The sequence below is a fragment of the Eulemur rufifrons genome, chromosome 16 (assembly GCF_041146395.1).
Source record: "Eulemur rufifrons isolate Redbay chromosome 16, OSU_ERuf_1, whole genome shotgun sequence".
Classification (NCBI taxonomy): Eukaryota; Metazoa; Chordata; class Mammalia; order Primates; family Lemuridae; genus Eulemur; species Eulemur rufifrons.
This window is the reverse complement of record NC_090998.1, coordinates 83360251-83936966: the sequence shown is the minus strand read 5'-3', so window position 1 is coordinate 83936966 and position 576716 is coordinate 83360251. Positions and strand designations below refer to the sequence as shown.

The following is a 576716-nucleotide window of genomic DNA, read 5'->3' as shown; positions in this document are numbered from 1 at the left end:
AAAGAATTAAGTAAACATTAATTTATACACATGAAGCAAAATAGCAATGCATGATAAAAATTTTAAAATTCAACATATGGAAGTTCAAAAAATTGGAGAATTTCAGGGTTAAATATGACCTTAGTGGCCATTTAGTCCAAAACACAAATCAATGGGTGACTCACCATCACATGTTGAAAAGGACCTCTCCAGCTTCTGCTCAAATGCTTTCAATCACTGGGAGTCTCCTACTTCACAAATATATCCTTTCACTGATAAACTGCTCCGACTGCCAGAAAGATTTTCCTTGTGTGACCCCAAGTCTGCTGTCCTGACACTTCCAGCTGTATCCTAAAGCCATCCTTTGCGGCCACACAGTACATGACTATTCTCCATCTTATATGACAATTTTTCACATATTGCATGCCCACTTAGCAGGTACCACCCCTAGGATTTCTCATCTCCAGGTTTGAAAAAAAATCCACGTTCCTTCATTTTTACCTTACGTGATACAGATTTCAGGTTTAACCACAATTCTAGGTGTCTTAACTCTGCACAAACTCTTAAAGGTGGGTACCAAATATGAACACATACCTATTCATCATATGCACAAAAAACAACCCACCTATGTTCCATTTATAAACGAATAAACAAATAGGTGATTTTGGTATGATTTGCAACTCTTTCCCTTTCCTCTTTAGTTAATTGTATCCAACTCTCGGAACCACTCCAATGGCATGTAACATTTCTGGATTGTGACTATTTGTTCATATTTGTTTAACAAAAATTTGAAAGCAAGAACTATACCCAATTGCATAGCCTCAATACAGTGCCTGATATATATGGAATACTCAATAAATGTTCCCACTCCCCCATGGCAGAGATTTTGTCTATTTTGTTCATTTATGTATACCCAGCACCTAACTAGAGCCTGACTCTAGTTCTCAAAAAATATTCATTGAATAAATGCATGAATAACTTGATGTTCCAGAAAAAACATTAATTCATACACTTTTTACATAATATCTGTTAAGCATATACTATGTGCTAGGCATTATTCTATTCAAAGCAATTCTATAAATGCAACCCAAAGTGTCATTTCATTATTTTGACAGCTCAGTATGATCTAATAGTCTAAGGTGACTTACAATAAAGACAAAACCTTAGTCTGTTTTTCAAAGAGTCTGCTATTAAGCCTTCCCTCTCCCCTCCCCTTACTATACAATTTGGAGGTCTAGAGGCAATATTCTAGATTTATTTCCAGTACAATTCAACTTGTTCCTTCTGCCCTTCATGGTATTGATAGTTTGGTGAATCCTGATTCTATCATACAGCCCATTTTGTTCTTCCTGTCCACCTTGGTGCATCCTCAGATATGATTAGAAAGCTATCAGTGCTCTCATATGAAACATTGATAAAAACACTGAAGCAGACAAGACCAAAGCCAGAACTCCTTAATAAAGGCCATTTTCCAGGTTGACATGGGTCCCATCAGTCAGCATTCTCAGGATACAGCCATTCACTTATGATTCCACTTAGTAGTAAAGCCATCAATATTTTGCCATTCGTTCACAAAGACATAATGAGATTTTGGCAAATGCCACATTAAAATCCACATGCCCTATGTCTTCACCAATCCCTTTAGTCATTCATGTACAAACAAACAAATAAGGTGATTGGGGTATAATCTGTTCTTTGTATACCTCTGATGCCTCTTTGTGAGCACTGTTTTGTTTTCTCACTCCTTGTGTACCAGCTTCTTGGTATTTTCATCTAGAAACTCTCCCAGAATTTCCACCGAGCTCACCAACCTATAGCTCACAACTTCTATTTTCTTTCCCTATTTGAAAATGAAAATATTTTTCTGTATCCTGACCCTCCCCAATCTACTCAGTGTCTCTAAGACCCTCTAAGCTGTTCAAACAAATTAAGCCTCCTTTGAACCTTTACACATTAAAAAAAATACTAATAACCTGAGAGAAATATTTATAATCTCTATGATCCGGGGTAGTGTGTGTGTTGCTTGTCCAGCAGCTTTTGCTCTGAGCATCTGCACCAGATTATGTGCTGATAACTCAATGGCATCCTCCTTCTACACTCTTTCCTGTAGCACAGAAACCTGTGACTGTGAACTACATATCCCAGCATCTCTGACAGGTGGAGTCTGCCAAGGTGAGCAGTTTACACAAGCTTGGAAGACTAGAACTAGTTAAGTAGGTAGGAAGGCAAGCAGGTAGATAGAGCGATGATAGATAGATAGACAAATAGTCACTGTACCTAGAAGATGTAGGACTCTAGGCATTTTCCTGTGTCTCCAGACTGAGACCTAAAGGATGGGATAGACATTTCAGGCAGAGAGAAGATCAGGAGGAGGAATGACTTATCTAGTGTGTGACTTTTAGAAAATAAACTGAGCCCTAGCCTTTCCTCTCGTCTCTCTTCAGCATCCAGGGGACCTATAGGAGGCAAACATTCTTTGTCCCTCCTTGCCTTAGATTGTACGTGGGCAGGGCCTGGGAAAGGAGTGGTGGGTGAGAGACAGAAGAAATACAGTCCTCTCTTGGTATTCATGGGGGGTCAGTTCCAGGATCCACCTCCCTCAGACCCCCGTGGATGCCAAAATTTCCGGATGCTCCAGTCTCTTACATAAAATGATGTAGTATGTGCATATAACCTACACACATCCTCACATATACTTTAAATCATCTCTCGATTACTTATAATACCAAATGCAATGTAAATGCTGTTTAGTTGTTATACTGTATTGTTTTTTAAATTTATATTATTTTTTATTGGTTTTTTTTTCCCCCTGAATATTTTGCATCCATGGTTGGTTGACTCTAAGAATCTGCAAGACCTGGCATGATCTGTCTCTTGACTCTTTCTCTAACTCCTCACCCCCACTCTCCTGCTTGCTCCCCGTTCTCCAGGCACATGAATCTCCTTTCTGTTCCTATTTTCTCTCAAGCCCTTTGCCCATTTCAGGGTCTTTGCACCTGATCTTCCCTCTGCCTGGAATGTCTGGGAGAGAGGATTTGAAACCTGAATCGGCCAGGACAGTTGGATTATTGTCCTTCATAAACAGTTGAAGAAAACTGAGCCTTAGTTTTTGGTTGAGTAACTTGTCCAATCAGCAAGCCACAGAACCAGCTGTTTGACTCTGGACAAGTCACTTACCCTCTCTTGGCCTCAGTTTCACTGGCTGTAGAATGGGTAAATGATACTACCAACACAATAAGTGTGGGTGATAATTAAATGACAAAATTACATACAAGGCTCTATGCCTAGTTCCTGCCATACAGACAGTGCTCAAAATAGTCCCTATGGATAGCTTGAGAGTTTTATAATGAGCATACATTCCTATAAAACATGCAAAAGCAATGAAAACGTTCCTGTTTTGAAATGAACTGCTCACATGCCATTTGTCTGAGCAATGAGACTTGAATGCATTTCCTAGAACAACACGTTCTCTCACTGTATCTTCATCTCTCTGGGATTTTTATTTCCTCCGATGCATTTTAACACCCACAGTCCTAACAGGATGATTAATTTTCCTGGCAGGGAAGACAGAGGCAAAGAGGACTAGGGTTAGGGGTTGTACTTCTTCGGTAGGCTTCACGTATTAAACTAAAAATAGCCTTTCCACTAACCTGGACAGCTTGCAAGCTTTGTTTCCCGATCCTCTTCAAAAGGGTTCCAGCCTGCCTACCCCACCTGTCCACTGTTTGGTTTGGACACAACCTCTTTGTGTCCTAACTCTCAGAAGAGCTCACCAAGGGGACACGTTGACCTCTTTAGACAATAACCCTCCTTACCTCTCTATGTCTTTCCTCACCGGGTCTATTAGTGCCTTTTAACCAGGATTTTATTCTTGAAAAGGACCTTTTCATGTACTCACTGTTTATTCATTTATTTCATTCATTCAAGCAACATTCCCTGAATGCATCCTGTGACACTGCTGAGACTACTACATCCACCACTAAAGTGACAACAGTCACTGCCACCCGGCCAGCACTGGGTGTGTGGCAGATGCTGTGCCACATACTCTATATGCATCATCTTGTTTAATCCTCTGTCAACTCTAGCACGCAAATGCTTTTTTTGTCCTCTGTCCATAATTGAAAAAAAAACCTGAGACTTAACTGAGTAAAGGTTAAGTAATCAAAGTGAGGTTAAGCAAGTTCCCTGAAGCCCTAGAACTAACAGGTGGCGTGGTCATCCACTTCCCCTCCACCCACCTCCATCTCTCACGCGGGCCGACGCTCCATCCCCCGGCCTGGTTCACCAGCCTCCTAACCGGGCTGCCTGTCTCCAGCCCTGACCCTCTGCGGTCCGTTCTCTGCACAGGCAGGTGAAGTTTTGAAAACATAAGTCCTTATTTCCTCGCTTAAAACCTGTCAGTTTTTCCTCATTTCTCTTATGACAATGTGCTAAGTCCTTATATGGCTTTGAACTATCTGGATTACTCTTCACTCTCCAGCCTTAATTTACTTCCCATATTCTGTGTTCCAGCTCTATTGGACTTCATTTGTCCCTACACTTTGCACTGTCTGTTCCCTCAGCTGGAACCCTCTTCCTTGTCTTCCACTCTCATCCCTGGGAGAAAAAGGCATCCTTCTTGCTTCTCTGTCTCATACTTTCTGCAAAAGCACACGAATTCCCTGGTAATTTCATGCATTTGTAAGGTTTCTATTGCATCATTTAATTGATCCCACCCCCTTACAGATGAGGAAGCTGATCTCAAGCAACCTGCTCCAAGTCAGAGATCTAGCAAGCGGCAGAGCTGGGACGCAAATGCCTATGTCTATCTGACTCCAGAGACTGTGATCTTTCCTCTGAGTTTTGTTGCCATGACATTTTTTGAGGTTAAAAACAAAAGCAGGTAAACAGGGCTGTAGGAAGGGATTGTTTATGAGGCTGAAATTAATTCAATCGGTGGGGGGCGGGGAGGAGGGGGGAAGGAATCTTAGCCGGTGCCTTTACGGGTGGGAAGGTCAGGAATTCCACTACAGCTGGAGAGTGGGTTTCTGCTCTCCAAATTGGGGTCATTTCCTTGCCTACTTCTGTGTGGCTGTAATCACAGGAACTGTTTTATTAATGCCCTTGGCAAAGCCCAGCAAGACGATACATCCTTAGCAACAAACGGGTAGCTGTGGTCAGTTCTATGGGGTCAGAGGCTTAGAAGGGACACTTCTGAGGCTCAGGAGAGCAGAAAGGAAATCCACCAAGGAGGCAGGCAGTGATCCTGAAGGCCCAAGCTTCCAGAAATGAGCTTCAAAGGATTCTCACCCCCTCTCCCCTAGCCCTCCTCAATCCACCCCTTACCCATTCACTTGGGGAAATCACGGAGGTTTAATAATAACTATGACCAGCTCCTCCTAATTAACTATCAGGTCTCAAAAGTGACTGGTGCCTAGCGGTGTGATAACAGATTCAGTGCCTTGTCCTGTCTTTGGCCCTTCCCAGCTTAGCATCCTTTAAAGCATGCTAAGCTCCATTATACAGCTCCATGCTAAGCAAATCATACAGCTCCATATTTATATAAGTCTTCTAAAGGCAGAGCTTTTCTGTTTACCTCTGCCTCACATGGAATTTTCCCCTTTGTTGTTTTTATTATCTAAGCAATACATATTTATTATGAAAGAAATAGGCCAACAGCAAAACAATGACTCAAACCACCATCAGCTTGGCATTGTGACTGATGACCAAATCTGCCACTGTAGCAGAATGCCAAAACCTCCTGCCAGATGGTAATCACCTTCAATACAAGGACCATGTTTGCAGCCGCCGAGCACGGTAGAAAGGCATGAATTGGGGAGTCAGTTTGAACTTGGACTTGGAACCAAGTTCCTTGCCTTGCTAGCGGTGCAGAAATCTTTACTCAGACTGCTTGGAACAATGAGGACATCATTTGGCCCACGTAGCTGGAAGCTTCAGGATTGGCTTCATCCAGTGGTCCCTGGGATTCTCCTGGCCATGCCCATTTCTGCACCAGCGTCATGCGCAGGCTGATAGTGGGATGGCTACAGCGTCCCCAGACCTCAAATCCACCCACAACCGTCATCACAAAGGATGAGATTGTCTCCTGATGATGCTTTCTCTAAAGAGTGAGGACAATATTTTCAGAAGCACCCAAAAAATGTCCCTTGTGCCTTCTTAATTCGCATGTATGCCCCTTTCTGAACTGATCTCCGGAGCAGGCATAATGCTCTGCACTAATTGGCTTAGGCCTGGCTTCTCCCACTGGAAACCGGGCTGCCATTTCCGTGATTAGCTCAGCCCCTGCAGATGGTGTGGAGCAGACACTGGAAAGTCAGCGGCAACCGTGTGGTCTTGGACACATTACCTAGCTCCTCTGAGCATCGGTGTCCCCACTTATAAAATGGGAACAGTCATGCACACTTAGCTGTGGAGTGTACCTGAGATAATTTACGTGCCATGACAAAACGCTGCGCTTGACGTTTAGTGGGGGCTCAGTAAGTGAATAAATTCTGGAGAAAGCCATTAAGTAATTAACCAGTTTCTTTCAGGAGGCAATGACCAAAGAGATTAACCTTCCCTCATCCCCTTCTGGCTGGACTTTCTGGGGAGGAGACTTAAGAAAGTCTTCGAAAGTTACGCATGTCCAAGGTTTACCAGAGACCCACACATGAACAACTAAACCTGGTTTGGTTCATGGTGAAGAAGTTGGGCTCTGTGGTGAGACTTCCTGGGTTTGAATCCAGACTTTTCAGCTGCCTGGCTGTGTGACATTTGAAACGTGACCTCCTCTCCTCAAGCCTCAGGTTCCTCCTTGTTGAAATGGGTCAATAAACTGCAACATTAGTTAAACACCATGTATTGGACAGATGTTTTAAATGCTGTAGAGGTAGAATCTCATTTAATCTTTTACACAACCCTGTTGGCTTGGCACTTTTATTACCCCATTATAAACATAAGAAACATTATAAATACTATAAACATATAAACCGAGGCACAGAAAGGTTACATTACTTGCCTAAAAGTACACATTGAGTAAGTGTGAAACCAAGTCTTTAACACATAATCTAGCTTCAGAAGATGCATTCATAACCCTTAAATTCTACTGCCTTTCAGTAATAATAGTAGATACTTCAGGGGATTTTTGTGGTGATTAAATGACATAATGCATGTTCCGTGCTCAGCAGGCTCTATAAATATTAGCAAATATTATTATTGTCACATGCGGTGATGCATGATATTACTACATAAGCTCAAAACTTCCAGCCCACTGAGAAAAATCTTCCCCCTAGATTTGTTGCACTTATAGGATCCTGTTGTTTTCCCTGTCCTGAAAGAAAAAGTGCAGCTCCTTCCCTGGCCCACCCCCGCCACCCTGCCCTCCCAACTGTGCACCAGGACAAGCCTGCTCACCAAGGTCCCCATGCTTCTGTCTATGTCATTCCTTGTGGTGGAACAACCAGTCTCCTCCCACCATGCTGGCTGGGAAACTCCTTCTCCCCCCTCAGACGAATCACCCCTTCTGTGCCCTGGAGTCACTGTGCAGAGAGCCCTCCACTAGCTTGAACTCTGATCAATTTCCGTTGCATGTGTCTGTCTCCCTCGTGGCCCTGGGATGGGGCACCATGTCACATCCATCTTTCTCCAGTGCTTGATACAGAGCTGGCGCATAATATAAACTCAGTGGATGTTTGTTGACTGAATCAGTGAATCACAACTAGGATGAGTATCTACTGAGCACCAACTGTGTACAGATTTTGCCCTAGGTGCTTTAAGTGCTGTATTATAGTTATGGTTACGAATGACAATTCAACAATTTAGATGAACTCAGATGAAAAAGGGAGGAATCTGATTGGTAGTTATATACTGTTTGCTTTATATATATACTACACATAATACATTTTCTTCAGTCTCCTATTTGTGTATATTTTATTCATTTTCCATATGTACGATGTTTCAAATTTTGCTGATTTTGTTTTATTTTTTGAAGCTTCAAACTAAAAAAGTTGAAGGCAAAAAAAAAAAAAAAACCAATGATAAAATTATAAAATTAAATGAAGGCTTGCAAATGATATTTGAAAATATTAAAATATGTAATTAAATCTTTATATTTGCTTTAAATATGGCTTAAAATGCAAATATTAGAAATAGATATTTTTAAATGTTTGAAAGACATTTTGGAAGTGCTGAGTGTGGTCAATCTATGAGAGGAAGAGTATAATTGAAATGTAACCTGACCTCTTTAGGAATTATTCAGTCTCTTACTTTCTGTACAGGAGGCTTTTTGGTTGAGTGGCCCCCGTCAGTGTGTGTGAATGATTCTGCTCTCAAGCATGGGGAGAGTCTGGGATGACAACCCGCCCTGAATCCTTCTTGCTGTCTGGGGAAGACTACATAGATATTAAAATGTTAGATCATCTGAAGAAAATGAATTTGGATCTCTCTGGTCATTTCACAATGACCTCTTTCTTAATAAAACTTTTGACTGAGGTGGAAACAGACCTGGATTCTCAGCTGAAGCCCACTCCCACTTGGACTGTCATGGACTAATCCTCTTTCTGAGCTACTTTGCCAGTCCATTCACTCAGTGCTTAATGAAGGAGTTTGTGTTGTTGGTCATCCTTTTGTTGTCCACTTTTTTTTTTTTTTTTTTAATTTTAGAGATGGGGTCTTGCTCTGTTGCTCATAGCTCATTGCAGCCTCAAAGTCCTGGGCTCAAGCAATCTTTCTTGAGTAGCTGGGACTACAGGTGTGCACCCCCATGCCCAGCTAATTTAAAAAGAAAATTTAAGATGGGGTCTTGCTACGTTGCCCAGGCTGGTCTTGAATTCCTGAGCTCAAGCAGTCCTCCTGCCTCAGCCTCCTGTGTAGCTGGGATTATAGCCGTGAGCCAAAGTGCGCACCTGTTGTTCACATTTTCTATTCACACCCTCACCTGTTGGACAGGGAGTTCCTGAAACGACCTGGTCTTTCTCACCTCTGTATCCCCAGCCATTTCCCGGATGCCTGGCATAGCAGTGGGGGCCTGAGCCGTGGGTGCTGACTGAACCTGGCTCAACTGAGCAATGGCTGCCATGGGCCGCATCTGAATTCCTTTCTCTACCTGTAACATCTCACAGCACCCAGGGCCTGAGAGTGAGTTTGGAAACCTGGCCTTGGAGAGCTGCTCAGATAAACCAAAAGAAATCCAAGGCCAGAGGGAGACTTGAAAGACATCTGGGCTTACATTTTCATTTGCTGCTGAGTTAAGGCACACCTGAACTTATGTGACACATCTGGCAAGCAGTGAAGTTGGGACTAAACCTCATGTCACCTGGCTTCCAGCCCAGGCTCCTTCCCCCTTGTCACCAGGCTTCCCCTGCTCAGAGGGATGCACGCCACTCCTTTTGTACTGGCACAGAAAGTTTCCAAGCTATTAAGCACCATGCCATCTCCAGGAAGGAGAGCCTCCTCCCAGCCTGTCTTAGGAGAGCTCATTTTTCACTTACAGCTCTTGGCATAAACAGCACAGGCTCGACGGGGATGTTTCTTACAAGGAGCAGCCGTGCAGTGATTGCTCTACTCTGAGGGCTCTGACTCAGCCCTTCCTCAGCTTCTGGGTTTATTTTAGCCCCACGTTTCTGGAGGAGGAAATGAGAACATGATCAAGGATCCCGTGGGAAGAGCCTGGGGCCCTCCAATTCTCTCAGGGAGCTTCAGGAAGCTCCTCGCAGCTCCAGCTGCCTTAGAAAGCCACAGAAATCTGGCTCCTACAGAATTGGGCTGCTGGCCTGGGGGGCGTGCCCCACTTTAAGAAAACCTGCCATTTGGAAATGAGAATTAGGGCCAAAGGATGAATTTGAGGTTGATTATTGACCTAGCACAGAGTTGCTTTACTGAATGTGGAAGAGCAGAAAGAGCAAGTTTATGGAAATTCCAGTGTCTGTTTACAGAGCCATGATAGCTTGGGCTCGGGATTCACCTGTCTGAGAATAGGAAGTAGGGGGATGTAGAGGATGAGCCTTGGGCGGGGTCTTCAAGGTCAAGTGAGGAAGGTGGAAAAGGAGTTACAGGCAGAAGAAGGGACACATGCAATTCCTGGAGACGTGAAAGTGTACGACATGTTCCGGGGGTTGTCTGGGTGTCTGCAGAGGCTGCAGCAAAGTCGGGGGGGAAGACAGGCAGGGCTGGTAGCAGCCTCCTCACTTGTCCTGTAACACACCTGGCACATTTCTGCTCACACTCTTTTGCTTCACTCTCTCCCCTTACCCAAAAGCTCTCCCTGTTCTCTCCAGCTACCGAATTCCCCCGTGGTCACTGGCAGGCGCTCCTTCTCTCCTGTGCAGCGTTTCCTGCTGCCCCAGGCCACAGGGTCCCCTCCACTGGCTTCATCAGCATTTGCCATCAGTGCTGCCCATTTAGCTCTTGGCCCTTGCTCTGTGTGACTCATGATATTTTCATCCACAACAGAAACAAATTATGCATGTATGAGCTTTCAGATCCTATCTGTCCTTACTCTCCCTCTGTGTTGATTGTCTATTGCTAGGTAATAAATTACCGCAAACTGAGAGGTGCAAAACAACACGCATGCATTAGTCCACAGTTCTGTAGGCCAGATGTCCAGACATGGCGTGGCTGGGTTCTTGTCTCAGGGATTCACAAGGCTGAAATCAAGGTGCCAGTGGGCTGCATTTTTTGTTTTGAATACTCTGGGAAAGAATTCAGTCCCAAACTCCTTGAGGTTGTTGGCCAAAATCATCCCTTGAGGTTGTAGGATGGAGGTCCTCAGGGCTTCTCGTACCTCCCAGAGGACACCCACATTCCTTGCCATGTAGACCCCATGGGCAGTTCACAACATGGTTGTTGTTTCTTCTTCTAGGCCAGCAAGAGCACATCTCTCTGACTTGTTCCTTCGTGATCAACCAGAGAAAAACTTCTGCTTTTAAAGGGCTCATTTGATTTGGTCAAGCTGACCTTGAACAATCTCCCTTCCTCCAAGTGAGTGTGTCCTGTAACATAACCTCATCACGGGAGTCATGTCCATCGTGTTCGTAGTCCCAGGGATTACGCAGGGAATATACGTACACCAGGGGGTGGGGGACCCTAGGGGACATCTTAGAATTCTGCCTACCACACCCCCCAAGTTCCTTTCTGTGGACAAAGGATTTTTGTTTTCAGGATCAGTTTCTGACTCTCCCTTGTTATCTGGGAAATGGGCAGATATCCATCCAGACGCGGTGAGAGCTGGAGCCAGACTTCTCACAGGAGGTTGCAAGATCCAGAAAGGGAATGAGGCCTGTGAGCATCAGGCCTGGAGGAAGAGGAAGCAACAGGAAATGCTTATGCGGGGGGATGGGCAGATGAGAGAAGCAGGGTCTGAGGCTACTGCACTGGGGGGAAATGGAGAGAAACAGGCAGGAAAGAATCAGAGGCCTGATCTGGGGCCAAGATTTGGTATGAAAAAGAATGAGAAAGGAAACTGAAAGGAATAGGGACAAGAGATTTTTAGAAGCACTGCTTTGAGTAATAAATTGCATCCTCTGGGACATGCTTTGGAAGAAGTCAGTAAAAACATAAATTTGCTTTGAATAATGTTGGTTGCTGGGCTGTCTTTCCGTGACTGTGACACTGTGCAGAGACAGGCTGGTGACACATTTTCTGGTTGCACATGTAGGTACCTTATCTTACTAGTCAAGCTATAAGCAGGGTTGCTCTATAACATCAACAGAAATACTGAGCAGCAAGTTAATAGAGAAGCATCGATTTTCACGGAAATGTGCCTTCTAACATCATGAGACATCTTATTTATCACACAAAATACAGAGCGGCTCGTTCCCAGAGACCTGTGCCAGTGCCAGCTGTCTGGAATCCTATCCGGGAGCTCTTCAAGGTCAAGGACTATGTCTTGATCATATCTATGTCCCCGAGTTCCTAGCCCAGGATAGATAGATGAGAAAATGAGCCTTGCAACCAAACCTATTTGATTAATAAATATAATAGCTAATATTTATAGAGTACTTACAAAATTTCAGATAACACTCTAAGATACTGTTATTTTCCCTGTTTTGATGATGAGAACTGAGGCACAGAGAGGTTAAGTGACTTGTTCAAGTTCATGCAGCTTGTAAATTCTAAAGTCAGGAACATAATACAGGCATTCGGGGTCTTTAGTCCAGGTACTTGTCCATCAGCTATGACCTTCTAGTAAGGAACAGTGGCGTTTAATATACTGTAGGTATATACTGTATTTCTACCTTGAAGGGAGAAATAAGACCCCAGACGGGTGTGGCAGAAGTTAATGCAAAAGCTCCCTGGGCGCCTTTCTGCAAGCACTGCAGAACACACTGTGCCCCCCATGCCCTTGCTGCCAAAGGGTGGAGGGGAGCCAGTAGCATTGGCCACCAGGGAGCTTATTAGAAATGCAGAATCTTAGGCGCCACTCCCAGACCTAATGAATTCAAATCTTTTTGACAAGATCACTAGGTAATTCATGTGCACATTAAAGTTCGAGTAGCACCATTCTAAGCCATATTGCCAAGGCCAGCATGGTTCGGCTCAATAATGCTTTTCACAGTGATGGAAATGTTCTATATCTGCACTGTCGAATACAGTAACCCCTAGTCTCACGTAGCTATTAAGCACTCACGCCACATGTGGCTATTAAGCACGTGTGGCCAGTACGACTAAAAGTGATTTTTTAATTCTATGTTATTTTGATAAATTTAGATTTAAATAGCCTCATGGGGCTAGTGCCTACCACTTTGGACAGAACAGATTCTAGATTTAATTTTTTCATGTGTTTATTCCTCTATGATCCAATAATCCTTTGTAAAGTTTTGTTTCAAGAGTCCAGTCTTGAAATAGTCATGTTATGGAGATACAGTGGAGGACTTTGTGTCTCCTCCTGACTTGGGCCAGACGCCAGAGCATCAGAGGAGGCAAGGGACCAAAGGACACAGGCATTCCATGATCTGGCCCATCTTGTTACCACCTGGCACATCTATGTGCCTCTTTGGCAGTCTGTGCAATTCTCCATGCTCACATATGTAGTTATCATCCTCTGGTTATTCAACCATATTCATTGCAAGCTCTCTAAGCCAACCACCAAGCCTTATTAGGAAACTTAATATTACCTTCAGGATGCCCTCAGCTATAAGTAACAGGAAAGAAATGTTCACTGGAAACATGCCTTGCCCACCTTCCTATTTTAAATTAGCATCCTCCTCCTCTACACTCCTTAGCTATTTTCCATGCTTTATTTTCCTCTGTACCATTTGACATGTGTGGGGAAGGGAAAAAAAAAAAAACCTCAACTTTCTCCTGTACCCTCCTAGGTTCTCCGGCTGGAGTCTTGCAAATTAGACTGAAAAAAGACAGATTAACTAGAGAGAAACAGAGTTTATTACCACATGGGAGAAAACTGATGATGAGTAACTCAAGGGGGTGGTTAGAAGTTGGGCTTATACAGCATCTTAACAAAGAACAATACATTTGTAGAGAAGTGATCAGGCAAAAGAAAAGGCTTTAGGCTTCCACGTTGGTGTGAACAGGGAGGTTAAGTTCACAGGGGAACTAGTGGAGGAAGGCTTGTCTGTGCGGGTCCACCCCGGTAACTCACTCTCTGTCTTCCTCACGACCACAAAACTTCCCTGGGAGAAGGGATATGTGGCAGTCCTCTTTCTCAGAAGTTTCTGCTTTTAGTCAAAGAAGGGAAGCTCTAGGAAGAGCTTCTTTTTGCATCTTTTGAATTGCAAATGCCTTCAGCCCAAAATAATCCTTATGCCAAAGTGGCACATTTTGGGGTGGCATGTTTTGATCCCCTCTGCATACTACATATTTCACTTGCTTATTTGTGTGCGTCTCACCTCAATAAAAGCTTCATGAAGCCAAATGCTAACTGTTAGAGATAGAAAATGGACATTCCAAAGGTTTCATGTATCTGGGTATATAGTAATGGCTAAAATATAATAAAGTTTTTTTGTATGTGCCAGAACCATTCAAAGCACTCGGCAAACATTATGTGATTTAATTTTCTCTGCAACCCTGAGAGAGCTGTGACTTATACCCATTTATTTTTTTTTTTTTATTTATTTTTTTTTTGTTGTTGAGACAGAGTCTCACTTTGTTGCCCAGGCTAGAGTGAGTGCCGTGGCGTCAGCTTAGCTCACAGCAACCTCAAACTTCTGGGCTCAAGCGATCCTACTGCCTCAGCCTCCCGAGTAGCTGGGACTACAGGCATGCGCCACTATGCCCGGCTAATTTTTTTTTCTGTATAGATTTTTTTTAGGTGTCCATATAATGTCTTTCTATTTTTAGTAGAGACGGGGTCTCGCTCAGGCTGGTCTCGAACTCCTGACCTTGAGCAATCCACCCGCCTCGGCCTCCCAGAGTGCTAGGATTACAGGCGTGAGCCACCGCGCCCGGCCATACCCATTTATTTTTATTTTATTTTATTTTATTTTATTTTTTTGGAGACAGGGTCTCACTCTGTTGCCCAGGCTAGAGTGCAGTGGCATCATGATAGCTCACTGCAACCTCAAACTCCTGGGCTCAAGTGATCCTCCTGCCTCAGCCTCCCAAGCAGCTGGAACTACACATGTGTGACACCACACCTGGCCAATTTTTAAATTTTTTTGTAGCAATAAGGTCTCACTATGTTTCTCAGGCTGGACTAGAACTCCTGGGGTCAAGTGATCCTCCCGCATTGGCCTCCCAAAGTGCTAGGATTGTAGGCATGAGCCACTGTGCCTGGCCTACCCATTATTTTAGACGAAGAAACTGACAATCAGAAAAAGTACAACTATCTTCCTCTTATTGATCTAAACTCTCAATTCTTGAATTAGCTATAACCATATTAGAAATAATTGGGATAACAAAGATCTCCTTATAGGAGGCACTGGAGCTACTAATGCTAAGATCCAGAGAACAGGAGTTAATTAGCTTGGAAAGAGGTGTCTGCAGAGGCTAAGATACAGCACCCTGTACCGACTTATGCTTTTGTTGGGGAAATAATATCAAATTAAATTTTATTGTCTCTTCTGCTGCTCCCCTTTTCCATATTAATGGTCTAATCTGCATGATGGGTGTTGGATGTGCACCTTAGGGCTGTTTATAGCAGTTGGTGAAGTGCTTAACATTCTAAAGAAATTAACTGTCTGGTGAAGAGGACTCCTGAGGACAGAAGAGCAAGATACAGACAGGATGTCTGATAATTCTGGCTTTCTTCTGGAAGGAAGATAAATGGAGTGGCTTTCTCCTGGTTCTCCTCCAAACTCGCTGGCCTCTTTTATTTTCTTTTGCTAATATTTCCTTCTTTGCTGACCCCTTGAATGTAGATATTTCCAAAGTTTATCCTCGTCCATTCTGTCCTTAAGTGCTGTAGTCTTTTTGTGGGCTATTTCACCCATCTGGCGTCTCAGAAGGCAAGGTAAGGGGGCCAGGTGAGGAGCACAAAGAACCCAAGACACCCAGGGATGGTATTTAAACACACACTTCTACTTTCTTTTTTGCGAGACATCAGAAATCCCACCCCTAGAAACTTGAGGCGAGTTCTTTGTGGGTACCCCAATTTTGCCCAGAGTAGAACTAGAGCCAATTGGCTGCAGCGAAAGAACTGAGATTTGAACATGGACAGTCACCTATCAAATGGACACAGATATTTTCAGAACCCTCCAAATCTTCTAGAAGGCTCCAAAACAAACAAGTCCAGAAGCCTCAGGAGGGTTCCTTGGGGGATGCCCTGGATTTTCCTAGCACAAGTCCTAAAATTATGTCCTCTAAGTCTGAATGGACCCACGAAATATCACAAATGAGTAATTGATGGAGTAAATGAGCATGCTTCCATCATCTGGGGAAAAAAAAGAAATAGAAAAGAAACATTTTCCTGGAATGAAGCCAACATACAGAGGGAAGCAGAGCAAAGAGATGGAGAGCAAGATAAGACTTGATTGCATCATTGGGACCCCTGGATCCAGCTGTGCCTGAAGACTGCTCTGGGATTTCCCAGTGATATTGTTAACAGAATTTAAAACTCCATATTTTTATTATTTTGTTTTGTTTTGAGTTAGCTTGAATTGGACTTTCTATCAATTACCATCAAATTCTAATACATTTTCCATTTATGTGCGTATGATGTCTAGTTTGATATCTCTTACCTGTTTCTCTTTCCTGACTTTCAGACCTAAATATTCAATTACCTGCTTATGCAAATATTTCTCAGGATATCCTCATAGATCTCTCAACTGAACATGACACAAATCGAATCTGCCCTCCGTTCTCTCCACTCTTTCCCCAGCTCTGTTCCTCAAGCCACAAGACCTGTTTTTTTGCCAGCCTTCATTGTCCCAGCACCTCCTGACCTAGTTGCCCACACCAGGAATCTTGGAGTCTCCGTCCCTCTTTCTCATCTCCCATACCTAATCATGCATTAAGTTCTCTTCCAAAATAGCTTAGAATTCATCCTCTCCTCTCCAATCCTACTGATAGCTCCTTGATTCCATCTATCATCATCTCTTACTTGGCAATAACCTCCTAATTGGTCTCCCTGTCCCTGGTTTTTCCTTCCTAAATGTAGCCTGCAATCGTTTCACTCTACAGATACAAAATTATGTCTCTCTGACCCCTCCCTACCACTCTGCAAGTCTCCTATGCGACCCCATCACTATCAGGGTGAATTTTTAATCCTTTAGCATGACATTCAAAGCCACTTACAACCGTTTCCAGTCTCCATCACTAGGCCACTGCTCCCCAGCCCCACCCTCCATGCTCTTGTGGTTTTGCTGTTTCCAGAATATGCCATGCAGGTCAACAATACCTTGTTTTTTCACAGGTAAAACTGCACCCATCACTAACACTTTCTCTCTGTAACCGTTTCAGACTGCATCCTACAAGACAGAATTAGCTGTTCCTGTGTGCTCCTCAAACACTGTATATGAAACATCTTTGATAGAACTTTTCCCACTGCATCATAATTGGCTTTTTTCAATGTTTATCTATTTCATTAGACTTATGAGAGTTCCTGGAACAATTAGACCAGGGCTTATGCACCTTTGTATGCATGAACTTAACACAGTGCCTGGGACATAGGAGATGCTCAATAGAAGTTCATTGACTTAAACTGAGATAGATGAGCCACTGACACCTTCTCCTGGCTTGCATCTCTCATGGTCCCTGTTCACAACCAGCCCTCATTTATAGCCCTCCACTGGATTAGGACATAAACCTGTTTGTAAACTTGTAATATGCTTTACACACAATGCAGGATAGTAATTATAACTCATTGAGCAATAGAAAAAAAGACATTGATTAACTGAACATTACTTGGGCTCATTCTTAGATCCCCACCAGGGCAAGAGGGGAATGAGTAATCTTTAGTGGCTGTCGCATATATACCGCTTACTAGCTGTAGTAAATTGTAAAAAATAGACACAAATCTTCCTATACAGTAGTCCCTCCTTACCACGGTTTCACTTTTCATGGTTTGAGTTATTCACCATACAAAAATAGATGAGTTCAGTACTATAAGATATTTTAAGAGAGAAAGAGACAAAATTCACATAACTTTTATTACAGTATATTGTTATAATTGCTCTATTTTATTATCAGTTATTGTTAATCTCTTACTCTGCCTAATTTCTAAATTAAACTTCATCATAGGCATGTATGTATAGGAACAATATAGCGTATGCAGGGTTTGGTACTATCTGTGGTTTCAGGCATCCACTGGGGGTCTTGGAATGTATCCCCTGTGGATAAGGTGGGTGACTGCACCTGTATTCTTGCTTCATCGTAAGGTGACCTGGAGGCTCCTATCATCAAAAGGTGAATGCTAGTTCTTTATTCTTTGGTTATGACATCGACCATATGCTTTACATTTGCCAATGAGAGAGTAGTAATTATGATGCCAACACAGGTTGAAAAATACCTGAACCTTAGTACTTGCTATGGCAGCTTTTGGAAACTCTGTGGCAACTGCTATGTGAATAAGCACAGGTTAGTCTACTGAAGATGGATAGCCCAGTCATCTCCGTCATCCCAGCTAATAGCCACCACCAGCTGTCAGGCAAATGAGTGAGACCCTCTTAAAAGGAGCAGTCCTCAGCTGACTATAGCTGCATGAATGAGCCAAGAAAGACCACCAGAAGAACTTCCCAAGACACCTCAAGTTAAATGGCCAACTCACAGAAACATGAGCTAATAAATAATTGTTGTTTTATAGTACTAATTTTGAGATGGTTGTTACGTAGAAAAAACTAACTGATATGTACTAGCCATGGACCTTGAACAAGTCCTGTTACCCCTCGAGGCCTCAAGTTCTTTATAAATAAAATGGGATACAATCTCTACTATGGCTCATAGGACTGTTAGGAGGGCCAGTAGAAATATGATTTTAAAATCCCTTTCTCAGTTGGAATTAATGTATAACCATGACACTTCTTTGGATATATTTAATTAATGTGCATATTCAGCACTGTTCCAGGCTGTCTTTCAGACTCTCTATGCAAAGTGCCTATGGTCTCAGACTGAGTATTCCTGGAAGCCATGGACAGTTTTTTTATTTGTTCAGTAATGCACATAATCTGAAGAAAGAAGCCCATTAATAAGTGGATATGTCTCTAACGATAAGGCACAGGACATCTGAGATTACTGGACCCAAGGGCACTCTGAACCCTGGGGACGACTGAGAAGGAAAGTGGGGTCTGGCATCTTGCAGAATCCCTCAGGAATCTTTTTGAAAGACCACTAAGAGCCACAGGAGCAAGTGCCAACATCCAAGTGCTTTCCAACCTGCGCTTGTGTCATATTTGCTGCCGCCTCACTGATCAATGCAAATCACATGGCCAAAGTCGTATCTGAGAAATAAAGAAAGACCCTCCACCTTTTGATGGGAGGTGCTGCAAGGTCGCCTTGCAGAGGGATGAGAATCCAGGAATAGGAAGGATGTGTGCCAAAATAAATTCTGAATGCTCAATAACTAGTAATTAGCTTCATCAGTTACTTCCATTATCACTATTTCAGTCACCTGAAGAAACTGGGTATTATCTCCTTTTTACAAATGAGGAAATAAAACTCAGAGCAGAACAGGGTGGGAGAAGTGACTTATTTCAAAAGAGCCTGCAGATTAATTCTAGATACAGAGAGTAAAATCCCCACAGCTGCCAAGTGGGAGCAGGATCCAGTGATCCTAGGGGAATGGAGGTCCCAGCTGGGCTCCCACGCTCCTAAACTCACTGCAAGGAGGGCCCTGAATTAGTCATAAGCACTCTGGTATCAGACACACTGGTAGGTCTATTTAAAGCCAAAGGACTCAGGGTGAGCTGAGGACTGCAGAGGATACACGACTGGGAAGCTCAAGCACATTGTGGGGCAAAATAATGATAGCTGAAGCCACATGTCATTCTCTGTGACCTCAGTGCCTAGCACAGGACCTCACATAGATGGGGCATGCAGCAAATGTGTGCATATTGGGATAAATTATTCTGCCTTTCTTCTTTCATTTGTTCCTTTGTCATCTAATGAGCATTTTTATGTACCTCTGATATGCCAGGCAGTAACAATGCACAGACACATAAAGCCTAGCGTTGTGGGTTGAATTGTGTCCTCCTACAAAAGATATTTTGAAGTTCTCACCCTTCTCCCACCTGTAAATGTAGCCTTATTTGGAAATAGGGTCCTTGCAGATGTAATCAAGTTAAAGTGAGGTCATGCTGGAATACGGTGGGCCCTAATCTAGTGGGTGGTGTCTTTATTAGAGAAAGCAGAGGGCCATTTGGACAAAGAGACATAGGGAAGAAGGCCATGTGACAAGAGAAGTAGAGATTACAGTGATGCAGCTGCAACTCAAAGAACATCAAGGATTGCCAACAGGAAACTCCAGTGGAGGAGACAGATGCATGAACACATCAGTGTAGTACAATAAGCCAAGAATAACACAATGGAGATACATGCAAAGTATTGTAAGAGCACAGGGGAGAGAGACATAAGCTCTTCCTCAAGGAAACAGAGAAGTCCTCATGAATCAGGTGATATTTGAGTAGGATTTGGAAGAACGGATGAGCCGAGTTCAGTAAGCAAAAAAAGTAGGAAAAGATACTTCAGGTGGTGTAGACAGCAAATGCAAAGGATTGGAGGCCGGGACTGGAATGGCAGTGTCAGGGGATGGCAAAGAATGTTAAAAGGCTGTGGCTGAGAGTGGGCCGGATGTGAGGTTGGGAAGCTCAGCTGACAGCGGAGTGTGAGGTCTGTAGGAGCCTGACCGCCAGAGGAACCACTGAGAGGACTGAGACGAGGGCTTGGCAAGGAGGCAAGAGTCCAGGCAAGGGGTGGGGAGCTTCCAGACCAGGATGGAGGGGAGGAGGGCTCGGTTTGGCCAAATAACTGGTCTTCATAATGTCCCAGATGTGCCGCAGCCTTTTCTGCAGTTCTCCATCTCCCACATCAGAATGCTTATGTTGCAGCTCAGACAATACTCCAAAAGTATGGTGCTTTGACATGCTGAGCATTTTGAGCTAAAACAGGGAGGCCTTAGAAGCTGCCTCAGAATCGAGGACTTCCTGACCTCTCCTATCTCCCACCCCACTCCTCCATCCCCAGCCTAGGGTGGAATTTTACTCCGATACTCCCTTACCTGCCTTAAGCCCAGACCCACCATATAGAACACAATTTCCTTCCATCTCCTTTCTGAGATTTCATGATCGATTGCAAGAAAGAAGACTGAGGAATGTAACCACACCTGGGTGGACTTTGTTACAAAATATTGTCTTTCTCTCAGGCTTATTCAAATTCCCATTACTTATAAGCCAGTTTCTGTTTTCCAGGTCCATTCATTTTCCTAAAATTATTTACTACCCCCCAAAATTACCCACATTCTCCCATCTATTCCTCCCCTATGAGAAAGGGCATGTAATAAGCATATGAACTACACTGGGTTATCGGGTAATCAGTCTCCTGTGCATTTTCCCTGTGCATGTTAATACACCTCTATGCCTTTTTCTCCTCTTAATCTGCCTGTTGTCAGCTCATTTTCAGCAAAGCTTCAGAGGGTGTTGGGGGAGCTTTACTTCTTTGCCCCTGTGGATACAACCATTTAGAAACTGTGTCTTTCCATATCCTCAGCTTCAGATGAGCAGTGAAAGTCATATATGTTGCAAAGCTGTGTCTATGATGCTCTAAGATGGTTAGAAAGTTCTAGTCACACCTTTGTTCTGTATTACAAAGAAAGAGTCCACCTTCCTGGGTGTAGAATAAAGCCACACTTTATTTGTTGCTAGGTTAGGCAGCCAGAAAGTAGGTAGGTCACTCATGCTCTCCTTCCCAGAGTACTTGGCCATAAGTCACCAGAATGACACGCAAACTCCCTCTACAGGTTCTGAGGAGCTGGATCTGAGGCCAGTGAAACTTCTTTCCTGAATTTATTTATTTGTTGAAGAAAACTTAAAAAAAAAAAACCAAAGATTTTAATACATATCTATACATCTTTTATCAAGGAATTAGAAGAAGAGCCTAAAGAATATTTCTCCTAGGGACTCAGGAGGCTGGATTTTGTGAGATTGGATCTGGAAATGAAACTCTCCAGTGTATGGGGGAGGAAAACAGTATGAAAGGTGCAGAGGAAATGAAGAAATTAACTTCGAACCTCTATGAGATGCTGGGCAACTGTAAGGACACCAAACCACTAAACTCCTGCAGCACATCTCCAGGTTGGTATTATCATCTTCACTTTGCAGACATAGAAACAAAGGTTCGAAGAGACTAAACCACCTCTTGCACAACACTGAAGGGGCAGAGCTGAGATTTGAGTCCATGCCTTTCTGATTCTAAAGTCTTTTCCCTTCATCGTACTTCTACCTAGAACCTGGCGCAGATCAGGGATGGGATGGCTGTGGCTTGGTCTCCCCCAGCTAGACACATCTGGGTTGCCTTCTGGGCATCAAATAAACAGACACGGAGCAGTCAGAGGAGAGAGAGCAGATGCTGGAAATATTTGTCGTATAAGAAATGATAGCTGGCCGGGCGCGGTGGCTCACGCCTGTAATCCTAGCACTCTGGGAGGCCGAGGCGGGTGGATTGCTCAAGGTCAGGAGTTCGAGACCAGCCTGAGCGAGACCCCGTCTCTACTAAAAATAGAAAGACATTATATGGACAACTAAAAATATATATAGAAAAAATTAGCCGGGCATAGTGGTGCATGCCTGTAGTCCCAGCTACTCGGGAGGCTGAGGCAGTAGGATCGCTTAAGCCAAGGAGTCTGAGGTTGCTGTGAGCTAAGCTGACGCCACGGCACTCACTCTAGCCTGGGCAACAAAGTGAGACTCTGTCTCAACAACAAAAAAAAAAAAAAAAAAAAAAAGAAATGATAGCAGGAGCTGGAGTTGATCGGCTCGGGAAAGAGAAAACTCTAGGGATATGGCAGTCGTCTTCAAATATTTGAAAGGCTGTCATGAGGAAGAGAGATTGTGCTTATCCTGAAAGGCCTCCGAGGGGCAGAAATCAAGGTGATGGATGGCAATGATAGGCAGACAGACGGATGTCAGCTCAATAAAAGGGAGACTCTTCCACCAGGCGGAACTAGAAAGATGGGCTGCCTTGGGAAGATGAGAGCTCCCTATCGCCTGGTGTCCAAGATGGTAGTAATTCTGTACAAGGAATTCAAGGACTGATGGGCAAGAGAATTCAATTTCCTTAAAGGCCTCTGACAGCTCAGACAATTTAATTTTGTGGTCTATTTATACCATCACTGCTCAAAGCTGACTTGAAATAACTATGCAACTAGGAACTCTAGCCTCATAATTATAGTGCCCTCCAATAATTTTCCTAGGAGTAAGAGCCATATTCTTTATAATGTCCTATGCAGCCCTTTATGCTATGGCCCTGTCTCTGTCACTCTGCTCCAGACACATCAGTCTCCTTGCTATGTTTTCAACGGGGCAGACGCGTTCCCACCTTAGGACTTTCCAGTGGCTATTCCCTCTGCCAGGTACCCTCTTCACCCAAATAACTCTATAGTTATCTCCCTGACCTCCGTCAAGTATTTGCCCAAATGCCCTATTCTTAATAAGACCCTCCCTGAGAATTCTGTTTAAGTTATTATCCAACCCTGCATCTCACATCTCCAGTCCCCCTTAGTCTGTTCAATTTTTTTCAGTGTTTATAATTTTCTACTTTACTGAATAATGTGCTTATTTATTATGGTATTATTTACTATCCACCTCTCCCCACTGAAATGCAAACTCCATGAGGGCAGGAATATTTTTTTACCACTTTGTTCACAGTTGACTCCCAAGCTCATACAGAGAATCAGACACAAATTAAGTACTCGATAAACATTTGTGAAATGAATAAATGAATGAGATTTCCTTTCATTCTCACTCCTTTTCTTGGGGGAAGGTTCTTTGCTGAGGCTATGGAAAGAGGCAGAGACAACCTGGCATGATAACGCATCTAAATTCAGCTGTGAGATTAATTTGGTGGTGAAAGTTAGCAAGAAGAGTTATTTTAACAGATATCCTATTCTGAAGAAAATGAAAGATTTATTGTCTCCTCTAGTGATGACCTGGATCTCAAGGAGGTGTGATTTCCTAGGTGAGAACCAGGATCCTACTGGGGCACAGAGGAGCTAGTGAGGGCGCAGGTGGAGAGGAATGATGAAAAGGAGGAAATCCCCAGGAGCCCATCCAGGGTGGACTCCGCACGGGTGATAACAATCACTGACCATTGATTTGTAACTTCATCTGTTGCCAGGCACTCTTTTAAACATCTTCTAAGGATTATCTCACTCTTCAATCGACTCTATGGGATAGGGCCAATATTATCCCCATTTTACAGATGAGAAAAACAAGGCATGGCAAGTTAAGGTGCCCAGAGTCATGCAATTACTAAATCCTGAGTCCCAAACCTTAAATCCCCTAGAAGCTGAGACTCAAAGCCAGGTAGTCTGGCTCCTGAGCCTACACTCTTAATTATTAAGTCCCACGGCCCGAAGAAAAGAAAAAAACAACAATTAAGTAGTATTCTTTGAATTTTGTGTATAACTGAAACTGGCTAATAGTAAGACGTCTCTCTGGGTTTGACTGTGCTCTGCTAGCGTCATGGGCTTCCCTAACAACATAGCAAAGCCATCCTGCTTTCTATGACATGGATACTTCCCGAATGCTGTGGCATTCAGCCCGAGGCAGATTTCCTACTGGCACAGGCAAGATAAAAACACTAACATTTGGACTATGTTTTAAAACTTATGAATAGAAATATTTTTACTTGATCCTCACAGCAAATATGTGGAGTATTCTAAGCAGTCTCTTTGGAAGAGGGGAAATCTAACACACACAGACAATGAGCTATGGAATGGAGACTCCAACCTCAATCATTTTGTCCATGTGGCTATTGAGCGGTTGATCTATGATTAGTGTCACTGTGGAATTGAATTTTTCATTTATTTCATTTTTATTAATTTAAATTTAAATTCTAAAATGGAAATAATGTAAATTTTTTATTAAACACAACTATTATTTCAGTCAAACTCTATTTCACTTTAGTCTTTGCAGTGCATAAGATAGCACTGTTGTATAGTGATGCACTTCTTGGATGAATGTATTGTTTCTATTATTATGCATAAACATAACACTGATCTGGTCAGTGTCGATGGATTGATTCTGTTTAAGTGATTCTTTTCTACAGAGCAATGCAATATTGTAACATGTTCTTTGAATATGTTGCACTGACAATGCCAATTACTGTGGTAACTATGTAAATCTTGATTGGTAATTAAATTGAAGTACTTGCTATTATTTCAATTATAATACAATTAAATTATTTTTAGTATAAAAAATAAGTATGGACAAATTTTTTCACTTAAAATGAAGGCAGATTACTTATGGAGAATCGCGTGGAGACGTAGAAACTAACACTATGGTCAGAATAAAAAAGAAAATAAAAGACTGAAAGAAGACATCTTATAAATTTTCCAATGAATGGTAATTGCAGTTTACTGCAGCAGAATGAAACAAGGACGGTCCCTGTTTTATAAAAATAAAAAAAGATAATAGGCAATGCTATTTACAGCCAATACTTAGTGAATTTGATAACTTCTTTCTCAACAGTCAAAAATAATTGACTAAATTTGTCACTTCCTATCAGAATTAAACATCAATCAAAAAAATTTATTTTTAACAATTTGAGCTTGTAATTTTGGCCAACTTAGTGTAAACAACTTAGATTCTTGCACACAAATACACAGACACACAAAACCATTTTTTGATAGACAGTAAAATGAATTATTATTTTACTTATGAAAATTCTGTTAGAAAATGATAAGACTAAAAATGCTATTTTACAGAAAGTGTAAGATCTTCAATTATGCCACCAAACAACTGTCCATAAAATATAAGACTTTTATAACAGTATCAAAGATCAGTTAATTCAAATTTTAAAAATTAAAAGTAATTTATCTCAGTTTTCCAAGTGAGTTGGAAAATAATAGAGACACTGCTAAATTGATAGTTTGGATACATGTTGTCTCAAAATGCTTGCACATTTACAAAAAATTATGAATCCTAAAATATGGAATTTATAGCATAGATATTTTAAAAATCTTTTCTATCTAAGAAGAACTTAGATGTGAAAAAATGTTTCTATTATGATGGATAGTGCTATTTTAGATTTCTTATTGGAATTTTAAACAGCAGACTGATACTATCTTTATTGCTTTATTTCACTAAGTGCTATGAAAATATTTGTACTCACTTTTCTGAAGCATATTCTGTGAAAGGTATCATAGGTACGGTTGTTAAAATTCTTCAGTATATATGTGTAAATGTTGTGAATCGTTGCCAGTTTGTCAATCTACTGAACAAAACAGAAGACAATTAAGTTAATGATCTTGTGATTTTTGACAATATTTATCAGTTGAGTTGTGGAACAGTTTTACAAAATTTACTGTATTATTAACTCCAAGATTTTCTTGAAATAAAATTCACTAAATCAAAGACAAAAAATGACAGTGTGATTCACATTTCCTAGCCAAAATCACACTGCATATGAACAAGCTAAATTTGGAATTTCATGGAAAGGAAACATTTATTTGTGGCCCAGAAAGACCAGTATGGGAATTTGCTGAAATTAAGAATTTAATTATACAAATCAATAATAATTTTTTTCTAATGTGAATCAATATGCAGAAATTGTATCATAATTGACAACATGTGTGTTGGCTGCAAAAATGACAAAAAAAAATTTGGAGAGCATTTTATTGATATTGGGAAATCAATTTATACAACACCCTTTGAACCAGTGTTAATACTGAGTTGACGCAAGAGTTAGTGAATTTACCAGGGACAGATAAAGTTTTGAAATGGATGTGCTTTAGCTTCAAAGTCAGATTAATTGTTCTAAAAATGATGAGCCAGTTTTGTCAATGTAGATTTGAATATTACATGAAAATGATGTTTTGGTATTTAGTTCAGTTTTTAGAAAACTTTTAAGTATGTTTGGAACAGATTGGGTATGTGATTCTACTTTTTTTGGAGAATATATTTTTATAAAATCTAAACATAGATGAAATACTTCTGATGAAAATGTAGCTTCTGTATTAAGATGTGCTGCAAATGTAAAATACTCTCCAGATTTTGAAGACTTTGTATGATAAAAAGAATGCAACATATCTTATTGATCATTTTCTGAACTGATTACATGTTAAAATGGTACTATTTGTATATATTGGGTTAAATAAAATACATTATGAAAATTAATTTCATCAGTTTCTTTTTACTTTTTAATGTGGCTACTAGAAATTTTAAAATTACAAAATTACATACAATTGCATATGTAGGGCCTGAAAAGAAGCTCTGGTTTACTGGCGTGCAAGGAGAATGTGATCAGAGCTCAGGCTGTAGAGTAAGTTAGATCATGAAGAGCCTAGTAGGTCGTGCTCTCATTGGGATTTATTCTATAGTGGTGGTGAAAGGTTGTAAGAAGGACACTCGGGCAGGAAACCCTGGAAACTCTAGTCCCAGGGGGTTTTTCTTTCCCAGGCTGTTTCACTGGGGAAGTGGGGGCAGTGATCATTTTCACTGATTGGTTGAACAGAGTCAGTGGCATGGAGCTGTCTTGAGAGATGAACTCTTACATTGTACGGCAGATGGTTTCATATCATTAGACACAGGCCTTCTTCATATAATATACTTCAAACTCATATAGCTGGTTGATTTGACAGAGCCCAAAGTCTTAAATTTCTGCATTTATTTAGTCTGCTGATCACTATCTGATATAATATTATAAATTTGCCTTTCAGACTTCCCTACTGAAATGTAAGCTTCAAGAAACAGAGACTCTGTCTTGTTCATGACTGTATCCCTAGTGCCTTTCATATAGCAGGTGCTCAGTAAATGTAATACTTTCGAATAAATACTCACATCAGATAAGATGGTGACACCTACTGACAATGTGTAGTATTGCAATCTAGCTCTACTGCACTCTGTAATTAACCTGGCTATGACAACTAAGGAAGCCAAAATCCACCAGCAGAGAGTCATTATCTCTGAACGATGCTAATGTAACTGACTCAAAAATTACAGCAAGTGGAAAGTCAAGGGAGGCAAATGCATATCTAGAAAAATGAGGCAACCTAGCTAGTGGAAGAACAGAGACTTCAGACTCAGCTCGACACGGGTTTTCATTCTCAGCTGAGGTATTTACTTGCTGCATGACACCGTACAAAGTAACTTACTTCACTAACTCTTAATTCCCTCATTTGTAAAAAGGCGTAATAAAATCAACTGCATTTTGACATTGGAAATAATATACTTAGAGAGTGTTCTGTAAAGGTTAGTTATCCTTAAGTATTAGCTTCTGCGCAAGGTTATAAGGGGAGGAAAATGGAGAATGAGTGATTTGTGAACTTGTCTGTTGCCAATTATTTCTTTCATGGCATTTCATTTGGAGCCTTCCGATTAATCTCATGCCTGTGGGTCTTCAGAGAAGGTAGTACTTTGCTCATCTCATTACAGGTCGTTTCCTAGCCTTGCACAGTGAAGGAATAAGTAAAGGTGTAGATTGCTCAGACTTCTGAGAGCAGAAGGCTTTCTCAGGAGCTTTTCCAAGCACGAGGAAATCAATATCAATTGTCAAGTGGCTTCAAAGCTAATTTTACCTTGAAATGAATGGTCACGCCTCCTGTCCAGGTCTCCATCTTCCTCTTGTTCAAGGATCGGCTGCAATACATTAGATCCCTAATTAGGAAAGACAATGATCAGCAAATGGCTCCTTTGAGCAGAATACTAACCCCCTGGAAGAGTCTTGGAGCGTATCTGCTGGCATGCACACAGAGGAAGAACATGTGAATAGAAACTGCCTTAATTGGCGTGGTATAGGGATTGTATTTCACCCCTCTGCTGGGAGTAATAAAGGCCGGCGTTATAATCAGCGTGGCAGTAGAGAAATGGAAATTTAGCATCTGAGCTGCTCTGCTATTCAATTACAGCCAGTGAGAAAGGAAATGGATACTGCCTTGGCTGGTTGAAAATACAGACCCTTCACCTAATAATAAAAATGCCCTTGGCAAAGTAAAACTAGACCCTGCACCTAATAATAATATTATCATTGATGGAGTGAAACCAACCTCCATTCAAATTCTCTGCCATTTATTACCTCTTTAGCCTAAAGCTGTCGCTTAGCCTCCCTGAATCTTGGTTTCATCATTTATAAAATGGGATCATGAAATATATAATATTAAATAAAAGATACATCGTAACTGGCAGTTTCTAGCACAGAGAAATCTTGCAATGACAGTTGCTTTCTCCCTCCCCTGTCCCTATGTTCTATTCGAAGCGTCTTTGTATTTTTCAGAAGTTCCCACTCTAGGATCTGGGTGGACATGAGGGTTGGGGGCTGCAAAACACCTGATATTATTTGCAAAATGTTGTATGAATGTGGCCTATGCTGGTGAACCTGTCCATGGTTTTCAGCAGATTTTCAAAGGGGGGTTTAACTGCCCCAAAAGGTTGAACAATCCCTGGTATGTATTATCTTTGTTTTATGATCTGGCCCCTGGCTCCCCCTGCAGCTTCATTATCTGGCGTTTCCTTCCTCATTGGTGCACTCCAGCTGCTCTTGCACTCTCTGTTGCTCAAACCTGCCAAGCTCTTTCCCGCATCAGCCTTTTACTTGTCATTCTCACTACTTCCTAGGTCTTACCTTGAAAAACTCAGCTCAAATGTCACTTCTGGAGAAGACAGTCCTTCCTTGAGCTCCCAATCTGAAGAACCTTCTCCAATCACTTTCTATCCTATCGGTGTTAGTCTGTTCAGGCTGCTGCACAGACTGGGTGGCTTAAACAACAGACATTTATTTCTCACAGTTCTGGAGGCTGGGTAGTCCAAGGTCTAGGTGCCAGCTGATTCAGTTCTTGGTGAGGGTTCTCTTCCTGGCTTCTGGATAGTGACAGCCACCTTCTCACCTTCTCACTGCATCCTCACATGGCAAAGAGACAGCAACATCTCTCCCTCTTCTCGTTTCTTTTCTGTAAGAGACAGGGTGTTGCTCTCTTGCCCGGGCTAGAGTGGTGCAATCATAGCTCACTACAGCCTTCAACTCTTGAGCTCCAACCCACCCTCAGCCTCCCGAGTAACTAGAACTACAGGCTCAAGCCACCACAGCTGGCTATTTTTTTTTTTTTGTAGAGGTGGGGTTTCACTATATTGCCTCAAATAGGCCTCAATCTCCTGGCCTCAGGTGATCCTCCTATTTCGGGCTCCCAATGAACTAAGCATGAGCCACAGCACCTGACCCTCTTCTCCTTATAAAGCCACTAATCACATCGTGAGAGCCCCACCCTCACGACCTCATCTAACTTTAGTTACCTACCAAAGGCCTCACCTCTACACACCTCACATTGGGGGTTAGGGCTTGCACATATGAATTCTGAAGGGAAACAATTCAGTCTATAGCAATATCACTAAGTTATATTGACTTCAGAGCATTTACCCTTACTTTGTTCCCTGATTCATTCCCTTATGTATTTTGTTCTTTACTCAGTGCCTCATGGGGCACGGAGGACTGTACTCTCCATGAGTACAGGAACTTCGTCTTATTCACCACAGATTCACAACAATTAGAACAATAATCGTCACATAGTATGTGTGCCAATTACTGCAAGAGTGGATGGGTGGTTGGATGGATGACTTCTAAGTGTACCCGTGTGAGGTACAGAAGAAAAGTTTCTTTTCCCATTTTACAGATAGAGAAACTAAAACTTGGACAGGTTCAATGCCTGCAGTTAAAAGCAGTCCCTGGAGCTGACTGCCTGAGTTCAAATCTCAGTTTTGCCACTTATAAACTATGTAACCTTGGGGAAGTTACTTAATCTCTCTGTTCTTCAGTTTCTTCACCTGTAAAGTGCTGATAATTATATATTGTGATAGTCATTAGAGCTGTTCACCAATATTCTGGTGCTCCTCCTTCTAGGCACATAAGACATGTCTTCCAAGCCCATTTGAAATCAGGTATGGCTAGGAAATGTGAGCAGAAAGGACTGCATCCTTTTCACGTGGAAGCTTTTAAGAGCCAAAGAGTGACTTACCCTTTCCTTTTCCCTGGCATGAAATCTGAAACATTTCAGATGGAGGTTGTTCTCTTAGCCTGGAGGCCTGGATCCCAGGGTAAGGACAGGGCAGAACAGAATTCCCACAGACCTACAATGAGCATAGAGAATGAGTGAGAAACAAACCACTGAGATTTGGTGGTAGTTGTTATCACAGCATAATCCAACTGAGCTTGACTAATGTGCGTGTGTGTGTGTGTGTGTGTGTGTGTGTGTTAGCTCTTGTGAGAATTGAATGAGTTGATGAAATAACATGGTTAGAGAGTGTCTGGCACATAGTAGGCACTATACAAGTGCCTGCAGGGATTATTATTCAATTTATGTCAAACCCAAGACTCATGTTTCCTGGGGCTATAATCAGGATGCAATTTTCACTGAGTTTTGTTATTACAAAATCTACAAAGGAACACTTGAGAGGAAGGGGGGAGGATCCGCAGAAGCTTAGTCCGCACATGCCTGACACCTCTGGCCCTAAGAAACCCTGCACTGGGAGGGGATAATTGCTCCTGAAGATAAGTTCCTGAGCACATGCAAGAGCAGGGTCACCCTGACACCTCTTGTGTCCCACCAGGCCAATGATGCCATCGTTGGAGAGCAGGACAGTGATCCGTTTTCATTGGTTTCACCCCTCAATAAAACATCTGTCCATCCTTTCCTCTCCTCCTTCTTTTCTCAGGGCTCAGAGTAAAATCGTGCCTCAAGAGGAAAGTCCCGAGCTGCAGCAATTGGATGGGCTCTTCTCAGCAGAATGGACAGGCCATTTCTTGCCAACCTGCTTTGTGAGAAAACTGAAGTTTGGTAACTGTGTTCATGCCTCTGGAAAGCTTAGAGAGACTTGAAAGAAAATTATAGTGTGTGGCCCAGTCTAGTCTGCATTATTACTAACATAACAATAAGGAATTAATAGGTATCAAAATAACAAAGGTTATGGGAAATAAGAACAATAAACAACTCTTGTAGAGCACTTATAATATGCCAGGGACTGCTGCATCTAAGGATTATATGTACTTTGACTGTTTAATCCTCACACTGCACTATCAGGGAGTTACTAATAATATCATCTTCACTGCATAGATGAGAAACTGAGGCATAAAGAAGCTAAGCAGCTTGCCACTCACTGGTCACCAGGTGGAGTCAGGATTCAAACCCAGGCCAACCGGCTCCAGCATCCATACATGCTATACCATAACTACCATGCTATACTGTCTCTCACCTGTTGTAAGTGTTACATGGTTTCACACTTCCATGCCTTTGCACATGATGTTTCCTCTGACATTTTAAAACTTAGATCAAGAGCCACCTCCTCCATGGAGCGTGACCTGACCTCTCTAACTCTCCACTCTGAGGCAGCCACTTATTTTTCTGTGACTCTCTCTACCTTTATTACAACAAACTTCACACTAAATCATGAGTACCTGAGGGGCAGAGACCATGTCTTATTTATCTTAGCATCCTTGGTGTCTTGCGCAGTCCCTGGCACAAAATAAAGTCTAATTCAGTGTTACTGAACTGATTTGTAAGGATCCAAAAGACATAAGTACATAGAAGGCAGTAGAGAGATAGCATTGGCTCTGGAGTCAGACTGCCTGGCTTCAAATCCCAATCAGAAATTTTCATAACTAATAGGAATGACTGTGGATGTGTTAATTTATTTTTCTGTGCTTTGTTTTATTTTCATCCATATGATGACGGCAATCACAGTACATACTATAATGGATTATCGCATGGATTAAATTAGACAATGTAGCAAAGAATCTAGCCTGGTCCTGGCCAATAGCAAGTGCTCCATAAAAGTTGACTCCTGCTACCTGAGCCTCCTGGTACATTTCTCACTAAAGGTATATCATAGCTATGCCTATCACTGACTAGTGAGAAAAGAGCCTCGTATGAATATGGCTAAATGAAGACAACTTGGCAGAATGAGAGGTATAAACCAATTTATCTGTGAAGCTACAGTACTCGAGGTGATTTAGTCCATGCCCAACAGCCATCAGCAAGTGCTTAGCATTTTTCCCATTCAGGAGGATGGAGGTAGAGCAGTCAGAACTGGAAGAAAAGAAATAACCCTGAGAAAACTGATTGCATCATTACCAGTTATTTTCTGGCACAATATTAATGTAGCTTTCATTATTTCTTTTTTATGCCAGGCTTTTATTACAAACTGCAAATAGTATATGTAATTCAGATTTCTTTGAAAAGAAGCATAGTTTTGAAAAGAAATGGATACAAAACAATGATGGGTAAACACATTCATCCTGGTTGGACATGAACTACAGATTATTATACTCAGTGCATAAGTGGATTTTCAAGTGAAGAATGCTCAGTATTCAAATTTAGACTATTGACCTAATGAACTTAAAATGCACTATCAAAATCTTTTCGATAACCAGATTAGAGGTGAAGACAGTAAACCCCAAATCATAAAATGTTCTAATCTCTGCATTAAGATTAATAGGTAAAATATGCATAGCATATGTTTAGGGTCCAAATGCTAATAGTACTAATTGGGAAAGGGATGAAAAATATCCCTTTTACCTATACCCCCTCAAAGAAAAAATGATTAAAACGTTAGAAATTCATCTTGTTTTATGTGAGGCTGTTATAGCTTAACATTGAAGGAAGATTTTTAACATAAAAATCCTCTTTGAGCCTATAAATGCTCTTTGAAACACCATTTTATCACCTATAGAAAATGCCCTTTCCCTACTCAGGCTTTTCCTTCATTATCAACATTGGAGAATGCAAATATTGAGAAGCAGTAAAGACTTATTTAGACTTGTCTTATTTAGACTTATTAGTCTTATTTAGGCTTCATGAAGTCTAAATAAAGGACCAGATTTCTAGATAGCCTAGGTTTAAATCTGAGTTTTAAAATTACTGTGTGACTTCAGGGAAGTTACTTATGCACTCAGTCTACGAGGTTCCTCATTTTATGATGGAATATATAGTAGTACCTAAATCATGTACGTTGTAAGGAATTAGTAAATTAATATGTCTGGTACGTAATAAGCACTCAATACATTTTAATCATTATTATATAACTGTGTATATTGTTCATAAATCTCCTTAACAGGAATTAAAAAGAGGAGTAACAATGATAACAATAATACATAGCACTTAAAATGTTGCAGGTTCAATTTTGAGAATTTTTGGTGCATTAACTCTTTTGATCCTCACGGTAACCCTCTGAGATAGTCCTTTTAGGTAAAACTAAAATCACTTGTCCAGGGCAGTTACTAAGCAAAACAACCAGGATAGGAACCCTGGCAGTCTGATTCCAGAAACTTTACTCGTGAACATTAAATATATATTAACTTCTTTGAGCACTGTGGCTAAATCTATTCACCCTTCACTCAAAAGACTATTGATTGAGAATCTATTCTGGGCCAAGTAACATTCGGCGGTTGGGATATAAGGCTAAAGAAGATAAACAGTGCCTCTCCCTCACAAAATATATAATTTCTACAGGTATACAGTTTATTCTAATCTTGTCTGTGTTCATTTTGTTCACAGGCATATGGATAAACACTATTTCCCAGGTCTGCAGGTCTTCATGAAGTCTAAATACTTGGTTTTCTTTCTTTTCTTTTCCCCTGCTTCCAGCTGGAAGTATCCACGTTTAGAATTCTAAGAACTTGTACGATTCAGCACCGTGGACAGCAGATAAATCCCATTGACGCTAGGAATATATCTGAAGTTTTGCTTTTGGAATTCATGAAACTCTGGGGCTTCGGAACAGACATACATACATCCAATTAGGTATTCAAAAATATCTTAGGAAGAATCCTAGAAATTACTAAACCCAAGGCCCTGGAACAGAGAGGGAAAATTGCACACACAAGGCCAGACAACTGAAGCCAAGAACTAAGTCCCTAGAACTAATCAGTTTAAAATAAATCCTATCACAAGAGTACTTTCATCATCAAGCAGAAAAATTGTGTGTGCATTCAGTGACATGGGTGTAGCGTACTGTGGCAATTCCTCAAACAGGAATTAAGGTACTCTGATGTAAGCTCCAAATAAATCCCTTTTCCAGTCAGTAAGGAAGATTTATTTCCTATTTCCTAGTATTATTTGAAAGCATGGGTTAAAAGTGAGTTTCAAGGTTAGTTAGAGGAGAACAGATCCAAGTTACTGCTGCCCCTGCCTTAAACATCAAATTTCTGTGACCCATTGAGTACATTATAATTCTTTCCAGCCTATCAGTGTTTATTGGATTTGATGCTGCCTAATTCTGACATCCCAAAGGAAGGTGACTCACTCACAGTGAATGTGTTATCCTTCTCTAAGGACAGGTCTAATCTGCATGACATCATCTTGTCTGGAAGATACATTTTAGGTGAACAGTCCCCAGAGCTCATGAAAGAAAAACTTTCCATTTGCTGTGCTTCTCTATCCCTACTCAATTAAAACAGCCTTTTTGAAGGTGAAAGAATGTGATACTGTGAAGAAAATAGAATTATAGATTTAATCACTCAAAACCATGTTTATTCTTATAGTCAGTGCAAAGCTTTTCAAGGAGGTCTCTATGGATGTAAACAAGGATCACCACAAGTCTTTCTCCTCCAAGATCCTTTCAGTAATTATTCAGGTTCTCCCACCCACTATCTATGCAATCACAGAGAGTTACTAATATCCTCTGTGCCTCGGTCCTCTAATCTATGTAATGAGGACTGTTTTACTTACATTTCTCACTAGGGCCTTGTGAAGTAATGAGAATATTTGCCAGCACATGGCACGGAATAGCGGAAAGCAGAAGCGGAGGAAATGTGGCACAGTTGACTGACTCACCTAGGGGAGCCAAAATAAATTTTTTGATAAAAAGAATTCAGGGAATCCCCCTACGGATAGACATAAGGCTTTTCCTTGTCACCACCAATGAAATTCTTCAACTATCCTAATGTTAGAAGACTATGGCATTTGGAGGAAGAAGATCTGGCCTCAATTCCATCTCTATCACATATTAGCTATCAAATCTCCCTCCCTACCAAGTATTTACTTCTTCAGGCTGCAGAAATATAGTGTTTTCACCAGAATAACTGTTATCACTATCTCTTGGTAAAGAATCCAATTAGCTACTTGGATTACAAGACAGAGAAGCAGGTGTTGCATAGTTGCCAATAGTGCAGGCTCTGTCAGTGGTCTGGGTTTAAGTCCTGATTCCACCATTCATTACCTGAGTGACTTTGGCTAAGTTACATAAACTCTCTAAGCTTGGAATTCCTCATCAGTAAAATGGGGACAATATGAATAACGAACTGTCTACTATATCATGAATAGGGTATGATGATTAAAGTGTTAATAGGTAGGTGCAAAGCACTTAGAACAGTATCAGAAACATTATACAAACTCAATAAATGTCAAATATATAGATAACGTGCTGAACTACAGTAATCCAGGCCCAGGAGGTAAGGACCCCCATAACTTACTTCCCAGATAGAAGACTAAAGAGAGAGGATCCTCTCTCCTCTGTAGATCTGCTTATTATGGAACCAAGACTTTTATTTATTTCTTTCCTTCAGGCCATTCCTTGCTTGGATGATGAATCATGCCATGGTCATGATTATGGGAGAAAAATCATATCAAAGATATTTTACTCTAAGTTACAACAAACTATGAATGGGTGGGATTCTATGGAGAAGAAAGGGAGGTGGAAAGGGGTCCTGGTGAAGGGGAGAAGAGGGAGGAAGCAGACATGAAACCAAGCCATGCACTCTCCTCCTGACGTTTATAATGTAAGTGCTAAGCTGGGACTCAGCTGATTCAGCCAGTCACACTGCTTTCCTGTTGACATCAGTTCAGAGCACAGAAGCACAATATGAATCACCAGAAATGAGCAGATAATGGGGCTGGAAGAGCTTAAGAGAAGGGGAGAGAGAGCCAGGGTGGAAGCTTCTAGTTAGGAGAGGCAGGAGGTCTGAGTGTTCTCATGCTGCCTTGGGAAGGCCGTGGGAATCCTGTCACAGTCGCTGTCTACAGGGCTGTCGAGGGAGACAAGATTTATTAGCACGTGTATTTTTTTTACTTGTTTAGCAATTAGCAGAGTTTTGGCTTGCTGTTCCAGTGCTCTGCGTTTTATGATACAAATTCAAAAGAATACGAAGAATGTGAGTGGGAGACAGGCCTGGGGATGAAAAGGAAGGTCAAGAGGAAATAAAAACAAAAGTTACAAAGGTTGGGTGTTAGTTAGAGTTGGAGAGGTTTCATGAGGGGTGGGCTCTAGATTATCCATGAGGTGAGAGAGAACAGAGGGAAAGATTAAAGGGAATGCTAGGCACCTCTAGGTTGTAAAATGAACTTCTTTTATTGGTCTTCAAGAGAATCAGGATGGTTTAAAATTCCTTTTAATTGCTAGACTGATTGCCAGACAAGTTTATTTAAACTTTGGAAATGAAATTTAAAGGGAATAAAACAAAATCCTCCATCTTTTCCTGAGCAGAAATAGGAGACATTTCACTAGTACTTTTTTTCTGCTATGGGGGAAAAAAGTCAGTCAACAGATGACCTGTTTAAATTGGTTGAGTGTTGACATAATGTTCCCATCATCAGGAAACTTATGAACCGTAATGATGGGAAATGTATATCCCTCGAGACAGCTGCAGGAAAAATTGGTTTTCTTCCTTGCCCAGAAATGTCTGTACCGAGCATTATTCACAGGGGGTATAGCTGGAAGGGAAGCCGGCCCTGGGGTGTCACAGACCAGGGTTTGACAGCCAGGACTGTGAACGACCTTCAGTGCATAAGCTGAGCTGGAGAATGGAAGAGAAAGGGTCCCAGGACTATGACCTGTGGCGGCCTGGGGTGGGTGACACTGAGTTTGGATTTGGAGTTGGGAGACCGAGTCAGAGCTGGCTTAACGAGAGAATGAGACTTTGCCAAGCCGAGAAATGGTCCATCACCCACCCACGTTAGCCCAGCACCCACTGATCCAGACTGTACATTGGGCTCTCCAGGGAATATTTTTAGAAATGCTCTTTCCTGTACCTTACCTTTAGAGATCCTGCTTCAGAAGATCTCAGGTGAGGCCGGGGCTTGACTTTTTCATAGGCTCCTCGGATGATTCCACAAAGTTTATCCACCAGCCAGAATCTGAGAACCACCAGCTGGATATCACAACCATCTACTGTCCCTCTGACCAGCCAACTAGCAAAATCATTTCACTTTCTATGGACCAGTCCAGTCCAGGACCTTTAAAAAAATTTCCACAGAAAATTCTGTCCAGGACAGAAAGAAGAAAAGTCTCCCAGTCTCTGTTAAAATACCATGCAATCTTCCTCCCACTCTCTTCCTCCTCCTCCTCTTCTTATTCATTTCAATTTGCACATCAAAAACAAAACAGAGCTTTACTGTGTGTACAGCCTGCATTAAAACAGAAATGTGTTTTGTCTCATAGGTGTCTTTGAGCCACTCCTGTGTTCCCAGGAGCGTGGTGTTATGAGGGAGGGGAAGTGCCGCCTGGGGAGTGCAGGGAGGCAGAACCCAGAAGCAAGCTTCCCACTCAGTGTCGAGTAAAGCGAGGGCTCCCAACAGAATTTGGGCTATAAAGGACCCATAGTGCTCTAAGCTCCATTTAGAGGATCAAAGCAAGATTAGAAAAGGCAGGTGGCAGCTCTAAAACAGTGAATCCAGGGACTTGAAGGCCCAGAGTAGCAAGAGTCAGGAACAGCCAGGTATAACAAGGTGGGGGCCTTGATCTCAGTTGGCTGATTTAAGAGACATCGTCTCTGATTGGCAGCACAGCGGTTCCCAAATGTAGGCCCCTAGGCATCAGAAGTAACAAAGGAGCTAGTTTAAAATGCAGATTCGTAGGCCCTGCCCCATTTCTGATCCTGGCCACCTTCGTCTTGTCTACACTAGTCACCCACTCAGTCCATCAATGTGTATAGAGTGCCTACTACATGCTTGCCAGTCCGTTATCTGTGTGAGAACAGACTGCATCTGTCTTGTTCAGCCTCAGTGTCTAGTGCATCTGAAAACAACATCCATTCATTCATTCACGAAAACCCCACAACGTAATGAGTGCCTATTATCTGCCAGGCTGAGCTAGGCACTGAGAGACAATGATTAATAAATATGCTCCCTACAACAAGGAGTTCAGGGTCTAGTGGGGGAGACAGCCAAGGAATCAATAAATCGCAGCAACGTGACAAGTGCTTTAACAGCACGGATAAACATTTCCTGCCCACTGAATCCACCTCCGCGTAGGAGCCAGAGAGATCCGCTGCGTTTCTTAAAGACAGCCAGTAACCAGTTCTCCATAGTCTGTGGCTCTTCCCAGAGTGGGATCAGAGAATCCGTGGGGATAGATGTCTGGGAAAGAAGTTTTCATGGTCAAATAACTTTGGAAGACTCTGGGATAAATTATTAATGAATGAAATAAATCAAGTTTCCTTAATGCAGGGTTTGTCAGAGACTGTATGATACCAGTGTGTCCTGCAAATCTCCAAAAGGGGAGGGGGTAATGATGTTCAGTACTTTCTCATTCTTTTTTGAGTGTGGACTTTTTTTGGGGGGGGCACATCTTAAAGGAATAGTGTTTAGAAAAGAGACTTCGGGAAATCCTGGCGGACCGTATCATGCCCATGCTCCCCATTACGCCTCCCACAGCCCCTGCGAACACCTGCCCAAGCTTCTGCTCCCCACTCTTGTTCTGTTCTTGCACTTTAACAAAACCAAACCACGTCTTACTTCCAAGCTATTGCTCATGCTGTCCCCCTCCCTTCGCATTTCCCAAAGTCCTGCAACTGCTCCCAGCACACACAGAATGTTCCTGCAACACTCACACGTGTCCTGGAAGATGCAGCTCAGACATCACCCCTGCCAGAAGACTTAGGTGCCTCTTCCCCATGTTCTCACAGTCCTGTCCCCCGCACAGCACTTACTGTGCTCTCATGGCCCCACTAGACAAGAGCTTTGGGAGGAAGGAGTCATTACACGGCTTTGTTCATCTCTGATCTCCTATTCCAGGGCATCTGAACTAGGCACTATTGGCATTAGGGCTGGATAATTCTCTGTTATGGGGGCTGCCCGGTGTACTGTAGGATTTCAGCAGCATCTCTTGACTCTACCCGCTAGATGCCAGTAGCACCATCACCTTCTCTCCCCAATCCCCTGAGCTATGAGAACCAAAGATGCTCTAGACACTGCCTGATACCCTAGAGGGAATAAAATCATTTCTGGTTGAAAACCATTGTCCTATTCATAGTGCAGTGCCTGGCATTCATTAAACAAATATTTACTGAACATGCACTATTCATCCAGCCCAGTGCCAGGCACCGGAAATACAAATGAGAGCAAAACACATACCCGGCCTTTAAGGTGCTATTAATATACTTGCAGGAATTGAGAAGTGAACAGACATTATTAAGAATGTAATAACAGTCATAGTTTTGTGAAGGCAGAATGAGACTTGCCTATTTTATTCATTTTTATATCCTGAGCTCCTAGGACAGTGCCTGGTACATGCAAAGTACTCAATAAATATTTGTTGACGAATTATATTAGCTAAAATTTATAGAGCACTTACTATGTGCCAGAAACTGTTGTAAGTAGTTTATGCATATTAAATTATTTTAGCTCCATAATGAACCTATTATTGAACCATAATGAAACTAGTGCTATAATTATACTCATTTGACAGACAAGCAAACTCAGCATGGACATAGTAAGTAACTTGACAATGATCACGTGGTGAGTATGAGGCAGAGCTGAGACCTGGACCAAGCCAGTCTGGTTCCAGAGTCCAAGTTCAAGAGGCCCAAGTGCTATTACTGAGGATGGCCGACATCCATTGAGCCGTCCTTTGTGTTAGGACTAACAGCACTGTAAGCTATTTCTTTTATTCTTATCCTTAACATAATTTTATTTGAGAAAACATGAAGCTCTGAAAGGTTAAAGTAATCAGGATTCTCCCACTAGTAGCAACTGGCTGAGCTGAAATCTGTGCACCGTCTGACTGTGAGGGCCTGTGCCTTAACCAATCTGTGTTATGTTGCCTCTATTATGCAAGTGGAATAAAGAATTGCCAGATGATTGAATGAGGAATTGTGTCTAAATGCTTCCTGCATCCCCCACACCACCAGGCAGAGAGACTGATACATAGATGATGCCACACACACGACCTGACATGATGGCATTGAGGTATAAGGGATGCAACCACTAGGCTGGGATCAATAGGGTCAACTTGTCCTCCTGGCTCTGCCACAGAGTTGCTTTGTGACCTTGAAGACTTCACACTCATACAACCAGGCCTCCACTTAATCATCCAAAGTGAGAGGTTTCCAGTTCCCTGGGTTCCCTCCAGCTCTGATGCTGACTCCAGCAGCCACAGTCCTGAGTCGACCCAGAGAGCCCACTTCCATCTTGGAGGCCAACAGGTAAAGCTTCTTCTCCAAATATCTTGATTGGTTTGTTCACCTCCTGATGCAGGTGCTGCTTTGGTTGCTTGGCAACACGGTGATGGAGACTGCCAATTCCCAGAGGAGCAATGAATGAATGAACAGCAGACATAGTCATGCTGGGGGCGGACAATGGCCACAGCTGGAGCAGAGCACTGTGGAATTCCTAACTCCACCTGTCCTGAATGGGTTTTTCCCATCCTACTGACAGAGTAGCCTAATGGGGCTATATGAGGAAAAGAAGAATGATTTCCCATTTTGAAAGTAGCAAAAACTTTTATGCACAATCCCACCTTTCCATAATGAGGTGACCCAATCACAAAAATCACAAGCAGAGGTGTGTTTTATTAATAGTACTGATAATGAAAGCTCTCCATGTAAAAAGCCTTGGTTTCATCTGTTCCACCTGCCTTTAGTCATACATCCCATGTTCTGTATTGCAAAACAGGTCATAAAAACTGGCCCAATGGATCCCCATGGTCACCCCACAACAGGCAGAATTGAAGTTCAGCAGAAAGGGAAACGTTGAGAATGGTTAAGAGCAGTGCTTTTGAAATAGTGTGTATCTGGGTTCGATTGCTGGCCCTGCCACTTATAAAGTATATTCTGTTATAAGGTGTGTGACTTTCAGTGAGTTTCTTAGCTTCTCTGAGCCTCAGTGTCTCCATCTGTAAAATGGGAATATTGATACCTATCTCGAAGTTTCATTGAAAGAATTAAATAAGATAATGGAGGTTAACAGAAAAAAACAAAAACAAAACTCTGTAAAATATTTTAAAGAAGTTTATCCTGAGCCAATATGAGTGACTGTGGCCTTGGAAAACACAAACCCAAGAAGACTTGAGTAAGTGGTCCCAAGGCAGTTAGAATGTACCTTTGTTTATACATTTCAGGGAAGCAGAAGCTATAGGCACAGTCATAAATTAATACATGGAGGTTATACATTGATTTGGCCCCCAAAAGTGGTATATCTTGAAGCAGGGGCTTATTGGTCATAAGTGGGTTCAGAGAGTCTTTGATTTGCAATTGCTTAAGGGAACAAAGCTTTGTCTAAAACCTTGGAGTTAGCAGAAAGGAATGTTTAAGTTAAGGAAGTTTGCTAATCATCGCCTGGCATAAACTTAGGCCTTGTTTATAATTTGGTATCTTATTTCCATAAAGAGTCTGCTCTGTCAGTCTTATGATCTCTATTTTAACATTAATGCTGGTCAGTTTTTGTGCCTAAATTCCAAAAAGGAGGGGGTACAATGAGGTGCATCTGACCTCCCGTCCTGTCATGGCTGGGAACTTAGTTTTTAAGGCTTCTCCAGGGTCCCCTTGGCCAAGAAAGGGTTCATTCAGTCTGTTGGGGACACTTAGGATTTTATTTTTAGTTTATAAGGTTAAACACTTAGCACAGAGGCTAGTGCATAAGTGCAGTTATTATTTTTATTGCTTAGAGTCACACAAATCACTTACATGGTAAAGCTGGGATTTGAATCCAGGTCTCTAGCCATGCCAAAGCAAATTTTTGCCATTACTTTATTGCTCCTTTGAAAGGAAAAGCTATATGAATGTTTTCTTTCAATACCTATTTATAAGCCACGTGTGATGAGGATGAAAATTATATGTTTTATATAGCATTTTATAGGCCAAGGAGTGCTTTCACTGAATATGGTGCTCACTCCTCTGATGTCTAGATAGAGATGATTTTGGAGAAAGCAATTGTCTGCCTTTGGAAGTTAAGCTCTGTGCTTCTCCCAGGGGATTGAAATTCAGGAGAGGGAGCCCTCCCGCGGTATGGTGGAGCCAGCCCCCGGGAAAGGTGACCGGGAGAGCTACTGGAACTCAGTGTCCAGGCTCTCGGAGTGTGAAGAAGGGTCAGTCGGCTGGTCCCCCTCTCAGTTTGTTCTGCCCGACAGAAAGGACTGGAAGCATCGGTGTGTCTCTCGAGCCCAGCATGGAGGGACCAGTGTGTGGCGTGATGACTGGAGTCTGGGCTGAATCTGTTCTTGCTGACGACAAGCTGGAGATAGCTCAGCCAACTGCTTCTCCACTGCGTCCCCTCGGCACACACACTACGATTTAAATCCAATCATCTAGCTTCTGTTGTTACTTGCCTCTGCTTAGAATAGCCGAGCTAAATGGAATCTTAGAAATCCTCTCTCTTTTGTATGTCAATCACAGCTCAACAAAGTGGTTTTTTAAAAAATCCTCTCTCTCTCTCTCTTCATCCCCTTCACTCCCTCTCTCCCTCATTCTCTCCCTCTCTCCTTCCCCTCTATTTATCTGTCTCTATTTCTCTATCTCCCTCTACCCCTCCAAGCCTCACTTCCCCCCTACACCCCACCACACACACTCTTTGCAATAGCTCTTGAACAACCTCTAGGAAATCTTGGTGCAGTTAGAAAAATATTGACCAAGTCCAAACTCCTCATTCGACAGAGGAAGAATAGAGACCCAGAGAGGGGAAGTGACTTGCCCAAGGTCACACAGCTGAACACCCTGACTCCTGGTCTAGTGCTCTTACTTCGCACAGCACTAAATATAGAACCTTTTTCAAGTTTCCATTGTAAAACCTCTCATTTTAAAATATCTTACTGCATTGTTCAAATAAAAAGAAAGAAAATTCAGGAGTTTGGGTTTTAAGTTTTAGCTACTGTGTATCAATAATAATATGATTATAGCCTCATGAAAATTTAAACATAATGGATAAGGCCAAAGACCCCTTTGAAATCCACCCACACAAACATTCATATAATGAGGTTCCCTCCTTGCTACCCTTAAAGGTAACCGTTGGTAGCACTTTTTGTATTTTTCCTGTAGGGGTGTGTGTGTGTGTGTATACACAAATACCATACACATTTTTCTTTAATTTTGCCTATTCACTCAGCAATGAGATTTGGTCATTGTTAACACAAGGATCTACCACATTCTTTCTAGTGCTTTATAATATTCTACATATATAGATATGCCATTGTATACTTAGCTATTCCCCTACTGATGAACAGTTGGATGGTTTCAAGCAATGCTATAGTGGATATCTTCCACCTGTGCACACCTCCTTCAGCACATGAGTGAACCTGTCATTAGTGAAGGTTTCTAGAGGTAAAAATCGCTAGATCATAGGATATTAGCATTTTAAGTTTCGGCATGGCCTCAAATCCCTTCTCTGGATGCACGTTGGTCTCTCGAGGGTTACTCCTGCCAAATTACTCCTTCCACACCAAAGAGGAAATGAGATAAAGTATTTTCTTGATTAAATAATGCCACATGCACAGGAATAGATGGGTCTGGAAAATGGATCATGCACAGAAGGGCTGAGCTTATGTGTAAATGGAAAGATTTGAAAGGTGGCAAGTCTCAGCCCAAAGCACAGTCCCTGTGGGCCTGCAGTCGTACCTGAGAATGCCCTCAGTAGTGGCCCTCCTTTGGGAAAAAGCATCAAGTCACCAGAAGGCTTTTGTGAAAATATAAATATGCTATCTTAGAAGGGTGACACACAAGGCATGGGTTAATCAGCTTAGCCAATAAAAGTGCAAAAACTTGAGCAAACCAGTATACTTCTCTAAGAAACAACAGTACTAACTTCAGAGGGTTTTTGAGAAATTTAAGTAAAATAAAATATGCAAAATGCCATTGAAAGGGCCTGACAAATAATATATACTTGATTTAATGTAGTTTCTAGTATTGGCTCTGAGAAATAAGGAACAGAATAGGTAAATTGTAAACCGAGTAATGGATTGGGATTGGAAAATGTTTGGTGAGGACGTGTCCTAAATTGGTCTTCTCCGAGTGCAGTCAACCCCTCGTCAGAGGGCACTTGAGTCGCTCATACCCATTGCTCCAGGGCTTCAGCCCTGCCAGCCCTCTCCTCCCAGCAGACCTAAGGAACAGCTGTTATAAGGAAGCAGCTGGGCACAAAGAGTGTCTCTCAGCGAGGAAGTTCAGAGTTGGGACCCAAACCAAGGTTCGTATGGTTTCAAATCCACTCTACTTTTTCCTTACTAGGCTACAGCTCAAATATGAGAACTTTATAGGAGTCTTAAGACTTTCTAACTTCCCAAGGTTTGTTACCTTGAAATGACTAGAGTTAATCCTCTTTGAACGAACATGGGTAGTTGATTATTCTCAGAAGTGATAAGATGGAGAAGATGGAAAGACTGAGCCCTGCCCACCAGTCGTAGCTGGTCATAAGTGGGAAGGACAGAAGCAGTGGAACAAAGCAGGTGCTAGCGGCATTAAAGAGGCAGTTAAGGCAGGCTGAGTCCCGGGAAGGAAGAGAAGGGCTTGCTAACCACTGGGAAGTGACCCAGAGTTTAACTGACAGCAGGCATGGTGATCAGGGGCATGGAATCATGTGCTTTAAGTCCCTGAGTCCTCACTTAATAGCTGTGTGCTCTTAGCAAGTTGATTTACTGCTTTAGGCCTCAGTTTTCACAATCTGTGAAATGGAAATAAAGCACATGCCTACCTTCCAGGGTTGTTGGGAGAATTCAGTGAACAAATGATGGTAGAATGTTTAATACCGTGTCTGGCCCATGGGAAGCTCTCCGTGGCAGCTGCCACGATGATGATGATGATGAATATGATTTTTTACTATTCTCCAAGAGGCCTGCCTACAATACGTGTAGCTGCCACGAAGATCAGCCTGAACAGAATGCCACAGTCAATCCATAATCTCTAAGGGGTCAGAGGAAAGAGAAGAAGGGTGACAGAGGGCGGAGTAAGAGGAGCACATGCTGCTACCTTCACAGCTGGCACCAGGAGGGCAGGTATGTCGTCTGGCAGGTGCCAGACTTGGATGCTGGTGTGTAACTCATGCCCCTACTCCAACAAAACTATTATGGTTTGGGACAAATAAGACAGAAACCAGGTGCTTAATGCTGGTCTCCATACTTTGTACCCCACTCCCTCAAAATCCAGATCAAGGACTCACTGAGCTTTAAATGATAAGATGTATGTGTTGTTTTTCTGAGAAATCAGGGAGTTGATTATTCAGATGCAAGTAAAATGGATAACACTTAAAGAGCTCTTATTACATGCCAGGCTCCGCTCTGACAACCTTATATGTTTTAACAGATCTCATCCTCGGAGCAGCCCCAGAAATAGGTACTATCATTATCCGCTTTACAGATACGGAGGCTGAGGCAAATAGCTTGCCCAAAATCGCACCACTCGCAAGCAGCAGAGCCAGGATCCAAGCACAGACAGTCTGGTTCCCGCGTTCACACTCTTAACCACTACGGTTTTTGCCTCTCTGGTGACTGAGCTTGGTTCTAATGACAGCGGTTTATGGAGACCAATCTATGCAGAGTCATAAATATGTGGGTTCTAGGATGGAAGGAAAGAGGCATATGAAGACAGTAGCTTCTTTGTTGGATCCCTCTGCTGAAGGACCAGGGAAACCCAAAGTGGAAGTGGGGAGCAAGAAAGATTTTAATCCCCAAAGAAAGTCCTTCTGGATTTTCAATCCTGTGCTGACTTTAACTCAAATGCAACTAATATTGAAGACATGGCATTTGCCGGGCACTTTCATATTTAAGCTTCACAACAATTCTGAAAAAGCTAGTTACGTTACCTTACTTACAGGTGAAGAACTCAAAGCTTGGAGAAGTAAGCCTGTCCCAAGACCACGCAGACAGGAAGCTTGGACTCGACACTCTAACTCCATCCAGCTCAGGATTTCCCAACCTCGAGAGCACAATAGTGTCATCTGGGAGGATATCTCCTATGGATACCCTGGCCCCACCCCCCGTCAACTGATTTGACTGGGGCATCAGGGCCAGGGCATCAGGGCATTTTAAGCTCCAGAGGTGATGCTAACATGCAGCCTGCAGTGAGAACTGCTGCCAAGGTGTTCTCAGGGCCCATCCCACTGCGCTTAGTCCTCTTTCTGCCTGGCTGCAGCTGCTCCCTGGTGAGTCGTGGAGCCAGAAGTATTAGAATGTCACCTTGAAAGTGACACGATCAGCTAAACCCTTCAAGCACCCTTAATTACAAAGGAACACCCACTGACATCTGCCTCCCTTTAAGGGGGACTCCAAGGACTTGGAACCTTATTTTTCTGGTTGCCATGACAATCCTTTGCCATGTCAGCAAAAAATGCTCTGTGCTGCAAATGAGCAGACACAAAATCTCCCCTAGTCTTCAGCTCAAAGCCCACCTCAGCCCTAGACTGGGCCAGGTCACGTCTGATCCTTTATTCAGGAATTCTCAAATAGAACCATAGAGGTTAGGAAATTCTAGACACTCTCCTCATTTTACCAGGGGTCAGAGATAAAATGAATTGCCTCATGTTAAGGAGTAAAGTAATACTTTCAAATTTTCTTTTATTCTGTCTTTGACCTTCCCATCTTGCCAAAAGGTTTTTTTTTTTTTTTTTTTTTTTAAATCCAAATAGGAAACAGGTGAAATTGAACAGTTCTCCTACTTTCACCTTTTCCCTTGACTCTTCTTTAGATAGACTTCAGAGCAGGGTTAATCCTCCAGGTGATAAAACTTAGCATTGTATCCCTCAGATGTGCGTTTGCATTTCTACACCTGTTAATTTTCAAACCTAGCAATTCTCTTTAATTGTATAGATTTTAGGCACCCTGAGAGGTAGGTAGGAAGAAATATTAGAAAGGCTTTCCTATCACCTTAAAAATCTTACCGTGGATGGACAACCAAAAGGACTCTGCCCTTGTTGGATGAGCCTTAGCTGAATGAAGCGGAAGCTGTCTGAAATAGGACCTGGGTCTCGGTATAGCTCTGTTACTCACGAGCTGTGTTGCATGACATGAAGCTATGTGTGTGCTAAAAGCATACATGACCTTTGTTGTCAGACAGAACCAATTTCAAGTTCTCACTTCAATTATATATTATTCATATGACTTTGGGCATGCCTCAGTTTCTTCACCTATAAAATGGGGATAACAATATCTCCTTAGCAAAATTGGCGTATGTGTATATACAGCATTTAGCAGTGCTGGTGCATTACATGTGTTCAATAAATGATAGCTATGATTATAATAATCTATAAACTGTGAATACTATCTATTCTGCCTACTTCACAGGAGTGCATATGAAATGAGGGAATTTAAATGAAAGTATTTTGCAAACTATAAAATTTACATACGAGAAAATTTATTTCTAGGGTGGTTTTTTTTTTTATTATAAGAGCTTTCTCACTTTTTTTTGGATCTGTTAAGAATGGCAGATCTGGGTTCTTCTCTTCAAAAATAAGTATCCTTTTTTAAACACTACCACCACCACCCCATGGGGTTGGATTTCTCACTGAGTAGTGAGAGGATATGTATACCTATCACCATGAGTGCACCCATGTGTATGCAAATTTCCGCGCTGAACTGTTCCCCTGGGGAGAGGGTCGTATGATGCAATACGTCTCTTTCCCTCCTGGATCCATCAGGATGTTTGGTTAAAAGCAAGAGAAATAATTTGGGCGGCTAAAACAAGAAGAAAGTTTAGCAGCGATGGGAGATTCACAGAATAAAATTGGGTGGGGGACAGGATGGCAGGAAGAACTAGACTTGAGAAACTGGCAGCAATCGAGGGACGTCTGGAGGCTGAGCGACAAGATTCATGACAAGCAGCCCAGGCTGCTGCTGCCATCACCGCGTCACCGTACGCGGCCTCATGATCCATCTGTCTCTTCATCTTTGCCACTTTTTGGAGAGGCAAAGTCCTGGAGCTAAGCATCTAGTAGGCTCAACTTAGGTGACAGCCTTTCCTCAGGGACTTTTGAGGAAATCTTGGGCGTGGGAAACTGTGGAAGGATCTGGCCCTAGGAATTGCCAGGTCTCCACTCAATAAAAATGTTTCCCCAAAAGAAAAGTGGAATGACAAGTAGAAATATACAAATCCTCTAGGAAGCCACCTGTTATCAGTGCTCATTTTCCTGATGAAGGAGGTTCAGAGAAATTACTCAATGATTCAGTGACTTTAGTGTCAGGTCTTCTGGCTCCTAGCCCATGTTCACCTTCCTACAAGAAAGCCAGTAATTTATAAAATCATAAACTGTTACTCCAGCTTTAAACAATATCTCAGGTGGAGGAGTTAGGGGCAAAACGGATTGAGTCTATGGAGAGTGGTTATCTATTTTCAGGCCTTTGTTATTACATGTGCTTGGTACATAAGAATAAATAATGCTAGAGTGCAGCTGACCTCCAAAGCTTGATGGGAGAATCTCATTACTGCACAATCCTTGGTGATATATATTGAGAACTGGCTACAATATATTGAATTTTCAGTAGAAACCATTAAGCTCTCCTGCATCTAATTGCCATTTCTTCTTATTTATAGCACAATAAAAAATAATTTTCCATGCCATAATTTGCCTTCATCCAAACCTCTATCGCACTCTGTTTCCCTTTTCCTTCATTGCTTCAGACCGATGGTAAGAAGGCTCTTTAGATTTACAGCCCCAGACATGAACATCTGACATTTTCCCCAAGCAACTTTATTGTGCATATGAAAACTAGTAATTTTTTAAACTGTTATTATGATATTAACCCCAAAAGTTACAGTTGGGAGGAGTAGTTCTGCTCTGACCTTTTGAGGGAAACTGAGGCTTAGAAAGAATATGCCAGGTGGAGCCCAGGGCTGGCCAAATGCCATCGAAGACTATGCTGGGTTTCAGAGTTGAGATTTCCTTATCCTCTTATTTCCCACTACTTTCCTCATCCAATCTGGACAGAAACTATGAGGAAGTTTCTTGAAAGGGCCTGAGGTATTGTCTAATCCAAAAGTGAAAAATAGAATCTCAAGGGGTAAATCCAGACCACACACGGGTTTGACTTTGTCCAACAGCCTTGGCCCACATGGTCTTTTAAAAAAAATGTTTAATTAATTGCTAATATTAAAAAACCTAGAGACTTAACACAATCTGAATTTCTGGCCCTTTAATAAAAATCAGAACATCTGGCAACTCTAGGTCCATATTCCTATATGGCAAAAATCAGTTGGAGCTGACCAATGACAGGTTCCCTTAAGCAGGTGTGCTCACCTCAGTTTGCCACAAGCCTCACCCCTTCTCTCTTTCTCTTTTTTTTTTTTTCTTTTCTGGAGACACAGTCTTGTTCTGTCACCCAGGCTGGAGTGCAATGTGCAACCATAGCTCACTGCAGCCTCAAACTCCTGGACTCAAGCAACCCTACCTCCTCAGCTTTTCTTGTAGCTAGGACTGCAGGCGTGTGCCACCATGCCTAGCTAATTTTTTAATTTTTGTAGAGAGTCTTACTATGTTGCCCCAGCTGGTCTTGAACTCCTGGCCTCAATCAATCTTCCTGCCTTGGCCTCCCAAAGTGCTAGGGTTACAGGAGTGAGCCACCGTGCCTCCTTTCTATCACACCCTGCCAACCTCACTTGGTATACTATTGCCTGGCCCCATCAGTATTAGAGTTTATGATCCCTGCATCAGTCCTGTGCCCTCTTAGTTACTGAGGTCACAGCCACTCCCTCTTAGTTACTGAGATCATTTACCAAGGGACACACAGTAAGTGGAAGATGCTGGATAAGAACCTTCCCCATCATGGTAACAGCACCATTGTCTCATGGTGCCTCAAGCTCATGCCTAAAAGACATTCTTCATTCATCCCTAAACAAACAGAAATTTATTTGGCTCATGGATCTGGAGGCTGGGAAGTCCAAGATCGAGGGGCCCCACGTGGCCAGGGCTTTCTTGCTGCATCATCCCATGACAGAAGATAGAAGGGCAAGAGAGTACGAGAAGGGGAGGAAAGGGGGCCCAAACTCATCCTTTTATCAGCAAGCCCCTCCCGAGATAACAGCATTAATCAATTCAGGAGGGCAGAGTCCTCATGATCTTCGCACCCCTTAAAGGTCCCACTCCTCAATTCCCTTGCATTGGGGATGAAGTTTCCAACACATGAACTTTGGGGGACATAATCAAACCGTAGGATCGCCTAAATCCAATCCAGTCCATCACCAAGGCTTTCCATGCTACTCTCAACACATGCTTCAGTCAGTCCACACTTCCCCATTGTGCTGTCACCACCCTGGCCTAAGTCACCATCCTCTCTCAGGCCTGGGCTTCTGCAATAGCCGATAGGCTTCCTAGAGAAAGTGGGGATTAAGCCAAGACTTGCAGCAGAAGCAGAAGGAAAGAGCCTGAGAAAGAGAATGATCCACCATTGTGTTCACCTCCCAGTTCCTCACAGGTTGCTGGCGTTTTCCACCTCATCAAAAAACCCCCCATATTTGGGAGGTGCGATCCTCCCAAATTCCTGTGTTGAAGCCCCAGCTCCTCGAGGTGGCCTTCTGGTCTACCTCTCTGGCAGGAGCGTGCTCTACCCTGGCTCACTGCATTTGGCCACTACAGTCTCCAGTTGCAGCCTTGGAACCGCCCTGCATTTGCTGAGCTCTCTAGTCAGCAGTGCTCTTGCTCCAACCCTGGAATCGCTTTTATCCTTTGAACCTGTTCAAGTTATCACAAGCGTCCTAGAGATCATCCTACGTGTAGCAGACCTGGACACCCCTTTCTTATTTTTAATCACCTTCCTGCTCTTCTCCAGCACTCCTCCTCCCCCTCCCCCCCAGCCCCCGCCATGCAAACTTCATGAGGGCGTTCCACGTTGCACCCCTGCCCGGCTGGGGGCACCAGGCACACAGCCTGGGACATTTGCAGACAAGGGGCTGCCTGGTCTCTCCGAGGCGCCTCCGGAGATCCAGGAAGGTAAGGCGACTTTTTCAAAGCTGGATTCCAAGGACATTGCACTCTTCGCACGCCCCGAGGGGCTTCTACACACTCCTGGGATCGAGAATCATTACCTCACTCGGCCGCCTGAGCCAGGTGAGAGCTTAGAGTGCAGAAGCAACGTCCGCTGCCTGGAGAGGCGAACCCCGCGGGGCGGAGCGGGGGCCGGGGGCGGGGCCGGAGGGGCGGGGCCTGGCTGCCCAAGCCAATGGGGCGCGGCGGCGCGGGGAGGCCCGGCGGCCGGGCGGAGGCGCTCGCGCGCGGCGAGGGGCAGAGGCTGCGCTCCCGGGACGCGGAGCGCATCGACCCGCGGGCGCGGCTGCGAGGCACCACCCGGCGCTGCATTCCCCGCGGCTCGCACGGTAAGCCGCGCGCCGCAGCGAAGTAGACTTTGAGGGGTTTCTGGGGCAGGGAGCCCCCACCCGAGCGGGGACTTCTGGTGCGTCCTCGGGCCGGGCTGCGTCCCCGGAGCTCCGGCTCTGTGCCCGCGGGATGCGAGCGCGCCCGGGCCCGGGAGGGAGGCGAGGAACCGCGCGCCACGCTCCCTCCCCAGGCTGCTGCTGCCCGGCCCGGGGCTGGACCCTCGGATGGGCGGGTCGGCGTGCGGGGCTGCCTGCGGAGCCCGGGAGCCAGGGGTGCAAGAACGTGGCTCCTAAGACGGTCTCTACCCAGCGCCGGGCGGGGGAAACAGCTTGCGGGGTGCCAGGAGCCGCAGGGGCCGGACCTCCGCTGTGCGTCTGCCTTAGGTCTTCATGACACCTCCTGACCTGCTCTTGCCTTGGGGTTAGGGGTCAGATTTGTCATGGCGTTTCCTATTTACATTCATCCTGAGGTGCAGGAAGAAATCTCAGAGTGGTTCCCTGGCCAAGCTAGAAGCAGAGACTATAGCAGTGGTTACAGCGCCTCGTGCATTTATTCAGCACTTACTTGGCTCCTACTCCAGGCACTGTACTAAGCTCTGGCGGCACGAAGAAGGTCCTTGGGGGAGCTCAGCGGGCTGAGAGGGGTCGTGGGAGGAACAATTGCAGGGCAGGGTAATGCGGAGGACACGAGGTGGCGAGCAGGACCGTGAGGGAGCCAGGAAGGCTTCAGCGAGGAGGTGACCACTGAGTGGGGACTTGGAGGAGTAGGAGGGTTGGCCAGGCTGAAACTGTGTGTGTTGGGAGGGGGAGGGAGGACAGGGAGGGAGGACGGAAGGGGGCGGTTGTTGATGGGATAGCAAGGATTCCAGATGGATTTTCTTGTGTGAAGGTAAAGGAACTGAAAAAGTCCAGTGTCCTGACCCAGAACATCAGATAATTTAACATCAGATAATGGAGTAAGACCGGTTTTGTTGTGGGTAGGAAATGAGCTGTCAATGTGACGTGACGGGGAGCTAAAGCACGCACAGACCTTCAAATGCAGCCTCAGAATATTTGCAATTTTGTCCTGGGATGAAGGAGGGCAGGGGAAGAATTCTGATCAGTGATCAGGTCACTGTGGCGGCTGTGTGGACAGTGGATGGAAGCCTGAGCATCAGAAAGCTGGTGAGTTGTAGTCACTTTTGGGGACTTGGGTGCAAACACTCTGGCCCTTTAAGGCAGCCCCCACTGCCCAGGAGCCCTGCTCCCTGGCTTCTGGGCATGGATTCAGGCTGGGAGAAGCTGCCCCTGTGATGCTTGCTTCTGCAACCTACATGTCATTTGTATATTTTTTTCTGGAGCCTGTGACTGCTATCTTATCATCAGGGATGGCCCCTGGGGGATTGTGAAGGGTGCCTCTGCTCCTCTTTTCTCGTCTTCTAGCCCTCTGTGTGGGCTTCCCCGCTCCCTGGGCTCCCTTTTCTGTCTCGCAGAGGTTCAGTGCCAGCTATTGGAGGCAGGGCTGTGTGTAGACTGGCGTAGTAGAAAGAACAAGGGCTCGCTGGGAAGTGAGACCGGGAAGTCACTTTAGCTGTGGGCCTTGGGGACATTATCACTCTTTCTGAACCTCTGTTTTCTGATTTCAAAGGGAATCATCATACTCACCTGTCACAGGTCAAGTTCCCTAGAAAAAGACCCTGGAGATTCTGAGATTTGTGTGCAGGAAGATGCTTGGGGAGTGGTCTCACTTCCCAAGGGGGTGCACAGTGAGGGAAGCAGGGCTAGACAGAGGGAAACTAAGAGAGGCCTCAATCCATCCCCTGAGGCCAGGGGGCAGGCCTTTGAAGCCCCATGTTGACCAGCCAGTGGGTGCAGCCTGGCCTCAGTGAGGGGGCATAACTTCGGGCATTCCTTCAGTGGGACAGTTCCGGAATAGGCACTCAGCTGTAAACTGTGTGAGGCCCGCATCCCCGGCACCTGGACACCGAATAGGGACTCAGCTGTAAGCTGTGTGCAGCCCGCATCCCCGGCAGCTGGGCACCGGGAAGTCACAAGTGGTTTGGTCTTAGGGGCAGTTGAGAGTTGTCCCACAAGCATCCACTACTCCGCCTCACCGGATGGCGTGGGAAGCAAATGAGATGGTGCTTTGTACTGTGCCTGGTGCCTAGAAAGACATTGAAAAAGTGTTCATTTCCCTCATTTTTAAATTTCTTGATCACACCTGAAAATAAATTGTGGAGTTGGAGTTGACTCAGCTTTTATGATGAGCCTTTAATAATAGTGGCTGCAATGACTACTGCTTCCCATTACTGAGGCCTATTATGCATGTTCATTCTCTCCTAGTTGTCCAAAATACTCTAATTTAGGTACTTTTTTTCTCATTTTACAATCAACCCAGTCTTTTCCAAAACCCAATAGAGTTGATGTCTTTTTGCCATAAAGCAATAATAACAATCACTTGCAACTCTACGATTTGTTACACTTTCCAAAGTGATTGCATGGATGGATTGATTGGTTAATCGCTAATTCATTCATCCACTTAAGAATTCAATCAATGTGTATTGAGTGCCTCCTCAAGAGTAGGTGCTGTCCTAGGTGCTGGGGACACAGCTCAGTCTGTTGGGGGAGACAAAGACAAACATTAAATACTTGGATTCGTCAAAAGCAGACATTGAAGAATGGAACGTGGCATTGCATAGCCAGGATGTGACAGAGAACAACAGGCCCTTTGCTCAATTGACTCCTTATCCTTCAGTTTCAATATAACTTCCCCGAAAGGCCTTTTGGACCATTTTGTGTGAAGCAGGGGCCCTCCTGGTTACTCTCCCTTCATAGCACTTGTTTATCTATTTTATTTACTTCCCTGTTGTTGGTCCTCTCCGCTAGACTGCAGACTCCAGGGGAGTCTTTATCTCAAGAGCCCAGTGCAGTATTTAGCACATATTTCTTGAATGACTGAAATGAATGAAGGGTGGTTGTGCTTAACAGGATAGTCAGAGAAGGTCCCTCGGGAGGGTAATAGTTACACTGAGACCTGAGGGATGGGAAAGATTCAGCAATGCCAAGATCAAGAGGCAGAGAAAACAGTTTGTTCAGGGACCATGAGCTGGGGAAACGGAGCCCATTGTGATGGGAGCAGCATGGGCAAGTTACAGAGTGGCTTGAGATGAGTTTGAAATACATGGGGCCTTGGAGGCCATGCTGAGCTTGGATTTCATCCAACGTGCAATGAATCAATGAAGGATTTTAAGCCTAGTAATGACCTGATATAATAGTATATGTTTGTTTGTTTGTTGTCTGTTGTGCTCCTAGGAGGCAAGCTCCTTGAAGAAAGGTGCTCAGTAAGCATTGCTTAAATGAATGGATGATCTGGTTTATGATTTAAAAGGATCCCACCAGCTACCAGGTGAAAATGAATTAGAGAAAAGAAAGAATGGTGTCTTCTCACCAATTAGAAGTTGGGTGAAGAGATACTGGTGTCTGGGCTAGAGGATGGCAAAGGTGTTGGAGGTATGTAGAATTTGAACTATATTTAGGATGCAAAATGGACAAGATTTGCTGATATATTACATGTGGGGAGTACAGGAGAGGTGGGATCAAGGACAATGGCCAGGCTTATGGTTTAAGATTGGTTGGATACCAAATGTCTATCAGCAAGTGAGTGGATAAACAAAATGTGGTCTATATATACAATGGAATATTAATCAGCCATAAAAAGGAATGAAGTACTAATGCATGCTGCAATATGTACAAACCTTGAAAACATTATGTGGAAATATGTGAAAAAGCCAAACACAAAAGGTCATATATTATATGATTCCCTTTATATGAAATATCCAGAATAGGTAAAAGTGTAGAGATAGAAAGCAGGCTGGTGTTTGCCCAGGGCTGAGGGGTAAGAGTGAATGGGCCTGACTGCTTAATGGCTAAGTAGTTTCCTTTTGGGGAATGAAATTTTTTTTCAGACAGAGTCTCACTCTGTTCCCCAGGCTAGAGTGCCGTGGTGTCAGCTTAGCTCACAGCAACCTCAAACTCCTGGGCTCAAGTGATTCTCCTGCCTCAGCCTCCCGAGTAGCTGGAACTATATAGGTGTGCGCCACAATGCCTGGCTAATTTTTTCTATTTTTAGTAGACACGGGGTTTTGCTCTTGCTCAGGCTGGTCTCGAAATCCTGACCTCAAGGAATCCTCCCACCTCAGACTCCCAGAGTGCTAGGAGTGAGCCACTGCACCCAGCCAGGAATGAAAATATTTTGAAACTAGATAGAGGTGGTAGTTTTGCACAATGTTGTGAATGTTCTAAATGCCACTGCACTTTAAAATGTCTACCTTTGTGTTTATGTAACTTTCACCTAAATTAAAAAAAAAAAAAAACAGGGCAATGGGAGCACCATTGAAATAGTGGAGGAGGCTGGGCAAGGGGCAGCTTTGCTTAAGGGATAAAATTCAAGTACTCTCTTGGAGATGCTCGTGTGGCATTCACAGGGAGACAGGCACTGGCTGAGTCTGGAGTCCAGGAGGAGAGTCTGGGCTGAGATATAAATATGGCAGTTGTCACACATAGATGTCAGCCAGAAAATGAATAGAGGAGAAAATCAGAGCCTGGATCATTCTCCAGTTCGAGCTTCATAACTGCTCATAGGAGGTTGCTATTGTCCTCATGTTCAGATGAGGAAACCAGGAGCTCCTCCAAATGACCTTAACTTGCCCAAGATCAGGCAGTTTGTTCATGTGAGTCTCCAGGCGTCCAGTCCTTTGTCTTTCCCACCTCGCATGATACCATTAGAACTTCTGCAGACGCCTTCCCTCCCTCCCTTCTTTCAGTCATGATTGAGTATTCACAGGCGGCATTCACTGTCTGGGCATATGTTCGTGGAGAAGGTAGGCGTGGCTCTAATCTCATGGAGTTTCCCCAGTAAACAAGCAGCTGGAGCCCACAGATACAGGGTACCTTAAGACCACAGAGCACGGGCATCTATCCCAGGTTTAGGGGTGGAGGGAGGCTTCCTAGAGAAATTGGGGGTTAAGCCAAGACTTCCAGCAGAAGCAAAAGGAATGAGCCTGAGAAAGAGAATGATCCGCCATTGTGTTCATCTCCCAGTTCCTCACAGGTTGCTGGCATTTTCCAGCTCATCAAAAGAATCTATAATGTCTATAACCCTTGAAGCAATGAGTAAACAGATGGCTTGGTTTGACTTCAAGTGGGAGCTTCAAAGGGGTGGCAAGGTAGGATCCAAACAGCCTGGTTTTCAAAGCAAGGCTCCATCTCTTGAGCAAGTGACTTAGCCTCTCTGAACTTTACTTTTTATACTTGTGAAATGGGCCAATAATGTCCACTGCTCAGTGTAGAACATCGGTGAGATGATGTAGCAAAATGCTGGGCACATTATAAGTGCTCAGAAAAATGTTATCTTGTTTGGAGAGGAAGAATTTCTGAGTAAATCACTGGCCCCCACACTCTGTACACTATTTAAAATGCGGATTTCCATGCTGCCTCTGAAGCTTCTGATTTAGATGGTTTGAGAGGGAGCATGGCAATCTGTGTGTTTAGAAAGCAGCCCAGATGACTCTGATACAAGCAAGTCCAGGAACCATTGGTTTAGACCTAATACTCTTTGCTCTGAGGAGCATGAAAGAGTTAAGCACCTAGAAGCAGAATTTTGCCTTCTAGGAATTATTAGCCAATGACGGTGCTGACTGATGATGTAATGTCTTTGGCTGGCACTCCATTGGTTAAGTGTATTGTTTCTCTTGCTTCAGCTGTACCAGAAGCAGAGCTGGAACACAAGGGTTAATAATTTTGTGGCAGCAGATAGAGCTCACTCTCTCCCTTTTTTTTTCATTCCCCTTATGCTAGGTGTGAGTATATAGCAGAGCCCAGCAGATTGTTGCCCTTCTTCCAATAAACAGCCTCACTCTCCTCCTTACCTCCTCCCAAGCAGAGCACATGTCTCCGTAGTACTACGGAGGAGGAGGAGAAGGAGGAGGAAGAGGAGGAGGAGGTGGAAGAGGAGGAGAAGGAGGAGGATTCTTTAGAGAAGAGAGAGCCCTCTCAAAGTTCCATGCTGCAGTCTCTTGCTGCAGTCTCTCCTTGCCATCGGGGACGGGCACAGCCCCAGGTCCCTCTGAATGAATTGCTAAACTGCCACCTGCTTCTGAGCATTGTTCAACCTGGCAGAATCCTCAGAACCAGGAGGTGAGCCCAAGGTTTTGAACGAGGGAGTGGGCTTGATGGGGAAGAGGCTTGGGGCAGTGGGAGGAAACAGCCCTAGACTGAAGGTCAGGTACAAGCTCAATCCAGTGGTTGCCACTGGCTTGCCGTGTGAGCCTGGGCAGGGTGGTCTCCCTCTCTGGGTCTGTTTGGTAAAATGCACAGTGTGAGGCTTGGATTAGGGCCCTCCTAATCCAGGTCCTGGCAGGCGCCAGCAGAGCACACTCACCAGGATCTATAAAGAAGCATGTTGGTGGCCTGGCTTTCTGTCCAATGCTCCCTGAAGATACATGCTTTCCTTTGGGAGTCTGGGCCAGAGAGGAGCTGGTCAGTTAGTGCTGTGTCTCTGAAGCCAGCTGTAACCTGGGTCCCTCCTTATATTGTCTGAACTCCCTCTTCACTGCTTCGGCTCAGCCGGGTGGCCCTGGGTAGACTCTGGGCTGAGGTTTCTACAGAAACTCCTAATTGGTCTCAGGGATTTTGATCATGTCATTTTGGGTCCCAGACCCTTGAGTTATCAGTGTGGCTTGACGAATTTGGGTACTTTCCTAGGTGCCCCAGGCTGGGGCTCTTCAGGGTGGGGAGAGGAATTCTTGTTTTATGGATAGTGTGATTGTGACAGGTTCTCTGTGTGTGTGTGTTTAATGGGGCATGGATTATTGCCCCAGCCTAAAACTTCTCACCTTGTCCAGAAAAGGTCCCCACACAAGCATGTGTGCCTCAAGATATAAATTGAAAACAGTAGGCATGGGGTTGGGAGGGGTAAGCCAGGGTAGCTGGGAAAGCTGCTACCAAGAAACTCTGACCTTTGTTCCATAGGTAGTTCAAGAAATCCCCACCTTTTATAGACTTACTATGATGCTGCCTCTCTTTTGCAATCCTCCAGAAAATACAGAAATAAAAAGTTCCTCTTTTTATTTTTCAGAATTTGGATATAAGTGGGGCGAGGGGGTTCCAATTCCAGACAGGGGAGCCTGCTCCGGCTTCTCTTTGTGTCTTGTGTGATCCTTGGTGTCTGCACCCTTGTTGTAGGCTGGGCTTCGCTGATGAAGGCTGTGCTGATGTAGGTCCTTGGGCAAGTCCCTGAGCCTTTCTGTGCCTCAGTCCAGTTCCCTCAGTTGTAAGTCACAGAGGCAGGAGGGAGCTGGACTTGATGATTTTTAGAGCCCTTCTAGCTCTGGCCTTCTGTGCTTTGGATTGTGACAAACCTTTGGAATCTGAGGCTGTTGATGGAGTTCAGTGGGTAAAGAATGTTTGAATAAAGGGGTACACAGCACATGTCCTCTGGGTGCTGGGTGTCATACACAGGATTTAACCCATGCACCCTTCCAACTGACCTGGGAGTGGGTGGAATTAACCACATTCCACAGATGTGAAAATCGAGGCTAATGGAGGTTGAGTGACTTGCCCAAGATCGTGTACTTGGCGAATGTCAAGGCTGGTATTTAAACCTGTGCGGGTAGATATACTGGGGTGGCTGTACATGGCAGGATAATCCCGGGGCTGGAGCTGGAATCTTTGTCTCCCTTTGTTTCCTTGTGTGCCCTTCTTTGTACTAGAGATTATGCACTGATTTGGAGCTAGGCTAGCTCAGCCGGGTTATTGTGGATTATCCACTTGCCGTCTGGGACTACTGACGATTAGAGGGCCCCGGGTCTGAAAGGGACCCTGAAGTCCTTCGGATCAGGCCCCTCAATTTATAGCTGAAAAAACGGAGCTCCAGAGAAGTTAGATGATTTCTTTCATGTCACTTGGTGAGCTGACAGATGGCAGGAAATGGAGACCAAGACTCCCTGTCTTAGGTATTGAGGTTGTATTATTATAAATAAAGTTTTTTGAAACCTTCATTTGAGACCTTTGGGGTGAGCTGAATTTAGTTATTCTCACATCCAGGCCCTTTTTCAGTGCTAAAAGATTGGAGTAGACTCACGGAGCACCTCCTCTGCCTGGCATTATGACAGGTGACCGAGACATGCAGGGCTGTGAGCAAGTGAGACCTGGTCCCTTTCCTGAGGAGGCCCAGATGCAGGCTGTGTCTTGTGGGGTGGGGGTGGGGGGTCTAGCTCACAGGTCAGCAATCTTCCCGGTGGGTGGACTGAGACTGTGACCCTTTCCCTCTGCCCTTGGCTGGCACCCAGCCTCTGCCACTGTAAGAGCACCTGCCACCCGACATGTGGTTTCTATTCTTTGTCTTCCCAACTAAGCTGCATGTTTCCAGGGTACAGCTCCCAAAATGTTGAACTTAACTAAATTGGTGGAGCTGCCTAATGGGGAGGTGGGTGTCGTTGTCTTGGATGAGCAGAGATATACACCTAGAAACAAAAACCACCAAGTAGTTATTAGAAAAGCACAGTGCAGCTATTTGACCCTTTTCATGATCACTATGACATTAAGAAAGTACCATCCTAATAACAGTCTTCTAATATTCAAATGATTATCGTAGGAAAGGTGGGTTATAATTATTCTGCAGGGCAGGAGGGCAGAGCTAGCCACGGTGAGTGGAAGTTGGAGAGGAGGAGAGAGCAGAGAGAGGAAGAGTGTGCTGATGGTGGACCTGCCCGGGGGGTAGCCTCCGCCTTCCATCACCCCTAGCAAGGAGTGAAGCTTTGTAGTCTCTGACTTCCTTTCTAGATCTAAGATTTCTTGATGTCTATCAAGCAGGAGCAAGTGAGAGGAAGCTGGGGGCACAGCTGAGCTAATCTTACTCATTCGTTAGGTTCCAAAGCCATAGCATGGAATGAAAATCACGTATAGCCAAAAATACCCTCAAACATCTTTTAATCACCAAAAAAATGCATTTTTTTTTTTTTTTTTTTTTTTTTTTTGAGGCAGAGTCTTACTCCATTGCTCTGGGTAGAGTGCCGTGGCGTCATCATAGCTCACAGCAACCTCAAACTCCTGGACTCAAGCAATCGCCCTGCCTCAGCTGGCACGGCACCCAGCTAATTTTTCTATTTTTAGTAGAAACAGGGTCTCACTTTTGCTCAGGCTGGTCTCAAACTCCTGAGGTCAAGCAGTCCTCTGCCTCTTAAAGGCCTCCTAAAGTGCTAGGATTACAGGTGTGAGCCACTGTGCCCGGCCAAAATTGTGTTATATGATGCATGGTTTCCATGTGTGCAACCCTGAACAGTAATTCCTACACTAGCCAGTGTGCAAAACACTGGCCTACACTAAAAGAAGTAGGAAAAGAAGATCTATGTGCAGTTGCCTGCATGTTCGTACTGTTCTGTCTTAAACATAGCTGTCGCATCTCTAGCTGGCATGGGGTGAAGGAGAGGGAATGCACAGATGTTCTCGCTTGCTTACAGGGTTTATGACACTCTGGATAAATAGTCTCTAATATTTCATACATGTTAATGATCTTTTAAATGATAATGACAATTAAATGAGATAATGTATGTGGAAACCCCCAGCCTAGGAACTGTTACAGAGTGGGTGCTCACTACATATTTGCTAGAAGATAATCAGCATCTTGCTTCACCAGACACGTCCATGCTGGTCTTGGAAAAGTTTTAGAGAAGAACTTGGCCACCTTGGCTTTTCCTATTTGAGGTTGGCATGTTCTGTCTGGCTCCTCCGGATGGTGTTCTCTCTCCTGTCCCTGAATATGGCTTCTAAAATTCAAAGTGGAAAAAGAACGAGATTAGAGGCAACGCAGACCATAGTTCAAAATGCCAGATATTACTTATCACTGTGTGACATTGAGAATGTTACTTAACCTCTCTGTGTTCAGTTTGTTTACATGTGAAAATGAGACTAATAGGACTGGCCTTGAAGGGTAGGTGGGAGGATCAAATGAGAATCTTCAGAGTGCCTAGAACCTATGGAGTAGGTGTTCTGTAGATGCTAATTTATTCATTCTCCTTGGAAAGGTGTTGCAGAGAGGTGTTGTTTTTTACTTTCTTTAATCTCCCTCAAATTTCTTTGCTCACATTAGTAGCACTTCTAGATGGCTTTCTCCAAGCCCTCAGGACACCTAACATGGCATTATTCTAAGAAGGCTGTGCCTGGAAGCCTTGGTCCTCCTAGTCCACCCTAATGCTAGTTTTCTAAACAAGCACCAGAAAGTTGTACTTAGAAGGGAAATGTTGAACTTAACACGTTTTTAAAGTACCAGTAGCTGAATTAAATATTTGGGACTGGGGCTGCTTTACTCAGGGGCCACGTGGGCAGGTGATTTGAGAGTTGATACAAAGAAATTTTTGAGCCAAAGTATGGCTCCAAGTTGAAAGCATTGGGAATTTCATTATTAGACTGTTCATGTCTTGGGTTAACTCGTTCATCCATTCAACAAACACTTATGGAGTTCTAATCCTGTGATAGGCAGAATCTTGGTGCTGGGGATGTGTTGGGGAACAGTACAAAGTCTTTAACTCATGGACCTTATATTCTGGTGGGGAAGGTGGAAAATAACTATAAAACAAATACATTGTATGATGTCCCTTAGAAATGAATGCCATATAGAAAAATGAAACAGTATAAGGGTATAGGAAAGATTCCACTATATTACTAGAAAAGTCAGTTAGAGGAGGTCTCTCTGAGGAATTAACAGTTTAGCAGAGCCATGAAATTTGGGAGTGGGTTTTAGAAATATCGGGAAAAGAGTTCCAGGCAGAGGGAACAGCAAGTGAGCCTCAGAGTCAGTAGAGAGGCGTGGGGAGGGAGTTAGAAAGAAAAGAGATACCCAAAGCCTGCTCTGGGGGGGACTCATGGGCTGTGGAGAGAAGTTCAGATTCTATTCTAAGGTGGAGGTTTTGAGCAAGGAGATTACACAGTTTGACTTGTTCTTTTAATTGATTTTATTTTTTAAATTGTCACATGGTAAAGTTGCGTTTGTTTTTCTGTACAGTTCTATGACTTTTAACACATGTATAGATTCACGCTACTGCCCCCACCACAATGAGGACACAGGACGGTTCCATCATCCCAAACACCCCCTCCTGCTGTCCCTTTATAGTCACCAATTCCCTACCTCTAACATTTGGCAACTGCAGCTCTGCTCTCTTCCACTATGGTTTTGTCTTTCGAGAATGTCACATACATGGACTCACACAGTCGGTAAACCCTCTGAGGCTGGCTTCCCCTCAACGTCTTGTCTTTGAGCTTCATCCCCATCGTTGTGGGTGTCAGTAGCCCCTTCATCCTTATCTCTGGTCAGCCTTCCCTTGCAGAGATGTGCCGCAGATTGTCTATCCATTCATTGCCTGGGTAGTTTCCAGCTTTTACGGATTATGATTAAAGCTGCTATAAACATTTGTGTTCAGGTTTTTGTGTGAATGTACATTTTTGCTTCTCTAGAGTAAATACCCAGGAGTTGGATTGCTCTGACATATGCTAAGTTTCTTTTAACTTTATAAAAACCTGTCATGCTGATTTTCCAAGTGGCTATACCTTTTTACACTTCCATTAGCAATGTGTGCAAGTTCTGCTATTCCGCATCCTTGTCAGCACTTGGCATTGTACTTTCAATTTTAGCCATTCTGGTAGCTGAGTGGTATCTCACCATGGTTTTAATTTGCTTCCCCTGATTTGCTAACGGTGTTGACTATCTTTTCACGTGTGTATGTGTCGTCTGTATATTCTCTTTGGTGTCTGCTCAGGGCTATTACTCATTCTTTTTTCAATTGTTTTGTTTTTCTTACTGTTGAGTTTTTAGTATTCTTTATATCTTCTGGATACCAGTGCTTTCTTGAATATGCGATTTGTGAATATTTAACATGTTTTTAAAGAATCATTCTGAGTGCCGCGTGTTAAGGAAGCTGCAGGGGGAAAGGTGGAAGCTGCAGGCTCAGTGAGTGGGTCATTGCAGGAGCCCATGGGGGAGAGAGGATGGTAGCTTGGACTAAGGTCATTGAGATGAAAGAGGTGAGAAGTGGTCAAAATCAAAAAACCTTTCGAAAGTGAAGCCACCTGAACTTGGTGATGGACGAGATGTGGAATGTGAGGGAAAAGAGAATACAGCTGGAGGTGCTGAGAATTTAAATATAATTCTGGCCTGGTGTCTACCTCAAGTAGCTTGCAGTCTGGTGAGAGATTTGCTGTAAGCAGTTCACCTGGAATACAGCCAGGTGCACTAACAGAGGAGGTCATGTGGAACGTATCAGGGGAGCACAGGTGAGGGAGAAATGACTAGGTGTAAGGTTGGCAAGGCCAACTGTCTGCACAATTGCTGTCTAATTTTAATGTGTACAAGAATCATCTGGAAAGTTGTTACAAATGCAGGTGGGTAGGCCCTGGTCTCAAAAGTAGGAGGTCTGTGGTTGGCAAGTACCACAAATCTTTCTAAGTAGGTGATGGTTGACCATACTGTGGGATCCCCTGGGGAGAGCTGAGAAGACTTGAGAGGAGAGATGCTGTTGAGATGGGATTTCCGTGTTTAGTAGGAATTCTGACTTGGAGAAAGTTGGAGAAATGACATCCAGGTGGAGGGAAAAGCAGAAGCAAAGTCTGGGAATAAGGACAGGGAATGGCTGGAGGCTGGAATATGTTGGGTGATCATGATGGTCATTGACCAAAGAGCAGGTGGTCTGTAGGGATGGGATTCGAGTCACTTGACTTCCTGTGCTCAATGAGCCTAAAGGAATTGAAGCAATTCATCAGCTCCCCAGGTACTAACAAGGGGCCCACATGGTGAAATCTACCAGGCAGTCCAAGAGCAAGGCATGCAGAGTGTCTCTTGTGCTCTCAAAGTCTCATGTGACGAAGCATGTTTGTGTAAAGCTACCACTGTGGTGCCTGAGCTGGCCGGGGGTGGTGTGTGCAGAGGTTGGCAGAAGGATGCCCTGTACCTGGTGCCATCCAGGCCTTCCCTGAAGCTCACAGACTCTGCGTCTCCTTTTTGCACAGCATCCTGCCCACTTTCCAAAGATGCCAGAGCCACATCTTCCTGTGACACACTCACTGGGTGCCAGGCCTAATTCAAAGCACTTTACATGGATTAACTCACTTAATTCTCATCACAAGCCTAGGGATGAGCTGGAATTGTTATCCCTGGTTTATGATGACCAAACAGTGGCACAGAAATATTAATGACTGGCCCAAGGTCACAGAGCTAAGAAATAGAACAACTGGGATATTAACCCAGGCAGTTTTGACTTGGGAGCTCATGCTTTTAACCAATATGCTGTGCTAACATTTAGGGGCATCTCCAGAGTATGAGAAGGAGGAGAAGTAGTACTAGCAGCAATGACACACTATCTAACACGTAGTACTTGCACGCTATGGTAACATTAGTACTCACTATAGTCCAGTCTCTCTCTTAGGTGTTTTTCTTGGAGTTAGTCTTGGTAGGGACTATTTCAACAATAACCATTTGTCTTCTAATGAGTTTTCTTTTTTGATTTTAGCTTTTGGGTTGAAACTTTCTATTTTTAATCTTCCTTGCCTACTTAATAACAAAATGGTATAATTTTTGTGAGATTCGAAAGAGCAACGTGAAGTGTTACAATATCATCCTACTCTTAAGGGTTCTTGTTCTCTGTGGGACTGTTTTGCCCTTATGCTAAATGGTCCTAGACTACTGTTTTTAGAGTTCTTCAAAGTCTGTCTTTCCCCCACCCTGCCTTCTCTTGCTTCAAGCAGCCGGTGTCCTTTCCTCCAGCAAAATTCTTTCTGATTTACCACGTCCCTTTGGCTGAAGTCCGGGAAGGCAAAGGATCAAGTACCCGTGCATTGTTTCCCAAGGCAGGATCAGCTAACTAAGGGCTTTTCTTCCTTTTGTGAGGTTTAGAGAGAGGTGCTGTAGACGAGTGGACCCAGGGGCCTTTCCCACCCCAGCTCCCCTAGTTCTAAGTTCTCAACTGTGTTAGTGTCTTGGTCAGTTGGGCTGCTATAACACATTGCCTTAGACCAGGTGGCTTAAACAACAGACATCTGTTTCTCATGGTTTCTAGAGCCTGAAAAGTCCGGGGTCAGGGTCCTAGCACGGTCAGGTTCTGGTAAGGGCCTGCCCTTCTTACTGGTGTACAGGTGGCTGTCTTCTTGCTGTGTCCTCACATGGCTGGGTGTCAGGAGAGAGGAAGCAAGCTTTGTGTCTGTCCTTATAAAGGCACTTACCCCATCATGAGGGGGCTCTACCCTCATGACCTAATCACCTCCCAAAGGCCCCATCTCCAAACGCTGTCACGTTGGGGATTAGTGTTTTAACATATGAATTTGGGGGGATACAAACATTCAGCCCATAGCAGTTGGGTGGCTGAGTTTGCTGCACAAAAGACCTCCAGATAGTGCAGAAGTGATCTGGGAGACAGAGTTTTGAACTTTCCTTTGGCAGAGGGAGGGAGAGGTACTGGGGAGGCTTCATGGGTGAGCTTGTATCTCAGCTGAGTTTTGAAAGATGGAGTCCCCAGTGCCACGCGGGGGAGCTCAGACGTATATCAAGGAGTAACTGCCATGTTTCAACAGGGGATGACATGGCCAGATTTGATATCTCTGACAGTCTGTAACGTAGAAATGGATTTGAAGGAGAACTAATTGGATGCACAGAGACCAGGAAGGAGGGTTATGCAATGGTGCACGAAGCAGACGATGCATGTCTGAGCTGGGGGTGGAGAGAGAGATGGGAGCAGTGCCAAAGCATCCCTTTCATTCATCCACACGTCCAGAATAAGCCCCTTTTCTGTTATGAGGCTGCGTGGAGGTGAATTTGATATGATCCTTATCCTCAAAAAGATTATAATCTAGGGACTTCTAAGAAGAAACCAGTGACAACACAAGAGGTGGACTTACTCAGTTCTTTGATTCACAAATATCTTTGGAATGCCTACTGTGAGCCACCTGTTTCTGGTCAGTGCGGAGATAGGACAGTGGAAAAATTAGCAAAAATCCCTGTCTTCATGGATGTCGCATTCAAGTTGGGGGGCGGAGCACAGGAAGACAATACTACAAGAATAAAATATATAATATGTTAGATGATAATGGGTAACACAAAGGACACTAACTCAGGGAAGGAGAGACGGGGTGTTCAGGGGAGGGCTGCAGTTTCTTAAAAGTGACATTTGAATAAAGAACTAAAGTTTTATAAAGATAGCGGCTAAAACACCTACCTGGAGGCATCGTGGTGTAGTGACTTTGATCATAAGCTTTGGGACTAGGCAGACACAAATTGGAATACTGGCACGATGCCATATGGCCTAGGTGACCTTAGACCTGTCTTCTCACCTCCTGTAGCATCGATGTCTTTACGTGCAAGATGGGGCTGGTAATGTCTATCACCCACAATTGCCGTGAGGCTGGGGGACCCTCCGTGCTTAGCTCAGGGCCTGGCACACAGAGCTGTTTTCTAAATGGTTCATATTCAGAATGTTGGGGGATGATTCCACATTCTGGAGGCATCGCAAAGGCTTCATGGAGAAGGGGCGCTGGAAGGTGAGGCCTGGAGACTTTGAAGCAGGATTCCCTGCCCAGGGCTCTCTGCTGTGCTGCTGCAGCCTCTGCAGAACAGAGGCCCCGGGGACTTGGGGCAGGGATGCAGGGGAAGCCCCGGGGCAGCCTCAGGGCTTCCACCTGCAGGTCTGAGATCCTTTCGCCAGGGCTTCATGGAGTACGACCTGACCCCGGTCAAGATTCCTAACTGGACTCTGCTGTAAAATGGGATGACTGGCTGCCTTGGGTCAGGTGGCAGGGGCTCCGGGCTCTCGGGGTTCCTCCCTCCACTCCCGGCAGCCTCTTCAGTAAAGAAGGGTACAGCCACACCCTGGGGACAGGGCAGTCGTGGGGCCCCATGTCATGCTGAGTTCTAGGCCCCTAGGAGCTCTCAAATGTCCTGAGAGCAGGTTCCTTGAGCAGTTGGCCCAGCGAGTGCTGCAGGAACGGCTGCTTTCTGCAGGGCTGGAGAGGCAACTGCCGCAGCAGCAGTCTCCACCCCGGCTTGCCTGCCGGTGACGGCGGCTGCGGATCTTTTGGAGGAAAGCTGCTGCCAGGATATGAGAGCTCTGCTTGCCTCTGCCTGTCGCATGGCATCAGCCTTGGGTATCATGGTGCCTGCCGCAGGGGGCATTACTGCTGCTTGGCTAAAGCCCAGCTGCTTCCCAGAGCTCCAGAAGTAGCTTTGGGTGGGGAGGCTGGGAGGTGGCGAGCCCCTGCTGAGCAAGGGAGCCAGCAGGGCATGGCATTGCTGGGTACTCTTTTGATCTATTCTTTTTTTCTTGTTTTATTTTCTGGGCCTTTTGTTTTCATTCTTTTTTTTTTTCTTTATTCAGTTTTATTCTTTGATTCATTCACTGTATTTTTTTCTTCCTTCTTTTATTCCTAATTTCCTTTTCTTTCTTTCCCTTGCTCTTTCTTCCCCTCTTCTTTCCTGCCTTTCATCTACTCACTCATTTGTTAATTTAGTATCAATCCATCAGGCATCTTCTCAGGCCCCTGCTAGAGCTGGAGATACAGGAAACACCTTCCCTGCCTTCTGGAGGGAGCTCAGTTGCTGTGGGAATGGGATTGAGGGGGATGAAAAACAGGCAAACAGGCAAAACTTGGCATTAAGGGCCTGGACTCTAGAGTCTGACTGGTGGTTTCCTCGCTGTGTTACCTCGGGCAAGTCACTGAACCTTTCTGAGCCTCAGATGTTTCAGGATAAAATCAGGATAACAGAACCTTCTTCATAGGATTGCTAGAGTATAGGAGAGAGTACAGGTGACTTGCTGAGCCCCGTGCCTGGCATGTAGCAGGAATTCAGCAAATTATGATTAATATAGTCTGACAAGTATTATTAGAAATCAGGATAAAGGAAGGCAGAGAAATAAACCACTTTTCTTTGCCTGGTTCTTGCTCTTGAAAGTGAAGGTCAAAGATACGCAACTGGGTTCCTCAGGACTGAGCCCTCCACCTTCAGATGAGGTGGTGGGAGGGGGAGGGGAGGATCGGGACTCTGGAGTCAAACCATCTGGGCCAAGTCCAGTGGCTGTGGCAACGGGGCAAGTCACTGTACCTTTCTGGGCCTCCATTCCCTCCCTGTATTAAGCAGGGATAATAACACAGGATTATTGTGTAAGGGAGGAAAAAAATTCTTCTCCCTCTATCCATCTTAGGTGCACTGTGCCCTATAAATCAGACTAAGAAAGGGCAGAGGAACAAGAGAAAAACAGACACGAGTTTATTAACACGGGGAGCCATGCATATACTTGGAAGCACTCAGAGTTCAGTAACTCAAATGATGAGAACTTGGGCTCTATAGCATCTTAACAAAAGAACAATACAATTTTAGAGAAGTGACATACAAAGGAAAAGGATTTTGAATTTCTAGGGCAGCAAATTGTGGGAAGGCAAATACATTGGGAAACTGATGGACGTTAATAAAGTCTGTTATATAGATTTCTCTGGTGTGAGGATGGAGCAAAAGAGAACTGCAGGGTGCCTGTTAGCGAGAGAACTCATAGGATCGATCTTTAACTGTCACTAGGAAATTGCGGGATTAGGTATTTTCCTGTTATTTTTGCAAGGCCACCACTTTCATCTGGTGTCTCAGGCTGGTAAGGGTTTGAAGTTGTCTCCGGTGATTAACTTCTTCCTGCTGTGCGGTTGGGGGGACATCTTTGCAAATTTATGTCCTGCTCTCAGGTAAATAGAGGGAGAGCAGAGAGCTTGTCTTATATCTGCTTCTTGTAACTGACTGCCTTCAGCTCAAAATAATCCTTATACCAAAGTGGTATATTTGGGGAGAGCATATCCTGGTCCTCTACAACTGTTAGGACTAATTGGTTTAATATATGAACAAAGCTTAAAGCAGTACATAGGGATTAGGACATTATATAAATGTCAGCTGCTATTACTGTTATTATTATTACTCTTATGACCATCATCATTATTGTTAGGGTCACACAGTGAGCCAGTGGTAGTGGCCACCCAGTTTCCTTTAGTGACAATATGCCCACACTGCTCCTTGGCATCAGTAGTGAGCTGCCCGCTTCCTGGCCTGCAGAGGGGAAGGTGCCCTCATAGTTGCAGCTGAGCAGCTGAGCATGGCTGCAGCAGGCTGTTCCTGGAATTTTCTGAGCCGGTGCCCGGACTCAGGCTGTCCAAGGTGAAGGGCACTGCAGAGGCTGCCGCGGAGGGCACCAGGTTATCGAGGAGTGCCCTGTTGATTCCTGGCACCAGGAGGGGAGGGCCGGGCAGCAGACCAGGATGTCACAGCAGCTGAAGGGCTGCATCCCAAGCCAGGCTGACCCAGAAGCAAGATTCGCCTCTGTAGGGACCAAGGCCCTTGGCCCTCTGCACGTTTACTGAAAGATCACTGATGTGAGATTTATTAATAGAAGAAAAGGCATTCAGATTTATTTAATGTGTATCACTGGAGCCTTCATAATGAAGACAGAGGGGAAATTGTCCATTTTTATGCTTGGGTTCAACAAAGTATGGACAGCCATTTAGAAATATGATTGGACAAAAAGGGTAGGATCTGATGCAAATAGAGTGAGTGGGGAAACCCCACAAGGCCTGTCCATCTAGATTCTTCTAGGCCTCTCTGAGCGTGCATTCCTTCCTTCTGGAATGGGGGTCTTATGACTTACAGTCAAACAAGGGACGTCAGATAATTTCTTTATGGCCAGTTTTTACACAGAATAATTTTGGGTTTTATGGCTGGCTTTGGGGTGGGAGTGGGGTGGAGAGGTTCTGGCTTTTGTGACCCTCCACTGAGAGGAAGAGGCATTCGAGTTTCTATGGCTTGGGAGAGGATGGGGCTGAGAGACGGGAGGACAGGAGGTCAGAGAAAACATTTGCTTCCTGGGCCTTCATTTCGGAGTATTGTTTTCCAAGTCCCAACACCTCTTCCCTGGCACATGAGGTTCTTGCAAGTTCTGAAGTCCCTGGGCCTCAGTTTCCTCATCTGTAAAATGGGGTTAAGAATAGTATTTGCTCCACAGGGTTGTGTGAGAATTCGTGAGACCGTGCTCGTGTTATAACTAGCTCAGTGCTTAAGCCGTCAGTCGTGTGGTGGGTGTCATTATTTGGTTATTCAGGAGAAAAGTGCTCCCTGTCTGGAGAGGGGGTGAGGTGAGTGAAGAGCAAGGACACACTGGTATCCTGAGAATCTTTTAACTGTGATACTTTTGGAGGCAGAAACAAAAACGCTGGCTGAAGACCCAGGAGCCCTGTGTTCTGAGTGGCCTTGCACCAGTCAGTCCCTTGTCTGTGCCCGGTCCTCCCACCAGGGGACGTCACCGTGCTGGGGCAGGAGCACCACAGTGCAGGGGTCCGTGTTATTCCACAGGCGGAGCCCCCCAGTTAACTGTGTTTCTGCCAGGGCAGAGCCCACGACCTCCCAGGGACCCAGCGTCCTCCACGAGGTTTACCAGGTGCCCACTGTGTGTGGCTCTGAGCGCCAGCCCTGGGCGGGGCACCGGGAAGAGAGGGCTGGGTGGGCAAGGTCCTGGCCGTCCCACGGTGGAGTCCAGCGGGAAATAAAACTCTTCCTCCTAAAAAGAAAACACCGCAGAATAATGGAAGCAGCGTGTAGTTGTGGGTGGTGGGAGGTGGTGGAGAGGCAGGGGAGAACTCTGAGGAGGCGACCTTGGAGGTGGGACCTGAATGACAAGGAGGGAGTAAGGGGAGAACCTTCCGGACAGGGGGAACAGCCAGTGCAAAGGCCTGAGGATGGGCGATGGGTGTAAGGGAGGAGCTCTGGGGACGGGCTGGCTTGCTTGAGGGAAGAAGGAAGGCCAGTTTGCATGTGGGAAATGGGGGAGCGGGAAGGAGCCCCCCAGGCCAAGAAAGAAGCTTGACTTCTACCCCACGTCCAGGGTGACCACCGAAGGGTCAGAACGGGGGCGGCTGCCTGGGGGGCAGAGGAGAGCTGCCTTTGCCCTCATGAGCGATGTCGGGAGGAGAGATGGATTCCCAGGCTGTTTAGGAGATAAGAGTTGGCGCTGGCTCAGGTCTGGGAGGTGGGAGAAAGGGAGGACCCTGGAAGGCCCCCCACATTTCTAGCTCAAACACTGGGCGGGGGCGTTTCCAAGACGGGGAGGATGGGAAGGAGCAGTTTGCGGTGGGGATGGCAGGACATCGGGAGTTCTGTGCCTTCTCTGGTTTCCAGGGCGAACTTGCTGAATTTCTCATCAGGGCAGCACCTGGGCGCCAGCAGCACCGAGGCTGGCCATCTGCCCTGCCGTAGGCCGTAGGGGACGCGTGGGCAGCTGAAGGTGATAAGGTCGAGCGCTGCAGCGTCACAGCCGGGAGCTCCGTGGTGATGTGTTCTCTGTGTGTGCGTCTCTCTGTCTCTCTTCTTCTCTCTCTATGTATATCTCTTTGTTTCTCTGTGTGTCTCTCACCTGTCAGGAGCTTCACCCCGTGTTCCGGGTGACTGATGTTTCCTCCTCATTTCGGCCCCTTCCTTTGCACTCATGCACGTCGCCCGCCTGAGTGAGCCTTCCACATCCCCTTTGTCGCTCAGAGGGTTGCTCATTGGGCACCGTGTGTCTCCTCATCTGGCAGAAGGAAATGGCTCGTGGGCTCAGGTCTTGTTCCCACACCTTGGCAATGAGGCGTCTCTCGTCGACGCCGGGTGCCTGGCTCTGCCTGCCGCTGTCTCCCACTCGGTGAGTCTGCAGGCAGACTCGGTAGCTTTCCCCCAAGCCCACAGTGACTGACAAAGTGAGCTGCTCTGTGTTCACTTCACTTCGTCCTCATTGGTGGGTGAGGAACAATCAGGGAAGCCTTCTTAGAGGAGGTGATGAGCTGCAGAGGATGGATGAGTCAAAAATAACCAGCGGCAGCAAGTAGGGAAACATAGGCAGGAGCACACCGGCAGCGGGAACAGAGATGTGAAGCCATCGTGTGAGGGTCAGGCCATAGGGAATGGAGAACTCTAAGTACCTCTGTAGAACTGAGCTAAGTTTGAGGCCCCAGAAGCCAGATTCCAGCCTCGCAGAGCCCCAGGGCTCCATGTGTGTTGGAAAACCCATGATCCCTGGCTTCGGGCAGAGCTGGGTTTGAACCCTAGTGCTCTGGAGGGGCAGTGTTGCTCAGGGGTTAGGACCGTGACCACCAGAGCCAGGTTGCCTGGGTTTGAATCGCAGCTCTGTCAGTTGTTAGTGGTGTAACATCGGGTGTCCGGTCAGGACACCGATAAGACGGTGTCCACGTCTATAAAGTAAGAGCAATAATAGCACACCTAGCTCATAAGGCTAGAGGAAGGATGGCCCAAGTTCAGGTGTCAGAGCAGTGCCTGACAGGGCTGTAATTAGTGCATACAAGCTGAGTGACCATAAGTGAATTACTATCATCTTTGGACCTCAGTGTCCTCGTCTGTAAAATGGGGGTGATAGCACTTCCTGGCCAGGGTAGTGGACTGTCTATGGATGGTCTGGCCCTGGGCAGTACCTGGTTCTTACACGAGGCTCAGTGAATGGTGACCCCCCCCATCATCATCATTTTTATGGCTCTTCCTGTACTTCCAAGGGCTGTCACGGCCCCTAACTGCTGCTCCCCCTTCCCTCTGCCCAGCAAGCATCACGGGCCATCCAGCCTGGGGACCAGGAGCTACGTGCTGTCCATCTGGGCCGCGGTCTGCCCTTTGCTGGGCAGCAGCGATTCGGATGCTTTGCTGGCTACGCTGGTAGCTGCGTGCTCAGCCTTCCCCCAAGTCACATGCAAGCCCAGCAGCACGGGCTTCTCCAAAGCCGGTGCACATTAGCATTCCACACAGGGCTTCTGGCTGCGCGCTGAGAAGGAAGGAGCTGTGATAAGCCCAGGGAAATCCTGAGGCCATTCCACTCTCTGCCGCCTCCTCTTATGTATAATTTATGTCCTCTTGTGGTCCCCGCTGACGATGGCACTGGAGCCAGCCTGCTGGAGAGGAAAGGGCAGGCGCCTGGGCACCACCGGCTGGGTTCCCTCTCCGCTCCGTCCGTGTCTACTCTGATCTTCCCTTCCGTGTCTTGGGAAGGCAACGTCGTGTAGTTAAAGCGGAACCCAGGACCAAGACCGCCTGGGTTTGAAGCCCAGCCCCACCACTTAACTATGCACAGAGCCATGGGGAAGGCACGTCGTCTCCCCGGGCCTCAGTTTCCGTGTCTGCCAAATGGAAATAGTTTATAGCTTGTAAGGTTGTTAGGAGGATTAAATGAACCAAGTTAGATAAAATTCACTTCTCTTGTCTCTTCATTCGTAAAATGAGATCATTGAATTAGATCCTCTGAAGATTCTACCTCTGCCACTGACTTGCTGTGTGATCTTGGATAAGTAACTTAACCCCTCTGAGGTTTTCATTTTAGTTGTTTAAAGGTAATGATAATACCTTCATGACATATTCTAATTGATGTCTGAATTAGAATATATATACACACATATCAGACACATGTATATTAAAGATATATATCTCACACACAGATAGGAGCCACCACTATAGTGACACAAACTCCCGATGGCATGGACGATAAGCATTTGTTTTGCTCATTAGCTGAGGTTAGCTGGGAGATTACCGACCATGGCTGGACTCGTTAGGTGGCTCTAGGTGCAGCCTAAGTCGGGGTCTCTTCTGCATGTCCCTCCTGCTTGCATCCGTGGGCCAGCCAGGGCATGTTCTTCTCATGGTGACGACAGCAGTGCAAGAGGACAAGTAGAAACATGTGACATCTCTTTAGCCCGTGGTTCAAAACTGGTGCCCTAGCAGGTCTTCCCCGATTAGTGAAAACCAGTCACATGACCAGGCCCAAAGTCAGTGGGCAGGACAGTCACCACCTCGTAAGGAAGAACGGCAGAGTCACGTGGCCAACCGTGTAGATCCTGGGAGGGTGAAGAATTGTGGCTCATGTTTCAAACTATAAATTACCCACCCCAACATAGGCATGTTTATTTGTTTATAAATCACGAATGCTGTGAAAGTTGCAGATGCCGGGGTATCGGCACTCTTGTCAGACCCGGACAAAATAGGGCCAGGAAGGAGAGGAGGGTCATGCTTACATGTCTGAGATAACGACTGTTTCCAACGACTTTCTAAAACCCGTTCCCCGTCCTTCACGCATCTCCTGCTTTGATAAGGCTTATCACTATGTACGCTTTAGAACTGCAGTAATTCAGATAAGATGATCGCGGAAGGACGCTTGCCTGGTAACGGCATCTCCACCAGTGAACTGACAATAATTCTGGCTTTGAACCTCTGGAACCAATCTGTTTCTAAGCGGCTTATGTTAATCTCTTTTTTGCTAATAAAAGCCCCCTTTAGCCTTTCCTCACCAGACGCACGGGTGGCTTGCCATTGCGTGCATTACGGATTATAATCTTTATTTCTATCCACGAGTAAACTGAACGTATTTAGGGATAATTTTCTCTGCTGTTTTCTTTTTAAAGTTGAAAATACTTTACTAATATATTAAGCCCATAAAATGCACGTGCAAAAAAGAAACTTAGGGATGAGATCCAAAATCAAAATAAAGGTTCTAACCATTTTTTCTGGAATTCCAATGTGTCCTCTTAGAAATCCCTAGGGAATTAGCTTCCCGCTTTGGAGACTCTGGTCTGGAGAAATGTTTCCCAAAAGGTGGTGCGCACGCTGAGGGCAGCGAATCATGCGGGTCACTTGGGGAGCTTGTTCACATGCAGACTTCGGGCCACTTTTGCAGCCTCTGAGGGTAAAGCCTGGGAATTCGTGTTCGTTAGAAAACTCCCCAGGTGCTATGGGTGCGTGTTAGAGTTTGAGATTTGTAAGTCAACAAAGCAATAGGCCTATGTTGGAAAGAAACTCAAGAGTGGTCTCTGAGAACCCTGGACCCCACGCCCCCATACCCGCCCTGGAGGGTGCTGGGGATGGTCAGGAAGCCCATCCTGAACGGGGGATGAGGAATTGGAATCTGAGGATGAGCAAGACTTTACCGTGAAGAAGAAGAAGGCTGTGCCACGCAAGGCTGCCACCTGCGTGGAGAGCTGTCATTGAGAGAGGGCTGCCATGTTCCGGGATCATGTGAGATGTGTTCGCCTCAGGAGAGGATCTTGCTAGAGGGGCCAGCATTCTAGACGACCACCAAGGTAGGCACCTCTCTGGCCCTAGTTTAGGATGGAAACGTCCAGATATAATATTGTGAAATATACCAGAATAAATATATGATTTATTTCATTTTACAGTGAGTAAACATTGCTAAAAATCACTGTAATTTATTTATTTATTTATTTTCTGAGATGGAGTCTTGCTCTGTCACCCGAGCTAGAGTGCCATGGTGTCAGCCTAGCTCACAGCAACCTCCAACTCCTGGGCTCAAGCTATCCTCCCGCCTCAGCCTCCCGAGTAGCTGGGACTACAGGCATGCGCCACCACACCTGGCTCATTTTTCTATTTTTAGTAGAGACAGGGTCTTGCTCTTGCTCAGGTTGGTCTTGAACTCCTGACCTCAAGCACTCCTCCCACCTCGGCCTGCCAGAGTGCTAGGACTACAGGCGTGAGCCACTGTGCCTAGCCTGTAAGTTATTTTGAATTTCCTCTCATGAGCAGTAACCACAGAGGGGCCCACGATGGCCACTGAGCTCCAGACCTCAGCTTATCAGGGGCCTCTGTTTAGATTTTCGACGTGACCTTCAAATGGAGGTGTCGGTAAGTCAGATGCAAGCCCGCGTGATTAATAGATAACTCAAAGCGTGGGCTCCAGTCCTGGCTGGTGCTGCCTGCAGCGCTCTATAAATTGTTTGTAAATAAATCCTGTAATTGTTTTGTGAACAACTCAGTTGCAGTTGCCTCATAATCATAGGAGGTTAAATGCTTTAATTTACTAAATGTAAATGTTCACTTACATGAACATAGTTTTTTTTTTTGGACCCTGTGTTGGCATTTCTAGACTTCACTGCCTGCCTGTGCTTATCAATACATTGATTATAAACATATAATCTCCATGAATTTTGAAACTTTCTGCTCATGCAGAAGGGATTTTAGCAACTGTTAATTACCCAGATGCTGGTTCCTGATGGGGGAAGAAAAAAAAATTGCTTTTAGCACTCATTGAGGAGAAGAAGGAATGAGGGAGAATTCCTGAGTTTCAATGTGTTTACATGGAGGGGTACTAAAATATGAAATCAGATATCCCTTTGCATGATTCCAGTTTTGGTTCAACTTAACTTTATGTGTCAGGCACTTGTGATAGCTGCTGTCTTTTGTGTAGTCACACATTGAGTCTTCCCAGATAATAAGTGAGGATAGTTTAATTTCATTCCTGTTATTTTAAGCAGATTCACTCAACAAATATTTGTTGAGCCCCTACCGTGTGCCAGCCCCTACTGCTGTTCTAGGTGCTTGGGATGCATCAGTGAACAGATCAGACGGTGGTCCTGGCTCTTGAGGAGCTTACATTCTATGCAGAAAATGAACAATAAACAAAAAACATTAGTAAGTTACAGTACTTAGTTTATAGAAAGTGATACTATGGAAAAAAGAATTGGGGGAAGTCAGGTCAGAGGGACCCAAAGTACCAGCGGGTGGCAGCCACAGGAAAGTCTCACTGAGAAGGTGACATTTGAGCAAGACCTGAAGGAGGTGAGGGGTGAGCCATGCAGGTGCCTCTAGGAAGAGTTCTAGGTGAAGGAACAGCCTGTGCAAAGCCAACTGGTACACAGGAAGTTCAAGCACTGGAATTCATCTCCTTCCTTTATTTTTTAAGAAAAATGCCAGGCCTTGTATGTTCCTTATTTAATGTGCCATTGTAGGAGATCCAGGTGTCCGCCTGTAAAACACTATGCTGTTGACCTTCGCGGAGCACTGGAAAGATTCAAAAACAATTTCATGGGGGGTGGTGGAGCTGTTCTGTATCTTGGTGATGGTGGTGGTTACATCAGTGTGTTAAAAATTCATAGAACTAGATACCCCAAAGTCCATGTTACTCTGTTAAAAAATAATTTTGAAAAGCACTTTAGTGCATGTTATTTTGGTCTGCTCAAAGACCTGTGAGGTAGGCAGGGCAGGGTGTTAGTGTCCCCACTTTGCAGATGAAGAACCTGTCGCTTAGCAGTTACTCAGTTGCAAGAGGCAGAGCTGGATCTCAGAGTCAGAATCCATTTCAAAGCTCATTCACATAAAAATACTGGATTCTCTGCCACATTGCCTCCCAAAGCACCCACACTGTCAGACCTTCTGGCAACGGGAAGCACACTGTCTAAAAAGAAATCAGAGTAAACAATCTGACACAGATTGTTTACCATGTGCCACACTGTTCTAGATACTTTAAGTTGCAGGAACCCTATGAGGTAGGTACTATTATACCCATTGTACAGATGAGGAAATTGAGGCACAGAGAGATTAAGTAGCTTTCCTGGGGCCTTGTAGGTGGAACCCAGGCAATCTGGTCCCAGGGTCCTTGAGCTTAATCTTCAGGCTTACTTCCTCTGTCTAGCTGTGTCCCACACCAAAATGCTGGGGCCATGGTGCTCCTCAGCTTGGGTTTGGGAGGGGCGTGTACTTGAAGAGTCCCTGTTATGGAGAACTCGAGTTCAAAGTAGATAGAAGGAGGGGAGGGGATGAGGTTGAAGATGTTTGGGGAGACAATTGACAGGACCTGGTGACTGAGTGGCTGAAACCCATGAGGTTAAGGAGAAGTGAAGGATGAGACTCGGGTTTATGGCCTGAGTGAGTGGACAGGAGTGGGGTCCCAGAAGTGGGGAACCCAGGTGCATAAACTTATCAGAGGGTGAGCAAGGGGACGCATCTGGGGTGACAGGGAGACATCCGAGCACAGGTGTCCACTCTCCCGTCCAGGCAATCAGTGGCTCACCCTTTCCCAAGGTAGCTGGTGCCGCCATGGGGCTCTTCCTGCTTTGATGCAAAACCCGTGTCCCTAATGATTTGCACCTTCCTTCTGTCTTCAGTCTTCACCCCTGAGTTGGAGAAATCTTCTGCCCTGGTTTTAAACCCTTCCCAGTAAAGTTTTCCTTCATGCCACAGCCTCCAGTAAGCTTGAAAAGTGGCTGTTGGTTTTCCTGTCTGGTGTGGTCGCTCCTGCCCTCTAGTGGCCAGTGGTGGGGCAGCATGGAGCTGGGTGCCCAGCGGATCTGCTGGGTCCCATCCCAGTGACTTCCTGCCCTTTTTTTCCAGAATTCCTCTCATCTGCAGTTTGTCCTGCCATCAGATTAAAACTGGAAAATACACAATCTAGCTCCCTTCTTTCATATCTATAGATCAAAATAACTACAACAGCCTCCTAACCTGTCTAGCTCCTTCCATATACTCATCTTCTACAGTTCATTTTCTACAAAAAGGCCAGGTAGACTAGATCTCTCTCTTGTCCGTGACCCTCTGTAGGCTTACTTTCATGACTGGATTAAAATCAAAATTGTTTTCAATATGGCCCCTCATTATCTGACCCCTCTCTGCGTCTCTAAACATTTTCTTATACAAATCTTGTTTTTGCTCCGTGCTTGGGTTGGCCTTCCTTCTGTTCTCCAAATGTGCCCAGCTTTTTCTCCCTCAGTGCCTTTGCACATGCATTTCTCTTTTCCCCATCCTTCATGTCTCAGCTTAAAGGTCTCCACCAAAAACTGTTAGAACTGATAAACAAATTCAGTAAATTTGCAGGATACTAAATAAACAAATAAAAATCAGTAGCGTTTCTTTACACTTGTTAGTGTATCTGAAAAAGAAATTAAAAATCAATCACATTTACAATAGCAACAAAAATAAAATACTGAGAGTAAATTTAACCAAGGAGGTGAAAGACCTGCATACTTGAAACTATAAAATATTAATGAAAGAAAATGTAGATGACACAAATAAATGGAAAGGTATCCTGTGTTCATGGATTGGAAGAATTAATATTGTTAAAATGTCCCTACAACCTAAAGCCATCTAGAGATTCAGTGCAATCTCTATCAAAATTTCAACACAATTTTTCCATAGAAATAGAAAAAACAATCCTAAAATTCATATGGAACCACAAAAGATTTGAATAGCCAAAGCAATCTTTAGCAAAAAATACAAAGCTGGAGGCATCACATTCCCTGAACTTCAAAATCTGTTACAAAGCTACAGCCATCAAAACAGTATGGTATGATGTAAAAACAGACACATTGACCAATTGAACAAGACAGACAGCCTAGAAACAAACCCATACATTTACAGTCAAGTGATTTTCGACAAAGGTGCCAAGAACATACAATGGAGAAAGGGCAGTCTCTTCAATAAATGATGTTGGGAAAATTGATATCCATAGGCAGAAGAATAAAATTGGACCCTTGTCTTATACCATATACAAAAATGAACTCAAAATGGATTAAAGACTTAAATATAAGACCCGAAACTATAAAAATACTGAAGAAAACATAGGGGGAAAGTTCCATGACATTAGTCTGGGCAATGATTTACTGGATATGTCTCCAAAAGCACAGCAAGGAAAGCAAAAATAAACAAACGGGATTGCATCAAACTAAAAAGCTTCTGTACGGTAAAGGAATGATTAATAAAGAGACTACCCACAGATTGGGAGAAAGTATTTGCAAACCATACATCTGATAAAAGACTAATATCCAAAATATATAAGGAGCTCAAACAAGTCAATAGCATGAAAACAACCCAATCAAAAAATGGACAAAGAACCTAGACATTTCTCAAAAGAAGACATACAAATGGCCAACAGATACATTAAAACATGCTCATCATTACTAATCATCAGGGAAATGAAAATTAAAACCATAATGAGATATCACTTCACACTTGTTAGAATGGCTGTCACCAAAAGATGAATGATAACAAGTGTTGGAGAGAGTGTGGAGAAAATGGAACCTTGTGTGCCATGGGTGGGAATGTAAATTAATACAGCCATTGTGGAGGTTCCTTAGAAAACTAAAAATATAGTTACCCTATGATCTAGCAGAAATGGGTATATATCCAAAGGAATTGAAATCAGCATGTTGAAGAGATATCTGCACGCCCATGTTCATTGCAGCAATATTCACAATAGCTAAGAGATGGAACCAACCTAGGTGTCCATCATCAGATGAATGGATAAAGAAAACTTGTGCGTGTGTGTGTGTGTGTGTGTGTGTGTGTGTATACACAATGGAATACTATTCAGCCTTAAAAATGGGGGAAAATTCTGTCATTTACTACAACATGAATAAACCTGAAGGACATTATGCTAAGCAAAATAAAATCAAGGCCCAGAAAGACAAAATACTGCATAATTTCACTTACACGTGGAATCTAAAAAAAGTCGAACTCATGGAAGTAGAGGGTAGGAAATTGTTTACAAGAGGCTGGGGAGTGGGGGTGCATGAGGAAAGGGGAGATGCTGATAAAAGGGTATAAAGTTTTAGCTGGCCAGGAGAAATAAACTTTAGTGATCCATTGCACAGAAAATGGTGACTATAATAAATAACAAGGAATTGTATATTTCAAAATTGCTAAGAAAGTAGATGTTAAATGTTTTTAACACCAAAAAAAGTATGTGATGAATTTTCTTTAGTGATGAATTTTTTAATCAGCTTGATTTAATCTGCAGTGTATACATATATCAAAACATCACAATTTATACCATAAATATATTAATACACAATTATTTGTCAATTAAAAGTATTTTTTTTTTAAGAAAACAGGTCACCTTGTCAGAAAGGTCTTCCTTCTCTGGCCATCCTGTCTAAAGAAGCCCTGTCCTGTGTTAATCTTTGTGACAACACTCTGTGTATTCCTCACTTGCATGTACTCCAAACCATAAATGTTTGTTCACTCCATTTTCTGCCTCCCTTTGCCAGGTATAAGCTCTACTGGGACCTATGGTGGGAAAAAGTTACTGGAGGAGCCTTTGACTAACATTGGAGTTGGTTAACGATCATAAGAGATGATTCAGAAAGTGAGAGAATTCCTACCAGTGTAAGGTTGACCAGAGTTCCTAAAAAAGGAATTGTTAAATAAACTGTAAGGTCCCTTCAACTCTGAAATTTTGTAACTTTTCCATGCAGTATTTTAAACATGGAAGAGGCTCAGTCCTTGTAATGACTCAGTAGCTTGTGTTGGACTAAACCTCTCATAGGTGGTAATTATAAACTTTGGAAACTTTCAAAGAAACTATTTGAGGTTACTGGAGAGAAACAACAAGTAGACAGAATGTGGAGGGGATTCGACCGGTGAAAGCGGGGAACCACACCCACTGGGTGAGATCCATGTTATGTGGCTCTTCCCTTGGGAGCACTGGCCGGGCCGCCTGGCAAGGAGCAGCTGGAACCAAAGCAGAGAGCTGAGTTTTATTGCTTTGCCAAGTCGGTGGACAGAGTACAAGCTAAGAGTGGCTGGAAAACAAGGAAATGTAAAGAGATGCCCAGCTCCATGCTTCCAGGAAGATCAACTGAAGCCTCCATTGAAGCTGTGTTGCAGTTCAACCCCTCTCTCAGCCCACACCTGCTGGTCACTCCTGCCTGTGACTGTGGGCCATGAGAGCACTCTCCAATAAACATCCTGCTTGCAAGTCACCACGGGAGAGCCACATGCCTGGGGAACCTGACTTACAACAATCTAATTGATATTTTTAGAGCATTACACCCAACAACTGCAAAATACGTTCTTTTTAAGTGCATATGGAACCATCATCACAATAGACCATATTGAACCATAAAATTAATCTCAATGAATGCCAAAGGATTAAAACCTTATAGACTATGTTCGCTAATCACAAATGAACTATATTAAAAACAACAACAAGAAAATGTCTAAAAGAGCATTGAATTTTGAAAGTTAAATAACACGTGGGTCGAAAAATAAGGGAAATTGAGAATAATTTGAATTGAATGATAATGAAAATGCAACATGTCAAAATTTCTGGGAGGGAAGCACATTGCTTTTTTTTTTTTTTTTTTTTTTGAGACAGGGTCTTGCTCTGTCTGCCGAGCTAGAGTGCATCATAGCTCAACCACAAACTTCTGGGTTCAAACAATCCTCCTGCCTCAGACTCCTGAGTAGCTGGGACTACAGCGCACACCACTATGCCCAGCTAACTTTTCTATTTTTAATAGAAATGAGGTCTCGCTCTTGCATAGGTTGGTCTCAAACTCCTGACCTCAAGCGATCCTCCCACCTCGGCCTCCCAGAGTGCTAGGATTGATTACAGGTGTGAGCCTCCGGACCCGGCATAGAATTAATGATCTTATGTTTCCATTTTAAGACTCTAGAAAACTGAAGAGCAAATTAAACTTAAACCAAAATAAGGAGAAAAAAGGGAGCAACAAAGAACAGAAAAACATGGAATAGAAAACAAACAATGGAGAACATTGAAAAGGCTGCAAGTTGTTTCTTTAAAAGATTAATAAAATTTATAAATTCTTAGCAACATGGATCAATCAAAAAGAGAGAAAGAGCAAATTACCAGTATCAGGCATATCAGGAGGAATCATGAAGATCCTACAGAAAATAAAAGAAATATTATGAGCAACTTTATGCCAAGCAATTTCACAACTAAGATGAAATGGACAAATTACTTGAAATAACATATTGCCCAAACTGAGATAAAAAGAAACAGAAAAATACTAATGTGAATAGCTTTATAAAGCAGAGTAAGTTCAGAAAGACAAACACCACATGTACTCACCGTTAAATTGGAACCGATTGATAACACTGATGTGCACATACGGAAGTAAAACGCAACGAAATCAAGCAGGTGGGGGGGGGTGGAGGGGATAGGGAAATTCACACCTAACGGGTACAATGCACACTATCTGGGTGATGGGCACACATATAACTTTGACTCAAACTATACAAAAGCAATTTATGTAACCAAAACATTTGTACCCCTGTAATATTCTGAAATTAAAAAAAATAAAAATAAATAAAAGAATTTAAGTCCTAGGGGGGTGGGGGGAGAGCACTTCCACTCTCCCGCTCACCATCTAGTCTATTGTTTTCTATTAATATTTTACAGAAGAATCATCTTCCAGGCCACCACGTGGAGCCCAATTATAACTGATGTTGGTGGCAACAATAAATGTCTTGTACGTAGGAAATAAATGAGTCATGGATTCTTAGGAGAAAGAGGTCAAAAAGAAGGAGGAGGAATAAAAATGAGAGAGGAAAGGAGGGAGGGAGGCAGGGGGTGAACAAACAAGCGACATTCCATGATAAAATCTGCCTTTGTACAGAGATGACACTTTCCACAGGGGATGTTGTTTAGGGCCATGTTTCAGTTCTGTGATTGTGTGTATGATTAAGGATTCACACCTGGCCCCCAGCACGTCTTAGGTCAAATTCCAGCTTTGCCACTTACTGTCCGTATGACCTCAAGCCACGTCCTTAGCCTCGGCTTCCTAATTAGCAGTAAAAGGGAGGCAAGAACAGTACCTACTTCTCAGACGTGTTGTGAGGCTTAAATTATGCTTGTAAGGTGCCTGGCACCGAGTAAGTTCTCCCTCATTGGTAGATTATGATTAATGTGGTTGTTTCTGAGATGCTAAGTATTTAGCCCCTTTCTGGATGAAAAATGTTATTAAACATTATTTCAGATATTCAACAAAGTTTATGAGACCCCCACTGAAATACCCACACACAGACACAAACACACACGAAATAAATGCCAGGCTACATTCCCTCCATTCCTCTTCTGCTGTTGATTTGTGATGGGGGGGGGGTGTATTGTTCCGTTTTCATTGCCTCATTTTTTATTATTTAAAATAACATTCATCCAGTTTAAAAGGTACTGTGATCCAATATATTAGGATCATCTGTAAAGCTTTTTAAAAAATACCAATATCTAGGCTCCACCCAGATAAATTGAATCAGGATTTCTGCGGATGGGTCACACACATCAGTATATTTTTAAAGTTTGCCCATGGTGGTTCTAAAAGGCAGCCAGAGTTAAGAACTGAGGTGGAGGGAGATAGTGAAACTTTAGAAAGAATACCTGGGTTCTAATCTCATGTCTTCCGCTCATTGGCACTGTGGCTCCAAATAGGGAAGCTCTATTCCTCTGAGGCAGCTTCCACTTCCATAAACGGAATGAGTTGTACCTACTTCTAGAGTCCTGGGTTTCAAATAAGATCATTAGTACAAAAGGCACGCTCTGCAATTTGTTCTGGAAAGCCTGTTTTGAGCTCAATGGGAAGAAGCTGGCAACTTTTAAACCTATAGATGAGGCATGACCATTTTCTATCTGGAACACCGGTCCTGGCATCGGGAGGGAAGAACAGATAAAGAAAAAGCATGCAGCCACCCAATGGGCAGCTGCATAGGATCAATTCTGGAAATCAGTGCAGGGAAAGATGCCAGTGTCAGCTCACACTCCTACCTCTTATTCAAATACAGGATTTGATTACCACACCCTTCACTTTCTTCTTAGTATATATGAGGTAATGTGATTAAGATGAGTGAGCAGAGACATAACTTCTTACATTGTCTTAAATATGTTAAGTGTTCTGTCCACCTTATCAAAAACCCCAAATTAGTAGAATTCAAGAGCTAAGTCTCATTAGTTTTGATTCAACCCTTCTCCTGACTGCATTATTTAACCTATGAACCAGAGTTGAAGGATTAGTCTGACAATATGAAATACAGAAAACAAGAATTTAACTGACATTAATTACCATGAATTTCTTCTGGTCTCTTTTTCACTAATCTAGGTATACTAACTGAATCATGCATGGGAAACATACATCTATGTCAATTATCTTAATAAAGAGCATCAAGGCCCATGAAAGAAAATAACTTAGGCATTTTGTTCAGCTGAGCTTGGGAGCTTGGAACAAACATAGAGGTCTTGAAGTCATCATGTGTCTGCTCTGTTATTAAATGCAATATTGTGATCTTTATTGCTATTGTAATTGATTTGAGTGTTCATGATGAATATCTTTTCTTGTGGCATAGGTCTACCCTTCACTTTTAACCTTACACTTAACCTTCTCTCGGGAGACACTATTTATGAGTTATTTTGGTCAAGTAAATCCCATGTGGAAGATTCTAGAATCTTTTATGCTAAGAGAAATGAAACATCTGTACATATTAGACTAATTGAGAAACTAACTTATTTTAAAAAGCTAGATCCAGGCAGAATCGGTTGAGTAAATCATTGCACATCCATAAAAGGGAATACTACAGCAAAGAATGCAGGTCTATTCCTGGTAACATGAGAAGATGTTCAAGATGTTGTTTATATGTAAAAGTAAGTTGCAGAACTTCTGTATAGTATAGATCTACTTGGGTCATATAAAGATTTTCTATGCTTATATACACATAGAAAATTTCTGGATGGATGTATAAGAAATTGTTAATGGTTATTTGTGGGGAGTGGAATGAGGGGGTACTTTACTTTCCACTTTATAGTCTTCTATGCTGTTGAAATTGTTTGCCATAAGCACGCATTATTTTTATAAAATTTTTGATAAAAAATTCAAAAATAAAGATTTTTTATTAAAAACTTTCCCACAAAGAAAACCCAGCCCAAACCCAGATGGCATCACTGTTGAATTCTACCAAGAATTTAAGAAAAAAATAATACCAATATTAAACAAACTCTTTCAGAAAATAGAAAACTTCCCAACTATTTTGTGAGGTTAACCTTATCCAGATACCAAAACCTGGCAAAGACATTGGCAAAAAAAAAAAAAAAACAAAAAACAAACAAACAAAAAACTACAGACCAGTATTTTGGGTCATGAACACAGATACAAAAAGTCTCAGCAAAATGTTATTAAGATTGAATCCTCCAATATAGAAAAAGGGTAATTCACTATGATGAAGTGGTGTTTATCCCAGGAATGCAAGTTTGGTTTAACATTTGAAAATCAATCAGTGTAATTCACCACATTATTAAGCAAAGAAATGATTTCAAAAACCCTATAATCCTCTCAATAGATTTAGAAAATCACTTGGCAAATTCAACACCCATTCATGATAAAAACTCTCAGCCAACTAAGAATACAAGGGAACTACCTCAATCTGATAAAGTGAATTTATAAAAAACCTACAGTTAACATCTTATTAATGGCAAGATTGGGAACAAGGTAAAGTGTCTTTTTTCATCATTACTATTCAGTACTGGAGATCTTAGCTAGGGTAATAAGAGGAGTGAAATGTAAAGGCATTAAGATTGGAAAGAAAGAAGTAAAGATCTCTTAATTTGTAGGTAACATGATTGTTTAAATATTATGGAAAGTATTAAGGGATCTATAAACAACTACTAGAAACAATACTTGAACTTAGCATGTCAATTATTATCACTATAATGACAGTAATATTATACTAGCAACAAACAAATGGAAAATGAAATTTAGAAAACAGTGTCATTTAAAAGCCATTCAAAAAAATAAACAGAAGAAATTACTAGGAATAAATTTATCAAAATGTATGGAAGACCTCTGTATTGAAAATGTCAAAACATCAGAGAGAAACTAAAGAAGATTTAATAAATAGAGGGTTCTACCATGTTAACAAAGTGGAAAACTCAATGTTGTTAAGATGTCAATTCTACCCAATCTATGCAACAGTAAACAGTATCCCCAAAGACTTTTTCATACAAGTTGATTTTAAAATGCATATTAAAATAGGACCTAGGATACCTAAAACAATCTTGAGAAAGAAAATCTAAATTGGAGGACTCACCTTACCTGATTTTAAAACTTTCTATAAAGCCACAGTAATCAAGACAGCATAAGAATAGACAAATAGATCAATGGAACATAATAAAGCTTCCAGAAACAGACCCACATATATACAGCCCATTGGTGTCAACAAAGCTACCAGAGAAATTCAGTGGGAGAAAAATTTTTCCTAAATGGAAATTTTTCCTAATACCCAAAATATGAAAGTGTGGTCTCATCCTATGGTATAATTTTTTTTTTCTTATTGGGATGCTTTTATCTCAAATAAAATTTTCTTTTTTTTTTTTTTATCTCAAATTTACTTTTTAAAGAGTCATTCTGCCAAACTTCTGCTCATGAAAGAAATGAAGCAGCAAGCCACAGACTGGTAGAAAATGTTCACAAACATACAGGTCTTACAAAGGGCTTGTATCTGGAATGTATAGAGAACTCATACAAATCAAAAATAAAAAAATAAACAACCCACTTTTTACAAATAGGCCAAAGACTTGAACACTTTATAAAAGAGAATATATTAATGACCAATAAGCCCATGAAACTTGCCTCACCTCATTAAGTATCAGAGAAAATAAATTCAAAACACAAGGTACACTCATTAGAATGGCTAAGATGAAGAAAGACTGACAACAACCAAATGTTGGTGTGGAGCAACTAGAACTCTTAAGTGGAGTGTGCAAAATGGAACAGCCACTGTGGGAAACTTTTTGGCAGCTTCTTACCAAGTTAAATATACACTTACCCTATGAACCAACAAATTAACCCCTAGGTATTTTCCTAAAGAAAAGATCTGTCTATGAATCAATCCATCTATCCATCCATTTATTGTCTATCTACCCATCTCCACAAAAATACTTAAATAAAAAAATCCAAATAGCAATTCTATTCATAATACCCCCGAACCGGAAACATTTGAAATGTCCATCGATAGGAGAATGGACCAACAATGTGTGGCTTATCCATCCAGTGGAATGCTGCACAGTGATTAAAAAGTAGAATGACTATCAGTACATACTGCATAAATGAATCTCAAAACCATTACATTGAGGGAAAGAAGTCATTAAGAAAAGAGCAATATATATGGTTACATTTATATGATGTTCAAGAAGAGGTAAAATTCATAAATGGTGACACACATCAGAAGAGTGTTTGCCTATGAAGGGGTGACCAGAAAGGGTGCAAGGGAACTTTATAAGGTGATAGAAATACAATAAATCTTATACCAGTGTATACATTGATCAAAACTCAAAGAATTGTATGCTTAAGAACTGTGCATTTTACTCCTAAGTAAATTTTACTTAAATAAAAATATTAAAAAAATCTTAACAAAAATATGAAGTCTAATCCCATGGTTTAAATAGTCATTGTTTTCAACAAGATATTTTGATCTCAAATGAACAGGTTGGATTTTTTTTTTTTAACTTATTTTGTTTATAAAAGTAATAAATATGTGTATTAGTCTGCTCAGGCTGCCATAACAAAATACTGCAGACAGCATGGCTTAAACAATAGAAATTCATTTTCTCACAGCTCTGGGGGCTAGAAGTCCAGGCTCAGGGTGCCAGCGTGGTTGGGTCCTGGTGAGGGCTCTCTTCCTGGCTTGCAGATGGCCGCCTTCCTGCTGAGCCCTCACAAGGCAGAGGGCGGAGGTGGGGGGGTGGAGGGGTGGCTCTTTCTGGTACCTCTTCTTATAAAGGTTCCACTCCCATCATGAGGGCCCCACCCTCATGACCTCATCTAACCCTAAAGTCCTCATCTCCAAATACCATCACTTTGGGGCTTAGGTCCTCAACATATGCATTTGAAAGGGATGTGCATTTCAGTCCACAGTAATGTGCCTTCTAGAAAATTTGAAAATACAGATAAAGGGAAAGAAAAAGAAAACATGGCACATACTTGTATTACCAAACTATAGTCATTGTTAACATTTTGATTTATTTTATTTCCAAAGTGTTGTTATTTCAACTTGTACATAGTTGTAGTCATTCTGAACCTATAATTTTGTATCATGATCTTTTTTATATAATATTACAACATGAAATTTTTTCTGTTACTAAAAACTGTCCTTCAATGTGCTTTTTTAATACCCACAAAAGGCTCGTTGAGTGACTGTGCTATAGTTTATTTATTCGTTATCCTGTGGTTAAATGTTGAGATCCTTCCCGCTGTTTTGCTAGTGTAAACAATGCTGTGATAAACACATTTGAACATGAGGCTTTTTCTGTGGCTCAGATTCTTTCCTTGGGCCAGAATTCCAGAAAATGGAAATTTGGGGTCAAAAAGGTATGCTCTTAATACACGTTGCCAAGTTCCTTTCCAAAAGGATGTCCCAATTTACCTTGCCACCAGCGGCTGGGCAGGAAAGTGCCGTGTGTGTTGCTCTCACAGGGGAGGAGGTTGTGTCCGCTAATGTGTTGCTTGGCTTGTTTCCAGGAGGGCAGCCAAGGCAGCTGAAGCTGACTGCTGGTCGTGCAGAGCTCCCCGGGCTCTTCTGGCCCCAAGTCCTACCACTCCGTCCACCCAGCAGCCTGTGCCCTGGGCCTCACCAAGCCACGTCTGAGTAGGAACAAGCCATCTCCACCTATAGCCATGAATTTCCTCCGGCGGCGTCTCTCCGACAGCAGCTTCGTGACCAACCTGCCCAATGGCTACATGACGGACCTGCAGCGCCCGGATAGCTCCACCAGCTCCCCGGCTTCCCCGGCCATGGAGAGGAGGCACCCCCAGCCCCTGGCCGCCTCCTTCTCCTCCCCGGGATCCAGCCTGTTCAGTTCCCTCTCCAGTGCCATGAAGCAGACCCCACAGGCCCCCGCGGGGCTGATGGAACCTCTGGCTCCCTCCACGCCTGTTGTGCAAAGACCCAGGATCCTGTTGGTGATCGACGATGCACACACAGACTGGTAAGCAGGAGTCCATAAGCACTGCCACCTTCTGGGGCAGCAGAGGAGATGGGGCTTATCTCACCTCTTTGGGGACAAGAGGGAGGATCTATGAGAGGCTCAGGTGGTGTCAAAGACTGGCCAGAGAGAAGGACACTGACAAGTACCGAGTGGCTACTGCATGCTAGTCCCCATAGCACCTGCTCTGTGCCACGTTCTCTTCTAAGTGCTTTGCATTTACAGGTCCACAGTCCCTCACTTGCAAATCAAAAATCCAGAACATTTTGGAAATAGAAATGTTTTGGAATCTTTTTGGCGTAAGGGGGAAACTTCCCCTTTCCCCCAAAAGTTCGCTGAAAGATCAACTCACAATTAAGGCAGATTAATTTGAGAAAGGGGTTTCTTTACCATGTGCATGGGGAGAATCACAGAGTAATTACCCAATATCCCAATGGGGTCCAGAAATTTGTCTTTTCTTCTTTTAGAGGGGCGAGGAAGATGAAGATGAGCAATATAGATAATTCCATTTAGGGGCAATAAATGGTTGCTAGGAAGGATGAATGCATGGGGGAAACAGATTGACTTGTACATTAACCTGAGGGACAGTTATTATGTTTAAAATGGTTTGGGCCAGGTCTGGTTGCATTCTTGATCTTCTTTCCCGGAATATATTGAGATAACAGGGAAAGGAAGGGAAGTCAATTGTTCTTTTGATGGGTCCGTCTGGTTATGCAGATAGAGGAAAAACCCCTTCCAAAGGCCTGTTGATCTCTAAGGGCCTTTAATTCAAAACACTCTCTATACCAATGAGTCATATTTTGGGGTAAAATTTCCTTAGCTCCTTGAGCAGCAATGCCTGATCCAAAGGAAAGTTAGGGTCTATTAGTCTGGATTATACCACTCAGTGTGCTTGTTCATATGATTTGCTGAAACCATCATGATGTGTTTGATATTGGGTGTGGTCAGAGATCACTGGAAGTGTTATATAAAATACGATATATACACCATGTTACCTTTCCAAAAATGAGAAAGGTCTTAAATCTGAAATACGTCTGGCAAGACTTGCCGGATTAACCTTTTTCAGCCTCAGCCACCCTCCCTCCATAACATGAGGCTGTTACAAGGGTAAAAGAAAACCCATGCATGCCTCCAGGCCTTATCCCGAACCCTTGGGATCAGAGTGCCTGAGTTTGCATCCCAGCTCTTCCACCTACTGTCAGTCTGGCTCTACAGCCTGTCCTCTGAACACCAAAGGTAAGCCGAAAGGACCTACTTTCCAGCCCCTTCTCTGGCGGTGCCCCCTACATGGTGAGCTCTCAGGGACAGAGGCCTGGTGCTTGTGTCAAGATCATTGCAGCAGTCATTCACCAGGTAGTTACTGAGGCCTGTTGAGTGCAAGGCACAGCTTAAGGGCTCAGGTATGGAAATGAACAGGTCCCTGCATTCATGCAGTTGCAGAGTAGTCTCTACCCCAACTTTTTGGTACTGAGAGGTGATAGATATTGTCAGGGCAGCTGGAGACATAGAATTTGCCGTACAGGGATTTAGTTCAAATGTGGGGACAGGGGAGCACCGCGTCCAGGGCAGAGGAGTACATGGATGGGAAGCAGAGCAGCCGACAGTGGGCAGCCTTTGGGGATGGAAGACAAGGTTGCATATGCATGTGTCCAAGGGTGGCCACATATAGGCACCCAGGAACTATGTATTAAGTGAGTAAATGAGTGTATCCAGGTCACTAAGCGTGCCAGGTACTCTGTAATTCTAACATGCACATAAACACTCACATCCTTTCCTTGAAAAGTTAACTCAGGTTGGGAATGCTTAAGTCCGTACTTTGGAGTGGGAGCTATTTATAGTTTATCATGAGTGTTCAATATACAGTCACCATTAACGATGTTCAGCAGAGTCAGACGTCAGTCTTCACTTTCCTGCTCAGGAATCGCCTCCTAACCAGAGTGGCCGTGTGAATCACCTCTGTTCTGATCCAGTCTCAGTTGTCTTCGGTGTCTCTTCTTGCTTGAAGGCGCCTACCATGAAGCCTGTTTAACTCCGCTTATGTGTTTATGTAAAGCTGCACATTTGGCTTCTGAGCTCAGGGGTGGATGTCTGCCACGGTGTTGCTTCTAGGCCTTCCTCCCTGTACGGTGCCACTGCCTGTCTGTTCGGCAGTCAGAATGGCTACGTGTCCCTTGAAGGCTTCTATCTCTATTCAGCCTGACATTTGACCTTGATTTTGAGTGTTATCCTTGCTTGGCTGTGTTGTCCCTGGCTCAGCTATTTTTCAGGAAAGTTCCTTCTTGTAGGGAGGTTGAACTCAATAAATGGCAGTATGATGCAGTGGTTAAGAATACAGACATCAGAGCTAGGCTTCACATCCCATCTCCACCCTGAAAAAGTAGGTGACCTTTGCAAGTTACTGCACCTAAATGAGAATAATACTAGTACCTACCTCATAGAGTTAGTATATGTAAGACGGCTTAACATCTGAGCTGGTATACAAGTGCCTGGTGGATGGCAAATGCTAGTGAAGCATGTGTTACTACTGCGGACTATTGTGACCCTTCCTGTATGACATTAATCATCTGGACAGCAGCCCCGATAGGCATTCCTGTTTAATATCTTCATGCCAAATATTGGGAAGCCTGGATTAGGATTTATCCTACTGTACTATTTATTTATCCCATTGCTGTATTGGTCATTTTTCCCTATAGCTCCAGGTGACAAAGTTGGGTCTTGTTAATCTCTGTCCCCACACTCTGTGTGGTGTGCAGGAGTGTAGGGGCACAGTTAATGAGGCTGCAATGCAATGAATGGCCTCAGTGAAGCAACATTTAAATTTTGACTTTGATAGTTAATCTTTCCAGTCCACAGGGAGGACCTTTGCGTGAGTTTCAGGCTGTGCACACCGGTCGGGGACACAGCTTTGGCCAGAGAGGTTTCTCCCAATACGTCTCAACCGCATGTCCTATGCCCACACTTTAGTTAGAATTTGAGAGCAACATCTTTGGTTAGTGGTGGTGTTCTTGCCCCTCTGTGGGTAAAAAAGGGGAGACGTAGCAAATGAGAGTCCTCAACTCACCCGGAAGGTGGCCCTGTGTTCATCGTATGTTTGTGACGGAGACTTCCTGCCACCGACACATCCGCTTCTCATACCGAACTTTAACCCAGATTCTTCCCCAACTTCCTAACCTGTCTGAATCTCAGTATGTTCCCAGATTTCTCTAAATTGATCCTGGCTGCCTTAGAATCTCAATCCTGCCCTGAAACATTGCTGAACGATGCTTGTCTCCCGCCACCAGGAGCGGCCAGCAGGTGGCGGGCCAGCCCCGCGGTCCCTGGGCGGCTTTGGCAGAGCCTGGGGCTGCCTCGGGGTCAGCCCCCGCCCCAGCCCCTCCTTCATTGTGCCAACCGTCTCCAGAGGGGAAGAAGCTGTCGAGGGGAAGAGGCCAGCTCTCACAGTCCCTTTCTTCGCCCTTTGAGATGATAATGAGGGAGGAGAGGATCCACAGTCTGGACTGAGAGTGAACCCACCCCCACCGGACAGGCTCCCTTTTCTACACATCTCTGTCTCCCATGCCCGGTCCAGGGCCTCCCTGCCGAATCAGGTTTCCCTGCAGGCAGGCGAGGAGGTTGCAGGATAACACTGTTCCCCTCCTGGGGGGTCCAGCTTGCAGACTCTGAACCAGCCCGGGCCCCCCATGGACAATCTGATACCTGGCCAGTGACCTAGGGGGAAGGAGCTTTCATCTTCTGCGGAGAAATAGAGGGTCTCAAAGCCATCTTTGCTGGGGGGACTCATGGCCAAGCATTTGATGGAGGATACCACCTTCTGCTGGGGTTGCCCGGGTAGGCGGGCCTGGCCTGGGTGAGGGTGCTTGGGCCAGCCCCGCTGAAGGCCTGGCACAGTAGTAGGTCTGAACTAAAGTTGATGCTGTCCTCTTGGATGGGGGAGGCCCACCAGTTCTGAGAACACAAGGGAAAGGGGAAATAAAATTAATGGATTCTAGCTCAGTTTTCTTCAGCCCTCCCGCCTCTCCACTGGTTCTCTTGCCTAGAATTTTCCAGCAGCTTCACTGTTCTCAGGCCTCCTATCTTGACCTCACCTCCTTCCATGTCACCACCAAAGTGTCATCTTTCTGAAACACAAATCTGACCCATGTCCCTTTGCTCCTCCCTCCCCCACCCATGCATCTCCTTTCATGATTCTGTGGTGCATCACTGCTCTCAAAGCCAAAGTCAGGAATGTCTGCCCTCCCTGTAGCTCTGTCTCCAGCTCTGCTTCCTACTTTGCTGCTTTTTCTGCAGGAATAGCAAACGGCTTATAGTTCTCAAAGATGCCCTTTTGCCTTAGCATATTCTGGTCCCTGCTACATGGAATACCCTTCCCTGTCTTGCTCACCTGGCCAATTTCTGTTCATCCTTAAAAGCCTGCTCAGGTGTTCCCTCTTCTGTGAAGCCTTCCCTGATACACCCCACCCTGCCAACAGCGCTAATAATGACCTCGCTTGTATTAGTATAACCTGAAGCACACTGCATGGCGCCATGGGGGCACATCCCACACTGTATTGTAATTGTCTCTTCTGCAAGAACAAGGCCCATCCCATTCTTCTCTGTATCCCTGGTGCTCCACACACGGGAAGTGTTCCGTTAGCGTGTGACATCCCCGTCCAGTCTGATCAGGATAACAGAATGGGCCTAATGGGGTCTGAAACTCGCCCTACCTTAGGGGTCAGCAATGTAAAACACATAGATGAGGAGTTTCTGTTTTTATGAAATTATTTTTTAAAAAAGGAACGACCTGCCTATGAATGTACCAGAACCCCAGGTTTGATTTTCAAAATCAAAACATTTAACGTGACCGGGTGTGGTTGGCGTACCTCCCTGCTCTCGGTTTCCCCTGCAAGGTCTCTGGATCCCAGGGAGGAGGGGGATGGGGCAGGGGACGGTGGAGCAGCCAGATCTTTGTCCCAGCTGCTCTCCCAGTGGCCTCTGGAGCCATGGCCCTCCTGTGCTCTTACTCCACTTAGCCTTGTTCCCAGAATATCTGCCATTCCATTTCAACAATGATCTATTGTTACTTTCCCTTTTATTCCCCAGCCTTTCCTATGGTTTCTTTTTCCGTCTATTGCTGGGGAAGAAATGAAAGGGTATCCTTGGTTTGAAACACTCCTCAGCTACCAACCTTTCCGCCCAGAGGATCGCAGACCGCGGTCCCACTAAACAAACGATGGTAACCGTACCCGTGACCAGGCATCTTGTGCATTTCTGGCTTCTCCGAGAATTATTACGTGGTGTGATAATCGTAATACTGCCAGCGGGTCGATAACTGCCACCCGCTCACCACTCCTAAGCGCGGCCTTTGTTGCTCTGCGTCTAAGACAGGGTACCTGATAGGCTCCTAGGACATGTCTGTTGACCGAATGAGGGATTTGAGAGGTGGCGTGTTGTTGGCCATGACAAGGCAGGGAGTGTGAGGTGAAACCCAGGAATGACCTTGGCAGCATTCTGAAATCCTCTTTTTCCCCTCTCATCCCAAACTCAATCCAACAAAAGTCACACTGGCCACAGTGGAAGCATTTACATCACCGAAATTGGCAAACGCCGTAAATCAGGGCTTTTCGTGTCCCCCTCCAGAGAACCGGTTGTTAAGCGTTTGCCAGCTCACCGCTGCTCCTGGGTGTTTCCTGATTTGCCTGTCAGGGGCCGTCTGCAAGGTGACGAGGCAGAGCACAGAGGCACCATGCACCTGCTCGAGGAAAGGAAACAGAAGGGCGGCTGGGCTGGGGCTTGACCCGGGCTCACTTCTTAAAAGGTGTTTCTAGTGGTGCCACCCTCCTGCCGCCGACGGCCAGGGTGTCAGTGCTTGGCACCAGGTAGAGGCTGGAGAATGTCGGTTGAACCAATGAATGAACATGTGAGCTCTGAGGATGATGAGGTCATTTCTTCATTGTCATACGACAAATGCTTGTGCACTTGACATGACCAGGCATTGTGCTTAAATGGCTTTCAGAGATTCTCGAACTCAGCCCTCCTAATAACCGCACAGGGCGCGAGGGCTGTTCTAAGTTCATACATAAGGAGACCTGAGGCTCTGCGCCCCAAATCGAAACAGATGCCAGGGGCATCCTGATCTGGCTCAGGCCATCCGAAGGAGCATCCCGGTCCCTGCGGTTCTCTTGCTGTTCTCCCCACTCCCACCCAAAGCCCAGCCTGTTCTGTGCCGGGAGGGAGGGCGTCGGCCTCGGAGCAGGGCTCTGGAGCCTCACAGCCCCGCACACACCCAGCGCCCGAGAGCAGCGTGAGGCAACGGGTGGCAGCACTCCATGTTACAGCATGCGGCCAAGCACAGGATCTGGTGACCTCACCCTCAGAGGAAGGCGCCCCACCTTGAGCCAGGCCGCCCCGCCCTGCCGGAGCCCTCTGGCAGCCAGGGTTAAGGGTGCCGAGGGAAAAGGGGGTTCCCGTAGCCATCTGAAAGCTCAGGTTTGCAAACTGGACCTTTTATAGAAACTGCCCTTGGACGGGTGTAGAATATTTTCCTCTTTCTAAAGCAGCAAGGGGTCTGAGGCGGGATCTTTTCTGTTCTTTTCCCTATGTTTTGCTATTAAAGATGTGATTTCCTAACACATGTCAAACATGTGTCCCAGGAGAGTTAAACTGGGAAAGCAGGTGACATGCTGCTCACCATCTCTGTGGTCTTAGCCAAGCTGCCACACCGTTCTGACACTCAGTTTGCTCCTCTGTCAAGCGGGATCATAAGGCCACCGCCTTCTCCATACCATGGGCCTGGCAGGGGTGTTATCCTGTGGGAATGCCTAGTTCCTGTCCTCCGTGGGTGTCTTTCAGTGTGGGTTCTTTGTCCACCCGTGACTCAGGCCTGTCCTACCCACATACTCTTCCCGAGGGCAGAGTTTATGCCTCCTTTGTGCAACCGCCGATCCTCAGAGCCTAGCACGGTGCCTGGCACATGGCAACGTGGGATAGATGGATGATTTGATTAACGTATGAATAGATGCTCTTGCCAAAGGCTGCTATTATTATTAAGGGAAAGTTCAGAATTGAGGATGCCCTGGGTGAGAGTCTCAGAACCACTCAGTTTCCCTGGAATTCAGGAACAGTACCTGAATCTGCCATGTTATTCCAGAGACTTCCCCTCCTCCTTCCTGCCCAGGGGATGACTCAAAGGCTCCAGTCTTTCCCTGAGGGGACAGTCTGCTTCGGGTGGTTTTGACTGAAGGTGTGAGGACTGCAGGCATCTTGGCACGTCCCTCTGAGGACTTGCACGGGGCCCGGTTGAGCCTATGGTGATCAGGACATTCTGCTTCTGTCTGTGGCACCTGGAGGAAGGACGGGTGTGGGTGTGAACTCAGAAGTGGCATCACCAGGTAATACTTACAAAGGCAATGAATGAGTACATCTCATGCAATATTTGGGATAGACTTATACTACAAAATTATCGGTTGTTCATTGGAAATTCCAATTTAACTGGCTGTCCTGTATTTTATCTGGCCTCCCCACTTATGGGGGACAGTGACAAGAGACTCTGCTGGCCCTGATCACGCAGGGCCAACGAGAGGCTGGCCTTTGAGCTTCCTCACTCTCTGACTAGGGAGCCAAACCAGGCCCCCCAACTGACCCCATTCTCAGAGAGCGGCTTTCCCTGTCTGTGACGAGGACTGTCCGTCACCAGCAGGGAGGGAGCAAAGCCGAGTGGACCATCTAGAGCCAGACGGCCTGGGAACTGTGGGCTCTGGTCCCCGTTCTCTCTCTCAGTTATGTGACCTTGGGCAAGTCCAACCTCTGAACCTCACATTCCTCAGCAGTAAGGCAGGATCGTGGAATATCTTTCTCGAAGGGTGATTGTAAAGATGACAGATAATAGCACGGGTGGAGCTGGTACATGGCTTAGCCTGTCATAATAGGCCCCGAAATGGTAACTGTTATTAACAATTAATTGCAATTACTAATTGCTTGTGAATATAATCGTTCTGGGAGCCAGGGGGAAGGAAGCCACTTGGCCTGCTTCTCAATTCAGCTGGATGTGCTCGAGGGCCGTCTTCCAGCAGCCCTGGAGGAGGGTGTCTGGATCCTGGCAGGCTGGCAGTCCCTCTGCGGTGAGGAGGAGGTACAGACTCCAAGTCAGTCCCCTCCTCCTAGAGTTGGTTAAGAGGCTTAAAGTGGAGACACACAACTCTCTGTTGAAGACACTTGGCTGCGGGAAGCGAAGTCCTTATGCCTCTCCCCACCGCCTCCCCTATCCCTAAGACTCTCCTTGAACGAGGGCAGGCCCTGCCTGTTTGTGTGGGAAGTAAAGGGGGTTCTGGGATGGCTGGAGGGGTGGGGGTAGAGATGGGCAGGGCCTAACGAAAGGGGCTTGTCCCCTCTCTGCTTGCTTCTTCATTCTGTGACTCAGACACACCACCCCACCCCACCTGGAGTGGCTCTGGACTTGAGGACTCATCCCGCTCCCTCTGGGCACCCACCCTGCACCCCCTGCCCCTCCCTCTCCCCTGGCGTCCCTGGCCCTGGTGTCTGGGGGAGGGAGGGCCCTGGGCATTCCCCAGCAGCCTGCCCGGTCGCCTGGAGACAGCTCCGTTTTCCCAGGCCCGGCCCCTTTTATATCAGGGGGACAATGTGCGCACACAGTGAGGGCCTTGTGTGGCACCCAAGCCCCGAGCCCTTTGACTTGAGGAATTTTTCAAGTGCTGACCTCTCTCCGTGAGGTCTTCACGCCGTCCAATCCGACTGCCTGGTGTCCCTGCCGCTTCCTACCCGGCTCTTGTGGGGAGGAGAGGGGAACAGTGAAGAGCTGTTATCCCCACCCTCGTAGAGCCTTGGGGGAGAGCTTCACCCTCGGAACCGAGGCTAGAAAATCTGGGGGAAATGTCTTTGAGCAGAAGGGAGTGTGGGGAGAAATCTGATGGATGCTGTTTCTTCCTAAAGTCCTTTCTTCTTGGCTGCCTTTCTAAAGAACTCTGCCGATGCTGTGGGATCTGGGGGGAGGGGGCGCTTTCCTCTCTGGCCTCTGTTTCCTCGTGTGAAACAAGGAGGACGGACTAAGATCATAGCCACCCCCCCCACACACACACACAAGACTGTTTCCATCAGAATGACATTCAGATTCCCAGGCACCTTCTGTACGGGACGGAGTTCTGTGTCTGAAAAAGAAATAGACTTTGGCTGACTTAGGCAAAATAGGGATTATCGAGGCAGCAAGAACAGTATCTTGTTAAATCAGCTCCTGTTGGCTTTCATCCGTGTTCCTCTCTGTTCAAAAATCAAATTCCTGGGGAAGAACAAGCATGGCTTATTCCACCCCTTGCTCTGCGGATGCTGTCGGACAGTCCCACCAGGACTGCACAAAAGAGAGAGGCTGGTTCCATCCATGCAAATGCAAATAGAGGTACTGTCACCAGCGGAAGGCAGAATGGAGACAGGACAGGCCAAACTGAGATGTTTCCCTTGAACAACCGCATCTGAATATCTAGAGTGGAGCTGAGGAGACTGTTTTTTAAAATGATGTAGAGCCAAGTTTGGAAACCATCAAACTAGAGGACTTGCTTCCTGTAGCTCCCAACTGGTAGAACTGGAACTGCAGGGGGAAAACAGAGGAGACGTATTTCAGTTCAACGTCCAGAAAATGTGTCTCACTGGCAAAGTCATCCAAAGACCAAGTGGGCTGCCTGGTGAGGGAGTGAGCTCCCCGTCACTTGCAAATGTTCAAACACAGCTTGGCTGCCCATTTGGGAGAAATAATGGGGCTCAGACCACAAGGGGGTCAGACCACAAGCCCTTAAAGGAGGCTTGGACCCATAGTCTCTCAGTTTCTCCTGAGAGTTTCCTTTAGGCAGGTCTCATGCCCTTACCTTGCTTTCCTCTGAGGAGTTTAACAGTTTCACTGTGAGTCTAACCACCTCCTCCAGGGTGGCTTTCTGGCCCAAGCCCTCCGAGTGACCTTGTTTCGAAGGAGTCCCCCAGATGCATGGATCTTCTTGAGCAATAGCTATTCCCGGGCTGGAATCTACACACTCCACCCCGCCTGAGTTGCTGCCTTGCCCTGGGGAGGACGGGCTCTGGGCAGACGCCAACTGCATTACAGAACGTCTCTTCTCCCCGGGGCCTGTGGAAGCCTGCCTGGGACATGGATCCTCGACAGGAGAGAGGCCGTCTGTGATGGTGGGAGAAGGGCTGCTGCTTTGTGTCCATTTTCCTGACCTCCTACCTGGGTTTGCAGCAGGGGTAGGGGTGTGGGTTTCCTGAAGATTTGCACTGAGCTAATTGCCATCTTCAGAATGGGCTTAGCTAAGTTAGGGGTTGCCTGTACAGCTGCTCATAGGAGACAACCCAGTCAGTGAGTGAAGGGGCAGGTGGTAGGAAAAAACATAGGCATCAAGAACTACCCCCCTGCTATAAGGAAAATAGCAGCACAAGCTCTAGGACAAATGGTAGCTGCCACTTGGTTTCAGCCGCAGAGAGGTGACAGGGAGCAATGGGAACTGCACTGGGCGTGAGAACTGAGGCCCCTTCTGAGGCAGCAGCTGCAGGCCACTCGGCCATTGGGGATACAGGCCTGGTGTTGCTGACTTACTGATTTTCAAAAGAAACCAGAAATCTACACTGTTATATGAATTTTCTACTTAAAAGTGTATAATGTAAACTGAACAAAACAAGACTGTGGACTCTGTGAGGTCTACTAGTTGGCAACTTCTGATAAAGAAGATGGGAGTCAGGGTAATATTTGGTCTAGTTTCTCTTCTGGAATTATGTCCCAGCTAGACTGTAAACCCCAGGATGGCAGGATGTTCAGTGCAATTCCAAGGGCCTAGCACAGTGCTGAGTACATAGCATTTGTTGATGGATGGATGGATGAGATGGATGGATGAGTGGGTGGGTGGATGGATGGATGAGATGGATGGATGAATGGGTGGGTGGGTGGATGGATGGATGGATGAGATGCATGGACGGATGGATGGGTGAGATGGATGGATGGGTGAGATGGATGGATGGATGGGTGAGATGGATGAGGTGGATGCATATATGGATGGATAGAAGGATTGGTGGACAGACAAATGGATAATAAATTCTCTTGGTCTCTTCTTTTGTGCCCGGCTCTTCCGCCTTGACAGGCCCCACATCCCTTTTCTCAGTAGGGCACATAGTATCCCCAAGGTCCCCTTGTCATCCTACTTATACCATCAAAAGCCCTTTGCTGAAATGATCATATATTAGTCACTTGTACCTTGGTCTGAATTACCTTTCAGCGTATTTTCTTTCCTGTGGGCATTTCCCCAGGTTGGGCCCTTAGTAGATGCCCAATAAATGTGTACTGAGGGCGTGATTTAGCCTTCTCAGCATTAACCCTTTTTGAGATATGAAGGTTGTGGACTTCCAGACATCTGTAGAAATGAAGGTGACATGGTGTTGTGTCTTTAGAGAGGGAAGAGATAGGACTAGGAGATGACATTCTAGCCTGTCTTCTGCAGTCACAGGGAGTGGGTGGCTGATGACTTTATTTACCCTAGAGGCCTGTGCTGGGGAGGAAGGGGAACTGCCAGGGAGCAGACGGGGCTGGCCTCCATCATGCTTGACACTAGGCAGGGTTTCACCGAGAGCAAGGCAGATGCTGCCATCTTCCTCCTCTTGGAGAGAGAAAGTTACCTGTTGCTTCCCCAGGGACATACCCAGCTGACCTCAGCCCTCCACATATCATGTTGAAGCACAGGATGGAAAGAGACAAACATTAGTTAAACACCTGCCATGTGTCAGGGGTACCAGTCACAGGGTCCTTATGGCAAACGTAGCAATGTCCTTATTTTTACAAATGAGGAAACCGAGGCTAGGAAGGTTGGTGTTTGTCCGAGGCAGCACTAGGAGGTATGTAGCTGGACAGGACCTGGGTCTGTCTCCAAGGCTGGCAGTGCCTGCTCCTTGCCCTACCTGCGGAGGTGTAGCTCCACCCCTGCAGTCCACCGGTGAGCAGCACACATGCACTTTCATGGCAGTTTCCCAGAGCTCTTCAATTCTGTGTCCTCATTTAATCCTCTTGATGACTCTGTAGTAGATCTTCTTATCCCCATTCTACAGAAGAGGAAGAAGAGGCTGGTCCAAAGTCACACAGCAGGTGCCAGCGCTGCCCGCTCAAACCTAGGTCTTCTGCTCTGTGCCTCTCGCCTATTTTTCCTGCATATTAAGGGCCATGCAGAAAGTGCATCTGTCCCCTGGGTGCTCGCAGTGCCTGCTCAACTCCTTTGCCCTTGCCTGTGTCCTCCCCACAGACACACGCATCCAGATTCCGCCATGCTCATCTTTGCAGCCTGAGGCCCTGGCAAAGAACAGACACCAAACCCTGGACAGACTGATGGACGAACCCTCAGGCTGGGTTCCTGCCCCTTCCATGGGCTCAGCGGGATCTCTGTGCTAATGCTCTGTGTGGTCACTGTCCATCTTTGTGTCTGTCCCTCCTGTGAGGTAGTAAGCGCCCCGAAACCAAGAACGATGTTGTATTCATGTTTGTTTCCTTGGAGCCTGCAGGCTCTGACACAGGTCTTCAATCCATGTATGTTACGGATCTCTCAAAGAGGCCTTCCCTGACCAACCAAAGTCCAATCTTCCCTGTACCCCACAGCTTATCCTCAATTGCATTAGTCTGTGCATTTTATTCATAGGACTCATTCTTTTTATCTGGTTTATTTTTTGTGTTTTCCATGAGCCTGTAAGCTCCACGAGGACAGGCGCTATATCTGCCCCTGTACCTGCTATTTCTACCCCTGTGCCTAGCATGGTGCCTGGTCACATGTGGCTCCATGAGCAGGGACTGGATGTGGGCGTGCATAAGTAATGTGAACTGAGACCAGACCCCACCCGCAAAAATCCCTTTCCCTAATTTTTGTCAGAGGCCAACAGGATCGGGGACATTTGTCACCTCCTGTGGCTCAGGGCCCTGGTGTGTCTCAGTTCCTTACCCCCACAGATCCCTGTACAGGTAGGAGTCACTGGGGGTGGGGGGGGGGGAAAGCCCTGTTTGGACACAGGTGGGTCCTGTTTGTGCCAATTCTCCTTTCCTCTGCCCCTGCTGCAGCCACAGGAGAACTCAGTGCCCGTTCCTCATAAATCCTCCCACACGCACCCGCCTGCCCAAGCCAGGGATTTCCCACCCCAGGCAGCACCGGTTTTATAATATTCTCCTTCCTGGTGCCTCAGATGTGGCAGTAAAATATGAGACCACCCACAGAGATGGAATCGTCATGGAATCCAGAGCTTCCCCCACCTTTGTCCCAAGGCCAAGGACTTGATTGATTGGCTGAGGTATTCAGGGAGCTCGTTATGAGAATGAACATATTAGGGCATTAGGAGGAGGCAGCTAATGGGAGACAAAGCCCTTGGGCATAGCAGGTCCATCCATTTTGCTTGAGGTCAAACAGCCAGTCAATTACAGAGGCAGCAACCCCAGCCCCCAAAGGCATCTAGAATTCCAGACCATCCCTACCCTTCCCTCTGCCAGACAGAGCTGTTCAGAGGCAGCTCAAGCCTGAATGAGCCCCGCCTCCGGCAAGGAGGCAGCAGTCTGTGTGGCCCATCAGGAGACAGACTTCTGACTCCGGGCCAGGCAGGGGGATGGACCGCCTGACCCTCAGCTCCAGCCCAACTCCATCTGCCGGGCCCTGCAGTAAACATTCCAGAGATGGGCAAAACAAGTTTCTCTCCCAGGAAGGTGAGGTCTCATCGAGGCCAGAGCTGCATGGGTGGTATTGGGGTAGTGCAAGGTGCCCTGAATTCTAGGTGAGAAGCGAGTTGAGGGCCAACAGTTGTGCAGGTTGAACACTGTACAAAGTGACCCCCACATAGTAATCTGTGTAGCTTTGTGAATTTATTACAATGGTGTGCCAGCAGGTGGCAGTAAAGTATCTTGAGGAAAGGCTACCCTGCGGACTATCCCTGGAAGATGTTATTATTCCTTTACCTGGTCAAGGAGCATTTGTTAAACACATGTCTTGTGCCCTAGCTCAGTGTGCTGGTTGCTGGAGATACAGTGAGCATTGAACCTCAGTTTCCAGCTGCTAGGAATTTCCAAACTAGATATCTGGGGACAGGGGACAGACAGCATGAAGTGAAAGTGTTATGATGGTAGTAGGGACAGCCTGCTGTAGGAACAGAGCAGGGACACCTAACCCAGCCAGAGAGCAGGTGCTGTCCAGGAACACTTCACAGAGTAGGTGTCACCCGTGACCATCTCGGAACATGAGAAAGAGGTGGGCAGGTAAAGAAGAGTAGGAAGCCGCAGGAGCAGTGAGGACAGCACGCTCGAAGGCTCAGAGGCATAAAATCACAGGGTGTATCTAGGCACTAGCGGGAGGCTGGGTGTGTCCATGTCGCAGACAGCAAACTGGAGGTCCCTGTCTCCTCCAGGATCATGAAGGACCCCGGGGCACTGGACTGAATCCCAAAAGTCTTAAAGTATGAGCCCAGTTAGAGCTGTGTGGACCAGGGGAGGGATGCAGAGGGGCTGGCAGCCCTCACAGGGCAATGCCACCTCTCTGTTGTTGCCATCATCATCCATCACTCATTGCACCTGTGGGACAGATCCAAGTCAGGTGAATCAGAATTCTGCTTTATAAAGCCCAAGGGGGTCAGATTATCTTTTATTTGAGGTTCCCACTACATGGCGCCCAGTAGGCACATGGTAGACACTCAGTAGTCCTTTGCTGTTGGAGATTCTGTTTCAGGCCCTGGGCCACGTACTCTGGAGTTTACTACATGCCAGGAACTATTCTAAGTGCTTTCCTTCACAAATGGAAGGTTGAAAAAACAGATGGCAACATCCATCTTCCAGGGAAAAGAATAAGAAGAAACTAAGAAGAAGGTTCTTGAATGTCATGCTTACAAATTATTGATTAGAACTCAATCATGTGGCCACACCTAGCTCGTGGGAGAGTTGGGATATACATGTTTATGAGTCTATCTATAAACTCTCTTCCTGTAGAAAAAAGGTTGACCCTGGATATTGGGAAGCGAAGAGCTAGGTTTACAGAAATGCTGACACAGTCCCCAGTTTACAGCAAGTGACTAACAACTCTTAGTTTCATCACACCAATAGTCAAAGAGAACAAGAGGAAACTTTTACTTTTGCTTTGTGTGGGGGAGGATGTCTAAGCCCACAAGTAGCCCAAATGTCGCTGCTGTTTTTCAGAGTTGAACAAAAGCACAGTTGTGGAAGCCCTGGGTGTTTAGTCTCTCTGGGGTTCAGTTTCCTCATCTATACAATGGGAATAGTAGTAGTGACCTCATGGTGGTGGTTGTGAGTGTTAATGAGAAAGGCTATAGGTTAAACCCTCTAGCGTAGTGTCTGGCACAAAGTGAGTATTCAACAAGCATTTTTTTTCATCAATCTGTTCCCTCATTTATTCATTCAACGAATAGGAACTGAGTTCCTACTGTGTGTAAAGCACTCTGGTAAGTGCTGGGAAGGGAAGGATGACTAAGATAGAGTGTTCCTAACCTCAAGGAACTGTATTTTGATTTAGTGGTACACAGGCATTAATCAGTTATTAATTAACACTAATTGTAGTGATAAATCCTGGGTCAGGATTAGGGTGCTTATGGAGAAAAATGGACAAGTAGATGGATTTGAGGAATAATTGAAATGTAGAATCACTGGGAATCGGGAGGGAGAGAGAGATAGCAAGGATGATGTCTATACTTCCGCCTTGAGCAATGCGTAAATGGGGGTGCTGTTTACTGATAACGGGGAAGACAGAGGCGGGGATGTAGAAGAAAGTCTTGGAAGGATGGACAGACGGTTGGTTGGATGGATGACAGACAAAGGCATAAATGAAGACTGCTTTATTAGACAAATGGACAAAAAGAAATGGGTGGATGGATAGATCAATAATAAGTCCTTGATGGAGTAGATAGGGCATAACTCAATAAAATAATACTGCATTATTTATTTACGTAGGATCCCTTATTTCATTTAGTTCTCAAAATAACTCTTGGAAATATGTAGCACAATTATTATCATTCTTTCACAGAGGATAAAACTGAAACATGGGGAGTTCAAGTGACTTGACGGAACCAGAGCTTGAGTCTCCGATCTTCCCATCCACACTCCTTCCCCTCTGCCTGGAAATAATGGGGGAGTCAGGGATGGAGGCTGGAGGAAAGAGGGGGAAGGTCCTAATGCGTCTCGGTGCACACCTCTGGGGCGGGGCCTTTGGGAGAAGGGAGAAGAGAGTGGCGCTGTCTGCATCCTTACTCAGCGGATGTCTTCTTCTCCCGACAGGTCAAAGTATTTCCACGGAAAGAAGGTGAACGGAGAGATTGAGATTCGAGTGGAACAGGTAGGTGGGGCTGCATCTTTAGCATTGCCACCCTCACCTTTTCTACAGCAGGGGCCATTCTCAGGCGCAACCTTGGTTTCCATTTTATGTGGCCGTCACGAGCTGAGATTACCAGAAAAATCCCGGTTTACATACCTGGGAGTCTCATTAAATTCCAGAATCATTTGGTTCAGTAGTTTGCAACAATTTTTGTTGTAGCAGAGAGCCTTGCTTCGAAGGAGATACCAGATAGGAGCTCATTCTGCAAAATAGAGGCAAGTAGAGTTGCTCTGATCGAGTTGAACGGAGGAACCTAAAAGTCTGCTCCGTTCTGTTCCCCCGCGGCCCCGGAGGCATCGCCTTGCAACCGCTGGGGCTGGGGGGCATAGCTTGGGAGCATGATGGGTTTGAATCCTGGCTCTCTCATTTCCAGGTGTTGGGCAGGGGACTTAGTCTCTCTATGCCTCATTTTCCTTGTGCCATTATGGTTGGGATTAAATTATTTAAAATCTCAAATGAGATCAGAATCCTCAATACTAACTCTTGTTATTACCACTAATTCAATATCCAGGTCCCTCATTTTCTGTGGAAAGAAACACGGACTTGCCCAAGGCCACCGAGAGAGGCAGGGGCAGAATTAGGGCTAGAAGGTGTGGTCTCCTGGCTCCGGGTAGAAGGCTTCTCCCGTTCATTCAGTGAGGACCTCCTCCTCTCTGCCAGGCACTATGCTCAACTTGGGAGAGCACCTTTGAGCACAGGGTCTGGAGTCGGACACTAGGTCCCAACACTACCCCTTACTAACTGCCTGGCCTTGGCTGAGCAATATTTAACGCTCTCTCCAGCTTAGTTTCTGCATCTGTACAATTTGGGCAATAATAGCATCAGCCCATGTGCACAGGGTCACTGTGAGGAGCGAATGAGTTAGTCCATGAAAAGCACTTGGAACAATGCCTGGCACTTAGTAAATGTTACTCATCATCATCGTCAAAAGTAAATAGTAAATAAGATAGACAAGGTCTGTGCTGTAAAATGAATTCAAAACACAATTAAAAAAATAGGAGGGATGTGACAGTTTTTCTCCCTGGACTTTTTGAGTTTAGTGTGTCAGAGGAACAGAAAGGCCTTCTGGGCATCAGACTGAGTTGGCTTAATATAAAAACACCTACAGTTGAAATTTCAGTTTGATCCTATGGCTTTCAAGTCAATCCGATGTCTACGCGTTTTCCTTCCATGGCAAAGAGCAGGTTATTCTTAATATTTGTCAGAGTCTACTGTGGTGGCTGGCCAATGTGGGGGACAAGGATATAGAAGCAGAGAACCTATCCCACAAGGCATGTGGTCTGGGAAGGGAGGCGAGATAGGTCTTTAAGAGCTTCCACATGGAGGGAGGTCAGGGAAGAGAAGTCCCAGCTTAGCGCTACAGGCGGCAGCGGTTGTAGCCAACTGAGGGAGTCAGAAGTGGCTTTGAGGAGGAAGTGGTGTTGGAAATGGATCGGAGGATGGGTAGGATGTTAGTAAGTGGAGATAGAGATGTGTAGAGTATGTGAATGGAGGGGCGTGAGCAATGGCGAGGAGAGCCTGGAAGTACAGAGTGTGGAATGGTGGTGGTGGGGGTCCAGTTTGGTCAACTCTAAAACAGGACACGTCATCTTCCCCTGACCCCTAATTCCCTATCTCGGTGACAAGTGCCACCATCTACCTTCCACCTTAGCCAGACACCTGCACAGGCTCCTGGATGCCTCCCTGTCTCTCCACCGCTGCGCCCATTCCCTGACCAGACCCTGCCGACTCCACGGCCCGTATCTCCCAGCCTGCCGTCCACTTCTCTCTCCCCACCCCCTTTACCTGGATCCTTGGCTAGACCACCACCAACTCACTTCCAATCTTCTTAATCAACAGCCTCACAGCTCCATTTTTTTTTAACCCATCTCCAATTCATTCTTTATAACAAAGTTAGAGTGATCTTGCTAAACAAGCTCATTAGATCCTTTAAAGGGTTATCTTTAAATCCTTTCCTCAAAGACTCTTTCTCTGAGTCTTTACCTGATCTAAATCAGATAACCTGGTTATTATTCCCTGTCATAGCTCCTCAACTTTTCCTTCCTTACCCTCATCGAAGTTTTTAGCCATACATTTCGGGTGGGATCATTTGCATGAGGGTTGGGACCATGGCTGTGTGGATCTCACTCTGTTAAGTAGCACCAGGCCTGGCACAAACTGGAACCGAAGGAAAGATTTGCAGAATGAATAACTGATAGATTCCACAGATTCCAGGCTGCTTGTCAGTTTCCAAGGGCGCTAAATCACTGCTCCTTAATCTCCCCTCAAAAACCTGGGTTTTTCATAAACCATCTGCTAAATGCTCAGTTGCCAGCTGAGCCCGCCCCACCTTATCCTATTTGTGGAAACACCAAAGGCATGTTTTCATTTTCCCCTTTAATCTCAGCAGTGCCTTTGACCCAACTTGTAGGTATAAAAATCTATGAGCAGGAGTCTCAGAGGGAATTGCCCTAGGAATAACTCACCCAGGGCTTCGGGGACACTTAGCCAGTCCGTGAGGGCTACAATCATACTGGAAAACCTTGGCTAATTTAGAGTCATTCTGATTTCCAGCCATGTCTTTCCCTGGAAGCCAGAAGGTGAATTAGCCAGGAAACCAATTAGCGGGTCATTTGGGCATTTTTCCCTGGAAGACACACCTTTCCAAACCCATCTTGGAGGCCGAATGACTTGTCTTTGCCCATCTGTATCAATGGGTGGGTCCGGAATCTCACACGCATCCTTTAGCACTTAGGAAAAAGCCTTAGGACGGAAGCCACTGTTTAGTCTGAGCCGGCCTCACATTTTGGGAGCCTGTCTCTCAACTAAAGGCCAAATTAACCAGATAATCGCACTGTCTGGGTTTTGCTGGACAGAGTGAATGAGGTGGTTGTGGTTGGCCTAGAGGAAGCCTCCGCTCCTCCGCCCCACTCTCTTCCCCACCCCAAGCCAAAAACTGCTTGCCTCAGCTCTTACATGGCCAGGAGTCATGGAACCCTGGGGAGGCCGGTGCCGGGGGAACTGCATGGTTTTGCATTCCGTTACCCAGAACGCACTCCTGGCTCTGCGGGGCCTCGCAGCAGTGTCCTAGCTGGGCCGGAGAGGGGCGGGCCAGGGTCGTTGGCACGTCAAGCTCTCCTCTGTTTACATTTGAGGCAAAGGGTCTTCTTCTCCACAGGCACAAGTCACCCCTCTGTGGGACCAAGCAGAGGAGGTTGATGAATGCATTAATATTAAATAAACTCAGTTCTGAGAGATTAGTGGACTTGGTGGGATAGAGCCTTGGGCTCTGATTAAAAAAGAAAAAGGACTGGAATATCCCCATTGTCCGTCTTTCATCAGTGTTAATGGAGGTACCAAGGCCGAAAGAGCAATGTCTTGCTCCAGCAGATGGAGAGAAAGGCAAGAAAAGGTATAAATCCTGCCCTTAAGCAACTCCCAATCCAATGACGGAGGCTGGCGAAGCCACAGATTCGCATATGGATGCCAGTGGCTCCCTCTGAGTCCCTGTCCTTGTGTGACATTGGAGTTAGGATGGAGTTAGGAAGATCTGTGTGGATCCCAGGGAAGGCTGTTGGTTGGAGACCTGTTCGTCTTCTGACCTTTATATAGTTCTTCAACATAAATGTCTTCTCAGGGCAAAGGCGAGGTTTTCCCCTTAAAATATTTTAAACACTTCAGACTTTATATTTATATTCTTTCATACTCTCTTCAGCCTTCAATCCAGATTTCTTTCTGGGACAATCTTTCTTAGAGTGGACCTTAGCTGTGTATTTATTGACCATAAATACCATGTATATTTCAAGAAACGATTGTCTGTTAGACATGGAAATGGAGGTTGGATGTTAATTCAGTTTTGTGGATTGGTAACAGGTTGAACATCATCCTCATTAGGAAATGATTTCTCGATAGAAATACACTTTGAGAGAAATCTATCTAATGTCTTGCCAAAAGGCTCTGCCATTGGCTTTGTTCTCCTACTTCTTCTTAACAGTGGTTTACCAAATTACATGTGCTGATGACTTGAAGCTGGATGGGAATGTGAGAGAATATGCTGGATTAAATTCAATATGAAAAAATTGAATGGGGACACAATATGAGGTCCCATTTAAAGATTCAGTTGCAAAGAAGCAGGACCGGGGAGACCTAGCTTATTAAAATCACACGAGGGGGAAAAAAAAGAAACACCTAAGATTTGGGTTGAACACAGCTTAATATTTATGGGAGGAAATATGGTGTGAAGGTTAAGATTGTGGCTCCAGAGTAAGATTGATTGGAGATGGAATCTCATCTCCACCACAGTTTAGCTGCGTTGACTTTCTACCTATAATATCTCTAAGCATCAATTTCTTCATCTGAAAAACTGAGGATACTAATTTCCACCCCATAGAGTTGTTATGTTGATTAAATCAGGTAATGTAATATGCTTAGCATAGTTTCTGGCATATATATTAGGTGCTCAATAAACTATAGTTATGGTTGTTACTCCCCCAAAACCTGATGCCACTTCAGGCTGCATTATCAAAGCACAGCATTAAGAATGTAGGGAGGTGATGGTTCATACACCGTCCCTACACGTATACACTATGCTAGAGAGACTCCAGCGAAAGGTTCCATTGTAGTGTCACCCTGCAGGGGATAACAGCAACCTGGATGCCTTCCAAAGAGTGACTGGAGTAAGAGGAGACTAACGCCTATGAGGGAAGAAGATCGGTTTAAGGAACTGGAGATGTTTAGCCCAGAGAAAAAGACTGCTAGGTCCCAGTCTACTCTTCACAAATATCTACCGCTTGAATGAGTGTGGTTGATGAAGTAATAGCTACCATATGTTGAGTCCTTACAAGATAAAGCCAAATGCTTTTTATTGTTGCACTGTTATCACCTCCACCTTACAGAAACTGAAGCTCAGAGAGAATCAGTGGCTTGCTCAGGGTTGCCCAGCTCATAAGTGGCAGGGGTCTGTTTAGAACCCAGGCAGTCTGACTTCAGAGTTCTCCTCTTATCTCCTGCATTTTTTAAAAAATTTAGAATATTACAGCGGTACAAAAGCTTTGGTCACATAAATTGCCTTTGCACCGCCCGAGTCAAAGTTACAAGCATGCCCATCCCCCAGTGTGCACCACACCCATTACATGTGAATCTACCCATCCCCTTCTCCCCACTTCCACCTGCCTGAACCCCAGTGAATGTTAACTTCCATATGTGCCCGTAAGTGCTGATCGATTAGTACCAATTTAATGGTGAGCACATGTGGTATTTGTTTTTCCATTCTTGTGATACTTCTCTTAGAAGAATGGGCCCCTGCTCCATCTAGTATGATACAAGAGGTAGTTCACCATTTTCATGGCGTAGTAGAACTCCATGGTGTACATATACCACATTTTATTAATCTACTCATGTATTGATGGGCACTTGGGTTGTTTCACATCTTTTCAATTGTGAATTGTGCTGATGTCAAGATTTTCGTGCAGATGCATTTTTTTCTGCCAGTGTTGTAGGTATCAAGAACAATAACCAAAATGTATTAGTTAAGGTACTTCACATGCATAATCTTACGTCAACTGCACAAGGACCCTTTGAGATGGGTACTTGGACTGTCTCCATTTGTCAGGTGAAGGAACAGGCTCAGAAAGGTTAAACAACCAGCAGAAATCAGTGATAGACAAGGAACTGGCACCCAGAATTCTGTGCTGTACCCCTACCCTATAGTGTTTCACTGGGTGAGAGTTCAGCTTAATGGTACAATCCTGCAGGAAGGTGGGTTTCAACGTGGCATAAACAGAAGCCACTAGGCAGTGCCGACTCACGAGGAACAGGCCATGCCCCTTTGGTAAGTAAGGAGTCTTCTGTCCTGGAAATGCTCCGGAAGAAACTGGATGACTAATCTGAGGAATATTTCACAGGAAATTCATACACCTAACAGGAGATAACTTTTATTAATTTTTCTTTATTTTTTTTGGGGGGGGTGATAAAAGTAACATATTCAAATAGTTAAAAATTAAAAAGGTACAAAATGGCATCTGGGGACGAGTCTACCTCCAACTCTGCCCCCACCAATCTAGTTCTCTTCCTTGTCGTTAACCATTGTCACTAGTTCCTTGGGCAACTTTCCAGAGCAGTTTTAGATGCAATAAGCAAATACGCATATCTGCTTTTCATAAATGATAGTGGTCAGAAAAACATGACCCGTTCTAGGTATTTCAGAGTGGATTTTGTAAGAAGGATGATTACAAATGGATCAAAAGGGGAAATCATATCACTCAGAGCCACAACAGTTCTACACGCACTGTCGTCACTGCCACTGCTGCTGGTGGAGCTGCCACTCTCGTCCCTGCAGAACCAGGAGCCTGCACGCCCACTGAGGCTGCCAGAATTGCCACCACCTGCCCTACCTGCTGTTGCTGGCGCTGAAGCTTCTGTAGCTACTACAGAAGCAGAATGGTGGCTGCCTTCTCCCTAGGTTCATTCCTACATGGATACCTTGCATGGGTAAAAATGAATGGAACCATGTGGCAAAAGAATCTGGGAAGTGTAGATTTTAGGCTTTCGGCTCCCATAGTGCAGGAGAGAATATAGGAGGATGGTGGCAAGAGACAGAGAGCAGCACGGTCCACCCCTTTGGCCGTCAGCATCCGCACATGCCTTTCTGCTTATCCACACTCCTCTGCACCCTGATATTTCACTTAATATACCTTGGAATTTATTCCGTGCGAGTACATGCAGAGCTGCCTCATGCTTGTCAATGATTGTCATCGGGATGGACCATAATTTGTTTTCCGTAATTTTACTATTATAGACAATGCTAAACCTACCTACATCATTTCTAACGTTTGTTAGTGCCTCTGTAGGATTCATTCCTAGACACAGAAAAACTTGTTCCGAAAGTATTACATGCAGTAGATGCTGTAATGCACCTTGAAGAATGAAGGACTTTTCCCCACAGCTGCTGGAACTGCTAACAGAAGACGGCCCTCAGCCCTCAGCCCTCTCCTGGAAGTGCCTCACGTAGGGAGAGCTGCCTCAACCAAGGTCTCATCTCTTCCCTGGGGCAGTTACATCCAATGACTGGCCAGCACAGGATATAAAGGCCTGGCTCCTTCTCCCCAGTTTGGGAGAACTCTGGCCGCCTGGCTTCAGAGCTCCTTGGGGAGTTGCCAGAGACTTCTGCTGAGACTACGGTGCGGCCCACACTCTCCTGCACAGGCCTGCTTTCCTTCTTTGTTTTTTCCCCCTCTTCCAGTGATGGCGATTCCCAGAGCATTCTCTAATCAACTTCCCCCAGGCTAGTATCCATCCCAGAATCTGCTTCCCAGAGAACCTAACCTGCGAGAGCACATTTATAATTTTGATAGATGTGGCCAAGTTACCCTCTGTAGAGGTCATGTAGATGATCTGCCTAAGACTCCTCTGCTCTGGACTTCCAGGATGCTGCATGCCCACGGGTCCTGGAGTCCATCCTGCACAGAATACTGTCCTGGTTACAGCCAGGCATGGATGCTGAACTCTGAAGTGCTCCATAATTTGATCTTCCTATTTGACCTCCTCGTGTTTGAAATTCACCAGAGCTTGGTGTTTCTCTGCAGGGCTGAGTCCGGCAGAACTCTACCCGCTCTGATCCACTAAGCCTTGTTTTGTTAACACAATCCTGCAAGATTTATTTGTTTGGCTTGGCTTACCCTGACCTCAGACGTTCTGTTTTGTATTATTTTTAAAAGCGTGCAGGTCTCCATGGAGGCCTTTTTCTTTTCAAATCTAAGAACCAGCTGGGGGAATAAAAAAAGCAGGTGGAATACTAGGGCGCATTAGCTGAAACATAACTCATTAGAGGAGCGAGTGTTTTTCTTCTTAACCATGGCATTGATTAATGTGAGTTTATCAACTTCCTGGGTCTGCCTCCAGGCTCACCAGCTTAAGAAGACTGGAGAAAATGGAGAAACGATGATGGTGATGATAGCAAACTTTTATTGAGCATTTACTGTATGCCAGATGTCACTTTAAGTGCTTTCTGTGCAATAACTCATTTAATCCGCACAGTATGCCTGTTGCTGAGGAAATTGAGGCTCAGAGAGCTTAAATAAATTGCCCAGGCAGGGTCACACAGCTAGTAAGAATGTGGTAAAGCTGGGATTTGACCCCAGGTCTGACGGACTCCAGGGTCCTCGTTCTGAACCAGAGTAGATCTATCAGACTATATGTTGGTCTCGAATTTGTCTTTATAAAGCTTTTTTGCCTTTCCCCTCTTAGCTTGAGTACATATCCTATGATCTCCTCCTATGTCTCTTCCCTACTCTTTTGATATATTGGGTAAGTTACAAACTCATTTGAGATGTTCTCCCAGCAAAAGACTCCTCTTTCCTTGACTAACCCCAGTGGCCCTTACGTCATCATTTGATGTTTTTGGCTTATTCTTGCATAGTTCCTCTCTTAATAATTCTGCTAGTTCTTTGTTTTCCCCCGGGGGTTAATGTCGATTATTGTCTTTAAGCCTCGCTATGTATCTTTAGACTACATGAATAGTGTAATAGCTCAGAGTCCAGAGCCAAGTCATCCGGGTTTGAATTCTGGCTGTGCCACTTCCCAAGTGACCTTGAGGAAGTAATTCAACTTCTTTGAGCCTCGGTTTCCTCATATGTAAAATAATACCAATAAGTACCTGCAGAGTTGTTGTGAGATTAAAGTCAATCACCATGTATGAAGCCCTCAAAACACAGCCCGGCATACGGAATGTGCTTACTAAAGTGGTAGTAGCTCTTTTGATGATCACTTTCAAATTGCCGGACACGTACTGTCTGAGCAGTTTCTAGGTTTCAGTCTCTTGGATCATTCAGAAATAGAAAGGATACGATTCATACTCTGAAGAAGTTTGCAGTGCAGTTGGCAAGATTAGAAATGTAAAAAGGGCATGTTTATATATATGTTTTGATTATTTGCACATATGGCCAGTTGTATTCCCCATTGATGTTCTTCAGTCAGTTGGCAACTGGTGTAAATTTCTAACTTTTCCTTGACAGTAGACAGCACAGACCCGGCCCTGAATAGGTCTGCAGTGAGTGTTTGTCGAGAGCATGTGCGACTGGAGGGATGATGTTGCAAAGTGATAGCAGGGTAGAGCCAGAAGGGGCCCAGGAGGTCATCTAATCCGACCCCCGTGTTTAACAGCTGAGAGGTTCAGAGAGGGGAAGTGACTAGACCTAGCACACACATCAGATTATCACTGGAGTCCAAGGTGTGGAGAACCCAGACTCCCCATCTCTTGGGTCATTGCTTTTCATACTGCATGTCTCTGCCTGCCCATGCTAGCTTTTGTCTTCCCCTTTTAAGAAGCCATTAGCCCCTTCCAGTGGTTTTAATAGCAAACAAATGAATCTAATCCTTTTATCCTGAAGTCGATATTGCCCACATTTCTCTGTGAGAGGCCTTCCTCTTGGGAGGAATGTAGGATGGAGTGGCTAACCGTAGCTGATGGCCAACGGGGCTCCAACCAGCGAGGGCTGGGGGAATGCTGAGACCAAGGGTGAATGAGCCCCACTGATTCTACACACAGCAGGGACTGCATTGCCTGCTGGAGGATCCTTTAGGCCTCCTTGTCGTCTCTGCTAGAGGGGACTCTAGCCTCCTGGTTTGGCTGTTCCACTCAGTACCGCCACCGGCAAGCAGAAGGAAGGAGGGGTGAGACCCTTGCACTGGGAAAGCCCAGCCCACAGCTCCTTAGCCGTAGCTAGTGTGTTTGGTGACTCACCTTTCCTGACTGCCAGCCCATTTCATCCACACCTGCCCTCCCCCTGTTAGCACCATAGAGGCTCCAGTGGAAGTTAAGTGGACATTCTGAAGGAGAACTCAATAAGCCCTTTAACCTCTTGAGGGATGTGTAATCAAAAACAAACAGAACCTGTCTTATCTCAACCAGCGTCTTCATTCAAGAAACACTCACTGAGTTCCCACTCTGTACTTAGTCCTAATGACAGAGCCCTCTATCTCAAAGAGCTCTTTGTCTGGTGGAAAGATAGACATTGAAGGCGGTGACTGTCATACGTTGTGATGGGAGCTATCATGGAGACCTGTCTAGCCTTGGGACGTTCTCAGGAAAGGCTTCCCAGAGACGCTGATTCTTAACTGGGCTTTGGGAAGGAGAATTAGGGGAGCGTCGATGGGTGGATATGACATCAGGCTCTTTCTAGCTAAAGAGCATGTTTTAAATCTCTGCTTGTCACACGCAGGGTGAATTACCAGGGTCTAGGGTGCAGAGAAGGGGCAGTAGAAGCTGGAGAAGAAGGTGGAGAGCAGTCTGTTCCCGGGGGCTGTTAGTGCAAGGTGTGCAACCACAGCTGTTCCCCAGAGGCAGTGGGGACACACGTACTGGACTGTTGAAGCTGTAGAGTGCTGTGACTGTGGTTCATTGCGGGATGCAGAGGCTCATCGTGGTTTTAGAAGATGGGCTGGGTAGGAATGCTGGCATGAGATTGGAGGTGGGAAAACTCAGCTCTGGCTTTGGTGCGAAGGACACCTTGTCCTTGAACGTGAGGCTGGGGTAGGAGGTGCATGGAAAGGGCTGCATAACTGCTAGGTGAACACGCGTGCATCCCGGCCACCGTGTTCCTTAGCCATGTTCGCTTCATTCTCATACCTGTAGCTTGTGTCTGAGAGCAGAAGAGAAGAGATGACCTATTTTCCCGCAGACGGAGAGGATGGAGTGAGACTGCAGATGTGTTTGAGCTGGCATGGCTTGAAAGCCGGCCACCGCCAGCCTCCTCTCATTCACCTCAGTCCAGCCTCCTGCCTGACCCATTTCCCACCGCACATTTCAGCTTGCGCCCAGTCTGCCTGATCTCTGGCCTTGCGATTCCTTTGTCTGCTCGTGGTCTCTCTTCCTACCCACGGCTGCCCTTTGTCCACCACTTCTCCAGCTTCGCCTTTGGCTTCTGCTCGGCCACGCTTTACGTTTTCTGCCAGCACTGCCGTCGTCCCCACCACTTGGGGTCTGGCCCACTCCCCAGTGGGAGGAGCCCCCGCTGGGCTCACCTCGGCCCTGCCAGAGGCCCCTGCCCGGATGTGCCTCCACACTGGGCTTGAGCCTTTGCATTTCAGTAGGAATCAAGGGTTATTAATTAACCCAGGGTGGAACCTATTATGAAACATCCCAGAAAACTGGAACGAACTAAAGGGACTTCTGAACTCACAGCAGGGAAAAATGCCTTTTAATTGACTTGGATGACTTCACCGCAAAAATCTGTCTGGCTGTTATGCTAAACTGGAAACTAATCTATTAGATTGTCTAAGGAATCTCCCAGCCCACCCTAAGCAGAGTCTCCTGAGGAGGGGCGTGGGGTGGACACATAAACAGGACTTAGGCACTGAAATGGCTTCCCTTGGATCACACCCAGTCTGGGCACATTTTCTAGTCCCTTGGGAAAGAGAGGGAGACTGATATCCCAGAATGAGTTTCTGTGCCCCGCGATGGCTGTCTGTAACATCCCATGGGATGTTAGTGGTTGTCAGGCACTACTTACTTTAGAACAGAATTCAACCTAAGCTGGACCCGTCTGAGACCCCTTGTCGCTGTGAGTTTTAAAGGGTGACATGAGAAAGTTTCCACTAATGGTGTGTCATACAGATGACAGCCGTGCAGCCTGAGCTCTGAAGGGATTAATGATAACAGCCCGTGTCTGATCACATGCTTACTAAGTGCCAGGCACACGCTAAGCACTTCGTGTGGATTAGCTTATTTAATCCTCATCACGGCCCTGCGATGAGTAGGACTGTATGTTCCCTGCCCTCCGGATGAGGAGCCTAAGGTTCACTCAGGGCCACACCGCTTACAAGTGGCAGAGCTAGAATTCAGAGTCTGTTTAACTCCAGAGTCTGTGTTTATAGTTTTTAACCTTTATGCGGTCTTACCTGGGAAGATGTATCCTGGAGAAATAAAATCCAGGGAGGACTTGGTGACTTTATTCTCATTAACTTAGGGTGGAACCTATTATGAAACATTTCAGAAAACTGGAATGAACTCACAGCAGGGAAAAATGCCTCTAATTAAAAGGCATTTCGGTTGACTTAAAGGGCTGGCTTGCGCGTTAGACCTGTTCTGTGGGACTCGAGCTCTGCATGTACGGCCCTCCAAGAGCTGGCCCCTGCCTACCTGTCCCACCTCACCTGTTCCCACAGTCTGCCTTAGACTTCAGTCTTACCAAAGCCCCACCCATCTTGTATTCACACCCTCATGCCTTTGCTTATGCAAGTGTCTCCTCCTGGGACGTATTTTGCATATGTTCTCCAACATTTAGCCCAAGTGTTATTTCAGTGCCCTTTCCTTCTGATCAGCCCTTCTGATCAGCCCTTCTGTTCAGGCAGAGCAAGGTGCCTGTTCCCTGTGTCCTCACAGCCCCGCATATACCTGTCTACTGTTACACCTACCGGATTACTCTGAGATTTCTACTCCACATGCCTGCCACACCCTCTAGACTCTGGGCTCATTAGGAACAGGGACGGTATCTTTATTCATCCTACAAATATGCACTGAGTGCCTACTGTGTGCTAGGTGCTAGGGCTGCAATGGTGATTAAAGGCAGATGTGATCTCTACCTGATGGTGCTTACAGTCTACTGGAGGGGACAGATACCATATTCTCTCTGTCTTTCTCTCTTTCACACACACGCACACCATAATTAAAAACCATTGGGAGCTATGAAAGTAGGGTACACATTACACATTATGGCGGCCTATGGTGGGAGGCTGGCAAGCGCTCCAATTACCCAGATACACAACCTGTGTTCCATACACATTTCTCAAACTTGTCTGAAGGAGGGAAAAATGAAAGAAAGTACAGAGAAAAGCTTTGATCTACTATAAGAACTTAGACCCACCCAGATATCCTCTTGCATGGTAAATGATTCAGATAAAGCTCCAGGCCGACAGGAAAGATACAGATGATGCATTCATACATTACAGTACAGGTAAAGCGATGCCTGACATTAGCATTTACATAACGTGCAAGTCACCGTCTAAGCAGTTTATCAGCATAAATTCACTTAGTTTTCACTGTGACCCCCACAAAGTAAATATTGATGGAACCGAGACTCAGAGAGGTTGAGTGTCCTGCCAGAGGCCACACAGCTGGCAGATGGCAGAGATGCGATGTCGACTCACATGCTCTGGAGCGCACCCCATGGGCTCCTGCCCCGACCACCTGTCTAGCTCGTCGGTAGAGCTGGGCTCACCCAGGCACAGGTCCTTGCCCAAGCTTGCGCTGCTGGTTCCAGTGGAACCAAATGACCCCTGCCCTTGTCTCCCTCTTGCCAAGTCTGGCTTTGGGAGTTCTAAGGGGAAGAACTTGGCCATGATAAGAGGGCAGCACTTGATAAGAAACCTCGGGGCAACAAGAGCTGCATTTTGGGAGCTCCGAGTACATGTCAAGGAAGGAAAATTAACCACTGGGTCAGTTTTGTGCGCTCCATCGCTCGAATGCTTTTTACAAATCACTGTGTCTTGTCCCTCAGCAAATCCTGAAGTATGAGTCTCATTGTTATCCAGATGAGGACATTGAGGCTTGGAAAGGTAAAGTAGGTAATTGCTTGTTAGTGGCAGAATTGTGACCACAACCTGTGTTGTGGTCACAACACACACAATCCCTGTTTCCCCCTCGCTCACCTGGTGCCCAGTCGGACCTGAAAAATAACTTGTTTCTCATGGCCCAAAGCAGATTTTCAGATTGATTTTCTGAGAGACCACAGACAGCCCCTATGGGTTTTCTGGCCTCCGTTTATCTGTGTTTCTGGAACCTTCCTTTGCTCTGTAAGCAGCAACGCAGAGGTTCTTCTCGAGAGCTTATGGGTAGGTTCTCAGTCTGTTTAAAATGGAACTGAGTCAGTGCCCTTCCACCCAGCCCACCTCAGGGCTGCCTTCTGTCCAGACAGGGAGGAGACGGCAGCCCCTCCCACCCTGGGGCTGCCAGGAAAAGCAAGGGGAAGCAGAGGGGCTGAACCTCCCCTCGCTGGGCCAGCCAAGGGCCAGAAACCCCAAACTTTGCATTCATTGGACAGAATCAGATTTGGATTGTTCGTCTTAATTTGCTTATTCTTGTACAGTCGCTTTGGTCTCTCGCTGGCTCCCTTGGCTCTCTGTGGTCCAGGCTCCTCGATGTCTATGGGCTAAAGGCCAAAGCCTTCAGGCAGCACTGAGGCCCTTCCTAACCTGGCACCAGCCTCGCTTTCTCGCCACCTCTCTTTTCCTCTCGCTGCTTATGGTCCCCATGAGAGACATTGGAAGAACCAAATAATTTATTTAGACAGTTTCTCATTTATGGTGGATTTCCATCAGGTTCTGCATCTTGGTATCCAAAAATGTTATTTCTATATAGTGACTATCCATCCATCTGACCATTCATTCATTTGTCCACCTGTCCATCCATTCATCCATCCATATCCTTATCTCTTTGTTCCTTTCTCTAGAACCTGACTCTCTCTCTAGCCCCCTGTTCTGTGGTTTCTAATCAGTTCAGAACTAGGTTTTCTTATTTCTAAACACCTTTATGAAATTTAGTACTTCATAATACTAATAATGGAGATAATAATAATGACTCTCATATATTAAGCACTTGAGGGGTGTGTGTGTGTGTGTGTGTGTGTGTATAGAGAGAGAGAGAGAGAGGGAGAGAGATGCCAGATACTCTGCCAAGACTTCACCATTTATATATATAATCCAATTTTACCTTCACAGTGACTTTGTGAGTTATCTGTCACTATTATAGATAAAGAAACTAAGGTTCAGGCAGGTCCAGCAATGCAGCTTCTATTGGCAGAGCCAGGATTTGAACTCCTGTCTGTCTGGCTCCCACGCTGCCCACGCTCTACAAAACACTCCATTCCCCTGACTTGCACCTCCAACTCTGCCCTCATTCCTGGGGTACTCACCGGCTGTCCCCACCACCCTTCTCCTGTGTGGCTTCTGGTGTCTTTTCATTCTTACTTTGACTGCCCTTTGCATATATTTAATGGGAAATTACATTAAGATTCTGAACGTGAAAGGCTCACTCTCACTGGTTCTTGTTACTACTCTATAGCTTTTCATTTACTGCCTCAGTAGAAAGCAGAAATATTTTGAGCCAGTTTGGAGTGAGGGGCAGGGCTGTGCCCCAGGGTCCTGGCTCTGCCTCTGGTTACCTGCGGGACTCTGGGCGAGGGACTGGGTGTTCTGAGCTGCAGTTTCTTAAGTCACAAAATGGAGCTGGTAATCGCAGTGCGACCATGCTCAGCACATTGTAAGAATTCAGTCAGTTTCAGTGGAATCTGAGGGGACTCAGGATCTACACTGACTCCTGTGTGAACGGAGGGACCAGCAGGTTCAGAGCACGCACCACCCCCGCCCTCCCCGGCCACGGCGGGCACCGCTGCTCAGCGGGGCACATGTTCCTGCCCGGCCGAGGGGCAGACTCATTATCTTTCCCCGCACAGCACCCGGGCTGGCAGCAAGATGAAACCCACTGGATGACCTGAAAGGAACTTTCAGTTCTCACATGCTTTGGGTTTGATACAAGCCTGCTTAGAAAGGATGGTGAATTATGGATAAGGTGGCTGGATCATGGACAGATGAGCTCAGTCGGTAAATATATGATGGGAATGAAACTAAAACCACTGACAACAAAACTCTGAATTCTATTCTAGTGATCTCTAACCTGGAGGGTCTACAACTGTTTTCCAACTGTGCTCCTTAGAGCCCTGGCGTTCCACAAAGGTACCTGGGGTTGTTGAAAGGGTTGAAAACTCTTGAGCATCCTTAGAAGGGGGAAGACGGGAGATATATATATATATATAGAGAGAGAGAGAGAGAGAGAGAGAGATGCACGCTAGAAGGAGTGAGATAGGCTCAGCCTAACATTTCTTCTTCTCAGGCTAACAACCAGGGGTGGTTTTGCCTCCCAGGGGACATTTGGCAATGTCTGCAGACAATTATGGTTGCCACAACAGGGGATGCTCCTGACATCTGTGGGTAGAGGCCAGCGATGCAGCTCAACATCCTACAATGCACAAGACAGCTTCTCACCACAAAGAATTATCCAGTTCAAAGTGTCAATAGTGCCAAGGTTGAGAAACCCTATTCTAGACTGAACGGCCCAAAGACTGTATCTTTCATTCATGGAGCCCTAAAGCTAGGAGATGGTAAACCAGCTTGTAGTGGTGCGGACTTCGCTCTGAAGAAACTTCCTCTTGTCTCTGTTAGCAGCCTCAGGACAGAGACAGGGTGGGGACCTTCTTCCTCATTTTTACAGGTGTAGTCACTGAGGCGGAAGTGTCTGGGATTTTCTGCAAGATTCCCACAGCTGGGAAGGTCTAGAAACAAAATTGGAACCCAGGTCTGTCTGACCCCATGCTCAGCACTCTTTGCAACATGACCCACTCCAGTTAATGTCCCCCCGGCTCTGTCCCCAGTAGCCCAGCAAGGCCCGGAGCCTGTCGAAATCTTGAGGGACATGGGGGGAGCTGGTCAGAGCCCACTGTTTTAAGGGTACCTGGGATTTGTGTTGGTTGACGCCCAGACACATAAGTGGCTGTCATGAAGGAGGAAGCTTTTGTACACACTGTCCCTTAGAAGCAGGAGGCACGCCATGCCACGTGCCGGGGGGGGGGGGACAGGGGAGGATCAGGGTTGGTCAGGAGGCAGAGGGAGCGAGGGGGAAACATGACAGAAGCCTTTTGTTTGGTTTCATGGGAAAGAATGAGCAAGGCAGGTAAACAAGTTCAGGATTGGTGAGTGCGGATCATTTCAGCTGGCTCTGAAGAGCAGGGGCCGTCCCTGGTTGTCTGGTGCCAGGCTCTGGGGACACGAGGGCAGGTGGACAGTGGCCCAGCATGTGAGAGCCCCATAGGCTGGGAGTTTGGGCCTGGATTGGTTGGTTTGCATCCTGAAGGTGCTCTGCAGGCACGCTGTTTGCTATCTCCAGGAATAGGCTAAGCTAGGAGGGCACTCTCTCCATCGTCAGCAAGGACCCCGGCGTCAAAGATCGGGACAAAGACAATGAAAGATGCAGTGACTACACCTGTCTAACTCCAAGGCCTGCCCGCTCTTCTGCTTTTTAAACAGTTTTTTAAAAGAGAACTCTTTTGCTTCCAATTAAATCTTATGTAAAACCCAATATTAAAAGAGAAAAAAAGAAAATTATGCTCTGTTTGATGCATAGCTAGAAAGTCCTGAACCCTTTGAGCCTCCAAACAAAAAAGTGTCCAAGGCCCCTCCTTAGGCGCCTGTTCAGAAGTCCCTGTCTTGCTGGAGTCCTGTCTCCGCCTCCTGTCCTGCTGCTCCTTTGCCTCTGGTTCTGCCACCTGTTGGGAGGAGCTTAGCGGAGTAGTCAGGAGCAGGGACCTAGAGTCAGACACCTCCCTGCTCTGTGACCTCACGAAATACACTTAATCTCATCGTGCCCCCATCTAAAGTGGGGATAACAGGACCTACTCCACAGGGTTACTGCTAGGAATAATTGAGTTAATACATGCGAAGCCCTAAGAACAGTGCCTGGCACATAGTAAGTGCTACAAAAAAACCCCCAAAATACCCCACAAACTTTTATACATTTTAATCCTAATATAAATACAATACGAAATATTAAATTATAAATACAATTGCTATATTGCCACTGGAACTAACGGTATTCATACAACTACCACTACCAGTAGTGCTTTTACTAGTATCGTGACTTTTGTTTCTACCTCTCCAAAATGACCACTGTGTCTCCTCTGTACCTGCTGGGATGACGATTGCCACCACCACCACTGGGCATTGCTACCATGAGAGAAAATAGCATCAGCTGGGCCCTAGGAGTCAAAGCAAGGGTAAAGGTACAGAAAGTGACATGAGCCATCCCTGTTAGGCCACCCTGGACATACTCGTCCTGTTTCTCTTGTATCCTGTTTGCACTTCCCTTGCTCTGGGTTTAGGGGAGTTATTTACGAAGTCCCTCGGATGTGTGGGGCTGCTGTTGATGAGGTTCTAGGAGTGATTCTACATTTACGAGGTGTTTGCTCTGAGCCCGCATGGTCGGAAATGATCCTTTACAGCTATTTGTGGATACGGGACTGTGAGTGTCGTAGTGAGTCAAGCACGCACTGGTTCAGCAGTGCAGAGGGCCTGCCCCACCCCCAGAGCGTGGACCAAGAGAACCCTCTGCCTTTGTTTCTCCTTACAGGGTGCAGTGACCACAGGTGGGTTTTTTGTCATGACTGTCCCTTGCAGTCCCCATTTGGGGATTAGGTTCAGGTTGCCTCCAAGCTCGATCCAGGTCATGCTGTCTTGGAACTACTGTGGCCCCGTGGAAAGAAACTGAGCATCTGAGAAGAAGAGAAACTGAGCCTTTAGAAACATGAGTCCCTGTTGGAGGGAAAGGACTCGGGGAAACAACCCATTTGCAAGGAGGAAAGTGGCCCTTGGGCTCCCCGCTTTCCTGAACCCAGCCTTAATTTGGAGATATTTCACGGTGGACTTTTGGAGGGGTGACCAGTTCATACCAAGCTGCCTTAAATGCGTGGAGTGAGAGCCTATGGGGACTTGCAAATCAACCTCGGGAAGAGAAATTAGCTGTGTCTTGTCTCAGAACTCCCAAAGCTTGCTCCAAAATAAACACATAAGCTGTGCCGGCGGGGAAAGCATGGGCCTTTTTTCTTCCTCATTTTAGAAACTCCATGTGTGCATTATTTTAAATAGGCGCCAGCACATGAGGCCCTTTTAACAAGATTGAAAACAGATGGGGCCTTAGGCTCTTCAGTAGCTCTCAGAAACTCACATGAGAAGTGCTAAGCCATCCTGCGTCCAGGCGACGTTCATTTTCTCGTGGAAGCACAAGTCCGGCCAGGCCTCTCATTCCCAGAGAGCACGAGTCTGCTTCCTGCATCAGGTATGTCAGCCAGGGGAAGGAAATATCTCCTTTCACTGCGTTTACCCGTGTTTGCATTTACTTAACCCTTTGGCAGCTTGGGAGCAAAGAGGATTGTGCTACTCTTAGAGCCCTGATGCTTCTGGAGTTGGCAGTGTTGCGTTTAACTTCCTTGTTGTAAATCAGATTGTGACCCTGCAAAGACTGCCAGTCTCACTCTGAGTCATAGCTGCAACCCTTCCAGGGCCTGCGGGCCCTTCGTGGTCAGCCTCCTGTGACCTTGTTCCTGGCCCTGCCTCCCTGGCTCACTCAGGTCCAGCCACACTGGCCGCCTTCCTGTTCCTTAAAATCAAGCAACAGGAAATAACAAGTGTTGGTGAGAATGTGGAGAAATTGGAACCTCTGTGCACTGTTTATGGGACTGTAAAATGATGCAGCCACTGTGGAAAACAGCATGGCAGTTCCTCAAAGACAGACTTGCTACATGATCCAACAACTCCACTTGTGGGCATATACCCAAAAGGATTGAAAGGAAGGACTTAAACAGATATTTGCATGCTCATGTTCACAGAAGCATTGTTCACTAGAGCCAAAAGGTAGAAACAACCCAAACGTCCATGAACAGATGAACAAAATATGTTGTATCCATGGAATATTATTCAGCCTTTAAAAAGAAAAATTCTGACACATGCTACAACATAGATGGACCTGGAAAACATTATGCTAAATGAAATAAGCCAGACACAAAAGGGCAAATATTGTATGATTCTGTTTGTATGATTCCTGGAACAGTCGAACCTGTAGAGACACAAAGTGGAGTAGAGGTTACCAAGGGCCAGGGGGCGGGATGGGGAGTTGTTTAATGGGTACAGGGTTTTTGTTGAGAGTGATGAAAAAGTTCCGGAGGTGGGTAGTGGTGATGGTTGCACAGCATGAATGTGCTTAATGCCACTAAATGGTACCTGTCAGTGATTAAGATGACAAATTTTATGTTGTGTATACTTTACCACAATGAAAAAAACCTTAAAACAAATCAAGTGAGTGCAGCCACCTCAGGGCCTTTGCTCTTGCTGTTTCCTCTTTGCCTGGAACCCTCTTCCCCGGGTGTCCACGTGGCTCATGCCCACGCGATATTCAGGTTCTTTGTTCAAATATCACCTCCTTGGAAGCACCTGGCCACCGCCTCTGAAATGGCGCCCCCCAGGCACACGTCTCCGTCACTGTCTCTCACTTTATCCACCTCATTCTCCTCTCCTCCTGAGTGCTAACTAAACCTGCTGGCCCTTCCAAAGCGTCTGCGCTTAGCCGGAGCTGCGATAGGAACAGCAGGGTCTCTGTGCTTGCAGTTCGAACGTGGCCATGTTTGTGGAGGCTGCGGGGGTAGGAGGAGGCAGGTCCCCCTCTGCGGTGCAGCGCTGTCCCCTGGGTGTGCAGACTGGATCCCGTGGAGGGTAGATGAGACACAGCAAGATGCAGTTCTGGAAGGAGAAGGCAAGGACCACACTACGGGCAGTAGCGAGAACAGAAGAGAAAGACTGAATGCCTTTTTTCCTTCTTACACCCCTGAAAATGGTTTTCGACCTTTAAAATGGAAAAAAAAAAAAAATTTTTTTTTTAAAGGATAGAGCATTTTAATTTCCCAGAGCTCTGATGGATAAGATGTTCCTGTCATCACATTATAGTTTTCCGTTTTCCATTTGGAAAAAAAAAAAAATCTATAGAAATTTAACTTCCGCTTCAGCTCCTTCACTACGTCCCCTTGTCAGGTGTGGCCTCTCGGCAGACTGTCGTCCTGGCTCTTTGGCTCCTTCCTTGGAAGAAGCACAGGCAGGACCGTGCTTGGAGTGATCACAGACAGGAAGCAATTCCACACAAACAGCTTTTATTGCAGAAAAGAAGGAAGCCATACAAAGCGAAAATACGTTCCAGACAGTCTCCACGAGTGGAGAAAGCTGTGAAATATTCCCAGGTGGTTTCGTTTCATTGGCCTGGTCCGGGGGAGGGGTTGGGGGGCTGTGGGATGTTACCAGATGATTGATACACGTGACTGTCAGGTGTTCTACGTTTTCCTGCAGTCCCTTCCCCTGATTGGTTCCTGGCTTCTCCACCCTCCTGGCCTGTATCTGCCACCTGCGGATTTGGTCCCTGCCCGACATCCTCACTATGGTCTACAGGGTCAGAGTCCACGTGGCCCAGCACTGGCCATTCTGACTCCTCTTCTCACCCCAAACAGACCCTGCGCCCGCCCAGGCCCCAGCCCGGCTTTCCTCTTTCAGTTTCTCCCCACCTGTGATACCGCTGGGCGTTGCTGCTGAGTAACAGACCTTGCCTCCCTGTCCCAATCTCTGAGCTCACAGAACCTGCTGGGAAGGAGGGCTGTGGGAGACTTTTCACTTTTCTCGACATTTCGGCAGAATGGTGTCTAAACACGTGGAGCCCAGCTCAGCAATGAAGAGGAGTAGATGTCAAGGAAACATTAGCTACTGTTCTTGTCTTTGTAGCTAAGCCGTGGTCTTAAAAATCTCTGAACATTTGCCCTATTCTTTGCAGGTAGCAAAATTTCTAGGTCTCTCAACCTTATAAAAGCTCCAGAGATAGGGCAGATGAGGCCATGGTGGTCCTGCCACCCTGTTCCCCTTAAAGATTCCTCCTCCTCCTCCTCCTCTTCCTCCTCCTCCTCCTCCTCCTCCTCCTCCTCCTCTCACTTGATAAATATCCTTCCTGTCCTTGGGACATTATCAAAAGCTCTCTCCAACCGTGAAGTTTCCCCTGCCATAGGGGAAAGGCAATGGATGTTTTACTTTGATTCTCAGGTGTGGTTGTTTCTTGTGGGTACAGCTCTCTTAGGGGCCCTGAGCAGGAAGTGGTGACTGTCAGGACAGAATTAAGGCATGCCTGGGTCCTCTGGCTGCCAGCCACTAGAACTGACCTTAACCCCTAACAAATGTACATGTAGGCTTTTGGAAACACAACTTTCCCATTAAGAAGTTCCTTAAAAATCAGAACAACACATCTACGGGTATTTTTTTCAAACTCGACTCCCTGACTTCTTATGTTGCCAAGTGTGATGATGATGGAGGAGGAGGAGAATAAGAATGAGAAGAAGAAGAATGAGAGGAAGAAGAAGAGGAAGAGGAAGAGGAAGAAGCATCATCTTCATTGCCGCTGGTGAAGGTGATGATGTTGGTGATGAGGATGGTGGTGGTGCTAACATCTTACCATCTCATGCAGAATAAAATCCCACATTCTTACCATGATCCATCGTCATTCCCTCCCTGACCCATCTCCTTCCCTCACTCCACACTAGCCCTGTTCCAGCCACACTGGCTTCTTTTGCTGTTCCTTGAATTCTGCATGCACACTCCAGCCTCCGGGCCTTTGCACTTGCTGGTCTCTCCGCCTGGAATGAATGAATGGATGGATGCAAACTGAGACAGACCTGAGTTCAAGTTCTAGCTCTCTGGCTCAGTAGCTCTGTGACCTTAGCCAAGTCATTTGTGCTCTCTCTGGTCTTCAATTTGCTCATCAACCAATGAGGAAGCTGATACCTACTTCTGTATCAAGAAGTTATTGTGACAATCAAATTAAATAATATAACCATGATAGTTAACATTCATTACACACTTATTTTCACCTAGGCATCTTGCTAAGAGCTTTCTAACGGATTTAATTCATTTAATGCTCACAATTGCCCTACGAGGCACCATTGTTAGCCTCATTTTACAAATGGGAGACAGAGGCATAAAAGGGCTCACTTGCCTAAAGGATGGCAAGAAAGGGGGAGAGCTCACAATCAAACTCATGGGTCTGATCCTGAAAACCACCACGTTACACCAAACACTTTATAAAGCACAAAACACTGCTGTTGATTTTTTTCCTATAATGTGGTGAACTCCACCTAATTTTGAGTATTCCATTACATGAACATTTAGGAATGTAGGTTTTATCATTTGGGGTTTTTTTAAATATTTATTTCGACATGTTTTATATATTTCTCTCTCCCCGCCCTGTCTGCCCACAGACATACACACACTCATTCACATTCGTGTGCACGCACATACACACATTCTCACTCCGTATTCACACACGTACAAGAATATTATGATTTTCTGGTGGGCAGGAGATGTGCTGGCGTCTGCCCACATCGTGGCAGGGAGGTGGCATGGCCCTGGGCCTCCACGGAGATGCCAGGCCCTGCTCCCGAACAACATTTCCTTGTCTGGCATGGGCCACTGAGTGAGCACACAGACTTTCAAAGCCTTTTTTTGTCTGCAAGGTGAGTCTGAACCGGTGGAAAAGAGCTCAGCCCCGAGATGCCAACGAAGGAAGTCACTGATCCCCCCAAGCCCTGGGAGCTAAAAATATGGCCTGTGCCAGGAAATGGACAGGAAGCAGTTCTTGCCGACTGCAGGCCGCGGGCCACCTGCCAAGCGTCTGCCAGCAGCGGGGCAGTCAGAAGAGGCAGCGTGGAGGAGGGGCCGGGGCCCGTGGGCTTTACTGACAGACACTGCAAGCTGATGTGCAGCAGACACGGGAAGGTGACAACCAAGGGCACCTGCAGGCCACAGGCAAAGCCCGAGCTGACCCCGCTCTGCGCATTCAAAGGCAAGTCGCCTCAAATAACCGCAGCTGCTTGGTGCCGTGTGAAGGGTGGTGGGCTGGGTTGGAGTCCCAGCTGACATAATTACCAAGGTGGAACTTGGGACAAAGTTGCCCTGCCTCCCTCAGCTTTATCTTTGACATCTGCAAAATCGGCATGGATTGATTCAGTGGTACTGACAGCACCTGCTGCTGTACACCAGGCGCTGGGATGGGGCAGCCACCAAAACAGGCGGAATCTCTGCCCTGCAGAGCTTCTATTCTAGGGAGAGATGGACAATTGCATATTTGGTGGAGAGGGACGTCAATATTTATGTCAGGTGAGGATGAGTGCTATGGGGGGAGATTAAGCAAGGGGGTGGGGTGTGGAGCCCAGCAGGGTGCTCTCCAGGGAGCAGGCCTCTGGGGGTGCCATTGAGCAGAGCTGTGAGTGACATGAGGAGGTGGCCATGCTGCCCACTCAGGGAAGTGCTTCGGTGGGTGGTGGGGACAGGAGGCTGGTGCTTGCTCAGTGTGTTTGATCGTGGGAAGGAGGCCAGCGTGGCAGTGGCTGAGCAGGTTGCAGCTGGGGGGACGAGGAACAATGGGTGGTCAAGGAGTTCATCAGACTAAATCATGGGGGACCTTATGTGCCATGGAGGACTTGTCTTTTCTTTGTATTATTGCTGTTCTTGTGCATTCTTTGAACGAGTCTCTGGCTATGAGAGAACTTAGGAAGTGAAGAAGATCACAATACATGCAGAATGCTGGATTTCTTTAAAAAAGGAATTTAATAACACAGTTTCATTCCCAAGAGTAAACATATCAATCTGTTAGGGATTAGGGTGGAATTTTGATGATAACTTTCTAGAGGACTCAGGAATGCTCTAAATCCTTCCTTGACAGTCACCGCCACCACCACCACCACCCCCACTCCTACTCCTCTCCTTCCAGGTTCCTACGGCAGCTGAGAACACAGGAGGAAGTACAAATACCAGTTGAAGTGCTGTTCGGTGTTAGTTGGCCTAGGTGCACCACCCCCAGTGCAGGGTTCTCTGCAAGAGCAGGGCTGAATCCCTTAGTTTGGGCTTTAGACCTAAGCTGTGCAGCCTCTTACCCTCCCTTGAAGCCAAACCTCACTGGTGGATGTTACTAACTAGCTATGTGGCTGCTATTACTCAATAGTCACATGGCACCACAAGCACAATCATGGAAATAGAGCAGGACATCTGGGCCCCCTGGAAATCAGAATTTATTCTGGCCAACTCATGGATTGGAAGAGAGAGAGTTGCGGAGAGAAAGATGACTACTGAGGCTAGTATCTTACTTAAAGAGCTACAAAGCAGGAGCGAGGAGGTTCGCACAATGACCACCCAGATCAGCAGACACTCAGCTACAGAGAGGCAGAACGTAGAAGCCAGAATCACACCCAGCAATGACCTTGCCCACTAGCAAATGCAGCGTTGTGATGTCCCGAGCCGTAGAGTAACAGCTCCACTTTATCAGGTGTAGTAAGAAAGGTTATGGAATAGGGCAGAGGGTCAGAAGTTGTTCTAGCATTAGGAGAGGTCCTAGAGAATGCTGGCTTCTGTCTCTCTGTCTCTGTCTGTCTTTCTGTCTCTTTCTCTCTCTCTGTTTCTTCTCCTACAAAATATCTGAGTGGCTAAGGCCATGGAAAGGGGCATATGCTAAGGGCTTAAGGGTACAATCTGGCAGATACATCTTCACTAACGGACAGGAATTTTCAGTATCTTATCAGTCACCCTTGGATTCCAGACCAAGCTGTCTGCCAGCATCTTGCCTTTCTCAGAAACTCTGGACAGCATCTCTTTGTGTCGAAATCCTCCTTCAGTCAGGCTTCATGGTCAAGGCTGATAGCTGCTACCTTCCCATTCCCACACATTCTTGGTTTCTTGTGTACATTCCACTCAGCCATCCGATTCCAAGTTCCAATTTCAGTCTCTTTCCTATTGGTCTTTTGGCCTAATAGCACCCTTCAACTTATTATCGTAATGATTGCAATCACCATTTTCCATGCTGTCATCAACATTATTATCATCGCAAATGCAATTATTAGTAAGTAGACATGAATAGCCCATGCATTCAGTAATATTATCTGCTTGGCATTCCATACTTGCCAGGTGCCAGTGCTGGTAAGAATGCAGCCAAAGACCCCACAGGAAATTAAATGCATTCCATCTCTATTCCTGTGCATGTGCATGCGTGTGTGTGTGCGCGCGCGCGCGTGTGTGTGTGTGTATGTGCACGTGTGCATTCATGGAACTGGGCATGACTTTAATTATAAACAGGTGCTTATACAGGTTGAGCTCCCAAATCCAAAAATCCAAAATCTGAAATGCTCCAAAATCCCAAACTTTTTGAGTGACATGATGCTAAAAGGAAATGCTCATTGGAGCATTTCAGATTTTTTGATTTGGGATGCTTAACCGTTAAGTATTAATATCTATAATGCAAATATTCCAAAATCTGAAAAATATCTGAAATCCCAAACACTTCTGGTCTCAAGCCTTTTGGATAAGGGATACTCATCCTGTATCTCCTTCTCTGCAGACATTAGTGTTTCCCAGTAGCCCCTTAAAATATCTACACCCTAATCTCTGGAACCTGTGAAAATGTTACTCAAAAGCAACTCTGCAGATGTGATTACAGCATGTACCTGAAGATAGGGAGGGGATCTGGGAGTATCCAGGTAGGCCCCCTCCAACCACGCAACACCTGAAAAACAGAGAAATCCTTCTCTGGCTGGAGATGGAGACATGGCAGACAAGAAGTCAGAAAAATTCAAGGAGTGAGAAGGACAAGTTTGACAATGGGAGTTTAGCATGATAAGGAATACAGTCTTAAGCAGCTGGGAGAGACTTCCAGCTGACTTCTACCAAGGGAGCAGGGACTTCAGTCCTACAATTGCAAAGAACTGAATTCTGCCAATGACCTGCGTGAACTTGGAAGTAGATTCTTCCCAGAGCCTCCCAATAAGAGCCCAGCTGGCCAACACCTTGATTTTGGCCTTGTGAAACAGAACAGAGAAAACCAACTGAACTAACTTGGACTTCTGACCTACATAGCAGTGAGATAATAAATTTGTGTTGTTTGAAAGCACTAAATTTGTGGTAATGTGTTATGGCAGCAATAGAATGATATTCCTGTTTTTTCACAGGGAATTCAGATCTTCATGAACTGGCCTCCAGCCCACCTTTGTCTGTTACTATTTTTCTCCATTTACTCCATGTCCCAGCTACAAATGACATCGCACCATCCATCGACCCCACTGCCCTGTGTTCTCACCTGTGCTTTTGTTCACAGAAACTTAGTTTGAGCCTTTCCCTTACTCTGCCTGGAAACAGCCTCCTCATTGTCACAGCTCTGGCAATGCCGAGTTTCAGAAGGCAAGTTACTTAACATGTGTAGGTGTCCATTCATCTGTAAAATATAAAAATCATACTTTATTCAACAAGTATTTTTTGAATACCTACTGTGTGCCAAGAGCTTTCTTATAAAAATATTCTCACTCCACCTTCCTTTCTCGTAAGGTGTCTATGAGAGTAGATTTATTTTTTCTTTGATGATAATTGGGGGACACTGGTTGAGAAAGAGAGACACATAAAAATGAAAGGGATCAGGGAGATAATTGACTCAATTAATTACAGCTCTTTCATTTTAAAGATGAAGAGAATTAAAGTGGAGAGAAAATGAGAGGTTTGCCTAAGGCCATACACTGGGTCAATGTCAAATTCAAGATTTAGACCCAGCCAAGATTTGACTTCAAAGCCAATCCCTTTTCCACTATTTATTCATTCCTCTATGTAAATATTTTAAAAGTTATAAACAAACAGGAAAACTCAGATAGTCCAGTAGTTTCAGGTATCATTGAGATCAGTGTTGCAAACCTCTCACACCTGGTTTTAACAAGAGTAGCAAAATACCAAGCACCTTGTTTATGCCCATACCAGTCTATCCCTAAACCTACCAGTGTTTAATGGTGTCTAGAGGTCATATCCTACAAATGTATAACATGTCTATTTTCCCTCCTAAGACAGAGTCTTGACAATCAAGATTACATGCAGCTGTCCTCATTTTCCAAAGCAATATATTATGACATTTTTTTTCTGTTAAAAATAAGGGAAAGAAACTCTTGAAAATGCCCCTGCTAACAATAAATAGGCAAAAAAATAATGCAGATGACATAGTGGGCTCAAGCTTTCAACAAGGTGGAAAAGAAGCTAAAATAGTAGAGAATGTTTAGAACTGTGCTGAAACATGAACGTTCGTTCATAAAGCGAAGAGAAATGTTCAGGGGTGTGTGACATGGCAGTAGTGGGATGCCATCGGCGCTGTTCCTCAGTGAAGCTGATGAGCCAAAAGGATAGGAATGCTTTCTCTTCCATTTACCAACCTCCCAACCAGCAGAACACGCTTGCAAGCTGTTGAGAATTGTTTTCATTGTCATCGAAGCTGGAAAGGCTGAGCTTTTTATTTTTATTCTTTATTTTAAAAAAATTGTTTTACCTTTAAGAGAGGTGGGGATTTCCTTGAGGAGGTCTTTGAGAGGTCTGGTTGCAACAGTGAGTTGGATGGAAAACAGGGAATAGAATGCATTCTGTCCAGTCAATCGTACCACTAAGGAGCCTTTGAGACCATCTGGTTGCCCAGTGTTTGTGTGCATTTTGGAGTGAGTGAATAGGAAGAATTTTTATCTGATCAGCAGGTTGGGGGACAGAGAGTGGTCATCCTATCTTGTCCTCGGTCCTATCGTCACTGGGGCCTGTTTGGATAACTTCCCTCTTAGAATATTATACTATCTGATGTCACATCATTGCAAAGCAATAGTAATTGAGACAACTTAAAACAGACTCAAGAATAGACAAATAGGCCGGGCGCGGTGGCTCACGCCTGTAATCCTAGCACTCTGGGAGGCCGAGGTGGGCGGATCGTTTGAGCTCAGGAGTTCGAGACCAGCCTGAGCAAGAGCGAGACCCCATCTCCACTAAAAATAGAAAGAAATTATATGGACAGCTAAAAATATATATAGAAAAAATTAGCCAGGCATGGTGGTGCATGCCTGTAGTCCCAGCTACTCGGGAGGCTGAGACAGGAGGATCGCTTGAGTTCAGGAGTTTGAGGTTGCTGTGAGCTAGGCTGACGCCACGGCACTCACTCTAGCCTGGGCAACAGAGTGAGACTCTGTCTCAAAAAAAAAAAAAAAAAAAAAAAAAAAGAATAGACAAATAGATCAATAGAGTAGACTAGAGAATTTAGAGATAGACTGCCACCTGTGAAGTGATTTGATGTTTGGCAAAGGCACCAATGCAATTCTACTGAGAAAGAATGGTCATTTTAATAAATTGTGCCAAAGTATTATTGAATAACCACATGAAAAAACTGAACCTTGAGTTATACCTCACATCATATATAAAAAGTTAATTCTAAATGGATTACAGGCCTAAATGTGAAGTATAAAACACAATAAAGCTTCTAGCAGGAAACATTGAGAGTACCTACATAATCTTGGGAATTATTTCTTAAGCTAAAGCCAATAAAAACACTAACTGTAAAAAAATTATTAAACTGTATTTCATATATACATATGTATGTATTCTTCATTTAAAAAATTAGGAAATTTCAAAGACCAGCCACAAAATGGAAGAAGACATCTGCAAATGAATATATCCAACAAAGAACTTATGTATAAAATATGTTTTAACATACCTCTTGCAAATTAAGATAAATGCAAACAAACATACAAATATGAACAAAAGACTTGAACTGGTACTTCACTGAAGAGATTATCTACATTAGCACATAAAAAGGTGCTGAGTATCATTAATCATTAGAGAAATACAATCTAAAAGCACAGTGTGCTACCACTACACACTCACCAGAATGACTAAAATTAAAACCATTGGCAAACACCAAGTATTGAAGAGGACATGGAGCAACTATAATTCTTATATTGCTAATAGGCATATAAATGGAAAAATCACCTTGGAAAATTCTTTGTTGGTATCTTCTAAAGCTAAACGTATGCCCACCATATGACCCAGCAATTCCACTCCTAGATATGTACCCAAGGAAAATAAAAGTATATGTCCACTAAAAAAGCTGTACAAGAATGTGCATATGAATGTCTTTCTTAATATCCAGGGATTAGAAATAGCCCAAGTGTCCATCATTGGCAAAATGGTTAAATATATTATTATATATTCCAACAATGAAACACTACACAGAAATAAAAATAATAATGCTGCTAACCACAACAGCATGGATGAGTCTCACAGGTGTAATGATGAGTGAAAGGGATCATGATTCCATTTATATTGAGTTCAAGAACAAGCAAAACTAATCTATCGAAATAGAAGACATTAAAGTGGCAGCATCGTGAGATCAGCTGGAATGAGGATAAGCAAGCATTCAGGGGTTCTGGAAATCTTCTGTATCTTGATCTGAGTATTGATTACACAAGTCTAAATAAATTAAAATTCATCAAGCTATAAATTTAAACTTTGTACACTTTACCATGTTTACTTTATCTATATCTCTTTTTAAACGCATTGTTCTAGGGTTTACAATATATGCCTTAAATTTGTCAACATCTACTTTCAAATAATATTATTCTATTTCATATTAATATATAGTATAAGAACTTTTCTATTCAAATCCTTTTTGTCCTTGTTATACATTTAAATTCTACCTAGGTTATAAACGCCAAAAATACAGTGCTATGTTTTGCTCTAAGCAATTATCTCTTACAGAGATTTTAAAATTAAAATAAATATTTTATATTTACCCACATATTTACCATATCCAGAACTCTTCATTTTGTGTTGATACAAATTTCCATCTGGTATCATTGTCCTTCTGCCTGAAGAGCTGCCTTTAACATTTTTTAGACTTGCAATAAATTTTTTCAACTTTTGTTTACCTGAAAAAAGTCTTTATTGTGCCTTCACTTTTAAAAGGAAATTGTGGCCGGGCGTGGTGGCTCACACCTGTAATCCTAGCACTCTGGGAGGCCGAGGCGGATGGATCGCTCGAGGTCAGGAGTTTGAGACCAGCCTGAGCAAGAGTGAGACCCCATCTCTACTAAAAATAGAAAGAAATTATCTGGCCAACTAAAATATATATATAGAAAAAATTAGCTGGGCATGGTGGCGCATGCCTGTAGTCCCAGCTACTCAGGAGGCTGAGGCAGTAGGATCGCTTAAATCCAGGAGTTTGAGGTTGCTGTGTGCTAGGCTGACACCATGGCACTCACTCTAGCCTGGGCAACAAAGTGAGACTCTGTCTCAAAAAAAAAAAAAAAAAAAAAAGGAAATTTTATTGGGCTTAATGTTCTAGGTTGGCAGTTGTGTTTTTTGTTTTTTTTTGTGAGTTGTTTAAAGAAATTGTTCCATTTTCTTCTAGTTTGCTATTTTCAGACAAAAAGTTGGTTGTCATTCTTTGTTTCTTTTTATATAAAGTGTATATTTTTTCCCTCTGTCAACTTTGAAGATTTTCTCTTCATTACTGTTTTTAGTAAGTTGATTATATTATGCCTTGATGTTATTTTCTTTGTTTCTTCTGCTTAGGATTCACTGAACTTCTTGGGTCTGTGGGTTTATTATTTTCATCAAATTTGGAAACATTTTGGCCATTTTTCTTCAAATATTTTTATGTTCCTCCCTCTGCTCCTACCGGGACCTTAATTATCCGTCTATTAGACTGATATTATCCCATAGCTCACTGAGGCTCTGGGTTTGTTTGTTTTGTTTTGTTTTGTTAGTATTTTTGCCTCTGTGCTTCATTTGGATTGTTTTATTGCTTTCTCTTTGAGCTCACTAGCATTTTCTTCTGCAATTTCTAATCTGTTGTTAATCCCATCAGTGCATTTGCTATTTTATATATTATACTTTTTACCTCTAGAAGTTCCATTTTTCCATTATGTGTGTTTTCCATTTCTTTCCTTCTTGTGTTAATGTTTTCCTCCTCATTCTTGGGAATATAGAACATAGTTATAATAGTTGTTTTAACTTCCATTTCTGCTCTTTCATCAGCTTTCTCATTTTTGGATCTGTTTCTATTGATTGATTCTTCCTTATTATGGGTTATATTTTCCTGCATCATTATATGCCTGGTAATTTATGATTGAATGTCATAACTTTTACATTGTGAATTCTTTGTATTGGGTGCTGCATTTTGTTATATTCCTCTCAATAGTGGTGTACTTTGTTATGGGATACAGTTAAGTTACCTGGAATAAGCTTTATCCATTCCAAGCTTGCTTTTAAGCTTTTCTTGGGACAATTCTAGATAGAGCAATTAATTAATCCAGTTTGCCTACAACTAAGGAGGTTCCCAAGACATAGGGCTTTCAGTTTAAAAGTAAGATGGAAGAGTTTCTGATAAGTGGAACTTTTAGTTTTATTTATTTATTTTATTTTTTTATTTTTTTCATTTTTTTTTATTTCATCTTATTGTTATGGGGGATACAGAATTGCAGGTTACATACGTTGCCCAGGTACCGCCTTTCCCCCCAAATCAGAGCTCCAGGTGTGTCTGTTCCCCAGGTAGTGCGCGTTGCACCCATCTGGGAAAGACCAAAGCAAATTAGGACAAGTTGGTCATCCTAGATCCAGAGCATGCTTTAGTCCAGGGATAATTTAGTCCCACTACTAAATTTTGAGTACCCTACTCGTATTATAAGGTCTTTACACTCCAGCTGGTAAGAACATGAACTATCCCCAGCCTTGCGTGGGTTTTGGAGATGATCAAGCCTACTCTTTTCTGATGGTTCTTTCCCTGGCCTTGAGTAGTTTCCTTTAGTGAATGTTCAGATTAGTACTCATCCAAAGACTTACAGGTCTCCCTGGGTTTTTTGTTTGTTTGTTTGTTTGTTTGTTTGTTTTGTTGTTGTTGCTGCTGTTTTTTCTGTGCAGCTCCTTCTTTTCCTGTACTCTATTCTGCAAATTTTAGCCACTATGGCTCCCTGAACCTCAATCTCTGTATCCTCAACTCAGTGAAACTGATGAGCTCTGTTTGCATTCTTCCACACTGCTCTGCGGCTTGAAAACTGCCTCCAGGCAGTAAGCTAGGGTGATCATAGGGATAATTTTGTTTGCTTCCTTTTTGCAGGAATTACAGTCCTGAAATGCCTGTTGCCTAATGTCTGAAAACTGATACTTAATATAGTTTGTCTGGTTTTCTTGTTTTTGGGGATGAGAGTGTAAATATCGTTTCTAGTACTTCCTTATGACCATAAGCTGAAGTCCGTATTCTGTATTTTATACCTCAATATTTTTTAAATATATATGTTATTAATAACTTTAAAAGGTTGTTCTTTTCCTGGTTACACCATTTTTGCTGTTTTCAGTTTACTCTTACTAAGACAATGAAATATTTGAAAATAATAATAGCAATTATTTGCCGAGGTCCCCCTCTTATGTCTCAGCCCCATGCTATAAGTTTCATATACATTATCTTGAATCTTCACAAAAACTTTTAAAGGTAGATAGTGTTGATACCATCATCTCCATTTTAGAGGTGTTAAAACTGGGATTCAAAGCCTTTGGTAACTGGACTAAACCCAACATATTGAACAGCTTACATTTGAATGTGGTCTCTCTGAGTACTCATTTATGCATGCCTCAATGCCTAATGTGTGGTGTTTAAAAAGATATCACATCAAAAATAGTTGGGACCAAAATAATTTTGTGGTCAAAAGGTTAACTCATGCATACAATGTAAGTAATTCTGATAATAGTGTTTTATGATATAGGTGAATAGCTAATTTATTACTTAGCGAGAGAGAGAGAGAGAGAGAGAGAGAATGTGTGTGCATATTTATATGTGCTTGTGATGTGCTTGGTGAAGTGAATAAAGGAGCCTTACCTGACCACATTGACCTTCTTTGACCCCGGATGGCTTTGCATTTAATACTAAAATTACATTCAATTCCCAGAGTTATTACATTAATTTCCTGGGCTGCCATAACAAATTGCTATAAACTTAGTGGCTTAAAAGAACACTTTATTCTCTCACAGTTCTGGGGACCAGATATCTTAAATCAAGGTTTTAGCCGGGCTGTACCCCCTTGGGAGGCTCTAGGGAGAAATGCTTCCTTGACTCCTTTAGCTTCTAGAGACTCCCGGCACTTTCCTATGTTAGTGACTTTCTTGGCTCATGGCTTCATAATTCCAATCTCTGCCGCCATCTTCACGTGGCCTTCTTTTCTGTCTTTCTGTTTCCCTTTCTCCTCCTTCTAAGGAATTGTTGTTACATTTAGGGGTCACTCTAGCCCAGGATAATCTCATCTCAACATCCTTAACTTAATTATATCTGAAAAGACCCTGTTTTACATTTACAGATATCCGGGGTTAAGACTTGGACGTGTCTTTTTGGGATATAATTCGATCCACTACAGTTTCTATGGGAGCTCTAGATTCTTGCAAAACAGCTGCTCTTGAGTATTCTACCAGGAGGGCCATCAAGCTATCTTGAAATGGTTTGGATACCTCTGTGTTCATTTCCATGGTTGTTGAAGTGTTTAAAAAGTTAAATACAGAAGAGCACCCTTTTTCTTTGATATCCTAACTCTGTATGCTCGATCCAGCAGAGGCTTGCTCCCTGCAACCCAGGCATTTAACTCCTGTAAGTTTTTATAAACCATGATGAAGAAATAGCTCTAGACACCCAGATCCCAATAAGACGAACCTCTAACTTGTATATCCGAGGCTGGGTATGTCCTCTCTCCAGGTATCTCTCTGTTCCGACAGCAAGACAGCCCCTGGGGCTTTGCTGCCTTTGAGCTGCAGATTCTACCTTCCAAGATTCTGTTTCACTCCCTCTCTGCAAATATTTGGTGACCAGCTATCCTATTTTGCAACTTTCTTCCAAATTCTTTTTCTCTGCATACACAAGCCACAACTTTTCTTCTTAATTCTTCTTTGCGATCTTGCCAATTAAGTATCTTGAACATGATGGGACTGAATTTTTAAGGCATTAGACTTAATAACTAGGTCATTACCACTATTTACTAACCTGGACTCATTAACAGTGATCTTTTCTTTTCACTTTGCCACAGCATAATGAGGTTATTAATTAGAGCGAGAGACAAAAGTACTCTGGTACTTATGCTTTAATGCCATCTGGGGAGATGGCGAGGTCTTTGGTCATAATTCCCGTTAAATGACTCCAAGGGGATACATTTAAATCACCATGAAATGATATTTCCCTTCAATCTAGACTTATTTTTCTCTTTAAATGGGTTATTTTTAGGTCTCTAAACTTCCCAGTTGTAATCCACCGAATGCTGCTTTCAGCTGAATGGTGGAGGCGCCATGGCACCAGCCAGAAGCACAGGCCCTGGGGCCGCACTGCCTGGGTTTAATGCTGGTTCCGCTGTGTGACACTGTGCAAGTGATTTGACCTCTCACTGCCTCAGTTCTCTCATCTGGAGAAGTGTGGGGATTAAATGATTCACGCATGCAAAGTGCTTAGGCCAGTACCTGGCACACGTGCTTCGTATATGTGAGCGGCTATGTTTATTCATTAAATCCAAAGAAATCACTTTTGGCATCCAAGTTTGGTGCTGTGCACTTAAGATGATGGTGTTACAGGGTGACTTGTCACCCCCCCCCCCCAAAATTCATATTCAGAGTGTCTCAGAATGTGGAGAGATAATGAAGTTAAAGTGAGGTTGTTAAAGTGAGCATGTCCTATGTGGCTGCTGTCCTTATAAGAAGGTGAACTTTGGGTGCCGAGATATGCGTAGAAGGAAGACAATGAGAAGAGACACAGGGAGCACATGACCATCTACCAGCCAAGGAGAGTGGTCTGTAACAGAGCCTTCCCTCACAAACCTCAGAGGGAACCAGTCCTACCAGTGCCTTGGTTTTGGACTTCTAGCCTCCAGGACTGCAGAGAATAAATTTCTGCTGTTTAAGCCAGCCAGGGGTGGCACCTTGTTCTAGCAGCCCTAGGAAACTAGTACAGATGGTGGTGACCAGGAATCCCTGTCTCCAGGGAGCATATAATCTGTAGGGGAGATGTATTCTATAGTAGTGGTCCCCAACCTTTTTGGCACCAGGGACTGGTTTCATGGAAGACAATTTTCCACAGACTGGGAGGAGGTGGTTTTGGTGTGATTCACACACATTACATTTATTGTGCAGTCAAACCTCTCTGCTAATGATAATCTGTATTTGCAGCTGCTCCCCAGCGCTAGCAGCTCCGCCTCAGATCATCAGGCATTCAATTCTCAAAAGGAGCCTGCAGCCTAGATCCCTCGCATGCATAGTTTACAGTAGGGTTCATGCTCCTATGGGAATCTAATGTCACTGCTGATCTGACAGGAGGCGGAGCTCAGGCAGTGATGTAAGCTATGGGGAACAGCTGTAAATACAGATGAAGCTTCTGTCTCTCTCTCTCCCTCTCTCCTTCAGTCTCTCTCTTTCTCTCCACCCTGGTTTTCTGTGCCTTTCCAGTGCAAACGGCAGGAAACACAGTCCCAAATAGCACCCAGGTTTGTGAAATAAAGACACAGCCACCTAGAGAGAAACTGCATAAACTGCTCAGCAATCTTGAATCCTCAGGGACGGGCATCTTATTCCTCCACCCTGGATCAGATGCCTGCCCCATCAATGGTGACCTAAAGGGCAGTATCTCAGTGCACAAACATGGTTCTGGATCTCCTACGGTAACTATATGGATGGAGCAAGGGGAGCAGCCATTGCAAACAAAAAAAAAGGATATTGGGCAGACAACCTGAATAGGGTTGTGTTACTAGAGATAAGTAATGGTACAACCATGATGCCTTACCACTGCAAAGCAGGAAGCTTTAACAATCTAGAGAAAATGTTATATTGAACAGCATTTGGCATCTTATAGTTATGGAGTTAGAGTTGCTTCTTCCTCCTTGAACCTCCTTGATGAGGCAGAAATTGGTAGGGGACATGTGGGTTTCTATCCAATTTTGCCTTTTATTAGTCGTGTTGTCTTGGACATGTCACCAGGTCTCTCAGCACCTCAGCCTCCTCATCTTTCAAAAAGGGAGATAAAAATAATATTACCAACTTCCTAAGTTTGGGGGGAGTTCTAAGTGTGTATCTGGCACGTGCAAGTTCCAATGAACGTCAGCGGTTGTTAGCACCATCGGTATTCGATGAACCCTTTTCCGTTTTGTTTCCTCAGGCCGAGTTCTCAGAGCTGAACCTTGCCGCCTACGTGACCGGGGGCTGTATGGTGGACATGCAGGTCGTGAGGAATGGGACCAAGGTTGTGAGGTAAGCAGGGCCGAGATGCAGGTGTGCATGGGAAGCCTCACATGGCCCACCCCTCTGTCCACCGCCTGTGACTCAACTCCTGCGCCGTCTGCTTCCATGTACGTAGTGTCTGCTTCCCGGGAGTTCCAGGTGTCGTTGCCATAGTAATGACTAATGGCACAAATAATATGGAACAGCAACTGTGATGCCCTGGGATGAGCCCTGGGCTTGGAGAGGAAAGACTTGGGTGCCATTTCTGGCTTTGTGGCTCTATTCTGGCATATTATTTAGTCTCTGTGTTTCTCATCTGCAGCATGGTGGTAGCAACACTGCAGTCAGAGGCTGCTAACATTTACAGATACTCAGGGATGCGAGGGCACCCTGTTAACTCTAACGTGCTACAATGAGCAAAACCCTGCTCCAGCAATATGCAGACTAAATGTTCATAGAATCCCCTCCAAGTATTAATACATCAGACCTAAAAGTACTGGATATAATATTTTTTAAAAATCTGTCTATAAGGTATGTTTGCTGGACTGGGGAGCAAGTGAGGGGATTCTCCAGATGCCAGAAGTGGTAACAACGTACAAACCCACATGAGAGATAAGTATTTGTATCACTACATTTCTATCTAGCTAAGTACGTAGAGAATGGTGCACAGAAGGCTTGTGACGGTTTCAGAGAGGGAAGAGATAGGATTCAGATTTTGGGGAAGCAGGGAAAATGGGAAAAACATTGAGAAAAATGTGGCGTTTGGTCCGAGCCTTGTCCAATGGCAGAATGTGCGCACTCTCGGACTGGAGACACAGAATGCAAAATGCTAAGAGCAGGAAACAGCCTCTACAAATGAAGACAGTTATGATAATTCAACGAATTCAGCCATAATTTACTGAGTGCCTGGCCAAGGAACACGTTACGTGGCTTCCGATTTCCAGCCACGGTGGGCTCATCCTTTGGACCAACGTTTCCAATGAAAACTACTTAAAAACTGACTTTAAATAATTATAATCATCAAAAGCCTTCAAAGAGTTGACATGACAGTAAAGAATTACCAGCAAGAGAGGGATGGGAAGTGGAACCCAGAGAGAGAAATGGGCACAGAAGCCACCTGTACCCTGAGCGTACTTGCTGGGTCAGCCAAATTTGAACAGCCTCTGTTAATGAAGCAGGTTTGACAGCCTCGTGGGGACAAGGGCAACAGAGGTCAACACCAGGCCACTCAGAATAGGGAGGGTAATGATGAACCCTCCCTATAATCTGAGCCCGCAAAGGACTATACCCTTAAGTACATGAATTAAAAGTAGATGAGCTCTCATGAGTAATTGCCCCTTGAATTGCAGTTTGAATGATCTTGGCCTTTGAGGGAACCTCAGGCATTGAACTTGGTTTATGGTGTTGCCACATAGGCCAGAAATAAAAGCAAATCCTCTGTAGAGGAAGGCACTTTCTTCCCTGGCTTCAAATGATTCTTTGAATAATTTTTTGTATAATAGCTAACACATAGTCAAAGATAACCAGGCATAAACATTATGAATTAGAAGAAACAGGAACGATAGACAATAAAAACAGAACCTCAGAGATATCAGATATTGGAATTATTAGACAGATTATTTTTTTAAAAAACTATACATATCAGGTTAAAAATTCAGGTTTGAATATATCTGCAGGGAACAGGAAACTACAAAAAGTGACATAACCATTAAAAAAAAACTTCTAGAAATGAAAACTACAATAACCAAAATTATTGGATGTGTTGTGTTTAATAGCACATTAGATACATTTGAAAAAGTGTTAATGAAGTTAAAGGTAGAGCTGAAGAAAGTATCCCAAATGAAGCACAGGGAGAAAAGGATTAGAAGAGATGGTTAGGTCCTGGGAGTAGGTCTAACATCTATTTCATCAGAGTCTTTAAAAGAGAGAGAAAAGAGATTATAGCAGAGACAGTATTTAAATAAATGATTCTTTCAGAAAGATACCAAACCATCAAAAACAGAAGTACAACAACTTTCAAGTAGAATTATAAAAATAATTCTACACCAAGACACAATAGTGTAACTTTAGAAAGATGAAGAAATTATATGTATATTTTGCCTAAGTAAATGGTTGAAAGTTTAAAAAATTAGGGAAAAAAAGGAGATTATAGACAGTCCCTGATTTACAATTTTTAGATTTTTGACTTAGATTTTTTTGACTTTACAGTGATTCAAAAGCAAGACACATTCAGTAGAATATCAATAAATTACATTATTATGAGATATTCAACACTTTATTATAAAATAGGTTTTGTGTTAGATGATTTTGCCCAACTGTGGGCTAATGTGAGTGTTCTGATCACATTTAAGGTAGGCTAGGCTAAGGCATGATGTTCAGTAGTTTAGGTGATTAAATACATTTTCGACTTACAATATTTTCAACCTACAGTAGGTTTATAGGGACACAGCCCTATCCTAAGTCAAGGAGCATTTGTACTTTATTGAGGTACCAGACTGACAGCTTCCTCAGAGCAGTGGTAGAAGAACATCTTCTGGGTGTTGAAAGAAATTATTGCCAAGCTATAATTCTATTCTCAGGCAAACATCTTTTTAAAATGATGGCAAAATAAAAACATTACCAATGAGAAGACCCTAACGTAGGGAAATTGTAAAGTATATATACTTTAGGCAAAAAGAAAATGATCCCATATTAACATAGAGCTGCAAGAAGATATGAAGAGCCAAGAAGGTGGTAAATGTTAATAAATATCTTTCAAAGACAATAAAATAATGTCCTATGGATTTAAAAAATGTGAAGGATTAAAATACATGGCATTAAGTTAGTAGGGACTGGGGGTAAATGGAATGAAGGTGTTCTAAGGTTCTTGTACTGTCAGGGAAGAAAGTAAATGTGTTGATTAAAAACAGGCTTTGAAAAGTTAAAGATGCATGAGATAACTTTTGTGCTAATTATTTGAAAAAGAGAAACAATGTAGTACTTCAAAAACCATAAGAGAGGGAAGAAAAGAAATAATAAAAGTAAGCAAGAAAGGAGAGGAAACCCCAACACAGAACAGGTGTTATAAATAACACAAAGTAAGATGGTCGATTTAAACCCAAATATATCGTCAGGGCTGATGCCATTCTGAATTGCTTTTACAGCCATACTGGTTATTCAAATATTGAAATGTTCCTATACACGTTGGTAAATAGCCACTGCCTTGAGCCCACTGAGTGCCTTCAGCCACCCTCCTCCCACTAATAGGCATGGCCATGGGGCTGCTTGTGTCCCCCAGTCCACCACACTCCTGTGCCCTGGCCCATATCCTTGTTCCTCCTCTGGCCAGAAGATGCCCAGACATTGCAGGGGCGAACCTCAGAAGCAGTGGTGGAACCCCAGAGAGCAAATGCCTGGTTCCTCCTGTCCCTTGAAAGTTGTAAATGCGTGTGCATCCCCTGGAGTCGCCCTCTCATGGTCATTTATGAGAACTGCAATCTCTACAAAGTACCCTAAGAGTTAAATGTTAAATGTTTCTATCACTAATGTATATCAGTAATTACATTAAATGTAAATGGACTAAATGCTCTTGGTTAAAAGCAAGGTTTTCAGAGTGAATTTTGTTAAATCCAACTATATTCCATTCAAGATATTCATCTAAAACATAAGAATACAGAAAATTTGAAAGCTAAAGAATAGGAAAAATTATATACCATGTAACTACTGGGCAAAAGAAAGCTAATTGATACAGCTGCATTCATATCAAGGGGAAAAATAGACTTCCAGGTGAAAAGCATTACTAGGTAAAAGGAAGTAATTTATTATGATAAAGAATTCATTTATCGAAGAGAAATAATTTTAGATTTATAAGCACTATATAAAAATACCTGAAGATAGAGTTCAAAAATTGACAAAGCTACAAGGAGAAATAAAGAAGTTTGCCATTATTGGAGATTTTGAGAGCAATTCTAGGCATATGCATTCATGTACTTCTCACTGCAACCTCATTTTGCACACAAGAACTATAAAAAACCTAATATGTTATTATTTAAGAATCTGTATGTGCTATTATTTGGTATTATGTATGCTTATGTCTCACTTCCTTATTTGGGTTAGGGACTGGATCTGCTTCTTATGTAACATGTAGAAACAAAAATATCTATCCCATTAGTCCTCAAATTTGGCTGCAGATTAGAATCACCTGGGAATTGTTTTAAACTCCTGTTTCCCAGGCATTACCCCAGACCAGTTACACTGGAAGCTCCGAGGGTATCAGTATTTTTCCCAAGGTAAGAAACATCTCCAGATTGTTCTCACGGTGGCCCTGCACTGGGGCTGGGTCAGCTGAAAAGCTGAGGATACTACTGCATATGCTGCCTGAACACAAGAATCACTTTGCAAAAACACACAGCCCCAAGTCTTCCTGAATTTACAAAATCATTTTCAAAAATAAATTTATAGAAATGTTCCAGGTGTTCCTTAATCAGCTAGTCTCCCAGTATTTAGGAATGGCAGACTTAGAAGGCAGTTGTTATGGGTTGAATTGTGTCCCTTCCGAAAAAAAGATAAAGTCCCAACCCCTAGTATCTCAGAATGTGACCTTATTTGGAAGTAGGGTTGTTTCAGATGTAATAATTAAGGCGAGGTCATACAGGAGTAGTGGGGGCTCTTAATCCAGTATGACTGGTGTCCTTATAAAAAGAGGGACATTTGGACATGGAGACACAGGGAAAGTGCCGTGTGATGATGGAGGTAGAGATTGGGGTGATACGGTTACGGCCAAGTGTTACTGGCAATTGCTGGAAGCCAGGAGACACATTCTCTCCCAGAACCCTCAGAAGGAACCAACTCCGCTGACACCTTGACTTTGAACTTGCAGCCTCTAGACCTGTGTCAGAACAGATTTCTGTTTTCAGCAAGCAAGTATGTGGTGCTTTGTTACAGCAGCAGCAGCGCTAGAAGGCAAACACCGCAGTGCTGTTCAGATGTTAATGTGTGCACAAATCTCTTCGAGATCTTGTTAGAAAGCAGATTCTCATCCACTAGGTTTTCCAGTAGGGCCTGAGATTCTGAATTTCCTATGAGCTCCTAAGTGACACCAATACTGCCAGTCCTGCAATTTGAGCAGCATTAAGGACAGGAACGAGCTTCCAGACGCTGCCAGTGCTGCCGGTGGACGAGCACATTTTAGGCAGCCAGGGCTGTGCAGACAGTGCTGCTGCAGCCAAAGCCCTGGGTTCAGGGGCCCCTGTGGCTGGGATGGATTCTGTCCCTTGCCCAGGATGGCACTCACAGCCTCCACCAGGCAGCTCACTTTAGCAAGCTTGTTACGGGCAGCCGGACCCACAAGATGTGCACACATACCAGGAAGCCCCCAGCCCGACTCACGGTGTGTCCCACAGGAGGAGAAGCAGAATAATGTTCTTCAGGCATCTAGGGCTGTCGGAAGCCCCAGCTGGATGATGGTCCTTCAGGTAGGAATGTTGAGCAGTGCTCTTGACTGGCAGCAAGTTCTTTCAAAGACACTGAGGTGTTGCACTGAAAATGCCCATAGGCGCCTCCCAGTATGCACTGCAGGCGAGGCCTGGATCTCCTGAGGTCTTGCACAGGAGACGTGCCTTCAGGGAAAGGGAAGTGATGGTTAATTTTGTGTGTCAGCTTGACCGGATTAAGGAATACCCAGATGTCTGGTAAAACATTGTCTCTGAGTGTGTCTGTGAGACTATTCCCGGAAGAGATAAGCATTTCAATTAGTAGAGCGCAAAAGAGCAAAAGATGTACCCTCACCATGGGGGCAGGCATCGCCCAGTCCACTGAGCGCCCAGATAGAACAAGAAGGCAGAGGATGAGCTAAATCAATCAATCTCTCTCTCTCTCTCTGTCTCTCTCTCGAGCTGGGACATCCATCTTCTCCTGCCCTTGGACATCAGAGCTCCTGGTTCTCAGGCCCTGAGACTCTAAGACTTACACTAACCCCCGTCCCCCACCACCACCCAGTTCTCAGGCCTTTGACCATGCGGGAAATTACAGTGCTGACTCCCCTGGCTCTCAAGCCTTCTAACTCAGACTGAATCACACCACCAGCTTTCCTCGCAGAGAGTGTGTTGTGGGACTTCTCAGCCCCCGTTGATTGTGTGAGCCAATCTCCATGTATATCAATCTCTCTCTCTCTATATATATATGTATATATATACACACACACACATATATATACATACACATATTTTATATATATATATATATATATGTGTGTGTGTATGTATATATAAAATATGTGACCAGGAGGGGTATAGAGCAGACCACTGCCAGTTTTCCCCAGCATCCTCCATTCCTTCTGCTTTGGGGAACAGCAGCTAGATTTCCACAGGGGTGACCCCCTCCCCAACTTGTAGTCTGTGTGCTGTGTGCAGCTGGTGGCACATGACTGGCCCTAGTCAACTGACGGGAATCCATCCTGAGACTTTAGCTGGACCTGTCGGATGAGAGGCACACGTGTCCTGCCGGGGCGGCTGAGCTGGTGGGATGTACGTCCGGAGCTGCCGGGGGCCCTCTCTCTCCTGGAGAGAATGATCTGCCCAGAGTGAAGCCAAGGTAAAGGGAAGCACAGCCAAGAGAGAGAGACAATGACCTGATGATGTTATTCAAGGCTCTGGATCCAGACTCATCCCCAAACTGGAGCCAACAAAAAAATCCCTTTTTATTTAAGCCAACTCGAGTTGCACATACAAAATTCATGAATTGTTATTTATTTAACAAACACTTTTATAGCATTTCCTACGTGCCAGGCACCGTTCCAAGCACTTAGCTTGTATTAACTCATTTCTTCCTTTCAACAGCCCTATAAGGTGTGCACTATTATAATCCCTGTTTTACAGATAAGAAGGCTGAGACACAACAGGCTGGGTAACGTAATCCAGGTCTCCAGCCGGTGAGTGGCGAAGCTGGGATCCCAGCCCAGGCAGGCTGGCTCCAGGGCCCGTGTGTGGCACCGCCGCACTGCCTGCCTCTCTAGCAAGGGCAGAGCCCGCAGAGGCACTAAGTTCCCACTGTGAGAATACGATTGACCAAGCACTCGAAAGAAAACTATGGAGAGGATCCACGCATCTGACTTTTAGATGGGGAATAAGGCAAAGCTGATCACCACGGTTGACGGCTCCTTGTGCACAAGGCTTGTGTTAATTGCTTTACATACGTGGTCTTATCTAACCCTTACAATCCCATGAGATGGTCTAACAGTGCAGAGAGGCAGTGTAGCCTGGTGGTTAAGAGCACAGCCCCTGGAGCAGACTGGCTGGGTGGGCCTCCCAGATCTGCGCGGTGACAGCAGCTGTGCGACCCTGGGGATAACGTCTGTGGGATACTGCTACTTCTACCGCTGCTGCTGCTACTAATAAAACCTCCTGCTAGGGTTGTAGAGAGGATTAGACGAGTTGGTACATGTGAAGTTCTACAAACAGTGCTTGGCCCAGGATAATCACTAAATGAAGCAGTGAATAATTCCTATGACAGCCCCATTTCACAGAGGAAGAAACTGAGTCACAACAACTGAGTCACAACTGGGACAATTAAATCACTTGCCCCAAATCACACTTATAGAAAGTCACAGCACTTGGATTGGAACCCAGGTCTCTGATTCTACGGCAGGTGAATTTCCAAGTGTCTTTGGCTCCTTGCATTTCCCTCTGTCCGCTCCACACCATCTGGTCCTGCTGAGCCCACACCGGGCTGGCACGGGCAGACGCTGAGGCTCTGTACGGAACGCAGCAGGAGGTAGAGATTTCTCCAGGGTGCCGAGTGAGGCTAAAGCTCACCCAGGGTGCAGGATGGTTCTGTTGCTCTCCTTTAGAAATCTGCTCAGACATAAGATCTACCTCTCTGAGCCTCAGTTTCTTAATCTATCAAAGGTAATATTATTTTACGTGGTTTTGTAAGGATTCCATGAGCTGTTGTATGTGAAAAGTTTGTTCATCCATTCACAGATTTTTCTTAAGGCCCTACTGTGTTCCAGGCGCCATTTCAGACATTGAGAATTGTATCAGACAGGGGCCAGGCAAAAGGCAGAATTCGCCCCCAAATGGTTTAAATAAAGAGATTTTAATGAAGGAGCCACTTACAGGGGAGTGTGTGTGGCTAAGGGAACAGGAGGCGCCCAGAATCCAGCAACAGCAGGAGGCCATTGTCACCCCCAGGGGTGAAGGCACAAAAGGGGGAAACAGACAGACTAGACTCGATCTAATCGGGTGCATCCGGACTAGGGCAGGACAGCTGCCCTGCCGCCCTGCAAAGACATGGCACCGGAGCAGGGTGGGTGCTGGGAAGAAACAGCAGCCCCGCCTCTCCCCTGCTTTCCAGTCTCCCGCTGGGGCCGCACTCTGGCCGAAGTCAAGCAGAGGCCGGTGGGTGAGAGAGCCAGATGATGCTATCCACATGAAGCAGCCTGCTGGGCTCAGAGCAGGGCAAAGGAGAGTGGGAAAAGAACAGAGTGGGGTCAGGCGGGCACAAAAAGAAAGCAACGCTTAGGGAATCAGTGACTATAACAGACCAAGTGCCTGCTCACGAGGTCAGATTTGAAGAGTGCTTTGTAAATGGCAAAGGGATGAGCACCAGTTGGGTAAGCCATCGGTCCTGGCAGCTGTGACATTGACAGCCCTGTTTACTCTAGTTTCTGCCCAACTAGACTGGACTGCCAGCCAGCTCGAGGGGCTTAAGAGCAGGCTGGACTACCAGCCAGCTCGAGGGGCTTAAGAGCAACCCAGACATCCAGGTTCCCAGGAAAGTCGCAAACTGTTTTTCGAAAGCCGAACGGGGCCATCCCAGGGCATATTAAAATTCATGCTTTATGGGTGCCGTGGCCGTTTCGGGCCCAAATTCCAGCCTGGCTCCACAGCAGAATGAAAAATACAGGCAGCCATGTCCATACAGACAGATGGGATTTGAAATACAGGATCGGAGAAAACGAGGTTGAAAAACACCCGAGGAGGTAGACGTTAATGAGTCCCCGATCTAATTACGCAAGCCAGGCTCTCAGTTTCCAGTGTTAGGCAACACTAAATTACAGGCACCCGTTCAACCCGCGGCGGCTGATCACATGCACCGCTCATTACGAGGTCAGACCTCAGAGAGGGCTGGGAGAGGGAGCCGGAAAGCAGAAGTCACACTAGACCTGGAGGAAAGGCAGCAACTGCCCCCTCTCCGGTACCCACCTAAGGAGGATGTCTGGGGGAAGAGGGAAATGCATTGGCTTGTCCCGGAGGAGAGAATAATTTATAAACTCTTAGAGTTCCAGAGCCAGGAGAGCCCCTTAGAGTTTTCTGTGTGTCCCCATTTTACAGACGGGCAAACTATGGCCAGGGAGGAGAGTAGGGTGACTTTCGGAATCCTCCCAGCATGGTAGCTCCCAAGCCACAATCAGCCCTCAAGTTCTGAATCACTGCCCTGGGAACTTGCAAATATCCCATCAAAAACCATAATTTTTATAATAACATGTCTTTACTCTTTATTTCACACTAATTGCCCTGTGTCTTCTGGGCTTCCTGAACTTTGAATTTCAAATTCCAGATATTCATTCATTCAACAAGTATTTATGGGGCACATTCAGAATGCCAGGCAGACTCTAGCAAACCCCACATAGAGCACAGTTCCTGCTCCCACTTCTGGGCACCTGTGTGTGCTTGGAACAGGATTCCCTCTGACCCTCCTACATGTTCCCGTACCTAGTGAGCGTCTCCCTACTTTCCTTCCTTTCATTCGTTATGTGCCAGACACAGAGGATACAGTGGGGAACAAAACAGACAGCAGCGCCTGTGGAGCTGATAGTTTAAGTTGCAGAAAAGTCAATAAATAGGCAAACAGATGCGTGTTCTGGTGGCAGGTTGTGAGAAATGGTTGAAGCAAAAGCAGAGATCGTGGGCAGCTAGTATTGGAGGTGGGGTAAGCAGGGAAGGCCTCCTTGAGGAGGTGACTTGAGTGAAGGGTGAAATAATGTGGGAAGAGTGACCCTGTGGGTATGGGGGAGGAGCTTCCCTCTCTCCCCCGACTTTGGGTGGACATGCACACGGGTAAGGGCAGCTTGGGGGCCAGAGCAGGGAAGAAGAAAGGCAGAGACTTCCTTGGCTTGGCCCTTCCTTTACTCTCATCCTTCAAGGTTGCGCCTCCATGGCCTCTTCTCTGCGTCCCTTCCTGAAGTTGAATATGGTGCCTCTTCTCCCAAATCACAAAGCATCTAGGACTTGCCCAGGTGGGTGGTGTGGCTCCATGGCCCAGGGCCTGCCTGTGGAGGCAGAGCGGACCTCCTGGGCTGGCTCCCAGCTCTGTCTTCTCCAGGCTGCCAGGCCTTGGAAAAGTTGCTCCCCATTTCTGGCTCTTGGCTTCACCCAGAAAGTGGTGACAGGAGTCCTTACTTGGTAAGTGTGATCGTATGAGGCACATCGAGCAGTATCTGTGCACCGTCTTCGCACTTGCCAGCCCTTCTTCCCGGAACACTCCCACAGGTGTGACCGCGCTCACCCACTTCCCTCCTTTCAAATTTCTGATCACATGTCCCTTCCTAAGGGGACCTTGCCAGCCTGTACTGTTCCTACTCTTGAGCCCCAACTATGCATTTTTTCCATTCAAGCCTTTATCACTGCCTGAAATGATGGAAAGGTAGATTATACAGGTACACATATAATATTAAACAATATTATATATATACATAAGGTATACTGTTGTGTAATTTATTTTATTGTATTTTTTCTAGAACAGCAGATCCGTGTAGGCAGAAAGATTTTGTTCCCACTGTATTCCCGTATCACGTATCAGGTTCTCAGTAACTGTTTGCTCGGTGACTGAAGGAATGTCCCCTGTCTCCGACAGCTCTGCGTCCTTGTTCTTGCTGCTCTTCCTGGACCGTAACTGATTGGGAAGGGTAATTATTATTTACTTCTCCACATCTCCCCCTGGACTGAACCTTCCTTGAGGATCAAGTTAAGGACTGTTTTCCCCAACCGTAGCCCCAGCGCCTGGCACGATGCCTAAATCTCTGCTGAAGGCATTCATGACCGGCAGACTCTTCGCATGAATAAGAATCCCACAATTTTGCAAAGTGAAAAGCTCACGACTGAGAGGACTCAGGCCGTGGCTTGCACTAAGCAGAGACTTCCTGACGGCACACCGCCCACTGCCTCCTGTCCTCCAGGGGCAGGGTCTGCGAGGCCAGGCTCCTTGGGTCGGTCGGCCAGGGGCCCAGCAGCAAGCAGCTTTGGAGAGGGAAGGCCCAAATCTGATCCTTCGTGCAGGGCCTCTGCCGTTACCACTGCCCAGGAAAGCAGGATCCCCCGGGACCCGCAGAGGTGGGGCGTGGGAACGGGAAGAAAGCCGCACAAGAAAGAGGCAGTGTGCGCCTGTAAAGCAATGCCAGGCTCCGCTGCCTGTGCACCTCCAGCCAACAGACCGGTGGCAGATCTGCCAACTCCCCTGGGAGAGGGAGCAGCGGTCCCACAGAGAAAAGCAGTGTGGCTCCGGGTTCCCAGAAGCACAGAAACTGGGCATGGGAAAGACTGTGCCACCGCTGGCCGCACCTCTGCAGACCCTGCACACTTTCCCACGTGCTGGAGCCACGCCCCGGGATGGCTCCAGCTCCGGGTCCCACTCCGCTGTCCCCCGGGGACTCACTCCCGTCCTGGCACCGTCCACGGTTGGAGAAGTTGCCCCTATGGCCGCTTCAGCCTTTCAGCCTGGGCGTCCTGGCCTCTTCTCATTCAGAAGCCATCAGCTTTTGCTAAAAGCCCACTGGGTACCTGGTACTTCTCAGGGCAGGTAATTTCTTCCCCCTTTAAAGGAAGTGAAGAGACACTCTTCTGGGTGTCTCAGCTGACAGGTGGAGAGTGGGGCTCAAATTCTGATATGATTTCATATCACACCCTCCTTCCACCGAGGTGGCACAGCTTGATAACTGGAAGAAATGCCAGCATTGGGGTCTGGCAGTCCTATGTCCACTCCCCATTTGCTGCTTGCATGGCTTTGCACCAGTAACCTCAGCCCCCTGACTCCCAGGGCCCTTAACCGTAAAGTGGAAGTAATACCTCTTTTTGAAGACTAAATGAGGAAAAGTCTTTTCAGTTGCTAGTGCCTAAAGCATAGTGGATGCTCCCTAAATGTTCACTCTACCCCTGCCTCACCTTCACACCTGTGACCCTTCTGTACTGCCCAAGGTGGGGAGGGGACAGGGAGGGACAGACTGCCAAGGGCCCCTTCCCCACCCAGGCAACATGGTGTAGTGAGAAGAGCCCTAGAACAGGGACCGAGTGACCCATTTCGGTTTGCTAAACTGTAGCCTTTCCATCTGCATTTAAACGCGTCTGTCTGCTTCCTGAGGGCTTGTTGATGCACTAGTTCCGTGACTTTGAAACTCTTCTGTGAGGTGAATAATTTAGGAAGCCCCTGCCCTACTTATTAAAATGCAGATGCTCAGGCCCCATTACCAGAGAGTCTGGTTCCCGGGTGAGACCCAGGAGTCTGCATTTTTTCAAGTTCTACCTAAGTGATTCCAATACCAGGGGTTTAAGGACCCCACTTTAAAAACCATTGCACTGTGAAGAGGAGCAGCAGGTGGGCAACTAAAACACAGAATGATACATTGTATTATTTTCTTTTGTTCTGTGTGGTTTTAAAATAAATGTGGAAATTTTAACCACAGTAGTATACCAAGAAAAAAAAAATTTGAACTTGCCTAGAGAAGTTACGGGTTCAAAGTCTAGCTCCACCACCTACTGACTGTGGGCCTTTAGACCAGTGATCGTGTCCTTTCTGAGCCCGTTTCTGCATTTATAGGGTGGGGATGGCACTTACAGCCTCATAGGCCAGTTGATAGAATCAAAAGAGGTAACATACGTGAGTATGCTTGTTAAATTATAAAGTGGTGTATTGACGTTAGATTTTTATATTCAAATGAACAATTTTTTCTGGGACAGTTCTTCATTTTTCTAATAAATAATATTTCTATACCATTCAGCCTATTTTCTGGCATTTTGGAGCATATCTCTGTACCTTCTGTAGTGTTTATCCTGATGGCAGTGAAGTGTCTGACAACCCAGTCAGCCTTTGTACAATCGGCCCTTCCTTAGGGGGAACCAGCATCACTGGGCAGATGTAGGCTGTCCAGACCCAGAGAGTTTCTCCTACTGGTGATGATGGTGTGGGTAGCTTTTTCTTTTATCAGCATTTTCCTGATTCTCCACCACCACTCCTACCCTAGAGCAAATTACCACTCTCTCTCACCTGGAGTAGTAGCCTCCCCCTCCCCTGCCCCTGCTCATCTCCTGGCTTCAGTCATTGACCCTTGTCTCAGTTATCAATTGCTGTGTAACAAACTTCCTCAAATCTTTGTGGTGTAAACCCACTGCCATTTTATTTGCTTTCAGTCTGTGGGTCAGGAATTTGGGCAGGGCTCAGCTGGGCAGTTCTTCTGCTCCATGCAGTGTGTCACCTGGGCTAATTCACTTGGCTGCATTCTGCTTGTGGCTTGGCTTCGCACTCAGGCTGGTGCCTCAGGGCTCCTCCACATGATGTCTTTCTCTACGTGGCTATCAAGCTTCATCACAGCCATGAGGTCTCAGCATAGTTGGACTTCTTATAGGGCAGCTGGTTTTCAAGAGGGCATGTTACGAGAGGGGCAGAAGCTTAGGTATCTGAAGGACCAACACTAGGAGTTACACAGCATCTCCTCTACCACCTTCTGGTCAAAGACAGGCACAGGGAAAACCTATGTTTAAGGAGACCCCCCTCTCAATGGCAGGAGTGGCAAAGAATTTGAAGACATGTTAATCCACCACATCTGTCTTTAATCCCATTTCCACACAGCAGCCAGATCAATTCTTCTGAAACTAAGTCAGATGCCAAGGACATGTTTAAAACCCTCCAAGGGCTTCCCATCCCTCGAAGAGTAAATTTCACAATCCTGACTACAGTCTGCAAGGCCCCATATGGTCTAGGCTTCTGCTACCCCTGCACCCTCCTCCCCATCAGTCACTCTGGTGCTCCCATTCTTCACTGTTCCTTAAACAGGATGAGCATATTCTTCCCTCAGGGCCTTTGCACTTGCTGTTTCCTCATCCTGGGAAACTTTTCTCCCAGATATTAACACAACTCACCACTTCACTACATTTTGGCCTTGTTCAAATGTTATTGTTTTTTCTCTGATCATCCCATCCAAAATAACCTCCTAGATGGATCTCTGGATACTCACTCTGCTTTATTTTTTATCAAATGAGAGCCCTCACCTACTGCTAAGCTCATTTATATGTTTCTTGTTTATCTCCAGCACCAGAAAATAAGCTCCTTGAGGGGAGGAATCTTGTCTGTTTTGCAAAGAAATCACTCCATCCCTAGTTCCTGGAATGGTGGCTGGCACCATTTTGGTTGAATGAATAACTGATTTTTATAGCCTGCTTTTAAATTATTTATTTATTTATTTATTTATTTGCATTTGAGCCTACCTCCTCTAGCAGAATGGGAGGTCCCTGAAAGCAGAGGTCACGTTGCTTTCATCCTTGCAGCCACCAGCGGCAGCACCTAACATGGCACATGAGAACTGTTTTTTGGGTGCTTGGTTTGAGCCCACCCCTTGCTTGAAGCTCCAAAGTTACTCTTTTAGAAATTCCTGTAGCCTTCCTTAGTTTTGAAACATGTATCAAGCTCTTACCATTTGCCATAGAAGTTGATAAGCTAGTGAGCTGCATGCATTTTGCTCATTTAATCTTCAAAACAACTCCACACAAGATGGCCTGTTACTATCCCCATATTACAGATGAGGAAATTGAGTCACTAAGTAGCCAGATAATTTGCCTGAGGTCACTCAAAAAGCAGAGGAGTCAGGATTTAAACCCAGGCTGGCTTATCTAAACCCATGCTCTTATCTGTCATACCATACTGTATCCCACTTAACTTAGTCCTTGGCCATGACTCGTCTGCTTTGTGCTATTTGAAAACTGTACTGTATGTGCTCATCCTGTTTCCTCAGTCAACTCAGGTTTGTATCTTGTGGTCCTCTTTTAAGTCAGCTCTGTCACTTATATTGGACAAGTTGATGAACCGTCCCATGCCTCAGTTTCCCCAGATACAAAATGGAGACAAAACTAGAACCTAACCAAAGGTATGGTTGAGAGAATGAAATGAGCTCATTCACCTACAGCCCTTCCCATAATACCTGCTGCAGAGTTAGCACTCGATAGATAAATCTTAGCTATTCTAATTGCTTATTTTCCCCAAAGCACGAAACACAGCTTTATGTCTGAGACATACACTCAGATAAATACTTTGGCCTCCCTCAATAAACAGTGAGACTTTCATTATTTTTATTTGCCTCTGCCAATAAACAGGGAGACCTGCCACAAAACGGCACCACAGGACGCCCGCTGTCCCCAAACAAAGAGCTCTTGTGTCCTGACACCTTCTGCGGTTCTTCGCATCGTCCTTCTTTCCCATCCTGCCAGTGGGAACTGAACGCCTGCCCTGGGTCGGGCTTTCTGCGAGGCATTTCCTGACACACTGGGTCACTTTATATTCTTGTCCCCATATCGCAGATGAAGAAACTGAAGCTCTCAGAGCTTCTGTCATTGCCCCAAGGAGCCTGTTGAGAAAATAGAAAAACCTAACTGGTCTTCCACATGCTCCCTTGGCCACCCCTACTCTATTCCCTACACGGCAGCCAGAGAGAGTTTTTCTGTTTCTTCTTCTTTTTTTAATTAGTAGACTTTATATCTTTATGTTTTAGAGCAGATTTTGGTTCTCTGCAAAATTGAGCAGAAAGCATAGAGTTTCCATACACCTTCTACCTGCCCTCCCACACACACACATACACACAAACACACACAAACACACACTCACACAACCTCCCCACTCTCCCATACCAGAGGGATACATTTGTTACAACCGATGCACTTGCGTTGACGCATCCAAACTCCATAGTTTACACTAGGGCACGCTCTTGAGGTTGTATACGCTATGGGCTTTGGCAGATGCCAAATGACATGTATCCACCATTACAATGTCATACAGGAGAGTTCCACTGCCCAAAATATCCCCTGTGTTCTGCCTATTCATGCCTCCCTCCCCCCAATCCTTGGCAACCGCTGCTCTTTTTACAAACTTCATAGTTTGCCTTTCCAAGAATGTCATATTGTTGGCATCATCTAGTATGTAGCTTTCTTAGAGTGAGCTTTTTAAAACTCCACTTTGATCATATCACCCCATCCGTTAAAGCCCTTTGGTACTTCCCTCGTAGCCTTAGGATAAAGACCAAGATCTGTCCTGCGGCTCGGCTCGCGTGGTCTGGCCCTGCCCCCTCTCCAGCCTCCTCCTCGTTTGCTCTGTCGGTTTCAGCCACCCCTGAACCTTTTCTCAGTTCCTCAGTCCTCACCTCTTCTTCCCCACCCCACATCCCCACATACTCTGTTCCTTCTGCCTGGAAAGTTCTTTCCTCCTCATTTCACCTAAAAAACTCCTGTTGACCCTTCAGATCTCAGCTCAAATGTCACTTTTGCACACAAGCCACTGGTACCATGCCTGATGCCCAGCCTTCAGTCTTTGTTGAATGAGCAAAGGGCCCTCTGTGTACAGCTACCATGTATTAAGCACTTACTATGTCTCAGGCAACTGTGCTGGGCACTTTCCAGTTATAATTTCTGATGCTCACATTCTCCCTGCATGATCAGGTTGATAAGCTACATTTTGTAGATGTGAAATGCAGGCTCAGAGAGGTTCAGTTTCTTGCCCAAAGTTCCACAGCTTCTGAGGGTGGAGCTGGTGGTATTTGAATCCAGCTCTGTGTGAATTTAAGGCCTGTACTCTGACAACGACACCACGCCACCTCCTCTCTCTGAATGCTGGAACAGGTGTGTGGGCCTCCGTCGGTGACGGGGCATTGAGGCTTTCTGGGTGGGTGGCCTGGTGACTGCCCATTTCCATGGGTTGGGGGTCAGGGGAGAGGTTGTCACCTTTTTAATACCGTGCAGTGGCAGCTCTGCAGTTGGGCGACTGCAGCATTTGTTCACCACATGATGGTTTGGCTCCCGTTCAGCTTCCTGGAGAGAGCCGCACAGCCATCTTTTATTACCAGCCATCTTTTATTACCTCCCTCAGCACTGAGAGAAAGAGACATAAAGAGATGAAGTGACTGTGTGGCCGCATTTGCTTCCTGCCTGCACAGCCTCCACGCTCCTTCCCCTCACCCAGGGCCCCCACATGCACCAGGACAAGGCTGGAACCATGCTTTGTCTCCTGTCCTGCCATATTTATTCTCTCTCTCCACTTCTCCCCACCAAACTCTGAGGCAGGAGAAGAGGAAGGGTGGTTGTGTAAGGTTGTGCAGCTTGTGCACTGCTCAGAGGCAAATGGTGCCCTCCGAGTGGGGGCTAACAGCCTATTGTCTGCTGACCTGGGCTCTAGCTTGGAGCTGCCTCTGCCCTTTTTCCAGTTTGCACAAAGATGTCTCATAGGTCAGGAGGAAAGGCTGGAGAATGTGGCTTGGAGGAAAGAATATCAGATAGCCCCTGAGCTCTGGCAACCAAACACCTCCTCTCTGCCGAGGAACTGCATTCACTAGGATGCCCAGACCCCAGACTCTGCATAAATCACTGTAGTCATCATTAACCACCCTCCCATCTAGACTTGGAGCTCCTCAAGCAAATTGCTATGACCAGGACTCTGACCTCTTGGGTCAAGAGCAAAGCAGTTTAGGCTGGGTGCTAAGACCACAAGCTGTGCAGTTGAGCAGACCTGGTTTCAGGGTCTCCCTCCATCACTTATTAGCTGTGTGACCTAGGGGCACTCACTTCACCTCCCTGAGCCTCTCTCCCTCATCTGTGAAACAGGACAGTGCTTGTAACAATTAGACATAATTTAGGCAGTCATGATAAAAATAGCTAACGTCAACTGCTGACTGTGTGCCTGCCACTGTTCTCAGCACTTTTATGGGAATTCATTCCTTTAATCCTCTGAACAATCTATTTTCCAGATAAAGAATGTGAGGCACAGAGAGGTTAACCAACTCGTCCAAGGTCACACAGCTGCTAAATTGGTGAAGGTGGGATTTGAATCAGGGCTCCCTACTAACTCTTGAAGTAAAGGACAGAGAAATAAATTCCAGCCCCTGGCACAGAGAAAGTGCTCAATAAATAAGAGCCATTACTGTTGTCAGCAGTGGCAGCTGTAGCCACTGGGATCCAAGGCTGTCCAGGCAGGAGGGGATTCTACAGATCACGCGTCGTGTCATGTGGTTCTCAAACCCTGTTCCACAGAGGTACCTCCTGTTTTTTTCGGTTTCTTGGTGGGGGTTGCCGAGTAGGCAGGACTCCAGCTCCCCCGCCCCACCCCTAACTCCCTTACCCCAAAATCAGTGTCATTGTCATCTGTTTATATCTTAAAATTCCAAGTAAAAATTTGTCTGAAAAAGAGCTCTGCTGCCAAGTATGAGTTTAGAAACATGTGGCCGAGCCTCACCCATTCATTTTTGAGTAGATGTTTCACAGAGAGGGCAAGTAGCTTGCTCAAAGACACACAGTGAGTGAGTTGTAGACTGTGCCAGCGCTGGGCTATTTCCTGATTCCCAGAGCAGTGGCTTTTTGCTAATTCTCCATCAAGATCTTGTTTTTTCCCCTCCAGTGGCAGCCCAGAGAATGTCTTTTGCTCGAATTTCCCAGAGCCCCTCATTCCAATGTGCCTTCTCCTGGTCTCCGAGCACACCGCCTGTGTCTGCGCCTGACACAGACAAATGCTGACAGGTGCCCCAGTCCCAGCCGACCGACCGGGACACCACCCCGCCTCACAAAGGCCAGTCCAAGAGGCTGGGCTCGGCTCGCGCTGCCGGCTCTATCTCTCACTGTGACGGTCAGACCTGAGCTCAAAGAGGAGAGAAGACTGACGGGTTCACAGTGTTAATGGGATAGATTTGAGAAATGCTAAACCAACAGTGTTTGGAAATTCAGGCCAGCAGCCAGGCGCAGAGCCGGCCAAATTTCAGCTGGGGGCAAGGTTGGGGGGAGTATATTCCGAGACAGAATTAGAGTGTCTTTTAAAAACTGGATGAAGACATTGTTTATCCAAGACCCTGGGAGCACAGAGATAAAACATGCATAATGGATTTGGGATCTTTCAGCAGGCAGTTCTCCTAAACTGTCTCCGTGATCGTAATAAAGAATTGCAGCCATCCACCCAGGTCTACTGTGTGCTGGGCAGCTTGGCATGGATCTTCTCCCTGAAGTAGACTGTACTGTACAAATTAGGAAGCTGAGGTTCAGAGAGGTGAAGTCACTTGCCCAAGGTCACACAGCTAATGGGTGTGAAGGAGGCTGGATTTAACCAGATTTCTCCAGCTTCTCAATTCTCACCTTTTTGATTCAGACGAGGCCCTAAGACTAAGACCTTGACCTCTAGGGTCAAGGGCAAAGCAGTCTGCTCTGGTTAACACTATGGATTTAGATGGAAGCCATTGGGACCCTCTGACGAGATGAGCAGAATACTAGGCACAGAGATCATGAAGACATCCTAGGAAACTTTAAATCTGCTAGTTAATTTAGGCTGTTAGAGCGGGTTACCATAGCAGTGAGACCCCAAGAGAAAGGCTGGACATTCCCAGGTAGGGCCCATCGACTTAAGCTTACCAGCCCTCACCTGATACACTGAGCCTCGTTCATTCATTCATTCAGTGAGCACTTATGGAGCCCCTTCCCTGAACAGGCAACGAGCTAAACTCGGGAAACAAGGAAGCATTGGACCCATGGGGGAGGTACGTGTGACAAGGTAGAGATGAAGAGTCATGGTCTTTGGAGAGATACCTGGGTTCACATCACATCTCTGTTGCCCTGACTGTGAGCATAACGTCACTCTCTGAGCGTCACTATTGAACACTGGATACACCCAAGTGGTTCAAGGCAGGGTCAGCAAACTTCTTCTGTAAAGGGCCACATAGCAAGTGTTATCAGCTTTGCAGCCTATATGGTCTGTCACCACTACTCAACGTTGTCATTGTGGCATGACATGCACAGTACATATATGAGTAAGGGTAGCTGTGTTCTAATAAAACTTTATTTACAAAACCAGGTGGAGGGCTGGATATGGCCCGTGAGCTATAATTTTCCAACCTCTGGTTAAAGGTATGGCCCCTTGGAGCATGGCTGCCTGGGTCAAAATCCCAGCTCTGCTGTTTACTGGCTGTGTTGACACTGAACAATTCTGTGTGTTTAGTTTCACCATTTGTCAAATGGGGGGTGATAACGATCCTTTCCTTATAGGGAGGTTGAAAGAAATAAAATAACACTTATAAGGCACTTAAAAAACACTGGCACTCCGTAATTGTCAGCCTCCATCATGGTCAGTTACCTATAGCGAGAATAGTGTACGTGAAACAGTAATGAAACAGTAATGATACCAATACCTGCCTTTCGGGGCCGGTGTATGTATTGATTGAGGTCATTTATGTAAGCTCCATTAGGGCATGAGTTTTTGAATATTTTATTCTTAATTAATCCCCCTCTCATCAAATTGTATTTACAAAAACAGGTGGCCAGCCCATGGGCCATGACTTGCTAATTGGATTTTTTTTTTTTAAATATTGCACTAAAATAGTACTTATCCTGAATTTTTTGGTGCCACACTCATCCCTCAAACTTTGTGCCCCACGTGGGTGCTTCACTCATCTTCCAGCCTGGCCAGAGCTTAGAGCAGTTCCTGGCACAAACTAGACATTCGACTGATGTGGGGGCCTAGTGCCGCATGGATCTTCAAAAAATGACACTTCCCACAATATTTGTGTGCCACAGGGATTGAGAGCTCCAGCTCAGGAGTCGGACCGCCTGGGTCCGTATTCCAGCCCAGCCACTTAACTGTGTGACTTTTTAAAGTTTCTTAGACTCTCTGTTCCTCAGTTCCCTGTAATACTAGGCTAATGAGAGTGGCTACCTTACGAGGATGCTGTGAGGATTTTTAAATGACTTAACCCATCTAAAATGCCTGGAAGAATCTGGGACACATGACAAGCACTCATTAGATATTAGCATCTGTATTATTTTTTCTTCTGGGGTTAAGGGTCACCGATGGGCAAAATGGCAGAAATGAGTAGGGCATCTAAGGAATAACTAGGTAGAATCGTTTTAGAGAAGTGGGATTTTCAGTTTTCAAACCTGGGAAGCATCAGAACTACCTGATGAGCTTGTCTGAAATGCAGGTTCCTGTCCCCCCCCTCCCAGAGACCTGGATTCCCTATGGCCTGAGAACCCCCTGTCAGCATGCTGAGTGAGTGTGACGCGGGGGCTCTCGGGAGCACGCGTTGAGAAATGCCAGATCCTCGGTTTCCAGGGAAAGGCGTCTCTCCTCCAGGCCTTGCAGCTTCCTGAAAACAACCAGACCAGCTACTTCCTGCCTCTTTTCTTCCCCCTGTGTCCTCGGAGGGGGCTCTGCTTCCAGGTGGGGTCAGTTAGTTCCAGCTGCTTCCAGGCCTTTCCCGTGGGCCTCCAACGGCGCAAACCTCCATCCCTCCATCCCTCTTGTCTCAGAGCTTCCCAGTTAGAGCATAGAGGGCTCTGCGGCCGATACGAAAGCTGCTGTGCCCCTCCGCGGACGTGAGTCCTCTCTGCCGCGGCATCCCTGCAAGCTGAGGCTTCCCCGGGAGACCCGCTCTGTGATTCATGACTATCGAAGGGCAGGAAGCCCTGAGGGGGGAACAGCCAGCATCTCTTCTTCAAGACCTGGGGAAGTCAGGGTGGCTGCAGTCTCAGACCAGAGGCACCCACACAGGAGGGCAGGGGCAGAGTGGCGGAAACGCGAGCTCTGCAGCCACACGAGCTGCTTCAAATCCGGCAGCTCTGGCACTTACCCACTATGTGGGCGCCTTGATTAAGTGACTTAATGTCCACGTGCCTCTTGGGGTCCTCTTCTTTAACCAGACAGAATTGTGCCCTTCCAGGCAGAGTGCCTATGAGAATCAAATGCACTGTGACGGCAAAGCCCCCAACTAGTGTCTGGCACACGGCAAGTGCCCAGAGCACCAGTGTGTCTCAGGAATTTGAGGTGGGGTGACGGGCGGCAAAGAAGTCAGATCTCTTCCCCTCTGCCCACCCTCAGCTTCCTGGCCATCCAGACTCTGTGACTTACTCTCAGGGACATTTCTTGGTTTCCTGTGTGTGGGTCTTGACCTCCCAACTAGATTGTAGGCCCAATGAGGTCACGAGCTAACGTAACACTCTGTGTCATGTTGCTGCTCCCGTAAAGTTTATTGAATGCAACTCAGGAATTCCAATTTCTCAATTATTTTCAAAAAACCCCTTATTTGCATCCCTCTTCATTTAGTGGCTAAATGAAATAATGTGGGAAAATGTCTGACTCCTACGAAATATTGCTTTCTTCTGTAAGATTATAGCAAATTTGAGCTGCCAAGAGACTCTAAGTTCACCTAATTCCATCCTGTGGTTTTGTAGAGGAGAAAACTGAAGCTTGGAGAGGGGAAGGGGCTTGCAATTGGGGGTTCTCATCTGACCCGCAGGATGTAGAACCACAAAATCATGACTGTTTTCACAGTTCTCCCAGGGATGGGACATGACTTGTGCCATTATGGATGGACAGGAGAAAAGTTTATTCGTTACCTACAAGGGATGCTTTAGGACACTGGGGCTTTTTTTTTTTTTTTGAGACAGAGTCTCACTCTGTTGCCCAGGCTAGAGTGAGTGCCGTGGCATCAGCCTAGCTCACAGCAACCTCAAATTCCTGAGCTCAAGCGATCCTCCTGTCTCAGCCTCCCGAGTAGCTGGGACTACAGGCATGTGCCACCATGCCCGGCTAATTTTTTCTATATATATTTTTAGCTGTCCATATAATTTCTTTCTATTTTTAGTAGAGATGGGGTCTCGCTCTTGCTCAGGCTGGTCTCGAACTCCTGAGCTCAAACGATCCGCCCACCTCGGCCTCCCAGAGTGCTAGGATTACAGGCGTGAGCCACCGCGCCCGGCCAACACTGGGGCTTTATTTTCTCCCAGAACTAGTTGAGAAGGGTTGAGCTAATGGTATCAGAGCTGTGGCTGAAAGCTTCCCACAGTCGATGAGAGTCATAACCCAGTGCTTAGCAGAGTAGAAGGAAGAAACTGTGCTATTACTTGTTTAAGTGCTTTATAAAATCCAAAGACCCTACATGCATAAAAGGTTTTTTTCTGCTTGTTTTTGAAGAGGATAGAAAAAACTATCATGTGTACAAGCAAAACGTCTCTAAAACACAAGTTCTGCTTTTACTATATATATTGGGGCAGGCTAACTGTAGTGAAAAAAACAAACAAACAGACTTGGTGGTCTAACTCAAAAGAAGCATGTGTCTCGCTCACTCAAGAGTTGAGTGTGACATTCAGCAGATGGCCTCCTGCAGAGCTGGTTACTCAGGAGCCCAGCCAGGCTTCTTCCATCTTGTGGCTCCATCATCCCTAGGTCCTCAGCTTCCTCTGCAGACTCTGCACCTGCCAGCCAATGGAGGAAGACAGGGCAGAGGACTGCCAGGCAGCAGTATCACCAGCATTCCATTCATCCCATTGGCCAGAACTCAGTCACATGGCTGCACCCAAACACAAGGCCTCTGGGAAATGTAGTCCAGTTGGATACCTAAGCCAACAAGTTTGGTCAATGAGTGTCTAGTCTCCACCACCTTTTGTAACTTTAAATAAGTCTCATTTATTACCCATCTTTAAACAGAGAAAATAGGGCCTGCTTTTGTCATACACTTGTGTTAAGGATCAAGAGAAATAATGGCAGTGACAGTGCTCTAAAGCAGTAAATACAGGTGAACTGCTACTGTTATTATCTTCGCCACCTCCTGAATGCCTGGCCCAGGGCTGAATACGTAGTAGGCGCTAAACAAACCATTGTGCAGTTGATGGTCTTCCCACCAGTCTCCGGAATGCGTGCTTTGCCCCCACTAGCTGGCATTTGGTTCACACACACATCTTCTTGACAAGTCACCCATTGTCATCAGTCATTGCCAATTGCCCCTGCCAGCTATGAGCTGGAACACAGGAAGGGTTTTATCTGAAGCCTGAGACATCCTGAAAGGATGAGGCCTCCCTTCTTGGGTCTCTGGACGGTTGCCCGTTGCACCTCACATTCTTTTCAGCCTAGAGGCCAGTGGTTACCATGAGCTCACTGAGGGCGACAGCAGCAAGCTGTGGAGGCCACTGGTGATGTGCGAAGCTCGTGGCTTCTGGCCTGGAGACCTCAGCTCTGTTCCCAAAGCCCGTCCCCCTGCCTACAAGCTCAGAAGGAGGAGGAAAAGGCCCCGGAGTTGTCACAACTGGATTTTCAGTGGCGCGCCCGGCTCCCTAGACCATGTGTAAGTGGGTGTTTGGAATGTTTAAGGCAAAGGTCACCCCTCAGATAGTAACAGCTTGCATTTATACCATGTTTACTATGTGTCAGGCACATTAACTGATTTAGTCTCCAAGACAATCCTAGGAGATAGATATAATTATCATACCAATTTTATAGAGGAGAAAATCGGGGCACACAATATTCACTGGCTACTGGCCTTACCCAAGGTCAGTCACAGGAGAGTCTCTTTAGTCAGGGGTTGGACTCTGCAATTCACTGTAGTCCCCACCACTCCACACATAAGGGCTGAGTGCCAAGTATCATACTTAAAAAACAGTAGAGAGTATGTTGCTTACGACTATGGATACTGAATCCAGACCACCATAGTTTCGATGCTGGTGCTGCCACATTTTAGCTACGTAAACTGGGAAAGTTATTAACTGCTGTAAACCTCAGTTTCCTCCTCTGTAAAGTGCATCTAAAATCACCAGCTTTTTTTTTTTTTTTGCCTCCATGGGCTATATTTAATCCAGACTACTAGTTTGCAAACTTTGACTTGAGATATATTCAAATCTGCTCTATTTGCCAACAGAAAAGAAAACCACCCTACAGCAGATGCCAACAGATATGGAAACTGGAGCTCAGAAAGTTCCAGTAATTTTCCCACGGTCAGTAAGGATACCAGATCTTCATTTAGAACATAGGCCTGACTGGGCATGGTGGCTCATGCCTATAATCTTAGCATTTTGGGAGGCCAAGGCAGGAGGGTTGCTTAAGGCCAGAAGTTCAAGAACAGCCTGAGCAAGAGGAAGACCCTGTGTTTACAATTAAAAAAAAAAAAAATAGAAAAATTAGCGGGGCATGGTGGCATGTACCTGTACTCCCAGCTACTTGGGAGACAGAGGCAGGTAAATTGCTTGAGCCCAGGACTTTGAGGTTGCAGTGAGCTATGATGATACCACTGCACTCTAGCCCTCTAGACAAAACAAAACAAAACAAAGCAAAGCAAAACAAAAAGAACATACGCCCATAAATCTGCCCACTAGCCCCAAACCCTCTGTTCCCAGAACCTGGTATAGACACTTTGGAATGAACAGCTCTACTGTTTATTACCAAGGTGACCTTAAGAAAGGTTCTTCCTGAACCTCAATTTTCTCATCTAAAAAAATAGACTAATTAAAAAAAAAAACACTTTATTTTCTACAAGGTTGTGGAAATTGAATAGGAGAAGCTTTTTAAAACTGCTTCCTCTATCAGTAGGCCTTAGAGATGTTGGCCAGTCTTGCCTGGAATACTTGTGTTGCCACTACACCCCCAGAAAATATCCTTGTCTTGGCCAACTCACACCCACCTTCCCAATTACTCCCTCTATGTTCACTTGTCCTTAGAAGCCCTCACTGACTGTGTTCTCCCTTGACTCAGCCTGGCCCTGGGTTTGAGGGCTGCATGGACTATATTCATCACATTGTTTTGCAGTGGCCTGTGTTCTTGCTTTTCTCTTGCCACCATGGTGGACTCAAGAGCAGCATGTGTCTTGCTTAAGAATTTATCCCCAGAACCAAGCCCTGTGCTCATGCAAAATAAATTGTGTTGGGAACAACCACCACCTAGAGGGTTGAATGGAATGTGCCTCCATTCCCGTCCCTTGGTGAGGCATTTGGAGCAGAGTTGGAGGACTCCTGGTTCCCTCCTTACCCTCCCTGACAACGCTGTGCAGCTCCCAGGTCTCATAGAGGTCTCTGGGCCCCTCCCAAGAGGGGCTGCACTGTGGCCCGGCTCTGCTGTCCTCACAAGAGTAAAGATGCTGGGAGGCAGGAGCCTGGCTGTCACTCGGTCCAGTAGTGACAGGTCTAGCTAGCAGGGCTGGCCCCAGCTCACACAATGATTAGTTGACATTGTAGGGCAGAAAGACAGTGTGGCCCTTGGGTTTCCAAATGCAGCATCTGTCGCTAGACTTCCTGGGCTTGAACGCTGGCAGGACCACTTCCTAGATGGGTGCCCTTGGGCAAGTCACTGAGCTCTCCCTGGCCTCAGCTTCCTTGTCTGTGAAATGGTAACTGACTTTGGAGACTTGTTCTGGGGATTGAGGAACTAAAACCTGTGAAGCACTTAGAGTAGGATATGGTGTATACTAAGTATAATGAAAGTATCTGCAAAGTGAAAAGCTAAATAGGTGAAGCAGGATGCATGGCTTATCGGGATGAGAGAAGCTCAAAGACAGGAAGGATGACTGAGAGCTGTGTGGTGAGGAGAGGGTCACCAAGACTAACTCGTGGGACTTGGCCTGCACGGAGGAAGAGGATTTACTTTAGTGGCAAGAGTTAAGAAAAGCTAACATTTATGTAGCATCAACTAAAAGCCAGACATTGTGCTGTGTGCGTGACATGCATTTGCTAAATTAGTGCTCATATCTCAGAAGGGAAACTGATGTTCAAGTGGATTAAGTGTCATCCAAAGACCCAGCTAGTAAGTAGCACAACTGAGATTTGAATTCAGAGCTCACTGGTTCCAAAGCCCATTTTCCAACAATTATCTGTACCAGGAATGTGGCACTTTGTCACATGCAACAGTGTATTAATCAACGTTACTGTTGCCCTCACAGAGATGGCAGTCCAACGGGGAGGCTGACATGTCACTTGCAACATAAATAGTACAATTACAGAATCTTGTGCAAAAAGCTGGTTGGAAAAAAGCCATCTTCATTAAAATATAGAAGGCATGGATTTTGTTTTCTTCATTGCTATAGACCTTAGAAAAGCACTCAGCACATAATAGATAGATATTCAATAAATCTTTATTAAATCCTTAAAGATTTGTTCTGTAAAATTTGGATTCAGTCAAAAGGCCACACTTAAGGATCTAGAAGGCCACGTGTGGCCTTAAGGCTGCAGGTTCCCCACCCCGGCTCCAGCCCTATTTCATTTCAACCCTCTCTTGCCTCCGGTCCAACTTTTTGAGCTGGTCTCTGCATTTTGACTGAAAAATTCCATGGGAAAAAGAGCCAGAAGGTCACACTCTCTCAGAATATTTTAGCTAAAAAAGGCCTCAGAAGTTGTCCATCTAAACCTCCTCGTTTGGCTGTGAGAGGACTCAGGCTCAAAAGAGGGAAATTGACTTGTTCCGGGTCTCCAGCTTTAGTTAGTTTTGGGGTCAAGACAGAAAGCCAGGATCTTAGCTCCAGGCCTGTGTTCTTTCCATTGTATGAGGCGTTTCCAAGCCTTTTAAACTTATTTATTTAATTTTACTTTAAACAGCAGAACCCCTTATTCCAAATAAAAGCTTATGTGGATGAACTCCGGGCCGTCCTGGATGAGGCCATGCTGAGCGCCGTGGTGGGCCCACAGTCTCCACTACGGACCAGCTCCCACGCCCTGTGCAGACGCTCCTTTTTTGGAAGAGACAGTTAACATTTTCTCAATCTCATGAAAACATCATGTAAATGTTGCCACCATTTCTCAAATGCGCTCCTGCTAACAAAAAGATTTCTTCCCCATTTCAAAACCACTGCACTGTAGACAATGTAAGCAAAGCTCTTAGCGTAGTGCCTGGCACACAGCAAGCACTCAATAAATGTTAATTATTATCATTTTCCCTGTGCACTGGTGCAGTCCTTAGAAGGCAGAGGCGTAGAGAAGGAAGCCCACCATCTGGGAACCACCTGCTATGAGCACAGTAGTAAATACTGACCCTAACTCGCTTTGGTCAACCTTCCCAGCCGGGTCAAACGCGGCCTCCATTTTACAGCTGAGGACATTGAAACTGAGAGAGGTCAGCCACTTGGTCGTGGTCACACAGGTAATAAGGACCAAGTCAGGACACCAGCCCAGGTTTCTTGACAGCCTAAATCTCTCCTTCCCTAAGGTGCATACGTGTGCGCGCGCGCACACACACACACACACACACACACGCGTGCACAGGGAATTCACCGTTCCTTCAGACTGGGCCGCCTATCTTTGTTTCATTCAGTCCTGACAACAGTGCCATTCCTTCATTCAGTTAGTATTTACTGAGCACCTACTATGTGCCAAGGGCCCTACTAGGCCTCGGGAAACCGCAGTAAACAGGGGCACATGCATATCTGCCTCTCTGTGATGGAATCAGATGAGGAATTACAAGAGTGGTGAGATTAGCAAAGGGAGAAAAGAGAGTGACCTCGGGACATATGTTATCACCTCCCCTATATAGGAGAGGAAACTGAGGTTCAAGTTGGTTAAAGACTTGTTCAAAATCCCAGAACACATAAAAATAGCTGAAATTCATTGTATGCTAACTACATGCCAGCCATTTTTCATTAACTCTCTTAAATCCTCTTAACAACTCTGTGAAGTAACTGCTATTGTCTTTATTGTCCAAGAGGAACCTGAGTCACAGGGCATGAAAGTAATTTGCCTGAGATGACGGGGCTGGGAAGTGGCTGCGTCGGGATCTGAACCCCGGCAATCCCAGAACCTGCGTTCTCAGCCCTGTGGATCCAGGTCTGACTGACTCCTCGGCTGCAGGAAGACCTGGGGAAGTACAGGGAAGTGGCAGGATTTAGAAGCCCTCGGAAGTACTGGAAAGGTCCATCAGGGCTCAGCACAGGCAACAGAAAGTATTGTAGGGATTCAAAGCAGAAAGGAGCTTGAGACATGGCTTCAGGCATCTAGAATGTCATTGGAAGGACTGGAGCAGTGGCCTCTAGGAAGTTCTGAGCCCTGCAGAACAGACCCACGAGGTGGCCCGTGTGTCAGCTCAAGAGCACTCTGCCAGAGCTGGGGTTCAGAAAGCAGATTCTAGAAGCTGCTACCGCCTCAATTGCCTCTTGTCACCTAAGAAGCTGGAGCAGGGCCCTGGAGAAACCACAGACACACACAGTCATGTCTCCAGAAACTTGTCTGCCAGCAGGGAACAGCCAAAGGGGGCGGGAGATGACGGCCCCCGCTGTGCTGACCGCCAGAATCCAGCAAGTGCTTCCAACTGGCTGAATCCGCTTCTTTGCAGATGCCCAGCCGCAGGGGGTCTGGGAAATGAAGTCTTCAGCCTTCCACCTTCTGCAGTCCAAGAGGACACACTTGGGAGGGTGCTGAGCGAGCATCCATCCCAGGAGGCACAAGAGGAGCTTCCGTGCGTCTCACACCAGGGGGACAGAGAGGACTGGAAAAGCCAGACTGCCTCCCAGCTGCCACCACGGACTTCTCCGTACCCTCAGCCCCACGCAGGTCCTTCAGGGGCAAGAAGCCTATTCAGAGAAACGACAAACTTGGAGAAAATACTTGCAAACTGTGGCAATGGGTTACTACCCTAATATATAAATAGTTCTTATAAATCAATAAAGATGGATCTCCCGTTCTAAAAATAAGCAGCAGATGGAAACAAGCAATTTGCCCAAAAGAAGTGGCTTGTGAAAAAATAGATTAAAAAAATATATGCTAAATCTCAGTAATTATCAAGGAACAAATGAAGGAAACCAGGAGAAATTTTTTTTTTTCAGAATCAAAAAGACTAAAAAGGTCAACTTACTGTTGCTGAGGGTGGTTAACCTGGCCTTCTAATAAACTATTGATAAAAATGAAAATCAATACGAGTTTTCTAGAGGACAATGCAAATTTATATGTTCATAGCTTTTGACCCAGTAAGTTTCCTATTAAAGACTTTTGATAAGGAAAAAGTTAGGAAAGTCCTCAAAGATATAGTTATAGAGCCATTCTCCCCAGAAGTCTTTGTAATCATTTTTTAAAAATCTAAATGCCCACCAACTATGAAATACTAGGTAGTCAATAAAAAGTTCTAGAAGTTTATATTTCAGCATGCAAAGATCCCTGAAAATAGTCAAAAAGAAAAAAATTACAAAATGGCAAGTATGTTTTAATATAATTCTATTTTATTTAGAAATGTATGCATAGATATGTATTTCCATATTGAAAATATGGGATGGAGCACATCAAAATATAAACATTATCTTCGAATCCTGGGGCTACTGCTGTCTTTTACCCTCTTATTTATACTTTAGTGTGCTGTTTGATGTTTTTTGCTTAAATGTCACATTTATTAACAGAAAAATCCCTAGGAAACTATTTTTTCCCTCATGGGGGACCCTGAGAAACTCATTGGGCACAGTGACCTCCCTCACCCCCATCCAGAGGCTTTAGAAAACCAGCCTCCCGAGGCCCCTGGAGGGAAGGGTGTTCCGAACCCAGGAGTGGAGCTTGGGGCAGAGGTGAGTCATTAGAGTTGGGGCAGGAGGAGTGGTGACGAGCGAGATGTGCTAAGTTTAGCCTCTCTGATAGAGCATTTCCAAGATCCCTACGAGGACCCCTCGCACATGCTTGGCTCTGTCCTGCAGCACCCACCCCAGTGACTGCAGGGCTGACACAGGCACAAATAGACTTCAGATTGCAGCAAAATACTTGGAATCTCTGCTGCTTTAAATAGAGGTGTTTGGCACCCGTTGGGACGCCAGGTCTGGCAGAGCTGGGGGCCTCAGCCCTCATCCTAGTTGGAGGCCCGGTGACAAAGCCACTTGGAAAGCCAGCGTTCCCTTCACTCTCAATGTCTCTGAGGCAGAAGTCCTCTTCGTCCCCCAAACCGGGCAATACTAGTCGAGTATCCCTTATCCACTTGGGGCCAGAGTGTTTCAGATTTCAAATTTTGGAATATTTCCTTATACTTAGCAGTTGAGCATCCCTAATCCTAAAACCCCAAATCCAAAATGCTCCAAGGAACATGATGCCAGCACTCAAAATTTTCACATTTTGGAGCATTTTGGATTTTGGATTTTTGGATTTGGGTTGTACAACCTGCACCTCCTACCCATGAAGACTCCCAGCTCCAATCCTGGGGGCCTCTTGCATTCCTGCTCTGCTCCCTCTGTTGTCTAACATTTCTCTCCCTTTGTCCTCCTCCTCTCCTTCAGGACAGTGATTTAGAACAGATTCTTCAGAGTATACTTTGTGGGCCCTTAATAGAATTGTATGACTTTATCTCCAAGTGACCTTAAAAATAATAACATCAAAAATAATAGTTCTATTTCATTTAGTGCCTATTAAATGCCAATCACGTTACATACATAGTGCTTTCTTAAAACATCCCCATGGATGGCAACATCTTGAAACTTAGATAGGCACTTGACAAAAGAAGACATACAAAATTTAACGGATAAGCTCATGAAGTGATATTAAACATCGATAGTCATCAAGAAAATGAAAATAAAAACTGTAATGAGATATCCAGTGAAAAGGACTGGCAGTATAAACTGTTGGCGAGGATGTGGAGTGACTGTAGCTCCCCTACACGGCTGGTGGGAATGTGACACGGTACAGCCTCTTTGGAAAATAGTTTAGCAGTTTCCCATAAACTTAGATATGTAGGTACCATATGATCTAACCATTCCTCTACTAGACTTTTCCCCAAGAGAAATGAAACATGTCCACCAAGTGACTTTTATAAGAATCTTCATGGCAACTTTATTCATAATAGCCCCAATCTGGAGACAACCCAAGTGTCCGTCAACTGGTGAATCAATAAACAAAATGTGGCACAGCCACATAACGGCTTGCTTCTCAGTGAGGAAAGGAACAAACTACTGAGAGATATACGTTAGTTTTCTATACTGAATAACAAATTACCACAAACTTGTCGGCTTGAAACAACGCATATTTATTATCTGATAGTTTGCATGAGTCAGGAGTCTGGGCGTGGCTTTGCCGGGTCCTCTGCAAGGCTGCAATGAAGATGTCATCTGGGGCTCAGTTCTTATCTGAAGGCTCAACTGGCAACGGAACCGCCTCCAAGCTCACTCGGGTTGCTGCCAGAATTCCTGTCCTTGTGGTTTCTCACTGTTGTCAGCTAAAGGCTGCTCTTGGCTGACACGCTCAGCTCCTAGAGGCCGCCCACTGCTTTTTGTCACATGGCCTTTTCCACGGGTCTTCCCACAGTGCGACAGCTGGCTTCTGCAAAGCAAGCAAGGGAGAAGAAGAACGTGTCTGTCACCAAGACAGAGACTCACATAAGGTAACATCATCACAGGAGTGGCAGCCCCTTTGCTTGTTATATTCTGCAAGCAAGTCACAGAGGCAGCCCACAGCCCAGGGGAGCGGACAGTGTGAGGTCACGGACATCAGGGGAGAGGTCACGCACCTGCCTTGCACTCCGTCCTCCACAGCACATATCTCACAGTTGACTCTCAAAGACATTACGTTGATTAAAAAAGCCAGACACAAAAGAGTAGATATTTCATGACTCCATTGGTAGGAAATTCTAGAATAGACCCAACTAATCTATAATCACTGAAAGATCAGTGGTTGCCCAAAGTCAGGGGAATCAGGAGGGGAGGGGGTTGCCTGTAGAAGGGCTCAAGTTAATTTTGAGGGTGACGAAAGTATGTATCTTTTTTTTTTTTCATGTAGACAGTGTCTCCCCCTGTTGCCCAGGCTGGAGTGCAGTGGCGCTGTCATAGCTCACTGCAGCCTCGAGCTCCTGGGATCATGTGATCCTCCTGCCTCAGCCTCCCAAATAGTTGGGACTACAGGCATGCAAGTGCATGCCCTACACCCTGCTAATTTGTTTTATTTTTTATAGAGATGGGGGTCTCAGGCTGGTCTGAAACTCCTGGCCTCAAGCAATCCTCCCACCTGGACCTCTCAAAGTTCTGGAATTACATTTGTGAATCACCACACCTGGCCTGAAAGTATTTATTTTGACTTGCATGATGGTTATATGGGTGGGTACATTTGTCAAAGCTCATCAAACGGTACATTTTGAATGAATACATTTATGTTATGCAAATCATTCCTCTATAAAGTATATATTTTAAAATGGCCCTACAAATCGCACATTTTGTCCCCATTTTACCAATGAGGAAACCAAGGTCCAAAACATGCCCATGGACACACAGCTGGGGGGGCTGGGACTCTAAGCCAGGTCTAACTGCAAAGCCATCTCTTTTCCTTTACACATGACACCTAATTCTCCTCCAAGCTGCTGTTTGCGCAAAGGATAAAAACAAGGCCTAGAGGGCTAAAGAGACGTTCTCAAGCCTTGCAGAAGCGACTGAAAGTCTCAAGCTTATGTGTTCTGATTCCAAGTCAGGGGGTGCCAGACCTCATTAAGTCTTCTAGCAGATTTTAAGAGTTATTATTGCATCTTTAAATTTATCCATATGTGTCATTATAAATACACTTAGCAATATTGTTCTCTTAAAACACATAATCTCACGAGCCAATTCTTTAAAAGAACATATGGTTGTCCTTGAAAATAACGGTGTGCTGTGTACTCTTGGTTACCTGCCTTCTTGCTTGCTTGCCAAGTCCTGAGTTTATTCAGCTGTTTGGTGGCCATATGCTTCAAGGAAACATCAGCCCCTGTCTGGTGCCAGGGGGTGAATCTTGGTTAGTTTAGCCGATTGTGGCCATTCTGTTCCCATGGAGACAGATGTGTTTAGAAGGGGGTACATGGTGCAGTCCTGACCAGTGAGGCCTGAGAGGTGTCTGCTGGGCGATTCTGGAAAATCCACCAAGCTTCTTAAAAGCAACACAAGAAAGGAGCTCTTTTTTGCAGGCATGAGGTGTGACTCAAGGAGCCAGGGTGGCTCATTGATAACAGAGAGAGACAAGTGAGGACAAAAGTCCATCCTTGAGAACAGGAGTCAGAAGGACACAAAGCACTTAGGGCCTTGAGTCTGACGTTGAGTCCCTGATTTACTCAGCCCTGTGACTGCCTCATCTCAGTGATAATACATTTTCTTTATTGATGTGGTCATCACTGTTACTTGTAGCCCAAATCATCTTATATATGAAAGACATAAGCAGATACTCCCAGAAGCCTTTTTTGCACCTAACTTTGTGGTGCATAAAACTCTTATAAACATTTATATGCACTATGCTCCATTCAAAATTAGTGGCAGGTGATTGAAGTTATACATCACGTGAATGTTAAGATTAGTTTCATTCTCAGAAGTGTTTGCTAATAGCAAAAGATTAGAACAACCTAACTGTCCATCTGTAGGGGACTAGTTAAATAAATTAGGGTAGAGATACATAATGAGATACAATTAAAAATAAACATCTCCATTTGTACTGATATGAAATGATTTCCAAGATACGCTGCTATGTAGAAAGGCAACAGTCAGAACAGTATACAGAAGACTTTTAAATCCATGGTTATGGAAAATACATCTGAAGTTCATTGCCTCGACTCTTTATCTGGATTGGCTTATTCAACCCTTGTAGCAACACCATGAAGTGCATGTTATTGTTCCCATATTATTTTTTAAAGATGGGTAAACTGAGGCACAGAAATGTTAACTAGTGGTCCTGGGGTCACACAGCTGTTCAGTGGTAGAACTAGGGCCTGAGCCCAAAGTCCATGGTCTAAGCACACCACGAATAGACCCCTGGGGTAATTGGAAGAATTGAATGAGCTCACGTGTGCTTGGCCAGTGTGGGCCTTAACCAGTGGTTCTCAAAGGATAGTCTGGGCACCAGCAGTGTTAGACATTTGTTAGGATTATATCTGAATGCTTAGAAGCATTTCCCAGATGTAGCCAGACCTGGTTTTATGTGATTGCTTCATGGTGATGTGTTTCTGGGCTGGCATGAGTATCTGAAGTCCCACCTAGCTGGGGAAAGAATAAATCTATGCCGAGCTGAAACTTCAGAAAACATACCTAAGTATTGTATATATAGTTACCACCTTGCCTTCTTGCCCAGCATCTATTTCTTGGCCGCGACTATGGACTCAGCAGGAAATTATCCTGTGATCAATCAGTGATGTCTGATGTGGGCACAGGAGGTACCAAGACTCTATTCCCATTTCCAGACTGGCTGTTGGATCTGTGTACACCAAAACTGGCTAAATGATTCCTCTTCTCAAGTTATCTGCTCAACAGGACAGGGATCTCAAACCTTCCCTTTCCTCAAAGCCTTTCACATAATAGATGCTCAGTAAATTTGCATTGAATGAAGCCACCATCACAGTTCACCTGTTAGCAGCTATCTTTTTTGGCAAAGAGCACCTAACAGGGGTTCTCAGCCTTGGCTCCACGTTACAATTACCTGGAGAGCTCCTAAAAATGTTTAAGCCCAGGTGGCCACCTTGGACCAATTGTGTCAGACTACCTGGAGATGCAGAAGAGGAGAAAGGACTAGGTGTGAATAGTTTTGAGAACTCCCCAGGTGATTCCATGGTGCAGCCAAGATTGAGAGTCACTCAGCTAGCATGAAGGGAGCTGATCTGGCAACCCCCAAACCAGTAAAGAGGCAGCCCCAGACACGATGGGTGAAACTCAGGTGGCTTTCTCGAAAGCGGCTCCTGCTCTCTGCTTCCTTGATGGGCATGAGCGCTGGGCTGGAAGCAGCCAAGATCCTGTCTTGAGAGGTTCCTGTCCACAGTGGAGGGTGCAGCTGGAAGCGTTTATGCTGGAAGCCCTGACTGGGTGATGGTCCCAAAAATTGCTGCCATATGTCTCCGGCGGGGAGGGCAGGGCCCACGTTTGTTCCCTGTGGCCTCTGCAGCCTCTCTGCATAGCTGCTCAGTTCCCACCTGTGGGGGCCCCCTGAGTAGCTGCCTTCAGTTTAATAACTTCATTGAGCTTCTAGATTTGGTGCAATTGGCCAGGGCCTGGAAATACAGGTATAAATCCAAGCTCGCCCTTCCCTGGTGGAGTTTGCAGCGGGGGGTGGGGGGGGGAACGGAAAGTAAATCAACAGCTAGGATGTGGTGTGATAAGGGCCAATAACATGGAGGCTTTTCTGGTTTTCTTTTTAAATATTCATATACATATTTTAAACTTGGAATGATTTTAAACATGGGTAGTTGAACACACTGGTTTGACAACTATGAACATGTTGCCATGTTTACTTCAGATGCTTTACAAAAACAAATCTGAACTATTTCAAGCACAGGAAAAGCACAGAGAATAATATAACAAACACTGATCTACCAAGGTGGTTGAGAGCTCCCACCGGGGAGCCAGGCGTCCCAGATCTTCATGGGACATCGGAGAGACTGCCCAACCCTCCTGTGCCTCTATCTTATTTGAACACACACAAACACACACACACACACACACACACGCCCCCACCTCAAAGGACAGCTGTCAGGATTGAGGTAAAGCTCTTAAAAAGACAAGTGCCTAACACTCCTGATAAACATTAACCATTGTTTCCCTTATGTTCACGACTGAGCTTGTCAAATCTTACCATTTTGCTGCATTTGTTTTAGATTGTTTTTATAAAAAGAAATGTAAGATTATAGGTAATTTTAAGGACTCCCCTTCTACCCCCTTCCCCGCACTGACCACAAATGAAGAGTCAAAGCAAGGCAGGGTCGGGGGGTCAGGTGGGAAACCCTCCAGTATGGTGGGAAACCCTCCAGTGTGGTGGGAAAGGGAGGTGACCCAGGGGGCTGGACAGGCAGCTGGGGAGTCAAGGAAGACCAGGGGAGCTCACCTGCGAGCCCACGTCCCCGTGCAGACAGACGTGACATCCTGGCCTCCTCTCTCCCGGAAAACCCTTGGGGTCCCTTTTAATGGCTCCTGATAAAAATGTTCAAAATTTGGTTGTGGTGTTGGTTGCTCAACTCTGTGACTATACTACGAACCCCTGGATTGTACACTAAATGAGTAAATTGTATCATGTAGGAATTATGTCCCAACAAAGCTGTTATATGAAAAAACAAAATCCAACCAAAGAATAAAAGTGCAGAAAGCTGACCCACTCTTGCTTTCCCGGAAAACTCCACCACGTGTGGGCTAGTTTTGAGGGCAGAGGGGAGGCCTAGGGGAGTGGCAGGAAGGGGCTGACCGCCTCAGATCAGTGCCACGAGGGCCGTGGTGGCAGGGGTGAGTGATGCCGGGCTGTGGCCCAGGCAGGAGCGTCTGGCCTCTCTTGGGCCCAGCATCTCCGGCCTGCACTGAGGAACCAGCATGGGGGGGGGGGCCTTTCTGGGAACTGTGCGCCCCACCAGGTGGACACTTCGTGCTGAGTGTGCTGATCAGTGAGCCCCCTGACTAGTTCAGTATTTAACCTGACAGAGCGCAGATGTGGCTTGTCAGGCACGGATATTTGTGGGGAAGGCCTTGGGTATAAGTAAGTATGTATTAGCGCCCGGCCTTGGTTTGAAATGTGCTCTCCCGTCACCCCTCGGCAATGCCATCATTTTTTATCTCAAAATGGGCTTCCCCCCCTTCCTGCCCTCCCCTCACTTCCCCGGCATCCGTTCTAGCGCCACTGAGGAGCAGCTGCCTGGAGGGCCATCTCTCATCGGCTGCCTTATCTGCCCGATGAATAATGTTCCCCTTCCCTGAGCAGCAGCCTGGCAGCAGGCCCGGCCCAGCGCCGCAGCCGCTGACAGCCCTGGAGCTTGGTGGCTGCGGAGAGTGGGCCGCCTGAGGCCCCTGCGGGGGCGAGGCCTGACCCCCTGCCTCACAGAGATGTACCACCTGGGGCCCCTCGGCCCTGGAGAGGAGCAGCTCCAAACTCAGCCACTCCAAGGACAGCTCTGCACCCCCTGGGTGCAGTCACCATGCTGGGTGCTGGGGAAACAGAGGCACTTCAGGCGGGGGTCCTGCCTTTCAGGGGAGGGGACTGTGTCCTTCCTGGGAGGTGTGATTTGTGCTTAATAGTACAGACCTCTGTAACTGGTATTAGTAGTTCCTGGGAACGTATTTAACTATTCCAGGTCTCAGTCTTCCTCATCTGCAAAAGGGGCTAATAATAGTGTTGTATGGATGCTGTCGGTTCTCTGCTCACATCCTCTTTGCTAGCCAGTGCCCCCAGCGGCGGTGAGTGCCAGGGTAGTGCTACACCTGTGGCCTTCTCCATGGCCTTGGGCCGATGGTCACTGCATCCCTGAGACAGATGAACCCCCTCCTCCAACACCCATGGGGAGTCAGTAACTGACTGCTGCTGGGGAGGCAGAAGCCCGGCCTTCTTCCCTCAAGGTGGGACAACTCCTGGGTGCCGTGTCTGTTCCAGACCCCTCTGTGGGGCAGGCCAAGGCTAGTATTCACCCACGACAGCCTCACTTCTTGTGCTGCTCCATGAATCACATGTGTCCACCCACATCCCTGTTTTGGCCTCTGCTTATGAGGAGCCCAGCCCAAGATGAGCACCTATTTCACAGAGATTGGAGGTGAGGACACTATGACATAATGCTTGAAACTCCGCCTGCAAGCACCTGGCACTCAGGACATACCCAACAGTGGTTAAACATGATTCTTATAAACCATATAAACCATTACTACATGATAGAATGTGACAAGGAAACTCAAATGTGCAGATACAACAGGAGGCAGGTGTTAAAAGCCTTGACTCCAAGTTCAAGAATTGGAGACAGGTATCCCAGGAAGGGCCCTCAGAGGTCACTTAGCCAGTTCTCCTTCTGCCAATGAGGAAACTGAGGCCAGAGAGGAAAAGCAGCACTCTCAAAGTCAACAGCAGAGCTAGGACTAGACAATGTCTTGATCTTTCCCACTGTTCCTCATATTATTTTGGCATCTTCTGGTCTTTTTTCCCTTTTGTCTGTTAAAGGGTTGTTGACATTAGATGCTCCAGGACTTTGAGAAGTGAAGCCATTTCCACTGCAGGTCCATTTCCATTTGGATCTGCTGAGCACCTACTACGTGCTTGAGACCTGCTAGGTACTTGAGAAGGAGTCACAAAAGTATATTCCAATCCTTAGCTTTGTGGTCTGAATGTTTGTGTCTCCCCCAGATTCGTATGTTGAAATCCTAACCCTTAAGGGGATGGTATTAGAAGGTAGGGTCTTTGGGAGGTAATGAGTCATGAGGGCCGAGTCCTCGTGAATGGGATCTGTGCCCTTATAAAAGAGACCTGAGAGAGCTCCCTCACCCCTTCTACCATGTAAGGGTGCAACGGGAAGGCACCATCCATGGACCAGAAAGCAGGCGCTCATCAGACACCAAATCTGCTGCTGGCTTGGTCTTGGACTTCCCAGCCTCCAGAACCATGAGAAATACATTTTGTTTTATTTATTGCCACTCAATTTATGGTATTTTATTATAACAGCTCTAAGGGACTAAGATACTTAGCAATTTCAGGGACTTTACTGTTTTCCAAGTTGTATGTTTGTGTGTGTGTGTGTGTGTGTGTGTGTGAGTGTTGGTTAACTTTTTTTTTTTTTTTTTTACCATTCTGTGTAGTGATTTTTAAAAAATTTTTTGAATGAATCGTCAACATTTAAGTAATTGAGAATTTCATATAAATATCCAGATTTGTGCTTTTTTAAAAAAAAAAAATCCAGGGGCCACACAGGGACTTTGTTCCTACGTGGCCATGGTGGCTCGACCTTAGACCAGCCCATTCTTTCTCCTTCATCAGTTCCAGCCTCTCCGCACTTGGTCTCCCCAGAGGCTGCGTCAGCTGCTATTTATCTAGAGGTTGTGTCCTCCTATAGAAAAATGAAATGTTTCACATGCTTAAGTTGCTATCCAGAGTGGGAAAATTAAACATACACAGAGAGGCATACATGCTTCCAGAAAAGGTCAGAGAGAGCATGGTGGGAATGAAGGATAGTCCTACATGCTTAATATGGAAACAGAGAGTGTGTGAGAAGAGACAAGTGAAGATGCCCACCTCACTCGGCCGCAATGGTACCTGCTGGGCCCTCTGGCATTTAGCTTGGAATCCCTGGGGCAGAGTCAGGGGCATCACTTAACACTCACCACTCAGAAGGACTCACCCTGAGCAAGGTCTGTGCTGCTAAGAGGGATAAGATGACCAGCCTGTGTTGAGGACTCAGCAGCTGATGGTCTGTTGAGGTGTCTCAGGCACGAAGCAATGGGAGGAAAAGCCAGCATGAGGCTGGGAAGTGGGGAATGCAGGAGCCAGTCCTAGACATTTCTGGAGGGAAGATTCGGCAGCCTTGGTGACTCTTTACTTAGTGGATGTCAGGGAGAAGAGTTGCAGAGGAGTTCAGGGTGACAGATCTTAGTTCCTGGGAGCATGGGGGGCCTTTAACAGAAGTCAGGAGATCCACTTTGGGGGAGGCTGATGACGTGGGGTCCAGGCACAGTGAGCTGGAGGTGATGAAGAGAGACTGAAGTTGGTGGAAGGTGCTGGTTGCACAGTGGTGCACATTGGCTTTGAAGCCCGAAGACCTGAATTCAAGTCTCAGGTGGCCCCTGTTCTCCCTGGGCTTGATCTCTCCGTGCCTTAGTTTCTTGAAAAAAGAGGCTATTAATAGTATCTATCTTGTAGAGTCATTGTGAGGATTAAAGATAACATAACTAAAATCTTAAAAGTGATTCCTGGCACAAAGGAAGTGCTCTATAAACCCAAGTCATTTATTTCCTTCCTTCCTTCATCCCTCTTTCCCTCCTCCCTCCCTTCCTCTTTCTTTTCTTTCTGTCTCTCTCTCCTCTTTCTCTCTTTTTCTCTTTCTTTTTCTTTCTTTTTTTGAGACAGGGTCTTGCTCTGTTCCCCAGACTAGAGTACAGTGGCATCGTCATAGCTCACGGCAACCTCAAACTCCTGGGTTCAAGCGATCCTCCTGCTTCAGCCTCCTGAGTAGCTGGGACTACAGGTGCATGCTACCATGCCTGGCTAATTTTTCTATTTTCAGTAGAGATGAGATCTCCCTCTTGCTCAGGTTGGTCTCAAACTCCTGAACTCAAGCGTTCCTCCCACACTGGCCTCCCAGAGTGCTAAGATTACAGGCGTGAGCCACCACGCCCATCCTGAGCCATTTTCACTGCTCCTGTGAGGACAAGGTAAGGGGAGTCCCTGGGTGGAGATGATTCTATGGAGCACAGAACCGAATACTGAGCCTTGCAGAAGAGCTATAGCGAGGGACAAGATGGTGGTGAAGGAGCCAGGAGGAGGCAGCTAGGAAACAAGGGGAGTGGGTGTCTTCGAGGCGAGGAGGAAACGGTTTGCGGGGGGTGAGGACAGTGACACTGCTGCAGAGGCCAAGAGGAACTCTACAGTAGGGGTCTTCCTCCAGGCTGCATTTACCTCCCAGGGACTCTTGGCAATGTCTAGAGACATGTCTGGCTGTCACAACTGAACATGAGAGTGCCACTGCATCTAGTGGTCAGAGACCAGGATGCTCCTAACATCCTACAACACACAGTACCACTCCCCACAAAAAAAAAGAATTATCTAGACCCAACATGTCCACAGTGGTGAGTTTGGGAAACCCTGTTCTAGAGCCAGCAGGCTACGGGATGTGACTCCGTGGTTCCACCACCAAGAGCTGTGCAACCTTGGCAAATTCCCTAACTGCTCTGTGCCTCGGTTTCCTTATAGCTTTTCCTTGTCAGGTTTAAATGAGAGAAGACAGGCAGAGGGCTTGGGCTCGAGCCTCGTAGTACATTGGCTATAATTAGAAATCAGGGGAGGTGAGGACACAGAAGAAGCCATTTGATCTGTGGGTTTGGCATTTAGAAGTGACCTCAGTGCAATTTCACTGGGCTGGAAAGGGGCGGACAGCCAGGGGCAGAGAGTTAGGACAAGGGTGTGTGGGAACTGGGGCTGGCGGGCACGGGCTGCCTTGTCCAACAGGTCTAGCAATGGAACGAAGATGGGAAATGGCTCATTATGGCTGTAGGGCCAAGTGGAGGGGACTTGTTCGTTATCTATCTATCTACCTACCTACCTATCTCATTCTATCATCTATCTATCTATCTACCTGCCTATCTATCTATCTACCTATCTCATTCTATCATCTATCTATCTATGCATGCCTGCCAATCGAAATTTTTGGTTAATGCCCAAAGCACAATATAAGCAAAATGGAAATTTTCAAAGAAGAGAAAGCACTTGCCACCTTACCACCTTAACACGTGAGCATTTTTTCCAGCTCTCCTTCCAGGCCCATCATTTTTACAGTGCACTAGTCATAAAAAGGGCTCTCTTTTCTATTGTTTTATGCCACATGAAACTGTACCATAAGCATTTTCCATGATGTGACTTCATTGTTACATTTTCCATTTTTTCCAGAATGAAGATAACCTCATTGTTTTTTCCTGATTGTAAAAATGCACTGTGCTCTTTTTTTTTCTTTTTAAATGCAGACAGTACCCAAACGTAGGAAGAAGACTGTAATAATTCCCATTTCCCATCTCACTCTTCAAATAACCAGTTAGCATTTTGGTGAACACCCATCCAAACAAATCTCCATGCATTTATCAACTGGTTGATTTATTCATTCTTTTTTATGTATAGATGAACATTATTTAACTACCAGCTTATTTTCAACCTTAAAGTAAAGGTTTTCTTTTTTTTTTTATTATTGTGGTTGGGTTTGCTATGGTCTGGATATTTATGTCCCCCCAGATTTATGTTGAAACCTAACCCCAATGTGATGGTATTAGGAGGTGGGGCCATTGAGAGGTGACTAGATCATGAGCATGCAGCCGTCTTAAATGAGATCTAGTGAGCTTATAGAAGGGACCCCAGAAAGCTGCCTCACCCCTTCTACCATTTCAGGACATTTCAGCGAGGAAGAGCCAGAAAGCAGCCCTCACCTGACCCTGAATCTGCCACTGCCTTGATCTTGGACTTCCCAGCCCCCAGAACTGTGAGAAATACATTTCTGTGTGTCAAAGCCATCCAGCCTATGGTATTTTGTTCTAGCAGCCCAAACAGAATATGCCAGGGTGGTTGTTTTGAGAAGCGTGGAATGCGGCGGTGGAGGGCACACACCAGAACCAAGGAAGCTGGAAAGTCTGAAAGCTGCTAGAAAGAGGAGACCTAGTGATGTGCAGTGTGTTCGTTTCCTGAGGCTGCGGTAACCAAGTTGGGTGGTTTAAACAGTGGAAATTTATTCTCTCACACTCCTGGAGGCTAGAAGTCTGCAGTCAAGACTCCCGTGCCATGCTCCCTCTGAAGGCTGCAGGGAGAACCCTTCCCTGCCTCTTCCTAGCTACTCATGGCCACCGCAATCCTCAGCATTCCCTGGATTGTAGATAGACCGCTCCAATCTCTGCTTCCCTTGTCCCAGGGCATTCTCTTCTTCCTCCCTCTGTGTCTGGGTCCAAATTTCCCTCCTCTCCTAAAGATATCAGTCATCAGATTAGGGCCCGCTGAACTCCAATATGACATCTTGATTACTTCTGCAAAGACCCTATTTCCAAATAAGGTCACATTCAAAGGTACCCGGGCTTAGGACTTGAATATGTCTTCCTGGGGACATAGTTCAACCCGTAACATGTGATGTTCCCAGGGTGATGGAGAAAGAGAATAGAGCAAGGACAGAGTCACGGGCTTGTTCTCCGAAATGAAAGAGGAGGAAGACACCAGGTTAAAGATACCAAGATGCAGAGTGAGGCTGAGGCAGGGAAACAAGGAGGCCTACTTCTTCCAGCAACTCATGCCTGTGTTTTATTAACCTCCTAGCACTTTACAAAGAGGGCCCTGGGATTCGTCAGAGAGCCCGGCTGTCGTAAGCCCTGCGGGGCCCCTTCTCCGCCGGTGTGCAGCTGGAGGCTGCCGTGCGGGCCCCGCAGGCCTCCCTGCAGCATCCTGTTGTCTGCCCCTCGCCAGATTCTTGGTTGGCTGCCACCTAATTTCTTTTCAGCCTGGACTAATTTCTTGCAGTCCTCAGGCTGGCGGGAAGCATCGCTAATTCCCAAAGCCCTTCCATATGGCGTCACGAACCCCTGCATCTGCGAGGCTCGCACGTTTCCTCCGGTTCATCCTTGCAGCAGTGCAGGGGTGCCACAAGCCTTCAGGGCAGTGGGGACCACTGAGATGTTCTGATCTCCCCTCCCCTTTCGATGGTTTGCTCAGTTCCCTCTGTCCCCTTCCCCCAGATTGGACACCCAAGGTTGAACTTCCAGAGATGAAGCGAAGTGTTATGGGGAGACAGTTGCGGGGAAACTGAGGTCTCTCTGCCGGTAGCCATGGATGTCACAAAGTCCGGAGCCTTCCCAGGCACAGCTGGGACCAGATCTGGCTGTGATGGGTCTCAGCATGTGAACAAAATCAGCATGATCGTCACCCTTTGCCAACTTGGCTCTCAGTGACCAGGGGACAGTTACGAAATAGCGGTCAAGCAACCAGGAGTAATGAGGCTTCTGCTCATTAACTTAGGTCCTGGGCAAAGCCCAGCCAAGATCTGTTCTTGCCACCACAGGCCTCTGCATATCTGAGGGAATTATTACACTTCTCTGGTGGCTGCAAGTCACTCAGCCTCTGGCCCCCTGCCTTCCGACGCCTCCTGAAACACTCAGTAATCCCCCGGCGAAACATCACCTGCCCCATCTTTCCCATGTAATTATATGCTGTCCTTGATTTCCTTCCGAGTGCTGACAGCCACTTCTGAGAAAGACCTGGGATCAGGAGCCCAAATAATATAGATCATGTTAAGGTTAAAGCCCAAATAACAAGAAAACCCGGCTATCGCCTGCTGCCAGGATGTGCCAGTTTGCGTGGGACTGAAGGAGACCTTGCCCAGGCAGGAGAGACCCAGGGCTTAGGCCCAGTGGGGCTCCCCAGGGAGGTGGGAAGGGCCTTAGAGGGTTGTGGGGACTTTTTAACCAGCCTCATCTTTGATGACACCTCCTCATACCTTGTACTCCAGCCATGGAACCAATTGCAAACTTTGCCACTTGCTCCCAGTATCCATTGGAGCAATACTGATGGCCCGATGCCAGAACTAGTTTTAGTTCAGGCACAAAAAGGGAGCTTAATAGCTCTCATAACTCAGAAGATAAAGATGATTCTGCTGTCAGGCTCAGCGGGGTTCAGGGGCTCAACTAATGTTGACAGGGCTCTTGTCTCCCTCCTGTCCCTGTTCCCAGCCAGGACTTCTGCAGGGGGATCCCCCCACGCAGCAGGGATGGTCTCCGTCAGCCCCAGCTTGTGTGACGTCAGCTCAGCTGGCCTCTCCTCTTTCCCAGAGCTCACACACAGCATCCCTGAGAAGGATTCTGACGGGCCCATTTTATATCAGAGGCACAGTCCTCAGCCCCGTTACTGCCCAGCGAAATGTGGTTCTCTGATCAGACAGGATTTTCTCATGGGCTCTGTTTCCTCAAAAAGGAAAATAGTGAGCAGATAAAACAAAACATAGCACAGTCCACTACACTACGAGGACCCTTCCATTCAGCCGCAGGTGCCATGCCCTCTACCTGGAGTACCCTCTAAACCTGCCACTTGACAAATCCCCACTTCTCTTTTAAGATCCAAGCCTTCCGGCACACACTCACACCAAGTGGTTTTTTGTTTTGCTTTGTTTTTACACAAGGAGCATATATTACTTTTGTGTGTGTGTGTCTGTGTGTTGTGTGTGTGAGAGAGAGAGAGAGAGAGGGTCTTGCTCTGTTGCTCAGCTCACCGTAACCTCCTGGGCTCAAGCCATCCTACTGCCTCAACCTCCCAAGTATCTGGGACTACAGGTGCACACCACCATGCCCAGTAAATTTTATTTTTTTAGAGGCAGGATCTTGCTATGTTTCCAAGCTGGTCTTGAACTCCTGGCCTCAAGGGATCCTCCTGCCTTGACCTCCCAAAGTGCTAGGATTACAGGCACAAGCCACTACGCTCAGCCATTTATTACTTTTGAAATGAGATAGAAGCAGCGAGTGGTTATATTGTCAGTGATCCTATTGCCATCAGATCCTTGTCAGAGGCACACACGGGCTCTCCCTTCCTTCCTTCTTTCATCCCTGCTGCTGTAATTCCAGGATTCTCACCTAACCCTAACCACAGAGCAATACGAGTGTGATTGGCCCCTGCCCTGAGCACACGGTGAACCGTGCATGTGGAGAGGAGGCTCCCATCCAAGTGGCCCCTCGAGATGTGTTACAACTTAGCTGCGGAGACTGGCCATTTCCGCTGGCAGTAAGGAGCAGCGTCCACGCCCGTCATCCCACGGCACACGGTGGTTGCGCCCTTGCTCCCGCGGGGTCAGGCCCTGGGTGCACAGTGAGGCGCTGGCTAAGAATGATTTCAGAAGTAGCTGCACATTCTTCTCTTCCGTCTTCAGTGTGGGGGCAAATCCTTTCCCTTGGAGAGTTATTTTAATTGACATTAGAATTATTTTAGAGACACAATTTATTTGAAGCTAAGTGTCTGGTCCTAGATGAGCCAAGTGGATCGATCGGATACCATTTTGAGCGTCAGCCTCATACCTACAGCGAGTCTGATTTTTTCATGTGCCTTAGAAGTGAGGAATCCAAAAATAGGTAGATCCTGGGCAGTGTGCATGAAATAATGTGTGAGTCCACCCGGGGCTGGGTGTTGTGGCAAAAAGCACGTGGACTTAGAGCTGGATGACCTGAGTTGAAGTCGGCTCTCCTGCTCCCCAGCCTTGTGAGTTGGGGAACTTATTAACTTCTCTGAGCTGCGCTGTCCCCGTCTATAGATGGGGAAACAGTCTGCACCTTGCCCAGGTCTGTCTGAGATTTCATGGGGATCACACCTCCAGAGGGGCCAGCAAAGAGCCTGCCACAGACTTGGCCATCCTGTTCGTACTCTTGCTGCTTTCCCGAGGCTGCTGCTGGAAGGGAACAGGACACATTTGATCTGAAATCTGCGGGAAAGAGGCTGGTACTGCTTGGTGATTGACAGCCAGAGCCACGAGGCCACACAGACCTGGCTCTGCCACTTCCCTGCAGCGTGTCTTTTTGAGCAAGTGACTTGGTCTTCCAGAGCCTCAGAGGGCTCATATGTAGCACGGGAGCTGATGGCACAGTGCCCACCTCCTGGGGCAGGTGTCCTCACGACAGGGAATACACACGTTCAGTTCAGTGCTGGTACCTGGTGCAATCTCAGTCCATCCACTGAGTTATTTGATACTTTCTTTTTCTGATTGCAAATAAAATAGATGTTCGATGTGGAAAGTTTAGAAAAGAGCCCAGAAAAACAAACAGAAGGAAGTAAATGTTGTTCTCAGTCCTTTTACTTTGGAGTGCAGTAGGTACCGGCCTGCGGGTCATTGCTGTGCCAGTGTGCTAATGACGCCCTGCTGACCCCTCTCTCAGCAGATCCTTCAAGCCAGACTTTATCCTGGTCCGCCAGCACGCCTACAGCATGGCCCTGGGCGAAGACTACCGGAGCCTGGTCATCGGCCTGCAGTACGGGGGCCTGCCCGCCGTCAACTCGCTCTACTCCGTCTACAACTTCTGCAGCAAGCCCTGGGTGGTAGGTGACGGGCCAGGCTGACCTGGAGGGCACTGGGAGACAGTGGGTGGCCTCCCAGCCCTGCAGTGGGCCCCTCCCCAGCATGGCGTTCTCCATAGTGGAAAGAATCTTACTAATATTTAAGCAACTGAAGAAACCACTTGGATCCCAGGACTCTTATTGGAATTGTTGCCTAAACACCATTATATAATTACGTATTATGATACAGTAGCATTATAACAGTGTTAGTCATAAGAATGTGGTATTGTTTTAACATTCTATCATCTTATCATCATTGCCTATTAACAGCAGACACCATTGATTGAGCACTTACTATGTATCAGAAAACTGCTGCCTGGTGCTCATACTGTCACTGTCGTGTGAAATGGGTGTCATTCCCCCACTTTGCAGAGAAGGAAACGGCAGGGTCATGTAGCCAGTGAGTGCTGAAGCCAGAACGTGAAGCCGTCTGTCTTCAACACCCAACACTTGATTTCTCTTCTTTTATCCATTAGCTTCAGTCATTCATTTGATTCGTGTTTCATCCAGATGTTACCTGTAAGAGATTCATTTTATTTTCCTAAAATGCCACCTCTCCACTCCCTCAAACACTCTCAAGTCCCTTACCAGCCTTTATTTTTTACCCCTAATACGTATCTCCACCCAGAATGCTGTATTTATCCACTCATTTGTACATTGTCTCTCTCCCTGGCTAGAAGTAATTTGTTCATGCAACAGATATTTATTGAGCATTCACTCTATTCCAGGTACTGTTCTAAGTCCTACAACATAGCAGTGAGCACCAAATCAGACTAAAATCTCCACCCGGTGGATCTTACATTCTAGTTGGCATTCCAGTACAATGCATTAATAAATGTACCAAATATGTAATATGCCCTATGATAAGTGCCAAGGGGCAAAACAGAGGAGGGAAGGAGGAATGATAACTGGAGGTTGTGGGGTATGCAGCGTGTGAAGCTCATAGCCATTTGGTCTGTCTGGCGTTGCTGTCTGTGTGATCACCTGGTGGCGCAGGGAGTGTGGGCTCTGGAGCCAGACTCCCAGGTCCTGGCTCCTCCATTTAGGAGCTGTGTAACCTTGGGCAACCTCCTCAACCTCTCTGAACTTAGCTTCCTTATTTGGAAAATGATGACAATAGCAGGGCCTTCCTGTTTGGGCTATGAGTTAACATGTATAAAGTGCTCATAATAGTGGCTGGTACCAAGCATACATTCAATGAATGATGACAGTCATCATTGCTCCTAGCACCTAGAACAAGGCCCATGCAGAGTTGACACTCAGTATTTATTGAATATCTACCTGCATTGATTTAATAGATATGGATAGTCTACCTCCATTATCAGGGCCATGGTCTCCTTCCCATTCTGCCCTAACTGAACTTTTTGGCCTAAGGCATCCAAAATTCAAGTGCCACTGTTAGGAAAGGGTCGTAAATAGTATCAGCCCAGAGCTAGGAGTGAGTGGTAGAACTGGGCCTCTCCAAAACCCATGTGCTTAATTGTGGATTTAAGCTCCCACTCTGGACTCCAATTTCCTTGTCTGTAAAATGAGGGACCCCCTCCACCCTCACATCATTTCCCACATTTCTGAGTCTACCAGACCCTACAAGTTGACTTTCTGTTGCACTGTACATGCAGGCTACACCCCAAGAGTTTGTAGACCGATCCTGGGCTGATGCAGGAAGTTCCTAAGTTACTGCGTTCTCTCTGCCCCAGCTCTTCGTGACCCCCCCAAGATAGACAGGCTTGAGACTTGGCCCTTTTCTAACCACTGGGCAGCCACAGTTAGCCACACATTGCAGCTGATTCCATCCTCTTGATCAGGACCTGACCTGCTCATTGCTGTTCATATCCGCCAGCGGCTCTCCTTTGCCTTCTGGGCAAAATCTGGGCTCCTTGGCTGGCCCTTGCGGCTCCTAGTGGTCTTGATGGATGACCTTCCGGCCTCCTCTTACTGTCCCCTGCACCTGGGGCCACAGCCATGGCAGCCACTGAGGGTCTCCAGCACACACGAGTCTCACTGCACACCTAGAGTGCAGCGAGACATCCTTCTTCCTCCTCCTATGTCATCTGCTCCAGGGAGTGTCCCTGATCCCCACTCTGTCCCCCTTCCAGGTCCCATAGCCCCCATGCTTCCCTCCAGCCTGTCTCTACCATGTGCCTGTTTCCCTCAAGTTTAGCTTGTTGCCCTGATAATGAAGCACAATGATGGAACTCACCGTCTAGGGCAAACAAGGAAGGGCTGAACAGCATGAGCACAGTGGGAAGGGTTGTGGCTTGAGCTGTTGAAGATGAGAATTGTTGTAACAGCAGAGACAATATTTATTAATAATAACATCATTTAGCATTCACGGATTCCTGTAGACAAAGGCACACTCTATCCTGCCAACAATTCTATGAGGTAGGGTGTCCTGTTAAGTCCAGCCTACAAGTGAAGAAAACAAAGCTCAGAAACCTTATGTGACTTCTCAGGTTACATAGCTAGTAAGTGGTAGAGAGAGAACTTGAACCTAGGGAGGCTGGATCCAAAGTCTACACCATGAACTACTGTGCAGTGCTGCCTCTCTAGAAAGAAGACATTTCAGGCAGAGCTATGGCATGAACATCAGCAGGTCATGCTGTGGACAAGGACCTTGTGTGAAATGCTGAGGATGTAGTATGTGCTCATTAAATGCAGTTGAGCTGATCTCAGTATCCAGCCCGCTTACCAGGTCTAGGGCAGGAATGGAGGGAAGGGGTTGATGCAGTTAGATAAGGGAGAGGATGAACGTTCAGCCGAGAACTCTGGCCTTTATCCTATAGGCCAGGGACAGCTACCGGAGCTCAGCTCTGAGCAGGCAGATACTTGAGGCTCAGGATCAAGTGAAAAGTGTCACCATACTGGGTACCAATGGCTGATCAATGTTTTCTCCTCTTCTGTTCTAGTTCTCTCAACTCATTAAGATCTTCCATTCCCTGGGCCCTGAGAAGTTCCCGCTTGTGGAGCAAACATTTTTTCCCAACCATAAGCCAATGGTGAGTGCCCTTCTTTACTCTGTTTTATGGTGTGGCATGAACACAGATGTCTGAGTCCCCAGGGCTCAGGCGTCACTCCCTGACCACCTGGACTCTGAGGAAGAGCCCCAGTATCCTGTGGGAATGCCTGGCCTTCCTGGGGGAAGAGTCATCTTCCCAGGTGAAATTCAGGCAGTAGGACAAATGGCAAAGGTGGACAGCATTTTGGGGGACCTCGGGAATTTTCAACAAATCAGCTTTCAACAACTTGAGCTGGCATGTCAGAGCAAGAGGTTGATTATAAAGGTAAAAGATGTTTTCAAGGCAGGGTGTTATTTCATTTGAGCCCTTTCTGGGACTTGGTTTCAACTTGTGTTTTAATAAAAAGCAGTAATATTTTGTTTGCAGTGATTGTTGAAGGGCAGTTTCCTTCTGTGTTCTCTTCACTTTCTAACTTTTGAATACCCCTGCGGTTGTCTCTGGGAAGCAGGTGGGGCTTGGTTCGGAGTACACGGTAAAGCCTCCCGTTTGGAGGATACCTGGTGGGGAGAGGCTAACGTCTTTCCCAATGGGGCGGAGAGTTCTCCACCTGCAGCTGGAAGAAGATGGGTGCAGGAGCTGTGGGCAGCTGGAAACAGTCCTGCTGTGTGGCAGGTGATCTTGCTAAACTGGTCAAAGGAATGCGGGCTGTGGCCTTGTGCTTGGACTTGTAGAGGTTGGGAGTCTCAGGAAACAGAATGATTAGTAGGGTATCCTATAGTCCCAGCTGGGGACTGTGGCCTGTTTGTAGAATTCGAGCTCAGGCTGCTGAGCTGGACAACCTTGTTTGGAGACATTGACAGGTAGGACTACGGGTTCTAGCTGGGAGCAGTCTGAGCAAGCAGAGGTTTTCCACTGATTACCTTTCCCTTATATCTGATCCAGTGAGTGTCAGAGAATCCAGGATGTGCTGGTTGAAATAAGAAGGGCACATGTGAAACCCATCACATTCCAACAAAGTGTGACTACAGTGGAGAAAATTCAGGCTTTATCATCAAACCGGCCTGAGTATGAATTGCAATTCTGTCTGTGTACTAGTTCTTGGGCAATGATTTGCTCTCTGTGAACCTTGGTTTCCTCAGCTGAAAACTGTGGATGACGGTGGAACAACCTCATGAGATTGTTGAGATATCATGTGATCACGAAGCCCTGTGCTGGGCACATGATAGACGTTCAAAGTTGAATAGCTTTAAAATAGGGTCAAAAGCTATAACCTGAAACATTGCCAATGGTGGGATGCAAGTTGGGTGAGGAGTCTGTGGCCATTCCAGGCCACTGAGGGTGACAGGCCCTTCTGTATGCTCTGGGAGGGGGCCACCAGCTGTTGTGGAACCTCATCCGTTCCTGGCATCCCCAATCAGGCTGAGCCATGCTTGGAATTTCAAGCAGACAGTTGACATCAAGGCCTCCCCTCCCCACCTCCACCAGGTTGGGATTCTTAGGAAGAAAATAAGGAAAGATGAGTCAGGGCCCCAGTCTGGGAGTACCTGCACCCCGACCCATGAGTGGTTGGATAGAGAATCCAGATCTTGTAGAACTGTGAAGAACTCTGGCAACAGAGTCCAGGATCAAGGTCGGGGCTGGATTAGCAGCCAAGAGGAAATCTAGGCTACCTCTCCTGAAGTTCCTCCTGCCAAGGGAAAAGGACTGGGGTGGGGGTCCAGGCTGTAGAAGCAGGTAGGAGAGGGAGTGTGCACAGGCCTGGAATTGGGGCAGCAGGACAGACATCAAGGCCCTCTGGTGTCTATGTAACCCCCTATGACCATCAGGACACAACAAGGCAAGAGCCAGCAGATGCGTGATAGAAATAAAACCACTTTACTGTTTAGAATAAAGGACACACTATAAAAAGTGAACATTATGCAACATTACAAGACAATATACATTCACGGAATATAAAATTCATAAATAACATGGAGGAAAACTGTAAACAGTGCTACAAAATTTAGCAACAAATACATTCCTTCTAGACAGGGTTTTCTCTGGTTGGTTTCTCTCCATCACTTCTGGGTTTCAGGACAGCAGACTGGCTACAGGGAAAGTTGGGGCCACAGGAGAATCTAAGATGCCCCTCACCCCAAAACATAAACCATTCTCTAAGTTCTTCCTTTCCTCTCACTTCCAAAGAGCCAATTGGGAAGTTATTGATATGATATCCACCTGCCTTACGCTCCCCCATTTTGTTTTGCTTTTGCCATTAGATTTTTATAATGTTTCTCTCTGATGAAAATACTCTAGTGATATTTTTACTTTAGGCAGCCAGGAGCCAAACACTTGGGTACTACCTTGGGCTAATCCACAATGTTGCTCGTCATGCACAAGATGAGGGGAACAGCCAGGGCAGAGAAGGGCAGGATCTTCTGGGGCCCCAGTGGCTCCTAGACAGAGCTATTTCAATAAGTCATTTGTTTCTTCAATTGTCCAAGCATCATGGTGTGACAAATGGTGCCTGTGGCTATAGCTCAACCACCAGGAGGCAGGTCTGGGACCGGGGGGGGGGGGGGGGGGGGGGGGGGGGGGGGGTTTCCTAGTCTTACCTCCCCTGGCAATGTCAGAGCACTGGCCTGAGAGGCGAGAGCCTGGGTGTGGGGCTTCCTTGATTGGGAGGCAGAAACGATGCCCAAAGAAGCCAGAAAGAACTTGGAATCACAGCTCCCATGGCCTTGGGTTTGTTGAAGAAATCATGGCTTCCCAGTTGGGTGGTCAAAGGGTCTTGAGGGGAAAGGGAATGAGAGTGAGTAGCAGACTACCCAGGGCCAGTAGATACAGAGCAAGGATATGAACGGACTTTCCATTTTTTCCAATCTCCTTCATTCCTACTCCTTGAACCATGGGGATCCCAACAAGGACAAGGCTGGGGGAGCCTCAGTAACCAGACCCTGCTGGTTCTCCTGATCGCCAGTCTAGCCACCTGCCCCGCAGAAGTATTTTACTCTCCATTCCACTGTAGAATTTGATTCAGGAAAATGGCGGCATGTGGGTTTCTGTTTTTCTTTTTCTCTTAAACACAATGTACACATATTACAGCCTACACATGACACAAGATTTAGCAAAATAAAACGTTCACGATATGATTGAAATACGGAAGTGTCTCAGCTACATAAATGACTTTAAATTATACAGTAAGTGAACAGGTGAAATAAACAAAGCTATAGCTTATAGAAAGCTCAAAAACCGCCCTCTGACCACATCGCTTCGCCAAAGACCCTCCTTTGCCCAGGACCTGCTCTCCAAGGCCTAACAGATGGGGCTGTGGTTCTGACTTAGCTACTGTGCAGGGAAACTTCAGGTGCCTTGTGCTCAGGCTTCACCCCAAGTCCCTCTTTATGTGAGTGGGGGTGACCACACACCAGGGCCGGAGAACGGCCAGATGCCTCACAGAGGAGATGCCGGCGTCCACTTGCAGGAGGGCACTTGCGCGGGCTGGGCAGGGACTCCACCTTGCGAGACTTTGAGGTTGAAATAAAGACAATCCCAAAACACCAAGTCTGGGCTCATCCCTTTAAAACCACTGGCCTGCTGGCCTCAGCTCCTTCTGCTCCCATCTCCCGCTCTGCCAAATGGTGTGACCACAATGGGACAGGCACAGGGGAACGCAATCGATCCTAAGGAAGCCTGACGCCTGCACTGCCTTCCTGCTCTGGGGTTCTGCCAAACACCTTGCCTGGGCATTTGTGTGTGTGTGTAAGACACTACAATGTGTTGGCTATGTCTCCTTTTCCACTTCTCCTGTTTCAATTGGCAGCTCTGTTTCCTAAAGTGGAATGAGCTGAAGATATGAATGCTAACAGAGGATGAATACCCCATAATCTGAAAAAAGAGACAGAGAGCAGTCATGTTAAATGACCCCATCCAATCATCTCCAGCTCTATAAAATATACATTATCACCCACTCTGGGCACCTCACTTTTGACACTAAAACTTAAAATAATTTCATTTAATAAGAGAATTTATATTATAGTTTTATTTCATAAAACACAACAAAAACCTTATAGCTGATTGCAGAGTCAGGCTTCCCTAGTGGCCGACCATTTCAGTTCCATGAGGTGAGGACCTCAGGAGGTGGCATTTGCCCACCAGTGAGCTGGGGAACGGGGAACAAGCTGTCTCCAAACCCAGGAGCGATGGCCATCTAGCCACGGCAGGGCACTCTGCAGCTGTCCCCTCTGTACCCAGACCCGCAACCCAACCGACTCTCATCTGCTGTCTGAGCCAAGCCAGCCAGTAAGGCAGTTAAATGAAGGCCCCAAACAGGAAGCAGGAGAAGAGGACAGGGACAGAGGTCAGGTGACCCCAGTTATGGGGAAGAGAGGGTGCCAAAGGTGTTCAGAATTTCAAATTTTAATTACAATGAAAAAAAAAAGTCAACTTGGAATGTCATGATGTTCTTCAAACAAGCAACGACAACAAAATAGAAGAGATTAAACTATTGGCGTATTTAACAGCATTGAACAGAATTCTGTGTCCTATAAAAAAAACAAAATTAGCTTATGTCCCCGTGTGGGTATATGCAGATGTGTATACAAACACATCCCCCTAGGTGAGCTAAACACTACTTTGGAAATAGTATTCTCTACCCAAATCTACTTGGCTATATCTGTGGATAGTGTATGGTGCGTGTACTTCTCCAATTTACATAAAGGCAAGCTCCCGGCCACATCTACCAAAGAGGTTTCCAGGAGGAAATCTTGTGGGAGGCGGGGAGAGGAAAGACATTCATCTCAGTCTTTCACCTGAGCTTTTGTACACGGGAGGCAAATTGCCTCTTGACCTCAGGCAGGTGTTTCAGTCTTCACCAACTAAGAAAGCTCTGTTAGCAAGGCCTGGGCTGCTTGTTCCAGACCCAGAAGTATCTGGTCAACCCAAGCATCACTGGGCTGGAGAAACTGTGTGTGTGCTGTGTCATCTCCGACCCTCTCTGGCGGGTTTCTTCCGTCCCTCCCTCGCTCTGACATGCAGACACAGATAGCCACAGCCTGCTGGGGACATGCAGTGGCAGCTCCTCGGTGTACAAGATCTTTCCTTCACACACCTTGGGTCTGTCTGCGTGCTGCCCCTGACTGATCCTGAAACAGCTGGCCTCTCAGCAGCTTCCTTGTCTGGGTCCTTTAAGTACTGGGATGGAGGAGAAGGGCAGAGGGGAGTGGGGATGAGGAAGAAGAAAGAGGGGTAGGTATTACAATGCCCGAAGGGGGTAGTTTTTCGCTTTTTGTTTTCCTAAAAAAATAGAGATTATATTATCACGAAGAAGAAGGAGTATGCATACCTCGTTCTTTCTGGCATGGCACCAGAAATTCCCAGGTGGAAATGAGTGATGTCAAAACCAAAAAGAATGGGTAGGGTGGGGCCAGGAGGATAGTTCCAAATAAACCCCATATGACAGCATAGACTTTTCTTTAAGTGTTCGAAGTGCTAAATTTGCGAGAAAACAGGCACTAATTTCATTGTCATCATCTGGGAAGAGTTAGTGTCCGAGGGAAGCTCAGCGGGAAGGGAGGGAAGTGAGGTGGGCAGGGTCTGGCGCTCAGGGGTCTGTGGCGTTGATGATGCTTTTGTCCGGGGGGGCCCATCCTCGGTACCAGCTGCAGTAGCCGCCCTTCTGCCGGATGCAAGCGTAGTGTTTGGACTGGTAGCCAGGGTAGCCGAAGTTGGAGAGCATGTCGGTCCAGAGACACTCGTTCTTGGAGGTGACAAAGCAAGGCAGGTAGTAGCAGGACTTGATCTGCAATTAGATAACAGCCAGCGGTCGGTGGGTTCTGCCAGGGTGTGCCTGACGCTGCGTGACCAAGATTCAGCCTCTGGGTCCACTGCCGGGGGAGCCCTTTTGGCCTCTTAGTGATGATAATACACATGACACTAGCTAACATTCACTGGGCACCTTCTGTGTACCAGACATTCTGCCAAGTGCTTCTGTGTTATTCCCATATATTCTCATAACAGTTTTATCTCCTTTTTACAGATAAAGAAATAGAGGCTCAGAGAGGTTAAGTAACTTGCTCCAGGTCACATAGCCAGTCAGTGGCAGAATTAGACATTTGAGAGGACTTGTCCTGCTCAAATGGTAACTGGCAAGGATGGGAGATCTCAGCTGTTTTAGGGAACTGAGGAATTAGAAAGATGAAAGCATACACTTTGGAGTCCCGCTGCTCTAGGTTGGAAACCAGACTAGGCAAGCTGTGCAACCTCGGGCTAGGCACTTAAACTCTCCGAGCCTCTCTTCATTTGTAAAAATGGGAGTAGCAGTAATTAAAGCCACATAGGGTGGTTCTGAAGATTAAGTAAGAGAATGGCCCAACTCCGACCCACAGCAGGAAGGCTGTGCCTTGGCCCTGTACTTGTAAAGGGGTTGGGCCTGGTGGAAGAGAGACCTTCTGCAGCATCTGGGATCAGCAGTCCTGCACCAGCTCGCCCACCTGGGGTGGGGGCCGCCAACGAGTCAGCCGCCAGAGTGAGCCCACTTGGGGACCACTTGGCCGAACCTGCCAGTGTACGGATCCTGTACCTGCTACAGCCTTGAATTGCGGGCAGGGGCCAGGGACACTAAGAACCCTTGTGGCCCAGCAGCTGCCAAGGGGGCATTGCGGAGGCAGCAGATTACAGCAGAAGGGCATTCTTCCCCTGCCTTCTTCACTGCCCAGCCTGGGGACAACCTTTCTTAGCACCTCTGCTCAGATGTGCCCATCTGCTCGGACGTGCCCTTCCATCCTGGCCCAACACATGTGGGCTGACACCCAACACAGCAGGAACCCTCCCTCCCCCAACCCCAGGGCTTACCTTGCAGTTACAGCCCAGGTGATACCGATAGTTGAGGCCCTTGCGCTGGGAGAGGGTGAGCTGGTCCCACCGCTCCACGAAGTTGCACAGCCCCGTGTACATCTTGCCGTCATAGACACGGCCTGGAGGAGGCAAGACCCCGACAAGGGGAGAGTTATTCTGTCCTGAGCACAGCCAGGAGGGAAAGAATTCACACCTGCCGCACTCCCACTTAGGCCTTGCAGACCCAGCACCTTTTAAGACGGACTGTAGCCCCGTTTTCCAGATGAGGATAATGAAGCTAGCTTACGCGATCTGTCGAAGGTCCCAAAGCCATTAAGTCCTGGAACTAGCACTAGAGACCAGCTCTTTGCTCCCCGCATGATGGTTTTTGGTTTTGCTTTTTCCTTTACCACACTGAATACCTAAAGGTGGATAACTTTCAAAGACAGACCTAGTAGGTTGACCATGAGGTAGAGAGGAATAGGCAATCCCTTTTCATTTATAGTAAAGCTGAGAAACTACAAAATTAGGAGATTTCCTCCACAGAGGCAGTAGTGGAGCTAAGACTAAAACCCAGCCCGAGTGTAGGAGCCTCAAGCTCTTAGCCCTAGGCAAGCTAGACGGATTCAACCTTAAAGACTCCGTACAATTTAAATGGACACTTGGCAAGTGTCCTTATCTGTTCTGCTAAAGTGAAGAAACAGTGGACACATTTGGCCAGTGGCCAAGCCCTGGCTTGGATGCTAGAGTTGGCCATTACCTGTCAGCAGGTACTGGTACTTGTTGACCTCCAGCTTAAGGCCACAGAGACTCTCGGAAGCTTCCGTGTGGATGTACTGCACGTGGGGCATCTTGGTGAAGCCTCGGTACATCTGTGGGTAAAAGCAACATTGTGACTTCTTCCTTTCCACTTTGGACACCTGTAGGATCCAGCAATCCCACTACTGGGTGTGCATCCAAAAGAAAGGAAACCAATATATTGAAGAGATATCTGCACTCCCATGTTTATTGCAGCACTATTCACAACAGACAAAATGTGGAATCAACCCAAGTACCTATCAGTGGATGCATGGATAAACAAAATGTGTATGTACACAATGGAATATGATGATTCAGCCATAAAAATAATGAAATCTTGTCATGTGCAGCAACATGGATGGAACTGGAGGTCATTATGTTAAGTGAAATTAGTCAGATACAGGAAGACAAGTGCTGCATGTTGTCACTCATATGTGGGAGCTAAGAAAGTGGATCTCATGCAGCTAAAGAAGTATGGTGGTTACTAGAAGCTGGGAAGCATGGTGGGGCGGAGAAGAGAGGCTGATTAATGGGTGCAAAAATACAGGTAGATGGAAAACCTAGTGTTCAATAAACCAGTAGAGTGAATACAGTGAATAATTATTATATATTTCAAAATAACTTGTAAAGAATAATTCAAATGCTTTCAGCATAAAGGAAAGATAAAGATTTAAGGTTATGGATATCCCAAATACCCTGATTTTATTATTACACATTATATGAAAATATCAAAATATCACATGTATCCCAAAAATGTGTTCATATATTATGTATCAATCAAATAAAATAAAAGGAACACATGAGAGGAGGCCCATGTCTAGAAAGCATACTGCCATTTGGTCTGAGGGAATCTGGTTTGGTTCCCCTACTCAGCCATCGAGTGGCTGATCACTGACCTACCCACCCCAGGGCCCCCTTCACCCCAGCTGAGGCCACCTGTCCTTTGTCTAGCCAGGTTGGTGCCTTCCCAGAGAAACACTCCTGTCCAGCCGGCTGCACCCTGCCATTCCAACTTCCCTTAGCACTCCTCCAGCTCACACTTCTCACATCCCAACATCTCTTCAAAAATCCAAAGAGGTCGCTGTGACAAGGATCCTCCCACTTTGTCAACCTCAGGCCCTGAGCTCCGCAAGAACAGCCAGCCAGCATTCTCATGACATCTCTCTGACACTTTTCAGAGTACAAAAGCATTCTCACTCACGTCCCCCTCACAATATCTTTACAAGACCCTAGGAGGTAGATATTGGTAACCCCTTTTCCGGAAATTCTGCTTGGCTGTTGAAAGCCAACCTCGGGCTCGGCATTCTCCATGTTTTCATTATCCTGAGCATCCGCTGAAGGCACCAGGATCCTTTACCCCAGATGAAGCATGTAAACACATCTACAAAATTCCAAGATTTTTAACTGAATATTTGACAATTATTAGGTGGAACCATAAGAAATTGCTGATATGGGTCATTTTATCTACAACATAATCTAATATGGCGGTTCATAACTGGAGGTAATTTTGCACACCTAGGAAGCATGTGGAATATTTGGCAATGTCTGGAAACATTTTTGGTTGTCACAACAGTGAGTAGAGGGTAGGGATATTGCTAATACATAAGACAGCCCCCAAAACAATGAATTGTCTGGCCCCAAATGTCAATAGTATGGAGGTTGAGAAACCCAGCTCTATTAACCCATTAATCCCCATGACAGGCCTAAGAGGCAGGAACTATTACACATATTTTGTAGATGAGGAGCCTGAGCACAAGCAGGTTAAGTGGCTTGTCTAAGGCCACACAGCTGGGACATGGCAGAGCAAGGATTCTAAGCAGGGAAATCTGCCTTCAGAGCCCATGTTCCTAACCCCGATCCTAGGACAGCTCCCATTGCAGCCTCAGGAGAGTATGAGCAAGGGCCTGTGATGAAGGCAGATGCCATTTCCATCTCTGGCTACTATGCCACACCTATCAGCAGGTGTTCGGAGTCACTGGTGTCAACGTGCCAGAGGCTGCATTCACTTTGTGATTCTAGGTCAAGTCCACAAGCATCACACAGGCCCAGATCTTCCAGGCCAACGCTGTTCACTGTGCGATCTGGGAAGAGTAGGACGGGGCGTCAAGGTGTTGCCCAATTCCATTATCACCGAGTTCTCGGAGTACGTAGGCCCTGGACCACTGGTGCTCTCTGGGCCTGTCCCAGGGATTTACAATAGGACCATGTCTCTACTTTCGTTCCTGGCATGCATTGTTAATTTACTTATGGTAATTTTTTTTTTTTTTTTCAGACAGAGTCTCACTCTGTCACCCTGGGTATAGTACAATGGTATTGTCATAGCTCAAACTCCTGTGTGGGCTCAAGTGATTCTCCTGCCTTAGCCTCCTGAGTAGTTGGGACTACAGGTGTGTGCCATGACATGCAGCTAATTTTTCTATTTTTAGTAGAGACAGGGTCTTGCTGATGCTAAGGCCGGTCTCGAACTCCTGAGCTCAAGCAGTCCTCTCACCTTGGCCTCCCAGAGTGCTAGGATTACAGACATGAGCCACTGCACCCGGCCTATTTATGGTAATTAATACAAAGCCAGACATTACTTTGTTGGTGTCTCATCTAAATGCCTCCCATTCGGGCTGTGAGCTGGGTTTTTCTCCTCATCTTTTTTTAAGTGGCAACTAGTTGGTGGGCATAGGTGGTCCACGAGGACCTTTACATCATAAAGCAGTCTTTTGGGCCTACAGAGTTTGTGGGCCTCTGCCTTGTTTGAGGGGCACACTGTTCTGATTGACTCAAAGGGTCTCCCCTCCTGAACCCCTTGTCTCCCCAGGGCTTGCCAGCTGAGCAAGGACATGTAGGCAAGTGCTTTGAGAAACGCTGTCCACACTTGGTATCCAATTATGCATGGGGGAGTGGGGGCGTGTCAGGTGATGATGATGACTTCCTCAGTGATGAAGGGTGCCTTTCCGGCTTTAACAGGAACATGTTTAAGAGTGCCACTGTAGGCATGCCATCGAGCGTGGCCTTCGAAGAACATCCCTTGCACTTACTTCTGTGCCGAGTGACTTATTTTTGTGTGGGCGATCCTTGAGGTTTTGGCAAATACTTCAAACTAAGTGCTCACTCTTCAGTCTTTTGGTCCCAGTCCATTGGAACCTCAGTTCCTTCTGCGTCAGTCTTTCCCCTTGACACCCCCCTGTTTTATGGGTGAAAATCAAGCTCCTGTTTAGAGTCCAGCAGTCCCTTGAGCTTCTCTGTAAGAACTCGTTGAAATCAGTTGGGCATCACTGCTACTTTTAAGTTTGCAGAAATTGTGTTTAAACATTGCTCCTAGCACTTGCACACAGAGTCGAAATTTTGACACATTATAGATGACTGGGTCTGATAAGCACAGTGTTGCATTTTGGGGTTAGTTCTGAAAAGAGCAATATCGTAAAGGTAGATTTACTCATTTAGTTGTCTTTTCTTTATAATAATCCTACCTTGATCTACATATCAATCCTAAAAGTATCATTATATCTGCAATCATAGAGATCTAGAATTGGTCTGACACATTCAGGAGGGTTATAAGAAGTTTATAATGTCCTGAAATCAGAAAATCAGAGAATCTCAGAGTTGGAAAAGATGTTAGAGGTGATCAAGAGGTAAACTAATCCTCTTGGAAGATAAGTAGTAAATCCAGGTTCTGGAGACCAACGCCCAGAGTTTGAATCTTGCTTTTGCCATTTATTAGTCATTGAGACCACTTTGGGCCTCACTTTCTTCATCTGTGAAATGGGGAAAAGTTACTTCACAGAGGTTTTTGGGAATTCAATGACTGAGAATAGCACTTGGCACACAGCATTCAGTAAAGGTTAGCTTAAAACCAGTTACACTAAAATTCATGAGGAGAGGAGAAAAGGGTTTGGTTCCCTTCTTCCTAACCACCTTTGCCTATCCTCATCTCTTAGCAAAAGTAGTTAAAGCTTGTTTGGAACTTCAGACATAAGCTGTTCTTTTCCAGCTAGATTCTACACACCTCTAGGCCCTCTTCTTGGTAGTTATCTGCACAAAGTTCCAAGAAGTTAGCTTCCTGTGGGGTGAAGGGACAAATAATGTAAGAAAAAAGTTTCTAAGTCTGGGGGCATTGGTATATTTCTAAAGAAATGTCTGGTCTTCACTCTACATTGACAACACGAAGTTGTTGGTATTTATGTCAAATACTTCTTGCATGCTTACCAAAGATCACCATTGTTCTGGGTGCTGGTTTGCATCTTGGACTCATTTAAACTCACAGCTTATTTACAGACCAAGCTACTGAGGTCTGCAGACACTAGGTACCTGACTGAGAAACCAAGTGCATGTTCTTTCTCTTGCAGAGCTGGGGAGGCGGGGCATGTGAACACGGAGTCAGTCTCTGCAGAGAGCTAGATGAATCTGGAACTATGAAGAGTCACAGGCATTGGGAAGAGGAGCATGGTTCCCTTGGGCTGGGGGGTCAGGGGGATTCCAGCTGGAGCTTCACAGGCAAGACTCTGCCATTGCTCATGTGATTAGACAAACCACTGCAGGAGGAAGTCCCCAGAAGCTAAGCATTCCAACAGCCTGGCAGATCTGTCCTGCCTACAGTCAGGACATGCAAAGCACATGGCCAAGGGGTCACCCTATGGGACCCTCCCAGCTGGGACATAATGTCCCCTACGTGCTGTCCCTTGTAGCCAGCCTGAGAGCATGTCCTCACTGCACAAACAGCAGCTCCTGGCACAGTGGACCACTTTCTCATGGTCCTGATGGGAGATAAGGTCCCCACAGATTAAAGTGGACAGTTCTGGAAATTTCCACCTTTGCACCACAGCCTAGGGGCTCAGCCCCAGATAATCTCCAAGTTTGGGTTTGCGATGAGCTCCCTCAACATTCTAACACCCTTGCCCCCTCACACACCCACCCATGGGTCTCTGCATACTCAAGGTGTGCCTGGGAGATGGATCGGAGGCTCTGGAGTCAGCAGATGGGAGAAGGTCTGCCTGCCTGTCATCAGTGAGAGAAGAGAGAGGCCAGACAGGGCGGCTCGGATTCTTGGGTTCTCCAAGTTCCTTTAGTCCTGCTCTAAGGGAGCCCGTGCTCACCCCATCTGACTCTATGGGGTAGACTCTCTAATCTGCTAGAACAAAGCCTCCCAGGGACCAGTGCCAAAACTCATGCAGGCTTGCCTCTCTGGCCTCTCCCCTTTCCTCCCTACAAAGATTTTTCTGATACACCCTTTGCAGGATGTTGCAAGTCAAGAGCTGTGCTGCTGTGGGATGACAACCCAACAAAGCTCTTTTTGTTCCCTGGGGGAACTAGATACAGATGGGGTGAGGGCAGCCCCAAAAGCAGGTGCTCCACTGCTCTGTTATCGCCTTGTAGGCAAAGGCTCTAGACTTTTGCGCGGGCTTGCCACTTTCTAGCCATATGATCTTGACTGCTGTGTAACCTTCCAAATCTCGGTTGCCTCAGCTGTCAAATAGAGGAAGGTGGATCTATACCACCGTGTTAGTGTAAGGACTGATCTATGCGAAGGCTTAGCAGAATGCCCGGTGCACAGCAAACACAGGAAATGTTACTCATATGGAGTCTTATCCTAATGAGAACAGCAGTATCTTCGTATCCACAGCTCATAGCACAGTGCTAAGCACAGAAAGCGGGGGAGGGCTGGGAGGACAGATGGACAGACTCCTGCTTCTCCTTTCAGGCCAGCACCTGGAAGTGAGCAGCGCCCTCTCTGGATAGAAGGGCACTGAGCAGTTCTATGGGTCATGACACTGGGCCGGTAGAGGGGTCAGAGTGAATAAAAGGCATTAGATAGTTGTTGATGATTAAAGGAAGATGGCAGGGAGATTTGGGGAGTAAAGAACACAGGACTGGGAAGGAATCCCAATGCCTCAGTTTGGGGACCAGATTAGCCCTTAATTAAATGCATGACTCCGGGCAAGTCATTTCCCCTTTGAGCCTTTGTCAGAAGTAAAACGAAGGATTTTCCACCTAATGCCCAGCACCGTGACCCTCGGGGAAGGATGGTGAGTGGAAAGCCTGAGCCCTCCAGCCGGGGCTGGGGTGGGGTGTGGGAGTGCAGGCTCTGGCGCTGAGGGGTGAGCAAATGCTTTCGGTCTCTAAGCAGCCACCCCCTACGGCTGGTCTGACACCAGCAAGGGGGCAATGGGACTCTGCCCACAGGAAGGGCCTCTGGCCACCCTGGTCCCCAGGCCCCGATGGCAGGAGGGGAGCTGAGCAAGGTTAGGAACTGCCACCTCCCAGCTATTTCCCTCGCAGCTCTCTGCCGGCCACAGTGTCTCCTAATGAGGACTGCTCCAGAGCAGGCGGCTGAATGTGTTTTCTGAACTTCTGCTTTGGTCTAATATGCTTTGGCATTCCCTCGCTGACTGCCAGAGGTTGCAAAGTGGGATTTTGGGGTTGTTGTTCCTCTTTCTGGCCCCTCTCTGCCCATTCTTCTCTCCCCAGGGCTGTCTGAAGACATAAGCTGGTCTCATGACCAAGCTTAGGCAGCCAAGGGCAACTGGCCAGGGCTGACTCTGGACATTACATAACCAGAAGGCTGTGGATGTTTCCAAAATTGAATCCAAAGCAACAGGTTTCACAAAATGAGTCCATCTAGCCTCAGGCCTTAGGACACAGGAACAATGAAGCCTGGCGCTCAGTCTCCGGGATGGCCAGGTACCACTCGTGGGCTGTCAGTCCCCTACTCAGTTCTACCTGGGTATTAGGGCTTGTCTCCGCTGGGGAGTTTTCAGGCCATGGGGTCTGCCCTCATCACCCCATTAGATGGATAAGTAGTCACCACGTCCCTGTTCCATGCTAGATCCCACCCTAATTGCTGCGGATGCAAACATGAGCAAAAGGCTGGATGGTTCTCTTGGACCTGAGCACATCTCGTATTGAACTTCTGATGAGTCACACCCATGTCTTTTCTCTCCCTACCTGACTATAGTTCCCAAGGGAGAAACCCTCTCTCCCTCATAGCCATCCTGGCTCCTGGCACAGAGCTCTGCACATAGGGAGGTCCCTACAAAGGCAGGGTGAGAGACCAGTTGCTGAGTTATTCAAGGTGAAGCCCAATCCTCTCTGCTGGGCTAACAGAAGTACAGCCTTCCAGCACCCACCACCAGCTCCTGCATGCAAGAAACACTGCCAGTGTTCCAGGGTACTCTGAATGCTGGGGCTGGAAGGGCCGTTAGGGGCAGCAAGCCCAAGCCTGCACCGTTAACAGATGGCAACTCTGAGGCTCAGGAAAAGGGCTGCAGCCAAGGTTAATGGGCCATTTAGGAATGAAGCCGAGATGAGGGTGTGGGTTCTCTAGATTGCAAATCTGATGTTCTTTTTCTCAAGGCATACTTCCTGAATGTGCTTCATAAGCTTTATATGCTCGGTGATATGTTTAACCCTATGACTATGTTTAGTAAACGTTGCTAACTAGCTAGGTTGCAAAAAGACAATCAGAGCTGGGAAGATAGGGAAAGAAGGTGTAGTTTCTACCTCGGGATAAAGTTCCTGTGATCAGCACAGGTTAATGCAAAGATCTGAGGGGTACAAACCTATGTGGTGACCTCAAGGACTGCACGAGACCTGTAGGCATCATTGAATCCCAGAAAGTCAGAGCTCGGAAGAGCTCATAGAGGTGATCTAGCTAGTCCCATCCTCGTTTTACTATTGGGAAGACCAGAGCCCAGAGAGGGGCAGTGACTCGACCAAGGTCTCAAGGTTACCGGGTAACAAGGCCGTGTCCCGTCTGTTTCCAGAGCTCAGCCTCCTGACAAATGCCACTGAGCAACTTCACCTGCGCTGGCTCGGGGACAGAGCAGCCCATCCCCCCTCCCTGCCCATCCCTTTCTGCTGCCTCAGCAGCTCCCCCTGCAGCAGGCAGAGGGCTGGGTCTGGCTGGGGCTTAGACACTGAGCAAACACACATCCCAGTTCCAACCTACTTTGCCTCCCTTGGCCAGGACTCTTCTGGCAAAACCCCAGAAACCCTCCTGGAGCCAGGCCGATGATGTCACTCACCTTCATCTGCTTGATGGTGTAGACCAGCGTGCCAAAGGGCCCCTCCTTCACCAGCTTCTTCCCCACCACCTTGGCCCGGATCACTGCAGAGAGAGCAAGACAGAGACGGGGGAGGAGGTTACGAAGGCCTGAGCCACGCTGGGAACAGCACCTCTGGGTGGGCATGCTGGCCCCCACAGTGCCTGGAATTGCTCTCTTCCCATGGAGGCAGCTTGAATAGATGACTATGTTTGTAAGAGTGGGAATTCTAGGGACACTGGGGTGAGAGGGAGGTTGGAGGATAAAGAGAAGCAGCCACCAGTCAAGTTAATTACCCCAAAGATTAGTACAATAAAAACAGCTCTCATTTATTGTACACCTACTATGTGCAATAGTACATTTCACTTATTTACTCCTCTCAACTGCCTTCCAAGGGCAGTATGAGCACCCACATTATATAGATAAGGAAACTGATCAAGAAGTGAAGCCACTTCCTCTTTCTGAGCCTCGATTTTCTCATCTGTAAAGAGGGTATAACTCTACCTCCATCAGGGAATTGGAATGAGGATTAAGCAAAAGATCTTACGAAGTTTCCTGCTACAACATCTGGCAGAAAGGAGTTGCTCAGGAAATATCAGTTGACTCTGAGTATGAAAATAATCAAACCCGGTGCGTCGAGGGCTGAAAGAGAGGCATTTACCACATGCAGCAGGAACACAAAGAAGAGAGGAATTGGCTTTGAGATTGTAAGAGGCTGAGGCTGTCTTCTCTTTCTATTTAATGTGAAGAAGCAGCACCCGAAAGCTGTCTTCAAGTTTGCGTAAAACTGGCACGGGGAGGAGCAGACGGATAGGTCTTGAAAACGAAAACTGGAAATTGCAGAGAGTAACATTCATTGGCTCAACCAAAGAAAACATCATCTAATGACAAGAACTAGCAACAAAAGGCAGCGGGGCCTGCTGCGGGGCAGACAGTGTCTCCACCAAGGGGGGCTGGACGCTCCCATGCTAGGACCTTGACAGGAAGGGAATGGGTCTTGCTTGTGCAAATTGAACCTTCCACCTCCGAGATCCAGTCACTCTTTCCTATCTCAAGTTTCACTTAGCCCAAAAAGGAGTAGATGCCCAATAAATGCTTGTTAAACAGAATATCCTTTACACACACACACCCCCATTCTGGTAGCTCCATTATCCTCCCCCATTGTGGATGTCCCACTATGTTTCCCAATTCTTTGACTCGAATCTCTTCTTTAAAAAAAAAAAAAAAAAAAAAACCCTTTACTGAGAATCAATTCCCCATTTCCCCATCGCTCCTGGATTCTGTCCTGCTTCTCCCCACATGGGCTTGGATCCTGCCCTTCCAGTCAGACGTGAAGTCAGGACTCAGATGAATCAATGGCCCCTTCAGACCTTCCTTGCCAGGGATGGCAAAACACGGAGTCCACTGGCAACGGTGGCGCTTTAGCTGAGGCAGCTCAAATTGGGAGGAGGCGAGTGCTGTTTCCAAGTCTGCTGTACAAAATGGGAGGCTGGCACGACCCAGGCCAGTCACCCTCCAGACTCTGCACCCACCTCTGTGTCTCGCTATGCAACAGCATCCTCGGCGGCGGGCCATCCCCCCGGAGGCCCTGGGGACGACTTCCTCTGTGTTCACTCCCACAGGCAGGTTGCAACAGCCTAGCTGCTGGGCAGAGGCACGTCTGCCAGGACGTGACTATTGATTCTTCCTGAATTGACTTGGCCCCATCTTTTCTGCTTCATTAACGCAGAAGGTAAACTAGGGAGTGAGTCCTGGCCTTGGGAGGGGGCGGGGAAGGCAAAAGGGATTCCTTTAAATAGCAACATGCTGGCTCAAAAATGGCTTGACTTGATTTAGACATAAGATGTCAGAAGCAGACCTGCCCCCTGAAGCTGCCCCTTCTGGAAGCTTCTGAAAATACAGCCAGCCAACTCCTTCCTTACCCTGAAATGGCCTGAGCTTGGAACCTTTTCATCTGGAGATAGTTTAGCAAAAAGAGTATGTTTTTGTAGTCAGGAAGCTACATAGGAGTTTGAGTTCCACCATTACTGTGTGGTCTCACCAGGGCTCTTTCTTCTTAAATCCCTGTGGCTTTCTTAGCCCCATGCCTCTCACATGGCTTATATGTGATGCACTTCTTACCAGTGGAGCAGCAACAGGGCATAGCATTGAACAGCCTGGCTGTCTGGGTGCAAATCCCTGTGCTAGAGCTGTGTGACCCTAGGGAAGTTACTCAACCTCTCTGTGCCTTAGCTGCCTAATCTATAAAATAGGAATGATGATAGCAGTGCCTCATAAAGTTGCTGTGAGGATTAAGCACAAGCACTGAGAACAGTGTGTGGTCCTTCCCAAGCCCCATGTGCTTGCTACCCTGTTGTAAGTACTCCCACCACGACCCTGACTTCTGCCGTTATTTGTCCATCCTGGGGCATCTAAGATGCACTGAAAACTAAGGCCTGGGAGCTGTCCCTAGGATGAGAAGAAAGGCAAGCTCGTCAAAATATTCTGGCCTTGCACAATTTCAGGGACAGGTGGGGGAGGACAAATGAAGCGGTCAGAACAAGTGCAGGCGGTGTTGTAGGGGCCAGGGTGCCTCTCCATCACAGGTACCTGTCCCATCCCATCACCCACCTGAGACCCCAGAGTGGCCCACCAGGACCAGCCAAACAAGGTCGTGGTCGGGCCCAGAGAGACTGAGGCAGAGATGGCCCAGTGTAGAGGCCACGCCAGTGTTTTCCTTATAGAAACAAAAAACTTCACTAAACTGAGCTAAAATTAAATAACATTCTGCCCTCCAAAATAGATTCACAAAGTCCTTCCACAGTAAAATTGCCGGCCAGCCCCAAATCGGCCTATTTGGTTTGTGAATTAATACGTCTTTATTTGCTCCAGTCTCTCCTCTGTGATTTAAAAGTGTGCTATTCTGTACTTTCCCGTTTGGCAATGAGGGTTCTCCCGAGGCATTCGCTGGCCCAGGGGCCACGGGGAGGAAGGGACGTGGGGGCGGTCATGGTTCTCCAGCAACAACAGAAGACGGTTTCCAAACTGGGAGCTGGCAGCACGTCTGGCCGCTCCCTCCACCTTGCCGTGGTGGCTGGAAGCCAGCTGTACCAAGGGGCCGGGCTGGACACAGGTTTTCTTTATTCCCGTCCATGCCAGAGCGTGGCCTCCACACCGTCTACCCAGTGTCCTCTGGCAGCTAAACCAACACGGGCGTGAACTAGGTTGGTGTCTGGAACATTGGGTTGGGTGCTGGAGAGAGGGGTGACAACAAGAAATAGAAGTCCCGTTTCCTGCTTCCACAGATTGCAGCCTGGTGGGGAGACAGGGTTTAGAAGTTCATGGCCAGAGGACTGATCTCCCAGGTACAGAAGCACCGGTCAGAGAAGGCAGGTTGTGGCTCCGCCTGCATCTCAGCCTCTGGGCCTCTCTCGTCCCTCTGCTGTCTCTTTTGCCCTTGGGAAGGGAACGTGGGCTTCTCGGGTAGGGAGGTCAAAAGAGGAAACAAGGAACAGATTAAGAAATCAACAGTATTTTAACTTAAAAGTGTCTAAGAAGACACTAACCAGGATGCGTGTGCTTATATAATTGGCACACAGATCTGTAAATATACACGGGGCTCTCTTAAATCTATTGCATACCTGAGGATCCAGGTGTAAAGGTCTATCTTTTCTTCCCTTGAGTATTTGCTTAGGGAGAGGGCTTGTGAGAGCTCACACAAACAAAGCCAGCAAGGCCCACCCTTTCCAAAACTGTAGCTGTGCTGCCCCCCTCACCTCCACCTCTAGCAGTGTGGACCACAGCAGCACAGATTTCCGACAAAGAACCACTCCCACAGCCAGTGGGACTCAGTTTCCAGGGCGGCTTACTGCTGTGTCTCCAGGAACCGCACATCTGCCGCTCGTCAGTGTATTCAGAGGGGGACGTCAAGACAGCATTGGGCTGGCCCTGCCTCGCTCCCTCTCCTTCCGTTCCCCATCCAACCATCAACCAAATCCAGATCTTTCTACCCTGACCCGATGGGGGGGTGGGGCTGGAAGGCTGGAGCAACAATGCTGCAGTGCGGCTGGTTTGGGGATCCAAGATCCCTTAACTAGTTAATGGCCACTAACTCACACTCCAGGTTCTGCCCATCTTAGCACCCAGGCAAGAGCAGTAAAATTGTCTGCATGGTGTAGAAGCTGACTCAGCTACCCAGCGGGCGAGACACCGCCGTTATCACCACACACACACACAGGAACACTCCCCCACTCCTGACTCTCCAGACACCCTGTGCAGTGATTTTGCTGGTTTAAGGTATGGTGTTTAGAAGGACAGCGAGGATAAGTAAGGCACACCTGACCAGCAGGTAGGCTGAGTTTCTCCCAAAGCAGAAGTCACTGTGTCAACCCCAGGGAAAGGGCTGTTCTGACTAGGACCCCAGCAGGCAGGATCTAGGTAGACGGAAAAGCCTGGACTGTGGGCTCACCTGTCTTCTTGGGGCTGGACTTGGAGGAAAAGAGGGATCTGGAAGGGCTAGAATGATGCCCACACCCTGGATGCACAGCAAAAGGAGGAGAGAGGGGTCCCTGCAACCCAGCTTGTCTGACAGTCACTTCCTCCCTATAGGGTGACAAAGAGAGGAAAGCAAGGCTGCCTAAAACCTTCCCCCAGGAGAGCAGACTTCCTAAAATCCTTTACATAGGCTTCGTGCTGATTGCAAAACAGTTCATAATTTTACTGCACCTCCCCCGCCCATGCAGCCCTGTGAGGATCAGAGGAGGACGGATCAGAGGAGGACCCCCGATAAGTCCCCAACAGCCCCACCACCCCTTAACCACTGCGCCGTGGCCCTTCCCAACCACCCACACACGGCCTCCGATTAGCAGTAACAATCCACAAGTAATCACCAGCGGCGACAACAGTGTATCATCTGCCGAGCATATTGCGCTCCCCAGCAAGGCTTTCTTGGAAGGAAAAAAGAATAACTTAGAAACCACAAAACCACAGGATCCCTAAGGTTTCTCCCAACACTAGGGGTCTGAGGTTAATTAGACTGATTAATTAACAGGAGACAATGTCTCCGTCAAAAGGCACTGTGTAACCCCGAAGCTAACCGGATGATACACTGTTATCTTGCTGGGGGTGATTACTTGTAGATTCCTAAATTTACCAATCAGAGGACAACAGCAAGGGGGACCCAAAAAGATTCTTGTGATTCAGCATTTCCTCGTCCCTATATGATCTTTGTCACCTTCCTACAGTGACCCTTTTCAAGTTCCTCCTCAAATATCTGCTGCCTCTTTGGGGGCCCTTTGATGCTGTCCACGCTGGAGGGAAGGGCCTTAGAATTAGGTGGAGGGCAGAGGCCTGAGGGGCCTGCCCCGACTGGGTTCCTCAGTGCCCAGAATATCGGTCACCACAACCGCAAACCCCAAAATGCCTCTGAAAAGACTCAGAAGCTGAAAAGCCAGACCAAGAAAACCCGGAACATGTGGGTCTGGATAAAGTGACTGCCCCATCCCTGTGTGATGTTGGGCAAGTCACTTTCCACCCCAGTGGCTGAGTTGTGGGGGACAACTACCAACCTTGAAGGGGTCCTGCAGTGACCTCAGCCCTTCCCCCACTCCACCAAAGCGGCTCTGGTCAAGGTCACCCACGACCTTCTCGATGCTTGTGGGTGCTCCGTCCCCCTGCTGTTTCCATCCAGCTGTGGGCTTGCACCCCATCAGTACAACTGACGCCTGCTACGTCTTTGCAACCCGCAACCTAGAACTCCCATGACCTTTAACTCATATACCTAAAAGTCTATATTTAGTCTACATTCACTCCTGCAAGTCTAATAAGACATCTCAAATTCAACCCGTCCAGCAGTGATAACAGGCCTCCTACGGCCTTCTCCATCTGGGAAACAGCAACTCGCTCCACGCCGGTACCCCAGCACCCTAGCGCCCCAAATGTACCCTCTGGGCCTTTACCCCGGCAGTTCCCTTGGCTGGAACACTCTTTCTTCACTGGACATTCCTCCATTTGTTGCAAATATCACCTGGTCAGGGGCCTTCCCTGATGCCGGCACATCCCTCCCCACCCTGCAGGCCCTCGACCCTCGCTGGCCTCGATCTGACACTGGCCAGCACCTGACACGTCATATGTTCACTTCCTTCTATATCGATCATCTCTCCCCACTGCAATGCAAGCCTTGTGAGGGCAGGTTCTCTGTTTTCCCAAGTGCTGTAGCCAGAGTAAACGGGGCAGTGCTGAACACATGAAGCTCAATGTGATTCCATGTATCACGTGCCTCACACACGGAGGGTGATTAAAAAATAGATAAATAACTCTCCTGTGTAAACTCTGGCAAAAGACCAAATCTTCCTGAGCCTTATTCCATCGAAAGGGGCCAAGAGCAATTCTCTCCGTTCATAGGGCCAGATAAACATCTGTTCAACAGCCACTAATTGAGTACTATGCTGGGCTTAGGGAGACATGGAGATAGATGAGGCCCCCAGGAACTCAGAGACCAGAGGTAAGAGAGACAGGCACAGGCCGTGACATTAAAATATGGCACAGCGTTATGGGCAAAAATAAAGAGCCAGTATGGCATGAAGAGGAGGTGAAGTCTGTCTCTGGGGAGGGATATCAGAGAACCGCCTGGAGGTGACATCAGATCTGCGCCTTAGCCCATCCTGCAGAAGAGACTCGGTTTGCTGCATCTGAACCCAGAGGAAGCAGAAGTCTGGACCAGAGCTGGGTGGGAAGAAGGTACGGCTAGCAGCTGGAAAGGAGGCAGCAGCACAGCCGTCGTGGAGCCAGGCCAGGGCCTACGTCCCTCCCTTCCAGCCAGGAAGATGACCCCAGAGACCACGGGGATGGGGGGCAGTAGGCAGCCTGAGTGAGGAGGTGCTCTCCGCAGAGAAGTCTCACAAACAGGCTCTTCCTGCCTCCTTCCCTGGTCCCCCAGGGCCCTTCTCTCTTGTCAGTTTCAAAGGCCCTTTTTGTTGATGTCAAACCCAAGGCCAGACCGTTAAAATGCATTCCCAATCAAGATAAGGAGGCTCTAGTTCAAAGCCTGTCCTGACTAACTCTTTCCGTTAAGTAAAAATATTAATCTCGGTTTTATTTAAGCAGGTTTTTTGGCAAGAAATGAACGCCTGCGGCTAAAAATAAACCCAAATACACACACACTCAAAAAATCTGGAAAGCTGCAAATCATTTCAACCCAAGTTTCCATCTCAGGGAAAGCTATTAAAACTGGAGGATATTAAAACCTCCCTGCCCAGAGACTCCTGTGTCTCAGTGCCTGCCTTGTGCTCTGGGGTCCCCCGGGCAAGCCCGTCCAGGGATGCTCTGTCCTGGGCCTCACGGGAAGGGGCTGGGGGCGGCGCGGGCTCCTGGCTCTCCCCACCTTGTAAGCACGCTGGCTTTCTGCCCGAGCCGTCCAGGAAGCGCTCAGGGGCCCCACTGACGTCTGTTGTATATGAAATGAAGAGGCCGGAGAGGGGAGGAAGGGAACACAGGCCCAGAAAGGTCAAGTTGCCTGGAACGTTGCGATTACCCAAAAAGAACACAAAACAAAATCTGCATCCTACTCCCGCTTTCATGTTTTATGTGATGACCTCAATTTTACATATTAAAAGATAAAATGTAAGAGTCACGACCTAGGCACAGACTTGGGATGAATGCATTTCATTCCTAACTGCTTTTAAAGTCAGCCACTCTCGGTTTCTTCCTGGGGCCACCAACAATTTGGGAGAAAGAGACGCCTCATTTGGCTCAGGACAGAGCGGAAGTCCCAGGGCTGACTTACCTGGGCAGTGAGGACCTGGCACCTCAGAAGGGCGATGGTGCACCTGGTCTGGATTTCTAAGGGTCCAGAAAGGTGGCTGCCCCAAAGTGGTCACCAAGCATTATTAGAATCACTGAGGCTTTTACTCCACAAAGGCTGTCAGGTGAGGAATGCCAGCACCCCAAAGGACAGACAGTGGGAAATACAGTCCTTCTCCCATAAGCCCCCCACATCCTCCCAGGAACAAACGGGATCCACAACCCCCACTTCCAGCCCCACCAAAGCCTCCCTTGGGTTCGCAGCAACTACAGGATTATTCTGCATGGCTAGCGATGTACATGGCTCTCCAGGGTTGGGACTCCACCTCAAGTCTTACCACTCCAAAGCTCCCAGCTCCCCAGCCAGTGTCCCCTCACCACACTGACCTGTCCTGGGATGCCTCTTGCCTCCATGAGAATCCTTTCCTCCCTGTGCATCTGCCCACACATGTGTCTTCCTGCAAGACCCAGCCAGCAGAAACGCCACCTCCTCCAGGAAGCCTTCTGCCTGCCCCCGGCCAAGCTAATCCACCTCTCTGCTGCTTGGCTTCCCTCTCTTTCCTCCAGCACATGTTCTTCTTGAGTGATCAGTTCCTTGAGTGCTCACTAGCATCACTAATTACCAGATGGCGGGGACAGTATCTGGGACTCCAGCACCTGGCATAGAGCCTAGAATGTGGGGTTCCCAAAATTGTTTGTTGAATGAATGAATGAGGCTGGGGAAGGGAATCAAAGATAATATCGTAAAGAAAGACAAGGACAGTTTCCTATTTATCCTCTTGGAGTGGTGGGTCAGGAGTCCTAGTTCCCAAAGGTTATCCAGAAAAGGAGGTGGCAAGTAAAAATGGGATCTGAGAGGACAGAGAGGGACCCTGTTCCCCACTATTGAGGATGCACACCCAAAGACAGATGAGTCACAGGATCCTGTTACAGGAGACACCAGTGAACTTGATGTCTCTGTGGAAGGACATCAACCCAGACTCAACCAACCCAAGGCTCAACATCCTAAAGGAAGTCAGTGGCGACAACAAAATTAGCCCCAGGGAGTCCCCGCCTAGGGCTCTCCTTCCTAGACTGCTGACCCCTCTGCAGGCCCCTGGCCTCCAGCTGCCCTGGTCCCCTGCAGTCACCCTGGGAAATGTGACAGGCAGGGCAGGCTGCTGCTTCAGGCCCCATCTCCCCACCCCGTGCCCCTCTCTGCCACGATATTTGTCATTTGCTTGTTTGTTTTTGTTTTTGTTTTGCTGCTGTTGTTGTTCTTGTTGTTCTTCTATCAAGTGTACTTGAAATTAATGTATTCACTCATGCACTATTTATTCAGACGTATTTGAGGAACTATGCATCTCAGACCCTGTGCCACATCTCGGGGATTCAGCAGTAAGCAGGTAGACACTGTTCTTAACGCTAAGAACCTTATTTCAATATTAAGAGATCAGAAGATAGGCGGTTGTCGGGAGAGCCAGGAGCACGCTGCAGACACCTGGCCAGGCTGGAGGTGCTGGAGGGAGACTGGGGTCTGAGAGGTCACCCGAGTCAGCCGCGAGGAAGGAAGGGGCCTCTGGTAGAGGAAGGAGCAGAGGCAAAGGCCTGGAGGCTGGGCAGTCCAGCCCGATAGAGCAACAGAAAACAGCTGCGACAAGAGGCAGGGGAAGGGGAAACCCGAGACGTGGGTGGGGATGCCCAGCTGTGGGTTGGGTCTTGCTCCCACATGGGGCAGTGCCATTTCTCAGGTGGGTTTCTTCTCCTTGAGGCCAGCGATGATGACGTATCACTTTGTCCCTGCCCTCAGCCCTTAGGAAAGCTTGTTCCCAAATGGGTGCCAGAACAGTTGGCTGACAGGAGGCCCCCAGAGCCTCGAGAAACCCTTAGAAACAAGCCTGGGTCTCACCTGCCTCAGACGCACAAATGGTCTTGTTCCAGTTCTCATCCCATCTCTGATGCTCAAAGTTAAGATCGAAGGTACCTCTGTCTCCCCCTGTACCCTCCCTCCTCTCAAACCCGTTACCCTGTTGGAGCAGCTTTGCCTTGGTGTTTTGGCTGGTCATCTGCGCTGTGCTCTGATGGGACAGAGTCCAGGACGCACACTGACCTCTCCAAAGCTCAAGCCCACTCGGGGGTCAGATGCACTCGACGAGCGGGGCTCAGACCACCCCCTACCCCCTGCGAGGGCTCCAGCCCCTCCCCAGGGGCCCATGGGAAACTTTATCCCACACAAGTGGCCACCAGAATAGCAGTATGGTCTTCAACCGCAGCCCCTTTGAAGCAGTGCCCAGAAAAATGCCGTGCCCTCGAACAGTTCTCAGAACGTCCAGCTTTCAGGTCGGGTCATTTGTGAAATCAGAACAGCTGGCAACGTCTCAGGAGCTGTCTGTAGCATTTTATTTTTCTCCTAATTGGGATTTTGTGTGCTGGGAGACCCGAGGGACTCTGGGATAGGTGTAGGCACAGGACCACCGTTCAGCCTCTTTTGTACACCAGACCTGCAGATGCCGCCGTTGCAGACCAGCAGCAAATCTGTTCCCAAAAAGCTCTGGGAAAGGGTAGGAGCCTTTGTTGTGGTTTGAACAAGCAGCAACGTCTGCTCTCTCTCTGGAGTCTATACAGCACAGATGCCAAGGACACGCTGGTATGCCTGGAACTTACCCCTTTGGGTGGCTTTTAAAATAGTCTAGGCTTCTCTCACCTTTAACTTCCATGAGCTTCACCCAGGAAGGCTATGGACACCCTGTGGACATAGCTCAGAGGGTCCCATTAAAAGCAGGTGTTTCCTGCCCAGGCTTACTCAGACCCTCCCCACCAGCTCACAACCACGGCACCCAGGTAGTGAACACTCAGGGAGAAACAGGTATGAGAAAAACAAGCCCAAACTGTAGGTCTTCAAGCCCTAAGACAGTTATCAGAAATAGCTAACACTGAGGGTGTGGAGGAGAGACAAGATCCAAGTCCTTTTAAGGACACCTCTATTTTAAATAAAATAAATAGGTGAAGAATGCTAACCACTGCCCTCTTTGGTGAAAGTGAGTAATGGCAGCATTATAAAGCCAACCCCTGTTATTTCTGACCAACCTGCCCTGGTCTGGCAGTGTGATGGGGAGATGGTGTCATGGATGTAGGAAAAAAGACCACCCGCCAGGTAAACACCTTCTCTATGCAATCCACGATGCCTGGACCTCTTATTCACTCAGTAAATACTTCCTGAGGGCCTACCACGCGCCAGGCACTGTGTCGGGCAGCAGATACACAACTGTGTACGAGACAGACACACCTTATGAATAGCATAGCTAATCCTTAAAACTAACTTGCAGAATCTGTAGCATTATTTGCACTGCGTATAGAAAGAAAACGAAGTCCAGTAATCGACCTGAAGCCCCATGGTTTGGGGACAGGGACCACAGGCCTTAGGACCAAAAAGACTGGCAAGGGGGAAACAGATCTGGACATCTGATCTGTAGCCCCAGTCTAACTCTGCTCAGCTGCAAGGCCTCAGGGCCTTTGCACATGCCATCCTCTCTTCATGGGACCCTCTTCTGCTCCCTTTTACCTAGCAACTGCCATTTATCCTTCACATTTCAATTCAAAGGACAGTTCCTCAGATGAAGCCTTCCCTAACCACCCCCATCAGACTTAAACAGTACTCCCGTTTTATTTATACACACACACACACATATATATATATATTTAAATGGGTCCCAGCTTGTAAGTATATGTTTGTGCATTAATTTAAATAATGTCTTATCCTCTTCCCCTCCCCACCCCACATACACACTTACTAAGTTATGCCAGGATTATGTCTTGCTTTCCTCGCCCTTATATTCCCAACATCTCATACAGTGCCTGGAACATACTAGGTGCTCAATAAATGGTTGCTGGGGGAAACAATGTGTCTTTTCCATCTTGGCACCTATTGATTGCTTCCTGAGAGGAGTCTGTCACTCCCCCTTCCAATACTGAGAGGCTCTTTCACTCCCTGTATCTAGTTGGCACCTATTGATTGCTTCCTGAGAGGAGTCTGTCACTCCCCCTTCCCAAACTGAGAGGCTCTTTCACTCACTGTGTCTAGCTGCAACTTTCCAAGGCCAATTCCACTGCTGTGCACAGACCTAGAAGGGCGTGTAGGGTTCTGATCATGGAAAGCAAAGAGGAAGATGGTCTGGGCAGTGGAAATAGCATGAGCGAGGGCACAAAAGCCAGACTGAGCCTGGCAGGTCACATGGCTGAGGACTGTGAAGACCCTGGCTGGAGAAAAGAACCCAGGCAAACGTCCAGTTCCCTGGGTGACAGATATGAGCTTGAATGGAGGACTTAGGACCGTCCCACAGATGGGATCTGTTTGTGGATCTAGTGGTTACTGGACCTCGGGCAGATCCCTCTGAAGCTGCTGGGATGGCACCCTGTACCAGACTGGAGTCATGTTTTCTGGTTCATGGGCCACCCAGAGCGCACCTCTCCCCAGAGTCTGGCTGCACTCTTTGAAGGAGGGCTGTCATGGTAAACTTCACATGCCTGACCACAGCCCTGCCGCTGGACACTGGGAGCCCTCCAGGCCAACCGCCACACCACAAAGCATCTGCAAAGCATACACAGCACAAGCCACCTCCCCCACCACCTCCCCTGCACATCTGAAGGCTGGCAGCGTTTTGCATAAGTGACCAGTGACCGCATGTGACCCAAAGCTTCTGACTCTGCCTGCCCATGGGAGGCTCCTGTGAAAAGGTGGCTCAGCTAGTCCCTGAAGCACTCCCCGAATCATTGCTCCCAGATGCTTCCAGATGCTCCCAGCTGGAATAAACAGAGCAAATTGGGATACGTTTTCCATGATATGCCAACGCTCTCAGAGAATGAGCAATGTGAGCATCAGGGATGAACACATTTGGCCAAACACTGACACGAAAAGCAAGAGGTCAAGGATCCTGGTACCATCAGTCATGGTGCTAATTATCACACTGTTGTTAACAGTAAGTGCCATCGTCTTGAGCATTTATATGCGTGATGGGTACTAAATGCTTCCCAGGGATTATCCCCTCTGAGTCTCAGTAAGGCCCTGTAAAGTTAGTGCTGCCATTAGCCCCAACCTGTAGAAACTGAGGCGCGTGGAGTGTAAGTGACTCTCCCGAGATCATCTAACGAGGTGGTGGTGGACCCAGCACGCCCATCCAGCAGCCTGACTCTGGAGCCCCTGCGCTTTGTCGCTGGGTCGTACCTGGCCTTCCAGAAGCAGGTGTTTAACCACAGTGCAGTGGGTTTCTGGACCTCATGCAGGTCCCACGCACGTTTCACAGGCCACAGACTCTAGGTGGGGTCAGACCTCCCGGGTCACTCTGTGTAACCTCCTCTGAACATCTTCCTCCCATCCAGGGTTAACCTGCCCAGTGTGCAACCATCTGTGACCTAAGTCAAACTGTTCCACATCAAGCCAATTTCTGTAGGAAAATTCTCCTTTGTACTGCCTCCCAGCTCTGTGGCCTTCTCCCAACTAGTTGATATCTTGGGCTTACACAAAACAAGATATTTGAAGAGCATCGTCATGTTCCCTAAATCATCTCCAGGATAAATATTTTCCTAGATTTGGATGGTCCCTCCCCACCTATGACATGGTTCCAGGTCCCCCCAACTTCCCAGGCTCACTCTCTAATGGCTTTGGCAGGGGACAAATGCAAATTTCCCAGGGGTCACCGATCCCTATACAAAGTTGAGATTTCACCTTCCCTGCTTGAGATCTTCGGACTGGTGGTAGGGCAGCTTAAGACTTCACCGTCATGCATTAAAAACTTCTAGTCTTAAAAATTTATGAAGAGGGTAGATCTCATCTGAAGTGTTATCATAATAAAATAAAATTTAAAAAACAATAAAAAACCTCTAGTATTTCCAACACAAACTCTGTCTCCCAACTTTGAAGTGACTTAATAAATAACTCTACCTACTCTACTAAATAACTACGTTCATTTGAGTGCGGGAGTATAGGATTTTTTTTTTTTTAAATGTCTTATTATATAGAAAGTTTTGAGTAGCAAGAAGAGCCCTGGGCCAGGAGTGGGGAGCTAGATTCTCTTTCTGGTTCTTCCATTCCTTTGCTACATGAGTTTGACAAATCACTTCCTTCTTGGAGCCCTCATTTTTTATTCTACAGAATGAAGGAGTTGGAAGGAGTTGGACTGGACGTATTCTAGTTTTCCTGTTACCCTTTGGAGCTAAGGGTGCCATCACTTTTTATTTCTAATGCATGCATTTCCCCTGGGTTCTATTTTCTCTTCATCATAATGGTCCGAGCTGGTGTGCTCTCCTTTTTGCTAGGTCTAGAATCACATTTCTAAAAAGTAGATCAAATGTGAGCCGGTAATTAGCATGCTTCAGGTGCCTTTTCGAGCTTTGTCTTAAGGGCTTTCTCAGCCTATGACCTGCCTTGATGCCTTGCAGTTGCCAAAACTAGGGACAGAAGCAAGTACTGAGCAGGCTCCTAATCGCCCCACCTGGTCCGTTGACTGCGCCATTCAAACCGAGAGGGGCCATTTGGTAGCTACTGGGACGTTGCTCCACGGCAGTGCTGGCAGAGCCTGCGGTGCCTGCTGCTGAGGAGGACTCGCTCTGCAGCGCCTTGCCTCAATTTTAGTGGCCCTCACCGATCTGTTTCTTTGTTAGGCATCATCTTTGCGGGGTGGGGGCAGTCATGTCTTATTTTCCAAGCTGGCAGTCCAGCCAAGAGTTTATTAGTAAAAGTGAAGGCAAACTGGGACAATTTCACTGATTAAAGGATTGGACATTAATGCCAGGTGGGATCAGATAGATCCTAACATCAATGCCTGGTAAGCTCTCTTGGTCTGCCTGTTCCCAAATCTACCTGCAGAAGAAATCTAAAGAATGCTGAGAAGATGAGGGCTTCTGCTTTTAATATTCTAATTATATGCTAATCCTAGGTGATAAAAAATGCTTCTAGGATGCCATCTCCATGGAGACTAGGCTCTACTCCCCGCCCCCAACATACCAGGTGGGCATATGTATAGCCCTGAAGATAAAATCCAGCTCCTTCCCTGGATCACCTGGTTTCAAAGTAGCTAAGGCAGTGCTCTAACAGACAAGTAGCCTCTTCCAAGGATATTTGTCCACTCCAGTGTTCTAAGGAACTTCTTCCAGGGACACCATCCACCCCCATCCTCCCTCTGGAGAAAGGTAGAGCACCTGGATGGCTTATTTCAAATGTTCCTCGAGCGTCTCAGAAAAAGCTGTCCTTACAATAGGAGGGAGCTCTCTTCTGCCCAGCCTCGGGCTCCCACACCCTCCTGAAGGACATGCTCTGAGGCACAAAGGCCAAAAACTGCCACCTTGATCTCAACTTCAACCTCAGTCCAACCCGAGCCTAGCCAGCCTGCATCCAGCCACGGAGGCTTCTATTTCTGAAACAGAGGGAATGTTCAATACTTTTCACTCTGTCAATATTTTTACCTTCATTTCCCTCCTTCTCCTCCACCCCCATGCCCCTGGTTGGTGAAAAAAAAATTTTTTTTAAAGCCAAACAAAAAACAAAACCCTGTCCAGGCTGAGGCCAGCAGATCACGATGTTCTAGGCTGATTTTGCTACGTGCCAGCCGAGGCCGTCAGCAGGATCTGCAGGAAACACCTTGCAGAATCCACCGGGAGAAGCCAGGGGCTGCAGAGGAGGGTGAGGCGGATGCACTGCAGGCCGTGTGACCGGCTGGCGCTCCGGGCCAGGGTACAGGAAACGGCAGCGGGATCCCAGGCCCTCGGAGGGCAAACACACAGCCCAGGCCTTGCGGATGCCCCGGGTGTTTTCCAGCGAGAATTCCTTTAACTTGCATATCTATTCCCCACTGCCTGTGCACGGTCTGTGCCACAGGGACTCAGGAAGAAAGGTCAAAGGCAGCTTCCCAGAGGTCTTCTGTTCCCGGGTCTGGCAGAGCTATGCTTTCTGGGAAAGAGGGGCACACAGTCCAATGCCAAGTATGCGAGGACTTGGGCACCAAAGAACCTGGGCTTGGAGCTCAGCTCCGACTCCCACCAGCTGTAACCTCTTGGGTAAAGCATTTAACCTCTCCTAACTTGAAAATGGAAATGCGATCATACATGGTTCATAGGTTGTCATGAGGATCAGGTGCGATACCACCTGTAAGGGACTTAGCACAGTGCCCGGTGCACAGGAAGCACTCGGTAAACAGCGGTGGTGACAATTATTTTGTGAGAGGCCCCCTTTCCCAAGGCAGTGAAGGGGCTAGAGGGCAGTAGGAAAAAAAAAAAAAAAAGAAGAAGAAGCAGCAGCAGCAGCAGTTCCAAGATGAGAGAAAAGAAAATGCAAAGTACTAGCTCGACCCATATGGGGCCTTGTGAGCTCACAGCTGGGCTGCCAACCTGCCCCCGCCTGAAACGCCGGCCGCCCCACTTGCTCTTGTTCAGGGCATTTCAATTTCAGGTCAGGTTGGAGCGAGGGACACCGACTGGTCCCAGTCCAAGTGCAAGGAACACCCCAGAGCAGTGCAGAGAGGCCCAGCAAGAGGCAGGGAGGGAATCGCTAGAAATGCAGGGTTGCATCTTGGTCCCATTCCCCCAGGGGTGGGGACTAGTTTGGACTGGCCAAAAACGGTTTGCCAGAGTGTGCGGTTGAGCCCCCCAGACCTTCCCTCTGGAGAAGCCGCGGGTGTGGGAAGCCAGCCCTGGGGTGCAGAGTGAGGACTGAGGGACATGGAGTTGGCAGGCCGGCATTGTCCTGGCCGGAGGAGGGAACAGCCAGTGGTCGGCACTCTGTGGGGAGGCCGCAGCAGAGCGAAGGCCAGGCCCAGTCTAATTAGGGTCTGATGGAGACCAGGGCCATTTTTCACGAAGCAGAAGGCAGGCGGCCCTGCTGTGGCGGGCACGGGCTGCAGAGGGCATCTGGCTGCACTCGGTTCCCAGGCCAAGAGGCGAGCCAGCCGACGTGTGGGTGCAGATGAAACGCCGAAGGCCCCGCCCGCCGTCTCTGTTGTGACGAGGTGCCAACCAACAGTCAGCTGGGCAGAGGGGGCACGTTTCCGTGCTCTGTCCACTGTTTGCTAACAATTACGGACATTCTTTCGGCACCCACAGGAACAGTAAGCTGGGGAAGGGGTGATTCTTTGAACCACCAGGCACAATCACGAAAGGAGCGCTCGGATCAAAGAGGGTTTCGGTTTAATGTTCAACGCAGCTCATGCCTCTCTGGCTTGGGGTTGTGGTCGGCAGCGAGGGCAGGGGCTGCTCCGAAGTGCCCGCTGCCTCTCGCGGCGCCCTGTTCAGGCCTGCCCCTCTGCTTCAGCAGTACACTCAGAGGGCAAAGATGGTGCCAGTTTCAGCTGGTCCCTGTGCCAGGCTCAAGCCCACCACAGGGAGCGAGCCGATGGTCTCCTGCAGCCCTCGGGGCTATCCCTGGAGCAGTGGGAGGTAAAACCAATTCTCCCCAGAGATCCTTGTTTTTGTCCCCTCCCCATTGTGGGGACCCCTGATGATGAAGGAAGGGTGTGAATTTCCTTATGTGACTGTCTCCCGCAGTGTGGCCAGTGGACTCTTCAGCCCCTACACCCCTCCCCTCTGCCAGCCCCAGCGTGGAATCCCGCGTGTTGGGGAGCAGACCCAGAGCAGGAGCGCCCATGAAGGTGGCGCGCTCTGTCTGTCTCCCAGGACCAGCACAGCAACACCCCAGTGGGTAGACCAGAACTCCCAGCTGGGTCGGGAAGCCTCGGTTCTAACTGCCTGGACCACTAACTCATGGGGTAGCCTTGGGCATGTCACTTCCTATCCCTGGGCCAGTTTCCCCAGCTGGGAAGCAACGAGACCAAATAGAGGCCCTTAAGGTCTATGAGTCAATATGCCCTGCCTGTGGTCTAGAAAACTCATGTGGAGGGGTAGAAAAGGCTTCTATAAATTCTGGCCCTTCCTTCCTGGGTGCACGACGCTCCGCAGGGGCCGGATCCTTGACCTCCTCCTGACGCTCGCTCCAACACAGCAGCCGACAGATGGCAGAATCTCCCAGAGGCCCGTATCTCTGAAAGATTTGCTGCTTCACATCAACATCCAAGAATGTTGTCCTGAGAGGCTGTCTGCTCCTAAGTGGCCCCATACAGACTTTCCTTCTTGACTGTCACCCACTCGAAGGCTGGAGCACAGGAGCTAAGTTTGAGTCCAGGATGGCCACTCGCTAGCGGGGTAACCGGGGCAAGAGCCTCCTCCATCGAAAGGGAATCCTTCCATGCATTTAACAAATATTAAGAGTTTCAAGTATCTTCTAGGCAGTGCACAAGACAAACAAGGGCTCTGCTCTATTGGTGCTTACATAATGGTGGAGGAAACAAACCAAACAATAAACACCCAATATGATGTCAAGTGCTAGGAGGGACAGGCAATGGGGGCAGGGCAGGGAGGGGAGGCAAGGAAGGCTTCTGGGAAGGGGAAATTTGATTGGGGACATCCCTGATGAGAAGGACCCAGCCAGTAAATATCTGGGGACAAGTCCCAGGACAAGAGGACAGCCAAGTTCAAAGGCTGCGAGACAAGGACAAACTTGGTGCCTGGAGCATCCAAGGAACAGCTTGAAGTGTGTGGCCATAGCAAGGCCAGGGGACACAGAGGCTAGGTCCCATAGAACTTTCTAGAGCTTGTTAAGGAGTTGAGAAGCCACCGGAGGGCTTTGAGCAAAGCACTGCCAAGATGTGACTGACATTTTAAAAAGTTCACTCTGGCTGCTTTTTGGAGACTGTATTGTAGGGGGCTGGAGAGAAAGCACAGGCGTTAACAACAGTCATAACCACCCTTCGCTGCCCGCTTCCCAGGGTCACTGTGAAGCTCACATGAGTGAGATTCATGCTGACACCTAGAAAAGCCCAAAGGCACAGGAGGAGGCACGTCTCGTCACATGTTTTAAAATCCATTTTTACAAGTAGGAGCTTGCAGGGCCTGGCACCGGCTATTTGGAACTGTGTTCCTGTATAGATTTCAAGGAAACGGGTAGGGTGGCGGATTCTGCCCTGCCTGAGCTATGCAGCTGTCCGGGCCCAGATGAATTCACATATTTAAACTGGGAGCTTTGCTATAGGCCACGCCTGGCTCTGTTTTTGCTGCTGGTGCCGGACAGGGGTAAGCTAACACCCAGCAATGTGGAGAAGCTGACACTCCACGCAAAGTCACTCGCTCAATTCCTGGCAAAAGCTCATGTCTCCTGGCCTCACTTTCAGGACTGGGAAGGAAAAAGCAGAAGAGCCAGAGATTGGTTCACTTGGAGATTTTTAATTTCAAAACGGCCCCTTGTGAGGATAATGATCAGCAAAATCCCAGCACCCCGAGAGAACACATCTCAGGGCTCAGAGCAGCAGGGGTTTAAAGCATCTTGGGTTTCAGCCCTCTGCCTTCTGCTGGGGCTGGAAGCACTGGCTTGGGGGCTGGAGGCCAGGATTCAAATTCTGTCTCTGCCTCTAGGTTCCCCTCAAGTGGCAGGTGCCCTTAGGGCTGTCATGGAGATCAAGTGGAACAGCAGAGAGAAAAACCCGCTCACCATGGACACCTTCTAGGGGGCAGGATTTGGACTCACAGTGGCTTCCCCAGTGCCCAGCAAATGTCCGTAGAATCTGAAGACACATGGTACATTCTATACCAGCTAAAATGTACTACTACCTAAAATGCCAGGAAGTGCAGAGAAGAGAATAATGAACAGATGGCACGTAGTGGAGATCCAGTTTTAAAAAAAGGAAAAAAGTGTTAGCTTTTCAGGACTTCAGTTGCCTGTCATCTGTAAAATATGGATACTGAAATTTCTCAAAATTTAACAAACTGAGATTGAGCTATCTGTTTCTCTACTGCAGCTCCTGGTGCCTACACGCCCTGTGAGTTTTCTGGGGCTTTCTCCATGCTTTTTATTTTCTGGTATTACTCCTTCTTTTTTAACGTAAGAAATACAACTTCACTGAAAAAAAAAAGCTGAGGGAAAAAGAGGTAAACAAAAAGAAAACTGTAAAATAATTGTTTAAATAACCTAAACTCCCACTACCCAGTTATAACTACGCTTTGTATTTATATGTTACCTTCAAGACTTTCTCCTATGATAATATAAACCATATGACCCTGTGGATACGTTTTTCCCCCTCTAAGAGAATCGCATAGAATGTATTTGTTGGTGATCTGGTTTTTTTCATTCCTGTAGGTCAGTTCATATAGCTCTGCCTCATCCCTTTAGAGAGCTGCATTGTTTTCACTGCATAGATATAGAACAATTGGATGCTTTTATAAACATCCTTGTGTGTTTATGTTTGTGCATACATACACATGCGTACAGATAAATGTTTATTATACATGTATATACACAAGCGTATATACACATACACACCTCTTAGCGTACTTACCTGCTTACTTTCTCTGGAATTAGAAGTGATGTCCTCTTTTAAAACCTGTCATTTTAGTAGTAACTGAGCCCAAGTCAGCAGACCCTCTGCCAGCCATCAGCGGGGTACTCTGCAGACACCTAAGCGAGGCACTCGGAATAACTAAGGAGGCTTTAGGCACAGTTTCTCAGGTCCCACAAGCTCACCCCCACCTCTCCTATGTCCTCCCACCCACAGTCCTTGTCCTTACCCCACAGATGCCAGCTGGTGACCAAGCCTGAAAGAAATCCTATCTGGCAGAAAAGGGATGAGACTCCCTTTTCTGCCTTGCTGGACCCAGGCTGCTATTGCAAAGTTCCAAGGTCTGAGTAAACATCCCAGCACAGGGGGAGCCTCGTTGTTTGTGTCATGAAGTCACGGGTGGAGGCTACCTCCCCAAACAAGGTCCCTTTCTGCCTTCTCTGTGCTCCTTTTCTTATATAAGCCCTGGGCTTGTCACGGGAGGTTTTAGTATGCTGCACAAGTAGGGAGCATCCCTTCTGGTCAAAGAGTGAATGCAAACTGCCATCGCGACTCTTTACTAAGTATCAAAGGCATCTGCCTCAAACACTGGTCCTGAAGCAGAAGAATGACATCCAAAGCAGAGGAAACGGATCCGACTGTTTCCCATGAAGGGGGCCGTGCTAATAACCCATTCGACTAACAAAGTAACTTCCTTGTATTTGTACACAGGGAATTTGCACCATACGCGCAGGCCTCTAGCCAAGCTGAATTCAGTGATTCTGTCTGGCATAAGAATATTTTTTATTACACAAAAATAAAAAATATATATGTATATACATACACACACACACACACATACTCAATATTAGAAGGGCGTTTCCTCCCACCCTGGATTGCTGAGTGAGCTCCAGACAGGGATCTGCTGCTGTCCCAGGGAGTGCCGGTCTGTTGGACTGTGGGATTTAAAGGTAGAGCCTGAGATTGTGTTAGGTGGTGCCCTCTCCCTCACTCCCCCAAAACATCTCAGCTGCTCAGTATGAGGGTACTCAACAGAGAAACCGTGATGTGCCAGGGTGCTAGAGGAACAAGTGGCTCGGGTGGAATTCTGGAGAGCTGGCACTGCGTTTTAGAGGAACGTGAGGGCTTTCTCACTTTCTACGTGCCGAGTCTGCAAGACGTCACGCCATTACCTTTATATCTCTAGGTGTCAAAGGACCTTCACCTATGATCACCTTGTGGCGAGGCACTGTAGGGATGCCCTGTTTTACGGGTGTGGAGACGGGGCTCTGGGGGAGAGTGACCTGCCTAAGACTGAGTGGACGCCCGGGGCTCCATAATGACCACACCTAGGTCTTTTCACCCCAAGTCCAGAGTTCCCTCCCGGCCCCTGCATGGCCTCTTCTTAGCCCCATGGGAGCCCACCGAGCTTCTTCCTGCCCCAGCCGGTCACCACGCTGCCTGTCCGAGCCCAGCCCAGCCTGCACGGACCCCCACGGTTGTCTCCGTGATGGTCCCTCTTCTCTCCAGGTGCTATTCCTGCTGGAGGCTGCCTGCTGGCTCTATGCCAACCCACAGGACCCTGGCTATTTCTGGGCTGGGACAGGGAGGGCCACTACATCCTGGTTTCTCAGAGGAGACTCTCTTTGGCCATCCTCCAGGTGTAAATTGGCCTGTCTATTTAGGAGCAAGCAGAGGACACCTGCCCACCCACAGCTCCCAACAGAAACACCCCCTACGGCATCCCCTGGGACAGGCCCCACCCACTGTGGGCACCTCGGAGACGAGGAACTGCAGCTTTTGATCCACAGCGCAATCGGGGTTCCCAGGGAACTGACCACAGGACTTCAGAGTCCCCCAGGAGCCAGAGGGCATAAGCCGGGAAAGGAACAGGCTGTGCCGGCTTCCCACACGGGGTTCTAGACCCCAACGCAGGGGATCGCCTGAGTCCTTGCTTTCCCACCATTGTTCTTTTATCTGATTGTCAAAGTCATGTGTCACTATTGTGAAATTTAATTTTCCAGAAAATATGGGTCAAAATTAAAATCACCCCAAATCCCACACTCCAGAGATAACCAGTGTTGATACTTTGGTGTGTAGACATCCAGCCTTTTCTCTGAGCATCTATATGCATGTTCATGTTTCTCTCTCTTTCTTTTTTTCATAAACCAACTTCTGTTCCTCAAAAGTGCATCATGGCCAGCACTCTGGGAGGCCGAGGCGGGTGGATCATTTGAGCTCAGGAGCTCGAGACAAGCCTGAGCAAGAGCGAGACCCTGTCTCTACTAAAAATAGAAGGAAATTAGCTGGACAACTCAAAATATTCTAAAAATAGAAAAAATTAGCCGGGCATGCTGGCGCACACCTGTAGTCCCAGCTGCTCGGGAGGCTGAGACAGGAGGATCACTTGAGTCCAGGAGTCTGAGGTTGCTGTGAGCTAGGCCGATGCCACGGCACCCTAGCCCAGCAACAGAGTGAGACTCTGTCTCAAAAAAAAAAAAAAAAAGGCGCATCATGGGACTATTCCCACATTGATATACAACCACGTCAAGCTATTTATGACTCTTCGGCAGTCCACAGAATTTAAGCAAGCATAATTTAAGCAATCTATTTGTGACATTTAGATTAATTTTTTTGGTAATTAGAAACAGTGCAGCAGTGGACCCCATTGCACAGTTACGTCTTTGGACTAAATGTCTAGAAGTAAGATTGGTAGAATAGTTAAAGCGTATGCACATTTTTGAGGCTCTTGCTGCCCAGGGCCAGACTGCCCTCCCGTGAGGTCACACCAGTCACCCTTCCTCTCAGCAGCCTGTGAAGGTGAGAGACCGAACCCCGCCCGTAAGGATAGGAAATGCAAGTACCAGGATTCCCCGCACGGCTCTGCCAAGTCCAGGGGACATCATCTGGAAATCCCCAAAGGGATCAGCCCGTGGAACAAGCCAGTTGCTGCGAGTTGGGGACAGGACAGACAGACGGGAGGGGCTCCAGCTTCTCACAGAGTGATCAGAGCAGGCAGCGGAAGGCAGAGAGTGCCGGGGGTTCCACGAGCTCTCTTTGTCTCTCAGGAAGGGTCCCTCCACCGACTGGGGCATATGGTGACAAGAGTAGCTACATGGGGCAGTGACAGATATCTGACCCAGGAATCCAGCCAGTGGACGCTGCCTCCCCCCACACCCCAACCAGCTGTGTGACCCCAGGAAAGGGCTTCACTTCCTGGGCCTCCATCTTTCCATCTGATCTATCTTGCCCTTCCATTGAAATCTTCTTAACTCTATGATTTCAGAATCAGCCTTAAGACCAGAGCAGACCAGTCTCCACTCCATCCCTCTCCATTTGCCATTCACCTTTCCTTGGTCTGTCCATTGTAAATCCATTTCCATAAACTCTACCTCCATGGAGGGCCACACTCATCTTTTTTTACTCCTGTTTTTATTAGCACAGCACTGATGACACCTTAGTGGTTAGCAGGAGAGAAAGCATGGCGGGTCTTCACTGGAGAATTAAGAACATGCTTTTCCAACGCAGCTTCAGGCCAGTGTTGACTGAGAGCTGCTGGCATCTCATGTCAGCCCAGCACCTACATGGGATCTTTCCCTTTTTTTTTTTTTTTTTTGAGACAGAGTCTCACTCTGTTGCCCAGGCTAGAGTGAGTGCCGTGGCGTCAGCCTAGCTCACAGCAACCTCAAACTCCTGGGCTCAAGCAATCCTCCTGTCTCAGCCTCCCGAGTAGCTGGGACTACAGGCATGCGCCACCATGCCCGGCTAATTTTTTCTATATATATTTTTAGCTGTCCATATAATTTCTTTCTATTTTTAGTAGAGGTGGGGTCTCGCTCTTGCTCAGGCTGGTCTCGAACTCCTGAGCTCAAACGATCCGCCCACCTCGGCCTCCCAGAGTGCTAGGATTACAGGCGTGAGCCACCGCGCCCGGCCAGATCTTTCCCATTTTGCATTTGGAAAAACCAAGGCTCAGAATTTACAACATTTTAGTCAACTCCCTCCATTGGGAAGAGGCAGAATTGGGATTTAATCTCAAGTCTGTTTGACTCCAAACCCATCTCTGTGTCCGTCACTGTCTTCCCAAACCAGCCCCACAGAAGAGCCTCGGAGGCTGCACCGGGGGATTCTTCTCGCTTGGAAGTAGGAAACTCCCTCGTGCAGGGCTGAGCACTGAGAGAACGTGAAGCCACCTGGTCTCTCCGACGGTTGTGCTTGGCTCAGAGACCTTGAAGCCAATTAGCATGTCTCTCCCTAACTTTTATCATCTATAAAATAAGCAGTGAGAGAATTAATTAGCAATATCTGGCAAAATCTGCTCAGCCTCTTCATCATTCATACAGTGCTTCTAGTCTAATAAGTAAGCAGTTCATCTCTTCCTCCTTCTAAGAACCAACATCCACAGACTTGGCTTTCAAACAGGTGCAAGTGAGCTTTTATGATCCTACAGCCCAGAACGTTTTCCAAACCCCAAGCCTGCCCTTGGTCCCTGATGCTCCCTGACACCTGGAGGTAATCAGGTCCTGGTAATGCCAGCACTTGTGCTCTCTCGGTCCTTGCCCATCCCTAAGCAATCATGTGGCAGAAGCAATGTGTTCCAACTAGGGATCAGGAAAAATCCCAGCCTGACCCTAAAGACTGCCTGCATCCTAAAAGTAAATGAGGTTTAAAAAAAAAAGCCAACCAGCAGAGTGCCTTGTGGTCCCTGATTCCAGGCTCAAGTTCACCAGGCCCAGATGGCACAAGGATGGCCTTGGACACAAGAGCCAACCTCCCAGATGGCCTGAGGGGTGAGAGAGCCACCTCGTGGCTCTCACTGAGCCAGGAGTGACACCTATACTGCACCTTTATATGAATCAGAAAAAGGCACCCGCTAGGTGTTGGCAGCCTGCACCACACTCCACATCAAAAAATCCCTTCAAGACCCTGATTCTCTTGAGCTCTAGGAAAAAAAACAAAGGAAAGAAACAAGCTGATGGGTTTTCTAGGAAGCCAAGTAGTAGGATAGATATGACAGAGAGCAGTCATGGTTACAAGAATGTCCCCGGGGCCCATGCACAGAAGAGGAAGTCAGGCAAGGAGTGCAAGGAATTTAATACACTGGCTGCTTCAGAATTCCCTTTCTTTGTTTTCTGAACTTTTTGCCAAAGATATGGCAGGAAACAGGGGCCCTTGAGTGTGTTCCCTTCAGGTACTCAGTTGTCTAAGCTGGAAGCACAGAGGAGGAAGGGCAGAGCCTCAGCCAAGAGGGGGACAGGCTGAGCCCCTTGAGGGTGGGGCATAGCTAGTTCATCTTTGTGACCTCAGCACTTTTCCCAGTGCCTGGAACATAGTAGGTGCTCAATAAATCTTGGTTTAAGGAATGGATGGATAGGTCCATAGCATTAGTATTAATGGGACCTTTACAAAGTCATTGGACGTAGTCCTTGGAAACCATGGACCCAGCGGGGTGGGAGACAACCAGATGGGGAGGTGAGGGCAGTCAGGGCCCTCACCTGGTGGTCTCAAGAAATGACATGGCTGGCGGTGGAGGAAAAAGGTAGAAAATGAGGTACAGCCTTCTGCATGCTTGGCCTCCCACATGGGGCCAGGCTGGGGCTTGGCACCCTATCCTCTGTGTGTCCTGAGATGCCTTCTCCCTAAGCCTCTTTCCAGCCCTTTGGTCCCGGGGATCTGCAGCAGGGAGGCAGCTCCTTGCAGGTGTAACCCAGCACCCGCCCGAGGGAGGCCAAGCCTCCTCATGCCAACATAGATTATTTCCTCTTTCACGACCTCACTCCCTAGTGGAAAAAACAAGAAAACAAAATTCCCCTGAGCAACATGAAACCCTGTGACCCCCTGGCCAAGGGGCGCAATCCAGCTCCATCCCCTGCACTTTCCTCTGGCCCACCTGCACATACGCCCAGGGCCGGCCTTGGAGGTTATTTATAACCGTGTCAGAGGAGGAGGAGGCAGGAAATAGGAAATTATGCAGGAGGGGGTGAGGAGGAGCTGCGGGGCCGAGTGACCCCACCGCCTGCCTGGCCCACGTCAGAGCCCCGTGACAGGGAATTCTTCCCCAGGATGGGTTCCTCCTGGCCCCCGGGCCCCACCTGCTGCTCTCTTGCCAGCCACTTCCACGCCTCCAGGCCCAGGTGGAAGCAGTTTCATCCTGAACTGCAGTGACGTCAGCTTTTCCAACTGAAGTTAATGGTGCAGGAGCTGGCGGCGGGGTGGGGGGGGAATGAGGCAGGAGGCCCAGCCCTGGGAGGGCAGGCAAGGGGTGGGGGCAGCCTTCCACCTCCACCAGCCCCCAAACTTCTCTGTGTCCTTCCCTCCTCCGTTAAATACCCTGCACGCCAGAGTCTGAATGGTGAGTGCTTAGGAACGCAAGACTTCTCCTTGACTGCACGGAGAGCCCTCAGAGGGAAGGTGACTTGCCTGGAAACACAAGGCAGAGGGAGCAGAGCCAGCCTGGGGCCCCATCCTTTGGGGGCACTGGCCCCTTTTACTACACCACCATGCGGCCCCAGCACCCTGGGCAGCAAGACTCTCCCAGTACCAATGTGGGTGCACTCAAGGTACCACATAGGCTGGAAGTGTCCGTCCTTGCCTTGCCCGGAGCCCAGGAAGATGGAATCCCCCTCAGATCCTGGGTGGCCTGGGGCAACATATCCATCAAACAATTTCATCACCAGAACATTCCAAGCAACCACTGAACTGGCAGTGCCATTCACTTTCAGACAAGTTAGGATCAAATTAGGTTAACTTTTCTTGGTGTTTGTTGTTTAGTTTTAACACAAACACCAGCTCAGTGAGGCTCTAAGACAAGTGGTGTGATGACTACAGATGGGCTTTAGGAGAATCTCTGTGACATTTGTCCATGTAGCTTTATAAGATTCCCATTTTACAGATTCCCATCAGTAAAATGATGAGGATGGCGGAGCAAGTATAGATCAGAGAGAAGAAAGCCCCAGCTCGGGTGACCAGGGGACCAGGGTGAGGACACACCAGTATGTCCCCTGCTGCTCACTACCTTCTCCCCACGGGGCTTCTGCCCTGGACCTTCCATCAGAAACATCTCACCTTCACACCAACCACATTTGCCTTCCATCAGGCCCCTAATGGTATAAACAAGATACTAGGATTTAAAAATCTGATGTGTGCCCAGAACTGAGCCAAGTAAGATTATAAAACAAGTCACGAGCACAGGAAGGATCTTTCAGTCTGGCAAATGTTAGACCTTGAAGGTCAATCTTCCCTCCCCCGCCTTTTCTTCTGGTCCCTGCAAAGTCCCCACTCGCTACAGCCATGTGTGTTTGCCAACCCCAGAAGAGCAACTTCCCTGTGCAATGCAGACCGTATTTCCTACTTTCTCCTTCCTTGCTCAGCAATCACAAGGCAGAAAAGTGGGCAAAAGGGGTTTTCAGAATCCTCATCTGGGCAGTGTCTCACCAACTAGGTTTACAGGTGCTTCTTGGGGAAAATGTGTTCCTTGGTTAGATATGTTTAGGGAACGCTGGATTGAACAGAGCTAAACAGGTCACCATGCCGCAGGACTTCTCAGAGCTTTAACCATGCCGATGGTCATGTGCATCTCTGAGAGGGGGACAGAATAGACAGCTTTCCCAGAGAACATGTCTTAAGATTCGGCTTGGGAGGATCAGACTTTGGGAAACCCTGATTTAGGCCTTCCAACAGTAGAAGAAAACATCGCCTGTCCCCATCCTCACAGCACGAGTGCTGCTGCACTTCTGCCTGGAAGGCACCCTCAACTCTTCCTGGGCGAGACAAAGAAGGAGCCTTCAGTAAGGACCCAGGAGCTTGGCATCAGAGCATGATCCAGGTCTGGTGGCACATGGGGAGGCTCCATCTCGAGGCTCCAAGGGGCCAGGATCTACTAAGCACTCTAGGGAACACAGAAGTCTTGAGGAGAGGGCAAAAAGGAAGCAACCTCCATCTTTCTAACCCGGCAGAATAGCAGACGACAAGCCAGAAATAAGGGAAAAGCAAACTGAACTAGTCTTTCCCTGCCACTCTGCTTGCCATTCTCCAGGCCAAAAATAAAAAAAGTTGGTCGCAAGACAACAAAAGTAGACACGTAAAGGTAAGAGAGGCCTCCAGCCTGCAGGGAGACTCAAATAAACTCGGTCTAAAGTTATTTATTTATACAGAGGACAGAGTTTTACTGGCCAAGTGCTCCCCCAATGACCCATTTTCAGCACTTGTTTATTTCTGCATTCCGTCCACATTTATTGAGCACCTACTAAGTGTGACAGCCCGTGGCCAGGAATACCCATCGATTTCCAGGCAGCAAGGCTATTCTTAGTTTTCTGGTGTCTATTTAAAGAGTGTTAATCCTCTCAGCCCCTCCGCCCCTGCAATTAGACACATACCACTTTCCAACCTGGTACGCTGACCTCGCCCAACTGGGAAGGCAGAATGGACAAGTGTTCTTCCCACCCTGCTTAACTTGGCCAGGAATTTGGCCTTCATGGGCTGAGGCAGCATGGGAATCGGCCAAGCCAGAGGAGATGTGCCCGCTTTTCCTGGACCCTCGAATCAGTCCTGGAGCCCAGGGCCTCCCTGTTCTGCTCCTTACTGGCAGCACAGAGAGGCAGAAAGTGCTGGGGATCCAGAGCAGTGTGATCCAGTCAGTACAGTGGGACAGTGAAGACCAGGGACCCCGGAACAGACATAGCAGCTCCAATACCAACTCTGCCATCATGCAGCAGGGTCACTGTGGTAGTGCTCAGACTCGGGGAGGGAGGCAGGAGCCCTGGCTCAAATCCTGACCTCCCCATGTCCTAGCTACATATTAGGCAAGTTGCTTAGCCTCTCTCATACTCAGTATTTTTCATCTGCAAAGTGGGACAATGAAGATGATGAGGATAACAGTAATAATCCCTAACATATAGGTTTACAATAAATAATAATTTATATATGCACATGAAGTGCTTAGAACAGCTGTCAAATACTAGCAGCTTTAATATTTAATTCCATCTCAATTTGTTCATCTGCAAAATAGAAATAAGAGTGCCCACCTCAATGGGTGGTTAGGAGAGTTTATGCAGATAATGCATTAAAAGGTCTTGGCATATAAAAACAACTACATAAACATTAAATATTATCAAATTATTATTTTTATTCTAGTTCCATCTCTCTTAAACCAAACTGCTCCACTTCTCTGAACTTCAGTTTCCCCATTTGTCCAGTGAGGGAACTGGGTTGGATGGCTTCTCCAGTGTCACAGCACATGGATTCCCTGCCTAGGGACCCATGGGACCCAGAAATGACTTGCACCACAGCTGAGTCAGTGGCTCCAAGCCTTGGTCGGCCCGAATGCTCCTCCAGCTGCCCCTTACTCCCATGCACAGCTCACGAGATAAGTAGATGCCGTGCCTTCGCAAATAGCATCTTAACCTGCCCTGTCCTATTAATACGGTGGCCACCAAACACAGGGCGCTGTCGAGCCCCTGGAATGCATCTAGTCCAAACTGAGATATGCTATGACTATAAAATACATATTGAATATCAAAAACTTAATTTAAAAAAATGTAAAATCTCACTAATAATTTTTAAATTGATTACACGTTGAAATGACCATACTTTGGACATGTTCGGTTAAGTATAGTATTAAAATTAATTTCACTTTGTCCCCTTTTTTTAATGTGATGAGAACATTTAAAACTGCATACATGGCTCACATTTGTGGCTTGCAATATTATTTCTCCTGGATGGGGCCAATCCAGTTTCCTTTTCCCTTTCTGTCCCTCTGCTTGTGAGCTGCCCGGTAACAAATTCTCCTCCGAGGGATACCAGAAGGAATTCTAACTATTTGGGGTTAACTTTTAAAACAAAATAAAACACAGATGTTAACTATCCAGGTGGGGCATTAAATTTTAGGAGCCTCCAGGAATCGCCTCTGGCTTAAAGGAGCCCTGAATAAATAAAATCCGTCAAGCTGCCAAAGCACCCCGTGATGCTAGCGCACTCCTCAGCACCTGAGCTTCTAAATCCCCACGCTGGTTTTTCAAGCCATCTCTTGTCTTCTCTGTTAGAAAAGGATGGGAAATGGCTTTTATTTTATTTTCCAAGGTAATCGCCACTGTTTAATGTTAGCTTAGCAGTTTGGAAAGGCTTTTTCTCATTGAGCTGGTCAGTGCCCAACATCTGTCTCTCTTACACACACACACAGGCACTCACAGCTAAGTATACTATTGCCTGGAAAGGCTGGAATGCTATATTTCTCAAATGTCCTCATTCATTCATGATACTTTCACTGCATACCCACCAACATCAGGCAGTGAGCTGGTAAGACTTGGCTTCCATCTAGGCGAGGCAATGATACCAAGGAGGAATAACATGGTGGCTAACACCTATCAAGCCCTTCCTACATGCCAGGCAATGGGCCAAGCCTTTTATTTCCATTATCTCAGCGAATTCTCCCACAACCCTAGGAGGTTAAAAGTACCATGGCATACTCCACTTTACAGACAGGACAGATGAGACCGAGGCGGGTTGACTTGCCCAGGACCATGCAGCTAGCAGTGAATGGAGCCGAGGCTGGAATCAGGCAGACTAACTCCAGAACCTGTGCTCTCGCCGTCCCTGCCTCAGGAAGTGTGGAAAGTGCAGTAACAAGCATGTGAGCAATGTCTCTGGGGACATTGCCTGAAAAAGCTGTTGATCTTATTCACTCAGAGATCCAAGAACCTAAGGGAAATTCAAGAGATCATCTAGACTCAAGGTCACAAAACTGGTGACCCACTGGGCTGAATCTGGCCAGGGACGTGTTTTGTTTGGTCTATACATCTGTGTGTGTTTCTTTTTAGAATATTTCATGTTAAAATTTTGGATTTCTGGCTTATCCTAAGACACTGGAAATCTTGCAATACTGGACCCACGTTCTGAGAGACTGTGGCTGGACAGCAGCCGTCCTCTTCAGAAGGGACATGGACTCTCCAGTTCACCACAGTCGCCACCACTCTCTATTGCCTCCCCAACTCCAAAGCCAAAGAGGAGGTGTTAATTATCATCACATTTGCCCACTGCTTTGTTGTTTCTCTTACAATAATGACATAAATTTTAGTACCGATTTATTCCTCCAAAGTGGGAAAACAAGAGACCGGGGGACCACATATATATTTTGTAGAAGTAATATTCCACTATGTTTAATATTCAAATGCCCAGTTTCTGTGACTGGTCCTGGTAGGCACTGGGTGTGTGATGTAGCCTAGATGACAAGTGAGGAAACCCAGGCCAAAAGAGCATTGGTCAGAGAAGGAACTGGAACCCACACCTACCTGCCCACCTCAGGTATCAGCTTTTCTCACTGTACCCATTTGCTCAGAACTGCACTCCGGAGAGCAAGCTGGGATGTTGGGATTCTCTCGAATCTCTCAGTCCTTCCCATGGCTGTTCACGTAAACAAGGGTTCCATCAGATCATACATGTCTTTATCCAAGCCTGTCTTCCACAAGAGGAGTCTTCTCAGCTACAGAAAATGTGTGAGCTGAGCCATTTGCCAAATCTTCCGGGGCTGCTCAGGCAGACTGTGGATAAGGGAGGCCTTGTGTTGATGTGTATTGAGTCTCAGTGCCATGTCCTGTCCATCAGCTTCTGTCATGGTGCTAATGGGGTTCAGTTTTTACAAAGCCCTCCAGCAATCGATGACAGACCCTGAATGACCTTGATTCTTAGTTCTAGCCATCAACTGAGTCTGCAAGGTTGCTATCTGTTTGGCAAATCAGCTCTGCTCCAACAGGAAGTTTGGTGGTCAACGATGTCATCTGATAAAGTATCTCAGCTCATTAGAGGTTTTGTTCACTCAGAGCCCTCGTCCACATTTACGACCACAGAGATCCTGGCTCTTCTCTTAATTGACCGTATTGCTAATGAAGTTACCTCCTAAAGGGTGCTGTTGATGGATTTAGGTGCTCAATTATTCAGCTAGAGTAGAGAGCCTGTCCAAGGGAACTTACGGCCAGGAACAGTTGACACATAGCAAGCATTCAGTGAAATGTGTGTGAAAATAGTGTATACACACCATGCAGAGCCAATCCTGCTGTTTTCCAGGTAAGAGGCCAAAACCCAGGGAGGCTGACATCACCAGGGTGATCCCAGAGTCAAGCGATGACCTAGGACTAGACTTTGGGTCTTCTGACTCCAGCCAGTGTTCCTCCCCTACACCGCACCGCACCCCCTAGCCCTGGCAGTGGATGGGGGCAGGAGTACTGACTTGTCAGCTGAATTCCATATCACTGATCCATTTCCAGGGCCTTCCCTTGGCTACCCCAGCATCTCCTACCTCTTTCTATCAGAAGCAAACACATAGGAGCAGTCTAAAGAGGGAAGCCTGGGCCAGACCCTTGGCAAGTGTTGGGCTTGGCCTCAGAAGACATGGGTTCCAACCCCAATTCCATGTACTGGCCGAATGGCTAAGCTACTGAACCACACCTAGTCTCAGTACTGACGTCCATTACATGGGAACGTTGACCAGCCCCACCATCCTGCTCTCCTCGTTGGCATGTCGTGGTCGTCCAGTGAGATCCAGGGGATGTGAGGCTCTAAAATGTGAAGAGTCGTGAAAACAAAGTAGAGGCCTTTGTTGTTTCTTTCTCTGTCCTGAGGGAGGCAGCGTGACAAGGTGGAAAGCACTGGATTGGGGATGACGGGATCAAACAACCATGATTTTGCAACTCAGCTCTCTGTATGTGACCCTAGAAAACGTCACATCTCTCCTCAGAGCCCTGTTTTCCTCACCAAAAATAAAGTGAGAGTATCGGCTCTGCCATAAAATCTGACAACCCTACTCCTAAAAGCTAAAGCTTTTTGAGCTGTTACTATGTGGCAGATTCTGTGTTAAACATTTCTGTGAATTATTTCACTTTATCACCAAACCCCATGTGGCCCATACTATCCCCCCATTTTGCAGATGAGGAAACTGAGGCCAAAGAACTTGCCCAAGCTTGTGGGCGGCAGAGTTCACAAGAACTTCCGTGTTTCCAAATCTCAAAGGCTGTGAGTGTATTTGTGATGGCAAAGTCCAGGTCAAAAGGGAGCCCTTCCTAACAACGGATGAAATGCAAACACTCCAGCCAAACACCTCAAGTCATGAAACCAAGTCTTCATGAAGTCTGACCCCACACCCTAATCTGGGGGTTGCAGGAGCCCTGAGATCTCTGAAGGGAACAGCCCTTCTCTGCAGGCAGCTGGGCTACCCGATGCCTGGCGCCCTCGTTCCAGGAGGGATCACAGTTGGGCAGAGGGGGAGGGGATAATTGCCATGTAATATGTAAGGTCTCTGGTTCCGGAACGGCTCTCGGTGGCTTGGTCTTCTCAGGACTCCCCCTCTCCACCCCCCACCCTCCCATCGTCCCAGGGCTCTGTGTTTCCACCAGCTGAACTTTACCTTGGGCTCCCTGAGGCCAGATCCTACAGCTTTCCTTCCCTTCCCCACCCCCACAAAAAGCCAGGTGGCCGCAGGCAGGCCTGCGAATACTTAACGTCTCCAGTCTCCAAGCCGTGAATGCCTCCATTCGGTGATCAGGTTTACGTGAACATAAATCAGACCTGGGTGCTGGGCAGTGGGACGGTCCCTTCTGTGACAGCGAAGCCACCCCAGCCACACAGATGGCTTCTAGATGGGTTAGAAAAGGTTCTCCAGGCTCCCTCTGCTGCTCCAGACACTGATAGTTTAGCAACCCAGCAAAAAAGTCCTCTTAGCTCCACTACAGCTGGGAAAGACACCTGGTGGCCTCCTGGCAAACAGGGCTTAGTGCGTGAGTCTCTTTCGCTGGGATCAATACTTTGTGCCTGTCTGCCAGAAATGAACACAGGAAAACAAATACATGAATCACCGTCACCGTCTCTTTAAGGGCATGCACCTCAACCAGGTACGTCAGCTACCTGCTACCTGTGCCTCCGCCCGTGGGCAGCACGTGGAGAAGTGACAATGGCGGTGCATGTGTGGGACCTGCCCACAGGGAGGAGAGATGCTGAACTGGCGTGAAACTGAAGAACCACTCTCCAAAGGGGTGCAGGACAGTGATGTGTGGAGAAGTCCACGGCTACCTGCGGCACGTCAGTCAGCCGGCCCAAATCAGACAACGCAATCACCCAGTAGGCCAGGAGAAAGCTTCCCAGCTTACAGAAACACCAAGCTTCCTTGCTTTGGGCTGCAATTAATTTGTGTATTAGCCGAAAATGTCAGAATAATGATTGGCTAGCAGCAGCAGTTATAGTTGTATTTTGTTTTTTAATGGAAAAATAATCAACACTCAGCACATGAAATTATGATGGACAGTTTTTCTAAACATGGAATTTATTGAAAGGAAACTGAATGAAAAATATTCCTTGGTGTTGACAAGGCTGGGAACCACCGATCCAGTGAGAAGAGCATCAGGTTAGAATTCAGAAAGAGGCTGTGAGGCTTGGCTTTATAAGGATCCCAGAGCTGACCCTATGGTCATCACATTGGAGGCAGCGGGAAGGCAGGGGCTGGAGTGGTCGGCTAGGAAGAAAATCAGATATAAGCACAGCAGGAAGCCCCAAGAGTGAGGGGTCAAAGACCCATGCAGGGAAGTTGCAAAAGGGGTAGACTCTTTCCAAGTTCAAAGAGTTCCAGCGCTTGGTCTATAGGAGAGACTGATGGGGAACACAGGTTTGGGAGACAGGCTAAGCAAGTATAGGTTCCGAGCGCCGTGGTCTCTAGCGGCGACCTAGCCTCAGACAGCTCACCAAGCAGCTGGGATGGGTAAGCCCCGCCTCACAGACTGACTGACATGCAAGCAGGGAATGTGGTACAGTGCCTGGCACACAGTAAGTGCACGGCGATGAAAGGTAATTATAGTATTATTTCTGGCAGTCTCCTGGTGGGGTGGCATTTGGAAATCTCCACTTTTTTTCTTTGGGAGGGTGCTGGACTATTACGTCCACCACAAGACAGGACTAGGACTAGACTTACTGAGTAATGCAGACAGTGTAACAGGTGCCTCCCCATTCAGAGGGGCTGCATGCATCCCTCTGGGTGGCACACGGCCCTAAGGTCTCGCTCCAGCCCAGGAGCATCCTCCTCTGGGCATTTCCCATGCAACTTTGGAGAATTTGGCTTTTGCTAGAGCTGGCGTTTTTAAGCATGTTTAAAATTTGGGCAAGGTGTGTGACTGTTCTTCTGCACCAATGCCAGGGAGTGGGCAGGGAAATGGGACCAAATGGGAACTAGAGGATGAGAAGTTAATGAAGGGTGTTCAGAACCGGGGGCACCTCACGAGCCAGGAGCCAGAGAGAGACCAGGAACAAGCAGCTGGAACAGGAAGGGCCAGCAAGGAGATGAGGAAGAGGAGGTAGGCAGGGTCCACACTGGCCCTTGTAAGTCATTTTATGACACTTTATCTCAAGAGTCCACTGAAAAGTTTTAATCAGAACAGGAAATCTCTCTTAAGCCAGTGTCCTTTTTGGCTGGGTCTACCCTGTCCCCTCTGGGCAGCCCATCCCCCTTCTCATGGCCATCTCACTGCTCCCATCCAAGCACCAACCAAATGCAACAAGAAGGGGGACAAAAGGATGAGTCCCCTCACTGCCAGCATCTGCCTGGCCAGGGGACAGCTCTGAGTCAGAAAGCAAAAGCTTGTGTGTTTAACACAGCCATGTATACTTTGAACCTGAGTCCATGTGAGTCCCCAAAGTCAAACAACTTGGTGTAATAAAAGGTCCATTGCTTAGTATGAAAGCAAAAAATAAAACTATCTTCAACTAAATGACTCCAACGCTGCAACAAGTCAAGGGCCTCAGCTTTCCTGGCACTGCAGCCCCTCCCTCCCTATTAAAATGTTCCCGCTAACCTGGTCTTAGTGGTCCCTTTCAAAGAGACAAAGGGGTAAGCAAAAAGAGAAAAGAAGCTCGGAAAGTCAACAAAAATGATGAATTGTTTTCCCATGTGAGAGAACCGGAAGTATCTCAAGCATGGGACTGTCATAGTTCCTCTGTCCCTTCATGTTGCACATCCGAAAAGAGTATGCTTAATACATCCACTCTGGAGGGCAAAGGGAAAACGCACATACCTGTGTCCAATAATTCCAGTTGTGTATTTGCCATAGACAAGTATTGGTCCACATGAACAAGAGGACTATACAATAACTATTTGTTATAGCAGTCATGATGAGGATGAAAAGTTGTTAGAAACTCACATATCCATGAGTAGTGGACTTCCTAAATAAATTATTAATATCATATACCTGTAAGGATATATTAGTATTATAGTAATACATATAATATGATATATGATATAATATAGCATAATGTAATATACAGTACAATATAACATATATATATAGTTGAATATATTTTAGAGCCAGGCTGCAGTGGTTTAAATACAGGTTCTGTTACTTGCCAGCTATTTAATATATAACCTTGAACAAGTTACCTAATTTTTCTAAGCCTCAGTTTCCTCAGCTGTAAAATGGAGATGACAACAGCACACCTGCCTCATAAAACTGTTGAGATAATTAAATAAATTAATGCATGTTAATGACTTAGAACAGTGCATGGCACATAGTAATCACTCTAGAATTATTAGCTTTTTCAAATTATAATCCTATGGAATACTATACATAAAAGGAATGAAGTAGATCTATACGTGTGTGTGTATGTGTGTGTGTGTATGAAATGAGAAGGATCTCTGGTCCACATTGTTGAATTTAAAAAGGCAGAATACTATATGTGGTATTCCATTATTTATAGTGTTCTACTATTCATGTTTCTAAGGGAAAAAAAACTCCTATAAATTTGCTACGGGTACCTGTGTCTGTAAATGCATAGGGAAGAAAGGATTTGGAGAAGGGACTGGAATTCAAAGCAGTCATCAAAAAGGACTTTCCCCTTCTCTGATTTTAGAAAGATAGAGATTCGGATGGATGGGTGGATGGATGGATATAGATACATGCACAGATACATATATACATGGACATAGAATGTATTCATATAATACTTGTAACTTTAAAAGTGTAAATAATAAAGGGCCGAAGTATACATTTATTCCCCCTTTTATAAATAAGGAAACTAAAGCTTAAAGTCATCCAATAATGTGGCTAAGCACATACAGCCAGCAAGCCCCAGAGGAAGGAGTTGAGCCCAGACCTGCCCTCCCCACGGCCTTTCCACCACCCCACTCTGCCTCTGGAGGCCACCCAGGAGTTGACTATGACAAAGGCTAGAAGAAGGGGCCTCCTTGTCTATACTGGCTGGAACGGTAAAAGCCAAGCGCAGTGGAGAATTGTGTTGTTGTTTTTGTTTTTAATTAATGAACCTGTTGGAATGTGCCATTCAGCAGTAGGGCTGAATGGTTCCTGCTGTTCCTGCAAAACAAACAAAACATCCCTCCACCCAAGCCACTTCCGTGGCCACTTTTCTAGCCTTATCTATCCAGGGACTGTGAAAGGGACACAGAACTGTCAGAGGGGCACCTTCTCCAGCCGGGACCCAGTCTCCTGACTCCCTTCCTGGCTTTCCTCCCCCCACGCACATCTACATAGACTGGACACCTCCTCCAGGGAGTCCCAGCTCATCCCTACCTAGAGGGGAAGAGTTTCAGGCCCTGAGATGTCTTGTCTCTGTTAGCTTTACTTCTTCCCGGGCCTCAGTGTGACAAATGCAGTCATTTTTTTTTTTTTTTTTTTTTGTACTGTGGCTTGATGGTTTTGAGGGTCTTTTCCAGTTCTAGTAGCCCCAAAGTCAAACAACTTGGTGTAATAAAAGGTCCATAGCTTAGTATGAAAGCAAAAATATAAAACTGTCTTCAACTGAATGACTCCAACACTGCAACAAGTCAAGGGCCACAGCTTTCCTGGCACTTCAGCCCCTGTCTGCAAACGAAAAAGATTTTCTTTTGTTTTTCTTATATTATGGCCTAAAATAATAACTTCTCCCTCCCTAAAGATGATGTTTCATTAAAAGCTCTGGCCATTTTGGCCATCTATATATTTTCAAGGAAAACTTCCCAAATCCAGAAGGAAAGCATTCTTCAAATGTTTACTATCTATTCCATCTCCACATTACCGGCCTTAGAATATTACAGGTCAATGAAAGTTGGAAAGTTTTTGAGGGATGGCACAACTAAGGATATATTTTAGCCTTACCATTTAGTAGCCGGGTGGCCATGGCAAGTGCAACCTCTCTCGGCCTCAGTGTTTCCCATCTGAAAAATGGGTGTAATGCCTACTTTTAAGGTTGCTGGTTAGGGGTGGGGGGTTGAAAGAGGTGGCATCTGTGAGGTGTTTACACCGGTAGGGGTCTGAGATGCCCCTCCCGCCTCCAGCCCAATGGCAGCTCGCTTCTTTCCACAGTCCCCAAGATGCCCATAGCTGAGTCCCCCAGGCTTGCCCCACTAAGTGGCTGGCTCCTCTCCGAAGCCTGATTCTTTTTATTTCCCTTAAATTTGCAAAGCCCAGTGTTGAGGTGCAATTGTGTGGTGAGAGAGAGAGGGAATGGATCTGGTTTCTTTGAAAATGGTTTCTTTGCTGAAAGGAGAACCTCAGATCTGATACTAAAAGAATCTGCTGGCAATGGCCCCTGTCAAAACAATTTGGAGATAGCCAGGGGCCATCCTCCAGGGCTGGCAGCCGGCCCCCAAGCGGAGCCTCACTCTCAAATTCCCCACAGGCCAGGGGCAGGCCCCAAACACTCCATCCCACAGCCCCACTCCTCCGTGCCAGGGGCTGGAGAGAAGGGCCCGCAATGCTGCAAAATTCTCTCTCTCTCCTCCCCCCGCCCCCCCCACCTTTGCAGAAACCACACACACACACACACACACACACACACGCACACACCAATTTTCAGAAAGCACTTGGCAGTGCCTAGCCCTTCCTGAACTGCACGGAGCTGCCAGAGCAGAGCAGGATGTGCCCGGCCAAGGCCGCCTTCATCCCCAGCACCCACCCCCACTCCTGCCCTTCCTCCTCCAGAGTCAAGGTTTTGTCAGGAGTTTCAGGGGCAGAGACTGGTGGGGAGGGGGCCACAGACAGCCTGCCTGCTGCCAAGTCCCTTTCTTCCCCCCACAGTGTGTCTTATAAGCCAGCGTGTAGTTTATTCTTCTCCTAAACACTTCCATAGGGTGCAGGGCCCAGAGTTGCCATAGAAACACCTTTTAACTCCTCCTCACCCGGATCTCTGTGCCAGGCCCTGGGGCTTTGGGGAAGAAAGGCAAAAAGAGACACCTGTGGATGAGGAGTGAGGAGAGGGAAGGCCCTGGGGGAGCCCTTGGAGAGGGCCACGCCAGGCACGCTGTGCCCTTCGCCGGGCAACATGGCACCCAGCCACAAAGAGAAAACAAGCAGGAAGATTCTGGAAGAGGACATTGGTGGGCTGGCTCGAGCACCTTTTGTGGGCTCGACCAGTGGGGCTGTGGGGCTCAAGGAGATTGGGGAGATCGTACACATTTTTTTTTTAGGGAGAGAAGGGGCAGAGCTGCAACCCAGCCTGGAAACCAGAGGCTCTGGGCAAGGCAAACTGGGAGCCACCTACTGGACACACGCAGGGTGCTCTGCAAGGCGGCGGGAGGTCAGCATGCAAGCGGCCCACACCCACACCTCCCATTTTAAAAGCATTAGCTCATCTCTGCTACTAGTGCAGTGCACCAAACCGAGGCAGAACAATTTTGGATCTGTGCCAGAGCATTGAAGATTTTTCATTTTTTTATTTTTGCTACCACAATGTCCTGCTCTTCGGGTACTTCCTGGTAACTTTGCTTTTCTTTGGGTCATTTATTGGATTGGGGGTGGGGGAAGCTATTTCTTGAATCGAGCAAAGAAATGACAAGAAACTTTCTACATCAGCACAGACCCACAGCAGGAGACCCAGGCAGTAAACAGAGTCAAGGAGAGCTCCCACTGCAAGCGGGATCTGCTCACTCCTGTTCCCACTTTTCCCTGGTGCATTTCCAGGGCAGAAACCCCACAGCACAGGGCAAGGGGGAGGGCTGAGGTCCCCCCCACCCCCGCACACCAAAACCCCAAGTGAACACAGCCAACCCATTCTCAAGCAGAAGAGGACTTGGGCTGCAAGTCCACACACCCCGAGTGCACCTGCTGGCCTCCCGGCCCATGTGTGCGCTCCTCCCCGAGCAACACCAGAACCCAGCAGCAGAAGCAGCAACTCCCCACACTAATCAGGTGGGAATGTCACCAACCGGGGAGAGGAGGGAAAGGCCAAGTGGAATTTGGGTGGAGGCGGTCAGGGGAGGAGGGAGAAAACCCTTCCCAGGCCTCAGGCAGCCCAAAAAGATCCCTCTAAGCAATCCACAAACCCAGGGGCCAGCGAGGTTCCCCAGGGAGAGGGAAGGGTGCAGCATGCGGGCCCCAGGAAACCTCTAACAAGGGTGACCCCAGGTCACACAAACACCCTCAGCAGCCAACCGGACTGACCTTCTGGTCACCACAGCCACCTCTCTGACTTCTCCTAGGCTTGGCCTGGCCCACCAGCAGCGCCCCTCCCCACCTCAGCTGCCTCCCCTCCCTCCTCACCCTCCTCACCACAACAGGCTTGTGGAGTCCCTCACCCAAGACCCAGTGGAAAATTTCCTTCCCCTTTATGACTGCACTTAAAACACACACGCTCCATTCTTCACCGCTGAATCCACACGGGCGGAGGGCGGCGAGGCTGTCTCGCCCCACCACCCGGCACACACATACTCAGAAGGGCCGCTGGACTCACACGCTTTATGAGCTGGAGAGGAGGGGACAGATGTTTTCCAGCTGCCACTCCACCTCTGGCCATCCAAACACAAGTGTCCCGAACACTCCCAAGCAAGTCTCCCAGGACACTCTCAGGGCTCGCCATACAAACTGGTTCCACTTCTTATGGGTCTCTCTCTCTAATATTGTCACCGTGACGGTGACGTGACCCTTGGCATCTTTGTTCTTTTGGTGACAAATCTATTTCCCACTGCCTATTCTCCCCCTCCCCACACACATTCAAGGAAAAAAAAATAGCCTCACTGTGAGTTTTCACAGCTATGTGATAAGTGATCCCTCACACACGCCACCTCCTGCTTGCTATCAACACTCTCAAATACAGTTCCTCCAGCGGGAGGGTCAAGCCCACAGTGTTCTCCTCCTTTTTCCCCTTAAATCCACCCCAACTTGGCAGTCCACGGAGCTCCATTAGCACTTGCCTGGGAAGCTGGGGGCTGGGCCGGGTCTCAATGAACAGAATGAACTTCGGGGGTGCAGGAGACGATGCAAACAGAATACTCTTAAGTTTCTCCGGCAACTTTCCGTGCACATGGCTGGCAACTTTTTGTTTTTAACTAGTCAACATCCCAGCACTTTAGTTAGCATTCCAAGTGTGAGGAACTCTCTCCTCCCCATCCTCCCCCAGCCCTTCCTCCTTTAGTGGTGAATGGGGAAATTTTCCAGATGTCAAAGGACTGGTAGGAACCTCACGCCCTAAAAGGAGAGCAAAGGCTGCCAGGGGTTCACTCGGCCACTGTGGGTCTCCTCTGCGGGGCATCTCCCCGCCTCAGCTATGGCAGAGCCCCCGCCCGAGGACTCTGAGTCTCGCCACTCCGCCCCAAGCCCGTGTGCTCCTCTCCCGGGGCGGAGAAAAGGAGCGGGGTTCGCCCGGCCACCCCGAGCGGCGCCGCAGTCCGGGCTGCAGCGCGGGGCTCGGGCGGGGCGCCGGGAGCGCTTACCGATATCGGAGTTGCAGAAGGCGTCTTGGGGGTGGCTGGGCGAGCATGTGCACGCCTCGGCGCCCCAGTCCCCCAGGCTCCAGCTGCCCAGGAGCACGACGAGCCCGAGCCAGGGAGTCATCGCCGCTGCCGGGGCTGTTGCTCGCCTCTCCAAAGTTGCCGTGCGCGCCGCCGGCGGGGCTGCTGCAGCCCGAGCTCGCCCGCCCGGCCGTGCGGGGCAACTTTGGCCTCCGCGCGCTGCCCTCCGAGTGCCCGGCGGGACGGGATGGGGCGCGGCGACGCTGCCTCGGCGCTGGCGCACGACTCAGCGGGCGTCGGTCTCTCCGGGCGGAGGAGCGGGAGCTGGAGCTGGACGAGCCGGAGGAGCAGGAGGAGGAGGAGGAGGAGGAGAAGCCGGAGAAGCCGTCCGAGCACCCGCCGCCTGCCCGCTGCCCGCTCCTCGCCGCCGCTGGGGCACCAAGTGATATAGCGCGGGGCGCCCCGGCCCCCGCCTCGGGCGCTCCGGGCCCGCCCCCTCCGACCAATGGCAGAGCCGCATTACCTCATCGGCCCTCCAAAAAGGGGGCGGGGCCGGGGGCGCGGGGCGACGGGGCGGGGCCGCCCAGGACCGTTCAGATCCTTATAGGGAATAATACGGCTGTGGGCACGCGAGTGGGTGGGCTGGGGCGCGCCCCGGACCGCTTTCGCCGCCTGGCCCCCCTGCAGGCCCGGTGCACCCTCTGGCCTGCACCCTCACCCCACGCCCACCCCGGCCTCTGACCGCCCCTGTCCCAACCCAGCACCAACTACCACTCACCCACCCTAGCACAACCCCTTCCTCAGGTCAGAGGTGGCCCTGCCCTGGAGACCTTGGCTGAACCTGGTGGACCGTCCAGGGCGAAATGCGAAATACTACCCCTCTACCTTCTCTGGAGAGAGCAGGGACAGAGGGGAGAGACCCAGACAGATGAGCTCTCTCTCTGTCTGTCTGTCTGTCTGTCTCTCTTACTCTCCTGTATATGAGAAGCCCTCTACCTTTTGGAGCTGACTATAATAGACGGTTGTTTTCTGGGCTCCGCTGGAGCACACAGGGTTGTGTATTCATTCAACAAACACTGTTCGGGATGCTGGGATAAGAAAGACAAAGCCCTTGCCCCATGGCAATCCATGAATACACAGGGTACTTTTCTGTGGTGCTAATGCTAAGAAGAAAGCAAAACAGAGCCATGCATTGGACTTGACTGAGAAGGGCCCTGCGTTCTGTGGAATAGCAAGAGAAGGTCACCCTGAGGTGCCATCCTAGCTGAGAAGTGAGCAAGGAGAAGGACTTGCCCTGGGGCAATCCATGGGACAGGGCACCAGGCGGGGGGAACAGCAAGTGCAAAGGCCCTGTGCTTACTTGAAGAGCAGCAAGTAGAAGAGATAGGAGGAAGTGGTGGCCTGCCCATGGCAGACAGGTCTCCACCCTTCAGCAAGGGATTTCGGGGTGAACTGATCCAAAACTGGAGTAAAACCAGATACTGGAGAACTACCTAGGATACTAGATGACTAGCTACCATGGATGATTGCCAATTACTAATGCAATCACTATCATCGTTAACATCTCGATTCCGCTTTGTATTTTTTAAGGCAAGTTTTCAAACGTCACCTCATTATATCTCACAATAATCCTTCTAGAAGGGAAAAGCCAGCACAAGTATCATTTGTACTTTCCAGAGGAATAAACAGCACAGAAAGGTGGGATGATTGGTGACCAGCCAGGAACACAAGTCACCCGTTTCCACTGACCCTTCTTATCTTAAGAGAGACATGTAATTCCCTGAACTTGAGCAGGGTTAGATCCAACTGTGCAAAACCCTTTTGCAGCTGGGGTCTTCGGTCTTTCTATACTTTTGTCTCTCTCTCTCCCACCTCATCCTTTTAGAAACAGACTTGTGTGTTTGGGCTGTAAAAACACTACAAAGACTGGGAAAAATGGGAGTTTGGCCTCGTTCTCAGAAACTTCTTTGTTTACACCTCTGAGAAGTGACATTAGGATGGCAAAAACGAAAAAATTTGTGGAAGATGGTATTTCCAAGAAAAGTTTTTAAACTCCTTTCTCCCCCTCAACATTTAATACATAGGGAAGGGAAACCGCTTTCTACATTTTTCTGTCTTGTCCCCCACCCAGCTTTGAAGAGACCCCCGCCCCTATTGACTCTAACTATAGCCTAACCCATAGAGATGTTTCCCTGCAGCCATGATTTTCCAGCACTATGTTGACAGATTCATAGGATATGGTGCTAGTACTTCCCCAACCACACTGGACATACTTTGAGGCCTAGGATATCTGGCCATACTGCTTTTTAGCCCTCCAAGAACAAAATAGGGTCCCAGGAGACTTGAACATAGGTGTGGCCCATTGAGTTCTGAGCAAAAGGCACCCGAGGCCCCTCCAAGGAGCCAAGCTGAATGAGGGCATACTTGATGGGATTTAAGAGATTCGCTTATCCTCACACAGGGCCAGTCATGTGGAAGGTTTTATAAGTCTTTCCAGACCAAATCCACTTTGGATAAGCATCTTATATGACAGAGGCCCTCTCTTCTCTTCTTTCTTTTCAAATTACAGTTTTGTCCAAAGTGCCAGCCTTTTCTCCAAGGGAAAGCCTTGCCTGGAATACGAGTACCGGGTAGATAACTTCTGCTAAACTTTGAGCAGCAGGTTCCTCACAGAAAGCATCTGAAGTATTTGATTCCAGCAGCTACTTAATTATGCAAACACAAGTGTAATCTGATTGTTTTTCCAGCTGAAAGGTAACAAAATTGCCTTTTGGTTCACTTCCTCTTGCCCCCTATTCTAAGCAGGTCCATGCATCTTCCCCTCCCGTCATTGGAGTTCAGTGAACCCCAAGAGACTTTCAGTTGGGAAGTTCTCCCCTGTGCCTAGGCCGAAGTGGCTCCCCTGTGCCCACACGTGTGAAGTCAGCTCAGTCCTCACCCTAAGGAAGAGAAAGGGCACCCACTTTCTCTTGACAGCTAAGAACAATGATAGATTTATAAATATGAAGTACTGATGACGTTTCAACCTCTATCTGGCCTGTCCCCAAACCTACCAGCTGCCATGGTATTCCCTTTCTTGGGATTTTTCTAGGAAAGGCGAGTTCATGTCTGCCCTCTTCGTATCAAGTTATAGGAGGCTAGAATCTGTAGGAAGTGTTTATAGACATTTAGAGTTCGAAAAATGACCTCAGCGCCTACTCATCCTCATTTTATAGGTGGGAAAGATAAGGTTGAGACAGGCCAAGGAACTTGCCCGCTAGGGTGTGGCCTACTGCTTGCACTCTGGCCTTGGAAACCCCAGACATTCACAGATCCTAGATCTGCTTTTCAGATCTGTAGACAAATCTGTTTGAGTCTCTTTGCACAGTGCTCAGCCCATAGAGGACTTCTACTTACTCTGATTAAATAGTTCTCTGCTACGATAGTAATCACCGTCTGATCCAATCAGAACACATACATTTTGTGCTCATGAGAGGTTGATCTCTTGTGTGTTTGTTTTTTCCCTTTCTAAGTTACTATTCTAATTACCTTTTGAAAACATTCCAAACATAGCACTACAAAGAGATGTATGAAAACTTTCTTTCTGGGGGACAAAAAGAGGCTAGGGTGAAAAAAATGTTAAAACCTGAAATTTGTTCTCAACGTTGCTATCGTTGTGTGCCTGCATTGGACAAGTCGCTTCACCTGTCCAGGTCTCAGTTTCCTTGTTTATGAAAGACAGAACTCCATGGTCTTTAAGATCCTTCTGCACTTGAAAAGTCTAAGATTCCATGGGAACTTCTCAAGGACAAGTGAATGTTTCTGAAGGGAAGATAGATCTTACCATTTAAACAGGTTTGACACACAGGGACTGTGATGGCAAAGACATGGGAGAGACTGAGGGTCTTGTTTCTGGGAGAGGCCGCTGTAGTTACTTGTTCATCTGTATGTTTGCCTCTTGTATTACAAGCACTGAAAGACCAAGAAGCATGTCTTTTTTATCTCCATTATTTGGTCTCTAAACTTCATTGAACTCTTCCACATCCTTCAGATCTCAGCTTAGATGTCACCTCCTCCAGGAAGCCTTCTCTGATTCCCGCCCCCCGTGTATCCCCATAGCACCCTGTGTTTCCTTCCTTTACAATACTTAGCTAATTCTAATGTGATTGGTCATCTGTCTGTTTCCCTTCCTGCACTGTAAGGCCCTTGAGGACTTAACGTGTTGTTAACAAAGAGTTTAGTAAATGTGGTTGAATGGGTCCAATGACCAGCACACCGACCAGTTTCCAGTTTGACAGGCAGGTGGTAGCTCCTTGGGAGAGCTCACCGAGCTCTATCCCTCTGGCCAGTGCTAGGGGGCGCTATAAGCCAGAGAACACCCCTTCACTCAGCCCGCAGTCTCGGCCAGTCTCGCTGTGAAGGCGGGACAGGCACAATTCCCCACTGGTGAGTGGGGTGCGGGTGACTTTGAGTAGGTGAAGCCACCCCCTCCCATCTGCCATGGCCACAAAGCTCTCAGTCAACATCCCGTCTGGGTCCGCGGCTGCCGGCTCCTCCACCCCTGAGCTGGCTACATGTCAACCCCAGGGGGAGACGTGCTCTTGGGGAGCGGCATAGCTGTGAATCATGGGTTTGGGGGGACTTAGGGAGGTCTGGGAACACCGCAGAGAATGCCACGGCCCCACTCTTCCAGGGCACAGCTGGGCTCTGGAAATTCACCCTGGAGAAGGTGCTGACAAGACGTGTCATTTCTGTTGCCTCATAGGGAAGCACCTCTTTGCTTCCCTCTCTCCCCCGCTCCAGACCCCAGCCACAGTGCCTGCCCCCAAACCCCCAGTCCATGTGAAAGTCATTATAGTCAAAACAGCCTTTTCCAAGCAGCAGACAGCCTGGTCCACCCATCACCCTGAGCCCTGGCCAGCCCCTCGGCGGGGATGCTGCCCAGCACTGGGCACTTATGAGCCTCAGATGGCAGGTCCTGCAGGTTCTCTCTGTGTCTGGACCAGCGGGAGTAAACACCTTGCCTCGCTTCCAGCTGGAGCCAATTTCGTGGCAGTAAAATTTCGGCATGTCTCTTGCCCCAACCCTCCCGCAGCCCTGCCAGGGCAGCAAGGACCCCTCGGTAAGAATGTCTGGCTGTATTCACACGCATCCTGGGGTTTTCATATTTCTTTCCACAGGGAGCAACTCCCAGGGATTTTAAGCCAGAAATAGATGTCTGCAGCAAAGCCATTGTGTCCTGTGTTTTCTGGGGTGGTGGGAAATAGGAAGCAGAATTAAAGATTCCAGCTCAGTGTGTGTGTGTGTGCACACTTTAATGACTGTATACTCAGGTAATCAGTTATTTCTGTGAAGGGTAATAGGAAGTGGAGGGAGAACGATGTCTTCTCTTCAACCCTGTTTTAATGTCTTCCTTATGCCCGTGAAGTTCATGTGTTTTCCCTTTGAAAATAAGTAGCTCCTTTGTGGTTTCTTTGAAGGTTGCACACTCTACTTCACGCAGAGAATACACACGGGTGTCTCAGCTGGGCACTCTTGTGGCTTGGGAAGGAATGGGGTGGACGTGTGGTCAGTCCCCTACCAGGCTGGACTGGCAATCTTGTTCCCGCAAGGCACTTGAGTTCTTTTCAGCGGAACCTGCTGGAACTGAGACCGTCTTGTCCTGTGCCGTGGGGACGGTCCAAAGAGCAGCTAACCCTGTTGGTAGCACCTTTCTTTAAACTTGGCTTTTCCACTCTCTCTGGGCTTTCGCTTTCCGCCTCTCCAGCTGTCCCATCTCAGTCTTTTGGCAGACTCTTTGGGCTCTTCCTACATTAAAGTATTAGTGTTTCCCAATTCTCTGTCCTTGGCACCCTTCTCTTCCCTTTTAGCCTCCGCACTCTCCCTGGCTAACCACACCCACTCCCGGGGTCTCTACCAACCCTTCTGCTCTGTGCACTGAACAGGAACCACCTGTTCTCTAAAGCCAGCTTCCTCCTGGACGGCTCAGCTGGAGGTCTCATGGCCTCCTCAGACTCCATGTCCAAAACTCATTGTCATCTCCCCCCAGCCCCCTCTGGGGTTACCCATTCCCGAGGATGGCACCATGGTTCACCAGGTCCTATAGATTCTCTCTCTACATATCTCTTCTCACCATCCCCTTCTCCCATTTCTTACCATTTCTGCCTTGGACCAGGCCTCCACAGAGTCTTTTCCAACAATTTTAATAGTCACATAATCGCTTAGCTTGGCCACAGTCTTTCTCCATCAAATTCAACTTTTGCTCTGCTGCTCCTATACATTTGTTAAAATATAAATCTGAAATCATGCTATTCTTTGCTTGAAATGATTCACTCATTCTCTTGGCTATCTGAACAAAGTCTTAAACTCCAAAGACAAACAAGGCCCTCTGTCATCTGGCTCTTCCCAGGGCCCCACAGCCCACAGTGGGAGGAGGCGCCATTCACATACAATACAATGTGATTGCGACCCTTACACTTGTACAACAGCAGGCCCTGTTCTCATTTCTCTCTCCAAACCTACGCTGCCCTCATTCCCATCTTCCACCCTTGTATTCCAGCTGTCAGTTCCTGCCTCTGAGCCTTGCTCATTATGCTCTCTTAGCCTGGAATCCACCCTCCACCAATATATTCCCCCACCCTCCCCTGCCAGGAATCACATCTTCACCTTTCGAGATTCAGCCCGGTCCTGTCTCTGCCCCAGCAGAACTGACTGCCCCCCATGCCCCTCCTCTCCTGCTCCCCTCCCACCTGCACTGGATCTCCCAGGCTCCCAACTGGGCACCTCTCCCAGTGCTTGATACGCCTGATTCTGCTCTGGACAGCAAGCAAATCCAGGCACTTCTCTGATTGCCTAGCACAGCACCTGCGCATAGTAGGCACTTAACAAATACTAAAAGAATAAACTATCCAGTGAATGTCAGGAACAAAGGGAGGGTCAGAGGATCACTTTCACAAATTCACCACAACAAAGGTTCTGGAATCCAGCTTCCAGAAACTCAACTAGATGAGGCTCCCAGAGTTGTTCAGTCTCAGGGACACACCTGATTCATAGGAGACCAGCAAACCAACCACAGTTCCATTGTTCTTGTTTCCCATAAGATATTACATTGTCACACAGGCTGGAGAACTCATGTCAATGGAACCCCCATGTTTTTCTCCTGATAGTCATAGAGAGCTTCATGTGAAAGTAGTTTCTCATCAGAAGGTTGCTTTGATGTGTGCAGAGTCAGAACACAGGGATTGAGGTTATCAAAGACTGGTCTCCCAACTGAGATATTTTGGAATTTTCATTTTGATGGAAGCAAAGGCTTTGCCCAGAAAGTGATGATGCTCACACCCACTCACCACAGCCCCTCTTGTTGCACAGTGACAATGCTGGACACACAATGCCAACTTTGGGCTATTGGGTCTTTGTGGTTCTTGGCACTGGACTGGCCAGTCCCCACTTTTCCCCCCAGACTTTTTCTGCACTGGTGAACGTTGCAATTCTTCTGGTTTCTATATTCTAGATTACAGTCGCCATCCAAAGATTACCTCTAGGTCAACTAGTCTGGGCTCTGGTATTCCCAGATTTTCAACTCTGCCCTTACCATGTCTTGATTTACTACCACAGAGAGCTAAGCACATGCACAGTGCATGAATTTATGGCTTCAATGAGACAGGTGGCCTTGTTTCTAAGTGGTGGGTGCACGCTTTCTCATGACTGTCCTGTTGACATTCCCTATGTGCCTCCCAGCTTGTGTGCCATAATGTGATTATTAACTCTTTGGAAAGGGACAGGGTTCCCTCCTTCCCTCCCTCCTTCCTTCAAATATTCACCAAACATTGGCAGAGCATCTACTGCTCTCCGCCAGGCCCTGGATATGTACCAGTGAACAAGGCATAGACTTGCTCCCAAGAAGTTCCCAATCTAGTGGGAGAGAAAGTCTAAACAAGAGTTGGTGGTGAGAACCACAATGGGACAGTCAAGTGTTCCATGAGGTCACAGAGCTGGGTACCCAACCAGGGAGCAGGGAGGTGTTTGGAAACCCACATCACGATAAGACAGAAGGTCAGAACTAGGACAAAGCTTTGGGTCACCAAGTCCAACCCTCTCATTTTGCGGACACAGAACAGGCCCAGAGCAGTGGACACAGGATTCCTGGCAGAAGCAAACAAGGAATTAGGCCCCGTAGCACCTTGTCATCTTTGCATCACTCCAGGCTTCTCTAATTCAGTGCTGAACCCGCGAGGGATATTTAACGAATAATTATTTCCCTGCCATGTAACTTTCATCAACTTTGGGATGGTAAGCTGAAAAAGATTTCTAAGGCAAGAAAAAGAGAAGGGAATTCACATTAGTTGAATATCTACTATGTACAAGGCACTTTCCATGCAGTATTCCCTCGAATCCTCACAACCCTAAATAGTAGATACTATTTTATGCCTATTTTATGATCAAGAAAACTGAGGCTCAAAGAAGTTAATTTGCATGTCCTATTTCCTACAAGCAAGGAAGTGGCAGAGCTGTGATTCAGACCCAGAGGTCTCTTCCCAAACCAACACTCTCCCTGGAGACTGCAAAGCTAAAATGCCTGTAGGTTCATAGCGGTATCTGCAGTGTGGTGATTTCCTCTTTGTCTTTTGGGTTCTCTTCGAGTGCTGAGAGCTCGTGATCATATGTGCTGCAAACAAGCAGAGAGAGATGTACACCTACCCCTGAAGGCTGAGGAGGGAGCTTTGTCACTAGGCTAGAGAGAGGCATCTCTTGTTTTGTCTGGTCTGCAGTGGAGAGAAGGCAGGAGAAATGACTTGGCAGACAATTTCTGGGGGTGTGGGTATGCCGTTCCTTACTCAGAATTTGAATAGATGCCACAGGGAAATTACATTTGTATTACAAAGACGGACCAGACGGGGCAGGCTGATGGCATACTGATCAGTACGTTTTAACAGCTACTGAATGTGGCTTCATTTCCTCCTGAAATGTCAAACATGAGATTGAGGCAACATACCGGGTTTTTGTCCTAGTTCTGCCACGCACAATAGCTGTTTGACCTTGAGGAAATCAATGAACCCCCTTTCTTCAAATATAAAACCATGGGGTTGGATTGAGTGATCTCTCAAGATTTCCCTGTGGAATATTCTAGAAGGCAGCCTGACAAGGGCGTTAGGGATCAAGGCCTGTGATGTCAGTCTGCCTTTTTAATCCTCCCTCACATTTTCACCGTGACCTTGAACAAGTGCCTTAACCTCTCTGAGCCTCAGATGCCTCATGGTAAAATGGAAGAGAGATTCATACTCCATAGGATTTTCATGAGGATCCAACACCATACGGTGAATAAGGCACATTCATGGCACAGGGCCTGGCACACGGTAAATTGAGAAGCTCTGTATACCAGGTATGGACCTGGGGGTGTAAAGATGCATGAGACCAGCCCCTGCCCTCAAGCCCGTTTATAAAGGAGAAGCATATTCTTGTGTCCACTTTGGCCATGTGAGTGATACCCAAAGAAAGGTCAGGGGGAGGAGGAAGAGAAAAACAAAGCTTCGATGATAATAGCTGATTATTACAGGGCACCTACTGTAGGTGGTTTCTTCTAGGTGGTTTGCATATATTAATTCATATTGACTCTTACAGCAGAAGCTGTGAGGTAGATGAAATTATCATCATTATCCCTTTTTGGAAGCTATGCAAACTAAGGTGCAGAGAGATTATGTCCCTTGCTCAGTATGACATGGCCGGGATGCTGCAGGGCTGGGATTCGAAGCCAGAGCCCACACTCTTGACGGCTCTGCTGCCCGGCTTCCTCATGCAGAGAGCGAGCATGTGGGAAAGAGCAAGGGGTACAACAGGCCGATGCCCAGTTTCCACCGCTGGATGGGTCTTCCTTCCCCTTGCCTGTACCCACCAGTCGAGGTGCATGAAAACGTGAATTAGCTGTCGCCCCTACTGGAAGAGACACTTAGTAGGGCGTCGAGTTTGTCAGCAGGCTCTCCTGGGGAACAGGACTCAGGTCCGTGTGCTCCCCAGCCCTTGGGACAAGCACAGAAGTTAGAATCAGAACATTTGTTCAAGTTGTGTCTCCTCCATCTCCTCTGTGGCTCTCTAAGCACATATTCATTCTCTGTAGAATGAGGATATCACATTCACAGAAGTACTTGCAAAGATCAAATAATAAGGGAGTAAGGTGTATTGAGCATTGACGTGCCAAGTCCTGTTCTATGTACTTTACGATTATAAATCTATTTCATTCTCACAACTCTGTGATGCAGGGGCTGTTATTATCATGCCCATTGTATTGAAAAGAATACTGAGGCACAGAGAAGTTTAGTAACTTGGCTGAGGTCACACAGCTAATAAGCGGTGGACCCAGAATTCACAGTTCAGCATCCGATCCTGCACGCCTCACTCTCTGGCTGTACTCCAGTGATTAGTTAAAAACATTTCGTAAACACTAAATTTTATTGTGTTTCTTTTTTCTGGTATTCGTGTCTTAGGTCTTTGTTCATGCTGTTCCCTTGACCCCAACTGCCTTTTCTCCCCTCATCTGGCTACTTTTACCTGTCTGGGTGAAGAGCAAGGTTTTGGAGCCCCTGGCGGTGTGCTGGAGCCGGCTCATGGTGGCTTCTGAGAGCCAATGGTTATTAATACGTTTTCAGGAATTTTACAAGTTGGTAGTTAAATACAGCCATTATTAAAAATCTAATTATGTGAAGTTACAATTAATAAATTATACTAAAAGCAAGGGTAATGAACGTTTTAAACTCATCATTTCTTAATATTTTATTATGCTATACTCTTATCTGTGCTCTTGAGGTCATTTCCACCCGTATGGTGGAAATGTTACACGGTGGTCTGCTGCTTTCTTCCCAAGTCTACATTCAGCGACGTCACATTGGTAACTTAAAAGTGGCCATGATGGGAGTATTTGTGCACAGAAATTGGCAAGTGCCACAAAGCAGGGCTTTTGACCTACAGAGCTACTTGTTAACCAGCACACCACTGCCCTTTCTTAGCTGTGTGACCTTGGGCAAGTAACTTAACCTTTCTGTGCCCAGATTCTCTTCTGTGTAATACAGGGGCAGCATTAGTGCCTACCTTACAGAGTTGTAAAGAATACATGAGATGATAAATGGGAAGGATTTAGCAGAATGCCTGGCAGAGTCAGCCATCAACGAATGGCCACTGTCAATATTGTTATTAAGACAATCTACAAGGAGCCTTTCCTCCCACCCAAGCTGGGTGCCACCCAGCAGCGATGATCTGACTTGAAATGTATCACACCGTACTGGAATTGTCAGTTTTTTGTGTCACTTTCCTTCTTTAGAAAGTGAGCTAATTCTCAGGGCTACCTGAGTTTTCTCTTCTGAGTACTTAGCACAATGCCCTATGATATACAGTAAGTAGTCAACAACTTGTCAGATGAGATTTAGTCAAGAAAGCGTATAGACGCTGCTACACATTCAGAATTAGGAAGCGGGGGCTTCCCTAGTCCTATAACAAACTTTTAAGGAATTTTCCACACCAAAGCATTGTGGAATATTGTGTTCGGAGTTCCCACTTTAGGAATACCTTATATTGAAGTCACTTTAGAATTTCAGGAACTAGAAGCACCCTGACTTGGTCCCCAGAGAGACCCGCTGCACACTGACCTCTGTGTTATAACCAAGTTCTCAGTGTCTACAACGCGGAGCCCTCTGGTAGTCCCCACGTCTCAAGTAGGAATAGGACCAGTAACTTTCCAAACCACTTGAAGGTAGCTGGAGCTGCTTTGGCCTCAAGTATTTAGAGAAAAAAAGACCTTGATGTCACATCAACAAACGAGAAAAGAGATTGCACATACCTGAAGTGCTTTTCAAGGCCTGGGAGCCAGTGATTGGGGGCTGATTTCAGGGGCAAGGAGCGGGGAGGTTGAAGGCATGTTGAAAAATCATTTTTTGTCTGTTGTTCCTTTGTATGAACTGGTTGCTGGCTTATGCAACGCCTAGTAATTAAAATGGCTGAAATGCTTTGCATTTTTAAGGCAAAGTGAAGGCAGCTCAGAGGCCTGGAGCTGGAGCCAGCTGGAGGGGGGCCCAGTGATCCTACCCTGGCTGCCCCTTGGCCTGGCAGAGGTGGCTGGCATCTGGCTTGGGGGAGGGGGCAGCAGGGAGGAGGGAGGAAGTTAAAGGGGTAGGAGTTGCTCCGACTCCTGTCCCCCTTCCCTGGTCAGGTGCGTCCAGGGCACTGCCTCTAGAATGAAGGTATGCATGGGCCACCCACCTTCTGGAAGTCTGTAATGATAGTGGCAATGCCTAGGATGACAAACAATGATAAAGCTATCCTTTATTAAATATCTACCACACGCCAGGTCCTGTATTCATAACATTACGTGTGTAGTCAGCCCTTACTGTCTGCAGTATCTGTGGGGGAAACTGGGTCCTGGCCCCCCGTGGTACCAAACTCCACGGATGCTCAAGTCCCTGAAATAAAATGGAGTAGAATTTGCATATAAACCTACGCACATCCTCACATATACTTTAAATCATCTCTAGATTACTTATAATGCCTAATACAATGTAAATGCTATGTAAATAGTTGTTACACTGTATTTTCTTGTTTGTATTATTTTTTTTAATTATTTGTTTTTTTCTGACTATTTTCAATCTGTGGTTGGTTGAGTCTGTAGAGGTGGAATCAGCAGACATGGAGGGCCGGCTGTATTATCTGATTTCAAGAAAAAAAATCAGGTCATATTACTCTCCTGCTCACAACTGTATGGTGGATGCCCTTCGAGACCCAGCGTGACACAGCCCTGCTATGTGTCTGCCCCTGTGTCCCCCACCCTCCCTTATGTTCCCACCACATTGGCATCCTTTTCATCCTTTGACCGTGCCCAGCTCAGTCCCATCTCACGGACCACTCTGAACCCTCCCTCTGCCACCCCAGGTCTTGCCAGGCCGGCTTCCTCAGCTTCCAGCTTGGATGTTGCCGTCTCAGCGAGGTCTGCCCGAGCTGAGCAGCTCCACCACCCCCAGTCACTGAAGCCTCCCCCTGTCCTGCTTTTCAGATTTATTTTCTATGGAGGTCTTATTGCTATCTGAAAAAAAAGTCTTATTTATTTTTTTCTATGTTTGTTAATTGCCTTTTCCAATTAGAAAGAAAGTACAAGATGTCTGTCCTCTTCCTTGTTGTATCTTCAGTACCTAGATCAGGGCTCAATAATGTTTTGGAAATAGTGAATCTTCACAACCACCCAGCAAGGCAGATACCATCACCCTCGTTTTCAAGATGAGGAAACTGGAGCCCAGGGAGGTTAAGTCACTTGCTCAAGACCACCCCACAGAAGTGATATCACCAAGCTGTGACTACGAAGCCCCTGTTTCAGGATGGCCTTGCATCACCTTCCCCCACAGACATCTACTCTAGAAATCAGTAGAAAGGCGGGGTCTGCATTGCGAGGGAGGGAATCGGGTCTCAAGGCTAGCTACGAGCCCTCTAGTAGCAGAATGATGGCGGTGGACAGGAATAAGGATGTAGGCACTTGAGAACCCATGACACTGATGCTTTAGTCCAATTCTTCTACCTGTGTGACCTGAGATGCATTAATCACCCTCTCTGGGCACTTTTTTGAATGCATAGAGGGTGTTTGCTTCCACTTCCCCAGGGGGCAGTTACAGGGCGGTGCGTGAACCGCAGCACTCCAGTATCCCTCTCCTCTCCTGGGATGGAGAGGCTGGTGTGTTGCATGAACCATGAGAGTGGAAACCACGCAGTGGTGGAACGACGCCCTCCTTCACCGTGTGTATGTGCCTGCCTGTGGGTAACCATAGGAATACGCAGGCTGGGCTTAGAAGTTGGCACCTTCGAGAGGCCCGAGGAGGGGCACACTTGGCTAGAGGCAGAGTGTCGTCACTGGTCCTATGAGAGCTGCACGTTGCCTTCCTGCTGCAGCCCGGCTACTCAGCCTGCCTTCCAGGCCCCCGAGCCTGCACCAGCCCCCTGCAACTCCCCGTTTATCCTAGCCAAGCAGGATCGGTGTCCTCCCTCCTGTGGTGACATGAGTTGCATCTTCTTCCCACCATGAGCTTTTAAAAATATGTTTATTTTGACATAATCCAGACTTACAGAGAAGTTACAAGAATGGTTCAAAGAATTGCCAGATACCTTTTACCTAGACTTCCAAAATGTTAACATATTACTACGTTTCCCCTCCTTCTCTCTCCCTCCCTCTTGCTTTCTTTCCCCTCTTAAGAGGAAATTACAGACAGGATTCCCCTTCACCCCTAAATATTTCAGTATGTAGTTCCTAAAAATAAGGGTACCATCAACTTTTGCACGTGGAGCGGTTCGGCCCTGGAGGCAGACAGGCCTGCATTCCAAACCCTAATTCCACTTCTCACTGTGTGCCCTTAGGCAAAAGATTTCACTTCTCTGGGCCTCCGCTTCCTCCTCTCTAAATTAGGGGCACCAAGAGTGCCTATCTCCAAGGAAGGCTGATATGAGAATTAAACGAGATACCCCATGTTAAGGGCTTAACACTGCTTAGAAAGTGCACAGTAAGTACGTGGGAGTATATTTTGCTAGAATGCTGTATTTTGTTTCTGCTTTGAAGTAGTTTGAATTCCTTGGATTTCTCCTTCATCTTCCTGTTCTTCTTCAGACCAAGTCTCATAGGCAAAAGCGAGACAGGTTCTGTCCTTCAGTCGACACTTATTTATTGAGCACCTACACTGGTCTGTCCCCGTTCTGGGTGCTGAGATGCAGCAGCAAATGAGACAGACGCAGTCCCTGCTCTGGGAGCTGAGGGGCTCGCGTTGGCACGGTGGAGACAGGCAGTGGACGTAGAAATAGCTGGACCATTTTAGTGGGTGCCGCGTGCAATGGAGATGAAAAGCAGAGTGACTTGTGGGAGGTGAAGCACGTAGGGGCTCCTCTAGTTCAGGCAATCAGAGAACACTTCTCGGAGGAGGGGAAAGTTTGATGAGGTCCTTCTGATCTGGGAAAACACCCTCTGGGAAAATGTCAGGCACAAGAAGTGTTTTCCCAACACTTGAGCGCACAGTGGGATGCGTGCGCACTTTAAATCCTCATGGAAGAACGTACTAAGGGGAGCAAGCCACGTGCCTCTGCCACTTGCGGGGAGCCATGAACTTTACCCATTACCCGGCAGCCTGGCAGGACTCTGTGTAGAGTGGGTGCTCTTGGCCCATTTTATAGAGAGGCAGACTGAGGTTCAGAGGACAGAGTCCATTTGCCCAAGAACAAAAAGAAAGAGGGGCCCTCTGAGGACATGCAGCACCAAGACTCCACCCAGAACCACGGTGCCAACTTCCTAGTACTCACAGGAAGGACCAAGCATCAGATGCCGTGATTCTAACCCTGGCTCTGCCACTCCCGAGCCACAGAGACTCCGTGTAACCCGGGGCAACACAGAGCGGCACTGCATGGCCCTCTCGTCCCCTCCAGCCGTAATGGGACCACATGAGTTCACGTGTTTGGGGGATTTTTCTTCCTCTGCTTCTTTGGTAGAGAAAAGTAATGGAATACGGAAGAGAATTATGAGGAAAACAGACCAGCTGCAGGTATCACCTGCATCAAGCGATCACACCTGGAGCCAGGGAGCGTGGCTGCCTCAGAACGGGACACAAAGGCGGGAGACGGCCCCTCCAACTCACGGGATCCACCCCAGCGCTTTGCACACAGTTGGGGCTCAAGCCCTGCCCTGCTATAAACAGGAACATTTGCATGCATGTGTTCTCCTGTGCCAATTAGAAAATCAGTGACATTATTTTGTGGCCACACTCATGCAGTGTGCAAATAATGCCTGCTGTGATATGGCTGTTTTATTCCAGGGCTCACGTTTTAAATAGGCCACTGACATATTAGAGTTTCCAAAGTAGGGAAGCTGAGGGACAGATATCACTGTGGCTAATACCTATTGCTGCATGACAATATCACTGCACGCTCAGCAGCTTACGATAGCACACATTTATTATCTCATGATTTCTGCGGGTCAGGAGTCTGGACGTGACTTAGCTGGGTCCCCGACAAGGCTGAAATAAAGATTTTGGCCGGGGCTGCAGTTTCACTCTGGAACTCGACTGAGGAGGGATCTCATGCCTCACTCACGTGATCACCGGGAACGTTCAGTTCCTCAGTTTCTTGCCGGCTGTGGCTGGAGTCCACCCTCAGCCTGTTGCCAGGAGACGATCCCCACAGGCAGCTCACTAGGTGGCAAATTTGCTGCCTCAAAGCCAGCAGGAAAGAGCGTCTCTTCCCAAGACATGCACGGCAGTCTTGTGTAACACGATCATATTCACATAGTCACACACTTCCTGTCACCTGTGCCATGCTCCGTTGGCTGAAAGCATGTCACAGCCCTGCCAACACTCAAGAGAGGGGATTTTGCAAGAGCGAGATTACCAGGAGGCAGGGCTCATAGGGCTACATTGGCTCGCCCTCGAAACAGGACAGACGGAATGCTGAAAACTTGGAGGCTGGGGCACAGTTGAAAGCACTTGAAAGTGTAACCTGGAAGAGAGGAAAAAATAATAGCAACACATTGCCTTAACTAAGGACTTTTTATATACTAGCTCGCTTAACCCTCGTCCAACTCTGTAGAGACTATTACCATCCCCATTATACCAATAAGGAAACTGAGTCACAGATAGATCAAGCAGGCAACATGCATAAGGCGACACAGCTACTGAGCAGTATTGCTGGAAGTTGAACCCAGGCAGTCTGGCTCTAGAGTTCACAGATTTTGCAACTGTGGGGGCGGGGGTTGATTGGCAGCTGACCGGCCGTATCCCAGAGACGGTGTAGAGAGGATTTCAGCACAGCAAAGAATTGTGCATGAGACATCCTCTAAGCTCTCTTTACTTCAGGGGATAAAAACAATTTTTAAACTAGTAACCTCAAGGCCAGATTTGGCCCACAGATATCTTTGGTTTGATTTGTGCAGCTTTTTTTTTTTTTTTTTTGAGACAGAGTCTCACTCTGTCACCCCTGGTAGAATGCAGTGGCGTCATCACTGCAACCTCCAACTCCTGGGCTCAAGCGATCCTCCTGCCTCAGTCTCCCGAGTAGCTGGGACTACAGGCACGTGCCACAATGCCTGACTAATTTTTCTAATTTTAGTAGAGAGGGGGTCTCACTCAGACTGGTCTCAAACTCCTGGGCTCAAGCAATCCTCCTGCCTCAGCCTCCCAGAGTGCTAAGATTACAGGCATGAGCCACCTTTCCTGGCCTTGTGCAGCATTTTAAAAATGTAATTCACAAGCTTTCAGATTCCTAATAATTCAGATTTCCAGCTTCTAAAAAAACCAGGAGTTCTGGGCCCACATTGCCAGGGCTTAAGTAGCAGGTGCTTAGAAGCAGCTGTTCGGGTTAGACCAGCAGGTGCGCTCCTGCTTGCCACAGTCCACACCACTCCCTGTTGTCTCTCCGTCTGAGGCCATAGGCCTGTTAATTCTCATACTCATCTGTTTCAAGGCCCCAGACTGCACCATAAACTTCCAGGCCAGGTATTCAGTCAATGTAAACCCACCATGAAGGGAGGAAGCAAAGGAGAAACCAGGCCTTAGTGACCACCTGAGCAGCTCAGCAGATATAAGAAGGGAGCCAGAGAGCTTGGTTCTCTGATGTGAACGAAGCCCAGGCACCTGGCCGCCCTGTAACGGGAATGACAGTTTCTGGCCCCACTGGTCTTTGGGTGGATCCAATGAGAGATTTAATGAACTGAAGGAATCCAGATCCTTCTGTTAGAACAATAAGGCCCGAAACCTATCTGTATTCCTTCTTCCTATGGAATTTTCCTTCAGAAAAATGTCTTGAAGGCGGAAAAACCCAACTCTCTGAGAAGACAGGAAGGGGAGGACTCGTGGAAGGAAAGCTTCATTGTGAAGCAAGCAGTCCTTTGCCGTTGCTTGTTTGTTCTGTTTTAAAAAGGAAGCTTTTCTGTCAGAGAATGAGAAGAGAACGGAGGAGGACAGGCACCTTCTGCTGTAGATCTCCTCAGAGCTCTAACTCTCTGCCCGAGAATCCCAAGGCAGCCCCTGGAGAAGGAAAAAGCGTCAGAAAATGAGTCGGAGACCCTTGAAGAGCCATGGTGCCTTGACCCTCACTCAGCCTACCGACAGCAGCAATAATAGCTGACACTTGAGTAGCACTTACTATGTGCCAGACACTGCTATAAGTATTTTATTATTAATTCCTTTAAGCCTCAGCCCAGCCCTGTGGGGTAAGCACATTATCATAATTCCAGTTTATAGGTAGGGAAACCCAGAGAGGTTAGATAACTTGCCCAAGGCTGCACAGCCCATAAGTGGCAGAATCGGGATTCACACCCGTGTAGTCTTGCTCTAAGATTTGTGTCCTTAACTACCACCGACTGTCAAGGATTTACTGAGCGTGCACTTTTGTAGGCATTGTGTTAGGTCTCCTGGGGTGGGAGGAAGGGTGATGGGGGAGTCAGGAAATAGTGAAATCCTAAATGCTGGGTCTTCCCAGCTCGGCCACTTTCTGGCTGTGGGGCCTTGGGCAAGACTGCGAGCTACTGAGCTTTGCAGGTCTTGGTAGTTCCAGTGATTGATACAATTAAAAAAATATTGTTTTTAGTGAAAGTTGGAAGGAAGAGAGGGTAGGAGAGAGGGAGGGAGGGAGGAAGGAAGGAAGGAAGTTAGGAAGGAGCAACAATATTAATAATAGCTCACTCTTATCAAGTGCCTAGTATGCCAGGTACTGCCAACTGCTTCACCTACACGACATCATTTAATCCTCACAGCAACACTGTGATGTGGTTAATATCATCACCTCCATTGTTAAGGGAAAAGAAACTAAGGCACAGAAGTCCAGTAGCTTGTCCAGGGTCACGCAGCTGAGAGGTGGGGAAGCCAGGATTCCAACCAAGCAGTGTAATTCTAGTGCCTAGGCTCTTAGCCAATCACAAAAACAGTGAATATTTGAGGTCAAGGTGTAATCCGCCCCTTCGCAGGGTACTTGGTGGATTACAAAGCTCTTTGCAATGAGGCTGCCGAGGGTGGACATGGGGACAGAAATTTCCGGGGCCCTCAGCCAGCGATTCCCTGATAACACCTAGGTAGAAAATACCCAGGCCTGCAGAGATGTGAAATGGAAGGGAGACCAGCTGACAGTGCACTGCGTAGGGCCCTCTGGCTCTCTTGTCCGCCCAGTTGCTGCTCCGTCTTGTGCAGCTGTTGTCTGATCACCTGTAAGTTTACTCCCCGGGGACACATGTCTCCCCGAGACAACCATCTCGTGTACCTCCTGGTTTCCCCAGGGCCAGCTGCAGCCGTGAAATTCCAGCGCAGCTCAGCAAAGCACAAACCGGACGTGGTGCCCCACATCAGTGAGCCGGCAGCTTGTAACCAGGCGGGTGGGCAAAGCAAACCCAGAGATCAGGGCAGAAGGCAGAGCTCGAGAGGGCTCAGCCGGAGCAGGCCATTCCTGTGAGGGACTTGGCAAGGCCTGGGGGCAGACGCAGGGTTTGCACAGCCTCGCCGCAAGAGGGAGCTCTTCGTTCCAGCTCTCTGCCACCTTTGCCTCTCTGCCCCGGTTAGCCCAAGGCAGGACAGAGGGTGAGTACTTCCCAACCTGTACCGTCGATGGCACTGGGGACTGCAGGAGCTGCTAGAGACGGCGTCACGGTTGTAAGCTGCAAAGCATGTACAGCTGGGAGTCATAGTTCTCCTATGAATGCCTGTCCTGGGGTGGTGGTGCAGTGCATCTTGGGGGAAAAGCACAGCTTGAGAGTCACACAGACTCGGGTTTGATGCCCACCTCTGCCACTGGCCAGCTGTGTGCCCTTGGGCAAGTCATTGTACTTCTCTGAGCCAGGTTTCCTCTCCTGGGAAGCAGGAATAATAATACCTACTTCAGAGAGTTGCAGCGAGGATTAAATGAGATGGAGCCTGGCTGGTGGAATAAACTTCATGAGGAGTGACTAGTAATGTTTCTGTTACGGTTGCTCCACGTTTTAAATCCATGGTTCTCCACCAATGCCGTTCTCCCAGGGCAGCCTTCTCTGACCTCTGGCTGTTGTAAATCAGCCCTGTGTCAATCCTCTGTAGCCACACGTCACATTTTACATTTATTTGGACCATTATTTAATTAACGTCAGCCTCTCTCACTGGCCATATGTCTTGGCCCAGCACTGCAACCCCAGTGTCTGGCACATAATAGCTGCTCAATAAATCCTTATGGTATAAATTAATGAATGAGTATAATCCATTTATTTGGAGGGGGTATTACAAATAAGTTTTTGTTATTGATACCAAAAGTTTTAGAGTTTGTGTGTTATTTTCTTTTTAAGAAATAAAGCATGTTCAAAGTTACCTTCATGCTTCCTTGGGTGGGGCTACAGTTAAATGCAAGCCCTGGGGATTACACTCCACTCGGCGTAAGCCCATGAGACTGGCTCCCACAGGAATGTCATCTGTCATTGGGTCTTGATGGAAACAGGAGATGAAAAATGCGATATTACAGATCACCTTTGCCTGTAGCCTCTGGTCTAGAAAATTGGAAATGAGAATGGCCTTGTTTCCTTCAAATGGCATGAACATGGAGAAGTTAATGCTTCTGAGATCCTTGGGGGAAAGGCGCAGACTTATCTGCTTCCTGCCATAAAATATCCTGCCTTGCTATGCTGCTTATCGAACTGTTAACCCTAATGTGTCTTTGGCCAGTCAGGACTTGATAGGATAAAAGCTTTTCCCTCTTGGTGTGACAGTGTGCAGGTCTCTATCATGTGGGCTTCCACGGCAATAATTTAGTGTTTCCCACCGGGTGCTTCACCTACCTCTGGTTTTATGTGGCATCCAGATGAACTTTTTATTTAATAGTTACCTTTTTAGTACAATATGTAGTAGGAAAAAGCGTACGTAGCCAATTAAACCCATGAATTCATGGATATTACCACTTAGGATAAACCCAAAGGTGGCGTTTAAGTAAGAGGGAAAAAATGAGTCAATTCTAAGAAAATACTAAATCAATATGAATAGTATACTATTATAAGAAAATGACACACTCCCTTGGGTGGCCTTGGGGACAATCCCATTCTTGCCTCTTTCAGTTCCCAGTGGCTGGGAGCATTTCTGGGCTTGTGGCCACATGAATCCAGTCTCTGGCCTCATGGTCACCTTGCCTCATCCCCCTGTCTGAAGTCTCCCTCTGCCTCCCTCCTATAAGGGTGTATGTTACTGTGTCTGGGCCCACCCAGATGATTCAGAATAATCTCATCGCAAAATCCTTAACTCATCACATCTTCAAAGGCCCCTTTTCCAAGTAAGATAAGACTTATAGGTTTCAAATATTAGGATGTGGATACATTTGAGAGGCCATTGTTTAGCCTATCTCAGGGCCCTTTGTATTATAGAAAAGATTTGCTGTCCCTGCTCTAACAGAACGGGGAAGCTACCCCCAGGCTGCCCAGCTCCCACCCTCTGACTGTGCCCTTCTGGGAGCCTCAGGGCTCACTCTGCGTCTGCAAGGCCCACACCAGGGCTCTCCATTTTGTTAAACACTTCCTAGGACAGCCTTTGTCCCTGCCTCCCTCCTCCTGAAAAAAAAAAAGAAAGAAAAAGAAAAGAAAAAAAAAAAAAAAAGAAAAAAAGAACACCAACATCTGCAACATTTCTTGACCTTCTGGTCTTGCTTTTTTCTCCCCTGTGGCCCAGCACTGCCCTTGGGGACAAAAAGAATGAGGGAGGTTTCTAGCAGAGCAGGTCTGTTTTCCAGTGGAGGATCCTTTCTTCACCTTGTTTTTCAGGCTTGATGACTTTTTCAGATGTGCTAGGAGGGTTTTGCCCCATCCTCTCTGGGCTAAAACTGCTCTCCAGACATCCTATTCCAACCGCATGCAAACAACCACCCTTCCCAAGTTCAATGGCTCTGCTCCCCAAGCCTCACACAAACCTGCTCCCAGCTGCAGCTGGCTACGAAATGTGCTTCCCTTCCCCTTTCTGAGTTTGACCGTGGAACTAGAGATCTAAGTTAGTTTCTGAGTGTCTTCTTTGGCTGGTAAAACTCCAGCACAAATGTGGTGATGAATGGCCATTGGCTATGGGAATGAATGAATACCACATGGACTCATGAGTGATCTCCATGTAGTGTGTGTACCTTTTTATACAGTCCCCAAGCTTGAAAATGAACTGTTCATCTTTGTGTGGCATATTCCAAATGGCCAATAATGTATGCTGAATATGGGCATCGATGTTCTTGGGCATCAGTGTATCATGTGATCCTCCCCAGTGAAGGAGGCATTTAGATGTTGTCTCCATTTTAAAGAAGGGAAACTGAGGCTCAGAAAGGTCAGGTAACTGGCCCAGTGTCAGACAGCTAGTAGGTGCAGACCTGGTCCCGGAGCCCATTCCCCACCTACTGTTGTTTCCACTAGCCAGGCAGGGCCCACTCTATAACAGAGATATTGGGGACATGAAGAGCCTGGTGCAGGTGTTAGGAGGCTGCTTCTGGTGCCTCCTCTGTCACTAACTCTATGGATGAAATTTTCCTCTCTGGTACTCAATTTTCAGATGTTTAACATCTATCTGCATGGTGGGCAGCTCAGGAGCCAGGCTGCTCACATAAAATAATAATAACAAACATTTAATTGAACACTTACTATGTGCCAGGCACTATTCCATGTACTATATGTAGACTAACCCATTTAATTCTCATGACATCCTTATAAAGTGGATGTTCTTATTATTGCTACCTTACAGAGGAGAAAATGAAGACACAGAGTGGTTAAGGACCTTGATTCAGGGCCACACACCTTAACTGGGGAGTATGGAGTGCCAGGAACAGGTAGTCAGTGTATTACGTAGATGGGTGAGGGAAGGTCTCTCTGGTGAGGTGGAGACATGAATAAAGGCAGAGAGAGGGCCATGTGGGTACCTGGAAGAAGAGTTTTTAGAGCAAGGGAATATAAAGTGCAAAGGCACTGCGTTAGTAGCAACCTTAATGTGTTCCAGGAGCAGCAAATGGAGCAGGGGGGTGAGAAGGAGGGGCAAGAGATGACAGCAGAGATGTTGTGGGAGTGGGAGGGCAGATCCCATAGGTCCTTGCAGCCCATGATAAGGAGTTTGGCTTTTATTCAGAGTGAAATGGGAGGTCATTGCAGGGCATTGAGCAGAAAAGTGGCATTTGACTTACATTTGAAAGCATTGTCACTCTGCTATGAGGAAGAGAGACTGGTAGGAGAGCAAGGGTAGAAACAGAGAGAAGAGATAGAGGCAATTGCAATGATTCAGGAGACAAATGATGGTGCCTTGGACCAGGGGTTAGTGAAAGGCATGGTGAAATGTGGTCAATTCTGATTTGATGGAATTTGCCAATGGATTGGATGTGGAGTGTAAGAGAAAAAGTCAAGGGTGACTCCAAGACTTTGAGGCTGAGCAAATAAAAGGAGTTGCTATTAACCGAGATGGGGAAAACTGCAGGCCAGGCAGTCAGAGAGGCTGGAAATCAGGGTTTGTCTGCTGACATTAGACTAGCAATGCCTACTAGGCATCAAAGGGGAGACATAGAAGAGGCAGTTGAATCTATTTAGAATTGGAGTCATCAGCACATAGATGATATATAAAGTCACGAGACTGAATGAGATCAACAGGGAAGGAGTGTGAATAGGGAAGAGCAGGCAAGAGCAGGGCCTGGAGTGCTCTAGGGCTTAGTGGTCAGGAAATGAGTAGTCATCGGCAAAGGTGACTGAGGTCAAGCAGTTGGTGACAATCAAAAGAGAGAGAGAGTGGTGTCCCAGAAGTCAACTGAGGAAAGTGTTTCAAGGAGGTAGACTGATCAACTACATCAAATGCAGCTAATTAGTAAAGCAAAACAAGAGCTGAAATTTGGCCATTATATTTAGCAACATGGAGGTCACTGATGACCATGAAGTAGAAGGATGGAAGTGCGTTCAAGAGAGAATAAAAGAGAGGAAGCAGAGTCCAGAAGTACAGACTTTTTGACATAAAGTAGAGTGGAAAAAAACAGGTGGTAATTGATAGAGAATATAGAGTCAAGAAAGGCTTTTTATTCTTAAGGAGACATTACAATAGCATGTTTGGATGATGATGGGAATGATCCAATAGAAAAAGAAAAGTGCACACTGGAGAAAGAGGAGAAACTGGTGGAGCAACGTCCTTGAACTGGTGAAAGAGGGTGATATCTGGAGCACAAGTGAAGGGTTTACATGGGTTTAGGAGCACAGAGTTCGGCCAAAGGAACAAGAGGGAAGGCAGAGTGTATGGGTAGATGTGGTAATGGGAGCTGTGGAAGTTCTCTTCTGATTGTCCTAAAGTTTTCAATAAAATATGAAGCAGAGTCATCATCACTGAGAATCTAGAAGAGGAGGACATATGTGAAGAGTAAGAAGAAAGGATACAACGTTAAATGGCTGCCCAGAAGAGTGGGAGAGTGAATGTGCTAGTGAACTATCACAGGATGGCCAGGTGGTCCTGAGTCCTGCAGTTAATGGCTATAGTTTTCTCCAGCCATGTTCAAATGTGGTATATTTTGATCATCTTTTCAGCTGAGGGGAAAAATAAGATGAATCCAAGTCATGTTTGTAGTAGAAAGGCAAGATCAGTTTTGAACATGTGTTTGAAGTGCCTATGGGAGTCTCATGCTGGATAGCCAGGAGGCAGGTGATTATATGTATAAAGTCTGGAGCTCAGAATAAGGTCTAGAATAAAGGTAGAATCATCAGCAAAGAGGTAGTAATTGAACCTGAGAAAGCAGGTGAGGTCTCTAAGGAGGGAAGTATAGAGTAAGGAGAAGAGGGTTTGGTACAAACTTGGGAAATATCCTCGTTTTCAGGTAAAAAGAGGCAGAGGATCCATCAAAGAAGTCAGAGAAAGGAGTTGAAAATGTAGATAAAGCTTGTTTTTCCTGAAGTATAGAAATGAGACAGTTAAAGAAAATGAGTGTAAAATCATTCAGGAGGCCAAGGAGAAGGAGAAAGACCACTAAATCTGCCCAGAAGGAAGCCATAACTGGGTTATCTCAGAGCACTTGGCAGAAATGCAAAAAAAAAAAAAAAAAGGGAAATTGTGAGCAGAAAGATAAGGGGCATGAAGGAACAGGCCCAAGCTAGCTGTGTAAGGAGCTTTGGAAGGAGATAAAGGAGTAAGTGGAAGAGAAGTGATAATTTTAAAGACGTAATAGAAAATGTCCCTGAGATAAAGACCTGAATTGTTTGATCAAAGGGTTCCCCAAGTCCTAGAAAAATTAATGATAAAATAAACACAAAAATCTGGTTACAATTCTGGGATCTAGAATAAACAGAAAAACTTAAAAGTTTTCAGAGAAAGAGATATTAGTCAGCTTACAATGAAAAATAGGATGAGACTGGCACCAGATTACTCATCTGCAACACTGGAAGTTCAAAGACAGTGGAACAATGTTCTCAGACTAATGAGAAAAATGTATATGATCCAGGATTCTCCCACCCATTCACAATGCCATTCATATTAGAGGAGCTTGAATATACCAGGACTCAAAGAATACCATCCATATACCCTTCTGAGGAAATTACTTAAGAATGTGCTTCAGTCAAATGAAAATTCAGTCAAAACGAAGATCTAAAAATGAGGGAAGACAAAGCACACAAATGTGTGTGAGCGTGTGTGTGTGTGTGTGTGTGTGTATTTAAGCCACCATAAATCCTTTGAGGGAGCAATCCCAGGAACATAGTAGAAGCAGAAACTGGATTGCAGGGGATGTGATAGCAGCAACTAGAGGATACTCCTTCAAGAAAAGTGGAGACAAAATAAGAAGAGAAGGCCACTCAGGGGTCAAAAAAATACTTGACTTTATTTGCAAAAGCAAAACCCAAGCATGCTTGTAGGCAGAGAAAAAGGAGCTGTGAGTAGGCAGGGGTGCAAGGTGCTCCAAAAACATGTGTGACATCCCCAATTCACAGTCGGGATTAAGTCGATGCCAATGGTTTGGGAATAGTATTCTTTTATTCCTGAAGGCGCAGGCCTCTGACTGGCTTGGATTTGGAAGAGAGGGAGAGATATAGGAATGGTCAGTGGAGAGAAGGAAGAAGAGGGGAGGGAGAGAAGCAAAAAATAATAATAATAATAACAAGCGGTATGTGATACCTGAGAGCTATCTGTCAGAACTGCACACATACAGCATGTATCTTAGTATTTGCATACTTCATTGTATAATCCAGAGTGTAGCCCAGTCACCTCACCACTGGGCTGGGATCTGTTTATTATGAACCATTGCCACATAGCTAGAGTCAACCTCTGAAAGTAGGATACAAAGGACTAAACTTTTTTTTTTTTTTTTTTGAGAAACGATGAATTAAAACACATCTGGGAGTCCTAGACTGGGCACCTGGGGAAAAGCATGAAGATGTTTGGTTCTCGGTGGCATGACAAAAGTGGGAAGGCCCCGCGGGGGCAAGGACAGGAGCCCAGGAAAAAATCAGGTGAAAAACAGCGCTGCGGAAGCCCGGTGCTGGCTGTGCATGTGATGGGCACGGCCGTCTGAGCCACGGAGACTCAAATCTTGGCTCCTGTTTGCCGTGGGAGTTTGAGAAAATGATTCCACTCCTCTGAGGACTGGGTTCCTTGTCTGTAGAGGACAATAGCAATAGCGACCTAGCAGAGCCTTTGTGAGCATCCATCGCACTGATTCAACAGGTTGTTGTGGAGGAATGTGCTCAGCAGATATCCATTGCCACCGATCCCTTCCCCACATGCCTTTTCCAAAGGCTCCGTACCCCACCCACACCGCAGCCTTCCTCCCCGTGGCCGGCAGGACTGCATGGCCCGGAATACCTCCCTGCAGCCTCCACACCACCAATGTGCAACCCACCTCGCTTTTCAGCAAAAAACCTCGGAAACCAGCTCGTCCATCTGGACAAGGAGCAGGAAGAGAAAGCCTACTGCTTCAAGCCCCCCACCAGGCTTACAGGACCAGAATCTCAAGCCCAGCTTGGCCGGGATCGCTCCCTAGGGGTTCCCTGCCTCGTGCACGAGCTCCAGCCACTTGGAAACATATCACCACGCACTCAGTGGTGTGTGATCTTATTTTTGAACCCCAGCCTTTGTCTCTGTGCAAAGGGGTGCCCGATCTCCCAGCCTTTCACAGGCGTCCTCCTCCTGCAGCTGTGCCTGGGCTGTCTCTCACGTGTCCTGTTCTCCCAGGGGGAGAATTTCCTTCCGTGGCGCACCCTCCTTGCCATGTGACCCTCCTCCACTGTCACCCTCTCGCCTGGCCGGGCCTGTCATTTTCTCATTATCATCACCACCCCAGACCCAAACTTGTCCTCCACTTTCCTGTTTCCAATTAAATCTTGTCCTATCAGGAATCCTAGCCACATTGTTCTGTGGTTACCAGGGAGGAAGATGACAGGAAATTCCCACCGGCCGGCCCCATGCGCTTGGCCGGAGCTGTCCTGGAAGGGGTGGGTTGGAAGCCACGGAGACCCCGGGCCAGATGAAGTGGGCAGGCGAGGTTTGTGGTGGGCGTGGGGTGGGGTGTATTTTCTTTCCTCGCCTGGTGCTTTCTTTTCACAGCTGCTGCTCCTTGGAGACCCCGACATTCCAGTTCCCAGAGCTAATTTTAGCTTCTTGGGACTGGCTTGCTCGGAGTGACCCTCACCCTGCCGCTCCCCTTGGCTCCCTGTATGTATTCCGGCCTCTGGCTCACAGAGTCCATTCTCTGTCTCTCTCTCTCTCTCTCTCTCACACACACACACACACACACACACACACACACGATCTCACCCTCAAACCAGTGAAGAGTAATTGTAGTCCAGGCCAGCAAACGGCGAGGTCGCCCCGTCTGCTCTAAGACCCTCAGGAAGCAGGAAACTGGGGTGGGGGCGCGGGTGGGGACCTGGAAGGACCAGAGGGGTGGGGGGTGGGGAACGACTTCCTGTCTCCCAAATAAAGAGATGATGTCTATTGCATCAGTCATGATTTCACAACCTTCTTAGAGCTTTGAAATGTGTGTGTGAGAGCGAGAGAAAGGAGGAGGGAGGGAGAATGTGCAGAAATGAGAATGAGGACAGATGGGTGGGGGCCTGCCCTGCTCCCTGCCCCCCAGTACTCACACGTGCCAACCGGGCTGAGTGCAGACTCTCACCTTGGGGTCTCCAACCACGAGGAAGGATTTGCACTGTGCTCTAAGAAGGAAGAGGCGGACCTCCTCTCCATGCCTCTGATTCCATAGTGGGGGTACCAAGGCTCAGAGACACGACGCGACTGCCCCAGGTTTGGAGTATTAGTGGATTATGTAAATCCACAGCCAGGGCCAAGACCAGAGCCTGCCTTCCAGCCCAGAGTTCTTGCAGGCCACCGAGCCGCCTTCTGCGGCATTTCTCGATCTCTTTCTTGTGCCCTGAGAGTGGGCACCAGTTCCTCCAGCACTCGCAGCCGTGGGCTAGCAGGTGCCCCGCTCCCAAACTGGCTTTCCCGGAATAGCTGCGGCCTCTTTACAAAGGGTGAAGGGGGAAAGCGACATCCGTGGGGAAGTGAGTGGCCACCTGCCGTGGGCCCCCCGGGGAGTGGTGAGCAGTTACAGAAAATGGGGAAATTTAGTTTCTGTGCCTAATGCTCGTCTCTGCCAGTTCACCAGGAAAGTTGTTTAAGAGCTGGGTCTTCTACCCCAAATTTTGGAGGCATCAGTCACCAACAACCCCTCACCCCCAGCCATCAGCAGCTACTATCCCCTCCCCTCAAATTCTCCCCCTACTATCTGAGCCTGCTTTTCCTCCCCTCATCGGTTCCCCTTTTCCTTTCAGCTGCATTCGCCTTCTTGCCCTCGGTTTGGGATCCTGGGATTGCCTCACCTGGGGAAGTAAATAAAAGGTCCCTGCTAAGGCAGAATCTTCCACTGGCTTCACAGGGACCTCCGGACTCCCAGGCACTCTCTGTGTGCTGGACAGGAATGCATGGCTGACACCACGCAGATAGCTCTGCCTCAGTTTCCACGTCTATAAAATGGGAATGAACAGTGTGTAGGGCTGTTGAGAAGATTCAATGAATTCATATGCTATGCACAAATTTAAAACTTTATCAAGCAGCACTCTTAAGATTAGAGCACTTTACTAATTTACTGTATATATGTTATGCTTTTTTTAAAAAAAAAGATAAAATAAGTTCATACATTTAAATGTGTTCAATCATTCAAAGCACTCAAACCAGTGTCTGGCACATAGTAAGCACTCAATAAATGATACTTTTTGTTGTTATTGTAGCTGTTATTATAATGTTTAACCTTGGTCCCCCCGAGGACTATGGGGTTATTCATCCTTGCTCTTAAGTGTTTAGAATAATGATAGTATTTGACTCGTGTTTTTCAACTCACAAAGCACGTTCCTATGCATGCTCTCAACAACCCTTGAGATGGGCACTATTCTCCTCACCTATAGGTGGGGAAACTGAGGCTCAGAGAGACGGAGTTGACTTGCCCCTGGTCACCCAGCTGACCAGTGCAGAGCCAGGGCTGCCCCAGGTGGGACTCTGGGGTGGGGGCTCCCACCCGCCTTGCTCTTCCTGTCGGCTCCCCTGTTCTCAGACCCCACCTGACTTCCTGGTCACAGACGCCGGGTTTCCCTGACCCTGGGGATCTCTGTGCCCTTAGGGAAGTGACCTCCCCGAGGTCCCGCAGCTTAATACGCCAAAGCTGAAGTAGAGGTCTCCTGAGTTAATTTCCAGCCTGGCACCATTTCCACCACAAGCTTTTATCTTGTTGGTACGTTTCCAACTTAGATGCATTTTAACCAAGAAAAAGTCCATTTTCTGTTTGTGTGTTGTTCCCGCTGAATTAAGGGGACCAAAGCCATTGCACTGGGGATTGGGGGGACGACACACTGTCAGGGAACGAGAAGGCTCCGATCCCCAGTCCACTGCTAAAACCATGGTGCCTCAAGTCACTGCTCTTGTACTCAGAGTTCAAACTCCAGACTCATTCTCTCTTCAGGATGTCACCCTCTGGAGCCCGTGAGATGGGACAGCCGATGCTGACACCCACTCAAGCCCTCACTGAGCAGCGGCACTTAGGGTGGGCTCCCGTGTCCCCACTGTGTCCTTCCTAAGCCCACAGGACTCTGCTTTCAGCCCCCCCCCCCAACAACCCTGCTCTCCCCCCACGCCCGGACAATCTCCTGATGCAGTTATTTTAAGGAAAGTTCCACAAGGCAAAACCTCACAGGGACACTGATGTTTGAGGGTTTGGTTCTTCCTGCCTCCCATTGGAGACTGGTTTTGAGGTTATTTCGCTGAATCACTGGCTGAAAAGTAAATAAATAAGTGAAGGAAGGAAATCTTGCTCAAAAGGAATTCTGTTGCCACCTCCAAAAATCAAAGGAGCTGTCACCACCAAAGGGACCTGCAGGACCTGTCCTCTCTGGGACCGTATTTCGTTCTGGGGGTTCAGAGGCACCCCCACCAGAAGAACCTGCCCCAGCCCCTCTACCCTGTGCTCAGAACCGAGCTACCAGCCCTTGGGAGCAAGCCGGCTGCACCCCAGGGCCCCTGGGGAGCCTGACCTTGCTGCTGCCCCCCTCACTGCTCTGCCAGGGTAGGAAAAGAACCAGGAGTGACCTGCCCTTGGGCCTGACATTCTGTGAGTTTGCTCAGCTCCCCTTGGGGTCTCCCACCCCTTCTTATGGCTCGTGCTCACGGCCTCCAGTGGCCATCCCTTGCCCCTCCCTCACGTCCCACTTCCACGCTGGGCTCCGCCCTCCATAACAGCGAAAGGACAGCGTGCTCTACCCAATCCCCTCTTCTTGACAACATGGAAACTGAGGCCAGGAGGGCAACAGGGACAGGCCTGGGTCACATGGTACCTTTTTGGCAAGTTAAGCCTAGCACTGAAGACACGTTGACCTGCAGATGAATCAGTGGACTCCAATTTCCCTCCTCCCGCGTCGCAGAGGGCAGATGAGGGAGCTGGCGGGACACAGCAAGCGTGCCGGGGAACGGGAGGTTGGGAAGGACCCCGTTCGTTACCTGTCACACTGGGTTTCCTGCCCCTGGACTGGCCGCCCGGCCACGCCCTGCACTGTCTGCTCCAGCCTTCCTAAAGCATCTCACTTGGCGTCTCTTTGGTCCTGCTCAAAAGCCACCCATTGCCTCAGTTCCAGTCCACTCCCAGCGTCCACTTCCAGGCTGCTCCAGAAGTTCCACCCCATGCCCGCTCTGGCACGGTGGGCAAGTCACCATCTCTGAGCCCCGTTTCCTCACATGTGGCGTGTTTCTCCCTACCTCATCCCACTGTGAGGAGAGATTTAATGGCATCGCGTGGGGAGAAGCTCAGCTTCTTGGGGGGCTCGGCGATTGTTCCCTTCTCTTCTTCTCCTGAACGGCAGGCCAGGGGAGCAGGGTGGAGGGAGCGCTTCAGACCCAGGGAGGGACGGGCCTCAGGCCTGCTTGGGGAGCTGGCCGGCGGTCGGCGTGTGCGAAGCAGGCAAGGGGGTAGCTGGGAAACCTGTTGGAGGTCTGGCGGTTGTCGTCACAAGCAATGGGGACTCTGATGCGTCAAGTGTCTGGCATGAATGGATGCTTGAGAAACAGAGATGCTTTTGAAGCCTGGGGTTCATGGAAGACTCTGTAGACAAGAACGAAAAGGTGGTGGGAAACTTGGATGCCCGAAATTGGGACTTTTTCCGGGAACTGAGAGGCCAGTGGAGGTCTCTGGTGGGTTTAGGAAGCCCAGTCAGCGGTCACCGGATGTGAGCCCTTGTTACAGGAGAGTCTGTTGGACCTGGGCCCTTTTGTGGTGAAGCCAACCATTCCTGTGACTGTTCCCCGGAAGCCCCATGTGTCACTGTCACGGGGCTGTCAGGGTCTTCTGGAGGCAGCTGCAGCCCCTCTGGAGACAGCCTGAGTCAGGAACGGAGAATTTCTGGAGGTGGCGAATGCTGACCCTTGGGGTTGTTCCTTGGCCTAGGGAGGGGCTCCCGCCTGCCTGACTTGGAGTCACGGGGTTGGCATCCCGCAGCCCTGAGGGACCTGTGACTTTTAACCCTTTGTGCACTCTGACCTTTTGGCCCCGCCAGGCTCTAGTGTCTGGTTTGCTGGGAGGAGAGGAAGGTTCGGGCTTGGGTGGGGAGGGGCGGTGCTGCTGCAGACCCCCCATCACGTGGCGTCTTACTCAGGGGCTCCTCGTGGCCTCTGTCGAATGCTGTGCGCCTGGGCTCGCCGCCAGAGGAAGTCCATGTTGCTCAGGCCAACCCCTGACCCTTTCCGTGGTTCAAGCGGTTGTGAGGGCAGCTGAGCTCTCCCCAGAGTGCTTGGCTTCCCCCTTGCTGGGTCCTCGGGCTTCCGCTCACCCCTCTCCATTTTATGCTTCTCCCACCCCTTCTGCTGGAGAAGCCTGCTCTCCACACGTGCTCCCCACACGTGCTCCCCACGGCAAGACATGGCCTTCACCCCTCCGCACTTCAACCTGGCCCCAGCTATCTGTACTCCAGCATCTTACGTTTCAGAGCTGGATTGGAACCTGGCTTTGTTTGACCCCCAACACCAAGCTCTTTCCACTGCTCCCCATGCCAGGACACAAGGCGGTGTCCAGGCTGGTTGAGTCCTGGTGACGGGCGCAGGCTGCAGAGAGCAAGGCCCCCATTTGCTTCTCCCTTGGACCCATCAGCTCTGTGCTAGTCCAGCTTTGCAGACAGTGCCAGTGCACACATATGCTGGCCAAGCCCAGGGGAGAATCACAGGAATCAGTGGCCAGGTCAGGCCCAGGACAGGTCAGTCTCTGAGTCTGGGGACACAGAGCCAAAGACATGCCTCTCCACGGACCACGGTGCATGAGCTGGTCTCTCGGTGCTAGAGGCCACTGCGTGATTCCTGCACTGACGCAGGAATTAAAGGTGGGGGAGTAGGAAGCTCAGACTCTAGAATCTGAGTTTCAAATCTAGGCTGCTCACTGGCTTTGTGATCTTCAGTTGGGTCCTCATTCCTTCTGAGCCTCACTTTCCTCTTTTGAAAATGGGGTTAATACTAGAACCTGTTTATAGGATCATGGATCAGATTAAATGAGATTATGTTGATAAAGTGTTTGGAACAAAGCACTTTACCAGTGTTCAATCAATAGCAGCCCCAATTTTAATAATTTTTTAATATAAACGGGTAGGAAAACTGAACAATTCACTAAGCTACCAGTGAATGGGGAAGAGAATTCAGACCTCATGGACACCACTTCCCACCGGTTTTGTGGTCTTGTAAGAACAGCAGACCTGGAATCAAGGATCCAACTTCGAATCTGGCTGTGTGACTTCTGGAAAGTCATTTCACCTCTCTCAGTCTAGTCCTACGTGTATGAGAAAGAAAAGTGGTGATGTCTGAACCTGCTCTACTTAGCCCTTGGGATTCTTGCGAGGCTCGACTAAAACAGTGCATGTGGAAATATTATGTAAAGGACAAAATGCTGGAGAAATGTTAGCTGCTGTGTTAAGATGGTTCCCCTTTCTTGTCCCCCGCCCCACCCAGGCTCTCCCAGCCAATGAGTCTACCTCCCACCCTTTTTGGCTCTCAGCAGCTCTGGAATCTCTGTTGGCTTCCAGAAAGCTTTTGGAGCACAGCACAAATTGTCCAAAGGTTGCTTCCAAAGCCTCCGGCGGCTAAGCCTGGCCCCAGCCCTTCCTCCTTGAAAATGTCTGGCAGAATGGGAAAGAATGTGGGCTGGCGGTTCAGTCCCATTCAAGTGCACAAGCATCCACTGAGTATCTGCTGTGTGCCAGGCCCTGGACACGGAGGACCCGAGGGTGAGCAAGGTGGCCTCTACCCTCAGGGGCTCATAGTCTAGTCGGGAGACAGTCATATCACAGGCAACCATGATACTATACAATATGACAGGGGAGAGCTGTGACCAGGAGCCCAGAGGAAGTCACTGTCCTTGGCCTGGAAGAGTCAGAGAAGGCTTCCTGGAGGAAGGGACATCTGAGAGGAGCCTGACTCACACCCAGCCACGTCCAAATATGAAAACCTTCACCACACTAATACCTCCTCATCCCTGTGGTCATAGGTTTATCCACAAGCTAGAGGAGGCTTTAAAATATTACTTAGTCCAGCTGTCATTTCAAAGAGGCCCAGAGAGCCAAAGTGACTTTCTCATGGATCTACTTTCTCCAGCAGATCTACCCAGCTAGATCTGCAGGAAACATTAGGCAACTTTGGTGTGAAGATCAATGTTTCTTCACGGGCATCCACTTCCAATCAGACCAACTCCTTGGGAAAGGACACAAACTTTCTTAAAAACAAATCCACAGGGGGGATTCTTAGAGCTCCCTTTTCTTCTGCCTCTTAGTCTGCAACGATGAACCTGATCCCTGCACAGTACTTCACAGTTTACACAGGCTCTTGTATCCCACTCAGTCCTCACAGCAACTCTGTGCAGTGACTGTCATTTAACCCATTTTACAGATGAAGAAACTGTCTGGACAAAAATCCTTAAGATGTGATTTCAGAAGTCAGAGAGCCCTGAGTCAACATGATGATCTGACTTCACACTGGGAAGTCAATTTTATCGCCTAGGTGTGTGTAACTACTTCGTCGGCCCTCGCTACCCCCAGCCCTTTTCTCCTTCTTTTTGCTCTCTTATAAAATTGCCTTCTAAGCAGCAGGAATTACTGGTCAGCACCACGCGGGCTGGAATAGTCTCTTTCCTGCCTGTTGGTCCTGCCTGTGTCCTCCTCTCTCCCTGCGTGGGCTCTGCCGCTCTTCCTGTCTGTGTTCCTCTCTCAGGCTTTCTCCATGTCATTTCTCTGTCTCCCTTTCTGTCTGTTTCCCCTCCCCAGTCTATTCCTCCCTCTCTCTCCGTCTCTGCTTTGCTCTGCTGTCTCTGTGTGTTTGTGTCTGTCTGTGTGATAGACTCTGTCTCTGTCTCCTCTCTGTCCTCTCTGTCCCTTCCCCTCCCAGGAAGGCCAGGCAGGTACTTGGAGGCACCAAATACCTTTGCTCTGACTGCCCCAGGGCTGTGCCGTGGCTGCCTCTTCGCAGACCTCTCTGGGTTCCTGGGGCAGCGGGAGGAGGAGCCGCCAAGGAAATCTGACAGGCCCTGCCCAAAGCTGCACACTCCCTTGACGAGAAAGGAAAGAGGATTAGCAAAGAAGAGACAAACAGAAGGCACTGGTCAGTGAAGGGCCGTCCCCGGCCCCTCCGCCCCTGAACATCTGCTTCAGGAAGGGTGGGGTCCCACACTCCAGATGTGCGGGCGAGGCTGGGTCAGCTGGCCGGAGAGGCGGGCAGTGACTTCACAGCCCACTGAAGCTGGGGGAGCGGCGGGTGTGCGTGGGGACACAGGAGTCCAGGCTCTGCCTCCGCTCCGCGTGGGCAGCGGGGTGCTGGGAGCTGGGGGTTTAGAGGGTGAGGAATCGGAGGCCGCTTTTATGCTCCCCTCCTCCCTGCTAGCTGGGTTCAAGTCCTGGCTCCTCCCGGCTTGCAGCAGTGAGCCTGTGGACCACTGGGTCCCCTGCCCGGCCCACAGTCCCTTACCTGCCAGAGGGGCGATGATTCTTCCCTCGCAAATTATTCTTCCCTCACTTGGTTAAATGAGATCACTTCTCCCGGGTGCCTCTCAGAGTCTCCTTCCTCCACCTTCCAGAAAGTCATCCTGGACGACCAGGACTCCTCCTCCCTCCCGCTCTGCTGCCCGCAGCTGTCTGCGGGTCTTTCCTGCCGCGGCTGCCTTGCTGCGTGAGCCCCCACAGCAGCACTGCGGCTGCCCTCGCCGCGGTTGCTGTCATCGTTAGTTCTCAGACCTTCTGCCCGACGCGGGGGCCGCTGGGCCTGGCTGGCAGTGTCTTCCGCTGAAAGAGCCGTCACGGTAGCGCATTGGGTGAGAGCGAGGACTTTCGGGTTAGCTAGAGCCAGGTTTGGATTTGACCGTCTCTACTTATTAACCTATAAAATGGGCATAACGAGAGCAGGTTTGGGTTCTGAAGGTTAAATGTAATGACTTGCTTAGCAGCACACTAGGCCCCGCGGCATCGCAGTCTGACTTCCAGCTATCACTACACGGCGTTTTAGCTCCCTCGGCACCTGGAGACTGCCAGGTAGGGAGCAGCATTCGGGACGTGGAGGCGGGAGAGGATGGAGCCGCCCTGGCAGAGTGGTTCCTCTCCTTGACTTGTTCATTGCAGTTTAGCTTGGACTGGGCTCCTGGGGGTGTCCAGCCTCCCAGACTCGGGGCGATTTCCAGAATCATCTAGGCCTGCCACCCATTTCCATATTTAGAAGGCAAACATGAGGCCCCAAGGAAGGAAAGGGATTTGCTTAAGCTTGTAATAAACATGTTCATAGAGTTGCTTGCTGTCTATTACAATGCAGAGGAGATAGCATCTGGTATCAGGGCCTTACTGGTCCTTAACTCCTGCAGGCAGAGATGCACAAGCCCTCTCTGGCAGCGGGTTTGCACAGGGAAGAGGCCGTAGAAGCAAAGAGTGGCCTGGAAGGTCACAAAGTGCATTCTCTCATTAGCAACCCCTTCACCACGCTGGCTGGCGCACTTGCTCAAGATCACACAGGCCGTGGTGCTGAGTTAGAATTCAAACCTAGGTCTGTTTGAATCCAGAGCTGGGTTTTCCATGACAGTTGCTGCTTCTGGAGGGAAACAGTTGCCACCAGGAAGGAAAAGGGACCTGACAGAGGAGGCCTGGACTCTAGGAAGACCAACTTACTGTCTCCCGGGGATGCCTCAGGTTGCCCAGTCTCCAAGAGAGAAGGAACGGGAGAGGGGAGAGGTTGAAAGCCCAGGTGGACCTTCAAGCTCACCTGTGCTAATTAGACCCAGGGAGAGGAAGAGCTAAAGACAATTAATTGTCACCTGAGCCCCCGGGATACAGCCTAGTCTGTCTACCTGAGGAGGGAAAGCGGCTGATCTCTGTGGCCCCCATTTCCAAACGTGTAACCACTTTGCTGAAATTCATGGAACCTGTGAGACCAAGATCTTTTGAGCAGGTTGGCAGGAGCCAGCAGGGACAGCTGGCTCAGCCTTCAGCCTCTCCATCTCCCTCTTCCCCTACTGCTCCCTCCCTCTGTCTCCTGCCTTGCTTCCCTGGGGTTCCCTGTCCCTGGTTAGAAGGGACTCCAGCTACTAGCTGGTTGCTGGCTCAGGGCCCCAGGATGGCTCAGAGTGTCTGCAAAGGCCGGTCCTGTTCTGCTGGAGAGACACTGAGTGTTCAGAATCAGAGCTGGAATTTTAGGCATTAGGCCACTGCAACTTCCAACATCGGCCACCCCTGCTCCACCAGCCCCTGGGAATCCAGTGCTGACTTCCTATATTTCCCAAAGCCACTTGTCAATCCCACATTTGTGCTCACTCAGGGCTACCGAAATAGCTAGTGTTAAAAATGCTGATTGTCTCATATTGATTGATTGATTGGTAATTGCAGAGGCCTTTGGTTAATCCAAAGGGTGTGATTGGTTTGCTATTATTCATTACTATTTAACAGACAATTAGCTGCATTACTTTGGTTAGTTACTTAGTTTCTCTGATTCCATCCTTAAAAATGGAGGGTGTCATACTTCCCAGGGTCCTGGCGAGGATTCAGTGAGCTAATACTTACATTAAATAAAATGCTCAGGACAGTTCCAAGATCCTGGTAAACAACTATTCATCATTAGCCGGTTTTGTTGTTAGTGTTGTTCTTGATGGCATGATGATTTTAAAGCACAATATGCACACTATAGGGAGAGTTGTTGATGATGTGGACTTCCCATTTTGCAGATGAGGAAATAAGGCCAAGGGGGTGACATGGGAAGGCCATGTGATTGAATGGAAAGAGCATGGGCTTTGCATGAGTTCAAATCCCAGCTCATCTGCTCCCTCACTGGGTGACCTTGGGTGAATTGCTTTCCTTCTCTGATCCTGTTTCCTCGTCTACAATGTGAGAGAGGACATGTCTGTGCTTGGCAGAGGGCAGGCATTCGAACAGCAGTCTCCTTGGTGACGATCCTCACAGCACTTACCGCCCTCTCCTGACCTCTCCTTGCCGCCTCTGCTGAGCTAGCGAGCGCCGAAGCTCTGGTTTGAGCCAGGTCTTCTGTCCTCTGTCCTCTGCCTTTCCAGTGGGTTCCACAAGGCCCTATGAGAGCCCAGGCTGAAGCCCAGGAGTCATTCTTGGCTGCGTGACCAAGGGCCTGGTGCTTTAACTTCCTGTCTGGTAAAACGGAAAGCGTTAAACTAGAAAGGTAAATACTGGGGTTAAAAGCTAATTTCCTATTTGCTTTATCTTAGGCATGGGTGGGAATCTGGAACCCTTTGGTGTGGGACACTTGACTATAATCTGATCAATGACAGACCCTTGGGAAGATGCTAAAGAGACCCTGTGAAAAATCAATCCATAAAGTGAATATTGTTTTGCACTAATTTATCTGGGGACAAATAAAGGTTTCTACTAATGCTTAGAGCTTGTCCTGTCAGGTAAGGCACACACTAGTATGGTATAATGGTTAAGAACTGGGCTTTAGAGTCAGAATGCTTGGGTTTGAGTCCCAGGTCTGGCACCTTGAGCAAGTTGCTGACCTCTCTGTGCCTCAGTTTCCTCATCTGTAAAATAGGGATAATATCGCAGTGTGTGGTTGTGCGAGGACTGAGTTAACCAATGTAAAATGCTAACGACAGTTCTTGTGTTGATAAGTACCAGCCTGTAACTGTCACCTCAGTGTTACCCCGCCATCCCCCAGTATTTGGGGGAAAGATATTTAGAAACTGTTCCTGATGCTCAGGCTAAAGATAAGTATCTCCCTTGTTCTTGGCCACCTGGAAATAAAATTAGCCAAAGCCCAAATGGTGGCATTTATCTGCAATGCCCACAAGGTGTGCCCCAAACCTTCTCCTTCCGTCCCCTTTGCCTGTGGCCCCCATAGGACTGTGATCTTTAGCTCTCAGAGCAGCTCAAGATTGTAATGGACCACCAAGGTTACGTAATCTGATCCCTCTTTGGATACTGGGATCTGTTGGCTCACATCCCTCCTCCTCGAATGCCTCCAGTGACAGAGGACTCACCACATCCTGGGCACCACCCCTCCCCTCTGGATGGCTCTAATTCAAGGAAAATTCACCCAAAATTGAGCTCAAGTCTGAGTCGCTGCAGAAGCAACTCCAATCAGGTGATTTCCCTGTTGTTAACCTCTGGTCTCTCCTCATCACCCCCAGGGTTGTGTCGGAACTCCTAAGGCCCTCGCATATCCCAGAGCCCTCCTGCCATTTCCAGCTGCGCTTCTGCCCCACGAGCCTGGCGTTCCAGCCACACTCTGCATCTCACCTATTTTTAAATGTGGTGCATGGTTTTACAACTCTGCGATTTTGCACATGCTGTTCCTTCTCTCTTCCCTTCTCTGATATCTCTACATATTCTCCAAGACTCTGGTCAAAACCCTTCTCCTCCAGGAGCCTGGCCACTTCCCTCAAAGAGTTTCAGGGTTCTGTTCTCTAAGCTTCTCCAGCACCTCTCTTTGCACTGAAGTCATCTGTTTATGTGTCTGTCTCCCCCACTAGTGGCAGCTCCTTATTAGTATTCAGTGTGGTACCTCCTGGGCCTAGTTTAGCACCTGCACAGGACAGGTGTCCAGAAAGTGAATGAACACAAGGACTAATCTGGCTGATAATTCCACCGTGAGTGCAAGTTCTATCCCTAGGTTGAATCCTCTTCACATAACTGCCCCTCAAATATTTGAAGACAGTTCTCATGTTCCCTGGGTCTTCTCTCCTCCAAGGTGACATCCCTAATTCTGCCAGCCTTTCCTTATATGATGTGGTTTCAGGTCCCCCTTTATCTCTGCCCTCTCCTCTGGACAATTCCAGGTGTCTAGAAATGCATGTCTTCCAAGGCTGAGCCCTAGGCCCCCATGGTGGTCTGCCAGGTACAGGGTCAGCAGGACTGCTCTCCACTTGTTCTGGGCACAAAGTGGCTCATGGCATAAAAAGAGCACTGGCATTAGAACCAGCTGAACATGGGGACAAACTAACTCTGGCATCAATCAGCTGTGTAACCAGGGGAAATACTCAAAATACTCAACAACTGGCGTGGTTGAGGAACTGGCCCGTCAACTATAGCTTTGGAGAAGGTTATCCTTTGAGTTTTGGGATCACAAGGTAGGGGTGGGGGTGGAAGTTCAGGGCAGCAGCTAACCAGCAACCAATACCAAAACATCTGCATATTGTAGCAGCTGGTACAGCCATTCCTGTGTGGACCTGGTGGATATCAGTTCTGGAAAGGACCAGAGTAAAGTAACTTCAGTGCTCTGAGCCTCAGTTTCCCTCTGTGTGAAATGGAGTTGGAAGTGGTCTCTACTGTTGGGGTCTTTGAAGGGACATAATAAATAACACCCCACTTCCAGGCCAAAATCCAGAACTCATTAAGAGACTAGGAAAAAGAATGAGCCGATGGGAACAAAAATAATCACTTTTACTGCCTTAGAGAAGTTCGGTTGGACTATTTGGCTTAAGTCTGCAGGTGAGTGGGCACCTAACTGAACCCAGGATCAGACCCACTCACCTGGACGGTCCCCTCACGGTGGGGTCACCACCTGAGTCTCCAGCCTCACCTCTATCACACATCTTGTGTTTCAGCCACACTGAGCTTTTTGACAATTTTTAAATGTGCCAACTCTCCTGGTAACCCCGTGTCTTTGCCTGCTGTTCTCTCTTCCCTTCTCGGGCTGACAAACTCCTACTCATTTGTTAATACTTGGCACACACGTCCCCTCCTTCAAAGCCGAACCCTGAAACTTAAATTGGGGGCCCTGGATGCCATGCTTAGTCCTGGGGGCAACAGGGAGCCCGGCGGGGAGTAACCTGAAAGGGTTATTTTTCTGGGTAACCAGATGTCAGGAAGAACTTTCTTCAGACTCAGAGTCATCCGGCGATAGCTTCATTTCGGCACTTTGTATTTGCCAGCAGGGAAGCGGAGGAGGGATCCCACCTCCGAGGTGCTTTGCTTTCCCGTCCGGTGTGTTCAAAAGCCTTTCACTTTCTGTTTCCCGCTTGAGGCCTGTGTTTCTTGCTCCTCGATGAAACAAGTCTGGATTCTGTGTAGTGACATCATGTCCACACTCCTGGGGGCAGGCATTCTTCAGGCTTGTGCCGCTGTTTGCATTGTCTCTGGTGATGCAGTCACTTGGGCGTGAGAATCCTGCCCCCCAGGGAGAACCTTTCCCTGAGACGTTATTAACAAATCCCCAGCCCACGTGACACCACGTGTCGTGTAAGTCTGGAGGTGAGTTATGGAAATTCAAGGACTTGACAGATGTAGGAGGCTTCGCGCCGTGCCTGGTACACAGTCAACGCTAAATCAGTGGTTATTGTGACTGAATTACTGTCAGGATAACTAATGCTTAGTTGCTACAACGGATGAACCCTTGAAATCTCAGCGGCTTACCACAATAACTGTTCCTCTCTTGCGCCTGTGACATGTGATGTGGGCCAGGCGGTCCTCTCCATCTGGTAACTCACCCTCGGGAGCACACAGCCTCCAGGGCCATCCCAGCAGGAGAGAAGAGAAAGACGGAGGTGACACCTCGACCCCTTCGCTCACAGTCCGTTGGCCAGACCTAGTCACGGGGCCGAGCCTGACCTCTAGGGAGGATGGAAGCATAGAAGAGCCCTGAGAGATTTGTCAGTTTGGAGATTTGGACAGGAATAGATTTGCCCCCTCACCTCTTTTGAAAAAGGATTTGGGAACGAGACCATGTACAGAACAGATTCCTAAGAATGGCTCAGTGACATCACTCAGCTTCACCAATCCTCAGCTTCCTCTCTAGCAAAAGGAGGATAATAGGAGTGCCTCACCTCGTGGGTTGTTTTGAGGTCGGGGTGACAAATACAACAGTCCACGGGACCAGACTGACTTATTAAGACTGTTCTATTAATATAAAAATCAGTTGGGTCTGGAGCTCAGCTTGGCTCTTTGGGTCTATAACATCATCGAACATTTTGAACTTAGCATACACTAAGTCCTGAACTGTCATTTGCAGTTCTCCCCTCTTTGTTCTTCTGTAGCTGGTGTTTTGGACCCACCGATTTACTTCCAGAGAGCTGCGTGCTTGCTTACTGGATGCCCAGAGCTGAGCTGGCGTGCAGTAAGTGTTTGGTGAAGGGACAACCAGGGAGCATTGGAAGACACACAGGCTTTAAGCAAGTAACGCAAGGGCCAGTGGGTTCTTTGGGCCCCCCTCAAAGGAAGCCACGTGATATGCTCTGAGCCCTTGGGTTCTCAAAATATATTTCTATAATGTAGTATAATGCTGGTCAAATTGCCTCTGTGCCTCTGTTTCTCCATCTGTAAAATGGGAGATAGTAGAGCATGATCCTTAAGGATATAGATTCTGAAGTCAGACTGCTCCGGCTCAAATGTAGGTTCCAACTTTTGTCCGTTGTATGTTATGGGACAATTACATTATCTTTCCTGACCTTCGTCTTTCTCCCCCATGACAAGCTAGTACCTATCTCATGAGACTGTTGTGGACACTCAGGGAGATGATTTGTACAAAACATCGACACTGTGTCTGTCTGACATGAATCCCATAATGTGGGGTAATATTATTAAATTAGGGGGTGAGTACTCCACACTATGGAATACTATTCAGCAATAAAAGAGAACAAACTATTCACATGAGCAACAGTATAGATGAATCTCAAAAACTTTCTGCTGTGCAAAAGAAGCCAGATGCATATAATTTTATTTATAGGAAACTCCAGAACAGACAAAACTAATCTGTAGTGGCAGAAAGCAGATAAGCGGTTTCCTGGGGCCTGGGGTGACTACAAGGGGGCATGAGAAAGTTCTGGGAGGGATAGAAACGTTTTATATCTTGATCATGGTGATGGTCCCATGGGTGTATCCATTAGTCAACACTCGTGGAATCTGAACACTTACAATTGATGCTTTTATGGTATGTAAATTATACCTCAGTAAAGCAGATTTAAAAATTAACAAACAAGCAAAAAGTGAAAACAAAAGAATGAGTGGGTTGGACTAGATGAGTTCCGACTCTGATTCTAGGAAATCCTGCCAGGTGTGGTCCCTGCTCTGCCCCCACAAATGGAGCTTCCTGGCCAGGAGCCCTGCACTCCAGTCTCCCGCCTCTGGGCCTCTGCCCCACCGTCCACCCCATCTGTGCATGTCCCGGTCCCTTTCTCTGCCCTTGGACCCGCCAGCTCCAGCTCTTTGCTTTGTCAATAAACCAACATAAGGGTGCGGCTGGAGAGTATGAGGTCCCAGACATGAGTGGGAGCCCCAGATACTACTCATAAAAGGATGAAATGTCACCAGCCCCACTCTGGGCCAGGGGAACCAGTGACCCTCTGGCTGTGAGGGGCTGCTGACCATGATTCACAGGTCAGTGTGGGAGGCTGCGGGGCGGTCAGCTGAGGGTGACTCTTGAGGGTCTGGCCTTGTTTTTCTGAGACCATAAACTGGCGTGTCAGGAATAAGGCAGACCCCCTTCTAAGTAATCAGAACTTCCAGAGCCACCAAATTCCAGGGCTGGATTTGGGGGGAAGCTGGAAAGGGGAAAGAAATGATGTTGCAGCCTGTGCTGGATGATTTATACAAATTCTTTCACTTCCCACTGCAACATTATGGGTTTGAACTGCTGATAGTAATAGTAGTGATAATACTATTAATAGCTACATTCACCGAGAGTTTACTATGTGCCACGTACTTCCTTTAGCACTTTATGCTCATTACCTCAGCTCCCCTGTCATGTAGCTACCACCATTATCCCCATTTTGCTGATGAGGAAGTTAGGGATCAGAGAGGTTAAGTCACTTGCCCAAGGTCTCACAGCTAGAAATGGCAGAGCTGAGACTTGAACTCAGTCTGTCTGATGCCACAACCTGCAAAAAGCAGATGCCTCATGTCCTGTCCCTCAGCACTCACAGAGCAAGTGACCAGGGGACACCATGTAAAACCCAGTGGTGGCAGTGGAGGCAGGTAAGAGTGTGACCTTCCCCTCATTTCTGCCTCCAAATCCAACACAGGTTCCCGTGATTGGAGAAACGTAAATCACACCTGGATCCTCAGCTTCAAGGAAGGCTAGGAATGTGGTTGTAGCTTTTCCCTGCTCCTTCCTGAACAGGTGGGCACGTGGGAAGGAGAGCGGAATGGATGCTGCTGAGAAGCAAAGGCCATTAGGGGGACTCCCGGAGAACAAGTAGCAGAAACCGCCGTCAGCGTGTTTCATGGGGATGTAGCTCAGGACATATGGGGACTGTCTCGTGCAATCTGGGGGCAGCAGTAACTCCAGGAATGGCCTGGAACCAGGAAACACTGCCAGGACTTTCCCTTCATTTCTAACTCAGCCTGCTCTGTGCACCTGCTTTGCCCTGCCCGCTCCCTGCAGAGGGGTTCCTCTGCGTCTCGGGTCCCTGAAGCAGGGAGCATGGCGGCCAGCCCCACAGACTGAACATCTGTCTGTCTGTCCATCCCCCTCTTTCTCTTCCACTCCGCCAATTCCAAGTTCCCAGGGAAGAGACTTGGCCATGCTTGGGTCAGGGTCCCCGCCCCATCCCTCTGGTCACATGCAGGAAGGCTGGGGCAGCCCCTGGAGATGAGGTGGGCAATTACACGGGTAGGGGTTTGTTGGTCCATAGGCCACGAGCACTTCCCAAGATGTGTCCTAGTTGCAGATATCTACTCACACCGTTAACTGGCCCAATCGCAGGCTCAGGAAGTTTTCAGGCTGCTCCCACGTGCAGAGACGCCTCCAAGCGGTGGACACTCAGACACCAGATGAGGGATTGCATCTGTTCCCCGGCCTCAGGACCTGCAAGGCAACAGACTCAGCCTCTCTCTATGTATACACCCACGGGCTGTGGCAGCAATGGCCCTAGACAGTCTTTATTTATTTCTGGACCTTTCTTCACTCATTTCACATTCACATTTCCTTTAGAGTCTTGGCTCTTTGCTTGGTTCAACCCTGGCTTCGGGCCCTTTGAAGTAATTGTCAGTCCTTGGTTTCCACAGCATAAGTCTCTGTCCTCTCAACCAGGCTCTGACTAAGCGTGGCCCTGTGATCCTATAAGGACCCTCCTTGTCCAGAGTGTGCTCAGAAAGGCCACTGCCCCCAGCCTCCAGCTCTTGCTGCTCAGCATCCTGGCTGGGCCAATCTGAGATGTCCACACTGAGAACTTCAAGAGCATCACATGAGATTTTGGCCATTTATACTTGGCCAAACTCTTGGGCTTTGGTTCAGAACTCTGTGAGTCTGGGCTCTACACCAAGCCCTGTGCCAGATGCCAGGGCACAGAGATGAACAATGTAAGGTGCTGCCTTAAGGAGGCCACAGATGCAGCTTAGGTGGTGCAGCAGGCACTGGACACATCAGATGTTGGGCACCAACAAGAGCCAGCCACAGGGAGCCACTCTCCTGGGCCCAGACAGCCAAGAGAGAACTCACAACAGCCCAGAATGTCAGAGATAATTCTGATCCTGGCATAGGAAGTGGGAAGATAGGAAGTCTTTGTTAGTTCCTCCTCCATGGGTACAATGAAGTATTCATGCTATTCCCCTCGGGACTTGGGAAGCATTTCAGGCCCAAGAAAGGTCTGTGCGTCACCATAATTGTGTAATATGGCTGCCTTTTTTCCGCCCCACCCCTGGACATATCCTGGTCAGGGAAGATAAAGTTCTGTTGCTGTTGCTGCTGCCCCGGCCACCATCAATCAAGCTTCCTTCAGTGGCCTCAGATTGAGACTTTCAAGGAGCTGGACATCTGGGGACTCTTCCATTGCCCTTGCTGTGTACACCCTCAGCCGCTGTGTAAAAGGATCAGCCAGTCCCCCAAGTGCTCTGGGTACAGACTCTACTAAAGGACATTGTGCAGTGAGGAGCAGGACATGCCTTTGAAGTTCAGCTGCCCTAAGTTTGAACCACTTCTCAGCTGTAAAGACCCGGACAATTTTCTTGACCTCTCTGAACCTCAGGTTTTTGTTCTGTTTTGATTTTGTCCAATGTGTAACATGAGACTTTACAAAGTTGGTGTCAGGATTAAATGAAACATCATACATACAGTCCCCAGCACTTTGCCTGGCAACCCAGATTTATAGATCGTGGGTCCCATCTCTAGGTTCAAAGCAAATGTGATGAAGTAAATGGACGTGGTTCTCCCCTTTGGGAACTTGGTGATCTTTAGTGATTGTGCTCACCTGTGTGCAGCAGCCTCTGTCTGTTGGGCAGTAAGATCTATCCCGTAGCATAGGTAGCACTGTTAGTCCCCATTTTACAGGTGAGATTAGGAGGCACAGGGACAGAGTGACTCATCCGTGGTCACAGAGCTGGGAGGAAGTGGAGCTGGGATTAGAACCTGTCCTTCTGGCTCCAGAGCCCGTGATCTTACCATTTCACTCTGCTGCCTGCACCATCTTGCAGGGTTAGGTTGGCTTGGGGAGTCACCAGGAAGCAGAAGGTAGTGGAAAAGGTTGGATTTGGATTTAGGTAAGTTGGAATCTGACTTCACAATGATGGTGACTATGGTGTGGTCCCAACAATGACCCCTGCCTCCAGAGTTCTTGTGCAGATCCAGTTAAATCCATTGGTTCAGCAAGCCTGCTGTGTGCCAAGCACTGTCCTAGGTGCTGGGATGAAGCCTTGAGCAAGTGCATGATCTGGACTCAAGTGGTCCCTGCCTTAATGAACGCCTAATGAGAGAATCAGTTCTCACTGGAAGTACTTCCCAAGCACAGGTTTGTCCTTAGTATTAAGCAAGTGAAAGTGCTTGCAGCTCTATAGGAACTTAATAAAACAAAACCACACAAGAATAATAGCAGTAACACTAAACATGCATTAAGCATTTTCTCTGTGCCAGTCACTATGTTATTTGCACGCATTTTCTCAGTAACTCCCTGAAAACATTGCATGTGGGCATTATAATTGATCCCCATTGTACACATGAGAAAACAGGGAGGTCGTTGATTAACAGCGAGTTGAGCAGTGGAGCCGGTTTTCCCACCAAGGTGGTCTGCCTCCAGGGCCTCTCGTCCTAAATATCACACCATATGGCCTCTCCTACATCTTACTACTGCCTTTGGTTGTTTATGTCTCAGTAACATATTTAGAAATGTCTGGAAGTCTTGTAAAGGCTGTATCACTAACTGTGGGGGATTTACCCGCAAGTCTCCATCCCTGGTCCTGACCCTGCACCTACTTTAGACACAAAGACAGACGCCCGGCTGCAGGCTGGGGAACAGAGCCCAGGGCACTCGCTGGCGAGGCCCCCGGCACGGCAGCTACCTCACCACTGGCCTTGACATCACTGCTGGCCAAGCCAAGAGCCTGGGCTGTGTCCTGAATCTAAAAGGCTGACCATCAGCTTTTATGAAGTCGTATCTTTCTGAGAACTTCCTGGGAATGACCTCACTTGTCCCCTGTCAGCTTCCCCAGCAATGGTGGCTGGCAGCCTCATCCCAGATTTATAGATTGTGGGGCTGGAGGTGCCAGAAAGAAGTGACTTTTTCTAGGTCACCCAGTAAAGTTGGGTACAAAGTTACCCCCCACACCCAGGTTCCCTGAATCCCAGTCCTGAGATGGCATCTGAAGCCACAATGGCCAGAGACCTAAGGTCATGCAACGAGGGGCAGCAGAGGGCGGGCAGGAAGCCCATGCTTCTCTGGGTCCAAGACTCTTCTCCTGTGCAGCACTGCAGCCATCCCTTCACTGAAAGGCTTTTGTTGATCATCTACTATGTGCCAGGAGCCAGGCTGGGCGCTAGGGATGCCAAGGTGGACAAGGCAGACGTGTCCTGCTGTCACAGAGCTCACAGGCCAGGAGGGAGGACAGCCAGGGAACAAGAAACCACCGCTGGGATGGGTGATACAGAGATAAAAGCGCAAGGTACAGGGACCTGTGTCACCTCGATCAGGAGGTCAGAAGAGGCTGTCCGGACACGGTGTTTGTGGTGAAGGGAGTTTTCCAGGTAAGGTGGGCAGGTGTGCTCCAGGCAGAGGCTCTGCACGTGCAACCAGAGAGGGCATTCAGGAAACCGAAACACGATGAAAGGGCGTGGCAAACAATGTGCTCAGTGGGGTAGGCAAGGCAAGACCAGCAAGGCCTTGAGATCTGTTTTAGTTCTCTATGCTTCCTAACAAATCTCCACAAATTTAGCATCGTAAGACAGCACTCACGTATTCCATCACAGATTCCACAGCTCAGGAGGCTCCAGGACCTGCATTTAGCAGGAAATCCTGAGCAAATGCACCCTTGGTGTGGGGGTCGGGGGTGAAATGAGAACCTTAATCAACACTTAGACCAGGTTACTCTGGAGAATAGTGTCAGATCGTGCTCTCCCATCAAGGTATGCAGGAAATCGAATGGAGATCAGTGTGCCAATCTGATTCATGATGAGAAAATCAGTTGAGGTGGGAAAATCCTGGAATCCGCACGTCTAGCTCATTCTCCCTCTGAAGGCAGAAACACATGGAAGCTGCAACATACTCAGGCGGCTGCTTAGAAGCAAAGTGTCAAAGGGATGGCAGTCCGTGGGTGAATGTTTAAAGCTACCGGACTCGGACCACGTGATGCAGCCACCTCCCAGTAGGTTTAACTGGGCCAGTGGGCTGGAAAACATTCAAGGTATGCACTGAACAAATGGTAGCCACTATTGCAACAATGATTATTTTTTGTCGGGGACAATGTCATTGCCAAAGGGCGTCAGGCTGGGTGACTTCCACAGTGCTGATGTGCTGTGATTCCAAGGGCGATTGTTACTCATCCCGGGGTAGAGTCTGGAGTCTGAGCCTGTACCGTCACCATCCACAGCAGGACCACTAGCGGTGGCGTTAGGGAAGTAGTGCTCACCTGTGAACCACCGCCCATGTGTAGGGCACGCCGTTAAATACCACCAAGGTTCACAATACTCCCGTAGGGCAGTTTTTATCACTCTCATTTCGTAGATGAAGGTAGAAGAAACTGAGGCTCAAAGAGACGGTAGGACTTGCCCAAGGTCACCCAGCAAGTAAACGGAAGAGATGAGATTCCAACTACATTGAACACACGCCCTCCCGCAGCACAGTTAAAACGGATCACGCTCCACCTGCCTGCTGAGCAAGTGCGTGCTGTAAATTCAACCTTTCCTCCCCCACTCAAGAAAATAGATTGGATTGTGAGTCAGTGAGAGTGATGTCATTATGGGGGTAACCTTGAACCCACTCTAATTTATTAAGAGAGGAAGTGTTTGTACAAACATCAGTGCTCTTAGTAAGACAGTGACTGCTGGCTTGAAAGTTCCCAGACACGTGGTGGTAGGACTTTGGTCCTCATCAGTGTGGTTCCCAATTGTTTTGGCGGGTCCCCTGAAGGTGCCTCCCATCTGCCCACAGCACTAGCCATCAGCTGTGACTACATGTGGGTGTCCGTCCCTCCTCCTGTCCCACTGGCTCTGCCTTCCACGTCTCTGTGTACTTCACACTCCCGGCTGCTTAGAGTCAGCCCCCACCAAACGGGGGCCATGCTTTTGCCCCCGGGCCAGGAAGCAGCACATTCATTCACCCACACACTCGTTCATTTATTCAACTAACATTTGCTGAGGATCTACTGTGTGTCAGGCACTGTTCTCAGGCCTGGAGAGAGGATGGTGATCAAGACCGATAGGATCCTACTTGTGTGTAGCTCAGGTTCTAGTTGGGGGTGTGGGGAACAGGCAATTAAAAAATGGGCAGCTGAATCAATGAAGAAGAAAACTCAGAGTAAAGAAAATAAAGAAGACTGCCCTGACAGAGAAGCACTAGAAAGGATGGGTAGCCCCACCCCCTGCCTCCTGGGCCCACCTTTGACTTCCTTGGCACGTTCCCAGGCACACAGATTGTCCCACCTGCATCTTTCCTTTTCTCCTTCCAGGGACTTTCTCTGGGGCCCCAGGAGTGTGCTCCAGCCACACACAGGGACTGACCTTCCCCCAGGGCAACCTTCAACCAAGGAGGGCAAAGCCAGTGGATGAATACTCCCACGACTCTATTCCTGGTGGGACAATTCTGAGTCATGTTCTACATGATCACTTGGGAGTCCCCAGCAGGACTGAGCCTCAGTTTCCCTCAGTGGTAACCAGCTCAGTAACATGCCCTATTAACATGCCCATCCCTGCACACTTTCTTGACTCCCCAGCTTGTGCTTACTGGGATGGCTAACACAGAAGCCACCATACCCAGTCTCCTTTAGTGTCCTGTTGGAGGGAACCCAAACTGAGATATGTGGTCTAAGTCAGCCTCGCTGAGAAAGTGATGCTTGATCCAAATTACGAGCAGTAACCAAGATGCAAAGGTCTGGAGGGGAGGGCTTTCCCTGGAAAGGGAGGAGCAGGGGTGCAAGCCCTGAGGCAGGAAGGAGCCAGTGTGAGCCTGGACCGAGAGAGAACTGGTGTGGCCAGAGCATGCGGAGCACAGAGGAGTACGGTGGGAGATGAATTCGGAGAGACGGACAGTTAAACTTCATTCCAAGTTCAATGGGAGCATTGGAGGGTTTTAAGCAGGAGAAGGACCTCATCTGATTCACATTTTCAGGAGATCTCTGGGTGCTTTGTTAAGGACGGGTTGTGGGATAGGAAGAGTGGAAGCTGGGGAACCACATAAGAAGCTAGTTCAGCTGAAACGAGAGTCTCGCCGTCACCCTTAAATACTCCCATGGGGTTTCTCTAGCGCCCTCCTTGCCTTTGAGAGACCAGGCAAGCCCATATGCCATTCTGTCCCTTCCAACCTCTGTTCTCCAAACCAGGCCCTACCCTGGCACCCTCCTCTTGCAAAACATAAGCTCCCACGCATGCAGATGAAGCCTGACACAGGTGCCCGGGCAGGAAAAGGAGGCGAGAGCTGTTCTGCCAACTGCCAGACCAAAACGCCAAATCTGTGAGCATGACGCTCTATGGTCACAGAATTCAGATCCCTTCTGAGTACTGCAGAAGAACTTACACCGGGCTGTTAGTTGTTATTATCTAGACTTTATTTGGGTATTTCTTAGGCAGTATGGAGATGAGAGCTCACACGGCACACCTTACTGACACCTGTTTTCTCCGAGCCCCTCCCCTGGGAGGAGAGGGGGGTGGGGAAAGCAGGGCGTGCCGGGAAGGAGCCAGAGCAAGCAGGGTCTCCTATGTCGTGCTCAGAGAACTTTCTCCTATGTGGGGGATTGTGCTGACAATGAGACTCGAACTGCCCATAGCAAAGGACGGGGCTGTGATGACCAAGGTCAGATCAAAGCAGCGTCAGACCGAATGCTGACTAAGTGTGTTTGCTTCCTGAGGCTGCTGTAACAAATCACCCTACACTTAATGGCTTAAAACAGCACAGATTTATTATTTTACCTTTTCGGAGGTCGGAAGTCTAAATGGGCCAGCAGGGCTGGTTCCTTCTGAGGGCTCAGGGGAGAATCCATTTCCTCGTCTTTTCCAGCTTCCGGAGGCCGCCTGCATTCCTCAGCTCACGGCTCCTCCTCATGTCACTCCGACCTCTGCTTCAGTTGTCACATCCCTTCTTGGACTCTGACCCTCCTGCCTCCTTTTCTTTTTCAATTTTTAAATTTATTTATTTATTTATTAGAGACAGTGTCTGTCCCCCAGGCTGGAGTGCAGTGTCACGATCATAGCTCACTGCAACCTCAAACTCCTAGGCTCAAGGGATCCTCCTGTCTCAGCCTCCCAAATCGCTGGGACTATAGGTGCACACCACCGCACCCAGCTAAATTTGTTTACTTTTCTGTAGAGATGGGGTCTTGCTATGTTGCCCAGGCTGGTCTCAGACTCCTGGCCTCAAGTGGATCCTCCTGCCTCAGCTGCCTAAAGTGTAAGGATTACATGCGTGAGTCACCCCCTGCCCCCTTTTTATGAGGACCCTTGCGTTTACATTAGTCCCACCAGTATGATGCAAGATAATCGCCCAGCCCGAGATCTGTGACTTAATCACATCAGCAAAGGCCCTTTCAGCATGTCAGGTAACATAGTACAGGTCTGGGAGTTAAGACATGGACATCTTGTCGGGGGTGTGGGGAAGTTCTGTCCACCACACTAGGGAAGTGGGTTTTTAGATATAAAGATTGGGAGCGAAATTTTGTGCTGAGTTTCAAAAGAAATAGTTAGATTCTGTTTTATGGCCCGAGATGGCACCGTAGCTCTCGAGTAGAGATGATGGTGTGCAATGGCCCCACTCCTGGGAAAGCAAGGCGTGTTCTACCGGCATTGTCCTCAAAGGCAGCAAAAGAGCCTGCTGTGGTGGAGAGAATCCCCTGCGCCCGGGTTCTGACTTCTGCACACGCAAGCGTTTAGAGAGTGCTTGGCCACCCGCTCCTCTCAGCACCTGTGTCTTCCCCAGGGCCCGGCCCCCTACCTGGGTGGGGGCTCTGACCACATCCTTGTTTCTCTCTCCTGCAGCACCTCTAGCAATATGTCAAAATCTACTTTTCTTTTTGTCTCCCCCACCTGACCAATCTCTTTGGGGCAACATCGCTGTCACCTACTAGGCATTTACTACTTTAAAAAAATAAAAACTGCATCGAGCACTTACTATTTGTCAGACACTATACTAAAAGGTTCACATAGATTATCACATTGAATCCTTCCAGAAATCCTACTAGGTAAGCAGTGTTACTGGCCTCCATTTTATTAAAAGGAAAAAGGGAAAGTGACACTGAGGCACAGAGAGGTTAGGTGACTTGCCTGAGATCACCCAGCTGGGAGAAGGCAGAGCCTGCCTTGAACTCTGGTCTCCTGCCCTGGAGTTTGTGCTCTTACACAATTCCCCTCTACGGGAAGGGGCAAATGAATGGGGGGCCGGGACAGGCTGACAAGCAGGGGAGTGTTATCAGATGGCCTTGGATTAGGTGCTAGAAAATGCACGGTTTTCCCCTACTTTGCCTCTCCTTGCTGGATGACTTGGGCGAGTTGCTTGCCCTCTCTGGGCCTCAGCTTCAACAGATACAACACGAGGGGCTTGCACAGGAAGAGCAGGTTTGCCCTGACACTGGCCTTCTGTGTTTCTAACGCTGCTAGCCTGCCGGTAGCCACCCCACCTTGCTTTGACCTTAAAACATGCCCACAAGACGTGGCGTTTGCTGTCACATGGCCACGTACGGCCAGCAGCGCCAGGGCCGTGGCGCTGAGGCCCCTTCACGTGGCGCGGCTACAGCTCCTCCGTCCCCCGGGCCTCCGGCAAGGATCCAGGCGGCAGCCGGCAGCCGCAAGCATGAGCTGTTTCTGTGGTTTCTACTTAGAACAGTTTCCTGTTTCAACCTGCCAGTTCCTTAAAAGCATTAGCTTGAGGTTTTGCCGAATGACTCCACTCTATTTTCATAAAGGGGTGGAGGGGCTCCTCCCGGGACCGGAGCCCAGAGCAGAAATTCCACATGAATTAAGGGTATATAGAGCTTGGAAGTCCGTCTCCTGGAGGAAAAAAAGTAGTCTGGCTGGGGGAGAATTTTAGAGAGCAGGAGGAGTTCCTCCACCAGCCTGATTCTTGGGCCCAACTTGCCTAAGAGGCTGCCTCACTTCCCTCACCTGGGCCTCGGTTTCCCCATCTGTCACATGTGGAGGGTTGTGTCCTCCCTCTAGGTTCTGGGCATGTCCCAAGCATCCATTCTTCAGCGTATATAAAAGTAGTGACAATAGTAGTAGCCGGCACGTGCGTAGCACTTCCTGTGCTGCTCCAAGCACTTTATAAATGTCCATCCACTTTGCACTCATAACAACCCCCGGAGGTGGGCGCTCTTCCTGTCCCCGTTTGTAGACGGGAAACAGAGCGGGTGGGGTTGGCTAATTTGCCCGTGGTCACCTTACCTGCCAGTGCCCCAGTGGGGAGTTGAACCCAGCCCGTGCTGCTGGCTCTCTCAAAAGACAGATTTGGTCTCAGAGGCCACAGGTGTGGGTCCTGGATTCATCGTCTGGGTGACCTTGGAGAAGTCACTCAATTTCTTGGAGCCTCAGTTTCCTCATCAATGTCATGGAGCTAAGTGGACCCAGGCTGCTCATCTCCCTGAGTTTGTGAGGAATTTGAGGTGATGACATCTATGAAGAAGCTCAGAACCAAGACAAGCCATGTCCCAACAGAGGCTTTCTTATTACTCCTACCCCCGGCGCTGGGCTCACCAGCTGGGTCTGCGTCTACTGGGGGGGACCCCAGAAGGAAGGCCCGGTGCAGCCCTGACAGTTCCAGAGCCCCCTCCCCGGCCTGGAGGTGAGGTGGGGTGGCGTGGGGGGCAGTGCCTTCTCAGCAGCGACACTTCCCCCCAGCCCTGCCGAGTCGTGCGTGGGCATCTGCACGGGGGGAGTCCTGTGGGAAGCCAGACGTCTATCCTTCTGCCTTCTTGGCACCACCAGGAATCTCAGAGGCATCTCCAATCTAATCCACCCAAACAGAACTCTCGGTTTCCTTCTTGAAACCTGCTCTTTCCCAGCCAGACGCATCGCAGTAAGGGGCATGACCACCTGCCCAGCTTGCTCAGGCTAAAACCCTCCGTTCCTTTCTCCTTCACAGCCCACACCCAAGCCACGTGCCACTATGGGCATTCTTTGACTCTATCTCAGAATATGTCCTGACTCTGCCCTCTTCTGTCCACCTGGCCACCACTATCCAGGGACAAGGTGAGAGACAGTGGCAGCCACCATCATCATTTACTCAGTCTACTAAGGCAACCCCAACCAGCCTCCCCATGCCTACCTTGCCCCCTTACCTCACCTTGACACAACCAGAGGAATCCTCTTGAGAAAACACTTCATCGGCCTCCTGCTGAAAACCCTCCATGCCTTCCGGTTGGACAAAGAGTAAGCTCCTCACATGCCCTCAGGGATGCACTCACCTTGTACCACCCCCCGCCCCCCTCGCTCATGTGCTCCTGCCACGCTGGCTTCTCTGTTTCTCAAGCAAGCCCGTTCCTACCGCAGGACCTTTGCACCAGCCGCTCCCCTGCCTGAAATGCCCTACCCTCCTGTGGCTGGCCCTCTGCCATCGGTCAGCTTCCAGTTCAAATGCTACCTTCCCAGAGACCCTTCCCAACCACCCTGTCTAAATGCATTCCCTGCTCCTTAGTCACCCCTCTCAACATCTCTGTTGGTTTTGTTAGAGCACTCACCATCATCTGACATTATCGTGTCTGTTTATCTGTTTACCTGTTTACCTGTTTACCGTCTGCTGCCTTCACTAGAACGATAATGAAGACTGAGACATGTGCATGTTTTCACAGCTATATTCACAGCGTGCCACCAGTGGGGGTGGGAATCTGGTACATAAAAAGCACTCGATAAATATTTGTCAAATGAATCAGTGAACTTGCTGTGTGACTTGGAACAAGTTAACTCTCTGGGCTTCAGTTTCCCCATGGGTAAAATGAAGACAAATGGCACAGGCTGAATCAAAGGACTCTCCTGGTTCTGACACTTTCTGAATCTCTGGACTCACAAGTTCACATTGGAATGGATGGATGGATGGGGATGAATAAGTGAATGGATGGACAAATAAGTGGATGGGTAGATGAGTAAGTGGATGGATGGATGGATGCATGGATGGACAAACAAATGAATGATCCTGGGGGCTTTGTTGAAGCCATCAGGAGCAAGACGGGGGCAGGGGAAGAGGGCAGATAACTCCAGTCGGACTGTGCCTCTCCTACCTCAACTGAGGGAGAGACATGAGCCCCTCCTTCCTCTCTGCCCACCCCACAGACTACCTTTCCCCGTGGCTGCACCGGGGAGGTGGCAGCGGCAGCTGCCCGCCCGCTGGGAGCTCCGCCCGGGAGATAAAAGTTGCCGAAGGAATGTGCTGGCAAGGCTGGCGTCCCTGTCTTCTCTAGGGTGTAAATGGCTTTCCTGCTCCCACAGGTTCAAAGAGCACTTCATTTCACAGCAAAAGTACAGCTAATGAGAAACAGATTCTCTGGCTCCTGCTGTAGCTCTGAGAGCCCAGGAGGCAGAGGAAAGCCCCCAAGAACCTGGATGTGAACGTCTGCACTGAGGGGCCCCTTCCTGTCCCCTCTCCGGGGCCACAGAGGTATCTCAGGGGCAGGGGAAAGGGTTGCTGAGAGATGGGGGGGCAAGAGCCAAGCCCCACAGGTGGTCCAGAGGAAGGAGCTCTGAGCTGTGGGCCTTCCAGTCACGCTGAGTCCTTTTTGGGCCTGGAAGCCAAGTCAGGCAACACCTAATAATAAGAACAACAGCTTCCTTGTCCTGGAGGCTGCTCAGGTGCCAGCTGTGGGGTGGCACAGTGGGAAGGCCACTGGCTTTGAGGCTACAAGACCTGGTCTGTGGACTCTGGTGCTCGGTTTCCTCAGCAGGCCGGTGAACACACTGGTGGTGACCGATGACAATCCCAACATCGCTGTCCATTACACAGTGAAAATAACACTGGATCGAGGTGCTGAAGACCTGAGTTCTAGCCTTGGTTCGGCCAGGAGTGTGACCTTGGGCAAGGCAGGCTGGGGTGAGAGCCTTGGATAACAAAAACGACCTACGTTGACACTCTGATTCTTCTTCTCACTTCATGGGGAATGATTGAGAAGTCACTTGGCATCTCTGGGCATCTGTTTCCCCATTTGTAACCAGCACCGATAACATCAGCCTTGTGGCATGTAGTGAGGACCAAATGAGAAGAGACACATAAACTACTAGCACATAGGAGGTGCTTGAGGATAGGAACGGAACCTGGTTTACCCAAAAGCCTGAGAAAGAACAGGGTAATCTGTGACCAAACCAGAAGACAAAGCCAGGCTGGACCCAAAGCCCAACAGTACAGCAAAGGTAACCAGTAGCAGAGTGGGTGCAACATCCCAGGCTCTGTCTGTGGATCTCAGTCTGTCCTCACAAAAAGTACATGGGCCAGGTACTGTTGTTGCCCTGAAGTAACTAAGGCCAGGACTTAAACCAAGAAGGCTGGACTCTGGAAGATGTGCTAAGTCCCTAAATTATTCTTCAAAGCATTTCTGCAGCCTTCTCCCCTCTCCTCTGGGTGTCTACCTGCTCCCTGGAGTCCAATTTTCAGTAGACTCAAAGTGCACAAGCTGGATGGCCAGCTCCCCGCTTCCCCCTTCCTCTCCGGGACGTTAGAAGGAGTATTTCCTTCATTCAGCAAACATTTCTTGAACATTTACTATATGCTGGGCATTTGGGATACAGTAGTAAACAGAACGGCCAAAAAAAAAAAAAAACCTTGTCCTCATGGAGCTTATATTCTGGTGGGGTGGTGGGGAAGAAAATGAACAAATAGGTAAGTAAAATACTAAACATCAAGGCACAGTTTGATTAGTTTATCAAAGGTTAGTAGGATACTTATGTGTGGGCTCTAAAGGCATTTGGTTCTTGCATTATTCATTATAATATTAAACACCAACTGTGCCAGGCATTGTGGTAGGAACTGGGATTAAAAAGATGTACAGCACATTTTCTTTACCTTTGGTGAAGTCTATTCTAGAAGGAGAAATAGAGACATTGAGTAATTTTAATACATGGTGCTACGAACTGTTTTAGAGGAATCCCCCCACCCCTTGTCCAATACCTCAAAGAAGGGATGAGGGAAGAACCAGGAGAATCCTGAGGAAGGCCTCGTGGAGAAGGTAACATTCAAGCTGGTCCTTGAAAGGTGAAGTAGATTCCACCAGAAAGAAATGGAAGTAAAGACTTCCTGGAGTGGGGAGCAGACATAGAAGCAAGAATGTGCATAGCATGTTCGGGAACACAGAGTAGTCATTCTGTGCACGTGAAAAATAGGGTAGATGTAGCAGAAAGAAGGGACAGGAGAGTATACTAGGAACCCTGGGCACCATCAAGGAAGTAATGAGGAGTTGGGGGAGATTTCTAAGGGTGTGACCAATCACTCATGTATTTCACCTGCCTGTCTTCCTGTTCATGGAGCCTGCCTTCAGCTGTGTCTAAACTGATGCTAAACCTATCTCTTGGGTACTTAAAATGAGTTATTTCATCTTTCAGTTCTAGAATTTCCAGTTGATTTTTTTTTCTCAGTTTCCCTTCTCTATGTAAATTTTCCATCTTTTTCTTTTATTTCCTTGAACATATAAATCAGTTTCTTATAGTCTATGGCTCATAATGCCAATATATGGATCAATCTGTTTATATTGCCCACTCTTTCTCTCTTTCTCTCTCTCTCTCTCTCTCTCTCTCTTTCTTTCTCTCTTTCTTTTTTTTTTTTTTCCCATCCTTTGGTCTTGTCTCATAGTGTGCTTGGCTGCCTTTAGGCCAGGTGTCACCTCAGGTTCCAACAGTGACCACCCCTTCATCAAAGAAATAGTCTAGAGTCTTTTCCTTGGCAGAGCATTGAGGTCAGGGCAGTGATGCTTTGAAGGGCACAGTGACATAGCAGAGACCACAATGCACTTGTTTGGTGGGGCAGAATCTGTGGCTATTCTGATGGGTAGGGCAGGACAGCACGGAGGGCTCTGGAAGCGGATGTGGGAGGGTGTGGGGGACCAGGGTGTGGGCTCCGCAGCCTGGGCCCCTCCGTGGTAACTGCCCACTCACCAGACTGGGAGTAGCACGGCACCAATCACTCTCCACCCCACCCTGCTCCAGCTGGGAAAGACATCCTGGCTGTGCAAACTAACCTTATGAGTCTAATTCCAAGAAGGCCAAGGAATTTGACAGGAAACAACACAAGCTAGTCGCCTCAGATCTCTGTCTGGGCTTGACGTGATTGGATCTGAAATAGCTGCAGAGGGCCTCATTATTAAACGTTTTGAACCCACATGGACGCATACACGCTTGTGTGCACAAACAGGAAGGTTTAAGATGAGGCCACCGAGGGGTGAGGCCATGCAGGCCTCCATGCAGAAACTGAGACCAAAGCTCAATTTCGAGTCCGATCCCGGTGGAGAGCGTTTGACAGGCCCTGTCAGTCAGACTCCAGCAGTCTGTTTCCACAGCCAAGAATCCTTCACCTCCGTCCCCACTCTTCAACGTAACTATTCTTGGGAGCTGGAGGAGGCTCCGAGAGGCTGTTTTCAAGTGCACCTCTGCCAAGAGCGTGTCTTGCCAGTCACTTCCTGGCCCCAGCCCTCAGCCTGCCCGAGTCTGACATCACTTGTAACCCACCACCGCCACCCCCAGAATAAAGAGCCACCTCAGAGGCTGGGACTGCGGGCCTGGTCCCACTCCTTCCTGGGCATGTCTGCCTGACGACTCCCAGAGAGGCAGCATCCACCCAGCTGCACGCACAGCCCTCGCTGCTAGGGGTGGTCTGACCGCCCCAGATCTCCTCTGCTGGGGCCTCGTCCATTTGATATGGGAAAAATGGACAATATCAGGGACCCCAAAGGCTGGGGGCTTCTGCCCTTCATCCACCCAGGGGCCTCACAGGGGATCTTTCTTTTCATCGAGTCAGGGATGAGTTCAGCCTTGGCGCTGACATAGACAGGAGTACAGCCTCATGGACTCAGGGGATGAATCTAGCTGAGTTCTCCTCCTGGCCTGTTGCTTGCTGGCTCTGTGGCCTTAAGCAAGCTGCCTGACCTCAGTGTCTGCGTGTGTAAAGTGGAGGTCGTTACCTCGTACGGTTGTATCAGGATTAGTAAATTAGTTAATATGTGTAAATTTTTAGAACAATGCCTAGGACCTAAGGAGTTGTCAAAAAGTTCTAGTGGGAGAGGGGAATGGGGGGTTAGTGTTTACTGGGTACAGAGTTTCAGTTTGGGGAGATGAAAAATTCTGGAGAGGGAGGGTGGTGATGGTTGCACAATAATGTGAATGTACTTAATGCCACTGAACTGTACACTTAAAAATGGTTAAAATGGTAAATTTTATGTTACATATGTTACCATAATTTTTTAAAAGTATCAGCTATGACTATTACTTGACAGGGCCAACTTCGGCTCCTCAGTGGGCTCTAGGGTAGACCGGGCATCCTTGCCAGCCGGGAGGAGGGACAGCCTCCTCCTTCAGTGTGGAGTTTGGTTCCATGTGGGGCTCCAGCAGCTTCTCCTACCCAAGAGAATGAAACTCTGAAGTCCTCAAAAGATTCCACCCATGCACCTGGCTTCCTGGGGAGCCCTCTGAATTGCAGACAGTTAGATGCACAGACACACACATATGCATGAGCCCAGTTTCAGAGAGATGGGCACACACAGAAACACGCCTGAGGAGGCAGACAAGAAGGGATGAGGTGACTGAGTGGGAACTTTGCTCTTTGGAGATGGGTGCTCCAGCTGCTCTGGGTAACACCCTGAAGGAAACTGGATGGGGTGGGGGCAGGGTCACCAAACACAGCCTCACTGCACCACCAGGTCTTGTGCAGGCTCTACCCACATGCTGCAGCCTTCCTCTGTTCCGATCCTCTCCAAAACCTCCCAAGCCCTCCCAGGCTCTACGGCTCAGCTAACAGCCACCTCCTGAAGACGGCTTTCCTGGATCCTCCAGCTCTTGCTGGGCCCATTCTCTGCCCTAAGAATCAAAGCCTCAGTAGATTAATTAGTTCCAGCTCAGCTATTGTTCACCAAGCACTGTGTGTGTTAGTCATGTCTCCTTCTTAAAGGCGGGGCCTTGCTTTTCTCCTCTGCATTCCTCTCCTTGCACACTGCCCTAATTGTGCACACTTTCACCTTTTAAAATTATGGCATGTTGATGAATTTTTAGAAACAAACAAACAAATATATAAGATATTTCACATCAGCAACTGCCAAAGTATATTCCATGAAACATCAGTTCCAGAGGATGTCAAGAGGCAGGTATTAGGAGACAAGAGGGTTCCATAGTCTAGTACATTTTGGAAACACTGAGCTAAGTAAAGCTAAACAGCTTTATCTATTACAGGACATATCAGAGACTATGAAATGCGAACAATTATTTGAGTGGTGGGCTGGGGCCAGCCCTTACTGTTCAATGATGCAACTTTGGTAACTTGAGCATGGCCATGGTGAAAGTAGTATTTATACCATGGAAATCAGCAAACACTACAAATCCTGGGCTTTGTTTTTGCTTTTTCAGAGAGCTGGTTTACCAGCACACTACTGAATACCGCTTCAAGAAGGGACTATGGCATGCACAATCTCCTAATGTATTTGACCATAAAATTCCTTTATTATCTTGGAGGAAATAGTGTTCCACAGAACATACTTTGGGGAAAGCTGTCCCATGCAAAGGTACCTTAGCTAAATGCCACAGGAGATGAGTGGGAGGAGCTTACAGTCATTGAGCATCTACCATCTGCCAAGCACAATACTGAGTGCTTTGTGTGCATTACCTCATGTAATTCTCACAAAAACACTGGAAGAGGTACAAATATTGCCCACATTTAACAAATGAGGAAACCAAACATCAAAGCATTTTCCCAACTTCACGCAGCCAGGAAGTAGCAGCACAGGGCCTATCTTAATCAGAGATTATAATGTCTATGGGGTGGTGTTTGCAGCAAGATTTAGGTAATCGTTTTAGAAGAATTTGTTAAACAGCTCATAGGCAGGTCATGAGCTATACTTAGAATCTAATCATCTAGAGTGGCCAGACACACTTCAAGAAAACAACAGAAAAGTTACAAAAAATCTCAGCTGGGCCACCATCCTCAATCTTCTTCCTACTTGTCATCTGCCAAGGGCTGACATTCCAGAATATGCCAGACTTTTGAATCTCCTGGGCACTTTTTAAAAATGCCAGTGGCTGAGCTCCACCCACTCCCCAAGGCAATTCCAACCCGTGGCCAGGATTGAGAAGCATTGAAGTTGTTATTGAAGGGTCCTCAGAGACAGGCCAGAAAAGTCTCATTTTACAGATGGAGAAACTGAGGTTCCCAGAGGGGAAGTGACCTGTCCAGAGTCACAAAACAGTCTGTTGCAAAATAAGACTAAAGGCCGGTCTCTTGGTTCCTGGACAATGCCCTTTCCACTTACCATGAAGGGCCTTCAGACCTCACTGCCTAAATAGATTTGATTTCAACTGAAATCAAAACCCATTTTGGAGAATTGAGGCTTGGCTACTTTTCCTCCTTGGAAAAGCTAACTTTATTAGCTAAGGGCATTCAGGAAAAGATGCTCGTCCTTGCAAGGAGACCATTGTCCTAAGCTCATACAGAAATCAAGCCACATAGTTCTATGTCCCTTGTGCTCACCTTGGAAGAATTCTCCTTCCTAGTCTCAAAGAACTGGGTTACTCCCCAGAAGGATGCGTGCAGCAGTATTTTATTTTCTGTGGTATGGTTTCCTTTGATGTTCATGCAGATTTTGGTACTCCCTGGAATATCTGTTTGCTGGGACATGTTGTCAGGTCTGAATGGAGGTCCAGCCCACCTGGACAAGGATAGTCAAAGTAACCCAAAGACAGGACCCCCATGATCTTCAGAAATAAGCCGGGGCCCACTGAAGTCTTGCATGAGAAGTAACAAAGCCCTGAAAGTGTTCCCTGCCAGGGAGGCAGTAGGAACAGAAATTTTAAAATGTAGGTGAAGCTTAAAACCCACAAAATGTTATCTACAAAGCCCACAGTGTTTATTCTTGAGTATGTAACTTTCTGGTGCAAACTTGAAGATGATTTGAATGCAGACATTATCTGGAGACTGAATGAGTTCATTTGATGTGCAGAATTATTGGCCATAAATCAGTTAAATGTTGGGGGTGGTCTATTGCAGTGGCTGGCTTTGATTTTAGAATAACTCATTCATTCATTCATCCATTCAATAAATAACTCTCAAACATCTGTTCTGGGTTTGGGGATATAGTGATAGATCCAAAAATAAAACAAAACAAAAAAAAGATGGTGGCGTCTCCACTCCCAAAGTTTAAAACACATGGGGAGAGGAATGGGAAGAATCACATAATGCAAAAGAAAATGAAGAAGGAACTATAGCAGTGGTGACACCCTGTGAAGAGAGTGAGCAGGTGGAAGTGATGGAGGCCAAGCCCAGGGGAAGAAACTTTGATGTAAGAGTCCCAGAGAGTTGCTCTGGGCTGCAGGGTAAACACCAGGAAGCACAGAGTGGGCGGAGGGAACAGTGTGTGTGAAGGCCCAGAGACAGGACAGGGCTTCTTGACTCCAGGAACTCAAAGAAGACCACTGGGGCTGAAGCCAAGTGAGAAAGGGGCAAAGGGAAGGAGATGGCGCTGGGCAGATCAGCAGAGGTCAAGCCCTCAAGGCCATGGTGTTCCAAGTGCTGTGGGAAGCCATGGGAGGGCTGTGGGCAGACAAGCCCTGCCAGGTTTCCTGGGAAACACATCAGGACCCCAAATCACACAGTCTTGTAAGCTATCCCCCCTCAGGCTGACCACCATAAGGGGCCCAACCACCTATGCTGCAGTGAATTCTCTTTCCCTGTCGTTAATTGATGAACTCAGTCGATCAGCCAGTACCTGCTCCCCAGCAAAGCATTGTACTAGACACTGGGAACATGGAGCAAGACACCCTAGACAAGTCCCAGGGAGCTTATAGCTAGCTCCTGGGGGAGCTCCTTGGGGGAAGACCAACAATAAAAATGAATCATATGATTTGAAATTGTGATAAGTTCTATACAGAGGATAAAACAGTAATCTATGAACAGTGTCTGGGGAGGTGGGGAGAGGAAGAAGCCACATTAGTTGAGACAGTCGGGGTGGGCTTCCCAAAGGAGCTGATATTTGAGCTGAAACCGGAATGCCAAGAAGCCCCTGGCCATGGGAAAACTAAAGAATGCTCCCAGCAAAAGAAAGACCAAGGGCAAAGGCAGCCTTGATTGAGGGATCAAGGTGAGATCCTTCCTGCTCACCTGCAGAGATGGGTTTAATCTTGGTGAGGTTGTTAGCCTAGGATTAAAAAGCCAGAAGGACCAAGAAGTAGGGCTGGAGCCCACGTGACCACAGTCAGGTCACCAGGCCAGAGTTGGTGCTGGAAAGAGGAAGCAGGTTGCCAAGCTGAGGTCAGGAAGAGAAGGCACTAGATACCCCATCAAAACACCCAGCGAGTCTTGTCCTATACCTTGTTCTTCACCTGCCCCGGCCTACAGACTGACTCCTAGAATTCAGCATTTCCAAGATGTTCAAACTTAGTATAATTCAAGATATGCAGGTTCTAACAAAATTAGATGAGAAGTCCATTTGGGCCACTCAGGTTGTTTGGCAAGGATGAAGATGATGGGTGATAGATACCCAGGAGTGTTGAATAGGCCTCTTGGCTTGCAAGGAACTGAGATTCCTTCAAGTGGTAGCAAGCTGATGAAAAGCAAGGGGCATAGGGAGTTATCTGAAGACAGTTGCACAGGAATCCAGAGAAGGAGAACAAGAAAGGCCTTGGGAAAAGCAGGAACATTGAAAATTTTGCATCTCTGTTAACACAACACAAGCACTCGGTGTGCCTGTTCCTCTCTGTCTCTTACACCAGCTCCTCTTACTCCTAGTGTCATCTCCCTGAAACGTTTTAGTCACTCTTTAGTTAATGAATTTTCGGGCCTTCGTCCCACTGCTAACTGCTAAATTCTTTCCTCATTCCCAAAACAAATTCCAATCTGATTGGTTCAGATCATCTCCTCATTCCAAATCATTAGCCATCCGTAGGCCAGGTGTCCACTCCTGGTCCCATCCGCTGTAGCAAAGCTCAGCACTGGAGAATGTGGGGCCCATAAAAAAAATCCTGGCCACCCAGCTATCTCGGGCTGTGTAGGGTGACCAACCCATCCCAGTCTGCCCAGGAGTTTCTGGTTTTAAAACTGAAACTCTTATGTCCAAGGACCCCTCTTAGTCTTGGACAACCGGGAACAGTTAGTCACCCTATCGCTGTGGATGGGACTGTTCCCTTTGGAGATCTGCAAGGACAAGCACAGTGAAGGGCATCTTTGGCATGTCACACCCAGCCAGGGCATAGAGAAATCGGGGTTTTCATCCACTGACATGGGAACCAAAATTATTATGACCTTTCATGAGGGGAATATCTGGAAATTTGTATATGAAAAGAAAAAAAAAAGTATATTCTTTGACTTAAAAACTCTTTGATAATTTATCCAAAATAGTCAGTCCAGGGTGCAAAGATTCATATGCAAAGCCATTCATTGAAGCATTATTTGTCAAAGTAAAATAATGGGAGTTACCTAAATAACAACCAACAGAGGATTAGTGAAATGAACCAGTACATATCCAGTGGATACTCTTCACCAATTAGGAATAACAATACACCTTGCTAGACATTAATATGGAACTTGCCCACGAGATAGTCTTAACAAAAAAGCAGGTGATAAAACAGCCCTTATAGAATGATCACATTTATGTAAAAAGAAAAGGGGGAAAAAGATGCATTGAAGAAAGTTGTGGAAATATCCCACTGTGGGATTGGAGGTAATATTCATCTTTAAACTGTTTGGGTTTTTCTGGATGTTTGGTACTGAGTGATTATTACTTTCACATTTGGAATTTTTTCCATCTTTAAAAAAAAAAAAATCCCGGTCCAAACAAACCTGATGAAATAGTGTTTTCATTCAAAAAATATTTTTATTTTCCAATTTCACTCTGGTTCATTAATGTTAGGTTTGGTTCAGGTTCCAGCTGATCCACTTGGGTTTAGTTGTATTTAAAAACAAAACGACTTTGATTCCATTTGAATTGCATGCATAGAAAATTAATATTGGAGTTTGGTGCCGGATTCAGCCAGTCGAGCGGTGGGTTCCTATTCTTGGTTCATGGTTTGCTGCAGTTCGAGCTCAGAATTCCCACAATAATCCTGAGTAATTGGAATGAAGGCAGAGAGAGATTTGGAGCCTGAATTATCCAGAAAATTGCTGTCTCTCAGCCTGGAAGGGCCTGCAAGAGGTCACTCTCCCCAGGGCACAGGACGGAGCCGCAGCTGGGAGGTTTCCAGGAGGCTCATTGGCCCTGACCGCAGTGTGGCCAGAGCCACGCTGCCCTGGGACCTCGGCCCCTCTGCACTCTTGACCTCTGCTTGCCGCCACAAGACAGGAGCTGGCCCCACTTCCGTTACTGCTCAGCCGGGCCTGGGCTTTTTTCTCTTCCGTGCCAGGAAGGCCCATGCACAGTTCCCCAAGCAGCTCGATCCAGGCTGTGCAGCCTGCGGGGAAAAGCTCCTTCAGCCTGGAGTCATCGCTGGGCCGAGCTGCCCACACCAGGAAATGGCTGGCTTGAGGGCCCCTTGGGTGGTGACAAAGCTGTCCACCAACACCTACATCTTGCTCCCTTTGAAAACTGCGTCAGGTGTGCCCCCTGGCTGTGTGGAGGACTTGGCACCTTTCTCTTGGACCAGAGGGGACCTCGAGTTCCTGCCTCAGACAAGCCGCCTCTGTGGAGTGGCTGGGGCAGCCCTCTCTCCCCAAGCCACGGGGTTGGGTCCCCAAAGGGCCCTGGAATGGCCTTGCCCCTTGGGGCTTTCCTAGAGACCATCTAAGCCTCTGCAAGGAAGGGAGATGGGTTTAGAACTGCATCTTTTTTGGGAAATGTCTGCAAATGCACCTCAGTTTCTTTTTTTGTAAACGGGCATCAGAGAAGGGATCCTCCCTCATGAGTTGGCATTGCCTTAGGGGAAATAACGTTCTAAAATTGCCCACCGCAGCGTAGTGGGAGTGGGCTGCCTGGGGTGCAGGCAAGAAGGGGCTGCCTTGTCTGCAGACAGTTTAAAAACCAGTATAAAGTTGACTAAAATCTGAGATGCTTTTTCTTATCCCCACACACCACCATTCCTAAGCAATCCCAGTAATAAATCCTCTCCGTCGCCCACGTGGATCACTCCAACCAGCCCCCCGCCCGGCCACCCCACCGCCTGCCACAGATTGCACACTCCATTGGTAACACAGCTTGTGCCTTTTTATTATTAGATGGTATTAACAGTTATATATACTTGGCTCTGATCCATACACAACAATAATCCAGTTTTCATATGTGAATACTTAGCTGGAATGTCATGGGGAGATCCTGAGCAGTTTATCTCATGGCTCTAAATTTTAGTTTCTCATCTGTGCTGCAGAGCACTGGCAAGTTACAGACATTCCCTCTTCATTCTCTACCCCGGTGCGGTAGGCAGAGTTAAGCCCATTTTACAGATGAGGAGACAGAGGCTTAGGCAGGTGATGTGACCAGCCCAGAAGCTTTGATGGAAATGAGACACAGTGCCTCCAAGCCCCTTCCCTGTGGCCTGCTGTGGCACCCAGGGCTGGTGTCTCCAAGATCATCAGGAGACAATGGCCAAACCATTGCCACCTGGAGGTAATTGGCACAGAGAGGAGAAGAGGGAAACGTTCCTATTTCATGCCAGGGACTCCCACTTGTCATCTCATTTGGGCCTCACAGAAGCCTCAAGAGGCAGATCCCATGATTCCCAGTCACAGGAAGGGATATTGAGTCTCAGGAGGATAAAGTTTGCTTACCTGGAGGGACATAGACAAATAAGAGGCAGAACCAAAACCAAACCCTGGCCAAGTTGAACCTCACACCCTGTGCTTGTTGTCACCGGTGTGTTGTCGCAGCTGCACTGGTTAAAGGGAGCCTTGCCGGCGTGGTTGGCTGGGCAGGGGGTGGGGATTCTGAGCATCTGAGCAAGGAGTGTTTGGGAAAAGGATGGCTGAGGCCCACACTTCTCAGAATGGCTAGTGGTTCCAAGCTGAGGTCTGGGGTGAAAGAAATGACTAAATTCCCCTTCATATGGCCCGGGGTTTTCCTCATTTATGCTAACATGAGTCCCTAATCAGGAACAAAAGATAGTGGGACAGTATATTTAAAGCATTGAAATAGAAAATGGTCAAATTAGAATTCTGTACCCAATAAAAAGATCTTCAAGAAATTAAGAAAAAATAAAGACTTTCACACCTCCCCAAAGCTGAGATAATTCATTGCCATCCTTTTACATCTTTAACACCCACGGCTCCTGGGACAGCTAAGAAACATGTCCACATCCACTCATGGATCCTCCAAACTTGCACCATTTGAGTTAAATTGGGACTGGGAACCTCTATGCATTCCTTCCTTCGTTCATTACCCATGAGGGGTTTTTATCAATATCTTCATACCATTATTATTGTCATTAATGTGATTGAAGCAATATATGCTCATGTCAAAAATTCAAAAGATACTGAAGGAAGGACAGAAAAAAGTAAAAGTCACAGAAGGAGATCATCTTAAAGGGTGAGTGAGCATTTGAATGTGGGTGGGATGATAGAAGGCAGCAGAAGGAAGACAGTCTCTTGGGGAAGGGAGGCTGGAAGAAATGTCCAGCCTTTGAGGGAATGCCAGGGGCTAGGGAAAAGGGTGAAGGGCCAGTAGGGCTGAGATGAACAACTTGAGAATAGAGAGAAGAAGCAGGAGGTCTGGACACAATGCAGAGCTCTACTGGAGAAGAGGACAAAGAAAACAGTGGGGTGCATAAGACAGAGACTGGCCAGAGACCAAAGGGAACCTCAGCTCCAAAGGGCTCGAAGTCAATTTGATGGAAGTTAACATGCTACAAATTAATTCCTTCTGCATCTGCCTTCTCAGGTCCCCCATCTGTTCCTCAGTTTTCCCCTCTCTTCCCCTCAGCCTCCCTTCTTCTACCTCTGGTTGCCTCCTTCTGCCTGAAGAACTCTCTTTAACATTTCTTTTAGTGCAGATCTGCTGACAATGAATTATCTCAGCTTTGGAGATGTGTAAAAGTCTTTATTTTTTCTTAATTGCTTGAAGATCTTTTGTTGGGTACAGAATTCTAATTTGACCATTTTCTACTTTAAATATATTGTCCCACTATCTTTTGACCTGCATAGTTTCTGATGAGAAGTCTGCTGTCATTCTTATTTTTGTTCCTCTGTACTCAAGGTGTTCCCTCCCACCCCCAAATGCTTTGAAAATTTCCTTTTTCATTGGTTTTCTATAATTTGATTGTAACCTCCTCAGCATGATTTTCTTTTTTAAACTTTGAGCTTCACTAAGCTTCTTGGGTTTAAAATTTCCATCAAATTTGGGAAAAAAAATTTTCATTAATTTTTTTCAAACATCTTCCCGTACTCCTCTCTCTTCTTATTGGATTCCAATCACACATATGTTAGCACTGTTTTTTTTTTCTTTTTCTTTTTCTATGCTGTATTTTGAATAGATTCTATTGCTACAAATTCAAGTTGGGTAATATTTTTTTCTGCAGTATATAATCTGCTTTTAATCCCATTTAATGTATTCTTCATTTCAGATATTGTATTTTTTCATCTCTAGAAATCCCATGTGCATCCTTTTACGTCTTCAACTTCTTTCTTCATCACATTTATATTTTCCTTTATATCTTTGGATGTATTTGTAAGACTATAGTAGCTTTTTAATGGTTCTTGTCTACTAATTAGTCCATCTCTATAATTTCTAAATCTGATTCCATTAACTGATTTTTCTCCTGGTTATAGGTTATACTTTTCTGCTTGTTTACATACCTGGTAAATTTTTATTGGATGCTGGATACTGTGAATTTTATGTCACTGGGTGCTGGATTTTGTTGTATGTATTTCAAGAGCATTAGATTTTGTGATGGTGAGCATTTATGTAACATTGGATCAGCTTTAGCTTTAGAGGGTTTCTTTTAAGATTTGTTATGACATATCCAAAGCAGCTTTTATTTGGGGGCCAATGTAGCATCATTACTAAGATGTTACTCTTCTGAGGACTCTACCCAATGCCTCTGAATTACCAGATTTCTCTGCTCTGGCTGTTGGGAATACAGACTATTCCCATCCTTATGTGAACCATGGTAATTATTTGGCCTACTGCTTTCCAAGATACCCTGCCTCCCACCCCAGAGTCATGGAGTTTCCTCTCGTGCATGCTCAGATCAGTTTTCAGCAAAGACTCAAGGGGCAAGGGGACTTCATTGAAGATCTTTGCAATATGTTTTCTCTCTCTCTCTCTCTCTCTCTCTCTCTTTCTCTGCAGTTTCTTCCTCTGCAGTATTCTGCCCACAAATTCTAGCTGTCTCAGTATCCCCAAACTTCAATCTCTGTCTCCTTAACTCAGTGACACTTCCAGCTTCTACTTCATTCTCCCTCCCTGTGATACAATCTGGAAATTGGCCCAAGCAGTGAGCTGAGGTATTAGTAGGGCTCACCTTGTCTGTTTCCTTTCTCTTAGGGATCACAGTCCTGTGATGCCTGTTTTCCAGTATCTAAACCCCATTGTTTTATATGTTTTCCCAGTTTTCTACTTGTTTACTGAGGGAGGGCAATTTCTGTAACAGTTAATCATTCACGGATGGAATCACAGGTCCTAATCAAGACTTTTTAAGCAAGAGTATGACTGAATCAAATGTGTGCTTAAAAAAATAAGTCTCATTACTCTGTGGAGAATGTATTGGAAGCAACAGTGGATTCTAGAAGACTAGTCCAGAATCTGTTAAGGCAAGCAATTACATTGACTTGCATTTGAGGAGCAAGCAGTTAAGATGGGACAAATTGAGGCATATTTAAAATACGTTTAGAATTTACAGAACTCAGGGATTGATTGGATGTGAGGGGTTAATGAGGGAGAGGTAGTTATAAAGGATGATTACTATGTCTGGAATGAGCAACTGAGTGATGGTGTCATTTACTGTAATGGAACAATGGAAATTTGGGGTGAAAGACCATGAATTCTGTTTTGAAGATATTACATTACCTGGGAGATATCCAAGCAGTTGATGTTGTTTAGGCTGCTGGTCTGGAGCTCAGCAGAGAGATCTGGGCTGGTGCTGCTTAATATTCTACAGTGTTTAAAGCTACGAGAGATAGATGAGATGCTTTTCATTTATGGCCTAAAAGCATGAGCTATATAAATGTTTGTGTGATCCCCTTAAATTGTGAGGTCTTAGAGGGCAAGCTTGATGGATTTTCCTCTTTGTATCTTCCAAAGTGCTTGGCACCTTGGTTGGCACATGATAGGTGCTTAGTGTTTGGAAAAGGGACAGTGGCTGTTGAGGACTCCTTCTTTCATGTTTCTGAGCTTCCTGTTGCCTCCCTGTTGTCTAAAACATTGCCTTAAGTTTCATTGTTCTTGTTTGTTTTTCTGGTTCCAGGCAGACTTTTCAAATTAGCATGTTAGTCATCAGTAGAGGTCGTGACCTTCCCTTGTTTACAATAGGGCTGTGTCACGTCAACTCAGAGGTCCTATCCTGGAGCTGGAGTTGGGACCAGCTATGCAGGAGGCCACATCCCTTCCAGGGGGGCTGCTGTCCAAGACTTGGGCTACTTGGGCAAAATCTCCAGTATTCCCAGAGGATATTTAATTCTGTGGAATTTCACTGACTTCACATGAGTTTAACACTCTCATAGTCTCCATAGTCAATCCCTGAGTTAACCCTGAATATTACCAAAGGGGGGCAGAGTCAAGCCTGTTTTAAAAGATGAAGCATCTGAAAGCCTTAGAATTCAGAGACCTTACATGAAATTTCAGGCAGAAAAATTCAATTGTTAGAAAAAGCTTTGTACTAGCATGAAAGAACCTGATTTCTGGGCCTAAGATTCATTGTATAATATTGAGAAAACAACTTCCTTTCTCTGGTCCTGTTATGCCATCTAAAATGGAGAAGGTTGGACTAGATGACCTCGCAGTGCTCTTCCATTTATTACATTCAGAGGAATTCCATGTGCAGTATGAGTCATGGGCCTTGCCTCAAGGTGCTTAAAAAATCCTAGAATTGAAATTGAGGGGTGGACTGTCCTACTAAGGCAGACTTCCTATTTCCTACAAATGTGTTTGTATAGAAAACTCTCTAGAGTAGAAGCCCCCCAGATTAAAAACAAAAATCCCATCTTGGACCTCACAATTAAAACAGCTTTTAAAAGTTTAGAACTTTATCTTGAAATCAATCTCATATATATTTATAGTCGATCCTCATCTTTTGAAGGTCAATCAATGGGGTCCTAAGAGGGGTGTGACTTACCCAAGGTCACACAATGAGTCCACGGTGGAGCCTAACCCACCCCCTCTACACACATACCACCCTAAATCTCAACAAAGCTGTTTCTCCACCACCCTCGCCCTTTTGGCACCACCTCCTGTCTCTGAAAGCTCTGCTGTCTCTGCAGTGGAACATTCCTGCACAGAGGGGATTAAAAGAGCAGGGGTGGAATGCTAAAGCTCCCTGCCCATTGGCAAGAGCATTTCTCCTGAACTGAGCCCAGCAGACCTTGGCTCAGGGGAGTCCAGTAGCCCATGTGGAGCTCTGGGTTGTCCACACCCTGCCCTCCCCCAGGTAAAGCCCCCCTAATAAGCACTCCATGGTAGGGGCACCACTGAGTTTGGGTGTTGTCCTGGAGCCTTTCTGGGCCAGCTCTGTCAGTGTGCCCCGCCAAGCTCAATGGAGCCACTGGACACCCTGGGCCAAGCTTTGTGTGAAGCCAGGCCAAGTTTCAGAGTGTCCAGCGCCAAGGCTGAATGTCTGGTTCAGTGGAGAGTAAGAAGTCCAGATGTTTGTCTCCAGTCAGCCCCTTAATGGCTTTCTGACCTTGGGCCTGGATGACCTGTTGGGGCCTCACAACTTTGCGTAGATAAAATGAAGATAATGTGTCACCCTGCCATCCTGGGACACATCCACTGAACCACATCTCATGTCACTGAGTACTCGTAGAAGTCTAATGTCCCATGTCTTCCTCAAGCACAGAGAGGCTAACTAATATTTACTTTCTATAGTTAGCTCTCAGTTACCTACCAAAGAGTGATATTAAGAGTATGGATGCTCTAAAATTCTCTCAATAACAATGAGTTTTTCCAAACACATTTACTAACTGCCTGAAGTGTGATCCGGGAGTTTTGCTAGGTACCAAGAATAACCAAACTAATCATGCACTATTATTGCCCTTACAGGGGTTTTTAATGATGAAGAAAAACAAACAAGGATTATTATTATTTATAAACCACTGACTTCTAAGGACAATAGGTCCCACAAAAGAAAGGGTCGCCAAGTATTTGAGTTTGGAATATCTGGACAAAGCTGAATTGTTCTATGGAAAAAAGGGTGAGAGATTTTAGGGAGGGGATGAACAGGTGGGGAACGGAGTGGGGAGCGGGTGGGGAGCAGGAAGAATTGCGTGCTATATAAGGGAAGAGTGAAGGAGAAGCCCTGGTTAGCATCTCAGCCACAGAAACGGGGAGAAAGGCCATGATAAATAGAGATCCACGAGGTTATGTGATGTCAAATTCCTTCAGTCCTCCTCTTGAAGTCTTCAGTAAAATCTACCATGCGAATTTTTTCCGAGGAATGTGCAGAGGTGCAGATCCTGTGTACTGGAGAGCTTGAGGCCAAAACAGGGCATATCAGTTATCTATTTCCAGATAACAATGGGTCACAAACAACCCCCAAACCTCTATGTACCACAAACAGTAAGTGTTTATCGCTGGTGAATCTGGGGTCAGCTGGTCTTGGCTCTTCTGATCGTGACTGGTCTTGCTCACATGGCTGTGGTCAGCTAGATGTCAGCTGATCTAGGATGGCCTTGACTAGGCGACTGGGGCATCTCAGCTCTGCTCCAGGCATCTCTCTTGCTCCAGCAGGCTAGCTCAGGCATGCCCCATGATGGTGGCAGAGTTACGAGAGCTCAAGCAGAAACGTGCAAGTACTTGTCTAAGTCTATACTTGCTTCAAGTCTGCGTTTGCATCCCACAGGCCAGAGTAAGTCAGATGACCGGATCTAGAATCAGTGAGTGGAAAAATATGCATTGCCTGTTAGTGACAGGGAGTGACCGATGGCATTCCAGAAGGTGGCTGTTCCATCAGCCTGAGAATAATGCGGAGCAGGGTCCCCAGCTGCCCTTCAGTGAACATGTAGCATGATCGAGAAATAAACCTGCTCTGTTTTAAGACACGAAATTGGGGAATGTGATACTTCAGTAAACCTAGCCAACCCAGCCCGTCGTTACTGATATAACCATCTTATATCAATTGCTTGTAATGTGCCAGGTGTTATGTTGGGAACCATATGTACATTTGTCATCTATTCATTCAACAAATATCAAATGCCTCCTTCATGCCTAAGATTAAACTTAATTCATCCTCATAAAAGCCTAGCAGGATACATGTTATTATCTCAATGTCATAGATGATAAAACTGAAGTGCAAATTGCTTAAATAATGCATCCAAAGTCATGCAGCCAGTAAATGGCAGAGCAGGGCTTAAATACGAGTCTGCTGGATTCCAGTGAGCATGCTCTTAGCTACTCCATTCTACTGTTTTCTCTTAATGCTCCTTCCTGGGGACTGTCCACTTCAGAAAAGTAACTTGCCACAGTAAGTGGATTTTAATATAGTGGCCCCCTTAGGTCGAGGCATTTAAAGCAGGACAGGGTCTCTCCTTGATCAGGCTCCTTCACACGTGTTTGAGCCACACCCCAGCTCCACTTAATGTCCACGACTTTTAACACCAGCTGGCGAGATAGGGCACCTGGCATCCCTATCAGTGAGTTATGTTTCCCCTGACAGAGATTTTCTTTCCCCAGCAGCCAATCTGACAGCCAAGCTGCAAAGAGGCATACTGTTCAATGGTTTGGCAGCGGGAAGCCTGCTGAGCCACAGCCCAGGATCCTAATTTCACTCAGCGGGTAGAGGGCAAATCAGTGCTGGGAGGCAGGAGACACAGCCTGCAGCCAAACCCTAATGGGAAGGGGAAGTAGAGAAAAAGGGATGAAGCAGGCCCGATGGTCCCTCCTCTTAACTTTCTCCAACAGAGAGAAGAAGGACGGGGTAGGAAGAGCAAGTCAAGACTGAGGAAGGTGGGAAGGGCAGTTTCACCCACTCAGGACAGGAACGCATTCGTTCTTTCATCTGAGAAACATTTATTGAGCATCTACTCTGCATCAGGCTGGGTGCTGCAAATGCAAAGCAGTTAGAGCAGGGTCCTCATTTAGAGGAGATCATAGACGAGTGGGAGAGATACACCTGCAGACAAGTTAAAAGATGTTTACTGTACTCCCCTCCCTGAAACCCACTGAAAACAATTAAAAAATGAAAATAGTAAATAAAATTCCATCTTCAGTAAAACTAGAAAACAAATATGGGCTCAGATGATTACCTGGTCACCAGAGTTCATTCTTGTCTTTCCATAGCAGAGAGGAGTGGGTAGGGAACTGCTGCCCAGGTGGGGACCACATTTCCCAGCCTCCCCTTTGCATGTAGTTGAGCCGTGTGACTAGTTCTCAGAGCTGGAATGTGAACAGATGTGATCTGTGCCACTTCTGGGCCAAAGTGGTTAAGAGATGGAGGTACCTTCTCTGTTCTCTCTCCTTCCACTTCCTCTGGTAGGATTCAGGGGACTCCAAGACCCCACAAAATAGAAGGAGCCCAGGCCACTGGCTCACAATATAGCAATCTGCTATAATCAGGAGCATCTGCTTTGGACTCTGACACAAGTGAGAAATGAACTTATATCATGTTAACCATTGAAATTTAGAGGTGGAGCTGGTTTTACAGAAGCTATTGTTACTCGGAATAAAACAAGTGAAACTCCATGCCTGCCACATTCAGTGAGGCTTGGACTTCATCAAAGGGAGATAGAAAGAGAAGTCATATATGTTGCCAGATTTCCTTGAAAGTAAGAAAAAAGGATCCCTAAAGGCTGAATAAATAATCATTTATTGGCGAGAAAAGGAGTAGAGATGTGGGTGGGCCGTGGGACAGTGAGGTTCCCTGTAGTGACTCCGCTGCATAAGGTGGAAGAGCAAGGGAGACAAGGCCACGGGTGGGAAGCACTATGTGGATAGCTAGTGTTGTTATTCCAGCCCTGACTCCCATTACTGAAATGTCTTAGAGATGAGGTGGAAGAGAGTGGGAAGCAGCAGCCAGGCTTGCACCCTATACCGGAAGAGACCCATAAACATTAAGTGACCGATCAGAGGACCTTTGAGCTATGTGCCTTTCATGTGACCCACACTTACTTCATACCCAGGGGAATGCTTGAAAACGCAGGGGAGATGTGCCCCATGGCAGAGCATCATTGGTAACACATTATCAGGAAATTCAAGGAGAACCAGCTCACTCCCCTATCCCACCCCATTATACCTCTGAAAAAATAACCAACCACAGTAAAACATTTCCAAAGTAAAACTACAAATGAGCTTGCAGGATCCAACATCCAGAAAAAAATTGGAAATTATAATGAAAACCATTATAGAGGAAAAAAATTAGTTATCAGTAAGATGTGGAATTTATTCAATTGAGAGCAGAGTCAGTAATATAGAGATTTTTTTAAATGAGAGAAAAGGTGAAAGAATAAAAGACAATAAAATAAAACAGTGAGAAACAATACTTATGAAATACAAAGGAGATTCAAATACACATGCTGGGAATTCCTGAAGAAAACAATAGGACAATGGGACAGAAACATATTCAAAGATATTATACAAGAAAACTTTTCTGAATTAAAGAAATGCCTGACTCCACAGAATAAAAAATGGCCTTAGGTATATTAAAAGCCTAGACTTAGCCACTATGCAATTTATCCATGTAACAAAACCATTTGCACCCCCTAAATCTATTTTTGATAGCCTTAATATATCATGGAACTCTGATGGAGAATATTCAGACACTAAAATCAGGAAACATTCCAAAGGAAAAATCAGGCTGGCCTCCAACTTCTCTTTATCCTTTAGTGCCAAAAGACATGATAGCAACAGGTACAAAATTCTGAAGGTAATAAGTGCACCTTCAAATTTGATTGCCAGTCTGGTTGTCTTTCATGTATAAGAGTAGCAGAAAGTCCAGGTGCAGTGGCTCACACCTGTAATCCCAGCAATTTGAGAGACTGAGGCTGGAGGATCACTTGGCGCCAGGAGTTCAAGACCAGCCTGGGCAATATAGCAAAACCTCAGCTCTACAAAAAGGTAAAAAAATTAGCTGGACATGATAGCATGTGCCTGTAATCCCACCTACTAAGAAGGCTAAGATCTTTGAGCCCAGGAGTTTGAGGCTGCGATGAACTAGATCATAGCCCTGCACTCCAGCCTGGGCAACAGAGTGAGACCCTGTCTTTAAAACAAAACAAAAAAAAAACAAAACAAACAAAAAAGTGGCAGAAAGACATTCACCAACACAGACTCAGAGAAAATAGCACGTAGCATATAGCCCCCAGGATCAGAAGGCAGACTTGACAATAAAATCCAGTTCCGCAAAGGACATATCAAAATCATCAAATTAAGAATGGGGAAGTTATGAAAGGCAAGAGCTGATGGTAAACATTATATTTAGATACAGAACTAAGGCTAAACAGCTGTGGGGATTATGGTTACAGAACAGAATGTCAATGTTCTGAACCACAACAGTACAAAAAGAAATGGCTTAACCAACGGCAGTGGTGGGATCAGGGGTGTGGGTGAGGCCTACGTGCCCCAATTTCTACATCATTCTTAGTGGAAAGTCTGTGGATTTAGAGTAAAATTGGTAAATCTAGAAATATATGTTTAAGCATACTATTTAAAATATAAGGGCAACCAATGCAAGGAAGAAAACCAGACTATAAACCTCCTAAACCATCAGAAGGAGAGAAGAGAAACAAAAGAAGCCTCACAAACAAAACAAAAGAAAAAAAAACAAAACAGAAAAAATAGAAAATAAAGTAAATATTTTATTTTTTTTAAAAAAAGAGGATAAAATAAGATGACAGATTTAGAGCAAACATATCTGGCAGAGCATAAATGTAAACAGAATGTACTTTTTTATGAAATAAAGATGTCCAATAAGTAAAAAGTACACGTTGCAGAAAAATAACTTTATATTACCCCAGTTGGGTCAAATAATATTGCATGGAAAATTCCAGAAATAAACAGTTCATAAGTTTTAAATTGCGTGCTGTTCTGAGTAGCGTGATGAAATCTCATTCCGTTCCACTCCATCCCACATGGGACGTGAACCGTCCCTTTGTCCAGCGTATCCACGCTGTGTATGCCACCTGCCCTTAGTCACTTAATAGCTGCCTCAGTTATCAGATCAACTGCTGCAGGAACACGGTGCTTACATGCAAGTCACCCTTATTCTGCTGCATAATGGCTCCAAAGCCCAAGAGTAGCGATGCTGGCATGTTGCTATAATTGTTCTATTTTATTATTAGTTATTATCGTTAATCTCATACTCCATCTGATTTATGAATTAAACTTTATCATGGGGATGTACGTATAGGAAAAACATGGTATATATAGGGTTCGATACTATCTTGAGTTTCAATCATCCATCTTGGAACATACCCCCCTCAAATAAGGCTGGACTGCTATACATACACACATCCTTATATATGTTTATTTATATCTAGAAATTTCTGGAAGCCCTCCAAAGAAATTGCTAATTGTGATTAGCTTTGGAGAATAGTGCTGGAAAGATTGGAGGTGGAGAGGGATTTTATTCTTCACTTTATACAGTAAACATGTAATACATCTGTATTTTGAAATGTAACTTAAATATCAAGAATGCCTAATACAATATGAAAAATGCCACAGTGGCAGAATATACAAAGGGCTTTGGGAGACGGCAGGGACGGAGAACTAGTTACGCCTGAGGAAGTGAGAAAAGGCTTCAGAAAAGGGGGTGACACGCGAGCTGACCTTAATGTCTGCCATTTTTGGCGGCGCAGATCCAGCAGACCAGGCAGGGGCAATGGGGGCAGAAAGGGACGCGTGTCTTTCACAAGCTGTGAGTCCTCAGGGTGGTTGTGGCCCACGGCGTGCATGTCAGGGAGTGTGTCAGAGGCTTGGGTCTGCATGTGGCAGGGCCTGAACGCATGCTAAGTGACAAGCTATGCTGGCACCTGAAAAGGACACAGAAGGAAGAAAGGATGTTTCTGGGGGAGGACCAAAAGCTGGCCAGCAGGCCGGTAGGGGTGCAGGGGTGGACCTCAGCGTTTCCTCACCTCCCAGGCTGCCCCATGCCCCCTCCACTGGGGCAAGCGTTGGGTGTTGGTAGCAATTTCTGCATTGAAGGACCTACTAGCTCTTGTGTTTAGTCAAGTTGTAGACCATCTTTTTTGTTTTTCCTTGCTGTATCAATGACAAAAAATGGCTGCACCAGCTCTAGAGTAGCGTCACTTCCCTGTTGCAGGGCTACCAATGATCCCACTCATTTTCTTTTTTGCTCCAAATTCCCAAGAGAGATGATCTGATTGGCCAGCATGAGTCAAGCGTCTGGTCTGATTGGCTACAGCCACCCAGGAGCCCACTCAGTGGAGAGAGGTGAGGGACAGTTTTCAGAAAACATGGTGAGTGCTTAATGGTGTCTTCTAGACTCTGCCCTTGTGGGTGGGCATCCTAGCCGGTGGCTACTTTGCTTCCTGTTTGCCTCTCTCTCTGCCCGCTTATGCTGGGCTCTGCCTCTCTCCTCTCAGCCCCAAGGCCAGCCCACAGGACCCTGGGCAGCCTAGCCAAGCATTCCTGCCCCAGAACTACTTTCCCCTCTCCTTCTCCTCTGGTCTGAAATGCTCCTGGCAAAGTCTCCCTATCCCAGTCTCACCCTCTCTGCTTTCACTGAAATGCCCTGAGATTACAGGAGGGCAGGGGCAGACGTGTCCATACGTCCCCAGAATGCAAACTCTGTCTCCTCTGTTAAGCAGGACCTTACCTAAACCTTTCCAGATGCATGAGCACCTGGCTTCTTCTTAAAAGTCTCTCAGAAAAGAAAACTGTCAGTGCCAGTGTCCCTGGCTGTTCCTTCTCAGATTCACCCCGCAAGTGAGGTCTGTCCTTACAGCTGAGAGTAGCTCCAGAGTGTGACCAGCTGCCTCTGGCTCAGCCTTCATGGGTGGCGTCCTCCTGGCCAGTCTGACAAGCACAGTGTCGTCCTGGCAATTGTTTTCTTCCTGATTTTGACTCAAGCTGTGTTGGTGTGCCACAGAGTCCAGAGTACAGATAAGGGACAGACACCCCCAGCGAGGCCATCGGTCAGTCTCTGTGACAGTGCAGAGGAGTGACATTCTGGAGGAGAAACAAAAGGGAGGCCACCCTGGGCTGAGAAGCCAAGCTTTAGATGAGGGGCCAGTTCCTCAAACGCATCCCCCAAGCTCACACTTCATTGCCACGTTGGCTTCTCCTGCAGCCTGAGCCCACATCCTCCCCAACCGGTGGGGCTCAAATTCAATGCTGCCTCCTCTCTCCTGTGAGTCCAGCCTTCTGCCTCTGCAGCGTTGTGCCTGTTGGCCTCTCTCTCCCTTCTGCAGGGGGCAAATATTAACACCTGAGCACTCCCATCATTGCCTGCCTGACACACCTAGGACGGTGCAGACAGCAAACTGGGGACATCGGGAGCTGGAAGGAGCTCGTGAGTGCAGGAGAAGGTGGTGGAACTGCTGTTCCCATGTGAGTGACTGACACCAACTAAAGTCAGAACGGCTCCCATGGGTCCATCTGAGCCTTAGGAAGCCCAAAGCAGTGAGAAGAGGGGTCAGAGGAGGCTGGCATGGGGAAATGGCATGGGCTTTGTGACTGTCTTAGTTCGTTTGGGCTGCTATAACAAAAATACCATAGGCTGGGAGGCTTGAACAACACACATTTATTTCTCACAGCTCTGGAGGCTGGGCAGTCCAAGATCAAGGTGCCAGCAGATTTGGTGTCTGGTGAGGGCTGCTTTCTGGTTCATAGATGGCAACCTCTTGCTGCGTCCTCGCATGGTGGAAGGGGCAAGGGAGCTCTCTGGGGCCTCTTTGCTAGGGGCACAGATCCCATTCCTGAGGGCTCCACCCTCATGATCTAATCGCACCCCAAAAGCCCCACCTCCTTATACCGTCATATTAGTGGTTAGGATCTCAACCTGTGGTTACTGGGGGGACACAAACATTCAGTCCACAGTGAGGACCAGACAGTCCAGCTCTGTCATCCATCCGCTTGGTGACCTTGGACAAGTGACAGTCTCTGGGCTCTAGTCTCCTCACCTATAAGAAAAGACTAAGAACACCTGGTGTTCAATAAAGAGCAGCTGCTGTGATTTTTGTTATTTAGGAAACGAAGAAAGCAGAATTCCAGGTCCTCCTCCAGGGAGATACGCTGGAGCAAGCTCGGGAGCAGAGTGGCCACCACTCCTCAGAGCAGGGGAAGATCCCCGAGCAAAGGTCCGTGGGCAGAACGAATGGCTTCCTGTCTGTTAGCTCCAATCCTCAGGATGCCCTGTGAGATGAGAATCATTGCTCCTATTTTACAGATGCAGCAACTGAGACTCAGAACAAATGAATCACCCATAGCCACCCAGCTAGTAGGTGGCAGAGCTGGGATTTGAACCAGGTCTGTGTGGCTCTAATGCCCAGAGGCCATTCACTTCCCACTCACACTGACACCCAGCAAAGGCTTGTGCGGCCTCAGCCACTGCACCAGACTGGACTTCACAGCTGCCTAATCTCACCAGAGACCCTCCCCCCCTTAACCCTTCTCTGAGATCTTCAACCCACCCACCACCCCACTACCCCTAGTCCTACCAAAATTTGGAGGAGGAAAGAAAATGATTTTTTTTAATTGCCTATTATTTGCTGAGTGTCTCCAAACCCCCGAAGATAGATATCATTTATTCCAATTTCACAGGTAAGGACATTGAGGCTTGTGATCGCAGGTCAGTTGCCCAGGGCCCTGGCGCTAACACAAGGAGAACATGCACTTGAACCCGGCTTTGCTCACTCCCCGGCCCTGCCCATGGCTGCCGCTCCCTGGACACCAGCCCAGGGATTTCACCCACTGAGGACAGTTTCAGGACAGCCACCAGCACTGACAAACCCAGCCAGCACGGGAGGCAAGAGGAGGCTTCCGTCCAGCAAGGAAACCAGGAAAGAAGCACGGCTAGACAGCCCCGGTGGGGGATTTAGGAGGACTGGGGTGACGGAGGATGGGGCTCTGCCCAAGGAGCAGGTGAAAAAAGCGTCTCTGAAACGCTGGGTTTGGACATGTGGACACGAAACACGGGCTACCATCCAAGCCTCGGGATTTAGGAGTTGTTTTCCAAATTCCTATCAGAAATCCCATAATTGAAAGGGATTGAAAGCAGGTCATTATGTCCCAAGCAGCAGACAGTGAGGATCAAGAGTTTTCAGGCTGCCCAGAGCCAGCCAACAAAGGGAAAAATATTTCTCTTTCCTCAGATATTAACCAAGCAACATTCCCCTGGGGCAAGACTTCCTGCCGCTGAAAAATATGCATGTTTACCCACTCTGAACCGGGAAGCAGCAGAAGTAAATATCCACCCAGCCAGCAGAGCCGGAGGCACAGGACAGGGCACCACGTGAGGACTCAGGGCTGGGGGTTGACACTCTCATGTGCCACAGTCACTATTGACCCCCACCCCCCACTGACCCTCAGTTTCCGCGTCTGTAACATGGCCCGCATGGAAGTGGACACAGGTGTACAGATGTGAGCTTCTGTTCCGCATCATTGGAAAAGTATTTATTGAGTGCGTCGTGTGCACTCTGATATTCACTGGGGGTGGAGAGGGTTGCACAAGACCAACTCCGTCTTTGTCCTGGGGGTGCCCTGATGTCTCAAGGAGGCCGTGGATAGGAAACAAACGCAAGCCGTTCCTCACCGATCTGTATGTGTGCCGACTGCTGTGAGGGAGAGTCACAGGACAGCCTGACCTGGGAAAGAGTCCTCAAGAAGGTGGCATTTGGGCAGAGATGATAACAGTAAAAGTCACAATAGCTGACACTCACATGGCACTTAGGGTGTGCCAGCACTGTTCTGAGACCTCAAGTATTCGTTGGAATTAACGATAGGAAGAGACATGGAGAGAGAATTCCAGACAGGTGGAAAGGCTTGGACAATGTCCACCGGAGGGGAGGAAAACAGCAGGTTAAAGGAATTGACAGTCAGGGGGAGAGAGGCACGAGGTGACGTCACAGAGGGAGGTGGGGGCCAGGCAGGGTCTTATCTATATTTTAGAAACCAACAAAGGTTTTAAATGGCAGAGTGGCAGGATCAGAGGGTAGTTAGGAAGCTACTGCAATGGGTGGGGTGAGAGCTAACAGGGGCTTGGACTTAGTGGGTAGCAATGGATAGAGAGAGAAACGGTGGAGGTGAGATATGTTTATTAATAAAAGGCAGACTTAATGGGTCTTTGTGCATGGTGGGTGCCAAGGAACACCCAGGCTTCTGGCTTGGACACTAGGGGGGATGCTGGGCCAGTTCCCTGAGGTGGGGAAAGCTGGAGGAGGGTAGGGGTGCAGGGGGTGGGCAGGGGAAGCCCCAGGTCAGTATGGGCAGCAAACAGCTGTGGTCTGAGAATCACAGCCCCTCTGCTCTAGTTCTGGCTCTGCTGATATTTCATTGTGTGACCCTGGATAAAGTATTTCACAACATCAAAATCAGATGGAACAGTTGGACTAGACAATCTGCAACTATCAGCTCTGAAGTCTTACGACTCTCTAGAGAAGGTATTTCAAATGAGTAACTTGGGGCTAGATCCAGGCCACACGAATGTTTTATTTGACCCACACAGAGTTTATGCATTAGTAAATTCCCATGAAAATCCAAATTTCTGGCTTTTCTTGAAAAAAAAAAGAAGATCTGGAAGATGTGCAATACTCGTTCTACATCAGGTCCCTACATGGCAAAGTTCGGAAAAGTTGAGTAGCAGCTGCCTCCTTGCAGGGTACAGACTCTCCCCCACCCCAGGGCCCCCTAACCCCTTTCTGCTCACGCACATGCCCTGCCTGGCCCCTGCTGAGGGCAACACTCTTTTTCTAGATAATGATAAGAGGGTAACTCAAATCATCAGCCTTCTCTCAAGCTTATCCAACCGATAGTCACTAAATTATTCCTTTTCTGATTAAAAAGAAATTTAAAAAGAAAAATGAAATTAACATTACAAAAGCCTCTTGTGGTTCCACTACCCAGAGAAAATCACCATTAAATTGGGGTGTGCTTTCTGCTAGTTTTGCTTGATAAAATTAGGAACATATTAAATGTGTTTTTTAATGATGCTTTTTTTCACAAATATTATAACTGGGGCATTTTCCCATGCTACTAAAGATTCTTGGAGAACATGATTTGGAATGACTGTATACTTTGCTGAATAATTTATGTAATTATTCCACTATCATTTCTTACATTTGTAGATGCATCTCAACTGTGATTATTTCTTAAGACAACTTAGAAGTGGGATGATGAGGTCAAGGGGAATGTTTTGCAGTCATGGTCGCTTAACAACGAGGATGTGAGGACGTGTTCTGAGAAATGCATTGTTAGGAGATCTCATCATCATATGAATGGCATAGAGTGCACTTACACAAGCCTACGACACACCTAGGCTGTGTGGTGTAGCCTATTGCTCCTGGGCTGCAAACCTGTACAGCATGTTACTGTCCTGAATACTATAGGCAACCGTAACAGGATGGTAAGTATTTGTGTATCTAAACTTATGTAAACATTGAAAAGGTACATTTATGATAGAAAATGGCACACTTGTATGGGGAAGCTCCATTATAATCCTGTGGGACCACCATTGTGTATGCAGTTCACTGTTGACTACAACATCATTTTGCGGTGCATGACTATACTTTTAAGGCATTTAAAAAGTGCCCTCCAGGAAGTTTTTTTCCTGTTTTCATCATTCACCTTGCCGATACTGGTTTTTATTATCTTAGAAAAACTCCCTGAGGAGCTTTACAGGTGGGGACATAGGAATTACATGAGGAAACCCTGCTGTCAACAGAAATCATGCCTCGTGTTTGTACAGTGCTATAGAACAGAGGTTGGCAAAGTTCTTCTGTGAAGTCCAGAGAGTAAACAAAACAGGAAAATGCCCATGACATAGTGTTATTTGCTGCTTGCTGGCTGTAAAGTCTCTGTTGCAACTCCTCAACTCCACTGTTGTAGTGTAAAAGTAGTGGCTGACGATATGTAAACAACAGGGCATGGCTGTGTTTCAATAAAACTTTATTTATAAAAAAAAGTCGGTGGGCCATATTTGGCCCATCAGCCATAGTTTTCTGATTCCTACTTTATCTCATTTCATCCTCCTAACAATCTCGAGAAGTAGGTAGAGCAGGAATGAGTGTGCCTGTTGCACAGATGGAAAAACTGAGGCCCAGAAAAGCCAAGTAACTTTTTCACAGTCACACAGCTAGTAATTGGAAGAGCTGGAACTTGAACGCACATTTGCTGACTTCTATTTTAGAGCTGTCTTTGTTGCATAATGAACCTCTTGTCATGCATGTGTAGCAATGACAGTTAAGTAGCAATGAATGCAAAAAATGTCCAAGGCATTTTGCCAAATGCTGAGTCTACTTGAGGGCTCAGAGTTCAGCAAGGGAATCATAATTCAGTGCCTTTAAATACAGGAAAGTGTGCTGTAAAGTGCCCTGTGTTGTGGGGAGTTAGCGTTAATGGCAATGTTGGAGGATGTGGTTGCTCTTTCGGAGAAGAGCTTGTTGATGGTGGAAGACAGCTGCATAAATAAATTCTTTCAACTGAAAGTAACAGAAAACCCAACTCCAAGTAGTTAAGAGAAAAGGGAAATTCGTTGGTTCCTGTATCTCAGAGGTCCAGGGGCAAAGGCTTCGGGCACAGCTGGATCCAGGGCCTGAAATGATACTATCAGGAAGCTGTCACTCTCTCCTCTCTCTGCTCTGCTTGTCCTTGCTTCATTCTTTAGATTAGCTCACTTTATTTGGTAGACAAGAAGCCCTCGGCTAGGCCCAATTGTTTTCAAAGGAAAGGGAGACCCACCTCCTGATGCCATATTTCAACATGTCATAGAAGATCTCTGGTTGTCCCTTTTGGGTTATATGCCCACCACTGGACCAATCATGCTGCCCAGAGGCATGCAGCACTCTGATTCCATCACATTCCATGCTCCATTAGGGTCACATTAGGTGAGGAAGGGGCTGTTCCCCTTAGGAATGAATAATGCTTGACCAAAAGACCACCAAATCAGCAAAAGAACAGTTTGAAGAGATCTGCATTCACCCATTCACTGAGGGCCCCAGTAACAGCAGAGCCTAAGAATTCGCCCATTGACTGCAATGCTGTCTTGCTTGCTTGGGTACTTCCAAGCCATGAGGAAAAAGTGGAGAAGGGTATTGTTATGGGTTGAATTGTGTCTCCCCCCCCCCAAAAAAAAGATATGTTGAAGTCCAAATGCTCGTACTTCTGACCCTTTGGAAATAGGGTCATTGCGGATGTCATTAGTTAAGATGAGGTCATGCTGGAGTAGGGTGGGCCTCTAATCCAACGTGACTGGTGTCCTTGTAAGAAGACAGCCATGTGAAAACAGAGACACAGCGAGAACATCATGTGATGACAGAGCAGAGACTGGAGTGATGCAGCTGCAAACCAAGGAATGACATAGGTTGCCAGCAAAGCCCCGGAAGTCAGGAAGAGGATGCTCCTACTAGAGGGCGGCTCTGCCAACACCTCGATTTCAGAATTCCAGCCTCCAGAACTGTGAGACAATCAATCTCTGCCCTTTAAAGCCACCGAGGCTGCAGTGCGTTGCTGCCGCAGCCCGTGGAAACTAACACAAGCATTCTGGGCAGAAGAAATGGCATAAGGAAAGGCTGAGGGGATGACAAGTGTGGCCGTCGAAGCCTGGAGAGGAAGGGCTTGGTCAGCCTGGTCACCTGCCCCAGGAACGTGGAAGGCAGTTAGGACGGAGACATGGCACATCAACAGCACCTCCCACACCAGTCCTCTCCCCAGCAGAGGCGGAGCAGGACGACAGGATCCACAAGGCTGTGAATTACGCCACTGGCACGACACAGACAAGCTCACTTCATCAATGGTGCTATGAGTCACCATTCTGGCATTTTATTGGCTGACCTTCTGCTCCCTGCAACCCCCCTCACATCTACTTGTCTGCTCTTGTATGGATGACTTTCCAGCCTTTGGAGGAAAGACCCTAATGTAGATATTTTCAAGGGCTTGACACTTCCAGGAAAAGTGGCAACAGCTGCCTGGCTTCAGGTGCCCAGTGCAAATGTTTATTCTTAGTGGAATGTGTCACAGCCAGCCTCGCCAAGGCACCTCCCCAGGGCACATTTGCTAAATGATAGCACACAAGAACCTCAGGAGACCTCCACCTGGGCCTCTCCGAGAGGCTGCTTCGTGTGCCTGTAAAAGGGCACGTGCCTACCTGCAGGCCAGGCATCTACCGTGTTAATGGAGATACAGTATCATGCAGCATAAACACCGAATGGTCAAAAGGTGTGAAATAGAAATGCTCTCTTTCTGCTCACGCCAGACTTGTGTTTAGCAGTGTCAAACTACTTAAACAACTTAACTCCAGTGTACGTGCTGGGGCTAATGAAAGTAAGATATGGTCTGAAGAGGTGATATATACGCAAGCCTAGAACCCGCTAGGTGCTCAGGAATGCTATTCCCATTCCCCCCGGCTTTCAGGACCTCCCAGCCTAGAGGTGGATGAGTTACCCCATGTCTAATGCCTGGGTTACTGCAGGCGTCTCTGCACTGCTCTCCCTGATTCCTCCCCGGCCCCTTCTGCACAGTCTATTTATTCTCAACACAGCAGCCAGAGGCTCCTTGCAAAATGTAAATCAGATCATGTCATTCCTTTGTTCAAGATCCTGAAAAAGTACCCCGTCTTACAGCAAAAGCCAAAGTCCATAAGGTTCTGCACCAGTTCCTTAATCTCTACACAACTGATATTTGGAGCTGGACGATTCTTTTAAAGAGGGGGGGTCTTGTGCATTGTAGGATGTTTAGCAGTACCCCTGACCTTTACCCACTAGATGCCAGTAGCATCCCACCCACCCCCAAGAGGTGACAACCAAAAATGTCTCCAGACATTGCCAAATCGCCCCTGGGGTCAAAGTGGCCCCTGGTTGAGAGCCACTTCTCTACACCCTGCACATCCCTGTTACCTCTGGGACCTCACCTCCTGTACCCTCTCCTCCCCCACTTCACCAGCCAAATCAGCCTTTCTGCTGTTCCTTGAACCTGCCAAGCAAGCGCCCTCCCCAGAGCCTTTGCACCGGCTGCCTTCCTGGGATGCTCTTTTCGCAGATTGTGTTCCCCAAACTCTTTCTTTAATCCCATGTGACTCTCTCCTGCACAGTCTATTTATTCTCAATACAGCAGCCAGAAGCTCCTTGCAAAATGTAAATCAGATCTGCCAACCCTCTGCTCAAACATTACATCTCAACGTGGCTTCCTGACCACTATATTTGAAAGTTTGTCCACCACCCTGGCCCTCAGGATTCTCTACCCCGCTTAGCCTGCTATTTTTTCCATACTTTTATGACTTTCTAGTACTTCATAACTTGTTTACTCTATTTATCATTTTTAGTATGTCTCCCCCGACTAAAATATAACCTCAGCGAAGGCAGAGGCTTTAGTTTCTCCACTAACGTGTCCTGAGTGCTTGGAACGGTGCCTGGTGCACAAAAGGTGCTCGATAGATACTTGCTGAATAAGCAACCTGCCATTGAGAGTGGTGGATCAAGACAGCAGCTGCAACAGCCCAAGATGATGGAGAATGAGCAGTCTTCCCAGTCAGGCATGCTGGGGTCCAGCTCACCCTGGTCACACACTGTCTGGGCACCCCAGTCTCTCTGAATCTTGGCTGTCTCACATGGTAAATGGGACAACATGCATGTACCATGGCTGTTGAGAAGATTAGAGGTCACTTAAGTGAAAGTAGGACAAATCCAAATACTCCAGGCACATAGTAGATGCTCAATCACTCATTGATTATTATGATTATTGTAACAAGTGCTAAGTGAAACACAAAAAAGATTGCATTGTGCTGAGCCCTGTAGGATGAGCAGAATTTAACAAGCGGACACCTGGGGAGAAGGGGAGGAATCTCATTTTGCTGAGCTTCACAAATTTCTTCTGGAGAACAGAAGGAGATATTTTGCCCAGCCTGTTTCTGGAACTTGGATATTTGATGCTAACAGTGGCCTAGATATACGGAAGGAACCTCAAGGGAGAGGAAGAACCAAGTTTGGAAGTCCTTTGATTCTTGACTTTAGACGTTGACTTTGAAATATGCCACAGACATAAGAGAGAGGACAGTGAATGGAGTTGAACTTGTAGCTTGGCACTGAAATTTACAACTTTGAACAAATAGGAAAATTTGAATCCAAAGGATGAAACCCATTAGCAAGTTGAGTACCCAGGATTGCCTTCTGGGGCCGAGAGTCAGCCTGGATCTAAGGAGGCTTTGTTGGGCAAAGCAGGTAAACCAGTTGGCCAGTCTGTGCAAGCAGTGGTGTGAGAGTCAGCTAGATCCTGTCCTGAATGGGACAAGGTATACTGACCTGAAAGGCACAGGTGTTTTGGAATATCTGGGATACAGACAAAATTAGAGCAGGACCTCTATCCTCAAGGAGTTTACGTCTGGTGGGAAAGACAAACAAGGAAGAAACAAACTGTACTGTCAGGTAGAATTAAATAAGTGTGAGAATTCAGGCAGAGGCCAAGGGTCATGGGAGCATGGAGAAGGGAGTGAATCAACCCAAATGTCCATTGACAGATGAGTGGATGAAGACACGTGATACATGCACACAATGGAGTATTAGCCTTTAGAAGGAAGGAAATCCTGCCCTGTGTTACAACATGGGTGGGTCTGGAAGACATCATACAAAGTGAAATAAGTCAGTTGCACAAAGACAAATACTGAATGATTCCCCCTGACCCTCGTGAGGCATCTGAAATAGTGGAAGGAATATAGCAGCAGTTAGATTTCAAATAGAGAAAGAGGAGCCACAAAAAAAGATAAAGAAAGAGAAGAAAAACCAGGAAAGCTGTCCTGTCGAACATGCTGAGGTCTTTTGGTGACATGAGGGTCTTAGCAAGAGCATTTTCAGTGGGACAGGGGGGATGAAGATGTGGTTAGATCACATTGTCCTGCCTGGGCTAATTGTTGAAGGATTTTGCTGGATGCGGCTGGGGTTTCCTGCGTGATCCGACAGCCTACACTTGAAATGAACCAGGAATAGATGGGAAAAACCCAGAGAAAAGGGGCTTTGGAGAGCCCACAGTGAGCTGCTGCTAGACTGGACTGGGCCGCAGGTGCCTGGATTCCGCCAGGCCACATTTCTCCAGCTTCCCCATGCTTGACTCCCAGTCTAGACCCAAATTCAATGCCAACCCCCTCGCTAGGACTGTGACTGTTACAACACCAAATCTCAGTCGGAACTCAGCCTCCAGTCTCCCCAGCTCAGACCATTCCCTAAAGATGCCTACCCTGTTGCCAATTCAAACCCTCACCCGACCACACCCGCTTTTCAGCTCCTGGGAACCTCTGCTTCTCTCTGGAGCCTCAGCTTCCTTGTGATACTCTGCCAGAACCGAGCCCCTGGTATTCCCCAGACATGATTCACATCTCCTTCCCTCTGACCGTGCTGTGTCTTCTGCAGGGAATCCCTTGCTCTGAATTCGTATCAACATATATGGATATCTGTGTGTGTGTGGACATATACACACACAGAAACACTTTTCTGCAGCTTGCCTCATTTTGGTATAGCTCCAATCCATTCCTTACAATGCTTTCAAAATATTCCTTTGTAGGATTGGGCCACAATTTATCCTGCCATTCCCCCACCAATGGGCATTGATGATACGCACACTTCCCTGCAGCCTTCCGTGAACAACAGTGCGGTAAACATCCTAGTAAAGGTGTGTTACATACTAGTGCATCTAGAAGGTTCCTCTTCCCCTGGCATACTCCCACTTAGTGTTCAAAATTCAGTTAAAGGATCATTGCTTTTCAAAAAAAAAATCATTGATCACCCAGAAAGAGTGAGTCCCTCCCTCCTCTAGGCCCCCCTAACCCCATGTGCTCACATCTCTGCTGTAGCATTTTTAGGGGTATGTCAGAATTCCTGGCAAGCTCCTTGAGGCCTGGAACACTGTTGTTCATCTCTGAATCCCCTGAGTCTAGCGTAGCGCCTGCCACACAGTATGTGTCCAATAGGTGGTTGTTGAATTACATTTCAAAGAGTTTGGGCTTTGAAACAGACTAACTAGAGTTCAAATCACCCGGCCACTAAGCTTGGTCTTCTCACCTGTAAAGGGCGCAATAACCCCCAGCTGTGTCTGGTTGACGTACACACGGAGGAAGGATGCAATGAGAGCGTGTGGAGCTCGCCGCACGGGGCCTGGCAGGTGGGTGTTGTTTGAAAATGGGAGCTGTTGTGATTATTGTTGTCTGGAGAGGAGGCCAGATTGAGACTTTGGGTTGGCACAGGGCCTGTCCATGCACCTCCGGGCTTCTGCAGATAGAGAAACTCCCTAGGACACGCTGGCATTTCCCTGACAAATGTCCAGATAAACCTTGCTGGTGCCAAGCTGTCTGGGACCTGTTGCCTCTACCACGCTCCTTCCAAATACCCTAGTCCTCCCCTGATGAGAGGAGTGCCTGCCAGTCCCCGGGACGCACCTTAATGGGCAAGCACTGCAGACGTCGCCTGGAGCCTGTCTCCAGGTCAGCACCCCGCGCTGTGAAGGTGGGAGGCTTGAGGAAAGGCAACCAGCGTTTCTTTTGCTACAGACGCAGCAAGGGTAGGGGCTGGGAAGGTCGTGGGCTGCTGTCACCTGGGGCACCTGTCAGGTATAGGTCTCCCTCCTCAGAGTCCGTTCTGGGGCCTTACAAGTGCCCTGGACCACTGCCTAGGAAACTGATCATACAATGACAGTTTGGATTACAGCTGAATGGTGTCTTGAGGACAGATATTTCCTCCCAATGGACAATCCACCCATGGTCCTCCTGCGGCAGCAACCAGCAGGACACCTGGCCACGGATTCTGCCTCTGGCCACTCACGGGGCTCCTAGGGAAGGTGGCACTCTGCTCCTGTCACTGGGTCCCTGTCTGTGATCTCACCTCCCCCCTCCCCACTCACTGGCTTGGGAGGTTTTCATCAAGTGTGCACTGAGAACGCAAGAACATAAGCAGGACAAGGGAACCTGTCAGCCTTCACCGAGCTCAGCAGGCTTTTGGCTCAACACTCAGAGATGTGGCACCTTTGATTTCAGGGTCCGTAGTAACCTCCCTCCCCCAGGGCAGGACTCATCTCTGTAGAGGGTGCTCTTGAGCACAAGAGAAGAAATGTACCACTCTGAGGCCACGGTGGGGTGCGGAGTTGCACAAAGCACTCTGTTCATAGCACCTTCAACATCAGCCCAGCACACCAGACACCAGCCCTCCTCCCAGAGGCCCCAGAATCACCCCAGCCTAAGATGCCCTGTCCTAGGCAGCTGGACAACACCCCCAAGTCGCCTCACTGTGACTCCAGGATTGAGCATGGCAAGCACCTGCTCCTGGCTCTCCCCCGCCAGAGTCAGGGCTGCCTTTGGAAATAACACTGAGCAGGAAACACTGGCATGTTAGGTGAGGGTCTCTTGGTGTTTTGTCAGGTCTGGAAACAACATGACAAGACTTGCAGGTGGATGATAAATTAACAAACCGGCAAGACGACACCTCCTGCTGACTGTCCAGCCAGGCTGGGGCTGGAGCAGAGTTCTCCAGCCCCACTGGACCCTGATAAACCTGGAGGCCTCCTGGGACATCAGGATCTTCTCTCTGCCCATAGTGTCTGTTTCGATCATGTATTTGTTTCCTCCATGAAACAGGAGCTCAGAATAGAAGGAAAGTGGCTTCAGAGTCAGAAAGACCTGAGCTCAGTCCCTGGCTTGGCACGTGTGAGCTGTGTGACCTGGGGCACCTCGCCTACCTCTCTGAGTGTCAGTTTCTGCGTGAGTCTACCGTGATCGTCACAGGGTCTATCCACAGGGTTCCGGTGACGATTAGGTGAAAGGGTATGTATAAGTCACCTATGAGGTTGGTTCCTGGTGCACAGTAACGTCTCAGTCCAAGCCAGCGGCGGTGATAACCGTGCTGGTGAGGACAATGAAACATCGGTATAAAGTCGTCGTCGTGTGTGCGTGTCCTTGTTTATCATCACACCTATCTGTGCATCACCCCTCTTCTCTCCCTTCTAGTCACTCCCACCATCCTGGTCACCCTTTGATAAAAGGCAGTGATGAAGCCAGAGCCACTTTATGACATTTCTGTGACATATGCAAGGGATCCAGTGACTCTACTTCACTGACTGGCATGGTAAATCCCCCATCTCTGTATCTGTAACCACCATCGTTTTTTCACTCAGCAAATATTTATTGTGCGTCTCCCGTGGGGCAGGCCTTGTTCTAGCAACTGGCAGAATTGGTGGGCATTGTCCCCAGCAACAATAGACAGCAGCAGAAGCAAAGTCCCTCCCTGCATGGCCTGAACATTCTAGTGGGGAAGGCAGGTGACAAACACACAAGCCACGGTGGAGTCTAATCAGGACCATTATCTTTCCTGGAACATCCCTTGCCCTGTCACCTCCCCCTCGCCCCGAGCCTGACTCCAGAACCATCCCTCAGGGACAGAGGGGCTGCAGAGCTGGCTTCACCAGAGCTCTGAGGGCACCATTCATAGCTTGGAAAATCTCAGTCGCTATAAAGCCAGAAACCTGGCATCACCTTTGATCCCCCTTCTCCCTCGTCCTCGCTCCCCATGTCCACCTGCTGCACGGCGCTCCCCAACACCTCCACGCTCACGTCCTCGCCGTCTCTCCCCTGGGTTTCGGCAACAGCCTCCCGGCCTGTGATCTTATCCACTTCGAGTCAGACTGCTGTGAAGTAGCCAAAGCTCACACCTGGTCATGTTCAGTGTTCCCCAGGGCCCCTAGGAGAAAGTCCAAACTCCTCGGCCCCATCCTGCACCGTCAGACCCAGGCTCATGTCTCTAGCATCATGTCATTTCTCCTCAACTCACACATGGTGAAATCTTTAGCCATGCTGAACTCCTAGAAATCACCATCTTTGTCTTGCCCCTAAGCCTTTGCACGTGCAATTCCTTCTGTCTAGAACAGCCAATCCCAGCCCCTTCTTCACCCGATTAATCCCAACTCTTTCTGAACTCGCAGCTTAAATGTTGCTTCCTCCAGAAAGCCGTCCCTGGTGCCCCAAGTCCCGGTAAGTCCACCAGCTGGGAGCTCCATGGCTCCCAGCCCTCCTTGAGCATGGTGCTGTGTTGTATTTGTCCATTGGCTTGTCTGCCCTCCCCACTACACAGGGAACTTCTCGAAATCTCTTTTATTGGGCCTGGAACATGGAAGATAGACTCAGTCATTTCATCCATGTGCAATGACAAAAAGGCCCACGCTTTACATCAAGACCCATGGTGGGGAGGGTCCTATTCAGCCGTGTTGGGCGGGCAACCCTTGACTCAGGGGGCTGGGTCCTTCTCTGGAAGGAGAAGCCACCTCCCTCTTCATTCCTGACACAGCAGCCTATGAGGGGGGACCTCCCTTCTTCTCTCTCCTCTACCAGCTTTCGTGGAGTGCCCCTCTTTTCAAAGCACGACCCTCCTTTGCCAAAGAACATCCTCACCCACCCTGAATCCCAAGGAACCTCATTTGTTTTGCTAAGCCAACTCTCTTTCCTTGGAGGAGGAAGGAGGGGTTTGGTTTGGTTTTTCCACATCAGGGAATCCACATCAGACTCGCCGTTGAGATCCACTTTTTCCCACACCATCTGGGGCCCTGGAAGTGGGACCGGGCCCTGTCCTAAGCAGGTGCCAACCCTGGTAAAACAGCAGCCACTTCTCTCTGCCCGCAGCAGTGTCCGTGGCCAACTAGCCTGTGTCCCGACGGGAGAGGACTCTCCACAAAGCTCTCTTTCTCTCGCCACTTCTGCACTGTATAGAATTCCCAGGGAGGGGCCGAGGTCTGGCTTCTTGACCAAGGCCAAAGAGCTCCCCAGGCCCCACCCAGTTTCCCAATGTGGGAACCACCCAGCCGGCCGCCTCCCCAGCTCTCAGGCCGCCTGGAGAAAGAAAGGGCTGTTGAGAGTGGCTCTGAGTTCCCACGCAGGAAGGTGCCAGCTCCAGACAGCGTGGCTTTGTGCTTGGCGGAATCTGTCTTCTCACCAGGCAGAGGGCGTAGTGCTCTGTGGAGGGATCAGAGGGACCAGCAAAGGATGGCCCGGCGGTCCCTGCCCCGAGCAGCAGACAGGCTGGAAGCACACACCTGCCCCAGGGGAGGAGACGCCCGACCCAGAACTTAGCTCTGGGAAAAGCCATCCCCGGACTTCTCCAAGACCATCAATTAATTTCTCTCCAACCCCACACATCAGAGTTTCTCTACTTTGGTAACTATTAATTGAGAAAATAGCTACAAACCAAAAGATACTATACATCTTAATTTTATTCCTCATCTACATATATTTAAAGATAGAGAGATACCGTATCGCTAGACCCACAGATGCGCAAGATACTGCGTGTTAACAGGGCAGCTCCACAGGGGTCCCAGGTTGTCCTTTGTCATCCATGACCAGGGAAAGGACACACCTGCCGCCGGCTGTGGCAGATGGGAAGGGACGGTAGACAGGCTTAGACGTTTGTTCGGACCTTCGTAATTATTACTTTTCTCCATCAACTGCTGCTGTTCTCTTGAATTTAGGGCTCAAAGCCCCGGGCAGTTCCCCATTTGAATAGAACCACAGACATTTAGAACTTGAGACGTCCCTGAGATCATCCAACCCAGCAAACGCTGAGACACAAACGTGACTTGGGGTCCACTGAATGTGTGTGTGTGAGAGAGAGACTAAGCGTGTTTGTGTTATCAGTGTGTGAGTGTGTGAATGAGGGTGCAAGTGTGTGTCTATGGGTGGGGGTGTGAGTGTCTGTGAGAGGAGGTGTGTGTGGAGGTGTGTGGATAGTGGGTGTCTGGGTGTGAGTAGGAGTGTAAGTGTGTGCGAATGTGTGAGTGTGACGGTGAGCGTGAGAGTGGTGTGTTTTAGGGGATGGAAAGGAGATCAGGGAGACTCTTAGCATGCCGACTAGTGCCCCAAGAACCTCTGGAAATTAAAGCAGCTTTGACAACTTAGCTAATTCAAGCTAATTTAAGCTCATCCCTTGACAGATGTGGGGACTGTGTACATCGAACAAGGAGATGTGCCAAATAGCTTTGTGGTGCCAGGCCTAGAAACTGGGTGTCTGGACTTCCCCTGGGCCCACTACACTTTGCTCCGTTGCCAATAGAATTGTTCTCACCATTCCTGGACGTCTGCAGTGGTCTCCTAGGGGTGTGCTGTCAGCTCCCCCTGTTTGGGACCTGTGTCCCTCCCCCCATGCCTTCCCACTGCCCACGCTTACCTCACCAGTCCAAACACTCATCTCCCCACTTATGTGCTCATTGTTTAAAATTCACATACCCACATTCTGCAGGACAGTTCTTTTGCACAGATGCTTCCTGGCAACGACTGATTGGTCTCCAGGGAGAGCAGCTGAACAAGGGGGGCCAATCAGAGCTCTGCCCCGAGAGTACTGACAACAGGATGGAGAAGGGGAGTCACCCTTTCCAATGGCTAGAGCTGTAAGATGTGAAACTGCCCTGTGGAAGAAGCCAATAAAGACTGAATCCAAAATACAAAGAAGTAAGGTTGAGAGACATAGAAGGTCCCTGTTTCCAGCTTCATCTATGGATTTGCCATAGCTTGAATGTTTAATTCTCCCTTGGATTTTGTGAACCAGTGAGCTCTCTTTTGTGCTTAAATTAAGTAAGTAAGATCTCTTCCCCCTTATAACCTAAAGCCAAAATACAATAGTGTAACCATATCCCCTCAAACTTTTTGGCATCCACTTCTCAAATCTCTATTGTCCATTTTATGAAATGTATTTTACTATAAAGATCACTGCATGTGAGGGGGATATATTAAATTCTAATTTCTATATTGGGAACAAGAGAACTTAGAATCATATAAGTTAGAGACAAAGGTGAACATAAAACAAGTCTTATTACCAATTCTAAGATATTTCCAAGAAACCATAATGATGTATATTAATTGGTATGAGCAACAGAGACTCAAAATAATATTCCTTAAATACGATAAAATTTTAATTTTCCTGTGCTGTGAAGTCCAGAGCTAGTATGATGGCGCTACTCCATGAAGACCTCAGGAACTCAAGTTCCTTCTAGTCTGCTGCCCTCATTCCATCCTCAGTTTCCTCGTCTGCAAGTACAGATATTGCTCTACCTGCCTCATGGTCCAAGATGGCTGCTCCAGTCCCCGCCATCACATCTGCCTTTCAGCTAGCAGAAAGGAAGAAAAGATGAAGAAGAAGGGGGAAAGGTGCATGTCAGCTCTCCATTAAGGGAGTTTCCCAGAACTTCCCTTATGATGCTTCCACTTAAATCTCACTTGCCAGAATATAGTCATATGGCCACACCTAATTTGAAAGGACTCTGGAAAATATTGCCTTGACTTTGGGCAACCGTGTATACAACTACAAATTAGGAATTCTCTAACCCTGGAAGAATGGGAGAATGGATATTAAACAGCAATGTGCCTGCCATTATTATCGTTATTCTTTTTACTTTTAACAGTCCCGCCATCTTTCTAGTGGTTGCCTCACCTGTTGCAAGTAGAGAGGGTGGTTCTCACAGTGCTTCTCCTTTCCCTGCTGCCTTCCTTGCATACAACTAATGTTTTTGACCCTGAATACAGAAGTGGTTGGTAGAGCTGGGGAGAGTAGAATGAACCTCACTTGGAGGCTGGGGACCAACAGATCTGTTAGAGAATTCTGGAGCACAGTTTTCAGTTTTTCTCTTCCCCCAAAGATTTTTAGCCCTAACCTTCCCCAACCTGCTGGCTCATAAGGAATGACAAGCTAGGAACCTTCCCCCACACACTACTCCCAGCCCTGTTTTGTTAGAGAAGTATCTCCTAATAGGACCTTCATAAGGGCAAGTCTGATCCACTCGTCATTCAATTATTCATTCAACACACAGTTTTTGGAGGCAGAAGGGTGGCGGTTAAAGGACTAGCCCTAGAGTCTAAGAACCCAGTTTCCCATCCCAGATCTACAAGCCTGGGGACATTATTTAACCTGTCGATGACTCAGTTTCCTTATCTGCAAAATACAGATTTCCATACCTGCCTCGTAGGATTTTTGAGAGAGTATAAAAGGTAATCAGGTCAGGCATACAATAGTAAGAGCTTAATAAACGCCAGCTATTTTTAGTAAGTGTCTACTACATTCCAGGGCTGTGCTAAGAGTGTGACAAATACAAGGGCGAGTCCGTGAAGTCACATGGCTGCTAGACTCACAGGGCACCACGAGCTGGGGGACAGACAATGGCATCTGAACCTAGGGCCTCGGGCAGGTGGCAGATCCTGGGGAGCAGACAGAGGGACAGCGTGAGGCTAGAAGACAACTTCTCCTCTCTCTCCCCTGCCCTCATGCCCAAGTAGACTCACCTGGAGCATTTTTGTGTGCACATCACGTGTGGGCAGCCCTGACTCCAGGCTCAGTCTCCTCATTTACATCAGTTCTACAAGGGACTCGCTGCCCCCTTGAAATACCTGTGCTCAACAACAACAACAGCAACAAAGGAAGGAACGAGGACAGGAAGGAGGGAGGGGGACAAAACCAATTGCCATTTTCATTGAAAAGATAATTTAACAATTCATCATCCACAAGTTCTTCTTAACACTTCTAAACAATTGTTTATTTAAAAACAAGTAATTTAGACTCTTGGTGTGTACTTTATATGTCTGCACCTGTGGAGTGATTTTTCAAACATTTATCTCATTCCTCATTATAAAAGTGTACTTGTGTAAAATTCAAGCGCTGCAAAGGAGTATAAAAAACAAACACCACGTGCACGCACACGGTGGAGTCACGTCAAACACGTACTGAGCATGCACAGAGGAGATGCACACGGCCATGAGACAGAGCTGAGCAATGGCAGGAGGGCCTCCCGCCTTTCTCAACAGACATGGAGTCCAGAGGGCCCAAGAAGAGGGCATGGGCCTGCCGTTCCCCAGGAACTGATGCCAACTGAGGAACGTTCTAGCCTTTACAACACAGTGCATATTTTTCATGCATGGCCCCAAAATGTGGCCAAATCATTGCTTTATCTGGCGCTCCATGGAAACACCAGAAATTTGTTCCAATATTAGAGGAAAACATTGAGAGATGGTGGAGCTGTATACCATCTCTTACAGATGATATTAGGGGGTTGCAAGGGTAATTTTCACCACGTGCACGTTTTTCTTCTTATTTTCATACTTTTCGAACCAAATCTCAGGGTAGCATACAACCCTTCCTTCGTCCCTCCCTTCCTTCCTTCCTTCATTCCCCCGCACTCCCTCCCTTCCTTCCTCTCTTTCTTCTCTCTGTCCTTCCCTCATGCTTTCTTTAAGAGCAATGGGATAATACGAGGCATACTACTTGACACTTAGGTTTTTTCGAGATGAAAAATATTTTGACATTTTTTCATCAGCATGGAGTCTGCAGTACTAAAATTTATTAAACCAAGCCCTGCTGACAATAAAAAAGTGCTGCAAGTTCTTGGCACACGTATCTTTGTACACTTGCTCAAGTACAAATAAAGGTCTTTTGGTAAGTTCCTTGAAGTGGATTGCTGGGTCCAAGGGAATGCACGTTTTAATTTGCCAAGTTACTGGATTGCCTTCCAAACACATACCAGTGTGTCCTTTGGTGTGGGTTCATTTTGATCTCCATGAGCAGTCACAAGAAAGGGTTCCCCTGTCTGCATTTTGCTTAGTTTTCTAGAAGAGTGAAGTTCAATCAAGGTCTGGAAAGATGAAGGTCGGGAAAGGCTTCTGAGAGGAGGTCACCTTTAAACCAGACCTTGAAGATGGCAGGATTTTCAACCCAGGTAAACAGGCAAAGGACATTCCAGGGAGAGGCTGGAATCTGAAGTCAAAGAAACTCATGGGGCACAGTCAAGGGAGAAGGTGGTTCATTATTCCTTGGCAAATTCTTGGCCATGAGGTGGTCTAGACCTCAGCCCTCAGCACAGCAGGCTTAGACACTCGAGTAAAATACACAAAAATAGACAAATAAGCAATTGCATTCCATGTGGGAAATAGACAGTAAACAGAATATAAGGTCAACTAGATGGCATGTTAGATGGTGATGAGTGCTACGGGGAATAAAAATCAGGGACAGGAGATGGGGAAAGTGCACGGGAGGGTGGCAGGTCACTGTGTTCAATAAGGTGAGCAGGGAAGGCCTCGTGGGAGGGTGACATCTGATAGGGACCCATTGGGGTGAGGGAGGGAGACTTGCAGATTTCTGGGGAAAGAGCAGTCCAGGGAGGGGACATCAAGGACAGAGGGCCTTCAGCAGGAGAGTCTCTGCTCCCCAGTGAGTGGGGGGAAGAGCAAGGGCACCACAGGGCTGGAGCAGAGAGGCCGAGGGGACAAGGGGGACACGTGAAAAGCCCATGGCCCCGGGCGCCGGGTGCTTTCGGGCTCTGAGGCTCACTTGGCTGTTTGTTTGGTTTGGGCTGTTTTTCAGAGTAAGAGGAGAAACCACAGAGAGGTTTCTGAACAGAGGGGTGGCATACTGTGACACATGGTCCAAGGAGATCACATGAGATGGGGGCCAGCTCAGAGGTTCCTGGGATAACCCAGATGAACAATGACAGTGACTTGGACTAAGGCGAAGCAGTGATGGTCGTGGGAGATGGCCAGACTCTGGGTGTGTTTTGAAGGCAGAGCCTTTAGGATCTGCCCATGGGTTGGACATGAGATGTGAAGGACAAGGAGGTGGCGGACACCCCTGAGGTTTTGCCCTGAGCACCTGGAGGGATTGAGCTGCCATTGACTGACTTGGGAAGCAGCTCGGAGCTGTGGGGACATTCAAGAGCTCAGTTTTGGATATTGCACATGTGATTCCTGTTGGACATCAGAGTGGAGAGGTCGCGTGAGCAGTTAGAACAATTTCAGGGAGACGTCAGGGCTAGAAACATAAATGGATGTGTCATCAGCATATAGATAGTTTTGAGAGTCATTGGGCTAGACAAGGTCACTAAAGAAATGAGCATGGATGGAAAGAGAGAAAAGGTCCAAGAACGGATCCCTGTGACACGTCACTGTTACGGAGTCAGGAAGGTGGGGAGGAACCTGTGATGGAAACCAAGGGACAGCAGCCGGCGAGGTAGGACTCTGGGAAGCGAGTGTTGGAAGGAAGAGTGGGTGATTCACCTCCGCTGCTACGTCGGGAAAGATGAGGACTAAAGCACTGACCACTTTATTTTTCCCCTCAACACAACTTATTACTTTTAACCAAGTGCTGGTCAAGTTTCCCTCACCACAGACAGGAGATGTATCACTTCGCTCATCATCTGCCAAGCACTGATGGGACGGTTTCCCTTGTAAAGGAGAAATCTCATGTCCAAGTCTACGGTGGGATTCCCGACAGCAGGGAGAGCACATATTAGGGAAAGGATGCCAGGCTAGGAAGGAAGGGAGCCGGGCAGCCTGGGCACCAGTCTCAGTTTATCCACGTGCTCCTTGAGTGACCGTGAGATGCCCCTCGGGTCCTCATGGAGGGCGGTGAGCAGAGGTTTAACTAGGGGACCACTGAGATGCTTTTCACATCCACTGCTCAGGTCTAAAGTTCAAAGACACTTCCCTCTGTCCCTGCCAGGGATGGCTGCCTCATTTGCAGGGCCCCTTTTTCAAAATGCAAAGGAAAAATGCTCTCAAAGGTACTAAAATACAAAGCCTTTCCCTTTCCTCTGCCATCTCTCTCTTGATTTGTCATGGTGCTTTTTTATTTGCTATCTAATGTCATTTTAAGTAAAATAAATAAATAAAATTTCATATTATTAGCATGGATTTTACCATTAACTTTTAGGGGCGGATATGATCTTATTTATTGGTTACTCAAAAAATCTTATTTTTGACTGGATTCAGACTTAGAAGCTCTCAGAGAGGACAGCCTGCGTCTCTCGGCTATCTGTTCCTGGCGCTTTTCTTTGGCCTCCTTCATTCTCTTGGCCAAAAGTCTAGCATATTCTGCAGCCTCTTCCTTGCTTTTCTTAGTACGCTGTTTCTTTAGAGCAATACGCTGGTGTTTATGTTGCAGGACACGTGGAGTTACAGGAGGCTGCATCTCGGGTGCTTTGGTCCTTGGTTTCTTACCTTCTCTGTTTAAGGGCTTTCTTACAACATATTAGTGGACATCATCTTCTTTAGAGAGATTGAAAAGTTTGCAGATTCTGCTAGCTCTTTGGGGCCCCAGACAACCAGGTACTGTAGCATCAAGCTGTGCAGGGATAGCCTTCTCTCCTTTTTTTACAATAACCAAGTTGAGAATGCTCAGATTGGCACCCACAATGGAACCCCGAACGGATTAGAGCTTTCTTTCCCCAGTTCTCCTTTATCTACAACAGAAATACCCCTTACTCAGTAGCAGGCCGACATGGCCAAGGGTCAAGACACCCTCCTTCATAGGGAAACCTCGCTTGTCATTCCCACCACTGACTTGGACCGAATAACCCTTCCATTCTGCACCCAGAGTGTGGGCAGCAACTTCTGTGGCCATCCGCCTCTCATAAAAAGTACGAAGTTTGCGTTCATCGTCCACTTCAATGAGTTTCCGGCAGCCGGTGGCTGGGAAGGAGATATTCAGCCTCATCTTGGAGCAGCTGATTGCCTCTGAGGAGCCGCAAAAAAGAGCTGCCATTTACTTTCATATTGTGCCAGGCCAAATTTTAAATGCAAATATGAGAAGATTAAACTCATAAGCAGAATCAACAAAATTTCACAGCTCCTATTTCATAACTCATACATGCATAAGTATTTCCTTCTTACCAGAATAGTGGGAATGCGGCACAAAACTAACTCAGCTGCTTTGATTTCACCTCTTGTTACTCACACTTTCTTCCGACACTCTCTCCTTGGGCTTACTGTTGACTAAGGAAGAACCGGAGGACAAAGGAGCTCTGGGCTGCCTTTCTCTTTCTGTGTCATCATTTTCAGGGTAAACTGTCGGCTAGTCAGAAGGAATAGGAGAGTGTCTCCTGGTTGGTTGTTTTTCGCAGAACGCCATTGCCTTCTTTCTGCATCTGAAGCAAGTTCTGGTTCAAACAGGAAGCACGGCCTCTCGGGGGCTGTCAGCGCTCTGTAAGTGCTTTCTGACACTTCCCTTGTCCTTGCTTGGGGCTGACTGACCTCTCCTCACAGGTCTGCTGGGACTGGGTTCGAGGGACACCAAGGAGGCCGTATGCAAATGAGGCAGCAAGGAACAGCTGTGGACTTGAATACCGCACATAGTCCCTTCGCCCACATACATGCTCCATTGTCCCTTCCGTCATCGTTACAAAACACAAGTTCAAAGGTGGAAGTATTAAGAATCTCAAGATGACAACAGCAGAGCATTAAACCAAACATGGAGCTTTCTGAGCGTGGTGGCCCTGGGCAACTGCACTGCCAGGAAGCCGGCCTTGAGGTCAGTCCCCTTCTACAAGCATAATGGTGCCATTTATCACCCTGCCCCATGGACCTGGTTTCCTTTGTCTTTCTTCCCCCCTAGACTGTGAGGTGTCTTGCTCAGTTATAGCACCAGTACCTAGGACAGTTCATCATACATAGTTGGTGCTCACGAAATGGTTGTGCAATGAATATTACCATAAGAATAAGTCATTCTCTAATGCCTACCCCATGACCACGAGTGAATTCTTGCCATGTCTGTTCCTAACTCTTCTCATTCGATGCATTCATTCAGCATCTTTAGTGTGCCCCCAAGAAGCACAATCTGGAGGGAGAAGAGACGTTAAACAGAAAGTTCATTCATCTACTCATGCAATTCAGTACCAATCACAGCGACCGGGACACATGTTCAGTGAATATTTGAAAGGTGAGAATTCAAAGAGCTCAAGTGGGAGGGTGCTGAGATGCATAATAAAAATAACAGCTCCACAGCAATTGAGCATTTAGTATGTGCCAGGGCATTATGCTAACGCTACTGAATTAACTCATTTCCTCTTAATCATGGCCTTATGAAGTAGGTATTTTTATTATCCCCATTTTACAGATGAGGAAAATGGAAAGTTAAGTAACTCGGCCAAGGCCCCATAGCTAGTTAAGTAGCATATCTGGGCATCAAGCCCAGGTCTATAAGATGCCAAAGCATGTGCTTAGGAACACTAACTATATGGTCCCACAGTTACTTGGCAATAAAATCGAAGTAGTCAAAGAGCTTTGTAGGAAAATGGTGAGTTCAGTGTGGGGCACCCAAAAAAGGTGCTGAGAAGGCAGCTGTATGTGCACATCGATAGCTCAGGGAAGATGAACGGGCTGAAGGCGAGATTTGGGAGTCCCTGGCTGGTTGGCAGTCACTGAAACCACGAACATGGATGTGAGTAAGAAGAGAAGAGGGCCCAGGGCCCTGTGCGACTCGCACATTTGAGAGCCAGGCGAGCAGCGAAGGGTGCTGAAAAGGAGACGCTACAGAGGCAGGAGGGAAAAGCAGGGCTGATGCCTGGAAGCCCACGGGCACCGATTTCACTTGCCATCGAGCCCGCCAACCACATGCGACTGTGCAAAGGCCTTCAGACTTTGCAAACGACCCCACAGAGGACTTTATGCAGACTTTATGCAGAACAGTCTCCCTAGACCGGTAGATGAGGGGAAAGAGACAACTGAAAGATTTATAACTAAACTTGGTGTAACTTTTCATCTGTCAGATTTTGTGGGAAAAAAAGTCATCCTTTGTCAAACCACATTTCCTGATTTGAGGTCTAAGACAACGCAGCTGCTGCACAGAGGTGCAGGATGCAACTTGGCTGTGGGACAGTTGGCAAGCCACTCACATCCCCTCCTGAGGCCTCAGTTTCCTCGTCTGTAGACAAAGGTACTGGAAAAGACATTGCTAAGTTTTCTCCCATATCCAACATTCTATTCTCTAGCATTCCAGATGCGCCTTGAGGACGTGGGTGTTGATGAGAAAGGTGCAGTGGAAGAGAAGGGCCCACCTTGACTGCGGCAGGTCCCCGTGTGTCCTGTTCCCTCGAGGTCTTATTTTCTCCCCAGTCCTCCAAGGCAGCTGTTGGAGCCAATGATGAGAAACACATGTTTCGGACAGCCCTGGTGTTGCACAATGCCGCCATGGGTGGGGGGCTGGGAGGGGGCAAAAAAGAAAGAAAGAAAGAAAGGAAGAAAGGAAGGAAAGAAAAGAGCTTTGGTATTCTCGGCCTCCACAAACAATTCCCCCATTGATGTGCTGTGAGTCACGGCGGGCCGCCAGGCCATCGTGGTTTCTGAATCACTTCCTCCAAGAGGGGCTGTCCGCTTGTTCCCGGGCTGGCTTTGGCCAGGGCTGGAATGTAGGAGAGGGCTCTGACTGCTGTCCCCTCCGCTGGAGCTCCAGCCGGGAAGCGGGAGGTGCCAGGTGGCAGGGCGGAGGGGTCTGAGTGGAAGGCAGCAGAGAAGCAGGTTGAACCTGCTTGTCCCAACTGGTGGACCCAACTCACGCGTCCCTCCTTGGTTAGAGACGGAAATGAGGCGAAAACCCAGATTAAAGGCCTGAGCTTTCTCCGATGAACACAAGACTCAGCCAGATCTTGATTTTCCATCCCCTCCACCTTTATATGTGGCTAATGGGGATGAGGTTGACATCTTTGGGGTGGAGGGAGGTGTAAAGTTGATCTCGGTCATTGCTACAATGACTCACATGAGGGAACTTTGAGCCGCATCTCTCAGTCTCTCATCCTGCAATTTCCATCTTTAAGGACAAGAGGCCCTGGCCAGGGTGGAGGTACTGAAATGAGTGTCTCTTTTAAGTTCTTGTTCGGGATAAGCTGCATTCACTCAACAAAGAGCTTCACTCCTTACTCTGCGCCAGATTCTGGTGTAGACATCAGAGGTTCCAAGAGGACGTGGACCCGGCCCCGTTCCTAGCTGCACAAAAGAAAATGACAGGCCAAGCAATGATGCAAATTAAATATGGCAAGTGTGCTGATAGAGGGACAGGAAGGAGATCATCAAACGCCTGCGTGGGGACAGGGGCACCCAGGGAGGGCACCCAGAAAGGTTTGTTGGATTGAATGCGGCAGCATGTAGCGCCATTTTCCTTTGCCCAACGTTCATTCCTCCCCCCTTTCCGGCCACCAACCCCAGGGCTTTCCAGAAGGTCAGCACCTTGATTGGACACGGAGATGAGACCCCCGGTAACCCCCTGCAGGAGACGAAGTGGTGTCTCCGCGTCATGCCAACAGAGGGCGCCGTTTCTCAGCGACCGCGGCTGTCCGGGAATATGCTAGAATGCCGCCACCTGCTGGGCACGCTGGGCCAAGTCCCTTGGACAGCTCTGCCGCTCCAGGGGCACTTGTCAGAGATGGGTTGACAAGATGGTCGCTGCCCAGCCTCTGACCTGCCAAGACAGGGTCAGCCTGTCCCTCACTGGCCCAAGCCCCAGGGATCCCTCCCTCTCACAGACACAGGCTCGCTCTGAAGCCCACCTGGCAAGGTCCAGGGAAGTCACACATTGTCTGTGGGCACAGGGCCAGCACAGCCTTCCCAGGGAGCCCCTACCTGCTCCTCACCCCCGGCCTTGCTCTGGTTCTCCCCGGCTCTGGGGTCTGCCTGCCTCCCCTGCCCTCCCCCCAGGCTCTGCCTTTATTCTCCCTCTGCCTCCCTTCCACTGTCTACAGTAAAAATGGGAAGGTCCCTCCCTTTTTCCTCCCCCTCCCTTGCTCTAATGTCCTTGAATCCATCTCGGGGGCTTTAGCAAGCCTTCCTTCTCCCACTCGTCAAGCATTGTGTCAAGCACTTACTCTCTGCAAGGCAAGCAGGAGATTCCAAATGAATAAGATGCAAACACTGCTCAGAGGGGGAAGGAGGGGAGTGGCAGCATTTGTAGAAGGGCTGCTCTGTGCCAGCACAATGCCAGACGCTCTGGCTATTCCCTGAATTCCCCCCGCTGGGGTGGGGTCCGTTATATAATCTTCACTTCGCTGAGGACACGGCTGAGATAGGAAACTTGCCTGGAGTCATACCACTATCCAAATGGCAGAGATAAAATTTAAAACTGGTATCTTTTCCCTAAACCATACCCTCATGCAGCATATAGCACAGTGGGGGAAATGCATATAATACAGGAATACGTGTGGTCCAGAGTCCAGCAATACGATGCGATCTCTTCGTTTCTCCCCAAGAATCATCTGTTGAAACCTGACCTTGAATGTGATAGTATTAGGAGGTGGGGCCTTTGGGAGGTGATGAGGTCATGAGGGTGGAGCCCTCTGGAATGGAATTAGTGCCCTTGTAAAAGGGGCCCCAGAGAGTTCGCTTACAACTTCTACCACGTGAGGACGCAGGAGCCTATGACCCAGGAAGCAGGCCCTCACCAGATACTGAAGTTTCCGGCACTTTGACTCTAGACATCCCAGATTCCAGAACTGTGAGAGTAAACTTCTGTTGTTTACAAGCTTCCCAGTGGATGGCACTTTGTTCTAGCAGCCTGCACGGACTAAGACGTGAGCATTCTGAAGGCAATCTCACACCAGCCATCATGCCCAGCACTGCTCAATGTCTCCTACGTTCACCTTACTGGGAAATGCATTCTGTGTGACGGTCTCCTCTAAATGCTTTCCGTGTGCTACGTCGGTTACTCCTCACAACAACCTGATGAAATTGGTACTGTTGTCTTGCTCCCATAAGTCAATAGCAGCCAAAATAATTCAGAAATTCTGATTTTGCTTAAGATAACAGTCCTATTACATACTCAGTAACTCCTACTCTGAATATTAAAGATCGACTACCCATCCCCTACCACCGTTTGCTTTGCTGATGTCAGAGTCCTCATCCTCCCCAAGAAAAGTGCATGCTGGGTAAGTAGCAGGAAGGTTGCACCCAAGGAGATGCAAAGGAAAGGACATTCTACATCATGTTTCAAAAAAAATGTGACCCTGGTTACAGCAGCTAACATTTATGGAGCACTTACCATGGCCCAAGCACTTGATATACATCATGTCACTTAATCCTCTCGGTAGTCTAGGAAGTGAGTTCTGTGATTTCCCTCATTTTATAGGTGAGCAAACTGAGGCTTCCTTAGCCCAAGGTCAAGCAGCAAGTGCATGAGAGCCAGAATTGGAACACAGCATGTTTGACGCATAATCACTGTGCTGAAAGGGGGTGTAAGACCTGCCCTCCAGGAATTGCAGGATGACAAGACATGCCCGGGAAATAGTGCGGGAGCCATTCAGAGCCACTCACGGAGGGCAGGAAACTTACTGTTCCTGTGCATCTACCACACAGCAGGTGCTCAGATACCACATTGTTCTCTTGTCTTCACAACAACCCTGTACCCCTGTTTTACAACCAGGGCAGGCAACTGGACTTAGGGAGCTTTGTTACACAAATAGTCACAAAGTGGTTTTGTCTTAGTCTATTCCGGCTGCTGTAACAAAATACCCTAGACTGGGTAACTTATATGCAAAGTAAAAGACGCCAGAAACAAAATGTTATATGATTTCATTTATGTGAAATATCCAGAACAGGTAGACCCATAGAGACAGAAAGCAGACTGATGTTTGTCGGAGGGTGTAGGGAAGAAAGAATCAGAAGTGACTGCTTGATTGGTACAGGGTTTGGGATCTATATAAAGGTGGTGGCTACACAATATTGTGAATGTACTAAATGCCACTGAATTGTATACTTTAAAATGTTAATAGATGTTATGTGAATGTTGCCTCAATAAAAACATCAATTGCCTTGGTTAAAAAAAAAAAAAGGAAGAATAGAAATTTATTTCTCACAGTTCTGGAGGCTGGGAAGTCCAAGATCAAGGCGCCGACAGACTCAGTGTCTGGTGAGGGCCTTCTGCTTCAAAGATGGCACCTCTTGCTGCGTCGTCACATGGTGGAAGAGGCAAATAAGGGACACACTTTGTATCCTTACGTGGCAGAAGAGATGGAAGGACCAGACAGATCTTGGAAGCCTCTTTTATAAGAGATTATTTTCATCCATGAGGGCTCTGCCTAATCACCTCCCAAAGGCCCCACCTCTTAATACTGTCACCTGGGGGTTTAAGTTACAACATATAAATTTTGGAGGGACACATCCATTCAAACCATAGCAGGTTTGAGCCGAGGTCCATGTGATTTCAAGGCCTAGTGTCTTCCACTGTTCTATACCTGCCCTGCAGGTTACAGGGGGATGCATGAGGCTTCCTTTCCTGCCTTGGAAGAGCTAACGACATAGTAGAAGAAATGCAACACATACACAAGTAACTACAAAAGGAGGTAGAATGTGGTAAATGTTAAGAAAGAGTAAGGGACCGGCACTGGGAAGCTCCAGGGGGTGCAGGCTGGCCCCACACAGAGCAGCAGTAGATGGTTGTTGAACAAGAGGCACAGAGCTAGGCAGTCATCCTGGAAGCGAGCTCTGGGCTGGGTATGGACCATGAACAGGGTTTCAAAGCGTGGAGAGAGACAGAGGTCCTTCCAGGAGTGACTCAGCCGGGACACAGGCTCAGAGATAGGTAAGCCAGGGGGCAGGTTTTCCTGTTTGGGAGGAGTGCAGGGGACACAGAAAGGACCAGCACATGGGCAGGCTGGGGCCAGTATCTCGGGAGGCTTAGACACAGAGCCAAGGAACTTGATTTGGGGGTCACTAGAAGAGGTAGCCACTGACACTTATTTTTTTAAATCAGGTAAGACTGCAGCCAGGCTTTAGGAAAATGACTGTGGCAGAGTGAGCAGGATGGAGCTGGACCGAGGAACTGGGAGAGTCGGGGGAGGATATGAGGTAGACTAAAAGAGCTTTCGGCAGCCTGGTGGGTCTGGGCTGCTCCTGGCTGACTTACCTATTGCTGTGTCCGGTCTCACCTCTCAGGCATGGGCCCAGCAAGAGACACCCTGGCAATATAGACCCCCTGTGTGGGTGCTGGGAGGCAGCACTGTAGCAAGGGCAGGAAGGTCTTCTGCACCTGGTCCAGGTAAGCAGCCTCTGGAAGAAGCTGGGGTCAAGGCCAGGCAGGTACTAATGGTGCAGTGTCACGTGGTCATAGAACACACTTAGAGTTCAAGGGGTTGGAAAGGAAGCAGGGAGGGAGACAGGAGATGCCTTTATGGAGCATCCATTCTAATCCCCAATAAGCCAATGAGAAAAGGTACTATTTGCAGATTTAAAAATTGAGGTTCAGAGAAGTGAAACCATTTTCTCAAGGTCACAAAGCTAGTGAACGGCTGTCAGAATTTGGACCCGTCTTCCTGATCTCATCGACACAACACTGTCTTCCCCAAAGCCCGCCTCCCACCTCCTGACCCGCAACCTTTCACCTCTGCATATCCTGATCAGGAGCTGTCTACCACGTGTGAGCAACTAACTTCCACACTGGAAGCCTCCCCCAAAACACAGTGTCAGCCTGGTCCCTGCGGACCCTCTTCCCAGGGACACTAACTCTGGGTTGGGTTGGAGTAGAGTCCTAGCACTTTTTTCTTACCTCATTTTCTTACCTTTTTTCATACTTTTTTCTTACCTTTTTTGTTTATTTTTTATTAGCAGTATAGGCTTTTATTTTACGGGTAAGTCAGACATCAACTTCATAACATGACTTGATAGGGATTTTTTAGCTGACATTTGCCATTGATAGAAAATTCTAAAGCCTTAGGATATCATCACGGCCTCTCTTACCTTGTTTTGGTTTTGGTTTTTTGATTTTTTTTTTTTAAAGGAAAGAGAGGAGAAAATGTGTCCAGGCTGGGAAAAACAGCGGTGGGAAGGCAACTTGATAACCGATGATTTTCTGAGTGCTTTGGCCTGAAAGAAGCCAACAGCTGCAACATATTGGTTACATGGAAATCATTAAGTCATTCTGGGAAGAAATGACAAATGTGTGTGCCTGTGTGTATATGGTAGACATGTGTTTATGTATGGAGCGAAGCACCCACAGAGGGAATTGCTTCAATATTGCCTCCAGGCCAAAAGAAGGAAAAAGATGTGCAATGAAAGCCCCATTGCAACAGACGATTCTGAAGATCGAATTCTTGTTTAGTGGGAAGCTTGGACTGCAAACGTAGGAGGAAAACACCTTTTCCTCGACATCTATGACGATAGGGACTCCCCGTAGCGAGAGGCAGCTCTGGGGTGCAACCAGCCTGGGTAGAGCGTCAGGAGCCCCTGGTTACGATTTCCTCTCTGCCAATAACTAGGGTGTGACCCTGAGGAACTTTCTCCACCCTCTTGGGCCTCAATTGCTCAAACATAAAATGAAGGAGTTTGACGAGATGGTCTCTGACGTCACTTCCTGCTCTGACATTCTGGGGAGGTGCAAGAAATTTTTGCAGCATAAATTCTGTGGGACGGAGCATCTGCTTCTTATGCTTAGACTGCTGGTCCTCCCTCCACCCAGAAAGTGTTTCCTTTAGTGAAATCAGATTTTTGCGTAAATCTCATTTGCCTAGTTGCATGTAACCATTTGCGTTCACAATTACGTTATGCCCCAAAACTACCTCCCCTGCTCTTCCGTCTCCACTCCCCAGGCCATCCCAGTTGGCCAAGATCTCCAATTTCTTCTCCCTGTGCTGTGTGGACCCATCCCGGCCACCCGGGAGGCCTGGGCTGCAGCTGACCCCAGGCTCTCAGGAAACTCACCTTCTATTCTAATCACTAGGCATTTTCCCCACAAAGATGTCCCTCACTAAGGAGGACTACAGAAGCAGCTGTTATAAGGTAATAAAGTAAAATTCCTACCAGTATAGTAATACTTGGTATTACAATAATACTTCCAGCCTCTCTCTAATGCTAGGCAATGAGCTAAGTGTTTGACATGCATCGTCTCATGTAAGAACAGACACAGACCATCGCAACGCTGTGCAATAAGCACACAGCACAGCAAATCAGAGCGACTCTCTGGAATTAGAGTCCCAGCTCTGTCTCGCACCAGCCGTGTGAGTTTGGGCTTTTTCCTTCACTCCTCTATGCCTCCATGTTCTCCTCCACTAGTGTAACGGGAATAGCAGGAGTATCTTCCATGTAGGACTGTTGTGAAGATTGAGCCTTAGCAGAGGTGTAAGGTGCTTAGAACAGTGCCTGGCACTTAGTACGTGCTCAGTGAACACAGGCACTTGTCGTAATCACTAGGGAATGAATAGACGGATGCGTCTGGGATTGCGTCTGCCTTCAGACAGGGACGGCCCGCAGAGCAGGGAATTTGGGGAAGCGTTCTACAGTGTGAGTAAGAACCTGCCCCCAGGAACATCTGACACCCTGAATTTTTTTGAAATCAAACCCTACCGGTCATGAACGCCTTCTCAACCTTGTCAGCCTTCCCTTCCAGCTTTTCCCACACAGATTTCTTATTCCCACAAGGTTCAATGAGACACTTGGGAAAATATTTTCCAAAATAAATTTCAAGACATTATTTGACCTAAACCATCCAATTCTGTGGCCCAGCCCTGTCTGCTAATGTCACCGCCCTGTCCCTATTTAGACTGAGGTTTTACAACCGATCAGCCCCTCACCAGGGCTTCCCTGCCCTGCCACCTCCTGCCTGAGTCATCCTGTGATGTCACAACCCTCGATTTATGATGTTGGCTGCTGTGGTCTCAGGGATGACTGTAGATGGGCCCAGCCCTGGGCCCAGCTGTGAAGCTGGTTCTATTGTGCTCCACCTCCCAGCACCCCACTCCTCCATGGGGTGGTGAGAAGAGCGTGGTCTGGGAGCCAGACAGCACAGGGCTGCTTCCAAGCTCAGCTATTTCCCTTCCATGCGACTTGGACCAGGAGGGCTTTCTCAAAGTCTCAGTTTCCTCATTAATTGATGGGGACGTTTGAATGTGAAATGAAACAGACTAGATGAAGCAGGGGGCTTCGGGGGAGCCAGCCCTTTGTCTTGAACCCTGATGACTTCTTGCTACCTGTGCAGAACTGCTCTCCACAAACCTCTCCCACAAGCAGAGCAGGTCCCCACTCATTCCAGCCGCTCCACCTGCAATATCTGCTCCAAAATAGAACCACAAAGGGAAAAGAGACTTTGTGACTTGCTGTTCCTCTATTCCTGCAATATCCACCTCCATTCTTCCCACCGTTTCATTGTTTCTCAGTCTCTGCTCGCACAGGCAGTGGGATGAGAAATGTCTCAAATCTTCACCCTGAGAAAACTGTATCCGTAGTTTGCAGGGGGGCCCGGGAAGACCTTCTCAACATCTTGCTGCTCCCATAATACTGGATTTGCAACCTTCCTGCAGCACCTAGTATAACACATCTGCTCTATCTTTATTCCTCTATTATCCCAAAAAGATCTAGTACAAAGAAATGTGCAAGAAATGTTTCAAACTCAGATGTAAATCTTTATTGAAACTGACAACACTAAGCAAGCATATGAGTAAGGACCTCAGTCTACCATCCCAGGAGGACTCAGAGGCAAGGAATGTAACTGGATTTTTCTAAGGTTCGATTTATTTTCTAGTTCAAGCACCAGCGTGGACAAAACTCAATTTGGGGTTCCCTCCCTTCTCCTAGAGTTGTGCAAAGATTTTGGAGCTTGAGTTAGTTCCAAGGCATTGGAAGGGAACAGTCAAGGTCATGGGTGCAAGGGGCAGGCGTGGAGATGTCCGTTGCCCTGTGGTGATCGGCTGATTGTCCGATCAGCCGACGCCTGCTGTTGAGGCGATGGTCAGTTCCATCCCCAGAGGCCCCCTCAGGTCTCTCTGCTGCTCTGCGCCCTTCCTGGATGCACAGGAATCGTCCTGCTGTTCTCAAACCTCATTAGGTACAGAAATTCTAACAGAGGCTCTGTGCACCTGGATGTGTCGTGCAGCAATTCCCTCTCTAGAGTCTTGCTGCCTCTCCAGTGACACGGTCCTACCCAGCAAACAGTGGGCAGGTCCCCTCCCCACCCACATCCCCCAAAACCCCCTTGAAATTTGCTCCTTACCCCAGGGCTCAGGCACCAGAGGCAAGGGTGCAGCTCCCCACCCCAAAACATGTCTCCTTTTATGGATTTACCTCCACGTCTCCCTTTTCCCCCAGAAGGGGGGATGTTGTTCTCCCAAACCTACATTCTACTTTGCCAAGAGTCATTTGGTTTTCCTAAGGACTTGGGCTTTGGAAACAAAAGCCAGTGAGCAGAGAGCAGTTACGTCCCTTTCCTGAAGCAGCGACCACACAACAGCCAAGTGGCTCAAACAGGGAAGGGTCTCAAGAGAGGAAGGACACACCAGAGTGGAAAAAAATTGCCAGTGAATATTTCAGAAGTATCGTCCAGCCTCAGGAGCTTTAAACACACACGAAAGCCTGTGCTGCTTTTAGAGCAAATCGTTTAAGCTTGAGATACAAGGAGGTATTTTCTGCCATTCCTAGGCCCTTAGATCTCTTTTAACTATTATTTGGCTTTAAGGGGGATCCTAGACCCCTTGTACGCACTTCTTAATTTTTCTAGGAAAAATGTTTTGGAGGAAGAAATGTCACCATCAAAAGGCCCATTTTTACCTCTAAGCCCTCTCTGCCTTCTGTCCCCTGTGTGTTCTCTCAGGACTGGGCACCTCTCCCGCTGTCCCCTCTCACCACCCTCCCCCACAACGACGATGAGGACATTTGAAGTCGTTGTCAGAACTTGGGCTGGGATTGGGAGTCAGAGGCTGCAGTGATTCCAGAAAAAGACTTGAACCAGGTTTCTCCCCTACTCCCTCCCCTTTCTGGGAACAGCCAGAAAAAGAGGAGAAAGTCCTCACTCAAGTCTAGAGAAAGTCCTCACTCAAGTCTACCGCACTGGGAGGCCCCCATGCAGCCTGCCCTGGAATGGAAGGAGGGAGGCTGCCGCCTCTGCTGTTCCAAAGGGGATTTCTCCACTTCCTGGCAGGCTCCGGTACACAAATGTGTTTGTTTAGGAGGGAAAGGAATGCCACTGATTGCTCTGGTGGCGGTGGTGGTGGGAGAAGACAAAAATAATCTGCCCAGCAGTTAGCTCCATTTCCTCCGGAGCAGCAAGCTCCCTGTTTGTTTGGGCTGGAAGGAGTTTATTTGGGAGGGTTATGTGGACCCAGGGCCTGCTGAAAAGGCACCCCCAGGGCCCCCGACACTCACGTGGCAGGACAGCTGCCACCTGGCACCTGGAAGAAGGACCTTTATCCTCAGTGTGGCTTCAGGGACTGGCGGAGAGCACCTCTCCCCTCCTCCTCCACGCTACTGTCAGTCTCCAGCCCTGGACATGTGGCCTTGCACTGACTGTCTCTGTTTCCGTGTCTTCTCTCCCCCGTGAACTGTAGGCCAGCCTAGGCTAGCGCAGTTTCTGGCACACAGTAGGTACTCAATGTATGTTTGAAACTGGACCCTGACTCCTATGTCCCTCCGTGAATAGTTCTTCCCTGCCACCATCTGTCTCACCTCTTTTTGAAGTGCATCCTCTCAGTTGACGCTCTGAACAATGCTTTAGGGAAGTATTGTTATCCTCGTTTTACAAATGACAAGACTAAATTCAAGGTCAAGTTCACACTGACAGTAACATGTTGGAGCTGTGAAACACTGAGATTTGAACACGGGTCCTTCTGATCTCTTTCCACTATAGCTCGCTCTCTCTCTCTCTCTCTCCCCTCCTCCCTCCTCCATTGTGCATTTATCTTTCCCTTAGGGGCCTGCTCTGCCTACCCACACACATGTTCCTGTTCTCCCTCTGGTTGTTCTCAGAGCCCTCACGCAGAGATTTCAAGGACTCTCCGGTCCTTCACAGCGGATGTGAGCAGACCCCTGCAGGGCAAGGTTAGGTGGCCGCAAGAAAGTGGGAGAATAAACTTCCTCCCCGTCTCTGCTCAGCCCCCTCAAAGAGGGTTTCCCTGTTCCTTTTTCAAAGCTCATCTTTTAAAGTGAAAATGAGGTGTGTATTTTATAACGTCCATATGGATCCACGTATTAATACAAGCATAACTTTTAGGTAGATTAAAAAAACAACTCCTGGCCGGGCGCGGTGGCTCACGCCTGTAATCCTAGCACTCTGGGAGGCCGAGGTGGGCGGACCGTTTGAGCTCAGGAGTTCAAGACCAGCCTGAGCAAGAGCGAGACCCCATCTCTACTAAAAATAGAAAGAAATTATATAGACAGCTAAATATATATATAGAAAAAATTAGCCGGGCATGGTGGCACATGCCTGTAGTCCCAGCTACTCGGGAGGCTGAGGCAGTAGGATCGCTTGAGCCCAGGAGTTTGAGGTTGCTGTGAGCTAGACTGACGCCACGGCACTCACTCTAGCCTGGACAACAGAGTGAGACTCTGTCTCAAAAAAAAAAAAAAAAAAAAAAAAACAACTCCTATACTGAGATGTGTCCCCACATTTTTTTGACAGGGCACCTGACCAAACGAGTTTGGGATAGGACACCTAGGGGGGTTCATGTCCCTTCACAATCCAGTGAGGCTTGGATTACCCTTCTGGGAAATGGGGGGACTCCTTAACCCGACGCAGGGAGTGAGGATTTCCAGAGGCAATGCTCTGGAAGTGGGGGTTCCCGTCTTTGGAAGCTGGAGAGGGGCAGCCTGCACCCCTGGAAATGGTTTCTCAAGCAATGGGGCTTCTCCCGCTTCCTCAGAAGGCTCTCCTTCGGGATTTTTTAATAACAGCTTTATTGACACGTAATTCACATGCCATATAACTCACCCATTGAACGTGTACAGTGCAATGGTTTTTAGTATATTCACAGTTATGTGCAACCATCACTACCTTCAATTTTAGAACATTTTTCTCCCCCAAAAAGAAACCTCATGCCCATTAAGCAGTCACTTCCCATTCCCTCCTTCCCTCCCCCTTCCCCCTAAAAGTCCTAAGTGATAATTAATTTGCTTTGTGCCTCTACAGATTTGCCTATTCTGGACATTTCATGTAAATGAAATTAAACAATATGCGGCTTCCATGTCCTGCTTCTTCCACTTGGCATAATGATTCCAACGTTCATCCTTGCTGTAGCGTGTATGAGAACTCCATTCTTTTTTCATGGCTGAATAATATCCCCGTGCGTGGCTATGACCACATTTTGTTTATTTATTCATCAGTTGGCAGACACTTGGGTTGCTTCTACCTTCGGCTAACATGAACAGTGCTGCTATGGACGTTCGCACGCAGGCTTTCGTGGGGACATTATGGTTTCATTGCCCTGAGTTATCAGACACCACCGAGGGGTGACATTTCCAAGTAAAGGGCACTTGTTCAAAATACAGATTCCTGGACCTCCAGACTGTCTAGGAAGGGACCCAGAATTCACATTGTGACAATTGGCTCCCCAGCGACTCTGATGTGCACGGGAGTTTCACAGCCACCGGACCCCAGTGAGCCGACGCTCACTCCCAACGCGCCATCTCCGCGGTTCAGAGCTCAAGTCAGAAGGCGGCCAGCCCTGCCCGGCTGCCCGCAATGTCATCACCATTGTTGACATCTGTGCACAATTTATTTAGGTTTATCTCATATACGATGATGCCGTGGAACCACATTTAATCCTCGTAATCAGTCTCTGAGGCTGGTGTGATTGTCCCCACATTGCTGCAAAGAGACAGAGACAGGCGCCGGCGCCCAGGCACGCCCAGCTGTAAGCTGCCAGGCAAACCAGGGCCCCCTGACTTGAAGCCCGGTGCTTATTTATGATACCCTTTGTGACTCTGTTTTCTAAACCCCAGCGCTCTCACAAGTATGGATGTGTTTATGGAGACCGTGAGGGGTTGGGGGCTGCAGTCCTATCGGCTCAGTCCCTCCCCCACCCCAACAGTGCCTCCCTGTGGCCCTTTAGTAGAACCCCTAGTCCTCCGAGGAGCACAGTTTGAAAACCACTGGCCTAGGAGCTCTAAGTCAGCCCTCAAGGAGATTTTAGTCTACATGAGATGAATAATGTTTCGTTCATTCATCGACCATTTCTAAACAGCTGCCTTGTGCCAGCACTGTGGTAGAGATTCTGGATGCAGGATAAAAAAGGCACAGTCCCTGCCCCCACAGAACTTAGAATCTGGCAGGGAGGCACGTGGTAAATGCTATAGCAGAGGTTTGCTCCTGGGAGTATGGGCAGGGGAGGCCGTCAGCATGGGCTGGGGGTACCAAGGAGGGCTTCCTGAAGGAGGTGAGGTCTCAGTGGAGACTTGATGATGGTGTGCCCTGTACCCAGCAGAGGGATGAGGGAGAAAGCATTTCAGGCAGAGGAGCGGCAGGGACAAAGGTAAATACGCAAGAGGGAGCCCACGTGTTTGTGGGGAGCAAGTGGGGTTTGTGGTTCTAGAACACATGGATTGTAGAAAGGAGGGGCAGAAGGAGCCTGAGACTGAAGAAGTGCTTCAGGATCAGAGGAGAAGGAGACAGGACGATAAACCACCCGAGAGCCACACAAAGTAGCCTCTAGCCCAGCACTAAACCGCAGCACTCATCCGAGAAAAAGAGCTTAGTCCACAGACATCAAAGAAGCAAAAGAATTCGCAGGGAAGAGGTGGGGATTAATAATACCTGATGTGTCTCCTACGCAGACTGTGCACCTGGCACCCTTTAAACACATTATGTATGATAAGTGTCACATCCTCACAAAATTCCTGTGATGGTGGGACCATCATCATGCTCATTTCAGAGCTAAGAAACCTGAGAAACAGAGAGGTTGGGAAACTTGTCCAGGGTCACACAGCTAGCAAGCAGGAGCGCAGAACGTAAAGCAAGCAGTCTGGCCCTAGAGGCTGTGCTTCAACCCCAACACTTCATTTCGCCTCTGGTACGATTTAGAACGGCAGTCCCCTCCTCCCAGCTGGGACTCTGTGTGGAGCAGAACAGTGGTCTGTAAGTGTTCGTTGTACTGCTGTTTTTATTGTTATTTCTAGCGCAGCGGTTCTCAGACTGTGCACCTCAACCTCTGCAGGGGGATGCAGGTTCATGGCAGGGGATGGAGAGGGTGGAGTAGCTCCACTTTTATCGGTTTTATGTACTGGGACACTGGCTACAATTTTAATTTTTTTTCAAACAGAAATTCATTGCTTTTTTAAAAAAATAGAAAGAGAGGGAGAGGAGCACAGAGTGGAGGGCGAGCTCCTGGGTAGTAAGGTGGAACTGGGCGGAGGATTCCACGGGGGCACAGAGGCAGCCCTGGCTCCCAGCCAGAGGAAAGCAAGGAGGGTTTCCTGGGGAGGAGGCGATGCCGGGGCGCAGTCCTGAAGGGTGAGCAGTAGTTAGGCGAGGAAGAGGACGCCAGGGTGGCAGCCTGAAACCCCTCATAGGGAGGGAACCGCAGACACTTGTAGTGCTGGAGGTAGCAGGAAGCTGCTTAGGGGTTTCAAGGAAAAGAGTTTAGCAGTCAGATGCGCATTTTAGATCTTAGCTAAAGTCCTTTTTAAGGATGCTTTAAACTCCCTGTTCCAATGTGCACACCATCTGTGTCGCCTCTATGAACACAGGAACCAATATTTGAATTCACTGCTGCAGCGTGTAGCAGGAGATGCCGAGAATCGTGAATTTATTTGGATAGCCGTGCTTCTGTGCAGCTGGGTGCCATAGCTTAGTGCTTAAGAACGTAGATTCGGGTGCCAGACTGCCTGCCCGGTTTGAATCCTGGCTCTGCAATTTATCAGCTTTGTGGCCTCAGTCAAGTTACTTGACCTCTCTGTGCCTCCAGTTTCCTATCTGTATAAAGGGGTAATAGTGGTGCCTACTTGATAATGTAGTTATGAGAATGAAATAAGTTATTACATGTAGCATATACAGTGCTCAGAACAGGACCTCGAAGCAGTCAGTGGATGTTAGCAAGTATTGCTTCCGCTTTTATCTCCTACGGCTTCCCTCCAAGGACCCTCTGTCCCCTGTGGCAGTTCCTAGACTGTTCAGTCTTCTAAATCGGCTAAGTCCATTCCTGAAGCCAAGACTGTGTCCGTGCTGGTTCCTGCTGAGATGCCCTGTCCTCTCCACTCTCCCTCTGCACAGAGATCAAAATCTACTGTCCTCAGGGACCCCCACCCAAGGCCTAAAGGCCTCCAGCAGCCACCAGGGTCCCCCCTCTTTTCTTAATGCCTAAGCACTCAGGACCAGCCTTGCCTGGGGGCACTTCCTCCAGCATGGCCTTGTTATTCCACAGGCGAGCTGGGTCCCTGGGCAGGGGGGACGTGGAAAATGGCCTAGCAGTGGTTTCAGAAACCCCAGGCTAGAAACCAATGCCTCTGCCACTTATTGTGTGACATGGGACAAACCACTGCTCCTCAGAGCCTGTTTCCTCAGCTAAAACTCGGGTAAATGACATCACACCAGTCTGATGGAGTTCACGGGTGTGTCAAGTCAGAAAATGAATACGAAGCATTTCGTAAAAACAAGAGCCGATACTTTAGTTATTACTGCAGGCCTGGCACGAAGTGTGTTACATGATGTCAGATCAATTAACAGCCCTACGGGGCAAAGTGCTCTGATTTCTCCCGTTTGCTGGATGAAGAAACCGAGACGCACAGCGGAGAAGTAATTCGCCTAAAGTCACAGCGCCTGTGTGCATGGGCTGGGTTGGGACCCGTGGGTTGTGGGTTCAGAACCAACACCCTTGACCACTGTATCAACAGGCAAGCGCTGGCCTTTGTATGATTATCCGCAACTGCCCAGTGAACTCATGAGAGTGGGAGCCAGAGACGTCCGCGTCAGTCCCTGGGTCTTGCAAATTCTGTGTGCATTACATAAATAGAAAATGAGAGTGAAAAAAACACAGTGAAGCGGCAATTTCCCTGGATTTTTGGTTTATTTCTCTACCAGTAATATAATCAACGCTTGAGCCAGGCTGCAAAATAAATAGGAGGGGAAGGTTAAGGCGGGGGTTTGCCAAACAGCTGTTGAATGCCTGCAGGGCCTCTGCTCGCCCCAGCTTCCTGCCCCAGACCCTGGAGCACGGAGCTGTGGGTTCACTGTCAGAAAACCTCAGGGCAGGAAGGAACTTTGGAGATATCTGGCCCATCTCCCATTTGTTCACAGATGAAAAAGCAAAGGCCCCGCAGGCCCCAAAGGGAAGGTGTCTCAGCCAAGGTGTCTCAGCCAAGGCCAATCCGATACTTCCCATTAATTTAGGGCTTATCAAACACCGCACCACTCACAAATAGGGTCTTCTTTATAGATGAGCCCCTGAGCCCCTGAAAGAAGAAGTAATTTGCCCAAAGTCGCATACTAGAAAATGTCAGAGCTGGGACTCCAATGCCCTGCAAGAGCGGCAGCCACCACAGCATGCTGCTCAGCGGGGGCAGGGCCCCACGGTCCAGGTGGCCAGTTCAAGTTTCTCTTCCTGACACCAAGGTGCTGCCGGCAACGTCCTGGGAGGCTCACCACCCCCTCCTGCCAGCACGTCCCTCATGGCCAGTGCTGGAACGCCCCGGGCTCCACCCTGCGCCTGGTGACACGGAAGCAGGCCCACTCACATACCCCCAACACCCCTGCATTGTGCAATGAGGCCACCAGTGCGAGAACTGTAGCCCCTTTCTCTGTCCAGGGCAGCCCCTCTCTGCCAGTCTGTGGCATCTCTCTGGCGCCTGATAAACCAATAGAGGGTGACCGGATCCTGGCCCTTCACTATCTGACTTGTTTTTGTAGGAAGTAAATCTAAGAGCCAAAAAACAAATTACTTACCTCATAGACTATTCACTCCTTGCCTTTGGTGACATAAAAAAGGGCATCTGGCTTGGACAAAGCAGGCTTTAGAGTGGAGGCACTGGAGTCTGATTACCCTGGGTTCAAATAATACATCACCACTTATTGCTGTGTGACTTTGGGCAAGTCACTTACCCTCTCTGGGTCTCAGTAGCTTCATCTATATAATAGAAATCTTAACGGTACCCACCTCATAGCATGGTACAAGGATTAAATGAGATACTGAATGTAAAGCACTCTGATTCCTGGCACATAATAGCTGTTCAATAAAAAGTGCAGTTACTATTGCAGCCCTAGGAAAGACACAGCACCTCTAAGGTTGCCCATTTTCAAAAGCCCAGAGTTGAATCCAGTAGTTTCCTAAGGTCCTTCCTGCTTCAAGAATCTGTGGATTTACAAGACTCCGGTGAACTTTGATTCTCTTCTTCTTGCCTCTGAAGGGACTTTAGGATCCCCAGACTTCAGCCATAAGCAGAGCTGTGCAGAAGGTGTGCTCAGATGACTTAAGAGCCTAAAGAGACAAGGGTTTCAAGATAGGTACAAAACATCATCTAGCTTCTGAAGGCATTTTAAAATGCCCCTTTGCCTGGGGTTTGTATGAGGGTTGGAATCCGTGTTGCTGTTAAACTCAGAGCCAAGGTCAGCCTCAAGAGGCTCCACAGTGGGCTATGCCGGATGTACTAGAGTTTTCAGGTCAAGCATGTCTGTATTTGGCTTCCCGTGGAAGAGCAGGGAACACACCTGCAGGCTGGGAAGGGGCCAGGACAAGGGGTTTGATCTTTATACTGACAGCAGTGAAAACCCACTGAAGGGTTTTAAGCAAAGGGGGTTCTAAGAGGGAACTTTCTGCAGTGATGGGAATATCCTAGTCCTGATCACATGGTGGCCACACAACTGTACATGTATGTAGACAGTAATCCATCTGTATTCTTTAGGAATGTTCATTTTACTGTATGTAATACATACACCAGGTTTTTTAAAAAAGAAAAGTGTGTCCCAGCTAATCAGAGGCAGAACCGAGATGCAAATCCAGAAAGGTCCAGGATTAGGAGAAGCATGTGAGGCAGGGTTGGATCCTGGCTTTATTTAAAATGTTGTTATTTTGTTCATTGTGGATTTATTTGCATTGATTTTAATTTCTTTAAATATCACATCAAAATACTTATTTTGACTTATGACTTTGGCAGCACCTTCTTAAATTTTGATTTAATTTTCATTTCACTTTCATTTTGATTTAATTTTCCGGGCAAGGGTCTCACCCTCCTTACCCCAGCCGTGCCCCTGGTTATCCAGCTCTGGTCCTTTCCAGGGCGCACGCCCTTGACCACCCCACAGTGTGTTCTCTTGGTCAGCGTCGCCGTCGGGATTCGAGGAGCGAAAAGATGCTTTAGACTGGAAGCTGAACGAGAAGGAAGGTTGCAAAGATACCTGCCCCCAGGGAGTGGCTCTGGCAAAAAACAAAGAAAAAAGTTTATAAAGTAGTTAAATAAACCTGAGGATGACAAAAAAGAGCAAGGGGCCTAGGAAGCACACTCCCACCCACCAACCTCCCACCATCCTGCCACCTGCCTGAGAAAGCCTGAGCCGGCTGTCCCCGAGCTGACCCCGCCAGCCTGCTCTTGCAAGCCTCGTTCATGGTCATGTTCAAGTGCCGGCTGCAAACACTCTGATGAAGGTTTTTGTATATATTCTAACAAGGGTAGCAAATGATTCTTTGCGTTACGTAATGCTTGAGAGTTTGCAAATGCTCTTCCATATGCTGCCCAGATAGCAGCCGGGCCTCTCTCCTTGCCTCTCAGGTCTAGATGTGCTTTTCTTGGACCTGTATTCACTTCACAATCTCCTGGTAGATTTATGCAAATTCCTGGAAGACCGGGAAGCCTCCATTTCCACCTCCAAGGCTGCGGTTCTATCACTGCCCCAGATCCCACACTCGCACCCTAAGCGATTTCTGAGTGTGATGGATTTCACCAGAGATTCGGGGAGCACACTGGACAGGGTCACAGCACAGGCTGGGGGGTGAGGGGCCTTCACCTTCTTCTCAGGCTCCAAGCTCCTAAAGCTTCCCAGATTGCCTGGAGACCTCCAGCTTCTCCTTTTTACAGGCAGAGCAATTCCACCTGCCCAGGCATAGAAGTCCCTCCCCTGAGTCCCTCCCCTGAGTGAGCCCAACAGCTCGCCTGGGAGACCAGAGCCTCTTCCTCCAGAGAACAGGCCCCCACTTTTCAATTACAATCAGGAAAACTGAAAAACACACCAAAGCAAACATTCCCAGCAGCAAGCACAGGTTACAGGAGGGAGGACCAGGCATCTCCAGCTCATAACTAGAGATCTGAATGACAACTCAGGAATAGAGTGAAGCCCCCAGGCCAGGACAGAAGAACCAGCTGCTGCCACCAGCCCCAGACGCCTCCTCCCAGGGCTTCTTCTTCCCTGTTTCCCTCCCTTCTCCTTAACGGTCATCGGTTTACTTTGTGAAAGTAGAATTCAAACATGTCCGTTACACGAGGACACTAAGTGGAACTTTCTAGAAACATGAACACCACAGGAGGAAGGGGAAAAGCCAAGGGACTCATTCCCTGTACTGGGAAGCCTTTGTGGAACTTGTATCTTGCCCACCCACTCCCTCCAGAGCGCCAAGGGCCCAATGCCACGTGGGCGGCACACTGGGGACTCTGCAGGCTCCCCGGCCCCTTGGAACGAACGCGCCTGTGCGTGTGCACAGGGGGAGCTTGCTCTAGAAGGTGGGCTGGGTGTGCTCACGGGCCTGTGTGTGTGTGTGTGTGTTCAGTCTGTGAATCTTGTCATGAGAACAGGGGTCTCGGAGTTTGTGAGCTTGTCTCTGTGTGTCCCTGTGTCAGGGTGTCTCTGTGCTTGGGGAGCTCCATGTTTCTAGATGTGCGTATGTTTGCATTTGCCCGTTGGGTGTGTGGGTGTCCCTCTGCCGTTAGGTTTGGGTGGTGTCTTTGTGTACAGAAGTCTCAGCTTCCAGGTGTGTCCCTGCCTACATATGATATACATGTGTCTGCGTCCCTGGGAGCCTGAGGAACGTGCCAGTAACGATGTGTGGGTGTGTCCTGCCTGCGAGTGTGTGTCGGAGTGTGTAGGTGTGCACGCGTGTACAGGGGCAGGGGTGCTCTGGGGCTCACAGAAGCCGCAGCAAATGTACACACTATCTTTGCAAAGCAAGTCATCTGTTTTCCTGGTTTTGTTTTTCTCCTCCCCATGGACTCCGGACCCTCCTTGAAAACAAAGGGAGCTTAAACGCAGCCCTTCCTGTGTTCCCAAATGTTCAGAATGCCGCGGTGCACTTGAACGGTGCCAGCTCGGATGCCCAGCCCTGCCGCTGCTGCAGGAAGCCACCAGCCCGCCTCGCTGCCCCCTCCCTCTTACATAATGAGCCCGGGAGGAGGGCGGGCAGGAAGGAGGAGCCCCCGCAGCTCCCTGCCCCCCAGCCTGAGCCAGAGGGGGCCCTCCAGGGGCACTGAGAGCCCATGTGAAGGCATAAGGGTGTCATTCGGGGTCTTTCTCCAAAGGTGAGGTTAGAGGGAGGTGACACCTTCACATGGAAATTCATACCAACCAACTGGGCGTCCAGGGACCTCCCTTTCCACATTACTAGGTCAGTTCGAGGCAGACACCAATATTTTCATCATTGCAGCACATACTCACCAAATGCCTACTATGTATTAGACACTGGGAAAGACAAAACTGCTCACCCAGGACTGGTCCCCACCTTCCCACTCGGGGCACCCAGAGTCCTCCTCTATAACATGAGAAATTAAACTGGGTATCGCCAAGGCCCCTCCCAGATCAGAAATGCTGAGATTCTCATGTGGCAAGTCCATGACCCCACGCCCCCTGCTTGTCCCTTCTCCACCATCCCCTCGTGCGGCATGTCAGCAGTACCCCTCTCTCCCTCCTCTGCCCACGTGCTCACCGCTTTCCTGCCTATTCCCGTCCTTCTGCAAATCCTGCCCTCAGTCCTTGTCCACTCAAAGGTGTAGATTCCCGATGAACTCTTCTCCCCTGGTCCACCCTTGAAAAGGTTCCCAGCCTCCATCTAATCCCAGCTCCTGCCAGAACAATCAGAGCCCTCCCAGACGTGGCTCCAGCCCATCGTTGCGACCTTGGGTCCCGCTTCACCCCCACCTGCCTCTGTGCCGGCCAAGCTCTGCCGTGCGAGGCACCCTCAGCACCCAGCCTCCTCCCACCCCAGCCTGTCCTCAAGCCTCTCCCTCTGCCTGCCTGGAACACCTTTCTCCCCCACCCCACCCCCACCAGTGCCTGTCCTTGGAGGTCACAGTCGTCCTTCCAGGCCCGACTCAAACACCCCTCCCTTCATCAAGCCTCTCTCCTGATTCCTCCCATCTGCGCCCCAGTGGATGTGGGCTCTGTCTTTTTTGAAACCTTTCATATGGTGCAGAATATTTGGCCTTGACGTGCAGTTATCTGTGTCTCCGTCTATTCCCCAAAAGAAGATTTGGATCCTTAAACATGGGGAAATGTGTCTGTCCCATGCTCGAATCCCCATGCGGTATCTGTCGCACGGTTCAGTGTCCCGGGGCGGCATCAGCAGCTGGGTAGCCTGGCTGGACAGAATGTGGCACTGCTGGGCGAGGAGGTGGGCGGAGCGGAAGGGAGGAACCTCAGAAATCACAGCCAGATGCTCATCTAATGCCTGTCCCTGTGATAAGCCTGAGGCCCTGAACATCTCCCGTACCCAGAAGGGCCCGAACTTGTGGAGAAAGAAAACAGATGCTAAAGTGGCCTAGTTATTCCCCAGAGCACAACTTTTCCAAGGCACAAAAAGCGAGGCAGTGTCACGTACTGAGACCACGATGGGCCAGGGATGGTGGACTTGGTGCCTCTGGGTCAGAGAATGACGAAAGCCCGGAGGGAGGAGTGGATGGTAACAAACTGGAGCATGTGTCCCCTCTGTAAGGAGCTGGCCCTGCCTGCAGAAACGTGCCACACAGGTGGCCAGATCTAACCATTGCCCAAGAGAAGCCCCACATCCAAGTTTTTATATGAAATCTTCCACTTAATAAATGTTGGCAACCTATCCGATTAACGGCAAAGCTTGACAACACTGGGTCATCTTAATGAAACAGCTCTGTGGGCCCCATTCGGCCTGCAGGCTGCAGACTGAGACCCCTGCCTAGGTGCGTAGCGGGTGGCAGGACGATGCGATTCTGACTGACCCCCTGCTCAGGCCAATTCTAAAATCCACGAAACTAGAAAAAATGTCGAGTAGTCTGATAAACTGACCATGGGTGCAGAAAGGCAGCGGACGGGGTATAGGAGAATGTTTGGAATGTCTTCGTGGTCTGAAACCAAGGTCTTTGCGAACCTTGGGCATCAGGACCCAGAGGACAATCAGGTTAGTCACCAACTTGCCGTATGACTTGAACAAGTGATTTCCTGTTTCTGAGCTGCAGGAAGGTTCTCTTTGTACAATGACTGGGCTGGCCTAGAACACCTCTGAGGTGCCTTCCAGCCTCAGGGAAAGGAGGTGCTAACCTTGATTGTGCAAGGACTTGGTCCCACGGTGGCAGGAGGGAATGCCTGTTGGCAAGGCCCAGACCTAGAAGCCTAAGAAGTGGGCCTTGCCCCTATCTCACATGGCAGCTCCTTCCAGCAGGGGCCCAGCCACAGAAGGGCCAGGCCAGGTCCTCCCAGCCCTACTTGATCCTGGAACAATAGCCAAATTCTTTCTGTATAGGTGCGGCACAGATTCCAACAATCAGAGAGCTGGTGGACAGGTCCCTGGAGGTGCCAGATGGTAGGAATTGTAAGGAAGTGGCCCACGGGAGAGGCCAGGGCAGCTGGAGTGGCAGGAAGGCACCCTAGTAAATGATTACCAACAAGAGTGAGAGCATCTCGATATTCTAATAAGCAGTGTCACCGGGCAGGTGCATATGCACTGAATATCAGCTCAGCCCTTCTCGGGATGCCGCCCTTCCCGTGGACTGCAGGGCAGACCCAGATGCCGGCAACCGATTTGCAAGTGAACCCCCTCCCAGCCTCTGGGGACCTCCCCAACAAGCCTGCTTCACGCCAGAGCCCCCGCCCCAGGCCTCCCTGGGCATCGGCAAAGAGCAGGCAGCATTCCAAACCCTGACTTCATGCTGACCACCAAATCCCCAAGCCAGGGAGGGAGCAATGATGTCATTGTCCCCGCGTTTCAGAAAAGCAATAATCAGACTCGGAAGAGGATCAACTTTCAAGGCAGAAGGCCAAACAGTTGATCTTGGCAAGGGCCTCAGAGGATTGCCTCATAGAAGGAAAGGGCTGGCATGATCGCGAGCATCATTTGTCACGGGCTGGGAGGCAGCAGTGTCCTTGGAGGCAGGAAAGCCCTGGAGACCCTGTCAAGATGGAGAATGTCGAATCTGAAACAAATGAACATTAGTGTCATCTCTTCCCGTCAGAACCCTCTCTCGGGGAGGGGAGGGGACACCTCCACACTCAAGGAGAAGCCCTTTATGACAGAGTAGTGCCACCCCACCCTGGACCCAAGCCCCCTCTTAATATTATAAAGATGTCACCAGTTTTCTCAATTTGAGTAAGTTCTATGAAAACAGCGGCCTCGTTCACTGCTGTATCCCCGGCATCGGGTAACGAGTTAAGAAATCAATAAATATTGGCTGAAAGCATGGCCAGGAGGAACGAGGAATGAACTGGGGAGAGGCATGTCTCGACTCCAGGGAGCTGGAGGCAGATCCGGGTGCACCGGCTGGGCCTGGGGGGTTATGTGAAGACCACCATCGATTGGTGCAGATGCACATTATGCATTTAAAAGGACCTATCCTTTGACAACCTGTCACCACCTTCTCCCATGGTTCACGATCTCACCTTCACACTTGTTCTGCTAGTCTTTAATCTCACTCTTGACAGCTGTCTGGTCAACCTATTACGGAAATTGCTGTTGAAAAGGCTCCTCCTTGGAAAAATTTCAGGAAGAACAAGTCTTCCTCACCACCACCCACCCCTAAACTGCACTTCTGTACTCGAATCTCAGCTCAGTCACATCTATGACCCTGAGCATGTCACATCCCTCCCTGGGCCCAGTTTCCCCTTTTGCATAAAACACAAGATAAACTAGAAATATCCAATGTCCCTAGCTTTTAGGAAGAGGGTTTCAGCCTCCTTTAAGAAACAGAAGAAGCGGTGGAGCCTCTCTCTGCAAAAATGCAACTCCTCGCTCATCCATTTTGGCATTGCATTTCTTGAGGTCCGTAGCCCTTTCGCAGCCCACCAAGGGAGCCCAGGGGCAGAGCCTTCTGGACTTGCTGATCGGTAAGTCCCTCCCAGCTCTGACTTTCTGGAATGTTAACCAAAGTGTGGCTGTGAGAAAACACATTCCAGCTGCCCTCCTCTGCGGCCACACTGGGGTCCCCTCTCAGCTGCCCCTCAGGAATGAAATATCCTGAGGCTTCTTTAACGGCCCCAAATACAGCTCCTGGTTTCCCCAAGACCGGGGGCCTCAAGTCAGTAAATACAGGCCTCATGGAAATGAGGCAGGAAGCAAACAGAAATGCAGGCAGCTCGGCCTCAAAGGAATTCCCTCTTCTCTGCCTCTCTTTCCAGTTTGGTCTTTCAAGAGTTTGACAGAGGTGAGGACAGGGATTGGTGAGATGCTGAGATTTTTTTTGATGGAGGCCCAGAGAAGGAGATGGAGACGGGCCACACGATAGCGAGGTCAGGGACAGGGAGACAGGCCAGGGGACACTGCTGAATGAGGGTGGGGCCTCTGTGCATTCTCCAGGACAAAGTGGACTTTTCCAGCCTGCTGGTTTTCCAAAGCTATTTACGAAGCTGGACTAATCCGGCCCAGCTGTGCAGACTGTAAGCAAACAGGGCCTTTTGTGGGGTTCAGCGTCCCCACCCCCAGCCTGTACTTACAGAGCTCACTCTACCCTTTCTGTAGCAGAGGAAATGAGGTGCCAAGGTCAGGCAGGAGAACCTGAATCGAAGTCCAACGCTGATACCAATCTGTTACCGCCCCCAGCCCCACCTGTGGGGACCTAGCAAGTCTCAGCTGGGCATCAGGACGGGCACACAGGATGCCTGCTCTGCCACTTCTTAGCTGGGTAAACTTGGGTAAGTTTCTTAATTTCTCTGAGCCTCAGTTTCCCGTCTACAAAATGGCCATAATATTACCTAACTTGTAGAGTTGCCAGGTGGGATAAATAAGAAAATAAAAGTCAAAATGCTGCAGTCAGTGCTTAACACAGGGCCAGCACCTAATTCTATGAATCCTCTTGGCCACCCCATGGCACCTTTCTCCTTCTCTCTGGAGTACAGATTAGCACACGCGGAGATACTGGGCTAGGTAGGAAAAAGATATGCCCTAAGAGGGAAATTTGGAAAAGGCAGGACTCCCTTCAGGCTTAGAAGCAGTCCCACCCCCATGTACATGGCCTGGCAAGATCCCTTTTCTCACCCCCGCAGCCAGGTGCCCTGGTGCAAACAGTAACCACAAAACCCAGACCATCCTGCCTAACCTTGGGTTGAGATGTTTTCTCTATTAGTGCTCCAGTCTTTTAGCTAAGTCATCATCCCTTCTAAAATGCCTAACAAGGGCTAAAATTGGAGAAAGTCATTTTCTCTTTAGTATGAATCAGTTCCTGATTCATTCTTGAAGTAAATGGGGTGACAAGCTCATGAAGTCACAGGTCAGAGAGGCCCTAGGAAAGAGGCAGAAAAAAGATGAAAGTAACTAGGACCCCATCTCACCTGGCCCTCAGCATCCTACTGCAGCAGTACTCATTTGACACAAGTGCTCTTTGCTATGCTCAAGAGAATATGGATGAATTTGGTGTAAATGTCTCTTACTCAGCCATGTGCTCTTGCTCCAAAGTCCTTCTGCATTAGTGGTTCACACCATGAGTCTCTACCTGCTGACCAACTTCAGCCATCAAAGGGGTTCTGTTTGGGTTACGGAACCCTTTTAAACAATTTGAGCCAGAGTTCAAAAATTAGGTAAGTTCGTATCAAAATTCAGACTTCCAGGTTCTCTTGAAAATTGAGAAGATCTGGCAACTTTGGGCCCTCCTTCTTTTAAGGCAACAACTGACCCTCTGAAACAGGTTACATTCTCCTCGATTTACTCCAATCCCTACTCCTCCCTGGTGTTCCCTCATACTGAGGCTGCGAGTCGCTTGGCTTCAGCGTTAGGAGAAAAGGAATTATGTCTTATTGACCATGGCTCTACCAAAAGGGGAGAAACAAAAGGTAAACTGAGAGAATTCAATGAAATTGGAAGCTGCAGGATTTCTTTGTGGAAGTAGAAAAATAGTCCTTTCATGGTTCATATAAAAAAAAAAGTTTTTAGAATGCGCTGGGCTCTCTTTGCTCGAAGATCCTATGGGCATTTGCTTTTGACACTGTGATCTAAATCTTTTACGTGGTAGTGCAGTCCTCTTTTTCTAAAGAACCATGGAGTTTTAGAGCTAGAGGCAATCTTAGAAGCTTGTCATTTTTTCCAGTCAGATTTAAGATCTTTAAGGTTTGTGAGTCAGCTAGCTATTGGTGTGTAACGAACTCCCCCAAAACTCAGTGGTATAAAATAATAAGAATTCATTATTGCTTGTAAATCTATGACTCAGCTAAGCATTCCTTCTAACCTCAGCTGGACTTAAGTGTTGGTGGTCAGCTGTGGTCGTGTAGGTAGCTCTGCTGATCTTGGCGGGGTTCTCTCCTGCGTTTGGGGGTCATCAGGCTGTGGGCCAGTCCTGGATGTCCTCACCTTAGATGACTAGGCTCTCTTCCACAAGTCCTCTTGTCCTCTAGCAGGCCAGGTAGGGTCCAAGACAGAGCTGAAGCATGCAATGTCTCTCAGGACCTAGGCTCAGAACCAGGTCAGCATCACTCCTGCCACACTGCCTCGACCAAAGACAGTCACAAGGCCAGCCCAGATTGAAGGGGTGGGGAGAGAGACACCATCTCTTGTTGGAAGAACCTGCAAAGTCATGTTGTAAAAGTCATGGACACAGAGAAGCCAGTAATTGGGACCATCAGTGCAATCAATCATGGTTTGGGATTGTATCTAGCACTGGTGGAGCCTATATTTTTCAAAGCAAAATTTGGGATTTCAGCACTGATAGCATGACATAACATTTTCAGCTGGGGCTGTCTTGGAAACTCCAGAATGAAGGTCATGCTTACACCTGCACGTGACTCCAACACAGCCTGGCTCGGCAACCTCCACTGAACACGTGTCTGTTGAGTTCAAAACCTGGTATTTCAGAACAGGTATAGAACTTCAGTACACGTTTTGGGATCAAAGGCTGGCATTTATTAACGGGCCTTGGACTTTGTAGGATTTCAGATCCGGAAGCCATTTAAATTGATCCCTTGCATTATACAAATGAATAATTGAGATCCAGAGGTAAAGTGACTTAGCCATGATCCTGTGGTTTGATAGACCAGCGCCCTCACCTGAGCATCTTGTTCAAACGCAGAATCTGAGCAGTGGGTCTGGGGCGGGGCCTGAGATTCTGCATTTCTAACGGGAGCCCAGGTGCCGCTGATGCTACTGGTCCTACAGCCAACCTTTGAATGTCAAGGCTGTAGACCTCACAGATTCTGCAGAGAGAGGACCGGCAGAGAGGAGGAGATCACAGGTAGAAGCACCTGCATTTAGAATCCTTTACAGTCCTTCATCTCACACCCATCGTAGCAATGGGTAGGCTGAGGTTTAGAAAGGAAGTATGGTGTTGGATCTACTCCCTGAGATTTTGCAGGGGTGGACCCAATTTCCTCCATCACTAGGCAACTCTCACAGAGGTGATCTCAAGGAGTTGTGGCCCACTTTGAACATCTAGCTCTTCAAGATAGGGACTTCCTTTCCTTTCCTCGGGCTCTGGGCCATCTTTTCACTTGCTGGGGACTCAGCTCATGATGTTGGCCCAGGGGTCTCTAAGTCCCAGGACCTGAGATTGTCTGGTGAGTGATTTAGGAGCTTGGCAGCCTCTCTGTTCTATTATGCAGCCTCTGAACATTCCGTCCGAAGGCCTTTTGGCACGCCACACGTTTTCAAAATGAAAGGGGAAAAAAATGAACATTGCCCTTGCTCATTTGCCTAATTTAAAAGCATCTAGAAGCTTTTTTTAGAAGGGGGGAAAAAAAACCGCCATCCATCTGAAACGGAGGAAGCGCCTCACCAAGGGGCCGAGAGAGGAGTGGGGACTTAAGTTTCGAGGGCTGAAGCATTCGTGGAGGAACCCCGCGCCCGGTTTGTTCATTCCCAGCCCCTTTCAGCTCGGAAACACTGCCACTTTGGAAGCTCTTGTGCTCGGAGGAAATTGCTTTTTCCGAGGGGGAGGCCTGAGCCCTCCTCGCCCCACTCGGGCACCAGCGTCCTGCAGTTTCACACGAGCTCAGTTCAGCCCCCAGACGTTTATTGAGGGGCCGCTTTACTACCCGGTGTCAGGCACTGTGCTGGGTTTATTCACTCATTCAACAAAGATCTAGTGATTCAGTGATAGGGAGAGCCCCAGGTTCCACTTCCATCCGCTCACTCGACAGTGGGCTGTGGACGGGCACGGTGCCAGGCTCTGGGGACAAGGCGGGGCGAGATGGGCATGGCCTGGCCACACCTCGTCCAGCCAGCGAGATCCTTATTGACATACCGCGAGAAGCAATTGCTCACGGTGATAAGTGATCACGGTCGAGTGTGATGCTGGGAAGACAGAAATAGAAAAGGTCTCGCTCGGATCCACTTCTCCCCCTGTCTGTCCTGTCGCCACTCCCTTAGCCTGGTCCTCCTCCCTCCCGGCACAACCTGGGGCCAGCGTGGAGGAGGAGGCAGCTTGACCACTGACGCTCACAGCCAGCCTGCTCTCCGCAGGCCTTGGATGCAGCTGGGTCCCCTCCCCCACTGCCTCCCACACACCTTCCGTCTCCAGGCACCGGCCAGGAGGGCTCCTTCCCAAACGAGACTCGAATGGTGTCATTCCCCTACTAAAAATTCTTCACTGGGCTTCCCACTATTTGCAGGATTCAATCCAAACCTCTCAGAATAGTTTAAGAGGCTTTTTTACAATTTGGCTTCAATCTACTTTTCAGCTCCGGGTCCCCCCGCCCCCGCCCTCCATCATCCATCCTTCTCTCTCACCGCAGGGAACCTCCTGGGGCTCCCGGACCACTCAGAGTGAGGGCGTCCATCTCTTAAAAAACCCATTTTTTCTCGTGGAAATGTTCAAAGCTACGCAAAAGCAGAGAGCACAACGCGGCCCGGCATCCAGCCCCAGGACGTGTCCCCCACGCCCCTCCGGCTCCCGCCACCACCTCACGCTGGATTATTTTGAAGCAAATCCAAGACATTATGTCCTTTCATCTGAAAATACTTCAGTATGCATTTCTGAAAGATGAAGAGAGTTCTTTTTTTTTTTTTTTGAGGCTCCAAATTTGTTGAGGAAAAGATGCCAAAACAGGATAACCAAATTTGTGGGGCAGTTTTAATGTGTACATTTAACCAACCGATGTTTTTAGCACACACCCACACACACACAGAGTGCAAGGACTGTGTGTCTACCCTCATTTGGAGAGAGCATTAAAGAATCAATATTTGAGGTTCTTCTTAAATGTGAAGCCCTGGCCAGTCCTGCCCTCCCAGGGCAGCCTCCACTGACCTCCCACCCTTGTGGTTGGCCCCGATGTTTCCTGAATCTTCCAGGAACTCTCTCACCTTTGTGCCTTTTTCCCCTTGTGCATGCTTCTGCCTGGAACGCCCTTTCCTCTCGTTGGCAAACTCCTGCTTGACCCGCAAAGCCCAATGCAAATGTCACCTTGTCTACTGTCTACGGTTCCTCTTGCAACAACCTCCTCTCCCCCACAGATGGTCACTCTCACAGCATTTTCTTCCTCACTGTCTCAAATGTTTACATTTCTGAGTGGAAATCATCCCCCACCAGCCCGTACGCCCCTTGAGGGTGGCATCTAGTCCTCTCTGTGTGCCCCGGGGCCAGTGTCAGAGGCAAGCTGGTCCCCAAGCACGGATTCTGGCTTCAGCCTCACGGGGACAAGTTACTTAATTGAGTCCCGGTGCTCCCGCTTGTGAATTAGGCTAATACTTAGCACCAGGGCGGGCTCTCGTGCGGGTTAAATGAGATGTGTCTGTGCAGCTCCTGTGGCAGAGCCCCACATGGAGACACGGAATAACTGCTGGCCTCTGTGGTCAGGTGTCAGCAATGACTCCTTCCTTAAAAGGGCCCCTCTGCCAGAGACACACCTCACCCTTTGGCACAAGGCCCCCGTCTTGTCTGGGTCCTGGTGGTCTTCGCCTGTGTGAGAGACACTGGAAGTTTCCTGCCCGTCCTGCAGCGGAGGACTGTGCAGCCCGGCCCCCCTCACCTCCTGCCCCCTCGCAGGAGAGAGAGCAGGGAGCCCCGCTCCCTCCCCTCAGGTCCCCTCCACAGAAGCTCAGCCTTGTCTCACCCGCTCCTGCTCCTGGCTGGGATCAAGGCAGTGCCCTTCTCTCCCCGCCAGCTCGCACTGAACTCCTGTCATCCCGCGGTCCCTGGAAACCTCGGGTGCCCGGGAAGGCTCCATCTCCCGGGCCAGACACGACCCAGGCGATGCTTCCTTCACCTGAAGAAGCCATGGAGACCCTGGCCTGTTGATCTCCCTCCACCGTGTCACCGAGATGCCGTCCCTGTCCCAGCTGGGCACCCTCCCCCCAGTGCCACAGATGCAGCCCCAGACCAGCCCTCCTCTCCCCAAATCTCCACCCCCTGCAGACGAGTGGGGGGAAGAAGCCGTTTTCTCTCTTCTCTGAACACTGGAGTGATGTTTCAAACACAGAGGTGCGTTGAAAGTGGCTTTGGGGCCAACCTTTTAGAAGAACTATCATTCCTTCATTAGCACGAGCTTTCCTCCATGGCTCCCTCCGCGTTTCCACCTGGCCAACTTCCTCGGCTGGGAAGAGGTGGAGGCCCTGCTCTTATGGCCTCTGTGACTCCCTGTGTCTGTCGCCCCCTCCCCAACCCCGCTTCCCTACCCTGGTAGTTCTCAAGGGTCATTTGGAGGACGAAAGGACATAAATGCTTAGCGGGGCATCTACCACAGTCAGCTCCCCATAAATGCTGGGGGCAGTTTTTAGGCATTCGTCCGACCATTCTTCTCCATTGGCAGTATTTTTTGCAACATTTGTCTGGAATTTGCAGAATAAAAGGCTCTTTGGGTCTGGGCAAGCACAGTATGTGTTCCATGAAAATGTTTTAATGCGGAGAAGATGGGATGGAACAGAGCTACTTCTGGATTTGGAAGGAGGCCCTGCTCAGAGTTTAAGGCTTGGTTTCACGGCTTCCTTTTATAACCTTGCGCCTCAGTTTCCTTGTTTATAGAGTGGAGGCAATGCCCTTTGCCTTGTGTATGTCATTAATAATCTCTGCAAAGGCAGAGTGCAGTGGAGATTGAAGGATTTCACTGGAAATGGCACCCTGCCCACAGTCTCTGCCTCGTGGGACTCAGTTTCCCCCTTTGTACAATGAGGGAACTCTTGCACTGGTTGGTCTGTGGGTCCCTTCCTGACCACCACAGGTAGGACAGGGCTCATCTCTCTCTCTCTGGTCAGGGCAGACCCTCGAGTAGTGTAATGAAGAGGACTGGAGGACTCGGTGGCTGGGGTAACCCTCAAGGGGTCAGCAAATCCCTCTGCTAGGTCCACACAGCACTGCCTGACCCCAGGCCCAGGAAGGAGCTGGAGTGAGCCTCGTCCGTCTTTCCCTTCGGGCTCAGATCAGCATCTGGGGACATCTTTCCCTGTTGCCCGTACACACCCACCTGCTGCAGATATGTGGCCACACGGGTAACCCACCAAACCCCTGCCAGCCTCAAACATGGAAGCCCAGATTCCTCCTGCCCGGTGTCACCGTGGGGAGCTGAGGGCAAGGAAGGAGTGGGACAGAGCAGCAGTTGCAGGAATCGTGCTGAGTCACCAATGATAATGCCAAGCGCCAGCATGAATCTAGTGTGCCCTGTGTGCCCAGCTAAGTGCCGTATGTAGATTAGCTCACTTAAACCCTGAGACAACCTGTGAGGAGCATCCTACTTTTACCCCATTTATAAATGCAGGACTTGAGGCACAGAGAAGTGAAGCAACTTGTCCAAGGACACACAGCACAGCAGTGGTAGAGCTGAGATTCCAGCCTGTACTTTTAAGCACTCACTATCCTCTGCAGCCTCTTCCATAGGTGGAAGGGAGGGCAAACGAGAGACTAAAGAAAGCGTGGGGTGCCCTGGTGGGGTCCTGTATGACAACAGAGACACCAAGAGAGCACCAGTCACCTGGAATGGCAGAGGGCTCAATGCAGGGGAGAGGGCACCTCTAAAAGTAGCTCAGTCGATACGTAACAAAGATGGTGGTAATGATAATAGCAGCTAACGTTTATACAGCTCTCAGCACTCGACGTTTCCACATTCACTCAATGAATTCAACCGAATACTCACTGAGCACCTGCTCCATGCCGGGCAAGCAGTGAACAGAGTGAGTACCGGCATGGAAATAAACATGGAGATGAGCACATAAGGGCAAATCTAATTTTAGCTTTGTTGGTAGGATTAAGTCCATGCTTCAAAGCTTCCTCTCTGAATGGCTTCAAAGTTAGCCATGGCATAAGAGCATTTGGAAAATTAAGGTCATTTTTGGAAGGGAGAGGGGAAGGGCCTTGTAAGGCAGAGAGAGAACCAGACATAAATTTCTCTCTTTCGCCCTGGGCATGGGCACCCAATACCAATGATTACTGATACTTGTTCCTCTGCTCCCAACACTTCTGACACTAAATGTGGGGTTTTCCATACCAGCCAATTGTCCGATTCCTTGTGGACACCAACCAGGTGTCCTGCAATTAATTCAATTCTGACACTAACTGTGGAGTTAGCACAGACCCCACAGGACTGCCCCCGCTTACGCTAGGTACAAGCACCGGGCGCCCAGGGCACCTATACTTTTATCTGACTTGGCCACACGTCGGGGGTTCCCACGACTCCCTCCTCGTGTTTGATACTTTGCCACAATGGCTTACGTGGGGAGGCATTTGACTTACATTCAAGCACATGAAGAGGCTCACAGGGTGAGGTCCAGAAGGGTCCCAAGCACAGGCGTTTCTGTCCTCATGGAGTTGGGATGTGCCACCCTCCCGGCAAATGGATGTGTTCAACAACCCGGAAGTTCTCCAACCTTGTAGTTTAGGAATGTTTGTAGAGGCACGATCCATTAGTAACTCAATCTCCAGCCCCTCGCTTCTCCCCGGAGGGTAGAGGGTGGGGCTGAAAGTTCTAAGCTTCTCATTACTGCTTGTTCTGTCTCCTGACATCCCCCATCGCGAAGCTATCCACGACCCCACCAAGAGTCACCTCATTAGAACAAAAGATGCTCCCAGCATCTGTATCTTTCAGGAAATTACAAGGGTTTTAGGAACTCTGCGTCAGGAACTGGGGGCAGAAACCAAACATACATTTCTTATCACGTCAGAGGCCCCTAGACATTCTCCCCTCTTAGCCCTTCTCTTTATTAACTTGTTCATGGGATGCTAAAGTCAGTAGGAAGAGCCAAAAGCAGAGATCTTGCTCATTCCAATAATACTAAAGGTCTAGCTCGAGCCCTCTGCTTGCAAAGGGCTGAAGACACAGCGGGGAGTGAGGCCGACAAGGTTTGCAACCCAGGACGCCCCAGCACCTGCAAGCCAGTGTTGGCTCACCAGGAAAATTCCTCCTTGCTCCCAAGTGTTAGAAACTCATGAGAGGCCTAGCTGGGTGTTGGAATTATTTCTGATCCAAGGCATTGCCAAAGCGTTACCCGTGCCCTCAAAACTTGTAGGACATTCTTTTGCCTTCATGGTTTGCAATCACTGGAAACACACATCCTGGTCATTCCAAATTATATTTAAAAGTCAGACACCATCCATACAATGGAATATGATGTGGCGATAAAAAGGAATGAAGTTCTGATACATGCTACAACATAGATGAACCTTGAAAGCACATTCAAAGTCAAAGAAGGCTGTCACAAAAGACACCTATTACAGATTCCATGTGTATGAAATGTCCAGAATAGGCAAGTCTATAGACACAGAAAGTAGACCACTGGTTGTCAGGGGCTAGAGGGAGCCCCAGAGGAATGGGGAAGGAATGATAATATGTTTCTTTTTGAGTCATGAAAACTTTCTGAAATTAGGGGCGGTGGTTGCATAACTCTTTGAGTAGACTGTAAGCCCTGTCTTGTACACTTTAAGAAGGGTGAATTTTATGGTATGTGAATTTTATCTCAATAAAGATATAAAATAACAGCTTTAAACAGTTTAAAATTCAGGCAGCATCTCTGCAGCTACGGTGAGTCAGATTTCACTAGACTAAATAAAAAGTTATACAAGATTTATGGGATAAAAACCAGACAAGGTGCCATTGTCAGAGTTTGAGTCTATTTCTGCACAGGAAAATAAGTACATAGAATCATTCTATATATGAGGAATATCAGATAAATCTATTATATCAGTTTAATGATAACTTTTAAAATAACTTCAAAACAGATATTTACAATAAATAGTACAAAATGGAAAACTTTAAAAAAGAAATGGTCATAGCTGTATCAGGTGGTAATTTGAGGGGTTTTTTGGTATTGATTTTAAGTGATTGTCAGTTTATAGTAATCCCTAAAGACTTTCCAGCTAAGATCCAGATATATGTAACATGCATTTTACGTGCAAACTCAAATCTTCACAATAACCTTAATTTCTGCTGTGCTTATTTCCATTTACAGATAAAACAACTAAGACTTAGAGGCTAAGAAACTACTTCCTGTAGGAAGTGACACTAACAGTATTTAAACCTGAGTCTGTCTGGCTTCAAGTGTGTATCACCTCTTCCACCTCATTCCATGGCGGTTCATGAATAGCATTTCCCTGAACCAGAGGAAATGATATCACCCTTTGCCCGAGCAAATGGCACCTGTTCTATACAACACCAACAACAGTGCCTTTAAACAAAATGTTACATTTATCTTCAATCTTTTTTTTTTTTTTTTTTTTAATTAGCCCAGGTTGGAGTACAGTAGTATAATCATAGCTCACTGCAGCCTCGAACTCCCAGGCTCAAGCGATCCTCCCACCTCAGCCTTTGAGTAGCTGGGACTACAGGTGCATGCCACCACATCCAGCTAATATTTTTTATTTTTAGTAGAGATGGGGGTCTCACTATGTTGCCCAGGCTGGTCTCAAACTCCTGGCCTCAAGCAATACGTCTGGACTCAGCCTCCCAAAGTGCTGGGATTCCAGGCATGAGCCATCACATCTGGCTTATCTTTAATCTGAAACCATATATGTGGAGATAAACTGAAGCAAAGAAATGTGGAGACTGGCGTAGTATTATTCTATTTAGCTATTTTCCAAAGGGACTAAGCAGAGGAATGGGAATTTCCCATGTTAAGGATCATGGAAATGGGGCCATTCCCCACCTAGAGCTGGGGCTGGAATGAGACTGTCAGGGACAGTAAGTGACATGGCAAACCCAGAGGGGGTGAGATCCTGTGGCTGCACATATGCAGGGCCCTGCTCCCCCCACCCCGTCGTCATTCAGGCTCATTCAGAGTCACAGTCTGGCTGGGGATGCTGTCTGCGTTGTGAACGTCACCCAGGAGGAACCTCATGAAAGACGGAGCCTGTCCTACACCATAAATATCCCACAGGCAAGACCAAGAAAGGCGTTATGTGCAGACCAATATTGCCATCCTATCAGTTTGTTTATTTTTGGCTATTCCGTTTCTCAGGGAAACAGGAAATGTAAGAAAAAGGAATGTTTGTTTTTTGGTAGGGCAGGTTTAGTTGAATTTTTCTAAATATGCTACCAGTATTTTTCCAAGACACACTGAGAGTAGGAGGCAGCGATGCCGAGGGTTCAGAGGTGGGATGAAAGGGCACAGGGCCTCAGGCTGGGCAGTGAGACCGCAGGCCTCATTCCCCAAACACTCCCCGGGCCCTGCTGTGTGCCCGGCCTGGGTCTAGGGCAGGTATGAGAAGGAGGAAGGCAGGCAGGATCTCTATCTTGGGCGCCCGGGTGGGTGGTGGGACCGTTCGTTGACTGAGGTTGGGGTACAGGAAGAGGAGAGAGCACTTTTGGCGGGCAGTTTGTTCAGCTGTTTGGAAATGCTGAGTTACAGTTGCCCACGGGACCACCTGGGGGCCGGGTTCAGGAGGCAGGTCCGTAACTCAGGAGGGGCCTGTGTGTCCAGCGATGAGCAGCAACAGACACAGACCCCCAGCTTCTCATGGAGCTTACAGTCTAGTGAGGGCATCAGAGGCTCCTCGAGCAATCGCACAGGTGAATCAAAAGTGGCAGAAGAGCTAAGGAGAGAGAGGTGAGCAGGCTGTGACCTAGGCAGGAAGGAGAAAGCCAGCTCCTTGTGGAAGTGACAGTGGAGCTGCCATCTGGAGCACAGGTAAGAGTTGACTGAATGAAGAGGAGCAGGGACTGTGTTCCAGGCAATGACAGCAGCACATGCAAAGGCCCTGTGGCCAGAGGGAGCTGAGCTGGTGTCAGGGTCGGCGAGAAAGCCAAAGAGGCTGGGACAGAGAGGCGGATGGGGGAGCCGGGGTAAGATGGGGCAGGGCAGATGGTGGGGGCCAGACCACGCAGAGCCCCGGAAGCCAAGGGTGGGAGGTTTGTCTTGACATATTTTGTCTTTACACGTTTTATTCATCTAGGTGGCATTTTGTAGATTTGTCACAACATGAAGGGATTGGAAAGGACTTTCAAAGGTCACCCGGCCCATTCTGCTCCCTCCTGACAGGAGTGTCTTTATGTGCAGTGCTTAAAATTCCAAGGAGAGCCTGTCAGATACAACATACCAAGGTTAAGCTTTATTAAGCAGCTGTCCGGATGTTTCTGTTCTCTGCTTTGAATGTATCTTTTTTAAATGCCTGTAACAAACCCCATTTCTGAGCTGCCCCATTTCTGTCAAAGGCGTCATCCTGCTCCCTGTTCACAACCTGGGCCTCGGGCGTCCTTCCCCCTTCCCTCCCCTTCCTGCTTCCAGGGAGCGACTGATCAGCCGTTGACGTGCCCCTGACGTGGAGGGGACGGGAGCAAGGACGCATAGCCGTCCTCCTCCGTGCCAGATCCTGGGCATCCTCTACCGCCATTCAAGCCTCTCCACCAGCAGGGACCAACTCCTCTGTGACCGACACTCAGCATAACGTCGATTCCTCCCATCCATCAGTGGGATTCCAGTGATCTTCCTAGTTGGGGGATGTGGAAACTGAGTCACAGAGTGGCCAGTGGCTTGTCCAAGAGCTCATAGCCATAAGTGTGGGAACCAGAGGTGAACTTGGGTCCTTCTGGCTCCAAAGTCCACACTGCCGCCACCTTGCCCTGCCCTGCTCAGTTGCGACAGTAGCTGGTCTTGTCCTAACAGGTCTGCTGTCCCCCACTTGCTCACTCCAGTGAAATCAAATGCATGGACCCAGTTCTGGGCACACGGGAAACACTCAATGGCCGTAGCCGGGCTGTCCAGAGGTGGCACCACGCAGAGCAAGGGCAGTGGCCCTGACTGAACCCTAGCTCCTCCACTTCCTTGTGAGTGAGCTTAGGCAAGAAACTTCACCTCTCTTTGCCTTTATTTCCTGCACATAAAATGGAGCAGAAATAGGAGCTACCCCATAGAACTGTCAAGAGGCATAAACGAGGTGACATATGCAAAGTGCTTAGCGCCATGCCTGGCACGCACTAAGAAATGGGACCTGTCCTTACCAAGCCTCCAGAAGAACCTTCCTCAAACCTGTCTCGTGCACATCTGCCTCACAGTGTCCAAACCCTCTGCTGCCCCGTGTCCAGACTCCTACCTCTGGTGCTGGGGCCCCCACAAGCTTGTGACTCCCCCTCTGTCCTCCCTAACCCCCACTGCCTCCCCAACAAACCTTCCATTCGAATCAACCTTATCAGCTCCTTGTCCCCCGGTTCTTTCTGACTCTTTGCACGGGACATCTCCCACCTGTCGTGGGAGGCTTCGTCTAACACCCATGCGGCATGTATACCTCATACAGAGGTCTGCTGTGTGCAGGGCCCTGTGTGGTGCCTGGAGATACAGTGGTAACAAAACAACACAGGCTCCTGCCCTCAGAGCAACTATAGGGAGTGGAGAAATGGACAATGAAGAAATGGACATATAATTGCAATGGTGGCTGGCAACATGAAGGGAGAATTCGAGTTCGGGGTCAGTCGAGAAGATAACAGAAAGCACCTACTTTAAACCAGTGGCCAGGGAGGGCTCTCCAGGGACAGAGCGTTTCAGCTGAGGCATAAAATATGAGAAGGGACTGGCTAGGAAAGACTGTGAGAAAGAGTCTTTCAGGGGACGGGAGCAGCATGTGCAAAGGCCCTGTGGCTGGAGGGAGCAGGGCCCATTCAGTAGAGCACAAAAAGGCCAGTGGATTGGAACATGACTGGAAGGCAGAGGTTGGGGTGGGGAGGAGGGAGAGACACAAGATGAAACAGAACAGGGAGGTGGCAGGCAGATCAGTTGGAGCCTCGTAGGCAGGGAATGGAGGCCCACCGCCTCCTTGAAGCTTCCCAGACTTCTTCAGTCTTTGATTTCCTCTGCCAGATTCTTCTTGGTCTTGCTTTTCCCATCACTTAGCCAGGACCAGACACTGTATGTATTTAAGTCTCCAGAGTCAAGAATGTGGGGGGAATGGCCTCCTGTGGTGGGCACTGCTCCAGACCACCCTGAAGCCCTGGTTCTCCGATTCTGGTTGGAGAGGAGGAGGAGGAGGTTGGTACAACACTGACCTGGTCGCGCACTGTTCTGGCTCTAATCCCCCCAAGGGAACACCCAGCGTGAGCCCTGGGCCGCCTCCACTTATTTGGGTTCTTTGAGTACTTTTGAATAAAGCCCTTATCAGGGTGGGGATCTCTGTTTTCCAAAATTGATCTGCCCCTTCGAACAGGATGTCGGGCCTCTCAGGCCATTGGGCAGTGCTGAACTCTGGAGCGCCCCGGGGCATGTGAGCGGGACAAGGAGCCTGTGAGAGGCTGGTGCAGACCTCCACGGTCCCCACGGGAACTAAATAAAACTATTGTTGGGAAGGGAAGAGAGAAAATAGCCCCGACAAGATGTTTTTTGTCCTCCGTGACCTGTCTGTGTTTGGGGAGGGGCTGGCACGTTGCAGAGGAGTGGAAATGGGAATGGCCTTTGAAAGCCATTCGAACAGCTTGGAAGGGCGGAGGGCGACAGGGCGAAGACAGGCGACAGGGGTGGCAGGGAGCAGCTGCACCACTCTTCCCTGTCTGACCCTGGGCAAATAGCTTCCCTCACACACGGTGTGGGGGAGGGAAAGGATGCCAGCATATATAAAGTGCTTGGTCCCATTCCTGCCATGACACTCAATAAATGTCATTATCAGCCTGGAGGTAATACAAGGCGTGCAGTACCGTGGCTCCCACTTTCACTTCTTGAGCTCTAACAACTGACTTCAGAAACCTAAAGAATGTCTCCAAATTCTACTGCTTCTCCTTTTGAAAAGCTGTAGGCCTGGCGTCTAGGAACTAAAACGCTGGCTCATAAGGATGTGTACAAAGATGGTTAGTGAAGTCTTGCTAAGTAGGAGGAGGGGTGAGAGAGAAAATGTATAACACACATGTCCATTAATAGAAAACAACTGAAGAATTGCAGCTCGTGTACATGCGTAAATCATGCAGCTATTAAAAAACTAGTAGGGTACGACTGTAGTTATTGCCATGGGAGGAGGGGTGTGTATGGTGTGATATTAAGTGATAAGAGCAATTTTTGAAAAAAATTTCCTGGGCTGGGGAAGGAGAGTAGAGAAGGATATAAGAAAAGTCTGCAGCAAAAATAGAAAAACACTTTATGGTGTCATATTAGGTGAGAAGATAGATGTAAAATTCTATCTCTAATATTATTATAGAATATCCTGGGGTGCTTTTATTGGACATACAAATGAGGATTATAAAGTAATATGAACCAATACAAACACTGATTTGATTAGATGATGAGACTGTAGACGATTCTCATCTTGAATTTCTATGGTCATTTTAATACTATTATTTCAATAAAGAAGTGTCACTTTAACAAAAAGAAAAAAGAAAAACTCCTAGGAGTACACTCAATTCCTCTACTGTCCCCTTCCCCGTCAAGGCCCATCCAGGGGCACTTAGAGTTTGTTATAATCGATCCCAATTTGGTCTCTGGCCCTTCAGTCTCCCCTGGTACAAATCCATCCTGCCCCCGGCCGCAGGTCACTCTCCTGCTCCTAGACCATCCATCCTACTGTCCCATGATCTACCCAAGCAATGAACTCCTCCCTTCGGCTTTGAAGGCCCCCAGTAATCTGGCCCCAAATCGGCTCTTCCTTCTCTTTAGCACCAGCCCAGAGTCTTGCAGTCATACATGCTTATAAGAAGAACACCATTTCCAGCAAATCAAAGTTAAAAATGGCAAAGAAAATTTTCCCCTAGTACCATGAAAACTCATTATTTTAAATGAATTTTTGAAATGTTTTCTTTGAAAATATCTTAAAAATTCTCAGATTTTTCTAGATTGGCTTTCTGTGTCCTATAAATCCAGATACAGCTTCTACTCCCACTATTTCTGACAACTAATATATTCCTCTGATTTTATTTTAGCAGGCTGCAGAAAGGCACTCAGTTCAAATATCTAAGTCTATTTAGCGAGCATGTCCAAAATAGCTTTATTGCAGATCAAATCATGTTAAGTATCATAAAATAAATCCTTCCTTCCTATGGGTCTTTGTTTATTAGTGGTCATGAAGAATCTAAGCACTCACCTTGGGAAGACCACCGGACTCTGCACCATTCACCCCTTGGGGGAATTCTGTCCTTGTCAGAGCCTTCATTTCCCATGGAGACTTGCGCATAGCTCCAACCCCTCCCACACCGGCCTGCCATGCTTCCTTGCTCTGTATCAACCAGATGAGAAGCCCTTGATGGGCAAAATTCTTGTCTCAACCTTCTGTGTGTCCTACACAGCTCAAAACCCAGAGCTAGCCATGTAGTTCTCGGTCAGTTAGTGCCCTCTGAATTGATTTGATTTGATATTATTTTATTGATCATTATCATGGTGGAAAAGCATTTATCACATGCCAGAGATGCACATGCTTCCCCAAGAAGTGTGCCTTGGTGGAGACAGTGCTTGTTTGACAGTCAAAACACACGAGCTCCACTTCTGGATGTGCTATTGTGCATCATGAAAACAGTCACGTCACTCTTTGGGCTTTGGTTTCTGTGAAGACAGGTGTGTTAGTTTTCTATTGCTGCCCTATCAAATCACCACGAACTTAGCAGCTTAAACGAGCACTTCCTTATTATCTGACAGTTCTGCACGCCAGAAGCACAGCGTGGCACCACAGGGTTCACACGAGGCCAAAATCAAGGTACCTGCATGCAGCGTCCTCCTCTGTGGCTCAAGATTCTCTTCCAAGCTTACTCTCATTACTGGCAGAATTCAGTACTACAGTGACCATAGGTCTGAGGTCCCCTTTTCCTTACCGGCCATCAGCCAGAGGCTGTCTTCAGTGTCAGGAGGCTGCCCACATTCCTTCTCTCATGGCCCCCTTCGTCTCAAAATAGCAACAGCGTGTTTAGTTTTTTTCATGCTTTAAATCTCTCTGACTCCCTCTTCTTCCACCAGCCTGAGAAAGTTCTTTGCTTTCAAGGGCTTGTGTGATCAGATTAGGCCCATCCAGATGATGTCCCTATTTTAACGTCATCTGTGCCGTGTAACATAACACTGTATGGCAATATCATCCCACAGGCTTCAGTGATTAGGGGGTGACATCTTGGGAGCCATTCCTAGAAATTCTACCTACCACAACACAGCAACACCGGGGTTCAGTAAGGTGATTGATCAGGTTCTTTCAAATTGAAATTGCCAACTAGTAATCACCTCTGACAGCCCTCTGGCATGGTCAGACTTCATGTCATCCCCGCCCTATCAGCAGACGCTGTCAGGCCAGAGCCTCTGCTCTCCTTCCTCAACCGTCCCGTCCTTCCCGATCTCTCCCCTCACCCCTGCAGAGCCAGAGTCAGCGCCTTCCTGCCCTTGCTTCTACTTTATACTTCAGGTTTTAGCACCGCTTGTTGCTAAGCAGTTTTACATTCCTTATTTCTTCTTCCCCCCAAAATTCTGTGAGTTAGGCGTGATCATCCCCACTTGGCAGATTAGAAACGTGAAGTTCAGAGAGATTAAATATCTAGCGCAGGATTAAACAGAGATTAAATGACGTGACAGAGCCGCTGACCCTCCAGCATCCACGCTCTTCCCACTTCCCACCAGTGCAGCATGACCAGGCTGGGGGGGAGGAGGGGAGAGAGCACCCATTTCCCCTGTCCTTGAGCTCCACCTGAAAATGAGATGGAAATTGAGGCAGTTCTACCTAAGGTCTGCAAGGATGGCTGGGTGTGATGATTCTGCCAGATAACAGAAGCCCCTTGGTGAAAATGCACCCGTTGATTCCACTTCACATTGGTCAGATTGGTGAATTATAAGTCTTTTGACCGCAAATATTGGAAGCTCTTTCCCTGCCCCTGAGAGCGTATTTAGAGAGCTATTTGGCAATATCTAGGCGAGCAGCTGAAGCGAGCATTCCCCAGACTCAGTGGTTCCACCCCTGTGCATGTGCCCTAGAGAACTCCCCGGCATGTTCAAAGCGGGTAATGGCCAAGGATGTTTGTAGTAGTATAGTTCGTGATCGGAAAAAATAGAAACCACCTCAATGTTCATCAGCAGGAAATAAATAAATGGTCGTATGTTCATGGAATGATACGCAGCCATAAAAGTGAATCAGAGCTATACATATGTGAAGCTTACAAACATGATGTGCGCAAAAAAGTTGTGTAAGAATAGATTCTTTGATACTACTCACATAAATTTAAAAATGTATGGTATATATTACCTGGGAATGGTATATAACAGTAAACTTACGAATATGTGCAAGAGAATAATAAATCCAGAATTTATATGATGGTTACCTCTGGGAAGAGGAGAAGGAACTGTGATCAGAACGAAGTTTATCAGAGCTTCAGCAGTTCAGGCAATGTTTTATTTCCTAAGCAAGATGATGTTCACAGTCACCTCTTTTTAAGGCTTTTTTCACACATGAGCTATTTCATGATAACGATTAAACTAGCAAATAGTAGCCACCAGATGCATCTCATCACAAAATATTAAGTGGAAAAAGCAGGAAACAAAATGGAATATGCACTATACTCCCAATTTTGTAAAAACAGAATAAATCAAGAGAAAAACAAATATAGATTTTTTTTAAAAGACCAGCAGATAATACACCAAAGCTGTTAGAAGTCTGAAGATGATTTTTATTGTCTTCTTTATACTTAACACTTTATTATATTTTTCAAGTTTTTTATGGTGAGTACATATTGCTTTTGGAATCAAAATCAAATATTGCTTTTTTTTAAACACATATTTATGCACCCCAGACACCAGGGTATGATACATTTTAGCCTGAAATCGGGGGAAGATAAAACTTATTCAACGGCTACTACAGGCCGTCTTCGTGCTATCCCTTAATGGGAACTGTTCACAGCAAGCTTGGACGCTGACAGATCCAAGTTCACGTCCCAGCTCCACCCCTCCCCAGCAACTGACTTGGGTCTCAACTTTCTTATCTCTAAAATGGTAATAAAATACCTTCCCCGATTGCCTCAAGGGGCCATTGTGGGGGGAAAATGAGACGAGGGTCACAGAATGGCTTTGTAACCCACAGCCAGCCCTTCTGCCAGTGGCACAGCAGCTACCTCATGACAGACCGGGCTCTAGACACCAGGACAGCAGGGCTGGGTTCCTCGGGGGCCCACAGTGTACAAGGACAGACAGCGCTGTCAGCAGACTGTGCAGGGGAGTGGGTCATAATGACCCCTGGCTGGGGGTGGTCCAACTGAAGGGAGTGATATCATTGCTACATAAATAGGAGGGATAACCTTTGTCCTCAAGGAACTCAAAATGTACTTCTAGAAATCAAGCAAACACATCTCAAACAGTATACAAACACACGAAACAGGAAAAGCACAGCTTAGGTTAGAGTCCTGGCCCCCTGGCTCCCTAGGAGGTGACGGCGAGTGTGGACAGGCACACAATCTTTCCATCCCAGGTCTCCCCGCCTGTCACAGGGAGAAGTGTGCACACCTCGGGAGTCTGCCGAGAGGACTGCCTGAAGCACCTCCCCTGGACCAGGCAATGTTCTAGGAGCTGGGGACACCACAGGGGACCAAACGGGCAAGGCTGCCGCCCTTGTAAATGTAACTCTCTAAAGGAGAAAACACAGGGCAGTCGCTCAGCACGGAGCCCAACATGGTGCAGCCACTAAAGGTCTGTGCTGGTGGCAGCCATGACTAGTGTTACTAGGAAACAGCGTACAGTAGCCTGGAGAGGCTTATAAGGGAGGTAATGAGAGTTTCCAGGTAGTTGAAGTGCTGTTGGAGGGAATGATGAAGCTGCCATTCACTGAGTGCTACTCGTGTAATAACTCACTCAATCTTTGCAGCAACCCCGTGGGGTGGGTACTATTATCATCCCCATTTGACAGGTGAAGAAACTGAGGCACAGATCAAGGCTATGGCTTGTCTGGTTGCACAGCCGTAAAGCCAGGATTTAAAACCCACTGGTTTGCACCACTGTACTGTCTCTCTACAGATTGGTGGATGCCCCAGGTAAGCTGGCCTTAAGAGCTCAGAGCTTCTTCTGGAAGCCAAAATTGCTGACACTTCAGGTGTTTGAGCCGTGGCATCTCTCAAAGCATTCATGTGGGGATTCCTGATGATATCAGACAAATGGATCTTTCTACAGAACAGGCAGTGCCCTGCGCCCTGGTGGCAATGCTCTGAGATGCCGTGAGTGACTTCCTCTTGTCTCTTTCAGGTCACAGCCCCACACTTCCCCGTGGTGATCAAGCTGGGACATGCCCACGCTGGAATGGGAAAGGTATGAGATCAGCCCTTACGCTCACAGTGGATAGACCGACAGATTTCCCAGTCTACCTGTTCCCCCACCTCTGTCCCCCACCTCAGCACAGGCACCCAGAACAGCATGTCTAAAAGAACCCACAGTACGTCTCCCTCCCCTTCCCAACTGTTAGGTTCATCTGTGTGGATGTTCCCTGGTCCCCCTGTTCCCAGTGTCAAGAATGAGTACGGGCACGGAATCGAGCCAATGACGAGGGATCACAAACACAGAGCAACTTAATACAGTTTATCACATGAAAGAAAGAATGAAAGTAAAAGAAGCAACACAAAGGGAAAATATGTTCCAGAAAGAGTGAAATGGGTCAGTCTTCACTAGTGGAGAAAGACGCCAGAGGCTGAGCACGTGCTGCCTTTTATAAGTCCCTTGGTTTGTCCCGCCTTTCCCGTGGCAGGATTGGTTGCTGTTTCCCGCCTTTGGGGGTGATTGACAGGTTGGTGTTATATAACACGTCACATGGCAGGTTACATAACAAGGTAGGTTATATAACAGTTTCCTTTCTGCCCATGTGTCTTTTCTAGAATTCTCCACGAAGCTCCACCCATGTTATGTTAATGAGATGGTAATGAGCTCTAAGTCAGTTAAAGGTTACTAGGAACTTTTTACTATGTGTGTTCCCACCAGGAAACAGTTCCTAGCTGCAATTTGGTTCCCAGTACAGTTTGGTTCCTGCTCTCCTCCCTTAGCCATCTCCTTGCCACCTGTTTACTGTCCACCAGACCTAACACAACCACCTTCCTCAGAGCTCCTGTTGCACAGAACATCCCTCCAGCTCAGTCTGTGCTTGGCAAACTCTACTTGGAATTGCTAGCTAATCATTCTCCTTGATCGTGGCTTAAGAGAAGCGGATGTAAAGCACGTTATAGACCGTGATCTCTTGTGAGGGGTTGTTGTCATCATCTCCACAGCCATGCTGGGAGCTCACGTCTTACTCATCTCTTTACCACCTGCAGGGCTGGCACCTAGAAAGGGGGAAATGCACATGGCTCCATGGAAGAAGCCCCTGGAGTCAGTTAGCTTCTGCAAAAGTAAATAATGTATTTTACTGTCACAAATGACATCCTGATAAACTGTATTGTTCAGACTCTCTCAGTTGCAAGTGTCCAAACCCAAATCACATTAGAGAGAAAAAGATAATTTATTAGTTCAAGAGATCAGGACGTCTGAGGTGGTTCTTGATAGATTTGGGCAGAGCTGGATGCAGGAGCTCAGATGAAAAGGTTGGAGCTTGGTCTTGTTCTGTCTCTTGGCTCTGTTCATCCCTACCTGCCATTTCTTCAGAGAGCCAAAATGGCTATGAGTCGCCCACCCTGGTCCCTAAGCTCGCCGTCCCAAAGGAATAAAGACCGTCTTTCTCTCTAGCATCTCTGTATCTAACCTCACGGAACCACATTCGGGTTACTGTGCCAGCCCCAACAAGGCAATGCAGAGGCGATTCAGCCTCAATCAAACCATATGCCCCACAGGAAAGGCAGATTCTACTCCTACATAAGAGAGCTGGAGTGTGGGGGTACGGGGGGAATTTGGGGGAGGCTATCACAGTCCACTTCAGTGCCATCCCCTTTGGAGGGACCTGAGCCCAACACGACACCCTGCCCAGTGTGCCCTAGATAAAGTGCAGTGGGGGCTAAACAGTGTGGGACTGAGTAGAAACCTCACTGTGAATAGGCCCACCCAGGCAGGACAATTCTGCACGTCCCTGTGTATTCTTCCCCACCCGATTATGCCCTCCCACCTAAACGTATCCCCTTCAGGCAGCAGAGAAAGGAAAGGGCCAGGCAGGTCGGGGCATGACCCACAGCTCTGATGTGTGTCAAGTTCCCGTCTAACCTCAAGTGATGATAATTCTAGTAGCTGTCTTTAAAATGAATCCTCCCGGCAGACTCCATCTCCCTAGAAAGGACACACCATGAGGACACGGGGTTCTGCCGGGCACAAAGGAGCCCCCCATTTCTTGGCTGGGTGGATGAATGAATGAACCCCTCTTTCACTCTCACCCTAAGTCTGTCTGTTCCCCATTCACTCCCCTCCATTCCCTCCTCCACCCTGCGTATAGCTCCAGCCCCCTCCACTCTGCTGAAACTGCTCTCCCCGTTGTCCCCAATGATCCTCTGCCCTAATTCAGCAGGCACTTTTCTGTTCTTAACAGAATCCACCTCTCTCTCTCATTTAAAGCTGTCAGCCATCCCTTCTGTCCCCAAACCCTCCCTCCAGTGCACGCTCCCCTCACAGCTTTCTTCCTCTCTTTCTCTGGCCATTCCTCATGGTCCCCTGCAAGGATTTTTCTTCCTGTGCCATCCCTAACCATGGCTATTCTACCTGCACACGCTGTCCGAGCACCCTCCTGGCTCCCTTGGCTTCAGCTGCCATCCACTCACCAATGGCGCCCAAGTCACATTGCCTCTCAGAGCATCAGGCCCGTGTACCCAGTCACCTCCTCCACATCTCCACCTGGCTGCCAGGGAAACCTCAGACTCTACACATTCCAGAGCAGGCCCATTAGCTCCCCAGAGAGCCGGCTCTCCCTCCCCTTCCTCCTCCTCCTCCTCCTGTGACTTCCATCTCTGTGGCAGGAATGACCCATCACCCATTTGCCCCAAAACAGAAACCTGGGAGTCATCTCCCCCTTGTCCATGTCCAAATGGTCCCCAGGTCTTGTCAATTGCCCTTTATCAGTGTTTCTCTAACCTGTCCCTTTGTCTCTGCCCACTGCCACCTTCTTGGGCAGCTCAGGTAAAGCCAGAGGTTTCCCAAGAATTGAATCTGTCTCGTAAGTTTAAAATAATCCCCAACAGGACACAAAATGAAGGAAATACTTATAGAGATCAATGCCATGCTCAGGGGAGCGGGTGTCTCTGAGAAACTCAGGCCCAAAAGGGACTCCCAAAATATGGAAAAGAGGGCACATCTCCAAGGATAAAAACCGCCACCAACCAGAATAAACTGAGGTTTGCAAAAATGCTGAGATCAAGGGAAAAGGACTTTTTTCTCCTTAATGTTTAGAATGAGGAAACTTGCAGGAACAGTCTGGACACGTTGGCTGAGCAAATGATGTCATGTTTATGGCTGAGAGGGAGAAAAACAAAACTGGTCCCTCCTGCGGTATATCCACCTCCTCTCCAGAAGGAATATGGTCTGTCTGGAGATAAGCAGGGAGACCACGCCTAGAAGAAAACTCACAAGGAGGCTGTCAGTGAGCTCAGCGTTGCTTGAAATCCACCCAGGGCCCTGGGGTGCAATCACTGAGCTCCCTCAGTTACACTTTACTCCTTTGTCCCTATACACGCCGGGGGCCTACTCCAAGCTGAGAATCGGAGGAGCAGTAGGACCCAGTCCCTGCCCTCAAGGACTCGGGGAGGTAGTCACAGGAATAAATAAGTTGAATGTGTTGTGGGGGGCCTCATGGAAGGCCGTGCAGACAGGGTAGGGCTCAGAGGAACAATCTTAATCCCACGTAGGGTATGAAAAGATAGAAAAGGCATCCTAGGAGAATGGAGGCTTGAGCTGGAGAGACAGGCAGGGGGCCTGCAGTGGCCCTGGTGGTTAAGAGCTGCCAGGGAGGGGGAGCAAGAGCAACTAGTGAGAAGAGACCTGTGGCACAGGGACCTGCATGGGCTGGCGTGCCTGGAGACTGAAGGAGCCCTAGCAAACATGGAGGACCAGAAGGCAAGAGATGGACCGATACCCCTTGCATTAAAACAAAGCACAGTGGGTGTCACATGGCACAGACATCAAAATAGAGTAAAGGGTCACACTTACAGGGAACACCATGAAACCTTTAGAAGCCAGTCAGATTAGACAAGTTGTGGTGGGGGGAGGTTCTGCCCCCCAAGGGGCATTCGGGCATGTCTAGAGACAATTGAAGTTGTTATAACTTGTGCACAGTGCTGCTGGCATCTACCAGGCAAAGGCCCAAGATGCTGCTAAACATCCCACAATCCGTAAGACAGCTTCCCCCCAAAAGACTTGTACCACCCAAAATGTCATACCGTAGTCCCCCCTTATCTGTGGGGGGATATGTTCCAAGACCCAAAGTGGATGCCTGAAAGCTCCAATAGTACCGAGCCCTATATATACTATGTTTTTTCCTATACATACATACCTATGATAAAGTTTAATTTCTAAATTAGGCATGGCACCTCTTGTGCTTTGGGGCCATTATGAAGTAAAATAAGGGCACACCGCGGCACCTCGACAGCCGATCTGTTAGCCGAGATGGCTACTAAGTGACCCCCAAGAGGGCAGCGTACATGGTGTAGAGACGCTGGACAAAGGGGTGATTCGTGTCCCAGGTGGGATGGGGAGGGACGGTGCAAGATTTCATCACACTGCTAAGAATGCTGCGAGATTTAAAACTTAGGAATTTGAATTGTTTACTTCAGGAATTTTCCATTTAACATTTTCAAACCGAGGTTGACTGCGGATAACTGAAGCCACAGATAAGGGGGGACTACTGTAGTGTCAAGGATGAGAAACCCTGAAAAAAACTAACTGTATTTCCTTTACTGACAGTTTTACCAGACTAGAAACCAGAGGAAGCAGTGGTGACGATAGTTCAACACGTTTCAAAGTATCCTCCCGAGAATTATAATTATTCAGGATGCTAAAGTCTATTTCAGTCATATAGGTTTGGAAAACTCTGTGTTGAAGTAAGTTTTTAGTGCAGAGTTTTCAGAGTCATAAATTTGGTCATACATGTTGTGGGAGTATAAGTACTTGGAAAAGTAAGCAGAGATTCCCAGATTTATCTGACCCCAGAAACATTTAACCATTTTTTATAGAGATGCTTGTTCTTTTATTAATTTGTGAGAACTCTTCACATACAAAGAATATTAATCCTTTGTCATCTTTGCAACTATTTTCTCCTTTTAACAATTACACATCCATCTTGTTATTTGGTGTTTAGCGATTTTTAAAGTTTTTTTAAAGCAGTCAAATGTTTCCATCTTTGTTTTTTGGGGGGGGGTTATTTCAGCTTATTATGGGGGTACAAAAGTTCAGGTTACATACGTTGCCCATGTACCACCTATCCCCCCGAGTTAGAGCTCCAGGTGTCTTTGGAGGCAGTATGTTCTAGCAGCTAAGGGTGTTAATTTGAATTTAGGTTACACCACTTGTTAGTCATGAGACCTTAGGTAAGTTACTTGGCCACCCCCCACCTTAGCTGCTTCTTATGCACAATGAAGACAATAATAGTATCCACCTCATAGGCTGGCTGTGAGGATGACAAGACTTTATGTATGTCAGGCCCTTAGCTCAGTGCCTGGAACAAGTGGGCACTCAGGAAACAATGGCTACCATTATTATTAAGAATGTTCAGACCTGCTCTGGAAACTCAAAATCCAGCCGAAATCAATAGGGGAGATATGACTAAAGAGCGTCATATGTCAGAGGCTTTATTTCACTTGGCTACAAGTTCAGTATGAGTCAGATGAGTATCTGCCAAAAGCTCTGATCAACAAATGCCAAATAAATGAATGAAAATGGGCTCAACTTCACTAGTCATCAGGGAAATGCAAATTGAAACCACAATGAGATGCCACTATATAACCACCAGAATAGCTAACATTAAAAAGATTAATTGGGCTAAGTCTTGGTGAGGACGTGGAACAATTAGAACACACATGCACACACACACAGAGAAAGCATAAATTTTTCATCAAAGCACAAATTGGTACAATCACTTTGGAATATAGCTTTATATTATCTACTAAGCTGAAGTTATACAGAAGTTCTTTGAGGTAGACCCAACCTAAATACTGCACGAATGCACCAAAACATGTTTATAGTAGCTTTGTTTGTAATTGCCAAAACCCACGTGTCCATTAACAATAGAACTGATATATCACAGTATAGTCATTCAAATGGAATATTTTAAGCAATAAAAGTGAATGAACTACAAGTACATATAACAATGTGAATGAATCTCACAAACTCACCATTTCATGAAATAACTCACATTCAAAAGAATGCCTATTTCTGTAATTCCGTTTATATATAATTAAACTCAAAAACCAAGGAAACTAAACTATATTGTTAACTGGAATACACGTTTAGATGATAAAACTTTTAAGCAAAGCAAGAAATTTTTACCATGAAAGTCAGGATAGAAGTTATTTTGGGTAGCAGGGGTGCTCATTGAGATGAACAGAAGTGGGCAACGTCCTATTTCTTGACTTGGATGGTGGTTATGTGGATGTTTGCTTTGTGATAGTTCATTCAGTTGTCATGTTTGCTTTGCACGCTGCTCCATAGTGTTATGTTTCTAAACAAGATAAGATTTAAGAATGTAATTCAATCGTAGGGTATATTAATGGAGAGATGACATCCACAACAAAGTGAAAGTCCTGCACTGTGCCGATCACTCCATTCCGTTCTGGGTTGTACACCAATCGTGGGTGTTTGAGATGGACAGTGGCAAGTTAGTGTGTGGAAGAATAAACCAAGTAGTGAAGGGAAGAGGCATCTAGCCTGGTAGGACAATGACCTAGAGATAGGACAATGACCAGCATCTTCAGAAACATGGAGGATTGCATGGAAAGATAGATTGGACTGACTCTATGTAACATCTAGTGGGCAGAGTTGGAACCCAATTATGGGACGTCAGTCCTATTGAAGGAGCAACTTTCTAACAGTCAGAGATAAAGAAGATTGGGTTGGGCAGCCCCTTGCAGTAGGAGGTTCTCATCCCTGGACAGCTGGAGCAAAGACAAACACTTACTGGGAAAGCTTCAAGAGATTAGGCTTGTGTGAGGTTAGCCTAAGATGTTTGAACCCTCTGAAATTGAGACAAATCAGCATGTGTGTTTATGTGTGAATGTGATGTGAACATTTGTCAGGAAAAAGGTCCGTAGTTTCTTTCAGCTTCTCACAGTCATTTATGGCTGACCCAATTAAAACACCCTGGAGATGACCCCTGTATTGTCTTCTAATAATGAGATTCTATGGTTTTAATCAATAACATGAGCAGTCCATTAAAAGAAATGACATAGTATCATGTTACCATCGTAGGATTAGAAGTCAAGTTCAAGGCCAACTGCTAGTATAGTGTGGGAGTAAAGCTTGTAGAATCTGGAGTCTGGGTTTCCGGTTTGAATCTGGATTTACCATTTACTGCGCTGTGTGCCCTTGGGTGAGTTGCTAAGTTTCTCTGTGCCTCAATTTCCTCATCTCTAATACAGGAACAATAATCTCCTTCCTGGGGTTGTAATGATGATAGAATAAAACAATCTGGGCTTAGGAATGTGGCTGGTTCTGTGAATAGGAGCTTTAAAAACCAGCCACAAGGCCGGGTGAGGTAGCTCACGCCTGTAATCTTAGCACTCTGGGAGGCCAAGGTGGGCGGATCATTTGAGCTCAGGAGTTCGAGACCAGCCTGAGCAAGAGCGAGACCCCGTCTCTACAAAAAAAAAAAAAATAGAAAGAAATTAGCTGGGCAACTAAAAATATATAGAAAAAAAGATTAGCCGGGCATGGTGGCACATGCCTGTAGTCCCAGCTACTCAGGAGGCTGAGGCAGGAGGATCACTTGAGCCCAGGAGTTTGAGGTTGCTGTGAGCTGGGGTGACACCACAGCACTCTAGCCCGGGCAACAGAGTGAGACTCTATCTAAAAAAAAAAAAAAAAACAACTCAGCCACAAATGTAAACTGTTATTCTGAGTACTTAACCACTTAGTTAAAGTGAGATAAGAGTTGCTCATAATAGACAAAAAGGGGAGGGAAATTGAATTAAATTCTGGGTAAATTCTTAAAATAAGGAAATCCGACATCCCCAGGAGAAGCTAAGATTACACACTAACCCCCCCCCCCCCCCAAGAAGTCACCTTATCCTATTTCATAGATTCAGGCTGTCAGGGCTAGAATCCTAGCACCTGACTTTGAAGGTAAGAACCTGAGGCCCAGCGAGGAGAAGGGCCTTTCCCAAGGCCACACGGCACACGGCAAGTGAGCGTCCCCCAATAACAGGACAGGAAAGAAAGACCTTGGAGATAATTTGGTCCGTCTTAGCCATACTTTAGAGATAAGAATAGTAATAATAATACTGGCAATAATAATAATAATGAAAGCTAATGTTCTATTGCACTTACTCTGTGCAGGCACTGTTCTAAGTGCTAGTGTGTATGTATATACGTTTTCACTCATTTAGTGCAATCCTCGTAACAAGCCTATGAGGTAAGTACTACTGGCAGCTGCATCTTATAGATGAGGAAACTGAGGCACAGGCAGGAAATGGTGGAGCTGCGGTTCAACCCCCAGACAGTCTGGCTCCAGTGCCCGAGCTGAGCTAGGAGGAGGGAAGGGCACTGCCACGGTACCAGGTTAATGAGCCCAGACCCAGGTATCCTAACGCTTCCCCTGCATGCACGGGATCGCTGTCCTTCTGAGAGGAGGCTGGGGCCATGAGTGACAGCACCAAGGCACCCTGCAGACAGTCCTGCCTGTCGTAGGGGGACGAGGTGGCAACTCCTAACCACGACGTCTCCAGCAGCCCTGGCGTCTCGCACACGCCCGCTTGGCCAGGTTTGCTGCTGTCACCAGCTCCAAGCAACCTGGACGGGACCCGTTCTCTTCGGCTGACTCATTTAACGAGCTTTCCCAGCACTGCCCGCATTTTGAGTGAGAGTGGGTGGCTCCAGAGCACGGTGACGGAGAGGGACTATTAGAAAATGAGCAAACGGAGAAACGGAGCCCAGGGGAACAGTTAAGAAATCAAAAGGTTCCCTGGCAGCTGGGAGATCGCCGGTGAGGAGAGTCACTGTGCATTTCACGTTCCGCCAGGCCAAGTGAGAGCAGATGACAGGCACCAGCCCGCGTGGCATTCGGGGGAAGTGTGTTCGGGGGCCCTGCCAACCGTGAGGGGGAGGAGGAGGGACCCGCACCCACTCCACCACCCTCACCCTCAATCCCACCTCCCTCCCTACATCCTCTCCCACCTGCCCTGCCACGCCCTTCAGGTGGCCGCTGGCCTCTAAATGGGCCCCTAGGAGGGGATCTATCCGCCCTTCACACCTTAATGAAGATTTTAGGCACTGTGCTCCCCTTTTCAGAGCCTCTGCCCTGAGGTGGTCCTTTCCAAAAGTGCCATATGTACGGTCGATCCTCATCACTCACAGATTCCACGTTTGCCAGTTTATCTGCTCGCTAAAATTTATGTGTAACCCCAGAATGAACTCTCACAGCATTTTCACGGTCAGTCATGGACACGTGCAGAGTGGTGGAAACTTCGAGTCAAACAGGGTAACATTCTGCCTTCTTATTTCAGCTCCCATGCTGTAAGCAAGCGGCCTTTCCATGATCTATTTGGTGCCACATTTACAAATTTTTATGCATTTTGCTGGTGATTTCACTGTCTAAAACGCCCCCTAAGTGTAGTGTTGAAGTGCTGTCTAGTCTTCCCAAGTGATGTTCCTTATAGGAAAAAAAAAAAAAATAGGTATATAAGTTTCATTCAGGCATAATCAGGCGTAATTATAGTACTGTTGGTGTTGAGTTTAATGTTAACAAATCAACAATATATATTAAATAAGATGTTTTTAAACAGAAACACACATAACACAAGGTTATGTATTAATCAGTGGATGAAAATATTGTGACCAGAGGCTTACAGGAACCTAACCCTGTATGTCCTTTAGGATCAATTGTTCAGTGTTCATTTGTTCAGTGTTTGCTGCAACTTTATAGACCATAACTACCATGAATAATGGGAATCAACTGTGTGTGTATGTGTGTATATATGTGTGTGTGTGTGTGTGTGTGTGTGTGTGTGTGTAAGTCCTTAAGTTTTCTTTCTGCCTTTGAACCCTAAAATGCCACAATTTCTAAGCACAAGCAGGGCAAACTGAAATAGTCATGCCATGGCTCTGTCTAGCCTCGTGTTTGTCATGTTGCAGGCACGGTCATCTGGATCATGAACTCATTTTTCTTACAAGGGCTTGAGGTTAAGATCTCCATTTGTGGCACTTCCTCTACCACTGCCATCCTTGGTTCCCTGGAAGGAGCCTTGGCCTGGGTTCAGGACATCTGGGTTGTCCAGCCAGCCTCGCTCACACTCCCCAGGGCTGGCAGTACTCACCTGGGCCAGTCATTTAAACACGTAAATGCAATTTCCCCGTATCTGAGCTATACGAGATTTTCCTCACTCAATCACTTGGAATAACCAGTGAGTAAAAGTGCATTCAAAAGTATGAAGTTCCATGTAAATGTGAGCTGGGAAGTAAGCAAAAGCGAGAACATGCGTGTTGGACTTAGACCTCCGCGGGTTCCAAGCCTGGCTCTGCCATCTGCCAGCATTGTGACCTTGAGCAAATTTCTCAACTTCTCTGGGCCTCAAATTTTCTGGGATAACTCAGGGAAGACCAAATGGATGAACAAAGGAAGAGAAGGATGTCAATGATCCCCAAGCACCTGTGTGCTGGGATGAATGCCTTCAGCATCCCCCCAACCCTCAGAGGTACCCCAGAGGGACCTCAGATCCCTGCTTTGCAGAGGTTCCAAGAGCCGTCCTGCCCAAGGTCACAGGCACGTGGCAGAAGCAGGATTTTAACTGAGGTTGGCAGTCCTTTTCTTCTTCCTGCCAGGGACCCTCGGGAACACCCTGGTAGAATCATCTCTTCCCGTTGCAAGGCAAGGTGCCAACTTCATTGGAGAGTTGATTTTATAAAGAATTTCACAAGGCACCACCCAAGAAACATGTCAGTACCTTCGAGACAAGCACTGACCTTTATGAGCTGCTCTTGTTTTTTGGTAGACTGACCTCACACCGGGCCTGAGGCCAAGCCCAAGAACACTCATCTCAGGAGAATAAGAACAAGAAGGATACCACCCCCATCACTGGGCACCACCTACAAGCCCCATTGTGTCAAGGGGGACAGAGGCCCAAGAACACGTTCATTTGGAAGGAATAAATCACCAGCTCTTGTGGGCACTGACACACACAACCCCTCTGTGAAAAAACGTAGAACATCCTCATTTTTTTTTTTAACTGAAAAACATTGAGAAGCAGTAAGATTTCCTCTCTTCTTTTCTCTGTTTTCCTGGCGAGGTCTGTTGACCCATCCTGGTATTGCATGTAGCGAAGGCCAGGGAAGTCTCCCCCAGGAAGCCCCTCAGAAAGAGGAGGGGGCACGTGGCCTGGTGGGGTGGGGAACACTGTATCGTTTACCACAATCGACTTTCCCCAACATCAGACACTTATAATTTACAAAATATTAATGTATCCACAGTGGGAGCCTTTGGAGGCTCCCAGCTGTCCTTCCAGGTGGGTTTTATTCTCATGATACGCCTTTCACAGATGAGATAAGCAGAGACCAAGGAGACGTGATTTGCACAGGGCTGCACGTCACATGCCCACGCCAGAGGAGGCAGGACTCCAGAAAGTTCCCCCAGCCCGTTTGGAAACAGCCTGTGTTTCTGCTGAGGCCTCCCCCAGCCACCATGCCCAGGCACAGCCCATTCTCACCCTCCATCCGCAGGCAGGAGAAGCGAGGCCCTAAAGCAGGGGGAGGCCTCGGGCACACGGCAACCTCCCAGAAGCCTCCTGGAAGTGAAACCAGACACATCTCTGGCTTCCTGGAAATAGCCGCACCTGGGGGCAGCTGGCATCTCTGCTAACAGGTGGCCATGGCAGGCTTGTTTTCCAGGAAGACCAGAGAGGATGTAAACAGTGGGTTGGTTACATTTTAGAGTGTGTGTCCGTGTGTCCCCTTGTCTACGGGTGGGGAAGCAGCCACCTTAAGCACCGTGATCAGCCTCGTTGAAGCCTCCAGACAAATGGGACGCTGGTAGCGGGCCCTGTTCCCTTGCCTCGACCCCTGGCCTCCAGCCGCGTCCTCCTGGGGAGGCAGGAAGATGTGAGGGGGCCCTGGTGGTGGCACAGTGATTGCCACTCAGCCTTTTTCATGTCATGACACTCATAGAAAATGGTAGTATTTATATGACTCGGGGGGTCCAGGGAGGAGGCTGCTAACAGCTGAAGAGCAGGGTCTGGGGGCCCCCAGCCACCCCAAGGGGTACAGGACCAGCAGCAAGGGCAGCCACTGGGTGCTCTTGGCGGCAGGCCCTGACGCCACACAGGCCTGAGCTCCTTGGCGTTCCTGCTCCCAGTGTGCTCTGCAGAAGGACTGGCGGCTTCGCTAGCACCGGGGAGACCCACTGAATAAGAATCTCCATTTTAATGAAAATCCCTGGTGATGTGCAGGCTGCTCTGCATAACCACTGGTTTGACCAGAGGGTGCAAACTCAGACGCCCAACAGACCAGGCAATCGCCATGAATTAGGAGCCCAGGTGGGGCTTCTTTCTAGCACCCAGAAAAGCCGTGGCCAGCCTAAAAGGGAAGCCACCGCTCAGCCCCAGCCAGTGAAGGCTGTGAGAGACGGTGCAGCCCAGGCAGAACTGATCTTCTGATGCTAAGAAGTCAATCCTCTGGGTCTCCAATATGAATACTCCCGATTTTAAAATATTGACAACTAATTTAACAATCTTTTGAAACACTATATAGGCTAAATAAAACAGCTACCCACTGAATCTTGGGGTGCCAGTTTGGTGGCATCTTCAGACAAAAGACAGGAAGTTTGGCCCTACCCTCCCCTTCCAGGGGGCCATGGATCCTAATAGTCAAGGCCCCAGGTTGGACAATGGACCCAAGAGTTCAAATCCAGCTTGGCCACTTCCTATGTATATAACCGTGGGCAAGCACTTGACTTGCAGTTTTTGTTTTCTCCTCTGTAAAATGGCCCTAATAAATGCCCCTAGTGGGTGAGGGGGATTACCCTGTGGACTTATTAAGATAAGGCGCTTTACTTTTTTTGTTGTTGTTTGTTTGTTTGTTTGTTTGTTTTTCAGCTCATTACGGGGGTACAAAAGTTCAGGCTATATATATTGCCCATGCCTCCCCATCCCCCCGAGTCTGAGCTTCAATTGTGTCCATTCCCTAGACAGTGCACATCACACTCGCTTGAGTCCAGGAGTTGTGGGCTGTAGTTGCGCTATGCCGATCGGGTGTCCGCACTAAGTTTGGCATCAATATGGTGACCTCCCGGGAGCGGGGGACCATCAGGTTGCCTAAGGAGGGGTGAACCGGCCCAGGTCGGAAGCGGAGCAGGTCAAAACTCCCGTGCTGATCAGTAAGATAAGGCACTTTAAAAACTCGGTGGCTACTTAAGAGATGTTGATTGGCGTCCTCTAGGACCTGAGACTTCTGTGCATACAGATCACCTGGGGTCTGGTTAGCAGGTGGCCTCATTCACTAGGCCTGGAGGGCCGCCCACTGGGCTTCTGCATTTCTTTTTTTTTTTTTTCATTTATTTATTTTTACATTCAGCAGGTGCTTCTGAAGGCTTCTGCATTTCTAACAGCTCCCCAATGATCAGAGCCGCTTGTTCATGGTCTAGGCAGCAGTCAGCAAACTCTTTCTATGCAGAGCCAGGTGGTACACATTTGAGGCTTTGCGGGCCACGTGGTCTGTGTTGCAGCTACTGCTTGTCGTGCGAGAGCAGCCATAGACAACGCATAATGAACACAGCAAGGCTGTGTTCCGATATAACTTGATTTATGGACACTGAAATTTAAATTTCATATCCTTTTCACATGTCATTTTTCAATTACAATAGTCCCTCCTTATTTAAGAAAACGAATTCCAAGACCCCCCGTGGATGTCTGAAATTGCAGATAGTACTAAACCCTATATAGACTGTTTTTTTTTCCTGTGCCTACATACCTACAATAAAGTTTAATTTATAAATGAGGCACAGTAAGAGATTAGCAACAATAACTAATAATAGGATAGAACAGTTATAATAATATATTGTAATAAGTTGTGTGAATGTGGTTTCTCCTTATCTCTTAAAATACATTATTGTATAGTACTTGCCTATTTTCAGGCCGTGGTAGACTGTGGGTAACTGAAACTGTGGAAAGCAAAACTGGATGAAGGAGGACTGTTGTATTTAAAAATGTAAAAACCATTCCTAACCCATGGGCTACGCAAAAACAGGCAGGGGGCTGGCTTTGGCCCTCAAGCCATGGTTTGCAGACCCCTGATCTAAGTGATCTTCAACTCAGAACCTGGTCACCTCCGTCCCCCACTAGATGGTAAGCTCAGGGGGTGCCCAAGCTGCACCCACTGACTTCAGCCCGCTCCCCGCCTGGGCCAGGGTTCCGGTCAGCGGAAAGCCCCGTCCTTGGCCCTACACAATGAGCAGGAGCCTGGGAAGAGGAGGTGTTGCCTTTCGGAGCTGACACTTGTCTGGTGCCTCCCTTCCCCTCCATTCAATCTCACGGTCACACCGCAACTCTATAAACATGTGGTCAAAAGAATCAGTGACCCCGGAGCTCAATAACAGCAGAAGAAGTTTTCGTTTATTAAGAGGAAGAGCAAAGGAAAGGAGCCGGCACTGATAAGCAGGATAATTAGACGGTTCCCCAAACAGTCCATCAAGCCCTCCGTCACTCCCGTCACCTTCCCTCCAGCCCTTCCGGCCCCTGGCAGCAAGTGACCCAAGCAGCCGGGGTGAGGACATCCTTTGGGCTCCGAGTACTGGCCTTCAGAAGGATTGAAGGGGGACAAGGGCTTTTGCAAGTTTGAGATAATGGCTTGCGATGGTCTGAATGTTGGTATCCCCCTAAAATTCATATGTTGGAACCTAATGCCTGATGTGATCGTATTAAGAGGTAGTTCCTTTGGGAAGTGATTAAGTCATGAGGTCTGCACCCTCAGGAATGAGATTAGCGCTCCATAAAAGAGGTGCCGGGGAGCTCCCTTGCCCCTTCTGCCGTGTGAGGATGCAGCGACAAGACATCACCTGTAAAGACCTTACCAGACACCAAATGTGCTGTTGTGCTGAGACCTTGATCTCGGACTCCTACCTCCAAAACTGTGAGCAATACATTTCTGTTGCTTATAAATCATCTAGTCTAAGTTATTTTATTATAACATCCCTAACAGACTAAGACAGGGCTCTTGTATTCATTCAACAAATATTGATGATTTGGTGTCCAGCTGTTTTGAGTTAGGGAGTCAATAAGTGTTCATTGAATATTTGGGCAAATACTTTATGAACATTTGTTGTGTTTAAGCTAGATGCTGGGATAGAGGACTCTTGGTTACAACCCAGAGACGAAAAAGATGTGGCTCCTGTGTAAAGGGAATTTACACACACGAGACACAGACACCCTCCCACCCCTCTGAGTCTCCAGAGTCCCCCATTCCACACTCTGCTTTCACATGTGCACATTATTTAGCTCCCACTTTCAAGTGAGGACATGCAGTGTTTGGCTCTGTTTCCGAGTTGTTTCCTTAAGATAATGGTCTCCAGTTCCATCCATGTTGCTGCAAAAGGCACGATGCATTCTTTTTAATGGTTGCATGGTATTCCATTATATATCTACAACATTTTCTGAAGTTTATCCAATCATCCATTGATAGACACTTGATTCCATACCTTTGCTATTGTGAATAGTGCTGCAATAAACATATGAGTGCAGGTATCTTTTTGATGCAATGATTTATTTTCCTTTGAGTAGACAGCCGGTAGTGGGGTTGCTGGATTGAATGGTAGTTCTATTTTTACCTCTTTGAGAAATCTCCATACTGTTTTCCACAGAGGTTGTCCTAATCTACCTTCCCACCAACAGTGTATAAGAGTTCCCTTTTCTCCACATCATCACCATCATCTATTATTTTTTGACTTTTTACTAATAGCCATTCTGACTGGTGTAATATGATATCTCATCATGGTTTTAATTTGCATTTCTCTGATAATCAGTGATGTTGAGCATTTTTTCATATTTGTTGGCCATTTGTATGTCTTCTTTTGAAAAATGTCTATTTCTGTCCTTTGCCCACTTTTTGGGGGGTTGTTTACTATTGTTGTTGTTGAGTTGTTTGAATTCCTTATAAATTCTGGATATCAGTCCCCTGTCAGGTTTATACTTTGCAAATATTTCGTCCCATTCTGCAGGTTTTCTGTTCACTCTGTTGATTATTTCTTTTACTGTGCAAAAGCTTTTTAATTTAATTAAGTCTCATTTGTCTAATTTTTGTTTTTGTTGTTTGTGCTTTTGAGATCTTAGTCATGAATTCTTTGCCAAGACTGATGTTCAGAAGAGCTTTTCCCTGGGTTTTCTTCTAGTATTTTTATAGTTTTGAGTCTTACATTAAGTCTTTGATCCATCTTGAGTTAATTTTTGTATGTGGTGAGAGACAGGGGTCCAGTTTTATTTTTCTGCATAAGGCAATCCAATGTAACAGCACCATTTATTGAAAAGAGTGTCCTTTCCCCAGTGTATGTTCTTGTTGACTTTGTCAAAGATCAGTTGGCTGTAGGTATGTGGCTTTATTTCTGGGTTCTCTATTCTGTTCCATTGATCTATGTGTCTATTTTTATACCAGTACCATGCTGTCTTGTTTAACCCTAGCCATGCAGTATAATTTGAAGTCAGGCAATGTGATGCCTCCAGCTTTTTTCTTTCTGCTTAGGATTGCTTTAACTATTCAGACTTTTTTCTGGTTCCCTATGGATTTTAGGATTGTTTTTTCTAATTCTGTGAAAAATGAAGTTGGTATTTAGATAGAGATTGCACTGAATCTGTAGATTGCTTTGGACAGTATGGCCATTTTAATGATATAAATTCTTCCTATCCATGAGCATGGAATTGTTTGTGTCATCTATAATTTCTTTCATCATCGTCAGGCCCTGAGCTTCATGTTTTAAGTAAATTGTCTTATTTAATTGTCACAACAGCTCTATGAGGTAGGTAATCTGATTATCCCCATTTTACAGAAGGGAAAACTGACGCTCAGAGAAGCTAAGTAAATGGGGACAATGATGAATGGTATCTGTTCTTGTGGACACATGCCACTTTGCACAAAGCTGGGCACATGGCAAATGCTCAGAAAATGGCAGTACTATTAACCATTGTTGTCTTCTCTCCACCATGGGAAGAACTCAAGCCAAGTCTGCAGAGGAGAGAACCAGCCGTATTTGGGAGCCTGCGTATAAGTGGATGGTCAGTGTGTGTATATATATATTGATAGACCCATATCCAGGATATTGCTGTCTTTATTTTTGGCTCTAATGAAGCATCTCAAATACCTCTTGATATTACCCCTTCTCCAGCCCTATCCCACAGCCACCCATACTTATTTTATTTTTTTGATTTCTTCTTACAGAGTTAATCTCAGTTTACTCACATTTGTTCTGTTCTATGTGGGAATTTGTCTTGTTGGCCATGCAGCCAGAATAGAGTTGTTGTTTTTTTTTTTCTTGTGGAGAGAAGGGGAACTTTTTTTTTAATATAGCTCATCTCGCCTGGTCCAATGCCAAATAAACAAAGCTGCTATTCATTTCAGTATCTCCCCATCTCTATTGTGCCCAGAGTCATTTAGCAGCAGAGCCTCTTGGGCTGTCTCTCCAAGAGCCTGGAACAGCAAATAAGAATGTTCTAAAAGTGAGTGCTGAGAGAATAGAATCCCATTTAATGAGACCACAGAGAGCAAGACTGTTGCTCTCTTGGTGAGTGCAGGAGCAAACATTATGTTTAAAGTCGTGGTTGGAAAATGCCGGATCCTCAAATGTGGCCTCAGCTAAAAGCTTTAGCCAGCACATCCCTGGTTTATGACTCAGGAGCAAGTAGCTGCAGGGAGAACTTACAACCAGGCCACCACTCTCCCGAAGACCCCATCCTCACACTCCCACCCCGGAGGATGTGTCTGCCATGGTCCTGTTCTTCTTGCTACCACCCCTCAATATCACAGCTTACTGTACCTGTGGCCCATTCATGGACTCCCAAGTATTGGGGTTGGAGAGGATTTCAAAGGTATGGAGTCTGTCCTTCCACCCAGTGCTTCTTCAGCTGTGGTCTGGCTTTGCTCTTTGGTCTCTGAGCCCTTTGTTCAATGAACAATGAAAACATCCAGTGTATAAAACAGATCCTACTAGAGCTGTTCTGGATGAAGGGAGGAGACCTAGAGACCCACCCAACTGGTCTCCTTGCATGGCTCCATCCCCTCCATGGAGTCCAGTTTGAAAACCACCCTGTTAGGTCAAAGAGTGCCCATGGACCATGGTCAACATCCATTTATTCATTCAGTAAATCGTTCCCAGCACCTCCTAATGTGCAAGGAGCATGGAAAATAGTAGTAAACGTAATATGTAAGTCCCTACTCTCATGGAGCTTATTTGCTGATTATTTGGGGGAGGTAGGTATAAAAAAATAAAAGGTAATTTGAGACAGTGGTAAGTAAGGAATATAATAGAATATGACCGGGCAGTGGAAGCGCTGCTTTAGGTTGCATGATCCAGAGAGGCCTGGGGAGTGGGCGACAATGAAACAGAAGTAATGAGAAGTAGCCACCTAGCTATGAGACCATCTGCAGAAAGGGCTTCACAGGCAGAGGGATTAACAAGTGATGATTATTCAAGGGCCCTGAGGCAACCTTGAGCTTGGTGAGTTCTAGGAACTGGAAGAGAGAGGGAGGGGCAGGTGGTGGGCCTTGAGCTCAGAGACAGGCAGGGCGGGGCGTGTTAGCCCTCACAGGTGTGTGTTATAGGACTCTGCTGCAGTGTGGGTTTCGTTCACGTGCTGTTGGCACTCAACGTGTTGGTGATTTTGTTCCCTGCTGAAGTAATGAAATTTGGATAATTTCCTCCATCATAAAGGAAAGGGCACTGGATAGAGAGCCAGGAGTTCTAACTTAAAAAAAAAAAAAAAAAAATGCTTCCCTTCCCTCTAGGTTTTCCTTCTTTCCTTTTCCACCATGGCAGAGTGATATCCGTGTTGGGGGCTTCAGTTTCCTCTTCTGTAACACGAGTAGTCTGGGCCACATCACAACCCTTCTTTCCCTTAGAATCCTACATGGAATTTGAAATTAGAGATAAGAGTGGTATTATATGAGCCATCATTTTATTCCATAACTTGCCATTTACAACATGTACTATTATAGAGCCCATCAAGAGAACAATCAGGCCCTTTTGATAAACTCGGTCTTTTGTCACCTCAGCACCCAAGTCCCCTTTATATGTCGTGTCCTTGAGCAGCATGGTGTTGGCAACACCACAGTGTCGCACCAGCTTGGAATAAATCCAGCTGGGAGGAGAAGGCTCACTCTGAGGGCTGCGGCAGGAGGGGTTAGTTACCCAGGCAGCTGGTATATACCAAACATCTGAGTGTCCTTTCTGGATGCTTTAAAATCAAGCTTTTAAATATTTTATTTTAACAAAATGGTAATCAAACATTTGTGCAACGCATCAAACCCTTCCACGGTACACTGAAAAACAGTCACCGTGCACAAACTGTCTTCCCGGCAGTGGCGTGCCAGCGCGCTGGCTCTCTGGGGGAAAAAACTAATTTGTAGTATTTACCAATGGCTGGGATGTAAATACTCCCCCCACAAATGATTTCAAGCGAACAATGATTTAATAACTGGCTCACAAACTTTCTAAATATTTAACAATCACCTCTCATAAGCAAGTGCGAGCCAGCGCCAGGACGCCATCGCTTCCAGCCCTCATCCGCAGTTGGCGTTTCCGGGTAGGGCCCCCCACAACACCACCTGAAAACCACACCCGCAGGGGCACCACAGGGCCCTGAGACCTCTGGCTGGGGCCAAGGAGGGGCAGTTAGAGCGGGGTGGGGAACAGGGTGAAGCACACAAGCCGGAGCACTGAAGTCCTGTGCTGGTTTGTTGTCAGAAATAGCCAGAGTGTGACTCCAGGGGCAGGAATGGCGACATTTCCTTAAGCCAAGTCCTCCTAAACCCACCTGCACTTTACAGGCCTCAGATCAGATCCCACCTTGGGGTGTGATTGCGATGACTCATGCCCTCCCCTGAGCCAGCTCTGGACCTGGCACAGCCCTCTCTCGTTGCACCGCCCTACCCTCTGCTGTTCTCTTCCTGGCTAGACCTTAAGGGCGGACACTGTGGTGGGAGCCCCTGTGCCTAGCACGCGGCCGGACACGTTCATTAATTTACTCGGCAAATACCAGTTAAGCCCCTACTCCATGCCAAGAAGTGTTCTGGGCACTGGGAATGAAGCAGTGAACAAAACAAAGTCCATGCCTTCGTGAAGGGTTGGATTCTAGAAGACACTCAATAGATAAGACTGCCTCATAGTCAGTTCCCTGTGGTCACTGCTCTTAGGAGGCTGGAGGGGAAGAGCTTTCATTCATTTTATTATAACCCAAGCTAGAACCCACACAAGAGCAAGACCATGCTTCCCAGTCTTCTTGTTTTATTTTTTAGTTATGACTTTGGTTGGAATAAGGACTTAAAGACCTATTAAGGTACCATTGTCATTGGCCAAGTGTTGTGGGGGGCAGGCCACTGGTTACATACGTATCTACTACAACCCACTGACATCTCAGGCTGAGCTGTTTCACAGGTTGGGAAGCTCTGGGAAAAAGAATGGATGGTGTTAGCTTGAAATTTCCTGGAGACAGGATGAGAAAAAGGCCCAGGGTCTGCCCCCTGGCAGCCAGGGCCCCACATAAATCCCAGCCCCCCGGATGGGTGGGGCAGGGGCAGATTCTGCCTCCCTAGATCCACCCAGGGCCAGCCACACCCCCTGCCCGCTGGTTGTCCTGGGCATTAGGGGTCAGCAGGAAGAAGATAAAGGTGAGGGAGGAGAGAAATAAAGAAAATAGAATGAGAAAGGGGAGAGGGACGCTCTGAGGAAGTTTGCTTCTATTAGACCTAAAATCCCAGGAGAACACGAAAGGCCCTCCCCAGTCTGCCCCCGGCAGCACCGTAGCCCTAAAGACGGAGGGGACTGCAGTCATGGTGTGTAACAGCCGACAGGTCACCTGTCCTGTTATGTGTCCACCATGCTTTAAAATAACACTCGCGCGCGCGCGTGCACACACACACACACACACACACACATTCCCTCTTGCTTTGCTTAAATAAATATATTTCCAAATGGCATTTTACATCATTGCCATAGATTATGAGTTTTACGGGGCAGATAATTTTTCCTGATACACATTGAAATAAATATCTATTAAAATTGTAAACGTTCGTCTGTGTGGCCTCTAAATCATCGTGTGAGCCGCCAGTGTCATGTACTAGGGTCACTGGTAGAGAGACATCGGGACCTTAGTGCTGAATAGATTCGAAGCTACTCTTGGTCCTTGGCTCATGGGCAAATGGCCCTGCACAAGTCACCTCCCTCCCTGTGTGCCTCCCCTGCAAAATGAGAGGGCCGACCAGACGTCCCTTAACGTCCCCTCACATTGAAGTTCTCAGCTGTTTGCTCTGTGAACGTGGAGTCACTGCAGGCGGCACCCCCAGGGCAGAGTTCAGCACCCCCCCCTCCCCCTTCTAGCCCCCTCCCCCTCACACCCTGGTAACACCCCTTCCCTCCTGCAAGGCAGATCTCCATGGGAGAGAAACCTGCACAGCTTCGACTCCAAAATTAAAATTCAATTTTTAAATTAGAAAACAAAAAAAGCCTTCCAGTTTTTCCAAACCTCAGCACAATGTTCTCATCCTTTCCACTTTGGTAAAGTGAGTCACATCCCAAGTCACACACAAAAAAATCTCCTTATAGTTTTTGAAAAAATGTTTACAGTGGCCTTTAATATCCCAATATCTCACCAGGGAGCCAGACAGACAAGGCGTTTCACCCTCCCCTGGGAGGACCCCGTGCTCAGCCTCCTCCTCCGCTGTCTGTCTTTTGGCCATAGACAAACACCTCCCAAGTCTTTCAGGAAAGTCAGCAGGTTTTCAAATCCTCCCTAAAAGGCAGTGTGTGGACAGCGGGTGGCTAAATACCATATTCAACACATTAACTGCCACATGAGTTGCATTTAACTCATGCTAGTTTTGAGCCTGGGGCCTCGTGAAGCAAACCCTGCAGTTGGTTCATGAAAATTTTACTTGTTGATATTCTTATTGTTACAATTAACGTTAACAATTTAGTTCTAAAAACGTAGATTGTATTGCATATAACTCACAGAGAAAACAATAAAAAAAATAACAAATTATAAAGATTGTTTTGTTTTAATAAAACACCGTGGCCCCAGGGAAAAAATTTTTTTCTAATGTGGCAGGCAGTGTGTTACTTGGCCTTAGAAGTTGCTCATAAGCAAGATAGGTCCAACCATCGCTGCATCTGACAAATCCTCAACATCGCCTGTATTAAAAGCCTTTCTAGAGGACTGGGAGAGAGGTCTCCATGCCCAGAAACCTAAGCCACTGGGGCCTGACAAATAAAGCAAATAGCTTTAATGCTATGTGGGTGTACTGGACTTTACAAAATCTCTAGATACTGTCTCAATAAACGTGCTTATCGTTAATGACAAACAGCCTACCTTCAATGCTTTGTACTTGGCGCTATTCAAATCATTTGGCATAGTTTACTTCACTAAGTCTTCACAGTAACTCTGTGAGGCATGTGCTATTATAAAACCCATTTTACAGATTAACAAATCAAGGTTTAGAGAAGTTAAGAAATTTCCCAAGGTCACACAGCTAGTAAGTAGTGAAGCCTGACTCCCAAGCCCATGCTGAAAGTGATATCTTCCATTTGTGGGCTGTTCTATATCTTTAAAACTCTTATGCATATACTAACAACCATCACTTAGGAGAAAGAGATGATACATTAGATAGACAGAGATATAATTTCTAATCCTCCCAACTCTGTGAGGATGGGTATGAACGTCATCATCTCCATTTGACATCTGAGAAAAATGAGCCCCAGGAAGAGTTAGGATATCATTCCAGGTCGTGGCATTCGTAAGTGCCTATGCCAGGATGTGAACCTGCATCAGCCTGGCCCCATCGTCTATACTGTCTTTGTGCTGCCTGCAAAATTTCGTCTGATTTCTCCAACAACTCTGCGACTTGCATGGGAAGAAAGTGTGGTGTAGCAGAGCCCAGATACCCATTAAATGGAATTCTACAAACCTGGCCTGATTGATCAGGAAGTCCCTAAAAGTTCAAACAATACACAGTAGTACATCCTCTGTGACACTCTCTTCTGTGTCTTTCACAGTCCTTGCAAACTATTTTCTGTTTCTTTGTTACCTACCTAGCTTCCTAGCTAACCAGCTCTCCACCAATCTACCTACTATGGTCTGAATGTTTGTGTTCCCCAAAAATTCACATGTCGAAATCCTAACTCCCAAGGTATTAGGAGGCAGGGCCACTGAGAGGGGATCAGGCTGTGAGGGCAGAGCCCTCAGGAATGTGATTAGTTCCCTTATAAAACAGGCCCAGAGAGCTTGTTTGTCCCTTTCATAACGTGAGGTCACAGAGAGAAGGCACATCACCAGACACTGAATCCATCTTGACCTTGGACTTCCCAGCCTCCACAACTGTGAGAAATAAATTTCTGTCTTTATAAGCTACCCAGTTTACGGTATTTTGTTACAGCAACCTGAATGGACTAAGATGCTATCTGCTTATGCATTTTCCATCTCGCCCCACTAGAATATGCCTTGCATCTGTGTCATTGCCTAACACAGTCCCCCCAATAAATGTTTGTGGACCAAATGAGTGAGCACATGCTCAGAATCAAATAAACAGCAAACATCCCAAGTGGTGTGGAGCCCCGTGTGAGTTCAGAGGAGGAAAGAATTTCCTAGGAGCTGGCGTGGACCAGAAAGACTTCCTGGAGGAGGTGCCGGGTTTGGGGGCTTTGATGGGTGAGTAGGTGTGAGATAGAGGAGCAAGGAGAGCACTCCAGGAATGAAAGGGATAAGAAGAAAGGCACAGGGAGCCCAGGCTGGCGTCCCTCGGGACCCGGGAGGCAGAACTTCCCCACAGCAGCGAGGAGCAAAGTGACTGTGCTCTTGCTAGACAGCTCAGGAAGATCCTAGCAGCCTCGCCCTCCCCACCAGGAGCTTAATCATCCAGGGGACTTAATGCAGCTGTGACTGTCTAGTCCCCTCTGGAACTGGGGAACATCCTCCCTAGCAAGATTCTCGCCCAGGACCACCATCTGTGTATAGAATGGCCATGGCTGTGGCCCAAACCAGGATTAACGAGAGAGGAAGGAGGAAGGCGTGGAACCTATGTCCTCTCGGAGTCCAATAAGTCTCCTCTTCCTGGGTCTTCATCAACTCGAGTGTGTGGAAAAGTAAAAGCAGCTAGCTCTGGGCCCAAACCATCTTCCCACTTCCAGGCTGTGTGACCTCAGACTGGTCACATGCTGTCTCTGAGCTTCATCAGTCCCATCTGGGGAGACGGGATGATAATCCCTACCTCCATGACTTCAAGATCGGTCCCCACTGCCCATTGTAGCCGCCCTCTCTCCTGGCCACGCGACAGACCCTGCCAGCTCCTCGTGTGAAATGTAAACTTCAGTGTGTCCCAGCTTTTTACCTAAGGTGCTGAGGCCCAACACATAACACTTCTCTTTCCCTTCTATGTTAAGGACCGATTGAGAATTTGCAGAAAACTGTTCCCATCAGCTCCACGGAGGCAGGCATCTTGTCTCATTTGGTTCTGCGTTCTATCTCCAGCACCTGACACGGCATGTGCATACCGTAGTCACTTAATACAATTTTGGTGAACGAATGAATGATCTCCTTCTATGGCACCTGCCCTAGAACATCCAACCTTGGATCAATGCAGCCGTGGGCTGTCTCCTCCTAAGCCGACACTGCTGAGCACAGCTGGGAAACCGCATCACTGATCTGACGCTGGGAGCTCTGAAGCCAGACTGCCTGGTAGGCAACCTTCTCCTCTGCACCCAGCTACGTGACCTTGAGAAGTTATTCAGCCCTCCCTGGGCCTCAGTTTCCTTATCTGTAACAGGGCAGGACTCCCAGTGTAAAGGGACTCTCAGTGGCACGGTGGCATGTGGTAAGTGCCTAGCAAATGGTTCCACTGCTTGGTTCCCCGTCGGGCCCTCACATCCTCTCCTGACTGAGTCCTCTGCCTCCCCGAGAGCCCTTCCTGCCTTTTCCTCCCCTCACTGCCTCAGCTCAGCTGGGCTTCACTTCCTGTCTACACTGCAGCAATCGCTGCCTCCAGGCTGGGCCTTCCCTCCCTGTTTTATCTTCCACAAGTGGCCTACACCTGTGTCAGCCCCGTCACTACCACACTCACTCAAGTCCAAGAGTTTCCTGAACTTCTCCCCAACACCTTCAACTGGCATGGCCCCCTCCCCTTGTGCCCATGCAGAGTCCTGTAACCGACCAGTGCACTTGGAGCTGACGTCCTTCCCTCCCATACAGACTGTGAGCTCTGAGGAATGACAACCACCATGCGTTCACTGAGCACCTGCTACGTGCCAGGCCCTGCCCTGAGAACTTTCCACGGGTTAGCGTACTCAGTCCTCTTTCCCAGAGCGCCTCCAAGTTGGGAACTAATAACCACTCTATGGTTGAAGGAGCTGGAACTTGAGGTGGCGTAGCCCACTCTGGCATTCAGTAACCGAGAGCTCGAAGCCAGGGGGTCTGGCTTCAGGGACCACACGCTTCACCAACATACTCACATGGTTGACTTCTGAATCCAAGAGTTCAGAGAGGGAAAGTTACTTGCCCAGGGTCACCTGGTGATGTCCTTTACCAGCCAGAACGGGGGTCTGCCCTCCTCCTGGCTCTAGGTGTTCTTTTCCACCTGCGTGTTGGTCACGCATCCTTCCCATGAAGCCCAGGCTGATGCGCCTGACAATAGGAAGGAGGGACCCTGCAGAAAGGCGGGCCCCTGGGCAGCTGCCGCAGACATGGCCCGAAGCAATGAAATGTCCACTTGGCATTGAAGTCGTAAGCAGGGCTTAGGCAAGCATCTGCTTTGTTTGCTTGGTGTGGTCTGTTTTCATTACAGACAACCTGGAATCCCGCCTGGGAGGCCCTGATGCTGCCTTATTCTCCTGTGGGGCCGCAAAGGGAGTGTCGGGAGCAGCCCAGGGAAGACGTGCTGACTGGGGGCAGAGCCGGCCACGTCCACCGCCGGGCCCTCCCCGTGAGGACCAGACGGGGGTGGCAGGGCAGTGCTAGGCAGAGGCCAGGCGGAGGTTGACACCGGGGCGATCACTGCAGGGGCGAGTAAGGCCCCTCCAGGCCAATCCAACTGGTTCCTTGCCTAAAGGCTGACTTCTCGAACTCCAGAGGGGAGATTTACCAAGGATCACTTTGAGCAAGGAAAAAGCAAACCCTAATGAGCTCTGGAAGAGCCTGCCACCCCCTCCCCAGTCCCACAAAGCCAGGGGCTCATGCAGGGAAGGCGGGAAAGAGCAGGAGGGAGGTCCCAGTCTAGCCAGGGAGGTTCCAGCAACTTTGACAAGACCACCAGGAATGGCAGTATTTGCTATCCGCTGTGCATTATGGGGAACCGCTGAATTCATGCCTTTCAGAATTAGGTGTGTGTGGGGGGGGAAGGTTGTCTCTTCTGCAGAACTGGAGGCTGCTCTTTGCCACGTAACAGAATCGCTGCATCTCGGATGGGAAGAAGCCCACCTGGTGCTTGGCTGCGCCCCTACAGCGCGCCTTTCCAGCCAGTCAGCAGCCCTGTCTCCGGCTCTGTGCCGGGGTGTCGGAAGAGGAAGGAACTAGAAAAATCAAATATACCACCCTGGTACAAATAAAGACCTCGAGCAGTGTGGCTCTGGTGCGCAAGCGATGGCTCCTCGGCGGAACCCCAGATTAGCCAGACTGCTCGCCAGGTGCAGGCCCTCACCCTCCCGACACGAGAGCCTCGCCCAGAAACCCGCCTCTGGGAAGCTGAGCAGACTACGAGCCCTCTGTGGAACAAACGGTGCCCAAAGAGAAAGGGGGAAAGAACGGACCGAGCCATGCTTGCTCCATTGCTCCTTCAAACCCTCCGAGCAGAATATGTCACCCCCCCCACCGGGGGAGGAGTGAGTGACACACAGCAGACAAGCCAGGGTGTTGTCCCTCCACGTGGAAGGAAACTGCAAGAGTTTGGAAATAAGAGATCAATTCCCCCTACTATCTTTCCTCTGGCCCCCTTCTTCTACTCTGCTGCTGAAGAAAAGGACCCAGGACCCCCAAGGCCTTCCAGGGTGAAAAATTCTGTCGCAGAGCCTCAGACCTTCCCAGCAGACCCACTCACGGGCCAGCAGAGCGGGTTTGGGCAGCCGGCAGCCAGTGAACACACCGACCCTGTGTCGAGATAATTCTGGCTGCCAGTAAAGGGAAATCCCACCCAAACCGGCCCGAACCCCGTGGAGACCCAGTGATCAGCGGCTCCCTGCAGTCACCGAGGCCCCCGGCTCTTTCCGTCTCTGCTCCCTGGACTCAGGGCCAGGTCCCAGCCCACGCTGGCTGCACAGGTCCCTGTTCACATCCGCCAGGAGCAGGAGGGACCTGGGGGACGATACTCTTTCCCGTCTGATTGGGCCCGTCCACGAGGACTCTGATGGGGGACACGCCTGCTCTCCCACAGCCTTTGCCATTTGGGGAGGGGGCAGAGGGAGGGAAACGGGGATCCATCCTCCCAAAGGCTCATCATCCTTCACCCCTGCATCCTTTCCATCAGCAAATCCTTTCAGCCCCTTCTACCTTCAAAATGTTTCCAGAATCTACCGCCCTGGTTCAAGCCACTGTCACCCCTCACAGTGGTTATATTACTAAAGTGGCCTTCTGACTGCTCTCGCTGCTTCCCAGCCCTTGCCTTAGTCTCCCCACAGCAAAGCCATCCTTTTAAACCCTAAGTTGGGTGATGTCATCCCCCGGCCCAAAACCTCCCATGGCTCCCCATGTCATTCCAAATGAAAGCTGAAGTCCTGGCCAGGGCTCTGAGGCCTGCCCCACCCCCACTCTGCCCGTGGCCTGCTCTGCTGCGTCCACACCGCTCTCCCTGCTACTCTCCAAGCGCACCCTGCAGCCTCCCACCTCAGGCCTGGGCGCTTGTTGGTTTCTGCGCGGAATCCACGGGTGGGCCCGTGACTCGTTCCTTCACTTCCTTTGGGTCTCTGCTCAAAGCCGCCTTATTAGGGAGGACTCAGCAGCTCCCTGTGATATCACATCTTCGCCCTGACCCGGAGTAGTCCCTACTCCCGGGCCTGATTTATTTCTCCCATCGCACTCATCTCCGCCTAATATGTCATGTATTTATTTGTCTATTATCTCCGTGCCCCACCCCACCATTGTATCCCGGTGCCTACAGCAGTGTCTGGCTTGGAGTAGAGGCAGGATAAATATTTGTCGAATGAATGGCTGGGCTTTAGAGTCAGACGGGCCTCGGTTGGGATCTCAGCTGCTCTGTACCAGCTGTGAGTCCCGCAGCCAACGACACAACCTTGCTGGGCCACAGTTTTCTCAGGTGTGCAACGGGAATAACAGTACGCACAGGATTGCTAGGAAGGCTAAACGAATTAGGACGGTGTATAGCTCGGAGAACGGCACCTGGCACAGGAACAGCACTCTTTAGAGGTCGCTGTCATCACCCATCACTGTTATTACAGTCATCATCACCATTATTTATTCACAGGCTGAGTCACATGGTCCCAGCCCAGTGTCCCAGCCCGGCCTCCCCAGCCTCTTCTCTCCAGCCAGAGGTGGAGCGGGTGACTCAGGTGGTGGCAGCCGGCCCTGTGAGTCAGCCCTGAGCCCCAGCCACGCCGGGGTCTCCTGGCACAGGCTGCCCCGGCCAAGGGGCTCTTTCTGGGGTTGAATCATCAGGGCCACGATTCCAGTGGGGGCCTCCTTGGCCATGGAGTTTGGCCAGGAGAGTCTGCCCTCCCCGGTCCTTCCAGGAAGAGACTGGGCACCTGCCCCACGGCACTCTCAGATCTGCGCTTCGCCAACTCCCGCCCATCTGTCAGTAGAGCTTTGCAAAAGAGCCAGGAAAGGAAAAAGATACGAAAGGAAAAAGACAGGAAAAGAGAAAAGTTGCCTCAATCCTCTGCATTCAAACCAGGGCAGTACCATGGGCAGAACAACATGTCCCTCTCAAGGTTACTGGGAAGATCTGCTGAGTGGACACACGCTGCCTTCAAGTCGCAAAGCCTTCACAAAGCCTTCTCAGATCTACCTGCCAAGATCTCTGAGCTTCTGTGACATTTGTAACGGGGGAAGAGGAATCCCCCTTCTTCCAATTTTCTTCCTAACTCCCCATTCCTCACCTCCTCCAGGAAGGGGAGCGACCCATCTAATCCCATTTTTCTTCATTCATTCAACAGCTACTTTTTTGAGCACCTACTAAGTGCTGGGTGCTGTGCTAAGTCCTGGGTCTAGAAGTCGTGTTCTAGTGAGAGAGGCAGGCAATGTATATGCGAGCAAATAAATAACAGTTATAAACTCTATTCAGTACTAGGCTGGAGAAGAACAGGTGGTTAAAAGAAAGAAAATCACAGTGGAGCGGTCAGAGAAAACTTCTCAGGAGGTGATCTTCAGCAAAGACTTGCAGAGTTAACGGTGAGCCGGCCACGTACGGAACAAGAGGGAAACCCTTCCAGACGGAGAGAGGAGGATACACGAAAGCGAAAGGCAGGAAAGAGCTCCGGTTGTTTTGGAGACCAGCACACCGGAGCGTCTCGGGTGAGGGCGGAGTGGCCTGCGACAAGGCTGGCAAAGGACCCAGGTGAGCGTGAAGCTCACCTTCCGAATCCCCCTTCTCTCCGGGATGGCCGCCTCGCATTGCCTATTTCCGCTGCCTCAAAACAGTTGCCTCATAAATTTTTTGCAGTTTTATAGTTGTTTACAGAGACAGGATCTGTCTGGGTACATCGTGGCCAGAAGCCCATCCGGTTGTTTTTGAAGATTAAATGAGATAATACTTGTAAAATTGTGCAGTCCAGTTCCAGGCACATAATTAGTGCTCAATAAAAAATCGGTACAATATCTTGAAAGAATGAGTATGAGAATATTGAGATATGTAAAGCCCCATGCCAACATCCACTCTGAATCGTAACTTTGCAATTTAATCTCTATGATCATTACGAAGAAAGTTGGGGTGGAGCCCGTCGCCTCACCTGGGCAGCCTTCCCTGCCCACCCCTACCCCTCCCCGGTGGATCAGAGTCCCTCTGCCACACACCCATGGACCTCTAGGGTAATGTGGGCCACCCTCTATTGAGTTATCTGTTCGTATCTCTGTCTCTCCCATAGACTACGAACTCCTCAATGACAGCAACGGTGCCTTAATAAGCTTCTTAATACAGCATTTGGGTGACCCTTTTTTTTTTTTTTTTTCCAGATATGTTTAAGGACAATTCTAAGTAGTGAGCTTCCCCTCACTAACTCATTCACCTTTGTTTGCTCTAAGAACATAGTCCTGATGCGTTAATCTTGAATGGGGTTTATATTAAAAAGTGTAATATCCCTTCAATATTCCTAAAGCGTGGACTTGTTTAAAGTATAGATTGGCTCATGGGATATCCCCCCCAACCTCCCATGGGTTTCTCAAACTGGCGTTTTACATGAAGAGCAGGCAGGCTTTTGAACACATGCTCCACCAAAGGCTTTTGTTATTTACTGCTAGGGGAGAACTCCAAAAGCAATAGCGTCAGGCCCCCAGCTCCCAAACTCTGCACTGAGATGCCCCAGAGCAAACACAGACTCACAGGGGTAGCGCAGTATATTTTACATTTTCAAGGAAAATGCAGTAATTCTCAATGTCTGCAAATTACTAGCTGAAGTAATTTCACAGTTTTCTAGCTTAAATCACAATGCTTTCAATGATGTCATATCTTTGCCAAGCCAGGTTTGTCATGGTAGTTGTGCTACAAAGCAAGTATCATGTGAAAATCCATGCGGAATAAGAGGGTGACGGTGACCAATCTGATTTTAAGGGTTTCGGAATTTGTGCAGTGCCCAACAAGCACACATGTCCCATTAATAAGTAATCATAGTTATTTAGGAATGAAATCAAAATATTTGGTACATTGTTTTTTTCAAATGGTTACTAAGTTGTTAGGACATAAGTACTTAGTAAGCTATTCAGCTCCAATCACTTAATACATGAAACTGGTTAGTACTTCTTGCAGCCTAGGAATGCAGTGAAGAAAATTCCTGAGAAGGTCACTGTGAACCGAGAAAGTTGGGGAGCCTCTGCGTTAGGGTTTTTGCAACTCCCTTTAATTCTGCTAAGCCTTTGATGTGAGCTCAGAAATCGATTCTGCGCTAAATTCTGTGAGCACGGCCTGACATTAACGTTGTTCACCCAGAACTTATACTTAATCCTGCCTTGAGAGGCAACGAAGTGCAAGACTGGTTAAGAATTTCCTGGGAAGTAAAACAGAGATTTAGCCCGTCCCTCTTCACCCCATCTAACTAGTTTCTTAACGAGCTGATACCACTTTGGAATGAGCTGGACGCGCGCCTTCCTGTTATAAAAACAGAAAAACAAGCATCCCTTTGTGTGCCAGGGATATGGTTTCATTATCTCCAGCTAGGAGTGGCCCAAATAGCCAGCTGGCCCTGCCAGCTAGTTAGTGCCAGAAAGAAAGGCCACGGAGCGACTGCTCTGAACCTACGGTTGTTATTGTTGGTAGACGTCCTCCCGACTTTTAGCTGGTGTGTAAATAACATGGTTCAGTAAATTACCTCATGTAGTTATCGTTATTAAAAAAAAAAAAAAAAAAAAGCGTGTCTTGGCCATCACACCAGGAAGGAGCATGTCCAAGCTGGGCCTTCGATGGAGACTGGACGGAGATGGGTTTGGTGGGGCAAGTCGCTGGCCACACTTGCCTTAGATGTTTCTAGGCGATTGGAATGGGGCAGTGAACTTCAGTTTCCTGTGTGTCGCTCTACCAGGGTTGATTCCAAACGATTTTCTGGGAAGGATCTTGGCCCCTTTCCCTGTGTTCACCTCTAAGGAGAGACAGGATGGCCCCTCTACAAGCACGAGTTCCTGTTGGCCCTCAGCTGCTGTAAGAAGATGTTGAGGCTCAGTTTTCTGTTAAGGTTTGTGAGTCTCTTGCAGCATGGGCTGCAGGGCTCTTGCACCTCCCTTTCTCATGACCTAGACCCTCTCCCCCCAGCATTCCTACGACTGGCCCCTTCATTCATTCTTTCAGCAAATATTTCTTGAGGACCTACTGTGCACCAAGCCCTATGCTGGGTGTTAGAGGCATAAGAAGGAATAATAGTGATAGTTATAACATGTATTGAACACATGTGATAAGCCAAGTGCTCTTTTAGACCATTTCCATGTAGTATCTCATTGAAGGCTCAGCAAACATACAATGTTCAACTTACCCACATTTTGCCGATGAGGAAAGTGAGACATAGAAAGATTAAGTAACTTCCCCAAGGCCATGCAGCAAGTAAGTGATGGAGCTGGGACTTGAACTTGCATTCTTAAGCACTCTGTTGTATTGCCTCCCTAGCAAGACGTGGAGGTCCCTGTTCTTATGGGCTTACATTTTAGTGGAGGATAAAGACAGTAAACACCTTAACAGACAAGTAGTTTCAGATAGTCGATGGTGGTAAAAAGTAATAATAATAATAAACCAGGGTGATTCAGTAGAGACTTCCCACAGCAGGCAGAGAGGAGTCACTGCAGTACACCAGGCTGTTGGAAAAGCCTCTGCTGAGGGATCATCTGGGCTGAAATCTGAAGAAAGCAGCCATTGGATGGTATTCAGGAAAATTGTTCCAAGCAGAGGGAATAGCAAGTGCAAAGGCACTGAGGCAGGGACATGTTTAGCTGAGTGCAAGAAAGAGATGGTCAGACCAGGTTGTGTGGGATCGTGCTTCTCAGCCTGGCTGCACACATCTGCCTGTGGAGCTTCAGCCAATGCTGATGGCTTGGCCCACCTCCAGAGATGCTGAAGACGTGAATCTGACATGAGGCCTGAGCAAGAGGCGTTGTAAAGGGAGATGATTGCAGTGGTCCAGGGAGGGATGATGCTGGCATAGACCCAGGTGGTGGCAGTGGAGGTGGCAATGTCACTCCTTCTGCTGCTGCTGCCCTATGTAAGATTTTAAGTGGCTCAAAGCTGGCCTTTCTCCCACACAGCCCGCTGCAATCCACGGGAAGTACTTGCATTCTGAGCCTGGGACAAACTCTGGGCTGCAGACCCACCCCGAAGGCTGGGATGCACACCTGCAGGTGTCGTGGGAGGCGTCACCCGCCGTCCACTGAGCCTCAGCTCTCTGGATGCCCCACAGAACCTCATAGCAGACTCATCAGCAGTGCAGATTAGGCTGGCACAACTTTTTCCAAAGAAATCGTCATTTCAATACTCTTCCCTAATCTCCAGCATCTTGACCTTCCATCCACATGTGTGAGTCCACCAGGTCTCGGCCATAACAGTCTCTGTCACAGCACACTCCCCCGACATTATTATATTCAGAGGATAGTTCCAAAAAAGAACAAAGAAATCTTATCATCAGGAGAATTGGAGTTTAGAATAAGACAGAGATTTATTTTTCCCCAGATTTCCTTCTTATATCTTTGACCTTTTTTGCCACGTATGTATATTATTTTTCCAAATAAAAAATAAACTTGATAAAAAATGGATCAAAGTGATCACTGGATTGCATTTTATTGGCCATCTGCAAACTGCTTTCTTTGAATCATGCTCTGAGGAGAGAACATGAGATGCTAGAGACTGAATTGTATCCCCTCAAAATTCATGTGTTAAAGCCCTAACCCCAATGTGATGGTATTTGGAGATGGGGTTTATGGGAGGTAATTAGTGTTAGATGGGGTCACGGTGGGGCGGGGGGCCTCATGATGGGATGAGTGTCCTTATAAGAAGGAACATCAGAGAGCTTGTCACACTCTCTCTTTGCCACATGAGGACACAGGAAGAAGGAAGCCACTTTCGAGCCAGGGGGAGAGCCCTGCCCGGAGCCCGACCATGCCAGCACCCTGACTTTCCAGCCTCCAGAACTGTGAGACATAAATGTCCATGGTTTAAGCCACCCGGTCTACGGCACTGTGCTATGGCAGCCCAAGCAGGCTAAGACAGGAGCCTACACCAAGGGATATTATAACAAGTATCCAGGGATCAGAGAGCACTGCTGAGGCTGACATTTGTTCCATGTCACAGTGTCCTCCGTAGGAGGAGCTCGGGAGAAAGTCATACAGTTTTATTACAAGAATGGTCATAATTCTCCTAGGCACCAAGTTCCTTTTCCTCTTAGGGAGACTGAATCCTGTTACTGACCAAAGTTTCCTTTTCTTCAATAGTCACGCCCCTGGCCAGACATTACCATGTGCACTTTTAACCTCATTCTAAGTACAATTTTATGTCCTCACCCTTATTTGTCTTCCTCTTTTGGCCCTGCTTGTTTTTAACCTTTTATTATGGAAATTTTCAAATATACACCAAAGGAGAGCAAATGGTGAACTGGAACCCCCTGTTCCAGTTGCTCAACTTCAGCCATTATCCGTTGATGGTCAGTTTGTTTCACACACACACCTCCGCACTTCCTCTCAACACCACTGGATACTTCTTTCATTTTTTTTAAATATGAGATCTGATTCCCAAACTACAAAATTCACCCTTCTGAAGTGCATAATTCGGTGGGTTTTTTAGTATATTTACAAAATGGAACCATCACCCTATATAATTCGGAGACATTTTCATCACCCCGTACCCACTAGCAGTCACTGCCCAAGCCCCGTCCCCTCCGTCCTTGCAACCGCTCCTCGACTCCCTGTCTCTGTGGATCACTGGAATATTTTAAAGCAAATCCCAACTATTACATCATTTCACCCCACAAACATTTCGGTATGTGTTTCTAACACATAAAATCTTCTTTTTTCTTTAATGTAGCCAAATATCATTATTACACCTAAAAACTTAATAATAATTCTTTAATATGGCCTAATATATGCTCAGTGTTCAATAACCCCCTGTTAATTGATTTGTTCTCATTGTATCCAGACAAGGCCTCCATATTCACATGGTTAATATGGCATAAGTCTCTTTTGATCTGTAACAGTTCCCTTCCCTCTGGTTTTTTTTTCCCCCTTGTCATTTCTTTAGTGAGAGGGAGGTCATTTTCCTTTAGAATTTTGTGCGTTCTAAATTCAGCTCCATGGCGTTCTTTTAGCACCTGCATTTCCTGTAAACTAGAAGTTAGATGCAGAGATTTCATCGGATTCAGGTTGTGGGTTTTGGCAAGATACTTCCCTTAGGTGGGGGGGGGGGGGTGTGCTTCTCTCCCACGTATCTGAAGCCGCAGTCATGTTTGTGGGTTTCTCTTTAGAGATGTTAAGACTGATCTGTGAGTTCAAGTGTCGTCTGCCTGATCCGCACATTATCAAGTCCCCCATCAGCCTGTCCCCGTGGCTTTGGCATTGATCACCGTTGCCTCAATCTGTTACTGCATTAGAGGTTGCAGAAGGATAATGTAGTAATTCTCTTACTCCTGCATTTATCAGCTGGAATTCATCAAAAAAGAACATTTCTTCATCTGTTTATTTACTCATTTTTCAGAGTAATGAGATAGTGTATAAGCCTCCCCCAAAGATGACCAATGGCATTTTGTCACTGATTATTAACAATTTGATATATTTCAATCCATCGAAATCATTATTCTTACTGATACTCAAATTACCCCATCTCGGCCTAATGGGATCCCTTCAGGTTGATTTATGTGTCCTCTTGACGTGATGGCTTTTCTCTTTCTAGCATGATGAGATGTTCTAAGCTCGTCTTCTGCATTTCCTGCCCCAAACCTGGAATCAGTCCTTCCCCCGAGGAGCCCTGGTGGCCTTTCAGTAAAATAATGGCTTTTAGAGACCACAATGAGTGCTAAATATGTTCATTGCTATTTTGTTGGTCATTGCCTTTTTGGTGGACACGGGAGAAAATACGCATACATTTTTAAGAGAAAAATACATCATAAATTCATACTGATATTTTGAATGTAAATTTTAGATTACTAAGTTTTTACTTAATTTCTTTGATTTAAAATTGTGTCTCTTTTATACATAAAAATCTTGGGTCCTAATAACGATAACAGTATTACTAGTATAATGGTTTTAAAATAGCAAAGCCATTATTGTACTAACAAACTGAATAGAATTTTATATTTCCTAGCAGTTTTTAAAAATTCTTTGGCTACTTGCCACTAGGGATGTATAGTTACTGTTGTGTTGGGGTTTTTTAATATGGTTAAATAAATATTTACAGAACATGTACTATGTGCCAATTATTGATCAGGCTGTTAAGAATATAAATTCTAATGGGAAGGACAGTCAAGTAAGTATATTATGATACCATGAGTTGTAGGCGACAGTAAAAATTAATTCATCTAAGCAACTGGAATAGCACAGAGATTCACTGGCTCAGCATTCTGCCACCAAGTCACTTGCAATCATCCTGCTCTGTATGTTTAAGCCACCAGCTTGATACATCGCTAGACTGAGTCACTCTATTTTGTTTTCTATTTTCAGGAAATTTTTTTGTCAACTTGATTTGTTTTGTTATATAACCACATTTGCATGGTTCCAAAGTCACAATTCTAAAAGCAGGGTACATACAGAGAGATCTAACTTCCATCCCTGTCACCTCCCTCTTCTCTCCTTGCTGTAGATAACCATTCTCCTTTGTTTTTGTTTTATCCCTTCATTACATTTTGCAAGCAAATACATACATTCCCCCCAAAAAATTCCTTAACAGACGATTGCATGTTAGGCTCACTATTCTGCACCTTGCTTCTTTCACTCCATAGCAGTATATACATCACCCTGCAGTAGTGGACAGAGCCCCTCCTCATCCCCTTCTCACGGCTGCGGAGTATTCCACTGTGTGCATAGACCGCCACGGATGCAGCCTGTCCCCTGCTGACAGACGTGCAGACCAGCAGTCAGTGCACCGCCCTGGTAGCAGCCTGCCCTGCATGGCCCTGCATGCCTTGTTATCCCAAATGCCCTTTCTGGCCAGAGGACCGCCCAACACCCTTCCAGCTTCATCCACAGCTCCAGGCCACCTGGCCACTTCTGCAGGATCTCTGACTTCATCTGGTCCTCCAAGGTTTCTGATGAAAGCTATAAGCCTCTGAGAGTGTAGAATATAGCCTAAGTATGGACAGAAAATTTTCTTTTACAAATAGATACGCAATAAATAGCCATGCAATCAATAGCCTTGGGTACATGCCATTTCATATTTCTGTTGCTGTACCTTTAGGATGGATTTTAGTAAGTAAAATTGCTGTTGCCCAACTTTAAGTATCATGTTGTACAGTATGTGCCTTTGAAATTTACCACAAATCCTTCCTAGAACAAGTAGCATAAAAATATAAATACTTTAAAATCTCATTTTGGGTCCCCAACATGTGGCCCAGTGTCTGGCACCTGGCAAAAGCTCAATCATTATAGAATGGAAAGTGAATGAATGAATGAGTGAATCTAATCATCATCTAATCCTCAGATGAATGGCCACTTGGCCCAGTCATTTGTTTAGCCCATAAATATTTTTAAAACATCTAATATGTTCCAGAACCTCTGCAATGAGCTGAATAAGCCTTGTGATACTCCACAGACCACAGAAGAGATATGGAAGTTGGAGGATTATAGAAGAGATAGACTTGTAGCTGGATGAATAATTGTGTAAAAAAAAGTGTTGATGTATGGCTCAATGTCCGCAAAGAATCTCAACAATTATCCGACTAAAGAAAACCGACTTTTGCTAAATACCTAGTAGGAGCTAGACGCTACACTAGACCGGTCCTTTGACATTCGTTATAATTTCTTTTAAAAATCATAACAATCCTCAAGGTAATTGTTATCACATTTAACAGATAAGGAAACTGAAGCTCAGAGCAGTAACGTAGTAAGGTCAAACAGCTGGAACCAGACACAGGACGAGCCCTCCAAAATCATGAGTGACACAGCGCTGAGAGGGGTCGTCAACAGGTCAGATGACAGGACCGATGTTGGAAGGCAGAAAGACAGATGAAAACATGAGAGCTGACCATGTACTGTCCTCCTCTGGGAGCTGTGGATTATCAGGGTCTTGTGTTTAAAAATGACCTGGACGAGCTCCACATGGACCCTGGAAAAGCTAACATTGTACTAAGCTGCAGTAAAAGAAGCAAGATAATTAATAGGCTCAAAACTCGATTCGGGTAAGAATTATAAATCTCGTGTTCCCTGCTGTATCCCCAGCCTCCAGCACAGTATCTGGAAGAAACACTCAGTAATTATCTGGATATGATCGCACTCGATACATATCTATAAATACATAGGTATATTTTATTCAATCATTGAACAAATTTATTGACTACCTGTTCTTCCCTGAGTACTATTATAGGTGCTTAAAATACAGCCATACCCTTGCAGCACTTACATTCTTGGAATGGCAGGGAAGGAAGACAGCAACCAAAGAAATAGTGGTGTAGATGGTGGTGGAGGTGCTATGGGGAAAAATAAAGCAGGGTGACGTGGGTGAGGACAGCTGGGTGGGAGGGGTGACCTCACATGTGGTGGTCAGGAAGACAGCTCTGAGAAGGAGAGGTGGATCCTTGATGCTGGAGGAGAGGTCTGGATGAAGTGAGGGTGTGAGCCATGAGCCATGTGGGCAAGGAATAGCAAGTGCAAAGGCCCTGAGGCAGGAATAAGCTGGATGTATTATGGATAGAAGGAGGAGACAAGTCTTTTCTGATCTCTGCTGGTAAAACCACACCTAAAGTATGTTGCATCATTCTGGGCACCGCATAGTTTAAGAGATTGTCAAATGAGAGCATTTCAAGATACTCAAGGGTCTAGAACCCGCTTATATTAGGATTGCATTAAGGAGCACACCTGTGTGGCTCTCTTCAAGTGGATGAAGAGAAGACACAAGGCAGCAGGCTAAGATTTACCCCATGGGATAACTGGGACCACTCATTCATTCTCAGTGTGATATACAGTAGAACAAGTTGGAGACTCCCTAAAGAAAAGTGAGCTGCCTTGCCCAGTAGTGAGCTCTCTGTTACCAGAGATATTCAAGCAAATAGTGCACGGTCTACCAAGGATGTAGCTGGCGTTCCCATCCCAGGTTGGAATTGGGAATAGGAGGCCTCTGAGCATCCCATTCGGCAGATTCTGAACTGTATCCCGACCCCTCTGTCGGGCTTCTCCGCCTCTGTTTCCACTCGCCCTCCCTGCTCGGGCTCAGGGCAGAGCGCAGGTGTGCGGGACCACACGGGGAAGGCACAGCGGCTCAGGACGCAGGAGGGAGAGGGGGTGAGAAGTGAGGACACTGTGAGGGGAAGGAGAGGCAGAGGGGGAAGGATGCAGAACAAAAGGAAGTAGGAGGAGAAAGGGTCAGGGGAACAGAAGGAGAGAGGGCGAGAAGGAGATGAGAGGGAGAGGAGAGACAGACAAGAGAAGAAAGAAGCAACTGGGGAAAAATGGAGGAAGAGACACAGAGGGAGGCAGATGGCATTAAAACCAAGAGGAAAAGGATAAGAGAGAAGGAGTGAGAGAGAGGGAGGAAGGAGGGAGAGGAGAGGAGAGGGGAGGCCACTGGAGAGCAGGGAAGAGGACGCGGGAGACGGGTGGGTGTGGGTCTGAGTCTTGGGGTCAGCGCGTTCACGGGCCCCGTCGCAGCTCCTGGGCAGCACATGGGTCATCTTGGATCACAGCTCATTCGGGACTTCCTGTTTTCAGCTTGTCTCTGTGAGCCCTTGGAGGGGGTTCAGCCAGTAAATAAAGCAGAGTGCCAAGACTCCCTGCCCAGGCCGGCCGCCGTTCCCACCCTCGCGCCGCCTCCCCTGCCCTCTCACCCCACCGCCCTCTCCGGCCCGAGGACCGGCCCAGAGTCCCCTCCAGCGCCCACCCACCCGGGCTCCAGACCACCTGCCCCCTTCTCGGGGTCCCAGGCTTCGTCAGGTTCCCAGGGACTCGTGATGGAAGCGGAAACCTCTGACAGTGCAGCAGCCAGCCCATTCGCCTTGTAAAAGACGTTTCCTGAAACATAGTTTCTTTGCCTGTTTCTGAGCTCCCTGATTTTCTCTTCCATTTCCCTGCTGCCCTCCCAAGTTCCACGCAGGTCCTCCCCCGGCCTCCTTAGACTCAATCTGGCAAACAGGTGTTGGGCATCCACAGTGTGCCAGGCAGCAGTGCCACACTGGGAACAAGACTCACCGTCTGTCCTGGAGAAGCTCACAGTCTAACAGGGACAGACACCGTCAATCCAGGAGAGGAGCTGGGTTTCATGCAGCCCGGGAGTTATGGAACCTGAGAGTCCTCTGTAAGGAAAAGAACATAAAGTTGTTAGAACATTTGGCCAGGGCCTCTCTCGAGGCTTTGAAAGGGCCCGTGTGAGGGGGGCCTGGGTGACGTGCTCGCTGTTGGAGAAGGTGGGATGGCCCCTCGTCCCAAACCGCCCCACTGGGGTGGGGGAGGAGTGTTCCCGAGGGAGGCCGGGCTCACTGCTGCTTACCTAAACCACCAGGTCTACACTGTCTCTCTTCGCTCTCTTCTGTCTACCCTGCGAAAGAATGTACGAGGCATTCAACAAAAATGTACTTCAGCGTTGCATAATCATTGGGATAAAGTTCAGCTGCCATGACAAAGACTTAAGATGGCTTAAGCAAGCTAGAACTTGCTTTCTCGCCTAGCGGTCTAGGCAGAAGCAGCCCAGGGCTGGTACGGAACCACCTCGGTTTCGAGGACTCAGGCTCCTTCCGCCCTGTTGATCATCTGTCCCCGCTGTGTTGTGCTTGGCCACGTTCCAGCCAGTGGGAAGAGGGCGGGGGAAAGTGGGTGCGGGTCTGAGCTGACACCCGCCGAGATCCAGTGGTGGATCCTTGACCGTGAAGCCCCCTCCTTCCCTTTAACACTGTGGCCTGGAAGCCCACACCCCCTTCTGCTCACATCCTTTGGCCAAAACATGGTCACATCACCATCCAAAGATGCCAGGGGGCGGGGGGTGTAAAGTTCATTCTGGGTGGTCCTGTGCCCCCCATATCAGAGTGCATCATGGCTGTAGAAAGAGAGGAGAATGATGCCGGGGCCTGTGCTGTCTGGAAAACCAAGGTGCAGCAGAACTTCTGGTTCTTTCCAAAGCCACCAGGGACAGCACTGTGAATCAGACAAGCTGTCCCTGCAAGCTCTCACCTCATTCTTTCATTTTGGTAACTCTAGCCCCCTCCACGTTACCCCAAATGTTGGCTGAGGGTGAAACCCCAAGACTATCAAAGGGGCACTGGAGGAAGAGGAGGCAATAGACTGTGAAGAAGTTTCCAGAAAGAAAGGGAAAGAGCTGAAATAGAAGAGTGGTCTGGAAACCAAATTTCAAAACCATACCAGTTTCAGACGCTGCAGAGTGCCAGGGCAGGACGGGGACCCGAGGAACTCTGTGAGCTTCCCCAGGGAGGAGGACAAGGGGGAACCTCTGCCAAATCAGCTTCCGTGGGATGGTGGGGAGAAAACCTGAAGAGTGTGGGCTTGGGTGGGGGTGGGAAATGAGGATGTAGACAAAGAGGGTGGCAAGTGACTGAGCTTCTGAAAAGCAGGAACATTTTGAGAAGAATGGTGGATCCTTGATCGTGTTACTCCAAAAGATAAAGAATCAATGAAAAGCAAGAGACTAAAAATACATAGCAGAAATACAGTTAGGCTGCAATAACAAAGACCCAGGTAACAGTGGCTTAAGCAAGATTAAGGTTTCTTTCTCTCACGTAAGAGTCTGAGCATATAGTCAAGGGCTGACGGGGGCTCTGCAGTGTGCGGGATCCAGGTCCCCTCCATCTCTCTAGACTAAGCCATCCTCAACCTGTGGCTCCTATTTCATGGCCCAAGATGGCTGCTCCTGCTCACACCATCGTGTCCACATCCCAGCTAGAGGGAAGAAGGAAAAGGGAAAGATTCCCTTCTTCTTCAGGGCATCCCCCCAGAGGTTTCTCACATCACGTCTACTCACATTGCATTGGCCAGAACTTGGAGACTTGGTCACATCTACCTGTACAGGAGGCTGTAGGAATCTCTAGCTGAGGAGAGCGGGTTTCCCTAAAATTTAGGGGTCCTATTGCTAAAGGAAGTGGTGACAGCCAGTGGTCAGAGCCTTAGCAGACCTAGAGCACAGGGAGGAGGCGCACTGCGGCCACTGAAGCTGGGAGGACAAAGTGGAAATCTGGGGGGTTTGCAAAGGGATGGGACATAGAGAACTCTCTCTCGCAGGGTCAGCGTCATTTTCTCTGCAAGGTGAAACTCAGAGTCCTCACTGAGAGGCTGGGGCTCGCAGAGAGCTGAGAAGAGGGGCAGCTTGCCAAGCCCCTCTCCAGGTTGCTGTTTGTGTCCGCGAACGAAGAACCACAGGCAGGCACCTGGAGGTACCCTGAGGGCTTCCCGGAAAAGCTGTACCTTGGGGCCCCAGAGCTGCATCCCCAGCTCTGCGCTCAGCTGCTTTGTGGCCTTGGACAAGTTTCAGGTTCCACAGCCATTAAAAGACGGCACTAATGCCCAGCCTCCCTGCTCACGGCCCTGTTTGGGGTCCCACAGAGAACAGTGAAGACCTTTTGTCAGCGGTGCCGTGGATACAAATGCGTGGGCATCATCGTGGACGGAGGACGTCGTCAGTGCTGAGGCATGAAGGACAGATGGGAGAAGGCTGTGAGGGAGGTCACAGGACGTGAGAACCGGGAGGGTGCGGCCCCAGGACCAACCCCACCCTTCCCACCCTCCCACACGGACCGCCCAGCGCCGGTCCCTCCGAGGGATCTGGGCTCTGCCCGCCTCTGGGCCAGCATCAGAACTCCTCTGCTGTCTGGGCAAGGGTGACAGGGGAGGGGAGCCACTTCTGAACAAGCAGGGCCCCCACGGCCAGCGGGAGAGAGCAGCTGGCCCAGCCGTCCACGGCAGCTGGAGTCAGCCTCTGCTCCATCTCGAAATCACTGTCACAGAGCCTTGGCCTCGTCCCTGCACTTGGTCTTGGAAGATCTCCTGTGACCTCTCCCCAACCCCAGGACACCACCCCATGTTCCTGGCCTCAGCTCAGTAAACAGTGCAACTTTCTCCCCCAGGCCTTTGGCCTAGCAAAGCCGGGTTCTCCAGCGCACGCATGCACACGCACACACAGCCCGCATGCACACACAAGCACCACACACTACATACCACACGTGCAACACACAGCGCGGCACACACAGCTAACGCACCACACATATACCACACGCTACACACATACACACCACACAAGTACATACCACACACACCACACACACATACCACACCAACACAAAAAACATACCACACACACATAACACCACATAAACACACAAAAAATATACCACATACACAACATACACATTAAACACAGGCAAACACACCACACACTACACACCACACACACACACCTGCATGCACACACCAACACATGCACACGATATACTCACACACACACATACTCCGTTCTCGCTAACTGGCCTCTCCGTATCCCACACCACAGCCTCCATTCAATCCTCTACACAACTGCTCGAGTGATTTTCCTAAAACCTGAATTAAGTCACTTTCTTATTTAAACTCCTCTCCCTCTTGCAGTGGCTTTCCAGAACATTCAGGCTGAACTCCTAGCCCCTTCCCAGAGCTGTTGTGTCCGTCCATGATCTGTTTCTGCACCACCTGCCCGGCCCCCACCGCATGGGGCCTCGGCCTGGCCCTGAGCAGCCGCCCCCCTCTCCAGAGAGCTGCCCACTGCTCGCTCCATCCGCAGACCCCATTCATTCCTCCAAACCCTGCTCAGAGCCGAGCTCATCTTATCTATACACGTTTCTCCACTACCCGAGTGGAAGTGCTCCCTTCCTCTTCCGTGCCTAGTGCGGGTGTGCAGGGGAGTGATTTGTTCTGTGTCTGTCTCTGCAGCTAGCAGGTGACCTTCCCAGGAGTATCCGTCTCTGCATGTGAAGCACGCGGTCCTGGCACGGGGTAGGCTGTGAAGCTGAGTGGGTAGCACTCACCCCCTCTTCCTCCCACACAGATCAAAGTGGAAAACCAGCATGACTACCAGGACATCACCAGCGTGGTGGCCATGGCCAAAACCTACGCCACCACTGAGGCCTTCATCGACTCCAAGTACGACATCCGCATCCAGAAAATCGGATCCAATTACAAGGCTTACATGTGAGTCCCCGGGGCAGGGGTGGGAGGGACGGAGAGTAGAGACGCATGTCCGGCTGCTCTCTCCTCCACCCAAGGGCTGTGACCTCCCTCGGCGCATCGTTATTCTCCCTTTCTGCCTCCTTACTGCCCTTCTCGGATGTTCTGTCACGGCCTACCCCAGGCTAGGTATCTGTCTACCCAAACAGGGGCTGTGTCCCCCAGAGAAAGAAAGGCGCTTGGCACGTTTGGGGAAACTGCAAGTATGCACAGGATGTGTGTCTTAGCAGTCAAGACCAAAAGAGAAATTTGGGTACAAAGCAAGGAGAGCTTTGAATGCCTTGCTGAGAGGATTTGGATTTGGATTTTCTTCTGTTCTCTGCAGAACAGAGAAGTAGTATGGTCTGCTCTGTATTTATAAAAGACGACTCTGGGGCTGTAGGCTGCAAAGGGATTTCTCTGGAGCCAGCAAGACCAGTCAGGAAGCTACAAACAGAACACACATCTGATTAATTTAATGGTCTTTTTAAGGGAAGTTATCAGAAAACTATGGTGATCAGAAACTTAAAAAAAAAAGAAACCACCACCTCCTCCCTGCCCCACTAAATAATCAATTTCAAAAATATTAGGATCCAGTGCAGCCCCAGGAATCTGAGTAGCCAAAAATAACGATAAACAATCTTCATGGCACCCTCATTGGTGAAAGGATCTGCCCTCACCATTTTCAGTGCTTAACTCGGTGACTGTGACGCGAGTCACAATTTCCACGGCAACAGTGCTGATTAGTCCAACTTTGGCCACATGCTTACTGGTTCGAGAAGGGCAGAAACCAGTGTGGAGAGTCCCACTAGGAAGGCATGCAAGGTGGACAGGCTCACTCCTCGGTGGAAACAGAGGCGCTGCATCTAAAGGAAAGGGAGTGAATGCAAGGAAGGGGGGAAAAGGCCCACCTTCACCCTAGAGGCGGTTCAGCACAGGACGGATTACACTGGGGCTGGGTTGTAAGGACGAGTGGGAGTTCTGGAAGAGGTGAACGGTCTTGCTGTTTGGAGGGGTCTTATCTGCTCCAAGGCCTCTCTGTCTCTCCCTTGGGAATGTTGTTGTTGTTGGTCCCACTTGAAATGATGAGACCCCAGAGGACCACCGGTTGCCTGGTTGCCAGGTATTTAGGGAGCACCGACTGTGTGCATGGCTCCCCGTGTGAGGACTGCAGTGGTTTCCCCTGGACAGTGGGAAGGTCTCTCTGTGTGGGGCAGCTTGTGTTCTAGGACAGGGTTGGCAAACCGCAGCCACAGGCCAAACCAAGCTGCCTCTGTTTCTGTAGATAAAGTTCTGTTGATCACAGCCATGCACATCCATGTGTGTATGGCCTCTGGTTCCTTCTGCACTACCCACGTTGCCTCAGCCAGGGGTCCGCAAACTTTTTCTGTAATACCAGGTGGTAAGTTTAGGCTTGATGGGCCGTACGGTCTCTGTTGCAACTGCTGTACTCTGCCGTTGCCTGAGAAGCTGCAGGACATGCAGGCAGTTGACCTAGAAGGAAATATTCCCAGGAAAGGGATGGAGCCAGTCCTCAAGGAACAGCTCTGCCCGTCTTATCAATCACCCTCTTCCTCCCAGGAGCCCACCGGACCTGTCACTACTCTCAGATGCCCCCGTGGGGATAAGATCGCCTCCTCCCTGCCCCTCTGAGTTACGGCCCATTCCAGTGCATTCCTGGGGCCCCCACCGTCCATCGTGATATCATTTCCCTCCTCCCTTCATTGTTCAAGTTCCACTTGACATTGACAACACCTTGTCCCAGTTTCTTTTCTTGAGGATTACCTCATTGCTGCATTCTTTATGCTGAGCTCTCTGGCCTGACAGCTCCAGTTTGTCATTAGTTACGGAGTTTCCTGGACCCTGGGTTGGCCCACATCCAAGGGAGGGGTTTTGTGTCTGACCTCATTGTAGAATGTCCCCAACCATTCCACCTCCTCCCTGCCCTGCACTCAGGACATTGTGCTTGTTACTACTGGGGTGCCATTCTTACTTGGTCCTGGCAGACACATCAAGGAAATATATATGTATATCCTTACCCACATGTACACATATAGCCACAATTATTTCTATGTGTATATATATCTCAATCCATTTCTATATGAAGCCAAACAGACTCATATTGATGTCTCAGTACCACGTGGTTCATTCCAGCCTTCCCTGGTTGCTAAACTACAGCCTCCCACTCCAACAGAGGAAAATCTGGCTCCCCCATCCACCATCCATTTACTTACCTGTTCCATCTTGGTGTGTGTGCACAGTTTCAGAACTGTTAACCGTAGCCCTGGGAAACAACTTTACCAACTACAGCACAGTGCTTCTGTGCCATCCCTTTGTGTTTCGTCACACAATCTCCACTCATGTCCAGAGTTTGTTAGGTCAGCACATTTTCCCCCATCCCCTTTGATGAGGTTATGTCCTACACTTGTGCTATGGTCTGAATGTTTGTGTCCCCCAGAAATGCATATATTGAAATCCTAACCCTCAAGATGGTGGTATTAGGAGGTGGAGCCTTTGGGAGGGGATTAGATTATGAGGGTGGAGTCCTCATGAATGGGATTCGTGCTCTCATAAAAGAGGCCCCAGAGAGCTCCCTTGTCCCTTCCACCATGTGAGGACACAGCAAGAAGGCACCCTCTATGAACCAGAAAGTAGGCCCTCACCAGACACTGAATCTGCCAGAACCTTGATCTTGGACTTCCCAGCATCCAGAACTGTGAGAAATAAATTTCTGTTGTGTTTAAGCCCCCTAGTCTGTGGTATTTTGTTATAGCAGTCCAAACAGACTAAGATGATTTATAACATAGGTAGATACTTTTGTCACAGTCTACATTCCATCCTACAGTCCAGTGGCTCCATTATATATGGAATGGCCAATCCCTTTCCCCACGCCCATGATGGGCTCGATGGGGTCTGACATGGAGAGTCATGTTTAAGAGCATGGAGTTTGTAAGACATGGTTGGGTGGCTTCTGCCACTAAGTGGGAATTATAATAATAACAATAATGCCTGTCTCAAATCAGGCTAAAATCAGCTAACACTTACAAAACCCTCAGACCCATGTCTCGGACACAGACAGCACTCATTAAATATCAGCTTTCACTATCACGATTCTCTTGGAAGCAAAGCAATCTGGTTTGTGTTCCTGCTGCTTCTGCCCTTGGAACGCTTTCTTTCCTTGCCTCCACTTACTGCAAATAATAGTAGCACCAATTGTGCTCAGAGATTTACGGGAATATTTCCTTTAATCCATACGATACCTGGTAAGGATGGTACTATAATTATTCCCATTTACCACGGGAATATTTCCTTTAATCCATACGATACCCGGTAAGGATGGTACTATAATTATTCCCATTTACCAATGAGGAAATAAAGACTCAAGAGATGTTCCCCATGGGTAATATAGCTAGAAAATGCTGGAACCAAGATTCAAACTCACATCTGTCTGACTCAAGTCAGTTCTTACCTTCTCTAACCATAATACAGAACCCACTATACCAAATCTGACCGTCCTCCAAGGCACATCTCAGTGGCTTCCTTCTGGGGTCACATTATGTGACTCCGGTTTCTCCTTTGCTTCCCAGAGCTCGTCACTCCTCATGTCTACTGCTAGTGCTACCATGCCTGCAGTCTGGTTTCAGGCTAGTCCGCCCTTCTGGGTGGTGAGCAGCCTGAGCAAGGGTCATCTCTGCACACTCGGACTAGTGCAGTACCCAGGATCTAGGGTGGCCCTGCGAGAGTTTGCCCAATTGAATTGAATTGAGTTGAGCTGAACCGAACTAGACCGAACTGACATGGAGCTTCTCAGTGGTGCTGCGTCCCTTAGTCATTATGGCTCTGAATGGCCACCATCTGTTCTCAGCATTTAGACATTTGATTTTCTCTTTTAGACGAACATATTTTTGTGTGAATTTCTCTCCCCAGTTCACCCTTTGACCTCAACCACATGCCTTCCCTTGACCTTAAGACAAATAGCTTTGCCTCCACCACTTTGCTTAAACTCATTCAGTCTTTGCTGAGTCCAGATGTGCCACTGGGGATAGTTTGTCTGGACTTTCCCCCAACATGCACAGTCCCCGCCCAGGAGGTAGACACTGGGCACCCATTACATGCCAGGTCCCACTGGACACTGGGTGTACAGGGGATGAAGTCAGACATGGCCCTACCCTGAGTTTCCCGACATCAGGGAAGGGAGAACACTGAGGAAGTCCTTACAGGTGAGAGGAGCATTAAACTGCTGAACTTTACCGCCAGGTGTAGTGCAGGGCGCCTACTCCTGTTGGGGAAGGCGGGCTGTCAGGGAGTCATACTGCAGGTGAAACCTAAAAGGTGAGTAGGACTTAGGGAGGCAACGGTGGAGACAAAGGCTGTATGAGGCAAAGGGAAGGATGCACGTGGAGGCCATCACAGGGAAAGAGCCGTGGGCAGCGGAGCTCTAGAAGGGAGGTCAGTTGCCGCTGGAACAGAGAAGGGTGGTGGGGCAGAAAGATACCAGAAGGCTTTCTTGTTCTTCACCATGGAAAAGTAAACACTTCTCTCTAAGGATCATTTTTCCTACATTTGGGGGCCTTAAAAATTCCAGAACCACTGAGGGCTATGTTGCCCTAGTTCTCAAAAACAGAAGGCCAAGGTCTGGGAGATTTCATTTAATAATATAGGCATTTTTAACATTTAATCTTTAAATTTCAAAGGTGGCTTAGAAAACAATACATAAGATCCAACAAATAAATAAGACAATCAGCAGGAAGGGAAATAAACTCAGCATGAAGGGAAATAAACAGGAAAATATAGCTGAGGTCAATGTACGTACCTAAGAATACATGCCATAATGTGAGCCAGATATTTGAATCAGAGCCTCCTAACAGTCAAAGCAAAGAAGGAACACGGATCAGTGACAGAAGCCTTTAATGCCCTCAGTGTGTTATTTGTTCTGTTACAGGAGAACCTCCATCTCTGGCAACTGGAAGGCCAATACAGGATCTGCCATGCTGGAGCAGGTGGCCATGACAGAGAGGTAAGAGACAAAGGAGACATAGGGAGGGGCACTCCCCATGGTGAGAGCTGAGGGAGGAAAGCAACAAGGAGCCCTGCAAAGAAGTCCACCTCACCCTGTGTCCAGAGCACTTTTCTAGGCATGATTGCCCTTATTGCCCACAATAATCCACAGGTAGGTATTAAATTAAAATAATCCCATTTTACAGATGGGAGAAGAAAGTTCAGAGAGGGGAAGTGATTTGTCTGGGGTCACAGAGCTGATTAATGACAGAGCTCAGAGTATAACCCTGATGTCTTGACTCCAAGTCCAAGTCCAGTGGTCTTTCCGGTCCTGCCCGGCTGCTTTGAAGAGAGCAGGGAGCCCTCGCCAGTCTCTGTGCTCTGACAGCTGCAAGGAAGCACCCTCATTAGGGAAGCAGGGGTGCTGGAGAGTCCACTCCTCTCTGACTTACTTCCATCTCAGTACGAATAGGGAGAGGCTGACTTCCCACGAATCATGCAGGTTTCGGTGGTGCACTCTGGTTGCAGGTCCCTCAGGTCTCTCCCCCTTTAGCCACTGCTGTGTGTCGGCCTCCCTTGAAAAAAAGGCTGAGTCACCTGGTCTCAGGGCCAGCCACACACATGCCTTCTTGCCTGCGTGCCCAGTGACCTCTACCTGCATGCATGCAATAATAGCGGACAGAGCATGGGCTTTGGAGCCAGAAAGTTCTGTTGAGTAAACATTTATTGAGTAACCTACTGCATGCCATGTTGTACTGAGCACGAAAGGATGAAAAGATTCCCTTCCTTTCTCTAAGAACTCTGTATCAGTTGCAAGTGTCACAACACACATCAAACTGGTTTGTGCAAAAAGCAGGGATTCACTGGCTCGTGTCACTGAAAACTCCAGAGGTACAGGGGCAGGTAAGGCTTTAGGACTCCTTCTCTACCCACCCTGGTTCAGCTTTTTTCTATGTTGGTGTCATTAGAGGAGGCTGTCTCAAATGGTGGCCCAGGGAGGCTCCAGGCTTCCAATCTCATGGCGCCAGCAGAAAGAAAATATCTCTTTCCCAACCATTTCAACCAAAGCCCGGAATTGAGCCGTACTTACTGATTGGCCTGGCTTAGGTCACATGACCATCCCTGAACCAATCACTATGGCCCAGGAAGCTGCAATGCTGTGGTTGGCTAGGCCTGTGTCAGGTCTCCACCTCTGCAGAGTGGAGTGGGACCACCCCCTGCAGCAACACACACTGAGTGTGACCTTGGTATGTTAATTAACAGTTAGGAACTTCTTCATGCATGATGAAGGCAATGTCACCCAAGTCAGAGTGCAGTTGTAGGGACTGAATGAGAGACGGAGGTGCAGTAGCTTCTCCAGCCACAGCTGGAGGCAGGCAGGAATACCTTCCCTTCGCCTTGACTCCGGCAGCTGCTACCGCCAACCTGGAACCCACCTGTGCTAGGCAGTGTCACAGAGATGGTGCTCTCGACCCGACACAGCTGAATCATACAGCCTGAGTTGGTCACACCCTCCTCCCAGGGGCGTTCATGGGACAGTCATGGCCCTCTTCTCCATGGCCTTTCCCAAACGTGAGCTGCTCACGGATGTCCCCAGCACCACCGTCTCCCTGGCTCTGCTCAGTCCCAGGCCACATGGACCATCCCTGCAGGAACCTACCAGGGAGTGAGTCTGCCCGGGCCTGGAATTCACTTTCCTTTTTGCAGCCATGGCCAGGACTCGAGGGCCTGGACAGAGCTCCTCAGTCCCATCCCCACAGCAGCAAAGTCCATATGTGGACCCATGAACAGACCCCTCCCTCCACCTGGCTCACCTGCCTGCCAGGTAGCCTGACTCCTGGGCACAACCAATGATGTGGCTTGGTTGGTGCTAGTCCCACCTGGCTGCAGGGAGCAGGACCCCACATCCTCCAGCCTTTCCCACACTGTGGCCCATTCCTGGACCTTGGGGTGCCTGTGCCCCGTGGGGTACAGCCAGCAGGTGACCCCGAAGTTCATCGTTTAAAAATAGCCTCCGGAAACCAATTGCTTCTGGGCTTGGGCCCAGACTTCCCCCTTCCATTGAGAAGAAACCTGATTTATGAGTGTGTCTCAGGACACAGCTCTCCCTGAGCACACGGTGCCCCACAAATCAGCCCTGGTGCCTAAAACAGGGACCCTGTGATCGGTCAGAGAGTCCAGAGGACTCTTACAGCTCCAGGGACCAAAGATTGTCCCCAAATGTGGCTACATATCAGAATCACATGGGATGCTTTAAAAAAATGACAGAAATTATTCTAACACAGAGTGGAGCCCCTAAATCTGGCTATTTGTGTGTTTGTTTAACTCTCCTGGTGATTCTGATGTACAACCAGAATCAGATCTAGGCCTTCCCATTTTACAGATAGGGAAACTGAGCCTGCAAGAGGGAGAGGCTCCCCCAAATTATTGAGGAATTAAGAGCAAGAATTCAGGTCCTGGTCTCCCATGCTGAGTGAGGAGAGATAGGCGGGATGCATTCAGAATGAGAGGCAGGGACCCTGCTCGGATTCCGGAATTGCAAAGGATCTGGGTTTAGAAGCCGCATGTTCATTTATGAATCTCATAGAGCCTCTGTTTCTTCATCAGCAAAATGGGTTAAAACTTTCTTGATAAGAGTTGTGGTGGGATCAGAAAGAATGATCCCAATCCCCGCCCCCCACCCCGCACATAGTGGGCGCTCAATGGGTGTGAGTTTTCATTCTTCCCTTTACATCTGTGATCTCACGTGCTCCTCGCTACAGCTGGATGAGACCACTGGACCAGGAGCCGGGAGATCTGGGTAATCCTGGCTCTACAACTGCCTTGCTGTGTGACGTGGGCAAGCCACTCTCCCTCTCTGGGGCGCAGTGGGCATTAGTGGATATGATGAGAGAATTCTAAAAGCACTTCAGCTGTGATCCATCTTTATCCCAGGCCTTATGGCTCAGAGACACAAAGAGATCTGAGAGCCCAAGTGCCCCGTGTGACCCTGGAGAGTGGGGGAAGAAGCAAGAACACTGACACAAAGTCCCCTGTGACTCCCAAATCCAGCCCACAAGAGAAGCCAAGTGCAAGCCGGGAAGATTTCTCCAGATACAACCACCCTCTTGTTGCAGGGTCAAAGTCCAGCCTTGAGATCTGTCCCCAGCAAAGCAAACTGGCCTTGCAGCTCGAGTGGCTGGAAAGGGAACAAAAGCAGCAGGTCCAGAGGGCCAGGCCCTGGGGCCAGGCGGGAGCAGCCTGCCAGGCTCCCCTGCCTGCCGCCTGGGGCTTGGGGAGAATGCGCCCTTTGTCCCCCACCAGCTCTGGTCTGGTGGGGCTCTGGGACTGGGGGACAGGCTGGGAGGGATTTCGGGAGCCCTTCGAGCAGCTTTCCCAAGGGAAAGGGCCGCAGGGGCGGCTGGGTCCGGGATGGCTCCGATGGGTGGACACGATCCCCACGGCTGAGGAGCCAGCAGGGTCCTGGGGGTGGGGGGTCCCCTTCCTTCTCTCCCTCCTCCTTCCTCTGTCCGGTTCTCTCACGTTCTTTCTCTGGGCCTCTCTGCCACCGTCCCTCTATGTCCCTGCCTCCCTTCCCCCCACTGCCTCTCTGTCTCCCTCTGTCTCTCTTGTCACATCTCTGTCTCTGTCTCCATCTCTGTCTGGGCACGTGTGTCGCTGTCTCTCTCTGCCTGTTTTTCTGTGTGTGTCTCCCCCTCTCCCCCTCTGTGCCCCCTTCCCGGCTCCCTCTGCCCGCACTCCCTGCTCACCATCCATCTGTCTGTCCCTGCAGGTACAGGCTGTGGGTAGACAGCTGCTCGGAAATGTTCGGCGGCCTGGACATCTGTGCGGTCAAGGCCGTCCACAGCAAGGACGGCAGAGATTACATCATCGAGGTGAGGGGCGCAGCAGCAGGCGCTCTGGGCTGGCACGGCCGGCAGGCGTGTGGGACGGAGGGAATGCAGGCACGGGCCCCAGCATGGTCAGCTCTGTCCCGGCTCCCGGCCTGGGCACACGCGGCCCAGGCCTCAGTGTGCAGCTTCTGGAGGCTCCTCCCCACAGCCTCCTCATCCCCACCCCAGGCTGTCTTGAAAGTCTTCCTGCCCAGTGGCGAGAGCTCAGGGCATGGGGTTTAGCAACTTTCCCCAACCTGCAGGCCTGAGGGTAGGGGAAGAGCATCTGGCCAGGGGTCAGCAGGATTCTGTCCCATTGGGCCTCTTCCATTTCCTCAGTGTCCAAGTGTGTAAAGTGGGCACATCTCCCTGGTCACCATGCAGAGACTCCATCACTTGTTCACTCAACAAACATGAACTTAGGGGCTCCATGGGCAGGCATGGGTGTGGCTCTGGGGGTGCAGCCCTCACATGACAGACATGGGGTTTGCAGGCTGGCAGGGAAGAAGGGTGATAAACTAAGGCAGGGTGCTGAGGGGACACAGGTGCGCAGGGTGCGACTGGAGGCAAAGGTGGAGGGAAGTAACGGAGAGGCTGGCAGGGGATCTGTGTCCCAGAATCTCTCTCATGACCTTCCCGCAGGCCATGCCTCTCCCAGGCCCATAAGCCCCTCTCTCCGCTGTGACTCCCCCGTGTCCCTGGTGGTCCCAGGACCCTCTTCACCTCCCCTCCCTGCCCCCACACTCCGTGGCCCTCCACTGCTTTCCCTGAAAACACCCCTCTGGCCTCAGAGGCCTCCGTCCTCCCCCCACCATGACAGCCCCACACACACCCCGCTGCCCGCTCAGCTCTCTCCCGCCATGGCCTTCTCCTGAGCCACAGTGGAGGGACAGCGCTGACACAAGGCCAAGACACGTGAGGGCGAGCCCTGCGGCTGCCGCCTCCCCAGGGTGTGGGCGGCTAATGGGAAGCACATGGCCAGGGTGACCACAGGAGCCAGCCTGTCCTCCAGGCCCTCGTGTCTGCCCCACTCCCTGGGGACCCACAGCCCAGCAGGACCGGGTGACTCAATGAGAAGGAGCCCGGCCGTGCCAGGAGGGCACTCACACCCCTGCCCAGGGTGGCTCCTTGGAGGTGAGGTGTGGCAGTCCAGGATGGACCGTGTCTCTACCCTCCCCAGAAAGGCCGGGAGCTCCCACGGGGCGAGTTGCGTCTGTATCAGCAGATCCGTCCTACGCTGGCAAACAGCTCTTCTCTCGAGTCCAGGAATCGCTTTCCCGGTGGCTGCGCTACCTGAGATTCCCCAGGTAGCCCCTCTCGGAGGAGGCATTGAAGGGGCTGGAAACGGTTGCTGCCTGGGGGAGCCAGTCCCCCACCTTCCTGGGGAGATCCTGGGAGCTTCAGCCCGGGGGTGGGGGCAAGGACCCTCCTGCTGGGGCCCTGCGTCTCCTGAGAGCCCACCTGGCCCTCCTGCCTCTGCATCTCCTCACGGGACCCCCAGACGCAAACCCAGCCTTGGCACACGAGCCCTCCTTCGTTTATCCATTGAGCCACTGCTGGGGGCGCCAGCCCCCAAGCCCGGTGAACACAGTACAGCAGGGACCCTGCCTCCCAGAGCTTCCGCTCCAGAGAGGTGGCAGGTGGTCAACAAATGAAGGACCCTGGCCGCGCATTCCCCTGCCCCGTGAGCTCCTGCCTCTCGGAATTCAACTCTCACTCTTAGGAAGAAAACAAATCTGCGTCCGTGGGCCCGGGCTTCCTGCCTCCAGACGTTCAGAGAGTCAGGGATGAAAGATCTTTCACATTAAAAAACAAAAAAAAAGTAGAAGTAGTGGGCTTGGACTTCAAAAAACAAGAAAACAACGTCTCAAAAATGTTCCAGAAAAAAAAAAAGAAAGAAAGATGGCTTTTCAGATTTGTTTTTCCTCACAGAAACATTGCAGAGTTATTTCCCTTGGTTTGGGGTTTGGGGTGGGGTCAGGGAAGATGCAGAGCTTGTTACCAGGAATATAAAAGGTATTTTCCCCCAGGAAGGGAAAAAAAGGGAGAAGAGATCTAAAAATACCGACTTCCTCAGCCACCTCTGTGGTGAGAACAGAAAGTTTGTGTGAAATGTTTTGTGATGATCCTTACAGTGAAATACTCAGGGGAAAGACCCTTGAACTTGTCCTCTCTAACCTGTCCCGGGAATGACATTGCTCACTGGAAAAATGTTTCTCTGGGGAGACCAGAGTGTCCACTTCCTTTGGCTGTGTCTACCCTGGGGATTCCAAAATTCCCTGACCTCAGGTTCCTTGTGGCGGCTGTTTTCCACTGCAGGGAACTCAGGAAACAGAAACCAGAAAAGAAAGGGGTGTCAGGGGCAGGGGGAGGGAGGACAGACAGGGTGTAGGAAGCCCATGTCCATTCGAGACAGCCCACAGCCATAACAGCTCAGCCAACGTCGACCGAGAGACCGTCTGTGTGCTGGGCGCTGGGGTCCCCGGACGTCCAGCCCAGGTGCAGCCCACAAGAAGCTCAATTCAAGGAGAGTCTCAGACCCCTGCTAGAATCTGTATTCACATCCTTGAGTTTGCTTTCCAGCCTCCCAACCACAGTGGGTGCTTTAGATCACAGACCCCAAAAAGGCCCAGCTGGCAGGGTCTTAGCAGATGCCCAAACCCCTCAGTTCACAGTTGAGAAAACAAGAGGCCCATAGAGGAAAAGAGACTCACCCAAGATCACACAGCAAGTCCATGGCAGAACCTAAGCCTGCAACCCAGGTCTTCTCTTTCCGGCTCTTGCCACAGTGCTTGGTGAGAATTAGCCTGGTGAGATGCAAGCATCATGGATTGCTAGCAATGGGTTCTTGAACTTGCCACTCGCCCCTTCTTTGACCCTCAAATGAGGATAATAATAGCCCCTACCTTAAAGAGCTATTCTGAGATTTATGCAAGATCATCCACACCCAGTGCTTAGCACATAGTAAGTGCTCAGTAAAATATAGCACTTGTTAGTATCCTCCTTATGAGCAAGGCTTATTGCAAGGACCTCTCATTCCTCCACTTGGCAGGTATTTATTGGGGGCATACCTGTTTAACAGGACACAGAGCCCCTCCCTGACTCTGGGGACTCACAGTCCGGTTGTGAAGACACAGTAAACAGAAGATGACAGCGTGTGGGATGAGCTGTCCAGTGGGACAGCCAGACTGAGGACAGCAGGAGTACAGGTGCGAGGTGGCTCGTCAGAGCTCGTGCAGTCAGAGAGGGCTTCCTGGAGGAAGAGCTAGCTAGGTGTCCCTGCTGGATGAGAAGGAGTTAGCCAGGTAAAGAGTGGCTAGAGGGAAGGACATGCATAAGGACCTTGAGGGAAGCGAGACTCCGATGAATCCAAAGCTCAGGAAAACAGGAGAGAAGACAGTGAGTGACAGAGGTGGTGGAGGTGAGCAGGGGCGGCTGGATTCCTACAGTGGAGGGGGAGAGGGCAGGTGACAAACCCAGCCATTTCTCTTATCTACCAAGGCCTGACAGACACCCCTTTAAGACCTCCCATAGCCGCCCGTGCTGGAGCAATCCTGTGCATCGTTGGCCTGTGTGACCCTGGGCAAGACCCTTCCCATCTCTGGGCCTCAGTTGCTCCATCTGTAAAAAGAGCAGAAGGGGCAGCTAGGATCCCTGAGGCGCCTCCCCATACAAGCATTCTGCTTCCTCCGAGAACAGCCCGGCTCCCTGGGGAATGAGTTTTGCTCCTGGCGTATGTTCTGCAAGGGCCCCGGAGAACAGGCCTTTCCTCTTCCCTCTTCCCTCTGAACCCTGGGTCAGCTCCAGCCTGTGTCATTTTTTGGTCTAGATCGAGCCCCCACCTTCACTGTTTCCGGCTTTGTGGACAGCCTTGACCTCGGCCAAGGCAGAGGAGGCCAGCCCCAAGCCCGGAGGGGGCCAGGGTGGGAAAGGAGGGGGCGGAGAGCGGCTCCCCAAAGCAAAGTGCAGAGAAGGTCAGCAGAGGCTCCCCGGCCGCTGTAGTCCAGCAACTGTAGGCTGCACGAACCCGCAACCAGCGAGCTGGAGGTCTCCGCGGGGCCCAGTCCCAGCGGGAGGAGCTGGCCGGAGGTTTGCATGGAGGACGTCGCCATCTGGCGGTCACCTCTGTCCTGAGCCCTGAGCCGGCACTCCCGGGATGTGCTGCCCAACCGCCAGGAGGCCTGGGGGGTCCCTCAGACTCCTTTCCTTCCCGCAGGTCATGGACAGCTCGATGCCCCTGATCGGAGAGCACGTGGAAGAGGACAAACAGCTGATGGCCGACCTTGTTGTCTCCAAAATGAGCCAACTCCTGATGCCAGGAGGCACAGTGCCCTCGCCCCTGAGACCTTGGGTAAGGGCCTTGGGAGCAAAGGAGACTTTGTACTTGCAAGAAACACTGGCTGTCTGGGAATGGGGAGCCCCTGGACCCAAAGGAGACACCCCCAGGAAGGAACCACCTTGAGGAGAAAGCAATGGGGTGTGGACAGAGCCCAGGCACGAGGAGATCATCTGCAGCCAGCCCCGATGGCAGAATGCAGGAGGCTTCCAGGGGCCCTTCCTCCCTCCACCACCCTGGAGAGAACAATCTGGTCCCAACTGGCCTTCAGACGTCTGTGGGCAGAGATTATTGACGGCTGTCCCCTCCGTGCCCTCCATCCTGGGCCTGAGCAGGATGTGCGTGTGCACACGCATGCAAGAGCACATGTACACACGTGCCCTCTGTGTGCTCCCAGGACAGCAGTCAATAGAGACTATTGTGTCTTCCGTTCCCCCAGCCCCCGACCTCGGCTGGAGCCCTCCCGTAGCTCCTCCCCTCCGCAGCCCCCACTGTGGACCACCAGATTATTCTCCAAAGAATTTGCCAGCTGCCCAGCTTTCTGGCAAAGCAAGTCTCAAAACCCCCACTTTTCCCACGAAAAGTAATCTATGACAATAGACAACAGAATAACAGTTATACACGAGGGGGTTGCTGCCTGGAAGGGGGCGTGGGACAGCTTCTCCACGGGAATGTTCTGTGTCTTGATCCGGGCTGTGGTTACACCCATGTATACACGTGCAGAACTTCATCACGCTATACACCCCAGAACTCTATACTTTATGTTAGTCTTATCTCAGGAATAAGATCTTTATAAATACTGTCCTCCCGCCCAGGAAGTCAATGGCTGTGGTGAGATCAACAGACTTCTTTTCTCTTCCCCTGCTCTAGGCTCCGCAGATGAAATCAGCAAAGTCCCCAGGGCAAGCCCAGCTAGGACAGCCCCAGCCACGCCCCCCTCCACAAGGTATGTACGGCCCAGGACAAGCCACTGAGCGAAACCCTGTCAGTGAGGATGCTGAATGCATTGGGGGGCCCACGTGTGGTTTCCAGAAGGCACTCTGGGAAAGGCCGTCTTCATAGCTGATCCACGGAGTACGCTTGCTCACTCCGGACGCAGCATGAATGAGACTATGAGGTTTGTCAGCCCCTTACAGTCAGGAAAGGAAAACAGGAAACAGAAAGTAAACTTATTACACACCAAATATGCACCGAGCTCTGTGCTGGGGACTGTCCCATCTAGTTTGTCACTTTCATCCTCCCAGCCACTCTACAGTGAAAACAGTATTTCGTTTTTACAGAGGTGGAAGCTGAGGCTTTGCCGAAAGAGGCACAACAGGAAAATGGTGCATTTACCAGTCTGGCCTTTCAGACCTTCTAGAAAGTATTCATTCATAGCAACAGGTGGTGCCTGATTAGAGATCTGTGAGTCAACCAGCTAGAGTGAGAAAGAAAGGAAAATGGAACATTATATATAACCTTGTCAATTGAAATTCCTCCTCAAAAATATTCCAGCATTACTACATAAACGTCACCCTTTGTTAAAGAATGGATGAACTATTGGTAACAACATGAAGGAAAATCATGGCAACAGCTAAGTAACTTTCTCGAGGACTGTCAGCCGCTAGGGTGTTCTCACGCCTGTGTTCTCTCTCGCAATCAAAACCTTCTGGGCACAGTCACCGCTCTGGCACCAGCATGGAACTTCAGAGCACGTTCATTGCAATCTTTGAAGGATATGCTCTAAAACCTGTCGGAAAGAAGGTAGTTCTATCACGTTGGGGCCTTCCCAGTCATGATTATTAAAGCCACAGATCCATCGCTTCTTGGGGAAAATCAGCCTTGGGCACCAAATGGCTTCCTCGTTTACAGGTCTTAGATAAAATGTCCTATCCATCTTTCTTGTCTGTACTTCTCTTCCTGGAAAAGCAGATAGTATTTAAGAAAAGGGAAATTGTATAATTGTGCACAAGTGTGTACAGGCATAGCTCAGAGGTATCCAAGCTCAATTCCAGACCACCACAATGAAGAAAGTATCACAATAAAAGCAAGTCACATAAATTTTTTTATTTCCCTGTGCCTATAACAGTTATGTTTACATCATACTGTAGTGTCTTAATGTACAATAGCATTATGTCTAAAAAAAGCTATGTACGCATCTTAATTATAAGACAATTTATTGCTAAAAAAATTCTAACAATCATTGAGCCTGCAGCGAGTCATCTTTTAGCTGGTGGAGGGTCTTCCTTCCACATCCATGGCTGCTGACGGATCAGGGTGGTGGCTGAGGTCGCTGGGGCAATTTCTGAAAATAAGGACAACAATGAAGTTTGCCACATCCATTGACTCATTCTTTCACAAAAGATTTCTCTGTAGCCTGTGATGAAGTAAATGGTAAGACTTGAAAGTCAAAATCACTCCTTGATCTATGAGCTGCAGAAGGGATGCTGTGTTAGCAGGCATGAAAACAACATTAATCTCCTTGTACATCTCCATCAGAGTGCTTGGGTGACCAGGAACATTGTCAATGAGCAGTAATATTTGGAAAGAAATCTTTTTTTCTGAGCAGTAGGTCTCAACATCGGGCTTAAAATATTCACTAAACCGTGCTGTAAACAGATGTGCTGCCATCCAGGCTTTCTTGTTCTGTTAATGAGCACGGGCAGAGAAGATTTAGCATAATTCTTAAGGGCCCTAGGATTTTTAGAACGGCCAATGAGTACTGGATTCAACTTTAAGTTGCCAGCTACATTAGCCACTAACAAGAGAGTTAGCCTGTCCTTTGAAGCTTTGAAGCCAAGCACTGACTTCTCTCTAGTTATGAAAGCCCCAGATGGCATCTTCCTCTAACAGTAGGCTGTTTTCTCTACATTGAAAATCTGTTGTTCAGTGTAGCCACCTTTACCAATGATCTTAGCTAGACCATCTGCATTCATAATTTGCTGCAGCTTCTACGTCAGCACTTGCTGCTTCACTGTGCACTTTTATGTTATGAGGATGGCTTCTTTCCTTAAACCTCGTGCACCAACCTCTGCTAGCTTCAAACTTTTCTTCTGCGGCTTCCTCACCTCTCTCAGCCTTCACAGAATTGAAGAGAGCTAGGGTCTTGCTCTGGATTAGGCTTGGGCTTAAGGAAATGTGGTAGCTGGTTTGATCTATCCAGACCACTCAAGCTTCCTTCGTATCAGCAGTAAGGCTGTTTCACTTTCTTATCAGTCGTGTGTGCACTGGAATAGCACTTTCGATTTCCTTCAAGAACTTCTCGTTTGCATTCACAACTTGGCTAACTTTTTGGCACAGAGGCCTAGCTTTCAGCCTGTCTCGACTTTCAACACTCCTTCCTCACTAAGCTTAATCATTCCTAGTTTTTTACTTAAAGTCAGAGATGTGTGAATCTTCCTTTCACTTGAACATTTAGAGGCCATTGTACGGTTATCAATTGGCCTGATTTCAATATTGTTCTGTCTCAGGGAATAGGGAGGCCAAGGAGAGGAAGAGAGACAGACGGAATGGCCGTGTGAGTGGGTGGAATAGTCAGAACACACACATTTATTGATTAAGTTCAATATCTTATATGGGCATGGTTCATGGCACCCCAAAACAATTGCAATAGTAACATCAAAGACCACTGATCACAGATACATATGCTCATTCATTAATTCATTAACCATTTGTTGATTCCCTATTACTCACCTAGGCTTCATCAAGAGACATCCTGGTTATTTCTTTCAGCTTCTTGGCAAAGCAAAACACTTGGTATTTTTTATTTGACCACATATAAAAAAATATTAACTTATAAATAGAAAGTATTAATATTTGCCTAAAGCACAGGACTGGTGCTAAAAATTATTTATTAAAAAATTTTCACTTTTACTGAAATTACTAGCCATCACATACATAAAAATAATGAAAGTTTGAAATGTTTGAGAATTACCAAAATGTGGCCAGAGACACAGGTTTGTGCACATGATGTTGGAAAAAATGACACTGACAGATTTGGTCAACACAGAGTTGCCACAAACCTTCAATTTATGAAAAACTGTATCTGCGAATCACAATAAAATGAAGCCCAATAAAACAAGGTATGCCTATATAAATGAACATTAGTATTCTTCTTCAAGCAGATATGTGTGTTTTTGAATCCAGTTCCATGTCTCAGCTGCCTTTTCGGTCTTGGGCAAGTCACGTTACTTCTCCAAGCCTCAGTTTCCCCAAGGCAAAGGAGGAAATAAAGCTGCCACATCTAACGATGGGGAATTGTCCACGAGCTAATGCAGGTGAAGCTGACACAGTAGTGCCTAGAAAGTGTTAGTTCTTACTGCTAATAATTTGCTATTACTATTATGTGACTCTGACTACTAATGACTTGTGTCTTATACATGTTGCTCTCAGTGATTGTCATTAACAATCCTTATAACCGATGCAGCCCCACTGCCCTCCTGCCCAGCAATAATTCCGTAGTTACAAATGTTCAAAAACTGCTTCTTCCTCACCCCACCAGGCTCCTGGCAGGGCCTCTGCCCGGCCCCTCCTTTCCCGCTCTGCCCCAGGACTTACTTTTTAAAAACACATTTGAACAGAGCCCTTTTAAAACAGAGAACTACTGTATTCCGATTTCCTCTCTAGCCCAGAGTAGAAACATGCCTGATAAAGAGATATTATTTTAAGGGACATGAGGCTAAACACACTTTTAGTGAGTTGAAAAACAATCAATTTAAAACCAATTAAGGTAACTAAAGAAAATGCCCGGTGAATTTACATTCAGATTAAAAATAACAAGGCTAATTTAAAAACAACACTTTCATTGAGTTCCCCAAATAACAAGATCACATTATTAACTTATTTTGAACTCGCTGTTCATTTCCAGTCAGTAAAAGTGAAAGTTGCTTTTAATAAACTTAATTTGTCAGCACCAATCCTGTGCTTAGGCAAATACTATCTACATATAAGTTAATATTTTTTATATGCGCTCGAATAAAAAAATACCAAATTTTTTGGTTTGCCAGGAAGCTAAAAGAAATAACCAGAGTGTCTCTTGATGATTCCCAAGTGTATAATAAGGAATCAGCAAATGGTTAATGAATTAATGAATGAGCATCCAGATTTTCCAAGATAGCCACCTGGGAAGGGGCAGGGGGTGAATGTAAGAAAAAAGTAGAAAACAAATGTTTTCTTTGACCTCCAGTGGGTTTAGAAAACCAAAAAGTAACCAGCATGTAGAAATCAGGAGGTTTTACTTCGACATCTAGATTTCCAGCTTCTCCTAGTAGGGCAGAAGCTCTAGAAACTGTGGGCCTGTGTTCCCACATCACAGCTGTCCCCTGGCGTTCCTAAGGGCCAGGCCACCTCTAGTTGCCTCCGGCCCTGCTCCTCCCTGTTGTCACTTCCATGGTGACAGGGAGCATCACTTTCTTTATGCTTGTACCTCTTTAGGGAAATACGATGTTTCTGTCTCAATTGGGAAAATTTCTTAAAACCATATTATTTTTCTTAACGCTCACCTGCTTTATTTATTTAAGCACCTGCTTGAGCTTATAGGTGCTTGAGTTTGAGATCGGTGTGTCCTCCAGTCTCCTGGGACATATAGTCACGAAAGAGGTAATGAACCAAAGCCACATACAATCAGTTGCTAAACTGGTGCTGCAATTGAATCCAGCCCAGAAAGTGCTCTGCAGGCTCACAAAGTGGGGGGGATGTTTGCTGTGTAGTCCAACAACCTCGTTTTACAAATGAGGGCCCAGAAGCCCCGAGAGGAGTGACTTACCCACAGTCACACAGCAAGTTAATGGCAAGGCTTGAGTCAGGACCTGGGGCTCCTGGTGCCAGTGTGGGTTTAGAGTCACCGGACATACAGGCTGTGCCCTCTGAGAATGTGCCCAGCTGCCTCGATGTCTAAAGGGGGAGGTTGCCTGAAATCCAGTCCTTTCTCCCCTGGCGCCTGGCTCAGAGCTGCTTCCACTGGAAGAAGCTGCCTTTTCTTAATTCGCATGAAGATGTTACAAGGACTCAGGGCACCCCTGTGTGGTATAGTTTAAAAAAAAAAGAAAAGAAACAAACAAAATCCTAAAATCCCTATACTATATTATATTAGTCTGCTCAGGCTGCCTTAATAACAAAATACCATAGACTGAGGGCCTTGAACCACAGAAATGTATTTTTTCACAGTTCTGGAGGCTGGAAGTTCAAGATCAAGGCGCTGGCAGAGTTGGTTTCTGGTGCAGCTTCTCTCTTGGCTTGCAGAGGCAGCCTTCTTGCCGTGTCCTCACATGGCCTCTCCTCTGTGCCCGGCACCTGCACACTCTTGATGTCTCTGCGCCTTTTTATAGGGACACCAGTCCTGTGAGATCAGGGCCCCACCCTCATGACCTCATTTAACCTTATTAGCTCCTTAAAGACCCTATCTCCAAATACAGTCGCACTGAGGGTTAGGGCTTCAACTTGAGAATTTGGGGGGACACAGCTCAGTCCACAGCACCACCCCAGACCTACTGTACTAGAATCCCTATTTTGACAAGACGCCCCAGTGATTCATATGCACATTTAAATTTGAGACACGCTGGCTTTAGTTAGTGTACAACCTTCCAGTCTGTCCTTTTCACATAGCTCTTATACATATGTGCCAAAAGGGAACAAAACAGTATGTCCTGTTCTTAAGCTTCTTTTTTGTTGTTTAGCAGTATGTATTTAGCATATATTATCAGCAATGTCCTATATCATTTAATATTGTTTGGCCACATCATATATGATGACCACAGCATATTCTATTATATGGATAGATTTTAATGCTCCTAAGTATTTCCCTATCGTTAGATATTTATACTGTTTTCAGTTTTTCACTGTTTCTAAAGAAACACTGTCATGAACATCCTTGAAGCAGCATTATTTATGTATAGCCATGTTTATCCTAAGAAAAAACTGGAGCTTAACCTTTTATATTTTTTGGCTCTGTAGGGGGCCCTCGCCAAGCTCAGTCTCCCCAGCCCCAGAGATCTGGAAGCCCCTCCCAACAGAGGCTGTCCCCACAAGGCCAGCAGCCCCTGAGCCCCCAGTCGGGATCTCCACAGCAGCAAAGGTCACCAGGCTCTCCGCAGCTGTCCCGGGCATCCGGCGGCGCCTCCCCAAACCAGGCCTCCAAGCCAGGCGCCGCCCTCACCTCACAGCCCCGGCCCCCCGTGCAGGGCCGCAGCACCTCTCAGCAGGGCGAAGAGTCCAAGAAGCCTGTGCCACCCCACCCCCACCTCAAGTAAGTGCTTTGGGAATTGGAAAGGGGATAGGGTGGAGGTGGGGTACACGGGCAGGGACTCAGAGACAAAGGAAGACCTCATGGGGCCTCACCTGGACTTTAAATAGGTAAAAACAGGTGTAGAGGGTGGAATTTGTGGGGAGGGCCCAGCAAGGTGAGAGCATAGATTAGGCCCTACCATGACCCTCCATGTATACATGCATGCATTGGTTATCTCTTGCCGCATAACAAACCACCCCTAAACTTAGTGGCTTAAGAAAACAACCATTTTCTTTGCTCATAATTTTTTGTTTCATCAGTTTATTCTGAGTTGAGCTCAGCTGGAAGGTTCTTTTGCTGGTGTCTCCTATAGAGTTGCCAGATAAAACATAAGGTACCCAGTTAGATTTAAATTTTAGAAAAACAATGGATGATTTTGAGTATAAGGATGCCCCAAATATTGCATGGAATATACTTATACTTTAAAAAGTCTTTGTTTTTCATCTGAAATTCAAATTTAACTGGGTGTCCTATATTTTTATCTGCTAAATCTGGCAGCCCTACCAGATCCCTAGGATCACGCACACAGCTGCAGTCATCTGGCAGCGTTGCCAGGGCTGGATGGTCCAGGACGGCCTCACACACTCCCCTGCTTGCTGGTGCTGGCTGTCAGCTGGGCCTCTCTCTCCATGGGATCTCATCCTCCCCAGGGCACCGCCAAGCTTTCTCACATGATAGAACTGTTTTCCAAAAGGGGAAAAATAGAAGTGTCAAGGCCTCTTGAGGAGGCCCAGCCTTGGGAGTTACACATTGTTATTCCATCAAATGCTTTTGGTCAAAGCAAGTCACAGGGCCAAGCCACTGTGGGGGCCAAGAGGTGGGGAAATAGACTCTTGAGGGAGGAGCTACAAAGTCCCATTGCAAAAGGGTGGGCTACAGGGAGAGGAGGAATTGTTGCCATTTTTGTAAATCACCCATCACAATACACATACACATGCTATTTCCTCTTGGGCCCATCTCTTGGTTTGAGGTCCAAAGAGAGATCTCAAATGAGTTTTCTTTGCAACACTCTGCCTTCCTTCAACTCCAGACACTCACATTGATCAGCATTGTTTCACAACTAACAGCTCCTGTCCACTTCCTATGAGCCAAGTACCTTACCTAGTTGGGTTTTTTAAGTTCCCCCAAGCTTAAGAGTTAATAAGTATTATTATTCCCATTGTACAGATAAGTAAGTAGGAAAGATTCAATAACTTGCCAAAGCTTCTACTGTTAGCAAGTAGAAGAGCTGGGATTGAATCTAGGATGTGAAGTCCAGGGATCACACTAACAATAATTTTTTTGAATAGGTAATAGGTTCATGTAATTCAAAGATCTAAAAGATATCAATGATATCAAAGATATACATTGAAAAGCCTCACTCCCACCCCATTCTCATCCAATGCTTTGCTCCCCAGTTCCCTAGAAATGACCACTTTTGTTGGTCCCTTGTGTGTCCTTTCAGTGGGTTTATGCAAATACAAAAATAGATGTTTTGATCCCCTCCCCCATTTATGCAAATAGTATTCACTATACGAATCATTGTGCTCCTTGCTTTTCATGTTTAACAATAAATCCTGGAGCTCTTCCACCCAGTTCATTGAAATTTTCTCCTTTTTCATGGCTGTATAGTACGCCACTGTATAGTTGTACTATGATTTATCTAACTAATCCACCATAAATAGAAACTTGGTTTGTTCTTACAAATAATGCTGCAAGTAATAACCTTGACCATCTACTTTCATAATTGCAGGATGCACTGTAGAGAAAATACCTGAAATGGTATTGTTCGATCGAAGGATAAATGTAGTTTTAGTCTGATAGGTACTAGCAAGTGGCCCTCTAGGCTATATGACATAGCAGTTGAGAGCACAGGTTCTGGTCAGATGGCCTGGGTTCAAATCCCAGCTCTACCACTTAGAAATGACAGAATCTCAGATAAGTGGCTTAACCTCTCTGTGCTTTCAATTTCCTCACATGCAAAATGGGGACATTAGCCCCACATGGTTATTACAAGGATTAAAGTGAGTTTATGCACAGTTAGTGCTCAGAATGCTGCTGGCGCCATAGAGGCATGTCTGTGTACCGCCTGTCACCATGTAAAAAGGTCAGCTTAGCTAATCACAGGACAGACCTTTTGGGACTTAAGCTCGGTTTGGTCACTGACCTTACAGTAATCTAGCTAGAAACTCTTAAGTCTCCGGACTTACTGCTGCAAAGCATTTGGTTCAATTCAAGTCAGCAGGTCTTTGCCAAATGCCCACTCTGTGCCTTGTCCCGGGTAAGGCTCTGTGAAGGGTTAGAAAGCAAGGGGTAAAAGATGGTCCCTGATTTAAAGAGGATTTCAGTTTTTAACGTGATGACAAGATCGTGTGCAGACCTCTTAGACTTGTGTCACCTTCACTAGACTGTGAGTCTCTCGAGGGCAGGGCCTGAAGCACACTCGTCCCTCACCCCTGTCACCTAGCACTAGGCCTGGCACACAGGCGTTGCTCAGTAAGCAGTGGCCGCAGGCTGGCACTGGTGCAGCACACACAGAATGGCACACGGTGGTTCCAGATGCGGCACTGTGACAATTCCACATGGGGGTGAGGGTGGCATTGGCAATAAAGGCTTCGGAGCAGAGGTGGGAATTGAAGCCCCGAGTGTCAGAGCCAGAAGAGGCCTGAGGGTCATTCTACAGATGAGGTCAAGGAGGCCCTGAGAAGGTAAGTCACTTGCCCCAGGCCGTAGACATCCAATGGCAGAGAAGGGTCTAGAACACAGACCTCCTGATTCCCAACCAAGTGATGGAAATCACAGTGGGACTAACTGCAACCTGATGTTGATGCAGCAATTACAGTTTCCAGGCTGGGCTCGCACCTGCAGGCAGGAGAGTAGTCAAGCTCCTCTCTGGTGACACCTGCTACCTGAACCGCCAGGGTCGCGGAAAGAAGGTGAGCTTTCCGTGCTCCCCATGGCCTGCTGTGAGGACAGAGCAAGTTACTTGACTCTGTGAGCTCCAATTTCTAAACCTAAAAAATGAGGGTAACAATCGCCACCTTGCAGATTAAACTGTGCTTGCTGTACCCAGTGCCACGGAAGCGCTGGAATGCCTGGTGTCTGGCCTTACTAACCCTATGCGACTGGGCCAGTCCATCTGCCTCCAGGCAAGCCCCCGAGACTCGCTTCCTCGGCAGTCTTGGCCTTGTCTTCCCCAACCCCCCTGCCTTTCTGTTTCAGCAAATCTCAGTCCCTGACCAACAGCCTCAGCACCTCCGACGCCGCCCAGCGTGGGACCCCGAGCGAGGACGAGGCCAAGGCGGAAACCATCCGCAACCTGAGGAAGTCTTTCGCCAGCCTGTTCTCGGACTAAGCCCGTCCAGGCTGGGGGAGGAGAGCTCTCTCACACTCGCCCTGCCTCAGCTTCCTTCTCAGCCTGGGTTCCCGACGGGAACAGAATGGAGGGCCTGAGAACATACTTTCTAAATGCCTTCGACCCAGGAACTGATTATCTTCGTGTTCCCATTTTCCTTCGCCATGACATTCCAACATCGTCTGACTGAGTGGTGGGCCTTGGAGAGCCTCGAGTTTCCTGAAAACAGGCCTGAACGACGGGCGTCACGTCCCTGTGCCCACCCACATGCTTGCTTCCCTGCCAGGTAGCCGAGTGCGATGTCTGTGTGTGGCTGGTCCTCACATCTCTTGTTGGTGTTTTGCTCGCCTTTGGGCGAAGGCCCCTCTGTCGAATGCAGGCACTGTAGTTGGACCTCAGCAAGATAGGAGGCAATAATCTTTTAACAGTGTTTTGCAAACAAAAAGAGAAAATCCCAGCCAGGGAAGCCTACCCCCTGCCCACGCTAGTTCCATCCACACTCGAGACCTGCCCTCAGAGCAGGCAGGCAAAGGCCCATCACACCTGGCCACCAGGGGGGTTTTGAGGACAACAGGAAAAATAACAGACCCTGTGTGACAAGTGGGGCCTTTCAGAACACAACAGAGAGAGGGGAAGTCCTTGTAAGGCCGCTCACACCCAGAGCGTTATCCTCAACTGGACAGCTGAGAGCAGATCACAGGTTCTTACAGGAATCATCACCTGTTCTCAGAGGAGAAAGAGGCCCTGAACTTCCCAAGGAAAGCGCTAGGTTAGGATTCCTGTACCCATTCCGTGTTATACCACTGTTTGGTCTCTCTGGCCTCCCACCAGGAATGTTGTTCCCTCCTCAAGGATATCTCAGGAACCAGAGAGCATCAACAGATCAATGACACAGGATCAAAGTGCAGTGACAGTAACTTCCGGTTCAGCATTTCACAAACTCTGTACAGCAAGGTGTTGGTAGGTTACTCCATTTCAAAAGGGTCCCACGGTCAAATATATTTAGGAAACACTTTATATTTCTTTTTTAGAGATGCATAGTACACTATACATGTCAAAGGCTTTTGGAATTCTGCAGGAAAGAAATCAGCTTTAGCTTTGTGCAACCCAAACTGATTTGACTCAACAAGTGAACCGCAGAGTTGGAAAATGTAGTCTAGACGCCCTTCCCAGGCTCTTCCCCTACCCCAGACTGCCTCTCATGCTCAGGTGGGGTTCAGGGGTGTCCCAAGTCACCAAGCACCTGGTGCTAGAAACATCATCGGTGCCAGAAGCAGCCTCTTGGTATCGAAGAGAGCCCAGGATTCTAGAACATAGCTGTGTTATCCCCTTACTGCCCTTTGCAACCTGAGATATGTCTTCCTCTGAGAAGTTAGGGGTCACTAATGTAAATCACACGTTGAGGGATCCAAAGTACCATCCTCCCGGCTTGAAGGTTCCTGGGTCCCTCCTCTCTCTCCTGACAATGGCAGTTGAGGTTGCCCCGGTAGAAGGAGCTGGGGACACTGCCCCTAGGAGTCTGTTACAAGATTCAAGCACAGAGTTATAGCATTTGAAATTTGGTTTCTTCCACTTAAAAAAAAAAAAAAATTCCCTCCCCCCATTACTCAGGAGTAGATCTCTCAAAAAAATGATGCTGGGCTGCAGTCTGAATGACAGGGTGGGAGAAAAGACGTGGGGCAGGGCGTAATACCACAGCTTCAGGAGATTAAGAACACAGGAAACACCTGTGGCAATCATCGTTCTTCAACAGTTTCACCCAGTTCTCACTTGGTAACAAACTACAGCTCAAAACACACAACTGCACGGTAATAGGCTAGATGTTTCTCTAAGTGTGGGCCACGGCCATGTGCAGAGCTACTAGTTACAGAGGCAGATGAAGCTTCATTTCAGACCAAAGGAGTCAGAATTTGTGGACATAGGGCCCAGAACTGTATCTTTGTCAATTGTGCCAAATGTTTCGAATGCCCACTGCAGTTAGACCAGCCGCCCCGAGCTGAGCTGTGTGGGAAAACTACTACACGAGAAACGGTATTGGTATACCAGGTGCATTACGGTCACCAGTGCGTTAGGAACCCACTCCCAGCTGAGCAAACCAGTGGCTCCATAAACAACGACCACGTGGCCTAAATTTCCCCACTTTCCTGCATTCTGTCCATTGGCCCTAGAAACATCTCAGCGTTCAGAGGGTATCTCCCAGATACTCCACTAAAGTAGCACAAACTCTTTTCAAGCCCCGTATCAGGCCAGGCATCCTGATTCTTGCAAGCATGCACAGATATATCTAGACCCACGACATAACACTACTTTATGACCAACACATTCGAATGGTTTCCCATTGGCCTGTGTGTGAATGTAGAGACCAAGAATGTATAGGTCCCGTGGAGCCCATAGAGCCCAAAAATGGACTGTTTTCTCACATAGGCTAGCACGTGTTCCTTCCAAAAATTTAACCTTTAATAATTGTGACATTTTGAAATGGGAAAGGGCAAAAAGCAGGGGAGAGGGGGGTCACTCTGTATAGATTCTGAAAGGTTATGTTTGTTGTTTTTTTTGCTTTGTTTCGTAACTTTGACCCAAAGAAAGGCTAGCATTTTCCTTCCAGGCTGACTCAGTGAAGCTGAAAAACAACAAAGACCCATTTGATTTGTGCACAATGAACAGGGATTTGAAAATGCAGCCTCAGTGGACACCTCTACCAGCCAGATAAAATTTCTTCCAGATCTCCCTCCTATCAGCATGATAAAATGGTACTATACTCTGGTGAAGTGTAAAATCAGCTTTCCAGGGACGCCGGAATATCTATGTCCTTTCTCCTCCATCAGTCCCCTATGTTCTCTCCATTACTGCATCCCCTCCTGACACCCAGTCCCTGCTGATAGGCCAGTTAGCTCTCCCTTTCCGAAATTTCAGGGGTGATGGGTCTTCACTCACATTATAACAAATACAGCGGCAAACCCCATGAAACTGAACATCAACTGCCTTCTGGAAGTTCTCATCTGAATTTCCTGCGAACGGGAGAACAGAGCCGGGGAAAGCAAGCTGGTGCAGGTGTCCCGAGCATGAGCCACGAGAGTGCAGCACAGGCGTGCTGCTTGGCACACGGCAGGTGTTCAGGACATGTTTTAGGTAGCTCCCCCACCCCGCCCCAGAAAACTATGAAATTAATAAAATGCAAACAAAGTATTAAGATTGAAGTAACAGGCTGTTTTTCTAAGAGTATCAATGTTAAGGAAGTCACTTGCCCAGGAAAAGGATCAAACCAACAAAGGTTAGTAAAATGAGATAATTGAGAAAAGAAGTTGAAGGAAATCAATGGCAGGTTTTTAACCTCAAAGAGACCTCTTCTAAACAGAATCTGAAGAGGAAGGGAGCAAAGTGGGAACATGAGACCGCCCCCCCTGGGGAGCGTGCCCCTGGGGCCACAGGCAGGTGAGGTGACTGCAGGGCTGCCAGGCCTGGGAGCCACAGAGGAGCTGCCGGCACTGGTCAGAGCAGGCTGTAGTGAGACCAGGACGACACCAAAGCTCGCGCAGCACAGGCCCAGGACCAAGCAAGTGCACACCGACTGTAGGCCACGTGACAGAATGCAGACGTTTCCAGACAGCATGGCCTCATTCAAGACACCCACAGGTGGGTTCAGGACCCACCCCTTCCAGCGCCGGAGGGCAGACTAATCTCTCGTGCTTTATTCAACTACATAAAACAGCCTGGCGGCTCATTTTGTTTGGTGTTTAGAATTGGTGAAAGGGTACAGGTGAGAGTCATGGGTTAACCTAGTGAAGTCAACCTTGCAGATATGACTGGTAACTCAATGATCCTGGAGCTCATTGCCAAAGAATATGTTCACATGTATCTCATATGTTTTTCTTTATCCTAGAAGGCAAGCTGGCTGGTTACTAGTAATACTGTCAAGTGTCAAAAGCTGTCCTAGATGCCCAAATGGCCACTGATTAGATTATGGCTTTCAGCCAATTCTTAGACTCTAAAAGCAGGTGGCAATTTTGGTTTGGTTGGAGACAAACTGGAAAGTTGGGCAACAAGCAAATCAAATCGGTCCGCTTATCAAACACAATGCATAAAGGACACAGGGGCTCCTGTTGTTTCCAAAGACAAAACGTGCAGCTGAAAGAGATAAGATGTGGCCACTTAGACCACGCATTCAGATCTCAACTGGCAGGCTAAGAAGAAAACATGAAAATGGCTGGGAAATATTTTTTGGACTTAGTGAGGCATTCCTTTAAGAGAAACCAATCTAAAACTAAACATTCTTTCTGCAACGTGTATATATATGTGTGTTTTAACCTTTAAAATCCTAAATACCTTTCATTGCTTTTATACTGATTAGTCCTGATTTTAATTCTAGTTTCCAAGCTCATATTCTAAGTGTCTGCTCTCCATGGTTTTACACTGAGTTTAGAGCAGAAACAAGGTAACTTTGCCTCTGCACTCAATTACCATTCTTCCTGTTTTGCTTAGTAGTAACAGAAATGTTAAGTGCTGTAACCTATTGGGGAATCCCAGGGGAGAAATCTAAGTTAGTCAGTTCAAATTAAATCTTTATGTGGCTTACCCAGTACTCCCAATAATCTTTATCTATTTCACATCTTCTGCAGTCAGTGGAGACTATGCAAAGGAGCATGGCCCGTGCTGTGGCACAACAGAGCACTGGGACCTGCCCCACTTCTTTTGGGACTCTGTAAATAGGCAGCTACCGCCCAGGGAAGGAGAAAGGCAAGCTTGGCACTGGGCCCCGAGCACAGGGGGAGCAAGGAAGGAAATGCCCAGCTCCATCAGAATAAGAAAGAATTACAGAAATATTAAGCTAAGCAGTGGTCTCAGAAATTGGAAAGAGCCAAGCAGGCGTCAGAGAGGTCAGAATTCAACACTGCTTTTACACAGGGAATCACAAAATCTTAAATTGGAATGGGAGGATACCTCCCATGATTGCATTACCAGCCATGCCAAACCCGTATCTTTCACTCACAAACAGAAGTGGGTAGCGGGGAGGAAGCACCTGTTAATAAAAATAACCAAAGGGGAAAATAAGGGGCCACAGAAAGTCCTGCGGCTACAAGCCAGTGATGCAGAAGCACACCTTGCTACAGTGCTTGCTACAGCACTCTCCACTGTCTTGCTGCCATTGCCATACATCCAGGCAATGTCAAAAAAATCATGCAGTGAATGAGCTACCACGATTTTGCTCTCATTGTACACCAGCAATATATAAAGCTCGATAGTCTCAGCCTAATGACAAAAATGTAGGATTTTACAAGATTCTAACTATAAATTCAGCTATTCAAGAGGAAAAGCTTTGAGGACTGTTTTAAGAATTTATAATAAACTATTATGACAGTCTGCAAATTTAGGCTTAAGGCACACTATCAATATCCTAAACTGAGAGATGTATAACGTCTATAGGTGAGGTTGGAAAGTAGCACCTGTATCCACAGAACACCAGCACCATCCATGGGCCTCTTAAGGACCATTCAAACAAGACTGCATTCTGCAAACTCATTGTTCTATAGCATCTGGTGCTTCCGGTTGTCACTACATCCTCCCACACCCGCTACACACACACACACACACACACACACACCACATAGTGCAACCTAACACTGCAAAGCCACAAAGAAATATATCAAAGAACTATTAAATAGAATGTATTTGGACCCATCAGAGTTTCAGGGTGACCCTCTTAGCCAGAGCCAATTAAAGCCATATGGCATCCAGTGGACACTGCTTTTAAAAAGGCTGTCTTGTAGCTCAGACATGACAAAATACCACAGAAAGAAATGTCAACAACCCCAATCCTTTACCTATACATCAAGCTACTAAGGTGATATGGCCTTGGGAAAATCATATTATTGACTGGATTTTCTTCACTGTGATGGAAAAAAAGACTCAATATACATGTGTAGCAAAAACAAAAAAAATATTTTCACTTGTATGTAGAACTCAAAATATTCTTGCAGCATATAACATTCCAAGCCATCTCCTTATATGCAAAACAGATTTTTTTTAAAAAGCAGAAAGACATTGGCAATATTCCTAAATATTTTCTGCAGATGCTAACAGTGTTTTATTTCTGTGTTGTGATTCAGATTTTAATTATCACTATAGCATGTTTCTATAACTGTTTGTATGATAAGTCATTTGTGTTTGGCCTTTTTCTTGCTGTAGGAAAATAAATCTTAAATTTTGTGTATTTGAAGTCTTAAAAGCAAAATGTTCTTCAAATAAGAGGAGACTGTCTTTGAAGAACAAGTACCTAACCAGCAGTAAAATTTTATTGTTAAAAGATGTCATCTATTTAGATTGCAAATTAGGCATTAAGTGTTCAAAACACAAGGAAAATAAAACCATAAGCACCTCACTCCAGGAGTCAGAAACAAACGGCCTTCAAACAGTGCTGCTTCCCAGCCCAGGAAGTTCCATCAGAGAACCCGAGAAAGAGCTGCAGAGAGGGGGAGGAGGTGGACTGAGATGCTGGGTGTCCAAAACACGACCCCACATCCGGTCCATCCAAACTAGTTCAGCTTTCATTCATTTCATAAACTGGGCTTTCATCTGAAGAAAGAGTGCCACTAAGAAAACCAGAAACCCCCCTGCAATAATAAACAATCTGCCTAGGCTCAGTAGGGTCCGTGATAATTTTGAAATGTCCAAGTAACATTGTGAATCTGTTCTGGATATTACATAACTTTCTGTAATAAAAGACAAGACTGTCATGTAATTTATACTTTTTTTAATCTGGTGCAGAATATTATCAGAAAACAACCTTCATTCTAGAGGGGGATCCAGAGTAGGGAAATCAGTAGCCAACTGTTCCCAAGGCCAACCTTGTCACAGAGTAACCTCTGGGCCACGTCACCCCTAGAGCTGTAAATGTATCTACTGAAAGGCTTCTAGAAGTGCTTGTCTCCCACTACAATCAGAAAGTAACACTAGAGATCAGCACTCCAAGGAGATGACATCTGTAGTTTTAAAAAACAAAAACAAAATCAAATGGGAGCTCCAGAAAGGATATTACAGACCAATCACATGAATGGCAGGCGGCTGTCAGTTGGCCGACCCCTACTGGGTCTGAAGGGAAATCTGTCACTGGGGCCGCCTCGCCCTGGCAAGATGGGGTTAGGTCCTGGAAATGGGCCGACTGGATCAAAGCGTGGTCTGAGTGGAGGGAATTGGCCGGGCGTCTCCCCAGGCCCAGGGATGAGTGAATTGATTGGGTCCCCAACATAGGGAAGTATTGGTCTTTCATCATATTCACCCCCAATAATCCCTGGAGGAAGGAGGGAATTGGGAGGAAAGGGCCTGGGGTGTAAGGGGTTGGGATAGAATGGAATGGAGTGGGGTGATGAAGGCAGGAACATCACTTGTCGCCTCTGGGCTTCTTTTCTTTGTTTGTGCCTTTTCCTGTAAAGCTGTAGGAAAAAAAAAAGAACAACATATGGTAAGTGGATGTTTCCCCACAGTTTTAACTTGCTTTCACTATATAGATCTATAGGCATATCTCAAAGATATTGTGGGTTTGGCCCCAGACCACGGCAATAAAGCAAGTCACAAGAATTTCTTGGTTTCCCAATGCATATAAAAGCTATGTTTATACTACATGAGAGTCTATTAAGTATGCAATAGAATTATGTCTAAAAAAACAATGCATATACCTTACTTATAAAATACTTTATTGCTAAAAAATGCTAACAATCATCTGACCCTTCAGCAAGTTGTAATCTTTTGCTAGTGGAGGGTCTTCCCTCATTGCTGATGGCTGCTGACTGATCACGGTGGTGGTTATTGAAGGTTGGGGTAACTGTGGCAATTTCCTAAAATAAAGACAACGAAGTCTGGCACATCAACTGACTCATCCTTTCACAAAAGATTTCTCTGTAGGATGCGATGCTGTTCAATAGCATTTTACTCACAGTAGAACTACTTTCAAAATTGGAGTCAATCTTCTCAAACCCTGCCAATGCTTTATCAACTAAATTTACATAATATTCTAAATCCTTTGCTGTTAATTCAACAATGTTCAAACATCTTCACCAGGAATAGATTCCATCTCAAGAAACCACTTTCTTTGCTCATCTATAAGAAGTTCTCATCCATTCAAGTTTTATCATGAGACTACAGGAATTCAGTCACATCTCCAGACTCCACTTCTAATTCTAGTTCTCTTGCTACCTCCACCACATCTGCACTTACTTCCTTCACTGATGTCCTGAACCCCTCAAAGTCATCCATGAGGGCCAGAAGCCACTTCTTCCAAACTCCTGTTAATGTTAATATTTTTACCTCCCCCCATATATAAACAATTCTTAATGGCATCTAGAAGGGTGAATTCTTTCCAGAAGATTTTCAATTTACTTTGCCCAGATCCATCAAAGGAATCACTGTCTATGGCAGCCATTTCCTTACCAAATGTATTTCTTAAATAAGACTTGAAAGTCAAAATTACTCCTTGACCCATGAGCTGCAGAAGGGATGCTGTGTTAGCAGGCATGAAAACATTAATCTCCTTGTACATCTCCATCAGAGCTGTTGGGTATCTGGGTGCATTGTCAATGAGCAGTAATATTTTGAAAGTAATCTTCTTTTCTGAGCAGTAGGTCTAACAGTGGGCTTAAAATATTCACTAAACCATGCTGTAAACAATGTGCTGTCATCCAGGCTTTCTTGTTCTGTTTATGAGCACAGGCAGAGTAGATTTAGCATAATTCTTAAGGGCCCTAGGATTTCTGAATGACAAATGAGCATTGGCTTCAACTTAAAAGTCACCAGCTGCATTTGTCCCCAACAAGAGAGTCAGCCTTTCCTTTGAAGCCAGGTATTACCTTCTCCCTCTAGCTATGAACCTCTCTTCCAATACTAGGCTGTTTCATCTGCACTGAAAATCTGCTGTTGAGTGTAGCCCCCCTCATTATAGCTCAGCTAGATCTGCATTCACAACTTGCTGCAGCTTTGCCATAAGCACTTACTGCTTCACCTTGCACTTTTATGTTATGGAGACATCTTTCCTTAAACTTCATGAACCAACCTCTGCTAGCTTTAAATTTTCTTCTGCAGATTCCCCACCTCAGTCTTCACAGAACTGAAGAGAGTTAGGGTGCTCCGGATTAGGCTTTGGCTTAAGAGAATGTTGTGGCTGATTTGATCTTCTATCTAAACTACTCCAACTTTCTCCATATAAGCCATAAGACCGTTTTGCTTTCTTATCATTGGTGTGTTCACTGGAGTAGAAGTGAATTTCCTTCAAGAACTTTCCCTTTTCATTCACAACTTGGCTAACTTTTTGGCACAACAAGCCTAACTTTCAGCCTGTCTCGGCTTTTGAAATGTCTTCCTCACTAAGCTTAATCATTTCTAGCTTTTGATTTAAAGTGAGAGACAGGCAACTCTTTCACTTGAACACTTAGAGGCCATTGCAGGACCAATTAACTGGCTTAATGTCAACCCTGATGTGTCTCAGTAAACACGGAGGCCTGACGAGAGGGAGAGAGATGGGGGAAAGGCCAGTCGGTGAAGCAGTCAGAACATACCCAACATTCGTTAAGTTTGCCAACTTACATGGGCAAAGTTCGTTGTATCCCAAAACAATTACAATAGTAATGTCAAAGATCACTGATCACCAATCACCATAACAGATATAATAATAATTAAAAAGTTTGAAATATCATGAGACTTAACAAAATGTAACCAGAGACAAAGTGAGCACATGCGTTGGAAAAATGGTGCCAACAAACTTGTTGCATCAGGCTTGCCACAAACTTTCAATTTGTAAAAAAAAGAAAATACGTAGTATCTATGAAGCAAGCACAATAAAGCAAGGTATGCCTGTATCTATACTTTACTTTTCTCACACTAGACAAAGATGCAAGGCACAGGAGAGGACTTTTGCCAGTTTCTGTCTGTATAAACAGGCAGCAGCTCCAAATGTAGTATCAAGTTAACTCTATTCTTTAACCACATTGCCACTGAGCAACCATGCTAACGTGAAGGAACAATAAACCCAAAGAAGAGATAATTGTGTGACATGTACTTTCAAAACTGCAACCTAGATCTCCCAAGCTGATGTGCAATTTTAAGTCAGCCTGTTTTGAAAGTAGAAAATTTAAAAATTTCATCAAGATGTCATGCCACAAAATATAAAGTTAAGGTACTGGCAAAGGGGACAGCACTTAAATTCATTTGTTCATCCCAATTATGACTCTAATGGATCTCAATTTAAAATAAATGCCTATTTCAGAGGATAGGATACATTCCTAAGAATATTACTATTTTTTACATATTTGAGGACTTTCGTTGAATTTTATTCTTCTCTAGTCCTTCATTCCAAGGAGTTTTTCTCAGTCCTATAAATATCTTTTATATAAATAGTCATCTGCAAATACAACATAATTTACTCTTTTCATAATGTACTATTCTAACTAGCTGAACAGCGGAAGACTACTGCAGCACAAAGACAATGCATTTAAAAATTTTTTGCAACAAAAGAATAAGAATGTTTTATATTCTGATAAAAAATAACCATTGTGTTTTTTCCTGTGTAATTATAAAAAAATAAAGACTAAGTCTAAAGTAAAAGGTGAGACCATTTTCATTTACTGAAATTTAGCAATAAATTAAAATAGATTTCATTATATCATAATAAAAATGAAAAAACCCTTATTGTGTTAAATCACTAGTTACTTCTCTGCTATGAACATTAGCCTTTTTGGGGGGGGGGGTATTTATTTTTTATTTTTATTTTTTTAATTCTTATTTCAGCATATTGTGGGGGTACAAAAGTTTAGGTTACGTATATTGCCCTTGCCCCAGCCCCCCGAGTCAGAGCTTCAAACGTGTTCATCCCCTAGACAGTGCGCATCGCACTCATTATGTAGAACATTAGCCTTGATATTTATAAATACCTACTTCTTTCCAATCTGTGTCTCGAACTCTGACAGTATTATCTACAAAGGAAAAACAAAAAATAAGGATTTACAAACACTTCATTCATCAGCCATTAATAGTAGGTTATGTTTTTGTCCTAAGGAATCGAAACTTATTAAGCATAAAAAAAATCATGAATCATTTGTATAACACACGCTATATCATTTGTGCTTCCTTCAATCTAACTCAAACCCTTCCTTGATGGTGAAGGGTGATCACCACTGTTGGGTGCTGCGTGGTAATCCAATGCGGTGATCCCTCAGGGACCACGGAGGGATCTGTGGCTGCTCTCTCCCTGCAATACCTGGTCCCCACACTACATCTTCTCCCCCTAATCTCATCTAGGTGTGTCAGCTGCCGCTGACCCCAAGTTTCATGTCACACCAAACTGGGAACAACCTTTGAGGTTTTACATTATAGCCCACGTTCATTACTGGAGGTCCGGCTGACTCAGGCTTTCTTCCATGTTGGGGTTAGATTATTTTCTCCCAACCATGTTTTGAATGATTTGACTAACAAAACTATGACCATGGGACTAAGCATTTTCTTAATGTACTTATTTACTTGAATTTGTGAAATGAGGAAAGAGGAACCCATTCAACTTTAAGTCTAAGGAAGAGTTTGAATAAAGATGGTAATGTCTTCTCTATAAGTTATCATCTTAGCATGGAAGTAAGATTTATAAAAGCTGTAGTCCCATAACATTATATCTACAGAAAAATACATTATAAAATCTGAACAGCTTACAAATGAGCTTGTGAACCCCAATCTGGAAATTAAATAGAGACTGATTGAACTTTAAACCTGAACTTGAATACACAAGCGAAAGGGTATCTGTTCCTTTTATGAATATTTATATCATAGCCTGTTTTTTCTTTGTCAGTTCTTCCATATATGTTAGTCACCCTTGTTTTTTTGTTTTGACTATAAATTTTTTAAAAAAATGTTTTTTGAGATGACAGTTACTTGCTGCCAATTGTGGCAAGATAACATTTTAAACTTTGGATTCAGGGACTTAAATAAAGTAGAAGGAGGACCTTAGGAATCAAAGAGGAGAAAGAGGAACAAACCAGGTCATTTTTAGACTTCTTACATTTTGAAGTTTTAAAAGAAAAAACAAATTTCTTTACAATCCAAATGACTCTACATGATATTCTATTAAGAAAAGGGGGGGGCGGGGGGGCAGGTGAGGTAGCTCATGCCTATAATCCCAGCACTTTGGGAGGCTGAGGCAGGAGGGTCACTTGAGCTATGATTGTGCCACTATACTCTAGACTAAGTGACAGATCCAGACCCCGTCTTAAAAAAATTAAAAAAGGGCAGGATCTACCCATCAGATTTTTACAGTTACTGTGTTACTAAGGTGGTACGTTAACACTGTATATAGCATTATCAAACTTTTTGATGTGAACCACATAAAAATTCTACATTGCAACACAGTATACACCTACTTATACATAACTGACATAGAAGCTTACTCCTATTTGATAACTAGCAATACTATCTATAAAACAAATACTGATTTTTCTATTGTGGTCTCTTTTTGTTGGTTTTTGTATTTCTATAAAGTGACCCATTAAATGGATTTCATGACCCACCCCAGGGTCAAACAAGTTTAAAAACACTGACGTATAGTAAAATAGTGGTGGCAGGAAAGAAGTTCCACAATCAGGCTGCTGGCCTTGTAGTAGGAAATCCTGATGCACTAGTTCTACTGTCATTACTGCCACAATGACCAGCAGGTCACCAAAATGTAACCATACAGAAATAAAGCTGCCCTAGCAACATGGCACAAGTGAGCAAGACTCTCTTAACTTATACGTCCACTCAACCATGCAAGTATTATAGTTTAGAAATGTAGCTCATTTCTAAGTCAGATACTGAGGATGGTCTTTAGAGAGAGAATAAACCTGTCTTACTTCCATTTTTCTTTCCTAAAATAATCTTAATGAGTGATTTGTGTTGCAGAGAACTCAAAAATGAATGGGGCGAGTTCTCAGGACACAGGCAAAGGTATAAGAAGTTTAGAATCTCTTTAAGGATATTATGATCATTTGCCACTCTTAAGGAAAAAAAAGCCTACAACTAAAATCTTTTGGTAAACTGAGCAATTAAGACCATGGTAAGAAAGAGCCCTATTCTCGTTAACATGTCATTATGGAAATCACCTCGAAAATCCCGCAGATATAAACACCTCCACAGGAGTGGGTCATTTGAAGCAATAAAGAGGTCACGACAAACTGCAGACAAAGACAGGACAGAACGAACATCCAAAAGTCGGAAGATCCGTAGTTTCAGCTCCAATGGGAGGACGACCAACCCAAATACATCTGGCAGGTTCAGTGCTAAAGGCAAAAAAAGTTAACAGGTATTACCGAGTAAGAAACATCCAGTTTTTCCCCATAGTCAACAAAATTGCCACTTGTTCCTTTCTAAAGAGGTGACAAATTAGATGGCAGTCTTCATTATCCAAGTATACATTATCTACAACAAATTTTTAACCCCAAGTTGATTATATTACTACTCACACAACTCTAGGCCCCTTATTCTCGTTATGTTTTAGTAGAAAGAAAAATGTTTTTTAATACAAATCAAATAAATAACTATGACAATTGCTAAATACTACCTAATGGTCTCTTCTGTCTCAAGCAATATTGAATGCAACAAAATTTCTCTATTCAACTACAGAAAATGAATAATTCATTGGCTTTTATAAACCCTGCCAATTATTAACTGTAGTGCCTTTGGACAAGTTATTTAAATTTTGTCTAACTCAATTTCCTCATCTGTAAAATGGGTTAATAATATTACATACCACCTACTTCAATGAGTTGTTTTGAGAATTAAATGTGTTAATACAAATAAAATGCTTAGAACAACATCTAGCACATCACGCATAAGCACTCAAGTATTAACAATTACTATTATTTGATAACTAGCAGGCTGAAACAAAGGGAAGATAGATAAATTCAGAAGCAAAGCCAGGAAAGAGAAAGAAAAATATGTTCCAAAGCCAAATTAAAATTATTTTGTGATTATTAGCTCCTTCAAAATACTATTTTCCACTACCAAAGATAATCGAAATCCAACAAAGACACATCTAAGAGTTTTTAAATTCACATTATGCCCTTCTCTTACCACCAATTAAGGAGAAAAACTACGTTAACAGTAGCCATGCCACCATACAACTTGAGACCAAAACATTATTTACTTCCCTAAATACAGATAGCAAATAAAAGCCACATATGTATTTGTGTAAGTGGAAACTACTTACCAGTCAAAAGACTGTGGTAGATTATATTATGGTTCTCAATCACTTCCTACGCTATACTTCCCCAACTCACTACCACCAGGCTTGGCCATATTTGACTGGTTTGTCCAATGAAACGTGAGTGGAAGTGAAATACATCATTGCTGAGCGAAAGCTTTAAGAACCAACACATGCTTGGGTCACTAGCCCTCTTTTCCTGCTGCCACAAAAAGAACATGTCCTGGATAAAGATCACTCCTTCAACCAAAGCAAACCCACACACAATATGTACACGAGTAAAAAATAAATGTTTACTCTAAGTCATTGAGATTTAAAAATATTTTTTTATTGCAATGCATATACAAGAGAAAGCTAATATAAGGATCTTGAGTGAATTATAAACCTCACTGAATTACAATTTCATCATGTATAAAATGGGTATAACAAAATTTACTTGAAAGTTATTAGCATTAAATAAGACACATATTTTCGAAACATCCAACAAGGCTTCCAATAAATGTTGGTTTAAAAAAAAAACTTAGATCTGATTTATAGACTATAATGTTATTTATGTATATATTTATTGAACATCCATTATGGACCAAACCCTGTGCTAGACCGTGAGAATACAAAAATGAATAAGACGTATTCCCTGCCTTCAAGGTATTCACAACCTTAGGTGGAAAGAAATCATATCACAACAATTATGATACACTGGAAAAAGACTACAATAAAAATACATACAAAATTATCTGGAAATACAAAGAAGTGAATAGCATTTAAGGAATTAACATTTAAGCTTAGTCTTAAAAAGGGTAGAATTTCACTAGGAGGAAAAAAGAAGGAAGTCAGATACAGAGTCACTAAGAATACCAGGTACACATACTATTCTTTATAGCCACTCCAACAGTGACAATTTATCACCTCTCACCTTGTCGGGTAAAAGCCAGAAGAGGATACACCAGCTGGTCTTTAAAGAGGCGCGAGAGCTTCTGAAGATCTTTGTAAATCTTGGCTACATTCTCCCCTAGAATATTTTTTAAAAATGAAAAATCAAAACACAAAATCAAGTAGAAAAACTGTCCTCTACTTCTGCCAAACTAAATCAAAGTGGTAAATATTCACAAACAATTCACAAAGATAAACATGAACCACAGACCCTAGTAGAAGCGAAGGTGCAGTGCATGATTCTTAAAAAACTGAATCTTAGATGTAAAGTTAAAAATTCCATGATATCAAATTAGTAGAGCTGCGGCCACCCAATACAGCTCATAGGTTACAACCGTAGGGAAAAATGCTGTGTGAGATTGATACACATAACTAAGATTTACTGAATATCTATATCTACCAATCAATCTGTTCCGGGAACTGGGGATACTGTGGGGAATTGCTCTTGTGGAGCTTAGATCCTAGTAAAATAATAGCATTTATCACATGATGATTGTGTATCAGCAACTGTGTCAAGCATTTTTCAAACTTTCACATCAGATGTTCTCCTCCAAGTAAGAGACAGGTATTATTTTCCCCTTTTTAAAAAGAGGACAACATATAGAGAGAGACTGTCCAAGGCCTCATAGTCAGGGGCAGAGCAGGGTACAGACCTAAGTTTGGCTCCAAAGCACTCATTTTTAGCCGCTACACTGCTACTGAAAGTGTGGTCCATAGATCATCAGGATTGATATCACCCAGGAACTGTTCAGAACTACTGAATCTCAGGCCCCACTAGACCTACTGAATCAGAACTTGCATTTTAATAAGATCCCCAGGTGATTCACATGAACATTAAAATATGGAAGCACTGCCAAATTGCATCTGAGGTTCTCATTTCAGTTTTGCTATTTACCAAGTGTACAACCTTGAGCAAATTACCTATCCCCCTGATCCTCACCTGTTTGCTAACCTATTTAAAGAGACACCACGACTACACCAGAGAAGAGCTGTTAAAATTTAAAGCTCCATACACAGTGCCCAGTATATCAGCAGATAGTTTATGCTTGCTCCCTCCCCATCCCATATTTATATATTTCACTATCTATAACAAAATACTGATTAGGACTTGAGTGGTAAGAACAAGGAAAGAGATACGCAGCTAATCTCTAAATCTTTGTTGTATGACTTGCAATCTTTAGCTGAAATCTGATGTCAAGATTTCATTTTTAAAAATTAGTTTAGCTCAACAGCTTTTTTCAAGTGTGAAAACTGATTTTCTCTAAATAATTGTTTTTCTTCAGCAACCTATAAGTATTTAATTAGGAATTTATGAATAAAAGAATAAATAACAGTACCTAGTAGTGCTAGGTACTACACTATAAGCCACAGCGAAAATTCATTAAAATGACTTACTAAATGAGTAGCATATTCCTATCCAATATACAAGTATGTTATTAAAAATAGTAACAGTCCATAAACTTATAATATAACAGTATTTAACTTTCTTTCTCCCTTTCATTTACTTTTTCCTTATTTAAAAGAAACCAGATAAAGAATAGGAATCTCAGCTACATTCCTATAGAAGTCATTTTCAAAAGGCTAGGAGTCACAGCCAAATCTATTCCAGTCCTAAATTCTACCATTAGCTCTGTGACCCTGAAGCAATGTAACCTCCTCTAGACTTGTTTCCTGGCCTATAAAATAAGCACAAAAAACCTCTACTGCTTTACAGTATTTCTACTCCCCATAGCAAAGTCCTCCCTAGTATGGTGATGAATATACAGTGTTGTAGCCTCAAGGAATTTCAAAGTTTTTCTGATCCTAATGGTAGGAGACCATGTTTACAGATTCATCAGTCTAGTTCATGCATTCTCAACAGGGGCAAGATAGCCCCCAAGGGGGCAAAAACTGGCTCTTGAAGGGCAAAAAAAAAAAAAAAATCCTAGCTATTATATTGGTTTGTGACCCTCCAAAGGGTCAGAGTATATAAATAAATATATAGTACATTTATGGTATTAAAATTTCATGGGGGAGAGCAATTAGGGGAAGAAAATCTGCAAAGGCTCCTTAAAGGAATGATAATAAAAAAAGACTGAGGCCGGGCGCGGTGGCTCACGCCTGTAATCCTAGCACTTTGGGAGGCCGAGGTGGGCGGATCATTTGAGCTCAGGAGTTCGAGACCAGCCTGAGTAAGAGCGAGACCCCATCTCTACTAAAAATAGAAAGAAATTATATGGACAGCTAAAAAATATATATATAGAAAAAATTAGCCGGGCATGGTGGTGCATGCCTGTAGTCCCAACTACTCGGGAGGCTGAGACAGGAGGATCCCTTGAGCTCAGGAGTTTGAGGTTGCTGTGAGCTAGGCTGACGCCGCGGCACTCACTCTAGCCTGGGCAACAGAGTGAGACTCTGTCTCAAAAAAAAAAAAAAAAAAAAGACAGACATACTGGCCTAGTCTGACATTAAATGTTTACTTGAGCTAATGTCCAAATCCTGATTTTATGTCCAACCAGAGACCATTTTAAATATACATTCTGCTGTTTCCTTTTCCTATCAGTTTTAGTTAGTATAAGTCAATCTCTCAAGGCTGATCTCACTTAGGAACTAACAAGAATAAGCCTCTACGCCTTCAAAGCAACAGTCTAGATCTAGCGAGCTTTTCCTAAAAGACACTGCTATAAATGCCATCTCCCCACTGTACCACAACACTTCCATCTGGCTCCTAAAACCCTCCTAAGTTTACTAGGAGGATTAAATGGAATAACATATGGCAAGGCACAAGTCCAACACAAAACAGACACATAAGAGATCTGAGTGCCCCTCTCCACTCCATCTCTTCTCCTTCGACCACCTAACTGCCTCTCACAATTTGGGTTTAAACTGAAAAACCATAAAAACGAAAACTGTCTTCTTTGCATCTATTAATAATTTTATAGAATTTAAGCAAAACCATGCCTAGAATGAAATCTTCTGGTAAAGTTCCAATCTGCATCAAATAGCAATCAAATTTATGTGGGTCTAAACAAACATTTTGAGTGCAGTTTTTCCTCCAGTAATCTTCAAAAATGAAGTTGCACTGAATTACTTTCACAAAACGTAGATCCTCTCCATGTTGGTTAAATATAATGCCAGAAAGATCTCCAAAGATTAATACGGAAACCATGAAGGATCATCAGAGTGTGATAAATTACTAATACTGGTGTTATTTAATATTTAATAGAAGTATAAATATAATTCAGCACTCTAAGACCCTAAGAAAAACAAGAAACAAACTCCTCAAATTATAAAGAGACAACATTGTCCTGACTTTGTTTTAATCTTATTTAGAAAATTTCAGTCTTTTGAACATTATCTTTCAGTTAAAAAAAAAAAAAAAAAACTTTGGCTCTCTCTCAAAGCTTCATTTCATCCCAAAAGTTAAATCACGGTTACATTACCTTGTTCCTCTTTGCAAACAAAAGATTCTGGAAGCAGCTGCAATCTTTTCACACTTCTAATCTCATTGTTTATTTTCAGTGTAGCTATAAATAAACAAAATAAAGATGATAAAAAATTATCACTTTATCAATTGCCTTCCTTTTTTAGTATGGGCTTGCATTTCCTTGCCCCTAGTATACTAAGGACACATTAAACAAAACAAGCTGCTCTATGCCTATTTCTTTCCCTCACAGAAAGGTCAAAAGTGTAAACCTGCCATCACATCAAGGAAAATCATTGTACACCACCACCTTTAAAAACTACAGTAAGCATCTTTATATAGAATCCACTAAGTATTATCAACAGCAGCTTATTAGTAATTGAAAGATATGCAACAAGGTTAACAGGAGGCAACTAAACACAATACAATCATTATTTCTAATGAAGTCACTAAAGACTCCATTTATTTTTTATTTAACCCTTGGGAATGAGTCTTCCCTTGTTCATTAAAAGAATCCTGCTAGTTTTCACAGCATCATCTCTCTCTAGACCCAAAGGACCAATACTCTTGGCATCACCAGCGGGTTCAATTTTAATCGTGTATACAATGGCACACTTCATCTCATTCCATGAAAAGAGCCAGTGATGTGCTTATGCACATGTGCACCGCGCAGGGTGCCTTTGGTGGGGGAAAGATTTAAGGACACACTGCTCCCTTTCAAAAAACCAAGCCTGGAATGGCTGGCTGCCATGCAAGTCTGCGAGTTGCTGATTTGCCAAGAATAGTAAAGGAACAAAACCTCAGAATCTAAGACATCATCAAAACATTTAGCAGTTACTCTTTTTATGTTAAGTATCCTGAAACTAGTGAATAGAGGTTATTATATATATTCCATTAAGTGCTTTTATAAGAAATCGAGGCAAAAACTACAACTTCACATTTGCTATCTGGTAACTTCAAATTTGCAAGTTCTGAGGTGATGTAGCAGAACAATTAGATGAAGGCAGAAAAACTGTTGGCATTCCGTACTAAGAATACCAAACTAAAATTAGCAAACCACATTTGCTAATCGCGATAAATTGTTGAAGAGACATTGCTAGGTCCTAGTGCCATCAAACAGTCACATCCCGACAAATGTGGAATACCACCAAAGCTGTTAAAGCCAAATTTTGAGACTTTTAAATAACATTTCAAAGAATCCGGTGATTAAAAATAAACAGCAAAAATTTCATAAGAAGCAACCTATAACTATTTTCCATTTCAAAGATCAAGGTGGCATTAGCCAGTAGCTTTCAAAATAAATTTTAGCAGAAAAAAACATTCTTTTAAACAAAATCTTATGTAGGACCTCAATAAATGAAACAGATAAACACCTTGCTCAAAGTTTAAGTGATGATAAGAGTTTTACCTTATTTGCATCTCAGCAGAAACAAGTAGCTTCAGAGCATGTTGAAAACCTCTGACCTAAAGCGTATCAAAATGACTGCCTTTGCTAAACAAAAGATAAGCCATACTGAATAAACAAAGCAAAAATGCAGGTGGGGTGTGGTGGTTCACATCTATAATCCCAGCACTTTGGGATCCAAAGTGGAAGATCACTTGAGGCCAGAAGTTCAAGACCAGCCTGGGCAATATAGCAAGATCCTATCTCTAAAAAAAAATTGTTTTAATTAGCTGGGCATGGTGGCACACTCCTATAGTTCCAGCTAATTGGGAGGCTGAGGTGGGAGGATCACTTGAGCCCAGGAGTTTGAGGCTGCAGTGAGCTATGATCACACCGCTGCACTCCAGCCTGGGTGACAAGGCAAGACCCTGTCTCTAAAAAGGAAAAAAGAAAAAGCAGTCATTACAATCTTACCTAGCTAAAAAAAAATAAACCTCAAAAAGCAAATAAAACAGAATAAAAATGAAAGCTCTTAATTATTCAAATGGATCTCCAGTATGTGTGATTATGAGACCATTCATAGACCACTAGGAGTTGGCACAGACCAAAGTGGCATCTGAGATCTGAACTTAAAATAAAACACAAAGATGGAATGTACTGCTATCCCAATGAAATTTCTTGATGTGAAAAATGAGAAACAGAAAAAGAAAGTCTTTATTCAGAGTGAATTTTGTGAGGGGGAGAGGGGCAAATAAAACATACACACTAAGGCCTCAGAACCTTAGTAGTGTTTCTGTGCATTGTTGGTCACAGAGATGCCACACTGGATAAATGGTGACCCTAGCTCTATCTCCCGAATCTCTCAGTTCAAGGCCTTCATTTAAAATATAAAAATAAAGCCATTCATAGACAGAAAGAAAAACAAAGTATTCTTCAAAGAGTTCATGTGAAATAGGCTCATATCACAATTCTCCCTGGAACAAAATATTACAAAGATTAAGATATCAAAAGAGGATGGCTTCCCTAAGACTGGCCTAAACATCAAACTCATATTCTATATTATCAGTGGTCTAGAAATTAAATAAATAAAATTAAGAAAAACTCAAAACTAATCACTGAAGTAGCTAGAAAACATCTGGAGAGAAACATGTAAGTATTCACAAACCAGCCACTGTTGACTATGCTATCCAATTACCATTTACAACAATCAGGTTTCCCAAAGGCACACAGGTGAGAGCAGCAGAGCCACCCTCGCAAAGAGGATGCATGTACTGCAGCTTATACACCCCACTGGACTTCCACTTCTCCGGCATGGACACTGCTTTGGCTTCGGTACCCTGGGGAATGAAAAGAAACGGAAACAAATAATGAAGGTGTTACTCTCAAAAAGATTAACAATCAAAAGACCCCTAACTTGTTTAGAAATAAGCATTCCATACAGTCCCCTTAGTAAAATGCATCAAATCATTAATATTACTGTTAATGGAGAATAATACAGTGCAACATTTTTCTATTAAAATTGCTGTTCAAATAGGTAAGATGACATCATAGAAATAGGGATTGAGTTTTCTCTTCAAAGACTCACTTTGCCTAGCAAAGTCATATGATTATTTAAGACCCCAGCTCAAATATCACTTCCTTTGTAAAGCCTTTTAAAAAAAATCCTGTTTGTCATTCCCTCTTTCATCCCTTAACATTCTGTCCATATTTCTATTGTTACATACTTCTATCATGTTATTTATCTATTTATGTTTAATCATGTTATTTATATCTCATAATTATCTTTGTCTCTCCCCCCACTTTTGGACTCCTTGAGGACAAGGAATATTCCAATATTTTTCTATGTTGATTCCTGGCTGAGCACATGGCACGCTGCAGGTGTGCGATAATCACCGAATTACTCTACTACCTCTTTGTAGCTCATAACATGACCCACAGACCAGCAGCGCTGGCATTTTGCAAAAGTTCAGGCTCCATTATAGATTTACTAAATCAGAATCTGCATTGTAATGAGATCCCCAGGTATTCCTAAGCACATGAAAGTTTGAGAAGCTCTACTCTAAATGTTCCCCTCTGTGTATCCCTGTCATCCTATATACATCTCCTAGAACTTAACCAATATATTATCGTGGTTTATATACTTGTCCCACTCCTGGACTATGGGCAACTTGAGAGCAGGAACCGTGCACGTGTATGAGCAACCTGAAAGCAAGGATAAAGCACTGCACTTGACACTGGTGAATGCTTATCAAACAAATACTGAATGAATGAATGAAATAAGTAACTACAGCATAATGGCAATGTCCCTCTTCCTAACTGAATTTTATTGAGCTACTTTTCATAGCATAATTAACATAATAATCTAGTGAGCTAGCTAGCCATGCTCAACCCACACTTCTTAACCATTTTATCTACATATTATCATATATAATCTTTAGTCTTTTTTTTTTAACCTTAGTTGCCATTATCTATGTAATACTAAGTAAAAACTGCCAAAGGAAAAAAGGAAGGCAGAGAGGGAAGGGAACGTTTTCTGAGTGCCTTCTGTAGCCCATCACTGTGTTTTGCACATTTAATAAAGAAACCTAGAACACCACCACACCCTAGTGGTATTGACTGATACTGATACACCTCCTTTCCCATAGGAAAATACGCCAAGATGTTCGGGTTTTTCGTGCCGTACTTACCTGAGGTATGTAACCTGACTCCAACATGAGAAGATGTATCAACACTATCAAGGCATCATTGGTGTTAGAACAGTCAGCTGACTGATACAAGGTCTCCAAGGAATGCGGCACTTGCCCTTCCTCGGATTCACTGCAGAGCATGGGTTCTGAGGGAGAGAAGCCTGGGCCCTCTTCCACATCCACATCTTGAATTGACTCGGCTCCAAAATTCTGACTAGGCCCTGACTGAAAATAACAAAAACAATGAACTTATTAAAAAGACTTATTTTACACAGAATATTTTGTATCCTAAAGTGAACTGAGATTAGTGTTCAAAGCCAAAGCACAACATTGGGTTCAGAAATGGGAGATGTTTCTGAGTGAGCCCCCACAAGTGAGTCTGCAGCCTACTCCTCCCCCCTGAATTCCTTGTCTCCAAGCCAAAAACATGGAAATCATCCTAGACTCCTCCCTCTACCTTACTAAACCTCACCCCAAATCTGATCAGTCTTCAAAATTCCACTGAAACGAACTCCTAAATATCTCTAACCTTTGCCCCTTCCTACTCCACTGGTACTTCAGCCTCCGTTCATCTCCTGACCTCTAGCAATAGCCGCCCTGCAAGCCTCCTTGCCTCCACTGTCTTGTCTTCCAATACAATCCAACCACTGCTGCCAGAGTTTTTTGACAATTAAGGATCCAATCATGTTCTGTGTCTGGGCTTAATATTTACCAGTATTTCTCTTGATTGTGTCTTAGAATGTGGCCCTGGATGTTATTAGGAAAAATGTTGGTACACACTGAATAAGTGTGGAGAACACCGCATGCCATAGGCATCTAACCTCACCCTCCATATTCACAAACTACATTATCAGCATTACAAAAGTCTAATAATAATGTGTGCATAACATCTAACCAAAATACACCATACTCCCTCCTCAACCCTCAGCATTCCTATAACACTCACTCACAATCTCATAAAATAAGTTTTTCATGGAGGACACACTGAGAAATGCAGGCCTACAAAATCAAGTCTAAACTCCTTAGCATACAAGGCCCTTCATCGCCCCCGATCCCTAGCTTGTTATCGAGTTCACTTTCTGCCAGTCCCTTATACTCACGGCAGTGTTCACCCCGGCCTCTTCAACACAGGTAACACAGGCCACCACTCTGCCCTGCAAAGGCCTTGATAAATGCACCTTATCACATTGTATTGCAATTTTCTGATTATGTATCTGTATCCTTCCATAACTGCAAGCTTACAAAGAACCAGACAACATGTCCCCCATTTTTGTAACCCCAGTACAGTACCTGGCACATAGCAGGTATTCAATAAATGCTTGTTGAGCACATGCTGAAGGACAATTATCTTACAATTCCACAATGTTTTTGTTTTCCAAGTGTTTACTTACTTGCACCTTACAACAATCCTATAGAATAGCCAAGGCAGATGATACTGCCTTTTTATAGATGCTGTAATTGTAATTGAGAAGGCTGAATAACACAATCAAGGTTACCAGCTAATAAAAATTTGAAATGAACCCAGATCTCCAAACTCCCAGTTCAAGGCTTTTAAGTGTAACACACCACTTCAATAAAACTAAGTTACCTATATTAATTTTGCTCAGAAAGCTTGTTTCCTAGGCATGTGCTCAAGTCTTAATGCAAAGCACATTTCTTCTAAGTTTGTATTTCCATTAAAGAAAGGGCAGAGGAAATTGAAATTACGAAGTAATTGTGAAAGGCTGCAGAAATATAAGGCAGCCAGAGGCGATAGCTATTCCAAAATCTGAGGACTTAAGTCCTGATGGCTTATGGAAGAGATCCCAGTTAACTTGTTAAAACATAGACAATTGACACTACCTAAAAAAGGAGGTTTGGCATGAAACCATTTCCATATTTTTTGAGCAACAGAAACTACTATATTAAAAGCTACTTACCACCAAGCAAAATTATGAAATATAGGCTCTTTGCTTCTTCACTATTATGCTTAATTTTGGCCATTTACTATTTATTGACAGTTGTGTAGGACAGAATATTTGTTGAAAAATAAAAAAGGGTTACCCTAAGCTGATAAGTACAGGAGAAGGAGATCTCAGAATCCCCTAGTGGGCTTATCAAACCTTACTCCTACCCCATGAGGACTATCAACATTCTGTGAGCCACTGATAGGAATATTTATCACAGTCTTCACATGTGTGGAAATGAAAAAAATGCTGAGCACCACATCTCTCTAAACAGATCATTCTACCATGTCATTGATAAAAGACTAAAGCAAGCGACTAAGATGCATTAGACCTAATATTAGGGTCTGATACATGTCACCCTGTTTCTCATTAAAGACTCAATAGGACTGGATGAATTCCCAAATACAATGAAATAAGAATATTTATATTTAATTACAAGAGTAAATTTTACCTCCCATAGTTTCTAGTTTTACCTATTTTCTTTTTCTAATGTTCCATTCTACATTCACTTAGCAAATCGTACTGTTTCAAGTACTTAAACCATTATTTATGAAATTTCAAGTTCAGTTTCCATACTAAGATTTTATAGTCGTTCCATACAATTCTTAACATACAAAACAATAGGCTTTTAGAACTGAAATTACTAACTTGAGGCAATATTAATTCCTCAACATTTTCCAAAAGAAAACCAGTAAAGTATGACAAGCTTTGTCTTACCAGGTAATTTTAATAGTACACAGAAATAATCAGAATGTGCCCTTCTACTGAACAAATCTACCAGGTACAGCAAAGGCCCTGATTTCAGCATTATGCAATTCATCCATGTAACAAAAATACTTGCATTCCCCTTAGTATTTTGAAATAAAAAATATTTAACACATATGTTACTTATATGTTACTCCCTAGGATACCTCTACAAGGCAGAAACACATAAAGATACAATAATAATTTCTAAAATAAATTAAAATCCATATATCTGGACATAGATGATTTTCACAATTTATCAATCTATTAAAAGGTATTTTTTAATATGTCTATGCTTAATGCCATGATAAGTACCATGAATACTTATAAATGTTTAAGGCCAGCAAAAAAATTAAGTTGAGGTGATAAGTATACACACAAAAAAACAATTAAGAAGATGGCATATGTATTGGAATTAAATAATAAATTAATAAAAATGATCATTTACACCATGAAAGAAATTAAAAGGTGGGATAAACAATGAGGCATGTACAAGGCAATAAAGATGACAAATACAAAGAAATGAAAGAAAACTATGAGGCTATGGTTGGCAAGGGCCTTGGAAGTTGGGTAGAAACATAGATAGAAGAGGGAAGAAAGGTAATAGGTTCCAGTCTGGGTGAACAGCAGTAGCAAAGACACGGAGACAGTCCCCAGGTTGTGCATGTGCTGGCTGGTGGAGGGAAAATGGTAAGGAGTCTGGTCCGACTGGAGACGGTATTTTGTAAGACGGAAGAACAGAAACCAGTCCTGGCAAAGTTGGGTGGGGCAACTTCTCAGAAAGCCTTGAACACTAAGTACAGGAGGATAGACATCATTTTCCTATTCTGTAAAATGATGTGGTTGAACTAGAGGTATTTGGTCTTTTTCAGTTCAAAAATTATGAGCACAAGTTTATCTATGAGATAGAGTTACTAAACAGCGAAGTAACAACAGAATCAGAAATGGGTAGGAAGAAGTCGAACCTAGAAAGTGGATTAAAGAATAGAGATATTGGAAGACAAAAATGGAAAAGGAAAACTGACAAGGCAAATTAATGGGTTAGATACAAGGAATCAAAAGTCACAGGAAAACAGGAGTTTCACTGACAGACAGAGCTGGTTTGGGAAGAAGAGAACATCAGGACACACGTTTCCAAATTTATAAAGTCTGCGATCACAACTTTAAAATGCAGGTATAAATGTCCTGAAAATCACTTGGAAACAACTGGACTACATATATATAGCCTTAAAGCATGGCATAGACCAAGGAAGCAAAGCTGGAAATTGTGAGCTTAGACACAAAAATGGAAACCAAGCAATAATTTATCTGAAGGAATATCTGAACAAAATAAATAGGTAAAAGCTAGGTACTTTGGAATGCCAGCCCAATATTGGTACAGACATTTAGCAGTTAAAAAAAATGTCCTATAAGAATATAATACGCAATCTACTGATGATAATTATCCTAAATGATATGGAATTCAACTGAGGTGTTCAATGTGATTTATCACCTACTCTATTTAATATCTTGGTCTTTAATACCCACCATACTATCATCATTCCAGACATCAGATTGGGCTGCTTGTCCTTGAAATGAGTCACTCAGTTGTTCATCCTGGATGCTGGCCTGACTGGAGCTGGCGGCCAAAGAGGGTTGGTCATTATTCTGGAGTGAGGAATGCTCTGAATCTGTGGATGAAGGTAAATTAGGTGCTGGAATGGCATCTTCAAGAATCAAACATATCAAGTCCCCAGAAACAATCCCATATGAAGCCAAGGTCTCTTCATCTCCAGTAAGGGCATCCTTGTTGTTCAATGTAATTGCAAATCGGGCATCAGAACTGCCAAGAAAGATGGATAAGGATGGTAAGACCTTACCTATTACCATTACCCTCAATAATACATTTGGAACATATATAAGGTGCATGGTATGACCCTAGAAGAACTAAGTAACGAAAATCAGGAGGCTAAAGTTTTGAGAAAATTATCAAAATTATTTGTTTTTATCACCAAATGCCTAGTTTATAGATTTCTAATGGCTAAAACCATAGCCTGGGGACAGGATATAGTAATTCTCTACCATTAACTAATGTTTCCATCAATTCTAAGATACACATCTTCTTTATATTTTGACATCTTTGAAATTGGGATGCCTCTTAAAATCCATGACATAGTTTAACTGATAGTATTTTTCCCCTCAGTGTCACGTAAAACAATGTGTGTATTACCATTAATAGCAACTAAGATTCAGTGAAATACCCTTTTAAAAATATAAATTAGATATAAAAGTCGTTCTGCTTAAAATTCTACAATGGCTTCTACTCAAACTTGAAATAGAGTCCTTGACATAGCCTGCAGAAGCCCAACATCTGACCCCTTCTCACTTCTCCTCCTGCATCTTGTGTCATCCCTCCTCTCCCTCGCTGTTCTCTGTTCACATGAGCTTTCCATCTGTTCCAAAAAGCAGATCTCTCTCATTCCAGCCTTTGGGCCTTTCCATTTGCTCTTCCAGATCTTCAAATGACCGACTCCTCCTCCTCATTCAGATCTTAGCTCAAATGTCACCTCTTCAGAGATGCCTTCCACTTAGCACCACTCTCTATTCCACTCTCATGTTTTATTCCAATACCACGATTTGAAAACATATTTATTTTTCTATTATCTGTCTACACCATCCCTACTGCTAGAACTTAAGTTTCATAAGATCAGGGATCTTGTCTGTCCAGTTCAAAACTGTATCTTCAGCACTTGGCAAATACAGTATTTGTGAAATAAATGCAAACATTAGTTGGGAAGATCAAGAGGAAAGTGTAATCCGGGCTGCCTATTCAATGTTCTTACAGGACAATTTGTTTACACTGGTTCCAAAATATCCATGTCCTAAATGAATATTCATAAATACAAAAAGTTGGATGAGTGTATGTATATGACTGAGTACAAATTCATCCCTTGTACTGATAATGACAAGTACAAGTTCACCCTTCCTACTAATGACCAGTTATAATATCTTTTATATGGAATATAGCACAAACCCAAAAACCCACTGCTAAACAAGCTCAGAGTTCAGACAAGCCTGAAACAATCAACTTCCATCTTTTCTGCATCCCAGATTATTTGACCTTAGAAGAATATCATTGGTTTTTCATCACAGTGGTGATGAATAATTACCAAAACATTGTAAAACATTCTTTAAGATATTTACACTCAGCGATGCTAATTTAATTATTTTTAAGAGGTTAACAAAAGATGAAGTCCTTTGAAAATCATGTTCTGTTTACTTTTCTTCACAATGCTGCATTTTGAAAGGTGCTCTAAAAATTCATTTGTTTTTATTTCACTTGGAAATATACATATATATTTATTTTTTTTTACAAATTAAAGTGTCTTTTGTAGGGAAGTTACTGAAGTAGAAACTATTCTTGTCTATTAGAAAATAAGTAGCCCTGCTTGTGTTTTCAAAATGCTCTGATAAACAAAATGTTGAAAATCTGCCAGCTGCCCACAAAAACACCATCCCAACTTTGGCAGAAAAAGGAAAAACACCTCAAATGAACTATGTATTTACAGATCATGTGTCACAGCAAAAGGTTGTTTTTTTAAACAGCATCTAGTACAATGTACATTCAAATATCTATTTGTAGAAAAGGTAAAGAACAGCCTGTTTAATAAAAATGTCAGCTTTCCCTCCCACTTTAGAAAAAGGGAAGAGCTATTTCTAAAGTAATAAGTAGTTTTCCAAGGTTCTATTTTCTGAAATTGGGGGTGGGGGCCGTGGGGGGTTGTATTTAACTTTACCAGGAAATGAAATTCTAGAAACCTCAGGCTTTTAAAAAATATTTTATGGCAATCCTAGATCCATGTGCTCAATAAAGACATTTTAAAAAATAACAATATATAGACACATTTCAAAACTCTCCATTTGTAAGAAAATGAACATACTTTCAAAACAAATGAATTTACTTTCACATTCTAAAGCTTAAATTCCTTCCAGTTAACCAGCCTCAACTGTAAAAGCAAACCTGAAAGAGAAACTAATCTGGGCTCTTGGGCAAGCAGTCATATTGAGTTTCACATATCCTTTCAAGAAAGTCCTGCCTAATTAAAAAGTAACATACACACACAGAGAAACACCTTAAAAGAAGTTAATTTTGAAGATTTATGGCAGGGTAATGATGCCAGCATGTAAAACACTCACATTTAACATCAAGAAATAACAATAGGCATGTCACTATAATGTTTAAAAGGAGTTAGGTCAATATCTCGTTTTAGTTTTGTTTGGTTTTTTTTAATCTGAAAGAAAATGGATTTACTCTCAATCTAATAATGTCCTAACCTGAAAAATGAAAGGGTGAGAAATTCAGAATCTGGCCTCATTTTACTGAATTTCCTAAAAATAAAGTTAAAGTGTATAATTATTAGCAGAGCAAATTAGCAGAAAGGTTTTCTTTTGTTTTGCAGTCGTCACCTAAAAAGCTGCAGGGAACTTCTTTTTTCTTTTTCCTTTGCATACTCATAAATTTCAAATTCACTAGCTCACTACTGTCCTCAGAAAATATCTACTGGGGAAACAAAGCAGCTTCATCTGCAGTCCCATAAATGAATAACAGAATTTGATCCTTTCTCAGCTGCACTGCCCCTAATCAGCAAGTTCTCCGAGGTCATCATAGGCCAACGTTTACCTGAGTTTTAGCAAAAAAGCGACATTTCGCCCAAGAAAATCCAATGACCTGAAACACGCCTACACGCTTTATTTTCTAAAACTTGGGTAACTCAAAGTGCTCACCGCGGTGCCTGGCACATGCACACTCAATGAGGGCTTAAAATTACTGCCGCCTAAGGGCAGTGGTCCCAGTTATCGGTGGTCTAGGATGGAGAGCACATTTTTAACTTCTATTACTTTCCAAACTTTTTCACTGATATACTCCAACAGCTGAAGAAGGTGAACTTTAACTCCTGACAGTCCGGAAAGGCAAGCTCACAATTTCTAACTGGACAGTTAACCAGTTGTGTCAGCTCTGCGTTCCCTCCTCCTACTGCAAAGCACAAGCGATTACTCACCCAGGAGGGGAGACGACCCCCTGGGAGGTTGGGCCATGTCCTCCAGGCGCGGGACCTCGGCTGCCCACCTCGCGTCACAGTCACCGGTGCCCTCGGGCCGGCGACGCCCCAGAGAGCCCGGCCTCACGTGACGGCCCCGCACCCCGGCCACGCCCGCGCCCACAGTCGCGCAGACGGCCCCACGCCGATGCGCCCCTCTCCCGCGGTGTACCCCCGCTGCGGCCCCCGCGTACCTGTACCCCCAGGTGGGCAGCAGGGCCTGGCTCAGGTGGGCGCGCAGCTGCCCCAGGGTCGGCTCCGCTTCGGGCAGCTCCAGAGGCCAGGTCCGCTTCTGAAGCCGCACGCGTAGCCTCATGGCGGCGGCTGGAGGGCCGAGGGGCCGGGAGCGGCGGCTACCGGAGCTGAGAAGGTGCCTAGGTGTAACGCGGAAAAGGCCCGGCCGCGGCGGCAGCCCTACCGGCCTGTCTCTGGAACGGGAGAGCTCCGCCCCTCTCTTGAGGGCGCCCCCTACAGCCGACCCGGCGAGCGGGTGGCTGGCGGCCGGCGGGGAGCCGGACCGCTCGGGGGCCTCCGTTCGACAACTCGGCGCGCAACAGCGCTGCCTGAACAGCGAGGAGCACATTGCGCAGGCGCTGGGCCCCGGCCGGCCCTGGTGTCCCTGCTAGTCCGCTACGGTGGCTGTGGCGCCTCCTTCCCGTGTGCGTGCAAGAACCGTAGCTCTGAAAGGGGTGCTGCAGACAGACAATACAATCGCCCCGCCTCGAAGACCCGATGTTACCCCATTTCTCCCGTGGCGCCCGGCTCCAGCGGCATCTGCTCTGGGAAGCCCTAGGTTGAGCACAGGCCCCGGTAGTTTCCAACTGTTACAGCAAAATTCAAAACAGCCTGTAGTCAGTGATCTGTGTTGAACAGTGTATTCGAAATCTATTGCTGCTTAACAGTCACCCCAAAGCTTAGCAGCTTGAAGCAAGAAACATTTACTGTCCCATAAATAAATGGGTTCCATAGGTCAGGAGTTTGAGGGTGGCGTAGCTGGGCCGTCCTGCCTCAGGGTCTCAGGAGAGTGCAGTCAAGCTGTAGGGCAGGGCTGCAGTCATCTTTCGAGTCTTGGCTCGGCTGGAGGATCGGCTTCCAAGGTGTCTCACTCACAGGACTGTTGGCAAGAGGCCTCAGTTTTTGACCACATGAACCTCCCCATAGGGCTACTTGAGTGTCCCCATGCCATGGCAGCTGGCTTCCCTCAGAGCGAATGATCCAAAAGAGAAACCTAGGCAAAAGCCACAATGTGTTTTACGATCTACCCTCAGAAGTCACCTACCATTGCTTCTGTCATATTTTTCTGGTTACAAAGCAACCCTTCTGTGTGGAAAGATCAACGTAAAGGCATGAACAGCGATAGACGAGGGTCCCTGGGGGCCGTTCTGAAGGCTGACTACCGTACAAGGTCTGACAGTAACTTGGATGAGGGAGAGAGTATCCTCACGTTTATCCTTGTGTGGTAACCATTGTCCGAATCACTACAGAAGAGTTGAATAAAGTTTATCCCAATAGGTGGCAGCACTTGTCCACATCCTGCCCTTCATTCCTCAAACATGTATAGACTGCCTACTTTGTGACAGAGATCCTACAGGCTGGACACTCAAAGACCAAAAGGCCATGTTCCTGCCCGTGCAGAGTTTACAGCTGAGTGAATCAACTCTTGCAGTAGAGTGAAAGAAGTGTCTCATTTATGATAGGATGGGGTACATAGAGGAGGGTTGCTGTGCCAGTAGAATTCTTTAGTAGTGAGCAATATGGGATTGAGGAAGGGTGACAGGACCAGGGTGACTCTGTGTGACCAGAGTGAAAGAAAGAGTGGATACACCCCATTTTAAGAAGAGCCCTGGGCTAAGCAAAGGGTTTGGAACACATTCTGGAATGTATGGGAAGTCACTGGAGAGTTTTAAGAAGGGGAGTCTTTGCTATGAGGGTTCTTAGTTCTGAGCAATAGAAGCTGTCTCTGGCTGACCAAGCAGAAAAAAGTGTGTATTAAAAGGATACTATATAGCTCAGGGAATTGTAGGGAGGACTGGAGAAGTGGCCCCCAGCTAAAACTTCTGAGAATGAAGCTCAGAACCTAGATGAAGAACTGGCCTGATGAGGAAACTACCACGACTGAGATTGCTACTACCTCCCCACCCTACACTGGAGGAAACTGCTGTCACCACTGCCAGGAACCACTGGGGAATGGCAGCCACTGCTACCATCAAGTGCTCCACGTGCTTTTACAGCCCCCTGCAAAATGCCAAACTTCAATAAGAGCCTTTTTCTTCACTTTGCTCACTTTTAAATCAAAGGCTCATGGGGTGGATCTGATTGAGGGCGCCTGGGTCCCACACCTGAGTCCTAGCTACAGAGGAGACTGGGAATTGGGGTCTGAACTCCCTTGGGGAGATAGGACTCATAATATTGGAATTTTACCCCAAGTAAAGGGAAGTCTGTTCAAAAGATGATAGGGGCCGGGCGCGGTGGCTCACGCCTGTAATCCTAGGACTCTGGGAGGCCGAGGCGGGTGGATCGTTTGAGCTCACGAGTTCAAGACCAGCCTGAGCAAGAGCGAGACCCCGTCTCTACTAAAAATAGAAAGAAATTATATGGACAACTAAAAATATATACAGAAAAAATTAGCCGGGCATGGTGGCGCATGCCTGTAGTCCCAGCTACTCGGGAGGCTGAGGCAGGAGGATCGCTTGAGCCCAGGAGTTTGAGGTTGCTGTGAGCGAGGCTGATGCCATGGCACTCTAGCCCGGGCAACAGAGTGAGACGCTGTCTCAAAAAAAAAAAAAAAAAGATGATAGGAAGCCATGGATCTGACAGGGATACACCACTAGGGGCATGCTCAGATCTGTAATGTGAATCTGTCACTGGAGATTGTGTTAGAGTGTGGGGGATAGATTAGATCAGGGTTTCTCAATCTCAGCACTGTTGACATTTTAGGCTACAAAAGTTTTTGTTGTGGGGGACCATTCTGTACATTGTAGAATGTTTAGCAGTATCCCTAGTCTCTATCCACAAACTGCCAGTAGAGCCCTCTCCCTCCCCAGTTGTAAGAACCAAAGATGTGTGATAACACTGTTAAATATTCCCTGGGAGGAAAAATCACCTTGAGAACCAGTGTATTAGGGACCATCTCAATTATGAGGCTCTTCTGGTAACTGAGAAAAGAAAGAAATTAGTGGAATGACAGTGGGGATGGAGACTATTGGTGAGCAAGGAAGATGTTATAGAAGTAGAAATAGTAGAAGTTGAAAAATGACTCTACAGTATTTGGAAGCTGTATTAGGTAGCTTCAGTTGCGCTAACAGATATCCCACATAGCAGTGACCTAAAGAAAATAAAAGTTTCTCTCTGAAATAGCACTCTCGGATAAAGCAGTGCAAAGCTAATGTGGTGACCATCTTTGGAGACCGTCTCCCTGTTCAGATCTTTTACCCACTTTTTAATTGGGTTTTTGTTTCCTTATTGTTGATTTTCCTTTAATTTTTTAACTATAATTCAAATATCTTTTTTCATTATTCCCCACTGTCGATTTTACCCTTCCATATCTATGGGAGGTGGGGTGATGTAGTCATCAATCTACTTCCTGCTAAATTGGGGCGATGTTTTAGATGGAAGGTACAGATTATCAGGTGAAAAAGGGCATAAGCAATAACTACAACCATAAGGATTGACAAGGTGAAATGGACTGTTGCCTTGCACACAATGTCCGACACAGGGCTGGGAAAAGAAACATGGGCCCTCTGAGTGCAGAGCTATTAGTTGTACTCTGTAAGTGATCTGAGAGACCGGCTTCTGCAAATTCAGAAATCATGTACAGAAATACTTGTACCAAACGAGGTTTAGGATAACACACCCAGTAGCAAGACAGATCAACAGAAGAGGCGATAGCCCAGGGAAATCCTCACTAAGGAGTTGTCCCTTTAACTTTGGTATGATGGACCCATGAAGAGCTGTTTAAATGATAGACTGCTGGGTCCCACCTGCACCTGAAGTTATTAATACCTCTCATACCTTCAGCAGCACATTCACCATGGGAAACTCATTTACTTCTGTGGCTTTAACTCCACCTCTAGGATGATGACTTGGGCATCCATATTTCTAGCCGACCTCTTCCCTGAACTCCAGCTACCCACCTGACATCACCATTTAGATATCCAATACCATTTTTTTCTGTGCCCATTCCATTCTAGACACACTGGCCCACTGTTGCTGTTCCCTTTACCATTTCCCTTCAGTGCCTTGCCTCCCTGACTTCTAATGGTCAGATCTTTCCTCAAATACCACCTCCTCAGAGAAGACTACCTGGACTTCCTAACAAAGTAAGCCCACCTCCCCCAGTTATATCACCCTACCAATTATAAGACCACTCCACCAACTACATTCCCTTATTTCCTTGATAGTACCTGTCACAATCTATACATTTTTGTTTATTGTGTTGTTTGCTTGTTTATCTTGTCTCCATCTCCTAGATCATAAACTCCACATGGACAGAGATTCTTTTTTTTTTTTTTTTTTTTTTTGCTGAAGAGGACTTTGCACATAGTAGGGGCTCAATAAATTTTTGTTGATTGAATAGACTAATTTATGCTAACAGTAAATGATTCTATGAAAAGAGTGTCTGCAGGTTCATATCACCATTGATATGACCACATACTAATGAGTAAAATTTTACAGCACTTTACCGTTTTAATAGCATATTCTCATATGTTATCAATGTTTTTCTTCACCAGAGCCTATCCAGGAAGATATTATTTTTATTCCCATTTTACCCCTAAGGAAACTTAGTTCAAATAGGCAAATATAACTTGATGTATAACTCACCTGAAAAGCTGTCAAAAGTATGGACAATGCCAAGTGAATGTGCCTGTTGTTCCTTCTAGACTGACTAGTCTTCCTGATTTGCCTAGGACTGTTCTGATTTTAGTACTAAAAATACTGCATTCTGGGAAAACCAGGAAAGTTGGTCACCCTGTCTTACCCAGAGATAAGACATAAGACACTTCATACAACCAGATCTCTGGGCATCCAAAATCCATGGACTAAAGTTCATTTATAGGAGATGGGAGCAGGGATGGGGTTTAGAATCTAAAGATATCAAGTTATGTAATAGTTGACGAATCCACCCAACTTACTTCAAAGGAATTCTGGGAGAGGAAGTCATCAATAACATTCTGAAAAGGAGCAAACACAGATGCCTGAACGATAAAGACGGTAACTAGGTCAGCCTGGTTATCAAGCCTCATGCTTTCAGACTGAATGTGATGATCCATCGAAAGTCCCAAGGTATGCTGGCAGGAGTGGAGCCGTCCACGGCAGCCACCCTGACCAGAAGGAACCAGAAGGAATGTATTATCTCAGGAAAAAAAAAATTCTTTCTCTTCCAATTCAGTTTAACCATACCTTTATCAGTACAGCGATCCTAATCATTTTGGTAAAGTAGCTATAACAATTTCGCAAGTGTGGTGTGTGTGTGTGTGTGTGTGTGTGTGTGTGTGAGTTTTGTAGGGAGGTAATTATTGCCTGGGTGGCATTGTCTGTTCATCTAGGTAGAGACTGTAGTGTTCATTCATGCCATTGGGTAATTGCGGTGAAGCAATTGTGTATCACATTTTGAAAGAGGCATTTAAAAAAAATCCACTGCTGAGATGATTCAGACTTAATTATCTTGGCTTTTTGGCAGCTGAGTTCAAGGAGCAAGGTGGAGAACACATCGGCTTCCAAAGCAGAAGGCATCAAAGGTGTTCCTCAGCTGTGGATACGTCTTCGGCTTGAGGTAAGACTCAGGAATGAACTTCAGGGCTCTGCCAGTGCATGATCTCCAGACAGGGACCTCTCACTGGAGATGTCCCAGCTCTGGCAGAACCCTGAACAAGCTGCTGTCCATATCCTGGGTGCTTATTATGGTCTGCCTAGAGTTTTCTGTGTTTTGTTCATTCATTTGTTTGTTTGATGTCATGCATGCCCACAAGGATGCTTCTTAGGCAAGAGGTTAGTGAATATTGAACAGCTCTAAGAACGAGAAAAGAGTTGGTTTGGACCACATATTTCGTTTTGCAACCTGGAGCAAAGTTAAGATGATTGCTCAGTGGTCTGGACTTATTTTTGCCTCCATTTCGGAGAAGAACCTAGCGCAATGGCAGAAAATTCTGTCTCATCTCTTGGTCAGTGTGGTTAGGACTAAGGAGCTGTGATGATCCAGAGGCTTTGGAGGCAGATCTCAAAGCACATTAGTGACCTAGATCCTGTCAGAGCAAAACCACCCTCCCACTTGCCTGAATTGTTGAACTTGGTGTTAAGCCTGGAGTTTTGGGAGGAAAGATGCAGCAGGAATTTTCAAGGTCCTTTGTCACTGGAGATCTTGCTATAAAATCAGATGTATGGGCTGGATTCCTTGAAATATTCCCCCAATTCTGCCCCTATTCCATACTTATTGATTTAAATTTCTTATGTATATTTTGCCTTAGCCGGTATGTTGGAATACTCTTATATTCTAGACATCTTTAAACCTGTTGAACTTAACTTTTCAACCTGTGCCTCTGTTTCAAAGGCTGTGTTTCACTCACTCATCACTCCCTGAAGCAGTTTTTCCAGAGTCTGTCAAAGCTCTTGCCCATGAGTAGTCATGGTGAGCCAACCTGTGAGTTTCAGGAATGTTCTAAATTGGACAGGCGTTTTCTTATTCCCCATCATCAGAATGGCTCAGGTGAGGACCATTGAATTTAGGAGTGTTATTCTGTCCGTATGTTGGTATGGAACCATAATGACTACTGAGGTTTTGAATCTTGGAAAAAAGCAACTCCTCAGAAGTCACAAAATAGGTAGCTTGCTGGCGTGGTTTTTAAGTCATCTTGGAGCCTTTCCTTTAACAGGCGACTAGCCCTGCCCTCACTTGTCAGCCAAATTACTTAACCTTTTAGGAGTCATCACCTTGCTTGACAAGGTTCTTTTCCTCCCCTGCCCATAAATCATCATCCTAACCAAACAATTGAACTGAAAGTTATGTCCAATCCATTCCTTTATACCCCAGCCATTTCCTCCACTCACAGAATTCTAGAGGAAAAATATGTTTTTCTATCTGCAATTTGGGTTCCTGGATCATCATCAAAGTATACCACTTCAGAAACTTCCTGTATCCAAGAAGAGAAAACAGGTTTTACTGCTGGAAGGGAATTTAAAACTCCACTTGTGCCCAAGAAAATACAAAAGGATTTGCACTTTGATGCTTAAGAATTTCCAGATGCTTGTTGAATTTTTTCACATTGAAAATGGCATCAAGCAACTCCTACTTAAAATTCCCAAATGAAAATGAAAAACCTTTCCATTTGATGAAAAGAAATTCATAAACACTAGGATTAGGAGCCAGAAGAATATGGCTTGATTCCCAGGTGCCTGACTTACTGTGAGATCTTGGACAAGTCATCCAGATTCTCTAAGTCTCCATGTGTCTAAACTGGGGGTAAGATCATGATAACACCCACCTCGAAGAATTATGAATTTTGTAAATGGCAAAGAAGTACAAATTTATCATTTCAATTGTTATCCCGTTAATGAGTAATATCTCTGCTTTCGTTTATTATGCTTTTTCACTGTGGAAACAGGGAACTCTGTATATGATGATTTAGTTTTTCATTTTTTCCCAACCTTTCTTAGTTAACCAGAATCTTATAAGCCATCCAGTTGGCCAGTTAGCAAAACATTTATTGAGGTCCTACCATGTGCCAGGCAGAGATATCCTTTCTGCCTTAATTTCCATACAGTCTAATAGATACAGACATTTTTGTCTAATATTCTTTCCCATTGCTTTCCACTGCTATGAAAATATTTTGCTGTTTTAAAAAAAAAAATCCCTCTGCTGCATGCTTTGGTATGATACATCCATTTATAATTCTATGCCTGCAGTGATATTAACATGACTATATATTAGTGTGGCCTCGCCATTTGTTAAAATGTAGAAATACTTCTATGTTGCTTGATAAATAGCCACTAACTTGAGCCCCAGGAGTGTTCCTCTCACTCCCATAGTCCCACCCATCTCAGCCTATTCCCCTCTCCAGGACCCCTTGACCACCCCCCAGGACAACTAAAGGATCAAGGAAGGCCCAGCACAGCAGGAGACTCACTGGAGCTAGTCCCGCAGGAGGGACCTGCATCCATTCTGATGTAAGATGCTGTTAATATCACCCTGCCTGCAGAACGCAGAGGGCTTCACACTGTCCTCTCCCACTCCTCACATTTCCTCCCATCCTCCAGTCACGCATTGCTTGGCTAGAGACCCTCCCCTCCCACCCGAGTCCTTTCTCCTCGGCTCTCACTGCCATTCTTCTATGCTTCCCTTAGTGTTGCCTGCACCCTGATCATCCCCAAGCCACCCCTGCTTAGCCTCCCTCAGTCCTGCTGCCCAGGTTCTTTCTGTAGCTTATCCTGCAGAACCCAAACCAACTCCACAGGGCTGAAACATCACACTGGATGCATGTGGCCATATCATGTTAAAATATTGAAATGTCTCAGTATCTAATGGTAAAGAGCCACTGCTCTGAGTGCCTCCTTCCAAGCAAGCCCCAGTGCCCCATCTGGCCACTCCTTCAAGACATCCTCTATCCTCCCCCAATCCAGCAGCCAACCTCCTAGACTCCGCTCTAGGACTGTGTTCAACATCAGTTCCAATGGGTGCCTACACTCTACTCGTATGTAAATGCTTTGTTAATCACCTCTGCAAAGAACTACAATACAATGCAGAGCAAGGTAAGGGCTATTCCTTCATTTATTAATTAACTAATTCATTCCATCAGCTCTTCCAGTCACCCACTGCATGCCAGGCAGTGAGCCAGATCTGAGACCTCCAAACCAAATGCAGTCTCTGCCTTCATGCACTTACATTCTGGTAAGGGAGAGGCAGATCCTAAGCAAGGAAAGAAATATGCACACATGAATCAATGTATATTCTGATCAAGTGTTCAGGGGAAAATGAGATTTTTCTCAGGGAAGTCAGACATGGCTTCTGATAAAAGACTGTGTTTAAAGTGGACCTTAAGGATGCACAGGGTTTCTGCAGGCCTGGCTGGAGGGGCACAACACAGGCAACCGCATTAAGCAGAAAACATGGCATGTGTTTAGGGACCAGGACTTCAGTTTGGCTGGACAGTGGGGTACACAGAGGGAGCTCCTGGGAGATCAGGTGAGAGATGTAACAGGTTGACCAAGCCAGCCTTCTCAGACCTGAAGATGGACTTATATGCACGGACAGGTCAAGACGCTAATTCTGAACCTCATGGCCCTCCAGCACAATACCCGCATGAACATGCACTGATCTGAGCATAAGACCACTGTGACAGTCAGGCAGTTTGTGCACTAGACAAAATGCCAGCCAAGAGGGTAGGTGGGGCTGTCCTTGCTCTCCCTGCCCAGCTGCATACACTGGGGTGAGCGTTCCTAAAGCACTTTCCACTGGCTCCACTTTGTGCCAACAGACTAGCATCTCTCCAAAGGGGCACTTTTTCCCATTTCACACAAAAGTCCAAGATAGTCTAGCAATAGCATTGCCTGGATAATTCTGTCCCTAATCAGACTGCTCTGTTCTTTCCAAGCAAATTCTCTGGAAAATTCTTCTCTACATCATCCCATTCCCACCTCCATGGCCTCACCTTTAAGCCTATACAACCCCCTTAATCAAACCTCTCACCCACTCTGGCCAAGCACCCCCTACCACTTACAGTGACCTCTTTCCCTTCACCCAGCTGCTCCTGAATCCTAGTCCTCTTTGGATCCTTATCTGACCACCTGGCCTGACCCCTCGCTCTGTCTAAACACCTAGTTCTCATGACTTCCTCTTCCTTGCCCACTCCACAAGGTCACCTTCCTTGGCCTTCCTTGATTTGTTCCATGTTGTGTGTTAACCCGGTGGTACCAGTCACCTGTGGGTCTCTAGCTTGGGTGAATGCAGCAGTGAGATCTCATCCAGATTGTAAACTTCCAAAATTAGAAACAAGACCTGTGAATGCATTGCTCACTTGGCTTTCATTAAAAGAAACCCACATCGCTGTTGCTGTTGGGTCCTGTGCTTCATCTGTCAAGAAAATGGGATGACATTAATTCACTGGGTCCACTAATTCAACAAGCATATATTGATCATTCACATATGCCAAGCATGGCTGATATAACAGTGAATAAGATGTGGTTTCTCTCCATGTTTATTTAATCAAAATTTTTTTATGTGTCTACTATGTGCCAGGCATTGTGCTAGACTCTGAAGTTATAAAAGTAAGACACAATCCCTGTGACAAAGGGACAGACAAGTAAAAAGACAATCACAATACAGAGTGGTACATACCAAGACCAAGGATTTCCCCAAGTGCTGTAGGAACCCATAAAGCTCATATGGCCCAGTTCACAGCCTCATGGAAGAGACATTCATTCATTCAACACTTTACCCGTTGCCTACTGTGTGCCAGTCACTGTTCAGGGTGCTGAAGTGATGAAGTCCTCCCCAGGAAGTCCAACAAATCCAGTAGAAGAGACACACAATAAACAAATCAAGCGAGACCCCATCTCTACAAAAAATGTTTAAAAATTAGCTGAGTGTGGTGGTGCACACTTGTAGTCCCAGCTACTAGAGATGCTGAGGCAGGAAGATTACTTGAGCCCAGGAATTCAAGGCTGCAGTGAGCTATGATCACACCACTGCAATCCAGCCTGGGTGAAAGAGCAAGACTCTGTCTCTAAAAAAATAAATAAATAAATAAATTATCAACTATATACTACACTAGATGATGATAAGTGTTTGGGGGGAAAAATTAAGCAATGGGGGAGGCATAGGGAATATCAGAGTCACAGGGAAGGTGTCCTTGTTCTGCATGGAGTGATAAGGAAACACTTCACTGAGATGACACTTGAGGTATCGGAAGACATGAAAGACCTAGACATGTGGTTATCTGAAAAAGACTGACCAGGCAGAGGGAACAGCAAGTGCAAAGACCCTGGGGCACAGGCTACCTAGAATATTAAAAAAAAAAACTAAAGTTAACCAGTGGTGCTGGGGCCATGTGAGCCAGACACGTATGTTAAGGACAGAGGTCGATGAGGAAATGGATGTGTGGAGTAGGAAAGGCCTGTAACTGGTGGAAGGGCTTTGGCTTTTACACTGAGTAAGAAGGGAAACCACTGGAAGGCTTTAACAGGGTGGGGTGACATAATCTGACTTTCATTTCTAGAAGCCCACCCTGGCTGTGGTGTGGAAAACAGCCAGAAAGGGGAAAGGGATGGAGCCGGGATCCCAGTGAGGAGGCATCACAAACATCCCCGTGAAATGGCGCCGGCTTGGACCAGGGTGTAGTGGTGGAGGGAGGAGGTGAGACCCGCCTGCAGCAGGAAGAATCGTGTGTCAGATGTTCCAATGGAAGCGCGTGCACTACGCAAAGAGCGGTGGGAGTGCAGAGGAGAGTGTGAGGAGCCAGGTGTGGAATGACATGGGGAGGGAAGTTTTCACAGAGGGTGACGTTGGAGCTGGCCCTGGAAGACAGAATGTGTACATGTGTGTGTGTTTACATTGGGAGGATTGAACAAGAAGCCCCCAGGCATGAGAGAACTGGCAAATTGAGAAGCAGCAAATAGCTCAGTGTGGCCAGCTCAGGATAGCACCACTTGGGCAGGAGAAGAGGGACAGGAGCTAAGAAGTTTGGGGGCAGTTGTGAAAGATCTTTATTGTCAAGCTAAGAGTTTAAACTGTGTCCTGTGGGTAAGGGGAGTCACTAAGGGTCATCAAGCAGGTGAGTGATTGCCTCACAGCCACAAAGGCCATTTTTGTAAACTATCCGCTAGTTTGTTCTAAAACTGTCAAGAATCCCCAATCCCCCAGCATCCTTCTCAGGGTATTTCTCAATCACTGAGTTTACTGTAAGGCTACTGTATTGTATTGTGCTATGTTGTATTGTATTGTATTGTATTGCATTATTGTATTGTGTCATTGTGTGTGTGTGTATCTGTGTGTGTGTGTGACTCACCCAGTAGTCTGTGAGAAGCAGAGGTCAGGGGCCATGTGTAGCTCACCTTGACATCCTCAGCACCTAGAACACATTCTGGTGTGTTAGTACATGATGACTGAATGGATGAACTGATGGGTGGATGGATGGATGGATAGATGGATGGATGGATGGTTGGAGTTTTAGAAGTGAACAATAAAAATGGGAAAGCCTAGAAATGTTGGATGAAATTGACCAACGAGAAAGCCAAGAATAACAAAGGAACCATAAATTTTGGTTAATTGCAGATGCATACAAAGACAATCCCAGTCCTCTGGGGATGTTTCTTCCTGTGGAATCTCAGCATCTCGTCCTCTCAGACCACTTACCCTGGAATCAAGGCAAGGGCTACCCAGCGGGCACTGGACTATGGTGAGTTGCATGCTTTCCAAAGCCAGGCTGCAGCCCCCTAGGTGGGGTCCATGATCCAACTCCAGTAGCTCATAACTTGAGCTGTCTCATAACTGAGACATGCTCTACTGTGGGGGGATCCAATCCCTTATGCAAAGGCTGCTAAGGTGACTGGGAAGAAAGTACTGCCTGAAAAATGCTCACCTTGACGGGAAGCATATCCAACACAGCCACAGATTCTTTCTCTCTCTTTCTCTCCTTCCCCCACACATACATGATGAATATCTCAGGGCTCTAAATATTATAAGAATGCATTATAGAATAGAAGAAAGGAGATTTGAGTAAAACTGACACCTTAGAACTTCAGAAAAGGCTTGATTTCAAAAAAGACTTAAAATCCCCTAAGATTGTGTGCAAAATGTAATGTAGATGATGATTTGTGCATTTTTTCTTGAGAGAGGCTCCACAATATTTATTAGATGTGCCAAAGAGTCTGAGGCACTGACAGGTTAAGAATCACTCCTTTAGGAGCTAGAGGGTGTTTATAAACACTGTGGAGAGAAAAATGTTGGAATGTGATTTTACCTGGGCTAAGGTGGGTGCAGATTGTGGAGAGGAGAGGGACTGCAAAGTCAAAGTACATGGGCCTGTTTGACTGCTGTAAAATTTTGCCTATGATTAGCTCAATGTACATTGACAGATTTTGCCCAGTCCTCTTTAACTAAAGCAATCAACCCAAGCATTACCAGTCCAACCAAGAAATACCTCCCCTGCTATACCAGAAAATAAATAAATGAGAGAAGGAAAGAAGAAAGAAAGGAAAGGAGGAGGGGAGATTAATTTGGGAGAAACTCCTTGTTTCTCCCCTAGTACCTCGTCTGGCACAGGGGATCTGAAATTGACCCATCTTATACAATTGTTATGTGAACCATGATGTGTGTAGAAATACATACCAGGAACATGTACGTGCATGCATTTGTATCTTGTTTCTATATTGATGTGCTGATGTGGATAGAAATGCATATGAGAAATAGATATCTTGTAACACTATTAAAGTTGTGCAGTTTTTTCACCCACTAGAGCAGAGCAGTTAAAAGAGCATATCCGAAATCCATCCACGTGGGTGTGAACGTCAGTTCTGCCCCTTCCCTCAATTCATGGCCTTGGGCAAGTGGATTTTCTCATGTGGAAAATGGGGTAATGAAAATGGTGCCTACCTACCTCTAGTGTAACATGAGGATCAAATGTGATCATCCATGGAAATATAGCATCAGGTGGTGGAGACTCTTTGAAATCAGAATCATTTCTTAAGCATCTACCAAGGCAAAGCTCTTCGGATGTGCTTTTTGGGACGTATGTTGGCTTAATTCCAACAACCCTTTGAAGAAATTGTTGTCATTTTTCAGAGGAGGAATCTGAAATTTCCCAAGTCACACACCTGTAAGGGGCTGAGACAAGATATGAACTCAGGTCTGTTCTGCCTGATCTTGAAACTTAGTTCTATCCTCCACTCCCTGTTCCTCCAAGCTCTGGCTAATGCCACTTACTGGCGGTGGGCTCCTGGGCAAGTCAGTGAACCTCTCTGGGCCTGAGCTGCCTCCTATGTGAAATAGCAATAATAATACTTATGTCATTGGGTTGCTGTGAGGATCCAAGGAGAGATGTACGTGGAGTATGTACAGTCTTGGCACATACAGGTACTCAATACAAATTAGCTACTATTATTGTATCTTATCAATTAGTTATGCCCCTACATTTTCCAGAAAGAGATATGATGTGTCTATTTATTAGTAGCACTTGCACAATATTTATTAAAATGGAGGTGATAATAATAGTACCTACCCATGGGGTTGTTAAGGAACATAAATGAATTAACATATTATATAAAGCACTTAGAATAGGGTCTGGCAATAGCAAATGTCTAACAAATATTGGCTACTGTTATTCTTACATGTGTGGACAGACCCTTCGTGGTTACTATTGTCCTCATGTCACAGATGAGAAAACTGAGGGAGAGACACAATGTAACTTGCACAGTCACACAAGCTAGTAAGTGGCAAAGTCGGGATTCAAACCTAACCTCTCTGATAGTGTCATAGGTTCTATCTTTACATCCTTTATATTCTACTTTTGTAGCCCCATGTTATTAATACAATATTATTCATGGCCTTTTAGAGGATAAAATCTGCTCTTCTTCATCTCCAACAAAGACAGAATAACTGGAAATGAACTTAAACTGCAAAATAAGGGATAAAGGCAAAATTTTCTCCTTGAGAAGATTAAAATTAAAAGATCATACTCAGAAGGCTGAGGTGGGAGGATTGCTTGAGCCCAGGAGTTTGAGAAAAGCCAGGGCAACAGAGCAAGACCCCATCTCTAAATTTTTTTTTTTTTTTTTGTGAGCGCACATCATCTGCATCTAAAAATTTTTTAAACAAGTTTTTTAAAATTAAAAGATTATTCTTCATTAACTGTGGCAGTTACTTTTCTCAAGCTCTTTAATGTGGGCAAGGACTCTTTTCCCCCATGAGCTCAGAGGAATGTGTTCTATGGTGCTTCTATATAAAGAAACCGATGGGTTATTCAGGATGAAATAAAAGCAGAGGTGTAACCTTTTTTGAGTCGTGGGATACCTTGAGAATATGGTGAAAATGTGGCTCTCTCCCCTGAAAAATGAGACACATATGCACACGCAACGTACTCAGTCTTTCATTAGAATGTCAGGTAGCTCAAGAGTTCCCTACAGCCCATGGACCTCAGGACAAAAATTCTTAAGTTTAAAGAATCTGGAAGGAATGAAGAATGTGAAATTTTCTAGAACTGGCCATAGCACACAGATTCTGGAGCCAAAGAGCTTAGGTTTGACTACTGGTTCCCCCAGTTCTTAGCTGTATGATTTGGGCAAGAATTAACCTCTCTGAGACTGTTTCCTTATCTGTAAAATGTGCATACTGATAATAGTAGCATACGTTAAAGAATATTTTGCAATTTTCCTATCACACAGTCATATAATGAAACCCTTTAGCCCTGGCCACATAATGAAAATCTCTCATGATGTTAGCTCTGTGGTCTTAGGCAAATTCTTTAGCCTGAGGACCAGTGTTTTCATCTTTAAAGCAGAGACTGTAATACCCACTTCGCAGTGTTGCTATTTTCTAAGTACCTAAGAGCATGTCTCAATAAATTACATTTGTGTGGTTAATGATATTATGCATGATCATCTTTGTTATTATCAATAGATACTTTCTCATTTCCTTCACAGGTGTTCAAGCTGGGATGGAGATGATTGAACAAATGGTTAAGGAAAGGAACATACCAGATATAAATGGTTCTGAGTCTCTTGAATTTCTAAAGGTTGATTATGTGAACTACAATTTTTCAAAGTAAGTGAAAGAAAAGAGCATTTTGTCTCACCTATGAGAAGCTCAAAAGAAACAGTGGAGGGACTTGGGGCTTCTGGCCCCATGACTTCATCAGAATCCAGCCTCCTTGTCATTTTCTGCTTCAGCAGCCTCAGCTCTGACTCCTACTCTCAAGTTTGCCTCATGGTTCAACATGGTCACTCCAGTTCCAGCCATCAAATCCATGTTTCAGGCAGCTGGAAGGAGGGGAAGGCAAGGGTAAAAAGGCTCTTGTAAGCTCAGTCAGTCTCCTTTAATGAGGTTTTTCTGAAGCTCTACCCTAATAAAATTCTGCCCATACAACAATTGTCAGAACTTAGTCATATGGCCACTTATTAGCAAGGAAGACTGAGAAATCAGTTTTCCAACCAGACAACTTCGTAATCCCCAAGAAATTCACGGATGTTTAGGATAGAATAGAAATGGATGTTCAGCAACTGACAACCTCTGCCATAATCCCCAATAAGAGCCTCAAAAGCAGTATAGAGAGAGGATGTCTTTGTCCATCTTGAGCTCAATATTCAAGGTTAGGGGAGAGCCAAGCTTTTCTAAGGAGTTCTCTGTGACTCTGATTCACAATTTGCCCCAATACTTTAACAATCCAGTGATCATTCCCTGCTACTCCAACCCTTTGGAGTAATAATTTCCCTGCTGTCAATGATAACATTCTATAAATCCAAGAGGATCTTTTTATGGAGGAAGAGAGATGGTGATACAGGGACAGTTCCTGCCAATGCCCTCATCTGTATAAATTTAGCCATTCAACAAGTATTTATTGAGCACCTACTATATACCAGGCTTTGTTCTAGGCATAGGGGATAATGTAGTGAACAGCATACCTGCCCATAATGTCCAGTGGGAGAGATGAATGTTAAATATTATTGTGCAAACATGATAGAGTGTACTTATACACACCTAGATAGTATAGCCTACTACACACCTAGGCTATATGGTATAGCCTATTGCTCCTAGGCTACAAATCTGCACAGCATGTTGCTATATTGAATACTGTAACACGGTGGTATTTGTGTGTCTAAACATATCTTAACATAGAAAAGTACAGTAAAAATACAATATGATAATCTTATGAGACTAATGTTGTATATGCAGTTCGTCATTGACTGAAATGTCATTATGCAGTGCTCACATTCCTACTAGAAGGTGCTATTTTAGAAGGTGATTTATAAGTATTATCTATATACATAGATGGAGATATAGAAATATAGATACATAGATATACACACACATGCCCTTTGACCCAACAATTCTACTCCTCAGCATCCTCCCTAAGGAAGCACATGTACAAAAGCAGTAGGTATGAGGATGTTCACTGTAGCATTGTTTATAATACAGAGGTAGTGGAAACAATCTAGATTTCCACCAACAAAGGAATGGATTTTTTAAATGGTCCATCCACAGCTCGAAATACTCTGCAGCAGTTATAAAGAATTGGTTAGACCTGTATGTACCAAACAAAAATATTTCCAAGATATATGAAATGAATCTCAGTCATCCTCCTCCCGCAGTGGGACTTGTGATGTGTGATAGAGAGTAGGTAGAAAAGGATGCATAAAAGAGGAAACAGCAAATAATCATTTCTTATCAGCTATGACATTTATGTTTTAATATTTTCCTAATCTCAATTCAGAACAATGCCTTTCTCCTGTGCAGCAATTATACACACATGAACTCATTTTGTCTCCCCAACCTATTATACCTGTGAGTAACACTGCTTTTGAGTGATTGACTGGAAGAGATTAAGTGCCTTGCCCAAGATTGTTCAGCTAGTACAAACCTTGGCTCCAACTCAAGTGCTCTTTGCACAATATGTGAAGTAGCATAGCCTTGTGGTTAAAAGCACAGTCTGAAGTCAGACTGAGGAGGGTTCCAGTTCTGGTTCTACCGCTTATATATGACTTCAACCACTTTTCTTATCTTCTAATCTCTGAAATGGAGATTGCAAAAACAGCAACTGCCTCATGTGATTATTGTGAGAGTTGAGATGAGCTAATGCATGTAAGGTGCTTATCATAGTGCCTGGCAGATAGTAATCGCTCAATAGATGTTCACAATAATTTATCGTAATGCATACAGCCATCCACCTATGTAGATAACATGCAACCCATTCCCTTCCAGCTTCCTGTTTGACAGCCCAGAGAATCCTAGGGGAAGTCAACTCTCTAAATTTCTCAACTACAGAAGATACTATCTACATAGGGGGCATTTGCAGGAGGGAAGACCCATTTCAGGAGGGAAGACCCATTTCTGGTTGTCCCAATGACAGGTGGGGAGAGACACTTTTGGCATATGTGTCAAAATCTCCTGCAATGAATACAACAGTCCTCTTCAAAAATAGCTGTCCATTCCAAAATACTAGTATCACTCCCTCTGAGAAACACTGGAACTACTGAAGGCAAAATAACGATGGCAATGCTGTACCTGTTTTTGCTTCTAAAGAAACTAAAGAAGTAGATTACTGGATTATTTACAAATTTATTTCTAAGCTTGCTCATTTCCCCCTCCACCAGATACAAGGGACTTCCTGCCAATAGTTTGAGGGAAATGAAGGGGCAGTGCCTAGAGACCACACTGCAGATGGGAGGTTCCTCAATTGTGAATCCTAGAATTCACAATTGAATTCACAATTGCTTAGTGCAGGAGTTCAACAACTGCATTTCTGATTTTGCTTGACTTAAGTGATGTGCCTGAAGAGTTACCCTAACTTCCCTGCTTCCTGTTTTACAGCATAAAAATCAATGCCTTTTCATTTCCAAATACTTCATTAGCCTTTGTCCCCGGGGTGGGAATCAAAGCGCTGACCAACCATGGGACTGCCAACATCAGCACAAATTGGGAAATCAAGTCTCCACTCTTGTGAGTATTCCACTGAAATGTCTGCTGCTGTTCTGGGGGCAAGTGGAGCCCAAATGGAAAGTGTATAAATTTACTGATGTTTTCAGTGTTAGGCTTCTTTCTCTCACTATTAACAATCTTTCTCAAGAGCAATTTTTTCCAGGTGAGATTTAAATCAGGAAATCCGTGCAGGGGTGTAACGGAGGGTGTGAAAAGCATCCTTCCCTTAAACGCAGAGCAACTGATCAAATGTCACTTAAGATTTCCTAAGAACTAGAAGTCCCTGACTATAGGAGGAACCGGCCTGTATCCAGCATTTTAGATCCACCAACAAATCACTACATAATCTTGAGCCATACAACACACTTCCCCATCTACAGGGGCAACTAATGGGAGATGGAGCTTTCCTAACTCACACAGAAAGAGGTTGAAGGATGGTAGTCAGCTTAAGCCCAATTCTCCCCCAACCGAAAAGCCTTTGCACCCTCATATAGAAGAAACAGTCAAATTCAAGGTACATCTACAGACCACCTACCATGTACAAGTTACTGTCCTGGGTGTCATGCTTATTTCTTCCTCGGTTGATGGCCCAGAAGAACACATAACACATTCATTTATCCAGCAGATCAGTCAATATGCAATTATTGAGTGCCTGCTGCATACCATTATCCCCATCCTAAGCACTTCAGTATTGTAGATGAAAATGGCATGTTTCCCCATAAGCAACATAGATTCATGTGTTCATTCATTTATTTGATGACTCATCAACCATATATTGAATGTTTATTCTGTGTCAGGTCATGCACTAAGTCCTGGGGAAACACACAGTCCACTCCCTCAAGGAGTTCACAGACTACATCTAACTGTCACTTCCCCGTCTGTGTCCCTCCTGAATAAGGTGTTGCCAACTTTACCCCTGATGTTCTTTCTCCAAACAAACATTGTATATGAATAGTGCTCAATATGTGCTCAACCACCACCAGGGCCAGAGCACTCAGGATGAAATACCTACAATATCCCAAAAGCTGTTATCATGCACATGTTCATTACTTCATTTGTTCAGTAAATATTCATTCAGCACCTACTCCGTTCCTACCGTTGTAGGTGCCAGCAATCCAGAGGTGAACATGACAAAGTCCCTGCCCTCCAGGAGCTTGGAGAGTCTCTGGGTTATTAGAGAAACAAGATCTATCTCCGTGCCTGGCCCAAGCTTGGGTAACCTTGCACTTTTTCTCTACACAGCCAAGATGCTGGAGGAGCTGATCTCTTTCTCTCCGGGGTCTACTTTACCGGTATTGTTATCCTGACCCGAAATGTCTCTGGTCATCCAACCCTGAAGCTCCAGGACTGCTATGCCCAAGTGAGCCATGCCCACGTCTCATTTTCTGGCGAGCTCAGGTGAGTGGGAGCACCGTGTGGGCAGTGGATCGTCTGGGCTGGATACTCACGCAGCACCCAGGGGGGTTTATGACTGACAGGATATGCTTCCTGAGTAAGTTCTTTTCTTTCTCTTTTTTCCCTAGTGTCTTATACAACTCCTTTGCTGAGCCCATGGAAAAACCCATTTTAAAGAACTTAAATGAAATGGTAAGTCCTTTGCAACTTGATAACTGTTTCTCAAGTCCCTTTTATGTGCCAGACTCTGTGGTAGGTGCTGGAAATGCAGAGATGAATAAAACAACAGCCTCTTCTTCAAGTTTCTCACCATAGGGTGGGCAAACAATCCACACAAATTTATTAATTATGTACCTACTGCATGCCCAGCACTTGACTACGCTCTGTTGGGGATATGAAAGAGGAATAAACTTGTCTTTTTAGAAAAACCAAATTTAAGCTTATGAAACAATAATGAAATGAGTACTTGAATTTAATACATAGTTATACGATATTCGGATTAAACTGAAGAGGTTCAGGGGAATGAAAAAGTTAAAGAAATAGGACCTGGAAGTGTCCTGGGATATATATTTTTTAGAGGATGCAGAACTTGAACTAGACCTTGAAGTATAGGTAGGATTTATTTAGGTAAGCAATGAAGGAAAAGGAAAAATATTTCCAGGAAATAGAATAAGTTAAGAAAGTAGAATTATCTTCCAAAGCTATAAATATCCTGATTCCAGAAGTCAGTGTTTGTGGAAGGGAATGATGGAATTGGCTATGCACTTTCTGATCCTGACCACATCTTCCCTGAACCCTTTACCCATATTTTCAGCGAGACAGACAGGGATGAGGAGGACTGGAAAAGAAGGAGGACTCTTCTGGAAAACACCAGGACAGTGTCTGGCTATCACCATGTCTCTGGTGCTCAGCTTGGTGCTTTGCAGACAGTAGTGCTTAGTGAAAGTCAGTGAGGAAATCAACACTCAAAAGCAGCAAGCAGCTTGTCCAGGCAGGTTGCACGGCTGGTCAGTGGACTCTGAAACCTCCCGGTCCTTCTCCATCCTTACCTGACAGGTGCTGAGTGCCAGTGAATGGGCGTGTTAAAGAGTCACTGGGCAAGTGTACTGTCACCTCAAGGACCCCACACTTGACCATTCCTCTGTTTGAAACGAGGTGTGGTCCTCTGGCCTCTGTCGGGAGGCCAGTGAAGAATGAATTATATCACAGCAGCCAATAGTCAAGTTTGCCTGGAGTTTATAGATGGCTTAGAGATCACAGATGCTTTGCTTCTGTGGTTTTGTCTGTGCCACTGGAAGATAGAAAAGAACGCTCAGACCACAGCTGTCTAGCTGTGTCAGACAGATCTCAAATCCTAGCTGTACAACTCCTGCCAACTCGCTTGGCCTTTCTAAGCTGGGCTCTTCCTGTCTGTAAATGGGGACAATAATGCCTATCTTTCAAGGCCGCAGTGAGAATGAAACGGGGTTAAAACAACAGCTAACGTTTACTGGATGCTTCCTATGAGCTGGGCAATTTCCCATGAATTACCTTGATTTCTACTCACAACAACTTGATGAGGTAGATACAATGATCATCCTCATGTTGCAGATGAGGAAACTGAGGCCAGAGGGTACAAGTAACTTGCCCAGTCAAGATTCACCCCCAGGCCACCAGGCTCCCCAGCCGCTACAGCAACACTCTGCCGCACACATCAGTGAGCACACAACAGGCACTTGTGCCCCTTCCTAAAGATATTAGTCTGATCCAAGACTAATTTTCTAATTCCAGAAAGGGAGAAGCAAAATAGATCTCCAAATAGGTCTCTAGTCTAATGGGCTCTCAAACGAGCCCGGGGTAGCTGGTAAAGGTGCCAGCTCTAACCACTCCAGGCAGGACATGGGAGGTGGGTGGCAGCCTCAGCAGTCAGGAAAGACACAGTGACTCCAGCAGCAGGTTCCTCAGGAGTGACAGCAGCAGCATGGATTGGGTGCATGCCCTATCATGTCACAGAGAAAAGCCCAGGCTCTTTTATGGGGCTGACTGGGTGTAGTCCCAGCTGCTATGAAGTTTAGCCAGCATTCAATGACATGCTGCCCATACTATGTAACTTGAGACCCATAAGCGTCAACTAATTTAAGGGGAAGTCTTGAAGGCCAAAGTGACAATGTCTCCTAGCCAGAAGGCCTTTGTTTGCAAGATCTAGGCCCATCAACAAGGGTTCCCAGTACAATATGATAACCTGCATTTTTTAAATTTCTTTTGTGGCCAGCTCTGTCCCATTATCACGGGTGAGGTTGAAGCTCTAAATGCCAATCTGAGCGCACTGGAAGGTGAGTCCTAGAACTGTCTGTTCTGGTTGTTTCTCTTCCCACCTTCAAACACGGGTGCTCTTTAAGTTTGCTTTTCAAGACAGTCTCTAGCTCCATTCTGCTTGGTGCTCTGCAAATTAGAGCCCTTGGAAGGTGTGTGGGAAGATGCACCCTGTGCATAGGACACGCTCTCTTTGGCGGCTCCAGGGGGCAAGGTGCAGGTCCAGGAATTAAACCCTCAGGAGCTCTAACTCAAGCTGTGGCACTAAACCCATTCTCTTCAGGAGGATTAGCACTAATCTTGACCAGGCTATTCGTGGGTTCTAATCCCTGCAGTGGCTGCCTTCAGCACCAAGTCCAAGGACCTTAGCATAGACTAAGAGGCTCACCATGCCCTGCTTCCTGCTCATCTCCCTCTGTTTCATCTTGCACCTTCCTCTGCGGCAGCAATCCACTGCCCCCTCCCCCCTTGCCCTTGCTCTTGCTGTCATCTCCGCCTGAGAGCTTCCTCTGCCCTCCATCTATTCATTCCTTTGACAGATACGTATTGAATGTCCAGTCCTGTGCCAGTGCTGTGCGAAGCCCTGCGGTGTTCAATCCCTTCCACTCTTCCCCGCTCAACCTCCCCTCGTGAGGTCCACTCTTCTTTATCTTTAATACTCAGATCAGGGCCGTCGTGGTGGCTCACACCTGTAATCCTAGCACTCTGGGAGGCCGAGGTGGAAGGATCGCTTGAGCTCAGGAGTTCGAGACCAGCCTGAGCAAGAGTGAAACCCTGTCTCTACTAAAAATAGAAAAAATTAGCCGGGCATGGTGGTGCATGCCTGTAGTCCCAGCTACTCAGGAGGCTGAGGCAGGAAGATCGCTTGAGCCCAGGAGTTTGAGGTTGCTGTGAGCTAGGCAGACGCCATGGCACCCTAGCCTGTGTGACAGAGTAAGACTCTGTCTCAAACAAACAAACAAACAAACAACCTCAGATCAAGCATGGTCTCTTCCAAGAAATCTTACCAGGCGCTGAAATCATGCTTTCTGGGAACTTCACCCACCACTGTCCCCTGGTCTCCTTGTCTTCTACTTTGTCCTAAAAATGATAATACAAAAAATTACTTGAATGAGAAGCACTGTGCAGGAAAATTCCCTTGGCCTCTTCAACTTCATGGATTTTATTTTCTCTCTCACAATCTCTTTTTTAAAAATATTTCTAATCACAACAGCAATGCATACTCGTTATGAAAATATGAAGCACAAACCACATAGAAATTCATAACATCAAACTGGAAAATCTTTCATTATACCAACCCAATGTATAGGGCTTAATATTGGTAAGGGACTTTTGTTGGTGCTGATTCACTTTTTTGAAAAGAACTATGTATGCATTTTGTGTGTTTGTGTGTGTGTGTGCACCTAAAAAGGTATACAGTAGTCTCCCCTTATCTGATTTTACTTTCCATGGTTTCATTTGCCTGCAGTCAACGGTGGTCCAAAAATATTACAATATCTCAATTTGTATCTGAGAGAAAGAGAGAGAGAGAGACCATGTTCACATAATTTTTATCACATTGTATCAGGGTTTAGTACTGTCCACAGTTTCAGGCATCCACCTGGGGTCTTGGAATGTATCCAGCAAGGATAAGGGGGGACTACTGTATACCAAAAATTTACTGACGTTTCTCTCAGGGGAATAGGATTGAGAAAGATGTTTACTTTCTTCTCTATCTACTTTTCCCAGATTTTCAAAAGTGAACGGGTATGACTTATGAAAAGGGAGAATTGATATTTTAAACAGAAAATTAAAAATTATATTGTCCTGGATAGACATAATACATATACTATGCTTTTAATGAATGTAGATTTTGTTTTTCCTTTGTCGGTTATTTAGTTTTAAGGAAGATTGACAACTATACTCTGCTGGATTATTCCCTAATCAATGCTCCAGAAGTTACTGAAAACTACCTTGACCTGAATTTGAAGGTAACTTTCATCAGAATCCTCATCTTGGCTGTGAACAGCCAATATTTAGAGCAGCAGTCCCCATCCTTTTTGGCACCAGGGACCAGTTTCATGGAAAACAATTTTTCCACAGGGGTGGGGGTTGGAAGGAGGCAGAGCTCAGGTGGTGATGCAAGTGATGGGGAGCGGCTGTAAATACAGACGAAGCTTTGCTCACTCACCCACCACTCACCTCCTGCTGTGCGGCCCACTTCCTAAGTTTCATGGAAGACAATTTTTCCATGAACCAAAGATCAGGGGGTGGGTGGAGGGTGGAGCTCAGGCGGTAATGCACAGTCCGGTTCCTAACAAGCCATGCACCAGTACCGGGCCATGCCCCAGGGGTTGGGGACCACACATTTAGAGAACAAAGATTATGTGCAGAAGGAGTTATATATACATGCTCTTCAAATGATTAAATTTTCTTTTGAGCAACTCCCTCATGTTTATACCTTTTCAAAAGACTCTTTTTTCTGATTTGGATTGTACAACATATGTCTTCCTTCTTCAAAAGAAGTTTCAGGATGTGTTTGCCTCTAGGAGGAGGTTTGAGGCTAGGAGGCAGCAAGTAGAGTGGTCTGCATTTACTAGAACTTGATGCACCAGTTGGTAGTACATGTTGGTACTTCTATACCTAACTCTCAGGTTAGTGGATTTAACTGAGGGCTGCTGACCTCCCTCAGGGCCATAAGCACAAGGCAATGGCATTCACTGATCCTAGAAAAACAATTGTTGTGCTTATGTTTAGTTTTTCCCCCATGTTAATATCATTATCTTTTAAAAATGCACATTAGCTTATATTTCATTCACCAGAGTCTTTCAAATCAGTTCAATGTCGTACAAGACAACATTTTATAATAATGCCCTATAGCTAATGAGAGCAGCACGAGAAATGGCACAAAAAGGCTTTAACCATTTGGAGTCTTGGGTTTTACTGAGTCTTTCTATGACCCCCCAGGTACCCAACAGACACAGATTTTAAAGGTCAGTGGTTTGACACATCTACACGGCACCTCAGGAACTACTCAGAGGTGTCCCCTCCAGCTAAATGTACCTCCTTCCTTTGTCTGAGAAAAGTGCCAACAGGACCTTCCCACTGGGTCACCGGGTCCCTCACTGGTCCTGGGGGGAAAAAGTTAGGGTTAGGGTTAGGGTTAGGGTAAACAGGGTAAACAGACATGATCAAATACGCTCAAGAATCATCAGAGCTTTGAAACACAGTCCCCCGGTCAAGGAGTCAGAAGGCCTTATCATTTTTTCATCCCTACTGAGTTTCTGGAATTTTCCTTTTCTGACTTGAAAGACTCCACCTTCTTAGTCCTGCACATTTGAGTTCTCACCTGCCGCACTGGTCTTTCTCTGTTTCCCCACAGGGCGTGTTCTACCCACTGGAAAACCTCGCCGACCCCCCGTTCTCACCAGTTCCTTTCGTGCTCCCAGAACGCAGCGACTCCATGCTCTACGTTGGGATCTCCGAATATTTCTTTAAATCTGCGTCCTTTGCTTATTTCACAGCGGGGGCTTTCGATGTCACTCTCTCCACCAAAGAGGTGAGGAGAGTAAACCGATGAAGACAATTGGCGCCATCATTCAACCTTTTCATGGGTATCCCAGTATGGAATTTTTATTCCATAGTTTCTTAGTCCTGGGCCTTTTTAGGCTCTCCCTCCCAGCTAGACAATGAATGAAGGAAGGAATTGTGGAAGGAATGTTGTTACAGGTTGTGTATCCCTTGTCCCAAATGCTTGGGACCAGAAGTGTTTTGGCTTTGGGATTTTTTTAAATATTTTAGAATATTTGCAATATATACTTACCAGCTGAGCATCCCTAATCTGAAAATCCAAAATGCTCTGGTGAGCATTTCCTTTGAGTGTCATCTTGGCACTCAAAAATTTTCAGATTTTGGAGCATTTCGGACTTCAGGTTTTCAGATTAAGGATGCTCAACCTGTATTCACTGGGGAGTTGTCGGGCTTCCAGATATGCTAAATTTCAGTTTTTTCATGATAGCTTGCTGCCCGTTCTAGTTTAATCTTAAATATTGCCAAGACCCCCTTCCACCATTTCTTTCCTGTGACCCTAGGTAATTTCAATTTATTTATAATAACTTCTATGTGTTAGAGTTTTCTCATTTGGAAAAGGGGGATAATAACAGTTCCATACTCATAGGGTTGATATGGCATTATGAGGTTTAAATATATGTAAAGTATTCAGACCAATGCCCAGCACATATTAAGTGCTATATAACTGTTACCTATCATCATCATCATTATTCTTTGTGTTATGCCAGCATAGAGTTCTCCTGATTGTAATCACAACTGACTTATCTACAGTAACCAGTAATAGCACAGATACTCTGATTCCCTTGGTCATGCACCTCCCTTTTGTAACAGGAGCACTCTCTCCAGCCAGTCAGCCAAAAAGTTATTGAGTATCCCTTTTAAATCTTCTCATTCTGTACATCTTAGTTATACAAGTCATTATAAATCTTATGTTCAAAATGGTAAGTGTGGCAGCACCAGCTACTTCACAATACTGAGAATTAGACACTTCTGGCTTCAGAATTGAAAACCATCCATCTGTGAAGGTAAATGATTTAAGCATCCTGTATCTCAGTAATCTCTGAAAACAAGGACAATAGCCCAAGACCTACTGTTAATGACTGTAGAATATTTATACATGGATTGTACATATACAGTATCTATGGTGTTCCCAAGGTCAAAAGGAATATAACTTCCTGTGTGACCTTGGGCAAGTCACTTTACTTTGCTGGGCCTCAGATTCCCTATGGTTAAGCTATAAAATGATAGGTCACCTTCAAACACTACACATTTCATCGTGCAACAGCTTCACAATTCATAAAACTATAGGGAACACTACATTTTCCCTGAAAAGACAATCCAGGTAAAAAAAAAAAAAAAACCTTACAGTGACATCATGGACTTTATTTTCCAGATTTCCAACCACTTCATTCAAAACTCTCAGGGCCTTGGCAACGTGCTCTCCCGGGTGAGTGCTCAGGTTTGATTTTCACTACAATTACTTCTGGAAGACTTGTGGGTTATTCATATTCCTTTTTTGTCCAAGCATGAGTCCATCTTTCCATTCTTAAGAGCTGTTTTCTCTTAATCAAATATTTACTGAACAGTACAAGTTAAACTACAATTAAAGGTATCATAAGCTCACAAAATAAATCACCTGTTCCTTCCACAAGGTTCCACCACACTTGAAATAAATACTTAGCTTAAATAAAAGACTTATTCACTTAAATGAAGGATTTAATCCTTAAATGAGGGATTAGGGCCCTACCTGTGACTTTAGTAAAGCAATTATTAGTATTACGCCTTCATAGCATACTAAGTATTGAACATAATGTACCTATAGGCTCAGGTTTGCCTTTGAGGACAAGGACATGTTCATGTAGCATCCTGATTCTAGAGCAAGGACCTCAAGTCAGACAAACCTAGGTTTGAATCCCAGTTCTACAACTCGTTCTCCTAGAACCTTGAGAAAAGCATTTAACTTAACCTCTCCGAGACTCATATTCTCCATTATAAACCAGGGATACTGATAGAATCTGCCTCACGGGGAGTTTGGAAGACTAAATGAGAGAATGCATAAAGCCCCTGGCACAGCGGGTGGCATGAAGCATTGTGTTCAATAACTGTCAGCTGTTATTATTGCTTGGTTTTTGTTTGTTATTTTTATTATTATTAAAGAGATTTTTTTCTATTTTAACTGCATGATGTAAGATTTAATAAGCACAGACCACCCTAAACTTTTTATTTCTCCTCATCAACTCATGGCTCCCAATCTCCATTTCTTCCCCTGAACTTGGACAGATCGCTGAGATATACATCATGTCCCAGCCCTTCATGGTACGGATCATGGCCACGGAGCCTCCCGTGATCAGCTTGCGACCAGGCAACTTCACCCTGGACATCCCTGCCTCCATCATCATGCTCACTCAGCCCAGGAACTCCACAGTGGAAACCATCGTTTCCATGGACTTCGTAAGTCTGGGGAGACAACCAGGCAGCGTGTGGGTGCCGATCCTCTTCCTGACATGGACCACTGACCAGCAGCTTCTAAATGTTGGAGTCTGGAAGGGGGGTGGTGATACATCAGTTAAGAGTAAGAACAGAGCTGAGACTCAGGGAAGGGTGTGTGGCCAGATGGGAGGCCCGTGCTCACACTCTCAAACATTGTAAAATCTCTCTCCAATCTCTACTTCATGTATGCTCTTCCCATCACCTCAGTAACATGGATAGCTAAATTTCTTTTTTCCTTGAAATAAGTCATTTGAGGTGGAACTCTAGTTTATTTGAGCATATGAAGGCCAAATGCAATGTGATAGAAGGGAACTAATACAATGAACCTAATCAAAATGTCACACACACACACACACACACACACAGTGAAAAGAGATTAGGAGAAAAAAAAAATAATTCGAAGACGGTCTTCAAACAAAAAGAATTTACAGTTAGTTTCCCTACCTGCAAAGCAGGATATTCAGAGCTATTTCTTTCCCATATCTTTTTAGAATAAAAGGGAAAGTTGGGCTTATGATGTTTCTGCTCTAGGAAGTTATGTATGGCCCAAATGGACAGATTTACTCATCTTAGTAATGAATGCTTTTGTTGTCTGTAGGTTGCTAGTACCAGTGTTGGCCTAGTTATTTTGGGACAAAGACTCATCTGCTCCTTGTCTCTGAACAGGTAAGATCAGTTGATTTGATTGTTGGAAACCTTAGTAGTAAGTGAGTCAAAGGTCACAGAGACAAAGTGTCCAATAAGAGAACAAATTAAGTTACCCATCGAATGAACGTGAGTCAGTTAAGCGCTTCTCGTGCAATGGACCAGATCATTTTGCAGTACGGACTTAACTAAAAATTGCATTGTAAAGTTCTTTTTTCTTCCCATTAGAGTCATATTAAAATAAAAAGGGGAACAAAATAATTATAAATATAATTCTGCAGTATAAGTGCATATTCTCATGGTACAGCAGTATAAACTAAATGACCTCTTCATCAAATGCAGAGTGTGATATGGAGGAAAGAGCATAAAATTTGGGGGTTAAGGAGCCAAGTTTCAAGTCCTGCTCACGAGCTCTATAACCATGATCAAGTCTATTAGCCTCTTCAAGCCTCAGTTTCCTTATCTGTAAAATGATGAAGTTGGCCTGGATCATGTCTAAGTTACTTTAAGACTCTGACAATCTGATCCCATTACTAGCGTATGGAATTTAACAAGATCTTGCCCCCGGTGACCCCACTGGCTGGCAGATGCAAAGGAGGCGGTGTAAAAGGGCAAGAGCAGGTCATAGACAGAGATCGCTGAGCACTAGGTGACCTTTGGAAGAGCCACCTTCAAAGCTCATTTTCCTGGGCCCTATAAGCTGGCAGTTGGAGTAATCAATCAGGCTACCTGCGGGAGGATTTACAGCAGGAGCAGATGGCCCAGACTGAGTTCCTAGAAGAAAGAAAAGGAAGCAATAAAACAGATTTAAAGCAGAGCCAAAAAAGAGAAACCAACGGTTGGGGGGGGGGGGGGCGGGGGCGGGAGGGAAGTCAATCGTCATAAGTCAACACAATGGTTGTAGAGACTATTGTATAATATAAACATGGAAAATGTTTTCGATAAAGCCATGTTAAATGGAAAAGGCAGAATACAAAACTGCATGAACACAACATCCATCAGTGGTGTAAAACAGTTGCACATTTAGAAGAGGAAAACAGCTTTGCATTCGGACAAGGAAGTAAATCACACAAATGAAAATGAAGAGTTGTGTCAGAATATGGGATTATGAGTAGTTTTGTTTTTCATTAAAATTTTCTTTGTAACTATACTGTTTTTCCAAAGAAAGGAATAGATTTTTCTTAAAAGATAGTATGGGCCGGGCATGGTGGCTCTTGCCTGTAATCCTAGCATTCCCTGGGAGGCCAAGGCAGGAGGATTGCTTGAGATCAGGAGTTTGAGTCCAGCCTGAGCAAGAGTGAGACCCCATCTCTACTAAAAATAGAAAAAGTTAGCCGGGCATGGTGGCACATGCCTGTAGTCCCAGCTACTCAGGAGGCTGAGGCAGAAGGATCGCTTGAGCCCAGGAGTTTGAGGTTGCTGTGAGCTAGGCTGACGCCACGGCACTCTAGCCCGGGCAACAGAGTGAGACTCTGTCTCAAGAAAAAAATAAATAAATAAAGGTAGTATGGCTTCCCAGAGAGAAAAAGTTTCAAGAAGGCTTCACTCAAATTTACCCAGCCCTTCAAAGCAGAGCTGACTTCTCTGTTAGGCTGAACGGGCACGGTTCCCAGAGCCCACGATGCTGTAGGGACCCATGAAAATGTCTTAATATATTTTAAAATAAGAATTTTAAAAATGAATACAATCCAGACTTGGCTATACTTATCTTTATACCACTACAGTTGTAATATATATATACATATATATACACATATACATATACATATTTTTTTTTCGGAAGAGGGTCACTGCACAAGGCAAAGTGCCTCAGGCCTCCAGAAGTCATAGGTGACCCTATTTCTAGGAGATCGGGCTGATGAAACCTGCATCATGATGGGTGATCTTTACTTGGCAGTTCTAATAGCTGAGAGGAGGGAAGGCAGAGAGCAGGAGGATGAGGAGGGGAAGGACTGAAGGTGAGGAACTGGCTGCATCTGAGGCCACCAGAAGGAGAGTTTGGATTGCACTGCCTGAGCAGCAGGACTGTGCGTGCAGCTGAGACCTCAGTTTGTTCGAAGGCAGAGAGGAAAGGCCCAGGGGACATAGAGAGGCTGGCAATCAGGGGTGACTGGGGGGAGTAGGGCAGAGCTGCTGAGGCAGCGAGCTCCTGGGGAAGGTGGAAATGACGTGTGCGTTTGAGCAGGTGTCCAGAAGGAAGGATGGAATAATGGTGGGATTTCAAGCTTGTGGAGGGCAGGTGGGAAAGCCCTGGGCAGGTAGACCAGGTTCACGTCTGCTTCAATCAAACCGACTCTCATCTCTTAACGTTCCTAACTAACTAGTAAGCAACAGCGTGTTCAATGGGTGTGATGTTTATTTATGGGAATAATTGAAAAAACTGATCTTGATCCGCTGCATTCACATTATGCCAAGAAATGTGTGAATTCATTCTCTGGATTCCTATGTTCCACAGTGTGTTTTGGCCTCGCAGACAGAAACCCTGAAATTAGGATCCCTGCCTCGTTCACTCGTCTGCGGTCTCCTGCAGATTCTGCGCTGGGGAGGCTCCCTGCGCTCTGATGTATAATCTGCAGGGCCCAGGGCCACATGAAAAAATTATTAAGAATTTCAAGATGGAGACAGCGGGGCATTAAAGCAAGCATGGGGCCCCTGTGAGCACGAGGTCCTGTTGCGCAGCCATTGAGTCTGAGGGTGGTTCCTCCAGGGGCTGTTCCAGCAAACCGCAGGCAGTGAGCAGGCTGGGGCAAGGCGGGTGGGCCAGGCCTCCCACCAGCCTAAGGCAGCCAAACGAGAGGAGGCCTGGCCCTGCCCTCTGCCCCAGCTAGCTCCTCCACCCCTGGCTCCCTAAGCGCTGCTTTTCAGGATGAGCTGGTTTGGTCTTGGGTGACATCAGAGAGACACAGCAGGAAAGGCGTACAGTGGGTGGAGATCGGTAGAACATCTCTGAGAAGAACCAGGGAAATACAGGGGCACCAGGGCCCTTCTGACCATCCTGCCTGAACGTGCCTCTTCCTGGAGCCACACAGGGCTGGCTGCGTAGACACAAGATGCAGAAATCAGAGACAAACTGAATGTGCTGGTTTAGAGACGTGGTATGATCACAAGCTTTGGAGTTAGATTAGTGGGGTCAGTACCAGCCCTGGTATTTATTAGCTGTGGGGTATTGGGCAAGTTTCTCACCTCTCTAGGTCTCCACTTCCTCTTCTATAAAATGATGATATAATAAAAACTACTGCAAGAGGTTGTGGTGAGGAATATGTGAGTTATTATATGTAAAGTGTATGGTAAGTCCTCAAGAAATGTTGGCTATGACTATTATTTGAAATTCGGGGCTAGCCTTAGCCTAGGAGGTGCTCGATTATACAAAGCAATTTCAAGAATCTTCCTATACAGAATATACCTCACTCCCCTGTCTCTTGCCCAGTGACAGCTAAGAGAGAATCAGCCTTTTGTTCTACGGTTTGTGACTACTCTTCATTATTGAGCCTTTGTTGTCTATTAGGTCCTGTGCCAATCATAGCACCTATATTGTTTCATTTAGACCTTACAACTCTACCTACAGGGCCTGGCACATTGTTCAATAAATGTCAGTAGATTAAATGAACAGTCAGGGAGGTATTATTATCCCCATTTTACTGTTTATAGAGTTTAAATAACTTAGTCAAGGTTACAGAGCTATTGAATGGCTGAGCAGAACTTGAACCTGGGTGGGTCTGTTTTCAAAGCCATGGGTCTTACTACATTGTACTGCCTTTGACATGGTGGAAAGCTAAGACTTAGCGAATAAATACTCTTGCCTGGAAGAGGGAAGCCATCAACTTGGAGCCACGCTAAACTGAAACAGGTACCGTGCCCTTTTTCAATATTAAGTATTGATAGAAGAAAGAGTAGAGATTGGAACTGGGTGTCCTAAAATGGGAAAAGCACACCAACTCTTTTTTCATTTCATCAAGGAATTGAGTGGAAGAAAGGATAAAGAAAGCAAAAGCTAGAAGTATTAATAATAAACTTGACCTCTTTGCATATGTTTAGTTAAGAGCACAATCTCTAGAGTCAGGCATATTTGGATTTGAATTCTACTTCAGTCCCTTACTAGCTGTGTGACCATCAACAAGTTACTTAACCTTTTTAAATATCAGTTTCCTCATCTGTAAAACAGAGAACCTCTGACCACAGGGCTATTGTATGGGTAGATGAGATGATATATGTAAATCACTTTGTACAACATCCAGCACATAATCATTGCTCAAGAAATATTTGTTACTAGTAGTAGTAGTTCATTCTCTTTCCCCATTCTAGAATCAAAGTTTGAGCAAATAAGAGGGAGAAATTGATCCCAAGAGACTTGACATGTCAGGATGGTTTTAAAAGCTGTGGAGTTGGCCACAAAGTCATAAACTAGATTCTTATAGCTCTATCTACAATTGAGATTTTTGTGCCAAATGCGGTTCTATTTGGAGGCAACCTCAGTACAGGTTAGACCAGATAGTAGACATTCTTTAGATCAGTTCAGAGGCCAAGTTAAATGACACTTTCCCTTTTTTGGTCTTTATCCAAATGACTTAGTAATAATTCTAACCCTTTTTTCCGAATCATATGCAAAGCTCAAGGCAATCAAATGTACCTTACTATTGAATCATTTAGAACTTCAGAACATTTTTTTGGCATTGCTTTGAGGCTTTAGATGCTCCCAAACTGCACCTCACCCCACTACCATCAACACATACACACACACACATGCTCATACACACACACCCTACAACCCCTCCCAAGCAACATAGTCAGAGAATGCAAATATAGCTGACTACAAGCAGATGGAATCACTACCTAACTCCACTCCTTGCAGCTTGGGAAGATAAACATTTCCCAGTGTGAGCCATCTGGAAAGAAACCGAGAAAAGAAAACAGGTCCGGGCTTCTATTGGAATGATGCTTTGAACAAGTCAGTGGAGCTCACTCTTGTCACCTGGGCCGACCCGAAACATCACCCTTCCTCTGAGCTGCTGTTGAAGCCGGAGCAGAGGAATGCCACAGTGGGGTGGCTTCATGGGAGGAGGCAACCTCAAATAGAACCTTCTCCCAGAATTTCTAGGCTGCAGGAGACAATGAGGTTAAAATATTGGGAAACTCTTACTCAACAAGAGGGTCCTTCAACAGTGGAATAGGTTCAACACATTCTTTCACTCAAAATTTCTCATTGTTGGATTAAATGCACAGCCTGGGATTTTCAAGTTCTTCCTTTACTGGTCCTACCGCTCAAGCCAGCCAAGCTCATCTGCCTCAGCTCCCTAAAATGGTCGTTCTGCTTTGGACTGGCTCACCCTCAAAGAGACCCCAGTTCCAACAAACATTCCATCCCCCACCATGTCCTTTATCTGCTCATCTATTCATAAATCCATTCAATTAGATTTATAGAACACCTATTATATGCTCTTTACTGTTCTTAACACAGAGAGTAGAGAGAAGGATAATGGTTCCTACCTTCCAGGCCACAGACTGGTAAGAGAGACACTACATTAACAGGCAATTACAATACTGGGTGCTAAGGAGCATGCTAGAGATGTGTACAGACTGCTTCTGTCTAAGGGCAACTTATCCCCCCCACACACACATTCCTCATATCACACACACACACACTCATACACACACTCACACACACACAATAAAAACTGTAGCTCACACTGGCTTCTTTATCTCTTCATGCCTTTTCAGAATTCCTGCAGCAAGTCTGTGAGGCTCCTAAACCCACAAAGCAGCACCTAAATACACATCACTTTGTATTGTTCTCTAATTGTTTCCTACATACTGTTTCTCTCCATCCCTCGTAATTATAGATTGTAAATTAAATTCTTCACATTGCCCAGCACATTGCTGAGCATAGAATGAACACCTGGGAAACCTCGTAGCCTGCCAATCTTTTCTCCATACTGCAGCCAGAGTGATCTTTACAAAACACAGACATTATCTCCTTTAAACCTTCAATGGATCCCTTGCTTTGAGGATAAAGATCAAAATTCTAACAAGGCTGGAAACATCAAGCCTGGTTAATCCCGTCTGCCTCTCCAATATTGTCTTGCTACGCTCTCCCAAGCTCTCTGTTCCCTCCACGGGCTCTTTGCAACCCCTGCCTGCACCCCTTCCCTCTTCCTTCCCCATTTTGCCTTTTGAATCCTACTCATCCTTCCTATTTCAGCCCAAGAATCCCTCCCTTGGAAACCTTCCCACATCCACCAAGTGAGGTCAAGTTCCTTAGTCACTTGAATCAATGAACTTCTTTCTTTCCTTCAGAGCACTTATCTTGCTTTGTACTTAAGCCTTAATTAGTGAAGTTATTTGCTTAAAGACTGCCTCCCCACTAGGCTGTAAGCTACGTGAGAACAGTGGCTGTGTCTGGTTTTGCTCACAATGGTATCTTCAGCACCTGCCCCAGCACTGACACATATTAAGTGTTCAATAAATATCTGCTGGATGAATCAACCAATGAATAAAAGAAAACCAGGTGCCTGAATGTGCCAAGCTCTGTGCTCAATCCTGGGAATACAAAGATAATTAAGACTGGATCTCTACCCTCAAGGAGTTCAGAATCAAGGGGCAAAGAGATCTTGAAACTTCACCTTGACATTTGACCTTCATTATGTCATATTTGTTATATTGACCCAGATTATGAATGGCCTTTGCCATGCTTAAGAGTTTACACTGTAGTTTTCAATCAAGGTGGTAAACCCTCAAAATTTTTTTAAAGTTTTATTTTGTTTTTAACTGACATTTAATAATTGTGCATATTTATGGGCTGTGGTATAAAATAGGCTCTGCTTTTATATGTCTGCAAAGTAAGGCTGTTTGTGCTCCCTTCCTCCCCAAGGACTCCATGGTTCGCCATAAGAACCAGTTCCCAGTAGCGGGGCTCTAAATAACAGGTTAGGGACCCGGTGGAGGCTGAAAGGGCAAAGGACTGAAGTCGGGCGCCACCTAGTGCCTGAGTTGAGCTTATCTGTTTTTCAGAGCCAGGGACGAGGAGAGTTTGGTCTTTGCTCCTCCTGTTCTTCTGCAGTTAGTGAAAAGTGTCCATAAGTAAAACCAACCTGGGAAGTGTGCCTAGAGAACTAGGAAAGAAGCATAATTAAGATGTCCATAGGAGGAAAGGATAGTCTGGCCCGTGGGAACCCCAGACATACTTACCCATATCAGGCGGTCTAGAGGTGGCCAGGCATGACTTGGGCTTGTGATGAAAGAAAAGAAAGGAAACTCACAGCGTGTCCCACCGTTACACGGGCTGAATTTCTACACTGGAATAGCTTTGCCCATCATGAGAGGCGGTGTGGCCAGGGGAAGGCATCTCCCTCTCGTTTCCTCTGCATTGCCTTCAAAGATGCCCTACGGATTCTGGTCCTTGCTTTTTATGGCAATCTGTTTGAGCCTCAGTGCCACTCTGTGATGTCATCTCTGATCCTTGCCAGACATAACTGTCCTTCTGGTTTTTATTCTTAGTTGTCACTTTGAAGCAATCTCAAAACCTAATTCATACTAACATGATATCAGCTAATAACATGTAAACTTACCTCTTCTATGAATATCTGCTCTTTAAACATAGTAATAAAAGATTCTTAGAAGAGGTAACACCTGAGTTAAATCTTAAGCAACTAAAAGGAGTTAATTTCTTTTTCCTTTTTTGAGACAGAGTCTCACTCTGTCGCCCAGAATAGAGTGCTGTGGCGTCAGCCTAGCTCACAGCAACCTCAAACTCCTGGACTCAAGCGATCCTCCTGCCTCAGCCTCCCAAGTAGCTGGGAATACAGGCGCGCACCACCACGCCTGGCTAATTTTTTTTTCTATTTTTAGTAGAGACGGGGTCTCACTCTTGCTGAGGCTGGGCTCAAACTCCTGAGCTCCAGGGATCCTCCCGCCTCAGCCTCCCAGAGTGCTAGGATTACAGACATGAGCCACCGCGCCCGGCCCTAAAAGGAGTTAACCAGTCAAAGATTAAGGGAAAGGGCAAGTCCATAAAGAGAGAACAGAATGAGCAAAGGCATTGAGGCCAGAAGTATCATGGAATGTGCAAGGAAATGCCTCACAATTGTTTTAAGATCTCCTTTGACCTTAGCCACACTAATGTTTGGAGACTCTGGCCCAAAATATATTGCATATATTCAAATGCAGTGCACATTAAATATATCTAACTATGAATGAGACTGAGTTGTAGTGACTTGTGGCCATGGGGTTATTTTTTGTAGACATTACTGATTTTAATTTTTCAGGATTTTTTTGGTATGTGTGTTGAAGCCAATGCATTTTTTTAACCTTAGGTCTATAGCACCTGATGAATAAAACAGCATAGCACCAAGCAGTTCAGAGTTACTGAGAATAAAATTCAAGGTAGAGAACAAAGAGGTGAGGGCAGAGAGGCAACTGGGGGCCAGGGTAAGGGAAATCTTATGTGCTATTCAAGTGACTTGGACTTTATCACAAGCCATTAAAGAATTTTGATCAGGAGAGCACCTTCATCAGACATGTCTGTAATATAGCTCATTCTAGGGGTGGTGTGGAAGGTGGGTTGGAGAAGATCAAGACTGGAGACAGGAAGAGTCATTAGAAGGCTGGTGTGGAAGTGAGGTGTGGAAAGCTCAGAGGGAAAGCTCGACAAGGCAGCATCCTTTAGTGGAAGGAAGCTCTAAGATGGGCATCAAGAGATCTGAGTCCCTGTCCCAAATCTGCCATTAATATTTCCCCACCCCTGGATCTCAGTTTCCACATCTGCAAATTGAAAGATTCCCCCCATCAATTACTATTTCTTCATGTTACTAATACGATTACACAGAAAATCAAGTGTCTATATTGGGAGGACCCTATGGAGCAGTCTTTGGCAAAATTGGGAAGGAGACAATGTTGGCCTTCAGCTTTCTCATGAAAATCCCCAGAATATCAAGCATCAGGACATGCTGTCACCCACCCTTACCAGGTTGGGGGTGGGAGGACTCCCTGCCGCTTGGACCTGCAGCAAGTGCTCTATTGGTATTTGACAAAGAATATCAAGGACTTTTTGTGCTTTCCGACCTGTTAGCATTTCTCCTCATTATAAAAATGGCTCTCGTTTATAGAGTGATAGGCTATGTTAGGCACATAAGAATTTTATGTGCATGACCTCATTCAAATTTTACTCCAGCCCTATAAGGCAGGTATTATTCTCTTTTAATTTTATTTTTAATCAACATATAATAATTGTACATATCCATGGGGTACATAGCAATGCTTCAAAGAATATAATGTGTAGTGATCAGATCAGAGCAATTAGTATATCCATTATCTCAAACATTTATCACTTCTTTGTGTTGGGAACATTCAATATTCTCCCTCTAGCTATTTGAAACTACATAATACATTATTGTTAAATACAGTCATCCCACATATGCTTACTCATATTTTATGGTAGAGAAAATTAAGATCCAGAGAAATGAGGTAAATCTACAGAGTTAGTTAAGAGGCAGAAATGAGGTTCAAACTCAGGCATTCTGCTAACAATTATACTGTATTTCCTTTCACATCAGCTAGGTCTCTTAGCTAATGTTTCCCTTATGTGCTATGACTAAACAACTAAAAAACTGGTATGGCCTTCTAATGGGGGCAACCTAGACTGAGCAGAGGATTTAGAGTCAAGTAGACTGGCATTATAAGGGGTCAGAGAAGTTATAGGATTAAATTCAGAGCCAGAAGACCTGAGAACTGTTTCTTAGGATTGCTTTGCAGTCAAAGTTTCTAATACTTAGTCCCATATAGCAAATGCACTTGGGGAACCCACCTTGGTTACAAACTCAGGCTGCTGTTCCTGTTCTGCTGCTTAAACAGCAAAACATAGAGGTAGAAGATGTAATGGAACTCTGTGTCCTCCCAGGTTTGTGTTTTTTTTAAAATAGTGACTTCTTGGACAACAACAAAAAAATTCTCTTTTCTTTTTGTTTCTTTCTACTAAAGTTGTTGTTTTTAAATCTACCCTCCTTTAACGGTTTCCTCTTTTCTTTTAGATTCCGCCTGTCTTTGCCAGAGCCCAATCGCAGCAATATTGAGGTAGGAATCGGCTCTCAGGTTCCCTAGCAATGGAAGAATGAGAATTCTCCTACTGTGATGGTAGCAGGTTAATTGTTTTTTATGCCTCTGAGTTCCTGATTTTTCCATGACTGTAGGTTTTAACTTTGAACTTCTTTATTACACATAGATTGAACCCATCAGCTATTAAACAAGAGAGGAACTCTCCAATTTAATTTTGCAGAAAAACCTTTTTAAAATACTCAGAGGACTGTCAAGACATTGTATAATGCTAGAAAAATAAGCATTCTTGGAAGATTTCATTTTCACAATAAAATAATCCTCTAGAGTTAAATTTATAGTCCAGAATCCCAGAGGAAGAGGCCATGTGTAAATTATTAGGCCATGATTAGGTTTTCTGTTTGAATGCTTTATATTCATCTCCTAAAATTAGGTCAAGACTGGCTGTGTAGGTAGCTTTGTTGAGGGGTGGAGGTCTAGCCTAGTGAATTTCTGATTGGAAGAGAACACCCCAACATGCAACTTGGAAACACCCTTCCCCTGGGGCTTCAGGAAGAGCAGCCAAATCATTACTTCATCCTTTCATGGATGACACTATCATAGAGAAGCTAAGGGCATGGGTATTGGTATCAGAATGCCTGAGCAGAAGAGTGCCTAGTTCATGGGCAGCCCTACATAAATGTTAAATATTAGTATTAACAGTATTCATTTGTTTACATATACTTATTGAGCCTGGCACTGTTCTAGACAAAATAGATAAAGTCCCTACCATCAAGGTACTTACATTCTAGAGCATTGGTTCTGAACTAGGGTCAATTTTGCTACGCAGGGACATTTGGCAATGTCTGAAGACATTTTTCACTGTCATGACCTGGGGTGAGAAGAGGGATGCTATAAGCACTTAATGGGTAGAGCTGTGTGTGACAGGCTGAGGGTAGCAAACAACAAACATATTATACGTACTGAAAAATACTACATAGAAAAATAAATCATAATAGGCAGTGCGAGTTGGTATGGAGCTGGGGATTACAACCTTGGTTGTTGAGAGGATTTGATGAGATTATGTATGAAATGCACTTAGCACAGTGACTACATGGTAGGTATTAAATAAATGATGGCCATTGTTTTTATATTTATAATAATTATTTCCATCATTGCCACATCTGTGTCAAGGGGCAGTATAGCATAATAGTTTCATACATAAACTCTGAGGCCAAACTGCAAGAGTGAACTTCCACTTACTGGCTGTGTGGCCTTGGACAGGTCACTTACTTTCTCACAAGGAAGTGCCAGGGACATGGTAAATACTGAAATTATTGTCATGTTCAACAGAAACAGCTATAAGATAGTGATAGATCTTGAGAAAATAGCCAAGAAGTAGAGAATTTGGCCAGGAGGCCAAATAGATGTATATATGTATGTTTGTTTATTTAATTTTAGAGGAGCATCCTGATTTTCAGGTTGGGAAGATTAGGAGCCGGGAGCAGTAGTGCCAATAAGGTGGAAAATAAGTCATACCTTTCATAATTGAGTTCTAAAATATCAGTATTGTCGTGCACTGTGGGTTAGCAACCCCATTTGTCAATGACAGACTATTGTCAATAAGAATGCATAACTGACTTCCTCATACATAGTATTTCTTGAGTCCAGAGAAGAAGCAGCAAAATGAATCCAACTCTTCCAGAAAGACACAGGTAAACTGCTTAGTTTCCACAGCAGAATGTGCTCGCCATGGCTTTTCTTGGAAAAAATGACAATGGTATATACCAAGAATTTCATGTAATAGTAACTTGTTTAATCCCGACAACACTCTATGATATTAGTACTGTTATCTTCATTTTACAGTTGAGGAAATTGAGGCACAGAAAGGTTAAGCAACTTCCCCAACATCACATAGTTAGTAAATGGTAAAACAGGTAAACCTAGCAAGTCTGACTTCAGAGCCACCCTTTCTAAGGTGCAAAAAGGTTCTTACTATTGTTAAGCATATAAGATGCTCAAAAAGTATTCATTGAATGAATTGATGTTCATCGTGGTTCATTTGTTTTTAATACCTGAATCTTCCCAGGAACAGACACTTTGCTTAGGTTATAGAACTATCATAGTTTATTAAAGCTAAATTGGGTGTTCTGGTGATGCCATTAGTATCAGAGCATAAGTGATGCAAGGAAACTCCTGTAGCTGAGGTTCCCAATAACTAAAGGAAGAGTGCTAATTGGGAAATGTATCAGTTGTTCTTGATTGTTTTGGTATATATCTGAGCTGCCACATGTGATGCCACCATGTGGTCCCCCTGCATTTGCCATCACCAAGATCCAATGCAAAGGGGAGCAGAAATCCATCCTCAAGGGGGAAAATTTAGGAAACCTTGTGATATGGTTTCCTACAATGCTACTATATCCCTAGGGGAGATTCTATGTATCGTTGCTATCCTGATAAGTTCTGGAAAAGTACACGTCCAGACCAAACGTGGTACTTTCAAAGTGCCCTCATTTGGCAACTGATTCCATTTCCTCTTTTATTTTAGGTCTTGAGATTTGAAAATATTCTGTCCTCCATTCTTCACTTTGGAGTCCTCCCGCTGGCCAACGGTAAGGAAACCTTGGGAAATGCTGTGACTCTGATTTGGCTACACATTGGGGATTGTTTGGGACTTTCCACCCTGAAGCCTGTACTTCTAGAGTGTTATTATGAATCCAGGCCAGAGCTAGAATTTAGAAGATTTGTACCATCAATGATATGGTTGCAAAATGAGTTATTCTAGGCCCAAGCCTTGTTAGCAACTCTATTTGCAAACTCAGCAAGAATGGCTAACTCTGGTTGAGTTAAGGAGATTGAAAGCACTCTTTTTAGGCAATAAAGAGTCTCCTTCAAGTCAACTAGAAATGAGATTATTTTTGCTAGAGAGTATCTTCGTGGTTCTTATGCAAGGACCACTAACTAGATAGACACAGTTTTAATGAATGACAGTCCTGGGCCTTCTCCTTGCACTGCTATTGTTCACAAACTGCAGCATCTGGAGTTTAGCTCAGTTAAAATACTTTTAATATTAGACACTGAAATGTTCTCAGTACCTACTAATTAGTTATTTTCAAAATAAATTGAGCAAGTTGAAAATGGACAGCATTTTTCTGCTTTCCAAATGCATTTAATAGCAAGTGCATTTTTATTAAACATGAATTAACAATTCTTCCAGGAAATGCTAGGGACAGATCAGAAAGAATGGAAATATGGAGCCAGGAAGAATGAAAAGATAAATTATTAAAAAGCTGCTTGTCAGTCTCTTATAAAAAGTTTGCTAAAACCTCTGTGCTTGTGCCCAATTATTTTACATCTTGTTCTCTATTTCAGCAAAATTGCAGCAAGGATTTCCTCTGCCCAACCCACACAAAATCTCACTTGTCAATTCAGATATTGAAGTTCTTGAGGTAAGAATGCAAATCGCCTCTTAACTGACCCTGTTTTTTTATAGTAGAATAAGCCTTGTCCTGCTTTATTTTCTATTTTGTCTGCTTTATTTTTTCCAGACTAAGGAATTTTATGAACAAAATGTTTAGCTCTTAAATCACAAATAACAGTGAAAAACTTCAGTTTAAAAATCAGACCAAGACCAATTTCACTTAGTAGCCAAATTTATTCACTCCACAGTACAGGAAGATGCTCTTTGGTATGCCTTATTTTACTTACTCCACAAGACAACCTGTAAGGCTGGGATTATTAGTCCTGTTTTATAGGTGAGGAAAGTAGAACTCGGAGAGGAGAAGTGGCTCAGGTGGCTGAAAAGGGTGAGGCTGGGTCAAGACCAGCCCTTCTGATTCTCCCAGTCAGTGTACTTTCCCCTAAACCAAAGACCCTCCTCTGGGTTCAGGGATCTGTTGACAGCTGTTTCCTGGTTAATCATTATAAACTAACTTCAGAACACCTTTTTTTCTTTCTTTTTGGCATGTTTTTTAAATTGAGGAGGTGGAAATAAATTTCTGAAGGAATTCTCCAATCCTGTACACTACCCTACACTCCCTCTTATCTCCATACCTCTCCTCCTACCCCTTCTACAGCTGCTTAAGTCACATCAGGTGACAGTACTCCAAAATGGCCTGTTCCATTGTCTGAGGCACTCACAAAGGGGCAGGGGTAGGGGAAGGCCTGATGCAGCAGAACCTGGAAAAGAAACCATCCATCACCCTTTAGGCAAACCCAGATGCGCCCAGAGTTTGACGTTATCTTCATTGTTGCTTCCTTTCCAGGGCTTCCTTTTGATTTCCACCGACCTGAAGTATGAAACATCCTCAAAGCGGCAGCCAAGCTTCCATGGTTGGGAAGGTCTGAACCTGATAAGCAGACAGTGGAGAGGGAAGCCAGCCCCTTGATTTCCATTTGCACTCTACCCCGGGAATACATGGCCCTTAATCCCACAGCTACTGTGAACCCAGAGAGAGAAGATAGCGCACACTGGAATTTTAAAGCCCTTGTGAATTGCTTAGGCAGAAAGTTTTCCTTCTCAAGCCTCCCTGGACCTGGAACGTGGCAGGCTGTGTTAATGGGCTGGATAGAGTGTTTGAATGTGAGTGTATGAATGCCGTGTGTGCCTGTGTTTATGTTTGTTTGTTTGGGACAAAAAAGATTCTGGGACAAGAGCTAGGCATGTACTTCTGACCAGGTGGGTAAGAAACTCTTAAGTCCATATTTATATTGATTGTATTTGTATTTGTATTGGTGCAGATCCCTCCAGCTCTCTAGGGCTTTTCCCTTACCTGTATATTAGATGTTATTTTTTTTGTTTGTTTTTTGTTTCCCACCCCTGCCCCAGAGCCTTCAGATAAAATGGATGTTATGTTTTATATTCACTGTTACTGCTCCCTGTGTTTCATTAAAATTGTGTTCTATCAATGTCAATATTGTTTCTTTATCTGAGAAATTTCCTGCTCTGAACTTTTTAAATAAGACATAGAAAATGGAAGAGAATTTAGATTTTTTTTAACATTGACAAAACTGAGGTTGTGCAGATGTCAAGGCTTGATTTTAAAAAGGAATTCTTTGCCTCTGAAATTTTTCCAGTAAGAAATAGGGTGACCACAGAAAACTCTGGATTTGTATTATTTTTTTTTAAGTTTTAGGATGTTCCCCGACCCCCACCAACAGATTCAATGAAAAGGCAGTGCAGGGTACCAAACCTCGACAATTCATAGTTGATGTGAATGTTGTCAAAGCACCTAGTCAGCGGGTGAAATTGGGGCAGAGGAGGAAAGGGGAACTCATGTAGATAATGTAAGAAATGAATAGATACAACAAACTGCGATTTGTAGGGCTTGCAGTCATAGGAAAACGGAAGAGAGCCGTTCACCGAGTGCTTGCCGTGTGCCCAGCCCCATGCTGGTTACTCCATTTCATGTAGTCTTCACAACCACTTTTTAAGGAATTAGGATCCCATTTTGTAGATGACGAAACAGAGGTTAAGAAGGTTTCATCCCACAAAGACAGTAAATGGCACAGAGAGAAACTGAATCCAAGTGTTCCCGATTCCAAAGTTGCTGATCCTTACATGAGGCAGGACTGGAAATTGAAATCGCTTAAAGCTCACTTATCACTGTGAACAAGAAGCATTGTTTGTAAAAGCATGACCACAGAGGACTTAATCATCAAGGAAGGCTAGACTGGGAAGCCCTGGCAATCCACAAGGACTGCAGTTTACTCATCTTTGCAGCAGGTGTCTGGTCATAACAAATGCTCCCACAAGTGTCTGTTGGAATAAATGATAAACTGTCGTGTTTCAGTCTTTGGGATGCTCTTTTCTGATAGAAAAGTTATTTGATGTATATCCACAGATTCATTCTGAAACATCATAAATTTTCGGATATGGTGTTTATTCAAACATGCTTATCTTCCTCAGCTGCAGGCATATCTTTTTCTCCTTACTGCTGGGGATGTAAATTCCAAGCCGATGCATTCACTAGATGAGTTGAACTTGACCCAGATTCAAGGTGTTTTCATAAGATGCTGAAAAGCACTTCCAAAACGAAGCGCAACCTAGATCATAGTAAAAACCACTGGATTTAGCTTAGCTGTAGCCTAGAAGAAATCGACGAATGGAGATCCAAAAAGTTAAACACTAGAGGGTAGTCTAACTAAATGAGAGGAAAGCGGTTGGTGCGAAGAGTTTCGAGCCTCGGCGCTTGCCGTCGCCCATCCTGCCGCGGAGCCGGCCGCGCCTGCGCGCGACTTCCTAGGAGGCGGTGCTCGGGCGAGCCGGACAGCGCGGCAGCTGCCCTTAGAAGTTTTCGTTACCGCTGTCGCCACCATGAGTCGCAACTATAATGATGAGCTTCAGTTCTTGGAAAAGATCAATAAAAACTGCTGGAGGATCAAGAAGGGCTTCGTACCCAACATGCAGGTGAGGCGGCAGAGCAGGACTCGGTGACCGGGCCTTTCCTGCTTGGGGCCCGCGGCGTTTCCCTCCCTGCCTGGCGGGCGTCCTCCGAGCCCTCAGCTCCTCTCCTGAGCTCTGGGCCCGCCCCCGGCCCCGGCAGGGTTTCCCTCTTCCTCTCCTCCACCGCTCAGGTTTCTGAGACCGCCCCACCTGTGCCGGCCCCACTGCCCCGCCGGAGAGGTCCCCTAACCACGAGGACCACCCAAGCGGGGTGTATCTGGGGAATCCAATAAATACGAAATCGGCGTTTACAAAGTTTTCACTCTTAAGTCTCATAAACACACCGCGAGATGTGTTATGTCCCTTGTCTTTTCCAGGGTGGCACAGCCAGCCCTGGGGGGAGTTGCTGGGACTGGAACTCAGTTCTTCTGAGTCATGCTGTTTTTGTTTTTTTTTTTTAATGGCGTTTATTGACCTGTGTTCTCTGAACCAAGTTTTCAGCATTAACTACTCCATGTTGGTTTTTAATAAAACGATTTTGTTCCTTATAACAGCCTAGAAGATTAACAGGGCAGGGGTTGTTTTTTAATATTTACTTCGCAGAAGGACCTTGAGGATCTGTAGATGACACAGCTTCCTCCACCCACCTGGGAAGAAGCTCAGCCAGGACTTGGTGTCCAGATCACTTCTTTTTCCTCTGACAGAAGGATGTATCCCAGGTGGATACTTGGAAGCCCAAGACCAGATGGTTTGAAAGCCTGGGCTCACTGTATCTCTCAGGGTTTATCACCAGTTGTGTTCGTATCTTCTATTAATGTGAAGAAAAACATTTGTGAGGTTTTGGTGCTTATGTTATTAAAATAATTTTTGAAATCCCTAAAGGTACCGTATAAGTGCACCAAAGGTTTGCGATCCTGTGCCTTGGTAAAACGTTCCTGATAGCCACTCCACTCTTTTATTCAAGATCAAAGTTTATTGACTGTCCCTTGTCAGCAAATCACTTAGCCAGATACTGAGGGGAGAAGAAGTCCACAGTGATAAAACAGTGCTTTGTTTGCTGTTTGGCTAGTTTCTTTGTATGGAATCTGGTACTTGAGGGAAGGAGTAGAAAATTAAAAACACCATGATGTGATTGTCTTTAGGGTATGATAACAGACTACCATTTTCTGGCAGCTATTCTGGCTCAACTTTTTTGCAAAAACTGCTGCTAATTCTATCTAGGAGTAAGTCTAATTTTGCTAGGCAATTCTGGTTTAACTATTTATACAACACTTTAGTACCACCTCTTTAGGAATGGAGACTTGAAATCTTCTGACCTCTATGCTAAAGTTGAAGTGTGTTTCCATCCTCGTGAGAGCAGTGAATTTCACACTAATAATTACCTCTCTCTAATGTCCATTTCTCCCCTAAGACCTATATGCTACACTAAAAATTTCTCTTTGTTCCCTTAAAACAGTGGCCTCCCATCTTTATGTCTTCTTTGTGTTCAGTTCCTAAATGTTCTGCTTCAGTGATGTCTCTTGTCGTTAAAGAGCCAGCTCAAACAGGACCTCTGTGAATCCTCTCACAGCTCCCAAGATTGTTGAGCCACTCCCTCATTAGATTCTTCCGTAGCACTGTGTACTTCTTTTATAGCAGTTTCCTCATTGCACTCTAACTTTCTTGTCTGGGCTGCATCCTGCACTGGAAGCTCCTCAAAACCAAGGTGTTATCATATTCTTTTATCTCCCCTTGTGTCCAGTACAGTGTCTCATGCATAGTAAGTCTTCAATTAATGTTTAGTGAATTAATAAATGTGACACCTAGAAAACTGTACTGGAAACATTTCTCTCAACTGGTATTAATTGTTATTCACGCAGTGGTGAAGAAGTCATCTTTTCTGATAAAAGAAATTTTTTTGTCCAGATGATTGCCCAAGTTATTTTAGTTCTCCATTACTGGACATCATATTGGATCTCTGATAAAAATGTTTTGCCCTTTGGTGTTATATACTTAGATCTTCCATTGCCCTTTGTGTGCCTCCTGTATTGTCAAACTTCTTTAAAACTGTATAGATTATAGAACTTAGCACACAGCTGAATAATTACATGTTAAATGTTTTTTTTTTTTTTTTTACTCACTATTTACCTAAGTATAGATTTAAAAATAAACATAGACTACGAAAAAAGTGTAATTTGCTGTTGTCTTAAACATGGGGAAAAAATACTAAGGTCTGATGACCAAAATTTTATGTATAGAATTTGAGTTTTTGACTTGTCTGGTCTTTCAAACTCCATTGATATTTTAGAAACTTGAGAATACTGAGACTTTTGGCCTTTGTGAGAGCATAGTTGGAAGACATTTCTTATCACATACAAAAATGTTTTGTCTGTTGGAGCCTTAAATCTGGCTTTGAGGCCGGGCGCGGTGGCTCACGCCTGTAATCCTAGCACTCTGGGAGGCTGAGGTGGGCGGATCGTTTGAGCTCAGGAGTTCGAGACCAGCCTGAGCAAGAACGAGACCCCATCTCTACTAAAAATAGAAAGAAATGATATGGACAGCTAAAAACATATGTATAGAAAAAATTAGCCGGGCATGGTGGTGCATGCCTGTAGTCCCAACTACTCGGGAGGCTGAGACAGGAGGATCGCTTGAGCTCAGGAGTTTGAGGTTGCTGTGAGCTAGGCAGACGCCACGGCACTCACTCTAGCCTGGGCAACAAAGTGAGACTCTGTCTCAAAAAAAAAAAAAAAAAAAAAAAATCTGGCTTTGAGTTCAAGAGAATAAATAGTTTTTCAACAGTGCAAAATATATTTTTAAGGTATATTTAAAGTTGGGAGCAGCTTGTAGTCTTTGATAGGAAGTTTTCTGCTTGCTTAAGGTAATGTGAAAGTGTCTGATAAGGAGTAAAGCAAAATAAATATTACATACAGTGTATTCTATCCAGTGTCTGTAGTTCCTATGCATGTACTCAGATACCATTTTTCCTTTTCTTTGGTACCAGGTTGAAGGAGTTTTCTATGTGAATGATGCTCTGGAGAAATTAATGTTTGAGGAATTAAGGAATGCCTGTCGAGGTGGTGGTAAGTATGTTAAAATTTCATTTGTGCTAGTACAGTGGTGCCTTCCCTGTGGCCTGAAAAAATGGTAACTCAAATAATTATAATTTTAAAATATTGTCAAGCAGCAAGCACAACTTGAAATGAGGCCAAAAAATTTATTTGTGATCACATTGTTAGCCACTTGGCCTATAGAAAGGGTTTGGAGCTAGGTAGACTGGTTTGTTTCTCAGCAAACCTTGAATAGTAATAGCAAGATCTACCATTTATTTTGCACTTAGTATGTGCCAGGCATTTCACTAGGTGCTTTACATAGATTATCCCATGTAATACTTAAAATAACTTTAAAAGGAAGATATTATTATCTCCATTTTACAGATGTGTAAGTCAAAGCTCAGTGAAATTAAATCATTTTAATTTGCCCAAGGTCACACAGCTTCTTCTTGGTGGCAGAGCCCTAATTCAGATTCAAGAGTGTCTGCTTTCAAAGCCAGCATTCCTAACCAGTACACCAATTAGGCTTACTGAACCTCAGTTATCTCATCTACAAAAGAGGACATTATACTTATCTTACAGGGCTGCAGCAAGGTGTAGATAAAATGTATAAAGCTCTGTGATATTACTTTAACAGTGATGGTATATAAATCATCTAGTTTTAGCCTTTTCATTTTTGGATCAGCAAACTAAAGCCCTCCCTGCCCTTGCACCAGGGTATGCTCACCTATCTGAGATGACACAGTTACCCAATAACAGAGCTGGGGCTGGACCCCCACACCCCCTGACTCTCAATCCATTGTTTCCTAGCTCTTCCACGTTGCCTTTCTTTGTCACTTAGAATAAAACTTGTGTTGGTTTTTTTAATAAATAATGTGGACTATTGAAAGAATACATTTTTTATATTGACATATAAAATTTGATAGTTATGTTTTACATCTCCCAGTACAACATTTACAAGCAGCCTTCTTGTGGTATACACAGAACACTGACAGCACGTCTGTGACTCTTTCCTGTATGTGTGCTTCCTTCTTGAAAAAGCTCCCTTCCTGTTTGCATCTCAAATATCTTTCAGGTTTTAGTAACCCTGACCACTACCCCCTCATGTAATGCAGTCTAGAAACATGAATGTAATTAATGCTAAAAATCAGGCATGTCCTCTTTTCTAATATTCAATTTTTGTTTTCAGGTGTTGGTGGCTTCCTGCCAGCCATGAAGCAGATTGGTAATGTGGCTGCCCTGCCTGGGATTGTTCATGTGAGTCAGAGTTCAGAGCTTTAATCATTTATATTTCTTCTTAGTCTAAAGTCTGTTGAGTGGTTGAATGGGCACGCCTAACTGATAGTGGTATCATTTAGACCAGCCAACCTTTTTGGCACCAGGGACCGTTTTCATGGAAGACAATTTTTCCATAGAGAGGGCACTGGTTTTGGGATGATTCAAGCACATTACATTTATTGTGTACTTTATTTCTATTATTATTACATTGTAATATATAATGAAATAATTATACAACACACCATAGGTTGGGGACCGCTGATTTAGATAGTAACCTTTGAACATCTAGAAATAACCATGGACCTAAGGAAATAATTGACTCTGGATAGCATCTCTGTTTCTAGATGCCTTTAGCTAGAATCTATAGCCATTCGAGAACCTTGAATGGTTTTATGTTTTCTTGTTTCTTTGGCATAGTAACATCATTATTGCTGGGTCAGTGCACCACCGTTGTAGGTTTCACTGTGGCCCTATAAAGAGGATGGTTGGAGAAAGAATGGAAAGGTTAAGGGATAGGACTGAGAGGAGGGAGAGAGGACAACATACCTATTCTGGAGATGATTGGAAAAGAAGGGTGGTGGCAGTGACAGTGATAGAACTGGATGGTACATGTGGGCCCCCACTGCAGTGTGACAATCATATACCACCATTAGAAGTAGATGTTGAAAATGGATCCATTCAACGGCCATTTTCTGAGGTCTTTATGCCAGTTACTATGCTGGGCTGGGGTGTGGCCATAAAATGACATGGCTTTTGCATTTAAGGAACTTGTTTGTGTCTAGGTATCTCCATATATCTTTGCCATGTTTGACCTTCATTCTTCTGGGTCAGGGTCATTTTCCAGGTCCCAGATGTAGAAGGTCTATAATATTCATACCATCAAATGGATTACATTGGTCTGATTACTTAAAAGTAATTATCTATATAAATTGGATATTTTCCTAACCTGGCATGTCCATGATTCGTCAATGTCTTAAGATCATCTTTAAAATGTAATAGTACATTAAAGTTAGTTTGTGGTCCTCCTATATCATGTTATTCTGAGGCCTTTCTGTTTTGGATTCCCTTAGCAGTCAGACTTTATAAAAAGTTTTTTTCTTAAACTGTATTTAGCTTTGTGATTAGAAGTTCTTATACCTAATTTGCACCAACAGAGAAGATTTTGTGAAAACAGAATCTTGATTTGGGGAAGGCTTTAGCCTGCAGCCTATTTAGGAATTGATATCAGGTCCATCAGGCAACCAGAGTGCCAGGTGGAAACAGCTGTATTTCATTTTCCAATTCTCTTTCAGCGATCTATTGGGCTTCCTGATGTCCATTCAGGCTATGGGTTTGCTATTGGGAATATGGCAGCCTTTGATATGAATGACCCTGAAGCAGTGGTATCCCCAGGTAAGGTCACTGTGCATGTCCTCTGTTAGGTGTGTAGCTTTTCTCTGTGGCCCTTAACCTTTCTGTAACATTACACTGCTTCTCTTTGTGTACATAACTCAGTCTGATCATATTCTATCATTTTTTTTCCTCACATTTACTGAGAATTGATTGTGGACACTGAAAGGCTGTTAAAATATCAAGCAAAGTATATATTTATTGAAAATTTTGGGGCCCTCCTACCAAATGCCACACACTGTTCAGACATTGGCTATAAAACAAGCAAATTTATATCTTTGTGACTCTGTTACTTCATAGGCAAACCAGGTCTAATGATGTTACTTACAACACAGCATTATGATGATTAAATGAGTTAGCTGTGTAAAATACTTAGAACAGTGCTAAGCACATAGGCCATATTCAGTAAGTGTTTACTCTTACCATTGTTATTCACCTCTAGTTGTATATACCTTTTCTGCTGTGGTTATGGGATGCTTTCACGAAAAACATTCCATACCAGGAATAATGAAAGTTTAAGTGACATCGTTAGAGTTCTGGTGATGGTGGACTAGGCTGTTTTAGACCAATCCCCTGCTGAAAATAATGAGAAAGGCTATTTAATATTTAAACATAGAAAAACTGTTTGAAGGCACAGGGAAGTTGCTAAGGCAATAAGAATTTGTGAGGTCAAGATCCAGAGGAAAAGAGAAAAAGGTGCAGATATGTGAGCCCAACATTTAACAGTGTTTTTCTCTTGAGGTAATGGCAAATTTCAGTCAGTAAGAATATAGATGATTTGAGTGATCTAGTTAACAAATTTGACACCTTGATCTCTAATATACATGTGTGGTTGGATGTGCACATGCAGTAAACCCAAAGAGTGCAAAGTACACAATTTTTTCAAGTGCGCACAGAGTTTTTGCTGAAATTGACCACATGCTGAGCCATAAAGCAGGTCGCAAATTTCAAAGCATTGAAATCACATAGACCAGCAGTTCTCAGACTTTTTGTGCTCAGGACCACTTTACACTCATAAAAATTATTAAGTATTGATCTTAAAGGCTTTATCAATGTTTACCTTATTAGAAATTAAAACAAATTTTTAAAAAACAAGAATACACAAGTACATTTTCTGTCAGAGGAAAGATGTTATCACATGTCATATATCCTTTAGAAAATCTCACTTATATACTCATGAGAAAATATGAGTAAAAAAGACAAATAATTTATCATTATTATAAAATAAATCTTACAGACCTCAAAGGATCTTGTTCCCCCACTCTTCTCTGGGATTTGTGGACTACACTTGAGAACGACTGATGTAGTGGATATTATCTGACCACACAAGGGAATGAAGTTAGAAATCAGCTTAAAAAAAAAAACCAGAAACAAACCAAATAGGGAATTAAGCATTATGCTTTTTAATAACTTGTGAGTCAAAAAAAAATAATGGAAATTAGAAAATAATTTTAATAAAAAATACTTACGTCTGAAAATTGAGAATGTAAATTGGTACAGCCATTGTGGAAAACAGTATGGTTTTTTCTCAGAAAATTAGCAATAGAACTACCATATGATCCAGCAATCCTCTTCTGGGTGTATATCCATAGGAACTGATGTCATTATCAGAAGCAATGTCTGCGCCCCCATGTTCACTGCAGCATTATTCACAGTAGCCAAGATATGGAAACAACATAAGTGTTTGTTGACAAGTGAATAGATAAAGAAAAAATATATATATAATGGAATATTATTCAACCTTTAAAAGAAGGAAACCAGTTTTAAAAATTAGAGGGGAAAATGTGGATGGACCTGGAGGACAATGTGCTGAGAAATAAGCCAGACACAGAAGGGTGACAGGACGGGCACACCTACAGCCAGGACTCAGGCATTACAAAAACATCCATGTAACCTAAAACATTTGTACTCCCTTAATATTTTGAAATTTAAAAAAAATACTATATGACCTCACTCGTGTGGATTCTAAAAAACTTGAATTCATAGAGACAGAGCAGAATGGTGGTTACAGGGACAGTGGGTTAACCAGGAGATGTTGGCCAAAGGATACAAAATGTCAGTTGTAAGATGAGTAAGTTCTGGAAATCTAATGTACAACATGGTGACTACAGTTAGTAATAATGTATACTTGAAATTTGCTGAGACAGTAGGTCTAAATAGGGGATAACTATGTAAATTGATTAGCTTGATTTTGGCAGTCCTTTTACAATGTATATGTACATTGTATACACCTAAATGTAAATAATTTATATTTGCCAATCTCTCAAAGCAATGGAAAAAAATGATTTTAAAAATACTTATGTCTAAAAACTTGATTACTGTTAATGCCATCCTTGGATGGAAACATAAAGCCTTTTTTTTTTGGGTTTTTTTTTTTTTTTTTTTTTTGAGACGGAGTCTTGCTCTGTGGCCCGGGCTAGAATGCAGTAGCATCATCATAGCTCACTGCAACATCAAACTCCTGGGTTCAAGCGATCCTTCTGCCTCAGCCTCCAGAGTAGCTGGGACTAGAGGTGCATGCCACCACGCCTGGCTAAGTTTTTCTAGTTTTAGTAGAAACAGCATCTTGCTCTTGCTCAGGCTGGTCTCCAACTCCTGAGCTCAAGCGATCCTCACGCCTTGGCCTCCCAGAGTGCTAGGATTATAGGCATGAGCCACAGTGCCCAGCCCAGAAATATACAACCTTAAATGCACAAAGTAGGAAAAAAGAAAGGCTGAAATATCAATGATCTAAGCATCTAGCTCAAAAGGTTAGAGAAAGAACAACAAAGTAGACCCCAAAAAGTAGAAAGATATACATAATTAAGACTAAAATTAATGAAATGTAAAGATATACAATAGAAAGAACCAACAAAGCCAAAATTTGGTTATTTGAAAAGACTAATAGAACTCATCAACCCCTGATAAGAGTGGTCAAGAAAAAAAGAGGCACATTATTGATGTTTCGATCTAGATTTTGGTCGTCGTTCATTACTGCCTCCCTAGCCCTTAAAGTACCTTTAGTATGTATGTTACTTTAGATTATTTTGGTATCAACAAACTTTACCCAGCAGAGAACCACTTTGTTGGCTACTTTAAAACAAAGTAATTTTTAAAAGAATGGATGTCTTTTTAGCCCAGTATTAATGGTGAGACACTGTGGGTAACAACGCCTGACTACCTGGTTTTGCTAATATTTGACTAACTGTTCCCTATTCTGTAGGTGGTGTTGGATTTGACATCAACTGTGGTGTCCGCTTGCTGAGAACCAATTTAGATGAAAGTGATGTCCAGCCTGTGAAGGAGCAACTTGCCCAAGCTATGTTTGACCACATTCCTGTTGGGGTGGGATCGAAAGGTGTCATCCCAATGAATGCCAAGTAAGAGCACAAGTTTCCAGTAAATCGAATGAGAGAGATAATAATAACCACATGACCCTCAGCTTCATTTCCAACATAGGACACATGAGAAATGAGGATTGGTCAGTCACTTTTCAGGAAGTAGTAAGAATTGTTTGTTTAAGCATGAGGTCCAGCCCATTTATTAGAGATAGTAGTTGACTGATGTTCATTATAGCAGCCTTTTACATAGAGCAATATTTGTAATAGAGTAATATCCACTGGTATTTATTGAGCACTTTCTGTTTGCAAGGTAGTGGCATCATATCGTTTCATCTAGACAGTAATCCTATTATTATCCCTAATTTACAAAAAAGAAAAGTGAGGTTTAGAGAGATAATAAGTTTAGTAAGTGATATCAGGATTCAAACCAAATATCCTTTGACTTCAGAGACTGTATTCTGAATCCCACGGCCTTTTGTCAGTGAACCTATTCATCCACAGTCTTCCTTTTTGAATGATAGCACTGACTGTGTTCTTCAGCTAAGTAGAGAATTAAATGTAACGCTGCAGTGTACCTACCTCCCAGATGGCCACTGACTGTACTGTATCATAGCTTATGCAAATCAGTGCATCTTCAACTTTGCAGAGTACTTCAGTAGCAGAATAGTGTGCCAAGTATGTTTCTTTGACATCTGCTTTGTCTTTTCTTTTCTTTTTTCCCTTTTTCTTTTGAGATAGGGTCTCACTCTGTTGCCCGGTTTGGAGTGCAGTGGCGTCATCATGGTTCACTGCAGCCTCCAACTCCTGGGCTCAAGTGATCCTCCCACCTCGTCCTCCCAAAGTGCTAGGATTACAGGTGTGAGCCACTGTGCTTGGCCTTATCTTTAAAATTTAAATGAACTTTGCATTCTAACCAAATATGTGTGCATAATTAATAGAAAAATGTTTTTAGCTATTACCTGTTATATAGCTCCCTCCCCCCAAAAAAACTTGATGTAAAATTCAAGTACTTGGAAGATATTTGTTCTGTGATTTCACATGACCCCTGACATGCAGCCCCAATTTGAAAAGCATACGTGAAACATACAAATAAATTCTAAGCATCTTTACAAATATTTTAGATAGGAATTTTGTCCTAGTAAAAAATGTTTGAAATGGGCTGTCATCTGGGGTAGTGGGAGGGGAACATTGAAAAGTGTATTCTTTCTTGATAGTGTTTGAAAGAGAACTAGATCTTAAAGATTAAAGCTTTTTCCTTCTAAAGATTTAATGTATGTGCACCTCTGCTTTAAAATGCAGGTACAGTAAGCCACTCAATACTGTTAACAAGGTGGGAATATGCCTTAAAATTTAAATTGTGTCTCCTGGGGAAATCTAGATAACTTTTCATTTATTATTTGACCATAATTTTTTATAAATTATTAATGTAAGTGTGTAGCTGGTCAGATTAGTCATAGAAAGTGATACCTGATTAAGGTTGTAAATTTTCTTTGGCTGCTTAATCACCACCTGATAGAATTCAAGAGAGGCAAATCCAATGTAAAAATGATTTGAAAATTATGAGGGGCCATATAAATGTCAAGTGGAACTATAATTATGTCTAACAAGGCATTGACCATTTTATATTGCAGTTATACATGTGACCACTTTCCTCAAAAAACTAGAGTTGCTAAGAGCTTAAGCTCAAACTTTGTATCTAGCATAAGGCCTGGTACACAGGAGACAGTAGATGCAGAGCTTTCCTCTGCCCTTTCAAGATGTGGTCATACTTAGGTTGTGATCTGCCTTTGCTATGAAATGACTGGCACCTTTTACTGCGTGCCCAGAGACTTGGAGGAGGCCTTGGAGATGGGTGTGGACTGGTCCCTAAGAGAAGGCTATGCCTGGGCTGAGGACAAGGAGCACTGTGAGGAGTATGGAAGGATGCTGCAAGCTGATCCCAATAAGGTCTCTGCAAGGGCTAAAAAAAGAGGCCTTCCTCAGGTAACTCTCACTTTGAGGGGTAACATATTAATTTTTTTTCATATTTTGTTGTTGGGGGCAAAAAATTGATATCTTCCATTTAGGAAACATATCCCCAGGGTTTTTTGACAGTATATCAAAAAATGCAAATTTGTTTATGCTTCATACTTACTCTGAAAAGCTATCAGGAGCTTGTAAATTGTTCATAAAATAAAACAAGATATCATGAATTAGAAGTGGATGGGAGAAAAATGGGGTATGATTATAAGGCTTACAACATATGTCAAGATTACATATGTACATACTCTGACAATCTATGGATTTGACCAAAAGTTTTCTGGCATCTAAGATGGAAAGAGATACCTTGTTAATGCATGGTGTCCATGAGATAAGAATATACTAGATGTTCAAAATTTATAGCTTATTATGATGGCTTTGCCACTAATTCACTGTGACCTTGGGCAAGACTCTTTGGCCTCTCTGGGTCTTAGTTTCTTATTGAAAGTTGGGATAGTTAAAGGTAGGCAACCACTAAAAACTATTCCAACACTGCCATTCTCTGGTTCTCTGAATCATTTATTGGCTCTAGCTGTGGGATCTATTTTTTCAGTTTGAGATAATCATTGTTGTACATGAACTCATATGTTTCAAAAATCATTTGAACTTGGACCTTCTCTAAGAGTCAGGGTTCACCAGCATTCATCCCAAAATTTCATCCTTCCTTCATGAGGTTTAAAATGTCCCATGAGCCATTTAATGGCCTGGGTTGTTTTTGGTGGGGGGTGGTTATGAAGCTTTTTATATTGGTGTATCTTGAGCATATAATGATATAATAAAGTTCAGGAGCTAGTCTATTTTTGTTTTGTAGAATGTCGTTTTAAATGAATGAAGCATTTCAAAGGCTTAGGGATTTTTTTGTTTCATAAAACACCATTTGTATGGTTATTTTGTTGTTGTTTGTTTTTACCTATTTGCCTTTGAAATACATTTTTTTAAAAAACTGGAATAGGAACTGTTTTATCTGATATTCTTATATTTACAGTTGGGGACCCTGGGAGCAGGCAACCACTATGCAGAAATCCAGGTTGTGGATGAGATTTTCAATGAGTATGCTGCTAAGAAAATGGGCATCGACCATAAGGGACAGGTGTGTGTGATGATCCACAGCGGAAGCAGAGGCTTGGGCCACCAAGTAGCCACAGGTATATTCTAAATTGGGTGCTAAAAATGTACATTTTTGTGAGAACCAAATGGAAATTTAAGAGAAAACGCTCTGGAATTATACTGTATGCATTTTATCCTAGGTCTTCTAGTTTGTGACCTCAAACAAATTAAATAACTTCACTGGGCTTAAACTTTCTTGTCTGAAAAAAAAATGGGTGTAATAATTATTTCATATGGTATTGTCATGGACAGTTAATGAAATAAAATATGTAAAGCATTTAAGTCAGTGCCTGACATTAGTAAGCACTCGATAAATGTTAGCTCCAGTTGCCAATCTGTTTACTCTTATGGGTTACATAATGTTCGAGCTGGGCCGTGAAGTTTGGATAATTACACACAAAGGACATTCATGAACAAAAGCAGGAGGCAGGAAAGTAATGCAAAGGTCACTTTAGATGACTTACGGGGGTGTGTGAAAGGATTTATGAATATATGAAAAAATATATATAGCTGGAAATTATTATAAACTTTAAATTTCATGTTACAGGTCAGCCTTGTCCGTACATTTTATTCTGTGAGAATTTAATAATTTGTACCAACCTGACCCTTTAAACTGTTTAATCTGTCAGATATATAAAACATTGACTAGTGTTTCAGAACATTTTGCTGAGTGTTTCTCTGTACTTTGTCATCGATTTGATCTTCATGCGGAAGATCTAGCAACTTGTCTCCAGCTGTTTTATGTTAAAGCATTAAAAATTATTTTTAAAAACCATTATGGTAATAAAATGTGTTTTACCACTTCTCTTTCTTTCACATGTTGAGAAGGAAGTAACTAAGACCACGTTGTTGCTATTTGTAGCCATCTCATTCTCCTTATGAGTTCTTAGAGGGCACATGTTGACTTTGTATCCCACAAAGTGTCACCACACTGACAGAGAAGATTCTTAATAAATATATCTTAACTGAGCCAATAGATGAACTCAGAAACACATTAAAGGGAAATTTGTATTTCACTTAATTTTTTGTAGAATGAGTTTGAAAGGAGCCTACCTTTCTGCAATAAATGTGAATTATTTAAGGGAAATCTAACTGCTCTCTTGTTTTAGATGCGCTGGTAGCTATGGAAAAGGCCATGAAGAGAGACAAGATTATAGTCAATGACCGTCAGTTGGCTTGTGCGAGAATCGCTTCCCCAGAGGGTCAGGACTACCTGAAGGGAATGGCAGCAGCTGGGAACTATGCCTGGGTCAACCGCTCTTCCATGACCTTCTTAACCCGTCAGGTACAGTTGAAGTCGCTCTTCTGTTCCAAGTTATTCATGATGAAGTTAAGTCTTTTGACACATGGTATAGTTAAATCAAAGCCTGTGGTGTTTAGTTTTGGAAATTTACATAAGAAACATTCAAAATATTGGAGAAGTGCCCACGGATTTGGTGTCTTCTTAAACTAACCCAGCAGAGTATCAGGGGTGGGGAATGAGAGAAGAAGAGAAATCAAAATTATTTCTAGAATTTGTCTTGAGCAACAGAGAAAATAGAAGTGCCCGGCAAGGTGGCTCACACCTGTAATCATAGCACTATGGGAGGCCGAGGCAGGAGGACTGCTTGAGGCCAGGAGCTCAAGTCCAGCCTGAGCAAGAGTGAGACCCTGTTTCTACAAAAAATAGAAAAATTAGCCCGGCATGTTGCGTGTGCCTGTAGTCCCAGCTACTCAGGAGGCTGAAATAAGAGGATCACCTGAGCCCAGGCGTTTGAGGTTGCAGTGAGCTGTGATCGCGCCATTGCACTCCAGCCTGGGTAACAGTGAGACCGTGTCTCTATTAAAAAAAGAAAAGAAAAGAAAATTATGGAGTGGAATTTGCTATCTGGTCTGACAGGCAGTTTTTGTCCTTTACAGGAAGGTTAATTGTACTGCTATTTTTGAACCCTTAAATCCTTTTACTCCCTTCAGGTATAGACTAGCTGAAATCAGTAAGTTCTGAAGAGCTGGTTCTGGCTGCATTTAATGTCAACTTTTTCTCTTAGGCTTTTGCCAAAGTCTTCAACACAACGCCTGACGACTTGGACCTGCACGTGATCTATGATGTTTCTCACAACATTGCCAAAGTAGAGCAGCATGTGGTGGACGGAAAGGAACGGACACTGTTAGTGCACAGGAAGGGATCCACCCGCGCTTTCCCTCCTCACCATCCCCTCATTGCTGTTGATTACCAAGTACGTACCCCTGTGTTTGTGGGTTTGTTTATTAATAAGTAGCACAGCATGATTTAGGTAGTTCTGAATGTGGATTGCATTTAAACAGGAAAGCGGCAGTTGTGAAAAGAAAATATTCTGTCACCCATGAAAACAGCGATTCCCAGTCTTCTCTGAAGCAGTGACTCCTCCCCATCTCTCGTGCTTGCAGTGTTGCTGTGTGCTATCTAAAAAATGCTGCGTTCACTCTGGGAGGCTGAGGCCAAGAGCCAGACCCCGTTTCTAAAAAAATAGAAAAATTAGCCAGGCATGGTGGCACACACCTGTAGTGCCAGCTACTCGGGAGGCTGAGGCAGGAGAATTGCTTGAACCCAGCAGTTTGAGGTTGCAGTGAGCTATGATGACTCCACTGCACTCTACCTGGGGCAACAGAGCAAGACTCTGTCTCAAAAAAAAAAAAAAGAAAAAAAAAAGTGCTGTGTTAAGTACATTTTACTTCATTAAGATGAATTCAGTCCTTTGGATTATTGGAAGACAGGATAGAGAGTAAACTGTTTGATTCCTACTATCCTTTGGTGTTGGCTGTGGTAGATTTAGAAAAACCTATAGTCTACTGACTCCTTTATAGATTAGGAAACCGAAGCCAAGAGAGTCCTTGTGCAGGATAGTTGTTCTAGTAACACCTTCCCACACTTTGGATTTTGCTTTGCTCTTAAATCTACTCTGTCTTCTGCATATTCCCTGGTCCTCACATTTCCACCCCCTTTCTCTTTGCTCCCATCCAAATTATCAAAGAACCAAAGTAATGTATTAATATAGTCGTAAGAGCAATGTGTTTAGAGGTCTAGGTTTATCCTACAATGCAAGAAAAAATTTAAATTTCAGACATAAAAAGCTTATGCTTTCTTAAATTTTAATTGTTTCACTTGTGTACATCCTCAGCTCACTGGACAACCAGTGCTCATTGGCGGCACCATGGGAACCTGTAGTTACGTTCTTACAGGCACTGAACAGGGTATGACTGAGACCTTTGGAACAACCTGTCATGGAGCGGTAAGGAAAACAAAAAATTCCTTAGAAAACTCTTGTCAGTTTAGCTGTTGTTTTGCATTTTGACTGGTAAATGTACCTGACTGAGCATTAACAAAGTTACAATTTGGGTCTGTCATGTCTTCTACTTGAAATTATTTCCCATAATGTATACTGTTTAGTGAACTGACTGACTGACGTCACCTAGTAGTGTCTCCACCTTAGTGAAGTCATGGTAGGGCCAGGGACTGTTTCTCATCTCTGCAAGTTTAGAAAAATCCAGACTGGGAAATGGTCACACTAGCTGAGCCTACTGTAACTGGTTTATAAGTGATGTAACTAACTAGTGCAGATTTACATCATTGCTTATCTCAGTGAGCCACTGGACCTGCTCCTTCCTATTTACTTAATTTGCTCCTTCCTATTGTGTATTTGTGCACTCAAGATTTGGGGGAGAGGTCATGTTTGCAAATCAGAGCCATGTGTAGTCTGCACACCTGTTTCAGCACATCGCTTCTCATCTTTTAAGCCGGGAGACAGGAAACTTTTCCTGTAAAGGGCCAGACAGCAAATATTTTACGCTTTGGGGGCCAGCTATTTGCTGTGCCGTTTTAGTGCAAAAGCAATCTTAAGTATTACATAAATAGACTTTGCTATATTCTAATAAAACTTTATTTTAAAAAAATAGTTGGTGGGTCAGATGTAGCCCACAAACTGTTGTTTGCCAGCCCTTATTGTAAGCCATGAGAGAGTTTAGCCAGTATGGGAATAGCAAAAAGAAACTTTGAGAATACCTTCTCTTAGGACAGACCCTCACAAATATATTTTAACCCTACTTTTTTCTTTGATTGTTTCTCACTTCCAGCTGCCTCCCAACTCTTAATTTTAACCCAGTGATTCCCAACCAAGATGAACTCCCTACTCCCACAGGGACATTGGCAGTATCTGGGGGCATTTTTGATTGTCACGGTTTTAGGGGCAGTTGCTGTTGTCATCTAGTGAGTAGAGGCCAGGGATGCTGCTAGACATCCTGTAGTCCACAGCCCCCACAACAAAGAATTATCTGGTCCAAAATGTCGGTAGTTCTGAGATTAAAAAACCATCTTAAACCACAAAAGAACAGAGTTTTTTGTGGTGACAGACACACTGATTCCAATTAAAAGCTCATATATTTATATTGAATTAGTAATTAGAAATACACAAAACTAAATCTTTAAATACAAAATGCCTTATGTAGATAGAAATTTATTTTCCAAAAGGCTACGATGAAGTTTATGACAAAAGGTACGTAATAAGTTTCATAAAATAGAGGAAGATTGTTTTATAAACTCGTTTTTAGTCTTTAAAAAAAAAATAAGGAAAAGGCATCTAACCGTAAGAGTTTAACACATGAACAACCATGTGAGTTGTATTTAACTCACACTAGCTTTGAGCCCAGAGCCTCATGAAGCATATGTAATTCACATTTCTTCACCTTGGGAGCTATGAGAACTGTTTTTCTTTTTTTTTTTTTTTGAGACAGAGTCTCACTCTGTTGCCCGGGCTAGAGTGAGTGCCGTGGCGTCAGTCTAGCTCACAGCAACCTCAAACTCCTGGGCTTAAGCGATCCAACTGCCTCAGCTTCCCGAGTAGCTGGGACTACAGGCATGCGCCACCATGCCCGGCTAATTTTTTGTATATATATATTTTAGTTGTCCATATAATTTCTTTCTATTTTTTTAGTAGAGACGGGGTCTCACTCTTGCTCAGGCTGGTCTCGAACTCCTGACCTCGAGCGATCCACCCGCCTCGGCCTCCCAGAGTGCTAGGATTACAGGCGTGAGCCACCGCACCCGGCCGAGAACTGTTTTTCAAGTTGCATGTAACTCATACACCGAAAACAAAAAATAACAAATTTTTCATTAAATTAGAAAGGATCATTTTATGTTCGAAGTTTTTATTCTGTTTTCATAATAAAACAACCATGGCCCCAAGGAAAAATGTTTTCTCTAGTGTGGCAATGTGTTAAGTAATAACTGGGGTCAAACATACAATTTAGCTCAAAATTTATAAAGCACTTTTCCCACACCTTTCATGTTCTAGGGCCGTGCGTTGTCCCGAGCAAAATCTCGACGTAATTTAGATTTCCAGGATGTCTTAGACAAATTGGCAGATATGGGGATCGCAATCCGTGTTGCCTCACCCAAACTGGTTATGGAAGAGGTAAGCGAAATTTTGATAAATATTCAGCATGTTCACCATTTATGATTTATGACAGTGCACAGAGAGAGCAATTTTTGTATTACTAACAAATTATTGGGGTTTTTAATTTTTTTCATGACCTCAGTTTCTGTTTATCTTCCTTGGTTTATCTTATTTTGGTTTTAATTGTCTTCTCTTTTGTTTGGAGATTAATTACAAGGCAAGTTCATAAAAGATTTTCTTTAAATTATCAAATTACCTGTGTATATATATGTACACATATGAACATACTCAAGTTTGAAGCAACATAAATCCATTCTTAAAAATTCAAGAAAGACTAGAAGCCATTATCTTAAGTGAAACAAATCAGACACAGAAAGACCGCATGTTCTCACTTGTAAGTGGGAGCTAAATAATGTATACCATGGAAGTAGACAGTGGAACGATGGACAATAAAGACTCGAAGGAATGAGGAGGTGGAGGCAGGTGGATGGTGGGAGGTTGCTTGGTGGGTACAATGCACATTGCTTGAGTGGCATATGCACTGAAGGTCCTAACTTCACCACAGTGCGATATATCAGTGTAGAGAAATTGCATTTGTACCCCATGAATATATATTATACAAATAAAAAAATAAATGGGAAAAAATTAAGAGAAAAGAAAAATACTCATCCAGAAATCAGTGCCCTGACACAAATAACCACCTTATTTTTTACAATACTTAACTGCCATATTTTTCCCTAAGTGCTTTTTTAAGCTAGTTATAATTATTGCTTACAAATATTTTTGTAGTCCTTTTTTAGATTCAGCACATTATTATAAAATTGTTTGTGTAACCTTTTAAATCATTGCTATATATCCTTAGTTTCTGCCCGTAGTGGATATTCAAGTAGCTTCCACATTTTTGCTGCTATAAATTAAGTTGTAATGAGTGTCTTCATGAAGCTTTTTTCCAGATGTTTTAATAACTAGAATGAAGTCTCAAAATAGATTTATAGAGTCAGAGTATGAAAAAGCATTATTTTTCTTAATAACTATGAATTTTCCTGCAATCTTAAGAATAATACGTTTAATTTAAAAGATTTGGGAAATACAAAGAAGAAAACAGAAAACATCTAGAATTCAACCAGCCAGAGATAACAATTGTTAACATTTGTTTTTTTAATTTGGGGTTTTTTGTTGTTGTTGTTGTTTTTTGTTTTTTTGCTCACTTTGCAACACATGATTTTTTTCATTCATTCATTAAACTTCTGCTATAGTTAGCTACTTTTCTACATGGTAGAGATACTGTAGTGAACAAAACTAATTTAAATCCTTTCCTTGTGGCAGTCACCCAATAGTAAAATGTGTAGTGGGTGAATGACCATGTAAGTGTGATGAAGTAAACACCAAGCAGGGAAAGGTGGGGAGGGTGGCCAGGGAAGACTTTAGTGAGGTGAGTAAAGACTTGAAGAGACTGAGGGAACAGGCCATGTGGGTCTCTGGGAGCATGCTTTCCATGCAGAGAGAACAGCAAGTGCTGAACCCCTGAGCTGAAATTATGCAAGAATGTTCAAGAAACAGCAAGGAGTCCGGGAGTGACCAGTGCAAGCAAGAGGGAGAGCGGGCAGCAGGGAGGCCAGAGTACGTGGGTCCTTTTTTTTCCTCTTTCCCTCTCTCTTTCTCTCTCTCTCTCTCACAAAAGGAGTTTTGCTTTTACTCTGATGAAAATGGAAAGATGGAGGATTTTGAGCAGAAGAGTGATATGATCTGAATGGTGTGTTTGCATACTGATAAGAATCTAAACAGAAATTGATGATAGAGAAAAGGGGGAATTCACAGGAGGAGTGTCTTTGAGCAGATAAGAGGAGGGGGATCTGGTGTCCAAGTTGATGGGGTTGGTCTTTGCTAGGAGTGCAGATAATTCATCCTTAATAAAAGGACAGAGGGCACAGATGCAGATAGGTGGGAAGATAAAGTAAGAGTTTATGAAAATTCTATGCTGGCTGCTTTTATTTTTTTCAGTGTATTAGGAAGTAGGGTCAGCAACTGAGAGTGCGAGTGCTGGAGAAGGTGTGAAATAGTCATCTAGGAGAGAGAGTAATTGGCCCAGTGAAATTTTGGATGATTGTCCGCAGTACTAAGGACCTCCTTAGGCTAAATTCAGTGGTTGGTTGTTTTTTATACTATATCCAGCTGTATAGGTGCAGGCATGAAATAGGTGCTGAGCTACCTTTATCCAGGGTCATAAGTACAGCACAGCAAAAGAGAAGCAAGGTTATTGAGGGTGTTACAAAGGGATTGTGGGTCCTAGATGGGTTAAAGGATTATTGGAGATAGGAGACAAGGGGGAGTGAGCAGGAAACCTGGGCTGTGATCACCAGCCTGGAATGCTTGGAAGTGAGATTATGGAGGGGTAGTAATTTTGGTAATGATAGGCTGTGGGGTATGACCCTGTGAGTAAAGGGCTGGGGTAAGCAGAGCCACAGTCGCTGGAGGAGCAGACTGAGAAGCCATGGTACGAAAGGATCCTCTCCCTGGATAGTGAAATCATTCAGAATTACATAGCAGGAGAGTGACAGTGAGCCAGGAGCTAAAAACCAAGTAATGCTGGGAGTGGTTCAGACTCCGGCAGATAACCACAAGAAGAGGTAGCAGGTGGTATAACGTGGCGGTAAGATTCAAAGCAAGGAGTACTTAGGGAGGAAGGTAGGGAATGCAAACAACTGTCAAAGCCAGGAGGACACCCGTCCCACTTCTCAGGCCAGTGGCATGACCTGGTTTGAGGATGAAAACAACTATCACTTAAGGAAGTTGGGAGGCAAAGATAATATCCTCAGGGGAGATCCGTGTTTCGGTAAGAACAAGAAGATAAAGGGAACATTCAAAGAAGAAGGGAAGGAGGAGGGGATTTTGCTCCTTCCTCAGGAAGGAGTTCCAGACTCCTGAGTGGGAAAGTTTTAGAAACTGAGGGACTGGTACATGGGCTAGAAGAGGGTATGTACAGAGCCTGTGGGAGTCAGTCTGGGCGGCCTTCTTGTGTTGACATGAACAGAGGTAAAGGGGGTGTGATGAGGTTGGTTCTAATGGCAGGACAGTGAGTGTGGGTGACATGGAAAGGTGGGGGTCTTGCTAGCAACTCACATAAATTGTGAGTGTCGGTACATACACATACCCACCTATGTATACGTATACATGTACAGTTTTGGTTAGTTTTATTTATATATGAATTTAATAACTTTGCCTTATTGTGACAATACATGTTCACTCCAGATATTTTGACAACCATAGAAATACATAAAGAAAGAAAGTTAAAACTACCAATAACTCTACCATCCAGAGATAATTACCACTGACATATGATGGTTTGGTGCTTTTCCTTCCAGTCAGGTATTGGTGTGTGTTTTATTTCATTACATTTACCACTTTTTGTTGTAATGATGCAAGTAATAAATGTTCTTTGGAGAAATTTTGAGAAATACAGAAAAAATAGAAAGCAAGATGAGAGTGTTTATCTCACTACCCCTTACCAATATCAAGCTACTCATTTTTTAAACTTTTGCTAAGTCAACAGACCAAAAAAGCCCTTAGCATTATTTTAGTGTACATTTCTTTAATTACAAGTAAAATATAGTGGATTTTAGAAATTGCGTTTTCAGCAGACTTTTATATTATAATGGTTAATTCCTCCCATGCAGGCTCCTGAGTCCTACAAGAACGTGACAGATGTGGTCAACACCTGCCATGACGCTGGCATCAGCAAGAAGGCCATTAAACTGAGACCAATCGCTGTTATCAAAGGATAGAGCCTGAACAACAGGGCTGCAGACACCACTGACCCTCTGAAGTGGGAGTGAACTGAAGCGCTCTTCAGACATCAGACTCGAGAACTGACAGGTTCCAAAGTATGCAGCTAAAACTGCTCGTGCCAAAATGGCTGGCGCAGAGGCTGCTGCTTTTAGGAGCCAGAATTTTAAAATCACTTCTGGGAGGAGGCACGTTGCCCCCATTTGGAAAGGGAGAAATATGCCTCCTTCTCCGTTGTCCCCAGATTTTTAGGAAAATCTATTAGCAGGTGGGTAGGGGTCAAGAAACTGCCTTACTCAGTCATACAAGCCTTTAGCCATCAGAATGAACTTCTTTACACTGAGCTCTGTTAACATCCCAAGAGGTGTCATGAAGAACATTCTATTAAATAATAAGTTTTGGGGATGTTTCCCTTCCCTCGCTTTGTCAGTTTGTCCATTCAGCCACCCGTCATTACCACCCCTGCGCTGAGCAAAACCATAAATACCCCTCTTCCTTGGAGAGCACCAGGGGATTGTAATCAAGATATTAGATAAATGCGTGCATGGGGAAGGAGTGTGTGCAGAGATGTAAGGAAAGGGCGCCCAAAAGAGAAAATAAGTTTTTGTGCCCTTGCTACCTTTCTCATGCTAAACGCAAGGCAGGGTTTTGACTGACCTGCAACATGGCATCGCTAGAATCCTGGCAAAATTTTTTTTGAGTAATGCCTTGTACAGCAGCTGCAAAGAACCCTCACATAAGACGGAATATCTTTACATTTTGTGGTTAAATTATAAAACCAAAGCTGCCACAGTTGTTAACAGTTGCTCTGTATGGACAGGTTGACTAGTCTTGTGCCACCTAATCAGATTTCATATTACGTACAGTGACACCTCAAAGATGTTAAAGGACTATAGTCACAGGTTACGAAGGCCTTAGTTGAATCTGAACAGCCAGTAAAATAGAAAGTCTAATAAAGTTGTAATATGTTGCTTACGTTTTGTGCTTAATGTTTTATAGCTTAGGAAAATTCACTTTGGACAGTGTTGCTGTGCAGGTTCCCTTTAGAGACTCACCCCAAAAAATACTCTTTCCTAAAATATATCCCTCAGTTTATAATAAAAATCCCCATTAGAGTATCTTCTAGATCCTGCTGTTTGGAAGGGTGGAGAAAAGTAGACTTCCTCTGAAAAATGTATGAGATAAGAAATAGGATTAACTTTTCTTTACTCTGAGTACTCAGTTACTTAAATTTTTTTGATAGTGGAGTTTGCAAGTTATCTTAATGTGATAATTGTGGATTACTCATGCCTTCAGACTGGCCCAGCCACTATCATACACAGATGACTTAAGGATACAGATCTCCCAGTGAACACCAGCGGGCACATAAAGATGAGAAACAGGCTCCTGGCAGGATGCTGGATTCTTTAGAGATGAGGCAACATTGGATTGCCTGTGTAGACTCACTATAACTGGGCTTGCCTAATGACATGTCATTTCAAACTAATTCAATGCAAGGTCTCCTCCCAAAACTAACTGATGTCAGTGTAGGAACCGCTGTAGATCTTCTTTAATACATAAGTTGGGTTTTATTAGATGCACTGAGGAAGGAGTGTGTGTGGAGGTGTAAGGAAAGGGGGCCCAAAAGAGAAAATAATTTTCATGCCCTTTGAGTAATTTCCAAAGGTGTGAGAGGAGCAGGGGAGGAGGGGAAAGAAGAGAAGAATGGTTTATGCAATGGAGTTTTTCTGCTTTAGTAAACTTTCCTCATATGTAGCATTCTCTAGCAAACTTGGCCCTAACCACAACCATAGAAAGTAATGGTTTTCCAAACCACAGTAGAATTCATAAGAAAAAAAAAAAGTAATGGTTAATATATTGAGTTCAAAAAGGAGGATATATTGTTTTCCCTGTTCTACAGATGTTAATTTCACATTCAAGGGAAAAGCCACTTAAAAATAAATCTTTAAATGAAGCTAAAGTAACCAGCTATTTTTATGATGCCCTGAGTAAAAAAAAGAACCATACCTGTGCACATGCGTGCAGCTAGGAGCACCCTTGAGGGAGCACGGTCTGGTTCTCCCAGTTGTGAAGGATGAACCTGATTGCTGTGCACATCTTGGTCCCTTTTTAAAGGCCCCCAAAGTCAGTAAGTTTATAATTAATAGTCCCAAAAGTACTGACATTTCACATACTGACGATGGGTTTTGTCATTCCTATTATCACCATATGGTTGGGAAAACTAATTCATAAAGTAGAAACAAAATGTGGACACTCACTAATTTTCTAATTTTGTGAGTATTTCTTGGAGCAGCAAGGAAATGAAGATTTAAATATAGAATAAAATTTAGCAGATCTTAAGATGCTCCCATTTTGATCTTCAGATTATATTTCAAACCTCTGGAAACTTAAGCAGGAGAAAACTAAACATGGGGGTTTTTAGCTTTTCCTGTTTCTATTTTTTGTGTATGTAAGACCGAATTTTTTTCCCCTCATGTTTGTTATAAGGTTTCTCTCCTATTTGTGAAAATTCCTTGTTAAGCATCATCAATATTGCTGAAACATTCCCTTTTATACTCTTGTGTCTGATTCCAATGCACAACTTACCCAGCACCTTATGTCCTATTCTTTTTGCATCTGCTCCAGTGCCTGACTGTATGGGATTTTCATGTTGTCCCAAGAGCACGAAAGATTTGTGTCCATCTGGATTGGTAAAGTATGAAAATGCTGTTAATTATCAATCAGGTACCTTGGAAATATGCCAAGTCTCTTTGATAAATTCTGATCTTTAAAAGTTTTTGCTCTAAAAGTTATATCTGAAACACCAGCAATCCAAGGAGAAGATAATGTTGTAAGAGGGGCATGTCCCAGGGAAGTGAGTAATGGTTTAAGTTTAACCTTGCAGATACGTAAGTAAATGAACAGTGCCAAGCATATGGCAGGTGCTTAACATGTTAAAGATCATCATTCATGCTTTGCAGCTTATTGAACGTTTTTCATATGGTTTTGGTTCTTAATGAATGAGGGAGGGAGGATTATGTGAGCCATTCACTAGAATTTAATGAAGTTGGGAAGGCAGGTATTATCCCCCCTTACAGATTAAAACGCAGCCTCAAAAAGGTCTAGCAACTTGCCCAAGGGCACCCAACCAGTGACAAAGCCAGGCCTGGAGAGCCAGGTGTTTTGACTCCCAAGTTTAATGCTGTTTTCCTGAGGTCACACTGCCTCCCTTAGCTATTTTGTGCTGTTTTTCTATTCAGTACAAGAACCGGCCAGCTCCAGTCTGAAAAAACTTTTTTAAGTAATGCAGAGCACTCATAAAAATTTCTTTTAAACAGGATTAGTCCTCTTGCTTGGCCTTGTCAAGGCAGGTCAGAGATCCTGACCACCATCAAGGAGTCTGAACAGTAAAGACTTTACTGTGCCTGATGAATGTGTGTAAAACAGACCTCTCCTTTTGCCTTGTTTTTTAGTTTACAAATCAGTAAATTCCAGGTGACTCTCAAAACAATGAGGACTCTCCAGAGACCCCAGCACTCATTTCCCCACTTTTGGTATTAGGGTGAGGTCTTCCTGGAGTTTGCCTCACCTTGGTTGCTACAAATTTCTTTACCAAAGTGGAAGAAAAACTATATACATAGGTACCAGGACACTTGCCCAGGTTACTGAAAGAAGGAGACCCCTTTGCTCCAGACTCCAAATCAATGTTTTATCTAATCAATAAATACTTTTACTCTTACTGTGGGCAGAGCACTGTGCTGGGTCTTTATGAGGGTCGCAAAGATTGTCACACTCTGCCTTCAACAACACAGACTGCCTTCAACAACTTCCAGTCTGGTTGGGAACGTGGAACGGATGTGCGCACTTTTTAAAACGACAGCATGTCAAAGCAGTTTAAGTGTCGATCGAAAGACACAAGGGATAAGTTCCATAGGGAAAAGACACCAGATCATGGCCCATGTATACACAGCTAAGCTACTGTAGAGGGATGTCCTCACTCAGTCTCCACCTCCTCTGCTCCCATTCTGTCCTGGATTCTCCTTAATCCGGGCCTGTGCCCTTACCACTCCCATGAAACTACTGACCAAAGTCACCCATTACCTTTAGTCGCTAAATTGGTGGACCAATTCCAGTTTTAATTTTTTATTTGCCTTCTGCAGTATTTGATACTATTACTCATTCTCTTGGAACACTCCCTTAAAATATATTCCCTAGGCTAGGTCCTGGCCCTCTTATTACGCATGTTCTTCATGGCTCATTTTCATCCACTCCCATGACTGCAGCCATCATCTATGGCCAATGACCTCACTTACATACATCCAGCCCACATCTGTATATCCCTAACTAGAAATCCCATAAATGTCTCAAAATTGACATGTAAACTCCACATCTTTCCTCCTTTAAAATCTGTTCCCAATCTCAGGGAAGGTAATACCACCCGCCCATCCCTTGAGCCAAAAATCAGTGTCACCTTTTGATTCTTACCTCTCCCCTACCCTCTTAAGTCTATTCAGTTCTGTGATTAACTCCTTGGTATCTCTTAAGTCCTTTCCCTCTTCCTTCTCAGTGCCTACCACTTGTCCATATCCTTATCTGCCTTCTCTCAGAGTATGACATGTGTCTCCTTAGCTGGTAGCCTGACCCACATAAATCCCTTTTCTCTTCTGGTAGCTGAACCCATGTTTCATAGAGAACCATCCACCTTTATTCTTGGTTCATGTGGTTTGAGTCAGACCTGGATACTCAGAGCGTCACTTCCTCCAGTTCCTGGTTGAGGAATTGGCACGTGATCCAGTTAGAATAAAAGATAATTCTGGGGGTTCTATATTATCCAAGAGCAAGGGACTCTATTTCCCCTAGTGTTGCTAAGAGAACATGATGTAGGCCTGGACCCCTTGGCAGCCGTCTCGCCTCGTCTTGCCTGAGAACAGAGCTCACATAAAGGAAAGCAGAGGTAGAGCTGAGGGTGGAAAGACAGGAGATTGGGACTCCCAGATTCATTGGTGCCTGAATTCAGGATATCTTTGAATTTCCCAGGTATGTGAGGGGGAGAAATTATCTTTGCACTAAGCCAGTTTTGAGTTGAGTTTTCTTGCAACCAAAAGGTTCATGGTTGTAAGATGATAAAAGTACTGGGAGAAAGGAGTCCACGGTGAATCTATGATTTTGCACCAGAGTTACTGAAAGAATAGTTCCCCGCTCAAAAACAGAGATGTGCTGAGGAAAATTGATTTCAAATGGGTCATGAATCCGTAGTTAGATGTGTTGAATTTAAAATGCTATGGGACATTTGGCCTGCAAATGAAAAGCATTATAGAGTTCAAAAGGGAGGTTCTAAATGGAGCATGAGGTGTCAAAGCCAATGAGATTTGCAAGAGAACCAACACAGAGAAGAGCAGAAGGCTAAGAATGCAACTTAGGATAGAGCTCTGTTTATGGAGTCAGGGGAGAAAGAAGCCAAAGTAATGACACAATAGCAGGCAGAACCATTTTGCTATTGTGTCCTCACTTCGGCTTGTCTTTCTACATACCAGGAGCTCTGGTCTAACCTTTTACACATAGCAACTCACTTTATCGTCAAAACAATCCTAGGAAGTAGGTGTAATTCCCATCTTGCATACTATCATCCTCATTTTACACCTGCTCGCCCTAAAAGAATAAATGTTTCCTACCAAACTTTTAGAAGAGCATGAATTGAAAAGATCTCTAAAGTAACGTTCATGTGACTTTCAAATGATTCATGCCCTAAACAAAAATTTCATGTCAGTACAAACTCAATGAAAAATCCCCAGAAAGCTCAAGTTGCTAAGTGCAGGTTCAACTGAAAAATGTTCTCTAAATACTTGCACTTCTTTATTAAATCCCTAAATGATAAGATTTGGCAACTGAACTAGGAAGGAAATCACCTTGGGTTTGCTGATGTCACCAGTCGTACCCTCAGTGTTGGAAAGGGAAATGCCCGATGTGTGTGCAGTGCTCTCGGGTCTATTGATTCTGAGAGAATGTTGCTTAGCTATATGTGCCTGTAGCTCCTGGGAGCCCAACTCAACCAGTCTGAGTAGGACAGACCACTCCTACATCCAAACCCATCACCTGGCCTTCTCAGCACCCCTGGCCCACGTGGAACATGAAGGATCACTGTGAGTCCTTCTCTTTATTAGGTACATATGCCTCGAGCAGGCCTCCTACTTTTCTCTTGGGTTGAACCCAGCCTTCCAGGAACTAGATCACAAAGGGGCTTTATGCAATGGTGACAGTGGCTCATCTGACGGCTCCCTGTTTTATAGATGTGTAAACAGGCTTATGAAAGGCAAAATGTGCCCTTCAGAGAAGTGACCAGATTTAGAACATCTGATGCCACCCATCACTCTACCATTCTTGAATCCACCATTTTCATTACTTTTTTAAAATAATAGTAACACCAGGCCTGGCGCGGTGGCTCACGCCTGTAATCCTGGCACTCTGGGAGGCCGAGGCGGGTGGATCGCTCGAGGTCAGGAGTTCGAGACCAGCCTGAGCAAGAGCGAGACCCCGTCTCTACTAAAAATAGAAAGAAATTATCTGGCCAACTAAAAATATATAGAGAAAAAATTAGCCAGGCATGGTGGTGCATGCCTGTAGTCCCAGCTACTCGGGAAGCTGAGGCGGTAGGATCGGTTGAGCCCAGGAGTTTGAGGTTGCTGTGAGCGAGGCTGACGCCACGGCACTCACTCTAGCCCAGGCAACAGAGTAAGACTCTGTCTCAAAAAAAAAAAAAAAAAGAAAGAAATTCGGAAAACAACTCAGGATAATTAGTACTTACAGAGAGTGGGCAAAGGAACAAAAGAAATAAAATATGAGAGTTCTCTGTACTATTCTGGCAGCTTCTATGTAAGTTTAAAATTATTTAAAAATAGATTATTTTAAAAACAAAGAATGACACCACATATACAAAGTACTTGTGGTAGATCATTTACCAAATTGGCCACAATTTCTCCCATCCCAGATGCCTCTTGGCAATGTGACTGTGCAGCCTCTCCCATCAAGAGGTGGAGACCATTATTGTCCTGCCTTTTGAATCTAGGCAAATTTGGGGCGGCTTTGTGACTTGCTTTGACAAACCAGGAGAATGCAGACATTAAGTGACTCCTGAGCCTTGGCCTTGAAAGGCCTTGCAGCCCCCCTTCTTGCCCCCTGCTGCTCTGAGATCATCATGGAAAGAAGCCCAGACCTCCTGGAGCATGAATGACCACATGAAGAGGGAGGTCCAACCATCGGACATGCAAGTGAGGCCACCTTGAACCATTCATTCCAGCTGCATTCTGACTGTAACCGCGGATGGGAGCTCCACAGGACAGCAGAGGAACCGCCAGTCAACACACAGACTTGGGAGAAATAATGAATCATTGTTGTAAGTTTTGCGGTGGCTTGTTACCCATTAGATAACCTAGGATGCTACTGTTTCTGTCACTGTAATTAAGGATAGAATCAGAGTACCGTAGTTGTATTTCTCTGCAAAGCTATCTCCGTCTTCCATCAGAGAATATATTTGCACGTGGATTAATAGTGATGACAGCATTTTATAATTTATAGAGATCTTTTACTTATGTAATCTCATTTCACCTTTACCACAATCCTATGAGATGGATAGATGTTACTATATTTAACTTGACAAATGAGGAAATAGGTTCAGAGAGGTCATGTCATTTACCAAAGGAAACCCAGCCCTTAAGTGCTAAAGTCAAGACCAGAATCCAGGTCTTTTCTACTTTGTCAAGTTGTCCCTAAAGTTATGGGCTTTCTGGAAAAAACACTTTGTTCTCCCTTCAAATGTCAAAACAAAAATAGATCAGGAAGTGTTCTGAATCAACCTTGGTTGCTATGAATATGAATAAGGGTTGATGAGAGTCCTTTAATCAACCGGGACCCCAAATGTACTTTATTACACTGATCTCTCCTTTTTTTACATGTATATTGAGCTGTGAGTATGGCAACCATGGGTCTCAAACAAGAACACAGGGGGACTTATGTCAGTCTTCAGATATGCTCTTATCGAAAGTCATCCATTCACTTGAATCTGCATGGGCTGAGCCTCACAACAGGGAAAGGAGAAGAGATGTTGGCTCAAAATAAGGGTGTAGGCTTGGCATAGTGGCTCATGCCTGTAATCCCAGCACGTTGGGAGGCCGAGGCAGGAGGATCACTTGAGGCCAGGGGGCAACATAGCAAGACCCCATCTCTAAAAAAAAAAAAAGAAGAAAAATTAGCCAGGTGTGGTGGCACATGCCTATAATCCCGGCTACTCAGGAGGCTGAGGAAGGAGGATTGCTTGAGCCCAGGAGTTTGAGGTTGTAGTGAGCTAGGCTGATGCCACTGTATTCCTGTCTGGGTGACAGAGCAAGACTCTGTCTCTACAGGGGGAAAAAAAAAAAAAGAAATAAGGGTAAAAGGGAACTGAACTGTAAAATTCGTGCTGTATTTTTCTTCTTTGTCATTATATGTTTATTGACATTCTTCTTCTTTCTAGAATTAAACTTCATGTAGGCAATCAATAAATATTTGCTGATTGATGAATGAATGGATGGACAAAGGGACAGATTGGTGGATGAGGGCCAAATGAATTACACAGTGGAGGCTGAGCACACAGGTTTTACAATCACATGTGATTTTCGACCACTGATCTGTGCGATGTTACTTAACCTCCCTAAGCCTCAGTTTTCTCATCTTTAAAATGGAAATGATATATAATTCAGTTAGAGAATGGTTATGAAGTTCAGATGAGAATAACAGATATAAGGACTAGCCTGCCTTAAAATAGGCCCTTAGGAAATGTTAGCTGGTGTGAGAATCTCTGTCTTTAGCGGTCTTTTAAGAGAAAACAGATATGCTTCTGACTTGCAAGGTTTAAACCTTATTTCTCTAAAACTCCCAGGGGTTGGATCAGGTCATTTCCCAAGGCCCTTTCTAGTCCTGTGCCTCTGAGATGGGATTCCTTCTTCAGAGATTTTTTTCACTGTCAGAGAAATGAAAATATCTTCAGGAGTGATCCCCTTGAGGCCTGCTCTGTAGGCAAAAACCAGTCTGGAGAGTTTTATCATCCGGATAAAACTTCCTTCTGCAGCATCTGAAGTTTCATTTTGGCCATTTTGACAGTGAGTAACCCAACATGAAAAGGCCGCTGACAGCTCTTCACCAAAGGATGCAGCTAAAAAGCTACGAAAGGATTAAAAACCAATCTCACCACCCAGAGAGCTTGTGAGTAAAACACACATACACAACTCGGTGATAATAATCTAAGTGCTGGAAACAGTTCTGTGGTTTCATGGTCCAATAAAGAAAATATAAAGCAACCTCAGGCCCTCCGCTCTCTCCCAGCAGCCTGTCTGCCTGACGTGGAGATGAAAGAGTTGGGTCGAAAGAGCTCGCCTAGGGGGAGAGCCTGCCTGTAGAGTGATCACTCTGCAGAGGAGTCTGCAGGTCAACGTTGCTCTCGAAAGTGTCATTCCTAGGGTGACAAATGGGATTGTTATCCATTTTTGGAGATGACAATGATGACTTTGAAAGCTTTGAAGAAAACCTTTGTCTAGACAGAAACGGTTCAGAAAGCTCTTGGCACACACCAGCCATCTGAAACCTTTGTTGACTCGGTGACAGCTGGGTAATGCTGACACATCCTGTAAATGGTTTCCCCAGCCTGATGTGACTTGGCTTGAAAATTTAATTGAAGACTTTGTCACAGTCAGTTTGGGCTGCTATAACAAAGTACCATAGACTGCATAGCTTAAACAACAATTTATTTCTCACAATTCTAGAGGCTAGAAGTCCAAGAGCAGGGTGCCAGCATGGTCAGGTTCTGGGAAGGGCCCTCTGATGGGTTGCAGGCCGCCATCTTCTCGTGTCCCCAGAACTCTCTGGGGCCCTTTTATAAGGGCGCTAATCTCATTGATAAGGGCTCCACCCTCATGACCTAATCACCTCCCCAAAGCCCCATCACATGGGGGGTTAAGATTTCAACATATAAACTTAGAGGAAGAGGAACAAACATTCAGTCCATTGCAGGCTTAGAGCACCTGGAGGCAGGAGGACAGGAATTAAGTTCAAGGGTCCAGAATTAAAGTTATGTTGCCCACAGATCAAAAACTGCTGCTCCATGAAAGGAGTAGACTCCATCTCTTCAAGACCTAGATGACTGAAGGGGATCTCCATTCTACTCTCCTACAAAACCTGTTCTTTTTTGCTAGGATTTTTATTCTTCTTCCCTTGTCCCCAAAAATTCCACAAGGGGAAGAAAATAAGGCACTGGTTTGTTTTGTTTTGTTTTGTTTCTTTTTCTTTAGCCCTTAATCTGTTGCATTTACTCTGTGCTTTGTTGATGCTTTATTTTTTTCTACATGAGAAAGTGTAATTTTTTTTTACCCCAGAAGCCACAGATGAAAGGAAACTAATAAATTTTTGAGCACCTATTATTTGTTGCCAGACTCTTGGGTAAGATGTGTTGCCTATATTATCATCATCTCACGTAAAACGTAATAAGTACTGTAGAACTTTCTGGAGTTACAGCCACAAAACTTTAAACTATAAAACAAACATGAATATCATTTAAATTTGTTTCATCATCAGTGATTTGTACAACTTTTTAAACCAAGTTATTAAAAACTGTTAACAATGCTTTTGAAACTAGGCAGCACCTAAGAAACAATACAGTCTTCCTTTTCATAAGACCCTCTCGTTTTCATCTTCATTGTCTGTAAATGGCAGACTCAGCTCCATCTTCTACAATGACTTAAACACCTATCTTAGTCTCAGCTCATTACCTTGCAGCCCTCTGCCCTCCCAGTCCTTTAATCCCTCCAATTCCTAGGACCTTCACCTCTACCTGAGACTTCAGGCTCCTTGAAGCCTTGTTATCTTTGGTCCTTTCAACCAACTAGAACTGTTTCACCTGCAAGACCTCGGGCTCAGAACTATCTTTGATATTTGATACGCCATCTTTCCCCCGTCTGGGTCCTTATCACATCACCCCGGCTTTCTTTCTCCATTCGCTGTGAAGCATCGTGAAAGGGCAGTCTTCAAGTTTACCTCTGCTGCTCATCTCCCATTTATTCTTCAATCCACTGCGCCTTTTATGCTCTTACAAAGGTCTCCAGTGATCTTTTCATGGCTCCACCCAATGGGTACCCCTCGTACTTAAACCTGACACCCCTGATTCATAGGATGCTGTCAGCCACTCCCTCCTTCTTATAAAATTATATCCTCATTTAATTGCCGTGATCTCATACTAGCCTGGTTCTCCTTTCAACTTCTCTGGCTCCTGCTTCTCGGTTCTCTTCAAAGACATTTCTTCTTCTGCCACACCTTCCATGCAGGCCTGCCCGTGCGCTCTTCTCTCCTTCTCATCAACATTGTCCTGTGGAGACAGGATCTATGCCTGTTACTCCCTGAACACTACCTACACGTGTATGACTCCCAAACCCCCAGCTATCCTTGACTTCCCTCCTGACCTCAACATCAGCATTT

General features: G+C 46.4%; 5 protein-coding genes and 1 pseudogene across 9 annotated transcripts; 3 read left to right on the top strand and 3 right to left on the bottom strand.

Moving 5' to 3' along the window:
• Positions 1 to 90145: 90145 nt before the first annotated feature.
• SYN3 (synapsin III) lies at positions 90146 to 468135 on the top strand. 2 transcript variants are annotated; one of them, XM_069490347.1, is made up of 13 exons: positions 90146 to 90539; positions 106798 to 106855; positions 143493 to 143584; positions 190779 to 190935; positions 193860 to 193949; positions 400302 to 400364; positions 444177 to 444319; positions 449277 to 449351; positions 453105 to 453207; positions 457421 to 457555; positions 458411 to 458486; positions 464471 to 464762; positions 468003 to 468135. In XM_069490347.1, exons 1-13 carry the CDS (start codon positions 90229 to 90231, stop codon positions 468133 to 468135), a joined length of 1728 nt encoding a protein of 575 aa, XP_069346448.1. In that variant the 5' UTR covers positions 90146 to 90228. The 2 variants fall into 2 exon arrangements, with proteins under 2 accessions (XP_069346448.1, XP_069346447.1); XM_069490346.1 differs by having other exon boundaries at positions 90229 to 90539; positions 190776 to 190935.
• On the bottom strand, positions 198925 to 251747 carry TIMP3 (TIMP metallopeptidase inhibitor 3). The gene is made up of 5 exons (XM_069491719.1): positions 251324 to 251747; positions 209531 to 209613; positions 201484 to 201595; positions 200742 to 200863; positions 198925 to 199689 (listed from the first exon to the last, which is right to left on the bottom strand). Exons 1-5 carry the CDS (start codon positions 251442 to 251444, stop codon positions 199492 to 199494), a joined length of 636 nt encoding a protein of 211 aa, XP_069347820.1. The 5' UTR covers positions 251445 to 251747; the 3' UTR covers positions 198925 to 199491.
• On the bottom strand, positions 352727 to 353476 carry LOC138396945 (small ribosomal subunit protein eS6-like; annotated as a pseudogene).
• A 6733-nt stretch (positions 468136 to 474868) lies between the features above and the next one.
• Positions 474869 to 499019, bottom strand: FBXO7 (F-box protein 7). 4 transcript variants are annotated; one of them, XM_069489471.1, is made up of 9 exons: positions 498705 to 499019; positions 494960 to 495254; positions 490743 to 490967; positions 489251 to 489392; positions 486691 to 486774; positions 483252 to 483347; positions 481239 to 481415; positions 479053 to 479090; positions 474869 to 475562 (listed from the first exon to the last, which is right to left on the bottom strand). In XM_069489471.1, the coding sequence occupies exons 1-9, from the start codon at positions 498824 to 498826 to the stop codon at positions 475176 to 475178; spliced, it is 1566 nt and encodes a 521-aa protein (XP_069345572.1). In that variant the 5' UTR covers positions 498827 to 499019; the 3' UTR covers positions 474869 to 475175. The 4 variants fall into 4 exon arrangements, with proteins under 4 accessions (XP_069345572.1, XP_069345574.1, XP_069345573.1 ...); XM_069489473.1 differs by lacking the exon at positions 498705 to 499019 and adding an exon at positions 498472 to 498600 and having other exon boundaries at positions 494960 to 495102; XM_069489472.1 differs by having other exon boundaries at positions 474901 to 475562; positions 490743 to 490963; positions 494956 to 495254.
• Positions 499020 to 510772: 11753 nt separating this feature from the next.
• BPIFC (BPI fold containing family C) lies at positions 510773 to 541908 on the top strand. Its single transcript, XM_069491101.1, has 15 exons — positions 510773 to 510896; positions 514138 to 514258; positions 517022 to 517150; positions 518372 to 518527; positions 518653 to 518716; positions 520776 to 520836; positions 522695 to 522786; positions 524178 to 524354; positions 525759 to 525812; positions 526646 to 526816; positions 527454 to 527521; positions 537520 to 537562; positions 540069 to 540132; positions 540893 to 540969; positions 541786 to 541908. The coding sequence occupies exons 1-15, from the start codon at positions 510773 to 510775 to the stop codon at positions 541906 to 541908; spliced, it is 1524 nt and encodes a 507-aa protein (XP_069347202.1).
• A 1850-nt stretch (positions 541909 to 543758) lies between these two features.
• On the top strand, positions 543759 to 566169 carry RTCB (RNA 2',3'-cyclic phosphate and 5'-OH ligase). The gene is made up of 12 exons (XM_069489376.1): positions 543759 to 543929; positions 546889 to 546967; positions 548127 to 548194; positions 549508 to 549607; positions 552807 to 552963; positions 554751 to 554907; positions 555929 to 556088; positions 557160 to 557335; positions 558078 to 558266; positions 559188 to 559298; positions 561357 to 561476; positions 565133 to 566169. The coding sequence occupies exons 1-12, from the start codon at positions 543837 to 543839 to the stop codon at positions 565238 to 565240; spliced, it is 1518 nt and encodes a 505-aa protein (XP_069345477.1). The 5' UTR covers positions 543759 to 543836; the 3' UTR covers positions 565241 to 566169.
• Positions 566170 to 576716: the final 10547 nt, after the last annotated feature.

What these genes read in the sequence shown, in the direction of transcription:
- SYN3 (XM_069490346.1), top strand. Translation starts at nt 90,229, where the DNA reads ATGAATTTCCTCCGGCGGCGTCTCTCCGACAGCAGCTTCGTGACCAAC. An exon ending in GACGATGCACACACAGACTG is followed by an intron (nt 90,540 to 106,797) that starts GTAAGCAGGAGT and finishes TTCTCCCGACAG; the next exon opens with GTCAAAGTATTTCCACGGAA. An exon ending in TCCAATTACAAGGCTTACAT is followed by an intron (nt 444,320 to 449,276) that starts GTGAGTCCCCGG and finishes GTTCTGTTACAG; the next exon opens with GAGAACCTCCATCTCTGGCA.
- TIMP3 (XM_069491719.1), bottom strand. Translation starts at nt 251,444, where the DNA reads ATGACTCCCTGGCTCGGGCTCGTCGTGCTCCTGGGCAGCTGGAGCCTG. An exon ending in CTTCTGCAACTCCGATATCG is followed by an intron (nt 209,614 to 251,323) that starts GTAAGCGCTCCC and finishes CTCTCTCTGCAG; the next exon opens with TGATCCGGGCCAAGGTGGTG. An exon ending in GTACCAGTACCTGCTGACAG is followed by an intron (nt 200,864 to 201,483) that starts GTAATGGCCAAC and finishes TGCCTCCTCCAG; the next exon opens with GCCGTGTCTATGACGGCAAG.
- FBXO7 (XM_069489471.1), bottom strand. Translation starts at nt 498,826, where the DNA reads ATGAGGCTACGCGTGCGGCTTCAGAAGCGGACCTGGCCTCTGGAGCTG. An exon ending in AAACCTGATTGTTGTAAATG is followed by an intron (nt 486,775 to 489,250) that starts GTAATTGGATAG and finishes GTTTATTTATAG; the next exon opens with CTACACTGAAAATAAACAAT. An exon ending in TCTGGCTTTTACCCGACAAG is followed by an intron (nt 481,416 to 483,251) that starts GTGAGAGGTGAT and finishes TTTTGCCTTTAG; the next exon opens with CACTGAACCTGCCAGATGTA.
- BPIFC (XM_069491101.1), top strand. Translation starts at nt 510,773, where the DNA reads ATGCATACAAAGACAATCCCAGTCCTCTGGGGATGTTTCTTCCTGTGG. An exon ending in GTGAACTACAATTTTTCAAA is followed by an intron (nt 514,259 to 517,021) that starts GTAAGTGAAAGA and finishes CCTGTTTTACAG; the next exon opens with CATAAAAATCAATGCCTTTT. An exon ending in TAAAGAACTTAAATGAAATG is followed by an intron (nt 518,717 to 520,775) that starts GTAAGTCCTTTG and finishes TTTTGTGGCCAG; the next exon opens with CTCTGTCCCATTATCACGGG.
- RTCB (XM_069489376.1), top strand. Translation starts at nt 543,837, where the DNA reads ATGAGTCGCAACTATAATGATGAGCTTCAGTTCTTGGAAAAGATCAAT. An exon ending in GCTTCGTACCCAACATGCAG is followed by an intron (nt 543,930 to 546,888) that starts GTGAGGCGGCAG and finishes CTTTGGTACCAG; the next exon opens with GTTGAAGGAGTTTTCTATGT. An exon ending in TGAAGCAGTGGTATCCCCAG is followed by an intron (nt 549,608 to 552,806) that starts GTAAGGTCACTG and finishes CCTATTCTGTAG; the next exon opens with GTGGTGTTGGATTTGACATC.